Consider the following 572,315-nt stretch of genomic DNA (forward strand, 5'->3'; position numbering starts at 1 on the left):
ACAACAAAAATAGTAGGAGACTTCAATATTCTATTTGTAATAGTGGATAGAATAACCAGACAGAAGATCAATAAGGAAATAGAGAACCTGCGAAACACTATAGCTCAATGGGACCTATAGACATATACAGAACACTGTATGCAAAACAGCAGAATATACATTTTTCTCAAGTGCACATGGAAAAATTCTCCAGGACAGACTATATGTTAGGTCACAAAACAAGTCTTAACAAATTTTAAAAGATTCAAATCATACCAAGTATCATTTACAACCACAATGGAACAAAACTAGAAAACAACAGCAGAAGGAAAACTGGAAAATTTAAAAATATGTGGAAATCAAACACCACACTCTTAAGCAAACAAGGTCAAAGAGAAAAAAAATCATATAGGAATTTAGAAAATATCTTGGGACAAATGAAAATGAAGCCACGATGCACCAAAACTGATAAGACACAATGAAAGTTGTACTAACAGGGACGTTTATAGTGGTAAATGCATATATTAGAAAATATGAAAAATCCCAAATTAATGATCTAAAGTTACACCTCAACAGAACAGAAGCAACTGATGCAACAGAAATAAAAAGGATTATATGAGATTGTATGAACAATTATACAACAACAAAATAGAGAACCTAGAAGAAATGGATGAATAGCTAGACACATACAACCTTCAAAGACTGAATCATGAAGAAATTAAAAATCTGAACATACCTATAACTAGTAAGGAGATCAAATTGGTTATCAAAAATCTCCCCCTCCTCCCCAAAAAAACCATTAAAAATGGCTTTATTGAAGAATTCTCAAAAATATTTAAAGGACAATTTATACCAAAACTCCTCAAAATCTTCCAAAATATTAAAAAAGAGGGAATGCTTCCAAACTCAGTTCATGAAGCCAACATTAACCTGATAAGAAAAGAAAATTTACTATAAGAAAAGAAAAAATTCAGACCAATATCCATAATAAATATTAATGTAAAAATTCTAAACAAAGTACTAGCAATTCAAAATCAACAGCATATTAAAAGAATTATACACCATGACCAAGCAAGATTTATTCCTGGAATGTAAAGATGGTTCAACATATGAAAATCAATCAGTATAAAACATAACATTAACAGAGTGAAGGATAAAAAACAAATGATCATCTCAATCAACAAAGAAAAAGCATTTGACAAAATTTAACACACTTTCATGATAAAAACACACCATAAACAAGGAAAAGAAAAAATGTACCTCAATATAATTAACATCATATATGAGCAGCCTTCAGCTAACATCATACTCAAGGGTAAAAAGCTGAAAATTTTTTCCTGTGAGATCAGGAATATGGCAAGGATGCTCATTCTCACCACTTCTATTCAACATATCTCTGGAAGTCCTAGAACAATGACACAAGAAAAATATACAAAAGGCATGCAAATTGGAAAGGTAAATGTAAAATTATTCCTGTTTATAGATGATGTGGTTTTATATTGCAGAAAACCCTAAAAGTTCAACAAAAAAGCCTGCCAGAACTATTAAACAAATTCAGCAAAGTTGCAGGTTACAATATCAACACACAAAATTTGTTGCATTTCTATACACTAACAATGAACAATCCAAAAGGAAATTTAAGAAAACAATTTCATTTACAAAACCATAAGAACAATCCTTAGGAATAAATTTAACCAACGAAAATAAAAATGTGTACACTAGAAACTACAAAATATTGCTTAAGGAAATTGAAAAAAGACACAAATAAATAAAAAGATATCCTGTGTTCATAAATGAGAAAGCTTAATATTGTTAAAATTTCCATACTACCCAAAGCAATCCACAGAGTCAAGGCAATCTTTATAAAAATATCAATGTCACATAACCATCCTAAAATCAAGGGACTCCCATATAGCCAAAATATCTTGAAAAAGAAAAAAGTTGGAGGCCTCACACCTTGTAATTTCAAAACATTATAAAGCTACAGTAATAAAAACTATGGTAATGGCATAAAGACAAATGTTTTGACCAATGGAACAGAATATGGAGGTCAGAAATAAACCTTTGTGCATATGGTCAAATGATCTTGGTCAAAGGTGTCAAGACCATACAATGAGGAAAAGATTATCTTTTCAACAAACGGTGCTGGGAAAATTGGATATCAACATGCAACAGAACAAAGTTGGACCTTAAAGCTACACCATAGATAAAAACTAAATGGATTAAAGATTTAAACATAAGATTAAAGATTTAAACTCTGAGACACCTAGAAGAAATTATAGTAGAAAAACTTCATAACATTGGATTTAGTAATGATTTGCTTATAGTGACTGAGTTCACCATGAATGAATATTGATTATGATGATGCTGTCTGCTTGTATTATTTTTCATTTTTTAAAAAGCAACTTTTATACATAGCATAATTTTATAAATAAATTTTTATATCAATATCATGCTGCCAAAAGTTAAAAATTATTAACAGTGCTTTCATTTGAAATCTTTTTTAACACAAGAATTTCTTAAATTATTTTATTATGACACCAAAAGTGAAGAAAACCAAAACAAAAATAGATAAATGTGACTATATCAAACTTAAAAACTTATGTTCATCAAAGGAAACAATTTACAGAATGAAAACAAAACAAAGCACCCTGGCCCAGAGCCATCTTACAATATTTCATTAAAATTAGCATCATTCCTATCTGACTGTCTCCCTGACCTCTCCTTCTCCTCCATTCTCATCCCTCCAGCTCCAGCTTCAATTGGGATCAACATCACTGTCAGAGAGTGGGGAAGGAGTCTGGTTAGAAAGACAGAAGAAAGAGACAGCATCCTTTTATCCAGGAGCAAGTTGTCCATATGTAAAGAGCCTGGCTAAGAGAAAGGGGATGGCTTTCCTCTGAGAGGAGAATGAAGTGCTGATCAATATAAAAGATGAGGCATTCAAATTTCTGGCATAGGACTATATAGTTTACAACTTAGAGTGAACTAGGAATGAACAGAAGAGTCAATAGACATGCCCAGCTTTAATCCATGGGCAAAAAACAAAATAAAACAAAACAAAAAAACAAACAAACAAAAGTCCTGCTTAGCTTATTTAAGGAGACAATAGGAAACAAAAATAAAGATGTTTTAAAATTACAGCCTGTGTATTTTACCTGTTCGATACACTGGTTTAAAATATTAATGCATACAATGTTAATACAGAGAGAAAGTTGGAAAGGCTGTACCTAGATGGTTAACAGTTAACAGTAAGCATCTTTGGGGAGGGATTGGAAAAGGGTGTGTTTGAAAGGAGATTTTCACTCTACACTCACTACACATTTATGCAAGCAGTAAGTGCTTACATAAGCAAGCACTTATGTAAGTGATGTGGTATTTTTAAAGTCAAAAGTTGAAATTAACATATCATACAGGTTTATTTCATATATGTAATGAGTCTAAGTACTGTCTAACTTTGTTATAACTAGATATTAGTGAACCTCTGTGAAAGACAAACTTTTTTGAAACTGTTGGAATCCAGCATTGATAATAGAGCCAGATGAGAAAACTGTTTTTCTAGATTTTTCATTTTTCTGTAGCTAAAAGAGGAAGAAAGAAAAGAGGGAGGGAGGGAGGGAGGGAGGAAGGAAGGAAGGAAGGAAGGAAGGAAGGAAGGAAGGAAGGAAGGAAGGAAGGAAGGAAGGGAGGGGAGGAAGGGAGGTCAGTTCAATTTCCTTTTCCCTAAAATTTTAAACAGGCTAATTTTTAAAACAAACAAAGTACCTCAATAACTCTATCAGTTTCTGATTATAGGGACTGAGTTCACCACAAATGAATACTGATTATTATAATGTTGTCTGTCTGTATTATTTTTTCTTTTTAAAAAAGCAACTTTTATGGATAGCATAATTTTATGGAGAAACTTTTATATCACTATCTTGCTGGCAAAAGTTAAGAATTACTAACAATGGTTTCATTTGAATTCCTTTTTAAACACAGAATGAGTATCAGGTTTCACATGCTTACAAAAACACTAAGAAAACCCCCAATAAGTCCAAAAGGCAATGTGGATAACTCCCTTTGAAAATAATTAATGATAATTGTAAACATTGCTTTCCTGGATATTCTGCCATTATGTTGGCCCTTCCTCACACGTTACCACTAGAATCTTTAGGAGCATCTTCTTGCCAACATAAACTGTGTGAAAACTTTACAAACATAGCTGGGAAGAATAGACCAATGACCTCTGTATGACTTCTTGGCAGCTTTGCAAGTCAGAGGCCTAATTTGAAGTGTGGAATTGGTGGTTTGACCAGTTTTGGCTAACACTGGGTCCACATGTCAGAGAGATGCAGCAGCTCCATTCCCGGGTCACCAGCTCAATCCCATGCATGGTGAGTCACAGTGGCAGAGGGTGCCTCCTTCCTGGCTGTCTTGACTCACTCAGTGGAGCAGGAGAGGATTTTCATGGGAGTTGTGGTCCTGTGTTACATGACAGACCGCAGTGAGCTAAACTGCTTTACCAAAATGCAATCAAATACCTCAGAGAAGGAGAGAACAGGATGGAAATGACCAAATTTACTGATGGTTTGGGTTGGCAAAGTTCTATAAAGTTCTAACATTAGCTCTGGGCTCATAAATCATCATTAGCTCTGTCTTTTCCACTTCTGATAGTTAAATTGCTGCAGTTGAAGTTGACTTTTCAATAAGTTCTATAGTAATTTACATGCAGTCAAGGTTGAATGAATGGTAGACTCGCACATTGTTCCCTCTATTTTTCTCCTGTAATGGCTTGTCTTTCTCCATCTTCTACTTACTGTCTTACTGCTTTATATCACTTATATCCTTGAAGTTTCAGCTGATCTATTTAAGAAAATATTCCCATATTTGTGTCATTCTGTTAAGATTTCTATTCTGTGTTAATTTTTGTTCCATATCACTTATTACTTTATTTAAAGTCTTTTATCACTTCGCACTCAAAACACTATGTTTTTTAGTCAACCATGACTTCTCCCTATGTTTCTTCTCTCACCTAAGTTCACTGTGTCCATGTTTCCTTTTGGTCTCTTCTGCTTCAGCCTATTCTAAATAATGATATTGCCAAGATTCTACCATTGGTTCTCTTTCCTTCTCAATCTGTACGCTCTCTGAGCAATAGCATCTATACCCATGCACATGATGATGTCTGTCTTGAGCTCTCCAGGTTTATCATCTAGTTGACTTCTAGACATCCAGATGAACTACACCTATCTCAGACATGAAATGTTCAAGAGTGAGTTTATAGTTTTCCTCCTGAATTCCTGATTTAAATTAACGACAAAATTCCTTAACCAATCACCCTTTCCCCATCCCTTTATTTTCCCAAATAAAGGCAATTGTCAGCTTTTGTCAATTCCACGTCTTTAATAGATTACATATTTAAAACTTATTTTCCATCTACCCTAATGTGTATTACTGATTTCCATTATCAATATATCTCTTGCAAAACTTCAGGCTTTCATCATGTCTTCAGTAGAGGCAACGTAGAGAATGGATTTGATAGAAGCATTGTATTTACATGAAATTATAAACTAATATGTTCATTGCATCATTTATTCAACAAATATTTCTAAGCCCCAGTTCTGAGGCAGAAAACAAAAGGTATACCTCGTTTAAAATGCAAAGTGTGAGGATGAGTGGCAGATGAATTGGGTATATAATAGTAGAAATTTCCCTAGTAATTTCAGTGTTTACACTGTCATAATTTAAGTGGAACACTGCAAATATTTAAAGTAATTTAGATAGTTCTTTCATAATTACAACAGCTATAGCTCTCCCTACTACCTTCGCTCCATGAAAGTTTGGGAAGGGGAACAAACCTCTTCTGAACATATTTCTTTTGGTAGTAGTTGAGCCACTGAATTAATGTTTTTTGAGTTGCAATTCACATAATATAAACTTAAGCATTTGAAAGTTCATTAGGGTTTGAAAAATTCATTAGGGTTTACTTAGTACGTTTCAAATGTTGTACAACTACCACTTCTGTCTAGTTTCAAAATATTTTCATCACCTCAAAGGAAAACCCCTTAGCCCATAAGCACTTTCTCCATCCTCCCCCTACTCCCAAACCCTGATAAGCACCAATCTGTATTCTGAATATATGGCTTTACCTATTCTTAATATTTCATATAAATGGAATCACACAATATGTAATCTTTTGTGTCTGGCTTTTTTCACTTTGCATAATGTTTTCAGGTTTATTCACATTGTAGCATGTTTCAGCACTTTGTTCCTCTTTATGTTAAATAATATTCTATTGTATGTATACATCACATTTTTTTCTGACCATTAATCTGTTGATGGATATTTGGGATGTTTCCAACTTTTGGTTCTCGTGAGTGGTGGTACTATGAACATATATATGTACTTATACTTGTTTGAGTACATGCTTTTAATTCTTTTGGGTATATACTTAAAACTGAAAATGATGAGTCACATGGTAAATCTAAGTTTAATTTTTTGAGGAGCAACCAAACCGTTTTCCACAGCAGCTTCCCTATTTTACATTCTCACCAGAAATGCACAAGAGTTCCAATTTCTTGTCATTCTAATGGCTGTGAAATCGTGCCTGCGGTTTTGATTTTCATTTCCCTACTGACTAATGATTTGATCACGTCTTCATGTCTTCTTGGTGATTTGTATACCTTCTTTGAAGAAATGTCTGTTCTGTTTCTCTTCCTATTTTTTAGTTGTGTTGTCTTTTTGTTGTTGAGTTGAGGAGTTCTCTATATATTCTGGATATTAGACCCTTATCAGTTAGATGACTTGCAAATATTTTCCTCTATTCTGTAGATTGATTTTTCATTTTCTTGATAATGTTCTTTGACGTAAAGCCTTTTTAATGTTGATGAGTACAGTTAACAGCAAAATTTTTGTTGTTAATGTATATGATTTTTTTCTGCTACCAAGGAATCCATTGCCAAATCCAAGGATTTACGAAGATTTACCCCTATGTTTTCTTCTAAGAGCTTTTGGTTTTAGCTCTGATATTTAGTCTTTGGCATATTCTGAGTCAATTTTTGTAAATGGAGTGAGGTAGGGGGTCTCATTTCACTCTCTTGCATACGTATTTCCAGTTGTACCAACAACACTTGTTGGTGAGATTATCATTTTCTTCATTTGGTACCCTCATTCAAAATCAACTGGAAATAGTTGTATGGGTTTATTTCTGGACTCTCAATGATCTATATGTCTCTATACACCAGTGCCACACTTTCTTGATTACCATAGCTTCTTTGTAAGTTTTTAAGTCAGAATATATGAATTCTTTAACTTGGTTTGTTTCAAGATGGTTTGGCTATTTTAAAATTATTGTTAAATTCTTGTAGAATTTAACAATGACAATTCTACATGAATTTGAGGATTAGTTTTTTCCTGTTTGTAAAAAGGCTATCAAAATTTTGACAGAGATTTCACTGAATCTGTAGATGATATTAACAGAAAAACTTTTGAGAAGTTAAATTTAACAGCATTTGAGCAAAGAATGATTTATGAATTAGGCAGCACTCAGAATAGAAGAGGTTCAGACCTCCACTTTGCAACATTGGCAGTGAATATTTATAGACAGAACGTGATGTAAAGTGCAGAAATAGCTCTATTGATTAGAGCTAGACATTCGACTGACATGGACATGGTCTGATCAGTTGGCTGCCTGTGACTGGTAAAGATCAGGCTATGTGTTATAAAAATCAGACTCCCAAGTTGTTTCTTTATGTACTGAGTTAGATTGTGATACATTATGAAGGAACTCAAAGTAGGGACACAGTGTTAGGTCAATGGCCTCCTGTTTATTTAACAATGGTGATCAGAAGTATTGCCATCTTAAGTACATTGTCTTCAAACTCTTGAATACGGTATGCAATTCCAATTATCTGTGTATTAAATTAGTTTTAGCAATTACTTTTAGTTTTCAGTATGCAAGTCTTTCTTTTTTTTTTTTTTTTTTTTTTTTGAGACGGAGTCTTGCTCTATTACCCAGGCTGGAGTGCAGTGGCCGGATCTCAGCTCACTGCAAGCTCCTCCTCTCGGGTTCACGCCATTCTCCTGCCTCAGCCTCCCCAGTAGCTGGGACTACAGGCACCCGCCACTTCGCCCGGCTAGTTTTTTGTATTTTTTAGTAGAGACAGGGTTTCACCGTGTTAGCCAGGATGGTCTCGATCTCCTGACCTCATGATCCGCCCGTCTCGGCCTCCCAAAGTGCTGGGATTACAGGCTTGAGCCACCGCACCTGGCCGCAAGTCTTTCATTGCTTAAATTTACTTCTAGCTATTTTAATTTTTGAATGCTTATGTAAATGACATTTTCTTAATTTACTTTTCAGTTTGTTCATTACTAGTGCATAGAAATACAACTTAGATTTGTGTTGATCTTGTACCTGCAACTTTGCTAAATTATTCGTTTTAGTTGTGTCATTCTTGTTTTTTCAGATTCCTTGGAACTCCCTAGATGCAAGATCATGCCATCTCTGAATAGAGATAGTTTTACTTCTTCCTCTCTAATTTTTATGCATTTTATTTCTTTTCCTTGCCCAACTGCTCTAACTACTACTTCCAGTACAATGTTGAAGAGCAGTGGTAAAAGTGGGCATCCTTGTCTTGTTCTTGATTTTAAGGGGAAAGCTTTCTTTATTTCATTATTCAGTATGATGTTAGGTGTGGGTTTAGGAAATTCCCTTCTTTTCTTTGTTTTCTGAGTGTTTTTATCAAGAAACAATGTTGATTTTTTTTCAAATGTTATGTGTCAGTTGACATGATCACATGGTTTCTTTCATTTTATTACGACGATATGTTCAATAAACTTGATTTTCTTTTGTTGAACCACCCTTGCATTAGTAGGATACATCCCACTTGGTCATAGTGTATAATCTTTTAATATGCTCTTGGATTCAAATAGCTGATAGTTTCTTGAGTATTTTGAGTCCATATTCATACAGGAATATTGGTCTCTAGTTCTCATAGTGTCTTTGTTTGGCTTTGTCTGCTTTGGTATGAGAATATTACTAGCCTCAGAAAATTAGTTAGGAAGTGTTCCTACCTCTTCAATTTTTTGGAAGAGTTTGAGAAGGATTGGTGTTAATTATTTAAATGTCCAGTAGAATTCACCAGTGAAGCCATCTGGTCTTTGACTTTTGTTTATTAAGTTTTGTTGTTACTGTTTTTAAAGGACTAATTCAATCTCTTTGTTAGAGATCTGGTTATAGTTGCTACTTTTTTCTTGAGTTAGTTTTGGTAATTTGTGTGTTTCTAAGAACATATCTTTTTCATTCAGGTTATTTAATCTGTCAGCACACAACTGTTCACAGTGGAATCTTATAATCTTTTTTCCTTATATAAGTTTGATATAATGTCTTCACTTTCGTTTCTGATTTTATTTAATTGAATCTTCTTTATTTCTTTGCCAAATCTGGGGAGTTCTTAGACATTTTTCTCCTCTAATGTACTTTTTCTTTTTCTCTCTCTTTTGTGTGACTTCTGTAATACATATTTCGGTATCCTTGTTGATATCCCCTAGGTCCCTTAGGCTTTGCTCATTTTCCTTTCTTGTTATTTCTTTCTGCTCCTAAGACTGGATAATTTCAATTTTCCTATCTTCAAGTTTACTGATTCATCCTTCAACATGCAAAAAGTGTCTCCTGAAATTCTCAAATGAGGTTTTCATTTAACTTATTTGTACTTGCAAGCCCAAGATTTTTCTATTTGGTTCCTTTTCACAATTTCTATCTTTTTATTGATATTTTCCTTTTGCTTATACATCATTACCCTATTTTCCTTCACATTTTATGTTCATGGTTTTGTGTCCAGAATTGGTGGGTTCTTGGTCTGGTTGACTTCAAGAATGAAGCCGCAGACCCTAGAAGTGAGTTACCATTCTTAAAGATGGTGTATCCGGAGTTTGTTCCTTCTGGTGGGTTTGTGGTCTCACTGACTTCAGGCATGAAGCTGCAGACCTTTGCAGAGTGCTACAGCTCTTAAAGGTGGCGCATCCAGAGTTGTTCATTCCTCCTGTTGGGTTCATGGTCTTGCTGGCTTCAGGAGTGAAGCTACAGACCTTCACCATGAGTGTTACAGCTCATAAGAGTAGTGCAGACCCAAAGAGCCAGTAGCAGTAAGATTCATTGCGAACAGCAAAATAACAAACCTTCCAGATTGTAGAAGCAGATGCCACCAGGTTGCCCTGCTAGCCCTGCTGGCCTGCTTTTATTTACTTATTTGGTTCCACCAATATCCTGCTGATTGGTCCATTTCACAGAGTACTGATTGGTCTGTTTTTACAGAGTGCTGATTGGTGCATTTACAAACCTTTAGCTAGACACAGAGTGCTGATTGGTGTGTTTACAAACCTTTAGCTAGACAGAAAAGTTCTCCAAGTCCCCACTCAGACATAGAGTGCTAATTGGTGAATTTACAAACTTTTAACTAGGCACAGAGTGCTGATTGGTGCATTTACAATCCTTTAGCTAGACAGAAAAGTTCTCCAAGTCCCCACCCAACCCAGAAGCCCAACTGGCTTCAACTCTCAGTTTCCTTTAGTTCTTTGAGCATATGTGAGACAGTTGACTTAAATCATTGTCTAGTAAGTCCAATATCTGAGCTTCCTCAGGAATGGTTTCCATCAATTTCTTTGAGACTTCAGAGGCTACACACGAGTAAATGCAATTAAATCCACAATGTGATGACTCTACCTATTCACCAGAATGTATAACATTTAAAAAGGAAAAGAAAAAGGAAGAACACAAAACACAAATGAGTATACTAAGTGTTGGCAAAGATGCAGAGTAACTGAAATTTTCGTTCATGGCTGGGTATGTATAAATTAGTAAAACCTAAAAACTATTTGGCAGTGTCTACTAATATTGAATATATTGAATATATACCCTGTGCATAGTAACACTACTTCTAGGGATCTTCCAAAATCAAACGTGTAACTATGTGCATCATAAGACAGGTACAAGAATATTCATAGCAGCGTTATTTGTAATTACCCCAAACTTTAAATGATCTAATGTCAGACAACAATAGAATAGACAAAAAATTTTGGAATTATATACAAAAATGAAAATGAAACTATTATATTCTTTAATATGGATCAATCTTACAAATAGAGTATTAAGCAAAAAGAGCCACATAAGAGTACATATTATGTATGACTACTTATAAACATTCGAAAGCAGGCAAAACTAATTTGATGGCAGGATTCAGAATTGTGCCGGTGCATAGGGGTATAATGACTAAGACTGAGCATGAGAAAAGCTTCTATATTGCTGGTAAACATTTAAAATTTCGGTATGAGGTGGTGGTTACACAAGTTTGTTCACACTATCACTAAGACAAGCACTTATGATTATTGTATTTTGTATATGTGTTATCCTTTAAAAGGTTTTCGCATCTATCAGTTTATAGAAGTTTTTAAAATTGTATTTTATCAATTTTGGCAAGGATACGGGGAAAAATTGCTCAAATACTAGGAGTGAGAATGTAAGTTAGAACAACTACTCAGGGGAGCAAATCAGTGAAATCTATTAAGGATTTACATCATGCATACTCTATGATCCAGTACATTCTCATGTTGGTATCTGTACTCTAAGGAAATACTTGGACCTAAGTACAAAAAGACACCTACATATATGTTTATGGAACCATTACTTCTCACAGTAATATTAATAAACAAATATGGGAGGGTGGGGGAATGGTACATTAATTATATATATGTATATATATATACACATATTGGTTCTGAGGACATGCAGCATTTTCAGAGAATGAGGTAGATTTATATACAGATATAGAAAGATTTCAATGCTGAGTGTAAAAAAACATCTACACCTGCAAATGCACAGGATCTAGGAGTCATCATCTACAGATTGGGTTTGTAATTAGGGCCTAAAAAGGTATACAAGCATAATTCGTAACGTTTAAGCTTTTTTTTTTTTTTTTTTTTGCATGGACATAGTCTTGTGTAATTTAAAATTAATATCGACACTTATAATGACTTTGGAAAAATATACAAATAATGAAACGGGGATCCAAAGAATGTTCACTGTATACCTCTGTACTTCTAAAAATGTGTATAACTGTAGCATCTATTGGGAGAAAAGTTTAATTAAATTTTAAATAAAACAATAAAAGGTGCCTAACTTCGTGTGAAAACAGACACATCATCAAATGTGACTACCCCTTAGAGATGTTAGTTACTAACTAGGAGCGCAGAGAAAAGGTATCCTAAATAGGTCTGGGGGAGGTGAGAGTTAGAAGAGGTGACTCTTGAACTGAGTACCGGCATAGAAATGGTTTGCCCTGTTTTCATTCCTGGAGGGCTCAGCATGAGATGCCCAAGGGGCCCTGAAACCCATTTCCATGACATTTTCCCACGAGCTGAAGCATAAACCCCCATCGAATGACTGAAGGGAAGCGGAAGGCGCAGAAACGCGGACGAAAAGGAATCCGACGCTTGTTAAACCGTGTGATGCAAAATGCGGGAAAGTCCAACCAGCTCCGTGTTTCAAAGCTGGAGTCCAGATTTCCCACCCATTCCTACCGGCAGGCCGGCCCGCCCTCTCCCTCCTTTCCCCGTCGCTTACTGGTCAGTAGGAGATTGACAGGTCATTTGACCAATAGGTTGGCTCCTCTACGGAGGTGCTCGGGAGCCAGTCGGGTCTTTGGTCCCTCGAGCGAGATGCGAACTCTGTGCGTCGACGTCAGCGTGCTGACGTCACGGGCCGGAGGTCCCGGGGCTGCTGGGTGCGGGCGGTGGGCTGCACGTCGCCCGCTGGACTGTCTCCCGGGTCCCGCCCCGCCAAGCCCCGCCCCTTAGGCCGGGGCGCGACCGCTGAGCCGCAGTTCCCGGGCCAGCCTAGGGCGGCCGGCCAGGAACCACCCGTTGAGGTAGGCTGGGTTTCTCGTTCCCCTATTTGACAGGTTGGAAAACTGAGTCTCTTGGGTCAGATGACTAGCATGGGGGCGTACAGGGGACCCGCGGACGGAGGCCATAGCCCAGTCCTGTTTACTGAGTCCTGCGCGAGCCTCCGGGGGAGGAGGGGCGAGGCAGGCTGTGCTCATAATGGACACAAGAGTGAAGTTGCAGAATGCTGAGTCCCGCTGCTCCCACGGCTTGGGCAGGGATTCAGCGATGGATATAGGTAGCGGGAGTGTCCCCATTGCTGCAGCCTGCGGACCCTGAGGAGTCCCCGATGGGGTCGACCCCGTGCTGGCGCCATGGGCCCTCCAGAGGGACCAAGAATTTGTGACTGGGTGTAATGCGTGGGTTGTCCAGACACAGGCGGTTGTGAGTCTCTTCTATTCATTGAGAAAAGTCGTGTTCAAAAAAAAAAAAAAAAAATGAAAGCACGAATCATGAATGTTCTCGCTGTGGTTTCAGTTCACTGCTTCGCCTACTCAAAGATACCTCGCCATTGTTTGAAATTTTAGTTGCTTGATTACTTTTGGTTTAGGGTTAGGGATTTTTTTTCCCCCTCTCTTTTAGTTCAAACATGGGTCGACATTGTGGAACTTTTCTTTGTTCACTATGTCATTTGTCTTCTATTTCACAGATGGAATCACTGAATTCATCACTTGTACTAGTTTGGATAAGTTTAGCAAGGTAACAAAGTAACGGGTCTAATTAAATCTTTACTGGAATTAGTCCAGTTTGCTGCATTTCCTTGTTAGGTAGAGTTCTGAAAGGTAATTCCCATCTATATACCATCTACCCATACGCCTCTTTATAGAAGCAGGATCTCACAAAACAACTTATGGTATCCTTGTTTTATTTACGGATTCTGGTAATTAAAGTGGTGGATTATTCGTGTTCATAAAGTGAAAACATGTACAATATGTTGTCATGTAGAAGTCACCCTCTTTAAAATCTAGCTGTCTCAAACATTGGTCTTTTAAAACAGCATTATTGCATTGCCTAAAACTGCATGAAAGAAATGAAATTAAACAGCCTCTGAGGGATATTACCTTACTTATGTTCACAGAAGGATGGTGATTAACATCATTTGGATTTATTCATTGGACAGTTTATCTGAGTGATTATCTATGCCATCCATTGTTTTAGGTGTTAGAGATTGAGTAGTGAGCAATTTAGATAAGGCCCCTACCCTCAAAGATTTTAACTTTTGATGGAGAATATAATACACATGTAAATCAAAAAGACAAGTTTAGATAGTAATTAATGTCAGAGAAGGTATTACTGGGTAGGGAGCTTGAGAGTGACTGGGTTGTGTGGAGAAATGGGGTGGTCAGGGAAGACCTCCCTGAGGAGGTGACATTTTGGGTGATAGCTGAATGTTTAGCTGAGTCAGCCATGAGAAAATGGGCTGGAAGTTTCTAGGCAGATATAAACAGTGTAAAGGAGCTAAAGGAAGAATGAACTTGGCATGTTGCAGGGACAAAGGGAACCTTTGAGTGAACCTAGGGAAGGGTGAGGTGAGGGGACAGTGGTCAGAGGTGACACTGGAGAGGTGTACAGGGATTGGATCATCTTGTATCCCATGTGAGAATTACAGGCAGGCGAGGGAAAGATAATTTGTATATTGCAAAGTCTTGTTTTCTTTTAGTGATACTCATAAACTCTAACCAACTTTCTGCTTTGTTTTGGTTATGAAATCATTACAGTAATTCATTGTGTATATATTTTTTCTCCAGAGGCCCTCTTAATGAAAAGATCTTGTTTCCTTCAGCACCTTATCTCATGTAGTTTGTGTCCTTTCCATTGTTATATGCAGAACTCAAAGTCTTTGCTTTTTCTTCAGCTCCCTGCTTTTAATCCTTTCTACTTCCAAGCACGAATCCTCTTTCTTATTACCTGTACCTGCCTTCCACTTGGAAAGCCGTGGCAGTCAGTCTCTGCTCTTCTCCAAGCCAAATTCTAGGAAGCTACATTGGCAAGTGGATTATTGTTCTTCATTAGAACTTGTATTACTGACCAGAAACATAATGCTTGCCTTTATTTAGTACCTATGATGTGCCAGGTATGTTATATACATTCTATTCCTTCCAACATGTTGCAAAGGAAAATATTAAGCTTTTTTGATAGTGAAGGAAACTTACACTTCAGCTACTGAGCTAGTACTGATGGAGCTTGGATTTGAACTCCCATTAGCTTTACTCCAAAGCCTAATTCGTTCTACCCCACCTCCCATTAACCCCCAACCTCACGACCCTGAACAGCAACAAGTCTCTTATTACTTAAAATTATGTTTTATAATGTGGCATTTTAGAGATCACGTGATTCACCCCCCTTAGTTTAGTGATCATGTGATTCACCCCTCTTAGTTTAGAGCTGGGGCTGTGGAGGCCCAGAGAAGGTCAGTGAGTTTTAAAATAATGCACCTAATGGCCAAACTGGTATCAAATTTTCACCCTGCTCATTTTCAGGCTAGTGTTTTTTCTGCTATATTTCCTTCATGAAAGTCCCCTATCAATATATTTCTGTATATATAAAAATATAATATTTCAACAGCATGAATTTATTGTCCACAAACTTGTAAAAGTTAATTTTAAAAAGATGAGACGTTGCTGCTTCTTGGGCTACAATAATCCTTTGCCTTATTTTCCTTCCCTTTTCTGAAGAATGAACAGGTATAAACTTTCTGGATGAATCTGATTTCTGTTAATAGAAAGCTGTGGTTTAAAAATGACTTTTAACATTTTGTTTTAATTTTAGAAATGTTTGAAAAGGAGTTTAAAATGTGTTACTATTTTCCTAGCCTTAACTTTATGCTTAGAAGTATGGGAATATGGTCTAGAGTTTGCTGACTCATAATTTCTCTTAGCAAGTAGAGTTTCTTCCTGTTGTTGAGGAAGCCCTTAGGTCAGTGATATAACTTCTTTTTCTTAGTAATATGTTCTGTTTAAAAATAAGTCAAAATCAGTTTATAAATTAATGTGATTGAGCATGCTGTTAACAGTGGTCTTAAAATTTAAAAATACGCATTATTTATTTCTGAGGTTTGCATATTTTGGTAATTATGAGTGGAATATGGTAGACGAATAACAACAGACTAATAAATAGCTTAATTTACTTTCTGTATGTCTTTTTGACTCTCCTGTAACTTAATAGAATTTATTTTTTTCTTTAGAATAATTTTAATGGAATTAGTATCTTCTTTTTTAAATATTGGAAGGTACTTAAGTTTAAGCAAAAGAGAGTTTTTGCTCTTTAGGCCAAAATATCAAAACTAGATGTTCTGACTGTCTCTGTTCTTTAAAATTGTTCATGCAACTGATGCCCATATTCTGAAGACCCAGGTCATCATGATTTGACCTCCATCTTTTGCCATGAGCCCAGTGCCCCAAATTGGACTCCTGGTCTTTGCCTCAGGCTTTCCAGCTTCAGTGCCATTACTTGTTCTGCTTAGAATGCCCTCTGGATAGACAACTCCAGCCAGCCAAAATTCTACCTGTCCCTCTAAGTCCACTCAAATGCTGCTTTATCAATAAAGCATTTCCTGTGTCTCTATAACAGAAGCCTTCTTTTCTCATGGCACTTTTGGGAGCGTCTCTTTGACACCAGTTACCAGTCCTGATAGCATTGGTATTGCACTATTACATACACAGGTGTTAAAATATATGTTGACTTGAGCTTAAAAGACTTGACAATTTGTGTTATACATGCACAGTTTTTTGCAGATTGTAGAGCTCTGTTATTTTATTTACACTTTTATCATCTTATCTTTGAGAGACAAACTGTTAGGCTTTTCTCAGCTTTGTTTCCACAGAACCTGTTTTCTGGTGTAGTTAAGGGTCTGCCTTCTGCAGTTATCAAGAGGTCCTTTGAGAGAACTCATGTCTTTGGGCTATAAATGCTGAAGGCACACGGTCACGAATAAAATCAGTGTTCGCTGTGTTTATGGTATTGGAAAATACTAACAATGATTTCCACTTTTTAATATTAGAGATGAGAAAACTGAGGCCCACAGAGACTAGCCCTGTGTTACTTGCAGTGCTAGGCTAAGAAGCCTGGTCAGTACCCCTGGTTCATGGCTGCAAGGGCTTGTAGCAGGCCGTCATCAGTTCTGATGTCCTGTGTTGGAACTCCCGGCAGCCTCTTACACGATATATCAGTACAGCTCAGGCCTTTTCAATTGTTTTGCTTGCTTTATTTGTGAGCTGACCTGGATCCGGAAGATACTTCTTGTGGTGAATCAAGATTAAAGCTTTAACTCTCACCAGGAATCCCTGACTCTGAGCTATTTAAGCCTGGAGGATCTTCCTGAACAGGCGGTGTGGAATCAAGTTCAGTAGGCTCTTTAGTTTAAAACCTTTCTCTTCTTCCTCTCTAGTTACAGTTTTCAAAATAGTATTGTGAGACTAGCGAGCAGCCTCAGTGTATTCAGTCTGGAGTTTGGAGGAATTTGGCCCAGGACCTTCCAAGTTGCAGTAATCATAGGTTTCTATGTCCTATATTTTCCAGGACAGTATACTTTTCAAATACTGTACATTATTGCTCACCAAAGTGTGTTCTTGTTTGCTGCTTGTTTCAGGAAAATATATTATCAGAATTATTTTTAAAAATTAAGCATTTATTAAATTAATGATGTGGAAACTGAATTTCAAGTACCTTTTGCTGTTTTAATTGTATGTTAAATTCCTCAAAGGTAACACAGAGGGCATCAAACTTTTCTCTAGCCGAGGGGAGGAACACCAGCCAAGACTTGCCTTGGGCATTGGTGGTAATAACTGATGCATACTGAGGACTTTCTTTGTGCCAGGAGTTGTTCTAAATGCTTTATGTCAGGGCTTCTATTCCTCAGCGCTGTTGATATTTTGGGCTGGGTAATTCTTTGTTGGGGGCTGTTCTGTGCATTGTAGGATATTTAGCAGCATCTCTGGCCCCTACCCACTAGATGCTAGTGGTACCTTCTCTAGTCATGACAACTAAGAACGCCTCCAGACATTGCCAAATGCTTCAGGTCTTGATGGGTGAGGGAGGGGGAGTACACAATCCTCCTCACCACACCGTTGAGAACCACTGTTTTTTATAAACTGATTGATTCCTTACAGCAACCCTCTAAGGTAAGTTGTAGTATAATTGTCCCTGGTTTACAGAAGAAGAAACGTAGGCATAGAGAGGTTAAGTAACTTGTCTAAGGTTATACAACTAGTAAGCAGCAGTACTGGAATGTGAAACGAGGAAATGCTCTTTCTGAGCTCTCACCCAACACAGCTGACTCAGACTGGCCACCAACTATTAGGGCTCCACAGACCCTGTAAGCCAGGAGGAATAATAAATGCTGGCAGGGACCAGGCAGAGCTGGGAGTGAGCAAGGTGGCTGGGTGGCAGATTGGTAAATGGGGGAGTATTGCCACGATTGCCTGTTTTTATAGAGGAGCAAGAAATCTGGATTTTATTTATGTGAAAAACTCACATCTTTAATATTACAGTTAATTCAGTGTTTAAGAAACATTGTGTTCAAGACCAGCCTGGCCAATATGGTGAAACCCTGTCTCTACTAAAAATATAAAAATTAGCTGGGCATAGTGGCAGGCGCCTGTAATGCCAGCTACTTGGGAGGCTGAGGCAGGAGAATCACTTGAATGCAGGAGGCGAAGGTTGCCATGAGCCAAGATTGTGCCACTGCACTCCAGCCTGGGTGACAGAGAAGACTCCATCTCAAAAAAAAAAAAGAAAAAAAAAAGAGAGAAAGAAACATTGTGCAAGACAACAAATACCATCACCTCTGTAGGGACAAGATTTGGTCCCAGGGCCGTTAGCTTGCAGCCTTCTTTGTGTGGACTGCAGCAGTGTGACGCTAAAAGGAAGTGTGCATTCATTTGATTTAGGAAATGAGGTGGATTCTATGTGGAGGGCAAAAGATCCTCTTTGTTGAAGACTGGAAATGAAGGTGGGTGAGGTGGGGCTTCTGGACTAGGAGGGGCCATCCAGCCCACTCTGAAATTTGAATGCTCCACAGACTCAGTTTGAAAGTTACGTACTCCTCCTAACTTTGAAAAGTGTTATTCATAACTATTTCTTTCATGACCTCCATTTGTCTGGGTGTTAAAATAGATATTTTATAGGACACTGAGAAAATGTCATTTCTGGAGTTGACCAGCTGTATCCTGGAGAAACCACAGCCACACCTTTTTGTTGACAGCCAGTAACCAGTGGAGTCCATGTTTGTTCTCTGAACGACGAGGCTTTCTGCCAGCTTTTTAGAAGCAATGGACTCTTGCTGGCCTTTGGAACATTTTCCTTGTCCTCAGGTCCTAGCCTCCTCAGTCAAGCCTGCATGCCCTTGGTGTAAAAGGCAGGCGCACACTCCCATGCTGACTTCCTGGCACTCTGTGCCATTCCAGCTTTCCATTCCGGCTGCACTTCTGTGACTCCCTCACATGGGGCCTCTCCAGATTGTCCAGCTCCTTGCTGTTCACAGACCTGCTTGTGCTTCTCTTTTTAATTTAGTCTACCCTTTCCTTGGAACATAAATTTTCATTTCTTTGAAAGTCTTATTTTCTCTGAGGCCAGCCTTTTCATTAAGCCTTTCTGGTCATACAAACCAGAAGTTCAGTCTTCTTTGTATTATAATTATCTTTGACTCTGATTTCTAATTATTTATGTAACTGTATTACCTCCTTTATCAAACTCATTCAAGCTTGATAAAGGAGGTAGTACAGTTACATAAATAATTAGAAATCAGTTATTTAAGATTGAGGATCAGTACCATGTCTTCCATTTTATTTCCCGCATAGCATTTAGCATAGTGTTTTACTTATGGAAGATGCTCAATAAATATGTCCATTTGTTTGGGTTAGATGGGTTCCTACTCATGTAGTGATTTCTTTCTGTTTCTCTATAATTGTATTCATTTTTGTAGTGTGTTATTAGGATGACTTCACTAAATAGCATTCAAAATATATTGGAAAGAAAGATTACCAATTTAGTTAATTTGGGAGAGTTGGGAACATTTTTATTAATTAAATAAAAATATTCTTGGCTTATTTAATATAATGCTGACCCTTGGATAACACAGATTTGAACTGCACAGGTCCGGTTGTATGTGAATTTTTTTCATAAAACAGGGACCTGACCTAAAATAGTTTTCACAGCATGCCCTGTATGCTGGTCGCCCTGGAACCAATTCCCTGCATATACCAAGGGAGGGCTGTACTATGTTGAAACTCCAACCATATATATAAGTTTTTCTCACCTTAGTTAGCAAGTACTCAGATGACTTTGTACTTTCATACAGTGATAGATGCAATTTTTAAACTAATTGAATGCCTAACACATGCCAAGCATATCTTTAGGTGCTAAGAATATAGAATGTTCTCTAGGAGTTTTCAGTATAGTACTGAGAAGAAGATGTGAACAATATGTGAAACGTGAAAGACTGGAGGTGCTCTTAAAGAAAGGTATGTGGAATTTATATTATAAATAGGTGGTCAGAGAAAGTTTCATTGAGGAAGTGATACCTAAGCTACCTTGAACAATGGATAGGCTTATTTTTTGCTGTTAATATGATAGTTTGGTGTTCAAGGTAAAGGCATTCCAGGAGAGGGAGAACTGGGGCAAAGGCAGGATGGTGAAACTTCCTGTGTTAGTCCATATGTGTCGCTTCCAATAGATACCTTAGGCTGGATAATTTTTATGAAGAAAAGAGGTTTAATTGGCTCACAGTTCTGCGGGCTATACAGGAAGCATGGCTCGACTTTTGGTGAGTCCTCAGGAGGCTTACAATCATGGGAGAAGGAAAAGCTGGAGCAGTATACCACATGGCAAGAGCGGGAGCGAGAGAGAGAAGGGAGATGCCACACATTTTTAAACAAGCAGATCTCACACGAACTCAGAGTGAGAGCTCACTCATCACCAAGGGGATGGTGCTAAGCCATTCATGAGGGATCCACCCCCATGATCCAAACACCTCACCCCAGACTCCACCTCCAACACTTGGAATTACATTTCAACATGAAAATTGGAGGGGACAAACGTCCAAATTCTATAACGTCCTGTGCAGGGGTACTGAAAATGGTAAGCACTGGGTGAGGGAAATGGTATTTTGAGTAGAGGAATGAATGTTTTGGAGATGAATAAGACTGAATTGTTGGAGTAATGTGGGTGAGGGATGATTAGGAAATAGTGAAGGAAAGTGATGAGAGATAGTAAAGGGATGGAGTTGGTCACCATTCTGACTCTTTGGAGGATAGAGTCAGCAGCAGAATCAAATTTAATACATTTTCATTAGACAAACTGTAAAGAAGATTTTACTGATGATTATTGGTTATTCTTAAACATTTTAAAGTACTTATAGGCAGCATATCTACTATGTATATGTATTATATCTACTATATATACGTATTATATATAGTATATATATGTATTATATATAGTAGATATGCTGCTTATATGTCTGTATCTCCATAGTCATAATTTATTGCTTGTTTTGTTGCATTATTTGAGAGCAAGTTTTTCAAGAATGGTGCTAGTTTCAAACCTTTGTTGAGAGCCTTATGAAATTAAAGAGATCCTACTACTTTTGTTGTATTCTCTGCCTCTGTAATGTGCTCTGAGTCTGTTCTCATTATTAGACTGTAAGGCACACTTCATTTTCTGACTATTTTAGCCTATAGTTGAATTGAGTCTTGTGATTTAGTTGTCTTTGTGTGATTCTATTTTCTGAAACATGAGTTAGGCTGATGGTGAAGGGGATCACGAGGTTACTTCTATTGCTGATCTTCTTGAGGGTCTGATTTTCTCTATGACTGCCTAAGAAGTCTTTTCTTTGTTTTTGTTTTGCTTTGTTTTTTTGAGACAGGGTCTTGCTCTGTCGCCCAAGCTGGAGTACAGTGGCACAGTCTTGGCTCACTGCAACCTCTGCCTCCCAGATTCAAGCAATTCTCTTGCCTCAGCCTCCTGAGTAGCTGGGATTATAGGTGCCCACCACCAAGCCCAGCTAATTTTTTTGTATTTTTAGTAGAGACAGGGTTGCACTGAGTTGGCCAGATTGGTCTCGAACTCCTGACCTCATGATCTGCCCACCTTGGTCTCCCAAGGTGCTGGGATTACAAGTGAGCCACCGCGCCGGGCCAGAAGTCTTTCAGAGAAAAGGATACTGGTGATTTTTAAAACCTAGGCATCAAGATTTTGAGATTGACTTTCCCTATCTGTCACATGTGCCAAGCTTTGGACTACAAACCTTTATCTGTGGTATGATTCATACTTTCTTTTTGGACTTATGTGCTGTTATTATATATCACATCATGGGAGATAATGTGTGTAACTTCTGCCTGTTGGTGGATACCTCTGGCCATACATGTGAATGGCACACCTTTCATTAACCTGCTCTATTTTGTGACATAGGGTGTTGGTCTCAGCTGTCTCCTGGGGCAGTAGATGTTACATCTTCCCTAGCATTGCTGTTAGTGTGCCACTTCCACCAACTAAGAGCCACCAAAGGGACAGTGAGTAGAAGATGGCTCTGTCAACTGGAGTGACATTTTCAGGAACACTTATCTCCCACATTCTTGAGGAGTTTTATGTTGTTGAATGAAAAGAAACCTAGCTTGTCTATGAATAGCTGTGCTGGCTTTGGTGACTACTTACCAGCTGGCCCCTGGGAATTCAGCTTCTGTTTAGAAAGCTGAACAGAAAGATAGGTCTGGGGAGGCGTTGAAGAATGTGTGATGAACACACATTCTTTGGGATGAAGGATAGTTACTAAAAGAAGAGTACACTTTTAGTCACTTGCCTATGATTCCTAGGAGAGCAGTGAGCTCACCGCCAGTGATACTATTGATTTTCAGATCTAGATTAATAAGATCTCAAGTCCTGTGCTGAAAGTTGACAGCATTTATTTGAAAATTGCTTGTAGTAAGTATTGAAGGAATGACATTATGTGATGCAGAGATGTCCTCATATGCATTGGAAAATATTTCAAGTTCCTTAATTGAGGGACCTTCACCTGTCTAGATAGTAATATGACTCTTGACTCCTTCATTGCCAAAGCTGGTGATACATCTCTAAGATGAAGTTTTAAATATTCATAGATAATATTTATATGTACACTGAGGAGCAACACAACTCCTCGGGTGCTGATCTGCTGATGGTTGACAGAACTAATGAGTCAAAAGTGGCAAAAATAATGGTAACTTTGCACTAGCCATCAGGTATTTTATAACTGATGTATTGTGTGATTTTTTAGGAAGGCTAAAAGTAGATTTTGTTATGGGGGACCAAAGAAAAGTTCTGGAAAAAGACAGTCAACAGCTAAAAAATCAGCAGTATTTTGTACTTGTGGAAGTGACCTTATTAGTCTCCTAAAGGAAAAATTGGGTTACAAATAGCTCTGTGACCTGGAAGATTAAAACAAAGGAGTTTCTAGGTGAGCTGTGGAGAAAATACAGCTATATACTGCATAACAACATTTAGGTCAACGATGGACTGCATATATGATGGTGGTCTCATAAAATTATAATACCATATTTTTACTGTATCGTTTCTGTGTTTAGATATGCAAATACTACTTCTCGTTGTGTTACAGTTGCTTACAGTATTCAGCACAGAAACATGCTGTACAGGTTTATAGCCTAGAAGCAATAGGCTGCACCATATAGCCTAGGTGTATAGTGGGCTCTACCATCTAGGTTTGTGTCAGTTAACACTGTGATAATGAGGAAGCTACCTAATGACACATTTCTCAAAGTGTATCCCTGTCATTAAGTGACACATGGCTATATTTAAGTTTAGGAGTTAGAGCCAAAGCTGAGAAAGGGGGGCGGGGGGGGGGGGGAAAGGCTGCAAAATCAATTTGAACACCAGGAGAAATCCACTATGAGGAGAATAAAAGGTTGGAGACAATAGAAGCTGGAGGGAAGGTAGCTGTAGAGACCCCATTTCAGTTACTTTGGGCTACCTTACAGCAGCTTCTAAAAAAAAGAGAGAGAAACAAATGAAAGAATATTCTTAATCCCCAGGGCCCATCTTGAGAGAGACTTGCACTAAACGAGTGATGAGATCCAGCTCCAACATGCCAGCTGGCTGACTCAGCCCATGTTAGTGAAATAACTGACTACCAAGTTGTTGACCCCTGCAGGGTTGATGAGCTAACAAGTGTTTCGTACCACCCAACATTACTGGGCGGCTGTATGGCATCTTCCCATTTTGCCAACCTGTAGTCTATGGAATGACCTATATACATTGTCAAATGCCTTTCCTCTTTCTGGCTTGCTCTTCTTTCCCTGGACCAAGCAACAGTCCTAATGTCATGGTTATTGTCAATAATATATACTTGATTTTTTTCCCTCTCTTCAGTCATTCCCTTGTATTATTTATGTATCTTCCCTATTGGCTAGTTGTAGGTTCTGCTGAGAGCATGAGACCTTTTGTATTACCTTTGAACCATTTTAAATGCTTGTGTGGTGTTACATTTCTTTGGTTTTCAACGCTTATGGTTTGCTAAAATGGGAACTCTTAGTGGACTTACATAGGACCCACTTTATAATTGTTTTCTGTTCTACAAATAGATACAATTTATTAGTTTTTGGGTTTTTTTTTCATTTTTATGGCATAGAAGAATATTCTTATTTCTGCATATTTTATGTTTTAAAATTTCAGCTCTATGCTCCCCTGAATTCCTGATTCATATCCAGCTGCTTACTTTATCTCGACTTGGATATTAATAAGCATCTCATGCTTTATGTCTAAACTGAACTGATATTCTTGCTCAAAACTGCCCCTTCTCTAGCTTACCACTTTCACTAAATAGCACATCCATCCTTCTAGTTCCTCAAGCTCTACATCTTGCGGTTCTGTTTTAGTCCTCGTTTTCTCCCATACCCCATGGCTAATCTGTCACCAAATGCTTTGGGCTCCTTATTTAGAACCAATCTATTCTCATCCCCTCTACTGCCCTCACCCTATTCTATGGAGTCAGTACATCATCTCTCTCCTGAATTATTGCCGCTGTCTCCTAACAGGTTTCCCCACGTCTATGCTTTTTTCAGCAGAGCAGCCAGAGAGCCTGTTAAAACTTAAGCTACATTATTTTTCTCTTCTACTGAAAATCTTCCAGTGTCTTCCCATCTCATTCAGAGTAAGACTTTACAGTGGCCCATACACAAGGCCCAGCCCTTTGTTAACTGATCTGTCATCATCTGATGTTCTTCCCCTCTCTCACTTGGCTCCAGCCTCGCTGGCCACCGGGCTGCACTCCTCTGTGACCATCTCTACCCCTCCTCAGAACTTTTGCCCCTGTTCTTCCCTCTATCTGAAGTGTCTTTCCTCATATCTACCTGGCATTTCTCCCTTATCTCCTGCTAGTTGTTGCTCAGATGCCGCCTGCTCAATGAAATCATCTTGACCTCTCAGTTTAAAATGACAATATTTCCAGCCCTATTTTGTCTTCCATCCGCTTCCTCAAGAAGGTAAACTATGTGAGGATAGATGTTTTGTTAATCACCATGGGAGTGCTCAGAAGAAGACCTGACACAATTTTAGTGCTCAAACATATTTGTGGGTGAATGTAGTAGATGTGGTGTATTCTTGGCAAACTTTGAATTTGCAAACATTATCAAGTGCAATTCTGAAACCATGTAATTCACGTCCAGATTCAGCTTCTCAATGTCTATTTTAGGTTTGTCTCGTAAATTATGAAAACATTGATACGCGTTTACCCAGCCATCTTTAAATCTTAATATTTCTTTCTGCACTGTGTCAAATGAAAGTTTAGTAATATTTTTAATATTCCTATAGGAAATAGATCACACAGAAATTATGTTGCTTTAAAAGACAGTTGGAGTTCAGGAGATAGATTAATGTCTGCCAGAGGAGTGACTTAAAAGCACTATGACATGTGTTTTTCCCTTTTAAGTTTTCTGAGTCATTGATGTTAGTTTCTAAATAAATCTGAGTCTTAAAGCAGATTGTTGAAAGGTTAAGTTCTGTTATGTGCACACAATTACTTTTATCTGCTGATGGTAACAGAAATCATTGAATGAGACAAGACTACAAAACAAAGACCAAACTTTAACAGGCAGCCTTGGATGTGTGTGTGTGGGAAGAGGGCAGAACACAAAGCATTCAAGAGTGAGCAGATTTATTAAGACGGAATGAAAGCATTAATTACATCCTAAAGGAAAGTAAATGACACTGGAAAATACGAGGCCTAGAAAATAAAGATTAAGAATAACACCATGGAGATAATATATAAAGATGTTACCATGGAGTTGGGCTGTCGAAATTCATAAAGAAAAGTAAGGAGAGGAGCAGAAGGAAGTGCAGTTGAAATGTGCGTCCTAGTGTAATAAGTCAGCCATGTGAATTAAATAACACATGGTGTGTCCGAGCCTTGGTAGGTGGTGCTTTGTAAAAGGTCTGTCTTTCCCCAGGGGTCCCTGAGTTCTAGTGCAGGGAAGAAATGAAGTTTGTTCATTTGTTTGTTCATTTTGAAGCCAAGTTACAACAAACTTGGCTTGTAAAAGCTTGTGGTGTATGTTATACACATTTTTACTAAAGACCTGAGCAAACTTTAGACCCTGAACCATTGGATGATGTGACTCCACTCTCACATACATCTTATAACAGCAGCAATAATAAAAGACCATTTTCAGTTATATAAGTGACATTGACTCAAAATGAAAATAGAATGACTTCTATCTGTAGTCACGCACACTTTAGAAGCCTTTAAATATCTCCATTTGTGTTTCGGTAATTTGATAGTTGTATTAAAGGCAGAATGATTTGGGTGTCCGGAATTCTTATATGGGTTTTCCTTTAAGTCTATTAGTGCAACTCAAACTGTTGTGTAGGTAAGAATTGTTATACAAAGGTACGTGTACAAAATTCATATGCATTCTGTGTTATAGCATGATTTAAGAGGTTTTTGAGGATGTTTGGTTTCCCTTTGCCTTTAAGTGTAGCACATACTTAAGAGCAAAGTTGGTCTCATGATTTTTTTGCCATGAAAATTTGCCTTTGCTTTCTTTGCTATACAGTAGTTACCTCTTATCCATGTACAGTACATTTCAAGCCCCCCAGGGGATGCCTGAAACCACAGATAGTACCAAACCCCTATAAACATTTTGGTTTTACTTATGCAATAAATGGGCGGATAACACATATGGTGTGGCTATTCTGGACAAAGGGGTGATTCATGTTCTGGGTGGGATGGAGTGAAATAGTGGGAGATTTCATCACGCCACTCATAATGACACACAATTTAAAACTCATGAATGTTTATTTCTGGAATTTTCTATGTAGTATTTTTGTAGTTCAAGCAGTTGACCACAGGTAACTGAAACTGGAAAATGAAACTGCAGATAAGGTTGGGGAGAGGGATTATGGCACATACATATGTTACATATGTATATGTATACTATATGCATCTTATGTTTAAATGTATTCATACTATGTGTATGTGTGTATATACTGTGTATGGACAGACAGGTACATCAAAACAGCCTTATGTGTTTACGTTTTTCCAAATAAATCAGAAATAAGTTTTTTTTCCAAATGAATCAGAAGTAAGTTGCATACATGATGACACTTATCCTTTAGTACTTCAGTGTGCATCTCCTAAGAATAAGGGCATTCTCCTACATAACCATACACATTACTAAATTGTAATCAATTCTCCAATTGTCTTTTGTGGCTTTTGTTTTTTAATTCTAGATTCATTCTAGGCTTGTGCATTGCGTTCGATGCTCGTGTCTCTTTATGCTCTTTTCTATTTGAAGAGTATTCACACCACTATCCTTTTTATTTTTGTTTTTCACCACATTGACTTCTCTGAAGAGTCCAGGATAGTTGACTTGTAGAATGTCCCATATACTGTTTATTATTATTTTTTTAATGACTAAATTCAAGTAAAACTTCTGACAAGGATTTATCATAATTGATGTTATATAGTTCTTATTGCAACATATCAGAAGGCAGGTAATGCCAGCTTGCTTTAGTATTGATGCTGTTTGATTACTTGGTTCAGGTGATGACTGCCAGATCTCTCCACTGTAAAAGCGTATCATCCCCAATGAAATTATTAAATAATCTGAGAGATGCTACTTTGAAACTATAATATCATATGCCCCAACAACCTTTTAATAATTGCTGGCGTCCATAATGGTCCTTGCCTGAATCTGTTACTACTCTGGGAGTTGCAAACCATTGATTTTTCTAATTTTATTATTCCTTTTACATTTTTATCTGACTTTTTTCTTTATAGAAGAACTCTTCCCATGCCATCTGTCTTTTATTTACAATATTACTGTGGACTCATGGAATTTTTAAATTCGTCCAATGTAAATTCCAACATTACTGTCATTATTCATTTTTATGTTCAAGTTGTCCCAAATGGACCAGGGGGAGCCCCTTCATGACAGCCTACACAATTTTTTTAAAGGTTATAACTTTTTGTGTCTTCTTTAAGAAATCTTTGCAAAAAAGATTGCAAAAAAATTGTCGTACACATTCTTCTAAAGCTTCGTGTTTTTAATTTTTATGTTTAGGTCTGTAAATCATCTTAAATTATTTTTTACCTGGTGTGAGTTAGGGTTTGAAGTTCCTTTCAGTTTTAATATCCTGTTGTTTTCTGCGTTGTTTGCAGAAAACACACTTTATTTTCACCATTGGATTACTTTGACAGCTTTGTCAAAATTGAAGTGACCATATATGTCTGGACCTGTTTATATACTCTCTGTTATGTTCTATTGACCTATTTGTTTATTCTTATGCTGGTACCATACTGTTTTGATTACTGAAGCTTTACGGAAAGTCTTTAAGCTAGGTAATGTGTCTTCTATTTTTGTTCTTCTCCCAGATTGCTTTGGACAGGCTTATTTCTTTGCATTTTGTATACATTTTAGAATTAGCTTGTCAGTCAGTTTCTATTAAAAAAAAAAAAGCATGGTGGGATTATGATTGGAATTGAGTTGAATCTGTAGATCAGTTTGGGGAGAATTGATATCTTAACAATATGAATTCTTCCAATCCATGAACATGGTATATCTCACAATTTATTTTCAACTACTTCCATTTCTCTCAGCAGTATTATGTAGCTTTCAGTTTTACGATATTGCATATCTTTTATTAAATTTATTCCTTAGTGTTTTGTTTTTGGTGCTATTTTAAATGGCTGCCCTTTCTTTTTTTTTCTTTCTCTCTCTCTTTCTGTGTCTAGTTTCTTCTCCCACTCTCCCAGATTGAAGGAAGTGGTAAATATATGAATCACAAAATCATAAAAGTAAGCTCTTGTTAACAAAGTTTTGTTGTTGTTGTTTGCTTGCTTGCTTTTTTAAATGGAAGAGCAAAAGTAATCTTGATGCGGCATGATAGATGTAATAATAGAGGTCTGTGTACACTTTTCTCTGATGGGGCAGAGAACTTTAGAAGAGTAAGAGGAAAAAAAGGTTTCCCTGAGAAAATGGGCTTTGAATCAAGGCTTATCAAATGGGTCAGAACTTTAGAGATAAGGAGAGTGGCACTCGAGGTGCTTACTGGAGAGAAAAATGCAAGCAGAGGTTTGTGAGAACATAATGTCTTTAGGGAACTGCTTGTGACTTTTACCATGGTGAAGTGGTTGTGGAGACGTAGGCCAGTGTTAGGTTAGGCAAAATTAAAGAGTTTGAGCTCTACCTGAATGAAGGTCCCAAGAAACCATTTAATAAATGATCTCATAAATTTAATTGGCTTCTCTAAAAAATCTGCTGCTGTCGACTAAGTGCTTTTTTTAAAAATTGAACTAATGTTTAATATTTGGAAAATTTCCTGTTACAATTCAGATTTCTGGCTTCCACTGATAAATAAAAGTCTGTGCTCTCTTTCCACACATATAGCCCCTGAAGATTGGGCACACACTCCTCTCCTGTTTGTTCCTCCTTGTCTCCTGAGGCCAACTGTTAGTTTCTACTTTTCTTTCAGCTTACATTGTTGTTTTTTTAATGTCAGGGATGTGTTTATCCATGGCTCTTCCCAAAATCCTTCTCTATGTGTTTCTCTATGTCTCTTTCAGAATAAGAGACTTAGAGAGCCACATTTTAAGAGAGTGAAACAGATATCTACTTGGAAATGAAGAGTTGTCCTACAAAGTTTGAAATTATGCAAGTTCCCCCCGCCACCTGCCTCCAATTTAAAACCAGTCAAAATGTACATAATTTCAAAGCTTTTGGCCCAAATGAATTGTAAGTTGTGTTGGTGCATGCTTTTGAAATGCAGTGAAATGTTTTAATAAGTAAACAGAAATGTCTGTTCTCCTATTAGGATTAGTTTTGTTGTTGTTGTTGTTTTTTGTTTTGAGACAGAGTCTCGCTCTGTTGCCCAGGCTGGAGTGTGGTGGCACGATCTCAGCTCACTGCAAGCTCCACCGCCTGGGTTCACGCCATTCTCCTTCAGCCTCCCGAAAAGCTGGGACTACAGGCGCCCGCCACCACGCCCGGCTAATTTTTTATATTTTTAGTAGAGACGGGATTTCACCGTGTAGCCAGGATGGTCTTGATCTCCTGACCTCAGGATCCACCCGCCTCGGCCTCCCAAAGTACTGGGATTACAGGCGTGAGCCAGCGTGCCCAGCCAGGATTAGTTTTTATCTATGTGTGTTTTGAATTATGTGAGGTTTTAGGAATAAGCTGTGATATGTTTGTTCTACTTGTGGGAGCTGTTCTGAGGTTTAAATGACATAATGTATCTTAAGTACTCAGCATTATGTCTAGACACAGTAAGTCCCAGTGTAAGGAAGCTCTATTCATTTTGTTATTATGTTAATATATGGTATATAATTTTATGTAATAGATAATTATGTTATATTAATATGTGGAGTTAGTTTATACTTTTGTCCTGTTGTATGTTGCAGCCTTTCATATTCTTGTGTTGTTACATGTTCTTGTTCAGATAATGTCAGTATTATCCTAGCTTTATTTAATAATAGAATAGCTTTCCTTTTTAACATTCTGAATCAATATGTAGGATTTTGTCTTTTATTTCAAATATTGAAATGCCTATAAAACTGACTCCAGTCCCTTTGCTAGATAATTATTTTTCGCTTTTTTCAATATTCTTTTTCTGGAATGGTTTATTCTATTCAGGTCATTTGCTGCTTCTTAGTGTAATTTATTTATTTCCAGAGTATTGACTTTAGTTGTGGTTTTCAAATGGAATTAAAATATTACTTATACTTTGAAAGTGACCTCTTCTTTAGTGGTACTTGTATTCCTTTATGAGTACTCCCTGTATTAGTACTTTACATATGCCCTCTTAAAGGACTGATCACTGAGTTTATCTGTATATTTTAAATTTGTTTATGAAGTGTTCATCAAGTGCAAAAGTAGAGTTTTTGTTATAAAGAATCACGTTTTTCCCACTCCCCAGCTTGCGACAGTTATCGTTCTCCTTTTGGATTTACTAATTGTATTCATTGTTTTTCTTTTTTCTTTTCTATCCTTTTCCATATAGAATAGTTACAGCTTTCTAACTTTATTATTTAGATGCCTAATTATTTTATTTTATTTTTTATTTTAAAAGTAATTTACTTTAAGTTAGTGATTTTGATAGTAAGCCCAAGTTTACAGCTTTCCACTGTTTTTACTGTCATTTTTTTTCCACTAGTTTGTTTTACTTTTTAAGTATTTTTACCCCAATATTATTTTAGAAAATAGTACTATGTTATGGAAGTCTATTTTATGGCACTGCTCATTCTCTATAGAGTTCCTTATTGCAAGATTTATTACGTGTTTTTTGGTGATCTAGTTTTGTTACCAATTTTATAAATATGGCTTACCTCCTCAACATAGTATATAGTCTATGACTGTAGAGTTAAAATAATTATCTGTTTTAAAAATTTTAATTATAGTATTGAAATAATCTCTATTCATATCATTAAAACATCAAATAGGCTAAACAAGTAAATGTCAAAACCTTTCATTGTTATTATAATCTTCCATTTACATAGCATTTGCCTTTTTTTTTTGTTTTAAGAACATTTTGTGTCTCTGTTCTTTCACATAAAGCATACACTGATACTGAGTGGTGAATATTAAGCCTAATTTTATATATATATATATATATTTGGAGTGAGCCTCACTTTGTCGACCAGGCTGGAGTGCAGTGGCGCAGTCTCGGCTCACTGCAACCTCCACCTCCCTGTTCAAGTGATTCTCCTGCCTCAGCCTCCTGAGTAACTGGGACTACAGGCGTGCATTAGCACACCTGGCCAATTTTTATATTTTTAGTAGAAACGGGGTTTTACCATGTTGGCCAAGCTGGTCTCACTTGCCTCGGCCTCTCAAAATGCTGGGATTACAGGTGTGAGCCACTGTGCCCGGTCATACTTCTCAGTTTTTAAAAATCCCAGTATTAACCATACTTGCTGAGTTGAAAGAGTATATGTCAGAATTTTCAGAGCTTAATTATGCACCTTGAGTTATTGTGGACTTATTAAAAGCCTTTGTGTGAGCTGTGAACCTCCTCTGACTTTTATTGGGTATGAATTAATAATCATACCCAAATACATGCAAGTCAGAATAAACAAGTGTATTATTATTATTGTATAGTCAAGTGCAGTGATTCTAGCTTTGCTTTGAGCTTGCTAACTGTAGTCCACTTAATAATGCCAGTTATGGAAAATTATTGATAATTACCTGTAAGTTTATAAAGAGATACTGGGGGAATATCTGAGTGATGATACAACCTTTCTACAATTCTTTTTTGGAATTACTACTTGCATACCATGTACAGAATGTGTCAGTATTTTGTGATAGCTATCCATCATTTAGATTGTGTCCGAATAATCTCTCTAGAAGTTCCCAAAGAGCAGTTTGTAGCTGATAGTGCCAATGTAGGTCATTAGAAACACATCTAGACTCCATCTCCCAAAAAACTACTCAGTGTTATCACACTGGTGACCTTATTCGTGTTTGAACCCAGACCTTCTCGTTGTTAACTGAGAAACCTGATTAGTCAGCAGCTTAAAGAACTCAGTTGCAAGTGGCTTTGCCTTGCATGAGTAGGCTCACGTCTCAGTGTCTGCAGTGAACACCTTAACTGCCATGTGGACTGAATGTTTGCTTCAACCTGACCAGCTTGTTGTTTCCTTACATAAAATATTACATCCTAATCAGAAACATGGAATTAGAAAAAGGATGTGGGAGGTATGCAGAAGATTATTAAATTAAATTGTGTCAATTAATTATAGGAATTACTTGGCCAATGGATGGGAGATACTTGATGAAGTGTCACATTGGATTGTGACACTCCTTTTCTTGTGTTTTCCTGGCTGACCCATCCTCTTTCTGATGGGCACATTGCCTCTTCTCCTCTTTAGACCTGAGCATGTGCCTGTCAGCTTGTTCTCGTTGGTTAGCTTGTGAGCTGTTTTGTTTCTTTAAGGATCCAGCACATCTACTTTGATTCATTATGTGTTGATTTAATAGGGTAACTCTCGGTATTACTTTGTTTCAAAATTTTTCCCCATTGTAGACCTGATCATGTGTATCTGTGGAATGCTTTGTAGAGTTTCATACATAAACCTCTTTTTTTCTATTTCTTTTTTAAACATTTCACTCATTTTCACTTGGCACATTAGGAATTTGATGACAAAATTTGATTATTAGACTCCAAAAATATTTTTTAATTTGAAGTAATACCAAATAATTGGCTGGGTGAGTTTATTTAAATGCTTTATAGAATTTTTCACATATTATTTTGGGATGACTGGTTTTTACCCATATTTCTCTATATAGTAGCTTTCTGTTGCCTCAGCTGTTAATTTGGATGTAATTTATGAGAATAAATTTTTAGAAAAAACATTTTTAAAATTGGGGCTACTAGATTTAATTTTTAAACACCTTTTTTTTCTGGACATTGTATTTAATAGGGAGCATATATGGCACACAGGAAAACAAGGCTGCTTTGAAGTGTCAACATAAATGTAATGGGCAGTTTGCCAAAGAAAGATTTGTTTGCTTTTGGCTTTATGAAACTTTTCCTGTAGAGCTTCGTGGTGAAGGTTCGCAGATTCAGGAGGCTAGAGTGTCACACACATGCATCAACTCCCTAATCTTGCCCCCTGCCAGTCCTTTCCCTATGAATTTCTCATCCTGTGGGATAGCATTACGTTTTCTTTCTTCTCTTTCTTTCCTTCTCTCTTTCTCTCTTTCTTTCTCTCTCCCTTTCTCTCTTTCCATCTCTCTTTCTCTTTCTTTCTTTCTTTTTTTTTTTCTTTCAGAGTCTTGCTCTGTCTCCCAAGCTAGAGTACATAATCTTAAGCCCACTGCAGGCTGGAACTTCTGGGCTCAGGTGATCCTCTTGCCTCAGCCTCCCGAGTAGCTAAGATTACAAGTCTACACTGCCATGGCGAGCTAATTTTTAAATATTTTGAAGAGATGAGGACTCACTCTGTTGCCCAGGCTACTCTCAAACTACTCAGCCTCCCAAAGTGCCAGGATTATATTTGTGAGCCACTGTGCCCAGCCACTTGTTTCTTTTTTTAAGAATATCTTATCTACAAACCATCTTTGAAGTGTTTTCAAAATGTAGACAGGCTCATATAGGCAGACATTAAGCAGAACTTTTTATTTTACCAAAGTTTGAATTACAGGTTAAATTTTACACATCAATTTTCCAGGTCTTGTTAGCATGCCATAATGTTCCTCATGTCACATGGGTGCCTTTAGAACATGAAGGTGACTCTGTCTTGCTGTGTTTTTAGTATTCTGGATTAGCTTCTGCCCCACATCTCTCTCTTCTCTATGCATGCTTATTTTTAAAGCATCTCTGTTTTTTCAGGCCTCTTTCTCATACTAGCGAGGTAAGTATATAAATGTCAGGTTATTCACTCACTGTTCCCATATCCTACTTCTAGCTGCTTCACCTCGGAAGGGAAGGTGAGGACTCTAAACAGGACTTCTATGTCATTAACCAGGTCTCATAACAGTGGGGGCCCTTGCAAGACAGCCAGCTCAGGCTGCTTCCTGCTTCCAGGGACACCCAGTCCCAGGATACAGTGGGCACAGCCATGGCAGTCTGTGCTTTGGGACTCTCAAATTGCATGACTGTATTTCGCACACCATGTGAACATTTCTTGATGTATCTCCTACTTCCTTCTATGAATCGGGTAAGGCAGGACGATGGTGAGGAAAGAACCAAGTTTGAATCCTAACTATACACTACCTTGAAATATCTCTTAGATGGATCCATGTAGGCCCCACCATTTTTGCCTGTAAGAAGAGTCAGAAAGATCAGGCTGGCAAAGTCAGTTGCCTCCAGGCTAGGTGAAGATTGAGGCCAACTAGAGAGTGTGTGCCCCACTTAAAGTGGTCAGCAGCTTGGCTTTATCATCATGGTAAGAGAATGCAGGCCTGATGATTCTATACCTTTTGACTTTTCAAGAGAAGCTAGAAATCTGGGGAAAAAGTAATTAATTAAAATGTTAGCAGTCAAGTCAGTATCTTAAGAAACACTGTACAAGACCAAGAAAACATGTCTCTAAGCCAAATCATCTCCAAAGACTTTTGCTAAGATGATGACTAAAGCCTTTCTAAATTAAATATTTTTAATGTCTGTTATTCTAACATTCTTTGGAAGAAAACATACAGTGTCCTGGCTGCTGCCTTAAGTAGTGCTGAGAAGACTGGGTGGTTGGGTTGAGAGACTTGGCTTCGGGCTGTCAACAGGAGGTGCACAGTCTCTCTCTTCTCCTCCTAGGAAGGCTGAGAGATTGTGGGGCTCCTGTAAAATGCAAGCAATGGTAGCTCCTGCTGCATGGCAGCTGCTGTCCACCGTCTGGGTAGTGTCACTTCTGTGTGGAAGCAGGTGGAGCTGATGTTTCGACCCGGCTCTGTACCCATCATGAGGTGTGGCCTAGATCAGGTGAAATTCAGGCAGTGTACAGACCTGTGAGCTTGAACATAAATGTGGGTTACTTTCAGCCATTGAGTTTTTAATGATTTGTTAATGTAGCATAAATAGAAATAGCTGACTGATACTATAGTATAGAGGAGGATAATTACACATTGGTATAAAACAAGACATCAGTCTCTTTTTCAAAAAACAACCAAAGGGGATTCTTATCTTCTCACCCATATGTTTTTCTTTATTTTCTAATTCTTCACTCCCATACTTCCCACACAGTTGGGATAAATTCTGAATTGCAGATTTAGCTTCCTGTGTATACAGCTAATCAATACTTAGCACCCTCTTTAGAGAGGTATGGCTTTCCTTAAGCCAACCCCAGAGAGGATCTCAGTACACCGGATTGAATATTTAATACTTCTGAAATGACATCTGGAAAAATACCCAAGCTCTTCCTCAGAAACAAAAACAAACAGTTGTAATCTCCTGAATTCAACAGAGATTGCTGATAGCCTACTCTCTGCTAATATCTGTGCTAGATGCTAGATAGTATTTATACAGTTGATATTTGTTCTGTTCCTGCTGTCTGTCATGTGCTGTGGTCATATTCAGAGCCTTTAAGGAATATACTACTTAGTGTGAGAGGCAGCAAAGTGGATAATTAAGGCCTATTGTGGTAAGCAGTACCATTAAGTGTCACATCCACAGATTAGGGGAGCTTGGGGGAAATGTATCTGGTTGGAATATGGGGAGCATTCAGAAAAGGGTCTCTGAAGGAACTCACACTGTACTTCAGCTTTCTGAAGGATATGGTTAGGATGAAATCCAATAATCAGACAGTGGAAAGCGGCTTTAAGGAATGATCATTCTCTTTACTCATTAAAAGGAAGCTCTCTTTCTCAGTGAGTGTCAGAATCACATGGTTCAGGTATTGGGGATTAACCAAGATCCACATATGACATTGGTACATATGCACACCAAAAATTCAGAAGTTTATTGCATGTGAAAATCCCATGACACATTTTCTGCGCTTTCTCAGACTCTTTTGGCATTGCCTCAAGAACCTGCAGCCACTGGCTTTGCTGGGCAGGCAGCTCTACTCTTGTCTGTGGGGTTCCAGCACCTAGGCTAGCCAGTCCCACACCCAGTTTTTGTGTCTTCCCTCAAGACTCGAATGAAATGTCATACCCAGGAATGTGTAATCTGGTTTTAAGAGAGACTGCTTTGGCCAGATGAAGCAACTAGAAGGGTAGTAGAGTTGGCTCACTGTCAGGGGGAGTTTGACAGGTGGAAATAGGCAACAAGAAGCAGCTGGGTAGATGTAGTCCTCCCCACTGTTCCCCTCAAAGCCCCCACCCCAGACTGCTCTGAGGCATGGTTTCTCCATTTCACTCATCTGGAAATGTATCACAGCCCTTAACCTGCTGTGTCGCTTCAAGGCTTGTGAAGAAGCTAGTGCAGTGCTTCTCGTTCTTCCCTGTTCCACTATTTGTTATACGCATTTAACCTATATATTTTTTAAGGAACTCAGGCGAAACATTCTGTGTGTTAAGCCTCAGTTCCTTAAAAACATTTAGAAGTATATCTAGTATATTAACTCAAATACACTTGTATTTAGAATATCTTCAACTCAAGTTTATCCCAATGAAATGAGTCACAGAAAAAAAAATTCAGTCTTATTATAAGGGCTAATAATGCAGAAACCAAGAGTTTCCTACAGAGCATAAATTCGCTGACATTTCCTTAGTATTTTTCACCAGTGCTTCCCAAATTTTCCAGTTTACAGTCTGCTTTGTAGGAGTAAGAAAGATTCTTGAGCTCTCTTTTCCCACCAGCCCACAGGCCCTTACCATTCCCCCAAATATCAATCAGGAGTAATTGTTTTTTGGGGGCATGGGAAGAAGAAGCTGTCAAATTTGTTGACCTGCTGTTGTGTGCTGCAAGAGGCCATATGTGACTGTTAGTCAGTTTCACCAGCAGTAAGGGAGATAGAGGACAAGGATGGCCAAATGTTTCTGAGTTCGAATAGTATGTTTTTAACATGAGTCCCTCAAACTAAGCAACCTTCTTCTCTTATTTTTCTGTTTTTGAGTAAAAGTTTCACTCAAAAAATTAATTCTAGAAGTCTGAACTGTGTGTTTTCATAACCTAATGGAGATTAACCTTGTCATTGGTTTCATCTAGACCAGTTAATTCACTGGATTAAGTAGGTAAATCAGAAAGAAAAAGACAAGCAATCTCGCTTGCCTTTTTACAACTTCCCTCTTTCCCAGAGAAAGATCAGTTTGATTAGAGCCAGTCTGCTCAGAGATGTCTGTGCTTTGTGTAACTTTTTTTTTATTGAGGTGAAAGTATCTATAAATTCTTGCTAATTGGCAGTTACACATACACATATGAAAAATCGTGTAATGATTCTCATTTCCCAAACCATATGTATTCCATTGTGTATTTAATATCATATTTTGTTTTGAAATGTATCTCAGATTTCTAGGGTTGTATGTTTCTTTATTAATCTTTTTTATCCACAAGAAGTGCGTTTGTGGAAGGAAAAAGGAGTGAAACTAAGAAAATGATTTAATTTCCTTGAAAATGCTCTTCCTTCTAAAATCGGTCCTCAGTTTGAATTTTGAATTTGTTCAATTTTCTGTTCACATATTAGTGAATTTAATAATTTAAATTGATTTTTAAATATAGCTGCTAATTATTAGACTGGCTTAGAATTATCTGAGTTGCTTTATCATAATGTAGGGTATATTGTTGCAAACATATGTCTGTATTCATTCATCCAGATTTCTTTTTTTTGTTTGTTTTGTTTTGAGACAGTCTCACTCTGTCGCCCAGGCTGGAGTGCAGTGGCACAATCTCAGCTCACTGCAGCCTCTGCCTCCAGGTTCAAGCAATTCTCCTGCCTCAGCCTCCCAAGTAGCTGGGACTACAGGTGTGCACCACCGCTCCCACTCCCTTTGATAGAGACGGGGTTTCGCCATGTTGACCAGGCTGGTCTTGAACTCCTGGCCTCAAGTGATCCGCCCGCCTCGGCCTCCCAAAGTGCTGGGATTATAGGTATGAGCCACTGCGCCCGGCCTCAGCTATTTTCTTAAACTTAAAATGTGTGTTTCATCACAAAAGATGTATTAATTACATTCATATTTACTTATTGTTTCAGAATTAACTCCTAGAAGTCTGACAGGTGGTAGTGCCTTGCAAGCTTTGTGTTAAGAGCTGCTACTGGGGAATATGCCGTTGCTATGCCTTCCACTAGGGTGGCATTGATCTCATTAAGACAGAAATTATATAAGAATACTTTCAATTTGGGAGCTTAATATTTTCTTTCCTTTTACTAAACACTTAAGTGGCTTCTTACTGAGTTTTTCAAAATGCTTTGCTGATTTGCTGACTCTGAGGAAACAAATTGAATGAGACACATTACCTAATGTTGCCTGGATCGGCAGAAAAGAAAGAGAAAGGCTGCTTAGGGTTCTGAGGACATCTGTCCAGAACCCCGACAGAGTGATGTTTGAATTTAGTGCCTCTCTTTGTAAACATATAACACGTGCAAAAAGTGTGAAGAAGGCCAAAGGAGGGGGAAAATATAATCTCATCAGTCAGAGAGAATCACCGGTAATATCTGATATATTTCATAGGTGCATTCCTATAAGAATTCAGTTTAGGTTTATTTTACAGAGTTCTGAACATACTATATGTGTGTGTATTCCATTTAGTATTCGATTTTTTTCTTTCTTTTTTTTTTTTTTTTTTTTGAGGCAGAGTCTTGCTCTGCCGCCCAGGCTGGAGTGCAGTGGCATGATCTCAGCTCACTGCAACCTCCACCTCCCGGGTTCATGCCATTCTCCTGCCTCAGCCTCCCGAGTAGCTGGGACTATAGGCGCGTACCACCACGCCTGGCTAATTTTTTGTATTTTTAGTAGAGACGGGGTTTTACCATATTAGCCAGGATGGTCTCGATCTCCTGACCTCGGGATCCGCCGCCTTGGCCTCCTAAAGTGCTGGGATTACGGGCATGAGCCACCCCACCGGGCCTAGTATTCGATTTTTAATTTAGTTATCATAACCCAGGCATTTTTAAGTCATTACAAATGCTTCATAAACATTTATTTTAGTGACTATACTGTGGCTATACCGTGATTTATCTAATTATTCTAATTAGTTATTTAGGTTGTTTTCTAATTGAGACTATTATAGATACCTTATGATAAAGTTTTTTAAAAGGGATTTTTATTGAAAGATAATATACACTATTCAGTTGTGTGTACATGTATATACTATATAGCATTTTGAATTTTTCGTGAGCTAACACATGACTAAAACTACTGCGTACATCAATAAATTATCACTAAATGAACACAACCATGTTGTCACTACTCAGGTTAAGAAACAGAACTTTACCAAGTCCCCTAAATATGTCCTCTACCCTCTGCCTTCTAATCACTGCTTCTTCCCTCTTTCTTGAAGATAATCACTAACCTGACCTTTAAGGCCATAGATCAGTTTTTGCTTTGAATGTCTGTAGCTTGGTTAATCTCATTTAGATTTAGGGTTACAAGATCAAGAAGTATGGATGTTTTAAAGTAACTTATTTCATATAATCAAATTGTCTTCATAAATGCTGTGCCATTTTACCACCACATTGTTAAAAAGTATGAGAAAGACTTTGATTCCTGAGTGTGGAATCGGGAATTAGAAAGGAAGAGAAATTAGGGTCAAGTGTAAAGAGAAAAAGTTCTGGACAGTGAATGATAGAACCAAACAGGATCATATTGCCTTAGGGAAATCTCAGCCATCTGTTTCTAAATTCTATTTTATGGCTTTGAAAGTCCTCTTCTTTACCTGGACATTGCCAGTCATTGTGGCAGAAAGAAACGAGAACGTAGTGAGCCACGTGCTGGCTCTTCATGCACCGGCTCTGGACACAAGTGGCATATGAACTTCTGCCCACTTACATGTCACATTCATGACTAAAGAACAGATATGAGTTCAGTAGAGCCAGGAGTATATAATCCCACAGGGAGAGGTCCTACAGAAAAGGAAACTTGACTACTTGACAATCATACCATGCACCACACTTTGTTTAATATCCTTGTCCCATCCATAAGCAGATGAGATTATTTAGATTGCTCATCTTTTATTTTTATTATAAAAGTGCTCTCTGGTCTTGAGGGGCCTGCATCTCTGTATAGAATTATACCTTCTGTAATTATTGGTCGGGTGGTTTGCCTGGTGCTAAACTTTTTGAAGTGTGCACTTCTTTTCCAAGAAGAGGCCTGGAAACATCCTTGTTCATTGAGAGGATGGGGAAATGCTAACTTTAGTTTATAAGGTACTTTTGATGGAAAGAAATTCCTCCTTAGGAAGTAAGGATTTTTGTGTGATTTTTGTTTTGTTTTTGTTTTTTGTTTGAGGCAATGTCTTGCTCTGTTACCCACGCTGGAGTCCAGTGGTATGATCATAGCTCACTATAACCTCAACTCCTGGGCTCAAGCGATCCTCCCACGCCGCTCCTGAGTAGTTAGGACTATAGGCTTGTGCTGCCATGCGCAGCTAATTTTTCTTTTTTGTACAAACAGGATCTTGCTGTATTGCCCAGCCTTGAAAATAAGCTTTTTTATAGCTAATTTACACATTCTGCTTACATGTTCCAGGAAAGCTTTCAGTAAATGATTTTCTAGCCTATGCATAATTATACTTACAGGACTGTGGAGGTTTTCTCCCTGGCACAGAAAGGTAACCGGCATGAGTTGTTCACCAAGAGGCTTGCTCCAGGTCATCAGGAACACTGCTTTCAATTGTAGCTAACATCCTGTGCTTCACCCTTTCCTACAGTCAGTTTGCTTCTTCTCTATTGCCATTCTTTGCTACAACAGCTGTTTTGTAGTATTGCTCTAAAACATTATGTTTTGCTCTCATTTCTCTTTCTCTTTATGTCTTCATGAAAACATAAATCAGTCAAGATACTCTGTTGTTCAGTTAGAGAAATAGTTGCACAGTGGAGAGGGTAACACAGTTATATTTGATCAGCTTGGATTTAACATGGTGTCTCTATTTTATTTCCCAAAGGTGTCTTCTCTTTAGGGATGGTGAGGTTGGAAAAAGGCTCCTGTAACCCTCCTCCAGGATGAACCACCTGCCAGAAGACATGGAGAACGCTCTCACCGGGAGCCAGAGCTCCCATGCTTCTCTGCGCAACATCCATTCCATCAACCCCACACAACTCATGGCCAGGATTGAGTCCTATGAAGGAAGGGAAAAGAAAGGCATATCTGATGTCAGGAGGACTTTCTGTTTGTTTGTCACCTTTGACCTCTTATTTGTAACGTTACTGTGGATAATAGAGTTAAATGTAAGTTGGTGGTTCTTTCATGACTTTTTAAGAAGTGTTTCCAGAGACAACAGGGTTTTTTTTTGTTCATTTTTCTTATCATTTGTCTCATTTAGTAATTTCCGTCTTTTTCCAAATGAAGCCATTGCTGTTCTTCTGCTGATTTGGACCTTTCTTGTTCTTTAGTATTATTGTTTAAGGCAAATGTGGTCAGTTTAAAACTCATGTTGTCTGGGATTTTGAAATTTGAATTCCTAGTATTTTGCTCTGTAACAGGAGTTGACAAACTATAGGCTGCAAGACAAATTCAGTAGACTTGTTTTAATAAAGTTTTATTGGAACACAGCCAGGCCTATCTGTTTACATATTGTTTATGGCTGGCCTTTGCACTGAGTAGTTGCAGTTGAATAGTTGTGACAGAGACCCTCTGACCCACAAAGGCAAAAATATTTATTCTCTAGTCTTTTTCAGAAAAAGTTTACCCATCCTTCCTCCAGAAAATGTAGGATGCTTTTGGAATATGTTTTAGATGTTTCGTGTACTTTTCTAGTTCCCAGATTTAAGATTTGGCATATGTTTGTTCTTTACTTTCTTGCAAAGAGATTACTTATTTATGTTTCACCAGAAAAGTTGTCCTGGAGACATTCGGAGGTTTATGCAGTTATTCTGTATTACCAACCAATTGTTTAGACCAGTACTGTCCAATAGAAATATAATGCAAACTATTAAATATGTAATTTTAAATTCTCTAGTTACCGCATTAATAAAAATCAGAATAAACAGATGAAACTCATTTAATATTTTTTATTTAACCCAGTATATGTGTTTTCGTCCCAAAGCCTTGGCTCTGATTGTTTACATTCCTTACCGACAAATAGGTGAGCTCCTCCAGAAGGTTTTCCTCACAGGCAGAAAGTCTCTGCTTTCCTATTTTCAGCAGTTCATTTATTTCCAGGAAATGTTTGCTAAGACCTGGTTAGTACTAATTATTCCCTGTTGTTGTTTATTTTTAGGGGGTTACTCTTTGCTAGGCACAGTGCTAGATGCTTTATGAGAATTTATTACAATACAGAAGTTGTGAAAAGATGCTGATTCCTGTTTGAAAATTATTTTAAATTTTGTCTTTTAACAGCAAGAAGGAACATCTTAACCTAATTTTTTATTAGTATTCTAATTCATAGCAGTAATTTCAATTCTAAACTCCAATTACTTAATAATTAGGGTCACTGAATCTCATTTAATTTCTTCATGAATCCTAACAGAGGACCGAAACTCATTATGAAAGCAGACAGTTACATTAGAAAATAATATTCGTCCCATAATCACAGTGATGTGGAACATGAGGCCACTGTTAAGTTTCTGTTTACAGATTTTTCTTCTGTTAATTTTGCACTGTGGGAATGCCTAAGTTTTGTTTATAACCAGACAGGCCAGTGATATGACATAGTAATTTAGAGTTTCTTTTTACTATTTGTTCTATATATGCACATTAAAGAAAATATTTTAATGCATATTTTAAAGGAGTAATATGTTTTCAAAACTATAGCTATGTAATGAGAGATGAAAAGGAAATGCATCTCTTTTTTTTTTTGAGATGGAGTCTTGCTGTGTCACCCAGGCTGGAGTGCAGTGGCATAATGTTGGCTCACTGCAACTGCTACCTCCCGGGTTCAAGCAGTTCTCTTGCCTCAGCCTCCAGAGTAGCTGGGACTGCAGGTGCACACCATCACGCTCTGCTAATTTTTTTGTATTTTCAGTAGAGACAGGGTTTCACTATGTTCTCCACACTGTTCTCTATCTCCTGACCTCATGATCCACCTGCCTCAGCCTCCCGAAGTGCTGAGATTATAGGCATGAGCCACCGTGTCCGACCAGAAATGCACCAGGAAACACAGCAGTAATTTTAAGGGGGCACACTTAAAAATCATTTTAACGTCAACAGCAAGTCCAGGCATTCATTGCTTTGGCTGCTTATATCACTATGTGCCATTAAATGAGGAAAGTCATGGGGCAGAACTGTGGTGGGGTTCATGGGATCACACTTCTCATTTCCCTCCTTTCGGTTTTCTCCAGGGAAATAGAAATGAAGTAGGCTGCCCCCCATTCTTGTTCGCAGACAGGTTATCTATTTACATCTGCATGCAACATGTTCTAAATGAAAAATCACCAGGCCTAGCAATTTAGAAATGTGTTTTTATCCTCACTTTTTCACCAACTGCTAGTTTCCCCAGTTGTAAAATTAAAAGATTGAAAAAGGGTATACGATCTTTAAGCAAGAACATCATGACTTTTTTTAGTATGATTGTTTTTCAGTGTCCACTTTCTAGTTCTACTGGTTTTGAATTGTCAATCTTGACCTGGCGTTTTTGCTACACACAGTACCATTCATTTTGTTTTGTTGTCTCTCTGTAAAACTCTAATCATTCAAATCCATTATTATTATTTTTTGTGTCTTTACATTTACTGAGTGCCAGAGAACAGGTTTCTAAATCAGGTGTTGCAAGCTCTACCAAAAAAAACTACGTGAAATTTAGAGTTTAGCTGAATAAATATGGCACATAATCTTATACTGCCTTGTGACGTAGTCTTAAAAGAAGAAAGAAAATGTCATAAAGAGTGCTTAGGCCTTTAGAATATGGGGAACCAGCTGTTCTCTGCAATTATAACAATAACCAAAGTACTTTGCCTCCATGTATGACTTCCACCTTAGCCACCTTCCCTCTGTGCTCCGGGGACCTGACTGGCACCATCCCAGCCTTGAGTGTAGGGCTCGGATGAGCCAGAGAAGCCTAACACCACCTTAGTTCATTTTCCTTCTAGAAGATCTTAGGGTTCCTGATCTCTTTTCGGTCAGTTAAAAGGATGGTTTTGATTCTATCCAAGGCCTCTTGGTCCACCTTTGAGTAGACTGATTTCCCAAGTTGGATCTGGAATTAATTATGGCTTGGGTTTCGTGAGGACTCTGTTCCCTCTGCAGACTCTCTCCTAGTCTCTGTAGACAGTATGAACAGGGATCAAAATAGTGACAGTCGAAAGGAATTTGGCTTTCTTTTTAGCTTTTGATGCTTGATTGAGATTATGGTTCAAAAAAAGCCTTTATCAGTGCTTAGTGACTTTTTTCTTGTTATTTTCTAACTGGTGTACTAGAAAATGTCATAACATTCCTAATTTGACTTAGAGCTTTCGTGACCAGGTCTTTGGCCTTAGGCAAGCTGTTTAATAAGTTCTCTGGGCCTTTTGATCAATTCAGCAAACTAATACTGGTCTTGCCTTCCTCATGGGTCCATGTGAAGATCAAATGGAAAGATGTATACAGCAGCCCCTTTGAAGATACAAAGGTCTGCACAATTACAGGTTGTGTAATTTATTAATAACTAAAATAGATTTGACCCAGAAAAAGGAAAAAAAATGCTGGTTACTGTTTTCTCACTATTGTTACATTTAAGTTTCAGGTACTTATTACCCTGCTAATTCTGATTCTATTACCTCATTCCTATTATGCTCTATAAACTGTGATGACCAAGTATAACAGAAATTCAGATGAGAGAGATCAGTGGCTTGGACTGTTTGAGGGAGTGAATGGAAGAGATGGACTGTGAATTGGATTTGGAATGTGAATTGGATTTGGAAGGATAGGTGGCAGTTAAGATGGGAGGATGATCTGGGAAGGATGATCCTTCAGTGTGGAGCTTGGGGAGAGGGTTTGGAGATCAAGGTGCATGGAAGTACTGAAGCAGGAGTATGTGCTTATGTGTGGGGAGTGTGTGCTCAAGTGCTTGTATTTGGAGGGGACGGGGCAGAGGCCGAGAAAATACCAACCTGACTAGAAAGTAAGGTGCCTATTGGAAATGAAATTGCATAGGTAGGCTGGTGCTAGATTATTCAAGTTATTAAAAGGTATATAGAAGGATTTATGTTTACTGCAATGAAGAGCTGTTACAGATTCTGGAGCAGAATGGACAACGTGATTTTGAGATTTTGCAGAAGTCAGTGACTCAGTCTACATCACAGCCTCCTTGACCTGTCCAGTTGGATGTCTGACTTAACATGCTTCCCCCAACACATACACACAGCTTCTTTCCCCCTTCTTCATCAGTAAGCAAACGCAGAGACTCAGACCAAAAGTGAAAACTCATTTTTGACTTGCTTGTTTGTTTTATATTTTTCATGCTTCATATCCAGTCTAAAAGTAAGTCCTGTCAAATCTGCCTCTAAAATACATTCAAAATGTGACCACTTCTCTTCTTTTCCACTGTTTCCAGCTTCAACCAAGCCACATTATCACTCATCCAAACTGCACTCCTGGCCGGTCACCTGCATCCGCTCACCATACAATCCATTCTTCTCACAGTAGCCAGGGTAACCTGGAAAAAACAAAAGTCACATCATGTCACTTTCTGTTACAACTCTTCACTGGCAGGCCAGGACATTTAGAGTAAAATCCAAATGTCGTACCTTGGCTTGCAGAGCCCCCAGAAGCCTCTCAGACTTCCTCCCCATCCTCTGTTCCTGGCTCGTGGTAGATGAGCACACTTGCCTCCTCCTGTTCTCAGTCAGGAATAAGCTCCTTTCTATCTTGGGGCCCTTCTACTAGTCGTTTCTTCTATATGAAATGATTAATTTCCTTTATGTTTTTGTAGAATTCAACTTCTTATCTTGCTAGTATCAGTTTAAATGTCTTCATTGTTCTATCACACTGTCCTCCTTCTGTTGTCTGTGTAGCATTTATTTTCCTACTTGCCATCTCTCTCACCTTGCCTGAATATAATCTCCATGAAGACAGATATTATTTTGTTTACTGAAGTATTTCTTATATTTAGAACAGTGCCTGGTGCATAATAGATACTCAGCAAATATTTGGTGAATGGATAAAGATCATTGTGGCAGTGGTGTGCAGGTGGGACAGATTGGCAGTAAGAACATGAATTCAGAAGCTGTTGCAGGAATGTCATTGAAGGTGGTGGGAATAGGAAGGAAAGAACTAACCTGAGAGTCACTAAAGGAAGGAGTGTGAGAAGACTTGTTGATAGGCTGATTTTATCATCCCCAGTATGCAAAGATGACTCTAAAGTTTCCAGTGATGAAACCTAGAAGAGTAGTACCAGAACTGACTGGGAAGGGATTTTGCGTGAAACTAACGATGGTTTATTTAAGACATCTTGAGCTAGAGATAAAAATTTTGAAATGAGGATTTAGAGTGTAAGTTAGGGATAGAAATATAAATTTTAGATAATGTCTATTTGAAGGCAACTCCAAATCAGAGTATTTTAAAGTATGCAGATACCAGTGAAAAGCTATGGGTTATTTATTGCAAAACTGTATTGGCAGCTTTGATTCCTGTTCTCCCAGGAATCAAGGGGAGGTCTCTAAGTGGTAGAGAACCCCTGTTTGCTATAGGCTGCTTGGAATATTCATTCTTTTAATATTCTGGATATTGGCAAGTTTCCTCAGTCCGGAGAGACACAGCAATGAGACTAAATGGTTGGGTGTCTTTCAATCATTATTCCTCCTTCCTCCCAGGTTTTCAGTTCTATTCATTTGTAAAGGTCTATAGCCAAGCAGGTCTACAGAGGATCCAAGCTAATTACAAAGAAATGTAGACCTCCTTAAGGGATTTTAGGGCACAGGATAGTATTTATGGTATGCTTTCATTTGCATAACAAATACAAATATGTGAAATGACATCTAAGCTAAGAATACCCTTCCCTATGGCAACTTTCATTCGAATTTGAACCTGGCAAAGGTGTTCCTTATTGTTTTCCCTCTTATCCAGGTCTCTGGTTAACTGTCCTTCCTTTGGTCCTTTTTCAGGCTCTCTGCATTTGTTTGCCAGGCCCATGCTCTGCATTGGAAATTTGAATTTACTTTTGCATGTCCTGCTCCCTCTGATCAGGCTAATCCAGAGACTCTGACAGTTACCGTGCTTGGGTGCTGCATTAGCTGCCGACACATGTCCCCTTACTTGATTTTTTAAAAGTATTAAGCTCCATAGTTTAATTTGTCAAATTTTGAACTCGATGATATAAGATTTATTTTGACAGTAGAATTGGGAGAGGACAGAAAGTTGTATCAGGTTTGAGTCTAGTACTGTCCTTATTTTGTTATCTATTCATGTTAAAAATATATTTAAATTGATAAAAGTGCAGAATGTTAAATGCCAGGAGAAATAAAAATGAGAAACCGCCACAGAGAATGTTTACACTTCTATCCTGTGTCATGCTAATGGCCATCATTGATGTTTGCCAGGAGGTCAGGGGAGCCATGGCCTTCCAAGACCTAAGACTGTGGAGAGTGATCAGAAAGTGAGGGAGTCCTGGATAAAGGTGAATTGCCTTTAAAAGTATACTTTTGTATGATTGAAGACTTTATCTTAGAAGGGAAAAAATAATTTTCTTAACATTTTAATTTTCCCAAATTCTGAACTACAGAAGCTATTATTTTTCACTATACAGTTATATCTGTTGAATGAATGAATTCAGAATTGAGGAATCAGAAAGTGCTATCCAGCCCTTTTCTATTAAAATGAGAGTTCTTTTCTTCCGTACTTTAACATTTCTGGGTTCTAAGAAGATAGGCAGGAAAGTTGGATAGGAAATCTTACCCTTGTGTTTTAATTCCACACATAAACCTCTCCTTGTTTTTGCTTCTTACTCTCCTTGCTAGGTGAATGGAGGCATTGAGAACACATTAGAGAAGGAGGTGATGCAGTATGACTACTATTCTTCGTATTTTGATATATTTGTAAGTATTATGTTTCATTTCAGATGTGGTAAAACTGACCCAAAAGGCAGATTTCCTCTAAATAGACTTCAAATTCCATGCCCTTTTTTCCTCTTTTGAACACTGACCATATTTTCCTTTTCTTTTAATTCCCCACCATTCAATGCTCTCTCTCTCTAAATAAGGAATTATCTGACCATCTCAAGGAAATAAAAGATTAATGACAGATAAGGGAGGGCAGCATAAGGAGCCGTTCCTATTTTCTTGTTGGAGAGCCTTTATTCTTTCAAATGACTGAAATAGAACCTATTGACATATCTAGTCACTGAAAGGAAAATTCACCTATTTATATAATAGGATGATAAAAATGCCATCTTTTTTTTTTCTTGCCTTGTTCTTTCTTTCATAAAGGGAGATTAATGTGAGACCTAATTTGCTATTACATTAAGTTCTAGAGCAGGGATTCCCAAATGCTGGTCTACAGACCAGTGCCAGTCCCTGGTAGTTTCCAGCTAAATCACAATAATGAAGACAGTCTGGTAAGTTCTTCATAAAGCTATGTCATTTTTGTGTATATTTTTTAAAAATATCTCTTTCTTTTCTTGCTTTCAGCTTTTGGCAGTTTTTCGATTTAAAGTGTTAATACTTGCATATGCTGTGTGCAGATTGCGCCACTGGTGGGCAATAGCGGTGAGTATGCCCTGCTTGAGTGGGTCATCGCCTCCAGTGCTGGTGGCCAGGTGCTGTTCTCTACAGGCCTGGGCTGGAGAAGATACAGTTCTAATGCAGGTGGAATCCCACTAGCTTTCCTGAGTCCCGTTTCCTCCATATCTAAGTAGGTTTAATACTCCAGGACTTCTTTCCAGTGTTAATGAGTAACTAGATTTGTCTCTTGGTGCTGAGCCAAATGAGGAATCTAGAAGCCCAACAGTGATTATTGGCCAAGCACCAAGCCACCCTCTACTTTATTTTGCAAATAAGAGATGGGAGTAATACATCTGTCACAGAGATATTTGGAAAATGTCTTATTTGGTTGAAACTGCTTAGTGACTGTTTTTCATGATATGGTCCGTACTTATTTAGATAATTGCCTTAGCCCCTTCTTTCTTCCCCACAACCCCCCATCTTGGAGGGAAAAGCTCTCAATCTTTCTGTTGTTGCCTTGGGCTTCTCAAGGACAAGGACTTTTTTACTCCTCTGTTTCCTTGCATCTAGCACAGAGAGCTTTGGTATTCTTAATAAATATTTAGAGATTGATAGAATTGCTAGCAATTCTGCCTGACAGTTGTCTGAATATTTGCCTTTTGCACAGCTTTAGTAAGTCAATTCTGTGGGAAGAAAATGTGGAGCTCCTCAGACTAGAGAGAACTGCTCAGAAATAACCTGCAGTTCTGCCATTAGAAAGCGAGACCTCAGGTCTGGGTGGCCCAGGCTGCCCTCCTGAGTCCACTAGGGGGCGATATCTGTCTGGGCCATCTGTTCTGAGCATTCTCAGAATCACGGGGCAGTGGTCAGACCATCTGTTAATCCAGAAGCTCTCATTTCATGGATATAGGCTGACAGTCTTGGCCAGAATTGACTCCCTTTCCTGAATACTCTTTTGCTGATATCGTCATAGCTTTTGATGATTGTACCCTCCCATTTTTCTGCATTTTCTACAACAGATCCCTTTGGGATGTTATATTCCTAAGTCCCCATATGTATGCTAGTATTTGTCAGACCATCCCTCTCAATGTTTGTTTTAGAAAAGTGTTTGACATGTATATTCAGTGAGAGCTGTAAGACAGTATCTTCAATATCTGCTTTCAGATTATCTGAAGAATAAGTCTAATTTAGCAAATCATTTTATTGCTTCTGATTCTTGCTTTAAAAAACATTTGCAGAGAAGAGTCCAGAAGCTGGAAGGAGGAGAAGTCAGCTGGTATCTAAAGAGCACTTAGTGTGAGCCTGTAAAGTTAATTAGTGTCAGAATATGAAATGCTAAACCGCCTCCTCTCCCAAGCAGCTTACTCTGTTTGTGTGTGTGTGTATGTGTGGTGTGTGTGTGTGTGTGTGTGTGTGTGTGTCTGCAACTTTGATAATACTTATTGAACAAGATACTTGGTGTTCCCTGTCCTCCCTTCTGTCGATCAAGCTACTATTGGTATTCATTTTGGTCAGGTTTCACCATGCTAAAAATATTAGTTGACGGAGACAGTGACAAGGCTCAGGTATTACGGTATCTCTGGACTTCACAACCCCTGACGAGAGCCCTACCTATGCACTTTACCGGTCTGTTCATGTGCTTGTAGAGGCTTTGAAATTGTACCTTCTGGTAGATAAATCTTAGTTACCTAGCACACCAGCTTGCTGACATGTGGGAGGAGAAACCACATGCAGTCATTTAGGGATCGTGTCACATATAGAAGCCCGTTTTGCTGCAGTGTGGGTCTAGGGGATAGAGACTGAGTGATATGGGAAGGAGCCAGGCTAGGCACAGGTTTTTCAGGCATTGCCTGCTCCTAGCTCAGATGGGTCTCTTGTGAAGAGGGAGGTACCTTCACAGTGTGAGATGCCTAATGTGAACAGTGCTGGATTATGTGTCTTGCAGTTGACAACGGCAGTGACCAGTGCCTTTTTACTAGCAAAAGTGATCCTTTCAAAGGTATGGCCTACCACTGTTTCTGTACAGTTACCATCTTCAGTGATGAAGCCTCGTTGTCCAGTGTGAGTTTGTGGTAACTGCATTTCCCTTTCCTGGTCATATCTTTTCTTCCAGCTTTTCTCTCAAGGGGCTTTTGGCTATGTGCTGCCCATCATTTCATTCATCCTTGCCTGGATTGAGACATGGTTCCTGGATTTCAAAGTGTTACCTCAAGAAGCAGAAGAAGAAAACAGTAAGTTCCTCTCAGAGTCAGCCTCCTGAGACGGACTGGGTACCAAACTGGGAGGAAGAGATATGGTGTTTTGGTGTGAATCGGGCTGCAAATGGGTAGAGTTAGGAAGTGGTGGGGTCTCCATTCTTTAGTGGCTACAGCAGAAATCGAGAGAAGGGTTGGGTGGATGAAAGGGTAAATAATAGAAAGCAGCTCCTCTCTCCAGCTATTGAGCCAGGCTTCCCCTGGAAGAAAATGTGAACAGTGGTGTAAAGAACATTCAAGCAATAACAAAAAATAGCCTGCACGTCTTTCTCCCCAGACAGCTTGTTCTTTTCTCCCTATTAGCAATAGGCAGGACACAAAGCATTTTTTTGCATATGAACAGAACTGTGCTGTTTAGGGGCAGAGAAAATAAAACCAATTTTAAGTGAGTAGAAGCAACGATTCTAAATACAAGCCAGTGATTCTCCAAAGTCTCGCATTGTGATCCATACAGCAGTTGGTGGCTTCAGATGGGCCACAGTTAGAACAGTTAAATGCCTAGGGCTGAGGACCATTGGTGGGTTTAGGATGAAGATTATTCACAGGAGGATGACAGCAATCCAGAACGAAGCTCAGCCTTTCAACGTCCTCTGAGTAGCTGAGTCATAGCTAACAGGGTGTACTCATGAGTCCTGCCAAAGCTGCTATAATCTCATCATGGCTTTGAGTATCCCAGAATATTCACTAGGAAGGCCAAATGATTGATTAAGCTTTATGGTCAATTACCAAGCTGGAATTCTTCTCCACATAATGTCCTTAATGGAAGCCCACCTGCCCCACCCACCCATCTTAAGGATGAAACAATCAAAGCTCGTTCCAGACACCCATGCAGTTTCAAGACATGCTGTTTTTACGCCTCTGCCAGTCATCTGGCTCAATTTGCCTTGCCTCATAGGAAAAAAAAGTATCTTATAGAAAGGTAAGCATGATTATAACTTCAAAAAGCAGCAGGATGCAAAATAATCTTGCAAGTGATTTTACTTTGGAAAATCTCATTTACGTAGAAGAAATATGTAAGAAAAGAATTACAATTCAAGAGTAGATTTTTAAAACCCATTAATCAGACTGAGGTGTACCTTCTATCCTGTGCCCTCTATTCCTTTGTGAAAGTGTATTGTGGAGAGGTTATGAGTAAAGCTAATTAAAGTCTTTTTTAATTGTATATAAATACGAAACTGAACTTTATTGAAAACCTATCAACTATAACTATGACTGAGGCTTGAATGGTTATGGGATTAAACCACATTCAAAGTGGCTAATAAAGCAGAACACACAATTAATGAAAATTTTTAAAATAGCACTTATTTTCATTGTCAGTAGCATGTATGACACACATACCTGGCATCTACTATTTGGCCTGGTGCTTCCTCCTACTCTATCCTAAGGTTAACTCAGCTTTCAGTCAAAACAACTTAAGTGTTGATGGCCTTGCATGTGTTAGTGTTCCTCAGCTGTCCACGTCCTGCTTTCTTACCTTTTCTTTGTTTTTTTTAAGACATCTTTTTTCTTTTGAAACCTTCTTGTTGCATAAATATTTCCTCGTTTGTCATCTTAATTGTTCTTTATATATTTATAAAAGGCCATCCCTGTATTGCACTTTACATCTGGCATCTCTCTAACGAGACATAGCCAGCAGACCATTTGTAGGAGCTGACTGTCTTTTTTATTTTACTTTGCGTTTTGGTTTTGAAATTGTGCTTTTTTTGTAGGAAGGCAGGTATTCACAAGGGAAAGATGTAAATACTCAGTTATTTATTCTGAGACAGGGTCTCACTTTGTGAAGTGCAGTGGCACAATCATGGCTCACTGCAGCCTCAACTTACTGGGCTCAAGCAACCCTCCCACCTCAGCCTCCCCAGTAGCTGGGACTACAGGCATGTGCTACCACACTCGGCTAATTTTTAAATGTTTTGTAGAGACAGGGTCTTGCCATGTTGCCCAGGCTGGTCTCAAACTCCTGGGCTCAAGCGATCCTCCATTCTTGGCCTCCCAGAATGCTGTGATGACAGGTGTGAGGCACCATGCTCAGCCCCATGAGGCACTTATTTAAACTGCTTAGTTATCTGTCCTTACAGTATTGTTTGTCGTTTGTTAATGAAACTTATTGTTTGGTTGAAAAATTTTTAAAGTACCTCTTTTTCTAAAGGTATTTCATTGTAATAATAATACCATTTTATTTTACTTAATCTTGCCAAAAAGCTACCAGAAAGGTGACCTCATTCCCAACATCTGAATTTCTTCTCTTCCAGGACTCCTGATAGTTCAGGATGCTTCAGAGAGGGCAGCACTTATCCCTGGTGGTCTTTCTGATGGTCAGTTTTATTCCCCTCCTGAATCTGAAGCAGGTAAAAAACTTCATTATTATTTGTGCTTGTTTCTCTCATTCAAAAGCTCTGCTCTTCCTCCCTCTCCCTACCCCCTCTATTTCTCAATATACTTAGCTAACATTTAACATGCCAGGCATTAGGGATATGAAAATAGGTGAGACACAGTCTCACATGAGACCAGTGGTAAGACACAGAGTTGTAAAAATAAATGTCATGGAGGAGTGATTAGACATCGTGGTTTGTGATATGTATCTTAGAAGACACACAGACAAGGGGAAGGGTCTCAGGGCTCTCATTATTCCAGTTCATCACCAAACCAACCTCCTTCTTGGACTCCCATGTCTGAGAATGGCAGCACTGTCCACCCAGTTGCCCAGATCAAACACCAGAGCCTCACTGTTGGCTCCACCCCGTTCTTATGGCTCACCTCTCATCATTCACAAAACTGTTTCCATTCTCTCTCCCTCATTTCTACCTCCATTTTCTCGTTCAAATCCTGCCACTTCTTATCAGCTCCAGCCTCATTACAGCATTACTTTCTGCAGTTTCTGCAACAGCCTTTGTCTCCCTGCCTCTGGTTTTGTCTTTCGCTAACCAGCAACCAGAGTGCTCTGTTAAAAATAGTGATTACACTCAACAACAAAAATAAACAACCTGATTAAAAAAATATGCAAAGGTTTTGATAGACGTTTCTCCAAAGAAGATACACAAATGGCCAATAAGCACATAAAAGATGCTTAACATCACTAATCATTAGGAGAATGCAAATCGGAACCACAACAAGATGCCGTTTCATACACATTAGGATGACTATTACAGAAAGCAAAACCAAACAAAAAGGCAGAAAATAAATATTCGTGAGGATATGGAGAAATTGGACCCCTTGTGCATTATGGGTGAGAATGTAAAATGATATAGCCCCAGTAGAAAACAGTATGGTGTTTCCGTAAAAGATTAAACATAGAGTTACCATATGATTCAACAGTTCTACCCCTGGGTATGTACCCAAAGGAAATGAAAGCAGAGACTACAGCAGATATGTGTATACCCGTGCTCATAGCAGCGTTATTCACAGTAGCTAAATGGTGGAAACAACTCAGACAGCTGTCAGCAGATGAATGGATAAACAACATGTATGTATGTCCAGTGGAATATTATTCTGCATTAAAAAGTAATGGAAAGTTGGGCACAGTGGCTCATGCCTATAATCCCAGCACTTTGGGAGACCGAGGTAGGAGGATTGCTTGAGCCCAGGAGCTCAAGACCAACCTGGGCAACATAGTGAGACCTTGTCTCTACTAAAAAAGAAAAAAAAAAAAAGAATAGAATTCTGACACATGCTATAACATGTATGAACTGTGAACACACTATGCTAAGTAAAATAAGCCAGACACAAAAGGGCTGTCATATGATTTCGCTAGATGAGATACCTAGAGAAGTCAAATTCTCAGAATGGGATTGCCATTCTGAAGGTGGATGTTGGTGATGGCTGCACAACAGCGTAGATGAACTTAATGCACTGGACAGCATGCTTAAAAATGGTTAAAGTGGTAAATTTTATGTTAAATATATTTTTCTTTGGTAAACACTATTTTTAAAACTGCTAACACTTTTTTAAGTTGTCAGGTGCTGTTCTAAGCTTTATTAATATTCACTCATTTATTCCTTCCTTGTCTGCTTATCTTCTGAGATACAGATCACAAACCATACTGTCTAATCTATTACATTCATTTTTACAACTCTGTGTCTTACCACTGTTCTCTTGTAAGATTGTGTCTAACCTATTTTCATATTTTTAATGCCTGGCATATTAGATGTTTGCTAAGTGGCTCCACCCTGTGATGTAAAACTCATATTATCCCTAATGTAGAGATGAGCAAATGAGGCACAGAGAATTGAAGCAATTTGCCCAACATCACACTAATAATAAGTGGTGTAGCTGGGATTTAATCTGGGGTCTAGTCCTAGAGTTCATGCTTATAACTGCTAGAGTATATTAGCCTCTTGGTGTTTATGAAAATATAGACTTGGTCATGCCAGTCCTCTGCTCAAAAGCCCTTCAGTAGCATAAAGGATCAAGAAATCAGTAGATCTTAGCCTGGCTGGAAGTGCCCCTGGGGGCACTGTCACCAGTTGTCTAGTTTCTCACCTTGCGACTGCCTTCTCGTGTGCTGTTCATAGCTCTTGTGAAAATGCTGTGCTCCAGAGCCCTCCAGCCATTGTCCACCTTGCTGTTTCCATTCTGAACATGATCTCCTCTGCAATCTTAGTGTCTGCTCACATGTTCCCAGGTTCTTCCCAGCCATGCCTACCCTTCCCGTCTCTCCCAGCAGTCTTAGAACATCCTCGGCATGTTCTTTGGAACCTCTTCCACAGCCGTGTCATCCTGTGTTGTCTGCACTGCCTTCAGCACTGACCTGGTCTGTTTCTACTGCTGGGTTGTAAACTCAATTTAGGGACTACATCATTTTATCCCCTACATTAGGCCTAGTTAATATTTTCTCTCTCTCTCTCTCACACACACACACACACACAGAGTGATAAAACAGATTCCAGACAGAAAGAGCCGTGACTGATTGAAGGTGCAGCAGTGTGAAATATCAGTGTGCTGGAGGAACTCCAAGTAACTTGAGATTCCGGACTATTGGTGTTGGATCTGAACGCAGCGTACCACACAGAAACATGGAGCCAGATGAGACACAGATATGGATTAGTAGAAAATCTGTTTCTATAACAGTAAAAACTAGAATTAAGTATTAAATTCTTTATTACCTCATAAGGATTATTTCATTGAGAAGTTTTGTGTCATAGGACTTTACTCTGTGAGAAAAGGAAATTCATATTAGAGTTCATGCATCTCTACTTCTTTTTCTAAGACTAATACAGGTTCCAAGTACTAATGTATTTTCTTAACTAGAGTTCAGAACATAGAACAGTAGTGACATGAGGAACACCACCTCAAGCAAGCCTCATCAAGCTTTCTAGTTCTGGGATCCATCCGCACTTCACCTTTATCATTTACCACCACCTAGTGGTATCCTGGAGCATTACCCTTTCCTTGAGTTAGGAAGGTAAACAAGAACAAAATATTTTCTTGGAGTTCCACTGTGTAGCTGCTTTGTTTGACAAAAGACAGGTTACTAATGGGCAGAGAAGGAGGGGTCAGAGTGGACTACCTTATTATATTTGCATTGTCTGAATGTTCAATTTAGGAAAGAATTAAAAATGAAAACTCTTGCTGGAATTAATATGCCTAGAAAAAAAAAGACTACTCTAGAGCAAAGCTTTTCCATTATGCCAACAGCTAAAAATTCAAGCCTTTCAGTAGCTGATGTTCTAAGCTGCTGTTGCCCTGCTACAGTGCTGACTTCCCTGGTACACATGAGGGTGTCCGAAAAAGGCCTGACGTGCCTTTTGTTGTCTTTTTTTTTTCTCCACCACCTAATACAGTACCTGGCTTATATTAGACTTATAACTGTTGAAGAAAGGGATGAAAAGAAAAGGGAAAGAAATAGGAGGCACCATAAACAAAAATGTTAGCAGTTTTCCTTGTGAAGGAACAGCCTGAATTTTAGTGTCACAGTTTATTAGATACACTTGTAAAGGATATAAAAATAGTTTGTTTGCAGGCTTGCTTATTGATCAGACCACATCCTGCATCCCTGTGTATTAAGTGGAAAGACCGAGGAAACATGATCCTCTATCAGATGACTGGGTTGAAATTATGTGTGGTCAGAGAGCTTAAATGAACCAGTTGTGAAGCTGAAGAAAGGGTAATTCTTCACCTCCTAGACCATGGAAAGACTAACTTAAAATGAGGAATTGCTCAATTGCATCATATAGCCTGTCCTGTGCAAGTCTAGATAAGGCATTCATTACAGTTCTAAGTTGCCACCTCCCCAGAGTAGCCTTGCATCCTGGTTTGCCTGCAGCAACCCTGCCTCCTTCTGGTTGCCGCATGTAGTTATTATTAGAAGCCCTGTGTCTCTCAGCAGTGTTCTTGTTTAGATGATGATTTCTATGATCACCCTATGTGTATGAATAGATTTGAAACAGTTTTTTCCACCATTTAATTAAAATTTTGAAAATTACTGAAAAATGATTACCAGGGATACTGAATAATATTCACTTTTTTAAAAAGCTTGATTGAGGTGTAATTTGCATATAATAAAATTCATCCATTGTAAATGTATAATTGCATGATTTTTAGTAAAGTTATAAATTTTTAACCAATATTACAATGTAATTTTGGAAAGGTTTCATCACTTGAAAAACTTCTTCCATACTTATTTGCAGTTAATCCCCACTTCTACCTCTGATCCTAAGTAACCACTCATCTTCTTTGTATCTTGACAAATTTACCTTTCCTGGGCATGTAATGTAAATGTAGTGATATGATACATGGTTTTTTGCATCCAGCCTCTTTTGCTTAGCATAAGGCTTGAGGACCAACCATGTTGTAGCATATATCAGTGTTTTGCTCCTTTTTATGGCTGGATATATTATTCCATTTTATGGATATACAACATTTTGTCTATATCCACAAGTTGATGGACATTTAGATTGTTTCCATCTTTTGGTTATCATAAGTAATCCAGCTATGAACATTCACATACATGCCTCTGTGTGGATGTTTGTTTTTATTATTCTTGAACAGATTTCTAAGAGAAGATTTGCTGTGTCGTATGGCAAGTTTAACTTTTTTTAAAATTGTGAAACTGTTCTTGATCTTGGCTGTTTTATTTTACATTCCCTCCAACAATGTACAGTAGTCCCTTCTTATCCACAGTTTCACTTACCTGAGGTCAACTGAGGTCTGAAAATATTAAATGGAAAATTCCAGAAATAAACAGTCCGTGAGTTTTTAATTGTGTGCCGTTCTGAGTAGCATGATGAAATCCCACACTCTCCTGCTTCGTCCTGCCTGGAATGTGAATCATCCCTCTGTCCAGATCCATACTGTGTGCACTGCCCTCCTGGTAGTCACTTAGGAGCCATTCAGGTTATCAGATCGACCATCCCAGTATCACAGTGCTTGTGTTCAAGTAATCCTTATTTCACTTAACAATGGCAAAGTAGTACTTCTGGCAATTCATATATGCCAAAGAGAAACCATAAAGTGCTTCCTTTAAGTGAAAAAGTGACAGTTCTCACCTTAATAAGAAAAGAAAAAAAAAAATCACATGCTGAACTTTGTCACGTTTGTCATACAGTAAACTTTTTCATAGTTATGGATGTATAAGAAAAAACATAATATTGATAGGATACAGTACTGTCTGCGGTTTCCGGCATCCAGGGATAAGGGGGATTACTGTATATGCATTTCCGTTTCTCCATATATTCACCAATGCTTAGTATTGGGTCTTTTTCATTATAGCTAGGCTAGCAGGTTTAAAATGGTATCTCATTGTGGTTTTAATTTGTATGTCTGTAGTGATACTGAGATATTTTTCATGTTTCTATTATATGTAATTCATAAGTCTTATTTAGAGAAAAATCTATCTCATGTCTTTTGCCATGTCTTTAATTGTGTTGTCTTTTTATTATTGGGTTGTAAGAATTTTTTATACATTCTAGATAGAAGTGCTTTCATATATGATTTGCAAATCTTTTTCCCAGTCTATTGTTTGTCTTTTCATTGCTTCACAGAGTCTTTTGAAGCACAAGTTTTAAATTTCGATTAAGTGTAGTTTATGAATTTGTTCTCTTATGGATAATATATTTGTTGTGGTCATATCTAAAAAACTCTTTACCTTAACTCTATGACATGAAAATTTTCTCCTACATTTTCTTCTAAAAGGTTTTATAGTTTTACATCTTTCAATTAAGATGACAATACATTTGAATTAATTTTTAAATATGGAGGAGGTAAGGGATTATCATTCTCTTGCTTTTGGATATTCAGTTGAACAGCACTGGTTCTTGAAATGACAGCCTTTCCCCATTGAACTGATTTGACACATTTACTAAAATCAGTTTACTATAAACTGATTTTGTGCCAAACCAATTTTTATTTTTTTAATTCTGCTTTCTTAAGGTGAATACTTATATGATTGATTTGATACTTTTTTTTTTCTTTTCTTATATAGCCATTTAAAGCCATAAATTTTCCTCCAGGAATTGCTTTAGTGACATCACATGAATTTTGATATGTTGTGTTTTCATTTGAATGCGTTCCCTGGCTTTCAGCAGGTTGACATGGATGTATCTGCATGTGGATCTCTTTGTATATATCCTAATCTGTGTTTATTCTCCTTATAAAATATGTGGATTAATATTTCTCAGCCAGTTTGAGAAATTTGAACCATTAATTCTTCAAACATTTTTCTGACTTTTTCCTCCTTCTGGGATTCCCATTACATGGTTGATTGATATGCTTGATGTCTCTGAGCGCTTCAACCTTTCTTCAGTCTTTTTCTCTCACTCAGAGAGAGTTTGTTTTGACTGTCATTTTTTCCTGGGAATGGTCACACTTTCTTGATTCTTTGCCTGTCTTGTATTTTTTGATGAAAAGTATTTTGCTGAAAATAAAGTAACTAACTCTAGGTTCTGACTTTTTTCCTAAAAGGTTACTGTTATTGCTCTTTATTTGTTTAGTAAATCGTCTGTGCTAAATCTGTGAAATCTATACACCCTGGGATTTGTGGCTACTTCTTGTTTTATTGTCCATTAATTAATTCTTGCCTGTATTTTTAAGCCTAGCTTCCTAGGAGTTACCCGTGTCTAGAGCTTACTGATTAGGCAGAGCCTAGCTTGTGATTACAAAGAGGATTGCACTGAAACACCTGGATTAAGGCTTCCATCCTCTGCCAGGTAGAAATGTACATCGGTTGGATAGCACCTTCAGAGTTCAGGCCATTTTCAAGTCCTCTCCAGCTTTTACTTTCTGCTAAGTCCTTTCCTGCTCTGTCTGCATATGCTTAGAGCTCAGGCTAATTGGCTGGCTTGGGCTCTCTTGGGTCTCCTCTGTGCATGGAGACAACCCCAGCTGGGCATATGCTTGTCCCAGTGGTGACCACAACTCAGGATCCCAGAGTAGTTGGCCCTTTCTGTTCACTTGCCTCTGAATTTGTCACTTCATTGTCAGTGTCACTGGGCATGAGCATGGCTCCCCACTCCAAATTAAGTGATCTCCCTTCAACTGAGTAGCTTTGCTGCCAGTCCCCATGGCCTGCCCCACCCTGGCAGAACCTCCATGGCCATTGAGCTGGGTATTGGGAGGTTGGAGAAGAACAGGAGCAGCTCCAGGCAAGACACAACTGCTATTCTCTGAATTCTGCAGTGTTTCAAACGTAAACATTTCTCCAGTTGTTGTATGCTTTTGGTTATTTCTCCAGTGGTGAGATGGCTAGTTTTGCCCATTTTGCCACATTTTGGGGGTGCTTTTCAGGGAGAGGATTTATTGACTTCTTCACTTGGCTATAGCCAGAAGTCCCTTTAAAAATATGTAAAGAAGACATATTGTTATGTTTTAATTAAGGGTTTAGCTTCGTTTAGGACTCCCAAACAATTCCAAGACATGGCAACTCATTGTGATTTCAGTGCCGCTGGCCTCGCAGGTTGAAGTGAGCCTGGGAACAGGAAGATCTGGTGTGACCATCTTCCTCAGCCTCCTTCCACAGTGAGGACAGGCAGTTCACCACCTCTTGTCTCTATGATGGACAGCATGTCAATAGGCTAGAAAGTAAAGCCTTCAACATTTAAGTCTTTACCTATTCATTTTACTACAAATTCAACCTAACCATGTGACATTTATGAGGTTAAAATGTTCTCTTTAGATTATCAGGCGTTCTTTCCCTATACCAAATTTGTTATTGGCTATAATTCAGGTAGACATTCTTTTAAGGAAAAAAGAATGTCCTTTATAAAGTATGTTGTCTAACAAGATTCAGGTGCAGTTGAGAGAGGCTGCGGCTTTTACATGTGAATTGGTGGCATCTCTCACCTACTACTTTGGTCTTCTCTCAGGGCCCCCTCCCCTTTTTTAAATTCCCCTTCCCTGAGTATGAAAGTCATGTATTTAAAAAAGTGGAAAGAACAAAAATTAGAAATTACGTGTCCTTCAAACTATTTGGTAACATCAGTGTTGACAGTTTAGTTTCCTTCTTGGGGTGTGTGTGTGTGTGTGTGTGTGTGTTTAATCTCACATCATTGTGCCCATGCTGCCTATATTATTCATATTCTGCTTTTTAAAAATATAATTTAAAAATAATAAAGACAATTCAGGTTTATTGTAGAAATGTTGAAATATCCAGAAAAATATATAAAAGTTACGTGGTTATTTTCTTCTACTTTTTCTCATTTGCACACATATATTTGGTTTTTAATTTTATCAGATGTGATCTCATGGCATATAAAGTTTTATTTGCTATACATTTGCTTTTACCTTACAGCATATGCATTTTTCATGTTATAAATTCTATATAACCATAATTTTAAGTGGATGCAAGATATTTTATGGAACTATGGTATTAACCTTTCTTCTATTATCAGACACTTAGGTTTCTTTTCTAATTTTTAGAGAGAAAATCTACATAATGAATAATAAGCATTATTTCCTCAGGGATAGGTCTGTCCTAAGGAAAGAATTCCAGAGTGAAATGACCAGGTCAAATCTAGGAATATCCTGAAGCTTATGAGACATTGATCTAGAAGGTCCAGACGGTGGTCACTGCCACAGTGCTCTCTCACTGCTGTCTCACTCATCTGCCACAGCTGTTGTTAGAAACACTTAGATTCGATTATTTGTACCAAGCTCAACATTTTTGCATGTAAAAAATATATACAAGCTCATCAGCAAAGAGGTGGAGGAAGAATAGTGATTGATAATAATTATTGGTCTGCATGAATGTTCTTAGTACATAAGTGAAATCCATTTTGACAGATTAGTGTAAGTGATAGATTATTGTTTAAAAGTTTTCATCTTACAAGAAATAAACTAAAACTTTCAAATAGCAGTTAACCTAAATCTCTTGAGGATTAAACATGTTTAATGTTTTTGTGTGTATATGTTATAATTTTAAACATATTTATTTAAAATAGTTTGTTACTATAATGGAATGAAATACTTTTTCTTCTTCCCTTTCTCCGCCATGTAGGATCTGAAGAAGCTGAAGAAAAACAGGACAGCGAGAAACCACTTTTAGAACTATGAGTACTACTTTTGTTAAAGTAAGTGTTTGAAATGAAACCGTAACAACAAAGTAGTTAAGTATGGAGATTTCCGTTGAGTAGAGTCCAAGTAGAATTCAAAGAATAAGAGTTTAAGTATAGCCAGATTTGGCTTACTTGCATGAATTTATCAGTCACATTTTATTAATATCAAGTATCTTAACATTTTTTGTATAGGTGTACATTTGTACGGTTTGAAAAATACCTCAGATTTCTAAATTTCTAAAGAATACTGATGAATTTATGTTAGTTTACTTAGCCAGAATGTCTACATGCCAGTCACATGTCATTGTTTTAATGATAAGTATGAACCTGTGTTAGAAGGGCAGCAGTCCTGTGAGATGCGAGTGCTGTTATCACCTCCATTTTGCATTTGAAGCAGCAGAGACATAGAATGGGTCACTTATCCAAGGCTGCACAGCTAGACGTGGCAGCGCTGGGGCTCAGGCCCACACTGTCTGGTACCACCTCCACTGAAGCCCCTCACTGGGATATTTCTCAAGGATTTTGGAGCCTCTGAGATGAAAGCTGCTGTACATCCAAAGCAGTCATGCTTAATGGGCTCCAATTTAAGTCATCAAATAAAATCATTTCAACCTCATAAATAGAAGGCAATTGAAGTACATTGTAGTAGCAGCAAATCTGCCTGACAGTTTAACAATAGAAGGAAAAAGCTCCCGGATTGTGAGTCATTGGGAAACCGGGACAGAGGGTGACTGGGTGGGAGAGGCAGCCAAGGTCGTGTCGCGTGGAGCCCCTGTGCCTGCCTCCTCAGCCCCCAGCACACCTCAGCTGCATCTCTCCACCACAGTCATGTACACACGAAGCAAAAAGGTGGGCATGCTGGTAGTTGAGCCTTTTCTGAAATACTTTAACATGAATTCTAGTGTGACCACACCCATGGTCCTTCGTGTGTCTGTCACAGCCCCGCTTCAGCACACAGACTTTTATGTACATGTAAGCTGACGATGGCATTTTGCGTTTTAATGCTATTTCTCAAATACTTTGTCTTCTCTCTTTTTCTAAGTGTGAAAAACCCTCACAGAAAGTCATCGAGGCAAAAAGAGGCCGGCAATCGAGTCTCGCTGTTGACAGTAAAGTTGAAATGGTGACGTCCACTGCTGGCTTTATTGAACAGCTAATAAAGATTTATTTATTGTAATACCTCACAGACATTGTACCATATCCATGTACATTTAGTCGCCTGCCTGTGGCCGGTAAGGTAATGTCATGATTCATCCTCTCTTCAGTGAGACTGAGTCTGATGTGTTAACGAATAGGTGAAGAAAGTCTTGTGCTGTATTCCTAATCAAAAGACTTAATATATTGAAATAACACTTTTTTAGTAAGCAAGATACCTTTTTATTTCAGTTCATAGAATGGAATTTTTTTGTTTCATGTCTCAGATTTATTTTGTATTTCTTTTTTTTAACACCCTACATTTCCCTTGTGTTTTTTAACTCATGCACATGTGCTCTTTGTACAGTTTTAAAAAGTGTAATAAAATCCAACGTGTCAATGTGGCTAGCTTTTTTCTTGTTTTGCATTATGTATGTGGTCTGAAGTGTTGGACCTGCAAAAGGGGAAGAAAGAGGGATTGCAAATACATGTAAAATGTCACCAGACATTTGTATTGTTTTTATCATGAAATCATGTTTTTCTCTGAGATTGTTCTGAAATGTTCTAAATACTCTTATTTTGAATGCACAAAATGACTTAAACCATTCATATCATGTTTCCTTTGCGTTCAGCCAATTTCAATTAAAATGAACTAAATTATACTGTGCGCTATTTTTTCAAACATGAATATTCCCCTTAATGATTCATGGGAAGTCAGGATGTCTGTTAGTTTTCTTTCATCATTCATTGTGTCATTCAAGAAAAACCTAATTGCCTGTAGTGGTGATAATGCTGGCTTGGGTAGAAACTGACATTTTGTGCATATCAAGTCACTTCTATCTGTGCTTGTTCTAAGAGTGGATCAGATCTCAAAAGTGCAACAGGGAGGCTTGCTGGGAGGCTGGAGTCTAACCAGGATGAGTGTCTCATAGTGGAGGAGGGGTGAGGAAAATCTCCAATGTCTGGCCTTGAGACTAAAACCTTAGAATTCAATGGTGTTATGTGAGTGAGAATCTCCTGTTTCAGGATTGGAGTTGCATATACACCAACCCCACAGATGATGCTTAAGCTGCCAATCAGGTTGTTCACTTCACCTGAGAAGGAGCTCTCACCCAGACATGTTGAGTGAACCAGTAGGATGTTGCCAATCCTCAAAGGAAGCCGAGTCTGGCTCAGAAGTCACCTCTCTAAGCACAGACCAAGAGGAATGAGGTATAGTATTTGAATATGCTAGGAAGTCAGACTGTAGGAGCCTACAGTGATTATTTCAACGATTGAGTTACATATTCCCCTGGGACTGCATAGATTCAGCACAGGGGTGTGGGTACCCACTCTGCCATGTTTTGGTGGAGTAGGAGTGGAGCCGTTTGTCCTTTATGCTCAAGTTGCTGAGCAATCCTCTGATGGACCCCTATCACTTATTTATCTGATGTTAATGTCCTCTAGTAATCCTTGCTCTGGTTGATGCTGAAGTCATTTTGTCTCTGTAGAGGGACTTGATATGATTCCATTTATGACATTGGTTACACAGTTGAACTCAGGGCTTCTATATCCCTAGTTTCCTGTGGAGAAAGAAGCACATCACTGTTGCCCTCATCTATGATCTACCTGTGCTAACAGGTTCATGAGTCTTGTGTCACCCTGTTTACACTGAGGAAATGAAACCAAAGGTATTAGCGTCTCTGAATCAGGTGCCTCTGGAAGGTACAGATACTGGATGGAATGTTAGGATCATATCCGTGCTGCAAGATGTCCTCTGCTCTTCAGTGTCATGGGAGTGGACCGAAGGTGCAGTGTTTGAACAGTCCTGGGCATCAGATTCCCAACTCACCTAGTAGCTAATGAACCTTGAGTATCAAATGCAGGGAGCCCCACCTACCCACAGCGTGGAGAGTGTGTTTGATAGTGATCTTGTATGTGTGAAGATGGATATTCTATTTCCATTAGCTGTGGGCTCTTGAAAGTGAGCAAAGTTGGTTGTGGTTTAACTGTCCTCGTTTTGTCTTATAACACCCTAGCCACCTCATGCACAGGCCCAACCGGTAGGGGCCGGTTTGACTTTGAGCATTTTCCATGAATCAACCACATTTGACAGAGCACGTAAACAAAAGAAGCCTGAGAAAATAAAACACCATCAGCCACATCAGCACCCTCCCACCACCCACTCTGCCTCCTCCACCACCACTGCGTTCTGTCTCTACACTGCTGAAGTTCAGGGCAGCCCAGCTTGCACTAGGGAAGGAAATCGCTAAGAAGTGTGAAACCACAGGAGACGTTGCCACATTGCCCAGTACCCCGGCCAGTGATATCAGCCCCACAGAGCCCTTAGTGATCTGAAAGTTTCCTCTCCCAGTGCAGAAATCATTCCAGATTTCTCTATAGAGGCCAGGTATTTGCCCTAAAGAGATTCAATCAATTCATGAGAATCAAGGAGTAGATCTAAATTAAATTTGATCTTTCTTAAGTCTGGTTGTTCTTACTTTGTTTACAAATAGGATTCTCTACTTGGTTTCCAAAAGAACATGTTTCACAGAAACTGAAGCTGATTGTAGGCAAACCAGAAAACCTTCCCAATGTTCGGTAACACATTGTTTTAATTCTAATGTATAAAAATGTTTACTTTAAAAGGATTCACTGGAGAAAACAGAAAACACACAATCACTTATCATTTTTTCACCCACCTACTATACATGGAACATTTTGTTTTATCTTTGTCTGCAGAAATACACAGTCACACATATAAATGAGTGTCATGCCTATTTGTATTACTACTCAGTAGAAAACATGGTCAAAGGACATGAACAACTACGGTACAGAATAATATAAAATAGACCTTAAACATAAAAAGATGTTTATCTTCACTCACAGTAAGAAAAAAACCAAAACCACAATGTGGTACTATTTTCACCTGTCAAATTAGCAAAACCCCAACATTTAGCAGTACGCTCTCAGCTCTCACACACATTGTGGGAGAAGGGTTTAGGGCTATTTCTATGGAGGGCAGGTTGGTGGTATCTATCAGAATTACCAGTGCACATGTCCAAATGACATAAAACACTATTATTCATTTCAGCATTTTTTATAATAGCAAAAGATTGGAACTAAACCAAGGCACTGATTAAAAGTATGTTCACCAGTGAAAAATACCAGTATTTAGCCAGACACAGTGGCTCACGCTTGTAATTCCAGCACTTTGGAAGGCTGAGGTGGGTGAATCACTTGAGGTCAAAAGTTTGGGACCAGCCTGACCAAACTGGTGAAACCCTATCTCTACTAAAAACACAAAAATTAGTTGGGCGTGGTGGTGGGAGCCTATAATCCCAGCTACTCCGGAGGCTGAGGCAGGAGAATCACTTAAACCCAGGAGGCGGAGGTTGCAGTGAGCCGAGATCGGCCACTGCACTCCAGCCTGGGCGACAGAGCAAGACTGTCTCAAAAACAAAAAAGAAAAATACCTGTAGTGAAGTGCCCCTGTATATAGATGTAAAAAGAGCTTTAGGATTTATAAATGAAAAGAGATGTACAGAATAATATATGTTGTATACTCCCTGTGTAAGAAGGGGAAATGAGAATATATATACATGTACATGGATACTTATATATGTACATCCATATTTATCTAAATAAAAATTCAAGTGTTTTTGAACCATGTAAGTGTTCAAATGTATTTATCTCACAATAGGATTAATAGGATTATGCTATGAATATTATTTTTCAACACCACGTCTATTTATTTTCCAGTTTTTAACCCATTTCCTATTTGCCCCAAGAATACTCATCTCTAATCCTAATGCAAAAGAAATGTATATGATGTTACATTAGGATTAGAGATAAGTTCTGTATAGAAATAACTCCAAGAACAGTTTTTGTTTTGTTTTGATTTTAAGAGAGTCTCGCTGGATCGCCCAGGCTGGAGTGCAGAGGTGCTGTCTCGGCTCACTGCAACCTGCATCTCCCAGGTTCAAGTGATTCTCCTGCCTCAGCCTCCCAAGTAGCTGGGATTACAGGCGCACACCACCAAGCCCGGCTAATTTTTTGTATTTTAATAAAGATGGGGTTTCACTGTGTTGCCCGGGCTGGTCTCAAACTCCTAAGCTCAGGCAATCCACCCACCTCAGCCTCCCAAAATGCTAGTATTACAGGCATGAGCCACTGCACCCAGCCCAGGAACAGTTTTTATATTTTATTTTTCACATGGAAAATCAGATTTGCTGCAGCCTCAAACGCATGTTTATGTAAAGACAGCAAGTTGCACTTTTTTCTAAATGAGAAATGGGTTAAAGAATCTATACTTTTTGGAAGATGCATATTGGTCTATTTATGAATTTCTGATTGTTCATCTGAGTTAATTTGGGGCTGTTTGAAATAGCACTATCGTGAATGAACATCCTTGCACATAAATCTTGGTACACACCTTTCGTTTCCTTGGGAAACAGATGGGTCTCATGATAAGAACACCTTCCAGGTGGCGTGTGTTCCACCCGTGTGTAGCGGGCTCTGCGATGTTTCCTCACGGCTTGCGTGGAGCAGAGCTGGAGTTCGGGTGCTATTTCAGTCACTTGTTGACCTCCACCCTGGCTGCGCATTCGAATTACGAAAAGAGGATTTTCAAAGGCCTGATGGCTGGTCTGGATAAAGGCTTCCAGAAGGAGAGCCCCTGGTAGGATGGATAAGGCAGCAGGTCTTAAGTCAGACAGTCCTGGAATCATGTGAACTCTGGGACTCACTCAATGGGTAACTGGGCGTATTTTTTAACCTCGAGACCTGGTTTTCTTATCAGTGAAAGGAGCATAATGGCTGTAAGGTGATGCAGTTGAGAGCATTAGAGAGAGAGGACGCAAGCTGCCGAGCCAAATTTCTGGTGCTCAGTAAGTGGTTGGTACTCACTATTCCTCAAATACAACAGAAAAAGCCAACAAATGAAAAAGAACCTAACAAATCATGGTGCAAGCTATGCATCTACTCAAATAACTTTTCATGGCTAATGAAAATCTTGAGTTTCTAGCTATTGGACTGAATTATATTGGTGTAATATCTCTGCTTATCTCTTATTACTCAGAATTCCTCACTGGCAGTTATATAGGACTTTGATGAGTATAATGGGGAAAACATTAATTGTGACCTTCTTGAAAGACCAAAAACCTTCAAAAATGAAATCTATGAGGAAAGGAATTCCAAAACATTAGAAAGAATGCATAATTAGAAATATCTTGAGAACTGTTGAACTGAAGTTTTCTTTCTTTATAGTTGAGAAATATATGGAGTGTATATATATATATATATATTTTTTTTTTTCATTTTTTGAGACAGAGCCTCGCTCTGTTGCCTAGGCTGGAATGCAGTGGCACGATCTCGGCTCGCTGCAACCTCTGCCTCCTGGGTTCACGTGATTTTCTTGCCTCAGCCTCCCGAGTAGCTGAGATTAGAGGCACAAGCCACTACAAGTGGCTAATTTTTGTATTTTTAGTAAAGACAAGGTGTCACCATATTGGAGTTTTTTTTCTTTTTTTATTTGACAAGCATATGGAGTATGCTAGCTCTGCAGTGATTATTGAGATATGTATTTTTATGTAGAACTGTATAAAACTTTGCCTAATTTTTCCATTACACACCTGTGGGTGCTGCCTGTTCTGGTACTTATTTTGTCCAACCATGTGCTTCGGTCTTTAATCACAGAAGTCTATTTGATGGATGGGAGCTCAGCATATAAAAGTCTTCCCAGCTTTGACAAATGGACAGGTTGGCTTATAACCCTCTAATGATCTGAACAGCATTGGAGCAAGGAGAGGAAATGTGAACAGCCAAAGAGGCAGATTCCTTCCTAGTTCGTAGCCTAATAAGGAAGGACATTTTCCTGTTTTAATTGAAACTACAAGTAACCTGTTTTCATGTAAGAGGAAATAACATAGAAGGTAAGAGCAGAGCTCCTGGAGCCAGGCTGCTTGAGTTCAAATTCCAGCCCTGTTTCTTAATAGCTGTTTGGCTATGGGAAAGTTCTTTAGCTCCCCCGCCTCAGTTTCCCCATCCATAGAACAGAGATAATTGTACATATAGAATTTTTGTGGGAATTAAATGAGTGAACATGTCCTTAAGCCAGTACCGGGTACATGGTGAGCACTATATGAGTGATTGCTGTCATTACTTCTTCAAGGTGTTAATCACTGAATTTGCACCTTTAGGTAGAAATCTGAAATTATTTACTCTAAACACATTCTTCTAAAGACAGATGAACTAAGGCAATGTGGAATGATTAAGAACAAATGGTGGCTGGGCGTGGTGGCTCAAACCTGTAATCCTAGCACTTTGGGAGGCTGAGTTGGGCAGATCACCTGAGGTCAGGACTAAGGTTAGCTGAGTGTGGTGGCAGGCACTTGTAATCCCAACTACTTGGGAAGCTGAGGCAGGAGAATTGCTTGAACCTGGAGGAGGAGATTGCAGTGAGCCAAGATCGCGTCACTGCACTCCAGCCTAGGCAACTGAATGAGACTCCATCTCAAAAAAAGGAAAAGAAAAGAACAAATGGTACAGCTGTTTAGAGCCAGACCAAGTGGCCAGGGCTCTAACTAGCTGTGAAGTGTGACTAGTATTCCTCCCACACCACATGGCCTCCCTATATGTGGTAGCTGCACCGTGGTGGAAACGTACTGGACCAACAACAATGCATAACCTTCTTCTACCTCCTATCTCAGAAACACACCTGGGTGTTCCAGAATCTCCTCCAAGGTGATTCTGCAGAGCTCTGGGCCTCTTTAGTCTCTGGAAGGAGCTGGGGTGTCAAAATGCTATACATACCCAGAGAGCACCATGAACCGTCCTGCTGTGCCTGAAACTTACAGTCCATTAGCACCCCCAAAATGAGCAGCTGCAGATCTAGGACACACACTTGCAGAGGTAGAATTTCCATAATCTTTACAGCCAGAGAAGCAAGTATGGTAATTCCAGAGTAGGTCAATTTTACCCAAAGAGAAAAATCAAATGGGAAATTAGTGACAAACCAGTGGCCTGGAGTATAGATAAGGAGAAAACACAGGTGTGCCATTATTTCCTTAAGAAAATTCTCATTGACTCCGGGGAGGATAACTTTAGTAAAGAAACAATGCATGTTTTGTTTTTGTTTTCCCCAGTTGAAAGTCGGTGAAAGGAAAGACATGATGTTGGATAAATATGTGTGTGTGTGTCTCTAAGTATATGGGCTCTGGGTTCACAGAGACCTAGCTTTAAATTATGACTATTACTTTAAAAATAGTGACCTTGAGTAGGTAATTTAATCTTTCTAATCTATAAACTGTGAGCCTTAATTGTACTGACCTCAACAGGCTTATCAAGGATTTCTGGATGCCTAGTGCATAGTAGGCACTCACTGAGTCCCTATTCCCACCACCTAACCTCTCTGCGGAGAGGTAAGACTAGAGATAACTGTTAGTGCTTTTGCATATGTATGGAATCTACTGTGTGAAAGGAAAATAAATACTCGGGACCCCAGTTCATCATGCTATGTTTTAGAAAAAAATAAGCCAAAAGCCGGGTCATGCGAGAAGCTGCCTTTCCTTTTGTGCCTAAACAGAGAGCTACAGATGAAAGGTCAAATAGCTCCAGAGGTAGCTACTCTATGTTCACCATATCTTATGTAAAGTGCTGATTTACTGAGCACAGCATGAACACATCATTGGCAGTTCCCCTGCCTGCTCCCTTGCTCTTGCAACATGTGGATTGTTATACCCTCCCTCTTTTCCCTCCAGCCCACTTTTCATTTTTAAATATTGACGCCCTCAAATTCATCTTTGGAGAAAGGCACAGACCATAGACTGTTTCAGTGATTCCGTGTTATTTTCTTCTGGGCGTGCCCTTCATCTAGGCAAAATAAACTTCTGAGTTGATTGAGGCCTGTGGCAGATACTTTTTGGTTTATTACTGTCTCTAGAGTAGAGTTACCAACAGTGCACGCCGATACTGTGGAGGGCTTGCGTGTGCCAGGTGCTATTAACTCATCTAATCCATATAACTTCAGGAAACGGGGCATTATAACTTCATTTTACATAAGGAGATTATGGCACATAGAGTTCCTGGAACTCATCAGAGGCCACACAGATACTAAACACCATACGCAGGATTCCTGGGACCAGAGAGCATGTGCTGAGCCTCTCCATCACGCTGCCTCTTTGGTCAGTGGGGCAGCTCTCCTGGGGTCATTGAGGATCAGGAAACCGCGGTGTCTACCAAAACACTCCTCCAGGTACGAAACTCACAGTGCAGCGTCCAGGAGATGGTGTCCCTGTACCACTGGAATGTCCTAAACCAACTTAATCTGGTGACTCCGGTGACATTTAAAACAGAAGCCGCATGGGCTCCTTCATTCGGTTATGATTCCTCTTAGAAGGTGTCATAGACACTAGCTCAGGGAAAGAAAATACGACGATGCAGGATGTTGGATACATTCTTACAACCAACGCAGAATTCCACTTAAGCCCACGTGCCATAGGGTTTCACTTACGCTGATTTTCAATTCGATATCATCAGTTAAAATGCATGAGACCAAAGTCAACTTTTCATTGTTTTTAAAATTCTTTTTGCCTATTAGGAAAAATACACCCATCGTTAACTAGCAAAAGGCTGCTTCAGGAATTGTAAAATTAAGAGGAAACTCAGGCAGGTTCTGATTCAAGAACACTAAGGGGAGGACAAAGGCTGGGCATGGACTGCTCCTACACCATGGCATTTGCTATTTGGTTGAAAGCAGGAGGGCTGTGGGAGAATATATGGAGGAGTGGTGCCACTGGAGACGCTCATGGCTATTCCTCATTGCATCATCACAGTGAGGTTTCAAGTGTGCCTGGTTTGAAACCATTTTACAACAATGATAGAATAGTACACATATGAACTAGAGAAATATTTACAAACCCAGAAGAAAGCCCAACTGGATCCTCAGAAGGCCACTTAGGGGACAGCCGATGAGGAAGATATAGGCGTTCTTGTGCCACCATCTATTACGATCTCTCCATTGCAACCCAGACAGCCGTTCTTCCTAAGCAAGAATAGGCCAAGCGTGAAGTAAATAAGAGCAGACTCATCTTGGCGGGCGGAGAATTACCTTCAATATGCAGGAGTGTTTGTGAGCTGCAGCAGTAAGATTGCATCTAAAGAAGACTTCATATTCTTTACAGAATAAGACATACTAATGGGAGAGGGGTTCACAAATACTTATTTCTGACGATTTACGTTGAAGTGATATTCTACCACCACCAAAACCTAAAAGTAAACATCTACTGCTACCACCACCACCAGAGTCAGACTCTGAGTCAGGAATTCGAAAACTCCATTTTGATTAACAGCCAACCCTCTGCTAAGATTCCGTAGAGAACATTCTAAATAATAAAAGTAAGGTTGCTTTGTAGGAAAGCAAAGAGTAGTTAATCAGAGTTAAGCTGATGTGTTAGGTGATTTGTAGCACACCACCTGTCTTTCCCTAAAGATACTCTCTGATTATGGCTATGCTATTATTGGGTGATTGCATTTCATATCATTTGAAGCTTTTCAAGAGATATGTGCTGTCAAGGAATAAGTAAAGACAGTGATGGTGGTGGTGGCTATAAGCTGACTACAGGGCTTTAAATTCTCTTCCTGCGGAAATTTCCATTTACATGTTTTGTCTTCATCAAGTGAGAACTCCAGAAACATCAGTCCTTGGTGTGGAAAAGGATCTCAAGAAGTGATGTGTTCGTAACTCCCTGCCCTTGGTCAAGTGAGATGTTACTGCCCCTCCTTGCCTGGTGTGGCAGCTTAAGTCAGAGCCCCTTGGTATTGGAAATAAAGGAAAGTTGAGCAGGGCTAGCGCCAATGCTTCTGGTCACATTCTTTGTGTATATGTAGAGAGAAAAGGCCAGAAACAAGTACTCATTCTGTGTCTGCTAAATGAGATACCCTATGCCAGACATCTCACATTCATGCCCTTATCTCTTCAATAACTGTATATCAGGTGTAATTATTCATAGTTAGGTGATGAGAAAAATGTTGCTCACAAAATGTAGGTCACTTACATCTAATCATTAAAAGAGCTGGAGTGAAATTTCACTCTGCAAAGCCCATATCCTTTTTGTTTCAGGTCCCTGGCTTTGTAATTTCTTGCTATCTGACTCTACTGTAGAAAAAGAATAGAAAACTTAGTAACTGCATGAACTCTTCGTTTGATGTCCTGATTTGAAATCCCAGGCCTAGCTGTGTGACATGTATAAGGGATTTTTATAATTATTTACTTTAAAGGGACTATAAAATGGGAGAAAAAAATATTGTACCACTTTATAGGAGTATTAAGAGGATTAAACTAGAAAATGCAGAACAAGCCCTTCTGTGTAAAAAGCACTTGATAAACACTAGTTTGTGTTATTAGCTACTAGCAAAGACAAAAGACTAAAACAAAACTACTGGAGAAGCAACATGGTATCATGTTTCCCCCAGTCATTAAAACAAAAGACACGAAGCCGGGCACAGTGGCTCACACCTGTAATCCCAGCACCTTGGGAGGGTCGAGGGGGCATATCACGAGGTCAGGAATTCGAGACCATCCTGGCCAACATGGTGAAACCCCGTCTCCATTAAAAATAAAAAATTAGCCAGGCATGGTGGTGTGCACCTGTAGTCCCATCTACTCGAGAAGCATGGCTGGAGAATTGCTTGAACCCAGAAGACAGAGGTTATGGTGAGCCGAGATCGTGCCACTGCACTCCAGCCTGGGCAACAGAGCAAGACCCCATCTCAATACAAACAAACAAACAAAAAGACACATGGATGAATAAAGTCTGTTTTTTTGAAATAACTTTTGAAATAACTGAAAGCGTATCACTCTAATTTATAGTCATCTCATACCTGAAGTAGTAGTTAGGTTTGTTAATACAACTCCTAGAAAAGGAGGGACTAATTTAAAATATCACTAGGTCCATTCTGCAGCATCCAACCTAGCAAAATCTATTCTCTGATTTTTGAAACAAGAGAAGTTCAAAGGTTAAAATGATCAGGAGGAAATAAAAAACACAAAAACTTACCATTTGCATCTTCTGAATAATTGTCTTTGGGATCCACTGTGGTGTCATCTAGAAGAATTAGAGCAAGTACTAGTCAATTGTTCATGCCCATTATTTGTCAAAGGGTGTGTGTATATGTCTGTGTCCATGTGTAATTAAATGAATATTCATAAAATCTTTCAACAGAGAGGCAGGAAGACAGTTATTAAAAATATGAGCCCACAATCCCAGAAATAATTGGTCTGATTCTATGTAATTAGGTAGAGCTAATTCAAATATTACGTTTTTGCACATCAAGATGTTGAAGTTCATGAAGAATAGTTTTTTTTTCCTTTTTTATCACAACTGGAGTGTAGTTTCCAAGAACATTTGGTCTTCCTTCTGTATTCATAGCTCCTAGCACAGTGCCTTTTTATTTATCAAAAAAGGTTTTTGATAAATACTTGTTCAATGGAAAAATAAACAGAACAAGTGGCTACTTTACAGCCTTCAGCACACACTGCTGACCTGAAATCAGCAAAAAAAAATAGTTTTGGGTTTTTTGTTTGTTTGTTTGTTTTGAGGCAGGGTGTCACTGTTGCCCAGGCTGGAGTGGAGTATAGTGTGGTGTCATCATGGCTCACTGAAGCCTCCGAGCTCCATGGGAGATCACTGCATCCTAGCCTCAGGTATCCTGAGGTCAGGCACACACCTGCTTACACCCAGCCCCTAATTTATGCTTTTTGTACAGAAGCGGGTTTTGCCATTGTTGCCCAGGCTTTTCGAACTCCCTGGGCTCGGCAATCTTCCTGCCTTGTCCTCCCAAAATGCTGAGATTACAGGGATAAGACACCACTTTCCCCAATTTGCTGTGAAGGTGCTCAGTCCTAGAATCCTGACAGGAATCTTGCTTAATGTTGAAGGTCTGGCTTAGAAGGAATTTCTCTCATCTAAGCGGGAAGGCAGTCATTTCCTTTCCAGAGCCATGTGTCCCCAGAGAGTCTCGAGCAAGTACCCACGATTTTCTGGAGGTATAGTGTTTCTAGACATAACAACAACAATGTTAACAAAAAATATCTACTGAGTGCTCGTTATTGTCTCAAGCACTATGTTAAATGCTTCCCATGCATTTTTTTGTTTGTTTAATTTCCCAGTAACACTGAAGTGAGTTTTATTATGTATAACTTCATGTTCTGAATGAAATACAACAATTTTAAAAAGTGCAGGCAACTTGCCAAGAGTAGTATCAGTGAACAGCAGAGCCAGTATTCAGACAGTAGTCGTAGGGGAAGAAAAGAAATTGGACATTTCAAAAGTACTTAGTAGAAATAATCCACAGAAATAGATAGAAAGTAATTTATAAAGAGACAATATAATGTCACCATTGTGTACTCTAAGAAAATCTCTTTGAGTATGTTAATTACTCTCAGTAAAAGGTCTTTTTTATTATAGGAGCTCAGCATTTCAGTGCAATTCTTTCTGGGACTAGAAAGAGACAGGACAAGCCACACTGATAGTTCTCTGAATAAAATCTGAGGTGAGACTTGAATTTATCTGTGATTTTTTTTAAAAAAAAGGAAGACGCAAACATGCATACAAAGATAACATATTTTAAAACAGAGGAAAACAGAGTCACATTGGTGTTTGGGTTTATTATTTTTCTAGTAGATGTGTTCTTGTCTATATGGATATGACTGGTGTGCAATTTTATGTACTCACTGAGATCTTTATTTCATGTATTCTAAAAAAATGGACTTGAGGTATGGGTTTTGGGTAAGTCTCACAAAGGCAAATGTTAGTTATCATGTCTGCATGCCCAAATATCTTTAAGAGCTGATTTTAATGGGTTTTCAAGGTCTTTTTATTTTCCTTAGGATGACTTTATTTATTAAAAGATAAATAAAAATGACTATCACTTATTTCCATGCATTGATTGAGGTAAAAAGAATAAAGCAACTATTCCCGGTAATAAAATCTCTAAGTGTATCCTGAGTTCTCTCTCTCTCAGTCAAGATTGGTTGCAAATGTGGACCAGATTAGTTTGATCTCCTTCAAAAGCAGTTCATTGATTATACAATATGATCACTTCCATGATATATTTTTAGCTTTTCTCAGAAAAACAAACTTCCAAGAAAGAGCATTAGAAATCTACTGTAGAATTTCATTAAGACAAGTACCTCCTTAATGTAGTTGCCTCAAGAAGTGCATGAAAGACAGTTTACTTTTAGACTGGGCGCAGTGACTCACGTCTGTAATCCCAGCACTTTAGGAGGCTGAGGGGGAAGATCACGAGGTCAGGAATTCTAGACCAGCCTGGCCAACGTGGTGAAACCCAGTCTCTGCTAAAACTACAAAGGTTACCCAGACAGGGTAGCATGCGCCTTTAGTCCCAGGTACTTGAGAAACTGAGGCAGGAGAATCGTTTGAACTCCAGAGGCAGAAGTTGTAGTGAGGCGAGATTGCGTCACTACATTACAACCTGTTCAAGAGAGTGAGACTCCGTCTCGAAAAAAAAGAAAGAAAGAAAAAAGACACATGGATGAATGGATGAATAAAGTCTGTTTTTTGAAATAACTAAAAGCATATCACTGTACCCTTCGATTCACAGTCATCTCATACCCAAAGCAGTAGTTAGGTTTCTTAATACAACTCCTAGAAAAGGAGGGACTAATTTAAAATATCACGAGGTTCATTCCGCAGCATGCAACCTAGCAAAATCCTTTCCCTGATTTTTCAAGCCAGAGAAGTTCAGATCAGGAGGAAATAAAAAACACAAAAACTTACCATTTGCATCTTCTGAATAATTGCCTTTGGGATCCACTGTGGTGACATCTAGAAGAATTAGAGCAAGTACTAGTCAATTGTTCATGCCCATTATTTGTCAAGGGGTGTGTGTGTGTGTGTCTGTGTCTGTGTGTAATTAAATGAATATTTATAAAACCTGTCAAGTTTTTATAGGCAAGAGGCAAGAGGCCAGTTATTAAAAATATGAGCCCACAATCCCAGAAATAATTGGTCTGATTCTATGTAATTAGGTAGATCTAATTCATATATTATGTTTTGCACATCAAGATGCTGAAGTTCGTGAAGAATACTTTTTTCGTTTTTTATTCCAACTGGAGTGTAGTATCCAAGAACATTTGGTTTTCCTTCTGTATGCATAGCTCCTAGCACAGTGCCTGCCACAAAGTATGTTTTTCATCAATACTTGTTCAGTGGAAAAATAAACAGAACAAGTGGCTCCTTTACAGTCTTCAGCACACACTGCTTACCTGAAATCAGCAAAAAAAAACCAAAAACCAAAAACCAAAAAACAAACAAAACAAAACAAAAAAACACAAAATAATTTTGTGATTTTTTTTTTTTTTTTTTTTTTTTTTTTTTTTTGTGGCAGCATCTCACTGTCGCCCTGGCTGGAGTGGAGTATAGTGTGGTGTCATCATGGCTCACTGAAGCCTCAAACTGCCCAGGGTCAGGTGATCTTCCCATCTCAGCCTCCCGAGTATCTGGGAGTACAGGCACACACTGCCATGCCCAGCTAATTTATGTACTTTCTGTAGAGACAGGGTTTTGCCATGTTGCCCAGGCTGGTTTCGAACTCCTGGTCTCAAGCAATCTTCCTGCCTTGTCCTCCCAAAATGCTGGGATTACAGGGATAAGACACCACACCCGGCCAAGAATTCTTTCAGTCCTAGAATCCACGACGGAATCTTACAATGTTTGAAGGAGTCTAGTTTAGAAAAATTTCTCACCTAAGCAGAAAAAAGCAGTCATACCTTTTGAAGTTATGCATATTCCCAATGTCCCCAGCAAGTACCCATGATTTTTCTGGAGGTACGGTGTTTCCGGACATAACGACAACAACATTAACAAAAGCTTATATCCACTGAGTGTTCATTATTGTCTCAGGCACTATGTTAAATGCTTCCCATGCATTTTTTGTTTAATTCCCCAATAACACCGAAGTGAGTTGTATTATGTATGGCCCCATGTTCTGAATGAGGAAATAAAGTTTAAAAAGTGCAGGCAACTTGCCGAGAGTCGTATCAGGGAACAGCAGAGCCAGTATTCAGACAGTAGTCGTAGGGGAAGAAAAGAAATTGGACATTTGAAAAGTACTTAGTAGAAATAATCCACAGAAATAGATAGAAAGTAATTTATAAAGAGACAATACAATGTCACTATTGTGTACTCTAAGAAAATCTCTTTGAGTATGTTAATTATTCTCAGCAAATGCTCGTTTTCATTATAGGAACTCAGTATTTCAGTGCAATTCTTTCTGGGACTAGAAAGAGATGGGCCAAGTCACATTGATAGTTCTGTGAATAAAACCTGAGGTGAGAGTTGAATTTATCTGTGATGTTTAAAAAAAAAAAAAAAAAAAGGAAGACGCAATCACGCAAACAAAGACAACATATTTTAAAACAGAAGAAAACATTGGTGTTTGGGTTTATTATTTTTCTAGTAGATGTGTTCTTGTCTATACGGATATGACTCTGGTGTGCAATTTTATGCACTCACTGAGATCTTTATTTCGCGTATTATAAAAAAATGGACTTGAGGTATGGGTTTTGGGTAAGTCTCACGAATGCAAATGTTAGTTATCATGTCTGCATGTCCAAATATCTTTAAGAGTTGACTTTAATGGGTTTTCAATGTCTTTTTATTTTCCTTTTAGGGTAACTTTATTTATTAAAAGATAAATGAAAATGACTATCACTTATTTCCATGCCTTGATTGATTGAGGTAAAAAGAATAAAGTAACTATTCCCGGTAATAAAATCTCTAAGTGTATCCTGAGTTCTCTCTCTCTCAATCAAGGTTGGTTGCAAATGTGAACCAGATTAGTTTTATGTCCTTCAAAAGCACTTCATTGATTATATAATATGATCACTTCCATGTTATATTTTTAGCTTTTCTCAGAAAAACAAACTTCCAAGAAAGAGCATTAGAAATCTACCGTAGAATGACATTAAGAGACGTGTCCTCCTTAACATAGTTGCCTTGAGAAGTGCATGAAAGACATTTTACTTTTAGACTGGGCGCAGTGACTCACATCTGTAATCCCAGCACTTCGGGAGGCTGAGGCGGGTGAGTCACTTGAGGTCAGGAGTGCAAGACCAGCCTGGCCAACTTAGTGAAACCTAGTGTCTACTAAAAATACAAAGATGACCCAGACATGGTGGCGTGTGCCTGTAGTCCCACCTACTTGAGAAACTGAGGCTGGAGAATGGCTAACTAGGGAATCGGAGGTTGTGGTGAGTGGAGATCACGCCACTGCACTCCTGCCTGGGCAACAGAGCGAGACTTCCTCTCAAAAAAAAAAAAAAAAAAAAAGGCACAAGGATGAATAAAGTCTGTTTGTTGAAATAATTGAAAGCAAAACACTATACCCTTCAATTTACAGTCATCTCAAACTCAAAGCAGTAGTTAGGTTTGTTAATACAACTCCTGGAAAACGAGGGACTAATTTAAAGTATCACTAGGTTCATTCTGCAGCATCCAACCTAGCAAAATCTATTCCCTGATTTTTCAAACTAGAGAAGTTCAAAAGTTAAAATGATCAGGAGGAAATAAAAAAGCACAAAAACTTACCGTTTGCGTCTTTTGAAAAACTGTCTTTGGGATCCACCGTGGTGACATCTAGAAGAATGAAAGCAAGTACTAGTCAATTTTTCATGCCCATTATTTGTCAAGCTGTGTGTATGTGTGTGTATGTGTGTGTGTGTGTGTAATTAAGTGAATATTTATAAAACCTGTTACAGAGAAGCAGGAGGACAGTTACTAAAAATATGAGCCCACAATCCCAGAAATAATTGGTCTGATTCTATGTAATTAGGTAGATCTTATTCATATATTATGCTTCTGCACATCAAGATGTTGAAGTTCGTGAAGAATACTTTTTCCTTTTTTATCACAACTGGAGTGTAGTATCCAAGAACATTTGGTTTTCCTTCTGTATGCATAGCTCCTAGCACAGTGCCTGCCACAAAGTACGTTTCTGATAAATACTTGTTCAATGGAAAATAAAGAGAACAAGTGGCTACTTTACAGCCTTCAGCACACACTACTGACAGGAAATCAGCAAAAAGAATAATTTTGGATTTTTTTTTTTTTTTTTTTTTTTGAGGCATGGTCTCACTCTCACCCAGGCTGGAACGGAGTATAATATGGTGTCATCATGGCTCACTGAAGCCTCAACCTCCCCAGGGTCAGTCGATCCTCCCATGTCAGCCTCCTGAGTAGCTGCGAGTACAGGCACTCAGTACCATGAGCAGCTAATGTTTGTATTTTTTGTAGAGACAGGGTTTTGCCATGTTGCCCAGGTTGGTTTCAAACTCCTGGACTCCAGCAATCTTCCTGCCTTGTCCTCCCAAAATGCTGGTATTACAGGGATAAGACACCACACCGAGAATTCTTTCAGTCCTAGAATCCACAACAGAATCTTACATGTTTGAAGGTGTCTAGTTTAGAAAAATTTCTCATCTAAGCAGAAAAAAGCAGTCATTTCTTTTGAAATCATGCATATTCCCAACATCCCCAGCAAGTACCCATGATTTTCTGGAGGTACAGTGCTTCTGGACATAACAACAACAACATTAACAAAAGCTAATATCTACTGAGTGCTCGTTATTGTCTCAGGCACTGTGTTAAATGTTTCCTGTGCATTTTTTGTTTAATTTCCCAATAATACTGAAGTGAGTTGAATTATGTATGGCCCCATGTTCTGAATGAGGAAATAAAGTTTAAAAAGTGCAGGCAACTTGCCGAGAGTCAATATCAGTGAACAGCAGAGCCAGTATTCAGCGGACTGGTAGTCATGAGGGGAAGAAAAAATTGGATTTCAAAGTACTTGGCAGAAAATAATCCTACAGAAATAGATAGAGTCTTTTATAAGAGAGACAATATTATAAATGTCACCATTGTACTCTAAGAAAATCTCTTTGGTATGTTAATTATTCTCAGCAAGTAACATTTTTTATTGCTAAGATAGAACAGGTTTTAAATTCTTTCTGGACTAGAAGAGACCCAAGGATGATCACATTGCTAGTTCTCTGAATAAAACCACAGAATTGAGGTTAGATTTATCTAGTATTTAAAAAAAGGAAGAAGCAAACATGCAAATAGGAATAACATATTTTCAAAACAGAAGAAAACTGAAATTAGCATTGGTGTTTGGAACATTATTTTTCTAGTAGATGTGTTTATGGTCTATATGGATATGACTCTGGTGTGCAATTTTATACTGCACTCCACTGAGATCTTTATTTGACGTAATGCAAAATGGACTTACGACATATAGGTTTGGGTGTAAGTCTCATGAATGCAAATGTTAGTTATCAATGTCTGCATGTCAAATATCTTTAAGGGCTGACTTTGTGGGTTTTTCAATGTCTTTTGTTTTCCTTAGGGTAACTTTATTTGTAAATAAATGAAAATGACTATCACTTATTTCCATGCCACCTTGATTGATTGAAATAAAAGAATAAAATAGCTCTTCGGTAATAAAATCTCTAGAATTAGCCACAGGTTCTCTCTCTGTGGAGTTGATTGCAAATCATGGACCAGATTAGTTTTATCTTCTTCAAAAGCACTTTGGTGATTATATAATATGATCACTTCCATGTTATATTTTAGCTTTCTCAAACAAACTTTGAAGAGCATTAGAAATCTACTGTAGAATGACATTAAGAGACGTGTCCTCCTTAACGTAGTTGCCTTGAAAAGTGCATGAAAGACAGTTTACTTTTAGACTGGGCGCAGTGACTCAACGTCTGTAATCCCAGCACTTTGGGAGGCCAAGGCAGGCGGATCACTTGAGGTCAGGAGTTCGAGACCAGCCTGGCCAACATGGTGAAACTCCATCTCTACTAAAAGTAGAAAAATTAGCCAGATGTGGTGCCAGGCACCTGTAATTTCAATTCTCGGGAGGCTGAGGTAGAAGAATCGCTTGAACCTGGGAGGTAGAGGTTGCCGTGAGCTGAGATCACAACATAGCACTCCTGCCTGAGCTACAAGAGAGAAACTGTCTCAGAAAAAAAAAAAAAAAAAGACATTTTACTTTTAGAATTTAGTGTGAAGTAAAACACATTGTGAAACTGTAACTTCTCTCCCATGTAGTATTCACTGCCCTGAAATTTACTATACTATTTATTTTGCCGTGATCACTGGAAAAATCAGAACACTTATGCACAGTGGTAAGACTACCCTCAAGCTTTACACTTTTGTCTTCTCTTGGTGTCTCAGCAAAGGAAATAGAAAATTGGGACTCTAGGGGCTGGGCACCCTGGCTCACGCCTGCAATCCCAGCACTTTGGGAGGCTAAGGCGGGCAGATCACCTGAAGTCGGGAGTTCGAGACCAGCCTGACCAACATGCAGAAACCCCGTCTCCACTAAAAATACAAAATTAGCCGGGCGTGGTGGTGCATGCCTGTAATCTCAGCTCCTTGGGAGGCTGAGGCAGGAGAATCACTTGAACCCGAGAGGCGGAGGTTGCAGTGAGCCGAGATTGTGCCATTCCACTCCAGCCTGGGCAACAAGAGCGAAACTCCATCTCAAAAAAAAAAAAAAAAGAAAGAAAAGAAAAGAAAATTGGGACTGTTTTTATAACCCCACTTCAGTTAGTTTTAGGAAAGGCTATACCTAATACAGTAAATACACGAATGAACATATCCATGCTACCGTGTTGAAAGCAAGCATTTTCCCTGCCATTGTTTCTTTTGCACTCCATCATAGCCCCAGGAGAAAGTCAAGGCAACTGTCCAAATCACATTTGATCATTGCAGAAACTCAGGATCTGAAAAGCTAAAGACTTACCCTAGAAATTTGCAATGGTACATGGCAAAGGTCTTCAAATATTTTGTTAATGCTTGTTCCCCCACTGGCTAAAAAGGACTTGTTAACCACAGGAAAATGCACAAAATGAGTCCTTTTCATGACCACTCTGGAGCTGTTGGACTGTTATGTTCATATTCAGGATGTTGACATACAGTGAGGGACTGGACAACTGGCCCAGGGCACGTTCAGCCCTCTGCCCAATGGTCTAGACGTGTACAGAGTCTGCATCAAAGGCACTGTTTGGGGACCTCATGCATGAATTATGAGTGACCCTGAATGATCAGGAAGCGAGTATATTCGCTGCACTGTCATGCATCCTCCTTAGGACAGTAACTCATCCTTGTCTGCTCATCCACATTTCCACTAAGCCTGGCGTGTCATAATTGTACAATAAATGTTTACTGAGATGCATTCACCAATGGTAGGAAATGCATTTATTATGGAAAATGGAAAAATGTTTGTACATGTAAACCTTACCAACCTTTAACTATGAAATGTTACTTTATGGTGACATGTAAACTGAAAATCTGAAAAGCACAAGGCCTCCATAAAACTACAGTGGCCAAGACTATTTTATGTTTTGTAGAGCCTCGCTCTGGCTTCTTCAGATAAACATCATTTTGTCAACAATGAACCCATGGTTTGTAGGTTAAACTTTGTGGGTAGCAAGATTGAGGTGAGTTACTCTCCTGCTTGGGCAGAACATTCCTGAAAGATGTATACTTGTTTTTATTTCCCAATCAAGTAAAGTCGTCAAAAGAAAGGAGAACTCTTTTTGAGCATTTACCACTTGCTACATTGCTTCCTGTGCACATTGTTTCCTTTAATCCATCTAACAACCCTAAAAACCAGCATGTGACTTTCTTATTTTGGATAATGGAACTGAGGCTGAGAAACCTTCAGTAACTTTTTCAATTTCGTTTTCTCCAAACCCATACCATTTTAATTCTATAGAAAAGTAGCAGGGCATTTACACTACCATTAAACGTAACAACATCTAAGAAAGATTTATGTTTGTTTTTCATTAATTACTGAAACAAAAAATGCAGGATTCCCTTTCAAAGACGTGTTCTGAGAGATGATATGTGTAAACACATACCTGTCTTTATTGGAGGAAAGATAATTTCTTGATCAACTCCATTTCTATTATTCTCGTGTCTGATGATACATCTGTGCTCTTTATCCAGTGACTTTTCTGGCACAGTTAACCAGCTAAATTTCATGTATGTGTTGTTAGTCTTCATGGTGTTCCCCTCTTGGGATTTCAGAACCTGGTTGCTGTTCTTTTCTTGCCAACGTATCTCAATAACATCTGGGAAAAATTTCTCAAGAAGACAAAGGTATGTTCCAGCCTTGTGGAGGTTTGTTTCAGCAATGGAAGGAAGAAAAATAGTGGGCTTGGGTGAAACATCTGCATCAAGGTGTTTATCTATGGGGAGAAATGGAATATGAATTTAAAAGAATCATGAGAGAAACACACACATTGCACGGTTTGGAATGGCCTAGTACATAACAATAAAAAGAGACGGTGCCGTTGAGCTAGTGTCCACCGGGGCCTTTCATTCAGGATAGGCTGCACAGTACTTATTACTGTGCTTCTTTTATAGATGTTGAAAAGAGGATCAAGAAATTAAATAACTTGCCAAAAGTCACAGCTCTCAAGTGTCAGATGCTGGATGAAAACCTGGCCTTTGTTTATTCTGCACATGCTGTGAGGGAGTGTGATTTTTAACTGCCTCCTACCAAGGCTTCCAATGTTCACGAACATATTTATTTTATTTTTATCTCTTTTGTTTCATCATATGAAGCATGTTTTCAAGGTGGATGGCAGGGGAAAGGGGAAAAAGATCAGATAACTTCAATGATCTTTCTACAGATGAGACTCTGGTCCTTTTCCCACTTCCCTTTTCCATCCTTTGTAACTTATGTTCTTTGGCCAAATAACACACATTCTCACGTTTCACAATTTTGTGTCCTCCCACTCTTCATTTCACTGATTCTGCGATGCACCATATTTATCTGATTATTTATCTTATTTTCTTATTTCCCATATGAATAAATGTCAGAATTTTAAAATATTATTATTTATCTTATTTCCCATATGAACAAATGTCAGAATTGTTTTTGTTTGTGTGTGTGTGTTTTTTTTTTTTTTTTTTTTTTTTTTTTGAGACTGCAGCTTGCTCTGTCACCCGGGTTGGAATGCAGCAGCACAATCATGTCTCACTGTAGCCTCAACTCCCCAGGCTCAAGTGATCCTCCCACCTCAGCCTCCCAACTAGCTGGGACTACAGGTATGCACCACCATGCCTGGCTAATGTTTGTTTTTTGTAGAGACACATTTCACCATATTGACCAGGCTGGTTTCAAACTCCTGCACTCAAGTCATCTGCCTGCCTCAGCCTCCCAAAATGCGGGGATTAGAGGTATGAGCCACCATGCCTAGCCATTTTGTTCACTTTCATTTTTAACAATACACAGTCACTTGTTTTAGTGAGAATCTACTTCCACGTGTACGTACTGTCTATCGAGTTAACCATGTAGCTTCAATGTGTATACCATGAGCAGTCCTCCTAGTTAATATCTAACTTTATATAACATCTCAATTTCACATCTGCACCCTCCAAGTTTTGGGGTGGAGCAATATTTACAGCTGTACCTCCAGATTATTCACCATCTCTTGAATTTAGAAACAAAATGGCAACATTTCCAAAACTCTTATTTAAATGTTTTATTGATTATTTTCAGAAATCCTCTCGTGTTCATCTTATCCAGTAATACACTTATCAAAATTTTGTTTTGCTTTAGAAAACATACACCAAAAGCAGGTTTTATTTTGGAATTTCATTTGAATTTTAAGAATGACTAAGAATGCACCAGGGGTGTATTTTTTTATACTGGTTTTTATATAAATTTACCCCATTAATGAGAAGATCTATGTAAATCAGTATATCTCTATTTTGACTCCTTATGTCTCTCTTAGAATTTGTATCTGTTCTCTATATTACTTAACTGTTTTAAAGCTCCACTATTCTCTTTGTCTTAGCCTGCTGAATAAAATCTATATGTAATTGCTCTATTAAAATCATGGTTCCAGCGCTTCTTATATGCATAGGGTCAAGATATATAACAAAGCATTATACGTTTACAAAGGCATATCACTTGAATCTGGAATGTTAATGGGTTCTACATTTATTTTTAATCTAATAACTGAAATTAGAAATGTTACAATTCTTTCTAATTTGATTTCGAATTGAAATTCCAATGCTTTGGCTGATGTGAAGTGAGTTTGATAATTGAACAATTTCTTAAGAAAATAAGAATTAAATTTCTCATTTGAGAAGAAAAGAAAACAATCTTGATAATTTCTGTTTCTGTAGCAAAGTTTCTGATTTTCATACAAAATTAATGAACATATACAATAATATTAATTTTTGAGCATGCTATAAATTTAATTAGGCATAATGTGCTTACTTTAATTTCATACTCTTTACTTTTAGTGCAAATAGTATTTTATTTGTTATGCTTGTGAGACAGTGTATATTTTTCCACTATATAGTTTGTTTCTAATTTTAAAAGCATGTTATAAAATATAAGATTAATTTTTCAATTGTACATTATCTTTCTATAATTTTAGTCTCTAGTCAATATATTTTCCAATCTAATTTTCATCCTAGGAACTAGTGTCTCTTCATGGAAATACTTCTAATTCATTGTACTAAAGAAATTAAAAATCAAATGATAAACTTGGACATTTTTTGTATGGTACCATGGCATTCATTGCCTCTTGTCCCCTTTCTTTAGCTAGATTCTTTAAGTTTCATTCTTTTCAGGACAAAATGAATCTGGAACTTCCATAACTTCCTCAACGTAATAGTTAACAAATCATTAAATAGCATACTTCATTATACATGGTAAGGGCCGATATTCTGGATCATCCTCTCACATGATTTTTAAAAATACTACTTTTAAAATGTACATATTAAGAGTGTTTTTTATGGTCAAGTATGATAAGTTTTTACTTCAATCATAAATAGAATTTATATATTTTATTTATTTAAAATGATAAACCTGCTGGATTCATCTATGTACATTTATTTGCATAATTAAATAGTATATGTGAGTTAAATTGCCTAAGTTGTTTGTAGTTTATTAAAATACAGCATTGCAAATTTACCAAGTATCAACTACATTTTCTATAGACGGCATGATATATTACATCTACATATGGGTATTTATTTAAGTGTTCTCTATTTCTTATTTTTTCATTAGATAAATAGTTATAGCCATTTTATATTTAAATATGTTTTTCAGATTTATGATGTTTCCATCTGGATTTAATTGATTTGATATCTTGACCATTTTTGGTAAGATTTTAACCTTTTTTTTTCCTGAGACATAGGAAGAGAACCCTAAACTAATTGGCTACAAATCTTAGGACCAATATGTTGGTGTTAGAAATGGTATCAATTAAGATAAAGGATTAAGTAAAGCACATAGAACAACAAAAATAAAAAATAAACATCTTAATGCAATGTTTTTGCCAAGTGATTAAAAATCTGCTAACAAGAAACGAATCGATAAGTTCAATTTTTGTGTGTGTGAGCCGATGTTGAGATAACCTTCCATTTGAGCAGTTAGAAGTACAGCTGAATCCTCTGGAGAAATTTTATGGGCTGAGAGCAACTCTCCATAGTAGATCCCATTCTCTCTTTACACGTGAATCCAGAGAACATTTGTTGGGCACCTATTTTGGGTTGGACAATGTGCTGAGTACTAAATTCACACTATCTTGTGCAATTCTTATACAACCCTGCTGAATTCATACTGTTATCCCATTTTATGAATTAGAAAACTGAGGTCAGAGAATAATCACTCAATTTCACTAAGCAGTGAGTGGTGGAGGCAGAGTTCCAGGTGGACCTCACTCCAACACCCGGGCTCTTTCACAAGAGTCAACATCTCTTGTGACCATCAGAGATGAATATGTGTCCACTTTATGGAGTCTATCACAAACTTACCTGTCATAATACATTTTGTCTCAGGGTCAAACATTTAAATGGTATCATTTCATACAATATATATGAGCACTTTATAGAAGTCCATATATGCACAAAGGCAAATCCTATTATGATATTTGTGCAATGTTATCTGTGTTCTCTTTTAGTATGAGCATTTGTTTTAAAGTCTCTCCTGAGATTTCTACATCAAATCCCCATCTAATTCCTCTCTTTTCTAAACATTATTACATTATTCCAATGTAATCATTTCTTGCCTTCCCTCTATTACCTTGGAAATATTGTATTCTTCTGATACTTACCTGTGACAGCAAGTGTTGTTCCACTGCCAAAGAGTTTCTTATAATAATTCCACAATGATTCAGTCCATATCAAAAACTCTAATTCAGTTTCCCTGAGTTCTTCAAATTCTGGTGGTCTGGGATTCTCAAAAGACCAGGGTTCCAGTGCTGGTTAATTTTGCTCATAACAAGCTTTGTTGCTTCACAAATCAAATAACTTAAAGCTTTTGGTGTTTTATTTATCTAAAAACAGTGATGTTAGTGGAAATCAGTTCAACATCACTACCAGCACTGAAGTGAGACCAAAATGAAACAAGATATAAAAAAGCAATTTGATTAAAATGTTATAGATCCCAGTGCAGTGGCTCATGCCTATAATCCCAGCACTTTGGGAGGCTGAGGTGGGAGGATTGCTTGAGCTCAGAACTTCAAGGCCAGCCTGGGCAACATAGTACCTAGTGAGACTCCATCTTTACTAAAAATAAAAAAAGCATTAGCAGAGCATGATGTGCATGCCTGCAGGCCCAGCTACTCAAGAGGCTGAGGCAGGAGGGTTACTTGAGCCTAGGAGCTTGAGGCTGCAGTGAGCCTTGATCACACCACTGCACACCCACCTGGGCAATAGGGGAAGACCCTGTCTCAAAAAAAAGTGCTATGGAAATATAAGAGGTTATGATGATGATGTCATCATCATTGTTATGATTAGCAATCTGTTTGCTATGATTGTGTGCCTTGACATGACATTTTAACCCTATAGGACCAAGCATTGCCTTTACTAAAAAAAAAATTCAGTGTTTTGGAGTGTGGCGGTTAAATCTGTAGCAATTAAGCAGGAAGAATCACTTCTTTCTCAGTTCCTCTGTTTGCATTCCACTTTGCTCTGACATGCCTGGGATTCTGAAAGCCATTGTCCCCATCATCACAAGAAACATGCCTTCCACACACCCAATCTTTAATAGGCTATCATTTGCCTTACCTGCCGTGTTAAGAAAATCAAAGGGAACATTGGCTAAAGTCTAATATACGCAGTCAGTGTATGGAAATTCTTCACTTTTGTTTTTCGAAACAAGTGAGGCTTTTTCTAATCAGCAGCACAATTTATTTGCCTTCCAAGTTTCACCAGAAACTTCAACCTCAAACTGACTTCTGTCTAGTTCATGCCAAAGTCCAGCTTAAAACACCTGGCTTGACCCTTCAAGGCAGAATGGCTAGAGAAATGGCAGGAGGCCTGGTCCTCAAATCCATCTTTCTGCCGTCACTTTAGATCACTACATGTCATCTGCCTGACCGTGTCTGCTGGGCATCACCATCTGTGCATGTCATTAAATGTCAGGCTGCCCATAGCACTGATGCAGTGGTAATATGCAATGGGTTTGTTTCATGACCATTCCTTTCATTTTCCAAAATGGAATTTGAAGGCAATGGCCCACTCTTCCATTTGCTTCTAGAGGACTCATGCATTGAAGTCCTTTTCTAATTTAGTAATAGAAAAAAATACGATATTTGAAAAGTTGATGTGCTTCTTTTTATCAGTTAGTAAGAAGTATGTATTCCCCTACCTTTTTCTCCTTCCTTTGATGATAAAATTTTAACCTGTGCTCCTTGCTAGGTAATCACAGGCCTTTTCCCTTCTTTCCTTAGAGCTTTAGATCATCTGCATTAATTTAATGGTCTGACTGTGCTTGTGTGTTTTAACTTAGGTCTTCTCAAATAGATTTTGGAACAGGTAGCTTAAATAAATAACAAATAGTTTGTGCATTCAGCATGTTTCTCTTTTGTCCTCAGGAGTAGATTGTTTTGTAAGGTCAAGCTCCAATAAAACACAAGGAATAGAGAACACGTTTGCAAATCCTAGCTCTGTGATAGGGATACCTACATACTAAATTTAGATAGACGGGAAGTGCCAGACCATAAAATGAGGCTGTCTTTCCCAAAATTTTCTCTCACAACATGGGGAGGTGCCTTGTGTATGGTACGGTCTTTGTGTAACGTCTCATATTAAAAAATGTTCTTCTAATACTCTGCTTTGATCCAGAAGGACGAACTGGACGAGATATCACATGAAATGAACTCAGTGAATGCTAGCTTTGGCAATGGTAAAAGGAAATAAAAGCAAAGAAATTTATCATGGATTTGGTCATTATTACTTGGGGCGAAAGTCCCTGTAGTTTTTACTTACTTCATACAAATGTAGAATAACAGAATAAATCGGAAAAAATAATTTCCTTTCATTTTGTGAGTGGATAATTGTTTCTTAGAATAAAATATTCAGGGACACCATCGTAAGGGGAGTCCACAGTGGAGACTGAAACCTGAGATGCCTTAGAAAGTTGCTCTAAAGTAGTTGCTTTAGATGCATGTGAAGCATCAAAACAAAATATTTAATGGAATATAAGGGCCACAAAGCCAATATTTCTCAACTGTAGGTATAATCCAGTTAGGAAATTAAATGTTGTAAGTAGACATTTGACTGTTTTACCTGTATCCCTATAAATTTACATATTCAAGTTGGGGGAGGGGAAAATACATATTTTATTAAACTTGTATAAATTTTCTCTTGAAAATGGAAAATCACCTTGTATTCAGGCACATCATATTTGAGATAATACATAAAACATTCTAATTACTTTTAGAAGCAGGTACAATTAGTCTTTTAGAAATAGAAAGCATTTTACAAATAGTGATATTTGTTCTGAAGTGACTATTAGATAACAAGTGTGGGGGTTAATTACACATTTTTATCTGTATTCCTGAATTGTATAAAGACCTCTCATGGGTAGTAGCAGATTCTGGAAGAGGAATTGTCTTTATATCACCTACAGGGTACCAATTTCTGGTGGTAATTTCCATATTTAATTTCATGTAATATATACAACATTTCCTTGAGATACATAATCTCCATTACCTTCATTTACTGCAGATCAGCTTGGGAATGGAACTTTCAGCACAACTCTATTTAAAATATTGAGACATTTCAGAAAGAATGTTTTATACAAGTAGTGAGAAGTGAAAAAGCCAGATCTATTATTGTGTGTCTAGTCTATGATTCCAACTTTGTAAAGCAAACACACAAAAGGCATGGGAAAAAGGTTGAAATAAAAGTATAACAAAATGATAATGTGATGAGGATCGATATCATACTTAAATGCTTTGTTTATTTTTGTGTGTTTTCGAATTTTTCTATAATGAACCAGCATTTTTATAATTTGAATACTTGGTGAATCAAAATACACTTCCTAAAGGGCAGTTACATAGAAAGTGGCAGCCCCAGGAGTCATCAAGAAATAAAGTCCATACACTTTCCTGCACCGCACTTTCCTGAAAAATCACTTCTCAGAAAACTACAAATTATGACTTTGATTGCTACCATTCACATTAAGTCAACTGGATAAAAGAGAATCAGAAGGTCACTTTTTAACTTATAAGTTAATTTCATCATACGATCTCAACCGCTAAGGAAACAAAAATATATAATTGCTTTTACTTTTCTCAATGCTGTATCAACTTTGTGAAAATTCTCTGAAAACTTTCATTTCAGTGGATGTAATAGACTAAGAGTATCTTTGTAAGATGTTTCCTCTCATCCAGGCAAAATTACATCTGAAGCTAACACATAATAAATGAACTTATTGGACTGATTTAGAAAAAACAATAAATGCAGCTTATGTCACTTTTGAGTATGGTCACACTGTGAAATATTTCGACATTTGATATTAATCATGCTTCGGTCAAATTATCAAATATTTCACTTTCTGGTGACCAAATGAGGAGGGTAGCTGTTTTTTGTTTTTTTTTTTTTTAACTTATTTCCATTGGTTATTTTTAGAATTGAAGAAACAAAATCTCTGAACTAAACTTGTTCACAAAACTTTCAACAGAGAGATACCAGTGGAACATAAGGCCTCCGTCCTTTAGAGATTTGCAGTTGGTCTAAGCTCCTTAGTAATGTCTCCCATGCTAGGGCTGGAAAAGTTCTGACTCCCATGGCATGAACCAAGTCACCTGACCTCTCTGTAGATTTCACCATGATTAGTGACCAAACCAGGAGGGAATCCTAGAAATCTGAGCCAGCTCCTGCATGCCTGCGTCACATCTCTTCTCTACATTGCAAAATTTGAAGAAAACTTACCTGTAATAATGAGCTTTGTTCAGGGGCCAAACACCTTGATTTTTTTGCCAAACTGTTGCCTACCACCTGAGAAGCCTTTATAAGAATCTCCCCTTATGTTTGTTTTAAAATTGTGCCAACATTTTTCAATATTTACATAAACGCATAAAAATTGGCCCTGCTGACATTAAGCCAAGACAAAGGTCAAACAAAATCACAAAAAAACCTGAATGTAATCAGGAATTTAAGGACTGACCTCACCCTGCCCTGGGCACTTTGGGTTATGTACATTCTCTCCTTGTATCACATACATTGAAATGTCTGATTTTACCTTTTCTCATGATTTTGCCTGAATCTTCTAAATCTTCCCTAAAGAGTTTTCATGTATACACTTTGTCTTAAGTGTAATTTAGAGTTAATATTTCCTTAATTTTCAAAGATAAACAATAATAGGATTTGTATGTTTGACATTTAATAAATAGATATTGAATATGATTTATAGGTATTTTGCGATTCATATTTATGGAGGGATGGGTATCTAGATTGATTCTAATGTAACTTCTTTTGGGTCGGGCAGGGTGGCTCACACCTGTAATCCTACCACTTTGGGAGGCTAAAGCCGGTGGATTGCTTGAGCTCAGGAGTTCAAAACCAGCCTGGCCAACACAGTGAAACTTCATCTCTACTAAAAATATGAAAAAACAAAATTAGCCAGGCATGGTGGCAGGTGCCTATAATCCTAGCTACTCAGGAGGCTGAAGCAGAAGAATCTCTTGAACCCCAGAAGTGGAGGTTGCAGTGAGTGGAGATCGTGCCACTGCATTCCAGCCTGGGCGACAGAGCTAGACTATTCATAGGATCAAGTTACAGAGGGAAATATTCCAAAGGCAAAAATGTGCCAATATTGCCTGATATCACATAGGGTCAGACCAGGGCGCGACAGATAGCCTTAGCTAGATCCCAGTCGTTGCCACAGCAGTGACTAGTCATGTGACTTTAAAACTATTTCACTCTTCTCTAGGCCTCAGTTTCCTCATCTGGCAGAATATAGGACAAGGTCCCTGCATAAGTCCCTAATGGGGAAGGGAGATAAAGCACTAGAGCTTATTTACCACCATTGTCCATCTGGCTCTCAATAAACTGTACTAATGTTAATTTTCTCCTTAAAGGAACAATATGCTCCGAGGTCCATTTTATCGTCTCGCCAAACACAATACATAGATCTTATAAGCAATAACTGCTACCATAAATGAAGAGAAGAAAACAAACTCAGAACCCGAGACCTTCTTCTTCCTGGAGGCACATATTCTAATTTAAAAGAACATGGGCAGGAGCCCAGCAAGCCAGAATCTCAAATACTTATCACCCAGACTGGCAGCTTTTGAATGTTGAGACTGTAGCTAGCACTTTTCTTTATCTCTCCAGCATTCTGGAAACTGTTTTGGTAACTGTTGCTGGGAGGATGAATGAAGAATGAGATGAAATCAGAGACTCTTTTCGTGACCTTGGAACTGACATGTAAGTTGAACTTACAAATTCTATTAAACTGGGTCATTTCCAAGGTATTAATAACAAGAGTCCCAGTAGCATAGGATTTTGGCTGACTGGCCTCTCGAAGAGCTAGGCACTAATAAGAGGTGGAAGTGCATTGGCGTTCTATAGTAATTCACTATAAAAATGAATTTTCTGTACTTATTCCCTCAGGATGAGATCAAAATCTATAAATATGGATTTGGCAGGCTGTAGAAGAGAGAACTTTCCATGGTATATCTGAAAATGCAGAGAAAGAAGTAATTTTCAAAATTCCATTTTTATGTCTCTCATAAAGACCTACAAAAAGTAACTTGGATCAGGAACACAATGGTTTACCTGGACTTTGTAATTCACGAGAACATTTTAATTTCTCTCAGAGTCACCAAATTGTGTGTGTGTGTGTTGGTGTGTGTATCCTAAAGTGAAATTTTAGTGTCCCTTACAGACAGGAGGAGATATCATGGACAAGTATTTTGTTTCCATATCAGCTATTTCAGAAAAATTGCTGTTCATATACTGAGGAGCCAAGGGATGAGATTCAGATGGGATTTGATCATTTTTTTTCCTAAAAGTGTCTATCCATTTTCATTACTAGGATAACAACAGAAAAAGTTACTTACCAAGTAGTACTATGAGCCTAGTCCCTTCAAGCAAATTTCTTGACCCACCAGTGCTATCACTGGTCTGAGCTTCACCATTCAGCCTTCTGATCCTCATGACGCGACCAGCAATCCAGCAGCTTTGAACTGTAATTTGATCTTCTGGCTTTGGAAATTATGAATGTAGGTTTGTGACATGTGATAGTTGTAATTTTCCCATAGGCTGCTAACGCTAAGGCAGTAATTCTTGAAAAGCACACCAGCAGAAAAGATATTAAAATAAAAGAATGGAAGCCAGGTGTGGTGGCTCAGAGGCCTGCTAATCCCTGCTTTTTGGAGGCCAGGCAGAAGGATTGCCTAAAGGCTGTCTGGGGAGTTCAAGACCAGCTTAGCAACACCGTGAAACCACATCTACTAAAATAAGGCAATAATAATAATGTATAATAATAATACAAAATTATCCAGGTGGTGGCATGCTGGCTGTAGTCCCGGCGCCTGGGAGGCTGAGGCAACAGAATGGGAGGCAAGGTTGCAGTGAGCCGAGATCCGTGCCATTGCACTCCAGCCACGGGCAACAGAGCAATAAACAACCAGGCTCAATGGAGTCAATGCACTACTTTCTAAATTGCCAGGAAAAGTATTCAGAGATTTGTCTTTAAAAAAATTTCCAGGTGTTCAATTGTGTGAGCACTGCTGAGTTATAGGAAAATTAATATATCCACTTTAAACACCAGGGCTTCTCTGTTGGCAATTTGGGAAGATACTTTCTAGAAAGGAGGAAGCTCTTCAGTGGCAAATGCAAATGTCAGTGCAGATATACTTGAGAAATTTGAACCAAGGTCTCCACTTTCAAAAAGCCAACATCTGGCAAATTGATGCTTTTGAGAATGCCAGGCTAAGAAAATGCTATGTTCTACAATGACTTGTGTTTCAGACATGAAGAATTTTTGTAGAATTCTATCTCCCATGAAACCATGTGAATTCTAACTTTATTAAACTATAACCCATAACGAAAAAAAATCAGTTCATCTGATATGTTGAAAAATCATATCACCAAAGCCGGAGTCTGTAATCTCAGGGGCCTGAAAGGAGTGCTTGTATGCAAGGACTGAGGGAGAACCGGTCACTAGCAACCTCCATGTCCTCCAGCTCCTGCTCAGCCCTAGTCCCTAGGTCACCTCGATAGGAAGAGGTATAAATGAAGGGTCACAGAGAGGGGCACCTGTGTCATACACAGCATCCCACGCCCCAAACCAATGAAGAGGACAATGGGGCTGGGTGAAAATTATGTTTGGAAAGGGTTTCTTTTTAGTAGAAAATTCAAAATTATTACGTGGCGCTGTCGATGACCCTTTACACCTGTGATAGACGGAATGATGGTCACTCAGTCTCTTTTGTCCTCTGGCCTTCCGTATTCCAGGACTATGAGGGGGAGCATCAGGAGTCTTAGCAGCTGTCAATATTCAAGAGCCATGGAGGATTTAAGTAATAAAATGTGAAAAAGTAATGAATTATAAAATCTTTTATTAAATTTACCAAAATATATAAGAACGATATGAAGAACGCAGTATTTAGTTTCCCTAAGGACATAAGATAAAACCTAAATACATGGAGAAACATACACTGTTGAATAAAAAGCTTCTGTCATAATGAGGCCAATACACCCTAAATTCATCTATAAATTTCCAGCAATTCCAGTCAGAATTACTATGAAATGTTGTTGTTGTTTTTCTAGGGTGTGAGGTTTAATGTTGGGCCAGATAAGCTGCTTTCAAATTCTATACGGATAAATAAATATGAGTGATTGAAAAATAATTTTCTGAAAAATGGTACAGTGAATAGATATTTGGCATAGTAGATCTTAGTAAGTATCACAAAGCTACTGAGATAATATGATAACGATACAAGAATAATGAAACCGACAGATAAAACAGTAATTCTCCAGAAAATGTGTCAAATATGTGTGCTCATTTAAAAAACTCTGCAGCATTTTTAAATTTTAAGGAAATGATGGATTGTTCAGAAACGGGCATTAGGAAAATAATTACCTGAGAAAATAAAAATATCACTCTACCTCATCCCAGATAACACAGGGTCCAAATAGATGAAAACTAAAATTACAAAGCTACACGTGGCCAGAAGGAGCATGTAGGAGAATAATTGCATCCATTGAGTAAAAGGGCATGGGATGGAAATGGGGTAGGAGAAACTTAACACACTAATTTTTAAGAAGTAAGAATGTGGTCAATTTTCTACTTTATAGTATTTTCAAATAAATGTTTTTGAAAGAAGAATAGACAATGAGGACTTGCTAAAAAATTTAGAGAAGAAAGTGACATGATCACATTTGCGCTTTAGGAAGATATATGTATGAGCAGAAAGCAAGGGTGCTGCCCGAGACAGCAATTTGTGTGAAGCAGATGGTTTTATAGTTGGTCGCCATAAGCCAATAAGAGGCAACAAGGACCTGGGTTGTTGCAGTGATCGTGGAGATGGACAGAGTGGCTGGAACAGTAAACATCAACAAGTTTCCTCGAGTTTTCAAAATATTCTTATGAAATAAATTATTATCTCAGGAAGTTGGGAATGAAGAAAAAGACACTTTAAAATTGGAAAACCTAGGTTCAGATTCCAGTTCTTCCACTCCTGGTGATGTGCCCTTGGGCACAGACACATCTCAGAGCCTTGGCTTGCTCACCTTTTAAATGGAGAGGATTAGACCTAATTCCCAGGACTTCTGTATGATATTTATAATAGAGTTGGGGACATAGGAGGTGCTAAAAACTGACTAATTTTCTCTTATCATTTATGCAATAATTCAGACAGAGAGACTTCACTTTGTAAGGTAGAATGGAAACATCTTATTTCTGTGTCTTTTTATCTGAAAATTATAAGTTATTGTTACTTCAGGCTGTCAGTTACCCTTGCAGCTGTCATAGATGGGATGATGTCCATTCAATCCCTTTTCGTCCTCTGCTTTTCCTTCTTCCAGGACCATGTGGGGAAGTATCAGAAGTCTTAGAAGCTGTCTACATCTCAAGAGCCTTGAAAGATTTAAGTAATAAAATGTAAACAAGTAAGTAATGAGTTATAACATCTTTTATTAAATTTACCCCCCAAAAAAAGAACTATGTGAAGACCATAATGTTCAGTTCTACTAAAGGCATAAAATGAAACCTAAATGAAGGTGTATAAAGATGAGCAATTTTGCTTCTAACCCTACGTTTTGGAACACACACAGCACCGCTCCCACATTTGTCATGTCTTGACATAATCAACTGAGGCAACTTAAATCCTGCTTCCAAGAAGATGGGTTATGAATGAACAAATATATAAATAACAAGTAAGTCAAGTGAGCTAAAGCACAGCTGGCACTGCGTTGCTTGAAGTTTTGCATCACTTTTTCAAGTTTGATGATAATAACTTTCATAGAGAACAGCTTCAACCAAATTTGTTAGACCATCAAAAGATATGAAGACATACCTCACATTTCATCAGACTATCTAAGCTAGTCTTTCCCACAATTTAATTCTTATAGTAATACTCCAAAGGAGATATAATCAACCACATTTCACAGATGAGAGAATTGGAATCCTAAAAAGGTTACACTTTTCAAGGTCATTTGACAAGTAAATAATGGAACCTGGATTTCAACTGAAGTCTAACAAATTCCAAACTCCTGGTTAACACCCATTTTTTATATATATATATAAAATATATATATGATGTATATAATATGTATACCTATATCATATGTATATATAATATATACATATACCACATATATGATATATTATATATCATATGTATACATATAATACACATATCACATATCATATGTACACATATATAATATATAATATAATGTATAATTATATATTTAATAATAAATGTATAATATATAATTATAAATATTGTGATATATTATTAATATGATATTGTAGATACAATAAACATATCATATGTATATAATATATGTGTCAGATATATATTATTTTTTATATATATATTTTTTATTATACTTTAAGTTCTAGGGTACAGGTGCACAATGTGCAGGTTTGTTCCATATGTATACATGTGCCATGTTGGTGTGCTGCACCCATTAACTCATCATTTACATTAGGTATCTCTCCCAATGCTATCCTTCCCCCTTCCCCAAAATAGGCCCTGGTGTGTGATGTTCCCCTTCCTATGTCCAAGTGATCTCATTGTTCAATTCCCACCTATGAGGGAGAACATGCAGTGTTTGGTTTTCTGTTCTTGTGACAGTTCGCTGAGAATGATGGTTTCCAGCTGCATCCATGTCCCTACAAAGGACACGAACTCATCCTTTTTTGTGGCTGCATAGTATTCCATGGTGTATATGTGCCACATTTTCTTAATCCAGTCTGTCACTGAGGGACATTTGGGTTGGTTCCAAGTCTTTGCTATTGTGAATAGTGCTGCAGTAAACATACAGTGCATGTGTCTTTATAGTAGCATGATTTATAATCCTTTAGGTATATGCCCAGAAATACCATTTGAACCAGCATTACTGGGCATGCTGGGACCCAGTAATGCTGGTTCAAATGGTATTTCTAGTTCTAGATCCTTGAGGAATTGCCACACTGTCTTCCACAATGGTTGAACTAGTTTACAGTCTCACCAACAGTGTAAAACTATTTCTCCACATGGTCTCCAGCACCTGTTGTTTCCTGACTTTTTACTGATTGCCATTCTAACTGCTGTGAGATGGTATCTCATTGTGGTTTTGATTTGCATTTCTCTGATGGCGAGTGATGATGAGCATTTTTTCATGTGACTGTTGGCTATATAAATGTCGTCTTTTGAGAAGTGTCTGTTCATATCCTTTGCCCACTTTTTGATGGGGTTGTTCACTTTTTTCTTGTAAATTTGTTTGAGTTCTTTGTAGGTTCTGGATATTAGCCTTTTGTCAGATGAGTAGATTGCAACAATTTTCTCCCATTTCTGTAGGTTGCCTGTTCACTCTGATGGTAGTTTCTTTTGCTGTGCAGAAGCTCTTTAGCTTAATTAGATTTCATTTGTCAAGTTTGCCTTTTTTTGCCATTGCTTTTGGTGCTTTACACATGAAGTCCTTGCCCATGCCTATGTCCTGAATGGTATTGCATAGGTTTTCTTCTAGGGTTTTTATGGTTTTACGTCTAACATTTAAGTCTCTAATCCATCTTGAATTAATTTTCATACAAGGAGTAAGGAAAGGATCCAGTTTCAGCTTTCTACATATGGCTAGCCAATTTTCCCAGCACTATTTATTAAATAGGGAATCCTTTCCCCATTTCTTGTTTTTGTCAGGTTTGTTAAAGATCAGATGGCTGAGGTGTGTGGTATTATTTCTGAGGACTCTGTTCTGTTCCATTGGTCTATATCTCTGTTTGGGTGCCAATACCATGTTGTTTTGGTTACTGTCACCTTGTAGTATAGTTTGAAGTCAGGTAGCATGATGCCTCCAGCTTTGTTCTTTTGGTTTAGGATTGTCTTGGCAATGTGGGCTCTTTTTTGGTTCCATATGTACTTTAAAGCAGTTTTTTTCCCAATTCTGTGAAAAAAGTCATTGGTAGCTTAATGGGGATGGCTGAATCTATAAATTACCTTGGGCAGTATGGCCATTTTCACGATATTTATTCTTCCTATCCATGAGCATGGTATGTTCCTCCATTTGTTTGTGTCCTCTTTTATTTCACTGAGCAGTGGTTTGTAGTTTTCCTTGAAGAGGTCCTTTACATCCCTTGTAAGTTGGATTCCTAGGTATTCTATTCTCTTTGAAGCAATTGTGAATGGGAGTTCATTCATGATTTGGCTCTCTGTCTGTTATTGGTGTATAGGGATGCTTGTGATTTTTGCACATTGACTTTGTATCCTGAGACTTTGCTGAAGTTGCTTAAAGTATAAGCTATAAAGTATAAGAGACCATGAAGATAATTTCAGAAAGATTTCAGAAACTCAAGGGTCACTCTCAGATACCAGAAAGCAAATAGCCTGTTGAATTGTATTATTTCAGTTAATTATGGTGGACCTCAAAAAGCAGTAGAAATTTCCTCTATCACTCATAATAGTTGATGGCCTTTTATTAAAAGACTAAATTTTAAGGTCATAAGAGATATTATTGATCCACTAAATGATAGCAAATACCTTTTGAGTGTCAAACATTATACGTATTTATTCTTTTCTTGCTAGCAGGAAGTAGGTGTTACTTTTCCCCATTTTTCAGACAAAATTGAAGCTTACAGAGGTTAAATAACTCCTCAAGATCACCTAGCTAATAAAGACCACACCAAGAATTTGAATCAAACAGACCAGTCCCCAGAGCCTGTGCCATAAGGGAACTGCTTGGCTGTTTATAATTCAGGGATTAATTTATGTCTTCATGAAGCGGCTGCATTTTAATACAAAATATGATGTTCTATTTCCTAATGGTTTTCAACTCTCAGCTTCATGCTTTAAAAGTAGTGTTTTGAATGCATTTAGTTATTTCTACTAACATGTAGCACCCCTTCCTCGCCATTTGAGGTATATCATACGTGTTATATTCCCCAATATTAGACTCCAATAACTGGCGTGTATTAACAGTAAAGTCTTAGTGTAACGAATGGAAAGGGCCCCAAACGCAAGGCAGGTTCCAATTGCATGCCTTCTGTGCTTGACAGTTTTAGGCAAGAGACTTCTACTTGCAGGGTTGTCATTTCCCCCGCCTCAAAATCAGAGGAGTGGGTGATCTTTTTGATCTCTTCCAGTTCCAACTGTGATTGTGAATTCAAATGATAAACTGGTTATTGAAACAATAGGTGTGGTGAAATGAAAAATGGAAGCTTCCTGTTTTTATTTTGATCCAATAATAAGGCATGTTGTTTGCTTCCTCTTGACTCAGCACTGTTCTAGGAAAAATCTATTCTACATAGATTCCTTAACAAAAACACGTTGATTCCTAAAGGTCTTCTGAATGTTTGGATAGCCAATGGCTTTGCAGCCCAGCTTGGCCACTACATGACGCCCATGACTCCAACAAACTTATCTCAGGCCAGTGTAAATGCAATATTCAAAAATCCCACCTAAGAAGGATGGGAACACTGAGGTTTGAGTAGGTAACATGCAGGTGTGTGCACACGTCCCCAAGAATGCACACACACATACATGGACATAACTGCAATCGATACAAAACACTGAACTGTGCTGATTCTTACAGGTACTTGGTTCTGGCCCAGTCTGGAAAAGCAAAAAGACCGTAAGTCAATCTACACATGCATACAAAATAGAATTCCCACCATGTTTCGATGTTATCTATTTATAATTTTCAATGTTGTAATGTTTTGTGGTCTTAAAAAATACAGGAATTATTATCAATGTACCTAATGTGCCTTGATTCTGAAGGACATGGTAATTGCCTGTGGTTTGGAAAATGTTTGGGCTAAAAGACAAGTTCTCCTCTTCTCATTTTTATATCACAGAGCTGTGCAGGGGCTTGGATCAGTGCCTGAATCCAGTGTTCCTGAGTGCAGAGCATCTTTGCTCTGGGTGAGCTTTGACCATCCTGGAGAAGAAGGCTGCTGCAGGGGTGGGACAAAGCCAAGACCAATGGCCAGCGGCCAAAGCCAGTCAGATGGCTGTGTGCTGGCAGCCAGCATACACGGATTTTACCTGAAGGAAAATGTCACGTTTTCCACAGACAACTGAAGAAAAAGAGCTCTTTGGATTACCCTAATCGTTATTTACTCGTTGGAACCACTGTTTGTGATGGATGGGTTATTCATTGTGCAAAATTAAGTCTCAAAGCATAAACATGAGGCTTCAATGAGTTATCCTGAAATCGGTGCTTGATATTCTGTCATATTTCTCAGTGCCTCGTACATTATCACCATTAATCCTTGTCAGTTATATGTAGTTTTACACGTTTGTTTTTTTATTTTACTCTTTTCTCTCCTTCATTCCCTACTCCTGTTCCCCCATAGGTGCCCAATCTAATGTATTTGATATCTGTCCTTAGATCCTCCGTATCTGTGAACACTAGAGTCAGGCACTTCCTCACATTTCAGTAACGATGGACCACATGGACCACAGTCCCATGAGATGATAGTGGTGCAGAAACATTCCTGTCACCTAGTGACATCGTAGCCATCATAATGTCACAACACATGACTCTCATTTGTGGATGCTGGCGTAAATAAACCTACTGTACTGCCAGTTGCATAAAAGTCTAGCACAACCAGTTATGCACAGTATATAATACTTGATAATAAATGACCATGTTACTGGTTTATGTAATCACCACATTATACTTTTTATCATTATTTTAGAGTGTACAACGTCTACTTGTAAAAAAAAAAAAAGTTAACTGTGAAACGGCCTCAGGCAGGCCCTTCAGGAGGAATTCCAGAAGAAGGCATTGTTGTCCTAGGAGATGACAGCTCCATGTGTGTTATGCCCCTGATGACCCTCCATGGGGACAAGATGTGGAGCTGGACTACAGTGATATTGAAGATCTGGACCCTGTAGGCCTAGGCTAATGTGTGGCTGTGTCTTAGTTTTTAGCAAAAATGTTTTAAAAGTGTTAAAAATAGAAAACAGTTTATAGAATAAGGATATAAAGATAATATTTTGTGCAACTGTACAGTGTGTTTGTGTTTTAAGCTAAGTGTTATTACAAGTCAAAAAGTTAAAAAATAAAAGTCGCAAAGGTAAAAAAGTTACGGTAAGGCAAAGTTAATTTATTAGTGAAGAAAGAAACACATGTTTTGATGAATTTAGTGTAGCCTAAGTGTGCAGTGTTTATAGTCTACAGGAGTGGACAGCGTCCTAAGTGCCACATCCTCCTCACCACTCAGTTTGCACAGCTCACCTGCAAACTCCATTCCTGCAGTAGAGTTCCCTATACAGGTGTTTTTAATACTTACACTTATGCTCTGTTTTTACTGTAGAGTTGCTCTATATCTAGATATATTTGGATACAAATGCTACCAATGTGTTACAGTTGCCTACAATTACTCAGTACAATGTACTACACAGCTTTGTAACCTGAAGCAACAGGCTACACCATATAGCCCCTCTATGCGTAGTAGGCTGTGCCATCTGGGTTTATGGAGAGTGCATTCACAATGTTAAGCCCAAGGATGCAAATCGCCCTGGGGCGCGTGACTACTCAGATATTCTTCTCGTTGTCCAAACTGCCGCGCGCGGCCCGTATATAAAATTGTTCATGAATACTGTGTTTTTCGTCTGGCCGCTGGCGTGAAACTGCTGTCCGCGTCTGCACCAGCTCATGCCCTCGTTCATGCCTTCCTCTCCACTGCTCCTTCATCCCGCATTGGCTACCGATCCATCCATCCATTCCCCCAAACACAGGCATGTATTTGCTATATCAGCGGGGAGCTCTGATGGACCCCTCACAGGGTCCTCTTTTTCCCTGGTAAGCCTTTCCCTGGGAATGTCCTCCCAGCATTGCTGGTCAGGGGGAACACACACTCACATCTTCACTAAATGCTACCAGGGCCATGTTATCAGAAACGCTCATTTTATTTATTTATTTATTTATTTATTTATTGCCGATCTGATAGCTATCAAGCTGTCCTGTCTCTACTGCAAATACAAAATTAGGGATTTAGTAGAAACCCCATCTCTAGTAAAAGTACAAAAATTAGCTGGGCATGGTGGGGCACACCTGTAATCCCAGCTACTTGGTGTCTGAGGCAGGAGAATCGCTTGAACCCAGGAGGCAGAAGCTGCGGTGAGCCAAGATCGCACCACTGCACTCCAGCCTGGCCAACAGAGTGAGAACCTGTCTCAGAAAAAAAAAAAAGAATGCACAGATCTGATTATTAGGAAGCTGAGGTCCTTTTTTATAGTTAGTATTCACTGAAGTATGAATTACCTTTCACGTCCTCTAAGCATACCAACAACGAAGCTGGAGTTAGAACTTATGTTAGAGCCCGTCTGCCTGGGACACAGCCTGGCCCTGCCATTTATTGACTGTGTGACCATGAACAAGCTTCCTCATGAAACTGTCTTAGCTTCCTCACCTTAATAAGTAAAAAGATCAACTACCTCATAGATTTGTAAAGATTAAATAAAATAATACACACAGTGTGTAGCAAGTGACAGTCAACGAATGTTATTATTGTATTATATTATATTGCCATATTATAAATAAATATAAATGATATAAACAAATTATAATAATAGTAATTATTATTCATTTCTTGACTTGAGTAAGTTCATTGTGGTTTTTAGACATTTATCCTTTGTGAATTTGGGGTGGAACAAATATTTTAGGCAAATCTGTCTGCCGACTAACTATCTCAAATATCTTTTCATTAAATATAAATTCTTAATTTTGGAGTCAAACTCTTTTTTTTCTTGCCATATACTTTGGGTGTTTTGCAGTGCTGTTTAAGAAAACTTCCCCCTCTCCAATATCACAGAAGTAGTTAGCATTTTCTTCTCATAGTCAGTTTCAAATTTTATTCCATGCTGATCCTGGGATGAGGGTTTCTGGACTTCCCTGAACTAATTGTTCAATCAGCCTCTTGTTCATTGACTCAGCACACGAGTGTACAAGATCAGGAATGAATACAGCATGCAGAGAAGGTTGGAGACAGTGTGCCACTTGGTGGGGAAAATGAAGGGCTAGGGAGTATCGTATTTACTCTAAATGTGGAAAGGATGTAGAAGGGTGAGAGGACAGTAACACATTGTTTTAAATCTAATGTATTAAAATGTTTACTTTAAAAGGAGTCACTGGAGAAAACAGAAAACACACAATCACTTGTCATTTTTTCAGCCACCTACCATGCATGGAACATTTTATCTTTGTCTGCAGAAATACACAGACACACATATAAATGAGTGTCATGCCTATTTGTATTATTACTCAGTAGAAAAAATGGTCAAAGAACACGAACAAATATGGCACAGAATAATATAAAATAGACCTTAAACAGAAAAAGATGTTTATCTTCACTCACAGGAAGAAAAAAGCAAATTAAAAACACAATGTGATACTATTTTCACCTGTCAAATTAGCAAAGCCCCAACATTAAGCAGTACGCTCTCAGCTTTCACACACATTGTGGGAGAAGGGGTTAGGGCTATTTCTATGGAGGGCAAGTTGGCAGAACCTATCAGAATTACCAGTGTACATGTTCAAATGACATAAAACACTATTATTCGTTTCAGCATTCTTTATAATAGCAAAAGATTGGAACTAAACCAAGACACTGATTAAAAGTATGTTCACCAGTGAAAACTACCTATATTTAGCTGGGTACAGTGGCTCATGCTTGTAAATCCAGGCCTTTGGGAAGCTGAGGTGGGCAGATCGCTTAAGGTTAGAAGTTCAAGACCAGCCTGGTCAATCTGGTGAAACCCTGTCCCTACTAAAAACACAAAAATTAGTTGGGCATCTTGATGGTAGCTTGTAATCCCAGCTAATGGGGAGGCTGAGTCAGGAGAATCTCTGGAACCCGAGAGGCAGAGGTTGCAGTGAGCCGAGATGGCACCACTGCACTGCAGCTTGGGAGACTGAGCGAGACTGCATCCAGAAAAAAAAAAAAAAAAAAGAGAAAAATACCTGCAGTGAAGTGTCCCTGTATACAGACATAAAAAGAGCTTTAGGATTTATAAATGAAAAGAGATGTGCAGAATAATATATGTTGTACACTCCCTGTGTAAGAAGGGTAAATCAGAACATATATATATGTACATGGATACTTATATATGTACATCCATATTTATCTAAATAAAAATTTGAGTGTTTTAGAACCATGTAAATGTTCAAATGTATTTATCTCACAATAGGATTAATAGGGTTATGCTATGAACATTATTTTTCAACACCACACCTATTTATTTTCCAGTGGAATCTACTATGTGAAAGGAAAAGGAAAACTCGGGACCCCAATTCACCATGCTATGTTTCAGAAAAAAATAAGCCAAAAGCTGGCTCATGGGAGAAGCTGCCTTTCCTTTTGTGCCTAAACAGAGAACTACAGATGAAAGGTCAAATAGCTCCAGAAGTAGCTACTCTATGTTCACTGTATCTTATGTAAAGTGCTGATCTACTGAGAGCAACATGAATACATAATTTGGCAGTTCCCCTGCCTGCTCCCTTGCTCTTGCAGCATGTGGATTGTTACACACTTCTTCTTTCCGCTCCAGCCCACTTTCCTTTTTTAAATATTGAGGCCCTCAAATTCATCTTTGGAGAAAGGCACAGACCATAGACTGTTTCGGTGATTCCGTGTTATTTTCTTCTGGGCATACCCTTCATCTAGGCAAAATAAACTTCTAAGTTGATTGATGCCTGCATCAGATACTTTTTGGTTTATTACTGTCTCTAGAGTAGAGTTACCAACAGTGCACGCCAATACTGTGGAGGGCTTGTGTGTGCCAGGTGCTATTAACTCATCTAATCCACATAACTTCAGGAAATGGAGCATTATAACTTCATTTTACATAAGGAGATTATGGCACATAGAGTTCCTGGAACTCCTCGTGCCACACAGAATGCCAAACACCATGCAAGTTCCTGGGACCAGAGAGCCTGTGCTGAGCCTCTCCATCACGCTGCCTCTCTGGTGTTAGGGCAGCTCTCCTGGGGGTATCGTGAGGATCAGGAAGCCGGTCCTACTTGAGGAAACACTCTAGAGCTGAGGCTCTGCAGTGCAATGCAGGAGATGGTGTCCTGTTGCCACTGGAATGTCCTAAACCAACTTAATCTGGTGACTCTGGTGACTTTTAAAACAGAAGCCGCATGGGCTCCTTCATTCGGTTATGATTCCTCTTAGAAGGTGTCATAGACACTAGGTCAGGGAAAGAAATAGAAATGGACCAAATTGCTACAGTCCCAAATAGGTTGGACCGATGCCCACAACCAACACAGAATTCCATAGCCCAATTGCCATGAGGTTTCTTACCTTGGATTTTCAATTCGATATCATCCAATTAAAATACACATGGACAAAAGTCAACTTTTCATTGTTTTAAATTTATTTTGCCTATTAGGAAAAACATACCACATAATTCAACTTGCAAAGAGGCTGCTTCAGGGTGTGTAAAATGAAAGGCTTCCAGGCAGTTATCTGATTAAAGAACACTAAGGGAGGGACAAGGCTAGAAGCCGTGGACTGTCTACACCATGGCAGTGGCTATTTGGGTTGGCTGGAGGAGCTGTGGAGAATATGGAGAGAGTGGTGCTGGAGACCGCCATGGCTATTCCTCATTGTCATCACAGAGTGAGGTTTTCCGTGTCTGCCCACTGGTTTGAAAACCATTTTACAACAATGATAGAATAGTACACACATGAAAACTGAAATACTTAAACCGAGCCCAACTAGATCCTCGGGCCTTCTAGGGACAATAACCGATGAGGAAAGATGGCGTTCTTGTGCCACCGTCTGTTACGATCTCTCTCCATTGCAGCAGACAGCCGTTCTTCTAAGCAGACAGACGGCGATGATGGCAAAATAGACCTCACTCTTGACGAGCAGGAGGAGGTACATGTAATATGCAGAGGTGTTTGTGAGCTGCAGCAGTAGTGCATCTAAGAGAAATTTCACATGTTCTTTTTACAGAATAAGACATATTAATGGGAGAGGGGTTCACAAATACTTATTTCTGACGATTTACGTTGAAGTGATATTCTACCACCACCAAAACCTAAAAGTAAACATCTACTGCTACCACCACCACGAAGAGTCAGATAAGTCAGAGTTCAGCTCTCAAGTTGATTAACAACCTCTGCTAAATTCACATAGAACATTCTAAGCTATTAAAAAGTAAGGTTGCTTTGTAGGAAAGCAAAGAAAGTGGTTAATCCAGATTCGCTGATGTGTTAGGTAGTTGTGGCACACCCACCTGTCTTTCCTAAATGTCTCTGATTATGGCTATGCTATTATTGGGTGATTGCATTTAATACTATTTGAGGTTTTGCAAGATATATATGCTGCCAAGGAATAGTAAAGACAGTGGGGGTGGACCACTAGTGGTTACTCAATGAGCTACAAGGCTGAGTCTCTGCCTGCAGAAATTTCCATTTTACATGTTTTGTCTTTATGATGTCAGAACTCCAGAAACATCAGTACTTGGTGTGGAAAAGTGATGTGTTCATAACTCCCGCCCTTCGTTAAGTGAGGTGTTACTGCCCCTCCTTGACTGGTGTGGCAGCTTAAGTCAGAGCCCCTTGGTATTGGAAATAGAAGAAAGTTGAGCAAGGCTAGAGCCAATGCTTCTAGTCACATTCTTTGTGCGTATGTAGAGAGAAAAGGCCAGAAACAAGTACTCATTCTGTGTCTGCTAAATGAGATACCCTATGCCAGACATCTCACATTCATGCCCTTATCTCTTCAGTAACTGTAAATCTGGCGTAATTATTCGTGGTTGGCTGATTAAAAAAGATGTTACTCACAAAATATAGGTCACTTACATCTAATCATTAAAAGAGCTGGAGTGAAAGTTCACTCTGCAAAGTCCATGCATCCACCCATCCCCACATTATGTCCTTTTTTTTTCGGGTTCCTGGCTTTGTAATTTCTTGCTATCTGACTCTATTGCAGAAAAATAATAGGAAACTTACTAAGTACATAAACTGTTTGATGGCCTGATTTGAAATCCCAGATCTAGCTGTGTGACATGTATAGGGATTTTTATAATTATTTGCTTTAAAGGGACTGTAAATTGGGAGAAAAAAATAATGTACCATTTTATAGGGGTGTTAAGAGGGTTAAACAAGAAAATGCAAAACACAGCCCAAACCCTTCTGTGTAAAAAGCACTTGATAAACACTGGTTCGTGTTATTAGCTACTAGCAAAGACCAAAGACTAAAACAAAACAACTCGAGAAGCAACATGGTATCATGTTTTCCCCAGTCATTAAAACAAAAGACATGAGGCCGGGCACAGTGGCCCACATCTGTAATCCCAACACTTTGGGAGGGCGAGGGGGCAGATCACGAGGTTAGGAATTTGAGACCAGCCTGTGAAACCCCGACTCTACTAAAAATACAAAAATTAGCCAGGCATGGTGGCATGCGCCTGTAGTCGCAGCGACTTGAGAAGCTGAGGCAGGAGAATCACTTGAAGCTGGGAGTCGGAGGTTGTGGTGAGCTGAGATCGTGACTGCCTGGGTGACAGAGCAAGACTCTGTCTCAAAAAAAAAAAAAAAAAAAAAAAGACACATGGATGAATAAAATGTTTTTTGAAATAGTTAAAAGCATATCACTTTACCCTCTAATTTACAGCCATCTCATACCCCAAAGCAATAGTTTGCTTTGTTAATACAACTCCTAGAAAATGAGGGACTAATTTAAAATATCACAAGGTCCATTCTGCAGCATCCAACCTAAAAAAATCCATTCCCTGATTTTTCAAGGCAGAGAAGTTCAAAAGTTAAAATGATCAAGAGGAAGTAAAAAACACAAAAACTTACCATTTGCATCTTTTGAACAATTGTCTTTGGGATCCATTGTGGTGACATCTAGAAGAATGAGAGCAAGTACTAGTCAATTATTCATGCCCATTATTTGTCAAGATGTGTGTGTATGTTTGTGTGTGTGTGTGTGTGTGTGTCATTAAATGAATATTGATAAAACCTGTCAACAGAGAGGCAGGAGGACAGTTATTAAAAATATGAGCCCACAATTCCAAAAATAATTGGTCTAATTCTATGTGATTAGATAGATCTAATTCATATATTATGGTTTTGCACATCAATATATTGAAGTTCATGGAGAATATTTTTTTTCTTTTTTATTCCAACTGGAGTGTAGTATCCAAGATCATTTGGTTTTCCTTCTGTATTCATAGCTCTTAGCACAGTGTCTGCCACAAAGTATGTTTTTGATCAATACTTGTTCAGTGGAAAAATAAACAGAACAAGTGGCTACTTTAAAGCCTTTAACACACACTGCTGACATGAGACCAGCAAAAAGGTTAATTTGGTTTTTTTTTTTTTTTTTTTTTTTTTTTTGAGGCAGTGTCTCACTGTTGCCTAGGCTGGAGTGGAGTATAGTGTGGTGTCATCATGGCTCACTGAAGCCTCAAACTGCCCAGGGTCATTTGATCCTCCCATCTCAGCCTCTTGAGTAGCTGGGAGTACAGGGACATCAGCACGCCTAGCTAGTGTTTGTAATGTTTTGTGGAGACAGGGTTTTGCCATGTTGCCCAGGCTGGTTCTGAATTCCTGGGCTCAAGCAATCTTCCTGCCTTGTCCTCCCAAAGTGCTGGGATTACAGGGGTAAGACACCACACCCGGCCAAGAATTCTTTCAGTCCTAGAATCCACAACAGAATCTTACATGTTTGAAGGAGTCTGACTTAGAAAAATTTCTCACCTAAGCAGAAAAAAGCAGTCATTCCTTTCCAAACCATGCATGTCTCCAATGTCCCTAGCAAGTACCCATGATTTTCTGGAGGTACAGTGCTTCTGGACATAACAACAACATTAACAAAAGCTAATATCTACTGAGTGTTCATTATTGTGTCAGGAACTATGTTAAATGCTTCCCATGCATTTTTTGTTTAATTCCCCAATAACACTGAAGTGAGTTGTATTATGTATGGCCCCATGTTCTGAATGAGGAAATAAAGTTTAAAAAGCGCAGGCAACTTGCCGAGAGTCATATCAGTGAACAGCAGAGCCAGTATTCAGGCAGTAGTCATAGGGGAAGAAAAGAAATTGGACATGTGAAAAGTGCTCTGTAGAAATAATTCACAGAAATAGATAGAAAGTAATTTATAAAGAGACAATATAATGTCACCATTGTGTACTCTAAGAAAATCTCTTTCAGTATGTTAATTATTCTCAGCAAATGCTCGTTTTTATTACAGGAGCTCAGCATTTCAGTGCAATTCTTTCTGGGACTAGAAAGAGACGGGCCAAGTCACATTGATAGTTCTCTGAATAAAACCTGAGGTGAGAGTTGAATGTATCTGTGATGTTTTAAAAAAAAAGGAAGATGCAAACATGCAAACAAAGACAATATATTTTAAAGCAGAAGAAAACAGAGTTGCATTGGTGTTTGGGTTTATTATTTTTCTAGTAGATGTGTTCTTATCTATACGGATATGATTCTGGTGTGCCGTTTTATGCACTCACTGAGATCTTTATTTCATGTATTCTCAAAAATGGACTTGAGGCATAGGTTTTGGGTAAGTCTCACGAATGCAAATGTTTGTTATCATGTCTGCATGCCCAAATATCTTTAAGGGCTGACTTTAATGGGTTTTCAATGTTTTCTTCTTTTCCTTAGGTTAATTTTATCTATTAAAAGATAAATGAAAATGACTATTACTTATTTCCATGTATTGATTGAGATAAAAAGAATAAAGTAACTATTCCCCATAATAAAATCTGTAAGAGTATCCTGAGTTCTCTCTCTCTCTCTCTCAATCAACATTGGTTGCAAATGTGGACCAGATTAGTTTTATCTCCTTTAAAAGCACTTCATTGATTATATAATATGATCATTTCTATGTTATATTTTTAGCTTTTCTCAGAAAAAAACAAACTTCCAAAAAAGAGCATTAGAAATCTACTGTAGAATGACATTAAGAGCAGTGTCCTCCTTAACGTAGTTGCCTTGAGAAGCGCATGAAAGACATTGTGCTTTTAGGCCAGGCACAGTGACTGACGCCTATAATCCCAGCACTTGGCAGGCCAAGGCAGATGGATCACTTGAGGTCAGGAGTTCGAGACCAGCCTGGCCAACATGGTGAAACCCCATCTCTACTAAAAATACGAAAATTAGCCAGGTGTGGTGGCGGACGCCTGTAATCCCAGCCAGTCGGGAGGCTGAGGTAAGAGAATCGCTTGAACCCGGGAGGTAGAAGTTGTCGTGAGCCGAGATGGTGCCACAGCACTCCTGCCTAGGCAACAACAGTGAAACTCTGTCTCAAAAAAAAAAAAAAAAAAAAAAAAAAAAAAAAAGGCAGGTAGAAAGACATTTTACTTTTAGAATTTATTGTAAAGGAAAACACATTATAAAACTGTAACTTGTCGCCTGTATAATATACACTGTCCTGGAACTTACTATACGTTTTATTTTGCCCTAATCACTGGAAAAATCAGATCACGTAAGCACAGTGGTAAGACTACCCTCAGGCTTTGCACATTTGCCTCCCCTTTGTGTCTCGGCAAAGGAAATAGAAAATTGGAACTGTTTTTAGATAAATATCATTTTGTCAACAATGAACCCATCGTTTTTAGGTTAAACTTTGTGGGTAGCAAGATTGAGGTGACTCTGCCTGCTTCAGTAGAACATTCCTGAAAGGCGTATATTTGTTCTTATTTCCAGATCAAGTAAAGTCATCAAGAGAAGGGAGAACTCTTTTTGAGCATTTACCACTTGCTTCGTGGCTAGATGCTTCCATGTGTATTGTTTCCTTTAATCCATCTAACAACCCTAAAAACCAGCATGTGACTTTCTTATTTTGGATAATGGAATTGAGGCTGAGAAACCTTCCGTAACCTTTTCAATTTTGTTTTCTCCAAAACCCACACCATTTTAATTCTATAGAAAAGTAGCAGGGCATTTATGCTACCATTAAATGTGACACCAATTAAGAAAGATTTATGCTTGTTTTTCATTAATAATGAAAGGAAAAAATGCAGGATTCCCTTTCAAAGACGTGTTCGGAGAGATGATATGTGTAAACACATACCTGTCTTTATTGGAGGAAAGATAATTTCTTGATCAACTCCATTTTTATTATTCTCATGTCTGACGATACATCTGTGCTCTTTATCCAGTGACTTTTCCGGCACTGTTAACCAGCTAAATTTCATGTATGTGTCGTTAGTCTTCACGGTGTTCCCCTCCTGGGATCCCAGAATCGTTTTGCTGTTCTTTTCTTGCCAATGTATCTTAATAACATCCGGGAAAAAATTCTCAAGAAGACAAAGGTATGTTCCAGCCTTGTGGAGGTTTGTTTCAGCAATGGAAGGAAGAAATATAGTGGGCTTGGGTGAAACATCTGCATCAAGGTGTTTATCTATGGGGAGAAATGGAATATGAATTTAAAAGAATCATGAGAGAAACACACACATTGCACGGTTTGGAATGGCCTAGTACATAACAATAAAAAGAGACGGTGCCGTTGAGCTAGTGTCCACCGGGGCCTTTCATCCAGGATAGGCTGCACAGTACTTATTACTGTGCTTATTTTACAGAGGTTGAAAAGAGGATCAAAAAGTTAAATAACTTGCCAAAAGTCACAGCTCTCAAGTGTCAGATGCTGGATGAAAACCTGGCCTTTGTTTATTCTGCACATGCTGTGAGGGAGTGTGATTTTTAACTGCCTCCTACCAAGGCTTCCAATGTTCATGAACATATTTATTTTCTTTTTTATCTCTTTAGTTTCATTATAGTGAAGGGTGTTTTCAAGGTGGATGGCAGGGGAAAGGGGAAAAAGATCAGATAACTTCAATGATCTCTCTACAGATGAGACTCTTTGGTCCTTTTCCCACTTTCGTTTCCCATCCTTTGTAACTTATGTTCTTTGACCAAATAACACACATTCTCATGTTCCACAATTTTGTGTCCTCCCACTCTTCATTTCACTGATTCTGCGATGCACCATATTTATCTGATTATTTATCTTATTTCCCATATGAATAAATGTCACATTCTAAAAATCTTACTATTTATCTTATTTCCCATGTGAATAAATGTCAGCTTTTTGGTTTTGTTGGTTTTTTTGTTTTTGTTTTTTGTTTTTTTGTTTTTGAGACTGGGCTTTTTCTGTCGCCCACGCTGGAATGCAGCAGCACAATCATGTCTCACTGCAGCCTCAACTTCCCAGGCTCAAGTAGTCTTCCCACCTCAGCCTCCCAACTAGCTGGGACTACAGGCATGCACCACTATGTCTGGCTAATATTTGTATTTTGTAAAGACAAATTTCACCATGTTGACCAGGCTGGTGTCAAACTCCTGCACTCAAGTCATCTGCCTGCCTCAGCCTCCCAAAGTGCGGGGATTAGAGGTATGAGCCACCATGCCTAGCCATTTTGTTCACTTTTATTTTTAACAATACATAGTCACTTGTTTTAATGAGAATCTACTTCCATGTGTACGCACTGTCTATCAAGTTGACCATGTAGTTTCAATGTATATACCATGAGCAGTCCTCCTAGTTAATATCTATCTTTATATAACATCTCAATTTCACATCTGCACCCTCCAAGTTTTGGGGTGGAGCAGTATTTACAGCTGTACCTCCAGATTATTCACCATCTCTTGAATTTAGAAACAAAATGGCAACATTTCCAAAACTCTTATTAAACATTTTTATTGATTATTTTCAGAGATACTCTTGCGTTAATCTTATCCAGTAATACACTTATCAGAATTTTATGTTTTCCCCTACCTTTTTCTCCTACATTTGGGGATAAAATTTTAACCTGTGCTCCTTGTCAGGTAATCACAGGCCTTCTTCCTTCTCCTTTCCTTGAAGCTTTTGATCATCTGTATTTATTTAATGGTCAAGCTCAAATAAGACACTAGGAATGGAGAACACGTTTGTAAATCCTAGCTCTGTGTTAGGGACACCTACATACTAAATTTATATAGACAGAAAGAAAGTGCCAGAACATAAAATGAGGCTTTCTTTCCCAAAATTTTCTCTCACAACATAGGCGGGGGGGGGGGGGGGGGGGGGGGAGGGCGCCTTATGGATGGTACAGTCTTTGTGCAACCTCTCATATTAAAAAATGTTCTTCAAATACTCTGCTTTGATCCAGAAGGTCTAACTGGACGAGATGTCAACATGAAATGAACTCAATGAATGCTAGTTTGGGGTGATAGCACCGGTAAAAGGAAAGAAAAAGCAAAGAAATGTATCTTGAATTTGGTCATTATTACTTGGGGCTAAGGTCCCTGTAGTTTTTACTTACTTCATACAAATGTAGAATAACGGAATAAATCGGAAAAAATAATTTCCTTTTATTTTGTGAGTGGATAATTGTTTCTCAGAATAAAATATTCAGGGACACCATCATATGAGGAATCCAAAATGGACACTGAGAACTGAGATGCCTTAGAAAGTTGCTCTAATGTAGTTGCTTTGGATGCATGTGAAGCATCAAAACAAAATCTTTAATGAAATATAAGGGCACCAAAGCCAGTATTTCTCAACTGATATTGGTATTGACATAATCTTTAACTTTGTAGGTATGATCCAGTTAAGAAATTAAATGTTATAAGTAGACATTTGACTATTTTACCTGTATCCCTATAAATTTACATATTCAAGTTGGGAGAGGGGAAATACATATTTTCTTAAACTTGTATAAATTTTCTCTGGAAAATGAAAAATCACCTTGTATTCAAGCAGATCATATATGAGATAATACATAAAACATTCTAATTACTTTTAGAAGCAGGTACAATTAGTTTTTTAGAAATAGAAAGCATTTTACAAATAGTGATATTTGTTCTGAAGTGAGCTGTTGAATAGATGGGGTTGATACATTTATCTATATTCCTGAGTGTATAAAGACCTCTCATGGGTAGTAACTTGAATTCTGGAAGAGGAATTAATATTTCTATCACCTACCAAGTGCCAGGCATTCTGGTGGGTAATTTCCATATTTAATTTCATGTAATATATACAACATTCCTTCGAGATAAATAATCTCCATTACTTTCATTGTACAGATCAACTTGAAATCGGAACTTTCAACTTTGCTCTGTTATTGCAAAATATTAAGGACATTTGAAAAGAATGTTTATGAAGTAGTGTGAAGTGAAAAAGCCAGATCTATTATTGTGTGTCTAGTCTATGATTCCAACTTTGTAAAGCAAACAAACAAAAGGCATAGAAAAAAATGTTTAAATAAAAGTTAACAGATAATGTGATGAGGGTCAATATCGAATTATATTTTTTTGTTTATTTTTGTGTTTTCCAATTTTTCTATAATGAACCAGCATTTTTATAATCTGAATACTTGGTGAATCAAAATACACTTCCTAAAGGGCAGTTACATAGAAAGTGGCAGCCCCAGGAGTCATCGAGAAACAAAGTCCATACCTTTTCCTGCACCGCACTTTCCTGAAAAATCACTTCTCAGAAAACTACAAATTATGACTTTGATTGCTACCATTCACATGAAATCAACTGGATGAAAGAGAATCAGAAGGTCACTTTTTAACTTATAAGTTAATTTTGTCATATGATCTCAAGCATTAAAGAAATAAAACTATAAAACTGCTTTCATTTTTTTCAATGCTTTATCAACTTTGTGAATATTCTCTGAAAACTTTCATTTCAGTGGACCTAATACACCAAGAGTATCTTTATGAGATGTTTTCTCTCATCCAGGCAAAATTACATCTTTAAGCTTAAGCTAACAAATAATAAACAAACTCATTGGACCAATTTAAATAACAACAAATGCAGCTTATGTCACTTTTAAATGTGGTCACACCGTGAAATACTTTGACATTTGATAGTAATCATTCTTTGGTCAAATTATCAAATATTTCATCTTTCAGTGACCAAATGAGGAGGGTAGCTGAATTTTTTTTTTTTTTTTTTACTTTTTTTACTTTTTTCCATTGGTTATTTTTAGAATTGAAGAAATAAAATCTCTAAACTAAACTTGTTCACAAAACTTTTAACAGAGAGATACCAGTGGAACATAAGGCCTCCATCCTTTAGAGATTTGCAGTTGGTCTAAGCTCCTTAGTAATGTCTCCCATGCTAGGGCAGGAAAAGTTCTGACTCCCATGGCATGAACCAAGTCACCTGACCTCTCTGGAGATTTCACCATGATTAGTGACCAAACCAGGAGGGAATCCTAGAATTCTGAGCCAGCTCCTGCCTGCCTCCCATCCCTTCTCTACATTGCAAAATTTAAAGAAAACTTACCTGTAATGATGAGCTTTGTTCCGGGACCAAATAGCTTGACTTTTCTGCCAAACTGTTGCCCACCACCTGAGAAGCCTTTACAAGAATTTACCTTTGTGTTTGTCTTAAAATTTTGCCAGCATTTTTTTCAATATTTACATAAAGACATAAAAATTGGCTGACATTAAGTCAAGACAAAGGTCAAACAAAATCATAATAGTTCTGAATGCAATCAGGAATTTAAGAACTGACCTCACCCTGCCCTAGGCACTTTGGGTTATGTACATTCTCTCCTTGTATCACATACATTAGAGAGTCTGATTTTAACTTTTCTTGTGATTTTACCTGAATCTTCTAAATATTCCCTAAAGAGTTTTCATGTATACAATTTGTCTTAAGTGTAATTTAGAGTTAATATTTCCTTAATTTTCAAAGACAGACAGTAATAGGATTCTTATGTTTGACATTCAGTAAATAGATACTCAATATGATTTATAGGTATTTTGTGATTCATATGTATGGAGGGATGGGTATCTAGATTGATTCTAAAGTAACTTCCTTTTGGCCAGGCATGGTGGCTCACGCTTGTAATCCTAGCACTTTGGGAGGCTGAGGCAGGTGGATCACTTGCGCTCAGGAGTTCAAAACCAGCCTGGCCAACATGGTAAAACCCCATCTCTACTAAAAATACAAAAAAAAAAAAAAAAAAAAAAAATTAGTTGGGCTTGGTGGCAGGTGCCTGTAATCCTAGCTACTCAGGAGGCGGAAGCAGAAGAATCTCTTGAACCTGGGAAGCGGAGGCTGCAGTAAGCAGAAAGGGTGCCACTGCACTCTAGCTGGGTGACAGAGCGAGACTCTATCTCAAAAAATAAAAATAAATAGAGTAACTTCTTTTTAGAATCCAGTTCTCATTGATAGAATACCAGATAAGTTGTTACAAAATATGAATTCTTAATGATGATTCATTGCTGAAAGACTGCTCCTTTTGACTTGAAAATACCCTTACAGTTTCATTGAATTAAATCGTGTGCTACTCCACAGAGAATCCAAGACAGCTCTGAGTTACGCAACTTAGCACTGCAATACAGCATAGCTGCAATGGCTCCTTCATCAGTTTCAACATATCTAGCAAATTTGATGCCAATACAGAAAGACAACTGAGCAGAATGATGTCAAAACGACTCATTCTATAGAAATACCGTAAAAATTATATTTTGAATATTTTATGCATGCGTATTCCATATGACTTTTTGGAGGAGAGAGAGGTCATTTCAGTGCCATAATTAGAAGTAGAATAATTACATTAATACACAAATAGTAATACAAATTGGAAGTTGGTACAAGAAAAATAGTCAACTAAAAAGTCCATTCATAGGGTCAAGCTACAGAAGAGGAAATATTCAAAGTATAAAACTATGACTTAATAATGCTAAATATCACATAAGGGTCCAGACCAGGCACTTGGAAACAGATAGCCTTAGCTAGATCCCAGTCGTTGCCACAGTGACTAGTCATGTGACTTTAAGAAAGTAACTGCTCTTCTCTAGGCCTCAGTTTCCTCATCTGTGAAATGGGACTAAGAGGATCTCCTGCATAGGTCTAATGAGGAAGGAGATAAAGCACTGAAACTATTTACCATTGTGTCTGGCTCTCAATAAACTGTACTAATATTAATTTTCTCCTTAAAGGAACAATATCGGGTCATTTTATCAAATCTTTCCGCCAAACACAATACATAGATCTTATAAGCAATAACTGCTACATAAATGAAGAAAGAAAACAAGCTCATGAACCCAAGACCTTCTCCTTCCTGGGCAGCCACAGGCCAAAGAACATGGGCAGGGCCCAACCAAGCCAGAATCTCAAATACTTATCTGCCAGACTGGCAGCTTTTGAGTGTTGAGACTGTGCTTCTTTGCCCTTTTATCTCCAGCATTCAGAACGAAAACTGTTTACAGTAACTATTTGCTGAGAGGATGAATGAAGAAATGAAGATGTAAAATCAGGAAGACTCTTTTCATTGACCTTGGAGCTGACATGGCTGGTTGAACTTACAAATTCTATTAAACTGGGTCATTTCCAGGTGATATAACAAGAGTCCCAGTAGCATAAGTTTTGACTGACTTCAGCCTCCCTCAAAGAAACTAGAGCACTAATAAGTGGGATGCATTGACGTTCTATAGTAATTCACTATAAGAAGCAATTTTTTCTGTACTGTTCCTCAGGATGAGATCAAAATCTATAATATGGATTTGGCAGGCTAGCAGAAGAAGGGAACACTATGTTATATCTGAAAATACAGAGAAGAAGTAATTTTCAAAATTCCATTTTTTATGTCTCTCACTTAAAAGACCTACAAAAAAGTAACTTGGATCAAGGACTTACAGCAATCGTTTACAGACATGGTCCACGAAACATTTTAATTTCTCTCCAGAGTCTACCGTGTGTGTGTGTGTGTGTTAGTGTGTGTGTATCCTAAAAGTAGAATTTTAATCCACTTACAGACAGGGAAGGGAAGATATCATGGACAAAATCGTTTTGTTTCCATATCCAGCTAGCCTGAAAAATTGCTGTTCATATACTGAGGCCAGGGATGTGACAAATTCAGATAAGGTTGATCATTTTTTTCTAAAAAGTGTCTATCCATTTTTCATTACTGGGATAACAACAGAAAAAAAAAGTTACTTACCAGGCGAAGTTACTATGAGCCTAGTCCCTTCAGCAAATTTCTTGACCCACCAAGTGCTATCACACTGGTCTGAGCTTCTACAAAAATCTCAGCCTTCTGATCCTCATGACATGACCAGCAATCCAACAGCTTTGAACTAGCAATTTGATCTTCTGGCTTTTTTGGAAGTCCTTGAATATAGGTTTTGTGACATGTGATAGTTTGTAATTTTTCCCCATAAATTGCCTGCTTTCTTCTAAGGCAGTAATTCTTGAAAAGCACCAACAGAAAAAGGAAATGTTAAGAAAAAAATAAAAAGAAAAAGATAGGCCAGGTGTGGTGGCTCAAGCCTGTAATCCTAGCACTTTTGGAGGCCAGGCGGGCGGATTGCCTGAGCTCAGGAGTTCAAGACCAGCTTGCGCAACACCGTGAAACCACATCTCTACTAAAATAAAATACAATAATAATAATAATAATAATAATAATAATAAAATTATCCAGGAGTGGTGGCATGTGGCTGTAGTCACAGCTACTAGGGAGGCTGAGGCAGCAGAATCGCTTGCACCCGGGAGGCAAAGGTTGCAGTGAGCCGAGATCGTGCCATTGCACTCCAGCCTGGGCAACAGAGCGATAAAACAGCAGGCTCAATGAGTCAATGCACTACTTTTCTAAATTGCCAGGAAAAGTATTCAGAGATTTGTCTTTAAAAAAAAAAAAATTTCCAGGTGTTCAATTGTGTTGAAACTGCTTTGAGATTACATCAAAGGAAAAGTGCTTCTGTCCGCACAAACACCAGGGCTTCTCTGTTGGCAATTTGGGAAGATACTTCTGAAAGGAGGAAGCTCTTCAGTAACTGAAAATGCAAATGTGTCAGTGCAGATATACTTGAGAAATTTGAACAAAGGTCTCCACTTTCAAAAAGCCGCTTTTATCATTTGGCAAAACGATGCTTTACCAAGGGAATGCCAAATGAGAAAATGTGTTCTACAATGACTTATTATCATTTTTCCTGGAATAGCAGAAGAATTTTGTAGAATTCTATCTCCCATGAAATAATAGATTCTTTATTTAAACTATAACATAACGAAAAAAAAAAAAATCCAGTTGTCTGATATGTTGAAAAATCTGCCATCTTAAGCCGGAGTCTGCTGTGTAATCTCCTGAGTACAGAAGAGGTGTTCAGTTGCAAGGACTGAGGAGGACAGGTCTAACGACCTCCATGTCCACTCCAGCTCCACCCTGCTCCAGCCTCTAAGTCCCCTGAGTCCTCATTCAGGAAGGTATAAATGAGGTCACAGAGGGCACCTGTCCATACACGGCGGCTCACAGCCCCCAAGCTAATGAAGAGGACAGTGGGGCTGGGTGAAAATTATGTTTGGAAAGGGTTTCTTTTTAATAGAAAATTCAAAATTATTACGTGGCACTGTCGATGACCCTTTACACCTGTGATAGACGGAATGATGGCCACTCAGTCTCTTTTGTCCTCTGGCCTTCCGTATTCCAGGACCATGAGGGGGAGCATCAGAAGTCTTAGCAGCTGTCAATATTCAAGAGCCATGGAGGATTTAAGTAATAAAATGTGAAAAAGTAATGAATTATAAAATCTTTTATTAAATTTACCAAGAAAATACAAGAACGATATGAAGAACACAGTATTTAGTTTCCCTAAGGGCACAAAATAAAACCTAAGTACATGGAGAAACATACACTGTTAAATAAAAATATTCTATCATAAAGAGGCCAATGCATCCTAAATTCATCTATAAATTTCCAGCAATTCCGGTCAGAATTACTACGACATGATGTTGTTGTTGTAGGGTGTGAGGTTTAATGTTGGACTAGATAAGTTGATTTTAAATTCTATAGGAATGAATAAATATGAGATGATTGAAAAATAATTTTCTGAAAAATGGTACAGTGAATAGATATTTGGCATTGTAGATCTTAATTCTTATCATAAAGCTACTGAGATAATATGATAATGATATAAGAATAATGAAATAGACAAAATAAATTCTCCAGAAAATATGTCAAATATGTGTACCTATTTAAAACAAGCTGCAGCATTTTTAAATTGAAAGGAAAGGATGGGTTGTTTAGAAACGGGCATTAGGAAAATAATTACCTGAGAAAATAAAAATATCACTGTACCTCATCCCAGATAACAAAGGGTCAAAATAGATGAAAACTAAAATTACAAAGCTACACATGGCCAGAAGGAACATGTAGGAGAATAATTGTATCCATTGAGTAAAGGGGTATAGGATGGAAATGAGGTAGGAGAAACTTAACACATTAATTTTGACGAAGTAAGAACGTGGACAATTTTCTATTTTATAGTATTTTCAAATAAACGTTTTTGAAAGAAGAATAGACAATGAGGACTTGCTAAAAAAATTTAGAGAAGAAAGTGACATGATCACATTTGCACTTTAGGAAGATATATGCGTGATCAGAAAGAAAGGGTGCTGCCTGGGACAGCAATTTGTGCGAAGCAGATGGTTTTATAGCTGGTCGCCATAAGCCAATAAGAGGCTTATGCGTTGTTGCAGAGATGGTGGAGATGTACGGAGTGGCTGGAGCAATAAACATTAACAAGTTTTCTCGAGTTTTTAAAAGATTCTTATGAAATAAATTATTATCTCAGGAAGTTGGGAATGAAGAAAAAGACACTTTAAAATTGGAAAACCCAGGTTCAGATTCCAGTTCTTCCACTCCTGGTGATGTGCCCTTGGGCGCAGACACATCTCAAAGTCTTGGTTTCCTCACCTTTTAATTGGAGAGGATTAGACCTAATTCCCAGGACTTTTGTGAGATATTTACAATAGAGCCAGGGACACAGGAGGTGCTAAAAACTGATTGGTTTTCTCTTACCGTTTATGCAATAATTCAGAGAGATTTCACTTCGTAAGGTAGAATGGAAACATCTTATTTCTGTGTCTTTTTATCTGAAAATTATAAGTTATTGTTACTTCGGACTGTCAGTTGCCCTTTGCACCTGTCATAGATGGGATGATGTCCACTCAATCCCTTTTTGTCCTCTGCTTTTCCTTATTCCAAGACCATGTGGGGAAGTATCAGAAGTCTTAGAAGCTGTCTACATTTCAACAGCCATGAAAGATTTAAGTAATAAAATGTAAAAATGTAAGTAATGAATTATAACACTTTTTATTAAGCTTACAAAAAAAAAAAAAAAAAAAAAAAAAAAACTATGTGAAGACCATAATGTTCAGTTCCACTAAAGGCATAAAATGAAACCTGAATGAATGTGTATAAAGATGAGCAATTTTGCCTCTAACCTTATGTTTTGGAACACACACACCCCCCCCCGCCATATCTGTCATGTCTTGAGTTAACAAACTGAGGCAACTTAAATCCTGCTTCCAAGAAGATGGGTTATGAATGAACAAATACATAAATAACAAGTAAGTCAAGTGAGGTAAAGCACAAGTTGGCACTGCATTGCTTGAAGTTTTGCATCACTTTTTCAAATTTGATGATAATAACTTTCATAGAGAACAGCTTCAACCAAATTTGTTTGGCCATCAAAAGATATGAAGACATATCTCACATTTCATTTCAGGGTTTGGTGGCCAACATGAACCAAAATAATAATTTGCACTATTTTTCACATTGATTTGTCTTTTAGAAATTTTAATGGATCTTAATTAAATCAGGTACAGAAGTAAGTTAAGACACTTCCAAGAGAGACCACTGTCTGAAGCAAAATAAACACATTATCTGACATGTACAAGAGATAAAAAAATCACATACTGACCATCTGTGGACCACTAACTTTCAAAAATTAGCATAATTTGATTTCACATATGTCATCACTTAGATGATATCAGATATGTTACGATATAGTCCAGTGGATCTTTACTTGTTTCTGAAAACACCGGGGCAGTGTTTGGGAGAGGCCAGGTCACTGCACTTTCAATCAGTCTCCCTTTTAGCAATTGTGCCACTTGCCTTCATTCTTAACCTGATGATTTAGTCTTTTAGGGTTTCTTTTGCACTTGGGGTATTTAACATGCCACTATGCATATTATAGACGCTTTTCAACTGATACTGCTCCCACAGGCAACATGCCTGGTGAAACACTTGTTTCTTTTTGACAAACAAGAAATGTTTGCATAAAAAGACTCGTGTCTGGAAGAATGTCTTGGGAAATTAATATTCTACTCTAAGCCCCAAATCTCCTTTTCGCTTCCCTTCCCCCTGCTCCAGGATGACAATCCATGGCCTTGTGCTTTTTGATAGTGAAAGAGAAGAAAACTCATAAATATAGTGTCTACCGTGAGTCAGGCACCAATTATGCATTTCTCTCTTTCTGCCTTACCCTATAAATGGTTATTACTATTAAAAGTCATGTGAGGAAACAGAATTAGGGAGTTGAAACTGAGCCAGGATTTCAGTGCAAATTTTCCGGATCCCAAACCCTGTTCATCAATTACTTGGAAAGATATGTGTAAGGAACGCAGTTCCCAGGTATAGTCTAGGTCTGTATAATACAGAGAATCTGTATCTCAAATGGCCATATAAAGGATGCTGGGTATTGCTTTCTAGGAAGCACAGAGCATATCAAATGAAATAAAAAGCAGATGAAATGGCTGATTTGCATATTCTAAAAAGCAATGAGTAGGCAGTGCCAGCACCTAGCAAAATAATCTGTGAGGAGTGGGACTAGTTGAATCTGAATATCAAATTATATCTCACAATTTATTTTCTTTGTATTTGTCTTTCAGTGACACCAGGAGATTATAACATCCATGAGGCCATTTGAGCCATGCACTTCAGAATGACAATCATTGCTGTCATGGCTGGCCTGTTGCCCTGTACATGTCAGGGGGAACACAAAGAGTTTCTAAACCTGCAGTAAGTTAGAAGACTAGGTGTTCTCTACATTGGGTCCGGAGTGTTTCAGTCGGGGGCTCTGTTGAGACAGCCTACTCCAGTCTCAGATTGGGCCACACAGGTTGGGCCTGGTTTGTGGGTGTCTTTCTGGCAGGTGAAACCAGTTTCCAGAGGTCCTATAACCTCCCTTCAGATCTCATATCACAGGAAACTCCATAATAGTTGGGTCTCCTCACTCTTCTCTCATTACCAGGAGAAACAAAAAAACACGGAAGTCAACAAAACACTATCTGCTTGAGAAAAAACCCTTGCCATTGCATCAGATGATACAATATACTGTTGCCATTTACTGCAATAGGAAAGTCTGGTGAGGAAAATAATACATGCTTGGAGATTGGGGGAAGGGAGTGGAATTGGAATCAATAATTTTTTGGCTACTTGTCAGACATCCAAAAAGAGAGGTACTGAGCTATAATGTAATGATATAGATATGGTTGCTACTATTGTTCTTGCTATTTTCTAGGTGTGGCTGGTAAGGCCTTGGACATGAACAAGGCCTAGGTCACTCTAAGAGAGCAGAAAGCAAGCCAGGGCTACCCAATTTGAAACAAGTGTGTGGCCAGCCAATTAGGATTGGTTCCAGGTTTCAGAGTGAAGAGTAGGAAATTCCAGCCTTGGTTCAGCAGGCACTTCTATTATAAGAATTTACTAATGTAGTCAGAAGAAAAGTTAATCTCTACTTCCCACTTGCCCATATGTGTGATGGGCATACCAGGGAAACTGCTCTGATTAGTAGGGATTTCAGAACAGATAGGAAGCTATAGAAACAAAGGGCAGTAAATAGCTATGGGAAGACAACGTGGGTAGATGGAGTGTGGAGTCCATCCCTGCTGACCTTTGTCCCCTTCTCAGCAGTGTGGTAGTTACATGTTTGGCCGATATCAGAGTTAATTGGGGCCTAGGGGTACCACTGAGGAAGACGACGCATAGGGAAGTTGTCACAGTTCCCTTTTGAAAGAAATGTGATTCTGCTGAAAGAAGTTCAACACAGACCACAAGAGAGGCAGGAAGAGGCACTGGACTGAGAATCTGAAATGCAAGAGTGTGGCCCTACCTCTGTGGTTAACTAGCTTGAGACAAGTCACTTGCTGTCTCTGTGCCCCCAGTTTCCTCATTTGAAGTGGGGACATTGGGCTAAATATGTTCCAAGGGCCCTCCCTGTTCAAACAGCCTATGAACCAATGAACAAGAGCATTAAGGAGTCTGTTGTGGTCGCAGGAGTATGAAAGCAGTCAGGGGGTGGTCACAGGAAGGTTTTCTTTCAGGTCCCTTCTGACTCTGTGACATTGTGAGATCCCAGCAGGCACAGTAGTAAGTGGCTTCATCCAACTTGGCAACATTGTTAATGATCAGGTAAAAAATACCATCATGTTTATCATCTGCCTCCAAGCGGGGATTGGGCCTGTCTTGCTTGTAATTTTTGGCTGAGCCATAAAGGATTCGTCTCAGGGGCTTCCCTTCTTTTTGTTGATACCAGTGCACAACGGTCTTCTCGAGAAGAACCCCAGATAGCTTGCACCTTATGTGCACTGTTCTGTCTTGTCTGCGTGTGGAGGAGAGTTGATCCTGAGATATTCTCATTTTGGTGTCTCCATCTGAAAAACAAGGAAGAGAAATGAGAGGCACTGAAAACAGATGACTGTGGACACAAAAATTATGAAAAGACAAGAAAGGAGTAAAGTCAACCTACAAACCCAAGCCAAAGACACAAGAAAAACCCATGAGGTTGACATTGCCAGTGGCTAGTCAGAGTAGACGCTACAAGGGAGCACAGATTAGGACTGAAGATGTAGTGGCAGCTGTTGCTCTGTGACAGGGAGGGAAAGGTTTGTTTTAAAACCAATGAAAGTCCTTCACAGGGAGATCTCTGTTGAAGTGGTATTTGTCATGTTCTGGTGTAAAGAAACTATCAAATCCAAGAAGATCTCGTGAAAACACTTCTGTAATAATAAGTCAATGTTAACTTCCCCTTTGGAGTAATTCCCTCCTATTGTTTTTTTAAGTGTTACTTTAAATAGGTCTATCTTTGACCTCTTTCTCCACTCCCATTTTGGCCATATTTTGTCAGAGTTGTGGGTAGCTATGCAGTATCATGAGTATTGGAGGAAAAGTATAATCACTGTGTATGGTAACAAACGATATTATAATTTCACAACCTCTTGCAGTACTATGTACATTTTATAGATTGGAAATGTCCCCAAACTTCACAGTGTGATAAATATTAACAATTCATGTGGTTATTGCTTTAGACACTGGGCTGTTATACCCTATTGTGACTGAAGCAAAATTTTGGAGGAAAAAAATGTTTTTGGTTTATTACCTTCCACTCTTTTCCCATGCATAATTTTTAGTTTTTCAGAATTAAAGTTATAATTTACTGTTGTTTAGGGGACAATATAAGATTTTATATTTATTTATTTAGAGACAAGGTCTAGCTCTGTCACCCAGGCTGGAATGCAGTGGCACCATCATAGCACACTGCAGCCTCGAATTCGTGGGCTCAAGTGACCCTCCCACCTTCGCCTTCCAAATAGCTAGGGCTACAAGTGACTACTTCCACATCCAGCTAATTTTTGTATGTTTTTTAGAGACAAGGTCTCACTATGTCGCCCGAACTGGTCTCAAACTCCGGCCTCAAGCAATCCTTCCACCCTGACCTCCAATACTCACACCTGAGATTACAGGTGCGAGCCACCGTGCCTGGCCTGTTTTTAAGTTTCTACACATGGCTATTTTAGCTGAGATAGCTCAGTGATTTAGTCAGAAGGGAAAGGACACAAAGGAAGTGATTTGTTGAGTGCTATGTCAGAAGCTTTCGTATATGGAGGCTCATTTAGACCTCAGCGACTCTATGAGGTGACTAATGCTAGCCCCACCAGAAGCTGAATAAACAGAATGAAAAGGCATTAAGACCTTTCCTAGATCACACTGTCAGTAAGTGGCCCGGCAGGAATTTGAAATCCATGTCTATGTTACTCAAAAGGCCTTGTATTTTCCAGCACTCTTTCATTCATTCAAAGTCAATTAACCAGCCCAAAAGCCAGCCCAGGCTCCCAAGGGGTGAGGTTGGACGATAAAGTTTCTCATTGAAAGGAGCATCAGAGGTTGGGCCCTTGGGCTTGTGCTCAGACTTTGCTCAGGACACATGCACCAGAGAAAAGTGCTCTGTGGTCAGCAGCCAGGTGCCTCTAGGAGGCAGAAAAGAGGGGGTGTGTGTTTGCACAGGTGCAGCGGGCGTGGGAGGCATTTTTGTTCAGTTACAGTGGAGCATTTTGATAGAGTGTGTCCCAGCAGGCACAGTAATATATCCCTGCATCCTCCTCGGCAACTCGGTGTATTCTCAGGCTGGAGGACAAGTCACTTTGCCATTTCCTTGCTTCATATCTTTCCTCACTAACACCTTGTTCATGGACTACATTTTCATTTGAGGAGATATACAGAATTCGCTTTAGGGGCTGGTCTGGCTTCTGGTGGTACCAGTGTATACACACATTCTTCTTGAAGGTACTGGATTTTATCTGGCATTCAAGAAATGCTGTATTTCCTTTTTTCTTGGTGACGGATGTTACAAGTTGTGTTATAAGATTGTCTCCGCATGTATCTGAAAGAAAAACCAAAAATTTTGAAATTTTTCAATATGAAATGTTGATGTTGACTAAGATAGTATGTTTGTTTTCTGTTAAGGGAAAGCTTGGGTGTGATGTTTACATTTTCTTCCTGAAGAACTCAAGGTAATGGTGGAATTTGTCAGCTTAGCTTGAATTACCATGTGGCTTTGTTCCACCTGAAAATAGTGTGATTTAAGTATCCACACTTAGGTTGATTTATGTCTTTGCTATTGTGAACAGTGCTGCAATAAACATACATATGCATGTGTCTTTAAAACAGAATGATTTATATTCCTTTGGTTATATACCCAGTAAAGGGATTGATGGGGATACCATGGAATACTATATAGCCATAAAAAGAACAAAATCATGTCCTGTACAGGGACATGGATGGAACTGGAGGCCATTATCCTTAGCAAAATAACACAGGAGCAGGAAACCAAATACCACATGTTCTCACTTATAAATGGGAACTGAATGATGGGAACACATGGGCACATAGAGGGGAACAACACAAACTGGGGCATATCAGAGGGTGGAGGGTGGGAAGAGGGAGAGGATCAGGAAAAATAATGAATGGGTACCAGGTTTAGTATCTGGGTGGTGCAATAATCTGTACAAAAAAACCCCATGACACAATTTAACCTATATAACACACCTGCACATGTACCCCTGAACTGAAAATAAAAGTAAACATTAAAAATAAATAAATGTCCACACTTTCTGTGCCTCCCTTCCAATGAGCGAGATGTCCCTTGGGTAAAGCAACTCACACGTCCACAGGGAGGCCACCAGGATGCCTGGTAGCAGGAGCAGCATTCTGCAAGCTCTTGTCCAGAGAGGTGGCTGAACACGGGGTATTCTAATCACAGAGAAAATCTGAGGTCTGAGATGGCAGGAGGAAGTGCGCTCTGAACACACAGCTAAGACCCGCAGACTGCAGGGGAAGGGACCCATGCTATTTTACTCAAACATCCTGTGAAACTGGTTTTCTAACTCAGTGTTTCAACGGATTTCTCATTGCTGTGTGATTTTTACTATCTGAAGATGTTTGTGTAAAGAGCCATTTTCTTGCTAAAATATAAACATTTTTTATTGGTCTAAAACAGAGAGGGAGAGAGAAAAAGAGAAACCCTAAAGTCTGCCTTTGAGGTGCCTCAGGGGCAAGTGTTCTAACACAGTTGCTCTCACTGCACATCAACACCTAGATCCACTTAGCTGTGGATCTAGGCTAAGGCAAGAGCTAACTTACGTATGACCCAGGTTTCTCCTATAGACAGCCAAGCCAGAGCAAACTTATTTCAGATTCTCTTTCTTTTGAATGTTACCATTAAATGGGAACCTTACAGAGGTTGTGTCCTTGAAGTATACTTCTAAAGCAAAACATTTTTATACATTTTAAAAACAAAGGCCATTGTTATTTCCTATCATAAAACAAGTGTAGATTCAGTAGGGGTCATAAAGAAACATAGAGGAGAAAATAGTCACTTTTTGTCCCCACCAACCAGAGGCAACTACTATTAACAGTTTGGTGTATTCCCTTACAGGCTAATATCCGCTCATCTTTTTCATTTGCTTCACATAGATATAAGATGTGTGCTCGATTTTAAGCTCTGTCTTTGTAACTTAAGATAACACCAGGAATATTTTTCTGTTCTGTGGTTACTTTCTTATCGTATTCTGACACTTAGCAAGATTCCCTGGTTCACCACCATGCTGACCATCAGATCACATAGGGATCTGCAGATTTTATTTATTTTACATGGCCAGTCCCACAAATTACAGGAACAGAAGAACAAGAAATTATTATTTAATTGATCACTTAGATTTTGAACTTCTATGAGGTTCCTGTTGCTCATTTAGTATCTAGCTAATGAAAGTAACTTAATTCTCTGCCTTCCTTTTCTTAACATCACTTCCTTACTCTCCTACTAGTCTTCCTGTATCTCCCAAACAAACTAGTTGTCCTTAAAGCCTGAGGCTCACTTCCCAGGGGAACTCAAACTAAGACCGGTTGACTGGGTCCTTTTCAATAAAGATGCCCTCCCGGTTGTTATAACAGCTCCATGTCCCTCCAGACCTAAGAGTAGCAAGGACTTTTGTGTTACAATAGCCCATTTGAGTAGTTAGGACAGAGACAATGTTGCCCCCGACATGGAATATATTTACTATTGGGCCCTTTACAAAAATAGTTTGCCAACTCCTGTTTTAGAGCAATTAAAAAATAATATTTAAAGAACAATATTTTACCTTCATTTATTCTATTTCCAGTGCTTATCATTTCTTTGTGTGAATTCAAGTTTTTGACCTATATCATTTTTTTGCCTGAATGACTTCTTCTAACATTTCTTGTGAAGTGCATCTGCTGGCAATGAATTCTCTCAGTTTTTGTTTTGTCTGAAGCTGTCTTTATGCCAAGTGACAGTTTTTTAATTCAACACTTTGAAGATTTCACTCCAATGTCTTCTTGCTTGTATAGTTTCAGATGGAAAATCTGCTTTTTTTCCTCTAGCTACCTTCAAGAGTTTCTCTTTATTTTTGGCTTTCAACAGTTTAAATATAATATGTCTAGGTATTTTGTTTTGTTTTTAATATTTATCCTGGTTGGTGTTTTCTTAGCTTTTTCGTTCTGTGGTTTAGTGTCTATCACTACATTTGGAATACTCTCAGCCATTAGTTTTCCAAATATTTCTTCTGCTCCTTTGTCTCTTTTGTTTCTGGGATTCTAATTACAAACATGTTTGAAAATACAATATTGTCCACAGTTCTGTCCTTCCATGAAGATATGCTTTCACGCCTATTGTCTCTGCCTCAGCTCCTTCCAATGTAGCTTGGGACATATCTAGTGCGCCTGCCACCTTGCCCGGCTAGTTTTTTTTTTTTGTACTTTTTAGTAGAGATGGGGTTTCGCCATATTAACCAGGATGGTCTCGATCTCCTGACCTCGTGATCCGCCCGTCTCGGCCTCCCAAAGTGCTGGGATTACAGGCTTGAGCCACCGCGCCCGGCCTAGTGGCCTATTTTTATGTTAACCAAGTCTTTCCTTATCTCCATAGGGTCTACTGGTGAGCCCTTCAAAGGCATTCTTGATTTCTGTTACCGTGGTTTTTTTTTTCTTTTTTTATGTCTTGCATTTTCATTAGATTTTTTAAATGTAATTGCTCTCTTTTTGCTGAAATTCTCTGTCTGATCTTGCATGTTGTCTACCTTTTCCATTAGAGCCTTTAACATACTCAGCAGTTATTTTCAATTCCCTGCCTGACAGCTCAGACATCTGAGTCATATCAGAGTCTCGTGCACATGATTGCTTTGTGTCTTCAGACTGTGTTCCTTCTTGTTTTGGGGTAAGGTACTTAGATTTTTTTAATGAAAGGGGACTGTGTTGTATAACACGGTAGATAATGAGATAATTATATTTGATGCTTAAAAATGCCTACATTGGACAGGCATGCTGGCTCACACCTGTAATCCCAGAACTTTGGGAGGCCACCGTGGGCAGATCATGAGGTCAAGAGATCGAGGCCATCCTGGCCAACATGGTGAAACCCCGTCTCTACTAAAAATATAAAAATTAGCCAGGCATGGTGACGCATGCCTATAGTCCCAGCTACTCAGGAGGCTGAGGCAGGAGAATTGCTTGAACCCAGGAGGTGGACGTTGCAATGAGCCAAGATCAGCCACTGCACTCTAGCCTGGGAGAAGAACAAGACTCTGTCTCAAAAAAAAAAAAAAAGGAAAAGAAAAGAAAAATGCCTACATCTTTCTTTCTGCCAGACCTTTAGTGTGGGAGTTTGTGTTAATCTAATTAGGAGCAAGACTGGGTTAGAAATTTATTGTTTCTACTAAGTTATCTGGACTGGAGTTTGTTCTTCGTAGGACATCAGAGACTTTAGATTTCTCTTATCATCCCTTGTTCTTGGCTTTGAGCCTTCCCTTTGTTCTTCTCCTCAGAGACAGTCCTGTCTTTTGAAGCTCTCTTCACTGCATTCTACTATTGCTTTTACTCAAGATAGTATGGTGGTGAGAGGTGAGGAAAGGAGACATTATCTATTTTCATTCAGCTTCTGTCTTAAACAGGCAGGGTCAAACTGGGACTTGAGAATGTACCTTCGCAACCATTGCTGCTCCTATTCCAGAGGTGGCACATTTCCAGTCATAGGAGGCAACCACCAGTGCCTTGGGCTATGCTTTTCATACCCACCCTCCTGCAAATTAAAACTTGTTACTCTGTGGAGATATGGATGAAGTATTGGGCACAGTCAGTGGCGGCCTCCTTTTCCCTCCCTCAACTAAAATGAAATTCCATGGAAACCTTCTCTTGCAGACTAAGTCCTTCTTCTACAGTAGAGAGGAGGTGGGGTAGGTCTGGGTGAATTTCAGCAGTGGCTACTGTTCCCCTCCTACAGCCAGTACCAAAAGGGGAACTTTCTGTGGATTCTCCATGCTCTTCCCTGCAAGAGCCAGGTAGGATTCCTGGAGAAAAAATATAAAAGATGGTGGGAAATTCCTTAAATTTGTGGCCCCCAAGAGCTCACACTCTCCCACTAGTCTGCACTCAGCCTTTATAATTTCACTAAAATGTCTAGTTGAATCTCCTATCAGTTTGCTTTCTAGCTGTAGAGACCAAATATTAGATGCCATTTTTACTTCCTCTCTCAGAGTCAGGACACAGCATGGTTACGAGGACAGACACTGAAGCCAGAACCTCAGCCCCTCCCCACCCCAGTTAGAACTCTGTGACCACAAAGTAAATCACATCGCTCTGCCTCTGTTTCCTCCCCTAGACGAGAATCGCAACAGACCAATGTGAAAAGATATCCCAAGGATGAGATGAGTTACACCTAAAGGATTTAGAGCAATGCCCAAGAGGGAGCAGAGTACCCTGAATAAACGGCTGTTGTGATCACAGGCAGAAGCCGGGAAGAGGATCCATCCTGGTGGGTATCCGCCTTGTCAGTGGATCATCTAATGCCCCCTCCCTTCCTTAGGAGGATCTGAGACCTGTGCAAAGGAAGTGTGCTGGCTGGGCTGTAGCAGGATCCCTCAGAGTGGAATGAGCCTGAGGAGAGGGCAGGAGCTTCATTCCACACTCACTCCCAGCATGAGTGGAGCAAATGAATGCTAACTTCTTCAGGTCACAGGACACTGCTGAGGAAACGTGGGCATTTGGGGTTTAAGAAGGTATTTTATCTTTCAAATTATTTCATATTAAAGTGGAAAAGAATGAAGATGACGTTGCAAAAGTATTGCAATGGTTATATAAGATGTGTGAGATACCCAGCATGTTTCCTGCCACTCAGTGATTCCCTCTTTGAGTCTGGATCGTATAAACTTACAGGTAATTCCTGGACTGTGAGCACAGAGTACACTGATTTCTGTATGTCCTAATGTGTGAACATAATCAAGTTTCCAGAGGTTGAGGGGGAAGTCCTGGAAGGTGCAGTCCAACCCTCACAACCTGCTGAGCCTGTGCTCCTGTTACAAGGGGGCCGGTACACGCAGACCTAAAGAGGGATTCTGTGCGGGTGTCCTGACATCTCTCATCTGTGATTCCAGCAAGCGCATAACTATCCCCATTTCCTTGTCCTGAGATTTTATCTTACAGGTCAAAACAGATCTAGGAACATCATTTTCAGCTACAGCCCCTAAGTGAATTGAGCAGGTCATGTGTTGAGGAAAATGCATTAAGTTATGCTTCAGCCAGTATAAGCGGTTAGATACCACCCCGGATAGTATTTGGACTTTTAATAGTTTTCTCTGGAAATTAATATTTCAGGTTGCTCCAATTTATTCTATTCAAAACAAGCTGTAAGCAAAGAAGAGAAATCTGTATGAAAACCTAAGGTATAAAGATGCACCATTAAAGAATTTCTTTGTTCTCTCCTCAAGAGTCAAAATGATGGGGAACACGTACGAGGCCAGAGAGAGGAGAAAATGATGTTTCCAGCAACGACATCCTGCTGTGTCCCAAGGAGAAGGCAGGGAAGTGTGTGCTTGATGGCCAGTGGCTCAATAATCACAGCAGTAAGTGATCTCACCTTCCTTTTTGTGAAATTTACTTTTAGGTTGAAGTGGAAGGATGAGCATCATTGTAACCACAACACCTAATGGACCCCGAGCAGGTGCGATTGTCAACACACATCCGATGCTGACTTTGGTTTTAGTTGACACCAGTTTTTGACTTCATTTTTAGTCTTGGCTGGATAGTTTACGAGGTATAAAAGCATCACTATCTTTTGCCTTGGGCATTTTAAATTTGTGCCAACTTTAACTCCCCGAGTATAACTGTAAGCAAAGAAAATTAATTCTTGTGAACACCTGATATGTAAAGATGAAGTGATAAAGAATTTCTTCACCTGACATACAAAGTGAAATGACTGAGGAGCAATCCCCAAGGTGAATCTCTACATGCTCCTAGTGCTGACATGCTCTGGTCTGCCAGGCTGTGTTCCCAAGGAGAAGCAGGAAAGTGAGGATGCCTGTGCCTAGAATGTTTAGTGTGTGGCAGGGGTAGCTTGGTCTGAGCAGGTGTCAAGGAAAGAAGTAGTGGGTCACAGTGACTCCCTGACAGCCCTCTCTGTAGAGTGCAGCCTTGTCAGGTCTGAAATAGCTGGACTTCTATATACTCCAGTGCCCAGGAGATCTGGCAATATGGTGATGGTTAGAGGAGAGCTCTTCCTATGAAGGGTGAGGTGTGGGTGAGTGGTGACAGTGGCAGTTAACTTCATTTTCTCTCCCCTTCCCTGTTCCCTCCTATTTCATTTTTCAGTAGCCTTAGTGATATGAGGATATGTGATATGTGGATATGAGGATATAGTGATATGTCTTTTGTGCTCGAAGCAAAAATTACTCTTCTTGTGGGTTGACTGTGGATCTAAAACTCAAGGTTATAAAAGACCTGTATTTCTCACTATATAAAATACTGAAAATTTGTGCTGATTTTATAACAAATTTTATAAATGAAAATAAAAGTACATATACGTGGACAGTTGAGTACATTTTTTTAAATTAATTGGGAGGTTGTCATCTATTTCAGCCCCAGAGAGGCCAAACATCAGCTCAATATTGCTCTCCAGAAATTAGAGAGGACACTAGATAAAACCATCCTATCGAAATGGGATTGTCTTGCACTTGTCCCAGACTGTGGAGCTTATATCTTGAACACTTTGGTCCTTAGACCCCCACTCCCCACGCCATAGTATGTAGGAGGGACCTTCTGAAAAGAGCTTCTGACTCAGTAGGCCTGGGCTGAGGCTTGACTGACTAGATTTAAAAGAAGCTCCTAAATGAAGCCAATGCTGCTGGTTCACAAATCAAACTTTGAGTACCAAGGACGTAGAGTATTAGCCTAAATAATTTTATTTTCTAATATGCAATAATAACTCATAGGATCAATGTAGTGCTTCAATTTGTTGAGCATTAGGCATGCCCCAAGCACTTGCAAGAACTTTATTTGTATTATTTAAGTTACTTTTCTCAACAGTTTATTCGAGTAATTATTATTACGTTCTCCATTTTACAATCAGGAAAATGAATGAAACATACGCTAACTAATTTATCTAAAGTCACACAGCTAATATGGAGAGGGTGGATGTGTAACAAATGGTCAATGAGGAAACATCAAGAAACTGGGAAACACTAAATATGAATAAATGTCACTCATGAGTATTGTCACTCTAGGGCAGTGACTGAAAATCATTTTCTGTAAAGACCCAAACAGTAAATATTTTGGGCTTTGCGGGTCTCTGCTGTAGCTACAGTCATCTCTCAGAATCTGCAGGGGATTGGTTCCAGGACTCCCAGCAGATACCAAACTCCATGTATGCTCAAGTCCCTGATATAAAATGGCATAGTACCTGCGTGTAACAAATGCACATCCTCCTCTATACTTCAAATCATCTCTACATTACGTATAATACCTAATACAATGTAAATACTATGTATGTAGTTGCTATATTATATTGTTTTTATTTATATTATTTTTATTGCTGTATTATAATTTTTTATTTTTTTCAAATATTTTTGATCCACAGCTCGTTGAATTCACAGATGTTTAATGCATAGATGCTGAAGACTGACTGACTGTACTCTACCATTCAAGTGCAAAAGCAGCTAGCAAAAACAGCCATAAACAATATATAAATAAATAGGCATGGCTGTATTTCAATAAAACTTTATTTACAAAACTGGAGCCTGCTGGTCATAGACATAGTTTGCTGACCTTCTACTCAATAATAACCAGTATTATCATGAAGGTTGTTATTTTTGTTTTGTTTTGTTTTGTTTTTTTCTGAGAGCTATAGAGTAGTTATATGATTAAATGGAAGAACATAAAAATAATTTTAAGTGTGCCATATATAGTTGTATTTTACATTGTTGTATAAACAATTTCATTATTAAGTGCATAAATCAATAAAATATTGAAGCCATTATGGCATACAGCTTTAAAAGTAGTAGCAGCTTTTAGTTACAATGTGTAAAATCTGTGCAAGTATCAAGATGTTAAAATCACCCATGCTTTCAGAGACATCCACTCTTTAAACTTTGGAGAAATTTTTTCCTTTTGCTCTTTCTTCAATATATACATGTATGTACATGAGAGCTTACTATTTAAATCAGTTCGGTGTTCAATATCCTCCTTGATAATATATGGTGAATATTTTCAATTTTACTTATAATTCTTGAAAAACACTGTGCTTAATTGCTACATAGTATTTCACTACTTTAAATTCACACAGATGAGGTGTCTTTCCTTCCTGTTCCTCATTCTAGTGTGTCTCTAAGTTTTCTTCCCCATAAATCTCCCAGGAGTCTCTTGAAAAGTCAAAGTGGCTTCATCTTCTAAGACCTGACCTTGTGTGGCCAGTACGGTCACGTTACACTGCTCTTTTGAGGATTAAATAAAATAATCCATGTAAAATACTTAACACTGGGATTGTGAAAAGCTGAATTCCATCTTTTCACTCACCTATTTCTGGAAAGGTTCATGTTCTCAGGCTCTGTATTTCCTTAACAGTCTTCTTACCTTTGCTTCTACGTATGCATCAGGTGAGAGGTGAGGTCTCTTGAGACTCACTCAGGCGCTCAGGCCATTCTCCCTGTAGACCACCATGGTCAGGAATCATGGTGGACAGGATGTGGGACTCCAGATTCTGAGTCAGCCCCTGGAAAGGAGCTGACCTGCCAGGGAGGCTCCTGGTATTCCCTCACTGGGCTTTCAATAGCCTCTCCTCTTACCCTATCAGGATGGTACAAGCTGATCCTCAGAAGGAAGAATGGGGAAAAAATACGTTGCAATTACTTCAAGGACTGTAAGTAGATTGCATGCATGGCAATATGCTGTCAGATATCCATAGTACTAAAGGTATCAGTAGGAGAAAGTTTTCGAAACTAAGGATTTTTCATCATTAATTTCTTTGTTGTTTGAAAGTGAGTTTCAAAGAAGTGAGAGGGACTTTTACAGTTTTACAGTTTACACTTTGTTTCATTATTTTTTGAAAGTTCCCAACTACCCAATGATTAATCATGGAATAAACATAAAATAATTGTTAATCATTATTTCTTATTTATTAATTTATGAGGGGTATCATGGTTATTTCCTTTATCGATGCAGGGAGCATGTATTATCTTTCTGCTTAACTATCTAATCTTATTTTACTCAGGAGTTTTAGTTTTCTTTGAAGAACCCTGAAAGACAAGATCTCCAAAGCATAGCCCCCACCCTGAGATCCCCCACTGTGCCTAGGAGCTGGGTTCCAATGCACAGTGCTTGTTTTGTTACAGCACTAAGCCCTGAGTGTGAAGTGAGCTGCATGCTCTTCCTCTAGGACACAGGATTTATACTTTCATCTGTCATATAACCCAAACAGCTGATTGTTTACTTATAGATCTACTTACTTGTCCCTAGATTTCTTCAGGAAGGCCTCAGGGTGCTAATAAAAAGCATACAATTACTATGTTTGACAGATCATTCTAACTTTGAAAACCTCCAATGCAATTGAACCAAATGGGAAAATAGTGATAAGAACAGGGAATATCTGTGTAAAATATATACCGCTTCCTGCCTTCATTCTGAACCATTTAGTTACTAGAAATCTCTACGTAGTGAATTACTAGACAGATGAATTTTGCTCTAAGCCACCCACCCTGTATTTTCAAAGTTCCCAGATATCCTAATGTTGTGGGAAATAGTGTCAAACTGTTTCTAATTCGGATCCTAATTGCTGACACCGATATGGGATTGGGGGAGGGAAGTGCTGGGAAGGGAAGGGTGTGGTCCCTGTCGAGGGCTCCACCCCCGGGCCTGTGTCCACGGACCTCGGTGAGGACAGGCACTCCTGCCTCGGCGCCCAAATGTTGCATTTCCCAAGACCACCCTGGCCCACCACGCCCCCATTCTGTGCCTATAAAACCTCCGAGACCCTGGCGGGCACACACAGAAGTGGTTGGACATCGAGAGGAACACCGCTGTGGAGGAGCACACCTACGGGGACTGGCAGGCTGCAGACCGTCGACTGGAGGAACAAAGCGGAGTTTGGCCGGGGTGGCTGGAGGAAAGCCCGGCCGCTGAGCTGTCAACTCCAGGGGAAAACCACCTTCCCACTCCATCCTTCTGGTTCCTCCATTTGCTAAGAGCTGCTTCCACTCAATAAAACTTTGCACTCAGCCTGGCGCGGTGGCTCACGCCTGTAATCCCAGCACTTTAGGAGACCAAGGCGGGCATATCACGAGGTCAGGAGTTCAAGACCATCCTGGCTAACACGGTGAAACCCTGTCTCTAGTAAAAATACAAAAAGTTAGCCAACCGTGGCGGAGAGCACCTGTAGTCCCAGCTACTCGGGAGGCTGAGGCGGGAAAAAGGTGTGAAGCCGGGAGGCGCAGCTTGCAGTGAAGGAGATTGCGCCACTGCACTCCAGCCCAGCCACAGGGCGGACTCCGTCTCAAAAGAAAAGAAAAGAAAAGAAAAGAAAAAATTTGCACCCATTCTCCAAGCCCACATGTTATCCAATTCTTTCAGTACACCAAGGCAAGAAACTCCGGGAAACAGAAAGCTCTCCGTCCTTGTGATAAGATAGGGGGTCTTATTGAGCTGACTAAAACAAGCCGCTTATGGACAGCCAAACTAAAAGAGCACCCTGTAACACAGGCCTACTGGGGCCTCAGGAGTTATAAGCATGCACCCCTAGACACTGCTGTGGAGTCAGAGTCCCACAACCTGCACGTGTGCATGCTCCCCCTAGAGGTTTGAGGAGTGAGGCACCAAAAAGTGAGCCACATCCTCATCGCACGCCCTGAGAAGGGACAAGAGAACTTTTCCCGTTTCGACACCATGAGTCACTGATGTGATTCTGCACACCAAGGGAGAGGAATCTAAGATGTCTTCCTGCAACTTTCCAGAAGAGCTGCAGGGAGGGCAGGCTCTGGCTGGGCATCCAGCTGAGCAACCCTCTGTGGTTGCCCATACGGAGAAGGATGTGGGTGGGCACAGACCTGGAGATAGTTTCAGTGTAGGTTATCTTGAGAACTCTAACCCTGTGGCGCCTAATCCAGCAGGCACAGTGGTACACCACTTCATCTCCTTTCTCTAAGAAATTTATTTTCAAAGTGGAAGCGGAAGTGTGAACATTTTTACTTACCTCAAGTTTCTTAGTCTTCCCACCTGAGCCATCTTGAGCAGAGATTGCCAAGAAAACATGTAATAAATATTCTAAGCCTTGGTTTGGTTTCTGCCAGTACGAGTGTATGACTTTACTGCTAAAGCCTTGGATGGATGCCTTTCAAGATATGCGGGCACTCTTATTTGTAGGTCTGGAAATATATATTTCAGGTTGCTCCAACTGCCCAAGTCCAATTGCAAGTGAGGAAGAGAAATTCCCGTGAGCCAATGATACGTGAAGAGGTAACAATACAGAATGACTTCAGTCTCTTCTGTAGACTGAAATGATTAGGGGGTAACTCATAAGCCCAGAGGGAGAAGAAGATAATGGCTACTACCAGTGGCATGCTTTCTGCCAGTCTGGTTCCCCAGGGAGAAGGTAACCCTATTAGCTGGCTGTCTCAAGTCAGTGGCTGGAGGGCAGGGCTGTTGAGGTCTCTCAGAAGTACTAGATCAGGTGGTTTCTTGAGGTTCTTCATGAGCTGCTACAGTTATGAGCAGTTCCAGGGTTTCCTGTACCCCGTGAGTGCTGGGCAGATCGGGTAAGTGGGTTAAGTGGTACACATACATAATGATGCTATCGTGTCTTAGTATTACTATCAAACAAGAGAAAATTACTTTGTTAAGTATATCTTACAACAAAACCTTAGTTTTTCCCTTAAGAAAATACATAAAAATTAGTAAAAGTACATAGAATAATTTAAATGATTATTCCTTTGGGAATAATTATTCTAAAATTTTGGGTAATTCCTTTCTGGCTTTTTAAAAATTATTCTATCAACACAGACATTTCTATTTTAAGAGGTTTTGTACACTTCAAGAACTTTTCTTTACATTGTATTGTGAAGATGTTTGAATTTTATTAATAAATGCATAAAATGTCATTTTCACAGGCTACATAGTATTCTATCATTTGAATGCACTATGAATCCAGTGTCTCTTTCTTTGTTTATTACCATTTAGTCTGATCCTAAAAGGCTGTGGGAGAGCTCTGCTCTATGATCTTGACACAGGTATCTGGCTGTGGGTACCTCATTGCTGCTCTCTGAGGCTGTTTTGAGTAGTAGATGAGACAACCACAAGAAGAGGGTGACACAAGTATTTCCACGTGGATGGGCACGGACCTGGAGATAGTTTCAGTGTAGGTTATCTTGACAACTCTAACCCTGTGGTTAGGTGACACAAGGGATGCCGTCTATGCATCCCTCTCTGAAAACAGCTTATGCTCTCAGATTCGCTGTGTTTTTCCTCAGATCTTACTGTCTACTTTAGCTAATATTAAAGTTAACAGCTAAAGGCCCATATAGATTTGAGAAACCAAGTGTGGCCTACCCTGAGGGAACATGATGGTCAGGAATTACACAGACAGGATGTGGATCACAAAAAGCTGAGGTGCATCGGGATGGGAGGATAAAGACTGACCGATCGTATGATTCCAGCCCCAGGTCAACCTTTCCTGGTACTCCCTTTATTTCCTTCAGTAGCCTTCCTGGGATGATGAAGGTGAATATGTTATCCTGACCTTGGAAATTATCGAATAAATAAGACAACACATGGCACAAATGCAAGCTGTATTTTTCCATGGGGTGCCTAGTATGTACTGCTATAGGAAAAGTACATGGATTAAAGGTATTCTTCATTTTTCTTAATTATTTTAGATATGGCATCATAAAATAATCTAATTTGTATCACTTTATATTTTGAAAAAATTGATAATTTATTGTTATTTCACTTATTCAACCAGGATTCCTAATTGCTCAAATGCTAGTCACCTGATTCGGTTCAAAATAATAATTGTGCCAGTAAATGTTTTACAAAAGATGTCAGTATTGTCTTCTCCATGGGAGTAGGAACAACGTACTTCTCTTCACCCTTCTGTGATTAAGGAGTACAGACTCTGGAGCCAGATTAGCTGGGTCCAATCCGACACTGCCACGAACCAGCTATGGGGCTGGATGAGTGGCTAGGACACACAGATCTCACTTACCTGAGTAAAATGCGCTTCTGTTCATAACAGAACAGACCTCAGAGGTTGCCAGAGGTTAAAGGAGTTAATAAATGCAAAGTATGGCTCATTTAAGCATCCGATGCCTGGGGCTCTTTTCTGATGACATCACACTGCCACACCCCTTAGTGTGAAGTGAGGAACCATCTTCTCTACAGAAAAAAGACACTTGCTTCACCCCAAAGTCACCTCAAAGAGTCTGTTTGTTGTACAACTGTGATTTTTAGATACTCAGGGTGGCCTCATGATCCCGTTTCAAAAAACAAAAAACATGCACTTCTTGTCTTCGACCAGTCACTTTAACCTCGTAAGCTTTAATTTCTTTATTAAATGGGCAAATAATAGTTCTGTTGCAGGGGTGTTGTAATAATGATATATGGGATTCCTGATACACAACAATTCTCTTCCTTGGCCTAAGCCATTTGCAGTTAATAGAAGTCTCTGGATGCTGACAGGAATGGGGCCTTAGCCTGTGTCCACTCATTCTCTTAATTCATTAGGAAATAGTGTTCAATGAATATCGGGGAATGTCATGATCAGGCATGCTTCCTGCTTAAAACATTAACCCAAGATGGCTTCCTACAAAGATCCAGAAGTGCTGCAGAGAAGGCAAGGTTGAGGCTGGGAGCCCAGCTAGGAGTCCATAGCGTTTGCTCCCATGGGAAGAATGTGGGGTTGGGCAGAGACCCAAGAGAGGATGTGGTGTGGGACAGTGTGGCACTGATGCTGTGGGTCCTAAGCAGTGCAGTATATATGGCCTCTGCTTCCTTTTCTACGAAGTTTATAGTAAAGACTTAAGTAGACATTTGAAAATTTGTTCTTACCTCAAGTTTGTTGTTTTTCTCACCTAAGCAAACCCAAACTGGGACTTTTTACTGAAGTTTTTTATTTACTTTTTATTGAACTGGGACTTTTATATGTCAGATGGTTCATAATTTAGATTCAGTTTCTGCTGGTACCAGTGTATAACTGTATTTACAAAGTCTTCAGTGGACACCACACAAGATACCTAGACACTTTTATCTGTTGCTCTGCTGACAAAAAATGTAGTTGACATTTTTTATTGCTTTAAATTTAACTTACCAAGTTCAACTGCAAAGAGAAAAGAGAAGTCCCCGTGAACCTGGGACATAGAAAGAGGAAATGATAATGAAGCACTTTCATCTGGCCGGGTGTGGTGGCTCATGCCTGTCATCACAGTACTTTGGGAGACCAAGGAGGGCAGATCACTTGAGGCCAGGAGTTCAACCAGCCTTGCCAACATGGCAAAACCCTGCCTCTACTAAAATAAATAAATAAATAACTGATCTAGGTGCAGTGGTGCATGCCTGTAATCTTAGCTACTCTGGAGGCTGAGACACAAGAGAGAATTGCTTGAACCCAGGAGGCACAGGCTGCAGTGAGCTGAGATCACGCCATTGCATTCCAGCCTGGATGACAGATCGAGACTGTCTCAACATAAAAGAAAAAAAAGAATTACTTTCATCTCTCATCTATGTTGAAATATTGAGGAGCAACTCACAGCTGCAGAGGGAGAAAAAGAGGACTACTCCCAGCAGGGACATGCTGCTGTCTGCTGAACCATATCCCCAGGAGAAGGGCCCTGGTTGCTCGCTGGCCTCGGTCAGTGGGGAGAGAGCGTGGCATGACTTGGTGAGAGAGAAAAATGTGGCGGGTCAGGTGACCTCTAGGGACTTGATGGCCTACTGCCGAGCTGAGCAGTTCCCAGGAGCACTGCACTGACCACTGACACGGTGCAGAGTGCATTACCTGACAAGAATGTGTCTGTGGAACGGGATGGGGGCAGCTCTAGAGTTGAACTAATTCTGCTTCAAACTTAGCTGTTCCCTCCTTAATTTTCAGACTGTACAATATTGTTCCAGATATATGAGCATGCAGCTTTCTTTACCTCACATAAAAATTGATCCCTCTGGTAATGTTTTGGGGATTCAGGACTCAGGAGTATAAAACATGGACAGTATTTTACAATTTTAAAAAAGGCAAACTGAAATTTTACACTAGCATTATTCATACCTCATTTTAAAAGCTCTAGTCATTTCTATTTGAAATACAGTAAAGTATTTGGTTTATAATTAATTGGGATGTCACAATGCAGATTATAACTCAGAGAAATCCAATTTCACTTATAATGAGGGTGCGCCTCAAGAGGAAACTTGATTGAAATTGCTGGAGGGACCGACAGGGCAGTCTGTGGGGACTCACCTTGGAATTTGGAACTATCTCATGAACACTATGTCACAGAGAGGGGTGTTTTTAAATAAAGTTCATTTTTTACATGTAATAATAAACCTTTAAAATTAACGTTATATCAAACATCTATTGTAGACTTGCTAACATTATTCTAAACATTTTCTTCCATTACTTCCTTCACACTTCTCACCAGCGTTGAGAGGCAGTGGTATTATTATCTCCCTCTCATAGACAAGAACAGTGTGGCGCATATGATGTCCCAGATCACAAAGTTGTGGAGCTTGGAAAAGTACCCAATCCTCACTGAAGAAAACCTCACCAAATGTTGCAAAATGATGAAAATATTTTGAGAAGATTCTAGTAGAACATTAATTAATTAATTAATTAAAATAAAGAAAATAAGAGCAACTAGAATTTATTTTTAAGCATGTTCTCTACACATTTGTAGATAGTAATATATTTATTTGGATCATTACACAGAATCATAGGGTTAAATTTTTTTTTTTTTTTAGACAGAGTCTCACTCTGTCAGCCAGAATGGAGTACAGTGGTGCGATCTCGGCTCACTGCAACCTCCACCTCCAGGATTCAAGCTATTTTCCTGCCTCAGCCTCCTGAGTAGCTGGGACCACAGGCGTGCACCACCACATCTGGCTAATTTTTGTATTTTTGATAGAGACCGGGTTTTACTATATTGGCCAGGCTGGTCTCAAACTCCTTACCTCATGATCCGCCCGCCGTGGCCTCCCAAAGTGCTGGGATTACAGGCGTGAACCACTGCACCCGGCCATGATTAAACATTTTTTAATGGGTTTTACATTTACAGTTTTATATTCTGTTCTTTTAATTTTATATTTAAAAATATATCAGGTCCTTCAAAAGCTCATCTGAATATCACTGTTAATGACCTATGACAATATGCACCCTTCTAGACCACTTACCCTATCCAACATCGGCTGAGTTATTTGAAATCTTTGTGTCTCAGTTCTATATCTACAAATGCCTAAATGGCTTCCAGACACCTAAGAAATTTACACGATCACATAATAATGATAATGAACATGAAGTATAGGTAACAGTACTTGTCACATACCTAGATATGGAAAACCCAAATTTCTTATGTTTTTATATTGAAAAGTCAATTGGTACTTTATTGGCATTTTATTCTCTGAATACACCTAATCATTGGAACCCTGGGCACATGCTTCAGCACACAGTAGTAATTTGTGTCAGTTAATGTTTTGTGATGGTCAGTTCTGTCTCCTCCATGGGGATAGAAACAATGTGTCTTTTCTTTTATACTCCTGTGATTAAGAAGCAGTTTAGTGTCATATTCAAGAGGAACCAGATTACCTGGGTCCCTCCCTAGGCTGTCCTGCCACTTATCAGCTCTGTGATTTGGACAAGTGCATGAACTAATACTCCACTTATTTCAGGAGTTAGATATGTTTGATGAGAACAACAGAGCAGACATTATAGGTAGTGTGGGTTAAAGGAGCTAATACATACAAAGAATTGAGAACACTGTAGAGAACTTACACACACACACACACACACACACACACGATACAATTCTCTCTTCCTTTACAGGTAAGATCAAGGATTATTCCAACATGGAGGGTCTCATCCAACAATCCCCGGGGTGACTTGGAGCTCTAGTCTGACGGTCTCATGCTGGCAAATTCTCCTCTCTATCCCTCGCAGACAAAAAGGCACTTACTCCTTCTGGAATTTATCTCAGATATCCTAGCATTTACTTAGAGAATTACAACCCTTAAACTGTTCGGTGTGGTCTCACAGACCAGCTCAAAGACATGACTCGTCTGGCAGATCATGCAACCCCAATTCTGTAAGCTTTCATTTCTTTCATTGTAAATGGCACCAGTGATAGTTATATTGCAGGGGGATTGTCTTGACTGTACATAATAAGGATCCCTCTCTCAACTGCACCTTGCTACTTACTGGAAGTCTCTAGGTGGTGATATGATGGACAGTGGCCCGACCTATGTTCTCTCAGTCCCCAGACAAGTCTTTAACTCATTAAGAAACAGTGTCAAATAAAGATTCTGGAGCACAAGTCCTGGGATCAGGTGGGAATGAAAGTATAAGCACAACCCATAACAGCTTCCTGGAAAGCCCTGGAAGAGCCTCAGAGAAGGCGAGCCTGAGTCTGGGAGCCCAGCTGGGGACTGGCTGTGGTTGCCCCTGTTGGGAAGGATGTGGTGGGCACAGACTCTGGGAGGGGATTTTGTGCATGTTGTCTCTACAGTTCTAGTACAGTGTAATCCCATCCTGCACAGTAGTAAATGGCCATGTCTTCTTTCTCTACGGACTTGATGGTAAGGATTGAAGTGAGAGTTTGAGAATTCTTTCTCGCTTCCACTTTGTTGCTCCTCTTACCCATGCTGCCATGAACTGCAGATTTTGTTGAGATAATATAGATCAGATGCTCCAAAGCCTGATTCGGTTTCTGCCAGTACCAGTGAATGACATCGTTTTCAAAGTTTGTGCTCCGTATCTTGCAAGATATGTCAATACTTTTCTTGACTTCCGTGGAAATGGATAGCTGGAACTGCTCCACTTTCGATAATCCAAGTCCAACTGTAAGTAAAAGAGGAGAATTTCCAATGAACGTCTGAGAGTGGAAGAGGGAAACATTGAAGAATTATTTTGGTCGCGCAGCTAGACTGAAATGTTCAGACAGCAACTCACGTGCCCAGAAGGACGAGAAGGCGAATGCTTCCAGCAGTGACATCCTGTCTTCAGGGCGGTGTCCCCAAGGAGAAGGCAGGAAAGTGCGGACCTGGTGGCTAGATACCTCGGGTCAGGGGCTGGAGGGTGTGGCCTAAATTGGGGAGAGAAAAGAAAGTGGTTTTTTGGGCCCTTCAGTGCCGCCTGCAGGCTGAACACTGCGCCCCCCGTCCTGCTCATCCTGCTTATCTCAGATCAGGCTAGCAGTCTCGACGGGGTTCTCTGCACGAATTTGAGGGGGCCATGGGGATTGCTTAATTTCTATGGAAATGAGAAGGATTTCTAATTGCTTAGGAGTTGTTCATAAACACTTTTCATCAGCATAATATTTTAAATTGTTGCATATTTAATAAACATTAACTTTTATAATAGCAAATACTTACTGAGCGTTTTCTATTTGCTAGCCTTTTTTTTCTAAATGATTTTCACCTTCTAATCTTCACAATGATCACGTAATATGGGTACTTGGAATTTTCATTTTATGGATGAGGTAATGAGGCACAGAGTCATCAAGTAACGGCACAGAAGTCACACAGCGGATAGGTAGAACGTGCTGGTAACGGTGCTGGTCGAAGAAACTCAGAGCAATGGGGAAAGATAACAATAAAAACATCTATGGTCATATCACGAAGGCCCACTACTATTCGCATTATCATATGCTCGACTGTAGATTTTTTCATTGTAGATACATGAATATTAATATGATTTTATGGACTATAGATATATTTACATGTATAGTGTTCTGTATTCTTTCAGTTCAGCTTATATTCTGAGCAACTTCCCATGTCATTGGAGAATTTTTTATTTATATGTATTTTTTGAGACAAGATCTTGCTCTGTCGCCCACCCTGGAGTGCAGTAGCACGCTCATGGCTCACTGCAGCCTCATCCTCTCAGGCTCAAGCAATCCTTTCATCCCCAGCCTCTTGAGTAACTGGGACTACAGGTGCACACCACTATGCCTGGCTAATTTTGTATTTTTTATAGAGATGGGGTTTCACCATGTTGCCCAGGCTGGCCTCCAACTTCTGAGCTCAAGCAGTCCACCCACCTCAGCCTCCCAAAGTGCTAGGATTACAGGCATGAGCAACGGCACCCAACCAAAACATTTTAAAATGTCTAACTGTTCATCTTTATTACACAGGGGCTGCCTCACCCTGTGCAGACTTCTTAATCTCTTTGCATCTCAAATCTCTCATCCGAAAATGGATACAATAATAACACCGACATTAAAATTTTTACGCAGACTAAATAGCCAAGTACACCTAGTATAGCTCCTGACATACAGTAAATTTTCAGTAATTAGTAGATTTTATTGTTACTACTACATTTTTATCTCCCCCCTATTTTTCATTTTTATTTTGCAGAGATAGGGTCTTGCTATGTTGGCCAGGATGAAGTGCAGTGGTATAATCATGGTTCACTGCAGCCTTGAATTCCTGGGCTCAAGCCATCCTCCTGCCTCAGCCTCTTGAGTAGCTAGGACTACAGGCATGCACCACCATGCACAGTTTCCCTCCATTTCCAGCCTTTTAATTTCCCCAACAGTTTTCATTGTTAAAATGCTTTGCGGACTATTTTGAAGTGGTAACCCAGCTAAATCAAGGGAAATCAGTCAAAGATTGTTAGTACTTCATTTTCCCACATTACGGAACTTCTCTTCCCCTCCATTCGGTTCCATTTTATGATTTCCATGTGGCCTTCTTGGAGATCTTCTGGTGCCTCAGGGCTCCTTTAACCTTGGACAGTGATTTTCCCTGTCACTTTTGTCCAGCTCTGGCTCGTGTGGTGTGGGACAGGTGTGAACTCTGACAGCTTAGGTTCTCCCTAGGAGACAGGAGAGGAAGCAGCTGGCTCGGAGGGCTCCTCCTAAAGCAGTTGCCCTGTTCACCCTCTTTTCTGATAAATACCATTTCTGAGATACTCAATGCTGGGAAGTTGAATGTTGAGGAGGTAGAGGTCAGCAGACCAACGGACCTGTGGCTACAACTAGAAGGACTCGTTCTTCCCCTGCACAGGATGTGTCCTGGGAATGGGAAGGAGGAGAGGGCGCCCATGCTGCAGGGTGAGCCAGTCTGCAGGACCCGGCTTAGAGCCCTGGTGCTGCCACAGCTAGGGCAGCCACAGTCACCCTGGAACTCACTAGGCACCCTGCACACTCCATCCCTGCCAGACAGTTCCTTCCAGACCCTGCAACTCCAGCAGCCGCGTGTGTGTGTGTGTGTGTGTGTGTGTGTGTGTGTGATGGGGAGGTTGTGAGGAGTGTGTCTAATTGCTGGAGTCCACAGTCTACCTGACTACCTGGAATAAAGGCTGAGAAAATGCATCAGGCATTTTCTTTTCTGTAGAGGCAGATGAATTCATTCATTCACCAAAACCCATGAGGTAAAAATTCCCTAAACACAGGAAAGGATTACTAGCAGTCTAGAAGAAAGACAAATGGACACTTTAAAGACACTTTTTTGTTTGTTTTTTTATTGTTTTTTTTCAAGCAAATAAAGGGAACAAAGGCATAATTTATATTATTGAAAACATTGTCAGAAAACAGATATTCACTTTTCATAATATTAATAGTTTGCATTAATTGAGGACATTGTCTGTGGCAGGCTCTGTGCTGTAAGCACCTTTGTCCATTATCTATTAAGTGAGGGTTCTTATTATTGTTCCCATTCTCCAGATGGGAAAATAGAAGCCTTGACATAGCAGGCATTTTATTCAAGACCAAGGCATTTTTACAGAGCAGGCATTTTGTCCAAGTATGCACTTTGTTCTGTCAGGAGTTAAGTGACAGGACAGTAATTTGCAACAGAGGGTCTAACTCTAGAACCTGTGTGCTTAATGAAACCTTTTATTTCTCCCAAATATATCAATTATATAGATATATGTATACACAAACATATATACATGAATAATGCACTTGTGCATGAATACATTTATTCTTCTTTTCTGTTGCAGATATAAATATTTCTGGTTGTGCCATTTTGATTACCCAACTAGGAAAAGAGAGAGAGAGATGGAGAATAACATAGGCTTTTGACTGAACACCTGAAATATCAAAAGAGCACATTAAATTCTTTTAAAAAATATTCTCACATAATTTGAGCAAAGAGAAAAGCAATCTCATTAGCTCAGAGGAAACTGCAGATGATTGCTGGTAACCAGGCATCTTGTCTACCCAGTCTTTGCCTCCGAGGACAGGTCAGAGGCTTCAGGTCAGTGTCAGGTGTGTGTGATTGCTGGTGTCAGGAAAGGAGGTAAATGGTTCAAGCAGGGACTACCGTTCCATGCCACTCCTGAGGCTTCAGATACATCTGGATAACATTAGCCAGGCTGCAACAACAACAAACCCACCAGTTCATTTACAAATAATTAGATAGTTAAACAGCAGCGAGATAGAGATAGAGACAGAGAAGAGATAGAGGTGGAGGTGGAGGTGGAGGTAGAGATAAGTGTATCTAGTGAAGATTGCAATATCAGCAATGTCCCTGAGGGAAGGTTTTCCTTGATTAGTTGTCCAAACCATTTCACACAAGGGGATGTAGACAAAAGTGAAATTAAATAACAAATACTGGTAATTAGTACTTATTGAGTCCTTTCTCTAGTCCAGGCTTGATGCTCAGCATTTTGTATTTGTTATCTCAACTAATCCTCACAACAGTCGCTGGAGCCTGTCACACAGAAGACAAAGCTGAAGATGCTCAGGTTGACTCAAGCCCTCTGACTCCAGAGTCTGCACTCCTTGACTTCACACCATGGTGTCACTTATGCGAATGACTTTTTTCATGACCATCAGTTTTTCTCAAGGCTCTGGAATGTATTGTCTGGTGGCTGAATTCAAACATTATTTTCATTAGTTCTTTAATGATTATTTTTGTGTAAACTAATTTTGTCTTTCCATGGGGTTAGGAAGCTTCATAGATTCAATTTATTTAAAGCCTTGTATCTTGTCTGTGTGGCTTTATCACGAATTACCTCCTAAACAGACCCCCACTCCCTAGAGCACAAATAAGGGTTCTTTTTACTAATTAACAAAAGGCATGCCCTTAGGCAGAATAATTAGACAAAGACACCTTTCTCCAGCATGTGGCAGCCCAGCTCCAGAGTGCGCAGGGGGTGGGTGTGAGATGGGATTTTGGTTCCCACTGGCTCCCCTCACCCAAGTGACTTTGAGCAGGCCACAGCCACCCAGCTAACTTTGAGCAGGGCACAGCGGTGGAACATGCACACTCTATGATTCAATGCAGAGGGGAAATGTACACAACCTATACCTGTCATCTCTTGCTCATTCTGATATTGCGGGGAGACACTAAACTTACCAACTTAAAATAGTTTCCACCAGGTTAGAGCAGCCTTTTTCAGATGGGCTCGGTCTCTTTGTGGTGCCTGCTTAGGCTTTTCTGTGTTTCTCTGTCTTCCTCCTTGTCATCCCCAGGATGACATCGCTACCCAGGGGCAGGGTGTGTGAATGAGTTCTTAGCGTTGTCTTCCTGCTACTCTCTGCATCCTCAACAACTTCCAGCACTTTGCCCTGCTGATCTCAGGGATTTCACTCTTCCTCTGAACTGGCTGGTGTAATAACCAGACTGAACTTACCACTATTGACTCCACACCATGCCCTTGGGATGTAAAGTTCCCTTCCTGCAGCTTCTCATCGAAATCCCAGGTGCTGTGCTCACCGGCCCCCTCAGTACCTTTGTATCCTCTCAGAGACCCTGAGAAGCATCTGGGACTCCTACATGCACAGCCTGTGTGGAAAGTGGTGCTGGTTTGGGCTCACCTTTGCAAATGCCTTCCACTTTTGGTGAAGTTCTACGAGGGCCATATTAGAGAAGCTTGACAGGAGCCAGACACTCACAGATTCTCCTTATGCCTATCTTGGGTTTCCACTGGGCTTTCTATCCCTTCTGGCATAAGGCCCTCAGAGGCAAGGGAACCAGGAAGTTCCTCCATGTAATGCTCTATCCCTCTCACTCTCCTCACCGGCTCGCACTTCCCAGCCAGAAGGAACAGTGCTTCTCCCTGGGAGGGTGTTAACGTCACCGATATCATATGCTGAGTCTTCATATCCAGCAGCTGTAATAAAATTCTGTGTTCTTAGTTTGCCGGGGTGGCCTTTTGACCTACAAATGAGAGAATCACAACTTTAGAAAACTCTTTAAAAAAAAATTGAACCTGATTTTCAAGCCCAGCATCTCACAATTAATTCAAAAAGTGAGTTTGTTCTAGGCAACTATCATCTCTTTCCATGGGTAGTAAATATGGATTAGCTATAATAAAGATAGATCGAAAGGTGACATGATTTATTTTGGAGAATAAAAATATGTTGGCCACATGTTTCCAAAACATGATCCTCATTACACATTTTGATCATTTCCTTAAGTCTGGGCCATGAGGTTTTGATCCCTCTCCAGGTATCCCACCCATGATATTATCTGCTAAAGTAAGTTCACAATAACAGAGATGATTTTCTGTTTTCTTAGCCTTTTCCCCTCCATTAAGAAGAAGGGTCCTAGGGCAGAATGCTGGTGGGGAGCGGTGTGGGGAGCAGGGTGGGGGTGGGGTGGGAGGTGGGAACTCTTCCAGATGTGTGTCCAACATGACCCTTTAGCCATGGCTTCTTGAGTCACTGCCCATTCTGTCTTGACTTGGCTGGTTAGCGCATAATTACCCACAAAGGTCATAGTTTATTCTATAAAGTTTTGTTTGTTTTTGAGACAGGGTCTTGCTCTGTAGCCCAGGCTGGAGTGCAGTGGTGCAGTGGTGCAATCTTGGCTCTCTGCAACCTCTGTCTCCTGGGCTCAAGCCATCCTCCCACCTCAGCTTCCAGAATAGCTGAGACTACAGGCACGCCCCACCACACCTGGCTAATTTTTGTGTTTTTGTAGAGATGGGGTTTCACCATATTGCCCAGGCTGGTCTCAAATTCCTGAGGTCAAGTGATCTACCCACCTCAGCCTCTGAAAACATTGAGATTATAGGCCTGAGCCACTGCACCTGGCCCTATTTCTATAAAGTTAATAAACACTAAGGGTATTCAAGGTGGTCCAATAGTGCAATTGAAAGAGCATGAACTATTTGTTTGGACAGATAACTGCCCCTGTCTAAGCATCAGTTATTTCTTTCACGAATAAGTTTACTTACCAGGTTCTTATGATAATCACCTGAGATTCTGAACATGTAGGACATCTATCCCATTTTCTGGCAGTCAATGGGAACTGAATGGATATTAATTCCATTTTGTTCCTTGCCAGCATCTTCACTCTGAGCATTTCACTATGACTAGAATTCTCTAAAAAATGAAATAATAGACCTTGCCTTCTCTCTGAAATAATCATGTAGTTTCAACAAACGTAGTCTCTAAATAGGAACCCAAGTCAATAGGAAATGATGTCAAATCAGAAAGTTGGGGGTATAGTTACTGGCATTTGTGGGGTGCAATTGATAGTCATCAGGTTCCCTTTCTGGTTTCCTGTGATCACAGAGGCATCATCTGAGGAACACAGGAAGTGCTGCAAGCTGAGGCTGAGGCCTAGCCAGGGTGTAGGGCTGAAGGAGGCTCTTCCACATTGGGAAGGATGTGGTCGCCTACATGATAACGGGGCAAGTGCTCATTACCTCGGCTCCAATGTCATGCTAGGTTCCTGGGGGCCATTGTATTGGGTCATCATGTCTTTCTACTTTTCTGGGAATTTTATATTAAGAACTAAAGGGGAGTAGCAGAATTTTATATATAGAATTTATATACAGAATTTTATATATGGTTGCAACTCTTTGCCTATCATTGACCTTGAACAGGGTTTTTTCCAAGTAAATATCAAAGCCTCAAATGCCTGATTTGGTGTTTGTCAGTACCTGAGTGTGTATGAAAAGTTCTATCTGGATAATCTATGGTGAAAATACATGCTTTGCTTCTGCTAATGAAATAAAGATTTTCACTTGCTTCAATTGTTTTTACCCAGTTTCAACTAGAAACAAACTAGCATTTTCAACAAAACCAAAGTTATCAAGAAATGAGACATTCATTTTCAAAAAAATCCCTCAGCCAATCTGAGAAGTAGGGGAACAAGTTCACATTCCCAGAGTGAAGAATAGGTGCATATCTGTAGCTGTGATGTCTCTTCTGCTCAGACTGAGTGCCCGAGAGAGGGTGAGGAGATAGGAAACCTGGAGCAGGAGAAGCCATGCCAGGATGAAGAAGGGGAACCTCGTAGAGTGTTCACAGAGAAAATGGGTGTCCCCAGGCCCTGCACCCAGATCAGTCATTTCTGAGGGTGCTGATTGGTCAGGATCACATGGGAACACTACCCATAGCTATATGACACCATGATAATCAGTCCATTTGCCAGGGTAAAAGTTATTCACATCTTGTTGACTCTTAGAAACTTTTAGAAATATTCTTTCTCATTATTATTATTTCGTCATGATTATCTAACTGGTTTCAGGGGAGAGTTGGTCCAAGTTACCACATGTGCTATGACCTGAAGCCACCTGTCCACTTTTCCAGGTGAGAGTCCTCACTGGTTTATCTGGCCACCGAACGCTCATGGCACAGACCCAACACTTCATGACCCACACGCAGGGCTCTGCTCTGGACCCACGGTGGATGTAGGACCTGAGAGTCCTATTTGGTGTGGAAGTAGGAGAGCTACCTCATCATCTCCTCACTGGGAGAGGAGGGAGTTTCCAGGGAACTTCCAACAGTGCTTTTCAGAAAAAGTCTTTGCAAAATTAGAGTCCCCAGGAATTCTCTAAGCTCTACTGTGTTTATCCTGGATATAGCTCATGAGCCAAGGTTGGAGTCATCAATTTTGTCTACCTCTTAGCAAGTCTTTGAGAAATATAGCCAACTAGCCCAAGGTTTCTCAGCCTCTGCATTATCGACATTTTGGGCTGGATAATTCTTTCTTGTGGAGCTGTCCTGTGCATTGTAGGATGTTTAGTAGCACCTCTGGCCTCTACTCACTAGATACCAGTAGCATTCTCACTCCGTTTGTGACAACAAAAAATGTCTTCAGATGTTACCAATGTCCGCTGGAGAGGGGATTGCCCTCCAACGAGAATCTCTGGTTTTGTCCTCTTCTTTTGGATTACTACCATTCTCCTGAGCTTAGAGTGTCAGCGGAGATTGGGACAAAATGAAACTCCCACTGAACATCCAATATGTAAAAATTCTCATCACTCAATGAGCTGTATCACTTAATCTTCTTTGCCACCATCTATTTTCTTAAGGAACTGGAGTGGATATTACAACAAATACCTCTATCACTCAGCATATAGCACTGCAGCTTTGCTAGACCACTTGTTACTGGCTACTTTCATATAACACATGCTAGATTTCATTTTTGCTACATCAAAGTCATATGTTGTAGGGATTGTTAAAGCCCCTTATTTCATCAAGAAGGATGCCTTCCCTATACTGGGAGCTCCATAAATATTGATTATCCTTAGGAGGTAATTCATATGAGAAATCATATTGCAATGAATGAAATGTGTTAAAATAAAACTATAACTCTTTGTTATGGTGTTTACAATTTCCAAAACACTTTTACAAACATTGGCTCATTTAATCCAAACAATATTTTGAGGCAGGAAGGGATTCCCCATGGGGAAGAGGGGGTAATGTAAGGCCTCTCAGCTAGTAAATGGTACAGCTGGAACTAAAACCTATTTCTTCAATACCAAGAAAATCCACATATTGTGCTATACAGGCGAGCATGCAATCATTCAGTTCTGCTTTTAATTCCAGTTCAACCTGCTGTTAGCTTGACTTGTTGCTCTCTGACACCCAGTGCCCTCAACTATGAAAATGAAATTGAAATACCTATCTACCAGCATTGGCTTAGATAGATGCATAATATGCCTGGCATACAGTGGGAGCTCAGTGGATTCCATATCCTTCACCTCCTTCCTCTCTACTCTGCCTCCTTGTTGAAGCAGGATCAGCACAGAGCTACTGTTAGGAGGCCTAGTTTTGGCTTTGGGATATGCTCTTTATCTTACGATTTTAGTTCTTTAAGTTGAATGACAATAAATAACATCTCTAGACAGAAGAACTCCCCATCATGAGGTGTGGTGGGGCTCTCAGCCTTGCCCTCCAAGTGGAGGCTCTGTGGCGTGGGGCCTCATGACCAGTCGTAGGGCTGCCACACCCATCCTCTTCCCCCAGAGAGGTTCCCCACGTCCACACCTCACCTCACAGCAAACATGAGCAAGGAAGGAACTGTCTGCAAATGTCCCATTTATCCTGTACCCGAGGAGGTGGTAAAAATTAATTCACTGAAGAGTTTGATTCAAAAAATAATGAAGTTCTATAAATAAAAACATATCTGTAAATTTGGGATGCTTTTTTCCTAAAATATGTCCTTTCAATATTAGAAAATGTAATGATGAGAAAAGCTAGGTTTTACTGTTGCAACCAGACTGTGCGTGACAAAAATGAACTTTCTCCTTTTCTTGTTTGGCAAGACTTTTACTTGAATATTCTGGCTCTGTGAACCCTTCCCAGTGATCCATTAACTTCTTCCTACTCAGAACATTTATCTATGTCATGGAATCAAGGACTTTCCTTTTTTTTCCTTTGAAGAACAGTGAATAGTATGCTGGTATTCCTATTGATATTCACTCAAAAGAGTCAGGCTGTTTGATTGCTGCATTATGTTTCATCCAGTAAACTGGAAGTCTTCCTGCTTCAACCTTTTTCATTAAAGGGCCAAATTCCCTACTTGGGTACACTTACAGGAACACATTCTGCATCCTTGTAAATATACAGAGAAGTCTGAGCCCCTCTTCCCTCCCTTGTCATTTATTCCAGTTCTTGCTGGGTGAGTGTGGTGTGGTGGGAAGAGAGTAAGTCTTATGGACCATCACACTGGCTCTATATCCCTTCTCTGCTACTAGTGATGTTTGCGCGATCTTGGAGGCTACAGAGTTTCTCTGAATCTCCAGTTCCTCCTCTGAGAAAGGGGATGATAGTATCTAAGAGAGAAAAGCATGTAAAGTTCCAGGCCTGACATTGACTTGGCCCTCCGCCCATCCAAGACCTCCCTGGGCAGCAACGCAGGAAGCAGAACATGATGTGGCCATCTCAGGCCAGGCTGCAGTTGGGTCTTGGCCTTTCCTCTCTTTCCCGTCCACCTTTGGATAACATTTCTGTGCTCCTCAGCGGACTGAGGGTAAGGGAATGCAGCGGAAAGGTGATAATTAGGGTGAATATCTTTGTGTTCCATCTCGCTGCTTTTCGGTTACTCAATAAGCACAGTTTTGGTTACGCTTTTTTTCTTGTTTAAAAAAAAAAAAATCTTAGAACCCAGAAGTCAGAAAAACTTGATTGCATAAGAAAATTCTCTGTAGAGAATTCTCTGCAGATTGTATCTAAGTAAACACCGTTAGCATCAATTTAACTAACTTCATGTGACCCTGGGGAATGGAGCTTAAGGCTGCAAGTGAAAAAAAATCACAAAACGAAAAATAAAATTTTTTATTTTCCCCCGAAATGTTTCCATTTAAAAGGTCGTGTTTGGTTTTGTTTTTCTCATCACTGTAGGAAATCAAGGCAATAGATTTTGTAGTCGGACAGACCTGGATTCAGATCCCAGCCTCGCTGCTTACTATCAAGTATCTTAATTTATCAAAGCCTCAAATCTGTACCTAGAAAATATCTATAAAGGGCATTTGTTCCTGCAACAGAGCCGCTGCCGCCATCTCTGTCTTTTTAAGATCGCCCAGGTCCCTCCACCGCCACCACGCCTCTGGGATGCGGCAGCGCAACCCTCTGGCCAGGCAGTCCCCTCCCGCCGCGCCCTCTGCCCACCTGCCCGCGCACCCCGCCCACCCCCCCGCCCCGGCAGCCGCCCCATCTCCGCCCCTTCGGGCCAGCGGAGCCTCATGGCTCATATGGCGTCCACGCCACAGGGGTGACCGTGGACTCGGCTGTGGGACACGTCATGGGCAGTGCCTTCAGCTGGGGGAGCTCGGAGCCTGCCCAGCCTGCTGCCTAACAGACCTCCACCTACACTGCCCCTCAGCCCTCGCAGATGGGGCCCTGTGCCTACGACAGCAGGCAGTTCCTGGACTGTTCGACCACTCAGAGTGATCTGTCCCTGCGTGACGGCTCCAGCGAGGCCCTAAAGCAGTGCAAGTACAACCATGGTCTGAGGTGCCTGCTCTGAAGAGTTGGTACAGACTCGGGGGCCAGCTCTGCACCCACCTCTACCCTTTGCTGACAGCTGGACCACAACACTAGATTGTACCAGATAGCTGGGATTGGAAGTGAAGAGGTTTCTCACCCCATGAATAACCCAAGACACAAATGTGGAAATAAAAGAGTTTATTTAAAAAAGAAAATATCTATAAAAATGAGATAATAATAATGATAGTATTTTGTTAGGCTCAGATGTCATAAAGCATGCAGTATAAAGTGTCATGCACATAAAAAGTACTCAATAAACAATAGCTACTATTATTACAGTCATAAGAACATTTACTACATTATTTATTTTCACGTAGAACTGAGCTCTTTCAGAGAACAGTTTGTACATTTAACTCTGTACACGTAAACTCACTGATTTTTCTGTTTTTCTGTGGCTAAACAAAGAAAATAAGGAAAGTCAGAGACACCTGCTGACCCACGGACTGCAAATCCAAATTCTGCCAATTTCAGAATACAAATATGGAGTTTTGATAATTACTCTAACTTTAACTTATAAGTAAGTAAAATATAAAGAGAATGGGACTACAGTAAAGTACAGCACATGATGCAATCTCTCTGAATCCATTAGTACTTTGCTAATTTGCTAGTTAAAAGTTGACTTAAAAGTGGGGGCGGAGCAAGATGGCCGAATAGGAACAGCTCCAGTCTCCAACTCCAGGCGCGAGCGACACAGAAGACCGGTGATTTCGGCATTTTCAACTGAGGTACTGGGTTCATCTCACTGGGGAGTGCCAGACGATCGGTGCTGGTCAGCTGCTGCAGCCCGACCAGCGAGAGCTGAAGCAGGGCGAGGCATTGCCTCACCAGGGAAGCGCAAGGGGGAAGGGAATCCCTTTTCCTAGCCAGGGGAACTGAGACACACAACACCTGGAAAATTGGGTAACTCCCACCCCAATACTGCGCTTTAAGCAAACAGGCACACCAGGAGATCATATCCCACACCTGGCCGGGAGGGTCCCACGCCCACGGAGCCTCCCTCATTGCTAGCACAGCAGTCTGTGATCTACCGGCAAGGCAGCAGCGAGGCTGGGGGAGGGGCGCCCACCATTGCTGAGGCTTAAGTAGGTAAACAAAGCTGCTGGGAAGCTCCAACTGGGTGGAGCTCACAGCAGCTCAAGGAAACCAGCCTGTCTCTGTAGACTCCACCTCTGGGGACAGGGCACAGTAAAAAATAAACGCAGCAGAAGCCTCTGCAGACGCAAACGACTCTGTCTGACAGCTTTGAAGAGAGCAGTGGATCTCCCAACACGGAGGTTGAGATCTGAGAAGGGACAGACTCCCTGCTCAAGTGGGTCCCTGACCCCTGAGTAGCCTAACTGGGAGACATCCCCCACTAGGGGCAGTCTGACACCCCACACCTCACAGGGTGGAGTACACCCCTGAGAGGAAGCTTCCAAAGCAAGAATCAGACAGGTACACTCGCTGTTCAGAAATATTCTATCTTCTGCAGCCTCTGCTGCTGATACCCAGGCAAACAGGGTCTGGAGTGGACCTCAAGCAATCTCCAGCAGACCTATAGCTGACGGTCCTGACTGTTAGAAGGAAAACTATCAAACAGGAAGGACACCTACACCAAAACCCCATCAGTACATCACCATCATCAAAGACCAGAGGCAGATAAAACCACAAAGATGGGGAAAAAGCAGGGCAGAAAAGCTGGAAATTCAAAAAATAAGAGTGCATCTCCCCCGGCAAAGGAGCGCAGCTCATCGCCAGCAACGGATCAAAGCTGGACGGAGAATGACTTTGACGAGATGAGAGAAGAAGGCTTCAGTCCATCAAATTTCTCAGAGCTAAAGGAGGAATTACGTACCCAGCGCAAAGAAACTAAAAATCTTGAAAAAAAAGTGGAAGAATTGACGGCTAGACTAATTAATGCAGAGAAGGTCATAAACGAAATGAAAGAGATGAAAACCATGACACGAGAAATACGTGACAAATGCACAAGCTTCAGTAGCCGACTCGATCAACTGGAAGAAAGAGTATCAGCGATTGAGGATCAAATGAATGAAATGAAGCGAGAAGAGAAACCAAAAGAAAAAAGAAGAAAAAGAAATGAACAAAGCCTGCAAGAAGTATGGGATTATGTAAAAAGACCAAATCTACGTCTGATTGGGGTGCCTGAAAGTGAGGGGGAAAATGGAACCAAGTTGGAAAACACTCTTCAGGATATCATCCAGGAGAACTTCCCCAACCTAGTAGGGCAGGCCAACATTCAAATCCAGGAAATACAGAGAGCGCCACAAAGATACTCCTCGAGAAGAGCAACTCCAAGACACATAATTGCCAGATTCACCAAAGTTGAAATGAAGGAAAAAATCTTAAGGGCAGCCAGAGAGAAAGGTCGGGTTACCCACAAAGGGAAGCCCATCAGACTAACAGCAGATCTCTCGGCAGAAACTCTACAAGCCAGAAGAGAGTGGAGGCCAATATTCAACATTCTTAAAGAAAAGAATTTTAAACCCAGAATTTCATATCCAGCCAAACTAAGTTTCATAAGTGAAGGAGAAATAAAATCCTTTACAGATAAGCAAATGCTTAGAGATGTTCTCACCACTAGGCCTGCCTTACAAGAGACCCTGAAGGAAGCACTAAACATGGAAAGGAACAACTGGTACCAGCCATTGCAAAAACATGCCAAAATGTAAAAACCATCGAGGCTAGGAAGAAACTGCATCAACTAACGAGCAAAATAACCAGTTAATATCAGAATGGCAGGATCAAGTTCACACATAACAATATTAACCTTAAATGTAAATGGACTAAATGCTCCAATTAAAAGACAGACTGGCAAACTGGATAAAGAGTCAAGACCCATTAGTCTGCTGTATTCAGGAGACCCATCTCACATGCAGAGACATACATAGGCTCAAAATAAAGGGATGGAGGAAGATTTACCAAGCAAATGGAGAACAAAAAAAAGCGGGGGTTGCAATACTAGTCTCTGATAAAACAGACTTTAAACCATCAAAGATCAAAAGAGACAAAGAAGGCCATTACATAATGGTAAAGGGATCAATTCAACAGGAAGAGCTAACTATCCTAAATATATATGCACCCAATACAGGAGCACCCAGATTCATAAAGCAAGTCCTTAGAGACTTACAAAGAGACTTAGACTCCCATACAATAATAATGGGAGACTTCAACACTCCACTGTCAACATTAGACAGATCAACGAGACAGAAAGTTAACAAGGATATCCAGGAATTGAACTCATCTCTGCAGCAAGCAGACCTAATAGACATCTATAGAACTCTCCACCCCAAATCAACAGAATATACATTCTTCTCAGCACCACATTGTACTTACTCTAAAATTGACCACATAATTGGAAGTAAATCACTCCTCAGCAAATGTACAAGAACAGAAATTATAACAAACTGTCTCTCAGACCACAGTGCAATCAAACTAGAACTCAGGACTAAGAAACTCAACCAAAACCGCTCAACTACATGGAAACTGAACAACCTGCTCCTGAATGACTATTGGGTACATAACGAAATGAAGGCAGAAATAAAGATGTTCTTTGAAACCAATGAGAACAAAGATATAACATACCAGAATCTCTGGGACACATTTAAAGCAGTGTGTAGAGTGAAATTTATAGCACTAAATGCCCACAAGAGAAAGCAGGAAAGATCTAAAATTGACACTCTAACATCGCAATTAAAAGAACTAGAGAAGCAAGAGCAAACACATTCGAAAGCTAGCAGAAGGCAAGAAATAACTAAGATCAGAGCAGAACTGAAGGAGATAGAGACACAAAAAACCCTCCAAAAAATCAATGAATCCAGGAGTTGGTTTTTTGAAAAGATCAACAAAATTGACAGACCACTAGCAAGACTAATAAAGAAGAAAAGAGAGAAGAATCAAATCGACGCAATTAAAAATGATAAAGGGGATATCACCACCGACCCCACAGAAATACAAACTACCATCAGAGAATACTATAAACACCTCTACGCAAATAAACTGGAAAACCTAGAAGAAATGGATAATTTCCTGGACACTTACACTCTTCCAAGACTAAACCAGGAAGAAGTTGAATCCCTGAATAGACCAATAGCAGGCTCTGAAATTGAGGCAATAATTAATAGCCTACCAACCAAAAAAAGTCCAGGACCAGATGGATTCACAGCTGAATTCTACCAGAGGTACAAGGAGGAGTTGGTACCATTCCTTCTGAAACTATTCCAATCAATAGAAAAAGAGGGAATCCTCCCTAACTCATTTTATGAGGCCAACATCATCCTGATACCAAAGCCTGGCAGAGACACAACAAAAAAAGAGAATTTTAGACCAATATCCCTGATGAACATCGATGCAAAAATCCTCAATAAAATACTGGCAAACCGGATTCAGCAACACATCAAAAAGCTTATCCACCATGATCAAGTGGGCTTCATCCCGGGGATGCAAGGCTGGTTCAACATTCGCAAATCAATAAACATAATCCAGCATATAAACAGAACCAAAGACAAGAACCACATGATTATCTCAATAGATGCAGAAAAGGCTTTTGACAAAATTCAACAGCCCTTCATGCTAAAAACGCTCAATAAATTCGGTATTGATGGAACGTACCTCAAAATAATAAGAGCTATTTATGACAAACCCACAGCCAATATCATACTGAATGGGCAAAAACTGGAAAAATTCCCTTTGAAAACTGGCACAAGACAGGGATGCCCTCTCTCACCACTCCTATTCAACATAGTGTTGGAAGTTCTGGCTAGGGCAATTAGGCAAGAGAAAGAAATCAAGGGTATTCAGTTAGGAAAAGAAGAAGTCAAACTGTCCCTGTTTGCAGATGACATGATTGTATATTTAGAAAACCCCATTGTCTCAGCCCAAAATCTCCTTACGCTGATAAGCAACTTCAGCAAAGTCTCAGGATACAAAATTAATGTGCAAAAATCACAAGCATTCTTATACACCAGTAACAGACAAACAGAGAGCCAAATCATGAATGAACTTCCATTCACAATTGCTTGAAAGAGAATAAAATATCTAGGAATCCAACTTACAAGGGATGTAAAGGACCTCTTCAAGGAGAACTACAAACCACTGCTCAGTGAAATAAAAGAGGACACAAACAAATGGAAGAACATACCATGCTCATGGATAGGAAGAATCAATATCGTGAAAATGGCCATACTGCCCAAGGTAATTTATAGATTCAATGCCATCCCCATCAAGCTACCAATGAGTTTCTTCACAGAATTGGAAAAAACTGCTTTAAAGTTCATATGGAACCAAAAAAGAGCCCGCATCTCCAAGACAATCCTAAGTCAAAAGAACAAAGCTGGAGGCATCACGCTACCTGACTTCAAACTATACTACAAGGCTACAGTAACCAAAACAGCATGGTACTGGTACCAAAACAGAGATATAGACCAATGGAACAGAACAGAGTCCTCAGAAATAATACCACACATCTACAGCCATCTGATCTTTGACAAACCTGAGAGAAACAAGAAATGGGAAAAGGATTCCCTATTTAATAAATGGTGCTGGGAAAATTGGCTAGCCATAAGTAGAAAGCTGAAACTGGATCCTTTCCTTACTCCTTATACGAAAATTAATTCAAGATGGATTAGAGACTTAAATGTTAGACCTAATACCATAAAAATCCTAGAGGAAAACCTAGGTAGTACCATTCAGGACATAGGCATGGGCAAAGACTTCATGTCTAAAACACCAAAAGCAACGGCAGCAAAAGCCAAAATTGACAAATGGGATCTCATTAAACTAAAGAGCTTCTGCACAGCAAAAGAAACTACCATCAGAGTGAGCAGGCAACCTACAGAATGGGAGAAAATTTTTGCAATGTACTCATCTGACAAAGGGCTAATATCCAGAACCTACAAAGAACTCAAACAAATTTACAAGAAAAAAACAAACAACCCCATCAAAAAGTGGGCAAAGGATATGAACAGACATTTCTCAAAAGAAGACATTCATACAGCCAACAGACACATGAAAAAATGCTCATCATCACTGGCCATCAGAGAAATGCAAATCAAAACCACAATGAGATGCCATCTCACACCAGTTAGAATGGCAATCATTAAAAAGTCAGGAAACAACAGGTGCTGGAGAGAATGTGGAGAAATAGGAACGCTTTTACACTGTTGGTGGGATTGTAAACTAGTTCAACCATTATGGAAAACAGTATGGCGATTCCTCAAGGATCTAGAACTAGATGTACCATATGACCCAGCCATCCCATTACTGGGTATATACCCAAAGGATTATAAATCATGCTGCTATAAAGACACATGCACACGTATGTTTATTGCAGCACTATTCACAATAGCAAAGACTTGGAATCAACCCAAATGTCCATCAGTGACAGATTGGATTAAGAAAATGTGGCACATATACACCATGGAATACTATGCAGCCATAAAAAAGGATGAGTTTGTGTCCTTTGTAGGGACCTGGATGCAGCTGGAAACCATCATTCTTAGCAAACTATCACAAGAACAGAAAACCAAACACCGCATGTTCTCACTCATAGGTGGGAACTGAACAATGAGATCACTTGGACTCGGGAAGGGGAACATCACACACTGGGGCCTATCATGGGGAGGGGGGAGGGGGGAGGGATTGCATTGGGAGTTATACCTGATGTAAATGACGAGTTGATGGGTGCAGCACACCAACATGGCACAAGTATACATATGTAACAAACCTGCACGTTATGCACATGTACCCTACAACTTAAAGTATAATAATAATAAATAAATTAAAAAAAAAAAAGTTGACTTAAAAGTGACAAGAAATTAAATTAGGGATCTACAGAGAGACACATCAATTATAGCAACAGGGGTAAGGGAATAAATTCTACTTGATACGAACGTGACAGGCATTTCTCTATTCTCAATCATCTAATGAGAGTTGAGATTGTTTCCCTATTTTAAACTTAGTTATTGTTGTAAAGAACACTATGAGCACAATTGGATTAATCATACTATTGATTCATGAAGCACTATAAGCATAAAGCACTATAATCATTTATCTAAATGTATGTCACTTTTATGTTTCTTATTTGAGTCTACTACATGTTGGTTATTTATTTAATGAGTCAACAAATACCTAAGACTCCTTCACTTAACTCAAGAACAAAAGCATTATAATTAATCTACATGCTCCTCTATATTAAGAAATCAACTAAAGAAGTACTAATGGCTGGGTGCGGTGGCTCAAGCCTGTAATCCCAGCACTTTGGGAGGCCGAGACGGGTGGATCACGAGGTCAGGAGATCGAGACCATCCTGGCTAACACGGTGAAACCCCGTCTCTACTAAAAAAATACAAAAAACTAGCCGGGCGAGATGGCGGGCGCCTGTAGTCCCAGCTACTCGGGAGGCTGAGGCAGGAGAATGGCGTGAACCCGGGAGGCGGAGCTTGCAGTGAGCTGAGATCTGGCCACTGCACTCCAGCCTGGGCGACAGAGCGAGACTCTGTCTCAAAAAAAAAAAAAAAAAAAAAAAAAGAAGTACTAATGAATGATGATCTCTCAAGATTTGTCCAGTTTCCTGTTTTTTCACTCAAGGAACAGTCACACATCCTGTTCTGTTGGAGATGGGACCTTGGTGGCTTTGTGGAAAGTGAAATGAAACTAGATAAAACCTTCTTGCTCCCTAGCTTGTCTTACTTATTTGAGGTCAAACATAATCCACTTATTGGGCCATCTGCAGGATTTCCTCCTTTGCTCATCCAAGTTCATTTTCCACCTAACTCTGCCTTAAAAGTCTGACCGCCCTGGGCTGCGTGGATGGTCTTCCCTATCCTGCAGGTGTTGTTTGGGGGTCGAAAATGGAAACACCAGCAGGCAGCCGGGAAATAGGAGAGTGGGGTCAGCGTTCCCTCCCTGAAAAGGGGCCTTAAGTTGGCTGCATCCTCCCCCATTGGCCAATATACAGTGCGATTTGCCCCACAGCCAGAGCTGATGTCCAGGATTCAAGAGGTGTGGGTAGGAGTGGCCATTCTCTTCTATATCGGTTAGCTCACTGAAAAAAGTTGTTTCTTTTTCCCCAAGACCTTTGAGCTACAGGCTTGAAAATCCTAGTGCTCAAGGAAGACATACAAGCCCAATAAGCTTCCTCGAGCACTCAAATCACTAACATTTTCTTTAGCTCAGCATAGTAGTCAGTAGGAAACAGAAGAAAAGATAAGATTTTGTGTTTTAAAAGAAGCAAAAGTTATTAAAGAAGAGGAAAGAAAAAATAGTCAAGCAGAACCCCTTCCAGGCCTTTCTAACCAACAAATTTTACATATTGTCTCTAGGTGCTCAATAATATGCAAGGATATGTTTAATATTATAAAACATGAATTGTTTTTTTAAGTAAATTTTAAAGTAAAATTCAAAAGTAATGTGTTTTCTATTAGACCATTTCAAAAGTACAGAAATGACACATATAAAAATACTCATGAGCGCAACGTCTGGAGATAAGCATTTCAAAGTCTGTGCCCTTTTTTCTCTACCCCAGGCTGCCTCTTGTGAACCCCTTCACAGGACTGAAAGCAAAAAGCACCCGAGACAAAACAGTCGACATGGATTTCCAGGTGGGTACAGCAACTTCTAGAATTGTGGCTTCTATAAGATGACTCCTGGGCAGTAGACATTACTTTTTCCATAGTATTTGTATGTGTGGGGAGTTTGACAACAGATGCTATGGTGTATGAAAATATTCCTTTCCAAGATTTCCTTAGATTTTATTCAGATTTTATGTTAACTAGATAATATAATGTTGATTCTATTATTCAGAGTCATTGTTTTTCACCCACCTCAGGTAGAAAATGAGTTGAACCCAAATCATCAGAATATTCAGGGCATCCATCCATACAACCCCCTGACCCATTAGGTAAAATGAACCCCTCAATAATAATGAAAGTATCAATCTCAATTCAATAGATATTCATTGAGGCCCTACTATATGCAGTGCAGTATATTCTAATAAGATGCTGTCAGCGTTTCTGTGAATCCAAAATGTAAACCATTTAATTGGCAAATATTAACTTAGAGCTGGTTTGCCTCTGGCTAGTTTTCCTTTGGTGTGGCCAAAATGTTCCTGGTGAAGCTCACCTTAGCCAAAAGGAGAAGGGCAGGAGGAGTAAAGGACTATAAATTTCGACTTGTTTTTCCCCCATAATGGTCGTCTGCACTACACACAAGGTCACTGTCCTTTCCCGCTGTGTGTGAGTCAAAGGTCTTAGGGAACCATGACCAAAAGCTTAGAATTAAATTAATCTGGGATGACCTCTTTTTTTTTTTTTTTTGAAACAGAGTCTTGCTCTGTCACCCAAGCTGGAGTGCAGTGGTGCAATCTCGGCTCACTGCAAGCTCCGCCTCCCCAGTTCACGCCATTCTCCTGCCTCGGCCTCCCAAGTAGCTGGGACTACAGGTGCCCACCACCATGCCCGGCTAATTTTTTTTTTTTGTAGTTTTAGAGAGACTGGGTTTCACCATATTAGCCAGGATGGTCTCGATTTCATGACCTCGTGATCCGCCCACCTCGGCCTCCCAAAGTGCTGTGATTACAGGCGTGAGCCACCATGGGATGACCTCTTATAAGAGTTTCTTCATACGTAGCTATTCTCTCTATAAAATGTAATAGCCACACTATCATAGATGTAGGCTAAGCCCTAGATATATAAAGATGTGTGTATTGGCCAGGCATGGTGGCTCACGCCTGTAATCTCAGCACTTCGTGAGGCCGAGGCGGGCGGATCACAAGGTCAGGAGTTCGAGACCAGCCTGGCCAACATGGTGAAACCCCATCTCTACTAAAGATACAAAAAATTAGCCAGGCGTGGTAGCGCGTGCCTGTAATCCCAGCTACTTGAGAGGCTGAGGCAAGAGAATCGCTTGAACCTGGCAGGCGGAGGTTGCAGTGAGCCGAGATCACATCATTGCATTCCAGCTTGGGCAACAAGAGCGGAACTCCATCTCAAAAAAACAAAACAAAACAAAACAAAAGATGTGTGTGTGTTTTCTTGTATACACAGTCATGTGCTGAATAATAATGTTTCAGTCAAAGATGGACAAATTATAATGAAACTGCCCTATACTCGTGTAGCATTTTTCTTTTATATTATATTTTTACTATACCTTTTCTATGCTGTGTTTAAATACACAAATACTTATCGCGTATAGCATTCAGTACAGCAACATGCTGTGCAGGTTTGCAGCCTAGGAGCAATAAACTCTACCATATATCCTAGGTGTGTAGTAGGCTATATCATGTAAGTGTGTGTTAAGGGCACTCTACAATATCTGCACAAGGACATCGCCAAAGGATGCATTTCTTAGGATGTATTCCTGTCGTTAAGGGACACATGACTATATATGTGTGCTTGCTGTTTTTTTGTTGTTGTTGTATCTAGTTTTTTTTCTTGTCAGATAACACTGGGCTGTCACAATATGCCAAGCACTGGGCCAAATCCTTTATATGCAGCATGTCAGGAGTTCTCGCAGCCACCCATATGGTAACCACAGGACCTCTGCCTCACAGGTAAGGAAATGGGGCTAGAGAAACCCAAGTTCTTGCCACACAGCTTATCTGTGGTAAGCAGAGGCCCATTTGGACCTATGTACTTCTGATATGACAGGCCCAGGTCTTGACCACTTTGTACATTATATGTATACTCAGATAATTATTGAGCTGTTGAAAAATCAAAGTATCAGAGAAATTTGAGAAGATGAGACCAAGAATCATTCATCTCTCAACTCTTTCCCAGTGGAAATCTACTTTTCTCTATTTTATATTTGTAAGATCACATTTCAAGAAAGGGTTTCATGGCAAAAACATAAATTAAACAACACCATCAGCATAATAAATTACAAAGCCTGAGTTGAACTAGAAGTAACAAAAATTCATGAGAGATTTACAGTCATGAGTTATATTCAAGTTGAGGACTGTCATTTTAGTGGTGAATGGCAGCCCAGTAGCAGAAAGTGGTTAAACAGAAGCAACCTCGGGCCTTTGCAGAGCATATGGGCCTTGTAATTTCTGCTGTGCATAATGCCTGGCTCAGAGTAGTCTATCAAAAACTCATGGTTGGATGACCAGGCACGGTGGCTCACGCCTGTAATCCCAGCACTTTGGAAGGCTGAGGCGGGCAGATCACGAGGTCAGGAGGAGATTGAGACCATCCTGGCCAACATGGTGAAACCCTGTCTCTATTAAAAATACAAAAAAATTAGCTGGGTGTGGTGGCATGCACCTGTAGTCCCAGCTACTCAGGAAGCTGAGGCAGGAGAATCCCTTGAACCCAGGAGGTGGAGGTTGCAGAAAATGAATTTTTCCTCAAACCCCAATCCAAAGTGGACTTTGACTTAGACTTGATTAGTGGAAGTGTTTACGAATTTTGTACAAAATCCAACATCACCACTCGAGGCATGCATGTGATAGACTTGTCATTGTGGTCTGCCCTGCTCATGGTTAGATCATGCTGCATTTGTTACATGTTAATCTCCAGAAAAATGAATACCATTTAAGGTCATATCCATTTTTTAATCAAGAGAGATAGGAAGATCAGAGAAAACTTATGTAATGCATATTGACTAGTACAAAAGAATCACACTAAAAATGTGTATATATTATGCCAGAGAAACAATGTAGTGAGTAGGAGAGGTTGAACCAGATAAATAAACATGGGTGACCTAGAAAAGCTGTTGGTGAGAGAGTAGAACCCTGAAAAAGATGAGGCTGGTCACTTGTATAGACTTCTGCAAAGCTTCTGCTTTGAGAAAATACAGAATTTGGCAACTCCACATAGAGTCACCACATGAATGTTTAGCTAGAAGACTGTTTACAAGCACACTGGTGGTAACTATGGCTTCCCAATTCATAATTATAAACAAAGACTTAATAAACATTTATTGAATGGGATGGCTCTAACTGTCTGCTACTGTGCACATCCCACAAGGCACAATAGTAGGTAGCTATGTCCTGTTTCTCTACATTGTGAATGGTGAGGGTGGATGTAGACGTTTTGGGTATCCTATCCACCTCAAATTTGCCCGATGGAATGCTGGATTCCTTTTTGACAGTGCCGTCATAAAAAATGCACACCAGGAACTGTATGACTTCACCAGGTCTTTCTCGATACCAATATATAGATGTTTCAGAAATTGTTACTCCAGACACCACACATTCCAGGCGGGCTGTTTTTGACAGCATTTTAGTACTGGAAATTTGAGGTTGCTCTAGGTGACCTGCACCATATACACACACTGGGGGGAAAAAATGGGAGGGAGTAAATAAACCAAGAATTTGGAATTTGTAAAAATATATAACAATAGAGAATATCAGTCCAAAGTGATTGGGGGAGCAAAACTACTTACGAGCCCCAAGGACTGCCAGTGTTGACGCGTGGAGCAGTGACAGCATGTCTGCAGGCACTGTGCTCTCTGCCAGGGCAGCCTGGAATCACCGCAAAGAAGCGTTAGACCCCTGTGGCTTGGCTGAGTCCACCAAGTCAAACTTCCCATGGGTGTGGGTGACATGGGGCCTCTTGCATCATTGTAAAGCAGTGTTCTCACCACCTGTTAGCACTTCCAGTCTGTGTAAAGATAGTCCTACGAGGTCTGAGGCCTGAAATCAGACCACATAGTTTAGACAACCACCTCAGACCACACGTCGGCCACCGCAGCAAGTTGTCAGGCTGGTGTCGTTGGTTGTCGGGGCTGTGACATGCAGCCTTGTCTTCTGAGAGCTTGTCTTCAACCAGCTGGAGAGATGTTGATCCGTCAAGCTGCTTAGCTCTGCTCCGCTACCCACACAGCCTGCAGCGCGGGGCCCTTCTGGTCACCTTCATGGAGCTGGGCCCTCCATGCCAGTTTGTTTGCTTCTGTTGAAGATTCAGGTTCCTGTCCCCTCCCTCAGCTACCTGAATAATGTACGTCTCCTGAATCCCTGCTTCTCCTCGATGACAGTTTCCTACTGTCTGTTGTTCTTTCTCTAACCCAAGACATTTAATCTGTCCCAAGGTATTTTTACAAACTGCTGTCCCCCAATGCACCCCTTAAAAGCTGCTGTGCTCCAGATTTCCATTCTTAATTTACACACTGGGAGCTGCGGCTCACTGCCACTGCCCAGCATCGCAAGAGAGTATCAAAACCTTATATCACTGTCCTGGGGAAAGAGCAAAGGTCAAATTATGTTTTCTACCAAATGCATGTCATTTTTGCACCATCATAAAGTAAAAAACATCTTAAGTCGGACCTTAGTTAAATCAAAAACTGTCTGTACCCATATCCAGCTAACTCTGGGACATTTTCAAGTACGTCTGACACGGGATCTCAAACCAAGTCTGCTCATAGCTAGAGTGAACTCATTCCCTTCTCCCAACCCTTATCTTCTTCCGAGTTCCGTGTATGACATGACTACCCCTAGGACATAATGTGACCTTGCCCCAGCTCACCAGCAGCAATGCACCCACATTGCCCAGGCCGGGAACCTGAGTATCAGCCTCAATTCTCCCCTCTAACTAATTCACCACACTCCAATTCCTGAGGATTCTACGTCCTAAACATTTCCTGGCTCACCACTGCCTCCACCTCACGCACTTCCGTGCGTCCCATCTTGGCCCCTCCCACCCACCTTCCCCATGGCCACTAGACTGACCTGGTCATTTTCCTGCTCTAAATTCCTCCCTCGCTCTACCTTGCCTCTGAAGATGAAGCCCAGAGTTCTTAGGATAAGAGGCTCTCTGTGATGTGGCCAGTGCCTCCCTGTCCTTCCATCTTCATTCAGTCACTCTCTGCCTAGAATTCCACGACCCACTTCTGTGGATTGACTTGCAGTTTTTTGTGTTTGGACTGCTTTCTAATCCACTTTCCCTGGCTAATTCCTATTTATCCTTTTGGGCTCAGCCCCAGGCACTCTTCCCCAGGAAGCTTCCCTTACCCAGTAAGTCCGGGATGGAGATGCTTCAAATTGCTTTCTCTTAGCGCCGCCTAGTGTCTTCCTCTCTCCTAGCACCTCCTGCCCAAGCCTTGGCCTGTTTACCCATTTCTCTCTCATTCTGAACTCCAGTTAGAGTTCGCAAGGGAGTAAGATCATGTCCTGTTTATCTCTCTATTCGCAGGTGTTTGTTGAATAGATGAAAGGGTGGAATGAGGGAATGGACGGCCATTGTAGTATTTTTTGTCATTCTGATGTTAATGAAACATTACCATTTAAAATACAGTTTTTAAAGAGTTACCAAGCAATGGACACTTAGTGAATGCCTTTAATGTGTCAAGCACTTTGTAGCCATTATGATATTTAATCCCACAAATTTAGTATAATCTTCACAAGGCCCTACTCAAAGCAGGTCAGGTAATAGGTCAAGGTTTAACAGCTTGTTGGTGACAGATTTAAGATTAATTCTGTCGGGCTGCAAAGCCTGAGCTCTTTGAATAGTTCTCTCTGCCTCTGTTTTCTCATCTATCGAATGAGAATAAAATCACAGCCTACCTTACCGGATGTTGCAAAGAATAAACGTTAGCCCAGGTAGAGTGTTTAGGGCAGTGCCTGACACGGAGCAAGCCCTTGGAAACTGATGGTGATTCCTGTTATACTCTCCCACTCTGTCTTCTGTGACCTTGCCCCAGCTCACCCGCAGCAATGCACCAGTCACGCTCTTGTCTTGATCAGACAGACTAGCTGGGAGGCTCCCCAAAGCAAGTGACGATGAGAGGGAAATAACTTGGGACCATTTCTAAGAAATAAAAGTTGAAAAGTCTGGTGATGATGCCTCTGAAGGTGAGATCACTTAAGAAAGATATAATCTTGGTCTCTAAGCTAGTCTATCACCCTAGAGGTTGAGGCTGAAACCAAGTGGTATAATTCAGAGGGAGATCAATTTTGGACATTGCTGTTTTCTCTGTTTTGGAGATGAGGAAACTGATGGCTAGGAAATTTAAGACCTTGCTCAAGGTCACAGCGTTCATGAAGAGTAGAAGAGTAGAGCAGGTGTTAGTGAGGAGTGAAGGTGGAGGTTTCTGGTGGTGAAGGTTCACTGTAGCGGCAGAGTCTCCTCTTGAGGAAATGAAAGATGTTGTTCTGTAAGGAGGTGACTGGGGAGCTTGCTCCTCCATTTGGCCACTCCCTGATAATCACTATTTCACCAAATTTGCTATTGTTTGGAGTCAAGCACTGAGAGAGGGGGCAGGTAGCAGAGGGGGCATCTCTCTGTGCCCATTCAGTTTTATCAGCACAATTAGAAAAATGAAATGGAGGAGCAACCCCAAAACAGAATGAAAGTTTACTGCTGTACAGCCTCTGTCCTTCTCACACAAGTTGGAAGGCCTTAGCCGTGACCTGAGCCTTCACTGAGGTTGGAGACACTGGGCTGTTTCAGAACCAAGGCGTGGCTTTTTTGCTTTTGCTTTTTTTTTTTTTTTTTTTTTTTTGAGACAGAGTTTCACTCTTGTTGCCCAGGCTGCAGTGCAAATGGCACGATCTCGGCTCACCCCAACCTCTACCTCCCGGGTTCAAGCGATTCTCCTGCCTCAGCCTTCCAAGTAGCTGGGACTACAGGCGTGAGTCTCCATGTCTGGATAATGTATTTTTAGTAGAGACGGAGTTTCTCCATATTGGTCAGGCTGCTGCCAAACTCCCGACCTCAGGTGATCTTCCTGCCTCGGCCTCCCAAAATGCTGGGATTACAGGAGCCACAGTGCCCAGCCTGCAAGGCGTGTCTTAATTATCAATCTCTAGCACAAAAACAGAAGTTGAGAGAGGTGGACAATGAGTGAAGGAATGCGATGGACTGAGTTCCTTCAAAATTGTTTGGACTTTACATTCATTCATCTTTTTTACTAATGTCATCAAGTCACACATAAACTTTCAATCTTCCATTGAAAAGGTGTTTGTTTTTGGTTTTTATTTGTATAACTTTAGGGGGTACAAGTGCAATTTTGTTACACACATGTAATGCATAGTGGTAAAGTCTTGGCTTTTAGTATACCCCACACCTGGATAATACACATTGTGATGTGAAATTACTTAATTTCCATCTGTACTCCTTCTGCCCCCCACCACCTTTACAAGCCTCCAATGTCTCATTCCATACCCTATGTCCATGTGTACACATTATTTAGCTACCACTTACAAGTGAGAACATCCAGTATTTGTCTTTCTATTGCTGAGTTGTTTCACTTTTGATAATGGCCTCCAGTTTCCTCCATGTTTCTGCAAAAAACAGGATTTCATTCTTTTGTATGGATGAGTAGTATTCCATTGTGTGTATATACCACATTTATTATGGATGAATAGTACTCCACTGTGCATATATACCACATTTTCTTTATCTAGTCATCCACTGATGGACATTTAGGTTGATTCCATATTCTTGCTATTATGAACAGTGCCATAATAAATGTATGAATGTGGTCTAATATAATAATTTCTTTTCCTTTGGATGGATATCCAGTCATGGGATTGCTGGATTGAATGGTAGTTCTGTTTTTAGTTCTTGAGAAATGTCCATACTGTTTTCCAGAGAAGTTGTACTAATTTACATTCTCATCAACAGTATATTAAGCGTTCCTTTGAAAAGGCATTTAAATTCAGCTTAGACTTCAAAGAATTTCTTTTTCTTCTGCACATAGAGTGGCAGAGGGGTTTCCTGTTTAGTGCTGGAGGATCAGTAACACAGGTTTTCTTTCATTTATTTTCTGTTAAAGGAGACTGCTTTATACGAAGGTAGTTGGCAGAGTGATCTTATGTGTATGGCTTTGCTTTAATATAAAAATCACAGTCACATAACCTAGCAGACATTTGGCTAAACCCCCTCATTTGTCAGATGGGAGAACAAAAGTCTAGAGAAGCTTGGGATACACACATGCTCCACAGTGGGGTCCTGTTCAAGGAGAAGTGGAAGGCAAAGTCCCAGTGTCTCATCCAGGGAGTATTGCTCACCCTGCCATGGCGACTGTCTACGCACATGAGTTCCTGTGCAGCCTGCCCACCGATGAACGTACTGAGGAGTGCGCAATCTTGTTTCCTATGCTTCTAATTGCTGACTCTATTGCAAAATGGTAACAATCCCAGGGCCCAGAGCCTGGAAGCTGGAAACAGGGGTAGGCTTCCAGTCTCAGCTTTTCAACCATTTTGGGGTAAATCTCAGCCAGTCCTCCACCCTTGAAATCTCTTCCAAAATATTTGATTTGTGCATTCTTCAGGGGAGATGGTCAGACTCTTAAATGATCAGTCTCTAACAGTACTGTCCAATAGAAATAAATGTGAGTCACCAAGGTGAGTCACACACTTAAATTTTTCTAGTTGCAGCATTAAACAAAGTAAAGAGAAACAGGTAAAATTTGTTTTAATGCTATTGGTTTTAGTCCAAGATACCTAAATATAATCATTTCAACGTTTGATCATTATAAAATTTATTTCATTTTTTAACACTAGATCTTCAAAATGTGATTTTGGACATACAGCCCATCTCAGCTTGGACTATTGTACTTGGTATGTTTCCCATGCTCAATAGCCACATGTGGCTAGTGGCACCCAGATTCAGGTGCACAGATCATCCTGCAAAGGCTTCAGAGACAATGAACGGGAGCATCTTTAAACAGGCCCCTTTCAATGAGATAGATCACTGAATCTGCACAGGCTGAGAGCCTCGTCCGTAGTGGGACTGCGGAAGGGACCTCCAGGATAGATGGGGAGGTGAGGGACAGGGGACAGGACTTTTTTGCTTCTATGCCCCAGGGAAAGCCAAGGGACCAAGAGTTAGTGAAAATGCCCAAGGCCTTGTTGGATTTGGAGGAAGAGTCCTTTTTGTGCAGGCCTGGGGTGGCGTGCAGGGCTGCTCAGGTCCCAGGCAGTGCAGTAGTTCATGCCCTCGATGCCTGTCTCCAGCTTCAGCGCTGCCAGGGTGCAGCTGCTGCCATCCTTGGCTGTGATTTTATCTACTTTCAAGATGGAATCCCACTGCACATCCAACGTGGACATGGCCAGCTGGTGGAGCCCCTCAGGGACCTGGCCCTTCTGCTGCCGGTACCAGTGGATGTAGCTGATCCTGGTGCAGACCAAGCACTGCAGGATGACCGAGTTTCCCTAGCGCCCCAGGACATGGGCCAGCTGCTCCGGCCTGATGAGCCACCAGCCAGCTGTCAGGGAGACAGCAGTGAGGTAGGGATGACCCAAAGCCTCGCCACCTCTCCACAGGTCCTTAGGTAGGAGACTGACCTGGAAACAGGATGGACCAAAGGAAGGCAAGGCGGCCCAGCACGTCTCTGATCCTGACCAGGGGAGAGGAGCCCAGAGTGACCTGTTTCAAACTGTGGACCTGAGCCACACTTTTCTGAGTTATGGTAACAGCCAGCTTAGGGCCTGAACTGCTGTTTCCCTTGTGGTGCAAGGAGGTAACCAATGAGAGAAATGGGGGAGGAAGAAAGAAGTCCCAGAGGAGAGACAGAAATCTGACCACAAGATGAAGGGTGAGATGACCAATAGCTAGAGTTCTAAAAAAGGCTTAAAGAGTGTCAATGGTATAATTAGCGAAACTCTTGGACTGCACTAATTGGTTTATGGTCATTGCTTTATTAAATCCTTAAATAACTCTATAGGATAAATGTTATCTCCAATTTAGAAATGAAGGAGTAAGACTGTTTTTTAAAGTAGCTTTTCCAAGGCTGTAACACCTAAGGAGAATCAGAGTTGGGACAGAAACCAGGCCTGACTGGTGACAAACCTCCTGCTTCATGTAACCATCCTATACTCAGAGAACAATGCGTGTGCTGCTTGCTCCAGAGGAAGGGACAAACAAAAAACAGCAATCCCTGACAAAAACCCATGCCCACGTCTGAGCCAGCTTCAGAGCATGGCACCCAGAGGTCCTAGTAGAAGGAGTTTTTCAGTGCCCTAAAATAACATGATAGCTGTGTAGTCTTGGGCAAGTTATTTCACCTGTTTTCCCTCATCTGTAAAGAGGGGTGTCATGGGGCCACGTGGAGAGTAAACAGGAGAATGTGAGCAGAGCACGCAGCACAGTCCCAGCTGCATAGACCATGCTCAGGAAATGTGGGGTGTTGTTATTGCACCTGGAAACTGGATGGGTTCCAGTAAATGATCTCTGGGGTTTGCACAAAGTAAAAATTATAGGGACTAATGCAGTTTTCAAGAACCAGGTGTGTGTGTGTGTGCGTGCGTGTGTGTGTGTGTGTGTGTGTCCAAAAGAAGAAGGCTAAGCCAAACCAGCAGACAGAGAGGGCCTGGAGGCAGGACTAGCTCATTCTCTGCCAGTGGCATGTCCTTGGAAATGGTGAAGATAGGGCGTTGGGAAGGACACATCTGCCAGAGGCTTGGAGAAATAGACCCAGCCTTGACTTCCTACTGAAATGAAGGTCAATTTTCAGCTTTGCTAATGATAACCAGGACCTCCTGAGTAGTCAAAGAGATGGCCATGAGGGGAAGGCTGTGGGCACGGCAAGAAAAGGGGTCTGACTTGGGAAGGGAAGTTGTGAGTCCCTGGGCTCCCACGACCAAACCCAGTTCCTGAGTTTCCCTCCTGTGGCAAAAACTGAAAGTCATGATTCCAGTTTTCAGCATTCTCACATGCAGGGCTTAGGGTTGTGCAGAGTTGGTGAGAAGGTGGTCAAATACAAAGCAAGCAGAACATTTTGACAGAGGGATATTCTGGGGCTATCATTTATACCCTCTGTAGACCTCTAGCCCAGTGGTGGGCTAGACTAATGGAAAAGAAAGTGACAACTATGGTCAGAACATGTCAACACAGGGAAACGACAGGTAGAAAGTGCAAAATACAGACAGTGAGCTATGAAAATGGGCAAATTGTTTGTCTTTAATATTTCTCTATTTTTTAGATATTTTTAGCAGTAAGAAAAATATTATTTTGGAGGAGAAAAAATTTATAACCACTACCTTTGTTTTCCATATTCGAATTGGCTATTTATTGTACCTTGTGCTTATAAGGCGCAATATGCACATGAAAACAGTGATATGTTTCACTTTAGTCTCGTCATAACAAATCAAACCATGTTAGAGTCACATCTGAGGTAATATACCAAGTCAACATGGCATTGCATAATGAAGTGCAGTGTAAAGCCTCATCCTGAAGGCTTATCTTGAAGGTAAATTTAATAGGAAAAAAAAAAAAAACTTCAGTAATGCTTACAGGATACTTACGGCATCACTGATTTATGCACAAGCTTGGTTATTACTATTCTATAATAAATTTGGTTGACTTTTGGACAACCTCATTAGTGAGAATAATTTTTGTAAAGTTTCCACTTTCTAATTTTTTTGTTTGTTTATTTCAATAGTTTGGGGGCAATAGGTAGCTTTTGGTTACATGGATAAGTTATTTTGTGTTGTCAGTGTTCAAAACTATGTTTCTCTTCATTGCTGTTTTAACCGTTTTAATTCAATTGCGATCATTAAAGACTCAAAAGTTGTTAGCAACAGCCAACCATATATTTTGTTTGTTTGTTTGTTTCTTTGAGACAGGGTCTCATTCTTTAGCTCAGGCTGGAGTACAGTGGTGTGATCTCCGCTCATTGCAACTTCCACCTCCTGGGTTCAAGCGATTCTCCTGCCTCAGCCTCCCGACTAGCTGGGATTACAGGTGCGTGCCACCACACCTTGCTAACTTTTGTATTTTTGGTAGAGATGGGGTTTCGCCATGTTGGCCAGACTGGTCTTGAACTCCTGACCTCAGGTGATCTGCCCACCTTGGCCTCCCAAAGTGCTGGGATTACAGGTGTGAACCACTGCACCCAGCCCAACCATAGATTCTAATAGCATCTGCAGTAAACCTGCAGCCACACATTCTGTCTGGTGGCATTTGCTTTCCTTTCCTCTACTTGTCTTCCCAATTAGGTGGGCCTGTGCTCTTCTCCATGTAGCACTTGCAGGTTCTATTTGTCTAAATTAGACACATGTTTAAAATAATAACGGGAAAAATCTTGGGCAAAACGCAGTCAAGATGTAGGTGGGCTTGCCCTCTCAAGCCCTTGGGTGGCTTTTTAAGGATGCTGACCAAGATCCCAGATCTCCAGGGAAAGAGAAATGCGATGCTGAGCGAGGGAGAGGTGTGTCCCCTCATCCCATGTCATCCAGTCACTGCCCAGGTGGAAGCAGACCTCAGCCAGCCTGGGGTATGGCTGCAGTGGTGGGGAAGAGCAGATCCAGGCTGAGGCGGCCCCTGCATGAAGATCCAGCAACTGAGGGCTGGACCTTTAAAGTCACGCATCCTCTGCATCTTCCACGTGATTTATCTGACCCAGGACAGCGCTCTTCTGGCCATCCTAGAATCTGAGAACTCATGTAATCGGACTTTGTCACTTTGTCATGTAGGATAAATTGGGTGTTCACAGGATGACAGTTATTAGTGAAATTGACAAGACTGGGACACCAGAAAGAGGAATGCCACTGAAGGGTTTTGATAAGAAGACTGTGGATAAAATTGAATTTTGTTTCCAATTTGCAACTTCATAGCACTGTTTGTTGAATAAAACTTTTTGTTAAATCTATTTTGTGGGAATTAGTAATCCTCTATTTCAGCTTTATCGAGGTATAATTGATAAATAAAATTACATATTCCAGGTATACAACATAATGTTTTGGCAAATGTATACATTGTGAAATGGTTACCACAATCAAGCTAATTAATACAGTCATCATCTCACATCATTACCTTTGGGTTTGTATGGTGAGAACATTTAAGACTGACTCTCAGTAAGCTTCAAGTGTACAATATAGTATTACTAAGTATAGTCACCATGCTGTATTCCAGATGTCCAGAACTTATTCATCATAGAACTGCAGGTTTATATCCTTTGACCAACATCTGCACCTCCCTACCCCTATTTATTTTTGCTATGTTTTGTAATATACATGATGCATTTCTATTCTGGTTCATGGTTCATAGTTATAAATAAGTGTACCTATATATTAGGGGTTTATTCTTCAATAAAATTATGCCTTAATTTGATTATGAAAAACTCTTAATTTTTTTTTAAAGCTATAGTAATTAACATATTGTGCTCTTGGCACAAGAATACACAACATAGGGACTCAGCCCCATGTGTAAAGTTGAAGTTGTGCACACACAGCCACCGCACCTCTGGCTGTGTCTTTAGAGAAACTGGCAAAAGTACAAGCCAACATGCACAGTGGAGAAGAAGAGAGAGCAGAAGGGGCTGAGTGAGCATATGGAAACTTCACCATCACAAAGGTGGCCTTGAACTGAGAGTTAAGGATGGGTTAGGTCAGTAATTTGGGGAGAAACTGGCTCTCCACTTTAAGATTCCTAACTCCCACCCCACGCACAAAAGGTAGATCAAACAAATACATGTGCAGAAGAAAACCTTCAAGGTATTGAGAGAATAAAAACGAGAATATGTTTATGCTTCAAAGTAAGGGACAGGCTTTCTTTTTTTATTTTTTTATTTTTTTTAAATTTATTTATTATTATTATACTTTAAGTTGTAGGGTACATGTGCATAACATGCAGGTTTGTTACATATGTATACTTGTGCCATGTTGCTGTGCTGCACCCATCAACTCGTCATTTACATCAGGTATAACTCCCAATGCAATCCCTCCCCCCTCCCCCCTCCCCATGATAGGCCCCGGTGTGTGTTGTTCCCCTTCCTGAGTCCAAGTGATCTCATTGCTCAGTTCCCACCTATGAGTGAGAACATGCGGTGTTTGGTTTTCTGTTCTTGTGATAGTTTGCTAAGAATGATGGTTTCCAGCTGCATCCAGGTCCCTACAAAGGACACAAACTCATCCTTTTTTATGGCTGCATAGTATTCCATGGCATATATGTGCCACATTTTCTTAATCCAGTTTGTCACTGATGGACATTTGGGTTGATTCCAAGTCTTTGCTATTGTGAATAGTGCCGCAATAAACATACGTGTGCATGTGTCTTTATAGCAGCATAATTTATAATCCTTTGGGTATATACCCAGTAATGGGATGGCTGGGTCATATGGTACATCTAGTTCTAGATCCTTGAGGAATCGCCATACTGTTTTTATGCTTCAAAGTAAGGGACAGGCTTTCTTAAAAAGGTGTGATCCCCGAGGAAGGAGAGCAAGTTAAAGCAGATTCATTTAGCACACAACCTTTTCTTGCCTGAGGTCACAGGAAGCCAGAAGGAACTGCGGTTGTGGGATTATCGTGCAAAAGTGTGAGAATCTGTCAAAGCAGCAGTTTGAGGGGTTGGGAGAGATTAGAGTGAGGCGGATTTGGTGAGCTGCGAGGGAGCCCATGAGCAGCTTTCCAGAATACCTTCATGTGTCAGGCTCAGGACAGTCCCTTGATTTCTTGCCACCAGCGCAGCAGTTTTCAAAAGTCAGTTTGAATAAGAATCAGCTCTGGAGGTTATTTTAAAATGCACCTTTTCACCCTTCATTCCAAGATTCTGTCTTATTGTGTTGGGTGCTTCCCAGAACCTGTACTTTATTATTATTATTATTAAAAGCCTCATGTGCTTCTGATTCAGGTGGTCCATGGAGTTCACTTTGAGAAACACTCTTCTAGGAGCCAGGCTGATTCAAGGTTTAGGGTTCTGGAAGAAAGAGGAACCAATAGACAAGAAACCAGATACACATGAACCCAGTACTGCTCCCCTTCAGTATTCTGGACTCTGGATTTCTCAAGCTTCTCTGTCATTATTCAGAAACCTCTTCCTCATGACCACATTTGTTTCATCTCATTCCTGCGTACCAGGGCCTTTGACACATCAGCTGTGATATTTTCTAAACAGAAATTAATTATTCACAGTAAGTGTTGCTTACCTGCTTTCTTCTCCTGTTGTTTCCTAATTACTTTCTTATTCTTTACACCAGCCATGTGCTTCCAATTCACCAATTAGAATGAAGGACTGCATTTTGAGACAGGAAGAGTCATTTTCTAAGACCTGCCTCAAAGTCAAGACATTTTCAAGAGAAAAAGATTTAAGACAGGTTACAATAGCCAGAGTGTGAGCTCCAGTCAGTGAAAGAGAATAAGCCATACGGGTTCCAAATGGAATAAAGGAATGTAGCCTGCCTGGACTACCCAGGAGTGGAGGGCAGCCTCCTTGTTTTATGTCCATTCATCACATCCACTCTGATATTCTCAGACACAGGGTAGACACCACAGTCAGTCCATCCACCTATGGGATTGCACTTTTAGATAGACTTGGGCCTTTAAAACTAACATTAGAGTGGGAGCTTCTATGCGTCCTCACTCTAATGGGGGACCACGTTGACAATATGGGTTTCTTGGTATCAAAGTTAGCTCAGATGCTGTCTCCAACAGCCTTGAAAGACCTGGTTATTCCCCTTCCCTAGGTGTATAAATTTCTCAGGTAATTGGTCTTCCATCTTTTGCAGGAAAAGGCTCAGAGAATCACTACCATATATACTTGCTAGAACATTACAAGGTTCTCCCTCAAGACAATCTGCCTTCCCCTTCATTCAAAGGACTCTGAGTTGGAGAATGGGAGGAGCTGACATCATTCTTTCATTCATCTTCTCTTAATATGTTCCAATTACATATATAGATGAGATATGTATATACATGTATATATGGAAAATATATGTGGAATACCATTGTGGTAGCCCAATTTCCTTACCCCTAGGAACACTGTGGTTTATTAGTTGTCACCCCAGATTTCTGTTGAACAGAGCTCCTTGGCTGCTTTTCTGGCTTTACGTCTTCTCACACTAATTCTGCCCATTTGGACTCTTATTTTGAAATCACATCATTTCCATTGACTCTAGGGAGCTAATTCCTTAACAGCATCTCCTATAGTCATCCCCACAGAGCACAGCGTCCACCGAGACTCTCAAGAATGCTGATGCCTCCTATTTCAGAACATGCCTTGTCTTCCTAATTCAGAGGGTTCTCTGGGTTCTCGCAGGGAATACAGTTATCCAGTGAGTTCTCAGGTTTAGTGGGAAAGTCCACTCTAGCATGCCTACCTCTCGAAGTCTTTTCATGCCTTCCTCCATAACTCCGTTCAGGCAACTCTGACATCTCCGTATCATGTCATGTGACCAAGGTTTCCTGCATGTTTCCATGGAGCCATCCCAGGAGTGTCTAAGGACCAACACCAGGAGCCCTGTCAGGGTAATACATTATGAAAATACCTCTGTAGAATTAAACTCTGCTTCTTCAGGCTTACATTCCATAATCCACCACTGAGCACCCTCCAAATCTACTTCTAGTCATGTTCTCCATGTCGGCCAGGACGTGTGAACTCCTTGAGTGGATAATCCTTCCATCGCTCAGCAGGGCTGTAGTCTTCCCCAATGGCCCATGCTAAGACCTGATCCAAATTATCAGTCTAATATCCAGAGGGGAGATGGAGTGAATTCTGCTGCAAGGCAAGCGTCAGATCCTTCAGATGCTCACATTACAGCAGGGATGCTTGCGATGGTTCAAAACCTGTGATACAACTCGTAGGTTGGCATATCTATGACAATCACTTTTTTACCCATTCTCATGCAGACCAATAGTACTATGATTTGATATGTCAACGAAAATATCAGTTTGTCCAAAAGATAGCAGATCTGATACATGTTAGGTGTCTTATGGAAGTGCAAAGTTGTTATTCCAATATTTATCCTGAGCAGTGAATAAGCACTATTTCAGCCATGATCTATAGACAATAATTGGATAAATGCTTGAGAGCAGCTGGTCTTCCTATAGAGTTTCCTAAATGTATCCCTCTACAGATCAGTCCATGAGGAACTTGTCTGTCTTAGGAAGCAGAAGGAATGGGTCTCCATCAGCCCCTAGAAGAGCTGAAAGAACTTCGCTGTCAGCCAGGCTGCATGGCTGACACAGCTGGGAGATTGTAGTTTAGACTTTAGGTAACTCATGAGGGTGGGGTAGAGAACAGGGTGCAGCTGGTGCCAGCACCATGTTGGCTAAACTGGTTGCAATCTCCTGGCCTCAAGTGATCCTAACAACCGGACTACCCAAATGCTGGGATTACAGGATGAGCCACCGGGCCTGGCCAGTATTATTATTACTAACACAGTAATTATTGTATAAAAATTCCTGATAGATCAATGATGCCATCATTAAATAATCAATGCATAAAAACATTCAAATACATGATATAGATTTCTTTATGCACACTTATGAGGTATGTGCACCTTTAGAAGTCAGACAGAAAATCCAGATACCCGAAAATAAAAGATTGATTAAAATGTATAAAAACCCAAATCGAATATCAGAACGAAAACATAAATACGGCATTGAAATAGAAACAATACATACTCCGCTATGAAAAACAGAGTGAAAAGGCTCAAATGAACTGATAAAAATATTGTTACCTATAGGGTGAGGGAGAAAAGAGGAACGAGGAATCTACAATGGAAGTTAAAATCTTCAAATGAATCTTCTTTTATAATTTTAACTTCAGCTCCATGTAAATGTTTTATATATACAAAACAAAGACGAAACAAAACAAAGTAATACAATAAACTTCCAAAATATAAAAATGAAAACTTAACAATTAAAGTAGCTGTATCAATGTTGGCATGAACAAATAGAGAAAAATTATTTCATATGATTTTGTGGAAAAAGTAGTTTGATTATGTACCCAAAAAGGAAGGAAAGAGAGATAAAAGCAAAGAAGAAAGGAAGGAAAAAAAGGAAGGAGAATGGATGGAAGGAAAAAGGGAGGAAGGGAGGGAAGGAAGGAATGAGGGAGGGAGGGAGGGATGGAGGGATGGAAGGAGGAAGGGAGAGTGAGAAAAATAATAAAAGCAAGCAAAGAAGTAAGAAAGAAGAGAGAGAGAATAAAAGGGAGGGCAGAGGGAGAGAATGTTCACCTGCATATCTAGGCCTGGTGTTTTAGTGGTAATTATGGCATTGCTTATATTGTTATAGACATAAGGAATAAGCACCACTCTCGGCTGTGATCTCTGGATCATGGGATACACGATTCAGTATAAATACCCTTCCCATTTGCTGTCCAAAATATCTTGCTTCACAGCTGGACCCTAGGTGTACCTGTCTGTCCTAGGCAGCAGAGTGAGTGGGCCTCCCCCACGTCCTAGGAGAACTAAAGAACCTTGCTCTCAGCCAGGCTGCTTCGCTAAGGCTTAGCTGAGATGGCAGCTTGGTCTTCAGGGACGTCCTGGGGGAGGGTGGGGAACAGGGGGCAGCTGCTGCCAGGGGAGTGTAATCCTGTAGGGGAGATCAGGAGTTAAGCTGTGTTTCTCTTGTTCAGCGTACAGTAAATTGGGTGGCAGGAAGTGAGAGGGGGTGGTTCTGTCTTGTGTACTAGAAGCAGCCACACGGCAGATTTTCAGTGTGGTGTTCAGCAGGTCTGAATCACTGTGCCTGTCCCAGTTGGCACAGTAATAGACCCCAGAATCATTTTCAATTAGATTTTGCAGTCTCAATCTCAAGTTCCTCCTCCTTGTGCTTCCATAACTATCATACTTTCCTGAACTGATTCCTGATTCCAACACAACCCTGGAGTTGGAGGAGTCATAGTACAGAAGACGCTGTGGGGCCTTCCCCTCCTGGTGTAGGTACCAGTGGATGTAGAAGCTACTGACTTCAGGAAGATCACAGGTGATTTCAGCAGATGACCCAGTCGGCCTGGTGACTGACTTTGTTCTCCCTTCCAAATTGGAAGATTTCTGACTGGCTGCAATGGAAGCAACATAAAATATAATGAGTCATTCCTTAGTACGGCACCCCTTGCAAAAGAAGAAAACAAAACAAAACAAAACCTCTCTATAGGCAGCACACTCACCAGGAGACAGGAGAGCTAGAAGCAGGACTGGGGCCCACCACATGCCTTCCTCTCTTGGGCCTTGGAAGGAAAGGGATCAGATGAAGAGGAGCAGAAGATCCTCTCAAAACTCAGGTCCCACTCAGCAAGGAAGTGATCCCTAGCACAGAAGACAGTAGGAGGAGCTGGTCTTTCTGAGACACAGGCAGAGAGAAGTGGCTGAGGATCTGTCTCAGGGGACTCCCAAGCCTTCCTCCCAGCAGGGGTGGTGCCTGGGAGGACCAGGCAGTGGAGCTCCTGGCTCTCTGCTCAGGTCCATTCTCCTGCGCCCTCTTGTGGCAGCTGAGAGCAGGCCCTCTGCAGGAGAGAGCCAGGGGCGTGGAGAGCCCAGGCCTGCAGCAGAGGGAGCGCAGATGTGGGGAAAGCCGACCCTTGCACCAGCTAGCCATGGCCCTTGGGAGAGGGCAGTCCCACAGCAGGCTCACAACCTGCTCTTCAGAGTTGCAGCAGCTAATGCTAATGCCAGGACCTTCTCCTGCCAGGAAGTCTCTGATTAGGGAAATGAACCACCTTGCTTTTCACATCTGCAAGGACACTTGGAGGTACCACCCAAGGCGTATGTTTATTGCAGCACTATTCACAATAGCGAAGACTTGGAATCAACCCAAATGTCCATCAATGATAGACTGGATTAAGAAAATATGGCACATATACACCATGGAATACTATGTAGCCATAAAAAAGCATGAGTTCATGTTCTTTGTAGGGACATGGATGAAGCAGGAAACCATCATTCTCAGCAAACTAGCACAAGGAAAGAAAACCAAACACCGCATGTTCTCACTCATAGGTGGGAATTGAACAATAAGAACACATGGGCTCAGGGTAGGGAGCATCACACAGTGGGGCCTGTAGTGAGGTGGGGGGAGGGAGGAGGGTTTGCACTGGCAGAAATACCTAATGTAGATGATGAGTTGATGGGTGCAGCACACCAACATGGCACATGTATACATAAGTAACAAACCTGCACGTTGGGCACATGTACCCTAGAACTTAAAGTATGATAAAAAAAAAATAAAAATAAATAAAATAAAATAAAAAAGGACTGAGGATCATGTGTGTTGGTGGGTCTTGGACTCTGCTCTAAGATGAATGGGTGTATGTGTGTGGGGGGTGTGTGTGTGTATGTGATCCTGTGGGTGTGATCTCTTTATGAGAGGATTTTTTTTCGTCGAAATAGAAGGGTTTTTTTTTGTTTTTTGAGGCGGAGTCTCTCTCTGTCGCCCAGGCTGGAGTGCAGTGGCCGGATCTCAGCTCACTGCAAGCTCCGCCTCCCGAGTTCACGCCATTCTCCTGCCTCAGCCTCCCGAGTAGCTGGGACTACAGGCACCCGCCACCTCGCCCGGCTAGTTTTTTGTATTTTTTAGTAGAGATGGGGTTTCACCATGTTAGCCAGGATGGTCTCGATCTCCTGACCTCATGATCCACCAGTCTCGGCCTCCCAAAGTGCTGGGATTACAGGCTTGAGCCACCGCGCCCGGCCTTGTTTGTTTTTTAAAGTAGTTCAGGGTGCCATGTCATGCAATATTTGGAACATACTTAAACTAAAAACTTGTTATTTACCTGAACTTCCAAATTGTCTGTCATTGTATATTTTATTTGTTAGCCCTATCCTCAGAAAGCAGACTGAGATCTGCAGTGCACCTGGATTCACAGATGGAAATATAGGGGACAAAACAAGTCCAGTAATATAATTGTGAAAATTCAGTAGGGCATACACAGATTTTCACCTCCTCTATAAGAAGACACAAGTTTGAAATATGAGTAATGAAATGTAGAACAATGTCCCTCTCAGTTGTGGTGTTGGCCCAGCTCAGAGAGTTTAGTTTCTGTTGTCATCACAGCTGGAAATGAGAAAGGGAGGGGGCTCTGGTTGGTCTCCCTCTGCCACTGGACCACACGTGCAGGACGTGAGGCTTCCATAGGAGCAGCTCTGAAAGCTGAGTTCTCAGGGTTCTTGTGAAGCCGGGGAGCTTGCCTGCCTTGGAGCATGAAAAAGTCTTGTTGGACAGAAGTCCCACGGTTTAAAAATGGGAAGGGAGAGAATTGAGATCACACTAGAATGCACAGAAAATTCTTAAAACAAAAATATAATGAGAGAAACCTCATCAGAATGTGAAAAGAACTACAAAGCTACAGTGCTGAAGAGAGGACAATACTGGCACTAGAATGACAAGATTCATGGAACACAGTGGAAAATCCAGAAAGAGAACCACATGTATGTAATGTTTTCTCATGTGATAAAGTTATATGTTAATATCCACAAGGAAATAGCCAATTATTTAATAAGTTCTCTTTTGGGTATTGAACTACCATATGGAAACAAATATTGTTACATTTCTACCTTAGCAGTCACAAGTAGTAATTAAGTTATAATAAAAAAAATCATTAGATTTAAACGATGATGAATTGCATACAAATTTAGGTGAGACTGGCCTCTCTAAGCCTGATGTCAAAATAGAGACCCTAGAAAAATTGATAGATTTTTTTTTTCAAAGTGCAATTGGCCAAAAGTTGTCAAATAAAATAATAACATAGGAGAAGATATATTTCAACACATTTGATAAAGGGTCAGTTTATCTAAAATGGTGTATATTAAGTCTTTCATACCAACGAGAAAAAATTAATCTTCCAAAAGGAAAATAGGTCAAGAGTGTGACAAGGCAATTCACAAAAGAAGAACTGTAAATGACCCATAATGTTGTAAAAAATGCAAGTACTCCTAAAGATGGGGGAATGCAAACTGAATTCACAAATCTCATTTTCAGAATCGCAGAGCTTGGATTCCAATCATTATCAAGTTAAAGTATATGACTTAGGAAATGTTAATTAACCCCCGAATTTCTAATGTTAAATTCAACAGTACTTTAAACCTTTAATGAAGTTTCTGTATAGATTAAATAAAATAGAAAGTAATGTACTTAGTAAATTAACTACCAGAATGTCAGTACCCATATTTACCATCAATATTATTATTATTATTAACTTTTTTGAGACAGTGTCTCACTCTGTTGCCCAAACTTGATAGCAGTAGTGTGATCTTAGCTCACTGAAATCTTTACCTTCCAGGCTCAAGAGATTCTCCTGCCTCAGCATGCAAAGTAGCTGGGGTCGCATGTGTGCACCACTACAGCCAGTTAATTTTTTGTATTTTTAGTAGAGACAGGGTTTCACCATGTTGGCTAGGCTGGTCGCAATCTTCTGGCCTCAAGTGATCCTAACAACCGGACTACCCAAATGCTGGGATTACAGGATGAACCACCAGGCCTGGCCAGTATTATTATTACTAATACAGTAATTATTGTATAAAAATTCCTGATAGATCAATGATGCCATCATTAAATAATCAATGCATAAAAACATTCAAATACATGATACGGATTTCTTTGTGCATACTTATGAAGTATGTGCACCTTTAGAAGTCAGACACAAAATCCAGACACAGGAAAATAAGAGATTGATTAAAATGTATAAAAACCAAATATAGGAACAAAAAATATAAATATGTCATTTAAATAGAATTGATACATACTGTGCTATGACAAACAAAGTTAAAAAGTTCAAGAAAACTCATAAAAATATTTTTACCTATGGGGTGAGGGAGAAAAGAGGAACGAGAACTCTACAATGGATGCTAAAATCTTCAAATGCATCTTCTATAATTTTGACTTCAGTTCCATGTAAATGTTTTGTATATACAAAACAAATATGAAACAAAACAAAGTAACACAACAAATTTCCAAAATATAAAAATGAAGACTGAACATTTAAAGTACCTGTATCAATGTTGGCATGAACAAATAGAGGAAAATTATTTCAAATGGTTTTGTGGAAAAAGTATTCTGATTATGTACCCAAAAAGGAAAGAAAGAGAGAGAAAAGCAAGGGAGGAAGGAAGGAAAGAAACGGAGAATGGATGGAAGGAAGGAAGAGCGGGGGAGGGAGAGAAGATGGAAAGAAAGGAAGAAGGGAGGGAGGGAGAGAAAAATAATAAAAGTAAGCATGGAAGTAAGAAAGGAGGGCGAGGATAAAAGGGAGGGCAGAGGGCGAGAATGTTCAACTGCATATGTAGGCCTAGGGTTTTGGTGGTCATTATAGTATTGCATATATTGTTATGGACATAAGGAATAAGTGCCACTCTCAGCTGTGATCTCTGGACCATGATTGGATACATGATTCAGTATAAACACCCTTCCCATTTGCTGTCCAAAATATCTTGCTTCACAGTTGGACTCTAGGTGTACCTGTCTGTCCTAGGAAGCAGAGTGAGTGGGCCTCCCCCATGTCCTAGGAGACCTCAGCCAGGCTGCTGAGCTGAGGCCTGGAGATGGCAACTTGGTCTTCGGGAAAGTCCTGGGGGAGAGTGGGGAACAGGATGCAGCTGCTGCCCAGGGGAGTGTGATATTAGGGGGGAGAGCAGGAGTTAAGCTGTGTTTCTCTTTGTACAGAATACAGTAAATTCAGGGCAGGAAATAAGAGTTGGCTGGTCTATCTTGTGTACCAGAAGCAACCACAGGCAGATTTTTAGTGTGGTGTAGGGCAGGTCTGAATCATGGTGCCTGTCCCAGGTGGCACAGTAATAGATCCCAGAATCATTTTCAATTAGATTTTGCAGTCTCAAATTCCAGCTCTTCCTTGTGCTTGCAGTGTCATACTTTCCTGGACTGATTCCTGATTCCAACACAACCGTGAAGTAGTAGGGTTCATAGTATAGAAGACGCTGTGGGGCCTTCCCCTCCTGGTGTAGGTACCAGTGGATGTATAAGGTACTGACTCCAGGAAGATCACAGGTGATTTCAGCAGGTGACCCAGTAGGCCCGGTGATTGACTTCGTTTTCCCTTCCAAGTTGGAAGATTTCTGACTGGCTGCAATGGAACCAACACAAAATATAATGAGGCATTTCTTAGTATGGCAGCCCTTGCAAAAGAAGAAAAGAACAAAACAAAACCCATGAGCCTCTCTGTAGGCAGCACACTCACCAGGAGACAGGAGAGCTAGAACCAGGGCTAGGGCCCACCGCATGCCTTCCTCTGCGGGGCCTTGGAAGGAAAGGGATCAGATGAAGAGGAGCAGAGGAACCTCTCAAAATTCAGGTGCCACTCAACAAGGAAGTGATCCCTAGCACAGAAGACAGTAGGAGGAGCTGGTCTTTCTAAGACACAGGCAGAGAGAAGTGACTGAGGATCTGTCTCAGGGGACTCCCAAGCCTTCCTTCCAGAAGAGGTGTTGCCTGAGAGGACCCCGCAGAGGAGCTCCTGCCTCTCTGCTCAGGTCCGTTCTCCAGCGCCCTCCTTTGGCCACTGAGGGCAGGCCCTCTGCAGGAAAGAGCCAGGGGCATGGAGAGCTCAGGGCTGCAGCAGGGGGAGTGCAGATGTGGGGAAAGCCGACCCTGGCGCCAGCTGGCCGTGGCCCTTGGGAGAGGGCAGTTCCACAGCAGGCTCACAACCTGCTCTTCAGAGTTGCAGCAGCCCACGCTGCTTCCAGGACCTGGTCCTGCCAGGAAGCTTCTGATTAGGGCCCTGAATCACCTTCCTTTTCACATTTGCAAGTCCACTTGGAGGCAACCACCCAGGGCCACTCTGAGAAGATTTGAACCTGCTTTATTAACAGGACTGAGGGTGAGGCATGTTGGTTTGCCTTGGACTCTACTCAAAGAAAAACAATGGCCGTGGCTCTCACTAACCATCGGTAGGACATTGTAAGCACCAAAAGAATAACACCTACACAAAATCTTGAAAACCATAGCATAGTGATTCCTCAAGAATCTAGAACTAGAAATACCATTTGTCCCGGCCATCTCATTACTGGGTATATACTCAAAGGATTATAAATCATGCTGCTATAAAGACACATGCACATGCATGTTTATTGCGGCACTATTCACAATAGCAAAGACTTGGAACCAACCCACATGTCCATCAATGATAGACTGGATTAAGAAAATGTGGCACATATACACCATGGAAAACTATGCAGCCATAAAAAAGGATGGATTCATGTCCTTTGTAGGGACATGGATGAAGCTGGAAACCATCATTCTCAGCAAACTATCGCAAGGCCAAAAAACCAAACACCACATTTTCTTACTCATAGGTGGGAACTGAACAATGAGAACACTTGGACACAGGAAGGGGAACATCACATACCGGACCTGTCATGGGATGGGGGGAGGGGGGAGGGATAGAATTAGGAGATATACCTAATGTAAATGACGAGTTAATGGGTGCAGCACACCAGCATGGCACATGTATACATATGTAACAAACCTGCACATTGTGCACATGTACCCTAGAACTTAAAGTATAATATATAAAAAAAAGAAAAAAACAGAAAAACATGGTATAGCAAAATAAAGTCTCCTCTGGAGGTTTCTAAGACACTACCTCATTCTGAAAACAGAAAAGGAAAAAATCAAACATTTACATTGCCAGTTCTGTACAAACTACTTTTCAGAATACCACAGAGCTTAAGAATGAAAGTTCTTTTTTTTTTTTTTTTGGCGTCTTACTCTGTGGCCCAGACTGGAGTGCAGTGGCACAATCTCAGCTCACTGAAATCTCTGCCCCCCCCGGGTTCAAGCTATTCTCCTGCCTCAGCTTCCCAAGTAGCTGGGACTACAGGCACATGCCATCGCGCCCAGTTAATTTTTACATTTTTAATAGAGACAGGGTTTCACCATGTCGGCCAGGCTGGTCTTGAACTCCTGACTTCAAGTGACCCACCCACCTTGGCCTTCCAAAGTGCTGGGATTACAGGCGTGAGCCACTGTGCCCGGCCGAATGAAAGTTCTTTTGTGGAAGTATTACAACCAATAAATTTAGGAGAAATGTTAAAATGAGAATATTAGCATTATGCAACCCTAATGATATATTGAATTTAGACAACTACCATGAATTGCTTTATAGCTTTCATGTGCACTGGCTATATTTCTGTCTCTACTATTCTATTTTCTGCATTGCTTTCTATCACTGTGTTCTTCCATCTCTGTCTTTATGTCCATATTTATTTTTTCTCTGTCCCGTTGCTGTTCATCCCTTTACATTTTTCTTCTATAGCTCCCTCTTACAGCTCAGTCTCCTCTATTTTGCTTTGGTGCTCCTGTTTCTTAGTCTCTCTCTTCATATCTCTATATTTCTGTCTCTCTATCTGCCTATCTCTATTCATCTCTTTTTCTGTTTCTCTATTTGTATCTCTCCTATCTATTTACTTTCTCTCCTCCTCTCTTTCCATTTCTTCCTATGGTCACAATAGCGCCTTTAAAGTCTTTGTTATTCCAACACCTGTGTCATGTCAGGATTAGCATCTGTTGTTTGGCTTTTCCGTTTGGAGACGCTAAGATTTTCCTCGTTCTCCACATGCGGAGTAATTTCGGATTAAATCCGGTACACTCTGAATATCATGTTATAGAGCTCTGGGCATTGTTTAAATATTACACAGAATGTGGAGGTTTTTTTTGTTGTTGTTGTTAGCAGGCTACTGACCCAGTTAGGGATTACAAGTTCCTACTTGTGTTTGGTGGGCAGTTCCCCTTGGTTCCGTTTTCCAGCCTTTGCAGTGCTTGTCAGACCCGTCCCGTGTGTGCGCCACCCAGTGGCCATTCTGGGACCTGGGCCGTGCCTACTCCTACTTCGGTTTGCAAGGCCTTTGGATTTGGAGCTGTTTGGGGTTGTGTTTATGCATGCACAGCTAGTGGGTGAGCCCCAGGAATCCAGATATCATTGCATGATGTTTCTTTCTTAATCTTCCTCCCTCTGCACGCTCTGCAATACTTTCTAGTTCTTTCTAGTCCCCTCCAGTCCTCTGGCCGGACAGGTGTGGCTTTAGTACACTGCATTTCCCACCATTGTGTCTGACTCCAGGGCCAAGTAGTGAGAGGATATAGAGAGAACAAAAACCAGCAGATTCTCTCTCAGGGCCACAGCTTCCCTGGTCAGAGAGAAGGATCCCTTTCCTAAGAGTTTTTAGGCTTTAGGCTCCTGGCTCACCATAGCTGCTGCCACTGCCACTCAGATTGCCAGGGGGCTGCAGGAGAATGGAAAAGGACGAAAAAGAGAAAACCAGGGCTCTCTGACCACAGAGAGTCCCCCTTTCTCTCTGTCCTCACCTGGTGTACAGTTGTGCATTTCTGATTATTTGTGAGTACAGGCCAGGGGATAATTGAGGAAAAATAAATAAGAAACTTACTGTGAATTCACAGTGCTTCACTTTCCAATTTCCTCCTCCAACTGACTTGCTATTGCTTATTTTTCAAAGTCCTCAGATTCAGGGTTCATAGTTGCATTTGTGAGTCAGACAAGGCAGAGTGGGCTCACTGCAAATTTCCCAGAAGTGAAACTCATTCGTGATAATTCAAAGCTCCTTCGATTAAGAGGCGCCGTTTATTCCCCCAGCCTTTTTTTTTTTTTTTTTTTAAAAAAAATACAAAAAGAACTCACAGGGCTCCATTCTGAATCGAGGCCTCAAGTGGCCTGATATGCTCTTCGCTTTCTGTCATTGTCATTAGAACAAATCCAGGCTAGCCTGCAGGAGGATGAAACCCTGTGTGTAGTGGAGCTGATTTATTCGGACCCAGGCACTTTGACCAGGCAGTCCCCCTCCCAGCTAACCCAGCAGCTGCCTGACATGTGGCCAAGCCCAACCAAGATGAGATGAGCTTGGTTTAGATCAGCAGAACAGCCTAGCAAACCTATGCACTTGTAAGAATTCGTCGATGATTATTGTGCTAAGCCACTGAGTTTGGCATATTTGCTACATGGCGTTATTGTGGCAATGGTATGGATAGACAGACAGATAGAATATATAAAGAGAAAAGGAAAGCTAGAAATACACATAATTTTTTTTTTTTTTTTTGAGACGGAGTCTTGCTCTGTCGCCCAGGCTGGAGTGCAATGGCCAGATCTTGGCTCACTGCAAGCTCCGCCTCCCGGGTTCACGCCATTCTCCTGCCTCAGCCTCCCAAGTAGCTGGGACTACAGGTGCCCGCCACCACCTCTGGCTAGTTTTTTTGTATGTAAATACATATAATATTTTATATAACATATTATACATGTATACATACATTTATATATTATTTTTAACAATATATAAATATGCATATTTCTTTAGTTTTCTCTCTCTATATATTTTTCTATCTCAATGTTTACCACTATTTCTGTATATTTACCTCTATCTTCCTAACACTGCCACACTCTGTGTGTCTATGTGTAAGCTTCTGTCTCTCCAGGTCTATCGTTCTCTCTCTCCCTATCTCTCCCCCTAACTCCAGTTCTCTCTTCTTGTATCTTTCCCTATTTCTCTGTCTCTCTCAGTCCCTGTCCCTCTCCCTGTCCCTATATTTTTATCACAGTCTCTCTCTCTTCTCTGTTGTTTTCTCGCTCCATCTTCTCTCCCTCTCTCTATCTCTCTCTGTCTCTCTATCCCTCTGTCTCTCACCCTCTCTCTGTGTGTTTTGTCTTTCTGTCTCTGTTCTCTCTCTTTCTCCCGGTCATGATAGAGACCTACTCCTCTCTATGTGTCTCTGTCTCTCGCTCTTTTTGCTTGTATGGCCACCGTCCCAATCATTTTCTTTCCTTCTCACTTCCACTCTGCTCTCCATCCCTCTTCATCTTTCTAGTTTCTGTTGCCATCACTGTCTCTATATCACGCCCTCTCCCTCTTCATATTAACCTCTGTCCCCTCTTGTGTCTCTCCTTTTGTCTCTATCAAGTCCTCCTTGCCAGTCTTCTGGGCGCCTGAGGGTGTGATCGGCTCACTGTGGTGGGAGACAGGTGCAAACTCACAGATGTAAAAGTTCTTCTGCTTCTCCTCATAATTGTACCTTTACCTATCAAGAGGTCAGAATTATGATGATGATGATAGAAGAATTGTTTAAAAAAAAATAGCACTGCCTTGGGGAGAAAGTTCTAGTATGCAGATAGTTGCTTATATTTCTGTTTCATCTGCTGTGAGATGTTCCCTAGCAACATTTTGGGAAATAATCTTCTTACTAAGAATTGTTAGAATTTCCTCATCTCTAAATGGTTGTCTGGGCTCTCTGTATCACTTTGTGACCACAGTGACGCAGGACAGTAGTGTTTTCAACAAGCTTAAGGGGGCACACACCTCAGTATCAACAGCACACAGCACAAGGCCTGGAACATAGTAGGCATTTAATGTGTACCAGTGAGGCTGGGCACGGTGGCTCATGCCTGTAATCCCAGCACTGTGGGAGGCTGAGGCAGGCAGATAAGGCAGTTAAGCCCAGGAGTTCCAGACCAACCTGAGAAACATGGTGAAACCCAGTCTCTACAAAAAATACAAAAATTTAGCTGGGTGTGATGGCACACGCCTGTAGTCTGAACTACTTGGGAGGCTGAGGTGGGAGGATCACTTGAGTCTGGGAGGTCAAGGCTGCGGTGAGCTGTGATCGTGCCACTGCACTCCAGCCTGGGCAACAGATATATGCAACAAATATATGCATATTTGAACGGGATAAATTATCAGGTATGTAGTTTAGAAGGCTTTTATAAGGGTGTCAATAAAGCTGAATTATATAACGTGTGTTCTTTCCATAGAAAATTAAAAGGAAAAATGACAAATTCTGCAAAGAACAGGATTTTAATATGGTCAGTCTGGGCTGGGGCATAGATGGGAATGAGTAACTCATGCACATCGTCACTGATCATCCTGGACTAAAATAGGAGTGGACAATGGAGAAGATATGAAGCCAGAGTGGGTGGAGGACGGTCCCCAGTTTATGTTCCTGTCTCCTGTGCTGCTCACAGGGTCCTTCATGTTCCCAGAAAATAGCAGCATCTCCTGCCAGTGTTGTGGCCAGGCTGTGTCAGGCACCGTTTCCAGGGAAGTTAAGTGTGTCGCAGAAACCTCAGCCAAAGCTTCACTTCCTGCCTGCTCTGTCCACCGGCCCTGTGGCTGCCTGGTGCCCTGGGAGTGGTCTCGTCATGGGCCTCAGCCCAGGATGAGCAGCCAAGAATGCAATCCCACGGAGAGCGTGCGGAAGGGAGAGGTTACTTCTCAAGATGGAGCTGCCAAATAGGGCCACTTCTGAGAGTTTGACCTGAGAACTTTTAGCTCCAAGAACGAATTGCTTTGGAAAAGGCAGAATAAAAATCCAAGCACTGTCGCTTAGAGGTTGTATGTCCTTGGGAAAGTCACTGTATGTGGCGATAATAACCTTTACCCTGGATACACCATTCATCTCCTGGGACCAGGGATTGTGCCACCTCATTCATTTCTAAACTAAATGGTATCTAAGCTAGTCTTTACCACAACTTAATTCTTACAATAATACTCCAAAGGAGATATAATCAATCACATTTCACAGATGAGAGAATTGGAATCTTAAAAAGGTTAAACTCTTCAAGGTCATTTGACAAGTAAATAATGGAGCCCAGATTTCAACTGAAGTCTAACAAATTCCAAAATCCTGGCTACCAGCCATTTTATATTCATATATATGCATAAATATTTTAATATAAATTATATAACATATAATATGTCTACATATGTCATATGTATATAATATTATATATATTTCTTTTTAAGCTATAAAGTATAAGAGATCATGAAGAAAATTTCAGAAAGATTTTAGAAACTCAAGAGTCACTCTCCTATGCCAGTAAGCAAACAGCCTAAGATACTGTTGAATAGTATTCATTCAGTTAATTATGGTGAACCTCAAAAAGTCATAGAAATTTCCTCTAGCACTGTTAAGTAAATAGCTAATGGCCTTTTATTAAAAGACTAATTTTTAACATGATAACAGAAATTCTTGATCCATTAAATGATAGCAAATACCCTTTGAGTGTCAAACATTGTATATATGTATTCTTTTCTCGCAAGCATAAAGTAGGTGTTACTTATCCTCATTTTTCAGATGAAATTGAAGCTTTCAGAGGTTAAATAACGCCTCGAGGTCACCTAGCTAATGAAGAGCACACCAAGAATTCGAACCAAACTGATCGGTCTCCAGAGCCTGTGCCATAAGGGAACTGCTTGGCTGTTTATGATTCAAGGATTAATTTCTGTCTTCATGAAGTGGCTGCATTTTAATACAAAATATGTTATATTTCCTATTTGTTTTCAACTCCCAGCTTCATGCTTTAAAAGTAGAGTGTTTTGAATGCATTTAGTTATTTGTACTAACATCTAGCACCCCCTCCTGGCCATTCAAGGCATAGCATACGTCTTATATTCCCCAATATCAGAGTCCAATAAGTGGTGTTTGTTAACAGCAAAGACTTAGTATAATGAATGGAAAGGACCCCAAATGCAAGGCAGGCTCCAACTGCACACCTTATGTGCTGGATAGTTTTAGGCAAGAGACTCCTTGCAGGGTTGTCATTTCCCCCGCCTCAAAATCAGAGGAGTGGGTGATGGTTTTGGTTTCCTCCAGCTCTAATTGTGATTCTGAATTGAATTGATAAACTGGTTATTGAAACAATAGGTGTGGTGAAATGAACAATGGAAGTTTCCTATTTTTATTTTGATCCAATAATAAGGCATGTTTTTTGCTTCCTCTTGACTCAACACTGCTCTAGGAAAATTCTATTCTACATAGATTCCTGAACAAAAACACATTGATTCCTAAAGGTCTTCTGAATGTTTGGATAGCCAATGGCTTTGCAGCCCAGCCTGGCTACTACATGAGGCCCATGACTCCAACAAACTTATTTTAGGCCAGTGTAAATGCAATGTTCAAAAATGCCACCTAAGAAGGATGGGAACACTGAGGTTTGTGTAGGTAACATGCAGGTGTGTGCACGCATATCCAAGAATGCACACACACATACATGGACACAACTGCAATTGATACAAAAGGCTGAACTGTGCTGATTCTTACAGGTACTAGGTTCTGGCCCAGTCTGAAAAAAAAGAAAAGACCCTTAGTCAATCTACACATGCATACAAAATAGAATTCCCACCATACTTCAATGTTATCTATTTATAATTTTCAATGTTGTAATGTTTTGTGGTCTTAAAAATTACAGGAATTATTATCAATGTACCTAATGTGCCTTGACTCTGAAGGACAAGGTAATTGCCTGTGGTTTGGAAAATGTTTGGGCTAAAAGACAAGTTCTCCTCTTCTCATTTTTATATCACAGAGCTGTGCAGGGGCTTGGATCAGTGCCTGAATCCAGTGTTCCTGAGTGCAGAGCATCTTTGCTCTGGGTGAGCTTTGACCATCCTGGAGAAGAAGGCTGCTGCAGGGGTGGGATAAAGCCAAGACCAATGGCCAGCGGCCAAGGCCAGCCAGATGGCTGTGTGCTGGCAGCCAGCGTACACGGATTTTACCTGAAGGAAAATGTCACGTTTTCCACAGACAACTGAAGAAAAGGAGCTCTTTGGATTACCCTAATCGTGATTTACTCGCTGGAACCTCTGTCTGTGGATTGTCCAAAATTAAGTCTCAAAGCTAAAATATGAGGCTTCAATGAGTTATCCTGAAATCAGTGCTTGATATCTTCTTGCTTTTTGCTTGTTTTTTTAAAATCTTAATTATCATATTTTTCTGTCGTATTTCTCAGTGCCGCGTGCATTATCACCATTATCCATGCCAGTTATGTATAGTTTTGCATGTTTGTTTTTTATTTTACTCTTTTCTCTCCTCCATTCCCTACTCCTGTTCCCCCATCGGTGCCCAATCTAATGCATTTGGTATCTGTCCTTAGATCCTCCATATCTGTGAGGACTAGAGTCAGGCACTTCCTCACATTTCAGTAACAATGGACCACATGGACCACAGTCCCGTGAGATGATAGTGGTGCAGAAACATTCCTGTCACCTAGTGACATCGTAGCCATCATAATGTCACAACACATGACTCACACTTGTGGTGACCCTGGTGTAAACAAAGCTACTGTACTGCCAGTTGTATAGAAGTCTAGCACATCCAGTTATGCACAGTATATAATACTTGAAATTGATAATAGATGACCATGTTACTGGTTTACTGGTTTATGTAATTACTACATTATACTTTTTATCATTATTTTAGAGTGTACAAGGTCTACTTGTTAAAAAAAAAAAAAAAAAAAAAAAGATTAACTGTAAAACAGCCTCAGGCAGACCCTTCAGGAGGAATTCCAGAAGAAGGCATTGTTGTCCTAGGAGATGACAGCTCCATGTGTGTTATGTCCCTGATGACCCTCCATGGGGACAAGATGGGGAGCTGGACTACAGTGATATTGAAGATCTGGACCCTGTAGGCCTAGGCTAATGTGTGGCTGTGTCTTAGTTTTTAGCAAAAATGTTTTAAAAGTAAAAATATTAAAAATAGAAAACAGTTTATAGAATAAGGACATAAAGAAAACATTTGGGTACAGCTGTATAATGTGTGTGTGTGTGTGTTTTTTCGAGATGGAGTCTCGCTCTGTCACCCAGACTGGAGTGCAGTGGTGTGATCTCAGCTCACTGCAACCTCTGCCTCCTGGGTTCAAGCGATTCTTCCGCCTCAGCCTCCTGAGTGGCCGAGACTACAGGCACACACCGCCACACCTGGCTAATTTTTGTATTTTTCGTAGAGATGGGGTTTCACCGTCTTGGCCAGGCTGGTCTTGAACTCTTGATCTCGTGATCTGCCTGCCTCGGCCTCCCAAAGTGGTGGGATTACCAGCATGAACCACAGCTCCTGGCCTGTTTGTGTTTTAAGCTAAGTGTTATTAGGAGTCAAAAAGTTAAACAATAAAAGTTACTAAAGTAAAAAAGTTACAGTAAGGCAAAGTTAATTTATTAGTGAAGAAAGAAATGTATGTTTTGATGAATTTAGTGTAGCCTAAGTGTGCAGTGTTTATAGTCTACAGGAGTGGACAGCAACGTCCTAGGTCTTCACATCCTCTCACCACTCACTCATTCACTCACTCACCTGCAAGCTCCATTCACGGTAAGTTCCCTATACAGGTGATACCTTACTTAAGCTTATATATCCTTTTTTTTACTGTAGGTTGTCTATGTCTAGATATATTTGGATACACAAATACTTACCAATGTGTTACAGTTGCCTACAGCACTCAGTAGAGTAACATGCTACACAGCTTTGTAACCTAGAAGCAACAGGCTACACCATACAGCCTCTGTGTGTAGTAGGCTGTGTGTGCCATCTGGGTTTATGGAAGTGCATTCCACAACGTTCGCACAAGGATGAAATCACCTAAGGACGCATTTCTCAGAATGCTTCCTCGTTGTCAAGCAACACATGACTGTATATAGAATTGTTCTTGAATACTGTGTTTTTCGTCTGTGTACTGGCATGCCATTTCTACCTGTCCACGTCTGCACACCAGCTCATGCCCTTCGTTCATGCTTCTCTCTGCTGCTCATCGCTCCACAGCTGGCAGCCCCTGCATTCCATCCATCCATTCCCCCAAACACAGGCATGTTGCTATCAGCAGGGAGCTCTGACGGACCCCTCACAGGGTCCTCTTCTTCCCTGTGTAAGTCTTTCCCTGGGAATGTCCTCCCAGCATTGCTGGTCAGGGGGAACACACACTCACATCTTCACTAAATGCTACCAGTGCTATGGTGTTATCAGAAACGCTAATTTATTTTTGCCAATATGATAACTATCAAGCTACCCCATCTCTACTAAAAATACAAAATTAGGATTTTAGTGGAAACCCCATCTCTTGTAAAAATACAAAAATTAGTTGGGCATGGTAGTGCACACCTGTAATCTCAGCTACTTGGTGGCTGAGACAGGAGAATTGCTTGAACCCAGGAGGCAGGAGCTGTAGTGAGCCAAGATCGCACCACTGCATTCCAGCCCAGGCAACAGAGTGAGAACCTGTCTCAAAAACAAAAACAAAAACAAAAACAAAAAATGGCACAGGTCTGATTATTAGGAAGCTGAAGCCCTTTTTTATACTTAGTATTCACTGAAGTGTGAATTACCTTTCACGTCCTCTAAGCATACCAACAAGGAGGCTGCAGTTAGAACTTATGTTAGAGCCCGTCTGCCTGGGACACAGCCTGGCCCTGCCATTTATTGACTGTGTGACCATGAACAAGCTTCCTCATGTAACTCTATCTTAACTTCCTTGCCTGTAATAAGGAAAAACAGCAACACCTCATAGATTTGTAAAGATTAGATAAAATAATACACACAGTATCTGGCAAATGACAGAGAGTTGACAAATGTTATTATATTAACTATTGCCATAACTATAAATAAATATAAATGATATAAACAAATTATAATAATTATTCATTTCTTCTTGAATGAGTTCCTTGTATATTTTAGACATTTATCCTTTGTGAATTTGGGATGGTACAAATATCTTAGGTAAGTCTATCATCTTTCTACCAACTAACTATCTCAAATATCTTTTCATTAAATATAAATTCTTAATTTAGGAGTCAAACTCTTTTTTCTTGCCATATACTTTGGGTGTTTTGCAGTGCTGTTTAAGAAGACTTCCCCCTCTCCAATATCACAGAAGTAGTTAGCATTTTCTTCTCATAGTCAGTGTCAAATTTTATTCCATGCTGATCCTGGGATGAGGGTTTCTAGACTTCCCCGAACTAATTGTTCAATCAGCCTCTTGTTCATTGACTCAGCAAACGAGTGTGCAAGATCCAGGAGTGAATACAGCATGCAGAGAAGGTTGGAGACACTGTGCCACTTGGTGGGGAAAATGAAGGGCTAGGAGTATCGTATTTACTCTAAATGTGGAAAGGATGTAGAAGGGTGAGAGGACAGGGGGATTTTGAAGATATAGGACTTGAACTATGCCTGGGGAATGGGATTAGAAGCCAACAGGAGCTGGGAAGGTATCCCAGGAGGGGGATTGCAGCATGGCAAGAAAGGTGTATAGCTGAGGGAGAGAAGGTAGGTGGGGCGCTGAAGGGACGCCTCTGAAGCAGGCAATTGATGAATACTGGGAAAGAGATGAAGTTCAGTTCTGAAGACCAAGCAGAGGCTCCTGGATCTGGTATGACATGCAGTAGATATTCATCGGTTGTGTGTGTGTTTCTGAGAGGGAGAGGTGAGGAGGGAGTGGGGACCTGTTAGGTACTTAAAATAGGTGGGCAGTAGGGTACGAGGAAGACAGGAATTCAAGTGACAAGGGAGACAACAAGGATCCAATTTGTCTTCTCTGGCAGCGTGGAGAACAGAACCCCAAATAGATTAAAGTGCAAGGTTGTATGTTTTGAGGGGAAATCATAGCAGGTGCCCAAAATCTGGAAAATGATGCACAAAGGAAGCTCCCAAGTCTTCAGGCCCAAGATTCTGAAGAATGGAGAAGCTCCTCGGTGATGCACCATAGAGCAGTTTGGAAGGAAGTCCCTTGAGCGCAATGTCTAAGTCTTATGAATGCGGTCCCCATGTACAGTAACTGACACTTAGCTGGTGCTTGATATATTTTAATGAACAAATGAACATGTGTACTTGGAAGCAATAATTAGACACTCCAAAGGCAACATTCCTTGGACAACTAGAACACAAATTGAAGGACAGATCACTATTGCCCCACCCCACTTCCAGCACCCACAGGAAGAAGGAAAAAAAAATTAGGAACGTAACAGAGAAGGAACAACCAGAGAGGTAAGAAAACAAGGAAAGTTCGTATCTTGGAATCTTGGGGGAGAACTGGAAGTTTGGTGGCATCTCCAAATGCCACAGACAGAACTTTGTGATCACTGGTAAGTTTTTGGAGAGCAGAGCATAATGACACACAGTTTAATATTTACTGGTGGGAGAGGGTATAGGGTATCAGCCATGTGGCAAGGTGCTTATGGACAAGGTGCTCCTGGGCTGGACTGGTCTTACAGCGCATCAGAATGCAGCAGGAAGAGTTTCTGGAGTGTTAACTACAGATGCACCCTATGTAGGGTGCGGCAGGGAGGGAAATAAGCATGTAATTCTGACCCAACCCTCAATCAGACAACCTGAGTGTTTGACTTGAGATCAGGGGGGACTGGGAATTAACCGGATTTTAGGAAACAGAGATAAAATTTAGATTCCTCTGGAAAGAGCTTCAAGGTAGCTACCTGGCCTTCCTCTCAATTTGCATAGATGTAAGCGTTATGTCTCAAATACCTTTTAAGTGGAAAAAGTCATTATTTGCTGCTGTTTGTTAAGTGATCCTTAAAAGGTATTACCAATGAGTCACAAAATATTTGGATGGAATATTACGCTTATTCGAGCATAGTTTATTTATTTGGCTTTATGAACAATTTATCAACCCCCTGCTCTGTGCCTTGAAGAACACTGCCCGTGAACAGCCAGGTGGTCTCCTGTTGCTGATTCAGGACAGGATCATCACCAAACAGGGATGCACCTGCGGGGCTCACAAATGAACAGAACCACCTGGATCTCCATTTTCTAAGTCTTCCAAGAGAATTTTGATCATTGTCTTCTCCGTGCGGTTACCAAATGTCCGATTCCACTTACTGAAGTCCTAGGAAGAAGTCACCCCAGGAACACAGTAGCTACAGCACTGTGTAGAAAAGCTGTGTGATCTGCTCATCTCCAAGTTCTGACACATGTTTATAAGGTTTTTAGTTGAGTTCCAAGTAAAAATCCGAAGGCAGCTGTTAGTTGGGCTCCTTTGAAAAGAGGAGTAGAGTCCTTGCAAGGCCAATCCATTGGCCGGTCTATTTCTAAGGCTTCAAGGTGTTCAGCCGTGCAATTTGGCAATTTGTGTGGAATAAAGCACTGAGCTTCCGCCATCTTTAAACTCATTGATTTCTCATAACTTTTGTAGTTTCCCGAAGGCATTTTCTTTAATGGGCCATCTGAATGGGCCATGAGGTCATGCTGGGATTGTTCCAGTGGCCTGAGTAGAGGCTTCTTTATGTGAGAAAAGAGGGCTCAGAATTCTAAACGTGCACACGTCACTGGGCAGCCTAAGATGTGATGGATATGGTTTTCTGGCTGACTCCAAAGCTACCCCAGCTTTGTCAGGAAGAGCAGGCATGGTGGAAGCAATGCGACAGCATGGTATGGGAACCTTTACCTGTCCCAGGCGCCCTGGCTACTCTGCGATAGTGTTAAAAATTCAAATTGCCGGCAGGGCGCGGTGGCTCACACCTGTAATCCCAGCACTTTGGGAGGGTGATCACAAGGTCAAGAGACTGAGACCATCCTGGCCAACATGGTGAAACCCCGTCTCTACTAAAAATACAAAAATTAGCTGGGCATGGTGGCACGTGCCTGTAGTCCCAGCTATTTGGGAGGCTGAGGCAGGAGAATTGCTTGAACCCAGGAGGCAGAGGTTGCAGTAAGCCGAGATCGTTCTACTGCACTCCAGTCTGGTGACAGAGTGAGACTCTATCTCAAAAAGAAAAAAAAAAAAATTCAAATTGCCAGGCAACTTTACTTTGCAATTATATACATCACACAGGTTTAAATGAGTGACTGTCATATTGGTAGGAATGCCAGGTAGGTGTATGTGTAATAAGAACTACTGGCTTTCTTTCCAAACAGTTCTGACTCATAACTATTTGAAGGTCTGCATGCCATTGGGTTTCTAAGAGGAATCTTAAATCATGGAGAGGAAGCTCAGAAAGTACCAAGGCCTGGTTCAACGCCATTTGGGATCAATGAGCTACAAACTCGCCATTATGTGACTGGGTGATGTGCCTAGGATGGGTTGGTGGTGTGAGAACTTGAACAGAATAACTAAGAAAGGGAAGTGGAAAGAACTTCACACTAGTAACCCCAGAAAGTCCTTGAAAACTAACATTCCTTAGAAAATGCACTGAAATGGAAAACAATGTTCACTCCACATTCAAGGACATTTCTGGGGAATGCCACCACCCCACACCCATCCCCTCCATCTTCTTTGTATTCAATGCGTTAGGAAATCTTGGATTTTGGCAATTCCTGAAACAAACAAACAAACAAACAAAAATCTGATGACTCTTATTTAGTGTAAAAAAATCCAAAGGCATTTTAAAAAACAGGACTAAATAGCTAATTAAAACCACGTCATTTCAGAAGAACTTGTTACATTCATCCAGGAACATTCATCTAGGGCTATAGTTATCTGGGCCATGTCCTGGCCAACAGTACACTGTGAGCAGCCACTGTGGGCAGGAGGGTGAAAGGAATTTAAGAACAATTCATCACATCTTCTGCTCCAGGAGATGTGGCAAGGCAATTATCTTTGCAGAACATTAGGTGCATTTTATTATTAGAGCTAATTTTTCAGTCTTGGCTTTTAACATCCTGTGTGCACTCTAATGTCAGGAGTGGCTTTCTATTATGAATCTTACATTCCTGCCTTCCACTTGCTGAATTATCAGTCATGCTCCCGGGCAGTGACATTTGCTTTTCTTGCACTAGAATAGCATTCATGATGATCCAGCCTCTCTGTAAATTAACCCCTGGAAAAATCTTGGCTCAATAACAGTTATTTCCCTATTCACACTTAACACAACAAAGTCAGTAATACGCCAGGAAGATTCAAACCGTGAATCAGGAATACACACCAAATCTAAAAGTCTAATAATATACATTCTTGATCAGCCTACGTTGTATAAAGAATTACACTAGCAGAAAAGAGTCCAAATCAACTAAAAGGCTTCTGGGTTAAAAATTCTCTTCTGGAAATAATGGCCAAGTGAATTCACTTTCCTATTCCATCTGATATAATTTTTATGTACCTACGAACATAAACATGCCAGAAAGAAAAGTGACCAGAAAATGAAGCTGGTGTGAGAAGAAATTGCTGATTATGAAGGTCGTAAGATTATCATTGATTCACGTACTGGGAGTCCACAGCCGGCACCTTTAAGGGCTCTCCACTGGCAGCTGTTATTGGTGCTGCAGTAATTGCTGGATGTCAGGGAACACCGAGTGACCAGCAATGACTGGAATGAAGGAAGTGGGGAGGTGAGGTGGGGGCGTGGAGTGCATCCTAATGGAAGAACAAGCATATTTCTGCACAAATAACAACTCCAATATCAACTGTTTCAAGCAGAGTATCTGACTGGAACAAAACAAAATTTCAAAAAAAAAAAAAAAAAGACTCATCAAAAGGAATTAGGGTAATCGTTGGAGATTACCAAAGGTTTATTTGGAATGACACAGCACTGAAAACATAATTGTTACAGATGATTTGTGGATACAGCATACACCATCTATTTTACTTTAGAACAATCTGTGAAGATGAGTTGCATAAATAGAAAGAGGTGGAAATATAGAGGAGCTGTTTTTATAGTGTTCTTTTGGGGGTGGATGAATATGCCCCATCTTTCTACCCAATCTCATAAAGGCAGAAGAGAAGACTACTTAGCTGCCCATCCCAACTAGCCTACCTCCAGCCACAGCGGCTGGACAGCTAGATAAATCAGGCCCTGCTTTCTCTGAGGGGGCCTCAGTGTGGTCATGCTATCTGTCATCTCATCCTGAAAACTGCACAGTACAAACACAGATACTGTTGACTGTTTTGGCAATGGGATGACTGGTTTTGCCATGAGGCAAAACTGCGACTGTAATGCCAGTCAGAATAAGAGCAATGCATGTATCAATGACACTTGAGAGGCAAAGAGTTACAATGGAAAGGAAAGAAAGCAACTATGTATATGTAGCCTTCTGCATACACATAGATCCAGGAGTCATGGGAACTAGCTTGCGTGACTGTGTGTCCATATATATATACATATAGATGTGTTGGAAAATAACATTGAGAAATTTTGCAGCAGTTTAGTTTTAAACACAGTAAACCTGAAAGGGAGCGAGAGCACGTGCTCACACCTGGGCAGGGGAATAAGATAATCTTGTACCACAGGATAATTCATCACATCTTCTGCAGGGCAGCCACTCAATACCATACACCTGATGCAGAGAAATAAAAGTCTGATCTGGAGAAAGCTACTTTAGAATTGGTGGGAGGGGATCAAGTACAAGAGTCCACAGCTTGGACAAAGCACAAACAAACCTGTTATTGACAACATGGGAACGAGTGAGGATTTTTTCCTTAATTTACTTTTCTTTCTCTTACGTTTTTTTTTTGCACACATACTCCATTGATACATCTTCCCAAGGTTCGTCTGGCATCAGTCTGTAAATCATTAAGAGCATAATAGCAAAAGTGAACTCTTCAGGTTTTCATGAAGGTTTAAAAACCCAGTAACTGAGCTCTTTCTTGCAATACTTGTTGCCCTAATCCAAGCGTCGGGTGAAGTTCTCCGGAAAGAGGCCTTTGTAGGTGGCAAGGTCTCTGTACTGAAGCCAGTCTGATTCCTTCACTCCCACCAGCCAGCCTGCATCCTGAAACACAATGACAGGACTTTCAGGGTCCAGTAAACTACTGGAAAATCCACAATGCCGCAATTAATAAATAATGTGTTACATTAGTGTTGTGGTTCTGCACCAGGATGTCACACTACAGGTAAAGTGCTGTGCCATAATCAATGGGAAGGCCTATCCCAAATAAGTTGTTAGTTAAAAAACAAAAAAGAAAAAAGAAAAAGAAGGAATAAACGTTTTCAATGACTTATTGACTGTACAAAGTATAGTTAATTGACAATTAATATTAACATTATGACTATACAAAGCATAGTTAATTGACATTAACTGGATTATAATATGAGTTCTTAAAGAGGAGAAAAGGATTACAATTACAACCAGTGCAAAGACAGATATACCATGTGAAAGCATTTCATGCACAAGAGCATGACCTGTTCTGGGGTCACAGTGTAAAAAAGGTTTTAGGTTCCTTAGGTTAGAATGGAGTACTGATGAGACCATGGAATGTCTTATATTTCATCCCAAGCCACTTGCTTATAAGAAAGAACTCTGACCCCCAGCTCATATCCTATAACCCCAATAAACTACCTATGTAGGGCTTATCAAATACTAAAAGCTAGATGTGTATTGCCTGATATTACTATTTTGGTTTTTATAATACCTAATTTTTCAAGTTTGTATAAACTACAAATCAGTTGGATGTCATGGCATTCTTGCTGGAAGCACTCCTATATCCTTTATAAATTATTTCTCATAGACATTTGTCTGTCCTATAGAAGTGCCATCACAAAAATGGAACATTTTGCCCCAGAAAGGGTAGAGAACCCATCCACGTATGGTCATGCAGAATGGGAGATGATACTTAAAACTGAGAAACAGAGGCTGTGGTCTGCCCTTGGCTTCCTGAAGATAAGCAGAGTCTAACTGGAAAAGCTGAGTTGAAAGAAACAGCAGGAAACGAGACCATAGGAAGTTCAAGGAGTGGGAAATGACTATCCTTATTATGTTAACCAGTGCAGAAAGGAAATTCCACTTCAGATGAGGGATGGCCAGGGTTAGTCTGAACCAACCCCCAACATAGTTCAAGTACATCGGATAAAATTAGACCTCAAAAATTAAATGAAGAAGCTGAATTCATTCCCTTTTGATATAATCTGAGACTATAAATTGATGCTGCCATATAGACAAGAAATATCAGTATTTCGACAGCCCAATTTTTGAAGGCAGAAAAAAAAAACCGCTGGAGAAAAAAATGACTCAATAAAATAACTGATAATATCCTAGCTGATGAGGAAAAGTGCCCTTTTTAAAATTATGATGTCATATATGGGAAGGACAAAGCTATACTTAAAATAAAAGATGATAGCTAAATATTTTCTGAACCTCTAGAAAGCATATAAAAGGTCATTTTTCCCCCACAAGTGTCTATATTTGACTTTATTTACAGTGAGTGAAAAATCTAATGGAGCCAAGTAGAGTTAAGCACTTAAAAATTGTTTCAATAAAGAAAACAAGTAAAGGACTACACAAACCCACAATCAAGATATATTCCAACACATATATTCTGAAAGACAACCTGTAGAGAATAATAGCCAACATCAATCTTTAGCTGAGGAAAATATAAAAAATTAAATATTAACTGCTTAAAATATGTGGTAGAAAAAGATTTCCAGTTTTGGTAATGGCAGAATAGCTTGTATTAGACAAATCCTTCTGGAGAGAATAATTAAAAACACTGGAATAACTATATATCTATAAATACCTATATATACATATATGCAACTATTTATACATAAAAAGAACTCTTGGTTATATAACATATAAAGTATACATTTATACATAATGGGATGGGTATAAATAATGGGTACAACTATTTGAAGATGCTGGAAGTGACCAAAAGCAGGCAGAAATTACAGGGTATTTGACCCTTGAAAGTAGAGAACTGCATGGGGTGAGATCTATACTGATACAGCTTTTCCCCGGAGGATTATCCTCACTCATTGTGATGTGGGGCATTCAGATCATAGAGTGTAAGGCTGTCAGAGAAGCTGTACACTCAGGGGGTATTATCTTGAAAAGAAAGGAGCCACTGGGGGATGGGTATCCTAATACATGTGGATAAATTGCCTTGAAGTCCTGGGCTGACCCCCAAGCTGTGCATGCATAAAGGGTACAGACCCACCCTAACAAAATATAAAACCAACTCCCATCAATTCAAGGGAATTATTCAGTAATTTATATGTCTGCTAAAACAAAAATAAGGAATTTTCAGATATAGAAAACAGAGTCAGACTCTTTACCATGTATGGTCTGCCTACTATGTCTAGTATCAATTAAAAAATTACTAGACATGGAAAAAAACAGGAAACTATGACCCAAAGATTAAAAAGCAAACAATAGAAATATGCCCTGAGATGGCCCAGCTGTTGGAATTAGCAGTAAGAAATTTAAGGCAGCTATTATAAATTTGTTCAAGTATATAAACTGAGAGACAGTGATAATGAAAGAATATAAGTGGGAAATCTCAGCCAAGAAATGGAAACCATATGAAAGAACAATATGGAAATGAAGAATTCTAAGACTCTAATATCTGAGATGAAAAAGTCACTGGATAAACTTAACTACAAACTCAAAGTAGAAGAAGAAACAGTCACAGTACTTGAAGGCAGATCAATAGAAATTATCCAACCTGACTACCAGAGAGAAATAGTGAAAGAAAAAGAACAGCATCTTAGCCCTCAAGAAGTCCAACATAAGTATAATTAGAAACCCAGAGAAAAAGAACAAAGAGAATTAGTCAGAAAAAAAAATTAAAGATAAAAAGCAAATACGGTGAAAAACATTAGGTTACAAGTTTAAAGAGCTCAGTGATTTTCAAGTATGAAGACCATTAAAAACAAACAAACAAACAAAAAAAAAAACCCTACCCAAACACAATATATTCAAACTGATGAAAATGAAAGATACAGAGAAATTTATTAAAAGTAGTCAGGGAAAGTCACTTTGCATACAGAGAAGCAATATTAAACAAATGACAGCTGATTTCTAATTATAAACAATAGAGACTAGAAAACAATGACACATGTTTAAAGAGTTGAAAGAAAAAAAAAATCAACTCAGATTTCTTTCTTAGTGAAAGTATCATTAAAAATTAAGAAGAATAAAGACATTTTCAGATAAACAGAAGTCAAGAAGATTTGCAGCCAGCACATTAGCACTGCAGGAATAGCTAAAGAAAGTTCTTTAAGAAGAAAGGAAATTAAGACCAGATGGAAACTCGGACTTATAGGAAAGAATGAAGATGTGGAAATGATAAACATGATGGTAAATATAAAAGACTACCTTTTTTTCCTTTTATTTCTTTACAAAATAACTTCTGGTTAATACAGACAAAAATCCCATTATAAATGGGACTTTTAATATCTTTGAGATGTGTGATGCTGACACTTTTTCTTGATATTGGTAATTTATGCTTTGTGACTTTTCTTTCTTGAGTCTTTCTAAGGTTTTAACAATTTTGTTAATCCTCTCAAAAACCTACTTTTGGCTTCATCAGTGTTATCTGTTATGTCCTTTATTGCATTCATTTGTGAATTTATTTTTATTATTTCTTTCCTTCTATACATTTTCTACTTAATTTCTATTTAATGATCATTATGAAATATTTTCAACTCACACTATGATTTCTTTGACCCAGGGGTTATTTAGAAGTGTATTTTAAAATTTTTAAATCTTTGGGGGCTTTTAAAGATACATTATTGTTATTAAGGGTTTTTTTTAAGACAGGGTCTTGCTCTGTTGCCAAGGCCGGAGTGCAGTGGCGTGATCATGGCTCCCTGCAGCCTTAAATTCCTGGGCTGAAGCAATCCTCCAATGTCAGCTTTTTGAGTAGCTGGGACTACAGGTGTACACTGCTGCACCCAGCTAATGTTTTTTAGAAAATTTTTTTTTGTAGAGATGAGGTCTTGCTATGTTAACCAGACTGGTCTGGAACTCCTGGCCTCAAGTGATCCTCCTGCCTTGGCCTTCCAAAGTCCTGGGATTACAGGCATGAGCCATCCTGCTCAGCAGATTATTGTTATATAAATTTCGAATCTAATTTTATTGTGGTAGAGACTGTTTGACCCAACACCTGATGTATCTTGGTAAGTGTATTGTCAAAAGAAAGAACAAAATGTTGAACATGTTAAGTCTTAACCTCAAAGGCAGTGATGCTTGACTTTATTTTTTAAGGGGAGAGCTCATGAATCTCTTTGAGAATAGTATGGAAGTTAGAGCTTTTCTCTCCAGAAAAATATGTTTACAGATACATTTACTTGTGTTGCATACCATTTCAAGGGTTCACACATTTTATGAACGAGAACAAGATGGAGTTCTCAGTACCTTACATCAGATGACTCTTTTAGGAGGTGATATTTTTAAAGAATCTCTTTAAATTGAGGTATAACTTAAATACTGTATAATGCAGAGATGGTAAGGTATATAGCTCAATGAGTTTGGACAAATACATGCAGATATCCCTCTCAAGATACAAAGCATTTCCATCACTCCAGAGTGTTCCCCAGGTTCTTTCCTAATCAATATCCACACACCCAGAGGCAACCACTTTTGAAGGGTCTTTTAGTTCACATTCATAGTGTCTGCATTTCCTGAAGACAGGTGTTACAGAGACAACATTCCTAGAAAGTGGTTACATGATTAAGAAATGGTCAACTGTTTATATTACATTAAAAAAAAATGCAACAGCATCCCAAAAGGGTGTCCTAGAAACCTGGTTAATGATCTATGCTGTCACAAGCCCTTAAGCCCTTTTTAGATGGCTTGTAGCATCTCAGAAAATAGAAGCATCTTTAGGAAGTGATTGTGTCCTCAGAAAAAATCAATGTAGCCCAAAGCATCTTCCAATCTTATCTTTTACCTGATCAGCTTCTGAATCTGAGGGGACCACCAGCACCACGTCACCCCTTTGTAAGGTAAGTTCATCAGAATTTGCTGCCTCAAAATCATGCAGTGTTTCCACCTGCAGAAGATAAGAAGAATATATAAAAATCAATTTCCCAGCCAGATTATAAGCAGACACTCTTACAAGCACTCTCCAAGCTGGATGAAAAGATGAAGATATTTGCCATATGCCAAGGAAGAAGAAGGCCTCTAAAGCCAGAAGAGAAGTCCTATTCTCTGATATGAGGCCATTCATATGTATATTTATTAATAGTAATGCAATGCCCTCTACAACAGGGAAAAGTACTATATTAATCAAATTTTAATTCATCTTATTTTTGTTAGAGATTTGCATTTTATTGTCACTGATGCTTTATTACTGTTTGTTGTTTAACTGGAACCAAAAATGTCTAAAGCTCCTCTAACCCCAGCTTCTGTCAAATAATAATCAGGAAAACCACCACTTGCAGGTTATACAGTAATTACTACGAAATAAAACTCTGTGATCAATTTCCGTGTAAATATATTTCCTTTCTTCCCTATCCTACCTTATATACAATGGCAACCAGTTTCTTTTCCTTTCCCATTTTGAAAAAGATTTCCTTAAAATGTTATTATAGGAAAATATTTTAAAGCAGAAGAAATAACGTAATGAACCTCCATGCATCCGTCACCTAGTCTGAATCACTCTACCATCATGGCTGATTTTATTTTTCCACCTTTCCCTCAACTCCACCCCTGAGAGTAAACATCGGCTTTTAAAGTGTATATTTTGCCATTGGGCATATTCATAGAATCATAAACTGTCAGAGTTGGAAATGGATTATGTTATCCCTAAATTAATTTCTCTGATGGGAGAACTGATACCCAGAGAGAGGATCTATAGGGGTGCCTTAGCTTATTCTACAGTTAGTGAGGAGGCCAGAATGGGCCCAGCAAGCTCTGGCCGTGTTTGGCACAAGGCTTCTTAGACTCCTTGTGCTCCAATTAAAACAGAACCTGGCAAGAAACAACCCCCTATCTACAGGTTTAATTTTTTCTCTAAATTAATCATTCATAAATCCATTGTAGCTGACCCTGTCCCCACAAGAGGTAGCAAGGTAGTAGTTACTTTCTAGTGGAGAGAGATAAAGACACACACACACACAAACACACACACACACACACACACACACACACACAGAGAGAGAGAGAGAGAGAGAGACAGAGAGAGAATGATATGACATTTTACGCTTTAGAAGAAAAAGAGCTGAATTTTGAAATGTAAAATCAAATTTAAAAACTTAAAATTCCTTTTCAGATTCTATTAGGAAACATCTGAGACAGGAAACACTTGGGTTAGGCCAGTGTTTTCAGGTATTTACTAAGTTTTTTGGTAAGAATGCTTTGGTTTATGAAGGCTCTAAGCAGCCTGTCTGAGCAAAACCTTCCTCCCATTAACTTAGCCACCTTTTTTTTCTGCCTTTTGGTGCAAGTTTATTCATACATGTATCCACTAATTTACAAAATATTTATGGGCTTCCTACTCTGTGTCATGCACCCTACAAGGTGCCAGAGTTGACTGAAGGATTGCTGCCTGACCCCCAGCGGGTATAGCCCAGTCAGGAGCTCTTGGTGATTCGAAGGCCTGGTCTGAGCCAGGCTCCACAGATTCACAGGCACCCGGGGGAGTAGAGAGGAGGGAGGATCTGGAAGAGACTCTCTCATTCATTACCCAGGGGCATACTGTTTGCCCTGTGGTGAGCTTCCCTTTAGTTATTCTTTGTTAAAATATGAAAATCTATTACTGTCGACCTGGCTTGTCCAAGTGATGTTGTGGTGAAGGGAAAGCAGTTCAGAGAAATAATAATTGCAAAAACTAAAAGTAAACACTGGAAAACCAAAGGCTTAAGCAAAAGGGACTCAAAGCAAAAAAAGGACAAATGAGAGTTAAAAAAATAATACCTTGTAGAGAAAGCCAGGAGGCAATTCCTGAGAGGCCTCCCTTACAGATGCTAGCTGGTCAGCAGTCCCCACGGCTGGTGCAGAAGGCATTGGCTGAGGGTCCTGCAGGGGCTTCGGCTCCGTAGCCAGCTCTGGCGTCTCACTGGTGGGGCCCAGAGGAGCCGTGTCCTCGGTGGTCTCCTCGGGCTCTGCACCTATAGTTATTTCGTGTTCTCCCTCCTCTTCATGGTTGGAGGCAGGCTCTATGACCACTGAAGGGATGACCTTCTCCTGGGGGAAGAAAACCCGTGGCAGTGCCCAGCAGGGCCTGGAAAACAGAACCTCCTTGTCCTGCACAACCTGCCTCAGTCCCCAGCCCAAAGCCGGGGCTGCCACTTCCATACTTCCCCATCAGCCAGAGTCAGGCTCCGGGTCTTCTGCTGTGCCACACAGCCTCCTTCTGTTCCTCCTGAGGCCTAAACCCTTAGTGGAATTAACTTCTGGATCCTTGAATAGCCAGGCAGTTTGGTAAGCATGAGGTTTCCGTGGGAATTGAGAGGAGGCATAGGGGATGGGAAACTGAGTCTTGAAGGGTGAGGGAAACCATCCTGAGAGGGATTGCAGGAGTCAGTGCAGGCCGGCCTGGTTCTTTTTTTTTTTTTTTTTTTTTTTTTTTTAGATGGAGTCTCGCTCTGTCGCCCAGGCTGGAGTGCAGTGGTGCAATCTCGGCTCACTGCAAAGTCTGCCTCCCGGGTTCACGCCATTCTCCTGCCTCAGCCTCCCGAGTAGCTGGGACTACAGGTGCCCGCCACCACGCCCGGCTAATTTTTTGTATTTTTAGTAGAGATGGGGTTTCACCATGTGAACCAGGATGGTCTCGATCTCCTGACCTCGGGATCTGCCCGCTTCGGCCTCCCAAAGTGCTGGGATTACAGGCGTGAGCTGCCACACCCGGCCCCACAGGCCGGCCTGGTTCTTGTCCCACGGAGCCCTAACTCTTGCCACTGGCAGTTCACCTCCTATGAGCCCCTTCCTCCCCTCCCCCAGTCCCAGGAGGCCCCCAGTGCCTGAACCATGCTTGCTGGTGAAGATCCAGCCGGGGTTTGGAGATCATCCACCAGTCCTTCGCTTGTGATTCCAGCCCCCCACTGCTGTGGCCGCTGCAGGGACCACACCTCCCACAATCCACTCCAGGTACTCTAGTGTCTGAACCAAAGGATTAGGACCACGCTTTCATTTGTTTAACAAAGATGAGCATGGAGGGGAGTTTCATCAGCAAAACAGGAGTCTTTCTATATTCCCTCTGCTATCAGTGGACTAGAGCAGTAACATTCGTCAACTTAGAGAGATAATACCGTCTTACCATGAGTACAACAATATACACAAAAACACTCCGGGAACTGTGATGAGAAAATCTAAGGGGAAAAAGGAATATTCTTTTAAGTTCCTTCTCCCATAACACTGTTATCTGCCTCAGCCCCCGGCCCAAAAAGGGATAATGAAAGGGATAATTCAGTTTCAAGTTTTAAGCAACCCTGGAGAAATTTTTGAAAATTTTTTGGGAGTAAAATCATCAGGAGAAAACAATACATACCATTAAGGCCCCTCTTAACATTGCCTTCTAGAATACAGAAGAACCAGACAGTGGAGGCAGGCCCTGGGGTTGGAGGCCCCTGCAGTGGTAGAGTATGTGGCTTTGTGGCCTCTCAATGCTGCTCTGAGGCAGTGCCGAGCAGGGCCCGCTCCAGCCTCATGCACAGACCTAATGGCCCAGGTCCCTTTGTTTCCCTTCTCAAAGTACCACACAGTGGTGGGCTCTTGGTGAAAGGGGCCTGATGGTGAATTTGGGACACTCTGATGATGATAATAACCACCAAACAGTAATAAGAATAGTAAGATCTAAATACTATTGAGTTCTCCCTGGGCTAAGTGCTCACTTCACCACCTTCTCTTTCTCCCGGCTCCATTCTCATCCTTTTCACTGTCCTGCTTCATTCCTTTCTCCACATCATCCCAGAGCTCCCCCTTCCCCTTTCCATGCTTAGGCCCAGTTAGCCACAGGCCCTGAGGGCCTGTACGCAACATTGTGATGCTGATACTGAGCAGCTGGGATTACTCTTTCTGAGAATCTGATAATAATGTTGTTTGGTGGAGTCACGAAATTGCTACAAACCTATTATACATCCAAAGAGTTATCACCATGGACCAACCAACAGAGCAACCAGCCCACGCCACCTCCCAGGAGCTCCCCTGGCTGTGACATGGGACACTCACCTGAGGCACTGTTGTTGCCAGCTCCTCTGCTTCAGCTTGGGCACTCTCTGCACCCTCGGTTTCAGTTCCAATTTTGGCCTCCTCTAAACTTACTCCTTCCCCGGCAGGGAGAGTGGCCTTCTCTGCCTCTGCTTCCTCTCCTGGGGCCCCCTCAGCTGCTGACACCAAGGTTCCAACAGCTGCATCAGCATCAGCTCCAGGTATGATCTGCAGGGCAGAATCCAACAGGTCACGTCTGCATCTCCATGGGCCTCCGCCAGGAGTCAAACTCAAGCCTATTTCTAATCTCTCCTCTGCGGAGGCTATTCAGATTTGGAACATTCTTTGCACTCCCAGGATTTAGGTACAGCAGAGTCTGCCATGTATTCATCAACACTCTGACTTCTCTTCTGCTGAGCTCCCAACAATTCTACACTCCTTAGCTTTCCTTGCTGTCAGGTGTGGCAAATGGGATTGGAATGGAAGTGACATATACTATTCCAAAAGCACGGCTTTTAAGGTGTAGGTGGTCCTCTCCACAAGCTATTTCCATTTTTATTGGCTGGAAGCAACAAATGAGGCCTTAAGGGAATAAAAGAAATATAATTGAATCTCGAGACCTTAAACTCACCATGCCAAAGGAAAGCTAAGCTTGGGAACAGAGTCACACGAAAACAACCTTCCTTTCATTCCCAAACACAGAGCTGTAATTTCACATGCTTCCTTCATCTTATGTAACATGCGGAACTACAGAGCGTGAGATGAAGGCATGAGTGACTGTGTACCCACTCCCCCTTTTTATATGTGAAATGTAGATTCACTGAGCACTAATCAGAGCCTCACAAGAATGTGACACTTGCCTCATTGCCTACCCACCCTCCTTTTAAAAATTTATTCCCTTCTTGCTTGCTATTTCCCCTTTAAATACTGAAGTTCTCAAAACTTTCTTCAGAAAAAGCACCGGTTACAGATCCTCCTTTGACTCATGTCTCTTTTTCCGGGTGCATCCTTAACCTTGGCTAAATAAGCCTCTCCATGACTGAGACCTGCCTTGCTCACTTTTTGATTTACATGGAACATCTGGGTCAGAGGATGGAAGTGGCCTGGGTCAGAGAGAAAAGCCATATCAGAAAAGCATCCTCATCACACAAAGTCAAAATTTCGAAAAATTGCATTTTAGTATAAACTTTCAAATCTTTGTGAGGAAGGTTCCAAAAGCCAAATCACTTTCACAGGGAAAAAAAAAAAATAAGGAAGCTTTCTCAATGAACCCTCAGGAATGAAGGGGAAATAATTTTTGTAATCAAATATGCATGGTAATGCTCCAAATAGCTGCAGAGCCCATTACAGGCAAAATACCAAAATCACAGTTTAGGTCCAGTAAGGAGAAGTGAAATAGAAAAAAGTCAGAATTTTCTTTCTAAGGTAGAAACACAGTCAGAAGAAGAGTTTTAAGTAGTATTTAAAATTTGAGATAATGAAATAAAGGAAGTGCAATCAGAAGTTTCAGTTTTGAACAAATGGGTTGGAGTCCAACTCTTTAAACAGGATTCTGACAACATCAGCTTGACAGACTTGATTTGAGAGGTTCACATGAGTAAGACTATGGAAGAAGAATCTCAGGTTGATCTTATATAATATATCCAGGACACATATTTCAAAAGTGGATCTTACTATCTGATGTGATTAGGATTAACTACTTTTTCCTTGTTGAATACATTCTACCCAGTTCAACATCTTAAGTTAGGAAGGCCCTAATGTTGCAAATATTAACTTTCAAACTCAGAAAACAGAAAAGGATAATGAAGAGTACCTCCGAGCGGGCATCAGAAATTGGAGATGAAGAACATGAACCATACACCTACACTTATAACAAAGCAGTTTTAAAAACGTTTCTGCTGGCTCAAAGCTATAGGTAATAGTTTAAATAAAAATGCCTGTTACAGAATATATACAGTACATTTTTCTACAAGATAATATTTTATTTGGGAATGAAAAAGAAATGTTAACAGCTATACTACTCATTATATGTCCAAGTATTCCTCATATTCTTAGAAATTTATTTCCCTCTCTTATGAGAATCTCCTATTACAAGGATGTGGCTCTCCACACAGGATGTACAATGATTTAAAATACAATCCCTAGCCATGACATACTTCCTTCTTCCTGCCCTGTCATGAAAGTATATGTGACATGGTTTGGCTCTGTGTCCCCACCCAAATCTCATCTTGTAGCTCCCATAATTCCCGTGTGTTGTAGGAGGGACTCGGTGGGAGATGATTGAATCATGGGGGTGGGTCTTTCCCATGCTCTTCTCGTGACAGTGAATGGGTCTCACCAGTTTTGATGGTTTTAAAAATGAGAGTTTCCCTGCACAAGCTCTGTTATTGCCTGCTGCCATCCATGTAAGATGTGACTTGCTCCTCCTTGCCATGATTGTGAGGCCTCCCCACCTATGTGGAACTGTAAGTTCAATAAACCTCTTTTGCAAATTGCTCAATGGCTTTCTCAGCAGCGTGAAAACGGACTAATACATTATGGGTTCACAAAAGTAATGCTTTCTCATGAATTGTAACAGATACTTATTTAAAGTGAATTATAAATGCTGATGGTTATTGAAGTGGGGTAAAAAGTACATGAGGGTTTATATTTTGGCAAATGGCTGAAAATTCCTATAATAAAAAGTTTATTTTGAAATCAAATAGAATTTCATCTCTGTTTTAAATAAGCATCGACCTTTTTATGGATGCTATTGTTACTGTTGTCAAGAGAATAGTAATCAGAACATAAATTAGTAGGGTATCTTAATCCCAAGAAGAACAATGAGCAATTGCTCATAGCTTTATTGTTGGAGACATTAACAGGGTTTCTCTAGGATACTAAGGACCTAACAAAGTTTCTTCCATATTAAAAACTATCCTGAAAGAAAATGTGCATGCAATAAACTTATGAGCTCAAATGTAGAAAATAAGTTGTGTCATGATTATAAGCTTATTCTCTCCATCTGTCTGGAAAATCACACCTATGAATATCCCACTAGTTTCAACAGCTTGGAAGCAGATGGACTCTATCTACATGCAGACGGTATGGACAAACAGAGCAGCAGACACCACCACTACACACACATGCAGCAGAGGCACTGCTACAGATGAAAAAGCAGACAGGATGTTATTTCATGGGCTACTCTCCCAGTGGTTATGCATAAATCCTTTTATACACATATGTTCCAACTACACATTATTAGTAATTGGCTTTTAGTCTCAGTTGAATTGATACTACATCTCTGGGAGAGAATATACTTCTGTGACCTATAGATGGTGTTGCCACAGGTAATTTTTTAAACTTGCTCCATACAAACATGTTTATTATTAACCTGTAACTTACCTCTAGAGATCTATCAATTTGGTTGTATAAGATTTTACCATCACTAAATATACATGTTATCACCTTTCCTTTGCTAGATAATTTAAGCAGGCAATGAAACTAGACTCCTATCTTTTGCCATATACAAAAATTAAATAAAAATGGATTAAAGGCTTAAATCTAAGGCTTCAAACTATGAAACTACCAAAAGGAAACATTGAGAAAACTCTCTAGGACACTGGACTGGGCAAAGATTTCTTGAATAATACTCCAAAAGCACAGGCATGCAAAGCAAAAATGGACAAATGGGATTACGTCACATTAAAAAGCTTCTGCACCGCCAAGGGAACAATCAACAAAAATGACCTGCATAATGGGAGAAAATATTTGCAAACTACCCATCTGACAAGGGATTAATAACCAGAATACATAAGGAGCTCAAACAACTCTATGGGGAAAAAAAATCTAATAAATCTAATAATACAAATGGGCAAAAGATCTGAATAGACATTTCACAAAAGAAGACATCAACAGCAAACAAGTATGTGAAAAGGTGCTCAATCTCATTGATCATCAGAGAAATGCAAATCAAAACTACAATGAGATGTCACTCACCCCAGTTAAAATGGCTTTTATCCAAAACACAGGCAATAACAAATGCTGACGAGGAAGTATAGAAAAAAGAAACCTCATATACTGCTGGTGGAAATGGAAATTAGTGCAAATATTATGGTGAACAGTTTGGAAGTTCCTCAAAAACAAAACAAAACAAAACAAAGGACAAAAACTAAAAGTAGAGATACCATATGATCCAGCAATCCCACTGCTAGGTGTATACCCCTCAAAAAGGAAATCAATATATCAAGGAAGTATCTGCACTCCCATGTTTGTTGCAGCACTATTCACAATAGCCAAGATTTGGAAGCAACCTAAGGGTCCATCAGCAGATAAATGGATAAAGAAAATGTGGTACCTATACACAATGGAGTACTATTCAGCCATAGAAAAGAATGAGATCTTGTCGTTTGCAACAACATGGATTGAACTGGAGGTCATTGTGTTAAGGGAAAAAATTCAGGTACAGAAAGACAAACTTCGAATGTTCTTACTTGTTTGTAGGTGCTAAAAATTAAAACAATTGAATTCATGGAGAGAGAGTAGAAAGATGCTAACCAGAGGCTAGGAAGGGTAGTGAGGAAGTAGGGGAGATGGTTAATGGGCACAAAAATAGTTAGAAAGAATAAATAAGACCTAGTATTTCATAACACAAACAGGGTGACTACAGTCAACAATAACTTATTGTACATTTTAAAATAACTAAAAGAATATTATTGGATTATAATGCAAAAAAAAAGGATAAATGCTTGAGGAGGTGATAGATATCTACCCTGATGTAATTACTACACGTTGTATATCTGTATCAAAATATTTCATGTACCTCATAAATATATACACCCCCTGTGTACCCACAAAAGTTAAAAGTAAACATAAAATAAAATAATTAAAAAAAACACACAGGTATTAGCTGCTATAACACCAACCACCAGCAGGTGGCGGCTAAAGGCTCTACCTGACTGCTCTGACGTTCCTGACCTTGCAGGAGCAAATACCTCAGCCTCAGCACCTCAGCAATTTACCTCATCTCTGTCATATAAAAAAGAACTGCAGCATGCAGAAAACTGATTTTAAGAATAATAAATAAATATCAGGAAAATACTGAAATTAAAAATTCTGGCAAAAGTAAGGTGCTAAGGAATTGGCACTTTAGACTATAAAGGGAAGCCAAACAATTTGAATGATCTGCTTGGAAAACAAACAATTAACACTTCTACACCCTATCTCTGAGTCCATTAGTAATGAATTCCCACTTCTCCAGCTGCTGTTTACTTAACACGTTGATTTTACAGAGCTTAAAATCGTTACTTAAACAGAGAAGGATCATCCACTATCTGCGTATCCTCATAGCTTTCTGTTTCTGACACCGGTCTGATGATCAGGGGTGCCTCAATCCTCCCTTCATGTCTGGAATCTGGTCCAGATTTTTTGCTCTTACCAAAATATTTCCAATGCCCTATTTACTGACCGCAAGAATAGAACAACATAAAAATACAATGGAAAACAGGAACCCATTTGTTCAGATTAGGTGTTAGCTGTAGACAAAATCAAGAAAAGAGTGAAAAGGTTTTCATTGATGAAAGTTATACCTCTTATTATTATTGTTGTTGTTATGCATTTCAATTTGTTAGCTATTTGTAGAGCTATAAAAGAAAAAAACCATTTTCTATGCTTTGCTTGCTACAGTACATGTTATATCTGCTAGGAAAAACCACAATGATAAATGACTGCTATTTGCTTTTTAAAAAATGTTACCCAGGAAGACCAGAGGACTGAACCTGCTGAAAGTATTTCAAGCCTTTCATACCCAGTGCTATCAAATGCTTCTCTTCACTCTAAATGTTCAGAAAAACACAATTATCCTATCTTCTGCCCAAACTATACTATTTATTGGTCAAATATATTTATGGGGGAAACAGCTATTGCAAAGAGAGACTAAAAATGTTCTCCTTGACCGTGGGCACATATTTACTTTATCTATGAGGTCTATGAGGTGCAGAAACTAGGAGTATTGCTAACCCTCCTATATATCACACAGAAATCACAGCGACCAGCACAGAACCTTCTGGAGAGAGTAGGTGGTGGGTCTCTGCACCATACATACCTCATTGCTTTCTCTTTTTCTTTTTCTTTTTTGAAATGAAATCTCACTCTTGTTGCCCAGGCTGGAGTGCAATGGCACGATCTTGGCTCACTGCAACCTCTGTCTCCTGGATTCAAGAGATTCTCCTGCCTCAGTCTCCCGAGTTGCTGGGATTACAGGCACCTGCCACCACATCCAGCTAATTTTTTTGTATTTTGAGTGGAGACGGGGTTTCACCATGTTGGCCAGGCTGGTCTCAAACTCCTGGCCTCAGGCGATCCACCTGCCTCAGCCTCCCAAAGTGCTGGGATTACAGGCATGAGCCACCGCGTCCGGCCCCTCATTGCTTTCTAATATTCTGCCTCAATCATCTCCTTGGTGGAAAGCCATATAATTATGGTATTCATGCCAGGGTCCTCTAAACACCAGTTTAAAGTTGCTTTAGCAAAATTGTCTGGAATTGTAATGACATGAACAAAATACAACAATAGCCTAGGTTATCAATCATGTAAAATAGCCAAACACAACCGGGTGACAGAAACTAGCCAGTCCTGCTATGAGATGGTGCCATAAAAGCAGGCCAACAAGGACCAAGACTCCCAAACATGTCAGAGTAGTGATAGGCTCAAGAGAACTTGTCGTCTCTGAGGTTTATGTCATGCATTTGTACATTCATGCATTCGTTTATTTATTTGCTTGTTTTCTTGGTAATATTAGCTCTGAACAATGCCTGAAAGTAGTTTGTCAATCACGCAATTGGTCTGGATGAGACAATTGAAGAAGATACTTTGATTCTCCTTCTGCCCATGAAATTCCATACTTATTTATCAAGTAGGTTATTGTAAGTGATCATAGGCAATTTTCTAATAAAGCAATTAAAATATTTTTTCTAACAAATTTTAAAATAATAAAAGATAATTTATGGCAACATTTTGATATATTTAGTTGTATTCATTTTCTAATCATACAAGGTTTATTTTGCAAAACATGAGTCATGTTTCTTAGAAAAGTTATAGTAATGGATATGTAATAATTTATTGCTTATTCTATTTAACAAGTTATTTAACAGTTCTATTAGAATTAAACACTAGTTGGTTTCATTTTTAAATGTTACTCTAACACTGTGAGAAAGATCTTTGGTTTGTAACCCAACAATTATTTAGGTTACATATTTCAATAATTTAAATACTAAATACTGCTCTCTTTATTTATTTATGATATTTTCATTAAACATGTTTTTGGGGTTTCTGCTCAACATAATAACAAATTTTTTTAAAAAAATTTCAAAAACATAGAATACAATGAACTTCTAATTGCCCACCACCTAGGATCTTCAACAGACATGTCACCACATTTGCTTTATCACATGTCTTCCCACCTATCTGCCTTGATTTGAGCCATCTTTTGGTCAACTGCAATATATCTTCACAAAATGCTTTTTAGGAATTCTATGGAAAGTCTCTAGCACCTTATGTAATTGGTAATGTCTTTCTGCTGCTTTCCTACATGGCCAACTATTGACTTGGGGTAGAATTACTATGTTGTGTTTCTTTGTGCTCGAAATCTGTATGTTATTCTAATAGCTTCTGACCTTTAGTATTGATATGGATAAGTCAGAGAATAACCTAATTGTTGTTCACTTGTAGTGCTTTCTTATTTCCGATCTAGATGCTTGCAGGACATTTTTCTTTAAACTCTGAACTTAAATATTTAAAATCATACATTTCAATGTAGTCTCTCTCCATTAAGTTTGTTTTTTTGGGTGATTTCTTATAATCCACATGCATTAATTCCATCAACTAGGAAAATTTCTGCTCGAGCATGTTTTCTTCTATTATACTGGCCACTTCTGCTTCTGTAACATTCTTATAGTCTCTTCTTCAGGATGAACTTCTACCCATGAGCTGTATCTTCACTCCTTGGCCCTAAATCCATCACCTTTACTTGTGCTTCTCTTTATGTGTTGGGAGAACTCCTCCAGCTTGTCCTCATATCACTAAATCGATTCTCTATAGTGTTGCTTCTCATCTTTACCACATCTCATGCAAATTTTAATTCTAATATTACATTTCCTCCCCTTAAAATCTTTACCCATGTTATTGAGTTCCATTTTCATCTGCCTTTCAAAGTGACTTTCTTTTCTTCTCAATATGGTTGCCTTATCATCTCACCCTTCATCTTTTGTTTCACCTATCGAGGTCATCTTGAGTATTACTGACAACAAAAAGGAAGGCAATTTTCAAATTTTGTCTTTGTATGTCAGGTAATTTTTGTTATTGTTGCATATTCTCTAAAGAAACTTTTAACTCTGGCATGCAATCATTATTTTTTCTTTTGTATTGCTCTTTAGGTGTTTGCTAATCTTAAAACGTATTTATTTGCTTAGTTTTCTCAAATCAGGGGAAATCTCTATAGGCTTGATGTTTACAGTAGATGTGGAAACATTTTCTTTGTTCCATTTTACTCATTATCTGGGGACTCTTAGATATCCTTTTCAGAACAGGAGCTGGAGAGGGATTTATCAAGTCTTTACATAGAATCATCTGTTACATAAATCCTCCAAATATATGTGTCAAAGGATATACTTGTGTGAGAGTAGCAGCAGGCCCCAAATGGCCTGGATGCTTCAGAAAGGAATCCCATACTCATGGCGGGGTAGATGCAAGTTGTCTCTGATTGAGGGTGGAGATGGATGACACTCTCAGATATTTTCCCTTGCCTGGCTCAGGTATTACGCTTCAGGGATCCATTTATACTTTGTTTTATAGAAAATTCTCTTGGGTTTAGCTAACATTTCTAAAATATACTTTTGAAATGTTGACTTTCTTTTTCTATATGCTGGGTTTTTTTGTTTAAGAGTAAAATCATTAAAATGAAAACAAACAAAAAAAACTGGTAATAATGAATCTGATTTTTTGAGTGATTTTTATGTGTTTTCAGCTTTCTCATGAATCTTCATTTATACATCCCAATGATAAATTTCATTTAAAAAAAAAAATGCTCCAAGGATTTTTTTTTTCTCCCAAGATGGCTGACTGGAGACGTCAGATGCCAGTTCTCTTCAGAAAGGGGATCAAAGTTACAGATGAGTGGCCATGATCCGAATGGAAAGCTGAGAGAAGAGAGCCAGGACCTGTTGGAGTTCCCATGGAAATAAGCTGGGGTGTAGAAAAGGAAAGCTACAAAAGTCTGGCAGAGACTGACCCTTAAGGAACTTAGAATTCGGTAGTAAGGATAGGTGGGGGTGTTTCTCTACTCCCCTCTCTTCTGTGACAGACTGCTGACCACTAAATTGTCAGAGAGCGCCTCTGCCCTTGTGGCCTTGGGCAATGCTGCTAGTAGCAACCTGAGAACTTCCTGAGGACAGAGCAGCGGTGGTCAGCTCCTCCAGGTGTACTCGCACTCCCCTCAGGCCTGCACTGAAACGGCAGGTGCCATACCAGCTGTGTGCACAGTGTAGGTCACTGCCTGCCTGAGGAACCTCGGCCTTTGTGCAGCTGTATCACCAGACCCCCTGCAAACATACCTCAGAACCCACTCTGATTTGGCATTGATAGGGGACTGATAGGGAGGATGCTGGGAAGTTGTGGGTACTCCAGAGAGCTAGCTCTTGGCACAGGCCACCCTGAGGGAAGGGGGAATACGGCCTGTCAAAGTGCCCCTTGGAACAAAGGAAATGCAGGCATGGTGCTGATTTCTGCAAGGGGCAGGACTAGTGGCTGGGAAAGATCATGGAAAAGGGGCCATTTCCCACCTCGCCCATCCACTGTTGTGGTTGCAGAGCAGATTTTCTCTGCTGGGGGCTGGTGCCAGTGCACTCGGAGAAAGCCTTTTCAGTGCATTTCCAGATGGCCGCATCCCCAGTGAAAGTGAGCCTATGCCATTTGGGTTTGCACAAAGGGCAGAGCCCATCTTCCCCTCCCTAAACAGAGTGGGCAGCATGGTGGCAACAGAGGACAGACAAGTCACAGAGCTATCTGCTCTGGATTGGGGGAAGAAGCTCTGCCCCAAGGCCATTTTGCTGATAGCCACCAGACAGGTGCTTTCACAGACCTCAGTCACATTGCAGACTGGAGTCAAAGGACAGCATCTATTGAACTGAAGGTCACGAGTCCTGCAACAGTAAAGTGGATTACATTCCTGCCTATCTAGGATGAGAAGCTGGTGCAGCCCCCTAATGCTTATCCCCAAGAGCTCAGCACATCCCAATACAAATCCTCCTGTCACTCTTGTCAGGGTAGGTGCCTCCATTCATCATCCAGCTACCCAAGGGTAAGCCAGCTCTCATCCTTAAATGCCACCTACTGGACTGGAGACTGAAGACCAAATAAAAAACCTGCTGCAGAAGGGCATAGTGCTAATGTATGACATAAACTTCTTGAAACCTCCACACTCCCAGCCCCACAGAAGACAGTGTATCAACTCATATACCCAATATATTGCTACAACAAGCAGCATTTGAGAAAGCCACCACACAACAGATATCCATAACAAAGGAACCCATGTAGAGCCTTGGCCTCCTGAATGCACCTAGAAACAAAGCCAAATAATCATATACAACAAACCCCACAGCCATATCCTCAAGGGAAAAAAGAATAAAAAATTTAAATGTCCCATCAAAGGATGACTAATTTAAACATAAGAAGTGACAGCTTCTTCACATGAGAAAGAATCAGCAGAACTCTGGCAATACAAAAAGACAAAGTGTTTTGACACCTCCAAAGGAGTGCAGTATGTTCCCTTAAACATATTTGAGGGAATGATTCAGAAAAAGTTTTCCTGATCTTGATAGAGAAGTATTTATCCAGATACAAAAAATTCAGAGAACACTTGGGGGGTACTATATGAGATTAACATCATCAAGAAATATAATCAACAGAGTATCCAAGATCAACACTAAAGAAAAAATCTTAAAGGGAGCTACAGAGAAGTGTCAAATTTATCTACAAAGGAACCAACAGACTAACAGTCGACTTCTCAGCAGAAACCTTATAGGCCAGAAGAGATTTGGGGCCTATTTTTAGCCTTCCTAAAGAAAAAAAATGCCAGCCAAGAATTTTATATCTTGTCAAACTAAGCTTCATGAACGAAGGAGAAATAAAGTCTTTCCCAGACAAACAAATGCTAAAGGAATTCGTCACCACTAGACTGGTCATACAAGAAATGCTGAAAGGAGTTCTAAACATGAAAGGGGATGGATGATACCACCACAAAAGCACACATTAGTACAAAGTTCACATATCCTATAAAGCAATTACACAACTGAGATTGTAATGCAACTAGCTGATAACACTATGATAGGAATAAAATCTCACATGTCAATATTAAACTTGAGCATAAATAGCTTTAATGTTCCACTTACAGATTGGAAAATTGGATTAAGAAAAACAAAACCCAAACCCAGCCACCTGCTGCCTACAAGACACCCATCTAACATGTAATGACACCCACAGGCTCCAAGTAAAGGGGCTGGAAATGACGTATTATGTAACTGGAAACAAAAAGAGCAGGAGTTGCTATCCTTATATGAGATAAAACAGACTTTAAGCCAATAACATTAAAAAGAAAGACAAAGACAGCATTATGTCATAACAAGAGTTCAATTCAACAAGATTTAGCTATTTTATATATATATAAATATATATATAAATGTGCATATATATGTGTATATATATGTGTGTGTATATATATATACCCAACACCAGAGCACCCAGATTTATAAAACAAATGCTACTAGCCCTGAGAAAAGAGATAGTCATCACTACAATAATAATGGAGGACTTCAATACCCCATTGATAGCACCAGACTGATGACCAAGGCAGAAAACTAAAGAAGAAACTCTGGACATAAATGTACTTTTGACCAAATGAACTTAATAGATATCTATAGAACATTCCACTCAGAAACTGCAGAATGTACAATTTTTTAAAAAATCTGTACATGGAACATTCTCTGAAATCAACCATATGCTTAGCCATAAAGCAAGTCTCAATAAATCCAAAACCCTGAAATCATAGCAAGCAACTTCTCAGACCACAGTGGAATAAAATTAAAAATAAATACCAAGAGAAACTCTAAAAACCACACAAGTATTTGGGAATTAAACAACTTACTCCTGAATAACTTTTGAGTAAATAAGAAATTAAGGTAAAAATAAAAAAATTGAAACAAATGAAAACAGAGATACAACATATCAAAACTTCTGGCATACAGCAAAAGCAATGCTAAGAGGAAAGTTTATACTGTTAAATACCTACACCAAAAAGATATAAAGATCTCAAATTAACAATCTAACGTCATACCTCAAGGAACTAGAAAAATAAGAAAAACCAAACCTAAAGCTAGCAGAAGAAAAGACATAACAAAGATCAGAGCAGAACTAAATGCAATTGAAAATTAAAAAAAAAAAAAAATCTTACGAAGGATCAACAAAACAGCCAGTTGGTTATTTAAAAGGATAAATACAATTTGTAGACTGCCTTAATAATTAATATTAGGTGTCAACTTGACTGGATTGAGGGATGCCTAGATGGTTGGTGAAGTATTGTTTCTAGGTGTGTCTGAGAGGTTGTTGCCAGAGGAGACTCACATTTGAGTCAGTGGACTGGGAGAGGAAGACCCCTCCTCAACGTGAACGGGCACCATCCAATCAGCTGCCAGGATGGCTGGAACACCATGTAGAAGAGGGGGATAAGCTTGCTTGCTCTAAGTCTTCTCTCTCTCTCTCTCATGCTGGATGCTTGCTTTCTCTCCTATTGCCCTTGAATATCAGACTCAAGGTTTTTCGGCCTTTGGACTTTGGGACTTACACCAGTGGCCTCTTGTGGGCTCTCAGGCCTTTGGTGTCACACAGAGGTGCATTGTCAGCTTCCCTGGTTTGAAGCTTTCAGACTTAGACTGAGCCATGCTACTGGTTTCTCTCTGTTCCCAGCTTTGCAGGTGGCCAGTCGTAGGACTTCACCTTGTAATTGCATAAGCCAATTTTCCCTAGTAAAATCCTCTCTCTCTGTCTCTGTCTCTCTCTCTCTCTCCATATATATATACAGAGAGAGAGATGTCTTCTCTATCTATCTATGTCTATATCTATATATATAGAGAGAGATAGAGAGAGAAGATTCTGTTAGGGAAACTCACTCTCTCTCTCTCTCTCTCCAGATAGATAGATAGATATCTCCCCAATGGGCTCTGTCTCTCTGTAGAACCCTGACTATACAACTGCTAACTAGATTAACCAAAAAGGATGATTCAATAAATATAATCAGAAATGATAAACATGACATTACAACTGATACCACAGAAATACAAAAGGTCATCAGACACTATTATGAATATCTCTGCGTACAAATTAGAAAACCTAAAGGAAATGAATATATTTCTAGAAACATAAAACCTACCAAGATTGAACCAGGAAGAAGCAGAAAACGTGAACAGACAATAATGAGTAATGAAATTGCATCAGTAATAAAAAATCTACCACCAACAAAAAAGGCCCAGTATCAGATCAAATTCACAGTAGAATTTCACCGATGTACAAAGATGACCTAGTAACAATTTTACTAAAACTATTCAAAAAAAAAAAAAAAATCAACAAGGAGGGATTCCTCCCTACTTCATTCTACAAAACCTGTGTCATTCTGATACCAAAATCTGGCAAGGACATAACAAAGAAAGAAAACTATAGGCCAACATTCTTGATGAACATAGATGCAAAAATCCTCAACCAAATACTAGCAGCTGAATCTCACAGCCTATCAAAGACATAATCCACCATGATCAGATGAGTTTTACTTCAGGGATTCAAGGATTGTTCAACACACATAAATCAAGAAATGTGATTCACCGTATAGACAGAATTTAAAACAAAAACCAATGATCACCTCAATAGATGCAAAATTTTTTTAACATATCTAACATCCCTTCATCATAAAAACTCCCAACAAAGCAGGCATCATAGAAACATACCTTAAAATAATAAGAACCATCTATGACAAACTCACAGCCAACATTGTATTGAATGGGAAAAAGTTGCAAGCATTCCTCCTATGAACTAGAACAAGACAAGGATGTCTACTCTCCCCACTCCTATTCAAAAAAGTACTGGAAATCCTAGCCAGAGCAATCAGGCAGGAGAAAGAAATAAAAGGCATCCAAATTGGAAAAGAGGAAGTCAAATTATCTCTGTTCACCAACAACATTATCTTACACTCAGAAACAAGGACTGAAACAGTTTGTCTAACTCTAAACTCTGTATTTTCTCACACCATCCCATAACCAAGAAGACCACACACCTCTCAAGTCAGGGAGTTCCACAGAAATTCTGAGACCTCCTAAATAACTTTTGGTTCCCAAGTAATGTCTGACAAAGAATGTGAGTGTATTCTTATAAACAGTTGATACATTCACTTAAGTTGATGGAACGCTACTCTTTAAAGTGAGATGCATAGATTATAAATTTTTTCTTTATTCATGCACACATACTACCCGGGCACCAAAGCAAACATATCACAAAATCCCTCTTAATCAATAGTGAATTATGCAATAAAAAGATATCAAGAAGAGGTTGGTTTGATAGAATTTCTCTACATTACTTTTGCCTACATTATTGTTCTACATTATTTTGTCCTGTAGTTGTCCTGTAGATTTCATTTCGTCCTGTAGATTTCATCGTTAAGATATGTACAGGCTGGAAAAGTGGAAAAGATGACCAATTGATCCACTGCACTACAGAACTACAACTGAGAACATTTAGAAGTTGGACATTTTGCCTTTCATTTATAAGTATGTTCACAAGTTAGAGATTAATCTGATCCCATGGCTGGAAGGACCACAGGGCCTAATGTTCTCATTTTACAAGGGAGGAACTATTATAAAGTAGAAGCAGCACTAGAGATAGACTGGAGACTGGGTTTTAGTTTTGACTCTTCCACTAATTCACTATGGAGCTGGAGGAAGTCCCTTTGGGCCTGGCTGTGTAAACTCATGGGGAAAAGTAACAAAGGAAGACAAATACAGTGGGAATCCTGGCTGCAGGGCACCATTGCCTTTTCTTGACTATCTCTAATTCTAGATCCAACTTGAGCTCTTGACTTGTCTGAAGATCCTTGGCATTTTAATGAAAATACAGCATTTTCTTCAGAATCCATTTTAAAGAAAAGCCCAAGAGGTAGGTAGAGTCTCCAGATCATCATTATGACCCCACATAGAAGATGACTGAACTATGGCATGGGCTGGTGACTGGTAAATTTCTTCACGTGAACTATATTTAAAACAATTTGGGTCATAATTTTCCTTCGGTGTGACTGCAGGGGCAAGCTCTCTCATGGTACCCCGTGTCCCCAGTAGTGTTCCTTTCAAAGCTGGCACTTGGTATCGCAAATTTCATTTGACATATTTATGTGCTTCCTTTCTAATGAAGGAATTTAGTGGTGTCCCCCTCACAATGTTCAGCTCAATCATCTTTTTCAGTCTGCTCTCCAGGTATTGCCTGCAGTCCCATCATGAACCCTCAGCAGCTGGGTCCCAGAGCAACTCAACTGCAGGCAGCACTGTTGCCATGGCAATGTCTGTTAGAACTAGCTCCATCACTTTCTTTAAAAATTAAAGTCTTCTACAGAGATCTCAAAGTTAACACATTTTGGTTAATTTGGCCTTTAAGTTTGTGTCAGAATATCCAATAATAATACAGATCAGTATTTAAAGTTTTAATTAGTGATTTATCTGCAACATGTAGGGGACAAGTGGATAGGAAAAGGGGACTTATCTTTTAATGCAAATGTAAATACCATGGATTGTTCTCTCTCAGAGACGAGGAAATGAGCACACACTAGTTTTTGGAGCAGTCACCATGGACAGCTTCAACACGGATTGCAAACAGTTTGTTAAAGAGGTTGCTTAAGGAAGACACTTTCATGGTACAATAAGCATTTTCCCATGGCTGGCTATGTCATCTTTGAATGGTATGTAAAGTGCCTGCTGTTACCGCTCAAACTGCCTTCTCCTAAGCAGGCCCAGGCTCAGGTTGGCAGAAGGCAGAAGGAAGGCTGCCAGACACATTCAGAGACTAGACTGATAAACAGTGATCTGTAAATCACCTGAATGTCATTACACTTTGTTGGCAAAACTCCCAAACCTGACCCTGTCAAGCACGACATATATCTCAGTGTGCAACCTGGGACCCAACCCATATATCTCAGTGGGGGGCCTGAAGCTTGAGGAGGGGTAGGCAGCTGAAAGTCACACTTGGAAGGCCTGACTGCCAACCTTTGAGTTCACAGCCTTTGAACTGGCCATGGCATTAGTAAGTAAAAGCCACTCCGCAATGATATGTCATCCCAAAGGCCTAGCAAACAGAGGCTGGAAAAAAGCCATAAACATAGGGTGCTCTTGTTACTACAAGGAATTGTTACTACAATGAATTTTTAGAGTAATACATTTTGATTTTGGGGAGCAGGAAGAGGTTATCGTGTACAACGCTCTTAAAGGAGGATGAGAAAACTGGCATGGAGGGTAAAATTATTTCCCCAAGGCCACCTCACTGGTTGGCCATGGAGTCAGTTCCCCCATATTCCTAATTCAGGGTCTTTCAAATACATCCCCTCTGAAATTGCTTTGCAGCCAAAGTGGAGAATTAGAATATACATTACCTCTGAGAAGCTCAAGGTTGAGGCTACACAGAGTTTCTGTTTCAGTTCAACTCCTCAACCACAAACCAGGAACATGTATCAAGTCTAAGCATTCGTTGTAGGAAGTCTTTGTGTCAGCTTGGACCCTAAGTTGTGAACCTAATGGCTTTAGTTAGACGTGATATGAAATGTGTTGATAAATATATTTTTATAAAACCCGCTCTTTTTAAAAGCACCTGGAGTAGTCAGGAGATGGACAGCTATGGATTAAAAGAGCAGGTTTTGAATCACAGGTCACTACTTTGTAGGTGTGCGATCTTGGTTAAGCAAATAATCTCTCTGTGTCCGTTTTCTTAATCTGAAAAATGGGGATCCTGATGCCTAAATAATCCTATTTCATGGGACTGCTGTGAGAGAATGCATGACAATGCTAGTGCTCCCTAGTATCTCTTATCACAGTATGGCCTTCTTTACTATCACCTTACTCTCTTTGATCATACTCCTTCACTTCAGGACACACACAGTAGTCCTCAAAGGCAGTATCTGAGCTGCTTGGGCACTGATGCTGGAACAAAAGGCAACTGGCCAGAGAAAAGGAAGTGATCTCTGATCTCAAATCAAGCACTTTTTCCTGATCATATTTAGGGTTCCAGCTCATATCTCCGGAGGGCTAGCAGGAGGGATTCATGCAAGGGCTTTCCTATCCTGGAGGTGAGGGATGGACAGAATAGGACCAGGCAAGAAGCGGATGAGAACTCAGCACACATGGTCTGGGGGGTTGGTTCCACATTATCCATGGACTAAACAAATCCCAGCACTGCCACCGGTAGGCGAAGAGGGGTGAGCCAGTAGGTAGAACACATCTGTAAGGCTCTTGTAGGTCTAAATTCTGATTTCTGGGGTGGGATTGGGCTTCATATTGGGGTGGGGCTTTATTATCTCAACAGAGTTGTCTTCTTAACCTCTGAATGGGTCTGGTCTTACATAGGCTACCCAATTGTGTTGATGACCAGGAATCGTTTCAATGAGGGATTATGAACTGGGTCCAATACATATTCAGAAGAGAGAATAAGAGTTTCTTATCCTGAAGCTAATGATAACAAGTCACATTAAATATATCAAGCTAAAGCTCTAGAGTTAGTATGTGACAAAAAGTGTACACCAAGGCAGACACAAAATCATCTTATACTCATGTGTTGTCTGGTTCCATTTATATCAGCTCTCTAGTTAGATAAATTCATAGCAGATTGGCAGGTACCAAGGGCCTGGGGAGGGGAAGATGGGAGTCACTGCTTAATGGCTATGGGGCTGTGATTTGAAGTGATGAAAATGTTTTGGAACGAGATAGAGGTGATGATTGTACAACACTGTGAATGTACTAAGTGCCACTTAATTGCTCACTTGAAAATGGTTAATTTTATTTTATGTGAATTTCACCTCAGAAGAAAAGTACATGCCAAAAGTAACACTTAAAAGCCACTGGGCATCTATCACCTAAAAATGGCTCCTCAATAGTGGAAGAACAACCTGAATCCTGAGTTCATGTTCACATAGATTTATAACCACACTCTGAATAAACAATGACATTTCAAAAGTCTCACTTGGGCCTGTCTGCGATAGGGCTTTGGAAATCACACTCCAGAAGGCAGGGAAAATGGTGTGTGTATGCTGCTACTAGCAGTTGGTAGGTGGTTAATGAATACTTAATATCAGCCACATCTGAAAACATCAGAGATGGCCACCTACCAATCCAGATCAACCTGCTCTGTGAGTTTGGGGGAACTGATCTCTGTGTTGTTACTTTCACTTTATTCTTGGCTAACTTTATCTCTTCCCTATGACTTCCTGCAAAGACAGAGAGAAAGATCTAAGTTCAGTTACTTGTATCGGATTTGGATGTATCATATTTATAGATCATCTGCCCTTCTTTTTCCTTCTACAACCACATTGAAAGAGGACGCAGCTGAGAGGGCACTGCCAGTTCTCTGAATACTCACATCTCCTTGGCAATGAAGATAGAAAAAATCCCTATTCATTCACTGAGTATGAAGGTGCCTAGAAAACAGAAAGTCTTCTTAGAAAGGACAAAGAATTTTGATGGGACGCAGCTTGTTTGGAAACCACATGGAAATTTGTGTTGATGGAGATCTAGCAGGGACTGGATCCTTTGCCATTTCTGACACGAGGCAACACTGGAAGAGGGGGCTGTTATCCTTTGCCTCTGCTGCTTTCTCCTCCCCAGAGTACATATTTCCCCTGCTTCTGCTTATTTCCTTCTCAACAACTTTTCATGAGGATGGTAACAATAATGATATCACCAAACTGTCATTAATAACTTCTGCATGACAGATGCTGAAACTGACAATATGTATTATTTCTAAGCCCTCATAGAAAACTTTTAAGGTGATTATTATTAACTCCATTTTATATTTGAGGTAAGTGGGGCTTAGGTCTCACAGAGCTGTGGGGCAGAATGAAAAAACTGACATTGCTTTTGATCATCATAACTGGCTTGCTTTTCCTAAATATAAAAAAGCCAAAATGTCTGAATGAAAAAAAAAGACAAGGAAAACGACCATATAAATATTTGTACTTTAAGAAATCAAACTGCAGCCCCTTTAAGGACCCCAAGACTACAGTGTCAACCAATTAACAACTCAATGACTTAGAATTTGATGGGCATGTATTATATACTCTGCTGTGTGCTTGGTATCGTGAACAAGAGAGAAACAGACACTTGTTTAGCTTGAGGGGCACTGAAAATGTAACTATTTGCTAATGGGAATACAGTCAAACTCAGAAAACAACCAATTCTGTGATTTTTTTTTCTACGAAAGGTAAATAGGAACATCCATCTCCAAGGTTCTCATAAAAAAAAGAAAAATATATACATACGTATGTTTGTTGACATCTTAAAGCATGCTTCAGTATGAGCACTTGGAGTTGGAAGATCATTCTATGTTTATAAGGGCAGGCAATAATTCAAGCTCCCTGGCTTCCTCTGATCTTCAATGTCTTCCTCTGACTTACTGGGAGATGACATCTAGAGGCACAGGGGAAACGCTAGCTCTCATGTTTACCCTGCAAAAGGAGAAAACCCAAATGCTGTTTCCCACGAACATGAGTGTCACTGAAGGACACCTCAACCTCCGTGTAACGTGCATCTCAACCACCAGTCTGTGGAAACTAGGAGGCAGGAGCCATATCTATTTATCGCATCCCTGTATTCTCCAGATCCAGAACAGAGCCTGACACCTACAGAGGACTCAAATATATCTGTCAACTGAGTAAAAGAGGAAGTGAACACATGCATTCTGTTCAGACAGAAATATTCCTAGCAAGATGAAGCTGATAGACTATAGTCTGGCAATTCTGATATGTATATATTTGTTGGTTTAAATTGGTCTTGACCAGTTAAGTGGTAAAGTTTTTAAAAAACAAAACACAGCAAAAACCAAAGTTGTCCCCAGAATAATGGGTCAATAATGTTTCATAATCCAGGATTCCCCAACAATTTTAAAAACGTCTTTACCAGTCTTTCTTACATTTATATGTTTTAAAAACTATGCTAACTCTAAATTTAATTACATGGCATTATTTTGAAAAAATAATAGGCAAAAAAAAAAAAAAAACAGTGGTATAATTCACATAATTTAAGCAAAATACAGGCACTGACAGAAATTTAGAGAAAATTAGAAGGGGCCTCTCTAGAAACAAATGGAATAAATGTGGGTAAAAATTTAACCATAATTAATTGTAACCACATAATTCATTATGAATTGACTCTGTGCTCATCTCTACCTGCTTTTCAACCTAATTCTCTAAAATATATTGAAACGAATATTGAAATCGTATTGAGCTTTTTTTTTTTTTGAGACAGAGTCTCATTTCTGTCACCCTGGTTGGAGTGCAATGGTTAAGACCTCAGCTCACTGCAACCTCTGCCGCCCGGGTTCAAGCGATTCTCCTGCCTCAGCCTCCCAAGTAGCTGGGATTACAGGCACCCGCCATCATGCCAGGCTAATTTTTGTATTTTTGTAGAGATGGGGTTTCACCATGTTGGCCAGGCTGGTCTTGAACTCCTGACCTCACGTGATTTGCCCACCTCACCCTCCCAAAGTGCTGGGATTACAGGCGTGAGCCACCGCACCCGGCCCCAAATCATTTTTTTCTAACAAATATTTTCATTATTTACATAACATAGAAACATCTGGAAAAGGAAAGACAACAGTGTTGTTTCTGTAAATGCATCCTGTAGACATACTAGTAAAATTTGATATTATTGGAAAAAACTATCAACAATACTAGCTATATGAGAAATAAAACAACAAACTAAAATGTAATAATTAAACTTTTCTTAAAAGCCCTTTGGAAAACACTGTTAAAATTTCCCATGTTTGAAATTATATTTGCCTCTTAAAAAAAACAAAAAACAAAAAAAAAAAAAACAGAACAATCACAAACTTCATCTCAGATGAAATGCATTTTGGCAAAACCTGAACTAATAATTATGGTGATATTTCAGCAGCGAAAGGGATTACCTCAAAAGGTCATGTCAACTCAATGCTGACTAATGACAACCACAGCCAGCCTATTAATTAATGCTAGGGACACAATGGGGATTTTTGTTTTTACAGTTAATATCACATATCTAGCAACCTAATAGACACTTCTCCAGAGAAATATAACCCTAATATTATGTTAGATTATTACGACCAGAAGGAACAAGCTATAAATCTACTTTAGGAAACAAAAATACATTTTATCTGATTCTGTTTTCCTAAGGAGAAGGGAGAATGATGGGAAGAATTGATTTCATCCAAGTATGTCCATGTTAAAAACATGGAAGGCAGCCACTACTGATGAGCATTAGGCAAACTGAATTGCTGTAAACTGTCTCCTCTTAGTTAACATTGTTACTGTTATTTTTCAGTCCATATGGAGAAATGAACTTGAATTTTTTCTCTGTGGAAAGCGTGGATCACACTGCGAGCTCTGCACCTGCGATTCTTGCATCACCTGTGGATCTCAGGAGGTGCCTAAATCCTTCATAAGACTGTAAATTGCCTTATATTTTATAAGGAATCACAATTTTTGATTCTTTACAGTTCACCTATGAGCTTTAGGAGAAAAGGTATTTTCAGAATGAAGCATTCTTCCAAAGAGCTTCTTACCCAACATGAGGGAAGCCGGTTTGAGTGACGGTTGGTGCCTGTGCCACAGGGTGTTGAATATTTTTCATATTACCCTTAGTTTAAACAATTATCAAACATATGCATATATACTAGCTATTACACAGTAGGTACTTAATAATTCGTGGCCACTAATATTGTCCACTGGAAAACCATAAACCTGGATTCTGAAAAAAACAAAAGCCTTCTTAGATTGGTTTGTTGAAATGAGGATGGGGGTGTGGGAGGTATATGGACGTGGCATTCTTAGAAGGGATCATAGAGAATCAACGTTCAGCCTGTATTGAATGCAGTAGCTCGTCTATTCTACATTTCCAATCTATCGCACAACATCCAATGCTGCCCGTGCTCAAACACATGGGCATGATGGCATTAAGCCTTACACTGAATAGTCTTGGGCATAAAATCAATGAACTAGTTTTAAAACATTGGTGAAGGTGAAGTTGGTTCTGCTGTTCAAAATAGGGATTTGATGAGAGCTTTTCAGAATTGAAACGATTTCCCTCAAAACCTAAATCAATATCTTTTTAACTCCCTGGCATCATCCACATTCCTTTAAAAATCAATTATCTTCTTAATTATAACAGTAGTGAAAAATTAAATTCTATTTTTCCCTTCCTTTGTTATTTAAATAATCTTAAAGCTAAGGTGAGTAGACAGATCACCATTGGACACCAAATGAAAAAGCACTGTCTGCATGGACTTGCTGAAATCTCCAGCGAATCTGGGAGCGGCCCTGGACACAGCACTCCCTGGTCTAAAGTCCCTGCAAGCAACGCCTCTAGGAGAGATTCAGTCCCACTTTAAGTAGTTCCATTACTATCTTGCACTATTATTTATTTTTCTACTTGATTAATAAACTGTTGATGTGACAGATGACCTACCATTTTCCCTGTAAAATGACTTAAGGCACCAACGACATGAAGTAAGCCTCATTTCTCTAGGTATCTAATCTAGGGAATGTTACTTTTGGTAATAGAGAAATTGGTTTTCCTATTTGTACAGTCTATGAAGGCTGTAGTAAATGGTACCCTGATTGAAATTGTTGGAAGACATTTTTCTTCATTTCATAAATAAATGACTTTTCACTCACCATGGGTATTTTGTACTCTACACTTTCGTGGGTATTACAATGTCCAATTCTACTTGGTACATATCAGAGCTCAACCCAGTTTGCAATGTGGTGTTCTTTATGGCTGCATGGATTAGGGTAAGAGCAGGTTTCCAGGCAGACAAATGGATCTCCAACCCAGCACAGAAACAAAACATCCTCAAGGTCCATATTATTGTAAGAGCCATCAGCAGACTTAATTGTGAGCAAATGGTGAATCCTTATAGATTCATGGAGTTGTGATATGGGATTTCAACACCTCATTGGACCTTAACCAACCTACAAAACGAACATTGTAAGTAATCAATATGTACACACAATGAACAAAGTTATTATTCTGTTTGTCACATCCCTAATAAAGGTACGTCTCCAGCTGTCACAGATAGAACAAAGCATTAACAGTTCTGATTACTCGCAAGTTCTACAACCCTTCTACTGTGCTAAACCTGTGGCTATGTACAGTTTTCTTTAGATCATAAGATTAGTCATCAAAAAATGAAAGAGAATAGGAATGAAGGCTATTGGAACCTGGGAGCTACAACAGATATGGAGCACGTTTGGCCCAAGTGAGGCAAAGATGAGAGTGATGCATGGGGTCATGAGATGAGCATGGCTGTGGCAGCGAGGCAGATCGAGGGTGAGAGGGAGGTAGCGCTCACCACTGCCTCCTCCACTGGCTCCTCAGCCCGAGTGTCCATTCCAAGGTCCAGCCCAACGGCAGGTGTGACGGCAGCCAGGGGCTCCTCTGCTTTTGGCTCTGTGGGTGGAGCCTGTTCAGATTCAGCCTTGGAGTGTTTGTTTTGAGGGTTAGAGGAAAAAGATTCAACAGGTAAATAGATAACATTACAGAATACTGGACAATTAAGATTTTCTTTGTCATCCCACAGGCAACTAGCTTCATGAAATCCGTGCTGGAGAAAAGCCCCCTGTTTGACATCATAGGCTTTTAGAGAACGGAAAAGACTAGAAATAAAATCTTACTAAACTTCTGCTTTACCATCATCAAGACTGTCATTTCCCTTGAAGTCAGGCAAGACTTACCAAGTTTTACCTACCCATTTTACTTACTTGCAACATTTTGAATACCTACTTACCTATGATAGCTATAAAAGGTTCTGCTATTTTCCAGAGAGAGAGAGAGAGAGAGAATTCTAGGAGGACCCACAATTATTTGCCAGTGGGAAGGAGTAAGGAAGAAATCGCAGGGCACACAGTTCCAGGGCCTTTCAGTTTTATGAATATGCATTGCACCAAAAAAATCAAAGAGTCATTCTAATAGTCAGACTAAAATGCATTCATTTGACTCAACAGGTCACCACGATGCTAGTGTTCCACTTCCAAGGCTGGGAGGAACAGAACCAGCTACCTGGCTATTCGCTACCACAATCATAGATACTTTACTGCCTTGTTGTAAATTCCTGTTCAGTTCCTTGTTCCCTTTCTCCCTCCAACAAAATCCTTAGTAATGCATTTACTTCATATAATAGTTGTTTAAAGAACCACAGGGCAGTATTCTCCATGTGGTTCAATTATACCCCCTGAATTGTGTAGGCGGGGTGAGGTCTTTTTGTCCCAACACAACACATAAACATCATCCTGATTTCAATTACATATATGCTAAATCAGGCTTCTGGCATCTCTTAGATCAAGGCCTTTTTAGTTTTAAAATTAGCGATATCAACTAACAACAAGCCATTAAAAGCACCACAGCCAGTGCATGTCACTACAACTACTGAAAATATTCCTTCTTTTTCCATTCTTATTAATATAAATACACATATTTATCTAGCATGATTCTTTCACTAAATGGATGGCCATTAGAGGGCTCATAAGATCCTTTTCTATCATCAGAACACTTAAACTGTAAAAAAAAGCTGAAAAGTGATTTCCCAGTGGAGTAAGAAGTCTCTAATTAATGCTGTGATTGGAGAAATCAGCAACTTCTATCCAACTCACCATAAGCAATCAAAACCCACCTCTATTTGTCCTGTACATTTATCTGAGTCAGTGCACATGGCAAGTTCCCCAGGGAAGTGATGGAAAAGTTATGCTGAGGTAATACAAAATGAATATGAATAGCCTAGTGTTGGACAAACACACAAACTATTTGTCTTATGTCTCCCACCAAATCATTCCATTTTTATGCATGCCAGGATCACACGACCATTCTTTTCAAAGGGCATAATAAATTCAAAGGACTGGTAGACAGGTGTATAGACATTTGATTTTTTATGGGCTTTTTTAAGCTTTAAGAGGTGGCCTGACATAATTTTTAGGAAAGAATGAGATAAAATTCACACTAATATGCTCTCAGGAGTCCTTTATGGAAAAATACTTCACTTTTATTGTTCGAAAAGAATTATCTTCATAATGGAACACGTTTTCATAACAGCAAACAGATACTGTAAGTGCTCAGGGAATGATCTTACCATTTAGGAAGTCAAGGTGATTTGCTATGACAGCCTGGTATCAAATGACCTTCACAATGAAGGATAAAAGGGCAATTTGAGAAAACACCAAGAAATCCACAAGTAGATGCTGTTCACTGCAAGCTGAGTCTATGCTACGGAAGAAGTTAGATTGAAGCCAGATGAGAAGCCAAGAGATGTTTTAAAACATGAGTCAAAGAAATATATCATCATATATTTTACAAAATGCAAAGATATCTCAAAATGCAAAAAATATTTGCATCAGAGTCTAGGTTTCTTAGAAGTCTCAAGAAATTCTGACATTTTTTATAAGGCAAGAATAAATAGCTAGGGTGATTCTATAAATGAGTCTAATTGCATTTGCTTGTTGAAATTTGACAGTGTGACTGTGGTCTAGTATCAGGAGAACATAGGATCGCTTATGTCCCCACAAGTCACAAGATGTTTCACATACGACAATAACACATGAAATTTCACAATAAGGCATTACAACTTAACCTAAATTCCAGGAGGATAGTATAACTCACTAAATGATGAGTAACAATGAAGCCTGGTTGTATATAAAATCAGCTACCTAAATTTAGAAATAGAAGCCACCTTTCTTTTCCAAGATAATGCAAAATTATAAGTGTTTTGTCAAGAAAGGGGGAAAAACTAAGATAAAATGTGAGCAACCTCTTGTGGAGAGATTCAATATAGTCCTGTGGGAATTGTGCCCTACCTTCACCTTTTTTTTCTACAAGATGTCTCCCTCGAGAGACATTGCAAATGGGTTGATCCCCTGCCACACCTATTTTGGAGTGCTGAGAATGATTTCCTATTGTTTGTTTCAGTAGCAGTCATTACACATTCAGAGAAGAGGTGCATCCTTTACAGATATTAGTGGCAGTAGATACCACAATGGTTGAACTCTGAGGACCATAAACGAATTCTTCCTTTAGAATAAAATAAGGAGTATAGCCTTGCAGCACCTTTTCTGGTATCCTTTGTGATAAGATGAAAGGTGGGTCAACACAGAGGAAAAGGAGATGGGTTGGGAGAGCAGGGGCAGAAGTCTAGTCACATCCAATGTGGCCTTGTATCCAGTTTCTCCAATCCTGAGAGAGCTAATTTAGTGAGAACTGCAGAGGGCTTTAGAGGCAGCTCTGAGCTCTGAGCAAGAGTTGCTGATTCAAAAGGGTTTAAACCTGTACTCAAAAGATGTCCTGTGGGGCTGTATGATGCAGACTGGGAGATGTACAGCTGATTATCAACTTCATCTCCTACTTCGCTCAGAATAGTCAATGAGCCAAACACTGGGAAGTTTTCTTGCTCCTGGGAAGATCGTGTACAATCAGGACTCACTGGGAGACATTGGTTCACTGTGATTTCCTAGATCAGAGGGCAGGGCCAATGTTAGCAGCATTTGCAATGCTGAACATGACAAAGCTGAGTTCCCCATGGAAAGAAGGGGCAAGATGTCTGCTTCAGAGAATACATACAAAGAGAAGAGAAAGACAAGCATGGAAGCTCCTAGGACCAGCCAGGGATGATATGGAAAGGCTCACCAAAACTTAAAAACCACTGAATTCTAGACCTGAATGTTTTGCATCAGTGTAATAGGTGTGAGTTTAATTATAACCAATTGCCTTTCGTTTTATACTGGTATTTCTCCATTTCTCATAAACCATTCACGGTTGATAATTAAAAATTCCATTCTCCATCTCCATCACCCAGCTGGAGAATCACCAATGAACATGAAGAATGAGTTTCACTGGCTCCATGACTAACACAAGTATAATTTGTATTTGAAACATTTAAATATTTATTTGCAGGCCAGAGAGACTCTGTCTTTCAGCTGGTTGTCCAAAAGGCAAAAGCGTGACAATCTATTGACAAGGTATGAGAGACACACCTGCCTTTGAAAATACATCAAACCAGCCTTGAAGACAAACCCTCCAGAACAGAATTCCTTACTTACAAATAAAATAGTTTTTAAAAATTCATTGTATTTAATCTTAATTCCAAGTATCCAATATGAAAGGCAGAAGCTGGGATAAGGATGCACTACTCCCATGAGAAAACCATAGTGCTACAAATAACCCTCATGACCTAGTCCTCAAAGAGCCCAAATCCTCTGACGTGTGGCAATGACATGCTCAAAAGCGACATCTCTTAAGGTCTCTTCATTCATCTTTACTAGTAAGCTTTAAGCTGTTGCTAAAAATGTTTTCCATCGTAACTGCAACACTGATCTTTTAAGAATCTCCTCTAACACCAGGAGTAACTATTTCTATTTCTTACTCATCCCCTAACTAAGCTTTTGTCTCTCCTCTCATTTGGTATCAAATTAGGAATCACAACTCTACTATGCATTACTGCTTTCTACCTCTCACAGAGTGGAGGGATGAGATGACAAATGGGGTAGTTTCAGGTTCAAGAAACAAACAAGGATTTCTTCTGAAACATGGATTCTTGAGGCAATTTCACTTTAAATACTGGAGCTTAAGTTATATTCATATGGAAATATACATGTCCTTGATGGATTCACTGTGTTCTGCTGGGGTTCATAATTAGGAGACTGGTTTTTGCTGGAATGACTGTGCCTGTGTGAATAGAAATAACTAAACGCAAAGTCACACTGAGGTTTTACAGACGCGTTCTCTCCTGTCTTCTAGAAAAGCACAGGATCCAGAAACCACATTCTGGATATTAAAACTCTAGATGCAGGGATAACTAACAACTTCCCGAGAGCACAAACCCAAATCAACTTACCAAGTTGCAGATCATACTCTGGTCTGCCTGCATTGCGAATAATGAAGTATCCTGGGGCTGACAATCAAGGATAAAAATAGATGTTTTTAAAAGATGTTTAAATTAGCTACCATCAATTCTCTCTCTCTCTCTCTCTCTATATATATATATACACACACACACACACACACACACACACACACACATATATATAGACTCTAATTTTTTTTTTTTTTTTTGGAGAAAGGGTCTCCTCTGTCCTCCAGGCTGGAGTATAGTGGTATGATCATGCTCACTGCATTTTCTACCTCCCTGGGCTCAGGTGATCCACCTCAACCTCCTGAGTAGCTAGAAGTACAGGTGCACATCACCACGCCTGGCTAATTTTTGTATTTTTTTTTTGTATAGACAGGGTTTCATCATGTTGCCCAAGCTGGTCTTGAATTTCTCAGCTCAAGCAATCTGCCAGCTTGGCCTCCCAGAGTACTAGGATTAGAGATGGCAGCCACCATGCCTGGCCTCAATAAATATTATTTTAAACATGTTAAAGTCCCCTTTTATTTTAAATCATTAAGTCAAAACATGCAAAAGTAAGTTTTAATATAAGTCTCTGCTAGCAGAATACTACGAGAGTCATTAAACAGAGGCCACTGGCTTCAGGGGCATCTTTAGTCCACAGCTTCTTTTCTGGCTGTTGATACCAAATCAGAAGTTAGTGGTTGAAGTTCCAAAATTCAAACTTTTTAAATGTTGTGAATTCAATCTCACTGTATTACTTAAGTGTTCCTTCTAATGGGTTATGTATGAGCCACATGTTAAAATTTCATAAAATATGTTCATTGACCTAAACAAATCAAGCTGGAGGAAATCTAAAGGAAAATTAACCTCTAAAGGAACCTTCATCTCTCATTACATTGGTAGCCAGGCTTGCACTCTCCAAACAGGAGACCCAATTGCCTTTCCTGGGAAATCTGCTAGCTCAAGGGAAAAAACAAAATGCCTGAAGAAATGACATCCAGGGGACGCCTAACAGAAAAGATGAGTCAGTGACTTTTGGATGAAGATGGTGTTTTGAACACATGCAGTTACCTCTGTTACCTCCTGAATCCAAACTAAACAACAATAAAGGGATTTTTTTAAAGGCATAAACCTGTAAGAACGAAAAGAATGAGAAGAAAGACAGAAACAACAAAATGTTGCAATTGGAAAGCAGATGAAAGGGTAGTAACTTGGTGGATCAGAGAAATCTGTATCCTAAGGTGATGTTAGAAATGCTGAAAATCAGTCTGATTTGTTCCTTAGAACTCCCAGTGATGAAGAATTAGAAGCATAAAGAGCCACAGGAAACAGGAGTGAGGGCGGTGGTAACAACAGAATAATAGTAAAAGTCTATTACAAAGTTGTCAGACCTCAAGATATTCTTACCTACTAAGAACACCAAGCAACATCCTTGCCTACCCTAGCAGAAGACTTGAGATTAATTATACAGAGGCTGAAACAGGGTCCCTGGACTGGGGAACACACAGGCACATCAGGAAGGTAGAAGCACTGAGTATTTACATAATAAATACTGAGACCATGCACCCCTCTCTCACCAGTCTGCTCCCATTTTTTCCCCAATCACCTCCATTACACTAGTAGTCAGACCTGAACTTTGCAGACAGGAGACAAAATAAATCTTCCTTGGGAAATCTGGCCAGCCCAAACGAAAAAAAAAAAAAAATGCCTAAAGAATCTGACCTCAGTGGCTCTGCAACAGAAAAGATGAGCCAGAAAGTCCCGCAACAATGCCCACAGTCAATGAACTCTATCTACCTGTACAAGTTTCCAGTCAGCTTTTCAGATTCCCACTTTCAAATATGAGTATTCAGTCAAGATCATCAAACATTTGATAAGTCTCAAATACAAAAGAGAGAAATGGAATAGAAAGCAAGTGGAAGAAACAAAGACTTTGCAAAAAAAAATCAAAACTGATTATTAATATTTTAGAGATATAAAGGAGGAGAATCATTCATGACACAAGAAGAAGATGCTGTTGGAAAATAAATATGCAGTAAATAAAAAGAGTTATTGGAAATTGAAAGAATTATAGGGGTGAAAAACCTGTTAGAATAATTGGCAAACAGAGAAAGTAGAGAAAGACAACAGAGAAAAGGAAACAGCAAAGAAAAAATAATAGAATACTAGTCAGGAAGTTAACATATGAAAAAGAGAAGTGTTATGGAATGAGAGAACAAAGGAAAACAAAGATAAAGCCATGATTAATTTTTTACAATTCTCTCAAATCAAAACCCATAAATTTTGAGATTAAAAAGGCTTATACAGTGGATGAAAAGAGACTCAGACCATAGCCCATCATTGAAACATTTCAGAAACACTGAAGTAAAAAGAAGATGCTACAAAGTTCCACAGAGAAAGAGAGAAAAGGAAGATGAAAGAGGTAGGAGGAGGGAGAGAGAGAGAAAGAATGAGGAGTGGGAAGAAGGTTTCTTACAAAATATCAAGAATCAAAATTACAATTTCTTGAAGGCAACACTAGGTGGTAGGATTGAGTGGAGTGATGACTTTAAAATTCTAAGGGAAAATGATTTACAGCTTCAAATATAATACCCAAACTAGCAGTCCATTATATTAATATATACGTAGGACATGTTCAGATGCGTAAGGTCACAAATACTCACCTTCCGTGTACACTTTTTTCAGAAAGCTACTGGAGGTTGTGCTCCACCCAAGTGAATGATTAAACCACAAATGAGGAAACTTGCATCAGAAAACAGTGGAAGGACAGGAGAGAGAGGTGAAGGTAGCTCCCATGATCAACAGGATGGAAGAGCCAGAGAATAGCTCTGCAGCAAGTCACAGGCATAGGGTACCAGGTTCAGACCAGAGCAGCCCAGGAGGACAGATAGGCAATTTCTTCAAGAAGATGAAACTGATCGAATGTCTAATGTTTTCAGCAAAATAGGAGATTTATATAACTACAGAGTATGGGGTTGAATATGCGATAAGTACCTAGAAAACTAAGCGGATCAACCAACAGGCAAATAAATAAGACCCACAATTATTACCACAAAGGAAAACAAAAAGTTGGCATGAAACAAAATGTGAACTTCATGACTTGGCTGCTAATAGCATTTTCATCACTGTTCCATTACCACAGATTGCCTGGATGGCTCTGATGGAACTCTATCAGAGGAAGGGCAGGAAGCAGAAGAGGGGGCGAATTGGGTGGGTAGGAGGTAGAAAATACTTTAAGTCTTCGCCTTCCAGAGGGATAAGTCAATAGATAATACTTTAGAAATCAAAAAGCAGCACTATAAGAAACCCATGCACACATATAGGGCGGAAACAGAGAATTTGTTGAAGGAAGTGAAACTATTCACCTCTAAGAAACAGGAAATGAAGGGAGTGTATGATGGTCTGAAGTTTTAAAATAAAAGCCCTTATAAAAGTTGTTACTTTTAAAATTATGTGCATTAATAACTCTGATAGAAATACAAACCTGAAAAGAATTAGAAATTGATGACAATGCCTATGATAACCTTTCAAAAGAATTATCTGAAGATGGAAGAGATGCATTAACATCTCTATGTTTGTGTGTATCTGTATTTGGATGTAGGAATATCAGTGGGTTTTTATCTTTTTATAGGTAACATGGAAAAATAATGAAACCTTTAAATAGCGAATTCTATTTATGAATATATTGTGAATATGTATTTAGAGAATTCTAAGTGCTAAATTATTAGAAACTGTTCACGTCTGACATTCTGAGACAAAGCAGGCATCACAGACGAGTCTGTTTGAGGTCTCTGTTGAAGAGGTTGTCAGAACTGATCCAGGAGCCTGAGAGCCATGTGGCCAGCCTTTTACATATGTTACACCTGCCTACCTGTTGGGACATACACATACACTGTCCTAACGGGACAATTCATCTTGTGGTTTCTCTTTCACAGACTCCCAAGGAAAATACTGCCTTATTGGACACAACCAGCATATGGTTTCTGAGCTTCCAACAGATCCTTCCTGGAGAACTGCTGAAGAGGCAAGGCTCTGTGCAGTAGGGTTCCTATAGGAATCTCTAGAAGGAAGCTCCTAAAACCGTCTCACATTTTCTAAAGATCCATCTCATTAGTTCAAAACAATCCTAGCTCTTCTTTAGAACAGCTGAATCCAGTGGATCTCTCAGATCAGAACAACTTCTCATTTCTGGTAGAGGAATCGGTAGAAGGTAGAAGCCCATGGTATAGCTAATCATATTAATAAAAGCTAACCTAAAGTCAGGGAGAACTTAGTGTGTGCTAGCCTGCTGGGCTAAACACTCTGTTGCATATCTCATTTAATCTTCACAGTAATCATACATTGTTGCTACTATTCTGTTTCCATTACTCAGTTTGTAAGTAGTGGGGTCCAATTTTGTGCTGACATTCTTAATCATTATGCTATATTAGTGGCACAGAGAACCAAACCACATTGAAAAAAATGTGCATCATGTTCAGCAGATGGATCTTGTAAGAAAACAGATTCCTTACCTGTGTGAATCCATTAAACGAACCACCAGAAGCCTAAACAGAAACGAAAATCAGATTGTGTTATTTTTTTCATTATCATTTTTGTAGGACCAGTAAATATCCATTAGACAAGTTGGAAAGTAAAGACTATCACAAGTTTTAAAATCATACAAAAGGTTGCTGTGCATGAAATAACTTAGGAAATGCAAAAGGCCACACCGCATGATTTTAAATAGGCTGACAAAAAAAGAAAGGTTAATTTTACAATGATTGCTGCTGCATTACTGCTTGGTGCCGACCCAAACCCACTTTCTCTATGAGAAGATGATTCCGGAAAAAGGCCATTAGGAGTTAAGTTGCTTGTTTTCAGGCCATTGATAGAATCTGGAAGAAGCTTTTCCAGTGTTTCTACAATGCATCATTTTGATGAACAGCAATTATGATATTTTACAGTTTCAGTGGGCCTGGGTTGAAACATTTCATGTGTTCTTATTGGAGCAGAACCATTTTAGGAACAGTAAATTAGTCTGTGCTGCTCTTGGTTTAGCGCATTTTTAGTTCTTGAATAGTAAAAGTGAAAGTAGGGAGAATCAACTTAGAAAATGAGATGGTAACATAGACTCTCATTAATTCCCCACACAATCATTCTGCTTTGTGTGTGTATGTGCCTATGTTGTTGGGTTTTTTGTTGTTGTTGCTGCTGCCTTTTTTTTTTTTTTTTGGTCAACCTATTTGTGTTTGGTTTGCACAGATTTCAAGAAGTACATGACAATCTGTTAAGAGAGATTAGGCCTCCTAGAAGATAGTGATGGATAATGAAGTAGGTGAGAGACATGAGGAAAAACAGAACCTACAGAAGTTTTTGGCTAGTCTATGCTACAGACCAGGGTAAGTACCTCGTCTTTGTCAGCCTCTATTTCTTGGTACAACAATCCATATCTCTGGTTAGCAATTTCATCTTCAGATAAATCTGAGTTGTTGATGTCCTGGTCTCGGGAACTAGCAGAACTCTCAGTGCTAGCATTCCGGGAGGTCCCCAAAATCAATGGTGTTGCTATCTCCTGGCTTTGTTCCCAGCAGCTAGCAATGGCTTGTTTCCTACATACACCTGCTAGTAAGTCCACCTCCAGTTCTTCCTTGTGCTCAACTACATCTAAATGTGTCCAGCTATTATCTAAGCCTTCTGTATCTCTGATAGGCCCATGGTTAATAGAATCCAGACAACTGGCAAATCCACTTGCTTGGCCATCTGGTATACCAGAGAATCCTGTTATATCCAAATTATTCAATGCTGAATCCAAGCTTGGCTGCCAGATTTGACCTGGATCTGTTCCCCAAGAGTCTATCTCTGCAATTCTTGGCAAGTTAACAGTATGACTACAGTTCTCAGTTACTGTTCTTTCAGACCCTTCTATTAGTGAACTTTCTGCCTTACATGAACATAAATCTCTTCTGTTTGCATCACTTCCCAGAGAATAATTAAGGTCAGTCCTAGACTGAGCTTCTACTTCAAGTTTTATTGATAAAACAGCCTGATTTTTATCCCTGTCACCTACAAGAGCATTTAACACAGTCTCACACTGAGTTTCTTCAGCATCTGTACTGTCTTGTGCTGGGTAATATATCATATCATGGTTGGGAGTGTCTATTGCATTTTTCTTTATGTCTTCTCTAGTGAAATCCCATCCCTCAGGGCTGCCATCTTTAATCTTAGATACAGAGTAGGTCTGGAGAGATGGATTCAAGATATCTGGGTGATTGGCAGGTTTGGCCCCAAAGCCGCCTATCATCTCACAATTTTTGATTACCTTTTGAATTCCATCATGTAGACCTTGGTCTCTGTCACTAAGTTCTTTTGCCATATCTCCTCTTTCCATGTCCTTTTCTAATAGGTCAGTTTTCTCAAAATAATTTTCATTGGTGTTTATACTTTCCTTATACCCTGCTCTTACATCTTTTCTAGTTTCCACTTCATTAATTTTTAAGGTCTTATGCGCTTCCTTTCCTATGGTATTAAGATCTACCACTCTGTTTCCTGTCCTTTCACATGCTTTCTCTTCAAATTCCTCTGTACCTTCTAGTGTCTTGATATCAATAGCTCCAGTGTCTACCTTTTGACATGTCTCCACACCTGCCCACAGAGAATCTTCTATCTTCTGTTTCTCTTCCTCTTCATCTGACTTCTTCACATCTTCATGACTTTCTTTGAACAGGCCAGCTGTGTCCATGGCTGGCATGTCTGAGTCAAGTGGGTCATACGGCTGCTCCATCTCCACACAAGGAGCAAAGGTAACTCCAGCCTCAGGCGCAGGCTTTGGGGGCAGTTGTTCATTTCCACCTGGAAGGGCTGGCCCCGGGGCATGCTCACCCTGTTCAGCTACAGTGGGCCAGTCAGCAGACGAAAGCAGCCTGGTGGATAATCTTATGTCTTGCTCTGCTTCGGAGAGACATGCAGAGTCTTCTCCAAACCCGCCTGAGGTAATTTCCTGGCTGACCCTGTCTGTACTAGCGTCAGGGCCCCAAGTAAATGCACCTATATCATTTTGAGATCTTTGAATTTCTTCGGCCAACCCACTGTCTGGAGTTTCCTCCATGATCAGGTTACACAAGGAAAGACTTTCTGAAGAGTCAGTCTTTAAAGTATGCAGAAGAGCAAAGGAAAAAACAAAAACAAAAACAAAAGATGAAACAGATCATGGTAAGATTTGATGAGAAACACAAAGCTCTTCAGGCAGGTAGCACCAGTAAAACCAAATTGGAAAGTGATTACATTCATTGGCTTAAGGTTTAAATCTATGACTAGCAATGACATGGGGAAACAGTTCATTCTAGAAAATATGCTATGTATGTAATGCATATCAAATACCAAAAAAATCCAGAATGTTCTGGATATTTACCTACCGGCTGTACCAAATCAGCGCTTGTCTGTATAGGTAAAGAAAATAGTAACAATAAGGCAAGAGAAGAAAATTCACTAACACACTAACACTAATCCTATGGTGTCTAGAGTCAACATTCTGCTGAAGGCTATAGCTTTTACTGGCTTAGGAACAAACTTTACAACTTGTTTTGTGATGGGAATGATTTTTGTCCCAAAATTGTTTAAGACCACTGTAGAAAAGGTATAACTAAAACCCAAAGAAAGCCTCTGTCATTTTGTAGCATCAACAAGGATGTTTTATGGCTAGTACATGACTTCTGCTTTAGCAGACTCTGAAATGTAAAGTTTCAAACACATAAGCAAGTTTGAGAACATCGGAATAAGATCAAGCACTCGAGGTCAAGAAATTACACAGTAGCACACACTCTGACACAGTATCAGAAGAAAATATTCCCCAAACTCATCCTATACTTGGCTCTGTCTTTGAGGTGGATGTTTAGATGGAGAATGGTCTGATATTAACCAGTCTGACTGCCTGGAGAGTTCTCTTGATGTCATTCCTCCAAATTAGCAGCCATTTTCTCCACATAACAAAAAAATCTTGCAAAGTTGAGACGATTAATAGCTGTGAGCAATTATGTTCAGAAAGCTGTTGTTTTGCATTCTTGTTATTGGTACCATTCCTAGCAAGTTTGTCCTCTGAAATGTTCAATAGCTGTTTCTAGATGATACCTTCACCCTCTCCATACCCTCCCAGCTAGGGAAGGAAAATGTGTTACAGTTCCACTAAAGATATAAATACTGGAAAACAAAAAAAAAGCATTGTCTTTTTAATCTCCAAGAAAATTAACACAGAGTTGAAGTTAGAATTCAAATGACTTGAGCATCAATCCATGCATGCCTTTTTGTGAATATATGAGTAAAACTTTTCACTAGAAAAGATATAACTTAGTCATTGGTGGTTTCAATCGACATTTTTAATCTCTCTTCTTGAGCACCTTCCTTGATGATCCAAGAATCTTAAAGACTGCAGTATAAGCCCTGCAACTGCAGAAAGAAGGGACAGACATCTTTTTGTTTTGAAGGGAGAAAGAAAGTGGCAAAGTCAATCCAGAAGTGGCATTGCCCAGGAATAGCTAGATCTATCAAACTTTCCTTTTTTTGTCTCACTATTAAAGAAGAAAACATACAACTTAAGTTGGGTTCTTAAGACCACGTCACCAGGGCTTTTCTAAAACAAAGACCCTGCTGCAAGGGATATGAGGCTGTAGAGGTGTGTGACCAGTCACCTAATTTCACAGCACCAATGAGACCACCACAAAGCTCTGTTTGTGACACTTTCCCAAGTCTAAATTATAGAGTAGTTATCCTTACACATCAGATTAGCTGAATAAACATCAATAATAATATCTACCTTTTATTGACACATACCAGACACCAGGCTACATACTCTACAATTATCTTATTTAAACCTCACACAACCTTCTGAGGTAGGCATTGTTACCCTTATTTTACAAATGAGAAAAAATGATGCTTAGAGAGTTTTAGAAATTGCCCAAAGTCTCAAGGTTATAAGTAGAAGAGTTTGGACTAAAATCCAGGGCCATCTGGCTGTAAAGCTCAAGTTCTTATTAACTCAAACTTCATTAAATATAATAATTTTTAAAAAATGATTCCATGTGTCAAGTAGCCCATCTCTTCCATTTTCTCATTCACACTTTCCTTGTCTTCTATTTAAGTGTGTGTGTCCTTCACTACAATAGCTCCTTTTGCCATCAACCACCACAGAAAGAAACAAAGGGCCAATTTATTGACCATTATTCAAATTATTGACCATTATTCATCCAGGAATCTGGTCCACTGTACTCTTCCTTCACCATCATCTTCAGGTTCTCATAATGCTCAAGACTTTCAGTGGCCTAATGACCATCCTAGGGGTCTACATCATCATTAAATTGTATGAGTCTTCTTTCTGTTGCAAATGAAATAAAATATAACAAGGTTTCCAAATTTCTGGGGATGAAGATACATGAAAACAGAGTTATTAGAGGCTTACCGTCCATAGGTCCCAGGGCAATGTCTGAAAGCAAATAAACCAAAATATTGTTAGTTATACAAATCTAAAATGTAAAGAAAAGCTGACGTGACAAAAGTTCTTGAAATTATAAGCATTTTTTAAGCATTCCATACAGCACTGTTCAATAGAACTTTTTTTGGTGATGGAAATGATCCATATCTGTACTTATCCAGTACGGTAGCCCCGGTCACATGTGGCTATTGAGCACTTGAAATGTGCTAGGGTAACAAAAGCACATTTTCAATTTTACATAATTTTATTATACTTAATATAAGCTTAAATGGCATTTAGCTTTGGATAGCACAGGTCTAATCAATCTCACTTTTCACTATGTGAGTAGAAAACTATATTTGAAACATGAATGAGGTTACTTTAATACACACACATACACACACATACCTCATTAAAATGAAGTAAACGAGGTGTCCAAATTTTAGAGCTTATCACATCTTTGAGGAAATGCAGGCGCTAATCACTGCTAATGCTATTTCCTTCTCACCTCATTTGAGAGGATATAGGATGACCAGTTTGATGGTAAATGAGCCCCAGAAAAATAGTTCTTCAATATGTTAAATTAGATGATAACACACTGCTCAATGAATTGGTAATCATACAAACTGGCAGAGCACCCCCTAAGACATGAATGAATTACACTCACTACTGCTATTTTAATTATAAAGCTTATGAATCCTGGGGAGTGAGGGCAGATGGTTCAAATGACTTCCACTATGGCTGAGGGGAGTAGGGGAGACTTCTCTTTATTTCCTTTATGATTGAGAATTGCTGCTAAAGCCACATCCCGTTATGCCCATGTCTTTGTCATTAGAATGGATTCATGTTTGTGTACTTATTTTGAATCACTAAATGTGAACAGCAAACTAGAGAGCCTGGCATTCCCACCTTAAAAATATGATGGTTTCCAGTAGAGATTGCAGAGGCCTCATTTGGGTTCTGTATTATAGAAAGCGGGCCCTGAGTTCTAACTGACACCCACCCACCTGGTTCGGACCCATTCTAACCGCTCTGCACTGCCCGCCTTGCATCTATCTCCATGCAACCTGCCTGGTCTCTTGCTTAGCATCTTCTTGTAGGACGACTAAGACAGGAGAGAACAGCTCCATGGAAAGCCACAATTTTCTGTACATGGATCTAATATATGTTTTCTGATTATCTAGATGATTTGCATTTCATTGCTTCACAGCCCCTTAAGAATCAAAAATCATAAAAGCTAGTACATGTCTCTGCATCATGCACACATCACCAGTATTTTCTTTAAAAGGAAGGCAGGAAATGTGAAATGTCATGTTTATCAATCCTCAGGATCATGAAAGGATGCGTTAGTGTGCACAGATACTGCAGAGATCACAAGATGAGGTGTTCTGCTAGCAGCAAGAACATCACTCGAAAACATGGGGTCAGGTGATGAGTAAAGGAGGTCATTTTGAGTGAAGAGGAAAGAAACCAGGCAGACCTAACAGTGCTGTGCTTTTTTTGTCATTCAGTCAAGACTTTTGTTCTTAGCAAGAGAGGAGAGGTATGATCAAAGCTGGACTGTAGGACAACTATAGTGTAGTGACTCAGTTATGGCCACCAGGAGGCTAGAGGGTTTTATTACCCAGCCCTGAGGAAGAGCACAGGGACACACACAGCTCTCACTGTGATATATGTCCTTCAGAACTAAGATTTTGAAGATTAAACCAGGTCATTTTTGTTTAATTTTGAAGAATCTCTTAGTCATGAGGCCACACACAGTTTCATGATTTATGGATTAATGTAATCATGAATTAACATGAAAGAGGTTTCTCTCCTGATTCAAACTTGTAGACAGAAATGCTATGAAATCTTACCCACTAATCATTCCAGCATCCACTGCAGAAACTTTGCTTCTGCCACAAAAGAAGTGAAGCATGGGCCAGGCGTGGTGACTCACGCCTGTAATCCCAGCACTTTGGGAGGCCAAGGCAGGTGGACCATGAGGTCAGGAGATCGAGACCATCCTGGCAAACATGGTGAAACCCCATCTCTACTAAAAATACAAAAAATTAGCCAGGTGTGGTGGTGGACACCTGCAGTCCCTGCTACTCAGGAGGCTGAGGCAGGAGAATGACATGAACCCAAGAGGCAAAGCTTCCAGTGAGCCAAGATCGCACCGCTGCACTCCAGCCTGGGTGACAGAGTAAGACTCTGCCTCAAAAAAAACAAAAAACAAAAAACAAAAATAAACATGGAGAGTAAGGCAGAGAAAATCCCGTGAATTCTGCAGGCTGTCTATACAATGAGAGCTCTGAGAAGAAAGTATACTCAATTATATGTATATTCACTTTGTACTTTTCTTGGTCACCAAGGTGGAATCCTCAAACTTGCTGACAATACTTCTCAAAATATTGTTTTAGAGAACATTCCAATGAATATTAAGAAAAGTGTGGTTAACATAAATTTCTGTGGTCAAACAAATTTGGGAAACTCTAAGTTAAACAAACATAAACAGTTTTTTTAATTGCAGAACTTCTCAGTCTTTAGTATTCTCAGTCTTTAATATTCATAATGCACATCATGAATCTTCTAGAAGAGCGTTAATACAGGAGGCTTCCTGGAACATTCACCTAAGAGACCCATTTTCTTTTTTTGCAAAGCATCTTTAAGGCTAGTGTCTAGACTATTAATTTCCTACTTTATTAACACCTTAGACATTTATTGTTCATATTTTACAACAGGAATGCCTTTAGAAGTCCAATCACATTCTAGAATAAAGCATGGAATAGACATGATCCTTATTTATTGGGGTTCATATTGAGCTATTTATTCCCTAGTAGTTTACTGTGATATGCCAAGAAGGCTTCAAGACCAGGGAATCAAGCTAGGTCTCAATTCCTAGGGTGAATGTTACAATACTCTTTCACTAATTCATTTGAAGCATACTCTAGCAACTTTGGTTTTGCCTAAATTCAAATGTGGGGCTCCAACCATATGCAAAGTACTCATATAAACAGTTTCTATTTTGTCAAATTTTGAGTTAACTTCCTTCTATTAGCATAGAGAGCTGTAAACTAACTATATTTCAGAGGACCTACCCACAGGTCATTACGGCATCTACCACCAGTATCCTCTGACAGAAAATGTAACGACAGTAACTATCAGAAAGGAAGAAATGTGGAGAGGGAGGGAGTGGTGAGCAAAAAGGCTTGGGGAAGCAAGGCAACTCTCCATCAAACCATAATCATGATCACAGGAAGGGAGCTTCTTCAATGTGGAGGATGAACACAGCATCATCAAGTTCAGAACTATCAACTCTGAAAACGGCTTCTGCTGGGCCATGCTCTCATGGTCATTGCAAACACACCTTAACTTGCAAAGTATGAGGAAGGGAAGTAGAGAAAACAGCAAGAAGAGTAAACCCAAAGCCAAAAGAAAGAGCTTCCAGGGAAGCCATAAAATGTGTCCTATAAACCTGAACAGTTCTGAGTGCAAAGTGGACACTGGTAACAATTACTCTGGGAGAGAAAACAGGAATGTATGGTTTTGCCAGCTCTATGGGTAGAGAAAGCTGATGGCATGGGAGGCTTAGAATAACTGATATCGATAAGGTCTCCTTTCTACCCCTCTTTCCTATTAGGAAATATCTGTCAACCAAAAATAAAAATAGATAGTAGTCATGAAAGGTATAGGGATCATTGTTTACCACACTGAATTATTGAGGTTTATGAAATATCTCCAAATATCCAAAAAGGACCTGATACCTGAGACATGGGTGAGTGGGTCACTCCAGCAGAACCTGCAGGTGTCACCTCGGGCTTGAAAGGATCGAAGTCCAGATCCAGCAAAGTCTCCTCTTTCTTCACCTCAGGGACTTCGTTCTGTTAAAACAAACAACAAAACAAAACAAAACATGTATTAGCTTGAATCTGATAAGACCATGATATAGCCCATGTATACTCTCTCTAATATTATTATTGGGTATCCCCAAAACACACTTTTATAAGCATGGTGGCTCACCAATATGTGCCCAGTCACTCAGCTAAACACAGTGAGAAGGAAATAACTAACTCTGGCCAAGTATAACCTAAATTGCTCTGGAATGTGTTCCAGGCTCTAGCTCTTGTCCTTTGTCTAGTTCCAAGTCCAGTCAACAAAGAGAATGTTCCAAAGATGCATCCTAATGTAATAAGATGCAAGGAGTCTCTTCTGTCAGCTCAGAGAACTCAGATCAAGAAATTACAGATGACCCAATCGATAAAATGGGTCAAGATCTGGACTTACTACAGCAATACTGCTGATGTTATTCTGGGAAGCTAAAATTTTAAAAGGAAGGTGCCATTGTGTACTGCTGACCACATCCCAACTGCCTCATTCCCTCATTGGCACCCTATCCCTTGATTTAGTTATCATTTGATCCAGTCTTCATCTATAGTATTGTTAGTTTCAGTTGTGTATGTGTATGAGTGAGGGTGAACCGGAGGGAGAGAGGAGACAGCCATGCCTCCCAACATTTGCTGCAAAACGAGCTGCCATTAACAATATTTTTGAATTAGAAAGAAGGTAAGCCAAATAAGACACAGGACAAAAGTCCTGCTCTGATAATAAAAAAAATCTATAATACTAAGCATTATCATTTGTTCATTTATTTCTGATATCATAACACATGAAAACAATGTGGGCTTGAAATCGGCATAACCCAGGCTCAAGTTACACAGTAAAGGGCCAGGCTAAGACAAAGTCCCATAAATTATAACACAGAAAAGGGAGTTGGGGTCAGTTTTCATACAATTTAAATTATATGTGTTTAGCATTCAATATAAAATTCTTTAAAAAAAAAACTCTGTTGCCTAGAAATTGAAATGTCAAACCAATGGGTAAAGTATTACATAAAAACAGATTTTTGGAGACACATTTTTGAAGAACAGGAGTTATTTTAATTAATATTCATCACAGACATTAAAAACAGAAATGTATGAAAAGTGAGGACCAGACAAGTGGCTCACGCCTGTAATCCCACCACTTTGGGAGGCCAAGGTGGGCAGATCAGGAGGTCAAGAGATCGAGACCATCCTGGCTAACATGGTGAAACCCTGTCTCCAGTAAAAATGCAAAAAAAAAGAAAAGAAAAGAAAAAAGAAAAATTAGTTGGGCATGGTGGTGCATGCCTATAGTCCCAGCTACTTGGGAGGCTAAGGCAGGAGAATAGCTTGAACCTGGGAGGCAAATGTCGCAGTGAGCTGAGATCGCACCACTGCACTCTAGCATGGTGATGGACCGAGGCTCCATTCCCTCCCAAAAATAAAAAATAAATAAATAAAGAACAGCGAAGTGGTATAACCTAAATACTTTCCTTAGCATATCCGTACTCATTGCAGAAGAAAGCTGCTAATATATCATGCTATTAGCCTTGCGTTTTCTATTTTGCAGCATAGTAACTCCCCATATATAGTTTTTAAAAAATTTCACAAGGATAATGCCCTTCTGAGAGCTGCACTTTCTTCACTAATTACAATCACAAAACTATCAACCGATTTCCTATTCAAAATCTGCATAAGCTTTGTTTTTCCCCAACTTTTATGTTGGTACAAATTATATTTTTAAAATTTAGTAAATGTATTCTACTTGGAATATGATAGGCATTGTTTGAAGAACTTTACACATATGGACATTAGCTCAAGTTAACAACACACTTTGGTGCAGTCTAATGTTGACAACACTTTATTGCCTTTAAAGCATTTATCTTGCCATCTTCTCCAAACTGCATTGTACTTGCCTTTTCAAATATAATCCTTACAAAAAATTGAGGGAGATATGGCAGCAATTCCCCATTTGGGAGAATGAATAGAATTGGCTGAATGGTGATCTGTTGTCATGGCCCCCAGCTGCCATGCAGCAGAGGTAAGACTGCAGCTGGTGCCTCAGACTCCAAGGCCTGCCAGGCTGCTGCTGATGCCCCAGACCCAAGTTTCTCAATTAGGAACCCCAAGAATCTGCAGAGGAATCCTCAAAGTTCTGCAAGTTCTCCATAAAATTTTAGGTCATGTGACTATATTCATTATTTCCCTTTAAGCCGAATGAATCCCCTTAAGGAAGCTCAAATGGGAATTTAGAGATGAAGGATGAAATGAGGCATCAGACTATAATGGGCTATGCTCAGACTTTGATTGAGATCAATCTGTGTTTATACCCCAGTTTTACAACTTGCTAGCTGTCTCTCCCTGGCCAATTAATTGAGCTTCTTTGAGCCTTGGTTTCTTCGTGAATAAAATGGGATTAATAAGACCTAATAGGATTACCATGAGTAATAAAGATGATAAATGTATATGTACATAATAGCTAGGAAATACTCAAAATGGAAATGGAAGCTAATGTTATTGATTATCATTAGCAACAATGCATACATGTGATTATGGTTTGGCTCTGTGTCCCCACCCAAATATCATCTCAAATTGTAATCCCCATGTGTGAAGGGAGGGGACCTGGTGGGAGGTGACTGGATCATGGGGCTAGTTTTCCCGATGTTGTTCTCACAATAGTGAGTGAGTTCTTGTGAGAGTTGATGGTTTTAAAGTGTGGCACTTCCCCCCTTGCTGTGTCTCTCCTGCCACCATTTAAGATGTGCCTTGCTTCCCTTTCACCTTCTGCCATGATTGAAAGTTTCCGGACGCCTCCCCAGTCATGCGGAACTGTGAGTCAATTAAACCTTTTTTCTTTGTAAATGACCCAGTCTCAGGTGATTCTTTATAGCAGTGTGAAAATGGACTAATACAACATGTGAATACATAAAATTACTGTCATCAAATATCCATAATGCCAATTTGACTGCCTTCAAAATATGTAGCTGGTTTTTTCAGACTCAACTTCTACTTAGCTTTGCCCTCTTAATCTTGAGAATTATCCCTTAAATTACTCATGTCAAAGAATATTCTGGTAAAGCTACAAAAATAGCAAAAGGATTTTGCCTGTTTACGTAGTATTCTTTTTTTAAAAGGGCAAGAATGTACTCACAACTCTGTCACTACATGTTGAAACACAGTAAAGTATAATTTTCCTTAACAAGACAAATGAATCCTGTACACCTTCATCACAATTAGAGTACATATGGTATGGTCTCAACATTCTTAGCTTTTTAGGAACTTGATCATAAGTACTGCTTTACCATCAGAAAACTACAAGGGGTGACTTGGAATGTGCTCCTAAGAAAAGAGACCAGCTGTGGAAACCACAGTAGCGAAAAATCTTCCAATAGGAAAATATTGTCAATTGTAATAATCTGTGCTATGTTTCATGACGTGTCTTCTACTTGGGACATCTAAGTTTATTAGCAAGGTAGTGGACCTCTTCCAGTGCAGATGAGCAATTTGAGCATAATCTGTATGCCTAGCCTTGACACAGCTTCTTGATAGATGGATTTTACTTCCCCATCCCTTACGTGGGGTTGACCATATGTCATGCTTTAGCTAATGGATATTAGTTAATGTAATGCAAACCAAGGCTGGAAATATGCTTTCATAGTTGGTTGGTTGGTTTGCATTCCTGCCATTCACCATGAAAAGTACAGCCTTGCGTAGCTGCTAGTCCGAAAAGAATGAGACACATGCAGCACATGTGGGCCAATCATAATATAATTTTCTAATCAGTGTTAAAGACAAATTCATAAAAAGAACCAGAGAAAAGAAGACATTTCACTGACAGAGGAACAACATGAAGGTAGCAGTAGATTTCTCACCAGAAATAATGAAGCAAAAAGACAGTGAGGAAAGAACTAAGAAAAAGAAACTGTCAACTTAGAATTATATGCCTCTTGATAATACTTTTTAAAATAAAAATTCAATGAAGATTTTCAGACAAACAAAATCAGAAAGAATACATCACCATTATCTACACACTACAACTAATGTGAAAGATATCTTTCAGGCAAGGGAAAACGATAACAGAAATATGCATCTACACAAAGGAGGAGAACCAGAAATACTAACTGCCTAGGTAACTATATGTGAGATTTTATTATTTAAATCTTTTAAAAAGATAATTGGCTGCTTATACAAAAATCATAACAAAGTAATGTGAAGTTTATAATGTAGATAAAATAAAATCCATGAAAACAATTGCACAAAAACAGAAGTGGGGAAATGAGAGTATATTATTATTAGATTTTTATACTGTACCTTAAATGACTTTACATAATTGAAAGTTAGACTGTGATAAATTAAAATATATACTAAAACCCTAAAGTAACCACTAAAATGATAAAACAATGTTATAGCTAATAAGCAAATAAAGAAAATTAAAGATAATAATAAAAATGTTCAATTAATACAGAAGAAAGCAGAAAAGAAGGTTAAATGAGCAGGGAGAAAATGGAAAACAAGTGATCAATGTGCTAGAGTTAAACTTCATCATATGAATAATAACCTTAAATGAAAATGGTCTAAATCATGCAATTAAAAGGCAGAGATTATCTAATTATACAGAAAAGCAAGACCCAACTAGATACTGTCCAGAAGAAACTAATTTGAAATATGTAGACACAAATAGGTTCAAAGTAAAAGGACATAAAGGATACACCATGCCAATCTAACCAAAAAAAAAAGCTGTAATAATTACATTAACAATAAAAAAGTAGAGTTCAAATCAAAGAATATTATCATGGATAAAGAGGATCATTGCCTAAACATTTATGCACTCAATTACACAGCTTCAACATAAAGCAAAAACCAAGAGAGCTGTAAAAAAAAAAAAAAATTAAAAAGCACACACACTTTTATAGGAAAGACTTCAATGTTCCTCTTTCAATAATTGAAAGAACAAATGGAGAGAAAATGAGCAATGGTATAAAAGATTTAGATAACACTATGACTAAATTTGACCTAATTTATACTTATAACATTCTGTCCAATAACAGCAGAATATAAATTCTTTTCAAGTGTACATGGAAATGTAACATGATAAGCAGTATTCTAAGACATTAAATAGGTCTCAACTAATTCTTTTTTAAAGGCCCTATCTGTGATTTTATTTCTAAAAACAAACAAACAAATGAACAAATAAACAAAATGGAACCTCTTTCTTGCATAGACACCAGATACAATGCTAAAAAGTTCCCAGTATAACTTTATTATAAAGACATACGTGGGGGTTCCAAGATGGCCGAATAGGAACAGCTCCAGTCTACAGGTCCCAGCATGGGGACCACAGAAGACGGGTGATTTCTGCATTTCCAACTGAGGTACCAGGTTCATCTCACTGGTGCTTGTCGGACAGTGGGTGCAGCCAACCGAGCGTGAGCTGAAGCAGGGCGAGGCATCGCCTCACCTGGGAAGTGCAAGGGGTCAGGGAATTCCCTTTCCTAGCCAAGGGAAGCTGTGACAGATGGCACCTGGAAAATTAGGTCACTCCCAACCTAATACTGTGCTTTTCCAATGGTCTTAGCAAATGGCACAGCAGGAGATTATATCCCACGCCTGGCTCGGAGGGTCCCACGCCCATGGAGCCTCGCTCATTGCTAGGACAGCAGTCTGAGATCGAACTGCAAGGTGGCAGTGAGCCTGGGGGAGGGGTACCCACCATTGCTGAGGCTTGAGTAGGTAAACAAAGTGGTTGGGTAGCTGGAACTGGGTGGAACCCAACGCAGCTCAAGGAGGCCTGCCTGCCTCTGTAGACTCCACCTCTGGGGTCAGGGCATAGCCGAACAAAAGGCAGCAGAAACCTCTGCAGACTTAAATGTCCCTGTCTGACAGCTTTGAAGAGAGTAGTGGTTCTCCCAGCACAGAGTTTGAGATCTGAGAACAGACAGACTGCCTCCTCAAGTGGGTCTCTGACCCCTGAGTAGCCTAACTGGGAGGCACCCCACAGTAGGGGCAGACTGACACCTCACACGGCTGGGTACCCCTCTGAGATGAAGCTTCCAGAGGAACAATCAGGCAGCAACATTTGTTGTTCAGCAATATTTGCTGTTCTGCGGCCTCCACTGCTGATACCTAGGCAAACGGTCTGGAGTGGACCTCCAGCAAACTCCAACAGACCTGCAGCTGAGGGTCCTGACTGTTAGAAGGAAAACTAACAAACAGAAAGGACATCCACACCAAAACCCCATCTGTGCATCACCATTACCAAAGACCAAAGGTAGATAAAATCACAAAGATGGGGAAAAAACAGAACAGAAAAGCTGAAAATTCTAAAAATCAGAGTGCCTCTCCCCCTCCAAAGGAACACAGCTCCTCACCAGCAACGGAACAAAGCTGGACGGAGAATGACTTTGACGGGTTGACAGAAGAAGTTGTCAGATGTTCAAACTTCTCCGAGCTAAAGGAGGAAGTTGGAACTCACAGCAAGAAAAGCTAAAAACCTTGAAAAAAGATTAAACGAATGGCTAACTCAAATAACCAGTGTAGAGAAGTCCTTAAATGACCTGATGGAGCTGAAAACTGTGGCATGAGAACTACGTGATGAATGCACAAGCTTCAGTAGCCAATTCGATCAAGTGGAAGAAAGGGTATCAGTGATTGAAGCTCAAGTGAATGAAATGAAGTGAGAAGAGAAGTTTAGAAAAAAGAGTAAAAAGAAACGAACAAAGCCTCCAAGAAATATGGGACTATGTGAAAAGACCAAATCTATGTCTGATTGGTGTACCTGAAAGTGACAGGGAGAATGGAACCAAGTTGGAAAACACTCTGCAGGATATTATCCAGGAGAACTTGCCCGACACAGCAAGGCAGGCAAACATTCAAATTCAGGAAACACAGAGAACACCACAAACATACTCCTCGAGAAGAGCAACTCCAAGACACATAATTGTCAGATTCACCAAAGTTGAAATGAAGGGAAAAATGTTAAGGACAGCCAGAGAGAAAGGTCAGGTTACTCACAAAGGGAAGCCCATCAGACTAATAGCAGATCTCTCGGGATAAACTCTACAAGCCAGAAGAGAGTGGGGGACAATATTCAACATTCTTAAAGAAAAGAACTTTCAACCCAGAATTTCATATCCAGCCAAACTAAGCTTCATAAGTGAAGGAGAAATAAAATCCTCTACAGACAAGCAAATGCTGAGAGATTCTGTCACCACTAGGCTGCCCTACAAGAGCTCCTGAAGGAAGCACTAAACATGGAAAGGAACAACTGGTACCAGCCACTGCAAAAACATGCCAAATTGTAATGACCATCAATGCTAGGAAGAAACTGCATCAACTATTGAGGAAAATGACCAGCTAACATCATAATGACAGGATCAAATTCACACATAACAATATTAACCTTAAATATAAATGGGCTGAATGCTCCAACTAAAAGACAGACTGGCAAATTGGATAAAGAGTCCAGACCCATCAGTGTGCTGTATTCAGGAGACCCATCTCACATGCAGAGACACATATAGGCTCAAAATAAAGGGATGGAGGAAGATCTGCCAAGCAAATGAAAAACAAAAAACAGTAGGGGTTGCAATCCTAGTCTCTGATAAAACAGACTTTAAACCAACTAAGATCAAAAGAGACAAAGAAGGCCATTACATAGTGGTAAAGGGATCAATTCAACAACAAGAGCTAACTATCCTAAATATATATGCACCAAATCAGGAGTGCCCAGATTCATAAAGCGAGTCCTTAGAGACCTACAAAGAGACTTAGACCTCCACACAACTATAATGGGAGACTATAACACCCCACTGTCAACATTAAACAGATCAATGAGACAAAAAGTTAACAAGGATATCCAGGAATTGAACTCAGTTCTGCACCAAGCAGACCTAATAGACATCTACAGAACTCTCCACCCCAAATCAACAGAATATACGTTCTTCTCAACACCACATCGCACTTATTCCAAAACTGACCAAATAGTTGGAAGTAAAAAACTCCTCAGCAAATGTAAAAGAACAGAAATTAAAACAAACTGTCTCTCAGATCACAGCACAATCAAAGTAGAACTCAGGATTAAGAAACTCACTCAAAACCACTCAACTACATGGAATCTGAACAACCTGCTCCTGAACGACTACTGGGTACATAACGAAATGAAGGCAGAAATAAAGATGTTCTTTGAAAGCAATGAGAACAAAGACATGACATACCAGAATCTCTAGGACACATTTAAAGCAATGTGTAGAGGGAAATTTATAGCACTAAATGCCCACAGGAGAAAGCAGGAAAGATCTAAAATTGACACCCTAACATCACAATTAAAAGAACTAGAGAAGTTAGAGTGAACACATTCAAAAGCTAGCAGAAGGCAAGAAATAACTTAAGATCAGAGCAGAACTGAAAGAGATAGAGACACAAAAAACTGTTCAAAAAATCAGTGAATCCAGGAGCTGGTTTTTTGAAAAGATCAACAAAATTGATAGACCACTAGCAAGACTAATAAAGAAGAAAACAGAGAAGAATCAAATAGATGCAATAAGAAATGATAAAGGGGATATCACCACCAATCCCACAGAAATACAAATCACCATCAGAGAATACTATAAACACCTCTATGCAAATAAACTAGAAAATCTAGAAGAAGTGAATAAATTCCTGGACACATACACCTTCCCAAGACTAAACCAGGAAGAAGTTGAACCCCTGAGTAGACCAATAACAGGCTCTGAAATTGAGGCAATAATTAATAGCCTACCAACCAAAAAAAGTCCAGGACCAGATGGATTCACAGCCGAATTCTACCAGAGGTACAAGGAGCAGCTGGTACCATTCCTTCTGAAATTATTCCAATCAATAAAAAAAGAGGGAATCCTCCCTAACTCATTTTATGAGGCCAGCATCATTCTGATACTAAAGCCTAGCAGAGACACAACAAAAAAAGAGAATTTTAGATCAATATCCCTGATGAACACCAATGCAAAAATCCTCAATAAAATACTGGCAAACCGGATTCAGCAACACATCAAAAAGCTTATCCGCCATGATCAAGTGGGCTTCATCCCTGGGATGCAAGGCTGGTTCAACATTCGCAAATCAATAAACGTAATCCAGCATATAAACAGAACCAAAGACAAAAACCACATGATTATCTCAATAGATGCAGAAAAGGTCTTTGACAAAATTCAACAGCCCTTCATGCTAAAAACTCTCAATAAATTAGGTATTGATGGGATGTATCTCAAAATAATAAGAGCTATTTATGACAAACCCACAGCCAATATCATACTGAATAGGCAAAAACTGGAAGTATTCCCTTTGAAAACTGGCACAAGACAGGGATGTCCTCTCTCACCACTCCTATTCAATATAGTGTTGGAAGTTCTGGCCAGGGCAATCAGGCAGGAGAAAGAAATAAAGGGCATTCAATTAGGAAAAGAGGAAGTCAAATTGTCCCTGTTTGCAGATGACATGATTGTATATTTAGAAAACCCCATTGTCTCAGCCCAAAATTTCCTTAAGCTGATAAGCAACTTCAGCAAAGTCTCAGGATACAAAATCAATGTGCAAAAATCACAAACATTCTTATACACCAATAACAGACAAACAGAGAGCTAAATCATGAGTGAACTCCCATTCACAATTGCTTCAAAGAGAATAAAATACCTAGGAATCCAGCTTACAGGGGATGTGAAGGACCTCTTCAAGGAGAACTACAAACCACTGCTCAACAAAATAAAAGAGGACACAAACAAATGGAAGAACATACCATGCTCATGGATAGGAAGAATCAATATCATGAAAATGGCCATACTGCCCAAGGTAATTTATAGATTCAATGCCATCCTCATCAAGCTACCAATGACTTTCTTCACAGAATTGGAAAAAACTACTTTAAAGTCCACATGGAACCAAAAAAGAGCCCACATTGCCAAGTCTATCCTAAGCAAAAAGAACAAAGCTGGAGGCATCATGCTACCTGACTTCAAACTACACTACAAGGCTACAGTAACCAAAACAGCATGGTACTGGTACCAAAACAGAGATATAGACCAATGGAACAGAACAGAGCCCTCAGAAATAATGCCACACATCTATAACAATCTGATCTTTGACACACCTGACAAAAACAAGAAATGGGGAAAAGATTCCCTATTTAATAAATGGTGCTGTGAAAACTGGCTAGCCATATGTAGAAAGCTGAAACTGCATCCTTTCCTTACACCTTATACAAAAATTAATTCAAGATGGATTAAAGACTTAAATGTTAGACCTAAAACCGTAAAAACCCTAGAAGAAAACCTACACAATACCATTCAGGACATGGGCATGGGCAAGGACCATGTCTAAAACACCAAAAGCAATGGCAACAAAAGCCAAAATTGACAAATGGGATCTAATTAAACTAAAGAGCTTCTGCATGGCAAAAGAAACTACCATCAGAGTGAACAGGCAACCTACAGAATGGGAGAAAATTTTTGCTATCCACTCATCTGACAAGGGGCTAATATCCAGAATCTACAAAGAACTCAAACAAATTTACAGGAAAAAACCAAACAATCCCATCAAAAAGTGGGCAAAGGATATGAACAGACACTTCTTCTCAAAAGAAGACATTCATGCAGCCAACAGACACATGAAAAAATGCTCATCATCACTGGCCATCAGAGAAATGCAAATCAAAACCACAATGAGATACCATCTCATACCAGTTAAAATGGCGATCATTAAAAAGTCAGGAAACAACAGGTGCTGGAGAGGATGTGGAGAAATAGGAACACTTTTACACTGTTGGTGGGACTGTAAACTGGTTCAGCCATTGTGGAAGACAGTGTGGCGATTCCTCAAGGATCTAGAACTAGAAATACCATTTGACCCAGCCATCTCATTACTGGGTATATACTCAAAGGATTATAAATCATGCTGCTATAAAGACACATGAACTGTATGTTTATTGTGGCACTATTCACAATAGCAAAGACTTGGAACCAACCCAAATGTCCATCAATGATAGACTGGATGAAGAAAATGTGGCACATATACACCATGGAATACTATGCAGCCATAAAAAAGGACGAGTTCATGTCCTTTGTAGGGACATGGATGAAGCTGGAAACCATCATTCTCAGCAAACTATTGCTAGGACAAAAAACCAAACACTGCATGTTCTCACTCATAGGTGGGAACTGAACAATGAGATCACTTCGACACAGGAAGGGAAACATCACACACTGGGGCCTGTCGTGGGGTTGGGGAATGGGGGAGGGATAGCATTAGGAGATACACCTAATGTAAATGACAAGTTAATGGGTACAGTACACCAACATGGCACATGTATGCATATGCAACAAACCTGCACGTTGTGCACATGTACCCTAGAACTTAAAGTATAATAATAATAAAAAAGACACATGCATGTGTGTGTTCATTGAAGCAATATTCACAACATCAAAGACATGGAATCAACCTAACTACCTATCAATGAAAGCCTGGGTAAAGTAAACGTGATACACACACACACACGCGCACGCACACACACCATGGAATACTGTGCAGCCATAAAAAGAATGAGATCATGTCCTTTGCAGGGACATGGATGGAGTTGGAAGTCTTTATCCTTAGCAAACTAACACAAGAACAGAAAACCAAATACCACGTGTTCTCACAAGTGAGAGCTAAAGGTTGAGAAAACATGGACACATAGAGGGAAACAACACACACTGGGGCCTATTGGAAGTGGAAGGCAGGAGGAGGGAGAGGATCAGAAAAAATAGCTAATGGGTACTAGGCTTAATACCTGGGTGAGGAAATGATCTGTACAACAAGGCCCATGACACAAGTTTATCTTATGTAACAAACCTGCACTTACACCCATGAACTTGAAATAAAAGTTTAATAAAAACTTGCCCTTTTCCAGAGCACAGCATGAAGGTGGCTGCCATATGCATACTCAGTCCACTCTTGTCCTAGTGGCCTCATCAAGTGAGATGCAGCCTTCTTCCTCTCCCTGGCAGTCTATCTTCTGTTTTAAGACCCCATGTGTCCCACGTGGAAAAAACTGTCACTGAATCACTTCTGCCTTCAACTAATTTAAAAACATTCAAGTCACACGAAGTATGGTCTCTGACTCCACTGGAATTAAATTGGAAATCGTTAACAGAATGGTCTCTAGAAAATCCACAACTATTTTAATCATCCAGAATGATCTCTGCAAAATCCACAAATAATACTCTTCTAAATAACCCATTAAGTCAAAAAAGAAATCAAAGTGGAAATTAGAAACCTGAATGGAAATGAAAACAAAATATCAAAATATATGGGATGCTACTAAAGCAGTACTTATGGGAAAATTTATAGCACTAAACTCCAATATAAGAAAACAAAAAAGGTCTGAAATCATTAACCTCACCTTCTTTTTACCCTAAATACTAGAAAAAAATATAAACAGAGCAATAAAACCCAAAGTAGAAACTGGAAATTATACAGATTAGAGTGGAAATGAATGAAACAGAAAACAAAAGATAAAGTGAGAACAAGAAAAAGAGAGAATCAATAAGACCAAGGGCTAGTTATTTGAGAAGATCAATAAAATTAATGAACATTTAGCCAGTCTAATTGGGATAAAAAAGAGAGAGAGTGAACAAGAATGTATATTACCAATATTAGGAATGAGATAGGGGAGCATCATCATAGATATTAGAGATATTAAAAAATAATAATAAGGAAATATGATGAACCACTTTATTCCAAATACATTTGACAATTTAGATAGAATGGACAGATTCCGTGAGAAACACAAACTACAAATACAAAGATCTCACGCAAGAAAAATAGATACCCTGAACTGCTCTATATCTATCATATAGAAATATATCAAAACAAAAGAAAACACAACAAAACAGAGCCCAGATGAGTTCTCTGATGAATTCTATCAAACCTTTAGGCAACAAATAATACCAACACAAATTTAACCAGCACACTGAAGGGGAGCAATTGATTTTCAGTTCAATTCATTCAATACCATTACCCTGGTAATAAATCATAAAAACCCTTTTCTTAAAAAAAAAACTTATAAACTAATATTCCCCAATAACAGGAATCTAAAAATTCTAGACCAAGCTTTAGCAAGCAGACTAAAAGATATATAGATTAAAAGGATAACAAACCATCACCAAATGGGGTTCATCCTAGGACTTCATGGTTGGTTTACCATTGGAAAACCAATAAGTATAATTCACCATATTAACAAACTATAAAGAAAACTCATATGATCATCTTAAGAGATGCAGCAGAGCATTTGAGAAAATCCACATTAATTCCTGTTTAAAACTTTCTAAGCAGGAATAAAAGGCTGCTTCCTCAATCTGATAAAAGCCAGCTAATGAAACCTACAAGTAACAAACACTGTGTTCAAAAGTGAAATACTAAATGTTCTTCCTCTAAGATCAAGACAAGGATGACTGCTTTACTACTTTTACTCAATATTTTTCTGGTGGTACAAGAATGAAATAAGGCAGGAAAAAGAAATAAAAGGCACCTAGACTGCAAAGAGAAAAGTAAACTTTCTTTATCCATAAAAGATATAATATATATAGAAAAATCCAATGAAATCTACAGAAAAGCTATCGAAACTAATAATTCAGTTTACCAAAACTGCAGATACAGCATCAATATACAAAAATCAGTTGTACTTACAGACAATAGTGTGAACATCCAGAAAAAAACAAATTTAAAAACATGATTTATAATAACAATAAAAATATAAAATACTTAGGGATAAATCCAACAAAAGATGTGTATTGTCTGTACATTGCAAACTGTAAAACATGGCAGAGAGAAGTTAGAGAAGATCATTAATAAAGGGAGACATAGATTGTGTCTATGCATCAGATGACTCAGATATCATTGATCTATAGACTCAGTACAACATGATTTAATATCTATACTGCTTTGAGTAGTACCCCCCGCCCAAATTTCATGCCTATCTGGCACCTGTAAGTGTGTCCTTAATTGACAACAGGGTCTGAACCAATATAATAAAATAAAGATGAGGTCATACTGATTAGAGTGGGTCCTAATCCAGTGACTGGTGGCCCTGTAAGAAGAGGAAAATTTGGATATGTAGACGCAAGAAGAATGCCATGTGAAGACACAGAGCACACAGACACACAGGGAAAATGCCATGTGATGACCAAGGTGCATACTGGAGTGATGCATCTGCAAGCCAAAGAACCCCAAGGACTTTCAGCAACCACCGGCAGCTAGGAGAGAAGAAAGGATTGATCCTCCCCTAGAGCCTTCAGAGACAGCATGTCCCCACTGACACCTTGATCTCAGACATCTAGCCGCCAAAACTGTTAGAGAACATTTTTTTTTTCGGGGGTGGGGGGGTTTTGTATTTAAGCCATTCATTTGTGGTACAGCAGCCCAGGAAATAATGCAGTATCAACTTACAGTTGATTCTGAAGTTCATATGGAAATTCAACGTACCTAGAATAGCCAAAACAACTCTGAAAAAGAACAAAGTTGAAAGACTAACCCTACTGACCCTGATTTCAAGATATTACAAAATGACAATAATCAACTTAGCATGCAACTGGCACAAAGGCAGGCAAAAAGATCAATGGATAATCATATAGTCCAGAAATATAGCTCTCTCTATATATATATGATAAATAGATAGATATTAGTTGTCTAATTTTCCACAAAGGTACGACTAATTTTCCACAAAGGTACAAAGGCAACTCAGTAGAGTAAGAGTACTTTTCAACAATGGAATATTCATTTCTAAAGAAATAAATTCCAACACATACTTTGTATCACATAAAATAATTAACTCCAAATTAGTCACAGGCCTAAATGTAACACCTGAAGATAAAACTTCTAAAAATTATTAAGAGAAAACCTTGCAATTTTTATCTTGGGTTAGGCAAATACCTTTTAGACGTTAAATGAAATATATAATCCATTAAAAATGGATAAATTGGATTTCATCAAAATAAAAATGTTCTACTGTTCAAATGACACCGCCAAGAAATTGAAAAGAAAGCCACATATTGGAAGAAAGTATTTGCAAATCTTATCTAATGAGGGACTTGTATACAGAATGGATAAAGAGGTCCCAAAACTCAATTAAAAAATAAATACACAAGCAAAAGTTTTTAACAGGCACTTCACCAAAGAAGATAAATGGATGTTAAATAAGTACATGAAAACTTAACACCACTAGTCATTTGGGAAATGCAAATTAAATCAAAATGAAATACCACTATCACTTACTAGAATAGCTAAAATTAAAAATACTGACTGATATGGTTTGGATTTGTGTCCCCTCTCAACTCTCATGTCAACTTGTTATCCCAGTGTTAGAGGTAGGGCCTGGTGGGAGGTGACTGGATCATGGGGGCGGAGTTTTCATGAATAGTTTAGCACCATCCCCCTTGGTACTGTATAGTGAGTGTCAAGAGATCTGGTTGTTTAAAAGTGTGTTATGTCTCCCTCCTCTCTCTTCCTCCTGCTCCTGCCTTGTGAGACAGCTGCTCCTGCTTTGCCTTCGCCATGAATAAAAGCTCCCTGAGGCCTCCCCAGAAGCAAATGCTGCCATGCTTCATGTAAAGCCTGCAGAACCATAAGCCAATTAAATCTCTTTTCTTTATAAATTGCCCAGTCTCGGGTATTTCTTTATACCATGTGAGAATGGCCTAATACACTAACCATGCCAACAGTTGGCAAAAATGTGGAAGAACGAGAACTCTTATGCAATGTTGATGAAAATATAAAATGGTACAAACACTTCCGAAAATCTGTCAATTTTTTTAAAAAGTTAAATTTATTCCTAACGTATGATCTAGCTAGTTTATCCCTAGGTATTCACCCAAGAGAAATGAAAGCATGCATACACACAAAGATTTGTATACAAGTGCTTATGGTGCCTTTATTTATAATAGTCAGAAATTGGAAACAACTCAAATATCCATCAGAGGGAAAGATAAATTGTGATATATCCATACAATGGAATACTACTCAATAAGAAGGAATGAGCTACTGATATGTGCAACAACATGAATTAATTTCATAATTCAAAAAGTATTTTTTTAATTCTGTATGATTCCATTTATATAAAATTCTAGAAAATGCAAACTAATGTATAGCAACAGAAAGATGAGTGTTTGCCTAGAGATGCTGGTGCCCATGGGGAGGAGCAACAGAAATTAAAAAGTGGCTCAGAAAACTTCTTGGGGTGACATATATTCATTATCTTGATTCTGGTAATGGTTTAATGGCATATACATATGTGCAAACTCATCAAATATGTGCATATATAAATATGTACAGTTTATTGTGGATAAATCATACATCAATAAAGCTTACTAATAACATTAAAAAGAATCTAATAGTGGGAGATGGGTTAAACCTACATTCTCTTAACACAGTGCTCTGCTGCTATTTAAAATAGTAAATACTAAATTGACATGGAAATACTTTTGTTATATTTGTACTAAAAAATCATAAATTAAAAAATTGACATAGAATGATCACATTTCCAAAAATACACATTTCAGTTACTTTTTTTTTGTTTTGTCTTTTGAGATGGAGTTTCACTCTTGTTGCCCAGGCTGGAGTGCAATGGCGTGATCTTGGCTCACCGCAACCTCCGCCTCCTGGGTTCAAGTGATTCTCCTGCCTAAGCCTCCCAAGTAGCTTGGATTACAGGCATACACCACCATGCCCAGCCAATTTTGTAGTTTTAGTAGAGACAGAATTTCTCCATGTTGGCCAGGCTGGTCTTGAACTCCTGACCTCAGGTGAGCCACCCACCTTGGCCTCCCAAAGAGATGGGATTACTGCACCTGGCCACATTTCAGTTACTATTTAAATGGAAAAAAGTGGCATTTTACACACAAAATTAGTAAAAGTGAGTTTTCCTGGGGAATAGACTTTTACTTTTGAAGTTTTACTTTTGCTTCTCTGTAATTTACTATTTTTTTTACATTAACTATGCATCCTTTTGGGCATTATTTTTATAAGCCTATCAGGTAAAAGAGATTTCAATATATAACTATAGCCATAAAACATTTAATAGTGATACATCTGTATCTAGTTTGCAATTATTTGATTGACCCAGAAATCTAGCCTCCAGAGCAAACACACAACACATTTTCTGAGGATCTTAACCTTTAGAATTTGAATAAAATGTATAAAATCTGTAAATACCTCAAAAAAACCATTTAGAAGTAAAACACATGGTCTCTAAACCATCCTCATGGCTGCATGCAGAGAAACAGACAGAGAAACACACACACACACACACACACACCCCCATACACAAAATTTCTTTAATCAACACAGTATTATAGTAAGCCAGATTACCATGAGGGCATAGATTTTCATCTTTTCATCTTCTAGAGATTTTCATCTTTTATTCTTTCATTAAACATATTTTGAAAACCTTTACTATATCCTAGGTATTGTGCTGGACACTTGTAACTTCCCAATGAGGCAAAAGAGGCGGAGTAGGAAGCTTAAGGCAGAGAGGTGAAATAAAATCTTTAGGAACAAGGCCAGTCAGAAGTTATCTTTTATGTAATAGAAATACTTTTCATGTAAAAGTCACAATTTACAATTTCTAACAGTGAGTAAAGTTTTAGCATTTCATCCATAATTACAATGAAGCAGTGGCCTAGGAAAGTTTACCTTCGTGGTTAGAAGCCTATAACAGGATTGCTCCAGATTGGTACATTACAGTTAACATGAGTCATATAGCACATGGACAGGGTTCAAGTGCTTTATATTGCAGTCTTAGAATGGAAAATCTTTCAGTCATTTAAAATGAGGTTGCCAAGTATTTGTTCCACAGAGTTTATTGTAGTATACTAGTCCTTCCTTATTTGCAGGAGATATGTTCCAAGACCCCCAGGGGATGCCTGAAACCACAAATGGTACAGATAGTACTGAACCCTATACACACTATGTTTTTTCCTATACATACATACCTATGATAAAGTTGAAGTTATCAATTAGGCAGAGTAAGAGATTGACAACAATAGCTAATAGTAAAATAGGACAATGATAACAATATACTGTAATAAAGGTGAATGTAGTGTGAATGTGAATATAGTCTCTCGCTCTGTCTCTCCAAATATCTTACCGTTATGTAGTATTTTTGGATCACGGTTAACCATGGGTAACTGAAACCACGGAAAGTGAAACTGTGGATAAGGGAGGACTGCTGTACAGAGAATTAAAAGGACAATATAATGCAGATCGCTTTACTCACAATCTGGACCTATAGATTGCTCTCTCACATTTGCTTTATGTGCATACCTATATTTACATAATCCTGAAATGCTCTAGGAATGAGTTGACACACAATAAACTAGACCTTCCAGGAAACTGTTTTCCTACTTTGTTTTGTTTTGACTTCGTTTTTTATCAGAACAAGTCGGTAGGTTGCAAAATCATTCTTAGTGTAGCATGTGGGTTTTGTTCATTGTTTTTACGTATATTATGACTAATAGTATAAAAGCTGACAGTCAAGAGAACAGAGTCAGCAAGGAAGAGGGATAGGGCCTGTGCTTACAATAAGGTTCTGCTATGACTAGTGGAAAGACAGATGGCTAAACTGGTTGAGTGAAGGCCCTCCTACCACTACATCATGGTATTTACCAATAATGTCACTGATGTGTAGCAACCTGAAGAACTTTGCTAATATCAAAACCCAGACAAGTTCTAGAGAACCTGCATTCTGGACACTAAGGATAGAAAGAATGATATCGATTTGTTCATTTACTGAATGCCTGGTACTGCTCTCTTTTGGGTGCTTACAATGCGGTTACACACAGCCTACAGCATTCTGCTTTCCACTTCTGCACTAGGAGAGGCATGGTTCAGCAGAAAGACGACAGGTTTGCTCTTCTAGAAAGTAGGACTAATGACGTGTAAATCACAGGATTGATGTCAAGGTTAAATTGAGTGAGACCTTGCAGAAAGATATTTAGTAACTTTCTCTGTTCTGTAGACAGAAAAAGGCTAGGCACTGTTAGTGGCTCTGGAGTCAGAACCTTGAAAGATAGTGAGGCCTAATGACCCAATGATTTTAAAATATTTTCAGAATATCAGATGACACATAAACTGCATTGCTTGGTTACTCCTGCTCAAGGAATGGAACAATGATGTTGGTAATCCACCAGGGCAACGAACTGACTAAATTTGGGCTTGACATGCACTGTGTAGTTTTTCTTCCTTCTAATTTTCATCTTACTAATTCTTTCTGTCTTAAAATAATGTTAACGTGTTTACTTTGAAAAATAGCAAGGGAAAGAAGAGGCAGCTGGTCCAGAAATATGTTATGTTGAAAAGCCAGCGTGGTATTTAGAACCAGGTTACAGTTACCCAGTAAGTGAGAGATGCATATGTTCATAACTGAAGGCTGGCCCCATCAGGATTACATGGGTGAAAAAGCCATCTGATGGACTGATTCTGCAAGTGAGTTCTATTTCAGTTCAATTGGCTAGGGAAAACAGCATGATTTAATGAACTTAAAAAGTAAGATGCAGTATTAGGCTGGAAAACAGAGACATAAGAGTAGAAAAGCCAATGGTGCTCAATTGGCCCCAACACACAGGATTGAAAGGCTGCACTCATGTCTGCCTGGGAGCATGGTAGGCATCCTATGGGGTGATGAGCGGAGCTTAGAGAAATAAGCGTGGATGTTCAAGGGATAATCCTTCTGGATTTGTAAAGGGGAACTCTTATCAGAGAAAATATGCAATATCATAGTTGGGAAAAGATTTAGGAAAAATAGTTGGGGCTATCTGCTATGAAAAAATCCTGAGACAGGCAATATTTTCTTCCTCTCTGCCAATGGACACAAAGATAGAGTCCCTGGCAAAGAGGGGCCCTGCTCCAAGCCCTGAATCTAAGGTGACCCTCATGTTTTTGAGCACCTTTCTTAAAGTTTCCTAAGTCTTCCTCTGGCAGAAGGGACCAGCTGCAGCTGCAGTGCCATCTGGTCAGGGCATCCTGAGCCAGTACAAGGACTGGGCTTTGGTTGCCGTATCTCCTCTTTGGAGAACTCCCCAACCCTACTCCATGTGTAAGGTCAATTATATGCTTCTGGCACTCTGGGGCTCCTATCCACAAAGGCGTTGTGAGAATGAAGATGGGGCCTGTTTGCAGGAGGGTGAGTGGTGAGATGGTGAGACTGTTCTTTTTGGTCAGCTTGGCATTTCGCTTATAGAAACCCCTGAGACTGACCATCAGAATGGTGCTGATAAGCTTATTTCAAGTGACTCCAAGTTTTTATATAGAAGAGGTCCCCAGCCAAAAATATTTGCTCAGGGTCATAATCCTAAAGGGAGGGTGACCACTGGATTTAAAATCAAGTCATCAAGTTGTAATAAAAGCCAATCCAAAACACTTTTTTTTTTTTTTTTAGAGACAGGGTCTCACTGTGTTGCCTAGGCTGGTCCCAAACACCTGGCCTCAAGCAATCCTCCTGCCTTGGCCTCCCAAAGTGTTGAGATTACCGATGTGAGCCACCATGCCTGGCCCCAAAACATTTTCTGAGGACAAGAATTGAAAAAGAGAGAGAAATAACCTTGCACGTACACACATACGTTTGTATGTATACACATATATATACACACACACATACACATATATACATATATACACACATATATATACATATACACACATACATGATTGCTTTATTTTTTGTCTTGATCTCTTGTTAGAATCATATTTATATGGAATAGATTTGATTTCCAGGGACAAAATATCTTTTAAATCTTTATTTCTTAAAGTGTTTTACCAAATACCATTTCCTAGGAAAGCATATTTTGGGGGTGAAGGAGAGACTGTCTGAGAAATTCTGCCCTAAACAAAGTTGAATGGAGTTTTGCTACAGAACTTTTCAGAGCCTTAAACGTGCCGATGTAAACTGTGAAAAATCAAAAGGGATGTAGCCCCCAAGTCTCATGTAAACAGAGACTCCCTTTTCAAAGCATCTAATGATACTAGTTTTCCTCAAAAACATACTTTGGAAAATGCTATTTCAAAAGAATGATGTAGGGACACAAACACACAAAGAGGGAGGGAAAGAAAAAGAGAGAGAGAGAATGGATTTCTAAGTTCTTAGGAGGGAAAAATAGGAAACAATTTTTTGAATCTTTGGAAGATCCATTTTTGTAAACACAGAACCAGAAAAGTAAGATAAACCATTGGGTCATAACCATGGGGCATCTCCCTACAAGCAGATAAGGACATTTACCAAAGAAAATTCTATGCTACATTTACAGTTTGGGCCATTAGAGGGCTCTCCAGACCTAATGGATTTCTGTCTTCAATCCCAGGACACACTCAGGAGAGAATCATCACCGTGATGGTGCTTGATGGAGGAGACATACAAATCCATCCGAGACTGGGTACATTTCAGTCACTACACTTTGAGCTTCTGGGCAGGATTAACACAAATGCTTTTCTTCCCCCATTAAGGGCATGATAAAAATAGCAAGCTGGGGACATAGATCAATCTTCTAAATGTAAATGACTCGTTTAAAAAATTAATATTAAAATAAATGTAGACGGATCATCCTATATTGTTATATGTGTCAGAGAAAACCTTTTCAGGTACGTCTAAGCTGTCTAGTTTTCAACGCTCTACTTCCTTGCAGTTAGCATCTCGCTTTTTCCAGGTATTGTTATTTATTCTCTTTTATCTATTTATCTGTAGATTGTCAAACACATTATTGTCTGGATGATACAGTTCATTTCACTTATAATATGCAGCTCGACCTACAATCTGATCAACACATCTAATGTTATAAGCACACATGTGTATGTGTACGTGTCCAACCGCCCTAAATATGGAAGACTTTGAGTCACACTAGTTTTGAAGGGAGCAGTTACAAATGGTCAATCATAGCACACACTTGACTCAGCTGGGTATTTCCCTGGAAGAAATCTGTTAATTCACTGTGGTGCTTTGTTAATGGTCACTGACTTGTGCCATGTGGAATCCTGACAGCTTAAAACAGTGGCTCCCAGAGTGTGGTGCCAACACCAGCAGCATCAGCAGCATTTTCCTAGGAAATGCAGATTCCTGACCTCATCCCAGACCTGCCAAATCAGAAACTGCTGGATGGGCTGAAGTAACACAAAATGGCTATTTATATCTACAGAGGAATGAGCCACTTAAGAAATTGCCAAGATGCTTCAGGAAGAGAGAGCATCTGTATATTTTTAATTAAAGCCAGATTATGTCACTCAATAAACCAGAAAGCAGACAGAAATATAAATCCCCGTTTCACTCCCTCTTTTGATATCTTAACCTGAGACAAATGGTAATTTAGTCCATGGAAACACTCCAAGTCATACTCTGTGGTCCAGCTGCTAGAGCCATGTTGCTTTTCAGATTTAGAAAAATGGCAGAAACCCCTTTCTGACTCCTCCTCTGATTAAAAGAAAACAATATAAACAAGGCTGTTTCCCCCAAAATGCACTCCTATAATGTCTCTCATGCTTAGTTATTCCAAAATTGCCTGGAAGATTGAAGGATGTGACACACAGCCAGTGAGATATAGGAGGTATTGATGGAGAGACGCTGAAAGCTCCCAAATTCCTTTCCCAGCAGCCTTGGGGTTATGCATAAAGCACTAGCAAAGCCTAGGCAAGTGGACCCGGGAATAGTGTCCTCGCAGGAACTGCAGATGGAACATGCTTCTGTTTGGAAAGGCACTTTCTCTCCCCCAGTTCTTGACTTTTCCCATCACTCTCACTCAACAGTACCAGCAAAAGTTAATGTTCTTTTAAGTACTTAAGGGACTCTCCTGGCATCTGTAATTATCAAAAGTGCTTTGATTCTTTTTTCCCACACCATCAAGTGTCCTGACCTATGAGCCAGCACATTACAAATAAAAAGAAAAAACATTGAAAAAGAAAGAACACTTCTGAACCTCATCTTTACTTCACGATGAGTCTGCATGTCATGTTGTCTCTACTTCAGTTGCCTTATCTACCAAATGGGGATGTCCTCAGCTAAGCACACAAGGCTACTAGGTGACCAAAGTCTCTATTTGTGATGGAACTGACAGGATGCTCTTGGAGGGTCCAGGTCAAAGCAACTGAGTAAGGGTATTGTTGCCTTAAAACACTCCCAGTTCGAAAATTCAAGTAGAGAACAAAGAGAATGAAGCTAGGCAGTAGCAAATGCAAAGGGACTGTACAATTTTGGAAATTAGAATTGCTCAAGTTTGTCCCAGGGCAACTGGCAGATGCTGGGTAAGATCCTTTGGTGCTAAGACAACTGTCCCTGGTGGCATCTCTGTATCCACAGACATACAATCTGGCCATGCACTGATAAACACCATTTCCCCTTCTCAAAGGAGCTGCTAAATCACATCTCAAGCCCCAGTTAATTTTATCAAACTCAGCATCTTATGCATACAACACAAGAAACAAAACAAGAGCTCAAAGTATTTTGCCTATTGATAAGTGTGCTTGAAAAGGATGAAAAATCATGATTTGCCACTGCATTGTGTCTGAGTTTTTATTTTCTGAGGTCCCTATTATTATCAATACACCATCTCTGCCATTATCAGTAGGATGTGATTATAATTGGGATATTATGCATATTGTAGTTATTGATGTGCTCAGTAATTATAGTACTGCATTAGCACCTCTTGTAAAATGTAAATATTATTCCAGACCCTGAGAACACTGAGAGGAAATAGTATCACTATGACTTCTGTATGGTCTTTTACTTGTAGAAAAAAGAAATGGTTCCAGTGACATTAGAGGCAGCTCCGGAAGTCATGATAATTCTCGAGTCAATTAAAAACAAAAATAAAAACACAGCCACTAGCAGGAACAGGCCTGGAAGTAGCTACGTGAACCCAGGTATCTTCAAAATCAGTAGGAACACTGACTTTCATTTGCCAATTCATGTCAATAATATGCCCCTGTTGAAGGACAAAAGACTTAAAATTATTCACCTCTTTCAATTTCATTTCCTATTCTCTACTAAGAATCAATATAAAGGCAATAATAGAAGACATAAACATGAAATAATATACAAAAAGATGTTTACTGAAGTGCTGGTGGAGCAATAAAAAAGTTGGAAGCAACTTGCGGCCAGTAATCAGGGGTTGGTACAACCAACTGATAGAATACTATGGGTGAATATGTTTTTGCAAAGATAATATTATGACATGAAAATATGCTCAATAAAATTAAGTAGAAAGGTCAGAAATACATGATAGTACAATCTCAATTTTATAGTGCAAAATTGATATGTACTCAGTGATTTGGGAAGACTAAAAGAAGACAGACCAACGTGTACTAGTGGTCATGTCAGAGTGGTATGATTGAAGTGATTATTAAAATTCTTTTTTTTTTTTTTCTGAGATGCAGTTTTGCTCTTGTGCCCAGGTTGGAGTGCAATGGCACAATCTCGGCTCACTGCAACCTCCGCCTCCCGGGTTCAAGCGATTCTCCTGCCTCAGCCTCTCGAGTGGCTGGGATTACAGGCATGCACTACCATGCTAACTTTTGTATTTTTAGTAGAGATGGGGTTTCTCCATGTTAGTCAGGCTTGTCTCGAACTCTCAACCTCAGGTGATCTGCCTGCCTTGGCCTCCCAAAGTGCTGGGATTACAGTTGTGAGCCACCGTGCCCGGCCTAAAATTCTTTATTCTGGGAGACTGGCTCAAGATGACTGACTAAAGAAAACTAGTACATGCCTCTTCCACAGAGCAGAAGCAAAATAGCAAGTAGATATTCACACTGTGAATAGATCACCTAAGAGAGAACACTGGGACTCAACAGAGAAGTGATGGGAAGCACTGAAAGCAAGCAAGGAGAGGACAGCAAGGCTTTCCTCAGCTGGGATCCAGGAGAAGCTCCCAGACGTGAGGAAAGGAAAAGTGAGAATCCCCAGGACTCCACATACCCACCACCATCTTTTACAATCCTAGCTATGGGAGAACCCCTCAACTGATGTGGGCTTCAAGATTTACATGGGTAGCTGCCCAGGGACCACACAGAGACATTGTTCCAGAAAGAGAACTCACAAGGAGCTCCATAGGCAACCATGTCCCGAGTGGCTGCAGCTTGTAGGTATTCTGAGCTAAGCCTCCAAAGGACTGCATTCTGCTCTGGGGCAGATACTGCTGCTGCCATGGCCAGGCCAAGAAGGGAGAGGGGAGGCCTCGTACTTTCATGTACTGCTAGGAGAAATCCTATGCACCTCTGAGGGCTGCTGTGGAACCAAAAAATGAGAAAACTGCACTCCCCACAGACCTGCAGCTACCTGCCTATACTACACCACCTTAGAGTGGCCCCACCCTCCCCAGTGGCAGTGGGTGCCGTTCTGAGATCCTAGCTTCCAAAGGTCTGCATCCCTCCCTGGGGCCAAGTCTGATGCTACTGCTGCCACCACTGGGCCAAAGAGGGAGAGGGGAAGCCAGGTACTTTCAGACACTTTGTGGACAAATCCCACTGCTGCTGCTGCAGGCTGCAGTAGGACCAAGGCACGAAGAAACTACTTGTCCCACAGCTACCTCCCTACACTGATCCCACCATGAGAGGCTTTGACCTCCCTATTAGCAGATCCACAGGGCAGTGTGGTGCCTCCTACACCTGAACATTTTGTCAGCAGGCTGGAAACCATCCTACCTAGCCTGTCACAACCAGTGTCAATGCAGCTTGACTGTAGGACAAGCTACTGAATCAATCTTGTCACCCCAGTCCTTCAGCATCCTGTTCAGGGTCCCAGAAATCTCCCAGCCCAGTCTACCACTGTTGGCACCTGAATATTCCTCCTGGGTCTGAGATTGGGCCAGCCCAACCTGCCAAAGCTACCACAGGTGGCACCCATCAGAATTCACCACCAGCAGGCCAAAGGACTGGCACACCCAACCTGTCACAGCTACCACCAACACTAGAGTGGACCACTTGGGTTCCCGTGGGTTATTCCACCACCACTACTGACATCACTCACATCACATTAGCTGCCCAGAGATTTGAGAACCCGACCACACACTCATCCCACTGCTGCCACTACCAATATCTGAGCAAGCCACCTGGAGCCCAAGAATCAGCCTGTCTGGACTCACTAACGCTGGAGCTAATGTAACCCACACTGGGGCCAAGCACAAGTGTGCTCAGCCTACCACTACCACCACTGGGGCCCAAAGACTGGTCAACCTGGCATCCTTGTCCTCAGCAAAACTTTACTCTGGCCCCCCGCTAGCAAATGCACCCTAAGTCACTGAGGAAATTACAAGTACAACTGACACTATTTATAGCCAAATAAATCATACAAAGATCACACTACTACATGTGGCCAAAATCAAGGCCAAAATACCCGACCCAACCAACAACATATATACATCTTCAGAGAAAAGCCCTCCCCTATGAAAACCAATTTCAAAGAATTGGAAGAAGCAACCAGATTGGAAATTGAAAATTGGAAGTTATACCAGATGCACAGATATCAACACAATGAAACAGAAACATAAAACGGCAAGGAAATATGACACTTCCAAAGAAACAACACAAAGAATTCAAAATACTGCTTTTAAAGAAGCTCAGTGAGATACAAGAAAATTTTGAAAAACAAAGAAATCAGAAAAACATTTTAGCATATGAATGAAAAATTTACCAAAGAGATATTTTTTAAAAGAAACAAATAGAAATTCTGGAACTGAAGAATTTATTGACTGAAATACAAAATACATTTGAAAGCTTCAACCAGAGACTAGATAAAACAGAAGAAAGCACCTCAGAACGTGAAGACAGGTCTTTGAAATACTCCGGGGAGACAAAAATCAATAAAAAAGAATGGACAAAGCCTTCCTGACATTTGGGACAATATAATACAATGAAATATTTGAATTATTGGTGTACTTGAGGGCCAAGAGAGAACAAATGGGCTAGAAAATCTATTTAATGAAGTATTAGATTGAACACATCCCAAGTCTAGCAAGAGACCTAGCCATCCAGATATAGGAAGCCCAAATATCTTTAAACAGATATAATGCAAAAAGGTCTTCTCAATGCTATATTACAGTCAAACTATGTACTAAGGCAAAAATAAAAGAGAGAATACTAAGAATGGCAAGAGAAAAGCATCTATTTATTTAGTCAGTTTATCTTTTAATTTAATCTGTTTTCTCTCAAGGCTATTACTAATATGTGAGGTTTTGTGACTGTCATAATGTTAATCGCTTTCTGGTCATTTTGTGTTTGTGCATATACATGCCACATCTATATGTCACACAATGACATACATGTCACCAGGGTTTGGTAGTATACGGCAGTAGTACCACTTGAGTCATTTCTCTTCCTTGTTTGTGTGTTTGGTCTCACAAAAGGATTGCGGAGGGATGGAGGGAGGTGGGCAAAGGTAAAATACTACCTACTGGGGACTATGTTCACTATCTGGGTGTTGAGATCATTAGAAGCTCAAACCTCAGCATCACACAATGTCTCCATGTTACAAAACTCCACATGTATCCCCTCAATCTATAATAAAATAAAAATAAAGAAGTCTCCCAACAAACAGAAGCCTAGAACTAGTTGAATTCGCAGCCCAACCCTATCAATATCAATCCTCCTAAAACTATTCCAAAAAACTGAAGAGGAAAGAACTCTCCCTAACTCATTCTACAAGGCCAGCACTATCTTAATACCAAAACCAAACAAAAGCACAACAACAAAAAGAAAACTATAGGCAAATATTCATGATAAACATAAATGCAAAAATCCTTAACAAAATACTAGCAAACGAAATCCAACAGCACATCAAACAGATGACATACCATGACGAAGTGGGATTTATACCAGGGATATTAGGATAGTTCAACTTATGCAAAACAATAAACCTAATACATCACATCAAGAGAATTAAGCACAAATCTACATGATTATCTCAATAGATGGAGAAAAAGTATTTGATAATATTCAACACTGCTTCATAATGAAAACTCTCAATCAACTAGGAAATAAAAAGAACTGACCTCAAAATAACAAAGGCCATATACGACAAAAGCACAGGTAGCATCATAGTGAATGGGGGAAAAGCTGAAAGCCGTTCTTCTATGAACAAGATAAGGATGCCCACTTTCACCTCTCCCATTCAATATAGCACTGAAAGTCCTAGCCAGAGCAATCAGGCAAGATAAAGAAATAAAAGGCATTCAAATTGGATAAGAAGAAGCCAAATTATTCCTCTTTGCTGACAGTATGACCTTATAGCTAGAAAAAACAAAAGAACCCACCAAAAAAACCTCCTGAATTTGATAAATAAGTTCAGTAAAGTTGCAGGATATAAAAAAAATCAACATACAAAAATTGGTAGCATTTCTGTACACCAATAAAGAGCTAGAAGAGAAAGAAATCAATATGGCAAGATCATTTACAAGAGCTACAACAAAATAAAATACCTAGGAACAAATTTAGCCAAGGAAGTGAAAGGTCTGTGTAAGAAAAACTACAAAATACTGATGAAAGAAAATCAAAAGGACAAGGATCAGAAAAATTAATATTGTAAAAATAATGATAATGCCCAAAGCAATCTACAGGTACAATGCAATGCCTACCAAAATGCCAACAACATTTTCAGCAGAATTAGAAAAAAATCATAAAATTTGTATGAAACCCAAAAAAGAGCCAAAATAGCCAAAGCAATTCTGAGCTAAAAGAACAAAGCTGGAGGCATCACATTACCTGACTTCTAAACATATTACAAGTCTACAGTAACCCAAACAGCATAACATCAGTATAAAAATAGACACGTAGACCAATGGAACAAAATACAGAGTCCACTAATAAATCCACATTTTGACAGCCAACTGATTTTCAATAAAGGTATCAAGAACATATACTGGGGAAAGGACACCTTCTTCAATAAACAGTGCTGGAAAAATTGGATATCCATATGCAGAAAAATGAAACTGGATCCCTGTCTCTCCTGATATATAAAAATCAACTCAAGATGAATTAAAGGCTTAAATATAAGACCCAAAACTATAAAACAACTAGAAAAGGACATAGGGAAACACCTCAAGACATAAGTTTAAGGAAGACTGCATGGGTAAGACCTCAAAAGCACAGATAACTATAATAATAATAGAAAAAAGAGGTTATATTAAACTAAATGGCATCTGCACACAAAGGAAACAATAAATAGGGTGAAGAGACAACCTGTTGAATGGGAGAAAATATTTACAGACTATTCATTCAACAAGGGAATAATATTCTGAAGGTACAAGGAACTCAACTCAATAATTAAAAAAACAAATAATCCCATGAAAAACTGGGCTAAGGACACAAATAGACACTTCTCAAAAGAAAACATACAAATGGCCAACAGGTATACAAAAACATGCTTAACATCACTATCAAGGAAATCTAAATCAAAACCAAACTGAGATGTCATCGTACCTCAGTTAGAATGGCTATTCCTAAAAGAACAAAACATAACAGATGCTGGCAAGGATGTGGAGAAAAAGGAACTCTTATACAATGTTGGTGGGAATAGAATTGGTACAACTACTACAGAAAACAGTAGGGAGATTCCTCAAAAAAACTAAAAATAGAGCTACCATAAGATCCATCAATCCCATTATTGGGTATTTATCCCAAAGAAAAGAAATGTGTATATGAAAGGAATACCTGCACTTGCATGGTTATCACAGCACTATTGATAACAGTAAAGATAGAGAATCAACCTAAGCATCCACTGATGGACAAATGGATATAGAAAGTGTGGTATATAAACACAATGGAATACTATTGAACCCAAAAAGAATGAAATAATATTGTTTGCAATAATATGGATGGAACTGGAGGTCATTATGTTAAGTGAAAAGACAGATGCCACATATACTAATATATGGGAGCTTAGGAACAATCAATCTCACGGAGATAGAGGATAGAATAATAGATACCAGAGGCTGAGAAGGATGTGTGGGTGGAAGGAGGAGATAAAGAGAGGTTGATTAGTGGATGCAAACGTACAGTTAGATTGAACAAATAAGACCCAATATTCGATAGCAGATTAGGGTGACTATAGTCAGCAACAATGTACTATGTATTTCAAAGTAGCTAGAAGAGATGACTTGAAATGTTAACAATGCATAGAAATGATAAATACTCAAGGTGATGGATACCCCAAATACACTAACTTGATCATTCCACATCCTATGCATGTAACAAATACATGTGTCCCATAAATAAGTAAAATATTTGGTATCAATACAAAAATTTTTTAAAATAAAATAAATTCTTCATTTTATACTTTTCATATTTTTTCAATTTTCTGTAAGTATATACCACCCTTAATTTAAAAAAAAAGATAATTTTCAAATACTGTACATCTCCCATTTAGAATGCTTCAGACTAACCAAGTAATGAAAACAATCCTGAATGACAATTAAAATTATATTGTTGGTTCTGGCAGGTGCCACTTTCTTTAGGGCTAGCCCCTGAGAGTCCTTCCACCATGGGACTTTCATGGATATCCCAGCCCTGAACCAGGCACTTACCTGGGAAGGTGTCGTCACACTGATTTCTGGAACAAAGTTGTCCTCAAAGAAACTGATGATGTTCTCCTGCTGCAGTTCCTTTGTCGGGGTGACTTTAGGTAGAGGTGGGACAGGAGGCCCTTTCCTTGTCTAGGAAGCATTAAATACAAACATTAATCCAGCCAAAGATGATGTGTCAGACATGAAGGCAGGTTACATGAACAGAGCCATGTGGACAGATTTAGCTCTGATCGAAACTTATATCTGCATATAGCAGCAAGCCTACCTGATTCAGGTAAAGAATGCTGTCTACTTGGGAGGCTCTCTGAGCCTTGATAAGCCATGGTTCAGGGGAAAAACAAAACTGAGGCTATAAGAGTCCATTCATCTCAACTCAAGTACAATACACAGAACTGCAGGGCCAGGTACATACACTTTTAAGGTTAAACTAGGACAATACCCTCTTCTGAACTAAACTGAAAATAATTTCTCATTTCAGAAATAAATTAAAATTTCAAAACTAAAGCAGCTTTTCATTTGAATTGGTGAGACCAGCGGTAGGCAGCTTACATTTCACTTTCCATTCACGGATTTCGAAAAGTAGAAAACTTTAAAGGTCTGTTTAATACATGTATCTTCCCAAGACCTTCCGTAGTTCAACTACATATAGATGGTCCTCGACTTACAATGGTTCAATCTATGATTTTTTTTGGGATTTCAGGAAAGTGTGAAAGCAATAGGCATTCAGCAGAAAGTGTGAAGATACTCTCTCATGAGGCTGGGCAGTGGCAGTGAACCACACTTCTGTTAGCCCTGTGATCACGAGGGTAAATGATTGCCATTATGTCCTACAGTGTACTATAATCAGTAAATTACACAAGGTATTCAGCACGGTTATAAAATAGGCTTTGTGTTAGATAACTTTGTCTAACTGTAGACTAACGTTAAGTGTTCTTGGCATGTTTGAGGTAGGCTGGGCTAAGCCATGATGCTCAATAGGTTAGGTGTATTTAATGCATTTTGACTTGCAATATTTTCTACTTATGATGGGTTTATCAGGACACAACCCCTTTGTAATGCAAGCAGCGTCTGTACAAGAAAGCTTGAACTGGACTAGAGACTTTAAGTTTTTCCACAGAAATTCTCATTTTCACCCAACATAGGGAGAATAAAGGTGGCAGTTCTGCTCTACAGTTACCATTGCCCAGCCCTTACTGTTTCTTTTCAATTACTTGTTCAATACAGTTTTAGCAAGTGGCTACTCGTGTGCAAATGTGTGCACCAAAAATGTCCAGAGGTACCAAAAATGTGAAATGACATATAAACATAACTGCTTTTCTTGGCAGAACTTGCTAACTCTAAATCATTAGGAGAGGGAAGGTTTCATGCAGAGGAAGGATTTAAATGGAGTATTGAAAGAAAATAGTTTTGTAACAAGAGATGGGAGAAAAGAGAGCACGCTAGCCCAAGCATGCCGAGAACATGGTAAGAAATCCCAAAAGACTTGAATATAGGGCATGTGAGGACATATCAAGTCAAATAAGAGCAGGTGGATACCTTCACGACAATCACAATGCCTAAAGCCTCATATCTCAGTCTCCCTAACTGGAAATTTCTCTTAAAGCCCTAGCACCGTGGGATTATCGTAGATGGGGCCACCTTCACCTTATCATGAGCTCCATCCCCGAATATATTTGACCTCTTCCTACCTGTGAAGGCGACCGAGGCCGTGCTGGTGCGGGAGATGCAGGTGCTAATGTATGATTTGGACTTGCTGTTGGGCTCGGGAGTGGTGAAGGCTCCTCAGGTGGTGATGGCGTCTTTGCAATGCGGAGAGGACCCGAATCACTAGAGGAACACAGGAGATTAGGCAAGGGGCCTTCCAAAGAACAGTATTCATCTGATCAGGGGCTATTCCATCTCAGAGAAATCCTGAAGCCTTACAGGTACTGTCTGTTCTCCTGCTCTCCACTTCCAGGTTAATTCTGGTTAATCACAACAGTGATGGTGATAACTGGTACCATTTATTTGCACTACACAGGCCTCATTCATATATTATCTCTTGTCTTCACAGTAGCCACGCTTTAATGTCCCCACTTTACACGTAGTAAAGTGGGGCATATAGAGTTTAAAAATAAAAACCCTAAAATCACCCAGCAATTTAGTGACTCTGAATTCAGGTCTTAGCAATGCAAGCCCTCTGTTCTTTCAAACAAGCTCTGCAAGAATCAGGTCCAAACATAAGCTGAATTGATTTTACTAGTTTCACTTTCTATTTACAAGAGAATCTTGTCATGTCACAATCTATTAAAAAAACTACTCTGAAAATTGTAACATATTAAAAGGCAGCCTTAAGATAGTGTTAGTAAGGATTCTGTAGAATTTGGAAATAAACTCACTAATTATTTCTCTTTCTAGACCTTATAAATAACTACTCAACTCAGGCATCTTGAAATGTGCAACAAAATCAGATAAGATTCAGTTTCGTTTACTAAGAACCCATCATGTTCCCGGCATGTGGCCAGACGCTCAGGAACAGCCCAAATGTGATGACTAAGAAGCACTTGGGACACATCCTACTCTCTAAGAATTTCTAAAGTCTACAGCTCAAAGAAACGTCTGTACCCCAAAATAAAAGAGCATGTACACAGCAGCATGGTCTACATATTCTAAGGGCTGAGGGAACTGGGTCCTTTAGCGAGAACACAGACACGCTGCATGATTGGGGTCATATGTCAGCAATCATGGCCTCAGACGGAAACATAGCCCCAATCTAAGCTTAATAGAGATGCCACTGAGCTCACTCACCACCTCATTCTGCAGAGGAATGTCGAAAAAAATGAAAGGAACATTCATTAAGTGGTCATGGCCCCGCTTTTTCTTCACTGTATCTGATTTGGCAACATTAAAATTTTCAGATGAATTTGTCCCTTTCATTTCCAGGTAAGGGACCAACCCTTAATTTTCTCATGCACTTCATTTTTAAAACACTCAAATGTCCTTCTGATATTCCTATTCCAATCCTTCCTTTGTGCCTAATACTGAAATAACCATACTAAAAGCAGTAACTCTGCCTCTCCTATGTATTCGTTCAGGCAATATCTTTCCCTTAGAAAGAGAAGATATATTACAGCTCACATAGTATAGAAACCATAGCAGAACCTATGAGTAGGGCTAATCCAAAGAGCAGGGAATAAGAACATCAACAACCTCTAGAGGGATCCAAACATTAATATATGTAGAAGTTGGTTCATGTGTATGACTATGTGTGTTTTCATAAATGTATGAAAATAAGCGTTTGTATTAAAATGACAAATATAGAATGTCAGGACTGTATATTACCTTGGGAACCATGTAGTTCAATAGTATCTTTTTTTTCTCTATTGAATTAAAAAACTGAGACCTTCAACCAGAGAGGTTTTTGAACTTACTCAAGGAAGGCAAAGCAAGATAACTGCAAAATCAGAAACCGAAAGCTGGGTCTTCTGACTCCCAGTTCACTAGCCTGCATTCTCTGAGTACACAAAGTCTGCGAAGAACGGAATAAAGAGGTTTCCAGAATCACCGGAGAAAGCTGGTGTGCAGCCGAATGCCGGCAAGGTAGACAGTTCACCTACGGATCGCTGGGGCTCCGGGGTATTTGACTGGCATACTCATAATGCAACGTGCAATAAAACAAAAATAGTACAGTGTTCACCAGATCAAGAGTTGGGAGGTAAGAGGAAGATGAGATCTTACCTACTTCCTCTTTCCTTTCCCAAAATGGATTCATAAAAGATGTCAGCATCAATGATAAGAATCAGGACAAACTGTCATAAACTTTAGGAATTCCTTTCTTCTCCAGAGAAAATATTAAGTGCATAACAAATTATATATTACAACAAGCATATACATAATCTATTAAAATTTCACACTGTTGCTATCAGGCCTCATGGAAAGCAGAGAGAGGCAGAGAGGCAGAGAGTCAATGCTGTTATGACAAGAAGAAGAATCCTAGTTGGGTCACTGAAGGCCAGAAGTAAATGTAAAAGCCCTGAAATAAAATTAGTGTCAGCTTCTAGTGTGAAAAGGCTCCCATGAGACTTTTGTAGGATAAATAAAACAGTATAGGCTGGCCCAGAGATTGCAGAAATTTTAACGAGCAGTACATTATGGGAGCTCCAATGAGCAGGGGCCTACCTGGGCGCTCCTTGGATGGTGAAGGCCTTGTCGGCATGCTGGTCACCCAGTTTCGTCATTACTTCATACAGTTTGTGGCAAAGCTAAGGGGACAGAGGCCACTTGTCTATTAGTCACATGTCATCCTAGTGCCAATTCAGGCTATTCTCCCCAAGAAAGAAATCGCTTATTGAGAAACTACAAATTTTATTATAGTTTGGATAGCCTCAGGATAACTGAAATTCTGTATATGGTTCAAATTTAAAATCTATGTCAAAACTGAAACAAACGAAACACAAGTAAACAAAAAAATACGTATTTATTAATCAGAGGACAGAGCAGAAAACAAAAGCTTATTGTTTACATTGACTCCACCCTTTTGAACAACAACAAAAATCAATCAACAACAGAGTTGTTGATTACCTAAATATTCTGAGACCAATTTTTCATCAGCCTAAAATACCATTGGGAATTCCAACTTTACAAACTGCCTGGTAAAAGAAACAACACTGTAAAACTGTGGCAAAATCTTCAAAAGATACAAAGAACTATGTGATCACTATGAAAACCTGTAGAAATGTTACCAAGGGTAATAACGCACTACTAAAAGAAACATACAAAAGAGTGAATTCTTTGGATAATTCTATCCCATTTCATTTGCTTCCAAAATAAACCTTCCTTTACTTTAGACTCCACATGCAAAAATAATCACCATGACTCACCACCGCAATTTCCTTATGAAACTTGGCTTCAAGGCTGGAGACGTTTTTGAAAGTATTAACATAAAATCCAACTCGTCTGCCATGTGGAAATACAAAGAGGAAAGAAGAGAGAGGGAAAGACCAGTCAGCAAAAATAATTTTAATAGCAACGAAATGTATGAAAACCCAGGTTTCTTTTACACCATGTTGAATAACTTTGGACTAAATAAAATACTGAACCCAAAGCAAGCCCAACATTTCCTCATCTGTTAATGAACGAAACCAAATATCTTTTGGCATAGAGCATGACCTCTCCTAAAATTCAGTTACTGCCTTAAGACAGTGATTCTCAAACCTTAGTGTGCATGAGAACCATCTGAAGGGTGTGTTTCTGATCCCGTAGGTCTGAGCATGGAGACTGAGAATCTGTATTTCTGGTGAGTTTCTAGATGACAACTGATGCTGCTGATTCAGAGACAATGCTTATGGAACCACCGCCCTGAGAACTTATTTATATTTTAGATAATGTTTCTTGCTTTCGAGATTTGAGACGTTCATTATTAATTTTTATAAACTATAAATGGTCTAGTTATTATTATGTGTTTGGACTCTGAAATTTGTTTCATAGAGGGAAATAAAAAACACATAAATTAATTCTAATTGTTCATCAAAAATTAGAGCATGTCATCACTGAGTAAATGAAAACATAAGCTGCCCATTCATAATAGCAACGAGATTAACTTCTTCTATGGCTTATCTTTACTTACATCCCTAACATATTTGACTTAATCTTAATTTTCTATACTTACAGTGATCATGTGACCCTGATTTCATATATTTTTCTTTTAATTGATTTTAAAAGATCATATACTTATTCATAAATACATGAGCATATATATATTCACATGCATACAAATACACATGCATATAGACATCTATTCATTAATAAAGAAAATCCTCCACAGTGTATTTGGGAAATGGTAAGCCCCCAGGAGGATCAGATCAGAGCCTGGGAGAGGAGAGCCTAGTGAGGAAGCAGATGGTTCACTGGGGCAGAGGTCCTTGCCAGACCATGAAGCACAACATTTATTGGCAGGCAGTGGGCAACCCCTAGACGTGTTTGAGATAGGGCAAAGGAGAAGACTTGCACCTGTATTTGAGGAAGCTAATTAAGGCAGCAGTTTGACAGGCAAGGAGAGACCCTACAGGCTACCTGTACATTATGCAGAGGGACCCCACTCTCAGAGTTTGCAGAGAAGTCTTCTGGGGCACTTTGAGTGGCAACTCATGACTCCTTCTCCAGGGCCCCAATCAACTCAGACAGTAATTCTTAACACCTTTTTTCCTTCAATTACTCAACAAAGGACCTATCCAACTCTGGGTACACGCATAGTGGTAGGTGAACATGTCTCTAGGAACGTACAAGCCAGTTAGAGAAGCACCCAGAGGGGTTGCTTGATGAATATATGCTCCATTTATATTTACAATGGAAATATATATATATATGTGTGTGTGTGTGTGTGTGTGTGTGTGTAAGAGAAAAAAGCAGATTTTATATATATTTGAAACAAGCAGATTATAAAACCACATGGGAATGTTAAGTTACAACAAGAAGGCATACATGATTAAATATCAAAAGTGAGTGGATATGGGCAGAAACAGAGAAACTGGGAGGAGAGGAGAGAAATGGGCCCTGTGATAGCTGCAAACACCTGCTTAAGAGGATAAACTTGGGCTGCAGAAAGAAGGGTCCAATTTAAACAGAAGGTGGGTACAGATGGAAGAGGTGTGTAAGTTGAACTTCATTGGGGAGTATTATTTTATTTTTATTAATTTTTTCTACGGTAAACAAAACCCTAATGAATATCTATGATTAAGGTTTAGTACACAGCTTATTCATTTCCTTAGGACAGATTTCTTGAAGGTATTTGCTGGTAAAAGGAGTGAACCAAATAAGCACTGATGTTCACTATCAAATTGCTCAACTGCTCCCAGCAGACTGGGCCACTTATAGTCCCAATTACCTTACATATGTGGTAATTGAACATTACTTTACATATGACCTTTATAAATATAACAGCCAAAAGTTGGCATCTCACTGACTTTTAGGTTTTTATTTCTTTAATTCAAGTTAACACTTTTGTTCATTTATTTACTGTTCATTTGTATTCCTTCTTTTGTGAATCACCTATTCAATTTTTTTTGTTATTTCTTAGTATTGTTTTTCTTATCAATATGTAATGGCACTTCTATTAAACATATTTAACTTTGGATGCATTAGGCAAAAACAAAAAAGAAGTCCCATTCTTCTATATTTCAATTTTGTTTTGTGATATACAGCATATCTTAAGTTGTCAAATCAATTATTATCCTGAGAAAATGGTGTAGTATCAGAAATATCTTATTTAGAATAACTAAACATCTACGCTTTTCTAATATTTTGTTTTTTAATTTAGAAATTAAATTAACTAGCATGTATTTAATTAGGATAAAGTGTCCAACATTTTTGATACAACTGATAGTGATTTTCTCCAATTTATGAAGTCAGAGATCCTGCAAAGAGGGGAATGCGTTTAACTAGTTCACTATTACAGCCCCAGCACCTAGTACACAGGAGGCATGAATAAATGAATAAACTCCATAAATGAATAAGCCAGTGAATGAAGAAACTTGGCACTCATTCTACTACAAGAGCACATTCTGATGTGACCCTAGCTTGTAAAAACCTAATGTAACCAGCAGTGGAATATACAGACACAAAGTACCAGAATACCAGGCTCTTGATTCTGATACTATCTGCTTAAAAGTTTAATTTGGCAAGTTCTTTATAAACAAGGGACTCTGAGACATCACCATTTCCCCAAATGTGGCATCCTCAGGACCCTTCTGATTATCTGTCAAAACCAACTTAATTTCTTTATTAAGATGTTTCTTTGTTCTCAGAAATAAAGGAGTTGAGCTTATCACAGCTACAGTTTGCAGGCCTGAGCACTCTCCCCTCTGCAATGCCCTAAGGAAATCTGTCTCCCTGGAGGGGAGTGTCAGTGCTTCCCCCCAGACCCTCTTGCAGTGGAGGAGGCATCCCCTGCTGTCCCTCACTTACCATGGAGATAGAGTATGAGCAAGAGTTTTTTCCTAGCTCTCTTCTGATCCTCTAAGCTCACTCCATTCTGGGATTAATGGCACTCATATTCAACCTCTTCAAAGCCTAATATCAACCTCTCAGCAACACTCCTCAACCCCAACCACAATCCACAATGGCATGCCTCATGGTTTCCCCTCTCTCCCTCACCAAATCCTAACACTAACACTGTAGATCTCGACAACCATATGACTATCCAGCCAAAACATGAGCCCTCTAACTAGTGACCCCAGCATCCTATTTATACACATTCTGCATTGGCCTCTGACATCTTGGATCTTGCCATGACTCACAACTATTTCACCTCTGAAATGGGGCAGATCAGTGGCCCACCCACTAACCTACTTTCCTGGGCCATGAGCTCCCTCATTCATTCATTTCCATTCCACCTGCTTTTTTCAAAACCTCTGTGAGATCAATGCGCTTTTCTTCCAGGCCATTACCCTTGATCAGGTTGAACATCCTGCTTTATCAAGCTTGGGCCCTGTGGTGTACCCCTCAACACTCTCTGGCCAGTCCTATCAATACCCTTCCTCCTTGTCCTGATCCCCTGTTTGCCCCACATATCCTCAGTCCTAAATTATTCCACCTCTCCCACAGCTATGCCATCTTCTCAAAATGACAAAAGTTGTTTTTAGAAAGCTTCCCTTGCCCTCTAATTTCCCTATACCAGCTGCCACAATTCCTCAGGCCCATCATAGTTAGAATCCTCAAAATAACAGACACCATCACCTGTTGCTGCTTTCTCATCTCCAACGGAGTCTCCAATGCCTATAATCAAGCTTCCGATCCCAACATCTACTGAAACCCCTCTGGACGTTTACCGAAGGTGATGCCTCTTTAGTCCTCATCTGCTTGACCCCTCTATTGTAAATGATAGTCCTGGCACTCCTCATTTTTAAAATTCTTTCCATTCTTGCCTTTTTGAGATATCCCTCTGTCATGGCTCCTTCTACATCTCTGATTGATTTTTGGAAGGCTTTTCCACAGTTTCCTCTTCTTTTGCACATTCCATAAAATATTGGTGCTCTCAAAGGTTCTGCTTTGATCCTCATCTTGCCATTTGATCTATCTGACCATCTAATTCATCAACTCTCATGGCATCATTACCACTCATATGGTAATGACTCCCAAACCGTTCTTCAAGCTTTAGACTTAGCTTAAAAGACATAACTTTTTGAATTTCCTAACGATTCTTCAACTCAACATATATAAGCCAGATTCAATCTTGCCAAAATTTCCTTTTCTTTATATATTGTCTATCTCTTTGAGAGATGACTTCCCTAAACATCCAAACTACAGTCTGAGTTACCCCATCTCATGTCACTCTCTACTAAATTATCCTTTTTTTTAAAAAAAATGTTTCTGCATTGAACTTACTGCCTGATAAATTTTTCATTTCTTTTAAAGGTAACTGCCTTTCCCTGTCCTTCAATACAAGCTCCAAGCAAACGAAAAGTTTCAGTACAGAATCTTTAGCATTTAACAGAGTTCTTCACACACAGTAGGTGGTCAATAAATATTTGTTGAATGAATGATAAATGTATCTGATCCCTGTCTTTCTCCTGCTTCATCACCACAAGCCCCTCCCAAACACTATCACTCTGACTTTGAGTTACATCAGACCAATTAAAGTTCCATGGACCCAGATATCTACTTTAACACACAGGCCTTTATTCATGCTCTATGTCAGTCTGGCATATCCTTTTCACTAAATGGTGGCTTTACTTATTTTACAAGATTTACCTCAAGAATTCTCTTAAGTCCTTCCTTCTTTCCATCTCTCTCTGTATAATCTATAAGCTCCTTTAAAACCTGCAATCATATTCTAGTATTTTCTTTTTTTAAAATTGAACTTGCATCCCCCTCTAAGCAGTAGTTCATTTCTCCTTCATGAACTACTAATTTCTGGAGATCAGTTTAAATCCAAAATTTTGAAAGTTTTCTACACGTGGCAGTAATGGAGGAATAGAGAAACAAAAAATATATAAGGCACACAAAACAATTAGCAAAACAGTAGACAGAAAGCCTACATTATTGGTAATTATATAAAGGCAAATGGACTGAGCACAGCAATCAAAAGGCAGAGGCTGGCAGAATGGATAAAACACACACACATGTGCACACACAAATGATCCAACTAAATACTGCCCACAAGAGACATGCTTTAGAGTCAAGACAGGTAGAAAGTTTAAAAATGGAAAAAAGAATATTCCATGAAGAGTAATGAAAAGAGAGCTTGAATGGCTATACCAATATCAGACAAAATAGTCAAAATTATTAGAGACAAAGGACAGTTTGTAAAGATAAAACAGTCAATCCATCAAGAAGATATACCAGTTATAAACATATATACACCTAACAACAGAACCCTAAAATACATTAAGCAAAAGCTGACAGAAATGAAGACAGAAATAAGCCCAATAATGGTGGGAGACTTCAACAAGGCAGAAGATAGTAAGGAAATAGAAAACTTGAACAACATATAGTCGACCTGAACCTAACAAGCATATATAGAACATTCCACTCAACATTCTGAAGGATTATGAATAGTTTCATGCATTAATAACTAATAGGTAATATGTTTATTACTCCATGCCCAGTAATATGCATTTCCTCAAAGGAGGCAAAGAAGATACAAAATACTAATTTCAATTTCAAGGTTGAGTAATATGGCTTGTTAAAGAACATATGTATTTATGGAATAACTTGAAAAATTATGACTGAATGCAATCTCATTTTAGATAAAGAGGCCCTAGATAAAAGCAGCAGGATTTACAGGAAAACAAAACAAAACACCAAAGTGTTTTTAAATGCTACCTTTAGGATTTACAAGCTTAACAATCTTAGGCAAGGTATTTAATGAATATGATCTTTAGCTTCTCATCTGTGAAATGGAGAGATCTGTAATTGTAATGATTAGAGGTTATGTATGTAAAGTATGTAAAATGACACCTAGCAAATACAAAGTATTACAAAAAAATGATCTTTTGTACACAGCACAAACAATGCACACAATTATTATGGTTGAGTAATCTGGATTTCATCAAGAAATATGCTATATAGAAAGGAAGGCTTAAGTCAGGTTTTGATCAAAAGGCAGGATCTGGATTGAAAAACTAGTTTTGACTGATGTTATTTCCTAAGTGCCAGAGTGAGACATTAGATTGATTTCAAAAGCATTGAAACATTTATACTGTGTATGACCAGAAAAAGGGAAAGGCTTCTTTCCAAAATTATCCCTCAGATATTCCCTTTGTTTTTAAGTCCCTACAAAGTCTTTCATGCTACAAGACACTCCAACAATTACTTTACTTTGAATAACCAAATACAATTTAGGAAGGGCACAAAAGACTGAAATAACATCAATGCTAGTATTGGATGTAGTAGAGCTCATTAGAAAAATCTTAGATATATACCCAATCCATAATAAGGCAAATAATAAATATCTGTCTCTTGAAAATTCTGGCAATTTCCCCGAAGTTTCATAATTGGCACTGGCAATTTCCCACGGTATTATCTCATAATTGAAAGCCTTGAACACTGTGGTATCCAAGTCTTTTTGAAGATCAGTTTAAAAAGCAATTAGGCAATTACATTAGAAATCATAAAAAAATTCCTTTACAGGGGAAATAAAAAGAATAACTGTCTTAATTGTATGTAAATGGCAACTTATGTTTGGAAGTAAATATCTGTTGCAGATGAAGATAAGCTCTGGAGAACTACTAGTTGAGGTGATGAGTATCTTAAGTGAGGACAAAAACACTGATGTTAAAGATATATGTAAAGACTTTGAATAAAAGTATTCCATGAAATGTTAGAGCAAAAAAGTAATATCTATATTTTTTAAAAAGCCATAGCATCATATAATTTTTGATTTTAAATAAATGCGAATAACTAAATAAATTCAAATCATAAATAGATATTTGTTTTATCTCTATCCCTAAAAGTTGTATACAATCAGGTTGTTTAAATCCTCCCTGGGGGAGAGAAGAGGTCTTCTTTAGGCCCATACAGTGAGGTCCTAAGCAGGCCACAGAGATGTCAAGGTGGAGCTTCTGAAAGAAAAGGTATACAGGAAGAGGTCAAAGAAGGAAATGTAAAGGCAAGACTACTATCATAATCCACAACAGGATGATGAGGGTTAGGGTGTGGACAGTGGGACGAGAGAAAGGGAGAGCGATCCAGAAGCCCACACCGAAAAATGATGGATTTTTTATTTTGATGGCTCTTTCGTTTCCTGTAGGTAACAATTCCAAAGCTTTGAGGCTTGGGAGCCCAGAAATAATGGCACACACACACAAAAAGAAAGAAATGCAGATGTAGAGAGAATGAGTAAATTCAGATGAACAATGACATAATTTCGCATGTTGGACTTTGGGTGATGGCTGGACATTGAGGTAGAAACCAGCCAAAATTTCATCCAGATATTTTAGTAGTTCAGCGAGAAACACTGAGTACCTTTTATTGGCAAAAATTAAAAACACTAGAGATGAACTCAAAAATGGGCAAACTCTAGTATAGACCCTCAAAATGCTTACAATTTTGGCGAGTAAATAGAAGCTCTAGAATTTGTATATAAGAAGGCTTTCGAGGCACACCCATCTAGTTGGAAGTTAGAACTAGAGGACCTGATTTAAAATAACGTGGCATTATTTTAAGTACAATTCTGGCTAATTTGGGGTAGGAGCATGAGGATACTGACAGAGATTGAGGATCGTAAGGTACTATTTCATCCAACAACTTCTTTGTTCTACCACTGAGTAGGAAAAACAGAACAACTATTTAAAAATGCACTTAATTCCACGAGAAATGCAGAGTAATGTGTAAATAAGAGTATCTGGTGCTCAAAATATGAATACAGTTCAGATTTAAAAGTCAGGGCTGAAAGTAGAAGCTTACCATCTAAGCCAGATGACTAGATGAGCTCTTGGAATAAAGGACTGAAAGGACATTATTGTAAGTTTCAAGATGAGGGACAGTCTTCCTAATGCCTCTAACTGAGATTTAGGTCTTCACGTGAGAAATGGATTGAGGTCTAAAATTGTGTCATCCTATACAGCAGCTACTAGCCACAGGTGGTTATTTACATACAAATAAATTAAAACAAATAAATTTAGTTTAAAATTTAGTTCCTCCTTTTTAATCCTAGCCATATTCCAAGTGATCAACATCCACTAGTGACAAGTAGCTACCATACTGGAAAGTACAGATAAAGAACACTTCCACTGGACAGTGTTGAAGTATCACAGTAAAAATAAAGACAAGATAAGGGATATTCACTGACCTTGAATTTCTAAAAGGAACATGTGCAACCTGTAGAGAAATATTTTTACCTTGACCATAATGATGGTAACTCTTCTTGTAAGTCAACATTAAACTCTTCAAACACTTTCTGTGCTTTCTGAAATTCTTCTTCTGCCTAGGAATGAAACATAACATGCGTTTACACTAAGAAAGACCATTTCTATACACCACAGCATCATTTAATATAAAATAAGAATAGTTTTATGGCATCTTGGAAACATTTTGAGAAGGACAGTATTTGGTTAAAAGCATATCCTTGTTTTTCAATTAAACAGGAAATACTAAGAATCCCTAAAACTGGAAACTGGATCGATTACAATGGTTGCTCTTGCAGTTTCTGGCTGAATCATTTATTCTACAAAAATGTGTTAGCTGCCTGCCATGTAGACAGCTCTGCTATGGATACTGAACATGAATGCATCCCCAGCAAATTCCCAGTCTAGTGGAAACTCTAAATAATTACATTACAGGATGTATTTACAAAAGGGACTTACAATGTGTTATAGAGCATGCTATGTGGAAGGTGATGCTGAATCCTAAAGAATCAGAAAATGTTTGCTAAGGGAGGGGGTAGGAAAGACATTACAATACATAAAGGTGGAATGCCTTGAAATGGAATTCTAGCTTACCATGTGAACTTGTCAGACTGCTTTACTATTGTGTACCTCAGGTTGTTTTGAGTATTAAGGAAAGTTAATGTAGATGAAGTGTTGAACAGGATGCCTGGTATCTAGGAGGCCTCTCATGAAGGGCATTTATTATTGTGAACTGCTCAGAAACTGTTGTGTAGCTCTGGCTCATGGTATGTTTATGGAAGAAGGCGAGGAGGGGAAAGGAGACTTGAAAGTTGATCAGGATGGACAGGTGAGTTACAGCCAAATTGTGAGGGTCTTCTATGCTGTACTAAGAAATTTAGCATTTTTCGTAGAGGTAATAGAAACCATTAAAACATTTAAGCAGTGAGACACATATCTTGATGTAGAAAGACCAGTCAGAGAGCTGTGTGTAGGCATATAGGAAAAGGCAAAACTGGAAGAAGAGGGTGTACTTAGGAGATGACTTCAGTTAGTCGGCATCTGTAACTTGCTGATATACATGGTGAAAGTTACTATAAAAACTTTTCTAACAGAAAAATAGTTTTATGCAAATCCACACGTCTGTACTCTCAGACAATCAAAAGTCACCTCTGAGAATTTCAGCTTGGTGTCCTACCTGCATCTGCATTTCAGCACTGAGGGTGGACCACAACTACCTAAGGAAGTGCGGACACGCTACTTTCTTTGATCCTGCAACATTGTAGGTCAAAGTTCATTCTGATCAAAATGTGTGAGTCAGTGTCCCCCATATGAACTGTACAATATAATGAAAAGCCTTATTTCCATTAAAAATAATAAAAAGCACTATGTTTCAGTTTAAATTCTGTTCAGTTTCCAATCTCCTTTTACAGAGGAAGCACTTAATTTTAAAAAGCAAAGCTGCAACAGGTCATAAAATATGGAGAGTGTTATTCACCCTAGGCTCAAACCCTACCTTAGAGATTCGACTCTCATCCTTCCTCTTGGAGCTCTGCAGAGCTTCCAGATGGTGGCGGGCACTGTCATAGTCCACCAGCTTCCTGCTGCGCTTGGCGATGCGATTCTGTCAACAGGAAATGCACTCACTAAGAAAGAAGCACGGACATAGAGTCTCCCTTTGACAGCCAGGTGCCAAAATGCTTTCCTTGTCCGGAGCTGCTGAGGATCTTGACTGGAGATCAAGAAGAGCTGGAGTTTCACTAGCTAAGTGACCCCTGAAAATCAGATGAATGCCTCCAATCCTTTGTGTGGAAGCCATTAGATAAATATCTTCCCTTTTGATAATAATTAGGATAATCATGAGCAGCTGAGGGCAGTTTGCAGTCAACGACCAGAAAAAAACCCAGAATTGGTCAGGGAGAGAAGGCAAAACTATACTCATTATTCTCTAGTCTTTAAATGTTGTATTCTGAAGATAGTGGAAAACTATGTTAGATTTGGTTTTATAATTCTAATAACACTCACACCAACAGCAGTTCTATAAAAACAGATTTACTTCCTAAGAAATCTCTTTTCCTACAAGTGATTCTCAATACTTTGTTCATTAGAATCCCTTAGACTAATGTGTCATTTGGAATAGCTGGTGGCCAAAGACACAGGGCCAAAGGCACAGATTGTGCTAATGGGCAAGCCCTTTCCCATGGGTCAACATTGGAAGCCATGAGAAAGTCTGAGAACAAGAAATTCCCTTGAAGTGTGGATGCAAATGAGGTGACATATGGCTGCTAGGGGATAGGCATAAAGCCCTGCTCATTTCTATGGAACATTTCCTCTTAACAACAACAACAAAAAGCTTTAAGCTGCTTGAGGAGGGGGCACCAAACCCTTCTACCCACAGGTGCAAGCAAAGATCTACTGCTTCTGGGGGAGCAGTCAAAGCAAAACCAATGTGGCTCCGGTAGAGATGGAGAGCCTTCTGACCTCTAGATTTTAGGCAAAAATAATTGTTGTAGGCAAAAGGGTAAAAGAAAAAGTCTCAAGGGGCATAAAAGCTTCCTAGGCCCAAGACCTGACTCCTTGGGCCTAGGAAGGAGTGGACTGTTCCAACTTGGGCAGGGAAGGAAACTTGCTCAAATCCAACCACAGTTATGAGGCTGACTTTGCCTAAAACCAGGCCGGGAAAGGATTTAAAACAAACAAATAAAACAAAACAAAACAAAAACCCAAAAGCCCTAACTCCACTAGAAGCTATAACACTAAAAAACAAGCAATAGTGGCCTACCACTGGAGGAGGACAGTGCAAGGAGAGAGACCCCTTCTGCAATATAGGCATACAAAGACAACTAAAATCTAATAAGCAGCAGCCACACTGAGAAAAACCCTCCAGCACCTAAGGGCCCCAAAATCAGGCTTCAACCTAAGAATTTGAAAATATTACAGACGTTAAAATATAAGTACAAGGCATTAGCAGTCTAATTCTGGAGGAATTTGAAAGCTGTAGTGCACTGCAGTAACAATAGCAAAAATAAAGCCCCAATCCAGCTCGGGTCCTGATTAATTGATTCCAGCTATCATATTAACGGCCTGATAAAAAGGCTGGCCAATTTTCAGACATAAATATGATTTCAGTACTCACTATCCTATACATGATGTCTGGCATTCAATCAAAAATTACAAAATACACAAAAACAAACAAACAAAAAAAACCCATGAGAAAAGATAAAGCAAACAACAGAGACAGACTCAGACATGACCCAGATGTTGGAAGTAACAAACAGGAATTTTAAAATGAGTATAACTAATATGTTAAAGTATCTAGTTTGAAAAAGTCAACAACAAAGATAATCAGATGGGGAATTTCAGAAGAGATATGGAAACTTTAATGGTCAAATAGAAATCAAATTAAAACACTAGAAATTTTAAAAGTGCTATCAGAGAGGAAAGATTGATTCGGTGGGCCCATCACTAAACTTGAAAAAGCTGAGGAAATAAACAGTGTACTTGAAGACAGGTCACAATAAATTATTTCCATTAAAACACAAAAAGGAAAGAATTGAAGAAAAAAAGAGAGAGAATTGAGCGTATAAGACCTACAGTGCAATATAAAATGGTCTAACATAATATAATTGAAGTCTCAAAAAGAGATGAGAGAATAAGAAGCAATATTTAAAGAGCTAATGACGGAAAATTTTTTTAAATAATGAAGACATCCAAGTATAGATCCAAGAAACTCAGAGAATCCCAAAAAGGAAAAATACCAAACAATACACATCTAAATACATCATAGTCAAACTGCTTAACATCAAGAATAAAAGAAAAACATAAAATAAAAAGGTAAGAATTACAGGTTGCTAATCTTCAGAAACCATGCAAGCCAGAACACATTGGATGATATATTTATAGAACTAAAAAATAAAAGTTAAAAGAAATCTGCCAACTCAGAATTCCACGCCCAGTGAAAATATCTTACAAAAGTGAAGGTGAAATAGTTTTTTTTTTTTCAGACAAACAAAGGCTGAGGAAATTGATTGCCAGCATAAGAATTTTAATATGAAGTGGAGCTACACAGAAAAATGAGTACCAGAAATGATAAAAGTCAATGTAAAATATAAAAGATTTTGTTTTCCTACTTTAGTTGCTTGAAAAGGTAACTGATTATTCAGAGCAAAAAAACATAACTAATATATTGTGGTGTTTATAATACATGTAAAAGAAAAATGTATGACAGTAATAGTGCAAAGGAAAGGAGGTGGGAAATGAAAGTGTACTGCTGCACGGTTCTTAAATAATACATGAAGTAATATACATTATTTCAAGTTAAACCTAATACATCAAAGATGTATGCTATATACTGTAAGGCAGCAACGAAGAAATAAGTTAATAAAGAAGTATCTATGTGTCCCAAAAATATGAGCAATTATTACATGCCAATTAAATAATTGTTATATGTCAAATAAATGAGAAAAAAGTAAAAATAAGTATAACTAATAAGGAAGTATCGTAAAATATACTGATTCCTGAGCCCTACACTAAGAGATTCTGATTTAATTAGACTGAGGCAAGCCCTAGATACCTACACTTTAAAAAAAACTTCCCCATAGTCCAGTTATGCCCAGTTATTTGAAAAATAAGAACTAACCCAGGGGAAGATGCTTTAAAAATTTTGATATGGTAGAAAAAAGAAAAAAAACACAATAATAATGTAAATGGTTATGGCTTATAAGGCATTGTCACATCTGATGGATCCTTCTAGCAACCTATAGAATGAGTGTTTCAGGGATTACCTCCATTTTACTTTTAGGAAATGTGGAGCGGCATGAGATTAGCTCTAATTTGTCCCAAATTGCTCAGCAAGTCTGTGGCAAAAGTGAACTGAATTAGAAGTTGGCCCCAGTGACCAGCGCCAGGAGTAGGGTGAGGCAGGTGAGACAGGGCACAAAATTTAAGAAGGCCGCTTACTCTCATGGTCATGTGAGTTCAGGGTTAGCAACTGCCTCCTTCTAATTTGCACCACGGATTCTTTGCTCGCTTCATCCAATCTCATCCCTGCTTCTGAGTCTTGGTTAGTGCTCCTTCCAACAGCTCCCGCTATCTTTCTGACAGACTTTATGAGTCAACTACAGCCTGTCACTCTATGCTATTCTTCTACACACCCTTCTGGACTGGTGAGAGGTGGGTTGGGGCAGTTAACCTCTTTGGCTATTTCTAATTGCTTTCATTTTCCCTGCACCTACCACTTCCAACTAGGATACTGGCAGAAAGCATGGAGATACACACCCAGTCACTCAAAGGATGCAATGAGTTAGCCCAGGCAGAGTGGAAACCCTTCAATTAGGTATGGTGAACACCATGTGCCTATAAGGTGACAAGGCTCATTACTTTTAGCAAAAATCTGTTACCTTCAAAGGAGGTTATTCCTTGAAGCAGTGGCCTGTGTAACTATATGCAAACTCTTATAAAGATCTTCCTTATGGACTTGCCTTCTAGCTTGGGCATTGCCTTATTATCTTCCAAGTAGCAAATCTTGATTCTCTGAAGATAAATTTGATTTTTGGAAGCAGCTATGAATCAATAACTTTTAAGTCTTAGAATACGATGGAAGAGTACACTGGGTAATCTTATTTTTGCTCAAAAATAAGAAGCAAAGTAAATAATGTGACTCATTTTCTTATGTAATTTTTAAGTCAATTACAAGGATAGCTTACCATGGTAGAAATGACTATTTTGAAGAATATCACTCACTTTGATGCATACATTTTGGGGTTAGAAAAGACAAATTGATCTTATTTTCTTACCTATCTGATATTTGGGAAACTTGGGGGCAAAAACCCAAATCTCCTAAATAAGGGTGAGGTTGACACATATTAGCTTTCTTAAATAGAAAATTACATAATTCTTATTTAACCATCCAATAGGAAACTTAATTAAATTACATTATAAATTTAACTGACATTTCTTGATAAAAGAAAAATCTTGAGATTTCTCATTGTGCACTGAACCTCTACAGTTAAAAAATAATTTAGTATACATTTTTAAAAATTCTATAATAATTCCAATTTGGAATTCATTTTGGTACACTGCAGTAAATACATGCTTAGTTGCTCATGCATGGCTGCCAAGATAGAATCCAAACTATATTTTACAATAACTGCTCACAGTTGTAAGCCTGCCTGGGTTGGTGACAAGCAGGTTCTTATTATAACATTGATTTCAGATGTCAATGCTGCATAACAGAAACCATAACACAGGGTATCCTGCCAATCACAGCTGCAACATCATCCCTCATGAATGGTCCTTCATAGACCTCACTGATGGGCTCAAGTAAACATTTGGAAATTTGCGTGAGGTTTTAACTGCACATGGCCTGTCGATTTCAATAGGAGGCAAGGAAGTCAACTGCGTTACATGCCTCAAAAATTCTCCATTGAATATTTTTAACCATAATCTTCCTTTCCATCAATAACTCATTCATTACAAAATCACTCAACACTACTTTTGTAAAGTGATGGAGTCTATACGTACTTCTAACTTCCATTCACTGAGTAAAGGCACACAGAATAACAAGTCCATTTTCACATAAAAACGTCTTTCAAATATTATATACAGCTATATTCTCACTCTCCAATTCCAAATTATTTCCTTTCCAAGTTAATAGCATAGGTATTTCCTCAACTGTTAGTTGTGTTATATGGCTTTGCAATTATCTATCTTGGTTGATAGCCTCTATGTATGCTCCAGTTTCCTAAATGTGGCTTGAGGGAGAGACAGAGAGAGAGAGATTCATCCTTTTTCCATGATACATATAAACCCTTAACATATATTTACCTTACCTTCAGGGCATCCAGCAAAAGATCTAGATGATATTGTTTCCAAATCTTTACATGGTTCAGAAACTGCAGGATCATCTTTGTATGTGACCTCAACCATGGACCCCAAAAAACTAATTACTCAAGGAAAAGTTATAATGAGCTCTTCATCTTTCTGACATGGAATAAACTGAGAAGACCAGCCAACATAATCTGTCATAATTTTATTTTAATCTTTCTGTGTTTCAATAAACGTAATTCTGAATGTGCTTGTATTCCGAAATTACATGCTCCTAGACAGTGCGGCCAATTTCTAAATACAGTACAATAACTAAAATCTTCCAATTTTATTAATGATACTAAGCTTTTGCTCCTGAAACTCAAAAAACTTTCAGATGTTTGCTTCTCTAGTCAGTCACACAGCCTTTATTTGCTTAGTTAAGTCATACTATGAACATATATCATACGAATAATTTGAACAAGTTGTAAGCTGCTTTGGAATTTTCAGGTAAGAAGATACAATTTTTCCGTAACCTTGTCTGATTTCTTAAGTATTACTTTTAAGGAGATTAAATTACCATGCAATAAAGGTGATGGTAGCAAGAGGGAAGAATAGGAAGCCCTGGACTCTCCTTCCCCATAAACATACAGATTTAACACCAACACATGAATCAATTTTTTGTTTGTGAGACACCAGAAACTAGTTGAATGGCTCCTGAACCCTTGGCAAGTGCAAATCCAGCCACATTGAAACAAGCAGGAAAAGGGAAGATACCTTCTTGCTATCCCTAGCACAGTGCCATATAATCAAGAGGGAACCTCCAGCTCCCTGCTTCTCAGTGAAGAGTGAATAAGTAGGACTGAACATCTAGCATCCCAACTTTTCTGACTTCTACCCAAGGGAGTGTCTTCTACTTGCCTGTCTTGGATAGCTGACAGGTCCAGCATACACTAGTCCCTGGGTCTACAGAGAATAAACAGGTTTGAACATGCATGCAGGCACTTGCCATAGCTCCTCTCCCTGGCTCAGTGTAGAGCAAGCAGAAGGAAATAAACTAACAAATAAAAACACACTTCTAGGTAGTATGGCCTACCATACAACTAGTTGCCACAGCCCCTCCCCTCAGTAAAAAACACTGAGGTCCCTGCTTCCATCTATGCAGGGAAAGAGTTAAACAAGCATCCAATGATACAACTTTTGTGGGCTTCCCAATAAAATGGCTTCCAAAGAAAATGAGTCTTGCTCGTCTCAGAGCACTGAAATGACCCAGCATTCTCTAGATGCCTAGGGGTTGCTAAGAACAAGGAAAGCAATCAGAATAGTCAAAAGTTTGAGAGGCTTCTAAAATCTATGACTGGGATGATTGGTGAAGGTCTTCTCCTATATGGAGCTAGTCCACAAAGATTAAAAGATGTGGCTGTTTTGTCTAATGTGAAGATACCAACATAGAGAACCAAGGTAAATTTAAAAACAGGGAAATATGTATCAAACAAAGAAATAAAATAAATTTACAAATATCAACCCTAATGAAATGGAGATATATGATGTGCCTGACAGAGAATCCAAAGTAACTGTCACTCAGATCAGGATAATAATGTACACACAAAGTGAGAAATTAAACAAAGCGATATAGAAAATATCAAACAGAAATGATAGAACTGAAAAATAAAATAAGTGAACTGAAAAATTCACTGGGGGAGGGGGGCTTTAAGAGAATATTAGATCAAGCAGAAAAGAGCATCAATAAACTCAGACAGGTCATTAAGAATTATTTGGTCAGAGGAACAGAAAAACAAATGAAAAATAGTGAAAAAAGCTTAAGGGATTTATGGGACACCATTACATGGACCAACTTATGCACTATGGGAATCCCAGAAGGAGAAGACAAAAATAATCATAAAGCTATTGAAAGAAATAATGGCTGAAAACTTCCCAAGACTGGGAAAGAAAATGTTCATTCAAATTCAGGAAGCCCAAAAACTCCAAATGAAATGAACCCCTAAAAGTCTACACAGAGACACATCATTTCAATTGTCAATTACAACTATGGAATTTCAAAATAGCAAGAGAAAAGTGACTTGCTCACATACAAGGGAATCTCTGTAATACTATTAATGGACTTTTAGCAGAAGCAAGCTAGAAGGGAGTCAGATGACATATTTAAAGTGATGAAAGAAAGAAAAAATTGTGAAACAAGAGTACTTGTTTCTTGTATTCTTAAAGAAGAGACAAAGACATAGCTAGACAAACCAAAGCTGAAGGAGGTCATCACCATTAGGCCTACCTTGTAAAGAATGCTAAACAGATTTCTTTAACATGAAATTAAAGGACACTAAACAGCAAACAATAGCATAAGAAAGTATAATATTTGTTGGTAATTGTAAATATATAGACAAATACAGAATACTGTATTACCGTAACGGTGATGGGTGAATCACTTTCAATTCTAGTATAAAAGTCAAAAAGACAAAAATGCTAAGCATAACTATATCTAAAAAATATATTTATGGAAACACAATATAAATATATGCAAATTTTGACAATATAAAGTATACATGTAGTGAAAATAAAAGTGTAGAGTTTTTAGGGGTGATTGATGTTAATTTAGTTTTTAGCTTAAAATAGACTGTAATAATTATAAAATATTTTATCTAAATTCTATCATAACCACAAAAATACATATGGAAGGTACACAAAATTAAAAGAGAAAAAAATCAAAGCATATCAATATAAAGAAACAACAAAATACAAAAGAAATTAACAAGAGAGGAAAAGAGGAACAAATGAACAATAAGACAAACAGAAAACAATGAAAAAATTTGTAACAGTAAATGCTTTCCTACTAATAATTACTTTAAATGTAAGTTGATTAAATTCCCAGTCAAAAGACATACAGTGGCTAAATGAATTTAAATTTAAAAAAAAGATCCAACTATTTGTTGTCTACAAGAGACTCACTTTAGATTGCAGGACACACATAGGCTGAAAGTAAAGAGATGAAAAAAGATATTCCAGGCAAATGGTAACCAGAAAAGACTAGGGATGGCTGTCCTTATCAGACAAAATAAACCTTAATTCCAAAACTGTCACAAGAGAAACAGAAGGCCATGTAATGATAAAAAGGTCAATCCCTCAGGAAGATATAGCAATTATAAATATAAAGCACCTATGTATATAAAACAAACATTGACAAACTGAAGAAAGAAACAGATACCAGGGGGCGGAGCAAGATGGCGAATAGCTCCAGTCTCCAACTCCCAGCCACAGTGACACACAGAACCCGATTGATTTCAAACAGGGGTGCTTTCAGTTGCTCACTGGGAGTGCAGGACAAATAGTGCCTGATGGCTGCTAATGTGAACTGACAGGAAGGCGCCACTTCTGGGAAGAACAAGGGAGGAGAATCCCTTTCCCTGGCAAAGGGAACTGGAACACCCCAGCTTGCCCTGGAAAATGGGCAGAATTCCCATTGCACTAATGCTGATGGCTGGGTCATTGCTCCACCACACAGCCTGGGAGGAACCAACCCAGAATTCCTCATTCTTCCCATTTGACAGATCTAAGATCTAGCAAGGCAGCAGCAAGGGGCTGGGAGAAAACCACTTATTCATACAGAACTGAAGAAGCCAGGCAAACAAGAGACCACTGGAAGCTGGAGCAGGTGGGCTCAAAACATCAGGAAGCACTTCCTTGACTCCACCTCTGGGACAGGGCTTTGGCTAATTTCTGTAAAAACAGCAAGCCTGGTAGCAGGCTCTATCTGACGTTTTGAGACAGTGGTCTCTTGGGGTTCGAGATCTGAGAAGGGACAGACTGCCTGCTCAAGTGGGTCCCTGACCCCTGAGTAGCCTAACTGGGAGACATCCCACTAGGGGCAGTCTGACACCCCACACCTCACAGGGTGGAGAACACCCCTGAGAGGAAGCTTCCGAAGTAAGAATCAGACAGGTACACTCGCTGTTCAGCAATATTCTGTCTTCTGCAGCCTCTGCTGCTGATACCCAGGCAAACAGGGTCTGGAGTGGACCTCAAGCAATCTCCAACAGACCTACAGCTGAGGGTCCTGTCTGTTAGAAGGAAAACTATCAAACAGGAAGGACACCTACACCAAAACCCCATGAGTACGTCCCCATCATCAAAGACCAGAGGCAGATAAAACCACAAAGATGGGGAAAAACCAGGGCAGAAAAGCTGGAAATTCAAAAAATAAGAGTGCATCTCCCTCTGCAAAGGAGCGCAGCTCATCGCCAGCAACGGATCAAAGCTGAACGGAGAATGACTTTGACGAGATGAGAGAAGGCTTCAGTCCATCAAACTTCTCAGAGTTAAAGGAGGAATTACGTACCCAGCGCAAAGAAACTAAAAATCTCGAAAGAAGAATGGAAGAATTGATAGCTAGAGTAATTAATGCAGAGAAGGTCATAAACGAAATGACAGGGTCACAAACCATGACCTGAAATATCGCGACAAATACAAGAAGCTTGTGCGGCTTCGATCAACTGGAAGAAAAAGTATGTGATTGAGGATCAAATGAATAAAATAAAGCGAAGAAGAAGAAACCAAAATGGGCTCAAAACCACAGAAATTATGCGGGATTATAAAGAATAAATCAATAAAGGAATTACCTGAAAAACCCAAGGGAAAATGGAACCAAGCTGGAAAACCTCTTCAGGATATCATCCCAGGAGAACTTCCCCAACCTAGTAGGGCAGGCCAACATTCAAATCCAGGAAATACAGAGAGGCATACAAGATGCTCCTCGAGAAGAGCAACTTCAAGACCCACCTGAATTGCCAAGGTCACCAAAGTTGAAATGAAGGAAAGGAATTTTAGGGCAGCCAGAGAGAGAAAGGTCAGGTTACCCACAAGAAAGGGGAAGCCCATCAGACTAACAGCAGATCTCTACGGCGGAAACTCACCTAAACCAGAAGAGAGTGAGGGCCAATATTCAACATTCTTGAAAGGGTACAAGCAGAATTTCACATCCAGCCAAGCTAAGTTTCATAAGTGAAGGGAGAAATAAAATCAGCACAGATAAAGCAAATGCTTAGAGATTTTTTGTCACCACCAGGCCTGCCTTACAAGGAGACCCTGAAGGACACTAAACATGGAGAAAGGAACAGCCGGTACCAGCCATTGCAAAACATGCCAAAATGTAAAGACCATCGAGGAAGCTGGAAGAAACTACTTGCATCAACTAACGAAACCGGATATAGTTAATATATATCATAATGCTTGGGGATCAAGAGTTCCACACATAACAATCTGTATAAATGTAAATGGACTAAATGCTCCAATTAAAAGACACAGACCTGGCAAACTGGATACTAAAGAGACAAGACCCATCAGTGTACTGAAATTCAGGAGACCCATCACATGCAGAGACATATATAGGCTCAAAATAAAGGGATGGGAGGAAGAATCTACCAAGCAAATGGAGAACAAAAAAAAGCCGGGGTTGCAATACCAGTCTCTGATAAAACAGACTTTTAAACCATCAAAGATCAAAAGAGACAAAGAAGGCCATTACATAATGAGTACAAGGGATCAATTCAACAGGAAGAGCTAACTATCTAAATATATATGCACCCGATTACAGGGAGCACCCAGATTCATAAAGCAGAGTCCTTGAGAGACTTACAAGGAGACTTAGACTCCCATACAATGATAATGGCAGACTTCAACACTCCACTGTCAGCATTAGACAGATCGAGACAGAGAAAGTTAACAAGGATATCCAGGAATTGAACTCATCTCTGCAGCAAAGCCAGACCCTAATAGACATCTATAGAATACTCACCCCAAATCCCAGCCAAAGTGTCAAGCACTCCTCAGCAAATGTACCAAGAACAGAAATTACTTAACAAGCTGTCTCTCGAATCACAGTGCAATCAGAGCTAAGAACTCAGGACTAAGAAACTCAATCAAAACTGCTCAACTTCATGGAAACTGAACAGCCTGCTCCTGAATGACTACTGGGTACACTTGAAATGAAAGCAGAAATAAAGCTGTTCTTTAGAACCAATGGGAACAAAAGATACAACATACAGAATCTGGGACATTTAAAACAGTGTGGAGAGAATTTATAGCATAAATGCCCACAAAGGAGAAGCCAGGGAAGATCTAAGGGTGTGCTCTAACATCACAATTAAAGAACTAAGAGGAAGCAAGAACAAACACATTCAAAAGCTAGCCAGAGGCAAAGAAATAACTAAGATCAGAGCCAGAACTGAAGGGATAAGAACACAAACCCTCAAAATAAATGAATCCAGGTGAGACAGAAAGATCAACAAAAGATTGACAGACCCGCTAGCAAGACTAATAAAAGGAAAGAAAAGAGAGAAAAGAGAATCAAATAGACATAATAAAAAATGATAAAGGGATATCACCACCGACCCAGAAATACAGCAAATATCAGAGGCCACATAAAACACCTCTACTCAAATAAACTAGAAAATCCTAGAAGAAATGGATAATTTCTGGACACTTACACTCTTCAAGACTAAACCAGGAAGAAGTTGAGAATCCCTGAATAGACCAATAGCAAACTCTCAAATTAGAGAGAAAACGTAATTAATAACACCAACCAAAAAAGTCCAGGACCAGATGGATTCACAGCTGAATTCTACCAGAGGTGGAGAGCTCGTACCCATTCCTTCCTACTGAAACTATTCCAATCAATGAAAAAGAAGTCCTCCTAACTCATTTTATGAGGCCAGCATCATCCCTGATGCAAAGCCTGGCAGAACACAACAAAAAGAGAATTTTAGACCAATATCCTGATGAACATTGATGCAAAAATCCCTCCAGTAAGCCACTGGCAAAACCCGGATTCAGCAGGGGGGACATCAAAGCTTATCCACCATGATCAAGTGGAGGCTTCATCCCTGGGATGCAAGGCTGGTTCAACATTCACAAATCAATAGGCACAATCCAGCGTATAAACAGAACCAAAGACAAGAACCACATGATTATATCTCAATAGATGCAGAAAAGGCTTTTGACAAATTCAACAGCCCTTCTAATACTAAAAGGCTCAATAAATTTAGTATTGATGGAACATACCTCAAAATAATAAAAACTATTGTAACAAACCCACAATAATATCATACTGAATGGAGGCAAAAACTGGGAAGTATTCCCTTTGAAAACTGGCACAAGACAGGGATGCCTCTCCTGCACCCTCCTATTCAACATAGTGTTGGAAGTTCTAGCTAGGGCAATCGAGGCAAAGAGAAAGTCAAAATTCCAGTTAGGAAAAAGAAGAAGTCAAATTGTCCCCGTTTGCGATGACATGACTGTATATTTAGAAAACCCCATTGTCCTCAGCTCCAAGTCTCCCAGCAAGCTGATAAGCAACTTCAGCAAAGTCTCAGGATACAAAGAGTGTGGCATAAAAATCACAAGCCGTTACTTATACACCAATTAACAGACAAACCACAGAGGCCAAATCATGAATGAACTTCCATTCCTGAAATTGCTTCAAAGAGAATAAAATACAGGAATCAACTTACAAAGGGATGTAAAGGACCTCTTCAAGGAGAACTACAAACCACTGCTCAGTGAAATAAAAGAGGACACAAACAATGGAAGAACATACAAAATGCTCATGGATAGGAAGAATCAATATAAGTGAAAATGGCCATACTGCCCAAGGTAATTTATAGATTCAATGCCATCCCCATCAAGCTACCAATTGGATTTCTTCACAGAATTGGAAAAAGCACTTTAAAAAGTTCCTTATGGAACCAAAAAAGAGCCCACATTATAGAAGACAATCCCTAAGTCAAAGGAGAACAAAGCTGGAGGCATCATGCAAACTGGGAAAACTATACTACAAGGCTACATTAACCAAACAGTATGGTACTGGTACCAAAACAGAGATATAGACCAGTAGGAACAGACAGAGTCCTCCAGAGAATAATGCCACATCTACATCCATCTGATCTTTGACAAACCTAGAGAGGAAACAAGAAATGGGGAAAGGATTCCCTATTTAATAAATGGTGCTGGGAAAATTGGCTAGCCATAAGTAGAAAGCTGAAACTGGATCCTTTTCCCTTACTCCTTATCACAGTGAATTCAAGATGGATTAGAGACCCAAATGTTAGACCCTAGCCATAAAATCCTAGAAGGAAAACCTAGGTGAGTACCATTCAGGACACTTAGAGGCATGGGCAAAGAGACTTCATGTCACAAAACACCAAAAGCAACAGCAGCAAAAGCCAAAATTGACAAATGGGATCTAATTAAGCTAAAGAGCTTCTGCACAGCAAAAAGAAACTACCATCAGAGTGAACAAGGCAACCTACAGAATGGGAGAAAATTTTTTGCAATCTATCATCCTGACAAAGGGCTAATATCCAGAACCTACAAAGAACTCAAACAAATTCCCACAAGAAAAAGACAAACAGCCCCCATCAAAAGTGGGCAAAGTTGCCGAGCAGGAACATTTCTCAAAGAGACATTCATCACAGCCAACAGACACAGAAAAATGCTCATCATCACTAGCCATCAGAAATGCAAATCAAAACCACAATGAGATACCATCTCACACCAGTTAGAATAGGAGGATCATTAAAAAGCCAAGGAAACAACAGGTGCTGGAGAGGATGTGGGAGAGAAATAGGAACACTTTTTACACTGTTGGTGGGATTGTAAAGCTAGTTCAACCATTATGGGGGAAAACAGTATGGCAATTCCTCAAAGGATCTAGAACTAGATGTACCATACTTATTTAGCCATCCCATTACCGAGTTATACCCAAGGATTACAAATCATGCTGCTATAAAGACATGCCTGCATTATGTTTATTGTGGCACTATTCACAATAGCAAAGACTTGGGAATCAACCCAAATGTCCATCAGTGACAGACTGGATTAAAGAAAATGTGGCACATATACACCATGGAATACTATGCAGCCATAAAAAAGGATGAGTTTGTGTCCTTTGTAGGGGCATGGATGCAGCTAGAAACTATCATTCTCAACTGAAACTATGCAAGAACAGAAACCAAACACTGCATGTTCTCACTCATGGGGTGGGAACTGAACAGTGAGATCACTTGGACTTGGGAAGGGAACATCACACACTGGGGCCTATCATGGGGAGGTGGGGGGAGGGGTGGAGGATTGCGGTGGGGTGTATACCACAGTGTAAATGATGGGTGCTGGCGGAGTTGATGGGTGCAGCACACCAACATAGCACAAAGTATACATATGTAACAAATCTACTTACGTTATGCACATGTACTGCCTAGAACTTAAAAGTATAATATGTAAAAAAGAAACAGCAATATGATAATAATTCAAAACCTTAATACCCCACTTTCAATTGCAGATAGAACCACAATTTCAATTACAATTTCAATTATAGACAGAATATCAACAAAGAAACAGTAGACCTGAACAACACTATAGATCAAATGGACCTAACAGACATATACAGAATATTCAAAACAGCAACAGCAGAATGCACATACTCTTAAGTTGCACATGGAAGATTCTTCAGTACGGAAAGTATGTTGGGTCACAAAACAAGTCTTAACAAATTTAATAAGATGAAATCATACCAGGTACCTTTTCCAAACACAGTAAAATAAAACTAGAAATCAATAGCAGAAAGAAAACTGAAAAACTCACAAATGTTTGGAAATTAAACAACACAATTTTGAACAACCAATGGGTCCAAAAAGCTATCAAAATGGATATTAAAAAGTATCTCAGCACAAATGAAAACAAAAACAAGTAGCAGCAAAAGAAGTACTAAGTGGAAAGTTTTAGTGATAAATGCATACATTAAAAGGAAAGATCTCAAATAAACAACCTAACTCTACATCTCAAGGAACTAGAAAAAGAACAAATGAAACTCCAAATTGTCAAAAGAAAAGGAAAGATAAAGATTAGAGTAGAAATAAGTGAAATAAAGATTAGAAAAACAATAGGAAAAATCAAGGTAACTACAAGTTGTTTTTTTGAGCAGATAAACAAATTTAACATACTTTTATCTAAATTAAATAAGATAGAAGACTCAAATAAATATAATCAGAAATGAAAGGTGATACATTACAACTGATGCCATAGAAATAAAAAGGTTAAGAGACTAATATGAACAGTATATACTGGCAAACTGAATAATATAGATGAGACAGATAAATTACTAGATACATACAACCTACAAAGACTGAATCATGAATAAATGGAAGGCTTGAACACATCTTTAAGTAGTAAGGAGATTTAATAGCCAACCAAATACCTCCCAACAACAACAAAACCAAGACCAGATGGCTTCATTGGCAAATTCCATGAAACATTTAAAAAAGAATTAATGCCAATCATTCTCAAGCTCTTCCAAAAAGATTGCAAGGAAGAGAACACTTCAAAACTCATTGTCTGAGGCCCTGATATCAAAGTCAGACAAAGACACCACAAGAAAAGAAAACTGCAGACCAATATCATGATTAACACAGATGCAAAAAAGCACTACAAAATACTAGCAAACTGAATTCAACAGCAGATCAAAAGGATCATACATCATGACCAAGTAGGATTCATTCCTGGGATGCAAGAATAGTTTAACACATGAAAATCAATTAATGTGATACACCACATCAATATAATGAAAGATAGGAATTGCATAATCCTTTCAATAGATGTAGAAAATGCATTTGATAAAATTCATTACCCTCTCATGATAAAATGCTCAGCAAACTAGAAATGAAGGGAAATTACCCCAACATATCAAAGGCCATATATGAAAAACTTACAGTTAACATCATATTCAATAGAGAAAACTGAAAGCTTTCCACTGACATCAAAAACAAGACAAGGATGCACACTCTCATCATTTCTTTTCAATTGAAAAAAATTAGGCAAGAAAGAGAAATACAATTCATCCAAATTGGAAAGCAAGAAGTAAAATTGTACCTGTTGGCAGATACTGTGATGTTCTACATGGAAAACCCTAAAGGCTCCACAAAAAAACTGCCAGAACTAGTAAACAAATAAGAAAAGTTTCCGGATACAAAATCCACATTAAGTAATTAGTTGCCTTTCATCATACTACCTGACTTCAAACTACACTACAAGGCTACTGTAACCAAAACAGCATGGTACTGGTACCAAAACAGATATATAGACCAATGGAACAGAACAGAGGCCTCAGAAATAATGCCACACATCTACAACCATCTGATCTTGGACAAATATGACAAAAACAAGCAATGAGGAAAGGACTCCCTATTTAGTAAATAGTGTTGGGAAAACTTGCTAGCTATATGCAGAAAACTTAAACTGGACCCCTTCCTTACACCTTATACAAAAATTAACTCAAGATGGATTAAAGACTTAAATGTAAGACCTAAAACTATAAAAACCCTAGAAGAAAACCTACGCAATACCATTCAGGACATAGGCGTGGTCAAAGACTGCATGACTAAAACACCAAAAGCAATTGCAACAAAAACCAAAATTGATGAATGGGATCTAATTAAACTAAAGAGCTTTAGCACAGCAAAAGAAACTATCATCAGAGTGAACAGGCAACCTACAGAATGGGAGAAAATTTTTGCAATCTACTCATCTGACAAAGGGCTAATATCGAGAATCTGCAAAGAACTTAAACAAATTTACAAGAAAAAAAAACCAAACAACCCCATCAAAAAGGGGGCAAAGGCTATGAACAGACACTTCCCAAAAGAAGACATTTACGTGGCCAACAAACATATGAAAAAAAGCTCATCATCACTGGTCATTAGAGACATGCAAATCAAAACCACAATGAGATACCATCTCATGCCAGTTAGAATGGCGATCAGTAAAAAGTCAGGAAACAACAGATGCTGAAGAGTATGTGGAGAAATAGGAACACTTTTACACTGTTGGTGGGAGTGTAAATTAGTTCAACCATTCAGGAAGACAGTGTGGAAATTCCTCAAGGATCGAGAACCAGAAAGAACATTTGGCCCAGCAATCCAATTACTGGGTATATACCCAAAGGATTATAAATCATTCTACTATAAAGACACATGCACACATATGTTTATTGCAGTACTATTCACAACAGCAAAGACTTGGAACCAACCCAAATGTCCATCAATGATAAACTGGTTAAAGAAAATGTGGCACATATACACCATGGAAGACTATGCAGCCATAAAAGGATGAGTTCATGTCCTTTGCAGGGACATGGATGAAGCTAGAAACCAACATTCTCAGCAAACTAACACAGGAACAGAAAGCCAAACACCACATGTTCTCACTCATAAGTGGGAGCTGAACAATGAAAATATGGACACAGAGTGGAACATCACACACTGGGGCCTGTTGGGGAATGGGGGGGTGGGGAGGGACAGCATTAGGAGAAATACCTGATATAGATGACATGTTGATAGGTGCAGCAAACCACCACGGCACATGTATACCTATGTAACAAACCTGCACGTTCTGCACATGTATCCCAGAACTTAAAGTATAATTTAAAAAATTATTAGTTGCCTTCTATACACTAGTAACAAACTGAGAAAGAAGTTAGGAGAGCAATACCAATTACAATAGCATGCAAGATAAATACTTAAGAATAAACCTAACTGTGGAAGTGAAATGATTTGTACGCTGAGAACTATAAAATATTGATTAAATAAAGAAGGCACAAACAAATGTAATGGCATCCTGGGTGCACAGACTGAAAGACTTTCTGTTGTTAAAGTGCCCATACTACCCAAAGTGATCTACAGATTGAATGCAATCCCTATCAAAATCTTAATAGAATTTTTAACAGAAAGTTTTTTTTTTAAATTCTAAAATTCACATGGAAGCACAAAAGACCCCAAATAGCCAAAACAACTTTGAAGAAGAAAGACAAAGCTAGAGGCATTACACTTCTTATTTCAAAATTTGTTACAAACCTCAGTAATTAAAACAGCATTGTCCTGGCATAAAGACAGTTATATAGACCTCTGGAACAGAATATAAAGCCCAGAAGTAAATCCACAAATATTCAGTCAACTGATCTTCAAAAAGGGTGCCAAGAATACACAATTGGGAACAGGCAGTCTCCTCAATAAATGTTGCTGGGAAAACTGGATATTTACACGAAAAAAATTAAATTGGACCTTTATCTTATACCATACACAAAAATCAACTTAAAATGGATTAAAGACCTGAACTGTAAGATCTGAAACTGTAAAACTCCTAGAAGAAAAGCTGAGGGGGAAAGGCTTCATTTTCTAAACGAAGATGTTTTAGAATAGACATTGGTGTTAGCAATGGTTTCTTGGACTTGACACCAAAAACACAGGCAACAAAAACAAAAAGAGACAAGAGGAACTACATCAAAGTAAAAAGCTTCTGCTCAGCAAAATAAACAATGAAGAGTAAAATGCAAGCTATGGAAAGGGAGAAAAGATCTGAAACCACATGTTTGATGAGGAGTTAATTTCCAAAATATACAAAGGAACACCTAGAGCTCAATAGAAAAAAACCTAATAAGCTGACTTAAGAAAGGGCAATGGACTAGAACAGACATTTATCCAAAGACTTACAAACAACCTCAGAGAAGCAAACAATACATAGAATGATGGTTGCCAAGGGCTAGAGAGAGCTGGAAAATGAGAGTTGCTAATTAATGGGTATAAAATTTCAGTTATGTAAGATGAATAGTAACAATACTGCATTGTGCAGTTCAAAATCTTTTAAAGGGTAGATCTCATGTTAAATGTTCTTACTGCCATAAAGTAAAAAATATAAATAAAATAAAATAATATTGAAAATAAATTGCAATGCAATAAGCAGTACTCTTAAGTGTTTACTATTGTGAGACTGTTTGCTCCACAAACACTACAAATCCCAAGGCAAAAATTGAGTGACTAATCAAAATTATCTGAGGATGTCTCAAAACATGTTCCCTGGTGCACACAGTCTTACAGAATTTTTAACAATTTCATTTTTTAATTTCTCAGAGAATTTTTATTTTTTATTTTTTTTTTTCTTTAATTTTTTTAATTTTTTTTTTTTAATTTATTTATTATTATTATACTTTAAGTTGTAGGGTACATGTGCATAACATGCAGGTTTGTTACATATGTATACTTGTGCCATGTTAGTCTGCTGCACCCATCAACTCGTCATTTACATCAGGTATAACTCCCAATGCAATCCCTCCCCCCTCCCCCCTCCCCATGATAGGCCCCGGTGTGTGATGTTCCCCTTCCTGAGTCCAAGTGATCTCGTTGTTCAGTTCCCACCTATGAGTGAGAACATGCGGTGTTTGGTTTTCTGTTCTTGTGATAGTTTGCTAAGAATGATGGTTTCCAGCTGTATCCATGTCCCTACAAAGGACGCAAACTCATCCTTTTTTATGGCTGCATAGTATTCCATGGTGTATATGTGCCACATTTTCTTAATCCAATCTGTCACTGATGGACATTTGGGTTGATTCCAAGTCTTTGCTATTGTGAATAGTGCTGCAATAAACATACGTGTGCATGTGTCTTTATAGCAGCATAATTTATAATCCTTTGGGTATATCCCCAGTAATGGGATGGCTGGGTCATATGGTACATCTAGTTCTAGATCCTTGAGGAATCGCCATACTGTTTTCCATAATGGTTGAACTAGTTTACAATCCCACCAACAGTGTAAAAGTGTTCCTATTTCTCCACATCCTCTCCAGCACCTGTTGTTTCCTGACTTTTTAATGACTGCCATTCTGACTGGTGTGAGATGGTATCTCATTGTGGTTTTGATTTGCATTTCTCTGATGGCCAGTGATGATGAGCATTTTTTCATATGTCTGTTGGCTGTATGAATGTCCTCTTTTGAGAAATGTCTGTTCATATCCTTTGCCCACTTTTTGATGGGGTTGTTTGTTTTTTTCTTGTAAATTTGTTTGAGTTCTTTGTAGGTTCTGGATATTAGCCCTTTGTCAGATGAGTAGATTGCAAAAATTTTCTCCCATTCTGTAGGTTGCCTGTTCACTCTGATGGTAGTTTCTTTTGCTGTGCAGAAGCTCTTTAGTTTAATTAGATCCCATTTGTCAATTTTGGCTTTTGCTGCTGTTGCTTTTGGTGTTTTAGACATGAAGTCTTTGCCCATGCCTATGTCCTGAATGGTACTACCTAGGTTTTCCTCTAGGATTTTTATGGTATTAGGTCTAACATTTAAGTCTCTAATCCATCTTGAATTAATTTTCGTATAAGGAGTAAGGAAAGGATCCAGTTTCAGCTTTCTACTTATGGCTAGCCAATTTTCCCAGCACCATTTATTAAATAGGGAATCCTTTCCCCATTTCTTGTTTCTCTCAGGTTTGTCAAAGATCAGATGGCTGTAGATGTGTGGTATTATTTCTGAGGACTCTGTTCTGTTCCATTGGTCTATATCTCTGTTTTGGTACCAGTACCATGCTGTTTTGGTTACTGTAGCCTTGTAGTATAGTTTGAAGTCAGGTAGCGTGATGCCTCCAGCTTTGTTCTTTTGACTTAGGATTGTCTTGGAGATGCGGGCTCTTTTTTGGTTCCATATGAACTTTAAAGCAGTTTTTTCCAATTCTGTGAAGAAACTCATTGGTAGCTTGATGGGGATGGCATTGAATCTATAAATTACCTTGGGCAGTATGGCCATTTTCACGATATTGATTCTTCCTATCCATGAGCATGGTATGTTCTTCCATTTGTTTGTGTCCTCTTTTATTTCACTGAGCAGTGGTTTGTAGTTCTCCTTGAAGAGGTCCTTTACATCCCTTGTAAGTTGGATTCCTAGGTATTTTATTCTCTTTGAAGCAATTGTGAATGGAAGTTCATTCATGATTTGGCTCTGTGTTTGTCTGTTACTGGTGTATAAGAATGCTTGTGATTTTTGCACATTAATTTTGTATCCTGAGACTTTGCTGAAGTTGCTTATCAGCTTAAGGAGATTTTGGGCTGAGACAATGGGGTTTTCTAAATATACAATCATGTCATCTGCAAACAGGGACAATTTGACTTCTTCTTTTCCTAACTGAATACCCCTGATTTCTTTCTCTTGCCTAATTGCCCTAGCCAGAACTTCCAACACTATGTTGAATAGGAGTGGTGAGAGAGGGCATCCCTGTCTTGTGCCAGTTTTCAAAGGGAATTTTTCCAGTTTTTGCCCATTCAGTATGATATTGGCTGTGGGTTTGTCATAAATAGCTCTTATTATTTTGAGGTACGTTCCATCAATACCGAATTTATTGAGCGTTTTTAGCATGAAGGGCTGTTGAATTTTGTCAAAAGCCTTTTCTGCATCTATTGAGATAATCATGTGGTTCTTGTCTTTGGTTCTGTTTATATGCTGGATTATGTTTATTGATTTGCGAATGTTGAACCAGCCTTGCATCCCAGGGATGAAGCCCACTTGATCATGGTGGATAAGCTTTTTGATGTGTTGTTGAATCCGGTTTGCCAGTATTTTATTGAGGATTTTTGCATCGATGTTCATCAGGGATATTGGTCTAAAATTCTCTTTTTTTGTTGTGTCTCTGCCAGGCTTTGGTATCAGGATGATGTTGGCCTCATAAAATGAGTTAGGGAGGATTCCCTCTTTTTCTATTGATTGGAATAGTTTCAGAAGGAATGGTACGAGCTCCTCCTTGTACCTCTGGTAGAATTCAGCTGTGAATCCATCTGGTCCTGGACTTTTTTTGGTTGGTATGTTATTAATTATTGCCTCAATTTGAGAGCCTGCTATTGGTCTATTCAGGGATTCAACTTCTTCCTGGTTTAGTCTTGGAAGAGTGTAAGTGTCCAGGAAATTATCCATTTCTTCTAGATTTTCTAGTTTATTTGAGTAGAGGTGTTTATAGTATTCTCTGATGGTCGTTTGTATTTCTGTGGGGTCGGTGGTGATATCCCCTTTATCATTTTTTATTGCGTCTATTTGATTCTTCTCTCTTTTCTTCTTTATTAGTCTTGCTAGCGGTCTGTCAATTTTGTTGATCTTTTCAAAAAACCAACTCCTGGATTCATTTATTTTTTGGAGGGTTTTTTGTGTCTCTATCTCCTTCAGTTCTGCTCTGATCTTAGTTATTTCTTGCCTTCTGCTAGCTTTGGAATGTGTTTGCTCTTGCTTCTCTAGTTCTTTTAATTGTGATGTTAGAGTGTCAATTTTAGATCTTTCCTGCTTTCTCTTGTGGGCATTTAGTGCTATAAATTTCCCTCTACACACTGCTTTAAATGTGTCCCAGAGATTCTGGTATGTTGTATCTTTGTTCTCATTGGTTTCAAAGAACAGCTTTATTTCTGCTTTCATTTCGTTATGTACCCAGTAGTCATTCAGGAGCAGGTTGTTCAGTTTCCATGTAGTTGAGCAGTTTTGATTGAGTTTCTTAGTCCTGAGTTCTAGTTTGATTGCACTGTGATCTGAGAGACAGTTTGTTATAATTTCTGTTCTTGTACATTTGCTGAGGAGTGCTTTACTTCCAATTATGTGGTCAATTTTGGAATAAGTGTGATGTGGTGCTGAGAAGAATGTATATTCTGTTGATTTGGGGTGGAGAGTTCTATAGATGTCTATTAGGTCTGCTTGCTGCAGAGATGAGTTCAATTCCTGGATATCCTTGTTAACTTTCTGTCTCGTTGATCTGTCTAATGTTGACAGTGGAGTGTTGAAGTCTCCCATTATCATTGTATGGGAGTCTAAGTCTCTTTGTAAGTCTCTAAGGACTTGCTTTATGAATCTGGGTGCTCCTGTATCGGGTGCATATATATTTAGGATAGTTAGCTCTTCCTGTTGAATTGATCCCTTTACCATTATGTAATGGCCTTCTTTGTCTCTTTTGATCTTTGATGGTTTAAAGTCTGTTTTATCAGAGACTGGTATTGCAACCCCTGCTTTTTTTTGTTCTCCATTTGCTTGGTAGATCTTCCTCCATCCCTTTATTTTGAGCCTATATATGTCTCTGCATGTGAGATGGGTCTCCTGAATACAGCACACTGATGGGTCTTGTCTCTTTATCCAGTTTGCCAGTCTGTGTCTTTTCATTGGAGCATTTAGTCCATTTACATTTAAGGTTAAGATTGTTATGTGTGAACTTGATCCTGCCATTATGATATTAACTGGTTATTTTGCTCGTTAGTTGATGCAGTTTCTTCCTAGCCTCGATGGTCTTTACATTTTGGCATGTTTTTGCAATGGCTGGTACCGGTTGTTCCTTTCCATGTTGAGTGCTTCCTTCAGGGTCTCTTGTAAGGCAGGCCTAGTGGTGACAAAATCTCTAAGCATTTGCTTATCTGTAAAGGATTTTATTTCTCCTTCACTTATGAAACTTAGTTTGGCTGGATATGAAATTCTGGGTTTAAAATTCTTTTCTTTAAGAATGTTGAATATTGGCCCCCACTCTCTTCTGGCTTGGAGAGTTTCTGCCGAGAGATCTGCTGTGAGTCTGATGGGCTTCCCTTTGTGGGTAACCCGACCTTTCTCTCTGGCTGCCCTTAAGATTTTTTCCTTCATTTCAACTTTGGTGAATCTGGCAATTATGTGTCTTGGAGTTGCTCTTCTCGAGGAGTATCTTTGTGGCGTTCTCTGTATTTCCTGGATTTGAATGTTGGCCTGCCCTACTAGGTTGGGGAAGTTCTCCTGGATGATATCCTGAAGAGTGTTTTCCAACTTGGTTCCATTTTCCCCCTCACTTTCAGGCACCCCAATCAGACGGAGATTTGGTCTTTTTACATAATCCCATACTTCTTGCAGGCTTTGTTCATTTCTTTTTCTTCTTTTTTCTTTTGGTTTCTCTTCTCGCTTCATTTCATTCATTTGATCCTCAATCGCTGATACTCTTTCTTCCAGTTGATCGAGTCGGTTACTGAAGCTTGTGCATTTGTCACGTATTTCTCGTGTCATGGTTTTCATCTCTTTCATTTCGTTTATGACCTTCTCTGCATTAATTAGTCTAGCCGTCAATTCTTCCACTTTTTTTTTCAAGATTTTTAGTTTCTTTGCGCTGGGTACGTAATTCCTCCTTTAGCTCTGAGAAATTTGATGGACTGAAGCCTTCTTCTCTCATCTCGTCAAAGTCATTTTCCGTCCAGCTTTGATCCGTTGCTGGCGATGAGCTGCGCTCCTTTGCCGGGGGAGATGTGCTCTTATTTTTTGAATTTCCAGCTTTTCTGCCCTGCTTTTTCCCCATCTTTGTGGTTTTATCTGCCTCTGGTCTTTGATGATGGTGATGTACTGATGGGGTTTTGGTGTAGGTGTCCTTCCTGTTTGATAGTTTTCCTTCTAACAGTCAGGACCCTCAGCTGTAGGTCTGTTGGAGATTGCTTGAGGTCCACTCCAGACCCTGTTTGCCTGGGTATCAGCAGCAGAGGCTGCAGAAGATAGAATATTTCTGAACAGCGAGTGTACCTGTCTGATTCTTGCTTTGGAAGCTTCCTCTCAGGGGTATACTCCACCCTGTGAGGTGTGGGGTGTCAGACTGCCCCTAGTGGGGGATGTCTCCCAGTTAGGCTACTCAGGGGTCAGGGACCCACTTGAGCAGGCAGTCTGTCTGTTCTCAGATCTCAGCCTCCGTGTTGGGAGATCCACTGCTCTCTTCAAAGCTGTCAGACAGAGTCGTTTGCGTCTGCAGAGTTTTCTGCTGCTTTGTTGTTGTTGTTGTTGTTGTTGTGTAGCTGTGCCCTGTCCCCAGAGGTGGAGTCTACAGAGACAGGCAGGTTTCCTTGAGCTGCTGTGAGCTCCACCCAGTTGGAGCTTCCCAGCAGCTTTGTTTACCTACTTAAGCCTCAGCAATGGCGGGCGCCCCTCCCCCAGCCTCGCTGCTGCCTTGCCGGTAGATCACAGACTGCTGTGCTAGCAATGAGGGAGGCTCCGTGGGCGTGGGACCCTCCCGGCCAGGTGTGGGATATGATCTCCTGGTGTGCCTGTTTGCTTAAAGCGCAATATTGGGGTGGGAGTTACCCGATTTTCCAGGTGTTGTGTGTCTCAGTTCCCCTGGCTAAGAAAAGGGATTCCCTTCCCCCTTGCGCTTCCCAGGTGAGGCGATGCCTCGCCCTGCTTCAGCTCTCGCTGGTCGGGCTGCAGCAGCTGACCAGCACCGATCGTCCGGCACTCCCCAGTGAGATGAACCCAGTACCTCAGTTGAAAATGCAGAAATCACCGGTCTTCTGTGTCGCTGGTGCTGGGAGTTGGAGACTGGAGCTGTTCCTATTCGGCCATCTTGCTCCGCCCTCCTCTCAGAGAATTTTTAAAACCCAATTCATACCTGTTAATGAGGTTGCATTCGCCCAACTACTCAATAAAGCACTTTGCTGCCTAATACGGTAACATCATCGAAAACCCACTGTTTGGATTTGCTTTCTGTGGCATTTTGTCAATAGGTCTAACACATCTAGTCTGATCTATTCAGGTTCATTTACCATGTACCAACCCTGTTAGTTTAAAAGCCATCTTTACCTCCAGAGTCTATTCCAAATCTATAATATTCAATCCTTCACTCGTCCATTTACCTCTGTAATAGATTCAAGGGTCAAATAAGATCAGTGTTTTAGACCTAATAATTTTTAGGTCCAGATGCAAATGTATTTGAAATGCTTATATCTTAACATTTTAACTTCTACCTGAAAATTTCAATGAGAGAAAAACTATCCAGGTTCACTATAAATGCATGCAAAATAGACAGTAAACAAGGAAAGATCAGATTTTGCTCTCACATTTACAATTGAATTTCTCCCTTCCTTGTGACCACTGGTTATTCTAATGGAAATCCTTGTCAAATGCTATATAATAAAAAGTTTTGATTATAAAGAAGATTGGAATTTTTGGCAGCTCTGGTTTATGATTTTATATCTATAGGTTTAAAAAGACTTCTGTAGAATAATAAAAGCTGAAGCAGTTCACTAAAGGCGAAATGTGATTTCTGTAATGACATTTCTTTTCAAACTGATAGGAACAATATAAAAATCCCATGCTTAAATAAATGAAAAGTTACCAAGTATCTTTGATGTCAGTTTGAGGACCTTTAATAATTTTTTTCTTGCCCATGTTTCAATAACTACATGACCCCATTCAACTCTTTTCTTTATAGATACAGAGTAAAATACCTTTATGTCAGGAAATTGCCCCAGGTAGGTATCCAGTGTTAGCAAGGACCCATCCACAAGTTTTTGATGGAAGTCTTCCCACAGCACATCACATTTCTAAAAGAAATAAAGAGACCACTGCTGAGTTATTTTAATTGGATACCTTTCACCAAACTCCTAAAAAGTATCTGAAACTATAAAATTAGACAAGTAATACTTTTCCAGATATGAGATGCTAGGGAAAAATGAGAATCATTTAATAATGCAATAAAATTTTAAAGCAATTTGGCCACTGGTTCTAGCTAGCAAAACAGGCTAGCTCATTAAAATTGTATTGCTGATTCTAAATTACCAAAGAATGCAGAAACTTCAAAAGATCCCCATAACCCTATAGATGGACTTTGGGGCTAAGAGAATAATTCCAATAAGACAATTTGCTTCTGAAGCACTCCATGAAATTAGAACACAATCCACACTGAAATAAACAACAAATCATTTCTGAATCCTCCACAGGGAAAACAGAAAAGTTACAGTCATATTGGGAAAGGTCTTACCATTTATGCAGTACCAATTATGTTAAACACACAATGAATATTAGGCATTAGTATTATTACACTAGTATTCCCACTGTCACTATGTTAAGGCATTCTCACAATTGTTTTATGAGAAAAGACTTTGTTTCCACAGTACAGAAGAGGACACTGAAGCCCAGAGATGTCATATAACTTGGCCAAGGTTATGCAGTTGATAAATGACAGACACAGGTTTCAACTCAGATTTGTCTCCTTGAACTCAAAGCCATGATATGAAAGTCATGATATGACTATCACACCGGGCTGCCTCACCAGGGGACTTTTTAATCCCAGCTGTGTGACTTCGGGGACCTAGACCTCCCTGAATTTCCATTTCCCCAGTTAAATGAGTTAGCAATGTAAAGTGCTTCACAGAATTTCAGGCAAATAGCAGGTACTCAAGAATGTCATTTTCAATTTTCTCTCACTAGCACATTCTGGGTCTCTTGACAGAGTCTGCTCTTTGTCACCCAATCTCTATCCTTTCTTCCTTTCTACTAACTGAACCTCCCATTTTAGCTGGGCACTTGGCCACCTAGGATAAAGACTCTACTTCCCAGACTCCTTTGCAACCACATGCGGTCATGTGGCTGTGTTCTAGACAATGGGATATACTTTCAGGAAGTGTCCTGAAAAAGAAGGAAGGAGTGGGCTGTCTTCCAGACTTCATCCCCCTTGCTAACTGGCATGCAGAAACAAGAGCTGATGGCCAGTGCTCAGAGAGTACCTTGCCGCTGAAGCCAGACTAAAAATTGCAAACATGGGCCCCTCATACTTGTGGGGCCGATATGCAATGCCTGGACTGCCGACGTTTAAATTCCTCTATGTGAGACATAAGTTTTCATCTTGTTAACACACACACACACTTTTAAAATTTGCTTTTGTTTCTTTTTCACACTTTGAAAAGTAGTCCTAATTTTTACAAATCTCAATTCAAGAATTTTATGCAAACCAAAACATTCAAATCCACTGTTTAAAAAGGCTCAACTGCTGACGTGAGTAGACCCTCTGAACACGCAGCATTCAGTTTCTTCATCATTACAAAAGCCTATGTTTGCATCTGCAACTGAGGATTCCAAAAATCCTGGCAGCTGCAAGAACCAAGGTAGGATAACAGCCATTTCCTAAAAAAGAAATGCCAACAGTGGCCTTTGCCATACATAGAATGTAATGCAGTATTTTGGAAAGTTATTAACACAAATTTCTATTATTCCCTTAAAAATTCTTTTCTTTCGCGATGAAATTTCAGTTATACCACTAATTAGAAATTTACAAAGTGTTCAGCAACATGATGTTGAAATACTGTGTTTTAATTGAAGAAATATGAGAAGATGCAATTACTTAATAATTGCATCTGAAAGTAATGTGTGCAGTCTGGTTTGGCCAAACCTACATCCTGAAAGGTTTTGAAAGATGTAAAAGAACCAACAAGCGCTTTCTTCATAAATAAGTCTCTGTTAGTATCTCAGTTATAAGAAGATTATGAAGCTTAATGTCAGGATGTCAGAATTGTCATGGAGCAGCCTAGGACTCTGCTGTTAACACCTGTTTTCCAAAGCCGCACAGACATTCAGTGCATCACCTATCAGACCTTCCCCTGAGCTCTGGCTGCCACATCGAACTTAGGTCATCTGTACCTAAGTGAGCTGCAATAACTCACCTGGAGTAGCGGACATGACAAACAACTGCTCTTTGTTTTAACAAAGAACTTGGATGTGAGACAATCTGTGACTGGCAGTTGTCTCACATCAGTAATCATAACATGTACCAAACACTGAGTAGGTAGAGGACATCCACACAAAGGCAATAAGTGTCCTATTAGTGGGTACAATTGTTTTTCTCATTTTGTAGATGAGGAAACTAAAGCCTAAGAAGATTAAAGAACTAGTCCAACATCACACAGCGATACTCAGTCTCTGGTCCATTCTGCTTTCGACAAAGTGAAACCCACTTACTCACTTCCCGTCAGCCAGACAGCCCCCAGCCAGAAACCTGATTTCAGGTGTTAAGACATGTCTAGGGCCAAAGCCATCCTGAAATCAAATTCCTTTTAACATTCTGACTTTGTGCTTGTCTTCATGAAGTGAATATCTGTGAATGGACTAGCTGGTGTTAAAGTGGAATGGACCCTCTTCTGAACTCCTGTCCCTGCATTTGGGGAAGGATAGTCAATAGCGGGATTGAGATGAGGGGATGAAGTTGGGACACAATTCACACTGTGATCCATGTCTGCTAGAAATGGGCTGCTAAGGCTTGTAGAGAGGACAGAAAAATGATATTGTCATTTTGCAAAAAGGAATCTTAAAATACTGCTCTCTACCCAAGTGGTTTTATGATCATCTTCACTTTTATTTTCTTCGAGATGGAGTCTTGCTCTGTTGCCCAGGCTGGAGTGCAGTGGTGCGATCTTGGCTCACTGCAACCTCTGCCTCCTGGGGTCAAGCAATTCTGCCTCAGCTTCCTGAGTAGCTGGGATTACAGGCATGTGTCACCATGCCTGGCTAATCTTTCTGTATTTTTATTTCACTATTTTGGCCAGGCTGATCTCAAATTCCTGACCTCAGGCAATTCACCCGCCTCGGCCTCTCAGTGTTGGGATTACAGGCGTGAGCCACCGTGCCCGGTCCATCTTCACTTTTCACTGTAAGTTTGGAATCATCAGGCAGCAGAACTGCACGGTGCCTTCTTAGCACACTGTCTCACCTCATGATTAAGACTGTGAAGTGTGAAGAGCAAGTCAGGGGACAGGTGGACTGAGCAAGGCTCGTGGGAGCCTCATGGAAGCCACCCCAGTTCTTACCTCGCCAACCATTTTCACATCTTCCCGCCCATACCAATCCGGCTCATAGACTTCATGTAGTGACTCCGTGAGCTTCATGGAGGCCTCTTGCATGCCTAGTGTCGGAGAGAAACAACTCCTGTTACACAGAAATGGGTGAGGATTCTCTTCTCCCTTCCTCCACTTTTTTAAGTGAGAGAAAAATATTGACTACTTGCTAAACATTTAAGGAAAAATTATAAAGGCACAGCTGCTGCTTGTATCTGCTGTCGCATCTTTCTTTGAGGGTTTCTAAGACTTATCACATTGTGCATTTTCTATTATTCACTTGATACTGATAGATATGGGGTCTCGGGAAAAAATCAACAAATATCCTACTCTGAAAACCACAATAATCATAATGTGTCCTATTATGTGTGCTATCACTTGCCAAGTGGTGTTGGATGCTAAGAACACTGGTCCATACAACCGCACAGTTCTCAAACTAAAATTAGTCCTAAATGAATTTAAATACAAGGCATAAAGCATTTTTAGAAGGGACTAGAAGTAAAAATTAATAGGATTATAGGGCATAACAGTCAAAAGTGGTTAAGTGGCCTAAAATGGTAAACATGGTTAAAGTGGTTAAATGGTTAAGTTTTAAGTGACCTAAAATTTTTACAAAGAGCAAAGAAAAAAATGTTTGTCATTTTTCAGTATAGTAAGTCCTTACTTAATGTCATCTATAGGTTCTTGCAAAGTGTGACTTTAATTGATACGAAGAATAATGAAACCCATTTTACCCAAGGCTAATTCATATAAATAAGAGTTAAGTTCCCGGGACATATTTTTCACAGACACATCACAAAACTTCTAACTAAAGGTCAACACACTTCTAATATTAAACATTGAAATAAATGAGAGCAGTACATACATTTAAGAAAGATTAATAAAAACAAGTAAGATAATTATTTACTTGCTTACTCCAGTTTAGGGTCATGGGTGACCAGATCCTCTCCTAGAGGCTCAGAGTACAAGATGGGAACCAGCCCTGGACAAGATGCATATTACTGCAGCATGCACTCACTCACCCACACTCACTGACACGCCAGTAAACTTCACCTGTATATCTTTGGGACGTGGGAGGAAGTCAAAGTACTGAGAGAAAACCCGGTGTACAAATTCCACACAGACAGTGGCCCTGGCCAAGATTTTTTTTTTTTTCTCATCGTTATTATAACAAAATGGTGTTGAATGAAACGATGCTGTTTGAAGACCTGCTGTATTATTTAAAACTATGAATGCAGTTTTAAATCAAAACTCTTAGAAATTTTAGGGTTCCTAAGCCTTTGGGTCTCAATTTTCATTAGGGATACATTTGATATGTTGCAAAACTATGGTTTGCAACATTAAAGAACAACATTAAAGATACATGCTTCTGAGCACAACATGGTGACATAAAGTATCACCCAGTCCTTTTTAGTCTCTCCCAAGGACCCCCTGCACAAAGGTTAATGTATGTACTGAAAAGTCACAAAGACAGTTCATGGCTGAGAGCAAAACAAGGTGCCAGGAAGAGCTGGGGACTTGGAGACACACCTCTGGCAGAAGACTCTCCCTGACAGTGGAAAGGTAGGTACGAGCCTTGCTCAGTCCACCTGTCCCCTGACTTGCTCTTCCCACTTCACAGTCTTAATCATGAGGCGAGACAGTGTGCTAAGAAGGCACCGTGCAGTTCTGCTGCCTGATGATTCCAAACTTAAAGAGTGAAAAGTGAAGATGGGCCAGGCACGGTTGCTAACGCCTGTAATCCCAACACTTTGGGAGGTCGAGGCAGGTGAATTGCCTGAGGTCAGGAGTTCAAGATCAGCCTGGCCAAAATAGTGAAATAAAAATACAAAAAAAATTAGCCAGGCATGGTGGCACACACCTGTAATCCCAGCTACTCAGGAAGCTGAGGCCAAGACATCAATGTGGCCAGGTCCCACCTAGCGAGGACTAGCGGGGATAAAAGGGGGCTGGAAACAGGGAGAGGAGAGGAAAATCAGAGCACTGTCATGAGAAACACAAACCACATCCTGTAAACTTAAGGTCAGTGAATCCTGAGATGAAAATCATTTGTTAAACTGAAAACTCGACATCCTTGCTGGATTGCAGGTAGCTAATTCTGGGTTCAACTGAGAGAAAAGGACAAACTAAAAGATGTCTGAAATGACAGAAGTATATCCTTGAGAAGTATGTATAAAAGTCCACATGTGACTTGGAGTTTCATAGCACTTGTGTTCTCTTTAGACACAGAACATCTCCCTTCCCTCAGAGCATCACTGGGCACATTCCAGGAAGCCCTTGACAATGAGGTATCCTGCCCACATGAGCTGAAGTGACTTGACCACCATCAAATGAAGCCCTGGCAGAGTCTGGGGTAGGAAAAAAACAGTATGACTCAAGACTCTGGGGACTCTGATGAAACACAGTCGTGCAGGTGAAGGGACAGCAAACAAGAGACAAAACCTGAATCCGACCCCTAGCACTCTGAATCTAAGCAAGGAGGATGCGTTCTCTCGTGATATGGTCAACACTGAGGTGGAAGCTACATTATCCCAAGTGTCCAAATTCACCCTCACCCAAGTACAAGCAAATCTCGATCAAGAAATATATCCCTCAAATTCATACCAAGTGTTAGTCACTAGTGGACCCCCTTCTATAATCCAGATGCCAAAAGACTTCTGGCATTTTCTTTAAATCTTTGTCTTAAGTCTGACGGAAACTAGACATAGCTGTGTAGATAGGTTTTTTAACAATGTCTTAAGAGAAGAAAAAGAAATTTGGCACTGTAGGCCAAATAATCTTTGTGATGAAAAATAAAATCATGAATATAACCTTAAAATAAAATTATATAAGACTTTAATCATCAAGACTAAAAGCACGATGTTGCAGTAAATATATCTATTAACAGCCAAAAGTAACTACTAATTACAGGGTGGATAAGTGGTGATGGATCATTTGGACAGAAGCCATTTTAACATGGAAATTGTTTTGAGAACATCTCCTCCATAGGATGCACTTTAATGGATACACAGGTGAGAGGCTGCAAGCCTAGCTCCAGACTGGCAGAGCTTTTAGGGATTTAGGGATTACTCTGCTGACAGAGTGTGATGGGCAAATAAAAGCTAAAATACACATTCCCTTCAGAGTAGTTTGGCAACATCAAAGCAGAATAGGTGCTAAATGCTACCTCTGGGGTTGAATAATATACAATATCCAAATTTTCTTAAAAGATTAGTGATTTCTAAAACTGTAAGACAAATGCCCAGCATCATATATAGAAGAATTATTATTATTTTACTATTGGATGGGAATCACTTCACTCTCTTCAAAATTTTGGACCTTCTCCAAGACATTTCATAAAATGTTGTCCATTCCCATTCGCAGCCAAATTTATGAGCTTCTATTTTCATCCTTTAAGACTTGTTGCATAGATTGCACTACTTTATACATACTCCTCGCTTAAAAATAGCCTGAGAGTATGTGTTTTAGTTAAAAATAACATCAGTTAAAATAAATAACCAGCAGCAAGGATAAACCATTAAAAGAACGTCTAAAATACTGCAAGTATCTAGCAGCTTTGTCCCATTGCTTAGAAGAGAGTTGTGTAAAAAGACAGCAGCTGCTTCAAAGGAAAGCAAGAGTGGGCATCTTTTTCTTAGATTCTCAAGGAGAACAAGGATGGAACCAAGAGTTGGAACAAAATAGGCAGTTGGTGAAGTAATTCAAGAATAGTCAACCCTACCCCATAGTTATGCCTACACATAAGACACATAAACAAAAAACTATTAATGACACCACCTGCACTGTGCTCCATTTAGAGAAAGATCTGGCATGTTCATCATCCATGTGTCTGGCCCCTGCTGCATGTGCATGCCAGTGACTCCCAATTCTAAATTCCTACTGGACATCTCCACTTGGATGTCTTATTAATACCTCAAACTTCACATGTCAAAAACAAACTTTAAATTTTCCTGTCTAAACCTGCTTCATTTCCTTTTCTTAGTTCTCATGAATGCCACCCAGTTGCTCCAGTTCGAAAACTGGAAGTCATACCAGATTCATCCTCCCAAAGCTCAGTCGCCAATTCCACCTGATTCTCAAACCCAGCCCCTTCCTTCCCTGCCCACTGCCCTTCCCTGGATTAGGTACTCATCACCTATGATTTAGATTAGATAACATAATCCACGTAACAGGATTTAGCAAAGTAGCTGGCACAAGTTACTGTCAGCCATCATAATACAAAATATTTTTGGAAGCAACATAACAAAATAATTAAGACTATTATTTGCAATTAATCAGCCTTTGTTAAAAACTTGGTTCCATTACATGTGATTCGTGTGATTTTAGGCAAATTATTAATCACCTATAACCCCAGTTTTCCAAAGTGTAAAATACCAATAAATATACCTGCCACAAGGTTATAGAGAAAATTACATAAACTGAGGCATGTCAAATGCTTATCTCAGTGCCTAGCACATAAGTGCTCAGTAAGTGTTAGCTAATAGTATAATTGAAGTATTGAACTAGACTTCTACTAAATCTCCATGCAGTTGCACTTCCTGTAGCCTGAATTCCACACAATCACAATAACTATTTTTCTAAAATGCTAATCTGATCATGGAACTTTTTCCCTTGCCTACAATAACTCTAACAATGACTCTCCTGTCTATCGATAGAATAAAATTCCCGTATGATATGATACATGAAGCACTTCTTTATATAAATGCTGCCCGCCTTTCCGTGTTTCATCCAGCTCAATTTTCTGCTTGCATCTAACTGCTCTGTTTGTTCCCTCAAGAACCCATGCTTCCTTCTGCTTCCTGGTGCAGTTGTTTCTTCCACCTGCAATGTCCCTCTGAAATCTATCTTTCTCTAGAAAACCTAACCATTTGATGGCCACCTATGACCCCACTTCTTGGGTTCAATCAAATGTAAGTTCCTTGGAAGAATCATTCCTGCCCCAGTCTCTTGCCTCTCCTAAGGTGGGAGTCTGTCCTCTGTTATGATGGCACTCAACGCACATATCTATTAAAATACATATTACTATGCCCATCTGGCCTTTTTTATTTAACTGTCTCCCCACTCTGCTGTGAGCTCCTTGCATGCAGGCACTATGTCTTGTTCATCTCTGCATCTCCCTGTCCTAGAACAGTGTCAGGTGCACAAATGCTGCTCCAGACGTATTTGCTGCTAAAATGAATGCAAGCATAAGATCTACCTCACAAAGCCTAAGCATCAGCAGAAATCATAAAGACCCACAGAGGAGAAGCCATCCAGAAATCAGTCATAATAAAATGATTAGAATTCATTTAACCCAACTTCACAGAATCCCAGTTTTGGGGTCTTTGGGGGCTTCTGAGAGAAATGAAGCACTTAATAGATGAGGAACCCAAAGCAACTAAGAGACTTAATGATTTTCCCACAATTGCCACAGGACCCATGACTCTCCAGGGCTAGACATCACTTTCTCCTATGCTGCCCTGATGCTACCTGCATTACAGCAGGGTTAGTTAGCCAGAGTTGTCCTTGTGAAAACAAGAAAAATTGCCCATGAAAACCTTTGAAAATGTAAATTATGATGTACTTAAGGCATTGATATGGTTTGGCTCTGTGTGCTTACAAAATCCCATCTTGAATTCTAATAATCTCCATGTGTTGTGGGAGGGACCTGGTGGGAGGTAACTGATTATGTGGGCGGGTTTCTCTGGTGCTGTTCTCGTGATAGTGAGTAAGTCTCATGAGATCTGATGGTTTGATAAAAGGGAGTTCCCCTGTACATACTCTCTCTTGCCTGCTGCCACGGAAGACATGCCTTTGCCCCTCCTTCACCTCCTGCCATGATTGTGAGGTCTCTCCAGCCATGTGGTACTGTGAGTCCATTAAACCTCTTTTTCTTTATAAATTACCCAGTCTGGGGGCATGACTTTATTAGCAGCCTGAGAACGGACTAACACAGGCATATACCTTGTTTTCAAGTTTGGTCCCAAAACCCAAAATGTGTTCCCAGGAACACTACTCATTCTTCACAAGGCTTTGAGAAGAGAGAAGGGTCCTGCAGTCAAAAAACTCGGAATTCCTGCCTATCCCACAGGATTTCTGGAGTTGACTTTAGCATATTAACGGCTCTGAGAAACTCAGTAGTAGCCTGTTTAAAAATTCATTCCAATCAGCTGTGGAAAAAGTAATTTAAACAGAGATCTCTTTTTTGGAGCATCACTTGTTAACATAGTCAATCAGCAAACCCAAGGTGGGGAAAAGCTGATAGAATTCCTTTCTCCTTCATACGGAGCCATGGCCACTAGCCCTGGAGTGCAGGCGCAGTCTGCCAAAAAGGCTTATTTGATGCTTTACCCAGCTTTTCTCCGGAGCTCAAGCCTCACCCTCAGGGAATTCTTCTCGATCACATTAAGGAAAATAATTATGCCAGTCTTTATAAAGCAGCACGCTTTATAAGCAGCACAGACCAAATTGAATAGACTTGGGAAAGAGAACTCACTCTTTCATTCAACAAACTTATCCACATTTCCAAAAAATCAACTACCCAGAGAAAGTCCTGTGCTAGAAATAACATATGACTTCTGTGTTCAAATCCTAAATCAATAATAAAAGAAATACCTAGAGTGGCTTCTGTTTTCTGACTGAACTGTTACAAATACTTAAGGTTGATTTGGGAGTAATTAATGATGAGCTCCATTAAACTGTGAAAGTTAAATTCTCTGAGACTTACTTCTTTGCAAATGTAAAATCAAGTTAATGACATTGATAATATGGCTATGTTGGGAAGTTAGAAACAGGTAATGTGCCTAAAATGCTCAGCACAGACTCTAGCACATAATAAGTGCTCATGAAAAAGTAATAGTAGTAGGTTGCCATTATCCCCTTGTATAGATGAACTCTGACTTGTGAAACTGATGCCTTACCATTGGTCATGTAGTTCAAAGGCAGTAAAAGACAATAGATAAAACCAGGGCTCTGGAGAAACACAGAACGAAATATGCAATCTGGCCCTGTTGTTTCCTTGGCATGCAACTTTGGATGAGCTATTTAAACTCTGTTTAAAAAATCACTTTTTCTTTTTTTCTTTTTCTTTTTTTTTTTTTTTTGAGACAGGGTCTCACTCTGTCACCCAGGCTAGAGTGCAGTGGCATGATCTCCGCTCACTGCAACCTTCACCCTGGTTCAAGCAATTCTCCTGCCTCAGCCTCCTGAGTAGCTGGGACTACAGGCATGCGCCACCACACCTGACTAATTTTTGTATTTTCAGTAGAGATGGGGTTTTGCCATGTTGCCCAGGCTGGTCTTGAACTCCTAGCCTAAAGTGAGCCACTCGCCTTGGCCTCCCAAAGTGCTCAGATTAAAGGTGGTGTGAGCCACTGTGCCTGGCAGGAACTCACTTTTCTTATCTATAAAATGAAGATAATAAAACTACCTGCCTCATAGAGCTGTCATGGGAATTAAAATGCTATGCCTGGACTATAAAATTCACAAATATATTTTAGTTTAAAAATCAGTTTTGCTAATTTTTATTATTTTGGCCATTTTATTATTATATTTTTATTATTTCATTATTTTAATAACATGTTTGTATTCAGTTTTACACATCCACATTAAAACTGTGAGAATAAATTCTTAGAATGAAACTGGTATGTCAAAAAGCATACCAAATAAATCAATCAATCAATAAAAGTTTTTACTAAATGGTCTCCAGAAAAGCTATCCTCCTGGCAATACATGAATGGAGTCCACTTCCCAGAGCTTTACCAGTACTAAATACAGCAGTATTTTATTTGTAATGTCTTTGATCATTTGGAGGAAAAATGATAAAATCTTCTTTTCGATGCTACTTAATATTCTTTGATTATTCATGAGGACAAGGCTTTTTCGTGTTTATCACCCATCTATAGTTCCTCTTTGGCTAATTTTTCCTTAGAGTTTTCTGCCCAATTTTAATTTAACCAATTGACCTTCGTTTAGTCTACTCACTGAGCTCTTTATATTTTGATTTACTTTCATTAACTATGTTGCCAAAATGGTGATTTTAAATAACATATTAAGCTCTACATACTTATAAGGTCAAATTTCTCCATCTCTATGGAGAGATTTATGGGTTTCTGCCTTGCGAGTAACCCTTATAAAGACCTCTACAGCCTGGAGACTAAATTTACTGTATTTTATTCTAGTACTTTAGCACATTTCTTTGCATAGTGATACATGGCAGACACACCTGACAGTGATAACTTAAGCATACCCTGAGAATCACCCTGTATGGTAGATGCACCTGAATATGTGCTCAGAGTTCTGAGCTAAGGAATCTGGGAGTGGCCAACCCAGAGATTCATTCCTTGTCTACAAGGAACATCTGAGCCCTGAGCCTGTCCCATGAAAGGTAAGCCATACAGGGGATTGAGGCCATGTGTTTTGGGTTAAACGAAGGTTGCCAGGTGGAGGTTGTTAGGTAGAGGGTGCTAAGCGAAAATGTTACAGAAACTGCATTGCTTTTTGCAAATGGATGCAGTTCTCCTGCCCAGCCTGCCACCACTTGGCGGTGCGATACTCCTGCCCAGCCCTGCCATGACTGGGCCCATTCTGTATGTAAGTTTCCCACTAATAAAATCTTGTGTCTTGTTTGCTGACTCTGGTTCCCTTTTTCGGCCTTTTGAACCTGGTGCCATCCCTACTGAAGTTAATAGAGTCCAGTACAACATATTTACATCTTTACTATATCTGGAATTAGGAAGGAGGGAGTAAAGTGTGAGGTTGAGAATTTCACTGTTTTCTAAGTGTTTGGCCAGTTTTCCAATACTCCTTGTCAGATGATCCATTCTTTCCCCACAAAATCTGCCTTATGATACATCATATCCATGGGCACACTTGGCTGTGACTCAGGGCAGGCAGCGTGATGATGAATAGCAGGCACAGGCTGAGCCCACCTCCCTATTGCTCTCTTCCCCCTCCTCCAGTGGCCTCATTTCCTTGCCTTACATGGCTGAGTCCCAGAAACTCATGCCAGGGCCTCTCTATGCCCATGCATTGCATGGCGGTAAGGCGGCAAGTGCTGCTAGTCCACACAAGTCACAGCCAGTCCAGGGCCATGTTTGCTGATCATCTTCCACCTGCCTCTGCCACCATGTCTTGCCCCTTCCAGTGAGAGGGCTTAGGTGCGAGTCTGTGAGTGCTCCACTCTTGGGATGTGGTCTCCCTCAGGAGGTAAGCCAACTGCAGCTTTTCTTAAACAAAGTCTCAAGCTCACTCTAAGAAATTTTCCTGGAAATCTCTGGCATGTAGGTGGCATTTATTTCTAGTTTCCAGCATAAGGGCACACATATTTTTTCCTTATATATTCTGATTATCATTTCAATGGGAATTTGGGGGTGGGTGGAATGGAACACCTGTGTTCAAGCACCCATCTTGCCAGGAAGCCAAATGGCTTTGTAATTAACACTCAATCCTGTCACTCATGAAATCCAAGAACAACCTGTGCTTAGTAACATGCAGTAAACAACTCATACACATTACCTTTGATTGCTGCTAAATATCCTCGGAGTTCTCGCTGAAGTCTGGTACCCTCTGCCTAAAAAACACAAGCACAGATGCTAAACATCTAGTCTATATTTTGCATTAAAACATCTAAGAAGTGTTAAGTCTCAAAGTTACTATTGCCAGAATCTCATTCTTGAAAAAAACATAAATATGTGGACACAGACTAAACAAGGCAATAATGTCCATCAGTCTAGATATTTATAGAAATTTCATTCCACTTCAAAGAGCAAAAGGAGAAGGCAAGATTTTGCTAATAGACAATACAATTCATTACACAGCCTCTAATTCAAGAGCTATTAAATGTCTAGATTTTGATACATGGGTTATAATAGCAGGGAAGTGATCACCATTATCTAATATGGTAGCCACAAGCCACATATGGCTGTGAGTACTTGCAATTGAGACATACTGTAATGGTATTTTACATTTACAGTGTAAGTATATTTTATACAACAGATTTTAGAGACTGAGTACCAAAAAAAAAAAAAAAAAACCTCATTAATTTTATACAGATTACATGTTAAAATGATAATATTTTGGGTATACTGAGTTAAAGTACATTATTAAAATTTCACCTCTTTCTTTTCACTTTAAGGATGTAGCCACTAGAAAATTCTAAACTATGTAGTTTGCATCATGTTTTTATTGGACTACACTGAAATAGAGAAACTGTTAAATTGTAAATGTTGACACATGAATGCCTGTTTTGGTTTGGATACCTTTTTAGAAACTCCGAGACTCTCTGAAACTAGGATAAGACTGCAAATAGTTTAATTTGGAGTTAATCAAAGAAATGCCAATAGGAGAGTAGAGAAGCGAGGAAAAGAAGGGAAGACAGTGGATACAGGGAGCATTATCAAGCAAGTTACCACTGTGGGCAACTGGACCTCAGTTCCTCTGGGGAACTCTGGAAGACAGTGTCAATGAAACACCCTATAGATACCCTAACGGAAAGGCAAGGAAGTTGAGGCATTTATCCAATATCTCCTGTCAGCTATGTTTCTAGATGCTCCTAGGGGATACTAATTCCCCAATATATCTAAATAGGGGCAGAGAGGGCTCCAGAAACCAGAGAAGCCCTCAGGCAAAGGGTTGCCAATGCTGGCAAGTCAGTCTGGTGGGCTCAGAAAGAGTAGGTACTAGGGGCATATGTCTGAGCACCAACAGTAGCTTCTATGACTTTACAACTGAAAATCTGTTTAAAACATGCATGCATTTTAATTGCAGAGTCATTTAACAAAATTGCAGAGGGCTAGCATACAGGACTCCACCTTGAGCTCAATAATTTCAATAGTTATGTTCGATTTAACAAACACTGTTAGTATTTGCCCAAAAGAGTGGTGGTGGGGGGACCCTCTTTCCTCATTATAATCTAGTGGGGGAGCTAAAATATATAAGCAAAAAAAAAAAAAAAAAAAAAAAAAAAAACAATTGCACTGCAAGGCAGATTACATTTAGCATTGCAACCACTATTCAAAGTGTCGGAGTACAAAAACAAATGCCCATCACATTTAAAGATAATGATTAATACAAAGAAACTGAAAAGAAATAATTAAGACTATGCTTGATGGCAAAAGGGATTCTGAATTAGGATATTTTCCATATAACACTTGCATTGTGCAGGTATAGTGACATTATTTCTTTGAAATCTATGCAACACTGAGGTGAGGTATTCTGTATTTGAATCAAGCTCAGGTTATTTTTGTAGCTCTATAAACCCAGTTACTACCAGACAAAAGCTTAGGATGAGTCCGTTTGCTGGTACGTATGAACTTCAAACACAATGGTTCTATTCAGAATGGCAAAGCAGAAATCAAAGTACTAAACAATTGACTCCCTTTCTAGTGTCTCAACATGGTTTAAAATCAAAACTCAAGCTTTCTATTCTCTTGTTGAAACACTCAGAAGTTTGTGTGATGGCAAATTCCATCAGCTAGAGAAAATAAAGCAAATCATGGTGGGGTTCCAAACAGCAAAGTGTAGTAGAAAACTATTTCCAGAGAGAGGAAGAGGAGAATAAAGAGAAAATGCTCATGATAAACACTTGAGTAAAAGTAGACAATGAAGAGGACCCAGGGAAGTCAGGATGAAGTCCTCAAAACCACCAAGAAAAGTATATTGGAACAAAAGAAGTGGGTCTTTCGCCTTCTAAATATCCATTATGTGAGGGCATTGTGTCACATTCTGAGTACATAAAAAGTGGAAAAAATATGGCTTTGGTATAATGTCATATAATATAATAATTTTGGTAGATTTTATTATTGTCAATCTATGCTGCACATCCCTACCAGATCTGTCATTGGAGAAAGATCATACTTCCTGCCTCAGCAACATCAGGCTTGGCTGTAGGATTTGACTTAGCCAATGAAACATGAGTGGAAGTTACATGTCCTACTTTCAAGCTGAAGCTATAAGAGCCATCACATGCTCCTGCCATTTCTTTCCTCTCCCCATACAGAATTTGTTTCTTCAATCTGGATCCCAGAGTGAAGGGACCACAGAGCACAGCCACCACCTGCATTTTCATGAGTGAGAAACCTACCTCCGTTGTTGAAAGCCACTGAGATATTGCTACCATGGCATAAACCTAGCCCAAACTTCCGATAAAATGATTCACCATCAACAGAGGAAATGCCAAAATGTGGAGAGAAGCTGAAATCTAACCACAACAATAAAAAGCCCAATCAAGTTAGTGAACAGAAAAGGACTAATGGCATTTACAGAAACATTTCAGAAAAATCAAATTGGAAAGATTAAGGACAAACTGAATGGTTCACAAATGGAAGCCCAAGTGGTGGTCAAGCAATGGAAAGAGATAGAAGCAAGCTCCAGAATCATTTGTCCCATCATATTTCAGGTAATTTAAGAGAGAATAATATCTGAAATTTACCTAGACAAATATAGACCCAAACCAATCTAAAGCCTAAAAACCCTAAAAGGTACAATTAGGAGGGCTTGAATCCATTAAGGCCACATTTCTCAAACTATATAATTGTAGAATCTGGGGGCATTTAGTGGTTTGTCTAGGGCACATACATCCACAAAACAAAGCTAAAAGATCTCTCTGGAACATCAGTTTATTGAGGTGAAGGGAAAGAAATGGAAGAGAAACCATTATTTTACAACCACTAAGCCGCCTCTTATGAAGTCGAATAAAAAAACAGCATGGGGATGAAACACAGAACGTCACAGATTTCTGCTGCTTTCAGCTGTCTGCTTTAGGATTCTTCTGTACCAGTCGTAGTCCTTCCATGGAAATGTGTGAGGGACACCAAGTTAAGCAAGGCTCACTTCTCACCCAGAAGGGTGTGTTCCCTCAGTTATACAGAGCCGGCCATGAAAAGGGATGGTTATGAGTCACCAGGATTGCTCAGAATATCCAGAAATAGGAAAAAAGTAGCAGTGAAAGGCATTCTTTTCTCAAATGTTCAAGGAATAAAGTTATGTCAAATTAACCCCACAATTAACTAATTGCCTTTCCCTTCAGTAGAAATCAAGTGAAATAATTCAGGTTCCAATCCATATACTGGATTCATCTTGTCAAAGGGAAGCACTGCAGACTTTTTTTTTTAATGAAATAAATCCAGAAGAGATTTTTTATATAAGAGTGGAACAAAGTTCAAAATTGTGTGATAATTGCTTAATAAATGAGTTCAATTTAAGCAGATAAACTAAAGGCTGATTTAAACGACTTTCTTCTTTTCCAGTTATTAAAATTCTTAATTTTCCCCATGAGTATTTGGGTTTCATGAACCACAGTAATAGCCACACTTAATTTCATGTCAAGTTCTACTTTAATCAAAAAGGTAAAAAGCTCTGGAGAAAAATCCTCCACCTACAATATGCCATAAAGTAGTTTCTTCTATACAAAACTTATTGCATAACAAAATTTCCTTAAGATCATTATTCTGCAGGAATAGCAGATGTTTGAAAGTAAACAAATTCTTATAACATTGCTCAGATTTCACTGAATTTGAAGTTCATTCCAAATTCCTTTGTAAAGTATCATTTTAGTAATTCAGCTGTGAATTATGTATTGCACATGTGTGTGCAGAAAACAAAAGTCTTCTACACTCTTGAGATTATATGCCTGTTTTTTCCCTTCTTCTTTCTTTATATCGTTTTCTACAAGATATCAGGAAATGATTGTTCTATGTCCTGGTCACAGGGATCATGGCAACAGGAGGGCAGGGGGGTCTATTATAATTAAGTTGTCTGAATTGCCTAGTAATACTCCTCTTTGGAGAAGATCCAACTGCATGAAGATGCAATGAGTATGGGAATTTACGGAGTCAAGCTTTTTGTTTGTTTGTTTGTTTACATACACTAAATTTTGAAGCCCTGCAATATACTAATATTAGTAAATACATATTCCAAGACTTCAAGAGTCTTGAAAAAGGTGTAATTTTGTTAGTTTACCTTTAACCTAGTTATTTCTGCCCAGAAGAAAGAAACCATACTTGAGGCATTAATTTAATTTGGTTGTGGACAAAATTCACAGAATGAATTAGTGATTCCTAAGGAACTAAACTTAGAGCAGCAGCAACCACTGCACAGTTTAGGGGCACCATTCCCACATACTACCATGTGCATGACATCCCAGGGTGGGGGTGTGCATCACTGTAGCCCCAACTGCACAAGAAAAACCAAACCCTGTGGATTTTATTAGTAAGGTTAAGCAGGTCTGGAAAATACCTCAAATGATAGGAGTTCGATACCTATTAAACAGGCAATAGCCTGTTGAATTGGCTTGTTAATATATGGTCAGTGTAGCACTGACTTATCTTTATAAGTAACTTTTGTTATAAAAAGAAAAAGAAAGACAAGAGGAAGAAAATATCACACACAGTATAGAAAAATGTTTCATTAAGTTGCCTCTCCAACCCAGAAATTGTGAGCTGACATTTTAAAAAGGGCTCAGGTGGAAAGCCAGCAGTACTAACATCTGCATGAAAGGTGGATCTTAGGAGACATAACTTCATAAAGTTGTAATTTTACAAAGGTGAGTCCTGTCATCTCATCTGTGATCATAAGCCTATAGACATTCCCAGAGTTGCATTATTATTTTTGGCCTTTGATGACATTTTTCTCTTGAAAATGGCTGAAGTAACATATCAAAATTAAAACTGGCTCAATTTCTCAGAGTTCAGACAGGTTAACTCAATCTTGAAAGCAATGATAATAAATTTGCTGATCATTTTTGAAGCTTAGACGAAAATTAGATTATCAAGGAGATGAGATTTAATGAGCCCATAATCAGCACCTTGATTAACAGATGACTAATAACATAATATCTGAATCCACTTACAATCAAAGACATTAGGCCACTGAGCACTACAGGCACTCCTGGTTTGTTAAGAAATAGAGCGCTCCCTATGAAAAGTTCAGGTGCTGTTAAATGGGAAGATGAGAGTTTTTCATCAGTAAAAGCACCAGAGTCTCTGAAATTTACATTTCTGTTTCCTTGCTTTGAGCTCTTTGCACTATTGGAGCTGTCTGTCATTAAGAAGCCAGCACTGACTTCATAAAACAGTTTCTCTTTTTTTATTTCTTTTTTTCACAGATATTAATGCAGAAGCTACAAGATAGAGATGAAATAAGACTGGATATTTGCAGTCATATTCCTGGGATGATGAGGCAGGGAGTGCATGGAAGGAAGAGAAATGTCAAAGAGAACATCTCGGTTTCTACAATTTTATCCAAGATTCGTGGCCCAATTTCCGACTATCCCTGTCACCAATTCCAAGAATATCTACGATCTGAAAACTGATTATCACATACTTTCTAGCTTCAACAAAACAATATCAAATTATTATATATCAAAATATATCATAATTATGGAAGTATAGTGACATCATCATAATCACATGTACAATCTCTCAATTTATTTCCCTTAAGCCAGTCAACTTTTTTGAATGTATGCAGATCTCCATTCAGATCTTCTGGAAAAGCTAACCCATATTGTGTTAAACCGCCATTAAATCATCACAGCATGCAGACTGGATATTGCTGGAAGATCTGCTTTATTGCCTTGAATTTGTGACCCTTGAAAAACCACTCAGTTGTTTTTCTCACTGTGTGTGTGTGTGAGGAGACTTGACTTACAAGGTGCATCACGGGCATGATTTAAAATCTTTTCAGCCTTCACCTTAATAGCTAGAGCACAGTATTGAATATATTGGTAGGGGAGGGGCATGGAGAGCTGACCCAAAAATCAAGGGAGACTTTAAAGGAGCTCCACTTCCAGCAGCAAGTCCTCCTGTGACTTGCTGTTCAGTGTCCCCTGCTGTGGGTATAGATGCTAGCTCTATCTATAACATTCCGTTGTGACCAAATCAGACAGCAAGTACAAGGACTAGAAAAACAACTGCTGTGTCAAGGCACAGAGATGCACTGATGGTAGAGAAGGAAGGGCCTTGGCTATCATTATTCCAGGCCTAATCAACAGCCAGAACATTTCTGAAACTGCCATTTATGATGTCTGTATTAGTTTGCTTGGGCTGCCACAACACACAACCACAGACCAGGTGGCTTTCTCACAGTTCTGTAGGCTGAAAGTCTAAGATCAAGGTGTTGGCAGGTGCAATTTCCCCCCCATGGCCTCTCTCCTTGGCTTGCAGATGACCACCTTCTTGCTGTGTCCTTGTGTGACTTTTTGTCTGTGTGCATGTGTCCCTGTTGCCTCTCCCTCTTCTTATGAGGACACCAGTCCTGCTGGATTAGGGCTCAGGTATATGACCTCACTCAACCTTAATCACCTCCTTAATGGCAAAACAGTCACATTCTGAGGTAGTGGGGATTAGGAATTCAGCTAATGACTCTGAGGAGAACACAATTCAGTCCATGATGCAGCAATGAAAGTTTTTGGTCTGGCAAAACAATCACAAAGTCTAACACCTACTGTGTGGCCACTTTAATCCAGGCGTTGTTCTAAGTTTCACAACTCTGTTAGCTCATACTCCTCACAATAATTGCATACGGTTGGCATATTGTTATGAGAAAACGGAGGCACAGAGGCTGAGGACTTGCCCAAAGTCACACATCTAATAGGTGGCAAGCCAGAATTGGAATCCAGGTAGGCTGAGTTATTTTAGCCCTATAATCCACCTCAAGAGCCCACCAGCTTGATCCCTGCTCTCCCACCTCTGTGCCCCAGGGTGTAAAGGATGATGAAGGATAAAGCTGCCCAACAAGAAGCACCTGTTGATAAATGAGGATAAGGTAACTAAATGCACCATTCTCCATGCTCTCAGGATATAGTACTCATCTGTAAATAAAGATATCAATTGTTCACTAGTTTTTCTCAAAGGCCCACAATTCCACGGAGTTTATTAGATGTGATTCATATCACATAGTGGTTAAGTCTACAGGCTCTGAGATCACACTTCCTGCCCTTAAAATCTGAGCTCTGCCACTTCTAACCATACAACTTGAGGCAAGTTACTTAATCTCTCTAGGCCTCCAATTTCCTCATCTATTAAATGAGGATGATAACAATACCCACCACCTAGAGCTATCATGAAGGTTGAGGGAGTCAAGTTATATAAAGTATCTGCTGAGTGCCTGGCACATATCATGCACTCTGGAAATGCTGGATAACACTATTATCATTCCACTAACACTTTGTAAATGATAAATTATGCAAAGGATAGGTGTTTCACAAATGCTTGATTGACCTACGTTCTGCTACATGTCATATTGCAAATGAATATCTTTGTGAGGAAGATGCATGATGAAAAACCTTCCCAAAACAAGCTACTTGGGAATTTATAATGCTTCCTTGTTTTTTCATTTGTAGTTTTAAGAATCAAAGACACAGTTATGTTTTTCAGAAAGTTATTTTATAGCTTTGAATATTGCAGTAATAGAGGCTCCCAGAGTATACAAGAATAATTTATGCAGATGTAAAAGAACCAACTAACAATGGATATGAGAAAAATAACCCAATACGATAAACTACTGCCTGAGGAAACAAGAAAGCATGAATACTAAAGGAAAAAAGAATCATTAAGTTCATTTCCAAAATGAAAACTTTTATGACATATACTCAGTTTTCTCATGTAAAACAATTATAATTATGGATTTCCATGAGAATCAAGTAGCTAATATACAAAACGCTTTCCAAATGTCAAAGCCCTACTTGTAGAAAGTCTTCAATATAAAAACACTTTGTCACTGCTTTTGCCTAAGTCAGTCAAATAAGGCTTGGAAATTTGGAAATTGTTAAAGCTCCTTGGAAGATTCTTATAACCAATCAGGTTTGGGAACACATTTGAGCAGATATGCAATCAAAGAAGGCATTATCTTTATTATATGTGTGCAATCTCAGGCTTATAACTGAGTGGTTAACATCATAGAATGACTCTTTAGAGACACAAGTCAAAAGTGTGACCTGACTCATAAGTCTGAAATAGGACCCAGGAATCTGTATTTTTAAAAATCCTCCAGGTGATGGTTATTGGGAAACTTTAATTTTTCACTGTGTCTGTCACTTAATGGACACTTAAGTGTGTATATAGCTCTAGTATGAGATTGCTGAAAAGACACTTAAAAATATGTCTGGTTCCATGTTTCAGTCAGTCACCATAAGACATTCCTTCTAATGTATGTCCTTCCTTTAGATTGCTATGCTAATGGCAAAATCCATGGTGAGGCTTACAAGGTGACTTATAAGAGAGAATCACTGTCAATGGGAACCAATAAAAGTCATGCAAATCTAAAAAACAACTGTAGCTCATTTCTGCAGATTTCAAAACCATTTCCAATAGTCTCCCTGGGCTTGGATGACAGACATGCCTCATTCTCTGCATCCCATTACCAGAATGGTACAGTTAACCTGGGAATCATTTAGACAGATACATCCAAACTAAATAATGAGCTTAATTCACAAGGGAAGTGGAAAACATATAGAATTAGTCTCTAAATAAATGCTGAGGAATGGGACTCTAAACCCTCCCTAGTTGGCATGGTTAATTAATATTGTAGAGTAAAATGCAATTAAAGTGGGTAACAGAATAGAACAGATAAAAGGAAACCATCAGAGAAATAACATGAAGAGCTTCCTCTAGCAGTGATTCTTAAACTGGGGACAAGCTTCATAGGAAATGGCACAGTAATGCCTGTGACATCTGCAATTTGACTGGGTCAATTTTTAGCTCCATTTGAACTAAGGCTTTTCATTTAGATGGGCTAGAACTGAAGAGATATTCTTACTGATGAAATAAAATAAATAAGAATAAAGAGGTTAACAGATAAACAAGTTCAACAAATGTAACAAGTTTTAGTTTTCTTCCTCACGTCTGGCACCATGGACAGCAACACCCTAGCATTCCCATGAAGTAGGCAGACTTATTTGCCAGTGAGCAAAGAGATTTATTGGATGTGTTGGAAATGAAATAAATAGAAAGACTATAGATAAATGCAGAACAGTTTGAAAAGCAAGGGCCATTACATTCTTTTGACACCTACAGGTTTCCACTATCTGCTCCCTCCCACAGAAGTAAATTTTATTGGCAATCATAGTGGTTTATACTTATATTTTAAAAACTTTAAATCAAGATTGTATAATCAAAACACATATTTCCCATAAGAATAATATTACCAAGGAGAGTGGCAGTCTTGACTAAGAGCTCAGTGGCCACATTCCCTTGTTTTTTGCCATATAATGAATACAACTATATCTAAATTAAAGTAAGAATCTCATAGCCAATCACCTAACAATTTCATGACTATTTAGCATGCTATGTGAGCAGCTTTACAGGGTGATGATTTTTGCAGAAATGAACAGGAGATACCCATTGAACCTGGGAAGTCTAGCTGAAAATGGGATTGGGGAAAGGTATAGAAATCATTTCTTCTAAGAATACCAATTGGGGTGAGAGAATACTCATGCACTGATGATAAGTGATGAAACTAGGATATCAAAATATATGATAATTATAGAAGTATAGTGACATCATCAAGAGATTCTGTATCTTTTTCCTACTACTTTAATTGCTTCAAAAGAAAGAAGACTTTTGTGCACTAGACCACAAGCTTGACCAAAACAGAAATTTTTCTCTAAATTGTTCATTTATTTCAGTGCTTTGTACAATGCCTTGAGTCAGTGAAGAATCCTTTTGGTAAAGATTTGTCTATAGGGAATTTATTCTCTCTTACCTTAAATAAAGTGTCCTGCTCCTAGCTCAAGTCAATTTCTCAGTTGTGTTTTAGATACCATCTCCTCCTGCCTACTTGAGGACACAGATCAGCTGTTCTCCCCTTTGTCTGATGAATCACCACATTTTCATTCTGGACTAAACGAGTCCCTTTAGTACACAGATATTTCTGCCTTCTTAAGAAAATGTTCTTTTGACCCTCACTCCTTCTCCCAGCTATAGTCTTGGTCTTTGACCGCACTTTGCTTCAAAAGGCAAAACTTGAAAATTGCTGCCTCCAGGCCTCTAAAAACCATTACCTTTGCTCTGCTTATTCTTGCCTTACTTGGTTTTCCTTCTATAGCTCTCATCATTTTCTAGTAGACAGTATAATCTACTTATTAATTGTACTCTATTTATTGTCTGCCTCCCTGTTTTGGAAGTAAGATCCACAATGGTAATGACCTTTGTCTGTCTTGTTCACTGAAGTTTCTGGAATACCTAGATCAATTCCTGGTATGCAGCGCACACTCAGTAAATCCATAGCAAATGCATGCCTCAGTAGTTACCTGCTATTGTTTTAAATGGGCCTGCACATGATATCATCTATCAAATAACCTAAAAACTTCCTTAAAAGTTAATACTAAGATGAAACACTTTAAAATTTGGAAAATATTTACACAATAAGATGGTTTTCAATATTAAAGAACCCCTGCAGAAAATTATAGCTACAACTAAAAGTATATGCTATGGTTTCAATGTCCTTGCCAAAACTCACATTGAAATTTAATTGCTGTTGTAACAGTGTTGAGAGGTAGGATTTTTACGAGGTGATTAGGCCATGATGGCTTCACCTTCATGAATGGATTAATGCCATTATCATGTGAGTGGTCTAGTTATCATGGGAGTGGGCTCCTGGTATGAAAGATGAGTTTGGCCTGATTTCTTCTCTGTTTTGTGCACTTGGTTTCACCTTCTGTCCTTCCACCAATGTCTGAGCAGATGCTGATGCCATGCCCTTGGTCGTCTTAGCCTCCAGACTGTGAGAAATAAATTTTTCTTTATAAATTACCCAGTCAGTGGTATTCTATTGTAGCAGCAGACTAAGACAGAAAATTTATACCAGAAAGTGGGACTGTTGCTATAAAAAATACCTGAAAATGTAGAAGAAGCTTTAGAATTGGGTAATGGATAGAGGCTGGAGGAGTTTGGAGCAGGCTAAAAAGAGCCTTTATGACTGTGAACGGAGCATTAAGGGTGATTCTCGTGAGGGCTCAGAAGAGGAGAGCTGTAGGAAAAACCTGAATCTCCCTAGAGATTACTTATGTGGTTGTGACCAGAATTATGGTAAAAATATGAACAGTAAAGGCCATTCTGGTGATGTCTCAGACAAAAAAAGAGGAACAAGGCATTGGAACCCGAAGAAAAGGGAATCCTTGTTATACAGTAACAAAGACCTTAGCTGAATTGTGTCCATGCCCTGTGGTCTTTATGGAATGTAGAAATTTAGGGTGATTGATATGGTTTGGATTTCTGTCCATACCCAAATCTCATGTTGAACAATAATCCCCAGTGTTGGAGGAGGGACCTGTTGGGAGGTGACTGGATCATGGGGATGGACTTCCCCTTTGCTATTCCCATGATAATAGCGACTTCTCATGAGATCTGACTGTTTAAAAGTGTGTAGCACTTCCTCCTTCACTCTCTTCCTCCTGCTCCAGACAAGTAAGATATGTGTCCTTCCTTTTCACTCTCCACCATGATTGTAAGTTTCCAGAGGCCTCCCCATCCATGCTTCCTGTAAAGACTGTGGAACTGTGAACCAACTTAACCTCTTTTCTTTATAAATTATCCAGTCTCAGGTAGTTCTTCATAGCAGTGAGAGAATGAAATAATACGAAAAATTGGCACCAAGCAGTGGGGCATTGCTATAAAGATACCTGCAAATATGGAAGTAACTTTGGAACTGGGTAATGGGTAGAGGTTGGAAGAATTTGGAGGACTCAGAAAAAGACAAAAAGATGAGGGAAAGTTTGGAACTTCCTAGAGACTCATTAAATTGTTGTAACTAAAATTCTGATAGTGATATAGTCGATGAAGTCCAGGCTGAGGAGGTCTCAGATAGAGATGAGGAACTTATTAGGAATGGGAGCAAAGGTCATTTGTGTAATTTGTTAGCAAAGAGATGGGAGGCATTGTGCCTCTGCCCTACAGAGATGGTGGAAGAAATTTCTAAGCAGCAAAATGTTCAAGATTCGACTTGGCTGCTTCTAGCAACCTGCGCTTATATTCATTAGCAAAGAAATGACCTGAAGCTAGAACTTATGTTTAAAAGGGAAGTAGAGTATAATGTGGTAGAAAAGAAAAACCCATTTTCTGGAGAGGAATTCAAGTTAGCTGCAGAAATTTGCATAAGTAAAAAGGAGCCAAGACAATGGGGAAAATGCCTTGAAGGCATTTTTTTCAGAGACCTTCTTGGCAGTCCCTTCCATCACAGGCCCTGAGGCCTAGAAGGAAAGAATGGTTTCGTGGGCTGGCCCAGGGCCCTACTGCCCTGAGCAGCCTTGGGACACTGCTCCCTGCATCCCAGCCACTCCAGCTCCAGTCAAGGTTAAAAGGGACCCAGATAAGTCTCAGGTCACTGCTCCAGAGGATGTAAGCTGTAAGACTTGATGACTTCCACACAGTGTTACGCCTGTAGGTATGCAGAGGGCAAGAGCTGAGGCATGGGAGCCTCTGCCTAGATTTCAGAGGATGTATGGAAACACCTGGTCCAGGCAGAATTTTGCTATAGGAGCAGAGCCCTCATGGAGAACCTCTACTAGGGCAGTGCCAAGAAGAAATATGGGATTGGACCCCTTATACAGATGCCCCACTGAGGCACTGCCTAGTGCTGTGAGAAGAGAGCCACTGTCCTCCAGACCCCAGAATGGTAGATCTACTACAGCTTGTACCCTGCACCTGCAAAAGCTGCAGGCACTTAACACCAGCCGATGAAAGCAGTCTCAGGGGCTGTGCCCTGCAGAGCCACAGAGGCAGAGCTGCCCAAGGCCTTGGGAGCCCACCCCTTGTGTCAGTGTCACCTGAATATGAGGCATGGGGTCAGGGAGATGATCTTGGACCTTTCTGATTTAATGACTGTCTTTCTGAGTTTCAGACTTGCATAGGGCCTGTAGCCCCTTTTTTGGGGTCAATTTATCCCTTTTGGAATGGATGTATTTACCCAATGCCTGTATCTCTATTGTACCTTGGAAATAATTAACTTGTTTTCTATTTTTACAGGCTCATAGGTGGAAGGGTCTTGCTTTGTCTCAGATGAGACTTCGAACTGTAGACTTTTCAGTTAATGTGGAAATGAGTTAAGACTTGGAGGACTGTTGAGAAGGAATTATTGCATTTTAAAATGTGAGAAGGACATGAGATTTGGGAGGGGCCAGAGGAGAATGATACGGTTTGGATTTGTGTCCCCACTCAAATCTCATGTCAAATTGTAATCCCAAGTGTTGGAGGAGGAACCTGGTAGGAGGTGATTGGTTCATGGGGGTGGACTTCCCCCTTGCCATTCTTGCCATTCTCATAATAGTGAGTGAATTCTCATGAGATCTGGCTGTTTAAAAGTATAAAGCACTTCTCCCTTCACTCTCTTCCTCCTGCTCCAGCCATGTAAGATCTACCTCCTTCCTCTTCACCTTCTGCCATAATTTTAAATTTCCTGAGCCTCCCCGCTCCATCCATGCTTGCTATTCAGCCTGAGGAACCATGAGCCAATTAAACCTCATTTCTTTATAGATTACCCAGTCTTAGGTAGGTCTTTATAGCAGTGTGAGAGACTAATACAGTGATGCACTAGGATATCTGATGGAAGAAATATCTAAGCAGCAAAGCATTCAGGTTGCTGTGTGATTACTTTCAACTACATATAGTGAGATGCCAGAGAAAAGAAATGACTTAAATATGCAATTTATAATTCAAAGGAAAGCAGAACAAAAAGATTTGAAAATTCACAGCCTGACTATGTAAAGAATAAAAAGCATATCAGAGAGACAATGCTAAGGGTATAGCCAAGTATCATTTGTTAAAGAGATTAATATGAACAAAAAGAAGCCAAGTGGTATTCATCAAGACAATGAAAGACCCCACAATCATTCTGAAAATCTTCTAGGCTGCCCATCCCATCACAGTCTCAGAACTCTAGAAGGGCAGAATGGTTTTGGGAGATGGACCTGGGGTACCCTCCACAGGCTCACTGCCCAGGACAACCAAGGGACTCTGCTTCTTACATCTCAGTGCAGCACTCTTTGGCCAGCCTAGCTGTGGCTCAAGTGGTCCCAAGAGCAGCTCAACCCACTGCTCCACATGGTACAAGTGGTAAGCCTTGGTAGTGTCCACATGGTGATAATTCTGCAGGTGCACAGAATGGAAGAACTTTGAGGAAATGGCTTCTTCTTCCCATGAGATTTCAAAGGATTTCATAAAAAGCTTGGAACTCAGGCAGAAACTTGCCACAAAAGCAGAGGTGTCACAGAATCTCTACTAGGGCAATGTATAGTGAAACCCTTGGGGCAGGGCTGCCACAGAAAACATAGAACTTGTAGGGCCACCAGCATGGAACTCTAACCCATTAAAGCTGGGTGAACTGAGCCTAGCAAAGTCATGGGGGCAGGGCTGTCTGAGACCATGGGGGCCCAACCCCAGCCCCAGTGTATCCAATAAGTGGGATATAGAGTCACAGGTGATTATTCACCAGCTTTAATGTTTAATGTTTTCTCTGTTGGGTTTTGGACTTACTTGGGAACAGTTTTCTCTTTCTTCTTATCTATTTATCCCCTTTAGAATAGGAATGTCTGTCCTATGCATGTTCCACCATTGTATTTTGTGAGTAGATAACTTGTTTTGATTTCACAGGCTCACGGCTGAAAGGAATTTGCCTCGGGATGAATCATGCATTCAGTCTCATCCACATATGATTTATACAGGACTCTGGGCTTTGAACTTTTGAATTGACGTTGGAATAAGTTAAGACTTCTGGGGCTGTTGGGATGGAATAAATGTATTTTGAATTGTAAGAAGGATATGAGTTTTGAGGGACCAGGGAGGAATTCCATGGTTTGAACATCCCTGCCAAAACTCATCTTGAAATTTAATTACCATTGCAACAGTGTTGAGAGACAGGATCTTTAAGAGATGATTAGGTCATGTGGGTTTCACACTCATGAATGGATTAATGTCATTATCATGGGAGTGAGCTAGTTATCATGGGAGTGGGCTTCTGATAAAAAAGATAAGTTCAACCCAATTTCCTCTGTGTCATGTTAACTTGCTTCTACTCTCCACCCATCTGCCATGGGATGGTCTTCATCAGATAGCAGAGTCAATGCTGGCATCACATCCTTGGACTTCCCAGACTCCAGAACTGTGAGAAATGTATTTCCTTTCTTTACAAATTACCCATTCTGTGGTATTCTGCTACAGCAGCAAAAAACAGACTTAGCATCTCTAGGTAAACTTTATTTAAAGAGATGCAGACATGCACCAATTCACTTATAGAATACTGTGCAACTATTGAGTTTAAAGATCAATGGAAATCCAGTATGAATTCAGGCAACAAGACTCATAATTACAAACAAAGTTTCTCATAGCAATTGATTGATATCAATTAAATATATTAAGGCTCTCTGGTAAAAACATTATCCTATAAGAGAATAATCTTACTCCAAAACCCAGTATATTAAAAATATTTTAAAATTGTACAAATTGAAGAACCTAACTTGGACTTAAAGACAAGAAAAACATTCTTAGGCAAAATTAAAATTATTTATTTTATTGTTTGTAAATGTGTGTAAAATTCTTAGAAGACTGAAAATACTGTGTCCACAGATACCACAGGAACTAGGGCAGTTTTTGAACCAGGAGTGACCAAAACTTTGCTCTAGTTTCCATAGTCCAGGTTAGGATCAAGCCCAAGCCATGTCAGGCCTGGATAAAAGAGGTATAGTAAATGACAATATAAAAAGAGGAGTGTTGACACATGCACTCACATGTTCATTGCAGTACTATTAACAATAGCAGATTTATGAAATCAACCTAGGTACCTATCAGTTGTTAATTTGATTAAAAAAAAAAAAGTGGTACATATACACCACAGAATACTATGCAGCCATAAAAGGAATAAAATTGAATCTAAGAAGTTGAAAATAAATAAAAATTTAAAAAATAAAAAATCATCTTGGCTCTTCTAATTCCCTTGCCTTTCTCTCTCTCTCTTTTTCTCTCTCCCCTCGTATGTATGTATGTATGTATGTGTGTGTGTGTGTGTGTGTGTATATATGTATATGCATATAATCTTAGAATCAGTTTAACTATATCTATAAAACATTCTGTTAGAATTATGATTTATATAGCCTAAATTCTACAAGACGTCAACTTATCAGAAAAAAGTATTCATCTGGGAATCAAACCATCTACACTCCAGGAATAAACTCTCCCTAGTCACAGTACATTATCCTCTTAATATAGTGATGACTTCAATCTTCCAATGTTTCATTTATAAATGTTTTGCATGTATAGTCATAAAGTTTACATAGAGTTTTTAAAAAGAGGGGCTTTGATATTAAATGAGTGAGGCACTACATAATAACACAAAGCAAAGGGTAAATACAGAGAATAAGTGTGACAAGCAGGCAAGTCAAAACTGGGATGTACTTATTAGGTACCTAGGAAGTACTAGAAGCCATTGAAGGTTTGTAAAAATGACTAAATGTTGAGTCTTCCTTTAAATATTTCACAATTTAATAAGAACACAGATGCACAGTTAAATTACTATCATGTAAGAAAACTGGATAACAAATAACATATTACTGAAGTATACAGAGGAAAAGAGACTCCTGACTGAGGGGATGGGGAAAATGCCGCTAGAATATTCCTTGTGAGTTGACCTTAAAGAAGGATGGGACTTGAGCATAAGGAGAAGGGAGATCCAGGAAGGAAGGGCATTCAAATGATAAGGAAGTAGTTGCAGTGAGGGAAGTGGAAAAGAGTTTGAAAGCCAGCAATTCAGTCCCCAAATTACACTACAGACATAGACCACCAACTATTCATTGTAGCAACTTCTTTTCTGCTTTTAATTACATCAGAGCATCTCAATTCATATCAACCTCCTTAACGGGATCCCTAAAGAGAAAAGCCACTTATTTGGCTGTTAGGCAGTTGAGTTCCGCCAAAAACTAAAAGGGGAAGTGTGATCAAATCCTTATGGATGGCCAAAGAAAGACTGAGTGCTATAAATGTGAAAGAAAGCCCAAAGCAATCTCTAGGTACAAATAATTTGTGTCCTATAGAGTGGGCACTGAATAAAGAAAAATTCCAAACAAGTAGAATTTGCTCCAAGTCATGTAAATATATATTCCTAAGAGGGTATCTTAAGGAAACTACCCCAGACAAGAGGTCAGAGATTTTTCTGTGTTAAAATGTATGTGTGGGTCAGGTGTGGTGGGTCACACCTGTAATCCCAGCACTTTGGGAGGCCAAGGCAGGTCAATCAGTTGAGGTCAGGAGTTCGAGACCAGCCTGGCCAACATGACGAAACCCTGTCTCTACTAAAACTACAAAAATTAGCCAGGCATGGTGGCAGGTGCCTGTAATCTCACCTACTCAGGAGGCTGAGGCAGGAGAATCGCTTGAATCCAGGGGGCAGAGGTTGCAGTGAACAGAGACAGCGCTATTTCACTCCAGCCTGAGTGACAGAGCGAGACTCCATCTCAAAAAAAAAAAAATGTATGTGTGGAGTCAGATACATTTTTTAACAAATGGAAAAAGGTAGAGAGAGATTTTTGGAAAAGTGTAGATTGAGTAGAACATACCCTTCCATGCATCGTCTCTTTTTTTCTTAATACTTCATTAAAGGAAAGGAAATATTATCCTCCACCCCATTTCTATGTTGCTTTCTTGATCTACAGACTTTTCACTCTCTGTTGGAGGGATTCCCATCCCCTCAGTCAGGAGTGTCTCTTCCTCTGTATACTTCAGTAGTACGTTATTTATTATCCAGTTTTCTTACATGATAGTAATGTAGCTGTGTATCTGTGTATCTGAGACCCAGACATTCAGTAGGTGCTTCCCATATACAATCTTTGCTGAAATGTCACCAGAATTCTGTCCCCATGTTTTGCCATGTCTATTTAAAACCTTGGTGGGTCTTAAACCAGCACCAAGACATTTTCTTTTCTCTCCATTTAACACCCTTGCACATTATATAAAGGACCCAATGATAAGCCTGATCCAATTTTAGGCTTGTTATGCTCTGCTAAAAGATGTCTAACAATGGACAGTAAACTAAACATGAAGACAACCAGCCATTTAATCCCACACTTAATAACATACCGTTAAATGAATGTAATGACTACTGTGACACTGCATTTCAAATACTTCGACCACTGTGATTATAAAGAGCCCTGTGAAGCCACTATTGACTTAAATATATTATTTTTCTACCCTCCTTTTCTCAAACACATGACTGGAATAATGCCTGTTTTATATAAAAGTATTAAAAATCAACAACAGAAAGAATAATGCTCCATATATAATAAACCTGTAATTTGTACTGCCATGGCATGGGTGACCCTTATCCCAGTGTTGAAAATTCTACTGAGATTTCCCTCAGCGGCCACAGTGGAACAGGGATAATTAAGGCCAAATCTACCACCCTATGAAGTTTATTACTACAGTTACCATAGGAAATTCCTGATAAGGTAGAGTAACACTGGTTACAATGAGCTGCTTGGGACCTGTGGGGTCACTGCATGAGGTAAAGACAAAAGAGACCTCAAGCAAGGATCTTGTACTTCCAAAAGTCAAGAACCACATTTTAATTCTTTTAGAGTAAACGCAAACAAACCATACATTTTAAATTGATAACTGCCATCCTATTAAAGTCTAAAAAGCAAACTGCTCGCTAAGTTAATATGGCCATATATTAACTGTTATCTTTTCCTCAGGACATTAATAATGCTTATCCTTTAGTACACTTATATGTGTAATAATGTTTGTAGGTTTAGTATTGTTATAGCCCATGGGTCAAATGTGTTCTATAGACATTTATTTATTTTACAAACTCCATCATGAAATTGACTTAGGCGCCAGTATTTTAAATAAGCGGGATACTTCCTGTGATGCACAGTCAGAGTGAGTATAGCAGGGAGACTCTCAGAAGGCATGGTGCGAGGAGTGAGGGCAGAGAGAATGCAGCAGGCATACCATCAGCAAGCGGGAACTCGGCTAGGGCACTAAGTGGGCAGGGATTCTTGGTCAGCAAGCCTCCAGAGGGGAGAGAAGGGGAAAGTGTAGGTATGAATGAAAGTGTAGGGTATGAATCAGCCCATAGCTAGAGAGCTAGAGAGCAGGGGACCCTGGACTGGTGCAGCACAGGAGACAAAGAGATGGCCCACATGGTCAGGAGGCTGGTTACATAAAGGAGACTGTGCAAATAAATACACATATATTGAAGATAATGAAAGCAGGTTTCTCACTCTCAAAGAGGAAGGTATAAATCAAGAAAGGGGGAAGGCCCAGCCGGGCGCATTGGCTTACGCCTGTAATCCCAGCACTTCGGGAGGCCAAGGCAGGCGGATCACAAGGTCAGGAGTTTGAGACCAGCCAGGCCAACACAGTGAAACTCCCATCATTACTAAAAATACAAAAATTAGCCGGGCGTAGTGGCAGGCGTCTGTAATCCCAGTTACTCAGGAGGCTGAGGCAGGAGAATCGCTTGAAACCAGGTGGCGGAGGTCACAGTGAGCGGAGATCGCACCACTGCACTCCAGCCTGGGCAACAAGAGTGAAACTCCGTCTCAAAAAAAATAAAAAATAAAAAATAAAGGAGTGGAGGGGAGAGCCCAAATAAAGCAGGAGATACTGAACTGCAGTTAGAAGGGTCATGGTTTCAGATAGATAGATAATATAGATGTCTGTGTGTAGAAATACTTGTATATAGACATGTGTTGTATGTGTGTGTGTGTGTATACACACATATATATTCTGTCCACTTAGAAGGCCTAGAAGCATGATACCCTAGGAGCAAAGAATATACCTGGAACCCAGATATTGGTTTCTAAATCCCAATCTCCACCAAGATTTTTCCAAGAAACCAGGCTTTCTTGGAAAAACAGCTGATTCCAAGCTATGTGGGCAAGGGAAGCACAACGAGATCCTGAAACATCTAGTACCAAAAAGGTAAAAATATTGTCAGAGAATTAAGCAGACCTGTCAAAAGGACAAAGGAGTCAACTCCTAGGAGCTTCCACTGGCTAAATTTGGCGCAACTGCACTCCAAAACGACTAATAATAATGAATTATAACCCAACAAATAACGTAGGAATCCATAAGCACATGCTGATATAATTAATTAATTAAGAAAGAAACATTTTTACCAGGAGTGAGGGCAGAGATAACAACATTTTGCAAAATGATTGTACAACGTCACAATACTCAAAAATGTTACCATTGAGTAGAATGCTAATTAGTAAGTTTAAAAGGAATTCAAAATAATTCACAATGTAGCAAGCATCAGAGTAATAGCTGATTTAAAGAAGAAGCATTAGTGGATAAAACTAGTAGGTGACAGTTTGATGAGAAACAGGACATTTACAGTCTCAAACTAATCCCCGCAAAATATTTATTAATATTACTCATTAAATATTTATTAATTTTAATAGAGAAAATACTTATGTATTAACTCTATACTAGAGATACCTGGCAGATATCATCTTATCTTACTAGAGATACCTGGCATATCATCTGTTGAGCTGTGTCATCACAAAGTGATAAAAGTTAACATCACTAGCAGTGGCACAAATAAACATGATGTGTGTTCTGACAGCATACACTGGGCATCACTTACTTTTGTAGTAACCTTCCCAGAAGCTAATTATTAACATGAAGCTAATTATGAGAAAAGTATCAGGCAAATCCAGAGTGAGGGACACTCTACAAATAAACACTGGGCAGTACTAAAAAATGTCAAGACCATGCAAGGCAAGAGAACGCTGAAACATTCTTCCAAGAGAGTTAGTTTAAAGAAACTAATGAAACCTGACAACTAGGGGCAACACATGACCCTGTATTGCATACAGGCTCTTTAAAAAACACAATTAGGGCATATGTTGCAAACATTTTCTCTGGGCCTCTAACTTGTCTTTTCATCGTCTTCCGCACAGCAAAAGTTTTGTCATAGGCAAAATTTGAGGATCTGTGAATTAGACAGTAATGTGGGATCAATGGCAATTCACTGACTTTGACAGAAGGAACTATGGCTGTGTAGGATAGTGTCGTTTTTGGATACTAATGGATGGATGTATAGATGGATGCAGGCATGGAGGCATGGATGCATCCATGTTTAGATAGAATGATAAAGTAATTGGGAAGTCTAGGTGAATGGTACATAGCAGTTCTGTGTACTATTATTATAGCTTTTTGTAAGGTTAAAATTACTTCTAAATTTAAAATATACAAAATAAAATTGGGAAATTTTATTAAAATATGAATTTAATCTTTTCTTGAAAATCTGATGTACCAACGTGGAGCCCACATCCTCCTGTGACTTGTGTGCACTGGAGTTGACAGCTGCTTCAGCACAGTCCTCACCACTCCTTACTGTTTTATACCTTGTCTACTTAGCTTGTTTATGTTCCCTGACCCATCTCAGCAAGAACATGAATCTGTGGCTTCTGCCTTCAAGTGTGTTTGTTCTGACAGAGGTAGTGAGGCAGTATGCTTTTCTAGGTAAGCCTGTGAAAGGGGATAGATTTTAATTGACGTTTTAATGATGTAATTATGGAATCATTTGCAGTTGTGTGTGTGTATATATGTAGTTGTGTGTATATATACACAATTATATATATATAAAATCTATATACTATACACAATTATATATATATATAATCTATATACAGTTGTGTATATATGTGTAGTGTGTGTGTGTGTGTGTATATATATATATAGTGAGAGAGAGAGAGAGACTTTGCATCCTGTACTCAGTCTTCCTTGACAGCAACATTTTGTAAAACTATTGTACAATGTCACAACATAGATGCGATCTACCCATCTTATTCAGCTTCTCCCAGTTTTACCCATATTATTTGTGCTTGTGTGCGTGTGCATGTGTTTAGTTTTATGCAATTTTACCACATGTGTAGGTTCATGTATCCATCACCACAGTCAGAATACAGAACTTTCTAGTCAGGACAAGAATCCCTCGTATTGACTTTTTATAACCACATCCACCCCAACCCCCATCACTCATTCTTGGCAATCACCAAACTTTACTCCACTTCTGCAATTCTGCCATGCCAAAAGAGTTATGTAAGTGGAATCCTACAGTATACAACCTTTTAGAATTGGATTTTTTCACTCAGAATAATTCCCTGGAGATTCAAGCAGGCTTGGGTGTGTGGCCGTAGTTATTTCTTTTTCATTGTTTACTAGTATTCCATAGTATGGATATACTCCAGTTTGTTTAACTATTCACCCCTTGAAGGCCATCTGGGGTGTTGCCAATTTGGAGCTACTATAAATAAAGCTGCTATGAGCATTTGTGAACAATTTTTTGTGAGAACATAAGTTTTCATTTCTATGGGATAAATGTATAAGGGTGCAGTTGTTGGATTGTATGGTATACATGTCTAATTTTTTAAGAAATAGCCAGACTGTTTCCCACAGTGGCTATGAGTCATTTCACATAATGTATGAGTGATTCAGTTTCTCCAAATCCTTGCCAGCATTTAGCACTGTCACTAGTTTTTATTTTAGCCATCCTGAGAGGTGTATGGTGATTTCTTGTGTGGTTTTAATTTGCATTTCTCTGATGGTTAAATACGTGTTAAAATTTTTTTCATATTATTCTTTGCCAGCCACATATCTACTGCAATGAAATATCTATCCATGGTTCCTTTTTTTTTTTTTTCCTGAGACAGAATCTCACTCCGTCACCCAGGCTAGACTGCAGTGGCATGATCTCAGCTCACTGCAACCTCTGCCTCCAGGGTTCAAGCAACTCTTCCCCCTTAGCCTCAGTAGCTGGGACTACAGGCACCCACCACCATGCCCGGCTATTTTTATTTATTTATTTATTTTCGGTAGAGACGGAGTTTCGTCATGTTAACTGGGTTGGTTTAGAACTCCTGACCTCAAGTGATCCACCTGCTTCAGCCTCCCAAAGTTCTAGGATTACAGGCATGAGCCACTGCACCCGGCCGCTATTCATATTTTTTGCCCATTTTCTAATGGAACTGTTTAAATTTTTTTACTATGGAGTTTTAAGAGTTTCTTTTACGTATTCCGGATACTAGTCCTTTCTTGGATATGTAGTTTGCAAATATTTTCTCCCAGTACATAGCTTGTCTTTTCATTCTCTTAACAGCTCTTTTGCAAAGGAAGTTTTTAATTTGCATGAGGTCCAATTTATCACATTTTCCTCTTTTGTATTGTGCTTTTGGTAGCAAATCTAAGAACTCTTTGCCTAACCCTAGATCCCAAAGATTTTCTCCTATTTTTCCCAAAAGTTTTAAAGCTTTATGTTTTATATTTAAGTTCTTGATCTATTTTAGGTTAATTTTGTATAAGGGTTAGTTTTAGGTCAAAGTTCATCTTTTTGGCCTCTGGATGCCAATTACTATGGCATTATCTGTTGAAAGGTTATCTTTCTTCCATTCAACTGCTTTTAAACCTTTGTCAAAAATCAGTTGAGCATATTTGTGTGGGTCTATTTCTTGGTCACCTATTCTGTTCTATTAATCTACATGTCTATCCCTCTGGCAATACAATGTCTTGATTATTTCACCTATGTAGTAGGTCTTAATATTTGAGTAGAATTTTTCCTCCTACTTTGTCTTTGTCACTGTTTTAATTATGATAGGGCCTGTGCATTTCCATATAAATTTTAGAATAAGTTTATCTATGATCATAAAACTATGTGCTATAGAAATTTCAAGGAATTGCATTAAACCTATAGGTTAATTTAGTGAGAACTGACATGTTCACTGTGTTGAGTCTTCAAATCCATGAATATAGTATATCTTTCCAAGTAGTCAGTTCTTTTTTATGTATTTCAGTAGTATTTTATAATTTTAAGCATATAGATCTTCTATGTGTTTTGTTTAGTGTGTACATACATATTTCATTTTCTTTGGAGTGACTATAAATGTTGTGTTTTTAATTTTGATTTCCATATGTTCACTATTAGTATATAGAAATGTGATTGATACTTATGTGTTGATCTTATATCTTGTGACCTCACTGAACTCATTTATTTGTTAGAGTAGTATTTTGGTTGATGTCTTGGGATTTTCTATGTACATAATTACGTCATCTGCAGATAAAATGAGTGTAATTTCTTTATAAGCTGTACGCCTTTTGTTTCCTTTCATTTTCCTTCTTGTACTGGCTAGGACTTCCATTTCTACACTGCATAGCATTGGCGAGAATGGACATACCTGCCTTGTTTCCAATTTTTGGAGAAAAGCATTCAGTCTGTTACCATTAATTGTATTAGCTGTAGGTTTCTTTGTAGATGTTCTTTACTGAGATGAGTAATTCTCTTCTATTCATAACTTGCTGAGCATTTTTATTGTGGAATAGGTGTTGAATTTTGTCACAATTTTTTCTACATCAATTGATATAATCATATGATTTTTTTCCTTACCCTGTTTATATGGTAAATTACATTGATTGATTTTGGAATGTTAAACCAGTCTCGCATATCCTGAATAAATCCTACTTGGCAAAGTTGTGTAATTCTTTTTATACATTGTTAGACTTCATTTGCTGATATTTGAAGGATTCTTATATGTAACTTCATGAGACATGTTGGTCTGCAGTTTTCTCTTTTTATACTACTCTTGTCTGGTTTTGGTATCAAGGTAATACAGCCCACATAAAATCAGTTGAGAAGTGCTCCCTCCTCTTCTATTCTCTGAAAAAGATTATGTAAAATTGGTATTAATTCTTTAAATGCTAGAATTTTCCAGTGAAACTATCAGAGGGTGTGGAAATTTTTTTCAGATTTTAAATCACAAATCCACTTTCTTTAATACTTATTAAACTATTCAAATTGTCTACTTCACCTTGATTAAGTTTTGGTAGTTTGTGATTGTAAAGGAATTGATCCCTTGTGGTTGTCGAATCTGCAGTGTAACGTTGCTCATAGAATTCCCTTATTATCCTTTAGATGGCTACAGAAGCTATAGTAATAGCCTTTGTTTCATTTCTGATGTGGGTAATTTGTGTCTTTTTTCTTCCTGTCAGTCCTGCTAGAGGTTTATTAATTTTATTGATTGTTTTCAAAGAATCAGCCTTTTGTTTCATTTATTTTCTCTGTTGTTTCCCTGTTTTCAGTTTCAATGATTTCTGTTCTTTTTTATTTCCTTCCTTCTGCTTGCTTTGGGTTTATTTTCTTCCCTTTCAAGTTTCTTGAGGTAGGAAATTAGATTATTGATTTGAGACCTTTCCTTGTTTCTAATGTAAGCATTTAATGCTATAAATTTCCCTTCCAGCATTGCCTCGGCACTTCAGGACCAGACACTTTCATTTCCAAGGCCTTGTATTCGCCAAACCTGATTTCCCAGATAATCATTTTTTTTTCCCCAGGACCCTACGTCCAGAGTTCTAATACTTTCTATAACTTCCCCTATTAAACCAGACTATCTTAAAAGAGCTTCATGAAACTCCTTCTCATCAAGGTGTGAGCAGGGACATTCATTTCTTAACAGGGCATCCAGCCTCCCAGCTCTACAACCTTGGAAGGAAGCGAGCTCCATCACTGCACTCAAAAATCATGGCTGTTAAATATCAGATCATCTTAGTTTATTTGATCTGTGCAGATCGCAGATAATCCAGAATATAGCCACCAAATCTTTATCCATATTTATAATAGACACTAAAAATAGACATCAAACATAGAATTAGAATTTTAAAGGACAAACCAGAGGAAACACTTGTAAAAATCTGCATGAATAGAAACAATGCATTGGTCCTCAATGTGTTGTCCCCGGACCAGCATCACTGGCATCACTTAGGAACTTGTCAGAAATGCAGATTCTCAGGCCTTGCCCCAGACATCACTTGCATTGAAGTCACCTGGAAGGCATTGGTACAGCACAGGCTGCTAGGTGCGACCTGCTGTACCAACACCTTCTAGGTAACTTCAATGCAGCTAATGTTTGAAAAACACTGCTCTGGAGGGCACAAAACTTGCCAACTTAGGTTCTTATTCAGAATCCAGAAGGTCTAGTAACCTGACAGGATGCTGTGTAGGCCAAATGAGGCTCTCCACACTGCCATTTGGAATTGGATCATTATTTGAAACAGATCTTATGGGATCACATTTAATCAAGGCAGTAGCTATATCACAAGACAGTCAAGATTAATATTTAATGAAAGGTAGATACATTAATATACTAACATCATGGTTATCTGTGGCAAAAATAAATGTTCTAAGGTATATACTAGGCCTATCTGCTCAAACAAATTGCAAAAAGCTTCTTAAGGTAAGTATAAGTTTTCATAAATTAAAATTTTATCCACATATTAACATATATACAGTGGCAGTATACCTTTATTTTACATTCTTTCTTAAAACTTCTAAAATTTTTCTCTTTAGTCATTTATATGTACATATACTAGGTTCTTGAAAATGTCATGAAACTGCTTACAAAAATACATACCATATACAACATCTCTTCCATCCCAGAAATAAAAACGTACTCTAGGAATGCATTCAAAGTGATAATTTCTGCCACTCGTTCAGCTTCAAGTTTAGCAAGTATTTGTTAAGTTTACTTGCAAAGCACTAGCTCCCATGGAAATAAAAACATGAAAGCAATAAAACAGGATCCGCGTGCCCAAGAGGGGTGAGTTCAGTGTAAGGAGAAGACATGGCCCAGCTTTAAACAGCTGCTAGAGCATCCTACTCATGGGAGGCTGGTCTGAATTCTCACCACTGGAGAGGACTTCAAGGTCCCAGGGTTTCTTCTCTTATTGGATCATATTACACAAAAGTTAGCCCATCACTCAGTCATGGCCAGGAGGAGCCACACAACACTGCTATGGTATTTCAACGAGGGAATGGAAGCCTATGGAGATGCCAGAAGGAGAATCAAAGCTCTCTTTCCTTTATTTGAACTATTGTTCTTAGACGGGACCTAGATGAGGGTGCTCACACCTGCACTCACTAAAATGTGACCAAATAGTTGGTTATCTGGACTCAACCAGCCCTCAGTGTATCATCTTTTAATTAGCACACTTGCCACAGGTGCAGCATCTTACTGGGCGAGTTTATTAGCAGGAAGGAGGGAAAGAAACCAAGGACCTTCCTCCCACAGGGGACCTTTTTTTCTGCTCATTAACAGACCTGTCAGCAGAAAACCGGTAGAACTGAAAGCAGGTGATGTTCACACCAGTCAATTTTGCTACTTGTTAGCAGCTTTCATAACAGACGGAAAATAGAACGGGGAAGAAAGGCCCTCTGAGGAAATGAAATCAGATTTTGTTCTTTCTGCTGGATTTCTACAATCCTTGCTCTCCTTAGCATGCATTGTCATGGAAAATTCCAAGTTCTCTGTAGAAGAGTTCATTCTATTCCCTAATGCACTACTCCTAATTACTTCCTCCCTCCTTCCCTCCTTCCCTTCCTCCCTTCTTCCCTTCCTCCCTTCTGAAATGAGTTCTCACCGTGTTGCCCAGACTGCAGTGCAGAGGCTATTCACAGGTGTGGAGTTTTGACCTGCTCCATTTTCAACCCGGGCAGGTTCACCCCTACTTAGACAACCTGGTGGTTCCCTGCTCCTGGGAGGTCACCATATTGATGCTGAAATTAGTACGGGCACCCAATCAGCATAGCACATGACAACCCAGGACTCCTGGGCTCAAGTGATCCTCCAGCTTCAGCCTGCTGAGTAGCTGGAACTACAGGCATGTATCACGGTGCCAGGCTCTCCTTGTTTTAATTAAGTAGTTTATGAAACGTGGACCACAAAAGCAACAGCAATTGGGAGTCCAATGGACAAAAGAAAGTATGTACAGACCCTTTATCGATGCTCTCAGCCTCACACAAACCATGTTAAAGGAAAAGAAGTTTGAGATCAAAAGGAAAACTTAGGGTTGGGATAAAATAAAGCATAGCCCCAAGCCAGAGTTCAAACACAGACCTTTCAGCCACTTTTGTTTCCAACATGAACAAGCAAGGAATATATCAATAACTACAAGGATCTTATGATTTTGTAAAAGGAAACTAAAAGCAAGATAATCGAATCCCCATAAATGTTTGAATAATTCTAGAACATCCTAGAATGGTCTACTTCTTTATTAAGCGCTACTTGAGTGTGGACTATAATACAATGCACAAATCCAAATATGGTTTCATTTTATACTATCAATAGTATCTTTTGGGATATAAAATATATATACTCATAGAAAAAATGTGGAATCTAGGTTTCCTAGGTTAGATAATGCCTTTAGAGTATGTAGCCTTTAGATAATACTTTCTCTTCAGATTACTGATTCACCATCACATTAATACTAAGAATAATAGACCTTGCAGATGTAACCATAATCTTGGCAGATCCTTCCTTCTAGGTTAATGTTTCTACATAAGCACCACTCCTTTTTCAGCACACGCAACACATACAAATTGATCACCAATACATATTGGGGGTAAGAGGATTCTTCTCTCGGTAGAGCATTAATAAAATCAGCCTTCGGCTACACTTCTCAACCTTTAATATGTTTCAAAAGAAAATAAATAAATCCCTCCCCTTATCTTTCTGCTATCCTCCTTCCCTTTCTCCTTGTCTCTCTCTTGTATACAAACAGGGGTAAGGCACTCTCCTTCCTCACTCCACTATAATGATTATAAACTTTCTGATAAAAAAATATCAAAATGAAATATGAAAATGCAAGATGTTGTAGATGCAAAAATGTTTTCAAAGTGAACCAAATGGGGTCAAGAAACTCCCTGAGAAATAACATTTCCTAGATGTATAGTCTATTTGCCTTCCTCTTATGAAATAGGATTGCTTATTCAAATTTCCCCAAGTTTTGAAGTTTCACACAGGTTTTAAATACTGCTAATATTCGTGGGAGAACTAAGGTGGTAATCTTCACGGGTGCTAATATACTATGCCCCATAACATTTGAAAATGAATATTGTATGTAGTGACCAAAATACATAGCAGGACAGCAGTTTAAAGTCACCCCATTCTGCTGCTCCTAGTGGCACAGATCATTCTGCCAATGTAGTTGATGATTTAATCAATGGCACATTTCTCTAGTACCTTCTGGTACCTTCGACAAAAAACAATCCTCACCTGGGGCAGTCAAGAAAGCTGAAAAAAAAAAAAATGAAAATTCACTGTAATCGGAAAATGCAAAGTGCTTCCGGGCATGACTGCATTACTAAACCTGATGCTTCCAAAGTTAACCTTCTGGGGTGCTAACAACATCAAAGTGCCATAGAAGTGATAGAGAAAAACTCCAAGAGCAAAGAATCAATTAGCTCCATGGGGATACGCCAGACAGGAAAACAAGGTTTCGAAGGGTACAATGTGAATCCATAGGTAGGGAAAACTGTAAACATGAATCACTTCTTCAGACTAAATCCAATCTTTTAGAGCAGACATTTGGGATTGCCTGCAAAGTCACAGAGCACTGATGGACAAGTTTGTGTATGGGAAGTTCTTGTGATCCAAGACAATGATCTATCTGAGAGTTACCCACATGCAGGAGATGTGTGAAAAATCACCAGAGGAGAACAGAAGTTGATTTGGAGACCCTTTCTCCTGGAGGAGAGTAGGAGAGTTGCTTATTCTGTGGGCCCAAGTCCAATATTTCCCTAGGAATTCTCTTTCCTACCTTTATTAAGCCAAAGCTACCTGTAATATTTGTTCATTTGGCCATGATCAGTTTTTCTCTCTGTTACTGTTTGTTCTCCAGCTCCCCTCTCCCTTTTCTCATGTTCAGATAGAATATGTTTGCTATCCCATTCACGGTAAACTGACTACCTATCACATCTGCCAACCCTTAGTCTTGGGATGAAACTGGAGACATTCAGGAATGTGTTTTGGCAAAAGTGATCTACCTGGCTCCATACCTGCTGAAATGTATAATCCCTCTTGGCGAGGAAAAGAAATAGAATGTCTTGGTGAGAGAAACAGCAGGAACCCTGATACACAAATGGAAGAAAGAAACCTCCAAGGTCAGGAGCAAAGGGGGCAAAATAAAACCTGTGATGATTTCCCATTGTTGGTGTCATCCCTGAGGCCATAATTCCTTATGTGGACACTGGTAGCTCCAATGACAGCAGGAAAATAAATCCATGTCCTTATATTGTTCCCCACATAATTAGACATTATAATGCCCAAACTCCATTTCCCAAGGCCTTCTCAGCCTTCCTTCTTCCCACCCCATCTCTAAGATGATCTCTAGATTTGAGGCTTCTAACCTCAGACGGCCCCACTCCTATCTTCCCCTCCCCAGCCCTTATGTGTGTTACTGAAAGAGAGATATTCTAGGCAGTTATCCAAGCATTAGAGATCAAGACATAGTTTAAAAATAGTTTCTATATTCACATGTCTGTTAAACACATACACTAAAGGAACAAACATCACAATCTGTTTCTCAACCTTTTTTTTTTTCATTGTCACCTTCCCAAGGAGTCTTTTAAGACGTTTTTTCCTAATTACACCGCCTGTAAAATTTTAATATCATAAGTATACTATATATCTGTTTACCTAATGTATGCTTATCTTTGCTTTATACACTGAAAAAGTTTTCTTCACCCACCAAGAACCAATTTTCAGCCCCTTAGGGAAGGTATTAGTATACTCCCTGTTGCGAATGCATGCTCTTGAAGCATGCAACAATTAAGGTTATTTTACCAGAAGTGTTAAACTACTGCTTTTCTAATGTTCAATGAAATATAAATCTTCAGAAACACCAGCATTCCTATAGACCTGTCATCTGTATTAAAGTGGTCCAAGACTGGGCCTGGTAGCTCACACCTATAATCCCAATACTTTGGGAGGCCTAGGTGGGTGGATCGCTTGAGTCCAGGAGTTCAAGACTATCCTAGGCAACATGGTGAAACCCCATCTCCACTAAAAACACACAAAAAATAGCCACATGTGATGGTGTACACCTGTAATCCCGGCTACTCAGAAGGGTGAGGTGGGAGGATCACCTGAGTCCAAGGATGTGAAGGCTGCAGTGAGCCAAAATTGTGTCACTGCACGCCAACCTGGGCAATCTGAGTGAGACCCTGTTTCAAAAAATAAAGTTTAATAAAAAAGTAAAGCAATCCAGGACAGCAGAGTCTTTATCTCCTGGAATTCCAAAATCTACTGTCTATGGCCTTTTACCATCTTCCATAGGAAATTCTACAGAATTAGCAAGTGTTACTCTCAAGTTGGTGCCAACTCCACCTATTCTTTTTTTAATCTTAATGCATTTTGCTTGTATGCTAAGACACAAACACATTTAAACCATTTCCCACTCCAGAAACGAAACAAATGGACTCACTTCTTGCCGTTTGAAGTTCTGGACATATTCTTCGAACTGTTCGTCTTTTGTCTCATCAGCTTTCCCCAGTTTCTGGAGGACCTAATTTGCAAATAAAACAAAATGTTTAATTTAATAATGTTTTAAAAGAAAGATGTGCATTTTCTGTTAATGGAGCAAGGTTGATGTTTTGCTCTGAGGAGTAGAGCAAAAACTATCAGCACTCCTAGTTTTTCTGTTCTGGAAGCATCTTGGCTTGGCAGCTGTGGAGTTGAACAAAAAAAACCTGAATCCCAGTCCTGCCCCTCACAGGCTGTGTGGCTTTGAGCAAGTGTTGTGCTACACTGCACTTATTTCTTTATATAACTGTTTCCTTTAGCAGGCTGTGCATGACTTAGAGACAGAAGCTATGCCTTATTTGTCTTTTTGTCCAAAGCATCTGGCACAATGCTGAATGCATAATTGGTACTCAGCTGCTTGTGAACAGTAGACCAAAGCTGTCTGACTAAAGCATTCATCCACTTCAGTGGTCCCCAACCTTTTTGGCACCAGGGACCAGTTTCATGGAAGACAATTTTTCCACTGACCAGAGGGTGGCGGGGGGAATGGTTTCAGGATGACTGAAGCACACTACATTTATTGTGCACTTTATTTCTATTATTATTATTACATTGTAATATATCATGAAATAATTATACAACTCACCATAATGTAGAATCAGTGGGAACCCTGAGCTTGTTTTCCTGCAACTAGATGGTCCTGTCTGGGGGTAATGGGAGACAGTGACAGATCATCAGGCATTATATTCTCATAAGGAGTTTGCAACTTAGATCCCTCGCATGTTCAGTTCACAGTAGGGTTTGCTCTCCTATGAGAACCTAATGCTGCTGTTGATCTGACAGGAAGCGGAGCTCAGGCGGTAATGCTCCCTCGCCTGTTGCTCACCTCCTGCTGTGTGGCTCGGTTCCTCACAGGCCACAAACTGGTACCAGTCTGAGGCCAGGGATTGGGGACCCCTGATCTACTTCATCGGGACAGTATTAGAAGCCAGGATGATGATAAGTTCCATCTCAATCATCTTCTGATACTCCCTTCAACTCAATAAACACTCAAAGAAATCATGGGATACACAGGCCCCATACTAAACAGGGGTCACCCAGAAATACGAAAAAACAAGGCCCCAACACTTGATCCTAAAAAATGTATTTTTTAGCGGAATAGACAAGCCAGGTCCACAAATAACAAATCAAAGATAAGTTAAAGACACAGCATACAGCCTCTTTGGGACAGAGGACATAAGTAACAAATTGTACTTGATGCCTTTAAAAAGTAGGGCAGAAGGAAGATAACTAATATACTTTAGGAATATATGAAGAACTCATTTTCCTGAGTAACAAAATAAATGATACACATCTCTTGCTTTACTAGACATTTTCATAGCTCATATATTTTCCCCAAGATATATTTATAATGTTATATTAATAAATAAACCTAAGTATCAAAGTAGTTACCCAATAAGTCAGAGTCCATGCAGATTCCTTCAAGAGGTAAATTTTCTTTGGAGCAAAAGTAATTATTCTAAATGAAAAATGATTTTTTATTCTATTCTAAAACTAGTTGTTCATAAAATGTGCTAGTATTTCTTCTTTTTCACTGTCATTAACAAAGATATATGTTTTAAATAAAATTGTATACAGATTCACACATGTATTACCAATTGTTCAATATCATTCAATTTCATTTCACAAACCAATTCTACATGTAAGTAATAGGAAATATGTTATTTTTCATTGTAAATGTATTGTTTTTCAAAAGTTGGAGGAATCTAGTATCATAAATATTTAAAGGACATATAATCACTGTATTAACTAATATTGTCCTGTCACTTATATAAGAGTTTCTTTGAAAGATGGAGTAGAATACACTGCATTTTTTGAAGAATTGGGCATTATAACTGGGGAAGAATTGATAAGCATAAGAAACATGAAATTAGGTATATATGTAAAAAGACTATAACTATGTTAAAAAGTTAATAGTGGCTATTTCTGGATGATAAGATTAAGGGTGATCATTATTTTCTTCTTTATAACTTTCTATATTTTCCACAGTTTTCTTAATGTTTAAAGTAACAAGAAAATTCACTAACAATGGTTAAAGTAACAAGAAAAGAGTTTATCATACTATAGAGTTTTTATAAGAAATGTACATACTAGATTTTAGTACAAGTTAAGTGGAGTGTTGGTAGCTGGTTAAAAACTCCCATCAAAAAAAAAAAAACTCCCATCAAAAATATTGACAAGAAAATTAATATAAACTGAAAAATAAGACTTCCAGAGGCAACCATGAAGGACCTATATCTGATTGAGTGGCTCACATGTAAGATAAAGGTATTAATAGTGCCTCCTTCACAGTGTTGTATGAAACCACCAAGGATACACATGGAAATACCAAGCTATGATGACCAGTGTATAGTTAATGCTCAATAAAGAATATCTATTATTTATAGATATTTTTATCTAACCCCACTGAACGTCACCAGTTTATAAGCTTATACTGAGAAAAAGCCAGAGAAAATGTTGAAAATTTTACATGACCAGAATCAGGATTCACAAAAGACCTTCTTTAACAAGATGAAATTCAACAAGGATAAAATTTAGGACAAAAACATAACTGTACTAGCACCAGATTTAGTATTCAACTTTCAACCAAAATGCAACAAGACAGATGTTAGGAATGGGTGGTTTCCATCCTTAAGTAGAAGTAAGGGATGACTTTAACAGATAGTCAATATGAGCCAATGAAGTGATGTTGCTGCCAAAGCATCTAATGTAATCTCAGTCTGCACTAACAAAGCTTAATAGCTATCAGGAAAGTGGTCCTGGACGCTCTCAGAGGTGAACAAGTTGGTAAACACATAAATACACAGAAAATCTGGAGCCAAAAAAAGGAGCTCTCAAAAAGGCAAAGAGAGTTGATACTATGCGATGAGAAGAACACTTGATATGATTTGGTATATTAGCAGGGAGAAGAGAAGACCCAAGGAAAAGAGCACAGCCATCCTCAAACACTGGAAGGACCATCACAATAAAGAAAGATCAAACTTGCTCTGCCAGAAAGACTCAAAACTCACATCAGTAGGCAAAAAGTGCATGAAAAATTTGTTTTCACAAAAAAATTTCATCATAGTTTTATAGAAATTAAAAATAGTTTATTGCTAGAGTTAATGCGCTCACCATTCTAGAAGTCATATGAGCTTAACCAATAGTTAGGGTCCCAGAGAAGAGACTTACTCATCAAACAGGTAAATAGACTAAGTCACATTTCAAACACAATCTGAGAATCCATAATACATTTATTATGTTAGACATTTTCCCTAGTGAAGAATGCAAATCACAATGAACAGTAGCAAAGAAGAAATCCTCTTCATGTTTACTAAACACTGTGTGTCAAACACTGGGCTAAGGGGCTGCAGGAATAACAGGCTACATTCTAGGGACTGTGATTTTTCAATAGTATTCAACCCAGGGTTGGAGGTGTGGAACTGAAGTGGACAAGGGTGGCGTGATAGACAGAGGGCAGATTACTGAAAGGCTTAGGCAGCAAGACTCAGAACTTTGATTTTCTTGTACAGACCATGGAGAGCCAATGAAGTGTTTCTCTGGAGGGAGCCACATGGAAAGGTCTGCACTCCTTGGTGACAATGTTAGAGACAGATTAGAAGGCGGCAAGATAGAAATAATGAGACCAATTAAGAGGCTTTTTAATGGTCCAAGCAATAAATGACAGAACTGGAGCTAGGAAACAGATAAATCTTTAAGAAATATAATGCACAGTATATAATGGCTTGTGAGATGAAAAGGATGAAGGACAGAGTGAAGGATGACCTCAGATTTCTGCGGGAGAGACTGAGTAGGCATTGATTCCTTCAAACAAATTAGAAGTCATTTTGGACATACAGGGTTTGAGACAGTTCTGTGGCATCCAGGTAGAGATATGGTAAATAGCATGATAGGGCCAAGGTTCTGAGAGATGCTCTAAGCTACAGTCAGACTTTGGAAATCACCAGAGTATGGTGACAGTAAAGCTACTACAGTGTATGAAAAAGCCCAGAGAAAATATGATGTACAGAAAGAAATAGGCCAAAGACAGACCCGAAAAATCATTATTTAAAGAATGGGCAGAGGAGGAGAATCCTTGACAGGAGCCTGGGGACCCAGAGGTATGGTCAAACCAGGAGCAAATTCATAGAAACCAAAGGAGACAGTTTTAATCGCTACAGAGAGCTCAAGCAAGTTGAAAAACCAAAAGCACTGAAAGTGTCCACTGGATTTAGGAACCAGAAGGTCCCTGGGGTCCTTGCCAAGGGCTATGAGTGGAATGGCAGTCAGAAGACAGATCACAGTAGATTGAGCAAATAGAAGGAGAGGAATCTGAAGAGCGTGCAGGTACTCTTTCCAGAACTTGGGGGCATAAAGAATCAAAGGAGCAATTCCTGACCCTGTTTCTAGGCCAGAAAGAACTGATCAAAGAAAGGAGGCAAGAGCTATGAGGGTGTCATACGGTAAGAAAAGTTTCAAAGGGGGTGGAAATGGCGGCATCTCAGATTCACCAGAAAGGACCCATCTTGCTCAGGAAGAGGCACAGCCATTCCTCAGAAACAGGTAGGATTTCTGAGAAGGCAGGGAAGATTGCCTGTTTAAAGGCCAAATTGGAAGAAATGCACGCACGACAGATCCATCTCTCCTGTAGGGTAAACGACCAGATCATCTGCTGAGCAGCAGTGGGGTGAGGTCACAGGAAAGGTCCCGAGGAGAGTGGAGTGATTCAGATGTGGAACTGGAAAAGATGAGAACCAGAAACACATGACATGAATTTTAGATGAAACTGAAGGCCCCGCTGAGGCAAAGACCGTGATGCGCAGTTGCCAACATGTAAGCAGTTTTGTGATTTTTCTCCAGCAGCCTCAATGGAGGTGGTAAGATTGGTCTGCTATATAGAAAAGATCTTAAGGCACCAAAGACAGCGAAACCTAGAACTGAGATGACTAAAAACATTCTTCGCCTTGCTCTATGTCACGAGTATTTGACAGTGAGCTGATAATTTAAATGACCTCTCTCATTAACCACTCCTTTGGCAGTGTTGAAAACACCAATTAAACCTGAACAGTGTGGCACTGTTGATATTACAGGAGGATTACTATGTATTTATGTATTTGATATGCAGATTTTGACATCAACATGACACATCTTCCACCTACAGGGAAAAGGAAGAAAGTTCAGTGCCTCGTGCATTTTGGCTTAAGACTTGAATCTTTTCCTTCAAAGATAATTTCATCTACATTGACACTTTAGTATTTTGAAACAGTAAGATTTTTGTTGTTGGTTTTAGTGCTGCTGTTTTTCAAATGCAAAATAATACACTCTGCTGAATAAGCTTTTCCAATTCCACTTCCTTTCAGTGAGATTCTGACATATTCTGTTAGGGATGTGTGCTCCTCCTCCGACCCTCACCCCAAGCTCAGAAGTTCTGACCTAGTCCTAAAAGACATCATGACATACGCAAGTAAAAAATTAAATAGGAAGGAAAAGCAGGAATATGGTAACTTGGAATATTTCAACTTAAATCATCTTTCAATCTCTCCTAAGACAGTTAGTTCCTCAGCTTGGGTTGCAAGGTCTCACATTTTCTTCTAGGGCAATTGCCCATGTATAAAGTGCCCAAGTAAAGTCCCTAAAAATTTAGAACTCTTTGATTTGGGCAGTTTCTCCATACTACAAAGCCAAAATTCTGATCAAGTTTCAAGTCTTCATAGTCCAATACAAACTAAATCCTACTATAGTAAGAGAATAATTGCCTTCTCTTACCATTTTAAATTAGGAGTGGAATATTGTGTTGGCAGCTTTCAAAACAGTGACTGGCATTTTAAGTCAAAGATAAAGTTCACAATCTTCCATTCCACACAGAAATAACTTCTGTAAATCAGGAGAAAAGATCAAAGAAAAATCAAGCTATGAGAAGGTGTGACCCCAAGCAAAAAAAAATAAAAGCTAGTCCTACAATCAGAAATGGGGCAGCTGAGGAGAGGAAAGGCTGCAGGTCACAAAGCAGTTCCAGGCAAAGGCCAGGCATGGTTTGTTACTGAGAGAAGAATGACGGCAGGGTTGGCCACCAAGATGCCTTAGTGACATCCATTGGATGAAGTCTCCAACTAGACAAATTTCCAACTCTGGGTTATTCACACTTCCTTGAGCCAGACTCTAAAAGTCAAGAAGAAAATCATACAATTTTATTAGTCTTCTTTAACAAGGAGACACCTCTCTTCACATTTTCTGATCTTACAAAAAAAAGAAGAGCACATAAAATAATGTGTACATTCTCCATGTTGTTGATCAGGAGTGAACTAAATCAGAAGGCCATGGACTCTTCTGGGCAGGACATGGAGGGATGGTCTTCCACTTGTGCCCATATCCAGATGATTCATTCATTCATCAGTCCACATACCCACCTATCCATCAAGAGTTCTTATCCTATTCTCACCCTAACACTACAAAGTCCCATAGCTTACGACTGGAAAGGGAAGGTAAGTGCAGAACAGCTGCTTGTCCTAAAGCTTCCTGCTGGGCACGTCCTACACAGTTTCCCAAACTTCAGGGTACTAGTCCTTTGACCTCTTTCTGAGTGTATTTCAGGACTTAAGGAAGCAGATTTAATTTGCCCTAATGTGAGAGGACTGAGATGAAACACTAGAAACGCATCTTTTGCTGTGGTTCGTGGGCCTTCGTGGTCCTCACATTGTCCTCCAGCTTCCCCTCTGGGGGATTTATTTCTGTACCATTACGACATCTACTTCTTACCTTGGTAGATTTTAACAGTGCATTAGCCATCACGTCATCAAAGCCTCTGAGGCTGGCATGAGCCTTCCTGCCAATTCTGGGAAACACTTCTGGGAAAGTAAACAATAGATAAGAGAGAATATTCACAGCCTCTGTCCCATCTGAATGGCCTTCAGATTTTAAAAGGTTGAGAATGACATAAAGTAGAGAAATTACATGTCTCATCCATGAGTAGGTTTATCCTAAGTGGGACAGAGGCAACTGGGAATTAGAAAACTAGGGAGAAAAGAAAATTCAGTCCCTAAACGGGAACAGAGGTAAGTGAGAAGGGGCCCTAAAAGGCAGTGCAGTGAGCACCCGCCAAGGCTGCTTTCCAATCACACATCTACCTGAAAAGGTATCGTGTTCCAGAATGCTGCTCTCTTCTCTCCTTCCTAATACTTTCAATTTCAGGACATTCAGTCCTCTGACTTCAAGAGGAAAAAAAAAATATCGGTGGGGAAAAACAGCTTGAGGAATATTGACCTGGCAAAGATTTGAGTCCTAGCATCCAAAATGATCCGCTTCTCCAGGAGTTGGTGCCTGCTGGCTCTCCCTCCAGATTGAGTCACCTTGTCCCAGAATTACTTTTTCATGAACTTGATATCCTCAGGATGCAGCCCAGAGTATAATAATTATACCAAAACCCAGTGGGAGTCTGCTAAAGCCTGCGAGTCATCCCATGAGACTCGGATAAAGACCAGATTTTCCTTCTCCAGTGGCCCCATTCACAAACCGAGCACTGTCTCATGTCATTATTGCACAGGATAATGCAATGAATCTCCAACCTCTTTAGATCATGTAAATTAGTCCTTATGTTCCTTAGCTAGGCAAAGGGATCCTCCATATACTACCAACCAGATGTTCGAGAGAAAGCTCACATCTGCCACACTGGTAGCAACCAGTCCTGCATCAGAGCTGCTGTAAACACACATGGCCGCAGAAGCCAGAGAGGGTTCTACATTTGGGAAATTCACCACAGAACAGGTCTGTTCCTGACTGTTTTATACAGATTCTTCAGGCAGTTTTCATGTCAGTTACCCATTAGACCAATAAAAGATGAGTTAGCAATGTAAAAACTGATCTCCTGTAATCCCAGCACTTTGGGAGGCCAAGCCAGGAGAATTGCCTGAGCCCAGGAGTCGGAGAACAGCCTGAGCAACATGGCGAGACCTCATCTCTACAAAAATTAAAAAAGAAAAATTGGCTGAGTGCAGTAGCTCACACCTGCAATCCCAGCACTTTGGGAGGCTGAGGCAGGCGGATCACGAGGTCAGGAGTTCAAGACCAGCTTGGCCAATCTGGTGAAACCCTGTCTCTACTAAAAATACAAAAATTAGCCAGGCATGGTGGCTCACGCCTGTAATCCCAGCTACTTGGGAGGCTGAGGCAGAAGAATCACTTGAACCCAGGAGGCGGAGGTTGCAGTGAGCCAAGATCGTGCCACTGCACTGCAGCCCGGGTGACAGAGCAAGACTCCGTCTCAAAAAAAAAAAAAAAGAAAGAAAGAAAGAAAGAAATTAGCCAGGCATGGTGGCATGTGCCTGTGGTCTCAGCTACTTGGGAGGCTGAGGCAGGAGGATTGCTTGAACCCAGGAGGTCGAGGCTGCAGTGAGCTATGATCACATTGCTGCACTTCAGCCTGGGTGAGAGATCAAGACCCTGTTTCAAAAAAATTAAATATGAAAAAATATGAAAAATTAAATATGAAAAAACACTGACCTGCCGTATAAATATTAAAGAAGATGTTGACTTAGGTAGAACAAAAATTCCACAAAACTCCACCCAGGATTTCAAATGGGAGCTGTAAGTTCCCTAAGGCAGGAAGGGGCCGCTGGTGGTGATAGGTATGAAACAGATGAAGAAGATAGATAGGACATGTTCTTGCTTTTCTTCCTCTTATAAAAAATGCCCACCTAACTAAATCTATAATTCTCTAATTTATTAGCTATCACCTATGGAAATTTACAATATATCAAGCACAGATCTAAGTGTCCTATATCTAAAAATGTATTTAATCCTCCCAATAATCTTGTGAGTTAGGTTGCTATGATTATGTTCATTTTACTCATGAGAACATTGAAAATTAGAGAGGTGAAGTAATTGATCTCCGTCATATAGCTGGTATGTAACCAAGCTTATGTAAGGCTAGGATTTGGTTTTTAGCTACACTTCTGATTTACCATGATCTTTCTGGAATAGTGTTTTCCAAAATGTGTTCCATGGGACATAATCTCAGGAATCTCTATAAAAAAAATTCCAAGGGCAATTCTGTTTGAAAAATACCAAAGATTATATATTCATCTACCGAGTCTCAAAATATATTGTTAAAGAAAAAAAGGAAGAAATCGCAATACCCATAAAGTACAATGTGAACATGCATCAATGATTTTTTTTTTTACTCATTAATTAATGAGGAAACTGGTAAGATCCTAACCACTATACTATAATGCCGTAAAAACAGGAGCAGAGAAAGAAACACAGCCTGGTGACCACACTCTTCTACTTTTCCCTTGACAATTAAGTCATTTTCTTCTATTTTAGATTCTACTCTGACTAACCATATCATATTGTCAGGAACTCAAACATAATAACTGCTTGATCCATACTTTCATTAAATGGAAACTATATGACATCATCTCCCTCCCAAAATAGGTTATTGTATTAATTCAAATACCCTAGGAGAGGAAACAAGTTAAACAAAATATATGTTCTCTCTACTCTGTCTTCATTTAGAGGAACCGAATTAGCCTCTGATGAGCAAAAGACCAGAGGACATCTCCTCCTTGTAAGAATATTATGGATCAGGCCACCAAGGGAGTCTCATAGGAGCATCAGGAAAACACAAATGACCATGGCCTCTCTCTAGATACCAGGTTCTATATCTGGGGTCCATGAACAGATCCCAAGATGTCCAGGAATCACCTGGAATTGTGGCTAATATAATATGGCTGTGCCTTTTATTAGGAGGGGAGGAAGGGTCTCCTGGTTTCTGTAAGGTGATGAACCACTGAATTCTAAGAGACTTCATGGGTACAAGTGGAAAGAAAATAAGTGCTAAAATCAAACAAAACTGGGCCTCACTTGATCACTTTTGAGAGCTGGAAAACCTTTGCCAAATGTTTAACTTGGTTGAGACTCAATTTCTTCATCTTTAGAAATGGGAGGATACCAACTCTAGAAAGTCTAAGTGAGAACACAAGCAAAAACTCCTAGCCTGATCTGAAAAGTGTTTATTGAGGGTTTATTCTTTCTTTTCTCCTTGACTTCATATCTTCACTTTAAGTTGTAGTAACAAAGGTCTGACAGGGAACTTAGATCTTCCAGTAGATCCAATGGAAGAGATTCTTACGGGTTTGGCCAAGCTCACATCTTCGACTTTCTATGATACAGATGGATCTTTTAGAGCTAAAGGGATACTATAAAGTCTATGGAAACATCTGTGCTTAGAAAATGATTTGCTGGCAACTCTCTTTGTGCAGTTCAGTAAGTGTCTCTTGAGCAATTCTATAATTCCAAGAACAATGCATGTGCCAGCAATGTTGCCAATGCAACCAAGAAAGCCTAGAGTGGCAGTCTACATTCCTAGAAATCATCTTTACTGGTGGCTTCTCACATTTGAGCAGACTTTTGTAGCAGCAAGAAATGGGATCCTTCCATGTGACCCCATTCAAACCTGACCAAATGCCCCCATCAGATCTGCTGATGCCTTTCTTCCTGAATAGGAAAATCTGGGCCTGGGGTCTAAGGATGGATCTGGCGTGACCCCAAGAACAGCTTGATTTTTCCCCCTTAAGGTTTATTTTCAAGACTTAAAGCTATTTGAAAGTTCAGTTTGTTTGGGGCTGAGGGGGGTTGTTTTGATTTGGTTTGGTTTTGGTGAAAAAAATAGTGTGACCAGAATTCTCACGCCAAAATTTCCACCGCAGTCCTGCTGGGGCCACTGAGTGACATCAGGAAGGCCACCCATCCTCTATGAGCAAACTTTCTTCCTGTTTTTACTGTTTTTATTAAATGATGCCTTTTGGTAATTTGCCTCACAAACACATCACAAATGAAGAAAAAGAGATAGGCTACAGGGTACTTACATAACTTTTGAAAAAACATTCTGCATAATCTCAGATTGGGAGATGTTCTGCACAATCTCAGAGTGAGGTACCACCAGAATTCCCCAGGTTCTTAAGTGGTCCCCCAAAAGTCATGCAATATGCCCCAAATGCCAGGACATAATTACCAAGGATTTCAGACAGATTCAACACAATGTGCATGATCACAAAGGCAATTTCACTGATGGTTTCTATCTTTAATGTTTATTGATCCAAAAATAAAAATAACTTGATACAAAACAAACTCTACATATATTGCAGGTTTGAATGGAAGTAAAAAAAAAAAAAAAAAAAAAAAAGTAAAAAGAGATGATTGCTAACAGACCAAAAAACCAAACCCTACTTCCTCTGGTATATGACTCCTAGTTGAAGGCTGGACATGGTACTTTCAGTTCAGTTTGTCCATGTGGTCGTTTTCTAAAGATTGCTCAAGAAGGAACTCTGAGTGCCTTCATAACCTTCCTTGAGAACTTGGACAGAAGGTAACGGAAGGTAGCAGAGAGATGCTGCCCCTTCTGGCTATCTGAGGCTGCCTCTAGCAGAGCACACAGCTTCCAGCTCTGGGTACCAAAAGCTGAAAACACTTCTCACCAGCAGAACAGGCAATCAACACAAATGAATAAACGGACAAATGAATGAATTTGTGAAACACTATTTTTGTATACATTTCTATACTTTGATCTGTGCTTTGATTTTCCATTTTATGCAGCCGTTTTAAAGTCTGATCTGCATGAAGTGAATTTCTAAAAAAAAAAAATTACACACTATTTTGTAGGAGACCTATGTTTCAGATTTAATCTGAGCTTCTCAAACTGAAATTTCCATGTTCATATGATTAACACGGATATTTTATAATAAAAAGCTAAATGCAAAACCTGCAGGAATGTTTTTAAATAAAATTGGGACTTCAAAGAAATACTGTGTTACCAGTATGTGCTTTGGGTAATATCATCATACTCTCTTGTGTGCTATTTGGATATACCAGAGGGGGATGTTTTAAGACGCAATGTTTGGTGTATAAGAATGACTGCATGATAGATGGGTGGGAAGCATAGAATTCTATTCTGGTGACCCTGGGTGACACACCTAGCAGCTTTGCATACAGATAAGTAAAAGGTGATACTGGAATTGCATTTCGCTAGCTGTTCACACCATCTGTAAATACTGGCAGACACTTCTATGCCGCATTCTCTCCAGTTGCCCCTCCAGATCCATAATCCACCCTTCTCCACACTGCTGGGTGCTCCAGGAAGCTAATCTCTAAGAACTGCATCCTGCCCAGGTCCTCTGGCTTCCCTCTGGCCTCAACCAATGGCAAGCGTCAGCAGGAGATGCAAGGGTGGGCAAAGGTGGGAGGAGGGAGAGGTTAGGGTGCTGGTTTCCCTGGCTATCTCCCAGCCAGCCACCACCAGCTGCCATCTCATTCCCTTGCCTTTCAGGTGGCCCCAACAATTGCATCTCCTTTCCGTATGTTTCGATAAAAACTCCCTCCCCTTGTTTTTAGACCTGGGGAAAATTGTCACCAGCAGCCCCCACTGCCCCTAGATCCCTCGCTGGTTTCCCGTAACCCTCCCCACAGGGAATCCAGAAATAGAGTTTGGGTCTCAAAATTCTTAGCTCAAAATCTTCCACTGCCTTTCACCCTTCAACTATGAGAAGTAATGAATTAAAACAATCCAACACACTTCTAAAAAACCATCACAGTGCGTTACAGTGCAGAAACGGTGCAGAAACAAACCAGTACAATTCACTAGACCAAAAACAATTTGCATGCTAAGCAAGCCTGAGTATACTAATCCCACAACAATGGGGTCTGCCAATCACACACTTTTGAGGAACATAAGCCCTGCAGTTGACAAAGGATAATTATTAAAAAGTGTTTAGTAGGATGTTTTCAGCTGTGAACCCAAAATATCTGAGACAAGTCTCAGTCAACTCAGAAAGTTTATTTTGCCAAGGTTAAGGACACGCCATGACACAGGCTCAGGAGGTCCTAATGACACGTGTCCAAGGTGGTTGGGGCACAGCTTGGCTCTATACATTTTAGGGAGACATGAGACATCAATCAATATGTGTAATATGTACATTGGTTCCTCTGGAAAGGCAGGACAACTTGAGGTGGAGAAGGGGGCTTCTAGATCATAGGTAGAGAAGAGACAAACAGTTGCATTCTTTTGAGTTTCTGATTAGACTTCCGCTGAATATGCAATTTACAGAAATAGTCACTTATGCTTTCACTGGCTTAGTGAAACAATGGAGCAGAGGAAGCAATCATATATATGCATTTGTCTCATGTGAGCCTCAGGGTGATGACTTTGAGTTCTGTCTGTCTTTTGCCTACTAGGAATTTCCTTGTGGGCAAATTTTGAGGGAGGTATGCAGCCTTTTTATCTTTGTGTTAAATAGCTATATTATTTAGGAATAAAATGGAAGCAAATTTGCCTGACACAGTTCCCAACTTGACTCTTCCCTTGGCTTAGTGATTTTGGAGTCCCGAGATTAATTTTCCGTTTATGTGTCCTTTGACTGAAGGTATGTAAAATGAAGTGGCGTCATTCATCTGGGGTAACATCCAAGGTTCATTGTCCCACGCCAAGGAAATCAAGATTATGAACACACAAGGAGGTTAAGAGAGGAGGTTTAATAGGCGAAAGAAAGAGAAAAGTTCTCTGCTGCAGAGAGAGGGGATCCTGAGCAGGTCTTCTGGTCCCCAGTGAAGTGCAGATTTCATAGATGAGCTTGCAGAGGCAGTGTCTGATTTACACAGGGCACAAAAGATTGGTCGGACCAAATGTGCCATTTGCACACGTGAAGAACTGGTTAGGACTAGGTGTGCCCTTTGCACAGTGCACAAACAAGCTGGCTGCCTCACCCTAATCTTTTATTATGCAGATGAGTTCTCTACGTGGCCAGTGCCATGTTGTCTGCTTTTTCACTGTGGTGACAAAGAAACAGAAGACGGATCGTCCATGTTGAACATGCCTGGCTCTCAGGTAGCCCTTTTCCATTGGCACAGCCGCCGGCATTCACCTGTGCAAGCTTCCAGCTTGCTTATCTGTGTTGGCAGCTCGATTTTTCAGGCTGATCTTTTTTAGAAAAGAAATGATTTGGGAGCTTTATTTTTTGTTAAAATGGAAGGCTTGCTGAGGACTCCTTTACCCTATCTTCCTAAATAATTTCTTTCTAGCTACTGGATCAAAAGGGCAGGAGTTGTTTTCCCCTTCTAATGATTGCAGACTTATCACAAAAGTTTACACAGCATAGCTTCATCATTATTGGTAAGATGTTGATTTTCCTCCACTGATAATGCAAGGCAATCACAACCAATATCATAGGTACATAACAGACAAGGTACATAAGATCTGGCTCTTTTGAAGAAATTAACAAGCTAATTCTCAAAATCACCTGGAAAAGAAAAAGATGCAGAATAGTCAAAACAATTTTTGGAAAAAAGGAGAATAAAGAAAGGATGTTACATCCCTCTCCAAAGCTCTTCAGAGAAGCCCAACTTTCAGAATACAAAACTGAAAATGTGATGAGTTATTTCTGCCCTGCTAAAAAGGCAGTTTCATTCAAAACCTTTGACCTTAGTACCTAGAAAAGACTAAGCATAGTAAAACTAAATAACAACAAACAACTGATTTCCTATGAGCCTTACTTCATGTCCACAGGGAAATCAAATCCCACATGTGATCTTGGCGTAAAGCACAGGGGCTGTAAGGTAAAAGCTGGACTGTTTTCAGAAAAATGACCAACCATGTTATTAAGACAAAACTTCTCTCTACAGACTGCATTCTTACAAGATAATTACTTTAAATTCACCAGACATACTGGTTCCATAACTTATTATATGAAATAATATAGAAGTATTTCTCTGCCTTCTATTTAAAATGATCGAGATATGTTTGCTTTCTAAAACTTTGGGTTTTGTTATTCCACTCCTGTGTATCTGTTAAAGCCATAATTTATAACACCTAATATTTGATTAGTTAGAATGTTGAAGAATGTTGCAGTCTGATCAATACAACATCCTGGTTATCTGAAAGGAGTAAACACTTCCAACTCTTGTTATAGCATAGCTTCCAAGAATAAGTTGGTCATCTTGATGAATGTATGAAGCAATAAGTATGCTGATTCTTTATTTGAAGAAATCCTTTCATCCACTTACATTTTCTCCTCTAAATCCCTGACACTTAAAAGTGGGTCCTCACACCAGCATCAGCCTCACCAGGGAGCTTGCTAGAAATGCAGAATCTAACAATCCTATTGCAGAATACAATCTGCAATTTAACAAGATTCCCATGCAATTCATCTGTGCACTAAAGTTTGGAAAGCCTGTTCTAAATTACAAACTCAAGGTCAAACTCTACAGGTAAATGAAGAACCGACATCATTATTCCGGGCATTTGATGTAGACGCAGACAAAGATCAGATAATCAGATTGAAGTTGTAATGATCACAGGATACACCACAAATGCTGGTTATTAAAATAAATGCATGATCTATGTTTAGCATTTCCCTCATTCTTTTTCAAAAATATTTTCATAGATTTTGGGTATATAAGTGTCATTTTGTTACATATTGCATAGTGGTGAAGTCTGGGCTTCCAGTGTAACCATCACCTGGATAGTAGTGTATATCGTACCCATTAGGTAATTTATCATCCCTCCTCCCTCTCCCACCACTCACCTTTCCATGTCTCCAATGTCTATTAAAGCAGAGGACAGAAATATTTCCAAATGTTTAAGTGTTTTGGATGGTTGGCTGGGTTTTGGGTGTTTGTAGTTTAATTTGCATTTTAATGAAGCCATCACCATTAGCTTTTTATAAAAAGATGATTCGGCAAATCTCCATAGGAAGTGGAATCATTCTGATTAGTCACATTTTTGTCCTAAAAATGTGAATTAAATTTGAATTTCTGGCTCAGTGACATTCAACAACTTCACATAAATGAAACAGTAACATACATGAAGCTATTCCTGACCATGACCCCAAATGATAAACCATCAGTGGCTTGCTCAGAACCCCTGTGGATGATCCCGCCCTTTCATGTGGAAACAACAACTGAAACCAGATGAGCTGCATCTAGTTTTGTATTTCAGAAACAGTGTTTCAAGCAACTCAGATTGCAAGCAGGGGTTTTTAACATCAGGCAATTATAGTCGTAAATAACAGCAAATCTATGTCAAATTTCCTATGATGACTTTTGACATAAAATAAGAAAAAGGCTTTAACCCTGTTTTGTGTGCCACAGCATCATTAACACTGAACCCATCTTCACTTCTTCCTCCAAAACCTAAGGGGCAATCAACAACCAAATCCCTCCTCAGCACGTGGCTGTGAACAAGACACCATGTCTGCCCTGTTCTGAGCATCTGCAAATAGGAAGAATAGTCAATGCTTCTTTCAAATTTATAATTGAAGTAAATGCAGGTTTTCTCTCCCCATCATTTATTGCCTTCTTTCTTTTTTCCTTTCCCTCCTTACTTCTTATTAGGGGTCCCCAGACTTTGTTAGCATGCAGTACACTTAAATTATGCCGTGAAAGGTTGCCAGTATTAGCAGGAGAAAGTTTCATTTTGTGTAAGTGTCTGTCTAAATAGTCTGAAGGGCTGTGCATCCTCCAAGGATGCCTAGGACCTAAATAGTGCAAAAACCTTCCTCCACAGCCCATGGACCCAGGGATGTGAGTGAAGAGCCAAAGGGATGCTAAGGAAAGAGGAGAGAGAAAGAGAGAAACACAGTGAATGAGGGAGAGAAATATCTGCGGCTGCACATCCCAGGTAGGCTGCCTAGGAAATGTTAAGCAACAAACCGTTAGAAAATTGGAAAAGTACAGAAATGTCTGCATCACACTCAGGAATTAACATGGGTGCGTGAGCAATTGAAATACACTTCCTTTTAAATTCCAAAATGCCTCTGTAATTTAAAATATGGAGTGCACATACACTCTCCTGACTGTTAAAGGCCAAATTAAAGGATTACATAAGTACTTAGAAAAACAAAAGATAAAAAGTGTAAATTTAGATAATTCACTCTCAAAGAAAATTATCCAGGAAACTAGAAAACTTCATATAGACTTAATACGTCAAGTACATTTTGAATCTCCAAGAGGAAGATGCAGAATGTAGTGTTCTCCAATTTTTCTTTTCTGACAAGAGAACGCTTTTGTCAAAAATGAGTATCCTGCAAGACTAATCTGTACCAAATGGACTCGGAGGGAACTCTGGGCCACACCATAGAGATCCAGACCCCAGGACCCCCTGCACTTCAGAAACAGAGCTCCTCGGCCTGGCTGGCATGAGGACCCCCTGGCAGGCTTCTGATGCAGAAGGTCTGCACAGATCATTTGGATGAGCACCAGAACTGCTCTCATTTGTCAGATGTGGGCAAATCCCTATGCACATTCCTTAGGAGTAATTATTTTAATTTAATACCCAATTTATACAACACCCAGAAGTAAGCAACATGAGCTAATAATTAGATGTCGTGATTTGGCCAAGTATAATCTCTGTCACGTGGAATAAGTCACCAAGGCTCTGTGAGCCTCCTTTCCTCCTCTGTTTACTGACCTGCATCTCCAATCAGGGTCCTGAAGACCACTTGTGCCCAAATGCAATCTCTACATTATAATCCCTGCCAGGTGTACGTCAGGTTACTGGGATGCATACATCAACACCATTAATTTCTCTGTGTAAATAATTCAATATCAGCTAGGCTCAGATAAGGGAGGAAAAGAGCTTTGGAGAAGGTTCATGACCTTGACCCCACTCTGCTAAGTAGAAGCTAAAGTTTTCTCATCTCCTCCTCTTCTCTCTATCACTCTTTCATGATGTAAGTGACAACTAATTAAATAAAACTATCTGTGAAATACATGTACATTGAGACCTTCCAGAGACAAAGATCCAACCTTCCGCCAGCCCCAAATCCAATCTCTGTTGTTCCCTGTGCCCTGGGGCACTGACCCAATGGACTGCATTCCCCAGGTTCCCTTGATCTTAACTTCCTGTAAACTGACGGGAGAGACACCAGCAAGAGAGGAAAGGTCAGGCCCTGCTCCATCCTGCTTTGAACTATTTCTGGCAGTCCCTAGGTCATTTCACACCTGTCTGGAGACCTCTCCTTTATGACTTCTGATCTCACTGGGACCAGTCATACTATTTTCTCTCCTTGCCTCTTCCGGCCTTGCAGTGGTTATAGCTTTGTGCTATTGTTACTGGTCTTTGGGGGCCTCAACTCCCCTGCTGATTCCCTTAACACTTCCCATACTTCCACAAACAGTCCATGCAGTAAAGTCTCTTGAACCATCTGTGCTGAACTCTGCTTCCTGCCTGCCGAGCTCTGGCTGATAGAGTCCCAGACAATCTCTGGCCCTGGGGATCATCACTGTTCCAGTGTACCCATCCTGAACCCAAGGGGGCCGCAGGCAGGCTTTGTGTAGTTTTAAAACATACATGCAAATATACATAGTCACAGAATTAAAAAACGATGTCTGGAAGTAGGTTACTGAGGGTTCACACGTGCCATTTTAAAGCACACCAAGCAGTGTGCATTTAAATGTATATTACACTGAGTCAAAGTTCTAAAGTTCTAATTGCAAAACAAGCCTGCACCCAAGGAAGGACAATAGATATTTATTCAGATTAAATATTGTCCTCTTGAGCTTTCACTACACTTGATGGGGCCTTGAGTACTGCCAAAATTTGATTTATGTAAAATAAAACTCCAAAACTCAAATTGATATCCACTGGAGTCTGGTGGTTTTCATAGCAAAGCCCTCTGGGCAGGGCTGGAATCACATGCTTGGAGTCTCATCCTCCAACTCTGCAGGCTAAAAAAGAGTTTGGTTTTGGCTACAGATGAAAAATAGAGATCATTTCCTGGTTTCACCAGAGTGGTTAACAGTATTGAGCTTATTAGAGAATTTACAACCAAAGAGCTGGGGCTCTTCAAGCGCCACTAGACTCTGCCTCCAAAAGAGCACTCTTCATAAGATGCTGGGGACCTTAGTGACCCGCAGCCCCAGCTGCATCCTTTCTGCCACATCACATTCCATTGTCCACACTGCTCCACTTCCCCTGCCTGGCTGGGACTAGCTTCCTGACACCAGGAAGATGCAGAGAGCCACATTCTGGGCATTTTCGTCAAGCCCACCCAAGCCTCATTCCCTTTGAAGCCCATGAAGAATCTTGGATTTGAGCACATTATGATTTCTGGTGGCTTCCCAAATTCAGTAGATAACTAGGTAAATCTGAAACTCAAATAACTCCAAATGCATCCTGGGCCTTCCTGTCTGCTCCATGTGTAAGTCTCAGAAGAATTCAAAATCATGTTCTCTTGAGGGATAAAATAAATAAATGAGCATTTTTGTGAAGTCACAATTTGATTTAGTCTTTCTGGCGTACACTTTGGCAGCGTTTATCAAAATCTTTTAAAACATCCATATTGACCCAGCAATCCTACTCCTATAAATATGTTCAAAAAATAATCAAAGATATGCCCAAAGATAGGACTACAAATATGTTCATTATAAATACTTTATATATAATAGCAAAACAGTAATGACCAACTAAATATCCAAAAATAGTTAGTTAAATATATTACTGGCATTTCCACTTCTTACATGATGAGTGGGCTAGAAACCCAGAACAACCCTCCCACTCAAAATTTCCAGACAAAATATAAGCATTGTTTTCAATGCATTGCTAAGCTAGCAGAAAGTCAGGAATTCCGCAAGGCCAATAGCATGGTCTGGGAGACTTTAGCCCAGAGGGCATCTTCCACTGTTTTGACAGCTGCACTGGTGGTACCAACCAGAGATAAAGTTTAGATACGGCTAAGCCAGAGCGAGAAGTCTACCAGGAGATGCACACCCTCTTCTCCCTTAACCTTAACCTGCATAAGGTCAAGACCCAAGGGGCTACACTTTCAGTGTGAATTAATTTACCTGTAAATGGTGATTTAGAATTATACCTGTCCCCAGAAGGAGAACATAAAGAACAGTTGCCTGTTTTGACCTGGCTTTTGGGGGAAGTGGAAAGAAATCCTTTCCTTGAAGTGGTGAGCACAACTTGGCCACGGCATTTGAGGTCCACAGTCCCATGTCAGGGCATGAGTTAGAACCTCAAGTGGAGAATTTCATTTAATGCAGTTCTTTGGGAGACCGGTGAACAATCACTTGAGGCCAGGTATTCAAGACTAGCCTGGGTAACATAGTGAGAACTTGTCTCTAACACAGTTAAAAAAACATTAGCCAAGCATGGAGGCTCACACCTGTAGTCCCAGCTACAGGTAGGACGATTGCTTGAGCCCAGGAGTTTGAGGCTGCCGTAAGCTATGATCATGCCGCTATACTCCAGCCTGGGTGGCAGAGAGAGACCCTGTCTTTAAAAATAATACATACATACATACATACATACATACATACATACATAATAAAGCAGTCCCGAGTTGATGAATTCATAGTCCCCTTACTGATGGTACCTGCAAGGGCTGGCCTTGACAAACAAAAATCTCCTCTGGAGGAATTTAACTTCAGCCCCATCTTCAAAGAATTCCCATGTGTTAGGTTCTAAGGAATATTATAATAAGGAATGCTAGGCTTAATAATAAATACATTTCCAGAATCTTCATAAACAGAGGAAAATATTCACAGTATTTTACTATGTGAAAAATTCTGTATGATAATAAGAAAATTATAAAAATTAGATAGATCTGAAGGCTAGGAGCAAATATATTTCCACTGCCTAAAGTCAACAGGGATCAAATTATGGGTTTTCTCACTTTTTTCTCGTAATTTGTAGTGTTTTCCAAATGTTCTATAAGCATATATACTTTAGAAATTAGAAAAAAAATTTATTCAGAAAGTCAAATACCACATGTTCTCACTTATAAGTGGGAGCTGAACATTGGGTACACATGGACATAAAGATGGCAACAATAGACAATGGGGACTCCTAGAGCCTTCAGGGAAGGAGGAGGGAGGGAGGAGGCTAAACTAACTATTGGGTACTATGCTCAGAATCCATTGTACCCTAAACCTCAGTATCACACAATATACTCAGGCAACAAACCTGCACGTGTATCCCCTGAATCTAAAATAAAACTTGAATAAATAAAATAAATAGTAAAAATAAAAATCAAAAGAAGATAAAATTAATGCTTTTTAATTTGAAAAACAAAGGAAAAGAAAGCTATTCAACAAAACTTAACCTTGTAAAGAACATCCCAACCTTTAAAAAAAATGTGATCTAATTCCTGCTATCTTTTGGTTCCCCTAAAGAAAATACTAGCCGAAGCAGTGATGTGAGCATTGAATAACTTTTACTGTTATTAGACACCTGCTGTATGCCAGACGCTGCTAGGCATAAGAGAGAAAAAATGAATGAGAAATCACCCAGGCCTTCAGGAGCTCACAGCTGAGACGGGGTTTCAGAAATGAAATAAGTGTAAAGTCCAGTGTGCCTGGACGGGCTCACTCACCAGATACAAGGAGACACCAGGGAAGGCCCTCGCTCACCATAGTCCCACAGTCAAGGAGGGCTTTCAGCCTCCTTCTTAAAGGATAACTGGGAGCGACTCAGGCAGAAGGGAAGGGAAAAGGTGCTTCTAGCAAAGGAGAAAGTACATCACTTTTACCACCTTCCACTCCTGCACTCTCTGCCCCCTGCTCTGCTTTATTTTTTGTCACAGCAAACGTTGCTACATTATTTATGTAGTTGTTTCTTCATTTGTTATCTGTTTCCCAATTCCACCGTAAGTTTCAAGAGGGAAAGGGCTTTGTCTGGTATACCACTATCCCCATTGCTAGGCATAAAGATGGCAGCAACAGACACTGGGGATTACTAGAGCGGGAGGGACAGTGGACTGCAAGGGGGGAAAACTAAGTCTTGGGTACTATGCTCGATATCTGAGCATACATATGCTTAAGCAAATTGACTTGGATGAATGAATGAGAGGCCAGAAGGAGAAGTATTGGCGTAGAATAATACTATGCTTCAGTTCATTGTCATTGGACTACAACACCAAATTCCCAAGAGCAATGCAGATCCTTTTAGGAGGAAAAGGGGATGATATGGTCCAGGACAGCTGTGTAGAGGAATTGATTCAGGGTGGGAAACAAGGAAAGCATGGGATAAAACAGTAGGCAAGAAAGAGAAAGAGAAACTGAACCAAGGGGCAGGAATAGCTATACCCATTCATTCATCCCACAACTACTTAAACTACACATGATTACATGAAAGCAACACAGCTATAGCAGTTATCACAGCCATGGGTATAGTAGTTCCTAACCCAGGTGTTGTGGTTTGGCTGTGTCCCCACCCAAATCTCATCTTGAATTGTAGTTCCCATAATCCTCACATTTTGTCAGAGGGATAAGATGGAGATGATTGCATCATCGGGGCAGTTTTCCACTATCCCTGTTCTCATGATAGTGAGTGAGTTCTCAGAAGATCTGATGGTTGTATAAGGGGATTTCCCCTTCACTGGGCACTTGTTCTTCTCCTTGCTGCTGCCATGTGAAGAAGGATGTGTTTGCTTCCCCTTCCGCCATGGTTGTAAGTTTTCTAAGGCCTCTGCAGAACTGTGAGTCAATGAAACTTCTTTCCTTTATAAATTTCCCAGTCTCTGGTATGTCTTTATTAGCAGCATGAGAACAGACTAATACACCAGGCCCTGCTGTAATCTCTGGAGATATGGTTGTGAACAAGACAAAGGCCCTCCTTCATGGAATTTATATTCTATTGTGAGAGACATTAAAAAAAATTAAATAAAATAATTTTAAAGAGTAATTCATCCCAGCACTTTGGGAGGCCAAGGCAGATGGATTGCCTGAGACTAGGAGTTTGAGAGCAGGCTGGGTAACATAGCAAAACCCAGTCTCTACTAAAAACAAAAAAAAATTAGCCAGGCATGGTGGCACACACTGTAGCCCCAGCTACTCGGGAGGCTGAGGTAGAAGGATTGCATTCCAGCCTGGGTGACAATGAGGCCCTGTTTCTAAAAAAGTATTTCGTGTTATATGAAGAAAAATACAGGAAAGGAAAAAAGAGAAAGATTCATGAAATATTTAAGAGGTAAAAACTGCAAGACAATGTGACCACAAAGCTGCCTATGAATTTTCAGAATGTTTTATCATCTTGACTTCAGTGCTAAAGTAAAGAATCTACCTGAACATTGTAAGCACAGTTTCTAGAGAAAGTCCATCTAATCAAGAGCACGTAACAGATGGCTCTTGATCCGGTTCCACAACACACAGCTCAAGGGCGATGTATGGATGGTTTGGGGCTGCCATATACCAGGGGTTCTGCACCATCCACAGGCGACAGAAGCAGGTGGAGTGCACCTGACCAAAATCCATTGCTTGGAATTTCAAAGAGACAGCCTTTGGCAACAGAGCTCTGAAATTAGGGGTCTAGTTTTATACTGCATCTTGGCTTGCTCAGAGAATGGAAACTCTTCTGGACTTAAGAAGTTGTCTCCAATGCCAAATGTTAAATCTGAGGAACAATTTTAAATGCTGATTAATGCTATTTTTCATCTGCAAGATGGTGGGAAAGACAGGATTAATGATGGGAAGGAGGGAGGAGGCAGTTAGTAAACATCTAGTTGAGAAAGACATAAAGCATTTTCTTTTAATGGAATATTTGTAGGTTAAGAGATGTACAACAACATGTTATGTAACAATTTCCCCATCTCGAAGGAAGTTGCCTTAGAAAGACACTGGTGCTGGTTCAGCATTTGTCCTGAGACACATCCTGCTGACACACTGGACTCCGGTGACCCAGGCCTATCAACATGCAGACAAAAGGCATCTAGAGTGACAATTGATGAAAGAAAATAACAGTGCCCTGTTTTTGCAATTGGCACCTATGCAAGAAACAGACCTGCATAAAGAAGCTTATTTTGCATTATTCTATTTGTAGTCATTCCTTTTAATCTATACTGGCAGCGTCATACCGTACAGTAAACAGTGAGACATAAGGAAATTTATAGATAGATTCTGAATCCAAGAACAGTTCATTTAATGAAAAACTAAAGTCACAAAGGACATGCCCTTTTCATGTTCACATTGTCAAACTGTATAATTCATGTGTTTTCCAGCCTTCTTAGGTTCCTAGGGACCCACAAAGTGTACAGCTTGCCAGCTGCCAGCATTTTGTAACATGGCCCGTGGGCAAACCCAGCAGGCCCACTACTGAAATCACAACCAGTTACCCAGCCGTATTTCTTCAGCTTCTCTCTTGATTATGGCAACAGCAAAGAACAGAGCAGTCAAAGGTCTGCCTCATTTACAGCTCACCCACACAAGGTGAATATAGATGAAGGACGATGAGGTGTAAATCTAATTTTTAGGCTCGGGAAAAACAGACAGTGGTTTCTACAGAACGTCCTGGAAGAAAGTCAGGCACACTGGGTTTCCCGATGGAATGGGGAGCCAGAGATCCCAGCAATACGCCCCAGTCAGCTCTCACTGACAACAGGCTCACATGACCAGCTGGATCCCTGAGTCAGACTATATAGAAATGAAGGAAGGTCCACCTTGTCTTGCTGACACTTGGAGATGTCTAATTTTCACAACCTCACTTACTGAATACTTATGCTGTGCCAAGAACGGTGCTGTATGCTTTATTCCACTGAAGCCTCACAAATACCCTATAACATAGGTACCATTACTAGTCCCATTTTACAGATGATAAAACTGAGGCTTATAGGTTGGAGTAATTGGCCTAATGTCACATAATTAGTAAGTGATAGAACTGGGACTAGAATTCCAGATCTGTGCTTTCAATAACCTATTGCTGCTTCAGGATGCCGAGCTTATGGATCACCTCAGGTCAGAAGACCCCGTCGTGCTCCTCTTACAGCTGACACCTATGGTGCCTGTATCCATGGATTAGTGGCTGGGATCACCTAACTAGTCCACTTGAAGCACAAAGCAAATGATATAAATAAGTGTGCATCTACAGATAATTTCTTCTGTTTCATATGGAATTCTGTTCATTGGTATACTGTGGTTACAAAAATGCCCACAAAATCTTTCATTTCCTGTATGTAGTCTGCTTCGCAGTGTGACCCTTCAGCTCCTCCCATGAAGAGGTGAAGGCTCTCTCTCCATCCTTGAATTTGAAATTAGCCAAGTGATTTTCTGTGGCCAATGATAATTTAACAAACTATAGGCAAGCTGAAGCTTGAAAAGTCCCTACTCATGATTCTACTTTCTTTTGCTTAAGAATCCTGGGCCCTCCTCTCTGCGGACAAACCCAGGCTAGTTTGTTAGATGATGCAGTATGCAGAGCCACGTCATCCCAACTGCCCCAGCCAATAACAAATCAACCACCCCAATCAGTCCATCCAGCCCCAGCTGTGACATTCACAACCTCAGCTGATAATAGCTGAGGCAACCCAGACCAGGAGAACTTCCCACCTGGCCCATTGAATGGAGAGAAATGATAAACATTTGTTGTTTCAGCCACTAAGTTTTGGGATGGTTTGTTACACAGTGCAAGATAGCTGGCACAAGCATTTAGAAAGTAAAGTTCTGACATCTTTGCAGTATTATCAGTAGTGCAACGTGACTCGGGCCACACTCCTGTCATCCAAACAGCACTGTCAGATGGGTTATGTCTGTTCAAGAAGAAAACTTGTTCTAAATCCAGGCCAGTAGCACAATGCATGCTTGTTTGTTTTATTTTCTGTTGTTTGCAGCCTACCTCATTCCCAAAAGTTTCGAATTGAGTACTTCTCCTAGGGTGGTTCCCAAGGCTAGCTGCAGCACAGCACAATGACCTGGGAAGCATCTAAAATACTGATGCACTAGGCCCATCCTCAGGGATTCTGATTTCCTTGGTCTGGGGTGAGGCTGCAGTCTGGCTATTTTATTCTCTAGAATCAGACTGTGATAGCTCTGGCATTGGCTAGATGATATGTTATATATATTTCTTGTTCTCTCAGACTTGGGCTATCAGGAAACTTCAAAAACCCATCCTTTCAATTAAAGCAAGTTAATTCTTTCACTAGGAAAAGTTATCTTTAATGAAGCATCACCAGATGCTTAGCCTTTTCTGAAGCACTTACATGTCAGTATTTGAAGGCCAGTAACCAAGACCCACAGCAGGCACATGGTTAAACTAACAGGGCAGGCATATGGCCACTGCCATGTGAGATCTCAGGCAAGTCACTGAACCTCTCCTATATTCATCTTTCCCATCTGGAAATAAGTAGGTGTTGAATAACGAACCATGAAGTTCCCCCCCAGCCCTGAAAGTATGACTGTTTAATAGTTATCAACATTCCAAGCTAAATGAGCAATACCTGGTTCCTCTCATGAGGTTAGACTGCTAGCCCTGTCTTATCCTCTAGAAAGTATCATGTGTACAGCCCAGAGGTACCAGCACAATGGGTCATGCATCAGTCCCTGACTCAGTCAAGAAACAGTGCCAACACGTGTCAAGCATTGTGCTAGGCACTGCACAACAGAGAGAGGGCAAAATGCTGGCATTCCTGAGCTTATCGTGTTTAGAGAGAAGCAGAGAAGAGAAAAATAAAACCAGAGAGCTTCATGACTGGCACTTGATGGAACCCTAAATGAAGGAGAAAGGTGGAACCACTTCTGGTTCAGATGAAGGAGGGTGCTGAGAACCGAGTGTTTGCATCCCAGTGAAATTCATTTGTTGAAACCCTAATCTTCAATGCCATGGTACTTTGGGAGGCAAATAGGTTTAGATGAGGTCCTTGGGATGGAGCCCCCATGATGAGATTAACATCCTTATAAGGAGAGAAACAGACACCAGAGTTTCCTCTCTCTGCCATAAGAGAACACAGCAAGAAGGTGGCCATCTGCAAAAGCAGGAAGAGGCTTCTCACCAGACCCAGGATCTCCTGACACCTTGATCTTGGACTCGTAAGGAAAAAAAAAAAAAAAAAGTGTCGTTGCTTAAACTACCCAGTCTATATGGTTTTTTGTTGTTGCAGCCCAGGCTAAGACAGAAGACTTTTCCAAAAACGGTGGGACTTCAGATGAAGGCCAAGTAGAAAACAAGGTGGGGAAGTGAGATAGGTGGAAATGAAGGAGAGGAAGAAAAAAGTCATTTCACGGATGGAAAGGTGAGGCTGAAAGAGAAAAATGAAAAAAGGCAGCAAGGTAAGCACAGAGCAACCTCCCTAGACAGAGAAAGAAAAAAAAAAATGGTTTGTTTAATCCTAAGCAAAACACATTGACACTTTCCATTCTTTCCAATAAACCTGACATTCAAAAGAGAAAGCCATCATTGTCTGGCAGCACTAAGCAGTTAGTTGTCTGACAGGGCGAGTCCATGCTAACTGCTTTAGAGTTTCCTTTTCTAATTAAATCAATTAATTTTAAAGCATGTCTTAAATTGGGTGATGTCATTTATAATACTCTGACAGCATCAAGAAGGAATCGCTAGTTCATAAATATGTATTATCACCTACTGGCACAGCAGAGAAGGGAAGAAAGACTTAAAGGCCTTTCACACCATGAAAGTGACAGATCCAAGGCAAAAGTTGAGGAATCCTAAGTCTAGAGGGGCTGGTAAGACTCACAGTCTCAGCCTCTGAGGCAATATTGGACTTATAACAAAATATTCAAAGAAATCATGACTTGAACACAAAAAGAGGGAGAAGAGAGGAAGAAGAGTAGAGGGGTATGGAGAAAAGCAGAATGAAAACGTAAGAGAAAGAAAAAAAAAAACCAAAAGCATCTTTTATTTGTGATGTGCCATTATTAATACTGCAGCTAAAGGAAAAACAAACAAAAATCAGCAATGCAAGGAGTGTGTCTTCATACTTATTTTTCCTCTTCTTTAAAGGAGTAAAGCTTAACTTGAAACAGAATTTCAAGCCATCATTAGTCTCAGATGCAGCTTACCTGAATGTTTCTGTAAGTTCTTCTTACTGAGCATAGCCATGAGTACCTGAATTCAACCATAGTACCTTGAAGTCAACTTCATTTGCACCCAGTTGGAAAACCAATTGTTAAGCATGTTATGTTTTCCTATTTGAATTAAAATGTATTTTCTAAGGAAAAGGCATTAGAAAGAGATTTTTCAGGCCTATCACTACACATGCAGATACTTGTTAAGCGTTCAATGATGAATGAATGAATGAATGAATGAATGAATGAATGAGTGAGTGAATGGATAAGTACTTTCCATGGTTCACCCAGGGGCAACCTATTAATTGCACACATAAATGCCCCCATAGAACCAACCAATCTTCTGTAGGGAGAAGACTCTCTAAACCAATTCTTTTTCATTTATTTATTGCAATCACTTATTCTCAAATACTACTCTCAAATTCTATTTGAGAACCTACTAAATCAGATGCCTCAATAAACACATCATGATTACATTATTTCATTCTATGGTATTTGGTGAGTATTCACACCACAACTTCCTAGGAGACTACAAGCTCCACAAAAGGAAAGGCCTGACTAGAGTAACTTTCCAAAAGTCATACAACCAAAAAGTACTACAACTGGGTTTTGAATCTAAGAATCTGGCCCCCAGGACCTGAATAGCTGCAAGCTCCAGTCTTTCTTTTGGGGGCTCAGTAAATATTTGGGGAATGAAAGATTTACACATGATCCATGACTTTCAAATACCTTGAGAAGAACAATAATACACATTATTTTTAAATGAATCATATTTGAAAACAAAACTAATCCCAAAAGTGTTAGGAATAATTCTGATTTAGATATCTGTTACCAAAACATGGAAAGCCTAAATAAAACAAAAATTTCTTATCTCAACAACCAGCAAACACTACCATTAGCATTTGACATATTTCCTTATGTTCTTTTATTGCAGTTATTTATTTATTTTTACACTTCTGGAATCCTATTTTTCTTCAAATTATATCCTAATAATTGTATCATCTCACCACACATTTTTCAAGCATCTAAGTTTTAATCACTCCATAATATGTTATCACATGAATAGACCCCAGCTGGTGTGATCAGTCATTCCCCTATTGGTAAACACTTAGGTTGCTTCCAGTTTTTTACAATAATGAAACAGTTCTTTAGGGTTATTCTCAACAGTTCTTTCATAGTTTCTCTTTTGAATTAGAACAAATCCCTAACATTTTTAATTAAATTTGTAGGTGAAGTAAAAGATCTCTCCAAACTGTGAAAGCAAGGGTATAACTAGGTTTTAGATGCTGTGTAGCTTCAGATGATGGGTCTGAGGCTCCATCACCATCAGCCGGGGACTAAGGTGGAGATGAGGAGACAGAACCCCTGCATACATCAAAGGGGGATCAGGGACTGTACAGACTGTGACCCACTTGCAGGGCAGTGTGAGAGATGGAAGGGCTGTGGCACAGCCTGACAGAAAAGCAGCTGCAGAGCAAAGTCCTCAAGTGGCAAGGCAGTGGCCACTTGGACTTGGTAAGAGGGCTGGTGGTGAGGTAAGAGGAACAGAGCACAGGTGAGAAGAGAAGGTACCGAGCATGTGAACCTGGGGACCAGAGAGTTGGTGTCCAAAGACCATGAGGAATAAGCCACGCCTCAGGGCCGCCATGATGAACCAAGGACAGCACAAAACCAGGAGACCCTCAAAGATGCTGGGATGATCCAAATCCTCAGCTATTCAGCTTACTCCAATTACCTCATAGATAGAAAGTGAACTGCCATCTATAGGAAACAGTCTCTTTCCCAATACTTAATATACTGCCTCTGTTCTCAGGCACCCCTCTAAATTAAGAATGGCTATTTGTGGGTTGAGGTGCTGAAAAAACCTTATCAAGGTGAACATAAGTTTTATCTATAAATGCATACTATAAAAGAAAAGAACTTTCCTGGGATGAATCCTACTTTGTCCACATAAATGATTCTTTTAAATAATTTAATATGATTTATTATAATTTTATTTAGAGTTTCAAGCCATATTATTCCAAGCCCCTGTTTTCCTGAGCTATGGTTCTCAAGCAAAGAAGTGTATATAATGGTTTGCTAGGGATGTCATAACAAAATACCATAGACTGGGTGGCTTAAAACACAAACATGTATTTTCTCACAGTTCTGCAGACTGGAAGTCTGAGATCGAGGTGCCATCAACTGTTTCCTCAGGGTGGTCTCTCCTTGGCTTGCAGGTAGCTACTCCCTAGATGTCTCTTTACATGGTCTTTTTTTCTGTGCATGTGCTCTCTCATCGTTTCTGGGTAAAGTCTAAATCCTAATCTCTTTTTATAAGGACACCAGTTATGTTGGATTAGTGCCCACCCTAACGACCTCATTGTAACTTAATCACCTCTTTCATGGCCCTAACTCTGAATACAGTCACATTCTGAGGTACTAGAGGTTACGGTTTCAACATATGAATTTGGGGGTGGGGAGTCACAATTCAGCCCATGTCAGTGGGAGATGAAAGCAAAGGGAAGCTGAGCTGCAAGAGTTCTGGGTCCTTCACCTCCTTCAACTCATCTCTCCCTTTCAACGAGTCATCACCCATTCTTATCTTTTCCCCTACCTTTATCAGCTTTTTGTAAAACAGTTCTGTTTAAAAGAGAAAATGCTACTAGGCTAAAAACACTGAAATCATAGTCAATGCAACATTTACAAAATTATCACTTTCCATTTAAAAATCAAAGAAAAGATATCTGAGTCACAAGCTTCATATGAAAATATTAATATGAACAGGGACCACCTTTAGAAGAAATGTGTTTTTTCAAAACTTTCTTCCTAAGTCCCCCACTACCTGCTCCTTTACCTTACTCTCTGTTTTTTATTTTTGTTTTCGTTTTATTTCAGGGACCTGTTTGCTTTTGTAGTATTTTCTACCAATTAAAAGGTAAAACTTCTTAAGCACTATGACCAAAAACAGTAGTAATGATTTTGGGAAAAGCACCTTGAGACAAAAGCATCTCATCCTAATGTTGTCAGGCTATCAAGGAGCTCAAACTCTCTTGAAACTCATTAATGTCTTTCTTTTGTCTTGCTTTTTGTTTTGAGACAGTCTCTCTGTGTTACCCAAGCTGGCCTCAAACTCTGGGCTCAAGAGATCCTTCTGCCTCAGCCTCCGAAGTCATTAGTTATTAAAATATGCAAGGACCCAACACCATAAAAACCCTAGAAGAAAACCTAGGCAATACCATTCAGGACATAGGCATAGGCAAAGACTTCATGACTAAAACACCAAAAGCAATGGCAACAAAAGCCAAAATAGACAAATGGGATCTAATTAAACTAAAGAGCTTCTGCATGGCAAAAGAAACTACCATCAGAGTGAACAAGCAACCTACAGAATGGGAGCAAAGTTTTGCAATCTACCCATCTGACAAAGGGCTAATATCCAGAATCTACAAAGAACTTAAATTTACAAGAAGAAAACAACCCCATCAAAAAGTGGGCAAAGGATATGAACAGACACTTCTCAAAAGAAGACATTTATGCAGCCAACAGACATATGCAAAAATACTCATCATCACTGATCATCAGAGAAATGCAGATCAAAACAACCATGAGATACATCTCACGCCAGTTAGAATGGAGATCATTATTAATAAGTCAGGCAACAACAGATGTTGGAGAGGATGTGGAGAAATAAGAACACTTTTACACTGTTGGTGGGAGTGTAAATTAGTTCAACCGTTGTGGAGGACAGTGTTGTGATTCCTCAAGGATCTAGAACTAGAAATACCATTTGACCCAGCAATCTCATTACTAGACACAAAATCAAAGAATTATAAATCATTTTACTATAAGGATATACACACATATATGTTTACTGCAGCACTTTTCACAATAGCAAAGACTTGGAACCAACCCAACTGCTCATCAGTGATAGACTGGATAAAGAAAATGTGGCCCATATACACCATGGAATACTATGCAGCCATAAAAAAGGATGAGTTCATGTCCTTTGCAGAGACATCAATAAAGCTGGAAACCATCATTCTCAGCAAACTATCACAAGGACAGAAAACCAAACACTGCATGTTCTCACCCACAGGTGGGAGCTGAACAATGAGAACACACGGACACAGGGCGGGAACATCACATACCGGGGCCTGTCAGTGGGTGGGGAGCTGGGGGAGGGATAGCATTAGGAGAAATACCTAATATAAATGACAAGTTGATGGGTGCAGCAAACAAACATGGCACATATATACCTATGTAACAAACCTACACGTTGTGCACATGTACCCTAGAACTTAAAGTATAATAAAAATTTTAAAAAATAAAAATAAAACACACAAAGATAAAACTATTATCACAATGCATTGCTATCCATAAATCCTTCAAATCATATTCTGTAAGAGTACCTGTCTGCCCATGCAGAAATATATTGTCATCAAATGGATGTTACTAACCTGAGCTTTCAACTGCATGCAGGAAAAGCTTATGTTTTAGCTGCTTTGCACTGTTCAGAAAAACTCAAATTGAAAATAATTACAATAGTTTGTAAGCCAGGAAATTGAGTTTTGTGTTTATAACATCCCTCTAACCTCAATAGTAATAATAATAATCAACCCATGTGATTATTATGACTCTCCAGTTGAATCTATCTTGAAAATGTTGATAGCATCTAAAGTTAATGAGGCAGCTGTAACAATATAAGAGGTGTAAATGAAAATATTTATATATTCTATTATTCATATTTCTCTTTTCCTATTACATATTATTTTGATCTAGATTTCATTGGCAATACCCCTAAAACCTTACATATGTAATGAAAGTTATTCCAAATTAACTTTTCCAAGTGTCTTCATGCTTCCCAAGCTTTTAAGAGATGCTAACTCTAAAACAAAACCAATTTTTCCTTATTACTATTGGGGTATTATGTGCAAATTCAAATTAAGCCAATTTAGGTACACCATTTACATAATGTATATTTCCTAATACATAAAGAATCCTTCCTTCTAAAGCTATGACTACTCTATAATGGGTTTGAGCTAATATCTCCCCAAATTCTGAAGCAAATAAGTGTTATCACACATGGCTGCTGATCTGGTTGAGAGGCATTATTACAGTTACTACCACTATACTAATTATTCTGAAGTTGCTCCTTGATGCAACAGGAGGAGTGCCATATTTGATTATTGATGCCTGTCACAGGCATAGGGGCAGGCACAGAAGCGCAGGCAGTGCCTAATACCCACACCAACTCCAGGACCATGACTGACTTACCACACCTTGTGCCCAGGAGCAAGACATCTGGTTTGCACTAGGCCATGTGTGCAGCAGGGACCAATGGAAGGGAATGGAGTTAATGAGGGCTGAACCCTGACACTGGCGGGTCTATAAACATGTAAGAATTGCCCAAAGGAAACCCAATGATTTTGTAACAGCTCTACATAATGGGTGATACAGATGCTATTATTGTTGAGTTACATAAAAACTGATGCTTAGAGAGGCACAAGGTTATACCTGGGTCAGAATGAGACTCAGAATCCAAGTTCCTCCAACAACAAAGTCCATGCTATTAGCTGTAACTATATTGCCATTAGAAGCTACATGTTTTAACATTACACTTTTAAAATGATAATATAATCCAACCCTCATCTATTTTTGCTGATAAATATGACCTGCATCATATGAAAATTGGGAAATAATTTATGCTACTTAAAAGTAATAGTCTAAAACCCAGAAATGACTTTCGTACAAATACTCTCATCTCATCTTTTACTATTGTAAAAAAAAAAGCCCCCAAATTACTGAACTGCTAAGTATGCAATTTACAATCATAAAAAGTATGTTTTAAATTACTATACACATAATTTTTAGTGCTAGCTAGAATTTTAATGTGTGTATTCATACCTAGCTACATTACAAATATAGTATTTGTGTGATTATACATTTGTTCTAAAGCAAACAAACACCAGCTCACATTATATGAAAAACAGATCGACCTGATAGAAGTACTTGTCGTTAGTGCAAAGCATAGTAGAACTGAAATAGAAAAAAAAAAAAAAAAAGAACATAAAGAAAAATGATGGCTGGAATAGGGCTGCTTCCATTTTATAATAAATTGAAAAAACCTATATATAAAAATATGAAAACAGTTTTTTAAAAGAAATTTTCAAGGAGGTTAGAATTCAGAAAGTCTTAGGATGAAAAGCAAATCCCAGTCAGGGTTTTGATAGGTGGGGAGGTATAAACAGAGTAATCTGTGTGAGAGGTTGATTATGAGCACCATTTTGATTAGGCTGACCACAGCCCTAGAGGCAATAGAAAAGTGGCATTAATAGGTCTTTTCAGATATTATGCATATGTTCTGTCTTATTAACATAGAAATTGAAGCAATTTTCATAAAAACAGAAAACCAAAATATCGTAATTACATTACATTTGTCAGGTCATAAGTTTCTTGGAAATAAATTACTGAAACAAATGAATTACATTTTTTCAATCTAAATGGTAATTCTCCATGACAGCAAAAATCTTATACAACACTGTACTGAGTGTAAATGGATGTTCAAGTAGATTATAACACTGCATCTTGCCTGGAAATTGCCTTAACCAGTCCTGAAATTGGAGGCCCAGGACTCCAAGTCTGTTGGCAAGACTCAATCTCAACCCAAATGCAGCCTTTTGGTGAGGAAAGAATACTCGAAGAAGTAGCACAAAGAACAACTTTAAACTTAGTAATGAATCTTATATTAGTAATGCAGACTTGATGGTGAGGCCAGTCTTCAAGCTTCTCATTGGTTTTATTTTAAGGATTAGTGAGACAACATATGATCATCCAGAAACCTCCTGAATTCGTTGAGTTCCGATGTTTGTATCAATCAGAAAAGCAGAAACCACTTCAAGGATTTACAGTACAGTCATGAGCCACATCATAATGTTTCTTGTCAATAACAGACCAAATACCTAATGGTACTCCCATAGGATTACAGTAGAGCTAAAAAATTCTTACCACCTAGTGACATTGCAGCCATAGCAATATCATGGCACAATGCATTACCCATGTGTTTGTGGTGATGCTGGTGGAAACAAACCTGTTATGCTACCAGGCATATAAAAGTCTAGCGTATGCAATTACGTACAGAACATAATGATAGTGATAATAAATGGCTATGTTACTGGTTTCTGTATTTACTGTACTTCTTATCATTAGTGTGAATTCCCATCGATTAAAAAAAAACCCGTAAGTCAGCCTCGGGCAGGTCCTTCAGGAGGTGTACCTTCTAAAAGAAGGCATTGTTATCCTAGGAGATGACAGCTCCATGTGTGTTAGTGCCCTGAAAACCCTCCAGTAGGACAAGGTGTGGAGGTGGAAGACAGTGATATTGGTGATCCTGACCCTGTGTAGGCCTAGGCTAATGTGTATGTGTCTTAATTTTTAACAAAAAAAATTATATATATACACATTTATATTTATAATTATTTATATATAAATTTAAAACCAGAAAAAAGCTTATAGAATAAGGACATAAAGAAAGAAAATATTTTCGTACAGCTGTACAATGTGTTTGTTTGGAGCTGTTATTACAAAAAAATCTCTAAAAATTAAAATGCGTATAAAGTAAAATGTTAATGTGAGCTAAGGTTACTTTATTAATGAAGAAAGAGAAATATGATTTTGACAAATTTAGCATAGCTTAAGTGTACAGTGTTTATTATCTATAGTTGTGTGACGCCCTAGGCCTTCACATTCACTCACCGCTCACTTACTACTCACCCAGAGCAACCTGCAGTCCTGCAAGCTCCACTCATGATAAGTACCCTATACATGTGTACCTTTTTTTTTTTTTTTTTGAGATGGAGTTTTGCTCTTGTTGCCCACGCTGGAGTACAATGGTGCGATCTCAGCTCACCGCAACCTCTGTCTCCCAGGTTCAAGTGATTCTCCTGCCTCAGCCTCCTGAGTAGCTGGGATTACAGACATGCGCCACCATGCCCAGCTAATTTTATATTTTTAGTAGAGACGGGGTTTCTCCATGTTGGTCAGACTGGTCTCGAACTCCCGACCTCAGGTGATCTGCCCACTTCACCCTCCCAAAGTGCTGGGATTACAGGCATGAGCCACCATGCGCAGCCAGGCGTACCATTTTTTATCTTTTATACCATATTTTTATTGTGCCTTTTCTATGTTTAGATACACAAATCCTTACCACTGTGCTATAGTTACCTATAGTATTCAGTACAGAAACATGCGGTACAGGTGTGTACCCCAGGAGCAATAGGCTAGGCTATACAGCCCTGGTGTACAGTAGGCGCTACCATCTAGGTCTGCTTCAGTACACTCCATGATGCTCACACAACAATAAAATTGCCTAATGAAGTATTTCTCCTCATTTTACCCTCATGATTATGCCACACACGACTGTACAGGGGATGCAGGAGCTGAGAAGCCAATAAGGAAGAGACAGGTATTCCAAAGATTAGCAAATGTGGAAGGCTGTTCCCATACCTGAGCCGAAGGGCCCAGGGAGGAGGTGATATTATTAATGAGCCCAAGGCCCAAGGTCACCTGAAAGAAGCTGGCACCAGAAGCCAGTCCATGGGAAGCTGCTGGTAAAGCAGCCACCCAGCGTGAAGTGGGAGCACGAGGAAGACCTTGTTTTCTCACTTCCACTGACCCTCTGGTCTCCCAGCAGGACCTCTCATTGGCTAATCCCAGCCAGAAACCAAGAAGCCAGCCAACAGGGAGCCTGGGATATGAACAGCCTGCAGTGTCCATCCCACCTCCAATACAGAGGGCAGAGGAAGGGCAAGCATGGCCTCTGAAGACAAGCAGGCCCAGGCCTATGGCCTCCAACCTCCAGCACAATATCAGCGTCCTCAACTGCAAAAAGCGCCTTACTGTACCCTGCCTTGGTGTGGTGCCATCACTTACACCCAGAGAATGAAATACGTCATCATAATTAGTGTTATTGACAAAATGGTGTCAAGATTCCGATTCATTACATAGTCCGTACTCTCTTTTGAAGGTTCTGAAAAGAAATGTTCTGCTGTTGTCAATATCAAAATATATATATATATATATTTGTACCCCCCGATGTAATTACAAAGACTGGGGCTTGTGGACATTGGGCTGTGACATTGCTCGGGTTTCCCTTGTCACACTCTCCATCATGGCCAAACTGGTTTAGCCTCAGTCCTCCTTACTTTGTTTTCTGCTTTTTCTGTTTTTCCTGTTTTTAAATTTTGCTATTTTGTACCTTTTGTATTATTGTAAACTGACTTAAACAATTTATGGATCAAGCAGGAAAGAAATACATACAAGTATACACACATACATACACTCCTATGAGTGGCACACATGCATAGTTTTGAACATGGGCTAATGACAACCATAATATAACATGAATCCAATGTGTGAGCTTTGGTGTCACAGTACATTGGGTTTAAAGCCTAACTATTAACTCCACGTTTGTCAGACATGCTGTAACTATTGTGTGTCTTTATTTACTTTTCAGTATTGTAAAATGTATACTTCACTTCCTTGATACATACAATACAGACTTTTAATGTTCATGTAGTCAAATCTATCAGTCCTCTGTGGTTTTTTGCACTGACTGCATGCTTAGAGAGACTCTCCTGATCTGAATTTATTTTTCCTTCTGATTAATTTATATTTCCTTCTGATTACTTTATGGTTTCTTTCAATAAAATAGTTAATGCTTTAAGGCACTTAATAATAATAATATCAAACAATTGTATGGAACCTGCTTTGCGTCAAATATTGTTTTAGATTATAGTGCTAAATAGTAACTAATGTAGTAACTCATATAATTTTCATGACTGTCCTAAGGGAGTAGCTACTATTATCACCCTCACTTTACAGATGAGGAAATAGAGGCCTATAGAGGTGAAGCAACTTGACCACTTGCTAGTAAGTGACACAGCTGGGACTGGAGTCCAGGTTCTACATAGATTTCAGTGCCCAAACACAATGCCATGCTACCTCTGGAATGGATTTTGATGTTAAGTATAAGGCAAAGATGTAAAGTTTTGTTTTTTGCTATCCTGAATAGTCAGTTAACAACCCTAGCAACATTACTGAATCATCTTGACTTCCCACAACGAGTAATGCCAACTTTATCACATATAGTCTTATTTTCCTTGACATCACATATGTGCCAGACGACGGAGATGAAGCAGTCTGTTATTCCCATTGCACACTTACAGATTCAATAACTAAGACAACTGAGAGGTGATTTATCAAAACCTCTCCACTGGAGACTTCTGCTCCCCACGGCATCTGACCGGCAGACCATGAGTCACCCTCTCCAGTGGCCCCTCTCACACAGCAGGATCCTCAAGACACAAATGAACACTCAGAACAACACTGCAAATTAGAATTTCAGCCAAACTATTGCTCCCTCATTAGGATTTCCTCTAATTACAAGATTTAGGAAGCTGAAATGAGATTTGCAATTGCAGCTGCTGTTCACACAGCCTCTGCCACTTACAAGGGAGAGAAAACGGGTGGCCTGAAAAATGTAACAAACAAAGAACACTTATTACAAGAATAAATATTTAGGGATAAATAAAAGAATATTAGGAGTGATTATCAACATTATGTTCATGTGGTAGAATGATGGGTGAGATTTTTATTCTTCTATTTTTTTCTAGGCCTTCCAAATTTATCATTCAATACTATTACCTTAATAAAAATCACTATTAAGGCCAGGCACCGTGGCTCATGCCTGTAATCCCAGCACGTTGGGAGGCCGAGGTGGGTGGATCTTGAGGTGAAGAGGTCAAGACCATCCTGTTCAACATGGCGAAACCCTGTCTCTACTAAAAATACAAAAATTAGCTGGGCATGGCGGCACACACCTATAGTCCCAGCTACTCGAATGGCTGAGGCAGGAGTATCACTTGAACCTGGGAGGCAGAGTTTGTAGTAAGCCAAGACTGTGCCACTGCACTCCAGCCTGGCAACAGTGCAAGACTCTGTCTGGAAAAAAAAAAATCACTATTAAAACATTTCACAATGATAGAATAGTGTAAGTATACCCAGATCTCAAGTTTCCTGTTGCGTCTTTCAAACATGAACAAATATGTACTTTCAACTCTACTCTGTATAGACCCTCCATTGGTACTGGGTATATAGTACCAAAAAATATTTAGTCTTATATATAACAGTTTAATTTTTTTAACCTAGATAATATAGTCATGAATATTGGTATAATTAAATACTAATTTTCAAAATGTTTATGAATGTAGGAAATGGAGAATGAGCATTACATGTCAAAGCAAGGATTCTAAGGGAAGTCTCCAAAGGACATTTATATGGTTTGGCCATGTCCCCATCCAAATCTCATCTTAAATTGTAATCCCCATGTGTTGGGGGAGCGACCTCATGGGAGGTGATTGCATCATGGTGGCAGTTACCCTCAGACTGTTCTCATGATAGTGAGTGAGTTCTCACAAGATCTGATGGTTTTATAACTACTTCATTCAAACCTCTCAAACCCACTTCATTTAAACCTCTCCTTCCTGCTATCATGTGAAGGACATGTTTACTTCTCCTTCCACCATGATTTTTTTTTTTTTTTTAATTTATTTATTATTATTATACTTTAAGTTGTAGGGTACATGTGCATAACATGCAGGTTTGTTACATATGTATACTTGTGCCATGTTAGTCTGCTGCCATGATTATAAATGTCCTGAGGCCTCCCCAGCCATGCTGATCTGTGAGTCAATTAAACCTCTTTCCTCTATAAATTACCCAGTCTTAGGCAGTTCTTTATAGCAGCATGAAAATGGACTAATATAGCCATCTTGATGCTCCTTCCACTTTGTTCATCTCCGCCTCTCAATCGCTGCCCAGGCTCTGCTACTCACCTTCATTCTATTCCTATGGGGAATTCACCTGAGATAGGAGCCAAGCAGAGAAGCAGTTGCCCTACCTTTCCTAACCTGGTAGGGATATGGTGGCAAAGGCACCTCCTGGAACTTCCTCCATCACTGTTATATTTTTTATTTAGCTTCCCTAATTATTCTCTTAAAACGAACCTTCTAATTCTAAGTTGGCAAACATTTTATAAGCCTCTGGGATAGACTGCCACTAGACTAGAGTTCCTAAACAACCCATTGAGGTGTGGTGCTATGTAAAATCACAGGCCATAAAGAACACAATTGACAACGAAAACACTTTCACAACATGCCTTTGATGTGACCATTCATTGCTGGAGAATTCAAACCTTTCAAAGGAGTCCATATCACTTTGGAAAGGTCTAATTAAAAAACAAATAAATGAGCAAACAAAACAAAACAACTTCCTAATATTGAGCTCCACGACGCACGCTTATAATTCTTTTTATTGGTCCTTCTAGTTCATATCCCCAGGGCAGAAGTAATAATCCCTTCTCTACACAACAGTCCTTCATGTTTGATTTAATATCCTCAGGTACTAAACTACGGCAATTTTCATTATAATGTATTGCTGCTCTATCTTTCTTGTTTTCATACTTAGCCACCCGAGAATACCTAGAATTAACCATCTGAGGCCTTCCAGGAAATCAGATGCTAAGTGCTGGTTTTCAGGAGAAAACTGGAGAAAAATGCGAATTAGATGGCCAGATAATCATGTTCTTTGTCCTATTTATCAGAATATACAAGACAAAGGCAAAAAAATAGGGCATGAGGGTTGCTCATTATTCTTTTCTATTTTTATGTTTTTTAAAAAGGCTAAAGAAATGAGACAGAACTCCCAGACTCATGCCTGAGAGATCTCACTTAAGTCTTTACTGTGTCTAACACAAGGACAATGTGCTAGGCATGTGGTTATAAAGCTGGACTTACAGGTCAGAATCCGGACCCTGCTAATCAACAGTTGTGTGACCTTGGGCAAGTCACTTAAGCTTCCTGAAATTAGTTTTCCCATCTGTACAAAGGAAATGATAATATCTACCTGGCAGGGTTGTTCTGAGAAACCAAATGAAGTAATACATCTAAGGTTCCTGATATGCTTTTGATAGCTAGCAGTGATTATTATTATTTCTTAAAGAGGATTTCTATGGGGCTCTGGCCAACCACCTTATTCTTTTCTAGTCTACATACAAATCAATGGTACCAGTGTGTGTGTAATTCAGAAATTCAGAAGTAGATGTTTATGTAGCAGGCATAGGCAGAGGATGTGCTACTTTATTAAAATTTTTCTAAAAACTGCTGAACAAATGACATCCAAAAACTAATTTTAAAAAATCAGAATAAGAAGAGGACCATCTGGACAAATGTACACCTGTGGCCAGGTCTCCAAACTATATGCAGTGGAGGTAAATCGCCTTACTCCCAAGACCTCCCTCTTCATCCCTAGGTTGTAGTTCCAGCCCTCGCCCTGTCAGTTACAAGTTCTCATACCAGTCTTCCCTTGTTCATATGCAGATACTAAGAAAGGGTATCCACTGGAATGCCACCTCACTGTGAACTAGCACATTTCCATTGTGGTTTAGATTCTTTATTCCCTTGTGATTTTGATTAGCATAAGTTGACTGCAAAGAATTCTGGGATACTGACCAAGTTTCATGAGGGCAAGAATATCACCTTTTTTGTTTTCTCCTAAAAACCAGCACTTATCATAGTGTCTCACACGCCACAGAATGAATGCAGCAAATAGTTGTTACAAATGAGAGGGAGGTGGAGAGAGAGGAGGAGGGAAGGAGGAAGGAAAGAAAGAAAAAAAGAGAAAGAGGAAGGGAAGAACAGAAGGAAAGGAGAAAAGAAGAAAGGGCAAAAGGGAGAGAAGGAAGGAAGAAAAAAGGAAGGAAGGAAGAGAGAGAGAGAAGGAGGAAGGGAGGGAAAAAGAGAAAGAGGAGTGGAAGAAAGGAAGGAAAGGAGGATAGAAGAAGGAAAACAAAAGAGGAAAGGAGAAATGAATGAATGAAGTCAAGATAATACCCGTGAAGCCTCTTGGAAGTCATCTCTACATCCCTCTTGGCAAATACTAAGGGCTTAACACTGGAAACAAACACAATAGCTGTGCCACCTGTGCAGGCTCTGCTATAAGTGACAACACACAACTACACTGTACTTAGTAATAAATGACAGAGATTGGGCTGAAATCAGTTGCTGATACTGCCACACCCTTATAGGTGATGCCCTTCCAGTAGCGCCCAACCTTTTCCAGGAGAAAATCATACCACTGCAAAGTCAGAAAGAAAAACATCAAGAATAATCAAGTGTGCTCTTAAAGTTGGTTCCAGTGCCCACTGAACTGGCAGTAAGAAGAATTGCAGTGTCTCCACCCTCTCCCCAAACAGCAGGTGTTAAAACCTACTGCAAATACAAGGGCTGAGCAGGTTATGTTGTCAGATTTAGTAAATAAAAATGCATGCAATATTTGGGAAATACATGTGCTGAAAACAATTCCCAAAGCACTTTGGCTTATGTAAGTTATATCTTAGTATTTATCATGCTAGATTTTAACAAAAAATTTTTTTAAATATTGCATCATTTAAACTCATAATAGGTGAGCTGCACAGCCTCACATCTGTAATCTCAACCCGTAGGGAGGCTGAAGTGGGAATATTTTTTTGAAGCCAGGGGTCTGGGTAACGTAGCAAGACCCCCATCACTACAATAACGATTATTTTTTAAATTAACCATATGCTGTGGCACGTGCCTGCAGTCCTAGCTACTTGGGAGGCTAACGCGGGAGGATCACTTAGGCCCAGGAGTTTGGGCTGCAGTGAGTTATGATCACACCACTGTACGCCAGCTTGAGCTACAGGTTGAGACCCTGTTTCTAAAAAACACAAAAAACAAACCAAAAACCCCTAACAAACTCATCACATGTCAATAGAATAACATCTTACGACACTTTAAAGTTTTTTTTCTTACATTTTTACAAATATCTTTACTGTTTACTCTCTGGCCTTAAAAAAGACAGTTAGATTCTTTTATTTACTTCTGCTTTGAATCTGTTGAGATATCGCATATCATACAGCTTCTGGAAAACTCCATTGTACACTTGTAAGAGAATGAGAGTGATGAAAGCAAATCATATCTTAGTGTTATTATGAAAATAATGCTGGCCTCACAAAGCCCCTGAAAGGGTCTTGGGCTGCCCCAGAAGTCCCTAGACCAAATTGCAAGAACTACAACTCTAAGTCAACTAGGGACAAATGGAAAGACCACAAAACACCCAGAAGAGATTTCTATACCTGCTGTGTTGGTGTCCATCACTGGTTTCTAGCTGTTGTGCAGTGTGCAGTGTCTTTGACAAGGGGAGAGACCAAAACACCCATTCTTGGCCCCAGTCCAGGGCTGCCTCCAGTGGCCACTCTCCACTGGGATGCTGGTCCAATGGAAACATGGCCAGACTGTCTCTACCACCTGTTGGCTTTACTTTCCCTTCCAGCACCATTCTTCACAGAACAGTATTCTTAAGCTTCAATGTAGGTATGGGTGACAAACCAATCAAGTTAGCTTCATTTCCAAACCCACACATCCTGAGTTGCTTTATAATGTAATATACATCAAGTATAGACTATCTTCTCCAGAGCAATAGCTACAATTGTTAGTGTATATTATCTTGACTTATGTTCAGGTACTGGTTGGTATGACCTGAAATCTTAAGAGATAACTTGATGTCCTAAGACTTAAGAAATGCCTGGCCCAAAACTCTTCTTACAAAAGAGGCAACAGTTGTGTCACAAGTGCAATGACATTTATGTCAATTGTTGTACTCCCAGAATAATTCCTTAGGGGAGAATGAAATAATCAAAATTGATCATGGGAAGATATCTTTTATATCTGCACCAAATCTGAAGTATTGATATTAATTCCTAGGTAACCTAAATGTAACATTGAGCTAGCTCCTCTCTCACTAAACCTTTTGTGTAAATTATGCCTAGGGAAAGAGAAGCACAAAAGATCAAGAAAATGTACACAATGTATGCCAGAAAATGCACACCAGTCCCTGACTCATGAAGAAACACTTAGGTAAAAAGCACTGCCACATAAAAACATTGATGAATCTCCAAAATGTTAACCTCCAAAATGTCCAGTCGACTTCTGATGCTCACATACATTTACAGATTCTCATCAGAGTACTACGTCAATTTTACGTACATAAAATACCCTCCTAGATTTTGATCCCAAACTAGGAAAAAAATGCTTAATTATAAGATCTTTCTACTTAATTTTTGTCTTTCTCTTCCTAATATTGGAGGCCAGAGGAAAGATTAAAAAATTAACAAATATAAATAGTAAAGCTTCATTATTACATACCTGAATTCCCCCAGTGAGATGCTACAAGAACAAAAGGCTCTGAATTCCATTAGGTGTGTGAAACCCTGCATTCTTTGTCTCCTTATTAGGGATTTGTAATGCACAATCGCAAAATAAAGACCCTGGGAAAACAGAAACTTTAACTGATTACCTCCCAGATTATTTTCTCTTGAACTTCGCCTCTTTTTGCATAACATCTGTTGACATCACCAAACCCCTGTGGCTCACTCTCTAGGTTGGATGTCCTCCCATATTAAACCTGGGGTCGCCAAACCCCAGGAGTATTAGACATGATGCTCTGTATGAATGGACCAGATCTGTAGCTGGCCCACTTCCCTCAGCCTGTGATATTCACCCTCCATATCAGTGCTATGACCTGAGGATGAGAAGTCCAAGAGATATGGGATGATAATGATGATGGTGGTGATGATGATGATGATGATGATGATGATGATGATGATGATGAAGACAAGGGTCTGAAAAGTCTGGAACAGTTGTCCTTGTTCTCAAAGCAGAGCCCCACACTGAAGTTCCTCTACCACAAAATCAGTTTATGCCCAAAGCACCTAACTTTGTAGGTATAAGTCTATACTTTAACTTCAAAATAAAATTAGGACATTCCTTTGATCAAAGCCACATCTTAGTCACATCTTATTATAAAAGATTTTTTCAATTATACCTTATTTTGCATACTCTGTCAAAACTTGGAGTTTAGAATGGATTAAACCTATCATATTTCTTTGATATGCTTATAAATGATTTCTCAACATGAAGACATAAAACGGTCTACTTTCCACTTATTCATTCATTTTGAATATTTAATAATACTCTAGTACGTACCAGGCACACACAAGGCTGAGGAGCAATAGAAGAACAGACAAAAGAAATGGCTGTCATAACAGATTGCTCAGCTGTGGTTGGAAAATGAGAGGCAATTATTTTAAACAATAAGTAAAATACATCATAAATTAAATGGCAATAAAAAAGTGCCAGGGACAAATATAAAGCAGGAAAGGGGGGAAAGAGTGTTGAAGGAATTGCAATATTAAAGAGGGTATTAAGGGAAGGCCTCACTTGAGAAGGTGCTATTTGAATAATGGTCTAAGGTCGACAACAGAGTAAACCCTCCAGATAAATGGGGACGGGCACTCTAGGAGGATGACACTGTAAGTGCAAAACCCCAGAGGTCCCACAAGGATATCAGTGTGGGTAGACAGAAACTGGTCAGGGAAGGGTTATAAGAGGTAATGGAAGTAGGCATCAGGTCAGATGGGGTTTTGTGGGACTTTTTAAAGGACTTTGGCTTTCTTTCTGAGTGACATGAAAAGTTGCTGGTATGTTTGGGACACAAGAGAGCCTTACTCACCTTTTAACAGGAACAGTCTAATGGCTGTGTGAAGAAGAGATTCTAGTGGAGCAAGGGAAGGACAGGGGACAGTTAAGAGGCTCTGAAGTAACTCAGGCAGGATGTTAGAGTGTTGGTAGTAGTGGAGATGGTAAAAATGGTAGCATTCTACATCTATTTTAGAAATTGATGCAGAGGAGTTTGGCTGATGGACGAGATGAGAAACATGAAAAAGAAGTCTCGAGAATGACTCCATGTTTCCGGACTGAGCAACCTGAAAGATGGAATTTGCTGAGGTGAAAAAGACTACAGGGGGAAGAGGTTTGCAGAAGACGGAGACGGGGTGCTCATTTTTTCATGCACTAAGTTTCAGATGCTATTAGATGCCTAAGAAGAGATGTCAAGTAGGCAGCTGGATACACAGGTCTCAAGTTCAGAAGAGAGGCTGAGGCTGGAAATACACACCTGGTATATAAAAACACGAGGTTGAATGATATCCACAAAGAGTGAATAACATAGATAAGAAAAGAAGACCAAAGCCTGAGCCATGGGAAACTCCAACATTAAGAAGTCAAAGAGATAAAGAGGAACCAGCTAAAAAGAAAGTGAGTCTGGTACCCTGGAAGCCAAATGAAGAAAATAGTTCAAGGATGGGTAAATAATATGTTGTGCCAAATAATTCTAAGAGATGGGGAACTGACCACTTAATTAAACAATGTGGAGGTCACTGACGACCTTGACAGCAGTTTAAGTGCCATGGTCATGTAGAAAGCCTGACTAAGGTGGGTTCAAGAGAGAAGAGGAGAAATAAAAAAGCGTATAGATCAGCAATTATTAGAGTGTGTTCCAGGCACCCTGAGGGGTTCTCAAGAGCTTTCCATGCATCAACAGAGTCAAAACTACTCTTATTCTTTCATAAGTTTATGGCAGAGTTGTTCAAAGATTCCATGACATATAGATGACATCTTGCACTGACAACTAATGAGATGTGTGCTTTGTGTATTATGTTTTAAATGTTTTTAATTTCTAATATGGGAAATACTAATGAATATAACCAAAATAAACTAAAATCCTTTGGAGGTGTTTTTAAGAGTTGTAAAGAGTTTTAAGAGTTGTAAAGAGGTCCTGAGATCAAAAAGTTTGAGAATGGCTGAGTAGACAGACAGACATGCATGCATATATTTATAGCAAAGCTTTAGCCTCAGAAGTCACGTCAGGGCACGCACAGGGTCCTAGTCAAAAGCTGATTCTATGCAGTGCAATATGTGACTGTCTGAAAAGCTCTAGCCTGAAACAACCTTATTTATTCAGGGCCAGGTGTCAAAATGAATAAGACCGTCCTTCACTCAAGCACAATTTGGTCCATAGATTCAAATTCTCTTTAGCATTATTACATTTTTGTCTAAGGGGAAATTTAGTTTAGAATGGTTCGCCATACATAAGAGTCTACAATGTATTGACAATCTCAAGGTTTATTACTGATGGGAATAGGGAATTATTTTAATAAAAGATTAAGGTTAAAAGAATCACCACCATCCCGTTTATTCATTTTCAAGAATAATACGCATCAGAGCTCCCTTTCACTCAAAACATATGAAGAGCCCAAGATTACATTTCTGTATCTCAGTGTAGTAAAAAGAACATAGAACTTTAGAATTAGCAGACCTGGGCTTGTCCACTTCCTAGTTCAGTGACTTTGGCAACATACTTGACATCTCTGAGACTTTATTCTTCAGTCTTTCAAATAGAGATTTCATAAGTTCGTGACAATCAAATAAAATATGCTATACAAAGAACCTAATAGAAAGCCTAGCAAAAAGTAGCTATTCAATAAATGGTGGATTTATTTATTTATTTATTTTTTAGTATTTCAGTAACTAAGCACAAACCACACACTTGTAATACTTAAACCTGAAATAATAATATGAAAACACTTGTTCAAAGCAAGAGAGAATAAAGGACTTATTGAGACAATACTTACATGTAAGACATTCATAGTGAAGCCTTCTGCATTCATTTTGAGGATGAACCCCTCTGTACAGGATACACATATTTTATCAGGTATTTATTTCCTAAATGCTATTGTGTGCCAGGCACTGTGGTGGACAATAAGAATACTAAAGAAAATAAAGCAGAGGCCCTGCCCCCAGGGAAACTCACAGTCCACTAGGGAAACAAATTCTGAACAAAACTGCAATAGAGAGGGATAAAACTGTGTCAGCTTTATCCAGCAGGGTGCCCTGGAGGCAGAGTGAGGGGGGCCAGGAGCCCCTGCACTGCTTGCTACCCACCAAGTCCTATAGTATCCTTTCAAGTGAGTAACAACCGTTGAAAAAATATCCCTAAAGAACCCTGCTACTACCATTGCCATTGACATATCTCTGAGTTCTGCTCTATAATGACAGGGTTAGAGAGAGGTAGGATGGTCATGTGTTTCCAGGGTTTAGAATTTGATTAGCAGCTATCTAAATCCATGGAAAAGACTTGTTTATAACCAGTTTGTTTTTACATGTGCATTTCTTTTTTTAAAAAAAAATAAGGTCATTAAGAGCCCATTTGTTTTTATATATTTGACTTGTTTCAATTCATTTTAGTCACTGTCCTTTCATGCTCTTATTGTAGCATTTTGGGCTAGTGGAAGCACCTTCAAGTTGGCCTCTGTTCCTTTCGCAGTGACTCCAGGTAGTCTTTGACAGCTTCCTTGTTTCAGGGGATAACAAGCTATTCCAGATGCATCTTATACATTTCCTACCCACACCTGGAATCAGCTATTTCTGCAAGGAGGCCTGGTAGTAGGAAGTTTTAGTAGGATATGGTTTCTTTTAGTAAGAAATGTGGCACTGCTGCATGGCTGTCATTGCTTTGAGGCCTGAATATCATTCTAGATGTGGTCACGTTCATGAGATGTCGCTGCAGTCAGCTTAGTTATTTACTACCGCCTAACACTGTCCTTTTCTGACAATGCTGTCCGTGACGGGATGTCCCTGAAGGCAGTTATTCTGCCAAAAATCAAAGCTCCCCACAGAGATATGCCATTCCTGTACTGATAGGTAGGTAGCTCAGCAGGTCATTCTTGGCATGTTACTATGAATCACGTCATGTGGCAGAAAAGGAAAAGAACCTCCTAGAGATTTGGAAGCCCAGTTTCTGATGAGAGAACTAGGGAATCAACATTCCCAGGCATCACCTTCCTGGAAATCTTCCCTCTGCACTCTCTTGGGCACACGGCCTGATTCCATCACTGCCATGGCAGAGACCTGAGCAGATGGAGCTGAGTCCTTGCAAATTCTACCTAAATAAAATGGCCATTATGTAAATATCGGGCTTGAATCCAGTGTGCAAGGGCATGTGTGTATTTCAGTCAAACAGCCATCAGGTCTACATTTCTCCCACGTGCTTCAGGCTTTAGACCAAAATTTCCTATCCCTTCTGAGTAAGAATTACGAAGTTCATCTCTGAATTCTCCATGACAACCAAGAGAGGTGGCAATTTCCAACCTTGGGAAAGAGCAAGCTACATGTTCCAACACTCAGACTTCTCAGTCCATGATTCATCATCATAATCACCATCACAATTCACACAATTGTTTATTTACGGGGTGCCAGTTAAGTAAGAAGTATCTCATTTCCTCTCACAAGAACCCCTTGTGATAGATGCCGCTATGATTCCATTTTTACGGTGAGGATTCTGAGAATCTACGAGGCCATGTGTTTCAAAGCTATTAGGAGGCAGTGCCAGTCTCAGGTCTGTCTGACTCAAGGTGGATGCACTTAGCCATTACTCTGGGTAAGAAGAGAACAAGTATCCTTTCTCCAGTTGGCAGGATGTAAGATAGGGAGTATAACTTGGCCACTAGCTCCCAGCTAGTGGGGAGTGGAGATGCATAAACTCTGCTAACTAGGGCACTCACAGGGGCTTTTGCAAAGTAAGAAGATGCTGTCACTTGATGGTGACAGCAGCGCTAAAGTCATCTGTAGTACCAGGTCCTGACGACACAAGCCTGGCTTAAGAAAAATACATTCCCTTTACACATATGAATCTTTGAGGAAACAATGCAGAAAAAGCACTTTATACTAGGTTCTGCTGTTATTTTACACACCACAGAGCCGAATTTAGCCTAAGCTTTTAATACATGGATCTGTCCAATAGCCTCATGGTCCACTGTGCCAGTGGAATTTTCCTGTCTACTCTAATAGGCTATTTAAAAGCAGCAAGGGCTATTTTTGAAACATTTTTCATCATTTAAGTGTGGTATATAGTGGAATTTCTAAATCTCAATAATGCTTCAGCACTGATTACTTCTTTTGATGGGAACATTAAGTATAAATGTATGCATAGCTGTGGATTCACAGAAGATTTCACTTACATAATCCTTAAACCAGGGGATAGTGAAGTAGCAGCTAGCCTGAGAGATTCTTTTCTAAGCTTCATCTCTTTGCACTGAGATAATTTTCTCACATTTCTTTTGAATTTAGCTTTCACCTTTTTCACCCTTGAAAAAAAATCTTATCCTACAAATAACGGCATGCTACATTAAATGACACCTAAAAGATGGCCACATGAAATCCAGACATGGAACTAAAATATGCCTGGACTTCCAAATATTTCAACAGGAAGGCAACCATTCCAGCATTTGTTTAAATATGAAAATTTTCATTGTGGAAATTTTCCAACAAACACGTAAGTAAAGAGAACAGTATAAAGAACCCCCACAAACCCTTCACCCAGCTTCAACCCCTTATCAACATTCTGCCATTCTTGTGTCACATGTCAATCTCGTCAGAATTTTTAAAAGAGCATTCTCTGAGCAAAACAAGCCTTCCGTCAGAACTACAGTGGTGTCTTAAATTTTGTATTTTCTATAATAACATAGACTCTTCTACCTTGTGGTACCAATCACAGAGTATCTCAACTCAACAGCATCTGCTCGATTTCAACAACTACTCTAAACAGTAACTCACACTTGCAACAAATCAAGATATGAAAGAGTCAATTGCTAGTGAGTTAGTTCTAAGTAACACAGACTGATCTTTTCATATATATAATCTCTCTATATAGATATATACATATATCACATTCATGTGAAAATACAAGGTCTGAGATGGAAGGAGGGGTCTAGAGCTGATGCAGAGTACAAGTGACAGCAGGTGGCTCCAACCAGAAACACAAAGGTACATACATTCTACATTTTGCCACACCAAGTAGAGGACACAGGTCCCAGGCAGGTCTGCTTCTCATCATTATCCTCATCATGACTATTTACTGACAACCTGTGCTATCCTGTACCCTGTGCTAAGTACTTTATATGTCTTCTCTTTGATCTCCAACAGGATAGATCTTTTTTATCTTCAACTTGCAGATGAAGAAACAGAGGTTTAGAGAGATTTTATGACTTGTTCAGCAGAGTCTAGACTAGAAACCAGGTTGTCCTAACTTCGAGGTCTGCATTATTTTTCCTATCACACACTTTTGGTCCCAAGTATCATTGACCCAAATATTAGGAATTATGTAAATACACATACATACACGCACATATAAAATCCACACTTATTCTGAATCTCTAGTGTGCTAATGAATAAAACGACCAGTACCTGTGCAATATGTGGTTAAAATCTGAGACTGTGGAACTCTCACCAATTTTATAACCCTTTTTCACTCCCGAAGAGAATAAACAAATCAAGGAGCTGCAGCCAAGCTGATCTGGACACTGAGCCGACACTGTTTACTGTACTTCAGAGCACCTTCAATATTAGGAAACACCTCTGGGTGCTAATGTTTCCGGGGCAGGTGGGTCAGGGGGTTTGGCAGCTATGACTGGTGCCACCAAAAACCAACCCTGATATCGATCTAAACGTGCTTCAGAAGAGGTGGTTCCAGGCAAAACTGTCAGCTTAAACTCTCTGAGTTATCTGTGGTGTTTACGTCTAGGTAATAAAAGGTCCTCTGATGCTTGCATCACATTTTGTACTGAAATCACCTGAAAGGGTATTTGGGGAGATTTTGACAGTTAAATAATGAAAGCTTGCAAAAGAGAAAGCACTATCTTATAACCTAAGATATTCATAGGGGGCTGGGAAATGCAAAGCTAAGTCCTCTGAACTTAATTCTTTGAAGAAAATATTTAATTAGCAAACATCTTAAATAATGGAGGAAACTTTCAAATAGTACAAAAAGGTGGTGCAAGAATGGCCCTGATTTGATACAATAAAACATCGTATCATGTGTATCCCAATGTCTTCAGTCCATTCCAAAGAAAACTGTCATAATAGTTGTGCTGCCAATGGTGCTCATTCTCTAACCCTAACCTACACTATTTACTCTAATATTAATCCCCTCTATAATGGTGGGTGATCAGCTAGGCTCCACAGCTTCAAAATGCTGAACTTTAAACAGCTTATTAATTTCTCTCTCTCTCTCTCTCTCTCTCTCTCTGTGTGTGTGTGTGTGTGTGTGAGAGAGAGAGAGAGAGAGAGAGAGAGAGAGAGACAGAGAGAGAGAGAGAGAGAGACAGAGAGAGAGAGAGAGAGAGAGAGATTGAGAGAGAGAGAGAGTCTTACTTTTTCACCCAGGCTACAATGCAGTGGCGTGATCTCGGTTCACTGCAGCCTTGACCTCCTGGGCTCAAGCGATCCTCCCACCTCTGCCTCCCAAGTAACTGGGACTACAGGTGTGCACCACCTCACCTGGCTAATTTTTTTGTATCTTTTTTAGAGATAGGGTTTGGCCATGTTGCCCAGGCTGGTCTTGAACTCCTGAGCTCAAGTGATCAGCTGTCTCGGTCTCCCAAAGTGCTAGGATTACAGGCATGAGCTACCATGCCTGGCCTTATTAATTACTATTAATTAAGATGGAAAATGGGATAGTATCTTCCATCTTATCCCAAATAGTCATTTTCTCCCAACTTTAGTTCTGCATTCTCTCTCAATAAACCATACATACTGGGGTTCCATATCATCTTGAATCTTCTCCATTAATTCTTGGTTTCCTAGACATAAGAAAGCTATGGAACTCCAGGCATAGGTATAACCACTATCCTGCTTTTCCTTTCTCAGTGAACTGATCTGGGAAAGCAAAGGGCACTCAAATTTTCCAAATATCTACTGTATGTGCCAGACATGTTAATGGCACCACATCAAAATAAGCCTGTCAAGATGTAAAACTCCTTTTTTAAATTTTTGCCAATATGCACTACTCACATCCCTGTCTCTGTTCTGAACTCTCCAATTATGGGGCATCAATTGGATTAAGAGCTATGTGTATTTATTAGAAAAAAATCCAGATAATCAGGGGAAAACCCGATATTTTCAGAAAACCCATTAAAATTGGCTTTGTTTCTAAATGTTATTATTACCTCCAAACTATCATTATAAAGAAGACTTGTAATATTAACTTTAATATACATTTTATTGGGATTGAGGTCATAATTGTTAAAAATTAATTGAATATTTAATGGGCATCTGAAGTTCAAACACCCTCCTCCATACCCTCTCCTGCCCCTCAAATGACCACTGACTACTACACAGTCAAACAAATGTAATCAATTAAAACAATAATTTAACAAGAAATTATAAGAATAATTATGATTTTAATCATATAATTAAATATAAGGATAGTAAAAGACCTACAAAAAGTAGGTGAGTCCGTTCTTTAGAATAGAAAATACCATATTCCTATTAATCAAATTCCAATTTCAATTAATAAATTTAATTGATATTGAAGTCTGACTATCCAACATTAAAGTAGAAATAAGATAACCAGAGATTCAGACCATAAAAATTGCAAGTGTGAGCAGAACACTTCATAAAGAACAAGCAATATCCTTTTCTAGAATAAATGATATGGTCAACACACAAGTCTTCATGAGGTATGACTTTACTTCCAGATTGCACCTAATTCTCACACCGTCACTTACCCCATCTCTGAGTCCTGCTGAATTCCTCATTCCATCTCTCATTCCTACTTTTGCCTTAATCCTCATCTCAGGGTTGATGTGACTATAAAGCTTACATATTGGATGAGATTGCCTGTCTCATACATTAGTTGGTAATTTTTTTAAATAGCGGAATGTTTAATGGCTTGGCTTCCAGACTATGTCAACCTACCCCTAGCATCAAAACAGCTGCATCCAAACAATAATGGTCACACAAAATGTCATGTATTCTTGCCACTATTAGAGTAATTTCATCACAACAATTTTGTAGAATACTGTTTCTGCCCAACCTGAAGATGAAGTTTTATTAAAATTATATCTCTAAGAATACAGGCTTTGCATCTGATTGCTGACACAGTTATTTCATATTATGTAGCTCTCAATTATTAATTGAGTATGAGAAAGTTTAGTTTGGGGTAAACACACCAACCTGATACATCCTCAGTCAGTGCCAGTTTTGTATGCCCAGAAAGGGCACCTGTGAACACATGATTGCAAATGTTGGACCTTGTCATAGGCAAGATTTCAGAGATCACTTAAAACAATTCAGTGGGTGGAAATCACCAACAATCACAGAATGGATAAAAACAGTCAACTGTCTTAATGGGTTCTTGTTGCTCGAAATTAAATTTCAAGGGACACTATCACACAGGGCTTCGAAGAGTGCTTTGTCTGAAATGACACTGATGGAGTGTTAAAGTTCCCGGGAAAACTGAGTGGGATAACTCAAGAGGTGGCTCTATTGAGGACAATGACCACAAGGCCATAGACACATGTGAAAGACCAATATAACTTTCATAAAATGTAAGAGTAAAAGGTCCCACCTCAAAAGTAAGATATAATTTTATATTATAAGAGATTTCAAAATGTTCCCAAATTAATACACTAATATTATAAGTTGGCATTCAACCATTTGCAGTGTAGCCCTAAAAGTTCATTTATAAATGGGAGGGATATTTTGAGAGGGAATCTTCTCACTAGTTGTCTTATATTCAGGAGAATGTGGTAAATATCATTATCATAAGGCTAGCTTACCAGGTCTCTTCTGACTCCCATGGCAAGCTCTCCAGTTCCCTAATGCTAAGGCAATTTTCAAATATAAATTATGCCAACTTGTCCTTCTCAACCAAGAGAGAATAATTTAAGAATCCTGGAAGCCCAATGCCTCCTTTCTTTTGTTTTCTCTCCCTTTTTTTTTTTTTTTTTTTTTGAGACAGAGTTCCACTCTTATCACCCAGGCTGGAGTGCACTGGCACTATCTCGGCTCACTGCAACCTCTACCTTCTAGGTTCAGGTGATTTTCCTGCCTCAGCCTCCCTAGTAGCTGGAACTCCAGGCACGCACCACCATGCCTGGCTAATTCTGTATTTTTAGTAGAGACAGGGTTTTGCCATGTTGGCCAGGCTGGTCATGAACTCCTGACCTCAGGTGATCCACCCGCCTTGGTCTCCCAACGTGTTAGGATTACAGGTGTGAGCCACCACGCCTGGCCCCAAATAACTCCTTTCTATAAACCGACTCTCATAAGTTAGAAAGGGTCCCAAAAGTGGAAAGATTCTGCAAAGTTTCCCCAAACCTGATCATCCCTCCACCACCAGTAACAATAAACTCATACCAAACTGCTGACAAGCCCACAGCTGTCCTCAGCGTGCCATCTTTACCACCTCCCTAATTCTGTTCACTGCCCTGACACTTGTCCCAAGGAACCATCTATAACCCTTGAGGTCTATGTAAAGCCATTCACATTTCTCTGATATCTTTCACTGCAGCTATGATCATTCCCTCTTCATGGCTACCATGGCCCCTTCTGAGCCATGTTTGATTGGAAAAAGAAATGATCTTAGGTCCAATGATCTCATTTAAAATTCAGTTTCTGGGCCAGGCGCAGTGGTTCACGCCTGTAATCCCAGCACTTTGGGAGGCCAAGGCGGGTGGATCACCTACGATCAGGAGTTCGAGACCAGCCTGACAAATATGGTGAAATCCGGTCTCTACTAAAAACACAAAAATGAGCCAGGCGTGGTGGCGGGCACTTGTAGTCCCAACTACTCAGGAGGCTGAGACAGGAGAATTGCTTGAACCCAGGTGGCAGATGTTGCAGTGCGCCGAGATTGCATCACTCCACTCCAGCCTGGGCGACAGAGCAAGACTTTGTCTCAAAAAAAAAATCAGTTTCTCCCACTGTGTGGTCTCACCTGGTGCTCTTGGGCCAGCTACTGAGGCTGCATCTCGTTTCACTAATCAATAAAGAGGAAATAGCAATACCTGCTTCACAGCTGAATAAATAAGAGCATTGCTTTGAGAAGCCTAGGACAACCTGTGGAATATTCTAGCCCCCACGGCTGTTAAAGCTGGGACTCTGGTATTGTACTGACATACCTCCTCTTGTAACTTCTTCTGAACCTGCATTATCTCTCCAACTAAATTGCAAGTGATCCAATTGTAATTGAAATCCAACTAAAGTTATTCAAGTAGTGAAACAATGCAAGTACTTTGTGTTACTACTTCTCTTTGTATCTTACAAAGCACTTGGCGCACAGTAGGGGCATAATAAATATGTTGGCTACATGATACAGATGAAAGCCTTTTTATAGGAAAGAAACCATAAAGCATCTTAACATTAGGGTAAACATTTACTTATTTTTGTATCTGTGAAAGGATCTACTTCACTCTAGGGAAGCAGAAACTATTCTTTCAGTATAGAATCATTTCTACTAATTTGCTTTGGTAGTCTTCAAAAACAATAAAATAAAGAAAAAGTAAAGAAAAAAACAAAAGCTCAAGCAACTTCCAGTGCGCCCTACCAAATGTGTGTTTCAAGGGAGCAAGCCTGGCTGAATTAACTGAGGTTACATCCAAAGGGTAACAAGCAGCATTCCTGAGTGACTCTTACATTAAGTCAAATGAAAATATTAAAGGACCTGTAATTTTCCCTTTATTGCTCTCAGTTCCATCACAGGAGCTAACTGCCTCTATAAAAATAACAAGTGTTAATTTGCTGCATTATTTGATAGCATTGCTTTGCAAAGAAGAATGCCACATTTGGTCCTGCTTTGATTCACCTTCATTCCTTCATCAACAAACATGTGGGGCATGCACTGAAATGCTGCATACTGTTCAGAGATCTGGGGATACAGTAGTGAACACACAGTCAAAAATCCCCACCCAGAGCTTGCATTCAACTGGGTAGAGAAAGAGCAAGACAAGTAAGTAAAACACATAGTGTGTGAGATGATAGTAAGGCTCAGGGTATAAGAAAGAAGCTAGACAGGAGAGAAAAGGAGCAGACAAAGCCGGCGGGAGGGTGGTGGGAAATGAGGTCAAAGAGGGAACAAGCAGCCAGGTGATGAGGGCCAGTGGGGTATGGCGAGAGCAGTGGTTTGACCCGGACGACACGGAGAGCCATCCAGGGCTTTGAGAGGAGGCCTGACAAGCTCTGGCGTTAGCATGCTGGTGGTCGTGTGGAGTAAGGCTGCAGGGGGTCATGGGAAGAAGCAGGAAGCCAAGCTGGGAGGCCAGTTCCATAACCAGGTAAGAGACAATGGTGCCCTGAGTCAGAGTGGTGAGGAGCGATCGAATTCCAGGTACCTCCTGAAAGTAGAGCTGCCATGATTTATTGATGGAATGGATGTGGGGCAAGAAAGAAAGGAGTTTAGAGTGACAAGGTTTCTGCGAGGTCTGTATACAATATACATGAATGATCCCAGTGAATTCCAAGTTCCTTCCAAGTAACTTCTACTGATGTCCCGAAGACACTTTCCCAGAACACGCCCTCTCCTCCTAACCCTGGATACCAGCTGTTTGGAGGACAGAAACCTATAGACTGCTTCCCTACCTGGTATGAGACATTGTGCAAGGTGCTTTGATTCCATGTGATCTACTAACAACCTGCAAGGTCATGCTTATTGTCCTGTTTTATGGATAAGAGACCTGAGACTGAGTAGAGGTAGGTGACCTGCTAAGGTTTCATCTGGGGAAGAGGGGGTACATTTGAATGGGGTGGCATCTCTTCCACTCCAATAGTTTGCTGTCAAGAGGGAAAGCCAGGCCAGTATTGCCACATTTTCATATTTCTCTAGAGAACTATGAAATCAAGACTACATGTGGATTCTCCTGATATTTAAATATGTAGTTTTTTAAAAAACTAACATTATATGGGCCAAACAAACAAATCTGCATCCCAAATTTTCCCTAAAGGAAGCCCGTCCTAGCAAGATAAAGACATCAATGCTGCTTATTCTAAATGATTTCTAAATTTTTAAGCAATATTTATTTCAAATGATGATCTTAGGTGATGCAAAAGCAATTAAACCCTTTAAATCTAATGCAGAGATTAGAAGTAAGTAAAAAAGAAAAAAAAAGGCAAGAATTTTAAGATGGATGCTTAGGCCACTGTTGTGGTGTACATTACATGCGAAATGTACCAGAAAGAACACAAACAGCCTTTGCCCTCCATGAGAGAAACTTGCCAGAGGAAAACAGGGGCAGGAGTCTCCTAATGGTCAGGGCTCTGAGTTCCATGGCCATGGAGGGACAGAGTGGAGTTGCGCCCTGGTTGCCCTGGTGACACACTGCCCCACCCCTGCTTTGGGAACACAAGCAAACTGCTCCCCAGGGCTTCACTCCTGTGTGTCTTCCTTTCCTCTCCTCCACACATCACAGCTCCCCCTTTCCCACAGCAGGAGGCAGCATTAGGGGCCCAGGTACATGGGGTGGTGCTGTACAGATGGGAGGTGCTGGGAAGACGAAGATCATGCTGAAATTAGGCTGTATGAAAAGATAGTGTCTGCAATCTGGGCTGGAGGACTCTACAGCCAGTAGGATAGTCCCTGCCATGTTTCTCTCATAGATAAAGTGTATCAGAATGGCCAGTGAAGCCCGAATACAGAGTAAAGGCTATGGAGAAGTGCAAGAATCCTCCCAAAGGAATTTAGCACAAATATCAATCAGGGTGTCCAGAAAAGTCCAACTTTATTTTTTATCTCATTTTTAATTTTAGATTCAGGGGTTACATGCACAGGTTTGTTACATGGGCATATTGCATGATGCTAAGGTTTGGGATATGATTGGGCCCATCACCCAGTTAGTGACACAGTACCCATTTGGTAGTTTTTCAACCCATGCTCCTTCCCCCACGTCTAGTAGTCCCCAAGGTCTACTGTTCCCATCTTCATGCCAATGTATGCTCAGTGCTTAGCTCCTACTTATATGCGAGAACATGCAGTATTTGTTTTTCTGTTCCTGCATTAATTCTTTTAGGGTAATGTCCTCCAGCTGCATCCATGTTGCTGCAAAAGACATTATTTCATTCTTTTCTATACCTGCATAGTATTCCACAGAGTATCTGTACTACATTTTCTTTATCCAATCAACCATTAATAGACACCTGGATTGATTCCATGTCTTTGCTATTTTGAGTAGTACTGTGATGAACATATGGGTGCATGTGTCTTTTTGGTAAGGTGATCTATTTTCGTTGGGGTATATACCCAGGAATAAGATTGCTGGGTCAAATGGTAGCTCTGTTTTAATTTTTTTTGAGAAATCTCCAAACTGAGAAAGTCCAACTTTAGCTTGGATGTGAGCAAGTGTGAGAGAACAGCCACTGGTGTGAAAGTTTTGAACATTGCTGGGAAACAGGAGGTATTACTTGCCCTGTGGGAGAGAAGGAATAAGTCCGTGGAGGGGTAGAGCTTGCTTGCAAGCAACCAGCTTCTAGGAACCAACGGTAGGCTTCCTCCAGCCTCTTGTCTCAGTTCCAGCCTGGGCACACACAGGATTGGCTCTTCAGACAGAAATCAGGAGCCCAGGGAATTTTTAGTCCTATCAGGCAAGAAGTATAGGCAGTAGAGAATAAAAGTTCTGTATGTTGAGACACTACTGAGAGGTGGGAGAACAGAAAGGCAGAGGGCAGAGTGGATTATTCACACCCAAATCTTAAACTGGGACCCTACATTATAAATATGCCCCAACTTGTGTTTTCATGTTGTAATTTGATAATTTCATGTTTGCCTGATGCAGTCAAACACGATCAACTTAAGTTACTTAACATAAATCTTTCTAATTTTTCAAGTAAATTGTGATCAACCTTTTTAATTGTTTTCTAATTCTTTGAGTTGTGGACAGAATATGGTCTATGTGATTTCTGCTTTTAGCAATGTAATGAGATGAACTTCATTGTTTCTATATACTGTTGACCCTTGAACAACACAGGTTTCAACTGCACTGGTCCACGGACTTTCTTCTGCCTCTGCCACCTGTAGGACAGTAAGACCAACCTCTCTTCTTCTTCATCCTCCTCAGCCTACTCAACGTGAAGATGTTGAGGATGAAGATCTTTATCATGATCCACTTCCACTTAATGAATTGTAAATATATTTTCTCTTCCTTATGGTTTTCTTAATAACATTTTCTTCTCACTAGCTTACTTTATTGTAAGAATGCAGGATATAATACACATTGCATACAAAATATGTGCTAATCAACTATTTGTGCTATTGTTATGGTTTCCAGTTAACAATAGGCTATTAGTAATTAAGTTTTGGGGGAGTCAAAAATTATATGTGGATTTTTGACTACATTGTGGGGTTGGCACCCTAACCCCCATATTGTTAAAGGGTCAACTGTAAATATATATCTACATATTACATCTACATAAATTGGTATGTTCTTATACATAAAAATATGTATTTGGTCTGTAGCATGTGCTTGTGTTAATATTTTAACATTAATAGTAAATACATTTGAAATATTTTAAATATTTAAGCATTGTAAATATTATTTTAACAGTAAAATAATAAACAGATTCAATATAAATGAATTAACAAAGCTCCTACTTTCTAATAGTATTTATTCCAACAGTCCACTGTTATGAAACTACTCCTACAGAGCACTGTGATATAAAATATCCTTGTCTCTTTATTTTCTTATAATATTCCCAAGAGTGGAATCACTGAATCAAAAGTTGTAAGCATCTTTAAGGACCACTCCCAAACAACAATCTGAGAGAGTGGCCTTTGAATTCAGCCCTCACCAAGAGGTAACAAGGTTTTTTAAATACATTTTTATTTGCGATAGTTTAATAAAATAAAAGATAAAATCCCAACTTAAATGCATCTATTTTATTATTAATTAATCTGACCTTTCCCCATACCGTTCTAAATTATTTTTGTTGCTTCTTTTGAGAACAATCTAGGCCAATCATGAGTTTTAACCAAACATTGAAATTTTTCTTTGTATCTGTTTATCATGTCACATTCCTATTATAATATTCCTTCCATTTAGAATGCCAGATTAACATTAAAAAATAGTATTTAATAGTGGAATCCTCTTCATATTCCTGATTTTTAAATACAATGACTTAAGTGTCAGCATACTCTGATGTTCATGTAAGATTAATATGAATAGTTTTATCATGAAAAAGGTTTTACTTTTAAAACAGGAATGAGTGGTGAACTTTATCATAACTTTTATATATCTACTGAGATTATTACCTACTGATTGGCTACATTTTTTATCCTGAACCATAGGAAAATGTCAATCTTTGATCATTTTTTACCTAGAAAATATGATAATTTTCTATTGTTAAATGTAGCATATTAAATGATATGCTAGATATTAAACCATCCTTGCACTGAAGAGACAACTTGTACCTGGTTATAGAGGTTAGTTCTTTCAGTGCCCTTTTTGATTCAGTTTGTCAATGTTTCTATACGGGATTTTGTGTCTGCATTCATGAGTTAGCTTTGGCTAGGCGTTCTTTATTCAATCTTTGTTATAAGGTAATTTGCATAAGACATTAAGACACTGTTATAAAGTGACAGGTACCACCACAAACATTACCATGCTGGCAGTGAGCCACAGGTACAGCTTGTCTTCTGCCAAACAGGAAACTGTACTCAAAAGACCATTACAAATGATTGCTCATTACTCCAGTTCACATCTTTTCCTTGAAGCTCATTAGCACAGAGACACTGAACTCTCTTGAGGTCCTTGTTATCCAGGGGTTCTCCTCTCCTGCTCCAAAGCAGCCTTTCCCATTGTCAGTGAGCAGTGCCACCTTACCAGCTGTGCCCAGCCAAAACCTGCCCTTCTGCAATAGAAATCAAGAGAGAATGTCCAGGTATCCAAATGCCAAGGCATCATCCACAGCCACCATGGCAGGCCCTTCTTCGCTATTGCAACAGCTGTCCCAAGAATTCACTCTGACACTAATTGGAAGCCCTCATTCCCAAGAAGCAGGTGTCTGATTACACTCCTTTCTCCAGATCTGTTAAAATAGCATCTCATTAAAAGCAACCTCCCTTGGGAGATGAGGCCAAAGACCTCTGTCTTACTTCACACTTAAATTATTTTTTCTCTTTGCTTAATCCAAGTTCCATTTTGTGAAGGGGGCGTTAAGGTCAGTTACTTTTTTCATGATCTAGGACACTCAAAGCTGTATTCTAATAATTAAATTTATGATATTTGAAAATCCAAGCTATGCCTTATTCATCATCTTATTATTTCAAGCTCTCCCAGTATCTATAGCACAGTTCTGCTCAATAAATGCTGGATGGATTCAAAGTATTAACATAATCGTATTTTTCAGAGGTAAGGTAATGGAATGGAAAGACTAGGACCTCAAAATGCTAACGATTTGCCTGGAAATCCCAGCTCCACTGTGTAACTTTGTGCAAGTGACTCAAGCTCTCTGAGTGTCTGTTTTCACTTTTGCAATATGGACTAATCAGATTGCTGGCAGCTCTCAAGAAGAAAGCAAACATAATTTATATAATATTTGAGGAGAGCAAGCACTCTCCTCACCTTCTCTACTCTGTCATTGTAATATCCTATAAAGAACCCCAGAAAACTACAGAAGACCTGTGTATTGCTCAGATCCCCAAAGCAAAACCATAACTACCTGTGGGTATCAATGCAAAATCATTAGCAAACTTTCTATGTGGATCTAAATGCCCTAAGGAAGGCAGCAAACAAAAGTCCTTGAAGCCCACTGGTCATCTCACCCTGTCTATGCCATTGATAATGGAGGATGTTAGGCACAAGCCATCTGAGGACAGCCGGGACACTGTACTGGCCAACAGTGGGCAGCACCACAGATGCCAATAAGGAGGATGAGACACCTTGTCACAAGGACCACAGAGGCCCACGCTGACCACCTGGCAGTCCTCTCTCAGAGCCTCCTCCACCTTAGCTCAGTAGCCCAGCTTTCTAAATTGATCTCTGTGTCTGTTTCCCACAGCTGTTATAACAACTTACCACAAACTTTGTGGCTGGAAATAACACAAAGTATTTGTTCTGGAGGTCAGAAGTTTGAAATGGGTCTTACCAGGCTAACATCAAGCTGTCAGCAGGACTGTGCTCCTTCTGGAAGCTCTAGAGGAGCATCATTCCGTTGCCTTTTCTGGTTTATAAAGGTTGCCCACATTCCTTGGCGCATGACCCTGCATCACTCTGACCTCTGCTTCATGGTCACATCTCCTTCTGTGACTCACGTACCTCCTTCTTGCTTTTGTAGCAATCCCCATGGTTACAGTGAGTCTACCCCAGTAATCCAGACTAATCTCCCCATCTCAAGACTCTGAACTGAATTATATCTGCAAAGTCTCTTTTGCCAGGTAAGCCAAGATATTTAAAAATTCCAGAAATTAGGATGTAGACGTCTTTGAGGCTACATTATTCTGCCCACCACAATTTTCAAGACCTTGACGTGACACCTGAAATGATGCACCAAGAACACTGCTTCTCTTCTATGGTATTCCCACTGAAATTGTGTAGACTGAATCATGGAATTGTGAGGAAACAGACTGCCAAATTAAAGGACATTCTACAAAATTACTGGTCTATCATCTTCAAAAAGTAAATATCCCAGCCCAAGGGAAGGCTGAGAATTGCCTGAGATTAAACTAAAAGGATATGATGTTGTAAAGAGCACAACTGGCAACACCGGAATCAGGTCTAGAGATGAGATAATAGTACTATATCTATTTCCTAATTGCAAATATTAAACTTACTTTATGGCAGACAGATCACTTGAGGTCAGGAGTTCCAGACCAGCCTAGTTACACAGCGAAAACCCATCTCTACTAAAAATATGAAAATTAACTGGGCGTGGTGGCATGCACTTGTAATCCCAGCTACTTGGGAGGCTGAGACAGGAGAATCACTTGAACCAGGAGTTGGATGTTGCAATGAGTCAAGATCGTGCCACTGCACTCCAGCCTGTTGACAGAGTGAGATTCTGTCTCAAAAAAAAAAAAAAAAAAAAAAGGAAAAAAAAAAGCCAAAATAAAAAGCTAAAATCAAGGCAGAAAATATCACATAGAAATCACATTAAGAAACATAATCCTCATTTCTCAGAATTTCAAAGCAAAGAACGAGGCTACATGAACCAGCTTTGAAATGTTTTTTCTATTCTCTCAGCCTCCTTTGGACTCCATAAGTGCCAGATCCTTCCTAGCAGCCGAACCATATTTGGTAGTTAGCTAGGTATAAGCTACAGCTATAAAGCTACATGCTTCCATGGTGGCTTAAAACTGGTTGGTTTCTAACTCCCCTAGACTATGCACATGGAGTTACACGGAGTGTGCACAAGAAGAGCCAGGCCTCCATATCTATCTTCCACGGAGGTTCTGAAACCCAGCACGCCAAGGGCTTGTCAGATTCAGTGTGACAGCTCACTGCTAGACCAAGCATCACAGCTCCAGCCCTCCCTGCTCATGCAGTCTGGTGATTTATGTGACACCCCCCTGAGGCCTCAAAGGATTACTAACTCCCAGAGTGGACAATGCTACCAATCCAGCTAAACTGTATTCAGACCCTGCTCTCATCCTGGAAGCAAAAATAAGAAAAGAGATGCACATTTTGACAAATCTGACAAATATGTGACTGTGTAATTCATCACACGTGATGTCCTTTTTCTTTAGTGAACACAGGATGGAGCAGAAAGGATTTAGGTTATATGGCAGAAACAATTACAGCAGGAGAATTATATCCTATACTGATTAAGATGTTGAGAGAATTTCCAGAAAGCTTCAAAAAATAGACACACGAGTGTGATTGTGCCTGTCTGGGATGGGATGACATGGTCATTTATGAAAACCACATCTATGGAAGATGAGTGGTCCTCATTCACCTGTGCTCTAAGATCTTTGTAAATAGGAGATTTCTGCACTATCTCCAACAAAGCGCACACAGAAACAACATATAGTAACAGATCTAGAAAACGAAGAATAATCATACATTGTGCAGGCAGATAAATTTTGACTATCCAATGATGGCAGGATAGATTGCAACAAGATCAAAGGACAAGGTGACAAACCCTCTTATCCCCTAACCCGGAGTCTCTGCAACTTCAGCAAGTCCAGCATGTCTGTGAACTGGGCAATGCTTGTGTGCTGACGTGGGGTAGAGAAAGGAGATATGCAAGAATGAGGATGAGCACACACTGCCCCAGCCCTGCACAGGGCAGTTGAGAGCTTGGAATGAGTCTATGGGCTTGGGTTGGGATCCTGGCTCAGCCATGTTTTGCTCACATAAGTAGAATAGATTACTTCACCCCATGGAGCCTCAGCTTCTCAATAACTACCTCCTAAGGTTCCTGAGAACTGGAAGAGTCCTTCATCCAAAAACCCAGCTCTTCTTATTACCAGGAATCCACCCTGTTACAAAAAAGCCCTATACCAAATGAACTAAATTCCCTCTTCAATCTCACCTCCACCTCGGGAGGACTGACTTTGTCATCTAAAGCAAGAGATGGTCCATTCAAAGTTCTTTTTTCTCACCCTTTTCTTCTCAGGCTGTCTATAAGAATAGCATTTTCCTTCATCTTTTTTTTTCCTAATTGTTTTCTTTATTTGGAGGTACAAGGTGATTAGTCAAAGTAGACTATCATTTTTATTCCCTCCACCCTTCATAAAACTGACAAAGGATTAAAAGGTGATTCATTTGGATGTTAGTGAAGATTAATGAAAGATGTTTATCACATAAACACACATTTCTGTGGCAAAGATAAAGCAATTAGCTTTTCTTCAGTGAAGTCTGAAGCCTTTCGGGGTGCTGATCCCATAGTAAGTACAGCTACAGAACCAGAAAGGCCTAGACAGAGGATAAACTGATATGCAGTACGGAGGCAGAGCCACTCAGAGCAGAAAGGGTGGGACAAGGGGACAAGAGAGGAAAGGTGAGAGGATGAGGGGAACATGGGCTAAAGTTTGGGTATTGAGAGATAAGGCAAGAGGAAGAAAGGGGTTTTTAGGGGGCTACACTGCCATGACACATGAAATGATGGAAAAGAGATGAGATGGAAAGCATCTCTAGAACATTCTGCTGTATATTAGTCAATGTACTTCCCCTTTGGGCCCCTTTTAGAGAACCTTCAGCGGAGACCTCTGGAACTTTCTAAGGCTTTTGTGGAGATCACATTCGGTTCTCTATGAAAACATAAGGCAGAGTCCATTTAATATTTCTTTTTATTTTAGAATTTTGATTCAATATTCATGGAGACTTATAATGGATTTTTTTATTTGTTTGTTTTTTCTTTTTCTTTTCTTTTTTTTTTTTTTTTTTGAGACAAAGTTTTGCTCTTGTCACCCAAGCAGGAGGGCTCACTGCAACCTCCACCGCCTCAGTTCAAGCGATTCACCTGCCTCAGCCTCCCAAGTAGCTGGGATTACAGGTGCCTGCCACCACGCCCAGCTAATTTTTTTTTTTTTTTTTTAATATTTTAAGTAGAGACAGGGTTTCACCATGTTGGCCAGGCTAGTCTCAAATTCCTGACCTCAGGTAATCCACCCACCTCCCAAAGTGCTGGCATTACAGGGGTGAGCCGCCACGCCTGGCCTTTATAATGTAAGTTTGAGTGCAAGAGGCCTAAACTCAGCACGGGTCTATGGCAGTCCCTCATATGCATGACCTCACTTACTCCTCACAACTGTGTGGTGTAGAAAACGCTCATGTTCTTACATTACAAATCAAGAAACAAGGGCTCAGAGAGATCGTGGAACTCCAGCAAGCCTGCACAGTAAGTAAATGGGAGAGCTGGGACCCAAACCTAGGTTTTGTACTAGGTCAGTACAAGCCCAGTCCCCATCCTTTGGGTTTTGGGGTATCTTTGGTTTAGGGGTTTGTTTTCTGCTTTTTGCTTTTTAAAAAAATTGTGGTGAAATTCAAATAACATGAAATTCACCATTGCAACTCTTTTTAAATGTGTAACTCGGGGTATTTAGTGCATTCACACTGTTGTGCAACTGTCACCACTATCTAGTTCCAGAACATTTTCATCATCCCAAAAAAGAACCCTGTATTCATTAGGCAGTGAGTCCCTATTCCTCCCTCTCCACAGTTCCTGGCAAACACTAACCTGCTTTCTGTCTTTATGGATTTGCCTATTCTAGATATTTCATACAAGTGGAATATCTAGAATACATTATGTGGTCTTTGGTGACCACTCCTTTCACTTAGCGTATTTTCTACATTCATCCATACAGATGGCACATCTCAGAACATCATTCTCTCCTTTTTTTTTTTTTGAGACAGGGTATCACTCTGTCTCCCAGGACAGAATGCAGTGGTGCAATCTCAGCTCACTGCTTCAAATTCCTAGGCTCAAGCCATCCTCCTGCCTCAGCCTCCTGAGTAGCTGGGGCCACAGGCACATGCCACCATGCCTGGCCAATTTTTTAAACTTTTTTGTAGAGATGGGGTCTTGCTATGTTGCCCAGGCTGTTCTTGAACTATTGGCCTCAAGCAATCCTCACGCTTTGGCCTCCCAAAGCACTAGGATTACAGGTATGAGCCACTGTGCCAGGCCAATCATTCCTTTTTAAAGCTAAATAATATTTCACTGTATGAATTTTCACATTTTATTTATCTTTCTTCAGTGAATGGACATTTGTGTTGTTTCTACCTTTGACTGTTATAAATAATGCTGCTGTGAACATCCAAGTGCAAGTTTTTGTTTGAACACTTGTTTTCAATTCCTTTGAGAAATCCCCGTGTTTTTCATCCTTACAGTGCCCAGCTCTTCAAAATGTGACTAATTCCCATGACAACCACCTAGCTTTGAGGGATCCAAGGAGGCTCAGAAAAGCATTTGTTAATGGAGATGGTGACTTAGAAATGACACATTCAGAGAAATGCCCTAAATTCTACCAACTGAAAATTTCTCAACTCCAGTACTAATTTTTAAAGGTCGCAAATATTCATAGAAGATCCACCCAATACCAAAGCAACTAACCAGCACTTCGAATCACCTCATTTTCTTAATTACAAGCTCCCCTTTAGCTAATTTTCCAAAGCAGAACATGCAAAATGCTAACATAGCTAAATGTCTATTTGGTTATACATAAGTGGTGCATGTCCATTAATGTATAAGGAGTTTGGAATGCAAAAGGTAAATACCCTTTATGATTTTTCTAGTTATCATCAAAGAGGCTCCAGTGGTCAAGAGCAGGAAGGTGACAAACCCCTTCAGGGACCTCAGGACCCCTGGTGAAGCAAGGCAGAGGCACAGTAAGTGGAGGAAAGGAGTTGAGGGAAAGAAACGAAGAGGCTCTGTTTGTACTACTGGAAAATGGTTTAATTAATATCTGCTAATTCATCGATTTCTATGACCGCACAATAAAATGAAAGTGCAGGGGTCCAGATGCTATAAGGGTGAACAAAAGGAACGCTGCGCAATGTTCCCAGTTTATTTGAATTGCATAGACCACTGAAGGCACTGAAAATAGGACCTGAGACTTCCAATAACCAGGTCTTTGTGGGATGAATTCCTGATGTTAAACTCCATTTACAAAGCCTTATGAAAATTACTTAAAACATAGAATTTTCTTTTAGTTTCCCCCTTGGCGAAAAGGCTGATATAAGTCAGTGATTTTCTTTTTCTTTTTTTAATTTGTCACATTGATTTTACTTCTTTTCTTTCTTTAAAATTTTTTAAAGTTTTTTTCAATTTTAATGTTTAGTAGAGATGAGGTCTCACTGTGTTGTCCAGGCTGGTCTCAAACTTCTAACTCAGCCTCCCAAAGTGCTGGGATTGCAGGCAAGAGCCACCACACCTGGCTCTTCATAGAACCCCTGTAAGGGCATCCGTGGGTGTTGCTGCACATAAGACACAGCCTGGGTGGCATGCCGGATTGTGAGTATCTGAGCACGGCTCCCTGTCAGCTTTCCCAGGCGCGGCTTCATAATCACTGTCAGCGGCTCCGACCATCCAGCCCTCTATCTCTCTGCTCCTGGTGTCCTCATGGGTAAAACTGAAGGCAACGTGCCCTCTCTCCCAGTGAAGATTAACTTAGATAATAAACAATTGCCTGGCAAGGCACCTTTCCTCTCTGCCCCCTTCTTCCACCTTCTTTTCACTGGGGAGCTCCCTGTCTTCCTAATACACTATTTTGAACCCTCTCTAGGCTTTTGGGGTTTTGTAGCATACCTATTATTCTGGTCAGCTCCCCAAAAACCCTGACTTGAAAGGAGAAAGGCTAATAGTTTTGCCTTTGCTGTGTATCTCCCTAATCCTCCAATATATTGATGCCAATAACCGTCACTATGGACACCAATAATCAATACTGACATCAAACAGCAGAAAGAAAGCTGAGGGCTGCATGCAGAGGTAAGTAACGTGGAAGGCCTGGTCCCCCGACGCTGTCACCTGTGGCATGACTCGTCATTTTAACCCACATGTGCAGTCCACATCAGCAACTGAAACTATGCAATGACCATGTTCTTCAACGTGTCCATTTCCCATAGGCAAGCCCACATTAGGAATATTCCTACAGAAGAATTGGGGCAAAGGAGATATGAGTGTTCTGAGCAACACAACGAGCAGTTTAAATGAGCTAGTGTCTTTTGGTTGCTATATGAACATGCTTTACATAGTCAATGATAAATCATCATGAGGCAAACAGTGATATTTTAAGCCAAAGCAAAACTTTGGTAAAAGCCCAGTGGGCTCTTGGCCCCAGTCCCATTTGCTGGAAAGGTGAGATGACTGTGAGAAGATGATGATCATTAGATCACAAGGCGGAGGGAGGGGCTGGCTGCTGAAATCAGCTCTCTGCTTTCAGGCTCGTCTCAGATAAATAGGAACTATTTTCAGAGCCAGCTAATAGTACCAAAGTCAGCACAAGCAGGAATATTCACACAGCACACAGGAGGGCAGGAGCAGAGCTGGTTTTGGATAAACACAGGCTCTCTTCTTCGATGGAGGTTTCCTTTTATTTCTGTTTAACTTGGGTGCCAATAAAGGCCCTCGAAGTCACCCTGAAAGGCATCCGCTAAGCCTCCCCGCCATGCTTGATTATATATAGAAATCCTTCAGCCACAGTGACCACTGGCTCGAAGCACTTTAGACATTTTGTCAGAAACTGCTGGCACACTATAGAGAGCCTGAGGTCACCCCAGGAATTCCACAAGGGCAGTCAGTGAAGAATTGGGTCCAAACAATGGTTCATCCTTAATACACCCATTAAAAACCACATTCTCCAAGTGGACCGAACCAGGAGGTGCTAAGCAGAAAGATCTGGATCTAAGGCTATCTTCTGTATGATCTCAATTTGTAAAATTTCTCTCTCTTTTTAAAAAAAAAAAAAAAAAATTGGGACCATACTGTATAAAGTGTATATATACATTTAAAGAGTGGTTACCCCTGAGTGATAGATTGCAGGTGCTTTTGTCAATCAATATGTATTACATTCACAATTGAAAAGAATCTATTTCTAAAAATGGAAATTTAGTTACAGATCATACAGACAGCACTCAATAATCATTAATTCATCCATTCCAGAAGCATTTTCAAAAACTTACTCTGTTCAAAAACCAGTAAAAGGGGGAAAGCACGTAATATAAAAGAAACTCAGCTGGGCGCAGTGGCTTATGCCTGCAATCCCAGCACTTTGGGAGGCCGAGGCGGGAGGATCACCTGAGGTCAGGAGTTCGAGACCAGCCTGACCAACATGGAGAAACCTCGTCTCTACTAAAAATACAAAACTAGCTGACTGTGGTGGCACATGCCTGTAATCCCAGCTACTCGGAAGGCTGAGGCAGGAGAATTGCTTGAACAGGGGCAGAGGTTGCAGTGAGCCAAAATCGTGCCATTGCACTCCAGCCTGGGCAACAAGAGTGAAACTCCGTCTCAAAAAAAAAAAAAAAAAAAAAAAAGAAAGAAAGAAAAGAAAAGAAAAGGAAATGAAACTCAGTGAGTTACAGAAAAGACAAATCCACAGAGGGGCACATACAAATAAAAACCAATTTTGTTGACATTTTATTCTAATAAAAGTATAAAACACTAGATGTGGATTATTTAAAAAATAGAACCTACCATGTTTTGAGAACTTACTATATCCCAGGCACTATGCTAGACTTTTACTTACTCTATCTACTAATCTTTCAGTTATCCTTTAAGTTAAGTGTTTTACAAATGTTACAAATGAGGAAAGTGAAATTTAGGTAGGCTCCATTGCCAAATAACAAGTAATTGGAAGAGACACATTTTAAACATTGGTCTATCCATCTTGATTTGCCCTATAAATAAACAAAAAGGAATGTAAAACATTTAGTAACAGAGCAAACAAAAAATACCATTTAATTTCAACTTATGAGCTCATAGAGACAAGAGTTAAGGAGTATAAGGACAAAGCGACAGAATGAGAGAGTAGAAAGGAAGAAAAACAGAGAAGTGAATGGTACTCAGACATTAGATCAAATATCAAGTTTAATGATCCAGCAATCCCACTCTGGGTATCTATCCAAAAGAACTGAAAACAGAACCTTGAAAAGCTATTAGCATTCCCATATTCACTGCGGCATTATTCACAATAGACAAGAGGTGCAAACAAATGAGATGTCCATCAATAGATAAATGGATAAAGAAAATGTGATACATATGTACAATGGAATGTGATTCTGCCTTTAAGAAAATTCAGCAATATGCAAGAACATGGATGAACCTTGAAATTAAGCTAAGCAAAAGAATCCCATCAGAAAACAGAAAGACAAATACAGCATGATTCCATTCATATGACGTATCTAAAACAGCCAAATTCATAGAATCAAAGATTAGAATGATGGCTGCCAGGAGATGCAGGGGGGAAATGGGGAGTTGCTAATCAATGAGCATAAAGTTTCAGTTTAGCAAGATGAGTAAGTTCCAGAGATCTAACATGAGGCAAATCTCATGTTAAGTATTCTTACCACTATAATTTTTTTTTTACAGGAGGTAAACATCTCTTATCTGGACAGTGAGATCATATTTGTTCTCCAAGATTGTGAATATCTGATTCACCCCTACGTACAGCCTTAATGGCTAAATTGAAATTCAGTCTCCATTGTGGAAGGCATAGCCACAGTAGGAAATACTCTTTTGACTTCTGTACCCTGGCTGGAACAATAATTCCACACCTGCTATTTGCAGCAGTCCAGGAGAAATTAAACCAAGAATTGAGTTCTACCCACTGGCCACAGGTCCTCACACCTAACTTTTCCTGCTTACATGAGCTCATCTTGCCTGCAGGTGTCTCAAATATTTTTTTGGTGCATGGGACTCAGAAGGTTTCATTAATTCCCTATACCATAAATGTTAATAATAGGAGCTAATTATTAAAACTTTGATTTTACTGACAAGATAGCTAAATCACAGGAAAAGAGATGAACCTTTGGGTGTCAATCCTCTTACAGAGTCTATCTACACAGCTTAGTAAGTGGGCTAAGTAAATGACCCAGGTCTGAGGACACACCTCTGATTGCTCACTTCTGTTCCAGCTCTAACATTCTAAGTTCAATAAACACTGATAAGACTGATTTTTGTTTTTGCCTTTTTTTTTTTTTTTTTTTGAGATGGAGTTTCATTCTTGTTGCCCAGGCTGGAGTGCAATGGCACATACAATCCCAGCTCACTGCAACCTCTGCCTCCCAGGTTCAAGTGATTCTCCTGCCTCAGCCTCCCAAGTAGCTGGGATTATCGGCATGTGCCACTATGCCTGGCTAATTCTGTATTTTTAGTAGAGACAGGGTTTTTCCATGTTGGTCAGGCTGGTCTTGAACTCCTGACCTCAGGTGATCGGTGCCCCTCAGCCTCCCAAAGTGATATTTTTACAAATATCACTGTGAAAATGCCACTGAAGTTTCACAGGGGGCTCTGGAGCTTAAATAGAGGGCAAGGCTGGTGTCTTTTACATCTTACCCACAGAATACAGTCGTTTCCTACAGCCTGAACAGTTTTCTCAAAGGGTCTCAGAAGCATTGATTTGGAGAGATGATCTGTATGAAAGAAGAGCCAGAGAGAAAATGGCTTTCTATCTTGGTCTTACCTAAAGATGGTTCTCTGCAGGAAGGGGAATCAGGGTTTTTCAAAAGGTCCAATGGGTCTGTTTCCCCATGGTTGAAGATGAGGGTACCTGAGAGCCAGTAGATGATGTCAAATGGTCTGTCTCCAGCTGCAGTTCTGGGACACCTCTTTAGAACTCTTGGGTGTGACCAAAGGAAATATGTGATATATGCTAGGTGTTCACAGTTTAAACAAGGTGCTTCCCCGTTTGGTTCAAATAGATACATGGGTTATACATTTAGATCCTCGTTTATGCCATCTATTCTAAAGGAAAGTTAAAAGCATATGAATACAGCCCTAATTTGCCACCTTGAGAAAGACACTGAAATCCAAAGAAAATAAAAATAGTTACCATTTACATTCTATGGAAATACTACACACTGTGCCAATACTTAAAATATTAGCTCTGACTGTAACTGCAACCTAAAAAAAAAATAGCATCATTTTCTGCATTTTGCTAAAATCGAAACATTGGTTCAGAGAGACTTACCCAAGACCACACAGCTGAGAAGTGAGGTCGGGATTTGAATCCATAATTTTTTATGGATTCATGGACACATTCCAAAGCTTTTCCCGTCATTCTGAACTGCGTCCGAAATAAATTGTACCAAAATCTTTCTGTAATTCTAGCACTGCAGCTTATATTTTACCAAAGTCACCCTTTCTAAAATGTCTTGGCCGACTCCAAATAGTCCCCTTATAGCATCATCACACCTACGATGGCATAGGACACAATACAGGTAGAAATTTCACCTCACAATTCAAGTAGAAATACCACCCAGGGGCCAAATTGTAAAGCTCTGTATTGAGGTGGCTGCCTTCCAACTAATTAGACTAAAAGTACCTGACAATGCTTCCAAGGAGGTCTTAACTAAAGAGATCAATATTTTTAACAGATAATCGAGATAATTTCTAAGCAATCAAGCACCTGGTCATTATCCCCTGTTCTGAGCTGAGAGTGTTTCTCCACCGTGCCTGAATCAACTCTGAACCTTTCATAAAATGCTCTCCACTTTCATGGAATGCAGCCTCAGACAGTAGGTGCAAAATTCAATGTTTACAAATGAAAGTATATTCTTAAGTTGAACTGTATGAGATTGCTGATATTTGACAAATTTTAATTCACACAAAAAATGGCAATTTCAAATGGTTCAAAGTAAACCTTAGGACAGAGGTTTAGCTGCAGGAATAAAAGCCAAAAAAAAAAAAAAAAGTTGCTTCTGTAGATATAGAAGTCTCCTGCTCCCTCAGGCAACTGTGCTAGTATAAGGAGCCCAGGATGCCACAGCAGTTCCATAGTACAGAGGACCCATGCTCCTCCATGCTCATATTCCTGCTGCACTCAACATGTGACATGGCAGGAGTCCACCCCATAGTCTAAAGGTCACAGCTCCACCTCCCACCATGGCATCCACATCCAAAGACTGGGAAAGGGAAAGGCAGCAGTGGAACACAAACCTCTCCCCTTAGGATCAAGACCTAGAAGTTTTCTATGCACCTTCTGCACATCTCCCACTGATGAGAGCTTAGCCACATGACACATCTAGCCACAAATGATGCTGTGAAATGCTATCATTTATCATATATGGATAGTTATATCCCAGCAAAATTTGGAGTTTTATTACTAAATGAAAAGGGAGGAATTGATACTGCAGGCAACCTGCAAACTCTGACATATAGTAAGGAAAAGAATTGCAATTGGCATACAATCCTGCAGTTTCCATGATGGATCATGTAAAATTGACTGAACTGGAAAGCTCTGGAAAAGCACCTGGAAAGACGAAAATTGAGTTATTGAAGTAAGCTTAAATTAAGTGGCAATCAGAATTCTTGGCATATGGAAGTTACTAAGAAACAGATATAGAACACGCATGAGTTCTCTGATGGCCTGGGAAACATCTGCCCTTTGTATAAATTGGTCCTTTGCCAATTGGTAGAGCACATGCATCCAGGCTTTGCTCTCATCTTTCTCAGTCTGTAAGGTCATATTTGGAGGCATATCTTCCTTTATTTCTGGTGTTCAACTTAGGATGAGCTGTAAAGGTTTTGTAAGATGTTCATGTTGTAAGAAATGAAATGAACTCAGATACTCAAGCATTCTTTATGATTTTTCTAAGCCATCTTTCAAGGCACCAAGGCCCTGAGGTAGAAGTGCCTCTTTCCCAGATCCCACAAGACCTTAAGCATCATATTTATTAAAACAGTTTAAGTTGCTGGGATACAACTACTGTGCAACTAAAAAGAGCTGATTGTCACATCGGTTTGCCCCACTTTAGGAAAGTCCAGTATATTAAAGAAAACCCTCTCCAAAGTTATAAAGAAGGTAATTGGAAGGCCCCAATGATATAAATATAATGACACATAAAGCAATGAATGAAATGTAAAGGCATAAAACCTTTTCAGGTACCAGACCACTTGGAATTTTTCCCTTACCCTTGGCCACCACATGACACCTGACATTTTCTCAACTCAAGATTGCAGAATAACTTCACCAGAACGGATGAAAAGAACATTGCACTGCAAAGTCAAACGAGACTTCCAACATCAATTCCATATTTAACTAGCTAAGTAGTATCAAGCAAATTGCCTAACCATTCATCTCTGTGCCACAGTCTGTTCATCTGTAAAATAGGGATAATAATAGCACCTACTTCACAGGTTCACTAAGAGGGTGAAATGAGTTAATATACGGGACTGCTCATCACAGAGCCTAACAGAGGGGAAGCACCCAATTCTTCATTCTAACTGGACTTGGCACAAGAATTAAGATACCTTGAGTGCAAATTTTCCATAACCCTTCATTAAGGCTGAAAAGGGAGATAAAACCCGGAAGCCCCAGCTCATAGAGCCCTCTTCCCCAAAGTGAAATGAAGGTGCCCCCTTCATCCATGGTGCCTGGCAAGCTCTGCCGCAGGAGGATATAACAGAAGGAAGAAGAAAGCCTTCCCCTCTGCAGAAAAGAGAAACAAAAGTGGAAGAAAATGTGCCCCAATTTTTTCTCCTTTCCTCTCCAAGAAGTGAGGATAATGTCAGGGTCAGAAGGGAGCTACAGTCCTTATGCCCCACTGAACACTCTGGAAAGATCACTTCTTGGGCTGCCCCACTTACCAGCCTAGAGCACAGTTACATCACTGTAGCTGCACAGTGTAGCCAGGCTAAGAAGACCCGAAGTTGAGATTATGCCAGCTGCCCTTAATACTCACGTAGTGAAGACATAGCAGGTTAGCTACTGCAGCAGTGGCCACATGGTTCTGTAGCAAGGGCTGGGGATCAGAGCCCAATGTCAGTGCAGCCAGATGGCAGAGCAACCAAGGTGAGCCTGAGCCAGTGGGTGTGTGCCATGACACTGGCCCCTGCTACAGCCAAATATGGAGATCATGAGTTAATGAACCACATATACATGCAGGGAACGCCACTCATGTGTGTATACGACACTGCTCCCAGAGGACACGAGGCAGAATATAGCACACCAAAGAACCTCTGACACCACGAGACTATCCGCACCACAATCCTCCCCCCATCACCTACACAGACACCACGTGTACATTTCCTCTGCACAAGCAAGTCGTAGTCTGAGTTTAAAACGGTGACCACTCCCCCACCTGATTCAAACACAAAATATGGACAGTTCATGAGAGAAACATTCCTACGACTATGTGTGAAATATATAAAGATAAAATCAATTATCATTAAACAAATAAGAGTCCTATGGGGATACAGGAGTGAAAAAAATACAACTCGGTTAGCAAAATCAAACTTAGAACATGAAAACACAGGCGTGCTAAATTCTCACAACTGTGGACAGGATGATAAATTTGATGCAACTTTGGAAAACTGGTTTGGCACCATCTCTCAAAACTAAACAGGGCCTACCCTAATGAAACATTTATTCCACTCTCAGATAAATAAGTCACTTTCTCTACCAACAGATGTGTATAAGATGTGTTCAGCAGCCTTATTCACCATAGCTTAATACTGGAAACAGACGAAATGCCTAATAAGTAAAGAATGGGTAAATAAATTGTGGGATATTGTACACTATAATACAATTTATCAATAAAAAAAGAAGGAACTGCTCCTACAGATGGCAATAAGGATGAACACATGATGAGGAGCAAAAGAAGTAATATTCATAAGCATACATACTATATGATTCCATTTATACAAGGTTCAAGAACAAATGAAATTAATCTATGGGGTTAGAATCAGATTAGTGGCTAGCTGGTAGTAGGAAGTGAGCAGAGGAGAGGAGGTATTAGCTGGGAAGAGGCGTGAAGGAGCTAATGAATTCTGGAATTGCCCTGTGACTTCGTCTGAGTAGCAGCAACAGGATAGATATAGATAAGATATAGATACAGATAGATGTAGATATAAATATAGATAATGTAGATATAGATTTTGATTTAGAAATATTTTACATAAAATTTTTACATATATGAAAATGTATGAAGCTGTACAGCTAAGATTTTTGCTACCTACTACATGTATTTCATACCTCATTATAAAAGCTTCAAAAACACACACATGCAGTCTTTCTACTTCAATTTGAGGAAACAAGGTGTAAGAGTAATGTCATCAGTGTTACTGTGCTACCCCAAGGGGGCTGCTCTACAACCAGACTCTGCAGGGCCTCATCTAATGTACTCTGGCGATAAATGTAGACATCCCCCGGTCACCTCTGATAAGGGGTTCCTCCCATTTACCTGGGCCACCTCTACACAAAGATCTCTAGTTTCCATGAAATGGACAACTAGAAAAAGTTGTAGGCTGTGGTGACTTGAAAACTGAATTACCTTAATAAATTTTATTATCCCTTAAATAACAGATCAAAATAATTATTTTAGAGATGTATGATGAGGAACATGGAGTGGCAGAAGGCATTCACCATAGGTTTATGTTGAAACTATCACAATATTTGGGCCAAATCCTAAGGGGCCTAGATAATCTGAGTCTTCAAGGGCAAAGACCATAAACAAACCCAGAATAAACTATGCTGGGTGCCCGGGTGCCAGCAGCTGTGTCATCCACTAATGACTTAATTCTCCTGCCTGCTCTTCAAGTTTTGCAGAAATATGTAAGCCAAGAGTCCCTTAATACTTTAGATTCACTGGTGTTTATGCTTTTTAAGTCATAGATCTTTTTGAAAATCTGATAAAAGTTACAGGTACCCAGAAAAAAGGTATAAAATGTTGCATGTATCTTGAGGTATCATAAGTAATACTTACGATTAGCTCTTAACTATGAAATGGAAAAAAAAAAAAACCTGGAATTGTAAAACTACTAAGGGGAGTATGAAACATTTCCTCAATAATCCAAACCAGTTGGCAGACAGTAAGTGTACCTTTATTTATACTATGGCTAAAAACTAATTAGTTCCTTGTATTACCTTATGTTTAGCTGGAGTTATGCTTAATAAATGTGCTAGTAACACCAGACATCTCCTACTATGATCTTGCTTTATTTTTTAACGAGCAAATGAGCTAATAATTGTTTATTAAACAGAGTCCATTTCATAAGAAGAATATATTTTTAAAATATCCAGTAACAACATAGGTTAATGCAAACGACAGTATAAATGTATTATTGCTTATAACTCATTATTATTCTATCTGATTTAAAAGAGTTGCATAAAGCAATAATTATACATCTTGTTGATGAACATAAAATAAATAAACATGTAAGGTGTTTGACAATCACAATACAACAAAAGAGAGAAAATAGAGCTATACAGGAGAAAAAATGTTATATACTATTGAAATTGAGTTAGTATTAATCTGACCTCCATTGTGACAAATGTAGATGTTAACTGTAATCCCAGGGCAACCACTAAGAAAAAAACTCAAAAACTATTTGTAAAAGAAACAACAAGGGAATTAAAAGACCATACCAGAAAATATTTAACACCAAAAGGCAGGCATGAAAAATAGAGCAACAAAGAGAAATAAGATATACATGACAAACACAAATTCTGTCTTTTCAGTTAATTACATAAAATGTAAATATATTTAATATTTCAATTAAAAGGCAGAGATTGGCAAAATTGATTTAAAAAAGTAACAAAATACTGTCTATAAGAGACAACATTTAGATTGAAATACACAAATAAGTTGAACATACAAGAATGAAAAAGATATCTCATGCTGCCAGGCATGGTGGCAAGTGCCTGTAGTCCCAGTTACTCCAGAGGCTGAGGCAGGAGGATTGCTTGAGTCCAGGAATTCAAGGCTGCAGTGAGTTATGATTGTGCCTGTACTCCAGCCCGAGTGACAGAGCAAGACCCTGTCTCTTAAAAAAAAAAAAAGATACATCATGCAAATATTATAGTAACCAAAAGAAAACTGGAATGGCTACACCAGTATCAGACAAAATAGACTTTAAGACAAAAATTACCACTAGAGACAAAGAAGGACATTTAATAATGACAAAAAGGTCAATCTATGAAGTAGATGTAACAAATATAACTATGCACCTAATAAAAGAGCACTAAAATACATAAAGGATAAACTGACAGAGCTGAAGAAATAGACAATGCAACAGTAATAGCTGAAGACTCCAATACCTTAGTTTCAATAATTGGCAGAACATCTAGATAGAAGATCAACAAGAAAACAAACCAACTCATCCTAACACACATCTATAGAACACTCTACCCAACAACAGCAAAACAGTTATTCTCAAGTGTACATGGAAGATTCTCCAGGATAGGCCATATGCTAGACTATAAAATGAGCCTCAATAAATTTTAAACGATTCAAGTGACATAAAATGTTTTCTCCAGCTACAAGGGATTCATTGTCTATGCTTAACAGGAACAACTATGGGCTAATATAGGTCCCTAGGAGAGACCTACAAGGACTTAGGTCTCAATCTATAGTTTAGGAATGCCGGTGGTCCCTGTGGTCACAGGCATTTTGTAAAGGGATGGGAACAGAAGTCTGGACACCATTTCCCTAGAGACTCTCAGAGAAGACATTGTGTTAGAAAAATCTGTAGGTTAGAGAAATGCAAATCAAAACCACAATGAGATACCATCTCACACCAGTTAGAATGGCGATCATTAAAAAGTCAGGAAACAACAGGTGCTGGAGAGGATGTGGAGAAACAGGAACACTTTTACACTGTTGGTGGGATTGTAAACTAGTTCAACCATTATGGAAAACAGTATGGCAATTCCTCAAGGATCTAGAACTAGATGTACCATATGACCCAGCCATCCCATTACTGGGGATATACCCAAAGGATTATAAATCATGCTGCTATAAAGACACATGCACACGTATGTTTATTGCGGCACTATTCACAATAGCAAAGACTTGGAATCAACCCAAATGTCCATCAGTGACAGACTGGATTAAGAAAATGTGGCACATATACACCATGGAATACTATGCAGCCATAAAAAAGGATGAGTTTGTATCCTTTGTAGGGACATGGATGCAGCTGGAAACCATTATTCTTAGCAAACTATCACAAGAACAGAAAACCAAACACTGCATGTTCTCACTCATAGGTGGGAACTGGACAATGAGATCACTTGGACTCGGGAAGGGGAACATCACACACCGGGGCCTATCATGGGGAGGGGGGAAGGGGGAGGGATTGCATTGGGAGTTATACCTGATGTAAATGACGAGTTGATGGGTGCTGACGAGTTGATGGCTGCAGCACACCAACATGGCACAAGTATACATATGTAACAAACCTGCACATTATGCACATGTACCCTAGAACTCAAAGTATAATAATAATTAAAAAAAAGAAAGAAAAGAAAAATCTGTAGGTTAAAGAAGCAGGATGTCTTACACAGATGTCTCATATATTAAAGATTACAGAGTAATTACAGAGAAAGGTATTACACTGTTCTTCAACATCCTAGGAGTGCTGCCATAAGGTGGGAGATCCTCCCGATGTTTGGACCATCTACACTATTTAAAATTTTGTAACCATTATCAGATAGAGGAAAAGATTGTCTGCTAGAAAAGATTCTCTTCCCTAATTTAGGATTCCTTCCAAGCTGAAAATCACCTCAAGCTGATTATTCCTATGTCCAAGACCACTGCCTGCAAAATAATCAAGTCAATGCCCATAATTAAGTCAAGTTGCCAGCCTTAACTATATTTCTCTCTCACTCGTTCACTCTCTCTCCTTCCCTCTTTCCCTCTCTCCCCCACCCCCTGTGTACAGTGTACATTATATACCAATTCATTGAAGTTATATATATTTTATATATATATATATATAATGTTAAAGAAGCAGGGTGTCTTACACAGATGTCTCATATATTGAGGAATTACAGAGTAATTACAGGGAAAGCTATTACGCTGTTCTTCAACATCCTAGGCAGTGCTGCCGTAAGTTGGGAGATCCTCCCAAGGTTTGAACCATCTATGCATCTATGCTACATATATGTGTGTGTGTGTATATATATATATATATAAATGCATATATATATGCAATTGATTAAATGTTGATTAAATGTTAGGTATCCAAATGCAATTAAGACTTTTAAAGACAAAAGCATCTTTATAGATGGGTGACACTTAATAATTTGATAAGGGCTTTCTTTTTTCTTTTGGATTTCTGATGGTTTAAAATAAGGGACCCTTCTCTCAACAAATCCATGAACACATACTGGCTTGGAGTTTATTGCTGTTGTAAAAAGGATTTTGGATGACAGATAGTTCAGAGGGCAAGTCAGCTCTGAACCAGTGTCTTGGCTCTGTGTCAAGGGGGCAACTATGCCCCAGAAGGCGCTTTCAACAGGTAAGGGTAAAAATCTGATCACACAAAAGAGGGACTGCTACTACAGTAGGACCATCCCAATTAGGGTCCACTTTGCCTAGTTAAATATCCAAATGATAGAAGAGATCATTTATAAGGCCAATGTCTGCAGTCAATTCTCTATTCTACAGTTCTTATTTATGCTCAAGGAGTAAGGTCAAAGAGTCAGAGGTATAGAATGCTTCCTGACTCCTGTAAGCACATCCTCACTCCTCTGGTCTGATGGGTACAATTCATTCTTAGGGTCTTAGCTTGAAGCCTACCTTCTTTAAGTAACTGTGTTCAAATCCTCTGACTCTAGATTAGTTCCCTAGTTAAAATTACTAATTTTAATTAATAACTATGTACTTAGTAGTGTGTACAAAAGTTTATCTCACTATCAACTCTTGCAGCTCTGTATGCTCAACCAGGACAGCTCTGCCAACTACTATATCATGAATCTATAGGAAGTGCCTTCCACATATTAGATTCTCAATAAATGGCTCTAAATAAATGAATTCTACCAGATTGACGTAACAATAGAATAGATAACTAATAGAGCATGTAAATTTAACATCCTTTACTCAACAACTTTTAGGTGCCTTGATAAAAGCGCATTTATGCATGGGTCTATGCATATTTTATTAAATCGTTATAGGCACTTTAAGATAGGAAAAAAATCATATATATTTATTAATTTGTTAAATTATTATATATTCAAGCTCTTCCCATTTATGAACTCAGTTTTCAACTAAATAACTGCATGAGAGTAAGATGTAAATGACCAAAATGGTGGTTTTGTCATTTTTGTACATCTGTTCTAAGTAGCTTCAGGGTGACCAAAATTGATATATGATTATCACATAGCAAATATTTCAAAACTAAGATCTTATCCTTGGCTTTATACGACATCATTCCTCAGAAGAGATCTGGTCAATCTGTGTTCAGGAAGTACATCTACAGCCAAATAGTACACTTAAATTTAGATTTCAAATCAATAAGAATGATGTTTCAGCATTTCCCTCTTGAAAGGTGGCCCATAGATGCAGTCTCAGAAAATCGTGATTATTATCACTTCAATTTTGCATGATGCTGTATAGATGGTCTTACTATATTCTTTCATGGGTAAATTCCTTAAACTCTGTGGTGACAGCATTTCCATTATGTAAATGTTAGCCATTTACTGAGAATGTAGGAAAAATTATATCTGCAACACAAGGAACCTTTATATCTTTTGTCCCTTTTACAGGAGCCCACTGAACCACTTATTTTCTCAGAAATTCTATGCAGGTGGCCCATAGTGTAAATGGCTAGAAAGTCTTTTAAAATTGTGTTTGGACAGTAAGGTGGAAATTTACAGACTTTAAAATATCAGAAAAATGCATCATTTTAAAAAATATTCTTTCCCTTCTCTACTCATTTTCTCCTAAGGTACTTCACAATATTTCTTGTTTGAAATTTAGTCATATATATGTATGTATGTAATATATATAACTATATATTTGTATGTATGAATACACACACACACACACACACACACACACACACGAGCACCCTTAGATGAACTGCCATGGCCCAAAAGATAGTCAAGTTACAGGAATGGATACCAGAGGTCCTCTAGGGTAGTGTTTTTCAAACTGTGGATTTCGAATCAATTTAGTGTGTCCCAAAGATAATTTTCTCAAAAGTGGAAGAGTAGCATGGAATGAAATAGATAATTCTAGGCACAATGTGTGCGGATATTGAATCTTTCCTAATTTTGGAACCCTGGTACTATTTGCAAATCTTGGGGGAGGGAGAATTTGTGTGTGTATGTGCACAAGTAAACTTGAGAATGGCTTGTACAATTTGGGAATGGTTTGTATAATGTTCATGGATATTCATTTGTAAAGAGCTCACACATGTGGAGCTCAGGCATACTGAAGCTGAGTCTAACCCAGGAGAGAGAGGCTTCCAGCCCCTGCCTCCACCCTAAGACCCACTGGTGAGGGCACCATACTGTGCTCTTGTTCCCTGCAGTGTTCATCCAGGGATGAGAACAGTATCCGAATGCTGGACTCACATTAGGAACCCTTTCTCACAAAGCTGTAGCAAAAACCATTGACTCATTTAAAGAAGGGAAGCTCACCATGGGTTCCTGAAATTATCATAAGAGACAGGGACCCCAGGGAGGAGTAAGAGATTCTCATAATAATTGGGTAGGAAGGAGAAATCATTTACTTTGAATATTTAAATAAATGCAACCTAATTTCATACACCAAGTAAAGGGGGCCATATTGTTTATACAAATATTTATGTTATGATAAGTTGTTTGGTCTATTAAAAAAGGTAGTTTTTCAAATGTGACCAAATATGCTGTGTTTAAAAGGAGAATGGTAACTTTTATTAATGTTAAAATCTGAGTTCCTACAGTTCTTATTCTCTGCTGTACTCATTCCTGGAGAAAGAAGGATACGTTAGTATATATATATGTTTGCGTTAAAAAAGGTAGAAGAAGGAAACTTTACTCTGTTGAGAATGTCCCATAATTATTATTTTTAATTTTTGAAGGTTCCAGTACAGCTGGAGAAAATAACCCTAATGGAAAAGAAGGCATAAACTTTGTGAAACATAGAAGCAGGCAACAAAAGAGATTTCAGATGATCTGAAAAAAGAGAAACTCTGATATGTCTCAGAGATTTGGTCTCTGAAGTGTCCTTGGAAGTAAACGTGGCCGTATAAACTACTCTTCTACAGACAAGGCCCCAGGCCTCACAGCACAAATCTCCTTGACAGAGGAGGATCTTCCTTATCCCATTCTGTTTATACACACACACCGTCCACATTTCTCCTTGAGAACAAAAACTGCAGGCATCGGCAAAGCGACAATCGAAAAAGAATCCAAATGTCACATAACCAGACATGTGGAAGGAGACAACATTGTTTTCTTACCATATCACTCAATCAACATTGTGTTGAAGCACATGACTGCCAATATTTGACTGTTTGACTTACAAATACGACAATTCCACATGATTCAGCCTAATATTTATAGTGTTCCTGCCATGTATAGAATCCATAAGGATAATTACATTTGCTGTACTATTTTCACAAAATGACAAAGTGAATGACGATGAAACCCTTATGATACTTTCACAAAAGTCACAGAAAGAATCGTGGAAGGATTCTTTAAGACAATGTGTTTTCAGGAGTGGGAAGTTAACAAGCAAGAACATGGAAAGGCAAATCAGTACATCATCACTGAGTATATACAGTTCGCAAGATATTTGGTCCTTGTCCTCAAATACCTATAATTTAGTTTGGAAGATGTAATGCATGGAAAAAAATTGCACCTAAGACAATTATATAATAATCACTTGGGACAGAGAAAATGACACAAAGCATATCACACTGGGCAGGTCCTTAGAATTTAAATAGTCTAACTCTATTATTATTATTATTATTATTATTATTATTATTATTGAGATGGAGTTTGCTTTGTCACCCAGGCTGCAGTGCAGTGGCATGATCTCAGCTCACTGCATCCTCTGCCTTCCAGGTTCAAGCGATTCTTCTGCCTCAGCCTCCTGAGTATCCTGCTCACTAGGGTCATGGTAAAAAAAAAAAAAAAAATGTTTAAAGGCAGTGCTTCACTGATTTAAATATTGCATAGAGGTCAAAGACAGGTAAGACCAAATAAATGCCACTGGATTTCACAAATAGAAGAAGATGGGGAAAAAGAATCCCAGAGAAATCAAGTATTTAAATAAAAAGGTATCTGGTTAAACATGGCAGGTTGACTGCATGTGCTTATTTCCATCTCATTCCAAAGCCCAACTAAAGTAACAGTAAAGGAATAAAAAATTATGAACATACAAGGACAAGAACAGGAAAGGCAGCATTAGTGAATAAGAGAGTTCCATACATTTTACAGAAGCTAAAAAAGATGAAAGAATGGAAAGAAATCAGCAGAACAGAGGAAACTACAAGAAAAAAAAAGTATGCAGGTACAGGAACAACCAATGAAAAAGCAACCAATTCTCACTGCACAGTTACACACACAAACACACTCAGGGTTACGACCTGGTCCCACCACACACCCTAGAAGGTAAGAATGAAGCACACAACACTGACAACAGGGGACTGTTTGAAAGTCCAGGAATACAGGATACTTAAGATTTCAGGTCCATTCCTCAACCCCAACACTGGCAAAAGAAGACCGAGGATGACATGTATGCAGCAGGTGTACAGAAAAATCAGCCCAGATTATTGCAAAAGGGCAGAGGCATCCAAAAAGGATATCTCCAGGATGAGAAAACGAGCAATTACACTCTTTGATATATTGAACCTTGAACAATAATATTGATAAACATTTGACATATCTGATGAAGCAAGAATAAAAACTTTTTAAAGTTCATTTAAAAAATAAGCAAATTTTTAAAGGCAAGGCAATTATTAACTCCAGGAAAAATAAAAAGCTGCATGAAAAACTTAATTCTCACATAAGACTTCAGGAAAACTTTAAACTGCCACTCATCAAAGGGTACCACTAAGAAAGTTAAAAAGCAAGACACTGTCTGGAAGAAAATATAAGATGCCCACCTGATAAAGAACTCATATCCTGAATACACAGAGAACTAAACAGCAATAGAAGAAAGACAAGGGACCCAAATAAAATACTGGCAAGAGACTTTAAAGAGACTTCATAAAAGAAGATATCAAAATTACCAATAAGTACATGTAAAGGTGCTCATCAGGGAAAAGAGAGTAAAGTAATTTAAAAGGTATGAACATAAAAAGACAAAGAACAGGAAAGGCAAAGAAATGATAGGTAACTGGGATGGAAGAAATATTCTGCTACTTATCTGGGTGGTAGTGATGCAGATATCCATATACATAGAAACTCATGAAGCTGAACACTTAAGATTTGTGCACTTTATTCAATAAAAATTGGACTTCAATCTTTAAAATGTAGTATTTTGCAATAACAATTTTTGTTTCAGTATATAATTAGGGGAAGAACTAGAGGAGAAATAAAAACACTAAATCTACATATCTTCACCATACATTAAAAGATAGATCAAGAAACAGCTGTATAAGCAAAAATTTTTGAGAAATCTCATGGTTAGCACTATTGCCTCTGAAAAGATTGAAGGTTGAGAAGACGGGAACAGAGGGCTGCTATTTTTGTTTCTTTCTTTTTTTTTTTTTAATTTTACTTTAAGTTCTGGGATACGGGATACATGTGCAGAATGGGCAGGTTTGTTACATAGGTATACATGTTCCACGGTGGTTTGCTGCACCTATGAACCCATCATCTAGGTTTTAAGCCCCACTTCAAACTATACTACAAGGCTACAGTAACCAAAACAGATATATAGACCAATGGAACAGAACAGAGACCTCAGAAATAATACCACACATCTACAGCCATCTGATCTTCGACAAATCTGACAAAAATAAGCAATGGGGAAAGGTGTCCCTATTTACTAACTGGTGCTGGGAAAACTGGCTAGCCATAAGCAGAAAACAGAGACTGGACCCCTTCCTTACACTTTATACAAAAATTAACTCAAGATGGATCAAAGACTTAAATGTAAAACCTAAAACCATAAAAACCCTAGAAGAAAACCTAGGCAATACCACTCAGGACATAGGCATGGGCAAAGACTCTATGACTAAAATACCAAAAGCAATTGCAACTAAAGCCAAAATTGACAAATGGGATCTAATTAAACTAAAGAGCTTCTGCACAGCAAAAGAAATTATCATCAGAGTGGGAGAAAATTTTTGCTATCTATCTATCTGACAAAGGTCTAATATCCAGAATCTACAAGGAACTTAAGCAAATTCACAAGAAAAAAACAACCCCACCAAAAAGTAGGCGAAGGATACACAGTTTTTCATGACAAGTATTTTACTAATATTTTTTAACTGCACACATAAAAATGTTGAACAAATATTAAATATGTGATTATTTATATAAACCTGGGATGGAGAAGGTCTTTTAGGGACGCCTCTGTGAATATCATTTATTTTGCCAGCCCAGCATCCACTCCCCATTCTGTACTCTGAGTTCCCTACCTCCTCCACTAACAGTCCATATCATTCGGGGAATCTTCATTTCTGGCTTTTGCACTGGCTCGTGACTTGGGCCTAATTCAACTAGTCCAACCCATGGTCTTGGCCCTTGCTCTTAGAGATGTTTTTCTTCCAGAGATAGGCACAAGGCCCAGTTTGGGCCATTGAGAGTTATACCAAATAGTTCTGTAAAAATGCTGAAGGAAAGATATAGTCTGCATATACTTTTATATATACATATGTATAAGAATACATATATAGCCTAATATAGATAAGATATTCATATACCTTATGTGAATATATAGCTTTCATTCATTGAAAGCTAATCTAAATTTATATGTACAAGAACCATATATAAATTGTTAGATATTATTATTATTAGCAATTAAATTCCTTTTTTCTTTAAGCCAGTTTGGGTTGAGCTTTCTGATACCTGCAAGTAGCAGGATCCTGACTAATTCAACCACACAAAAGAGAAACGAGACAAAACCAACCAATACATGTAAGTAGATATCCATAAAACACCAACAGAAACATTTTATCAGTAGAAATCACCAAACAATTTAAAAGCAAATAGAAAAGGAAGAAAGCATGGTTGTAACCCTTAGGATTGACAAACTTTTTGCCCTTACTAATAACAATATGGAAATGCTACAGAAAATGGGCAAAAATATAAATGCAGAATTTAAGAATAAAAACAGGAATGCAAAAAAGTTTACTTTTTAAAAATCAAACAAATGAAATTAATCATGAACAAATTTTATCCAATGACATAGCTAAATATTGTTTTAAATCTTATTATCCAGAGTTGGCAAGTGTCTCACGGACTGCTGATGAGAAAGTAAATTGGTACACCTTTCTGGAAGGCAATCTGGCTATAATAAAAATAGGCAAACCTTGGACACAATAAGTCTTCTTCTAGGAATTTATCTAAGGAGATAAAGATGTGTGCAAACATTCTCCCTAAAAATTTACTTATTGACTTGTACTTATTTATAGAAACACTGGAAAATGAATATTCAAAAGATAAGGCATTCATTATAATCCATACATTCCAATAGTGTTCAATAATTTAAAATATTGATGGAAAATATGTACATGTATAGAAGGATGTTCGTAATTATGAAGTGAAATAAACAGGTCGTCAAACATACAGCAATGAGCCTGTTTTGTTTGTATAAATGCATACACATGTGGAAAAAGATCTACTCAGATACACATCAAATGGTAGTAAAATTTCCGAGTAGTAGAATTATGTGTTTCCTAATTTGCTGGAGTTTTTTTCTGTTTATATGTACATTTCAGCCTTCTGGGTTTTTTTCTGCTGACTAATACATTTCAGCCTTTCTCCAGTGAATCTTCACTGACTTTCAGTAAGAAAAAAAAGTATTTAAAATTCATAAAAAGCCATAAGTCACCTCTAAGAGTGATTTTGGACATGCATTTGGAGCCTAAACGTATGCAAGCTTTTAGGTGAAGCACAGATGATAAGAAAGTCAAGGGAGTGGACTCTCTTTTAAGAAAATTTGGTTGTAAAAACAAGAAGTAAAAGGTCTCAAGAATATATATGGTCTATAGTTACTGAGATGAAAGTCTGCTCTGGAGAAGAGGAAGAGGCCAAATGTGTAGAAAGAGGGAATTGCAGGGGGATATGTCTAATGGAGCCTCCCACAGTAATATACTGTGCTTTCCATTCTCTGGCGGCCTCCATTTGGGGGCTGGGCTGCTTCACCTGGATGCCCACATGCCCTTTTCTCTTTGTGCCAAGCATATTCCGATGCTACACAGACTCAGAAATGGGGGCAGAACTCACCCTGGGGCAGAACCTATACTCTCAGCCTCTTAGTGTTTGAACCTCCTATACTAGGTGCGGCAGGCACTTTTCATCAGCACCTTTCCCCAGGGAAGAAAATAGGACGCTTGAAGCCCCCAAGAGGGACTCTTACCCCCGCTCCCATAGAAGACTGACCACCATCCACAACTGCAGTCATAAATTACGCTTGAGTTTGATCGTGAAAAAGTGAGTTTTGACAATTCATAGGGCTTGAATGCTCTGCAAGAGAGATTAGGTTTTCTTTTCACTTATTTTGAGCGTATTAACAGCTGGTGACCTAGATTAAGAAATAATTCAATATGTGAAAAGGCAGACCATACCACTGAATTCCTTCACAGATGGAAAGTGAATTCAGTGAAAAGCCTCAGACCGAAGAGTCAAGTAATTACTTGGAAGGCAAGAGGAGGAGTACCTACAAGTGGGTAAAATGAAGTGTGGAAAAAGGATGACAAAACCTGGCCCAGATCCCAAGGCCAGCAGATCCCTGGCTACTTTATGCACAAGTAACCCGGGCCTGGAAAGGAGCAGGCAGCCTTGCTAATTCAGCTGCGGAGGGAGCGGCAGGAGGAGGATCACTTTAGTTCAGGATGAGCTTGGGTAGATATTAAAAGAAATACAATCCTCTTACTGCATGGAGAGAGTGCATGTGTGGAGGGAGGGACTAGAGGCAGCCACCAAGCCTCTGGGCCTGGGGACAAAAGGGATCAGTGGCCCCTCTGCTCAGCAACTCAGGGTCAGCTGAAACTGGGAGGCAGCCTGAGATTGGGTCTGAAGAGGGAAATTCATTGCCATCCTGAGCAACATGACAAATCCGACTTCCAGTAAAACAGGAAAACGCTAAATATCCCATATCCTAGGGACGGAAAATACTGCCACGTGAAAGAGAACACAGTTCAAGTGATACCAATCATGGGGCTCATTAGCCGGTGTTGATTTTCAAGTACAATGCTCAAGCTACAATATAAATGAAATGTCCTTTGCTCAGGACACAAATGAAGACCTTAGGGCCGTCAGATATAGCAGTCACCAAGGAAGCCAGGCAAGCCTGGTGCCTGGTACAACTCCCCTCCACCTGCTTGGGGCTGTGCTTGCTACGGACCTGGGTTCCATTCATGCACATCTCCGGGGAAAAAAATTACTGTGGGCAATTTACTGACGGACTTGCAAAACAACAGAGAACCCAATCTGTGTAATCTGGATTTTTAAAAATGCAATAAAAGGTCCTTCTTTGTGCAGAAATGTGCAGAAAGGAACTATTAGGTTCAGGTTATATTTATTTTTGACCTTCTAAAGAAGGACACTGGCGTCAAAAGGGACACAAACATACAGACCAAAAATAAAAGTGTGTGTATCTAGCTCTCTGTTTTGAACTCCAGAACTCACTAGACAGCACTCTGTGATCACGATCCTGCCCTATTGGTCCTGAGAGATATTTTGGTGGCTTCTCTGTTAAGTCGTTCTTGTCTACTGCGCTTAAGTAGCTACAAAATCCCCCGCAAGAAGGACTGCTGCCGCAATCTCCCGCCCCGATCTGCGGGCCGCGTCCCCGCGAGCTGCCTGCGGGCGCGCTGGGAGCCGACCCGGGGAGATGCGGGCGCCGGGAGATGCGCTTTGCTCCGGGCGCAGCGAGCGAGCGGCCGCACCTGCTACTTCTGTTGCCCGGCTTGGGGCCAGGAGAGCGGCCACCCCGGGCGGGCTCCGGGGCTGGACATATCCCGCGCCTCCGGGGCCGGGGTCTGCGAGTCCCTGGCGCTCCGTCCTCCCGACCCGCTCCCCGCGGCGCCCGGGTCGCGCCTTGCTGCAGTCACCGAGCGGAGGGCAGGGCGTCCCCGCATCCCTGGCCCCGGCCCCGCTCCGCAGCGCGCCGCACCCCGAGGCTCGGGCCCCGCGCCGCCGCAGCCGGCGCCCTCCAGCCAAGCCCCGGCCTGGCGTCCCCGGCCCCAGCCCCGGCCGCCCACCGCTGACCTTTTCCTGTGCGCGGTTGAGTCGCTTCTGGACGTTCTTGGCGAAGATGCCCGTCTTGATGTCGGCCATGGCTGCGGGTCCGGGGAGCTGCGAAGAGCAGAGCGCGCAGCGGGGCTGGCGGCGGCGCGGAGGAGCGGGAGGAGGAGCGGGAGGAGGAGGAGAGGGCCGAGCAGAGGAGGAGCGGGAGAAGCGGCGGGGAGCCGCGGAGCGCGGAGGGGTGAGGGCGGGGCGCAGCGGCGGGACCAGCTTAAAGCGACAGAGCGGGGGCGGGATGCGTCGGGACTGGCTATGACACTGGGAGAAAGGCCGGGGGAAGAAAGGGAAAAAGGCCAAGAAAAAGAGAGGGAAAAGCCAGAAGCCAGATTGTGTCCTCAATGATGGAAGAGTGTCGAGAGGAGAAAGGGAAGCAAGCCAAGCAGAAGTCCCTGGGCCCAGAGGCAGCTCGGGGATTCTTTTAACGCAGTTCGTGTTGGGAGAGAGTGAGGGGACCTGATTCTTTCCAGCAAAGAAAAGGAACAGGGGAGACCAAAAAAGGAAGAACCCTGGGGATGTGGAAGTCAGCTGGATTGGAACTGCTCTGAAGTGGAGGTTATGGGGCTGGTCCCTTGCTGCTCCTAAAAGTCTCCAGCTAACAGAGCCGCCTCCATCCACCCTGGGTGTTGCAGAAGAAGGTATGGAGGTCGCCCTACCCTCAGGAGGCTCACAGCCCAGTGAGGGGGCCTGGCTGAGAAACTAGCAAGGTGGGGCTGTGGGAGAGAGGCGGGTGGAGAACCGTGAGGGAGGGTTCACTCAGCTGACACTTGTTTAAACTTTAAAACAAGAGTTAGGGCCGGGCGCGATGGCTCACGCCTGTAATCCCAGCACTTTGGGAGGCCGAGGCGGGCGGATCACAAGGTCAGGAGATGGAGACCATGGTGAAACCCGTCTACTAAATAGAAAGAATGCTTGAGCATGATGAGGCGGGTGCCTGTAGTCCCAGCTACTCGGGAGGCTGAGGCAGGAGAATGGCGTGAACCCAGGGAGGGAGGCTTGCAGTGAGCCGAGATTGCGCCACTGCACTCCAGCCTGGGCGACAGAGCAAGACTCCGTCTCAAGCTCGGGATTAGCAGGGTGGGGAGACCCGCGTTGAGAAGGGTCAGCTTCAGGAAGACAGGCGATGTGTGTTGGTCATCTCCAAAATTCCTGTGCTGGGCAGAAACTTTAGAATAGACTACACCTCAAGAAATGGTGCATGGAACAGTCAAGTTCCTTATAGCTTCATATCAACCGTGGAGACCCAGGCCCCCTAACTTGTTGCTTCCTTGGAAACCTTTTAGCAACCTTAACAGGGACTCACCATCCCTATTATTCTTACTAATGCTTGGGAGAAGTACGAATAATAGGGATAAACCTGCCCAACACCCAGAGCTCTTGTTGGCTCTGACCAATGATCAAACTATTCATATTCCATTCTCACTGCGAGTGTGAGGAGAGGAAGTCAGGTGGTGCCCTACAAACAGGCGTCAGAAGTGGTCACTCGCAGTGAATCCTATGAGTCCAGGTGAGCATCCTACTGCGTCTCTGGAGGAAACTGTTACATTGGTAGACCTTAGCGAGCCGCCACCTGGTATTCACTCTTGTGTCGTCCTGTAGTCCCCTCACCTTGATTCTAGAATGATGCCATGGCCAGCTTTAATCAATAAGATGTGGTGAAAGTGACGCCGTGGTAATTCCAGTCCCCCCAACCTAGAAACTAGGCAAGTTTTGCACTCTGGGGATTTCTGAGACACCATATAGGAAATTCAACTAATTCAGCTACCCTGCTGCAAAAATAAAATAAAATAACAAGGAGAGGCCATGCAGAAAGGGAGAGTCCTGAGATTACGCATAGAGAGAGAGAGAGAGAGAGAAAGAGAGAGAGAGAGAGAAGCCAAAATGTCCCAGCTGAGCCCATTCTCCAATCACTTCACTGGCTGGATGCAGCCACACAAGCAACCATCAACAAGACCAGCAGAAGAACCACTCAGCTAATCCCAGCCAGAGTGCAGAATGTGAGCAAACAAAACAGTTTTTATTAGTTGATCACTTTTGTAATGCTTTATTATAAAACAGTAGGTACCTGGAACACCTGGTCTATGTGCTTGGCTCTTATTTCCCTAGGATAAATATCTGCCCAGTTTGCTTAGGAATTAAGAAATTTCCAGGACACAGGACTCTTAGTGCTAACACTGGGAAAGTTCTGAGCAAATTTGGATGAGTCCTACTTATAAAACTCCAAGTAAACAGAGGTTTATTTCAGAGAGATTTGAAAAAAAAAAAACACCTCTTGGTCAACATTCAATGGAAAAGGCTATGCTCAGAAACCAGGAATTTGAGTCACCTCCCTCAAACAGGGGCCTTTGGAGCTGAAATTGTTATACTGAGTGTCAACTCGATTAAATTGAAGGATACAAAGTATTGATCCTGGGTGTGTCTATGAGGGTGTTGCCGAAGGAGATTAACATTTGAGTCAGTGGGCTCAGAAAGGCAGACCCACCCTTAATCTGGGTGGGCACAATGTAATCAGCTGCCAGCTTGGCTAGAATAGAAGCGGGCAGAAAAATGTGAAAAGAGAGACTGGCCAGATCTCCCAGCCTACATCTTTCTCCCATGCTGGATGCTTCCTGCCCTCGAACATCAGACTCCAAGTTCTTGAGTTTTGGAACTCAGACTGGCTCTCCTTGCTTCTCAACCTGCAGACAGCCTATTGTGGGACCTTGTAATAGTGTGAGTTAATACTTTAAAACTCATATATATATATATACACACACACACACACATTTATATATCTCCTACATATATATATCTATACATACACACACATATATACACACATTATATATATATACACACACATAATATATATACACACATTTTATATATATATATATATATATATATATATATATATATTTTTTTTTTTTTTTTCATCAGTTCTGTCCTTCTAGAGAACCCTGACTAATACAGGGTTCAGAATCTTAGCTCTACCTCGGGATCTTGACTATGAGGATACAAGTCTCAGAATGCTGGAATACACCAGAAGTGTTCTAGACAATATCAGTCCATTGCCACTCTTGCACTGTGAGCCCCAGAACCATCTATACTGGTTTTAGATACAGCTGCCTCTGCAGACATCAGTGCCCTCTCTCTGTCAGGCAAGGGACGGGAGTTCCGAGTACCAGAATTACTTTTTCTCTGCTTCCTTAGAGCTCAAGCCCTCAGCCTCCAAAGTACCAGCTTTTGTCTGTCCTGTAATTATTCCCACCCCACCCACCCACATTTTTGGAACTCAATAAATATATTTTAAAATAAAATTGCAAACGGTTAATTTTCCTTATTATTCAGATGCCCAAATCTAGTTCTGTAATGTGGGTGGAAAAGGGAGGCTTGTCATTTCTTGATAATTCTACTTGGAATACACGCTGAGCATATTAAAATGTTGTTACGTGCAAACTGTCATCAAAACATTTCACTCCAACAGAAAGGTAAATTGGTGTCCACTTTCAGGTTGCTGGGTGACTCATTCTAGCCATTCTGGAATATTGACTAAGCACTTTAGCTGGTATTTAGTGGCTGTTCTGTAAATATTTGTTGGAAAATGCATGTATGCATGAGACTAGCTCATGAGCATCCATCATGCAAGATATGATGATGTCTGGCATGCTAGAGGGGAGGGGTACCCACTCCTTAAGAACCCTGAGCTAGGATTCATGAATTCTTCCCCAACATCTCTTTAGAAACCTAAACCTGGCATGTTGGATTTGCAAAGATGCATAGAGCAGATGAATCTACTTTGCCAAATCTGATAATGCGGGTAAAAGAGACCCCTAAAACATGTGCCAATGTGTAGCTTTGTAGATCTTTATTTATTTCCATTCTTCAGTAATGTTGCTGAAACAGAGGTTGTGGGGGAGTGAAGGTCCCAACTACAATGACTTGAAACATTGTTATTCCATACAGCAGAGTCTTTCTTCACATAAAATGTTATGTAAAACCCAAATATATTAATCAGATGGGCCTCTCTGGTTGCAGAAAGCGTTGGGTTCCCAGAACCCCACCCATTAGGCCACTGTTTACTCCCCACACTCTCTAAGGGCCCTCTGCAGAACTGCAGCACTGCCCTGCCAAAGGAGGGGGGTCTACAGGACAAGATGATCTCAGCGGAACCATTCGACTCCAAAGTGATAGGACCATGATTTCATGCATACTTCCTTCATTCTCCAACCATAGGACATGCCCACAATTTCTTGATGGCTTGTACTTCTTCCCAGTATTGGCTATCCATTTTTCTCTCCCTTCAGTCAAGGAAAAATATGATCCATCCAATCCTTATAGATTTACTGTTAATGAAAAGGAACCACAATTCTTTCTAATTTTGGGGACACACTTAGGCATCAAATTATATTCAATATTTACTTAGGTAGGGTTCACAAAAAGTATCACAACACCAACTCCAGATTTTCATCCATGCAAGGCAGAATTCCTGAGTCAATGTTCACTTCTGATTCACCTTTCTTCCTTCTAACTCGCACTTCAAATTGGCTGATAAATCAAAATGTGCAAAATGTGAATTATGACAGGTACTGATAATGGATGGAATAGGCCCAAAATTACTACTGTATTATCACAGAACTCATTTTCCACATGTTTTAATGGCACAGAAGTTTCTCTCTCCTATCTTTATATCTTGGCAGTCCAATTTAGAGCCTTAGGGAATTCTAGGACTTTGCTAACACTCATAAGAATTATAATATAACACCATATATAATGTGATTTATATGCTAAAACATATTCCAATTAGCTACAAGTTTTTTCTAATTATTGGGTTCTTTGTGTCATTGTATAGATAATCGAAGAGATTCCATTTAAACATTCGCAGGAACCTAATTGAAATTGGGGTCTCAAATTATGACTACTTGTTATACTTACCTTTTGGTTCAAAGAATCAAATAACTTATTTTCTCTCACAAATGTTACTTGAAAATGGTAGTGTAAGGAGGATGTTTTTCAAAAATATATATTGACTGAGTATCTTCTACATTTCAGGTGAAAACCATCATATATAGACTCAGTCATGCTTCAAATTAGGCCAAGAATATACATTTTAGCTCCACATATATTTTTACTAAATTGTGCCTGCATGAATACCCTCTTTCTTTCCCAATTTTACCAAATAGCTTTGTTTGTCTAAAAATAACACTTCCTAATACATTAATAATGCATCACTAATGTATCCTGAAATGCCAAATAGGAAACAAGAGCTTTGTTTTAAACAGTCATTGGCCACTAAAGAAAACAATGACACTGTCTTAAATTGCCTAATAACTTTAACATATTTCAATACCATCTTTGATGCTTTTATGCAAAGTAGATGCAAAACAACTCCTATACCTCAAACAAATTGCTTGTGCATCACTTAATAGCTTACAAACCAATTGAGAGGTCAGGGAGCAAAATAAAACAGAAATTCTAATTAGCCACAACTCTTTCTGAAGAAGGAGACAAGTTCCTGCAAATATTTGATGCTATTTTCCATCCACAAATAAGCTATAAAAATTCCATGTCAAATGCGAGAATCAGCACATTTGTGCTACTGAGAGCACCTTTGTAATTGCTTTTATAGCTCCAGCTTGGACAAACCCCAGCCTTGTAACAGTGAGCTACTTCAAAACCTTTTAACAAATGCTTAACTTTATCATATATTGGCAGAGACTTCTTTGGTTCAGGGGACCTATTTTTAGTTAAGTTGATCCACATTTATATTTTTGTATGAATATGGCTTTCTAGATGTGCCCACCTTTGCATGGCAGCTCCTGTGCCCTCACCAGGCTGTTTTCTGCCTCCCACCCTCCTTGAACACAAGGACTCTCCCAAAGCTGCTCCTGGAGCTGTGGCCACCAGCACAGTAGAGGGATTACCTTGCACCATGGGATCCTCCACTGCAATGTGCCACCACTCAGAGCCTTCACTTCAGCAAAAGCTCCTGGGTAATGGTGAAGCCAATTCACTGCTCACCCTCATCAGGATTAAGGGTATGATTCCATATGCAGGAAGCCTGGATTAATTATGGTGCCCTCCCTTAGGGTAAAGAGATCCCAACTTGCTTGTAGTAGAACCTCTTTCCTCTCCATAGGCCACACAACCTTCTGGCTGGTCTTACATCTAAACTTTCCTCACTCTCTTTACTTCTCTTCTCTAAAGACCCCAACATGCTGCTGCTGGGAGCCGCCTCCAAGGAGATCAGGGAGTTAAGTAGTGACAGAGGGAGGAGTTCCTATTTCTGTTACTTTCAGTGCAACTGCTACAGTTCAGCATTAAAACTCAGGCCTAAAGCAGCTTCAGTGGGCTAATCTAGGAGGAAATCTGTTGTGGATGGAATCATGTCTCCTAAAAGGATATGTTGAAGCCCTAACCCCAGGTACTTATGAATATGACCTTTTTTGGAAATAGAGTCTTTACAAATATAAGTAAGATGTAAGTTAAGAGGAAGCCATACTGGAGTAGGGTAGTCCCTTAATCCAATATGATTGATGTCCGTAGGAGAGAAGAAACATGGATACAGACACACAGAGCGGAGAACACCATATGTAGATAGACATAGTGGGAAGGAGGTCATGTGATGACAGAAGCAGAGATTGGCGTTATAAAGTTGCTTGCCAAGGAACACCGCAGATTGCCGTCAGCCATAGGAGCGAGGAGAAAGGGCATAGTAGTGCCGACTCCTTGATCTTGGACTTCTGGCCTCCAGAACTGTGAATGAATAAATGTCTGTTGTTTCAAGCCAACCATTTTGTGGTACTTTGTTACAGCAGGCCTGTATTAGAGAACTAATACGCAATCCAACCTGTTTCTTCTCAGAACAGGGCATCTCCGAAAATTCATCCCCCATCCAAATGACTGATCTTCATTAGTTCATTAGATCTCCAAAAACAAGATCTTCATTAGCTGGAACAGCCTGTGTTCATCTGTTGCTCTCTTTTGAAACAATGTATTTTTTTAAGTGTATGATTTGCCCATATTTTCCTTCTTAATTTAGTGGAAAAATCAGTAGCTTTCCAAGAAGCCTGTTTCCAGTTGGATTCTTGGGAAGCAGAGGCTGAGATGGAGTTTGGGTACACATTGATTACAGATCAACGAGCCTGTGACAGGAAGTGGGGGAAGCAGGATTGGCAGAGGAAGAAGTCCAGGCCAGCAAGGGCTCCATCCTGAGCATTGCCAATAGAGTGTCCCCATCTGGCTGATGGGGCTGAGCTTTTACACCCTGCCCACCAATCACCCCAATGCATATGGCCAAGGAGAAGTGTGAGCACAGCTGCTGGAGCCAACCCTGAAGGTGCTGGCAGATGGAGGTGGAGGCTGCTGCTGACTGTTGAAGTGGCATAAGGGCAGCAGGCTAGTCCCCTACTCTCTGTGGTTCCAGTGTAGCGCTCTGAGCACATAGTAGGCACGTGTTCCTCAGTTCTCCTCCCCAAAATAGCATCTTCTGTTTCTTCGCCCTCCCATATTTTCATGCCTTGTACCTACACTGAGATGTTTCTGAAGGTGTCTTAATACTGACTCAGTCATACTCTCAAAGCCCAGACTTTTACATTTGAATATGGGCCATTTGCCTCTAACTGATAAAGTTAATTATAGACAACTGTATTGTCAAGCTTCTCCACTCTACAGCTACCTGCTTCCCAATGATAATAAATAAGAAAGAAATTTGTAGGAGATACTTTGAGACTATGCCAATATCTTGTCTCTTGTCAGACTCTCTGTCTCCCACTTGTATATGCATCATGATTCTTGCCTAAATCTCTTTTCGCTATGATGGCTTATAATGGGTGATTTTCTAAATCCATCATTGTTATTATATTGATTAGTCAGCATGCTACCATATAAAGAGCTTTTCCCTTCTGTCATTCATTTATTAATTTATTATTTACTATCTGAAGTCATGAATTCTTATTTTATTGTTGTCTATTATTGTTCTTATTTACCTTGATGATCCAATTATCCCAGATTTGGCCACTGAAATCTCCTTCAATTTTTGTATGTATCTTCATCGTTTTTGAATACTTTCTTATTTTCTTCTGGTACAATGAGATGTTCCAGGTACATCCTGTATTTTCCCTGCCCCAGTCCTTGAATAAGCCACTCTTTTATGGACCTCTGCTTCCTTTGAATGGTGAATAGCATTTAGAAACCAAGATCTAGTCTCTCAGTTTGCTTATTGCTACAGTGTGTCACTGTTCCTAGGTTTTTCAGTGGAATATATATATATACATACACATAAACACACACACACACACACAAATGTGTTTTTTGTGTGCATGAATAACTTTTGCATATGCTTTTTCACATTGTTAAACATGTGTCTTCAGGGTATATTCTTAGATGTGAAATGTGTGTGTGGGGGGGTAAAATATGTTTATACTGATGCCTTTAATTTGAATTTGTCCAAGGTTCTTGTTTCCTTTTCCCCATTATGTATTTCTATCTCCCATCTTCCATGTTGCTCTGGACAACCTCGCGATATTCACTCATTTGCTCAGTTCTACAATACCCACAAAATAGTTTCAGGATATTCATACCACTACAGCAAACAAGCCTGTTAAGAGTTCAAGATTTGATTACAGGTATTTCTTCAGACCGAAGCCAAAGTACTGTGCTCTAAACTTATTTGGAATATTGCCATAAAAACAGACATACAAATCAGTGGAATAGAATAAAGACCCCAGAAATAAACCTTTATATATATGGTCCATTGATTTTCCACAAAAGTGCCAAGATAATTCAATGGGGAAAGAACAATGTTTTCAACAAACAGTGTTGGTAAAATGACATATCAACAAGCAAATAAATGAAGTTGGACACTTACATTATTCTGTATTCAAAAATTAACTCAAAATAGATCAAAGTCCTAAACATAAGACCAAAAACTATGAAAGTCTTAGAAGAAAATGTAGGAGAAGAGCCTCATGACATTGGATTTGGCAATTATTCCTTGGAAATGACACTAAAAGCACAGATAACAGAAAAAATAGATAAATTGTGCTACATCAAATTTAAATCCTTTTGTGCACCCAAGGATACTATCAACAAAATGAAAATGCAAACCATGTAATCAGAAAAAATATTTGTTTATCACATACCCGATAATAGATTAATGTCCAGAATATTGTTCAAAAAAACTCTTACAATTCAACAACAACAACAACAACAACAACTTGTTTAAAAAATGGACAAAGGACTTGAATAGACATTTCTTCAAAGAAGACATGCAAATAGCCAATAAGCACATGTAAAGATGCTCAACATCACTAATCTTTAGGAAAATACAGACCAAAACCTCAGCGAGGTATCTCCTCACATCCATTAGGATGGCTACGACTAAAAAAACAAAATCAAAAGAAATATAGCAAGCGTTGGTGAAGATATGATGAAAGTAGAATCCTTGTTCACTGTTGGTGGGAATATAACATGGTGCAACTGCTGTAGAAAACAGTATGGCAGTTCAACACATTAAAAATAGAATTACTGTATGATCCAGTAGTTTCACTTCTGAGCATATATCCAAAAGAATTTACAGTAGGGTCTCAAAGTGATATTTGTACACCCATTTTCATATCAGCATTATTCACAATAACCAAAAGGTGGAAGCAACTCTAGCGTCCATAAACAAATGAATGGATAAACAAAATGCGTAACATACATGCAATATATTTATGTCCACTTTACAAAGAAATGACATTCAGATACATGTTACAATATGGATGAACCTTGAAAATATTGTGCTCAGTGAAATAATCCTCTCATAAAAGGACAGATACAGTATGATTCCACCCATATAAGGTGCCTAGAATAGTCAAGTTCATAGAAATAGAAACTAGAATGGTGGTTGCCAGGTGCTGGAAGCAATGAGGAGTTGTTTAATGGGTGTAGAGTTTCAGTTTTGCAAGATGAAAAGTATTTCGGAGATTGATAGTGGTGATGGCCTCAGAACAATGTGGATGTACTTAGTGCCACTGTACTGTACACTTTAAAAATGGTTAAAATGGATAAGCCAGGCATGGTGATGCACACCTGTAGCCCCAGCTACTCAGGAGGATCACTTGAGTCCAGGAGTTTGAGACTACATAAGACATAGTGAGTCTCTGTCTCTTAAAAAAGAAAAATCTTTTAATAGATACAGATTTAAAATGGTTACAATGATAAATTTTATGTTATACATATTTTCCACTATAAAAAGAATTTTTAACTTCCTCAGGAAGTTACCTTACCCATTGAAAGCCATTAAGTTCACTTGTTACTGTTTGCATTTAGTTTGGGGTTTTCCCCCACCTTTGTAATTTTATTTCATTTTATTGGATATGTAAAGCATGAACATACAATTAAAAGTCAAAATTGTATAGAAAGGTATACTAAGAGAAACAACATTTCCTCCCCTGCCCTGCAACCCTATCCGCTCATCTCCTTCCCTAACTGGTAACCAGTTTCACTCATTTTTGTATTATCAGTCTGCTGTTTCTTTTTACAAAATTATACAGGTACATGTACAATTTCTTGTTTTCTTTTCTTTTTTTTCACAAGAGGTAGCATATTGCATGTGTTCTCTTTTATTGTTCGCTTTAAAATACATTCTACATTCTGGAAACTTCTCCCTTTCAGTTCATAGAGATGTCTCTCATTTTTTAAACCAGTTAATAGTACCCCATAGTATGCATGTACCATAGTTTATTCAACCAACTATTATTTTTCTTATCTATCTTAATGCTTAAATTATCTCAGATTTGGCCAATAAAAGCAGTCTTCTTTGTTCTATACTTTACAATGACAATACTGCAACGAATAACTTTTGCATATGCTTTTTCACATTGTTAAACATGTGTCTTCAAGGTATATTCTTAGACCTGAAATCCATAGGTCAAAAAAAAACAAATACATGCATTCATAGTTTATCTCAGTATTGCCAAATTCTCCTCCATGGGATAATTGCATTTTATATTTCAACCAGCAATATATGAAAGTCCCTGTTTCCCTACAATCTTGCCAAACTTGTCAAGTTTTTGGATTTTTCGTCAGTATGATAGGGGAAAAAAAACTGAGGGAATTACATGCTTCAAATAAATAAGAGATTATTTCCTAAATATCTCTCTAAGTTAAGAAAAGAGATTATGAAAGTTCATGTCTCTAATTTCAAAATCTGTGTCATCTGCATCTGTAGGTCTGCTGCTATGAATGCTTTTTTAAAACTAAATTATGGATAACATTTTCCTGCTTCTTCATTTATTTTACACTTTTTAAATTTTAAGATATGTATCATGGACAAAAGAGAGGAGACTGAATCAAATAACATTTTTCCCCAAAATGGTACACCTTTTTTTGTCAAATAGCTAAAGTGAAGGGATGATCTCTTCTATCTCATTAGGAGTTAAGCTGGGAGGGGATGAATAACAGTTTTGGCTAGTTCCAGCTCAGAAATGGTTCTCTCGAGAGTGAGGTCAGGCCCATTCCTCCATCAGGGCTCTGCACATGTTTGACCAGGCTACTAAAGACTGTAAGATTTCTTTCTCCTTTCCAGGTTCTCCAGGAGTTCGTCTCTTTGATCTCCTCAGGATGTTATCTGGGTGGCATATGGGGTTCTGATTTAATTAATTTGAGGTATTTTTTAGTTTCAAGTGTTTTGGAGGTGATGTCTGACTTCCCTAGTCCATGACGCAGGCACAGTGAGACTAAGAAATAGCTCCAGCCACCACTAACTCAGAAAAAGTAGGAAAGAATTGTTGAATCTGGAGGGGCTAGCTTTACATTTGGGGCTACAGTAGTTCTGGCATTTTCCCTCATTTAGCAGAGGGTAGTGAGGAGGTGTAGGCCATCATTTTGTCCATGCTTCTAGGAGTCCTTGCAGGGTAGTAAATTCTATATCTTGGAAGAGTACAAATAAATTATAGGCTCTCCCTCATCCACTCTTATGCTCAGAGCTCCCCTTGTCAAGCACTCAGAATCCAGCCCCACACTTGCGCCCCTGGCTCCTGCCAGAACGTGCTACCTGGGAATGGCAATCCTTTGTGGTATAGGCCTTTTCCTCCATTTTCATGCCCTGTATTGTCTGCATTTTCAGGCTGAGACATCCTGTGACCTCTCCCTAGCGATAGGCCTAATGACAAAGGAGGAGGGAGGGGGCAGATCCTGAGTCACATCCCTGCCTCACAAGGGAGAGGCCTTTGGATTGTCTTCAAGGGAAGGGACTCTTGATGGGGAAGGATGGCCTCTTTCTGAAGGCTCAGAACTTCAAGGAAATGTGCATATTTAAGATTTTCGGGATTCAGGGTTTTCAACGTCGATATCTCATCCTATGTGTGAGTGTCTCATTCTTCTGACCTTGACATTGCAGGCCTGCATGGCTGGAAGTTTAACCTTAGGCGCTCTGCTTCCCTGATGATTAACTCCTGGGTCCCATCTTCAGCTTTCTCTGCACTTTCACTGCAGGCCACTTGCAGAGCCTCCTTGCTTCCTACAAAGAAAAAAATACTCTGATGTTTACACTGCTCTTTCAATTGCCAGTTAACTGCTTTTAGTCTTTCCTTATCTTTTTCTAAAGTGTCAATTGAGTTTAGCAACAGGTATCTTTGAGATGGAGTTTCACTCTCGCCTCCCAGGCTGAAGTGTAGTGGTGTGATCTCGGCTCACTGCAACCTCCACCTCCTAGGTTCAAGAGATTCTCTTGCCTCAGCCTCCCGAGGAACTGGGATAACAGGTGCCCACCACGAAGCCCGGTTAATTTTTTTTGGTATTTTTAGTAGAGACAGGGTTTTGCCACGTTGGTCAGGCTGTTCTCCAACTCCTGACCACAGGTGATCCGCCCACCTTGGCCTCCCAACCATTGTCTTTTTAGTTACTATTTCTCTGGGCCTTTCAGAGGTTGGCTGGTGCGTTTCACCAGCTTGGACTTTCCCTTCTGTGCGTCCCATCAGCATTTATCACTAGTGGAAGTTTTCACAACTGGACTGTCATCTTGTGCCACAGTTACGTGGCACTTATCTCCAAGGATATAGGGTCCTCACTGCCAGCTGGGAGGAAGGCAATTGAGCTCCAAAATCCGACTTGAATATTCGCTTTCTTGGACACTCCAGGCATTAACTGCCATGGGTGAAGTTTCCCAGGCAGCAATCTCTGAGACAGAGTCTAATGGATGGAATGTTTATTAGAAACCAATATCCATGGAAGGGAGGGGGGAAAAGCAGATTTAGGCAGAAAGGGAAGTCAACCCGCAATGCAGACTCAGTAGCCTCAACCAACCCCACAAAGAGTTCTAGAATCAAATGGCCAGTCACAGTTTTCCTGGGTTGGGCCAAAATGCCTTAGTCATTGGATATGGACCACCCCAAGGAAAGCATGGCTTTGGGCGAGTTGGCTTTCTGCAGCTGAAAGCAACCCCTGAAGCGATTAATAGTCCAAATCTGTCATCTGACAGCATTCCCAACCGCTGCACCAACAGGTTTTCCTTCAAGGGGTTTTTGAGGGGCACATGCATGCCACCAGACAAGACAACTACTCTCTCACATGGAAATGGCTGCTGGGCACTCCTCACTCGGAAAGAGCTTGCCCTGCTCTGCAACGCCGATCATTTAGACTTCAGTGTGTCCACAGCCCTTCAATGTCATTAAAGAAGAGGAATTTTGAGTTTATCTGATATCATCGTTTGGGCAGAAACAATGATGTTTCACAATTTCAACAGCCTAATCGGTAGTGAAACTCCTTTAGCCTTTTGAATTCTTAATTTCAGTTTTTCTATCTTTCGGTTCTAGAATCCCATTTAATTCTTGTTTTTTTTTTATTTTATTTTTTCATAAGTTACTGGGGTACCGGTGGCAATTGGTTATGTGAGTAAGTTCTTCAGTGAAGATTTGTGAGATCCTGGTGCACCCATCACCTGAGCAGCATACACTGCACCGTATTTGTAGTCTTTTATACCTCAGCTCCCTCCCACCCTTCCCCCCAAGTCTCCGAAGTCCACTGTATCATTCTTATGCCTCTGCGTCCTCGTAGCTTAGCTCCCACATATCAGTGAGAACATACGATGTTTGGTTTTCCATTCCTGAGTTACTTCACTTAGAATAATAGTATCTAATCTCATCCAGGTCATTGCAAATGCTGTTAATTCATTCCTTTTTATGGCTAAGTAGTATTTCATCATATAGATAAGCCACAGTTTCTTTATCCGCTCATTGATTGACGGGCATTAGGGTTGGTTCCACAATTTTGCAACTGTGAATTGTGCTGCTATAAACATATGTGTGCAAGTATCTTTTTTGAATAATGACTTCTTCTCCTCTGGGTAGAACTTCCAGTCTGTGCTGATAGTCACCATTTTGTAATTTAATTTCTTGAGTGCTTTAACCATTATTTTAACATTCTTATCTGTAAACTCTAATATTTGGATTTCCCATGCAAATATTTTCTTGTCTTTTTCCTCTTCCTTTTCTTCTTCTTTTCTTTCCTTTCCCTCCCTCCCTCCCTCCCTCCTTTTCTTCCTTTTATCCCTTTTTCTTTTCTTCCTTCCTTTTTTCTTTTTTTTTTGCATGCCAGGTTATTTTTGATTGACTATCAGACATTGCATGCAATAAATTGTCAAGATAAATTGAAGCTCTAAACAATGATATCTTACTCTGAATAAGATTTACTTTTAGGGAGCAAATAGGAATAAAGATCTTCTTAATCCCAATAAATATTGAGCTCATTCAAACCTTTTTTATTTTTATTTTTGTAAAGGCTGGGCAATTTATGAGTTATCCTTATTTGGAGTATCTATGCTTTTGATGATCCCAGCTGAATGTTCAAGGTGTTTCTTACCAGGTTTCTTCCTCTTCTGCGGATCTGAAGTTTGATTGTTATATCCCAGCCCCATGAGACTTACAGAAGTTCTGCTTAGCCTTTTTCTCCCTAAGCTTTAGATTTATCCTCAACTTCCTAGCCTTGCAGTCACCTCTTAACCAAAAAGCTTGGAGGGGAAATAATGGTGCCAAATGTCAGTCTCAGCTATCTCTCTTCTCTCTGCCTTCTCAAGTACTCACTGCCTTGGTAGCTGTCTGATGCCTTCAGATGGGGGTGTGTGTGTGTATGTGTGTGTGTGTATGCATGCATGTTAATCTGCTCTGCTAGTCTATACATTCTCAGCAGGAGAATTGGTCTACTACAAAATAGTCCATCATTGCCAGAAGCATGATTCCAAACTCTTGTTTTATTGAATTCATGTTTTTAGTAACTTGTTTTACAGCAAAAAGAAGCTCTGAGGGATTTCCTTCTGTTCTCTGAGTTATATTTTTATCTATATGGTGCTCTGTTTGTCTTTTGCATGAAAAATTTCTTACATCACCTTATTTTTTCTTGGTATGTTTACAGGTTACTGTTCGGTTTCTTTTCATCTTAATTACTCTTCCCTGGTACCTTCCTGGCATTCTCTTTCCTCTGATATAATGTGAGTGATTTCTTGACTTTCTTCCCTTTGTATCTAGGACTAAGATTGTTTTCTTTCCCCCAAGTCCAATTTGAGGGCTGAGCAGTTCATGTTCTGCCTGTTTTTTTTTAATGCTGGAAGAAGTAGCAGAGAGTGGGAGAAAGTTTAGGGGAGGCTCTGTTCAGTCTTCATTTAAATGTCTCTGCTTTTCACTTATTCATTCATTCAACAAATATTTTCTCAGTGTCTACTATGTACCAAGCACTTATCTAAGTACTTGAGATCCATTGAGGAACAAAACACACAAAATCATTGTATTTGTGCGTTATATTCTAGTGACGGAAACAGACAATATATACTAAAACATTAGATAAGTGCCTTTGAAGGTGACGAGTGCTATAGATGCATCACGGAGAATAAAAAGGATGAAAAGTGCAGGGGAAGGAGACACTGGCAGTGGCCATTTTAATTGGGTAGATAGTGTGAGTCTCACTCAAAGGTGAAATTTGAGCAAAGATTTGAAGGAGGAGCCATACAGATAAATAGAGGAAAAATATTCTAAGCAGTGGGAATGATCCCCACAAAAGCCCTCAAACAGGGGATGCCTGGTGTGCTCCAGGCAGAGCACGGTGGCCTCTGGGGCTTGAGTGGAGCAACCAAGAGAGAGAATAGGACGGGGAGGAATCAAGGAAACAGGGCACCTCACATAGGCTGCTAGGCCATGGTGAGAACTGTGACTTTTACTATAAATGAGATGAGAAGCCAGCCTTTGCCCTCCCCTCACCTCCCCTCTCCTCCTCCCTTCCTCCCCTCCCCTCTTCTCTCCACTTCTCTCCTCTTCTCTCCCCTCCTTTCCCATCCCCTCCTCTCCCCTCACGTTCTCTCCCCTTCCCTCCTCTCCCCTTTCCTCCCCTCCTTTCTCTCTTTCTTACTTTGTTTTTCTTTGTTTCTTACGTTTTACATTGAGGTATAACATTTAAACAGTAAAGTCCACGGATCTTAAGTGTATACAGCTCAATGGATATTACTGATGTCAACAAATATACAGTCACCACACAAAGTTATTGAGTGTCAGCAGCACCCTAGGAGTCTCCTCATTGTTTCCTCCTGGTCAATACCCTCCCAAAGGAAATGACTCTTCTGACTATCATGTTCAAAGACTAGATTTCTTTCTTCTGTTTTTGAACTTAATATAAATGGGACCATTCAGTATGGATTACTTTGTGCTTCTTCCACTCAGCATTATGGCTGTGAAATGTATAATGTTTTGTGGGGCAATAATTCTTTTTTTATTAGATGAATAGGAACTCCTGAGGCTGAGGCACGAGAATCGCTTGAACCCGGGAGGTGGAGGTTGCAGTGAGCTGAGCTCGCACCATTGCACTCTAGTCTGGGTGACAGGGCGAAACTCTTTCTCAAAAAAAAATTAAATTAAATTAAATTAAATTAAAAATGAATATTGTATGAATATATAATAATTTATCTCATCTGTTGATGAACATTTAGACTTGTTTAGAGTTGGGGCTATTAAGAATAAAAGCTGTCAGTGACACTCATGTGTCTCTTTTGGCACACACATGTGCCCACTTATGTTGGATATCTGCCAGGAGTGGAATCAAAGCTTTTCTTGAACAGAGTAGTGACGTTATCTAATTTAATTTTAAATGGATCGTTTGGTTGAGCATAGACTGTAGGTAGCAAGGGTGTAAACAGGGAAGCCAATTAGGAGTCATGATAGTGATGCAGGTGGCATGATAGTGATGATGGTGGCTTGGGCCAGGTGGCAGCACCAGTGGGTTACAAGTGAGGTTTTGGGGAAAAGTAAAAATAAAGCAAAGATAAGGCTATTCACTCAGGCTGCTTCTCTCTGGGTGGAGAGCATTAGTTAAAATTCACATGGTTTTGTTGATTTACCAATATGAATTTTGTGGATGGGGACAGAGGTGGAAGTAAGAGCTCAGCCTGGTGTGCTCAAGAATTTTTTGTTTCTTTCTTTGGACATTAATTTTTGAAATTTATTGTATTAGTTTATAGTCCTTTCCTGGTTTGATTACAGTTGGCATTGTTTTTCTGGTTTTAACTATTTTTGCTCACTCTGTTAGATATTGGGAGAAAAGAAAATGTTTAGACAAGTTTCAATTCACCATTTAAGGCTAGAACTCATCTTTTTTTTTTTTTTTTTTTTTTTTTGAAAAAGAACTTTTTACATCCACTAAGATGGCTATTATTTAAAAGTCAGATTACAAGTATTGGCAAGCATGTGGAAAAATTAGAACCCTCATATACTGCCAGTGGGAATGTAAAATGCTGCAGCCACTTTGGAAAACAGCCTGGCAGTTTCTCAAAAAGTTCAACACAGAATTACCATATGGTCCGGTAATTACACTTCTACCCAAGATAAATGAAAACATATGACCACACGAAGACTTGGGCAGAAATGTCCATAACAGCCCTATTCATAACAGCATAAAGGTGGAAATAATCCAAATGTTCATCAACTGATTATTGGATAAATAAAATATGGTATATCTATGAAATGGAATGTTATTCTGACATGAAAAGGAATTAAGTACCAATTCATGCTACAACATGGAAGAAGCTTGAAAGCATTAGCTAAGTGAAAGGAGCCAGACATGAAAGGCCACATATTGTATGAATCCATTGATGTGAAATGTCCACAATAGATACAGTTAAAGAAACAAAGATTAGTGGCTGCTTAGGACTGGGGAAGCCATGGAGGGAGAAGTGGGAGATAGCTGAAGAGCCTTTCAGAGGTGATGAAAATATCCTAAAATTCATGACGGTCATAGTTACACAACTTTGTGAATATACCAAAAACCATTGATTTCTACACTTTAAATGGGTAAGCTGTATGGTATATAAATTATATCTCCCTAAAACTGTTAACAAATGCCAAAAAAAAAAAAAGGACATTTGTGACATATTTAATATGGAGAAATAAAAATATAAAATGGCCTATAATCTTATCATCTATAGTTCTTTGTGACATTTTAAAAAATGAAATAATAAATATACAACCATGTCATCTGCAAACAGAGACAATTTGACTTCCTCTCTTCCTGTTTGAACACCTTTTACTTCTTTTTCTTGCCTGATTGCCCTGGCCAGGACTTCCAATACTTGTTGAATAGGAGTGGTGAGAGAGGGCATCCTTGTCTTGTGCTGGTTTTCAAAGGGAATGCTTCCAGCTTTTGCCTATTCAGTATGATATTGGCTGTGGGTTTGTCATAAATAGCTCTTATTATTTTGAGATATGTTCCATCAATACCTAGTTTATTGAGAGTTTTTAGCATGAAGGGGGGTTGAATTTTATGGAAGGCCTTTTCTGCATCTACTGAGATAATCATGTAGTTTTTGCCATTGGTTCTGTTTATGTGATGGATTACGTTTATTGATTTGCATATGTTGAACCAGCTTTGCATCCGAGGGATGAAGGCAAACAGAGAGCCAAACCATGAATGAAGTCCCATTCAAAATTACGACAAAAAGAATAAAATACCTAGGAATACAACTTACCAGGGATGTGAAGGACCTCCTCAAGAAGAACTACAAACCACTGCTTAAGGAAATAAGAGAGGACACAAACAAATGGAAAAACATTACATGTTCATGGATAGGAAGAATCAATATCGTGAAAATGGTCTTACTGCCCAAAGTAATTTATAGATTCAATGTTATCCCCATTAAGCTACCATTGACTTTCTTCACAGAATTAGAAAAAACTACTTTAAATTTCATATGGAACCAAAAAAGAGCCTGTATAGCCAAGACAACCCTAAGCAAAAAGGACAAAGCTGGAGGCATCATACTACCTAACTCTAAACTATACTACAAGACTACAGTAACCAAAACAGCATGGTACTGGTACCAAAACAGATATATAGACCAATGGAACAGAGCCCTCAGAAATAACGCCATACATCTAAAGCCATCGGATCTTGGACAAACCTGACAAAAACAGGAAATAGGGAAAGGATTCCCTATTTAACAAATGGTGCTGGGAAAACTGGCTAGCCATATGCAGAAAACAGAAACTGAACCCCTTCCTTACACAAAAATTAACTCAAGATGGATTAAAGACTTAAATGTAAAACTTAAAACCATAAAAACCCTAAAAGAAAACCTAGGCAATACCATTCAGGACATAGACATGGGCAAAGACTTCATAACTGAAACAACAAAATCAATGGCAACAAAAACCAAAATTGACAAATGGGATCTAATTAAACTAAAGAGCTTCAGCACGGCAAAAGAAACTACCATCACAGTGAACAAGCAACCTACAGAATGGGAGAAATTTTTTTGCAATCTATCCATCTGACAAAGGGCTCATATCCAGAATCTATAATTAAACAAATTTACAAGAAATAAAAAAACCATCAAAAAGTGGGCAAAGGATATGAGCAGACACTTCTCAAAAGAAGACATTTATGCAGCCAACAAAAATATGAAAAAAAGCTCATCATAACTGGTCATTAAGAAATGCAAATCAAAACCACAGGGAGATACCATCTCATGCCAGTTAGAATGGCAATCATTAAAAAGTCAGGAGACAACAGGTGCTGGAGAGGATGTGGAGAAATCGGAATGCTTTTACACGTTGGTGGGAATATAAATTAGTTCAACCATTGTGGAAGGTGGTGTGACGATTCTTCAAGGATCTAGAACCAGAAATATCATTTGACCCAGCAATCTCACTACTGGATTTATAATACCCAAAGGATTATAAATCATTCTACTATAAAGACAAATACACACATGTTTATCGCAGCACTGTTCACAATAGCAAAGACTTGGAACCAACCCAAATGCCCATTAATAATAGACTGGATAAAGAATATGTGGCATGCATACACAGTGGAATACTATGCAGCCATAAAAAAGGATGAGTTCATGTCCTTTGCAGGGACATGGATGAAGCTGGAAATCATAATTCTCAGCCAACTAACATGGGAACAGAAAATGAAGCACGACATATTCTCACTCATAAGTGGGAGCTGAACAATGAGAACACATGGACACAGGGAGGGGAGCATCACACACCTGGGCCTGTCAGGGCGTGGGGGGCTAAGGGAGGGATAATATTGGGAGAAATACCTAATTTAGATGATGGGTTGATGGGTGCAGCAAACCACCATGGCACGTGTATATCTATGTAACAAACCTGCACATTCTGCACATGTATCCAAGAACTTAAAGTATAATAAATAAATAAATAACATTTAAAAAAATTAAAAATGAAATAATTTACGTATGTAATTAGAACAGTCCACAAATAGAGAAAGGCACAATATAGTGAGAACTTTATATTCCTTTCCTCTCGCCTCAAAGTCTTCAGAAGTAACTACTACTGAGATCTGTTTTAATTTTCTTTCAGAAGGCATTTTATATGTACGCCAGCATATACCCAGTGCATATCACCTTCATCTTCATTTACACAAAGGATCATACTATCCACATGGCTTTGCACCTGACACATGTGCCAGTTATTATTCTTTAGAGACCTTTCCATAGAGGCCCACATGCAGCTTTCTCTTTTTTCCTTCCCACCTTCCCCGCTGGCTTCCCTTCCTCCCTCTCTTCTATCCTTTCTTATTTTCCTCCCAGAAATAAGTTTTGGGTTTTTCACTCATACTTCGTAGAAAGCGAAGGGGAAAAGTTTTTTTTTTTTAATTGTATGCTTTTTCAAATCAGAAAATTCGACTAAAACAATACCCACGTCTGTTCCTTTAAAGTCATTTACATTTTTTCTTCTTCTTTTTTTTTTTTTTTTTTTGAGATGGAGTTTCACTCTTTTGCCCAGGCTGGAGTGAAGTGGTGTGATCTTGGCTCACTGCAACCTCTGCCCACCCGGGTTCAAGTGATTCTCTTGCCTCAGCCTCCTGAGTAGCTGGGATTATAGGTGCCCACCACCACACCCGGCTAATTTTTGTATTTTTAGTAGAGACAGGGTTTTGCTATGTTGACCAGGCTGGTCTCGAACTCCTGACCTCAGGTGATCCACCTGCCTGGGTCTCCCAAAGTGCTGGGATTGCAGGCATGAACCACCATGTCTGGCATTTTTTGGTTTTTTGGATTATATAAATAATACCTTCCGGTTACAGCAAAATTAAGCAATGTGTGAACATTGAATTAACAAAGACTTATACAGTACTTACTGTGTGCTAGGCCCTCATCTAGGTGCTTTAAATATTGACTTGTTTAATTAAATACTCATAACAAGCCTGTGAGTTAGGTCTTATAAATTCGTTTTACTTGTGGGGAAACTGAGACACGAAGAGATTAAGTAAATGTCATAGTTAAAAGGCAGCTGAGCTGGCCTTCAATTCCAACTCGTCTGGTTCCAGAGCTCACTCTGCTCCATGGCCTGTCTTCAGACTCAAAAGACACTAGAGACACAGAAAACTCGTGTCCTGCAGTAACCACGATTGACCTTATGGTGATCATCCTTTCATAATATTTTTGTGTGTATATTTATGAACAAACACATATTTTTATAAAAGTAAAACCTACAACTATACAACATATATACACACATATATGTAAAATCAAGGGGCTTTTTTTGGTCATAAATTTCACAAAAATGAGATTATCTTATATATATGTACTCCTCTGCATCTTGCATTTCTAGTTTAACAGTTTCATAAAATTCCTCCAAGTCAATTAGTGTAGCTCTAGCTGATGCTCTAGTACCTGCATGATATTCCTTGGTCCAATATACCTCAATTTATTTAACCATTCCCCTGCTAATGTGTATTTACCTTGTTTCCAGGATTTGGGGGTACCACAATTATGCTGAGATAAACATCTGAGTGCATACTTCTTTTTGTATTGGTAATTTTATATCTAGGTGTTAGGAGGCTTTTAAAAAAAACAGATTTTGCCAGATTGCCTTCACAAAAAGCTGAACAATTCACATATTCATGAACAGTGAATGAGGATCCCGTTTTCCTGACAGTCTTACCAGCAGTAGGTGAAAGTCCTTTGTAATTTTTGTTGATAACATTGGTGCACAGTGGCAACTCATTTTTCGTTTAATGTGTTTTCTCCCTGACTGCTAGCAAGTTGAAAGACCTGTTGTTGTTGTTGTTCTGCTAGGACATTTAGATTTGCTGTTCTGTGACTTGCCTGCTTATATCTCTACCCATTTTTCTACTAATCATCTTTTGTCAGTTATAATTAATATAGTTCTTTGTACTTAATATACCCTTCAGCTGTTCGCTCCATTATACATTTTCCCCAATCCATTATTTGTACTTTACTTTTGCATGTCTTATACTTCACCTTTTAAAATTTCTTAATATTTATAAAAATCAAATCTGACTAATTTTTATAATAGCTTATAGGCTTCCTGCTTCATCAATCTCCAACTTGTACCTATTATCTCCTATATTATCTTCTAAGGTTTCATCCTTTTATTCTTTACCTTTAAGATTTTGATCCATCTGAAATTTATTTGTATATAAGATGAGAGGCAGGAACCAAAATTATTCTTTCCCAATGCATAGCTGATTTTGCCTATATTACTTATTAAATAAACCACTGTTCTGTGATAAATTAAAATATATTTTTTATATATTAAATTCTCACAGGCTGCAGAATCTATTTTGGGGTACTGTATTCTACATAGTTCCACTTATCTTTTTGCCTGTTTCTATGATAATATTATGCTGCTTTTATTACAGAGACTTCACTTCTGTTTTAACATTTTCTAAGGTCCTTTTTTCATATTTTCTTGACTATTCTTGAACATTTATTCTTCCATGTGAGCTTTAAGTTTATTTAATCCAATTTAAGCACACATATCAATGTCCTCATTTGGATTGCATTCAATTTTTATATTAACAGGAAAATTCATACTTTCATAATATTAAATTTTCTCATTCAGGAATGTAGTATATCTTTCTGTTTATGCATGGTTTATTTTATGTCCTCATATGGAACTGACCTCCATACATCCTTATCTGGAGCCATGAAGGGTAGGCTTGCCAGATCTTTTTCACTTAAGTCAACTCTGCAATAGGAGGACATCTCAGAGCACCTTTTGCATCTCCACGTGTTGTCCCTAATGGTAACTTGATCTTATCCCACTCTCTTGCCTCTTAGAAGACACTTCTATCCATTCTCATCTTTCATTGTTTCTTTGATCATGTCTGACTTTCTTGCACCGGTTCCTAATCTTCAGAATTCACTCAAATCTCTTCTTTTCATATGGTCACCACCTTCCACTTCTCCCCAGCTGCCTCCAGTGTGTGCTGCAAGACCTGTGTCCTGCAGTTGCTAACACATCCAACTCTCCCTGGGGAGTGAATCAGCAGCCCAAGCATTGTCCTAGTGAACTGCTTTCAGTGATCCCTGACCTAGAATCACAAGAGGCTTGGGGAGTGGGGTGGCTCTGACACTGTAGGCCCCCAGAAGGACCCCTCACCGACACGTTGTTCCTGCCACTGTCCTCCAGTGTTCTCATGTGGGGTTCTCATGTGGGCCTCTGGGCTGCTGTTTCCTGGGCTGCCATAGAGCCTTACAGCTGCCATTTACTGCTTTCAGGATCTTGAACATTTGTCTCCCAAGTTTTCTGACACTAAGTGCGTCTTCTGAGTATATTCCCATTGTCACTAACATTCGGAACTTTGGGTCTTGTCAAATTGCTTCAATTTTGGATATCTGTGTCACTGGAGAAGTGAATCAAGCTAAATGAAGAATGCCCTTATTTTTTCTTGTATGTTCTCTCTCTGCAAAGAGGAGAATGGTCTTTCCCATTATTGTGCTTTCTGAGACGCACCTAGTGGATGATCCAAATGGTCCTCGATTCCAAGTAAAATGGCAAAGATCCACATGTAGCTGGATCCCACCTGTGATTGCAATCTTTTCATGCTCTCAGATTCCACCCCACCTCAGTGTTTGAAAAGAAAAAAATTTCAGACCAAGAAGCAGCTTCTCCGCTCCTTCTGGAATCCCTACCTCGTTCAGCCCCTCTGCCTCCACTCCTGCCTCCACCATGTCCATCAGGGTGACCCAGAAGTCCTACAAGGTGTCCACCTCTGGCCCCCAGGCCTTCAGCAGCTGCTCCCACACAAGTGGGCTCGATGCCAGCATCAGTTCCTTCAGTTTCTCCGAAGTGGGTAGCAGCAGCTTCCAGGCTGGCCTGGGCAGAGGCTATGGTGGGGCCAGCAGCATGAGAAGCATCACTGCCGTCATGGTCAACCAGAGCCTGCTGAGCCCCCTCAACCCGGAGGTGGACTTCAACATCCAGGCCATGCATCCAGGAAAAGGAGCAGATCAAGATGCTCAACAACAAGTTTGCTTCCTTCATTGAGAAGGTACCGTCCCTGGAGCAGCAGAACAAGATGCTGGAGACCAAGTGGAGCCTCCTGCAGCAGCAGAAGACGGCTTGGAGCAACATGGACAACATGTTGGAGAGCTACGTCAACAACCTTATGCAGCAGCTGAAGACTCTGGGCCAGGAGAAGGTGAAGCTGCAGTCAGAGCTCGGCAACATGCATGGGCTGGTGGAGGACTTCAAGAACAAGCATCAGGATGAAATCAATAAGCCTACAGAGATGGAGAATGAATTTGTCCTCAGATGTGGATGAAGCTTACATGAACAAGGTAGAGCTGGAGTCTCTCCTGGAAGGGCTGACTGATGAGATCAACTTCCTCAGGCAGTTGTATGAAGAGGAGATCCAGGAGCTGCAGTCCCAGATCTCGGACACGTCTGCAGTGCTATCCATGGACAACAGTTGCCCCCTGGACATGGACAGTATCATCGCTGAGGTCAAGGCTCAGTATGAGGTGATCGCCAACCGCAGCCTGGCTGAGGCTGAGAGCATGGACCAGATCAAGTATGAGGAGCTGCAGATGCTGGCTGGGAAGCGCTGGGACAACCTGCGGCATGCAAAGACTGAGATCTCCGAGATGAACCGGAACATCAGCTGGCTCCAGGCTGAGACTGAGAGCCTCAAAGGTCAGAGGGCTTCCCTGGAGGCTGCCATCGCAGATGCAGAGCAGCACGGGGAGCTGGCCATTAAGGATGCCAACACCAAGCTGTCTGAGCTGTAGGCCGCCCTGCAGCGGGCCAAGCAGGACAGGGTGCGGTAGCTGCGTGGGTACCAGGAGCTGATGAACATCAAGCTGGCCCTGGACATCGAGATCACCACCTACAGGAAGCTGCTGGAGGACAAGGAGAGCCACCTGGAGTCTGGGATGCAGAACATGTTTATCCATACGAAGGCCACCAGTGGCTATGCAGGTGGTTTGAGCTCAGCCTATGGGGGCCTCACAAGCCCCGGCCTCAGTTACGGCCTGGGCTCCAGCTTTGGCTCTGGCATGGGCTCCAGCTCCTTCAGCCACACCAGTTCCACCAGGGCCATGGTTGTGAAGATCAAGACCCACGATGGGAAGCTGGTGTCCGAGTCCTCTGACGTTCTGCCCAGGTGAACAGTTGCAGCAGCCCCTCCCAGTCTGCCCCTCCTGTGGCTGCCCCAGAGCCCAGGAGGGAGGCTGCTGTGCAGGGGAGCAAAGGGAACAGGAGATCCATCTGAGGCTCACCCCTAGCTCTCAGCCCACCCATGGGGAAGTTTACTGCCTGGGGATAACCCTTGCCCATGCCTCCAGCTACAAAACAATTCAATTGCTTTTATTTTTGTCCAAAATAAAACCTCAGGTAGTTCTTTCAAAAAAAAAATCTCAGTCCCACAAGGGCCCATTAGTCTCATTCTGTAGGCCAATGAGGATTTTCTTCATATTTTCAATGTGCTAAGAAGAATCTGCAGACTGTTAGGACATATATAGACAGATGAAAATACTCACACAAGGAGTAAGAAAATCTTCAGAGGAGCCAAATTTGCGAAGCAAGAACTGTGCCCCTCCCCAGTTCTAAGTCAACAACCACCCCATTAAGAGTCTATCTTAATTCTGGGGTCGTTAGCAGATTTCCTTTCTCCTACTCTTATTTGTTCATTTTATGGAACATGGTAGTCTGCCTTTTTTTCATGTCTAAATTCGTTTCCTGTTGAGAAACTTCATAACCATGGCACAATAGTAATCATCTTGCATAAGTTACTTAGCTCCTTTCTGCTCTTGTTTCCTCATCTCCAAAATAAGAATAAAAATAGTACTTCTTTTATAAGGTTGTGTTGAGGATCAAAATAGCTAATATATGTTAAGCCCTTGGAACACTTCCCAGACTATAATCACTGCTATATAAATGTTTGCCATCATCCTTCTTGGATGGTTTCAATGTCCCTTGGTTACCTTTGCCAGGACTTTTTTTTTTTTTTTTTTTTGAGATGGAGTCTTGCTCTGTTGCCAGGCTGGAGTGCAGTGGCACGATCTCGGCTCACTGCAACCTCTGCCTCCTGGGTTCAAGCAATTCCCCTGCCTCAGCCTCCCGAGTAGCTGGGACTACAGGCTTGTGCCACCACACCCAGCTAATTTTTTGTATTTCAGTAGAGACAGGGTTTCACCATGTTGGCCAGGATGGTCTAAATCTCCTGACCTCATGATCCTCCTGCCTTGGGCTCCCAAAGTACTGAGATTACAGGTGTGAGACAACGCGCCTGGTCCCTAGGACTCTTATTTTCTAAATCCTATTAGAACATTAGAACATCTTTTTTTTTTTTTTTTTAAGAGTCAGGATCTCACTCCGTCATCCAGGCTGGAGTGTGGTAGCACAATCATAGCTCACTGTCGCCTGTAACTCCTGGGCTCTAGTGATGCTCCCACCTCAGCCCCACTGAGTAGCTGAGACTACAGGTGTATGCCACTACATGGGGCTAATGTATTAATTTTTTTTGTAGGGATGGAATCTTGCTATGTTGTCCAGGCTGGTCTTGAACTCTTGGCTTCAAGAGATCACCCCATATCAGCCTCCCAAAGAGTTGGGATTTCAGATGTGAGCCACTGCACCAGCCCTATTAGAACATCTTTCTAAATTACATAGGAATGTACAAAAACAAAAGATAAGAACCTGTAGAACCTTAAAACATTTTCATGGTCCTCGTAAGGTCCTTCATATTCAGGAGAGCAGGCATTGCAACATTTAAAGCCTATCTCCAAGGAAGAGACTTTTGCCCAAAGTCTATATAGACTAAGGTTCTGTCTACATTATAATGTCTTCTTCTCAAATCACCTCCTTGACTTCACATTACCATAATAATCTACATCCCATTATCAACTTTTGGCTTTTAGCGAGATAGGCTGTTTTGCAAAAGAGGAAGGCAATGGGAGGCTTTCGATGTTACTTTTCAGGACTAGTTTTCCTTATCTTCTTCCTGTTTGGCCCCTGGGATCTTATCTGCCTTTAAGTGTTATAATAATTCCAAGTGCATTAGAGTATCCAATATGTCACTGAAATCTACATCTCCCCTGATATTAACCATACACTAAATAAAAGCAGCACATAATAAAATCATCCACATCCCAAAATAGAAAAATCACCCAAAGTGTTTAAATTTTACATAGGGAGTAAGTTGTATCACACTCGATGCTAACCATGTTTATAACCATTTATGCTTACACATATGTCATTTCAACAGCTATGATTGAGCTTCTGCTCCACGTATGTCGGGCACTAGGCTGGGCACTAGCAACATACTGGAACAATAACGGGGTGGTTCTGCTGGGGAGGCAGCTAAGACAGACCAAATAGTGGGAGTCCCAGAGGTTTACTCAATAATCATGATAATGAATATATGCAAACCTTCCAACTGAGTTCAGTGTTCCAGGTAAAAAGGAATGTAATACGAAAAGCTGACCTGGGCTTGGGGGTTCATGGAAAATTTCTTTAAGGAAGAGACGTATGACAAATAAAGAATTGTGAAGTTACGCAAGGTAAGAGAAGAAAGAACATATCATGAAGCTAGATCAGGAAGTGCAAAGGCCCTATGGTGGGAAAGAAGATGGCCAGTAAAAGATGTGTGAGTCATTGATGAGACAGGAACCACTGGCAGAAGACAGGATTTATGGGGGAAGAGCCTCAGTTCAGTCTGCGACATGAGGTGTCTGAAATACCTTTGAGACATATCAAGGGAAAATATGAAATAGGTGGTTGGATATATACATCTGGAACTCAAAGGAAATGTCTGAGCCAAAGATATAACTGTATATAAATAGCTTATAGATAGCAGTTAAAATTAATGATCTTGGATACAGTTGCCTGGAAAGAAAGTATATAACGAAAAAAGACCGCCTTGACAGGCTTCACTTTTAATGGCTGAGTAGCAGATGAGCCCACCAAGTAGGTTAAGAAGAAGCAGCAGAGAGGTAGAAAGGACACCAGGAGAATGTGGTAGCACCCAAGGCAAGGGGAGGAAGAGCTGCAAGAAGGTGGAAGTGGTTAACAGTATTTAAGAATATTGCTGAATCATGTAGTAAAATAAGGTCTGAACATCATTGGATGTCCTTGAGGACAGGGAGATCACTATTGACTTTATCAGAGCTGGTTCAGGGGAGTGATTGTGGGAATGGGAGAGTGATGGGCCAGGACATTCTGCCTTAAATAGGTTGAGGAAAGACTGGGAGTTAAGAAAGTGGAGACAAAAATTTTACGCATCTCTTTCAAGAAATCTGGTTGTGAAGGAAAAAAGAGATATGCAGTGGTGGGATAAAAAGTGATTTGAGTAGCTGTTTGCCCGGATTGGCAAGCTGAGCCACCCCACCCTTCCCGTGCAGAGATCTGGGTGCAGAGGGGCCCTCTCCACTCCATGCCAGACAGATCTCCAGGCATTCAGAGCGTCTACTCACTGGAACAGCAGTCTGAGTTACCCCAACCTTCCTGTGCAGAGATCCTGGTGCAGGAGGCCCTCTCCACTCTACACCCAGGCAGCATCTCCATGCATCTGCAGCACCCACCCTCCTGGGTTAGGAGTTTAGGCTGCCCCCAATCTCCATGCAGAGAACTCAGGACTGCAGCTCCATGCCGAGGCACACCTCTGGGTGTGAGGTGGCCATCCACTGGATTCTCCCTCAGTGCTGGTGCTTGTGCCTGCCATCAGGGAACCTGTAGGTGGACCTGCCTGGTCTGGCCCTGCCCGTCTTGCTTCCTCCCCTCCACTGGGGCTGAGGAGGGAGCTCACACCACTGTGCATTCCATGAATCAACCCATTACCTGAGGCAAAAAAGAGCTTCTTCCAGTAAATAAGGATCACATATATTCCCAGCCACATAGCACTTTTTTTGAGACAGGTTTTCACTCTGTCACCCTGAGTGCAGTGGTGTGATCATGGCTTACTGCAGCCTTGACCTCCTGGGCTCAAGCAATCATCCCACCTCCCTGTACTAAGTAGCTGGGACCACAGGCACATGCCACCATGACCAGAAATTTTTTTCATTTTTTTGTAGAGATAGGGTCTCACTATGTTGCCCAGGCTGTTCTTGAACTCCTGGACTGAAGGGATCCTTCTTCCTCTGGCTCCCAAAGTGCTGAGATTACAGGCACCACGAGCCACCGTGCCGGGCCACACAGCCAGCTCTTACCCATAAGTGCCATCTATTGGCTTGCAAGTCAAATTGCACAGCCCAATATAAAACCTGGTGACAGAAGTGCATAGTGCTATACCAGCAAAGCCAAAAGACCCTACCTAGCATTCTCTACAGTCACATGCTCTGCGGTGGGGAGGAAGGAAAGGGAAAGAAGAAAAAACAATAATATTATTGGAAAAAAGAAAGAAAAATAAAAAATTCTACCTGCATGAAAACAGTTACTAAAATTAGAAAGGCAAGCATCTCTAGATGAAAAGGAACTAGTGCAAGAAACCTGGCAAAATCTGAATATAGTGACACTACCAAAGGATCACACTGGCTCCACAGCAATAGTCCCTAACTAAAATGGAAACTCAGAAACAATAGATAGCGAAATAATTCAAGGCATGGATTGCAAGTAAGCAGCAATGAGATCCAAAACAAGGTTGAAAATCAACAAAAAGACACTTCTAAAGCAATCCAGGAAAGGAAGGAGGAGATAAACATCTTTAAAAGAAATCAACCAGAATTTCTGGAACTGAAAAACTCACCTAAGGAATATCAAAATACAATTGAAATATTTATGAATAGACTGCACCAAGCAGAAGAAAGAATTTCAAAGCTTGAAGACTGGTGTTTTGAACTACCCAGTTAGATAAAAATAAAGAGAAAAGAATTTTTTAAAATGAACAAAGTTTTCAAGAAATATTGGATTATGTAAAGTGACCAAAATTATGAATTACTGGACATTAACAATAGATACAGAAGAAAACAACCACAAAAACATTTGAGGCAGTAATTCAAGAAAAGTTCCTAATCTTGCTAGAGAGATAGATATCCAGATACAAGAAATCTAGAGAACACACGTGAGAGAGTATACAAAATAAACATCATGAATGCATATAGTCACCAGGCTGCCCAAAGTCAATGCTAAAGAAAAAAATATTAAAGGCAGCAATAGAAAAAGGTCAGATCACATACAAAAAGAACCCCATCAGGCTAACAGCAGATTTCGCAGAAGAAACCTTATAAGCTGGGAGAGATTGGAGGCCTATTTTCAGTATTCTTAAAGAAAAGAAATTCCAACCAAGAATTTCATATCTTGCCAAACTAAGCTCTACAAGCAAAGGAGAAATAAAATATTTTCCAGACAAGCAAGTGCTAAGGGAATTCATTACCACTAGACCTTCCTTACAAGAGATCCTTCAGGGAGTTCTAAACATGAGGACAAAATAATGATACCTACTACCACAAAAACACACATAGCCCACAGACCCTATAAAGCAACCACACTATGGAAACTACAAGGTAAGCAGCTAACAACTTCCTAACAAGATCAAAACTTCACATATCAATATTAATTTTGAATGTAAATGGTCTCAATGCTCCACTTAAAAGGCACAGAGTGGCAAATCGGATTTAAAAAAATAAGACCCATTCATTTTCTGTTTTCAAGAGGCCTATCTCACATGAAATGGCACTCACAGGCTCAAAGTAAAGAGTTGGAGAAAAAATCTATCATGCAAATGGAACACAGAAAAGAGCAGGGGTCGCTATTCTTATATCAGATAAAACAGACTTTAAACCAACAACAGTAAAAAATGACAAAGAAGGACGTTGCATAATGATAAAAGATTCAATTTAAAGAGGACTTAACTATCCTTAATATATATGTACCCAATATTGGAGCACTCAGATTCATAAAACAAGTACTTCTAGACCTATAAAAAGACTTAGACAGTCACACAACAATAGTGGGGGACTATCAATACCCCGCTGACTGCATTGACAGATTATCAAGGCAGAAAACCAGCAAAGAAACTCTGGACTTAAATTCAACGCTTGACTGATTGGGTCTAATAGACATCTACAGAAAACTCCACCCAACAACCTCAGAATATACATTCTTTTTATTTGCACATGGAACATACTCTAAAATCAACCACATGGTAGGTCATAAAGTAAGTCCTAATAAATTCAAATAAATCAAAATAATTCTAAATGTCCTCTCTGATCACAGTGGAATAAAAACAGAAATTAATACCAAGAAGTCTTTCAAAACCACACAATTACATAGAAAATAAACAATTTGCTCCTAAATGACTTTGGGATAAACAAATGAAGCAGAAATAAAAAATTATTTGAAATAAATGAAAACAGAGACACAACATACCAAAATCTCTGGGACAGAACAAAAGCAGCATTAAAACAAAAGTTTACAATGCTAAAGACCTACTTCAAAAAGTTAGAAAGATCTCAAATTAACACTCTAACATTACACCCAAAGGAACTAGAAAAACAAGAACAAACCAATCTCGATGCAAGCAGAGGAAAAGACATAACTAAAACCAGAACAGAACTGAACAACATTGACACCCCGAAATCCATGCACATAATCAACATAACCAAATATTTGTTCATTGAAAGGATAGATAAGATCAATTGCTGCTAGCTAGATTAGTGTAGAAATAAAGAGAGAAGATCCAAATAATCACAATCAGAAATGAAAAAGGTGGCATACAACCAATCTCACAGAAATACAAAAGATCCTCAGAGACTATTATGAACCTAGAGAAAATGGATAAATTCCTGGAAACACATGATCTGCCAATATTGAATCAGGAAGAAATTGAAAGCCTGAATAGACAAATATTGAGGTCCAAAATTGAATCAATTAAAAAAAAAAAACAAAAAACAAAAAAAACTACCTACCAAAAAAGCCCTGGACCAAGTAGATCCACAGCCGAATTCTATCAGACATTCAAAGAGGAGTTGGTACCAATCCTACTGAAAGTATTCCAAAAAATCAAGGAGGAAAGACTTCTCCCTAACTCCTTCTACAAAGCCAGCATCACTCTGATACTAAAACCTGGCAAAGACACAACAACAACAAAAAAGGAAAACTACAGGTCAATATCCCTGATGAACATAGATGGAAACATCCTCAAAAAATTACTAGCAAAGCAAATCTAGCAGCACATCAAAAAATTAATTTTCTATGATCAAGTAGGCTTCATTCCTGAGGTGCAAGGTTGGTGCAACATATACAAATCAATAAATCACATAAACAGAACTAAAAGCAAAAACCATATGATCATCACAATGTGGAAAATGTTTTTTAATAAAATTCAACATCTCTCCATGATTAAAACCTTCAAGAAACTATGATTAGAAGCAACATATGTCAAAATAATAAGAGCCATCTATGCAAACCCACAGCCAACATCATCCTGAATGAGCAAAAACTCAGACCATTTCCCCTGAGAACTAGAACCAGACAAGGATGCCCACTCTCACCACTCTTATTCAACATAGTACTAGAAGTCCTTGCCAGAGCAGTGAGGCAAGAGAAAAAAAACAGGCATCCAAATAGGAAAAAAAGTCAAACTACCTCTCTTTTCTCATGATATGATTATATACTTGGAAAACCCTAAAAACTCTACCAAAAGGCTCCTAGAACTGATAAACTTGTGATGATATTTCCATTCAACCCAGCAATCCCAATGCTGTGTATATAGCTGAGAGAAAAGAAATCATTCAACCAAAAAGACACATTCACTTGTATATTCACCACAAACTGATAAACCAAGAAAGAAAAGAAGAGAAAGAAAATAAAAACCTAGGAATACATCTAACCAAGGAGGTGAGCTACAAGTTCTACAAGGAGAACTACAAAACACTGCTAGAAGAATCATAGATGACACAAACCAATGGAAAAACATTCCCTGCTCATGGTTTGGGAGAATGAATATGCTTAAAATGGCCACGCTGCCCAAAGCAATCTACAGATTCAATACTACTCCTATGAAGCTACCAACGTCATTTTTCACGGAACTGGAAAAAGCTATTCTAAAATTCATATGGAACCAAAAAAGAGCCAATATAGACAAAGCAACCCTAAGCAAAAAGAACAAAGCAGTAGACATCACATTACTTGACTTCAAACTGCACTGTAAGTTAACAGTCACCAAAACAGCATGGTACTTGTACAAAGACAGAAAGATAGGCCAATGGAACACAACAGAGAACCCAGAAATAAAGCCACATACCTACAGCCATCTGATCCTTGACAAAGTCGACAAAAATAAGTAATGGGGAAAGCACTCCCTATTCAACAAATAGTGCTGAGATAGCTGGCTAGCCCTATGCAAAAGAAAGAGACTGCCCCCCTCTCTTTCACCAAATACAAAAATTAATTCGAGATTATTTAAGGACTTAAATGTAAGACTTCAAACTACAAGAATCCTAGAACAAAACCTGGAAAATACCTTTCTGGACATCGGCCTTGGAAAAGAATTTATGACTAGGTCCTTAAAAGCAACTGCAACAAAACCAAAAGTTAACAAGTAGGACATAATTAAACTAAAGAGCTTCTGGACAGCAAAACAATCAATACAGTAAACAGACAACCTATAGAATGGGAGAAAATATTCACAAGCTATCCGTGTGATAAAGATCTAATATCCAGAATCTATAAAGAACTTAAGCAACTGAACAAGTAAAACCCAAATAACGCTATTTAAAATGGATAAAAGACGTGAACAGACATTCTCAAAAGAAAAAAAAAAAGCAGCCGACTGGGCACAGTGGCTCACGTCTTTAATCCCAGGACTTTGGGAGACTGAGGTGGGTGGATCACCTGAGGTGGGGAGTTCGAAACAAGCCTGACCAACATGGGGAGGTGTCTACTAAAAATACAAAATTAGCCAGACGTAGTGGCACGTGCCTATAATCCCAGCTACTTGGGTGACTGAGGCAGAAGAATCGCTTGAACTTGGGAGGTGGAGGTTGCGGTGAGCGGAGATCATGCCATTGCACTCCAGCCTGGACAACAAGAGGGAAACTCCGTCCAGAAAAGAAAAAAAAAAAAAAGAAAAGAAAAGAAAAGGAAAAAAAGGAAAGAAAAGCAGCCAACAAACATGAAAAAATTCTCTTCACTAATCTTCAGGGAGCTGCAAATCAATACCACAGTGAACTATCATCTCACACCAGTCAGAATGGCTATTACTAAAAAGTGAAAAAAAAAAAAAAAAGATGCTGGCAAGGCTGTGGAAAAAACAGAATACTTACACACTGTTGGTGGGACTGTACAATTAGTTCAGCCACAGTGTAAAGCAGTTTGGGGATTTTTCAAAGAAAACAGAACTACTACTCAACTCAGCAATCCCAATGCTGTGTATATAGCTGAGAGAAAAGAAATCATTCAACCAAAAAGACACATTCACTTGTATGTTCATCACAGCACTCTTCACAATAGCAAAGTCATGGAGTCAACCTAGGTGCTCATCAACAGTGTCTTGGTTAAAGCAAATGTGGTGCATATACACCATGGAATACTATGCAGCCATAAAAAGGAATGAAATCATGTCCTTTGCAGCAATATGCATGCAGCTGGAAGCCATTATCCTAAGTGAATTAACATAGGAACAGAAAACCCAATGTTACATGTTCTCACTTATAAGTGGGAGCTAAACAATGGGTACTCGTGGACACAAAGCAAGGAACAATAGACACTGGCAACTACTATAGGGGACAGGGAGGGAGTGGGGCAAGGGCTGAAAAAAATTACCTATTGGACACTATGCTCAGTACCTGGCTGACGGGATCAATTGTACCCCAAACCTCAGCATTATGCTCTATGCCCAGTTTGCACATGTAATGCCTTAATTTAAAATATGAGTTGAAATTATTTTTAAAAACTAATTTGAGATTGAGAGAAGGCTTTGTTTTGCTTTACCTTTGAAAATAATTATATATGAAATAACATATACAATGTGTGTGTGTGTGTATATATATGTATGTGTATAGATAGGTGTGTGTGTGTGCAGTTTAAAGAATAACAATAAATATCCATGGCTTCACATCCACATTCAGGAAAAGAACATTACCAGAACTTTAGAATTTCTTGTTGTCCCTTGCCCATCGTATCCCGCTGAAGGGAAATTATTTTTAAGATAAAAGAGACTTGAGCACATTTATATGGTAATGGAAGCATCTAGTTGAGAAGAACTGGTTGAATATGCAGTAGATTAAAGAAAATGATGTTTGATAGTGAGCCATTATTGCAATAGCAAGAGTGAATAGGATCTAAGGCACAGGAGGAGGTGCGGTCATGTATTAGGAGAGGGGCAGCTCTGATGAGGGGAAATTAGATAGGTTTGGTGTTATAAAGTTCAGGAAGTTCCTTTTTGATGCTTCACAATTCTCAGTAAAATAGGAAATGGGCCCATCTGCTGAAAACAAAACATCTTCAAGGAAAGATGGGACATGATTTGAAGTAGTCGTTGTTGAGAGTTGGAGGATGAATTGCTCAGAGAAGTTTAATAGTTCTGCTGATCAGTGTTGAGGGCTTATTTGAGGCTGATCATGGTTTTTTTTATTATTATCATACTTTAAGTTCAGGGTACATGTGCACAACGTGCAGGTTTGTTACATAGGTATACATGTGTCATGTTGATTTGCATGTAAATGATTAATTTACATCAACTCATCATTTACATTAGGTATTTCTCCTAATGCCCTGCCTCCCCCAGACCCCCACCCCTCAACAGGCCCTGGTGTGTGATGTTCCCTGCCCTGTGTCCAAGTGTTCTCATTGTTCAATTCCCACCTATGAGTGAGAACATGTGGTGTTTGGTTTTCTGTCCTTGCGAGAGTTTGCTCAGAATGATGGTTTCCAGTTTCATCCATGTCCCTACAAAGGACATGAACTCATCCTTTTTATGGCTGCATAGTATTCCGTGGTGTATATGTGCCACGTTTTCTTAATCCAGTCTATCATTGGTGGACATTTGGGTTGGTTCACCCTTTGCTATTGTGAATAGTGCTGTAGTAAACATATGTGCGCATGTGTCTTTATAGTAGCATGATTTATAATCCTTTGCGTATATACCCAGTAATGGGATTGCTGGGTCAAATGGTATTTTTGTTCTAGATACTTGAGGAATCGCCACACTGTCTACCACAGTGATTGAACTAATTTACACTCCCACCAGCAGTGTAAAAGCATTCCTATTTCTCCACATCCTCTCCAGCATCTGTTGTTTCACGACTTTTTAATAATTGCCATTCTAACTGGCGTCAGATGGTATCTCATGGTGGTTTTGATTTGCATTTATCTGATGACCAGTGAGGATGAGCATTTTTTCATTTGTCTGTTGGCTGCATAAATATCTTCTTTTGAGAAGTGTCTCTTCATATCCTTTGCCCACTTTTTGATGGGGTTGTTTGTTTTCTTCTTGCAAATTTGTTTAAGTTCTTTGTAGATTCTGGATATTAGCCCTTTGTCAGATGGGTAGATTGTAATCATTTTCTCCCATTCTGTAGGTTGCCTGTTCACTCTGACGGTAGTTTCTTTTGCCATGCAGAAGCTCTTTAGTTTAATTAGATCTCATTTGTCTTTTTTGGCTTTTGCTGCTGGTGCTTTAGTCATGAAGTCCTTGCCCATGCCTATGTCCTGAATGGCTTTCTACATATGGCTACCCAGTTTTCCCAGCACCATTTGTTAAATAGGGAATACTTTTCCCATGTCATATTTTTGTCAGATTTGTCAAAAATCAGATAGTTTTAGATGTGTGGTGTTATTTCTGAGGCCTCTGTTCTGTTCCATTGGTCTATATATCTGTTTTGGTACCAGTACCATGCTGTTTTTGTTACTGTAGCCTTGTAGTATAGTTTGAAGTCAGGTAGCGTGATGCCTCCAGCTTTGTTCTTTTTGCTCAGGATTGTCTTGGCTATACTGGCTCTTTTTTGGTTCTATATGAACTTTAAAGTAGTTGTTTCTAATTCTGTGAAGAAAGTCATTGGTAGCTTGATGGGGATGGCATTGAATCTATAAATTACCTTGGGCAGTAAGGCCATTTTCACGATATTGATTCTTCCTATCCATGAGCATGGTATGTTCTTTCATTTGTTTGTGTCCTCTTTTATTTTGTTGAGCACTGGTTTGTAGTTCTCCTTGAAGAGGTCCTTCACAACCCTTGTAAGTAGGAATGCTAGGTATTTTATTCTATTTGTAGCAATTGTGAATGGGAGTTCACTCATGATTGGGCTCTCTGTTTGTCTGTTCTTGGTGTATAGGAATGCTTGTGATTTTTGCACATTGATTTTGTATCCTGAGACTTCGCTGAAGTTGCTTATCAGCTTAAGGAGATTTTAGGTTGGGACAATGAGGTTTTCTAAATACACAATCATGTCATCTGCAAACAAGGACAATTTGACTCCCTTTTTTCCTAATTGAATACCCTTTATTTCTTTCTCTTGCCTGATTTTCCTGGCCAGAACTTCCAACACTATCTTGAATAGGAGTGGTGAGAGAGGGCATCCTTGTCTTGTGCCAGTTTTCAAAGGGAATGCTTCCAGTTTTTGCCCATTCAGTATGATATTGGCTGTGGGTTTGTCATAAATAGCTCTTATTATTTTGAGATACATTCCATCAATACCTAGTTTATTGAGAGTTTTTAGCATGAAGTGCTGTTGAATTTTGTTGAAGGCCTTTTCTGCATCTATTGAGATAATCATGTGGTTCTTGTCATTGGTTCTGTTTATGTGATGGATTATGTTTATTGATTTGAGTATGTTAAATCAGTCTTGCATCCCAGGGATGAAGCTGACTTGATCATGGTGGATAAGCTTTTTGATGTGCTGCTGGATTTGGTTTTCCAGTATTTTATTGAGGATTTTTGCATCGACGTTCATCAAGGGTATTGGTGTAAAATGTTCTTTGTTTGCCGTGTCTCTGCCAGGCTTTGGTATCAGGATAATGCTGGCCTAATAAATGAGTTAGGGATGATTCTCTCTTTTTTTATTGATTGGAATAATTTCAGAAGGAATGGTACCAGCTCTTCTTTGTACCTCTGGTAGAATTTGGCTGTAAATCCATCTGGTCCTGGGCTTTTTTTGGTTGTTAGGCTCTTAATTACTGCCTCAATTTCAGAGCCTATTATTGGTCTATTCAGAGATTCAACTTCTTCCTGGTTTAGTCTTTGTCCAGAAATTTATCCATTTCTTCTAAATTTTCTAGTTTATTTGCATAGAGGTGTTTATAGTATTCTCTGATGGTAGTTTGTATTTCTGTGGGATCGGTGGTGATATCCCCTTTGACATTTTTTATTGCATCTATTTGATTCTTCTCTCTTGGTCAGTTAGCAGTCTACCAACTTTGTTGATCTTTTCAAAACACCAGCTCCTGGATTCATTGTTTTTTTGAAGGGTTTTTTGTGTCTCTCTCTCTTTCAGTTCTGTATTTTAAATGACATCAATCTGCTCTGTTGTGTGTCTTTCTGTTTCTTTCTCCGGGAATATTTGGTGATATGGTTTGGATGTGTCCCCACCCAAATGCCATCTTGAATTATAGTTCCCATAATCCCCATGTGTCATGGGAAGGACCAGGTGGGAAGTTATTATTGAATTATAGGGGCAGTTACCCTCTTGCTGCTGTTCTTGTAATAGTGAGTGAGTTCTCACAAGATTTTCTCCCCTTTTTGCTCAGCACTTCTCCTTCCTGCCATCATGTAAAGAAGAATGTGTTTGTTTACCCTTCAGCCATGATCATAGTTTTCCTAAGGCCTCCCCAGCCATGTGGAACTGTGAGTCAATTAAACCTCTTTCTTTTATAAATTACCCAGTCTTGGGCAGTCCTTTATAGCAGCATGAGAATGGACTAGTACATTTGGCCATTTCTATGTAAGTGTAGAAAAAAAGAAACTTGGAGAGTTGCAGTTCTGCTGGACATATGAAGAAAATATTGAGGATCAAAGTAGTAGAGAATATTAGCAAGAGCTTAAAAATAAATCCCCATTATGATAGAAGGGAGAGGAACAAAAGAGAGTCACAAGACCAGAATTTCCAATGAGGGTGGAGGGTGGTCAGCCAGGAGTAGGAGCCTTGAATGAATGATTTGGAGGTAAAGGAAGTTTGGATGATAACACAGCCCAAGCTGCAGCGGGAAGGATCACTCATCCTCCACTCCTGGCACTGCCTTTATTTGGAGTGGTTCTCTGTGTCCTTCATTCACCTCTACTCTGTGAGATGAACAGCTTCTCTGATTGGTAAGCTGGTAGAAGTTATTCATGAGTACCCAGTTCTGTTCTCCCTTGCACTGCCCCAGGAAGCGCATTCTGATCTGCTTCTCTGACTTTCTCCTGGAGAAGCCTACACCCATTCAGCCTGGCAGGTGCATTTAATTCTAGGGCCCACTATCGGGAAGCTTATTGTTGGCTGCATGGATAATTCAGTATCTGTATAATGTTGAGAAATTCATTTCCATCTATCTTGCTCTTTCTTTATCTTATAATTGGCTCAGAACTTAATTAGAAACGAGGAGTGGAATTATTTATGGCCCATGTTCAATCCAACACCATAATTTTTGCAGATGGAAGCTTGGGAAGTGTGGAGGGGAAGGTCATTAGAAATGGAGTGATCAAAGAACAGTGAACCTAAGTGTTAAATGAGTTGTTTCAATAGATGTTGGAGTCACTCAGGATGTGGGACTTGGGACAGAAAGGAAGGTTAGCAAGCAGGTTTCAAAATATTTAATCAATGGGGAAGACTGAGCATGAGATCAGGTCAAGGGTATGGTGTGAGCCAACAAAGAGCTGAATTTTGTTTTGCTTTATTTTTTTAAAACTGCCCATGTCTAATGTTTGGAAATGGCAATGGGAACAGAGAGGAAACCAGCTCCGTGACTTATCAATGGGTCAACAGCAAAGTCATGTGGAGCATGACAGAGATGATGGCATAGTGAGAGTAACAGCCACGGGAACTCATGCTTTGGAACTAAAGGAACAATAGCAGGGCTTCCAGGCAGGGATGATTTAGTCCAACCAGTTTCTTTGAGTAGTCAGGAGTTCACTCCCTTAGCCTGAAAACGGAAGATGAAACGACTGATTCCCAGCAACTGTAGTCCCTACTCACATGGACCAGAACAGGGACCAACCCAAAAGCTGATGGTCTTTGTGTTCATGCACAGCTGACCCTAGAGCTTACAGGCCTCATTCGTGTGATCTGGGGAGTTGGTCCCACAGCCTAGTGGATGGAGGTGAGCCCTGTGGCTGAAAGCTCATGATGCAAGCTATATGCACGCCCTCCACCACTGCAGCCATCCTCACCTGTGTACCCATGCACCCAGCTAAAACAGAGTGCTGAACACCTCCAGAAGCACTCTCCTTTACTAGGAAATTAAAAGAGACTGATGGGTAAGAAGACTTACCCATACTTTTTGGTGCATTTTAGAGAAGTCTCTGCAGCCCACTGCAACAGGGCTTCTATCATAAGGGCTTCTAACTGAAGTTATAAAGGGAGCTGAGGGAGGCAGGCTGTTTGCAAGTTTAGTATCTTCTACCCTTCAAACAGGGAGTGAGAGTAGTATCAGGTGTGTGACAAAACAGATGTATGCAAAGACATAAAATGAATTTTTAAAAGCAAATCCCATTTCCCTTTATACATACCCATTCCTTCTCAGCAGTGGATAACTGGACATTGATCTTGCCTTTTTCTGCTATTCTATTTACTCCTGTTTTAAAACTCCATCACACTGAGGTAAATATTCCATTGAAGTGAGCTGTTATATCCGTGGAAGCTCCTAGCTTCCTCACTCAAACTCCGTCCCATCCTAAGGTCTTCGCTCACCTCTTACTGACGCCACTTCTATTTCCACAGGCGCTGGTGTTCCCATCTTTGGGCAGACTCAGGGAGAAATGTCTGCTTCCACGTGCTGGCACGCTTGGGTGGAAATGTGAGGGAGCCACACACATCTCCATTGTCATCCACATCGGCTTGGCTTCGGCACCCAACTGCAGCAGTTTCCCTCAGCTCCCTCACCCTAAATGTGCCCAGCGCTGGTTTTTTGTGTGTGGCAGTTAGACTACTTTCAGGTACCTAGGTGTGCCCTCCTCCAGCTTCATCACTGGGTGACCCTCTGGAAACATAACCACTTCCCCCTGCACTCCAGTGCCTGGTGCGCTCTACAGCTTGACATCACTTTGTTCGAGCAGCACGAGCTCTTGCAGATTTCATCTCTCACAAAACAAACCCCATCAAGAAGCAAATCCTCGTTTGTCTTGAGACAGATTCCCCAAGAGAACACTCTGAGATGAAGAATTGGGTGCACGTGATTTATTAAGAAAATGCTTTCCGAAATAAAAAGGAAATAAACCAGTAGGGGAGTGAGGGTGGGGAATGGGAGGCAAAGGGGAAGAAGGCAACCAAGGGTGAGCTTTCGGGCAGATTCCTGGGGAGGATGGCTGCAGCCTGACCCCTCAGGCGAAATCTGGAGTATAAATGAGCCTCAGAGATGCCTGGACCTGAGGGAGGGAGCAAGCAGTCATCTTCCCAACTCCACACCCACACCCACCAGTCATCTGTAAAGGGCCATCAGGTAGGGCACCAGCTCCCAGTCACCTGGAACTCTGAGCTCCTGCAGAGAAGGCAACTCCGAGATCATGGGGAAGTCCCCTGCAAGACGTGCAGGTGCAGACCTTTGAAAGCAGAAGGATGCTTCCAACAATCCCAGGGGACTGACAGGGCAGGGGGGCAGGGCATGATGCTCTTCCCTACCTCCAAAATCCTGTCCCCCAAGCTTTTCCTAATCTTCCAACTCCTCCAGCATAGCCCCATATCTTAACCTTGATGGGCCAACCATCAGCTTTTCTGGTGTGTTTACCCTCCCCAGGTCCTGTCATCTCAAAACCAACCTGCTCACCATTGCCAGCTTTGTCATGTTTGTCACGTCAGTCCTTGGTTTTGTGTGTCTCTGTGTGTGTACAGGTGTGGCCATGTGCACACATATGTATATGTATGAAAGCATTAGTCACAGGCGAAGAGAAAGCAGAACTCACCATTTTTTGTTTCAAATTATCAGCGATTCACATCTTCCCACAAAGCAGGAGCATTGCCTTTTTGAAGCTCATCCATCACTCCCACTTCTTCATTGGGTGCCAGCTCATCTTAACCCACGTTGCTGGGCAGGGCCTCAGGCAGAGCTCACACACTCCCTTTAGGCTGCTCAAGCTTTTCCTGTGCTGTCTGTGGATCCTATCACGCCTGCCACAAACTGTCCCGAACAGTTCTCAGTTTATTCCAGCCACACCCTAGATCTCCCTAGTGATGTGCTCATTTCTTTGAAAGTTGCCTTTAAGACACACCCATCACTCCTGCTCACCCCTCAAACCCTCTCATTGGTTGAGGTTGATTCAATTGCAGTCATGCACTGCAAAACAACATTTCAGTCAACAACGGACTGCATCTAGGACAGTGGTCCCATAAGATTATAATGGAGCTGAAAACTTCCTATTACCTGATGATGACTTGATCCTGACCCTGGGTAGGCCTAGGTTAATGTGTGTGGACCTTCATATTTAATTTTAAAAGTTTAAAAGGCAAAAATATTTTAATAGAAAAAAAGCTTAAAGGATAGCTATAAAGAAAATATTTTTGTAGAACTTTCCAATGTGTTCGTGTTTTAAGCTACGAGTCATTACAAAAGAGTCAAGAATCAAAAAATTAAGGTTGGCCTGGCACGGTGGCTCACGCCTGTAATCCCAGTACTTTGGGAGGCTGAGGCTGATGGATTACGAGATCAAGAGATCAAGACCAACCTGGCCAACATGGTGAAACCGCCTCTCTACTAAAAATACAAAAATTAGCTGGTTGTGGTGGCAGGCGCCTGTATCCCAGCTACTCGGGAGGCTGAGGTAGGGGAATCACTTGAACCCAGGAGGCAGAGGTTGCAGTGAGCCGAGATCACACCCCTGCACTCCAGCCTGGTGACAGAGCAAGACTCCATCTCAAAAAAAAAAAAAAAAAATTAAAGTTTATAAACTAAGAAAGTTACAGTAAGTTAAGGTTAATTTATTAGTGAAGAAAGATAAATATATTTTTATCAATTTAGTGTAGCCTAAATGCACTTCCAGTCCTGCAAGCTCTATTCGTGGTAAGTGCCCTATACAGGCGTACCATTTTTATCTTTTGTGCTTAATTTTTACTTCACTTTTTCTATGTGTACATATGCTTAGATACACAAATGCTATTGTGTTAACAGTTGCCTACAATATTCAGTACAGTAATACATTGTGCAGGTTTGTAGCCTGGGAGCAATAGGCTATACCATGTACCCAGGTGTGTAGTAGGCTACACCATCTAGGTCTGTGTAAGTGCAGTCTAGGATGCTTGCACAATGCCAAAATTGCCTAACAATGCATCTCTCAGAACGTATTCTTGTTGTTAAGCAACACGTGACTGCAAATGTCCATTCTGAGTTAAAGGACCAGCCATAGGATTTCCCAAATCTGCCCTACTAGTCACATCCTCTCTTTCCCCGTACAAACACCATTTGCCAAAATCATACCCACAAGGGAGAGTAACAGAACAGAAATTGAAGTGCCACTTTTGCTAATAGACATGAGGAGGGCCAGGGTCATAAAGCATTAGCTAAAGTGTGTCTTGTGTCTCCCTACACTCCTTATCCTTACCTATTTGGGTCACCACACTGAGACCTTCATTACTCCAGGGGGAGTCGTGATGTCAGAAACAGCAAAGCAAGGCATCAGATTCTTAAATGCTAATTTTGGAATATCTTGTGTGCCTTCTGCAGCAGGAGAAAGCCGTCCTTCTGACAACTCCTTTCTTATGATATTGGGATGTGTTTCTAGAGCCCAGATTCCTTCTGTTGTTTCCTGCTCTCTTCAAGCAGTCCCAGCTGAGTTTAAAATTTAGCCAGCTTGTCAGCTGGTCCTACTTTCTTTCTAGCAAATGTAAGGCTAACACTGGATACTGGACCAGACTGCTCTCTACTTCTTTTATTTTTGCTTTTGGAATTAAACATTTCTTTTCCTAACATAATCATCCATAATTTACCTTCTGGGGTTCTCTCCAGTATGAAATATACATGTAGAAGAAGTTCTCAGTCCATCTGAGAACATCTATTTCACAAACACAATCTACCCACTTCTGCACTTCTTCATATCTAAATGAGGTAATTTTACCCAGGAAACATCTTCCCATTACCCCATCATCTGACCCAGACTGGGACTCCATTGTTGTGCTTCAGCCTGGCTTGACTTTAATTGTGGTTTTTCTCCTCTTCCCTGCCTCTCTGAGCAGCCCTGATTCCCATAAGCAAAGTGTCCAGGCACACCTACATTTTACTTCTAGACTTTGACTTTATAATAATTACACATGAGTCAGGATAGGCTAAGCTACACTGCACATCTTAGGGACTTGCAAGGTAGAAGTTATATTTCACTCACATTGTATGTCTTTTGTGAGTTGCTTCTGTTGCATGCCATCTTCATTTTTGGACCAGCTAGTGAAGCAGCCTCTTCCTGCAATATTGCCAGTTGCTGGGGCAGAGAGAAATGAGACACGGAGAATCACATGCTGACTCTGAAAGCTCTTCTGTGAGTAACATGCATTGCATCTGCCCTTATTTCATTGGTTAGTGCAAGTCACAGGACCACTTCTGAGTTCAACAGCGTAAGACTACCATGCTCCCACAGAGGCGTCTAAGGAAGAAAGTTAAAATATTTAACCTATGAGAATACAATTGATCAGAATGCACCTTAACTCAGAATGACATAGTCCTTGTATAACAAGGCCCTAGGCTTCTTCATCTATTTCTTGATAAAATAAATTCCATCACCCATGGTGAAACCACAGTTTGAGTCATGAAATTTTGAACACACTAAAGGGTTAAATAATCAGCAATCCCAAGTCAAGCGGATACATGAAGAGAAGGAGGAGGTAAATCCAAGATTGCACAAGCCAAATGAAGCCTAGAAGTGAGTCTCCCCATGGCTCCTTTCTTGGCTCTGCAGACACAGTCTGGGGATACAGACCCAGGGCCACCTGCCTCTGTGCAACACTAATGAGCCGAAAGCCCTGAATGTCACACACTTGAGCTCCAAGGCGGATGTGTATTGTAGCTGCTTTTTGTAGTTCCATGTCCCTGTGTGCTCTCCTGGCTGAGAAACAGATTAAAGGGGAAAACAAGCTGTGATAGCAAAACAACATTCTCCCCACAGCCGCCTGAAGGCCTGTTGGAAGCTCTGCCTTGTTTTGAAGGCATTCTTTTTTTTTTTTTATTTTTTTTTTATTTTTAAATTTATTTATTATTATTATACTTTAAGTTGTAGGGTACATGTGCATAACGTGCAGGTTTGTTACATATGTATACTTGTGCCATGTTGGTCTGCTGCACCCATCAACTCGTCATTTACATCAGGTATAACTCCCAATGCAATCCCTCCCCCCTCCCCCCTCCCCATGATAGGCCCCGGTGTGTGATGTTCCCCTTCCTGAGTCCAAGTGATCTCGTTGTTCAGTTCCCACCTATGAGTGAGAACATGCGGTGTTTGGTTTTCTGTTCTTGTGATAGTTTGCTAAGAATGATGGTTTCCAGCTGCATCCATGTCCCTACAAAGGACGCAAACTCATCCTTTTTTATGGCTGCATAGTATTCCATGGTGTATATGTGCCACATTTTCTTAATCCAATCTGTCACTGATGGACATTTGGGTTGATTCCAAGTCTTTGCTATTGTGAATAGTGCTGCAATAAACATACGTGTGCATGTGTCTTTATAGCAGCATAATTTATAATCCTTTGGGTATATCCCCAGTAATGGGATGGCTGGGTCATATGGTACATCTAGTTCTAGATCCTTGAGGAATCGCCATACTGTTTTCCATAATGGTTGAACTAGTTTACAATCCCACCAACAGTGTAAAAGTGTTCCTATTTCTCCACATCCTCTCCAGCACCTGTTGTTTCCTGACTTTTTAATGATCGCCATTCTAACTGGTGTGAGATGGTATCTCATTGTGGTTTTGATTTGCATTTCTCTGATGGCCAGTGATGATGAACATTTTTTCATGTGTCTGTTGGCTGTATGAATGTCTTCTTTTGAGAAATGTCTGTTCATATCCTTTGCCCACTTTTGGATGGGGTTGTTTGTTTTTTTCTTGTAAATTTGTTTGAGTTCTTTGTAGGTTCTGGATATTAGCCCTTTGTCAGATGAGTAGATTGCAAAAATTTTCTCCCATTCTGTAGGTTGCCTGTTCACTCTGATGGTAGTTTCTTTTGCTGTGCAGAAGCTCTTTAGAACTACAAACCACTGCTCAGTGAAATAAAAGAGGACACAAACAAATGGAAGAACATACCATGCTCATGGATAGGAAGAATCAATATCGTGAAAATGGCCATACTGCCCAAGGTAATTTATAGATTCAATGACATCCCCATCAAGCTACCAAGGAGTTTCTTCACAGAATTGGAAAAAACTACTTTAAAGTTCATATGGAACCAAAAAAGAGCCCGCATCTCCAAGACAATCCTAAGTCAAAAGAACAAAGCTGGAGGCATCACGCTACCTGACTTCAAACTATACTACAAGGCTACAGTAACCAAAACAGCATGGTACTGGTACCAAAACAGAGATATAGACCAATGGAACAGAACAGAGTCCTCAGAAATAATACCACACATCTACAGCCATCTGATCTTTGACAAACCTGAGAGAAACAAGAAATGGGGAAAGGATTCCCTATTTAATAAATGGTGCTGGGAAAATTGGCTAGCCATAAGTAGAAAGCTGAAACTGGATCCTTTCCTTACTCCTTATACGAAAATTAATTCAAGATGGATTAGAGACTTAAATGTTAGACCTAATACCATAAAAACCCTAGAGGAAAACCTAGGTAGTACCATTCAGGACATAGGCATGGGCAAAGACTTCATGTCTAAAACACCAAAAGCAACGGCAGCAAAAGCCAAAATTGGTTGTTCTTTTTTATATATTTTCCTCAGCACTTTAGATTTCCCTTTGGATCTTCATAGTTACTGTCCTACCATAGCTTATTCATTCTTTGTATTAAATTATGAGTAGGCAAACTTTTTCTGTAAAGGGCCAAATAGTAAATATTTTGGACTCTGTGGGCCATACAGCTGTGTCATGACTACTCACCTCTGCTGTTGTAACACAAAAACAGCCATAGACAATATGCAAGTGAATGGGTGTGGCTGTGTTGCAGTCACACTTTATTTATAAAAGCAGGTCCGATTTTGACCTGTGGACACAGTTTGCTTACCATGTATAAAATTCCTTTTATTTAAGCTACTGGGTGTTTTTTGCTTCCTGATTGATCTAGACTGATACAAATTCAACATCAAAAACTGAAGCAGAAGTGATCAGTGAATGCCCTGCTCAAACCTTCTCACTTTATGTGTGAGCTGGTACATATGTATTTGTCAGTAGACTGCTATTCACAGCTGTTCTAACTCACTTTGCCACACCTCTAAGGCCAGGAGTACTTAGGGCACTACCCTCAGGAGCATTTCCTAGCCAATAATTAAAAGGAAAAGAGGGGTATCAATGCCCCAGCTCCGTGGCCCCTTGCCTGGCATAGTGTGTTTTACAGGGATACCTAGAGCTTCCTACAAGGTTAAGCCCACCATGTTAGCTGGCTTAGGAACAGCCTGTTACTGGCTGCCTTCACTTCTAATGTCATCTTCCCACTCTCCTGATGGTTTCCTGAGCCTCTGAATGAACTATGTGCACTCAATCCTAGCCTCAGTGTCTGTTTCTCAAGGAAATTCAACTAAGAAAGGGATAAGTTATTTTTCTTTTGCTTTACTAATATAAACACAAATTTTTATGCAGTGCAGTCATGGTAAAAAAAAAAATTCTTACTAAATTAAGAAACTTGCAGAGCACGTAATTCACAATTGCTTTCAAACCTGTTGCAATCAAAATAACATCTCTACTTGTGAAAATTTTTTTATAAACCAGTATAATTGAACTGTATTGTATGTGTGTGTGTTAGCTGAGAGTGAAAACTAAAAACCCTAATGAAAAGGCAATACAGATTTTTATCCTTTGCGGCCCATCATCAACTGAAGTTTAGAAATGTTTGAGCCTTTGAAGAATTACTTTATACATCAAATTAAGTAGTGTCTTGCAAATGGTATTGAACGTTTGTGTGATTAAGTAATCTAAAATCTATCTGCGTTTTGTTCCAAATATTTAACAAATGTAGCCCCCCCAAATCTCAGCATTTGAAGTTTTTTTTTTTAAAAAAACTGCAGTTTGAAAACAATACTTGCAGACAAAAAACTGTTGAAATGTTTCCTTAATAAAGCAATAGAGAAACTGAAAAAACTAAACAATGAGAGCTCAAAAGGAATGTAATATTTCATTTTGAAATTCTATGATTATATTTTGCAATACCTTGCTTTGTAGATAAAATATACTAATTTTACATAATCTAAATTTGAATTTCTTTTAAAGGAATCATAGATACATATTATTTAAAGAGTTTATCTTTTAAATTAATTTTGACAGATAACAAAAGGAAAAACTAAATTAAACTACATCAAAATTAAGAACCTCTATACATCAAAGGACGCAACAGAGTAAAAAGGCAACTCACAGAATGGGAGAAAATATTCACAAATTATGTTTCCAATTAAGGGTTAATATCCAGAATACATAAAGAACTTCTATAATTCAACAACAATCACAACAAAAACTCAATTGAAAAATGGAACAAATTGAGTAGACATTTCTTCAAATGACATACAAATGCCCAATAAGCACAGTAAATGATTCTCTTTTAGTGCCTATTAAGACAGCATTTTCTCAATTCCAATATACATTATGGTGTACAGAGAAGAGTCAAGTGAACATATGAAGAATTTTAAATCTACTAACCATAAAATGCACACTTAAAAAAGTTTCGGAAAAAAATCAAATCATTTTAAAGAATAAGTTTTTTAGAAAAATATTAGTGACAGAGAACAGATGTGGCTGAGAAGCAGATTACAGTAAGTGAATATGTACTAACAATCATCAATTTGCTTACATTATTTGAGCATTAAATGCTCAAATAACCAATATAAAAAAGATTTCAAAAAATGTTATTTCATGTACATAAGACTGCTATTTTTATTTTTTAGAAAGGGGATTTATTTTTTAAAATAGCTTTTAGAGAACTATTTTATAACCTATCATCATAAAACTATTTGAGGGTCAATGAATATTTCAATTTATATACCCCATTTAATTTAGCAAACTTCTTCGGTCTCAAAAGCATTCTTGTTTCGATGATAAATGATAGGCTTAGCTATTTATGAAATTGGCATACTCCTTATTTAGTTATTGATCCTTGGCCTCTCCGGAGGGAATGCTGAAGAAAGAAAGGGTGAGGAGTGGGTTGTGAATTCTGCCTTGCTGGTGCCTGGCCAAGTGAGGACACTGGCAAAAACCAGCACTTGAGGATCAGCGTACTTCAGGGGAGGCCCACTTCTCACTGTGCAGTGAGTGGTGGAGGTTGATGGGTGGCTGCGGCTGTGATGAGATTATTGGGAAATGAGATTCTCTTAGTTCCACTTAAGAATGCCTTCAAGGAGATGCGGGCTCTTTTTTGGTTCCATATGAACTTTAAAGCAGTTTTTTCCAATTCTGTGAAGAAACTCATTGGTAGCTTGATGGGGATGGCATTGAATCTATAAATTACCTTGGGCAGTATGGCCATTTTCACGATATTGATTCTTCCTATCCATGAGCATGGTATGTTCTTCCATTTGTTTGTGTCCTCTTTTATTTCACTGAGCAGTGGTTTGTAGTTCTAAAGAGCTTCTGCACAGCAAAAGAAACTACCATCAGAGTGAACAGGCAACCTACAGAATGGGAGAAAATTTTTGCAATCTACTCATCTGACAAAGGGCTAATATCCAGAACCTACAAAGAACTCAAACAAATTTACAAGAAAAAAACAAACAACCCCATCCAAAAGTGGGCAAAGGATATGAACAGACATTTCTCAAAAGAAGACATTCATACAGCCAACAGACACATGAAAAAATGTTCATCATCACTGGCCATCAGAGAAATGCAAATCAAAACCACAATGAGATACCATCTCACACCAGTTAGAATGGCGATCATTAAAAAGTCAGGAAACAACAGGTGCTGGAGAGGATGTGGAGAAATAGGAACACTTTTACACTGTTGGTGGGACTGTAAACTAGTTCAACCATTATGGAAAACAGTATGGCGATTCCTCAAGGATCTAGAACTAGATGTACCATATGACCTAGCCATCCTATTACTGGGGATATACCCAAAGGATTATAAATTATGCTGCTATAAAGACACATGCACACGTATGTTTATTGCGGCACTATTCACAATAGCAAAGACTTGGAATCAACCCAAATGTCCATCAGTGACAGATTGGATTAAGAAAATGTGGCACATATACACCATGGAATACTATGCAGCCATAAAAAAGGATGAGTTTGTGTCCTTTGTAGGGACATGGATGCAGCTGGAAACCATCATTCTTAGCAAACTATCACACGAACAAAAAACCAAACACCGCATGTTCTCACTCATAGGTGGGAACTGAACAATGAGATCACTTGGACTCAGGAAGGGGAACATCACACACCGGGGCCTATCATGGGGAGGGGGGAGGAGGGAGGGATTGCATTGGGAGTTATACCTGATGTAAATGACGAGTTGATGGGTGCAGCACACCAACATGGCACAAGTATACATATGTATGTAACAAACCCGCACATTATGCACATGTACCCTACAACTTAAAGTATAATAATAATAAATTAAAAAAATAAAAAAAATAAAAAAGAACAACCTTGGGGGTCTCCTCCCCAAGGGTAGGTTCAGAATTCATTGACGGGGGTGTGGACAGTGGAGAGGTTGTTAGGTTGCCCAGGCCAGAGCTGGCCCACAGTGGCCAGGTAAGCAAGAACAACCATTTTTGTGCAGATGAGCCAAGGCTGGTGGGCTGGTGGGCAGATTTTGGGTGCCACCACAGAAGCGAGGCCTGGGGCATGTTGTGTTTCAATTTTGCCGGGGGCGGGGTGGCACAGAGTCAACCCTCCAGGTCAAAGGTGAGCCAAGGCGGATGAGGGGCACACAGAGGGAATCAGGCACCCTGAGGGAAGCAGGGCACTGCTGAAGTTGCTGCTGGAACTGGGAGCTGAAATGACCACCTTGTGTGGGAATCTACTGCACTATGTATGAGGCTTGGGTTGGGCTCCGTGGCTGGCTGGGTGGGATAAAGGTCAGGCAGGCAACTCACTAGATGACCATCCCCATGTGACCACACATGTGTGCATGGTTGGGACTTAGGAAGGGGTACAGGGAGCAGCGAGCTGTGTAGGCCACACTCTCAAGGGCTCCTGACTGCAATGCCACTGCTTGAGTTGAGGGATACAGAAAGCTCATGGCAAATGCAAGAGAAAGCTGCACCTGTAGGAACCCAGCAGTGAAGAAACAGAAAAAAAGTGCCCCATCCAGAAGTGGTTGAGTCACACTGGAACCAGGAAGGAAACCCCTTCCTCCTGCAATGTCTCTCCAGGGGTCTCTACTTACAAAGCTTAACATCGTGCCAGCCAGCAAAGGAAAATATATACAAGGCCGAGAACTGTTATCAGTGAGCAGGCAAAAATATGAATCTGGAGCTTAGAGGCAAGAAATTGGCAAGAAGTAAAAAGTTGACTCTTCTTCAGTAGTTGAAAATTCAGTACTTAATTTTTCATTAAATATGTACCTTCAATATTTTAAGCTACTGATGCAAATGTTTTAAATTAAACATTATTAAATAATAAAAATAAAATCACTGTGCAAAACCTCACAGACTTTATTCTATGTGTTCTCCAGCAAGACTACTCAACCTCTATTTCTTCTGCATATGTTCCACATCACCTATTTACTTTGATGACTAGTCACCTGGAAGCCTTTGTGCATCCTGTACCCCCAAACGTGGGCCAAGGCACAGCCCACTGGTACACGGGCATCCACATAAAACACTTCTCCACCACTGCAGAGAGGGGAGAAGGAAGCTGTCACTGGCTGCTTGCAGCTGAGAACACTTTGTTTTATCTGAAAGCAGTATGTGTTGTCATGAAAAAGGAGATGTAAACGATGTTGCATCTGTATACATATGGGGAAAGAGTAATAAGTTATCTCTGACTATTTTCACTTGTTAATATGAAAACTATGCTCACTGCACAGGCAAATCACCCATGCCCAGCTGAGATCATGGCAGCAAACAGAAATACAAAGTGCAGGTCTACCAAATCCATCCCAGCTTCTTTTAATGTAACTACTAATAGCACACCCTTAAAATAGATATATTTAGGACAAGAGATAGCCAAGTCATGTTTTAGCCAGGTCTTTCCCAGACAAATTTGGATGAAATGTTACCCTACTGATTCCACACTTCAAATGCTGAAAAGCTGACATGGAGATTGTAGCTTAGACCTGGATGACCACTCAAGACCTCATCCACCTATTCTCCTCCCTTGAATCTCAGAGACTCTTTTATCCAGTCCACAGAGTAAAGGGAAGGTCTGTGTTATTCACCCAGGCACAGTGTATCAGAGAAGATGGGGCAGAGCTGCAGCACTGTTCAATGCAGGAACCTAACCCAGTAGTGAAGCTTGGTCCAAAGAGTGGCTGCTCAGGTCTGATCGGATGAGATCAGCCACTCTTTCTTCCATGAGGATGCCTGACTGGAGAGATGGAGAGAGATGCAGGATTATGGGACAAAATATCCCCACATGGCACCACCTACCTCCACTCATTCACGTCCGCCTCCTCCTTCAGCACCCACACGCCTTACCCATACATCTGGCGAGAGTCCTGTCTCTCCTTTCTCAAAAACATACCTAGACTCTATTCCCATTCTTTCCATTCCTTTCCAACTGCTGTGGTTTTGCCTTTCATTTTCTCCAGCCTGAACTCCTACAACGGTTTCCTCACTTGCCACCACACTGACCACATCTGCATCCCTCTACAGATGCGGTCAGCTCCCTCTGATGACCTTGTGTTATGGATGAGATGAAGCTCAAACTCCTTAGCCTGAAAGATAGTGGTTCCCAGAGCTGCATGTACATCCCAGTTATCTGGAGGTTGTCTTTAAAACTAACAAATAGTGGTCTCCATCTCAGGCTCCCTGGGTCCCCGGAGGTACAGGAATTGAATAATGCTGTCCCTACAAGACCCTTCGCAACACAGCGCCAATCTCCTTTCACTACCTCCTGTAACCCACCATATCCTGAACCCACATAGATTATTTTCCATTTTCCTACCGTGACATGTGCTTTCATGCAGTGACTTTTCATATTCTTTTCTAGAGTATTTTTTCTTGCCTTCCTTATCTTTATACTTCCAGATGCTTCAACATTTAGCCCCAATAACATCTGCTCTGTGAGGTCCTTACTCATCCACTGTGAAAAGCTAGGCTCTCTTTAGTGTCTTACAGCACTTATTATTCTTAGCACAAATCGTATTTTTTCTTGGAGTTTTAAGGGGCACATAAAGTAACATCACTCTTCCTTGCTTAGTTCGAAGAGAGACACATTACTGAATTCCTATACCTCCAGAGTCAGTGAGCCTGAGATGAAGACCACTATCTGTTAAAGATAACTCCAGACAACTTGGATGTACATTCAGTGACATCAGACGGAAATGAAAATATCAGCTTCATTACTGATAGACTGCACGCTGGAAGGTCACACTTGTGTGTGGGCATGGGGGCTTAGTACCACACTTTTCTGTCTAAATTACACTCCCTCCAAATGGGCAGAACCTGCCTTACTATGCTGCTTACCTGGAAGTGGAATGGCAGAGAGCTTAACAGTAGGAATGGAGTGAGGGGAGAGAAAGAGAGGCAAAGAAGCAAGCCCATTTTTCTCTTCCAAACTCTTCATCAGATAATCCACTGTGACTGACCCCAAGTGAAGGGCTGAGGAGGCAAGAGAGGTAGAGAAAAGCCTAGTGTGGTCTGGTGGAAATCCCTCACGGAAACATAATAATTTTAGAATAAATGCCCCCTAAGAGTACTGTAATTATTTTTATATGATCATCTTACTCTATTTCCTAGACTTCTAGAAACCCGAAGATGCGATTTTTTCATTTCTTCTGCCTAGTACTAAATTCAGTAAATGTTTGTTAAATGAATGCTTAATCCTGAAGTGTTATTTAACACATTAGATTTTAAAGACAGTGATAGCTCAAATTTTAAAATCAAACAGCTTCTAGTCATTTCAAATTCCCAGTAGTCTCTCTAACATAATTACATGGTTTATTGGTTATGTTTGGACATTGTCTACAAGTATTATTTGTGGTAGACTTTATCCTCTAAATGGCTGAGTCTTCCATTTATTTTTAGTTGCTTTCTTAATTTAAATTCAAATAGGACAAAAGCCAGGACATGATGTCCTGCTGCTGTGTACATAGCTTAAGAATGATTTCTAAATATTTGCTACCATTTGTAAGAGAAACAGACCTTGTGAGGCATCACATATCTAGATAGATTGGAACCAGATGAGAAGCCTGTGGTCCTTATTTCCAAAATCCTTGTTCACATTGGAGAGCGGTTGGCAGATGAAAGCGGAAACCTCTCCTGAATAACCAGATAAAGGGAAAGTGTCTGCCTATTCAAGTTGTGGAATCGTTTGGAAATCAGTAATGAAGAGAGGCCAAAACAGACCTCGGCCATTGGAGAGTAAAGTGGACAGAAGAAAGGCATTGAAACAAGAGAGCTTTGGCTTGGAATATCAGTAGGTCACTTATATCTCAGTAGCAGTTTCTTCATCTTGAAGGGGAGTTAATATCACTTTTGCAAAGTTGGCTGTGATAACTGAGTGAGGCCAGGTGTGGTACCTGGCCTAGCAGACACCAGTCTCTGTCATTTATACGTTGGACTAATAGCACACCAGCATCATGGAGTAGCAACACTGCTTCTCTGTCAATGTTTGTGGAGACAGGGGTGGAGGTGTTTCCTGAGCAAATTTATTTTTCAAAAACTCCTTCAGAGGCATTGCCCGTATGTCCCATGGTTGATTTTTTTTTTTTTCATTTGTGAAAATGTAAACACAGGCTTGGGCACTTTCACCATGTTACCATTGCTGTACTATTTACCTTTTTTACTTGAATACAAGCTGTGAGTTTCAATGCTCATCTGGTCTACTTGGCTAGGATGACATTTATGCTACTTAGGAATGGTTGACATTTAGATCTTAGCAGTAACTGTTGGAACACATCCAGGTTAATCTTGGATAATTGGTTTAAATCCAATTCTTTTTGTTTTTCCCTGAGAGGAATGATAAGAAACTATTAACAGTGATTGCTTTTGGGTGAAAGAGACATGGCAGGAGAGGAGGCAGTCTCTAAGATGGCCCCCAAAGACCCCCACCTCCTAGTGTTCACCTCATTGTGCAATCCCCTCCTCTTCAGTGTAGACTGGACTTACTAGCTTGCCTCTAACGAACAGAATTCAGCAGAAGCGATGGATGTCACTTCCAAGATGAGGTTTTAGAAAGACTGTGACTTCCACCTTGAGTGGTTTTTTTTCTTGCCTTTTCTCTCACACGCTCACTCAGAGGGCCTCTGGTTCTCAAATTGTGAGCTGTCCTATGCAAGACCCCCTTGGCAAGGAACTGGGGGAGGCCTGCGGGAAACCACCTATGAGCAACTCAGGCCCTCAATCCACTGCCTGTGATGGACTAAATTCTGCCAAAAACCAAATGAGCGAGCTTGAAAGAAGACTTTCCCTTTGTCAAGCGTTTAGATGAGACTGAAGCTCCAGTCAACAGCTTGACTGCAACCTCTGAGAGACCTTGTGCCAGAGACAACCAACTAAGCAGCAGCTAGACTTCTGACCCCGAGAACTGTGACATAATGAGTGCTTTGTTATATTAAGCTGCGAAATTTGGGGATAATTTATTGCACAGCAATAGATAACTAATAGATAGGGTAATCTGGCATATCTTAAATGTATGTGGTTGATGTCTCATGCCTCCCTAAAATGTATAAAACCAAGCTCCACCTCAACCACCATGAGCACACGTTCTCAGAATCTCCTGAGGGCTGTGTCACAGGCCATGGTTACTCATATTTGGCTCAGAATAAACCTCTTCAAATATTTTACAGAGTTTGACACTTTTCATCGACAAAGTAACACTCTGGCAAGTTTCCCCTGACATATTTTGCCCATCTGTTTATTTAAAATTTCGATTGCACTTGCTTTAGGAGTATCTCTTGTCAACACTAATAATTATAGATGCACTGTTTTAACTGTATCTCATATAGACCTGAACTCATTGGGTTTAATTTTGAGATTCAATACATGAGTAAATGCCATTTGTAGGTATTATTACCGGAGACAGTTTCACTCTCATTTTGTTTAAGTGTGCTTTCTTAGTTTGTATCTTTGCTACATGGCCTGTATTTTTTTTTTTAGGTAATTTCACTCTTCTCCCTGTGGTAATTTGAAAATTATTAAGACTGATCTTCTTTCAATTTTAAGTAACATACTTAAAAGTGAACATTCCAAGTCATCTTCATTCAACCTCATAAAGCAAAACAAAATCTACTTACTTCTCCCTGTGGAAGATGAGGGCACTCACCCCCTTAGACTTCCTTCTATAAGCTTCAAGATTGTGTCAGAACATATTAGGATTTTTATTTGTCTATTGTTGTTATTTTTAACATTATGTAGCTTTTCTATAAATAGGTATAATATCTACATTCTGTACTATGAACATTATTTTTCAATTTTTAAATAATTTACGGTTTACTCTCGGTCAGTGGTGGCCACCTAATTTTTTTTTTTTTTTTTTTTTGAGATGGAGTCTCGCTCTGTCCACCCAGGCTGGAGTGCAGTGGCCTGATATCCGCTCACTGCAAGCTCCGCCTCCCGTGTTCACGCCATTCTCCTGCCTCAGCCTCCCGAGTAGCTGGGACTACAGGCACCCACCACCACACCTGACTAATTTTTTTTGTATTAAATAGAGACGGGGTTTCACCGTGTTAGCCAGGATGTTCTTGATCTCCTGACCTCGTGATCCGCCTGCCTCGGCCTCCCAAAGTGCTGGGATTCCAGGCGTCAGCCACCGCGCCCGGCCGGCCACCTAATTTTTAAGGCCCAGTTCAAAATGAAAATGATGCTGAACGCTTGCCATGGTCTTGGATTCCCCGTGTCTGCCAGGTCGTTGCTGGGAATCCACAGTCCTGGCAATTCTGAACCGCCTGAGAACTGCCCCAGTAGGAGGGAAACCATTTCTCCAGGGTGAGATTTGTAAGCTGTCAGGTCTGGTTGGGGGTGGCTGGATAGGGAGTGGGGACTAACTAATAGAAGAGGGTAATAAAAAGCAGCTTTTACCTTTTATTTTACACCTGCTCTACTGTATAAATTTTCTCATTTTACATATGTACAATATTTACTTTTAAAAATACTGTCAACAGGTGTTATTTAGGACAGTAGATTATGGAAAATCCTGCAAATTGGCTTACTCAGTGCAAACTCCAACAGCTTCTATTGCCTTCCCATACTACAGAAGCTAGCAAACTTAAAAACAAAAAAACAAAAAAAAACAAAAAAAAAAAAACCCTGCATTTCCTAGACTCTCTTGAAACTGAGAACCCATATGTGACCTAGTTTTTATCAAGCAAACACACTGCTTAGGTAAAACTCAGAAAAATATTGGCACTTGGGATGATGGGATGTTCTAGCCAATCTGTGGGTAGAAATACTCTGCAGTCACTGTAGTGGAGGTTCTATGGTCTAGGTATAAAGAAGACTCTAGTCCTCAAATCAAAAGTGTGAAGGGATAGCGTGAAGTGGCCATGGAGTTTCCATAAGAGCAGTTCCATAGAACTGCATTCTATGTGGTGCCATTGTTCCTGTTTGGGCAACATCCAAGATGAGAACTTAACTCACTTAACACTTCTCCCTCCTGCTTTTCTCCTCCTTCCCAAATTTTATTTTATTTATTTTTTTGAGACAGAGTCTCACTCTGTTGCCTAGGCGGGAGGGCAGTGGCACGATCTCAGCTCAGCAACCTCCACCTCCTGGTCCAAGCGATTCCCCTGCCTCAGCCTCCTGAGTAGCTGGGATTACAGGTGCACGCCATCACGCCTGGCTAATTTTTGTATTTTTAGTAAAGACAGGGTTTCATCATGTTGGCCAGGCTGGTCTCCAACTCCTGACCTCATGATCTGCCCACCTCAGCCTCCCAAAGTGCTGGGGTTACAGGCGTGAGCCACTATACCTGGCCCCCAAATTTTAAGTTAAATAATTAATTAGCACTAATTATTTAAAATGTTAAGTTAAATTTCTTTTGGTGGCTTCAAAACTGACAGTATAATGGTTTACTAGTTTTGCTCAACTATCTTTATCTTAACTTTCCTTAACTTCCCTGTAAAACTCTACCCTTTCCTCCAACTTTCTTCAGACTTGCTTCCACTAAGACTTTTGAGAGTGAAAGAAGGCACTATTTGTAATTACACTGGGATAAGAGGCATAATCAAATCTTATATGTTCATGCCATATAAGTAGAATCATATTCCTGTCCGTTTTCTCCACCTGTCTGAAAATATATGCTTACGATCTTTTATTAATCAAAATGTAAGATCAATAAGTTCAAATATACAGAAAAATATAGAAGTATGCAAACATGTTAGCATATTTAGATTCACCATATAAGTGAGATCATGTGGTATTTGTCTATCTGTGCCTGGCTTATTTCACTTAACATAATGTCCTTCAAGTTCCTCCATGTTGCTGTAAATGACGAGATTTCTTTCTTTCTTAAGGCCGAATTGTATTCCATTAAGTAAATATACCACATTTTCTAAATCTAAAAAAGTCAAACTCATAGAATTAGAGATTAGAATGGTGATTACCAGGGATTAGGGGTAGGAATTGGGGCGATGTTGGCTAAAGGATACAAAATTTCAGTTGGAGGAATAAATTCAAGAGAGCTGTCAAGATTAACTGTAGTGACTACAGTTAATAACAATGTATTGTATTCTTGAAAATCCCTAAGAGAATAGATTTTAAGTCCTCTCACCACAAAATAAGTGAGATACTCAATTTAACCATTCTACCATGTATACATATTTCAAAACACCACATTGTACACAATAAATATATGCAATTTATTATTAATTTTAAAAACAAATGGTTTAAAATGCTAATATTAGTCACTTCCATATGGTGAGATAATGGGCAATTTTTATTTCCTTCTTCCGCATTTTTTTATGCTTCCTAATTTTTGCCATTATCCATGAATTATGGACGGGGGGTTAAAGTAATATTTACTCTTCTAGGCAGTGGATATTTAGGACATTAAATCCAGGAACTGACTCCATTGCTGAGATGCTACTTGTGGCGATCATCTTCTCCCAAGCTCCACATTTTAGCTTTGTACAGAGTGATGTCATTGTAGACCCTGAAGTGGTTCATCCTATGGTCACTGCGTTCTGGGTCGACCAAGGGCTCTGAGTCCCACCCAATTTCCTGGTTTTCAGTTTGTGCCTCCGGGTACTTCTTCCTTGGCCCCTGGGCAGCATGGTGAATGAGATTCAGAAACCTGGCGTCTGCGGGTTCGTCCAGGTTATCATGCCAAGACATGGGCTTCCTCGTAATCCTGTGAACCTTGCGCAGGGGATTCACGTGGTACTGAGTGTAGAGTTTCTGGGTTCGTAACTCTTTGAGGTACAGCTCCCGCAAGATCTGGTTCTGATGGACCTCATCTGTGACCACCCTCTCTTTCGGGTGTCCCGCCATGGCCTTGGAGCTGCTCGGTGGGTCCGGCGCTCTCTTGGCGTCCTCTTACCACTCCCTCGGCCGCGGGCCTCCTGCAGTCTCTAGGCAACGGCGCCCCACTCCATCTCCAGGCAACAGCGTTCGTATGATACCGCTCTGGCCTCTCGGAATCCAGCCTCTTTACTAGAACTGCCTCTCGATACTGCCAGGAAAAAGGCTTGCCATCAACTGGCAAACCCAGGAGATAATGAACATAAAACTGGACCTCACGTTGGCCAATCACCTCCCTCCTTGAGAACAGATTCGATGCTTTTCAATCCCCTACCTTCTCTGCTCCTGGTTCTACAGTTTGCTCTGTGGTTACAGACCAAGTTCCACGGAGAAGCCAGTTCAAATGCAGACGCTTGTGCAGTCTGGCTGCCCAGGCAGGAGAGGAAAGGCGCAGGCCAGGCTGAATATTCGCTTGCCATGGTCTTGGATTCCCCGTGTCTGCCAGGTCGTTGCTGGGAATCCACAGTCCTGGCAATTCTGAACCTCCTGAGAACTGCCCCAGTAGGAGGGAAACCATTTCTCCAGGGTGAGATTTGTAAGTCGTCAGGTCTGGTGGGGGGTGGCTGGATAGGGAGTGGGGACTAGAGTACAGGAAACTAGCAGGAAGGGCTATGAGGAGGGCGAGGGGGGAAGATAGGAGGGCACTGGGAAAGGGGTGCCTGACGAACAGGGTGGCGGCACACAGACGCTCTGGTAGTAACAGAGGAAGAGCTGGGCAGAAAGTTCCTTGAGGTAGGGTACTGGGAAGGGGAGACATCAGTCAGCTTGGGCAAACGGGTAGGGCAGAAAATCGAACAAGATGGACGGCTCTGGAGAGGAGGCTGAGGGCAGGAAGTTTGAGGAGTAACGGGGGGAAGGAGGGCTGGAAGACGAGAGCGGGAAGGAACAGAAAGAAATGGAGCCTGGGGTTGAGGCCGAGAGATTGGAGGTAGCTTTCTAGTCATTTTTCCAAATAAGCGCTGTAGTAACTCACTTGTCCAAACGAATCAAAATGAGTAACTGAGATGTGCTGAGACCGAGTCCAGCTTTTATCCCCTCAGAACATTCCAACACAGAATGCCTATTATGAAATGTACATGTATCTCCTTAGGACATTTCATCACAGAACTCTATTATGAAATGTACATACTCCCCTTTGTTCCAGTAAGGAAGCCCCACCAACCAGAGAAAAGATCTCAGTTTCTTGGTTTAAGAGTGATCAAGGGGGCCAGGCGCGGTGGCTCAAGCCTGTAATCCCAGCACTTTGGGAGGCTGAGACGGGCGGATCACTAGGTCAGGAGATCGAGACCATCCTGGCTAGCACGGTGAAACCCCGTCTCTACTAAAAAATATAAAAAACTAGCCGGGCAAGGTGGCGGGCACCTGTAGTCCCAGCTACTCGGGAGGCTGAGGCAGGAGAATGGCGTAAACCCGGGAGGCGGAGCTTGCAGTGAGCTGAGATCCGGCCACTGCACTCCACCCTGGGCGACAGAGCGAGACTCCGTCTCAAAAAAAAAAAGAGTGATCAAGGGAAATAGCAAAGAAAAGAAATGGGGCTGTAATATTGGTCCCTGTTCTTGGGATACCATGTAGTTTTGCCTCTCCACAGACAAAGATTGATCAAGGGGCTAACAGAGGTAGGGGCTTGGAGCCTAGGAGAGCAGTTCTGAAGCAGGAATTGGGAAAACGGGAAGTCAGTATCTTACTCTCTTTCCCTTACTACATTGTTCAAAGCCCTTTCACATTATCTACCTCACTACATGAATATGCATGATTAGAGATGTTATGTTCATTTTACCAGTGAGGACACTAAAGACCAGAGAGGGAAGGACCATAGGCAGGCAGTGGGTGGGTAAGCAGGCGGGACAAGAACTTGGACCAAAAAGAGGGGGCAGGTGGGAGAGGCCACAAAATGGCACAAAGTGCTGACCAGCACCATTGCCTCCTGCGGTGTCTCTGGACAGGATCTTGTAGGGGATGTCTCGAGAAGAGCTGTAGTTTTTGCAGCTTACCTCTTGGTCCCTGTGCTCCCTTGGTTTGATGACTTAATCTTCACTGGAACCAGACACACAGGGTCCAAGCTGGCAGGATGACTGCCCACTCCTGAGCACCTACTGACTAGATTTGGACTTCCTTGCTCACTACCTGAGATGCCTAACTCCATCAGATGATGAAGGGAGCTGCTGCACCCTCCCCTCTTTTTTGTCTGAAGTAGCAACCCTCTCTGCTGAACGTTCCTGGTTTCTTTGAATGCCATTCGAATCATAAGCTCCTTTGGTCCCCTATTCTCTCCCGTGCTTGTATCACCATAAGATTCTGAATTTTCTCCCTTGGCCCAACACCCTTTTCCTCCCATGCTGCATAAAACTTCCAGTTATGCTTTGGAAGTCCAGCTACATGATTAGCAAACTTCCCTTTTTCCATAGACTGCTTCTTTATTGACAGTTCCTTGCCTTTCCTTGCTTTAATTGTAACTTGGATTTCTCTTAAGGACATTGCTTTTTATCTCAAGTAGAAACTACTTATTCTCTCAAACTCTAAAGTACTTCAGAGTAAGAATGTGGTTTATAGAGTCTCCTCGCTCCTTCTGACTCCTTGAAAACCGCACTGCATTATTCCTCTCTTCATACCGGAAAATCTCTTGCTCCTTATGAGTTATCTTTAAACTAGGAAAGAAAACTCATTGGGAAATAAAAAAGTAACACCTTCCTTATAATCACCTAAATGAACAAAAATGTTAATTCGTAGTTCAGAAAACTTTGTCTATTCAGAAAACAAGTATGTTCTCTATTTTCACTGTGTTTTAGTCTGTTCTCATGCCGCTAATAAAGACATACCTGAGACTGCATAATTTACAAAGAAAAAGAGGTTTAATAAACTCACAGTTCCATGTGGCTGGGGAGGCCTCAAAATGATGGCAGAAGGCAAAGGAGGAGGAAAGGCACATTTTACATGGTGGCACGCAAGACAGCATGTGCAGGGGAACTCCCCTTTATAAAACCATCAGATATCATGAGACTTACTATCATGAGAACAGCAAAGGAAACTTTGATTCCATTACCTCCCACCAGGTCCCTCCCATGACATGTGGGAATTGTGGGAGCCACAATTTAAGATGAGATTTGGGTGGGGACACAGCCAAACCATATCACACTGATTGTAAACAACAGCCAATAGATTGTTTACTTTGGAACAGGTTGAAGGAAGAGTCAACATATAGTTCCATAGAGCATGTTGCAGGCAATGAGGGAAGAGAAAGCATGGGAATTTTTGAAGATCATTCTAAGTTCCCTTCAATTTGGAGAATAGCAGTTAAGAATCTGGGAAAGCCAAGAAAAGAAAGGAGCTCAGTTCCTCACCACAGAATGACACTGGTAGCAGAATCAAGAAATAGCAGGTGCCTACATGGACTTTCCATTATGGAGACCCAGGTCCTGCAAGCAGCCTGACCCATGGCTGGCTGAGTTACTTTCCACTAAGTGGACCACAGATTTGAAAGAAATGTATGTGAGGACAAAGTTACCAGAGTGCCTAGTTTTCTTGCCAATCCATCAATTATCTGAAGAACTGGGCTCATCAGAGATTCTCCCAAGGGGCATGAAACCTGGGAGAACCACCATGCACGAGGGAGCCACAGTAGAGGCCAACATGTGGATAGTTTGGTGGTTCTGCCTCAAATAGAGGAGAGAACAAATGAAACAGAAACAAACATATTCTTAAAAATATTTTAGAAGAAATTTTCTCTAAAATGAAGGAAGGCAGCGATCATCTGATCAAGAAGAAAATTTACAATGGCTGGCTAATGCCACAACATTCTGGAAAATTTGCTGAACTACCAGGTTAAAGATAACCTTATGAATACTCCTGTCACCTATTAAACTTAAAAACTGAGACTGAACTCACACATCTTCTAAGTAGCATTAAATGCTAGCAGATAATGGAGCGAGTTTCAGAGGAATGCCACTCGCATGTGGTCTGTAGGCTGGAAGCTTTAGCATCACCTGGGATCTTGTTAGAATGCCAAATCTTGGACCACTATCCTAGACATACTAATTTCAATTCTCTGGAGGTGGAACTCAGAAATCAGTGTCTTGATATGCCCTCCAGGTGATTCAGATGCATGGCTAACATATGAGAGGCACTGCTCCAAACTTTAGTAAAATAAACACATGCAACTCATGAATTTTACATCATGCTAGACTGTCATTTGCATATGAAGGTAACAGAGAGCCATCTCTTCTTTGTATAAAATCAAGAAGTATATTTCTCATGAGTATTTGAAACAGGAGGAACTGAATAAAGGAATTCAGTTTCACTGTTGATGTAAGAGCTAAGATAACAAATAACATTAAGATACTTCAAGATTAGCCCAACAGCCAGTCCCTGGGCTGACTGGACAAAGGAGACAGGCCAGGGGTCAGAGTTGCCTGAAGGAATCTGGAATCCTAGCAGGCCTGTCCAGTGGGGATGGAGATAGTGCTTTAGACAGTGAGGAGCTGGTTCCTGAGATGCTGACTGAGATGAACTGGGAGAAAAAGATTCTGCTTCACCTTCCTCCATCCTTCCAAATTATTGACAGACATTCCTGTTGGCCAAATCTAGCTGAAAAACCAGCTGAGTCAAGAACCTATGGATCAGGGCACAGCAGGGGAAGGGGAAGGAAGGACTCTGAGGGCCAGCAGGGCAGGGACTGGTGCAAAGTCTATACCCAATCTACCAAATGAGAAATCAAACTAAGTGACAAATGGGGAAGGGCATGAAAAGACTGGCAGCAGGGCGGTCTTCCTAGGCTTAGAATGCGGTTGTAGAGGGCATTGTGCTGAAACAGGCCTCACGTGACTTAATGCTCAACTGTTGTCATCTGAAAATTCTTAATAATGTTTGAACAAAGGCTCTACATTTTCATTTTGAAATGGGCCTTAAAAATTAGGTGGCCGGCCAGGCGCGGTGGCTGACGCCTGTAATCCCAGCACTTTGGGAGGCTGAGGCAGGCGGATCATGAGGTCAGGAGATCGAGAATATCCTGGCTAACACGATGAAACTCCATCTCTACTAAAAAATACAAAAAATTAGCCGGGCGTGGTGGCGGGTGCCTGTAGTCCTAGCTACTTGGGAGGCTGAGGCAGGAGAATGCATGAACCCAGGAAGTGGAGCTTGCAGTGAGCGGATATTGCACTACTGCATTCTAGCCTGGGCGACAGAGCAAGACTCAACAACAACAACAACAAAAAAACAGAAAATAGGTGGCTACCCCTGACTGAGAGTAAACAGTAAATTATTTAAGTATTTAAAAATAGAAAATAGAAAAATAGAAAAATAAAAATAGAAAATAGAAAATAAGTGAGAAGGGGAACTGAACAATGAGATCACTTGGACTCAGGAAGGGGAACATCACACACCGGGGCCTATCATGGGGAGGGGGGAGGGGGGAAGGATTGCATTGGGAGTTATACCTGATGTAAATGACGAGTTGATGGGTGCAGCAGACCAACATGGCACAAGTATACATATGTAACAAATCTGCACGTTATGCACATGTACGCTACAACTTAAAGTATAATAATAATAAATAAATTAAAAAAATAAATAAATAAAAAAAGAAAAAAAGAAAAAAAAAGAAAATAGAAAATAAAAATAGAAAAATCATGTTCATAGTACAGAATGTAGATGTTATACCTATTTATAGAAAAGCTACATAATGTTAAAAATAACAACAATAGACAAATAAAAATCCTAATATGTTCTGACACAATCTTGAAGCTTATAGAAGGAAGTCTAAGGGGGTGAGTGCCCTCATCTTCCACAGGGAGAAGTAAGTAGATTTTGTTTTGCTTTATGAGGTTGAATGAAGATGACTTGGAATGTTCACTTTTAAGTATGTTACTTAAAATTGAAAGAAGATCAGTCTTAATAATTTTCAAATTACCACAGGGAGAAGAGTGAAATTACCTAAAAAAAAATACAGGCCATGTAGCAAAGATACAAACTAAGAAAGCACACTTAAACAAAATGAGAGTGAAACTGTCTCCAGTAATAATACCTACAAATGGCATTTACTCATGTATTGAATCTCAAAATTAAACCCAATGAGTTCAGGTCTATATGAGATACAGTTAAAACAGTGCATCTATAATTATTAGTGTTGACAAGAGATACTCCTAAAGCAAGTGCAATCGAAATTTTAAATAAACAGATGGGCAAAATATGTCAGGGGAATCTTGCCAAAGAATGTTACTTTGTCGATGAAAAGTGTCAAACTCTGTAAAATATTTGAAGAGGTTTATTCTGAGCCAAATATGAGTAACCATGGCCTGTGACACAGCCCTCAGGAGATCCTGAGAACGTGTGCCCATGGTGGCGGAGGTGGAGCTTGGTTTTATACATTTTAGGGAGGCATGAGACATCAACCACATACATTTAAGATATGCATTGGTTTGGTCCAGAAAGGGAAAACAACTTGAAGGAAGGGTCATTAGGGGCGGCGAACATCCAAATACTGACAGTGAATCCATACAGGTCTGCAGCAACCTTAATTCCTGCTGCCTCAGAAGAATTTGACTGATGGCTTAAGGCAGAAAAAGAAATAGAGGCAAGTTTCAGAGCAGGAGAGGAAGGTTTTTGTCTTTTGTTTGTTTGTTTGTTTTTGAGACAAGTCTCACTCTTTCGTCCAGGCTGTTGTGAAGTGGTGCGATCTCGGCTCACTGCAACCTCTGCCCCCCGGGTTGAAGTGATTCTCCTGCCTCAGCCTCCTGAGTAGCTGGGATTACAGGTGCCCACCACCACACCCTGCTAATTTTTGTATTTTTAGTAGAGGCAGGGTTTTGCCATGTTGGCCAGGCTGGTTTCGAACTCCTGACCTCAGGTGATCCACCCACCTCAGCCCCCGAAAGTGTTGAGATTACAGGTGTGAGCCATTGAGCCCAGGCTGGAAGTTTATTAAAAAGATGTAGAGCATGAAAGAAAGGAAAGTACACTTAGAAGAGACCCAAGTGGTGACTAGAAGGACAAGTGAGGCATTTGACCTTTGGACTTGGGGTTTTACATGCTGGCATACTTCCAGGGTCTTGCATCCCTTTTCCCATGATTCTTCCCTTAGGGTGGGCCACTGCATGTGTAGTGCCCTCCTTGTGCTCGGCAGGTGAGCATGCACAGTGTGTTTAAGAAGCTGTACAAATGCCTGCCTGAGGCTTTCTTCCCTTTTCTGGTGGAATGCCCCGGAAGGTCATATTCCACCTTTTGTCTCTTAATGTGCATGCCTCAGCTCACTCGCCCAACTCCTGAAAGCTGCCGATTACTGGTTATAGGTGTTTCCTATCAACACAGGGAGACTGCCTTTCCCTGGTGCTGACTGTGACCAATTATTATTTTCCAGTGACAGTTAACAACCACTTGACCGTCACCTGATGGTCACCTGACTTTCCTGGTAAGGGTGTGGGGGGAGCCCTCTCTTGCCCCACCCATGCCTGGCTAGCTATCGCCTGGAATGGGGGACTTCCAGGTTATAGGTAGATTTAACATTTTTCTGATTGGCAATTGGTTGAAAGAGTTATTATCAATAGAAAGGAATGTCTGGGTTCTGATAAGAGGTTGTGAAGACCAAAATTGTATCATGCAGATGAGGCCTCCAGGTAGAGACTTCACAGAGAGTGGATTGTAAATGTCTCTTATCAGACTTAGGATGTGTGTTGCTGTTAATGCCGGAAGGTATAATGACACACGTCCAACCCCAACTTCCCATCATGGTCTGAACCAATCCTTCAGGTTAATTTTACAGTGCCCTGGCCTAGGGGGAAGTCCATTCAGATGATTGGGGGGCCCTTAGAATTTTATTTTTGGTTTACAACTTTATGTGGTTGAAGAGTCAAGTTCGTAAGAGATTCCTAATTGCCATGAAGCCATAGCATCAAAACATGTGAGCAATTCTTTTTATTTATAAGATAATCTTGAAAAAGTTTATGAAAATGTAATATGCCAAAGCTGATAAACCCTTTAAGTTACCAAGTGAATTTCATTCCAAGAGAGCTACTGTATGGTAATATTTCTACACCTTACCTTCTGGGTCTGCGCCCTCCATTACAACAGCCACTGGCCATACGTGAGCACTGCAGAGTGCCTGAGAGCATGGCACATCTGAGGTGAGACATCCTGTAAGTGTAAAATAAGTACCAGCTTTTTAAGGCTTAATATGAAAAAAATGTAAATTGCCTTATTAGAATTTTTTAATATTTATATTATGTTGAAATTATAATGTTTCTGGGTACATTGTATTAAATAAAATATATCACAAATTTAAATTTAATTTCGTGTGTATGTGGTTTTTTTTTTTTGGAGATGGAGTCTCGCTCTGTTGCCCAGGCTGGAGTGCAGTGGCGTGATCTCGGACCACTGCAACCTCCGCCTCCCGGGTTCAAGCGATTCTCCTACCTCAGCCTCCCAAGTAGCTGGGATTACAGGTGTGTGCCACTGCACCTGGCTAATTTTTGTATTTTTAGTAGAGATGGGGTTTCACCATATTGCCCAGGCTGGTCTTGAACTCCTGACCTCGTGACCCACCTGCCTCAGCCTCCCAAAGTGCTGGGATTACAGGCATGAGACACTGGGGCCCAGCAATCTTTTTAATATTTTAATGTAGCCTGTAGAAAATTTTAAATTACCAGTGTGGCTTGTATTATATTCCACTGGACACTGATATTCCAGATAATCAACTTTATTAATATAGTTTCAATGTAGTTCATGTAGTTTCATTAATTTTGCTTTACTTTCACAATAAATGCCTGAAGGAAACTGATGATTTGCTACTTGGTTACCTCTAATAAATTCCATCTTTATTGCATTAGAATTAATCTTATGAAAAAGCTACAGTTCTTACCACCAGCATCAACCCATTTATGTTTAGAGGTTACAATCATTTTTATAAAATAATAAAGGTGAGATCAAATTAATATTCAGATAATTTCATAAGACAAGAGAGTAGTAGTATCAGAAGTGAACTCTTAGCCAGGCACGGTGGCTCACATCTGTAACCTCAGCACTTTGGGAGGCCAAGGCAGGAAGACTGCTTGAGGCCAGGAGTTCGAGACCAGCCCGGGCAACACGGCAAGACCCTGTTTCTGCTGAAAGAAAAAGAAAAAACAAAAAGGAAGTGGACTGTTGGCTGGCTGACAGGAACCCCCACCATGAAAAATATCTCAGGGAGTTTTGAGGTCAGTTCATGTAGGAACGTCTGAATTCAGCACATCAGAGCAGATGTAGAGGAATGAAAAGTCATTTAAAAATACATAAAAGTTTAACTTTTATGAAAATCAGATGTAAACAAGTCAAGGATTACCTGTAAGAATCCTGCTGAAAATTTAGAATGTGACAATAATACAAGCATAGTAACATAAATCTCTTCCAGTCACTGACAGATTACACAGTAAAAAGTTGTTACAGCTGAATAATATTATATTATATATACTTACATATATAGTATTATTCATATATATATAAATAGATACAGATAAATAGAAACCTATAAACATTCTATCCCTTTCTTTGAAAATATACCTCCTTTAAGAAAAATATAAACATCTTCTGATTGGACCCAAAGATTCAATAATGTAGAGGTGTCCCATTGTATTAGTCCATTTTCACCCTGCTGATAAAGACATACCCAAGACTGGGTAATTTATAAAGAAAACTAAGTTTAATGGACTCACAGTTCCACGTGTCTGGGGAGGCTTCACAATCATGGTGGAAGGCAAAGGCATGTCTTACGTGGCGGCAGGCAAAGAGAGAATGAGAGCCAAGTGAAAGGGGTTTTCTCTTATAAAACCATCAGATCTCATGAAACTTATTCACTAAGACAAGAACAGTATCAGGGAAACTGCCACCGTGATTCAGTTACCTCCCACTGGGTCCCTCCCACAACACATGGGAATTATGGGAGCTACAATTCAAGATGAGATTTGGGTGGGGACACAGCCAAACCATATCACCCATCTTCTCAAATCTACAAACAAATTAAATGCAGTTGCAAACAAAAATACTTTTGTGATTTGATCAAATAGTTTAAAAGGTCATATAAAATAATGTATAACTGAGAAGAGCCATAAGACATTCTAAAAATAAAAAATAATGAGATAGGTGTGCCCTTTGCACATAGAAACACATGAAACCATAGCAATTAAAATAGTACAGGGAAAGGACTAGACAATGAATAAATCACAGAAAATTGGTATATGATAAAGGATCACTTAGAATAGGTGTGGAAATTCAGTTAATAGCAAACTACTTCAGAAAAATAAAGGCTAATTCCTATCTCACTTCTTAAATCCAACAAAAATACAAAATAGATCAAAGTTTGTATCATAAAAAAGAAAATCATTATACATATATTCATCTACATTACCTTGGTTTACTACTACAGTTTGCATTTTGTGGCTTGTTTACATTTATGTGTTTAATCCATCTAGTGATATCTATTTTTGTTCTTCTAGTTCTAAAGTGCTTTTAATTTCTGCCATTCTCATTACTGTCTTTTTCAAACATTTCTTAACATTCTCACAGGTTTTCTTGCTAATTGCTAACAGGTTTATTCTTATATATTAACTTAAAACTTGTTTTTATTATGCTTTAAAAGTAGTGTTTATGGATTTTGATTGGAGTTGTGTAAAATACACAGATGAATGTGGGAAAAATTGGTACATTTATAATTTGTCTTTCCAACCAAAAATCAGAAATATCTTTTAATTTCATTGATTCAATTATTCACAAATCTCTGTAACTTTAGTTGTTTTCTTCAATATTGATCTGTCACATTTCTTTCTTTTCTTTTCTTTCCTTTTTTTTTTTTTTTTTTTGAGACATTGTCTTACTCTGTCACTCAGGCTGAAGTGTAGTGGTGCATTCATAGCTCACTGAAGCCTCGAACGGGGGTCAAGCGATCCTCCCACCTCAGCTTCCCACCTCAGCTAGTGTTAATAGCTGGGACTACAGCTATTAATATGTGCCACCACACCCAGCTAATTTTTAAAAAATTGTTTTTAGAGATGGGGGTTTGATATGTTACCTAGGCTGGTCTGGAATTCCTGGCCTCAAGCAGTACCCCCACCTCAACCTCCCAAAGTGCTGAGATTTAGAGGTGTAAGCCATCACACCCAGCCTCTCATTTCTTTTTTAATTTGCGCCTAGGTGTCCTACAATATAGGTTTCTATCATACTTTCTTCCTTGGAGTTTGCTTGCAGAGGTTCGACTTAATCATGCTCCTCAGTTTTATGGTCTGGCGGCTTGTCATTTTTGTGGGTTTGCTATTCATTAGTTATTAGTTGTCATGCCACTGGGGGTGCGTATGTAGGCAGTGATCTCTTGAATGGCTGTATCAGTCTTAGTCTTCCTGGTTTCTCACTTGCAACACGCACCTTCAGGTACCCTCAGATGCCTCAATGGTGAATTCCATGCAGACTAGGGAACTCCTTCCTCTGCAAATTCCCTTCACTTCAGGAACTTGGCTCCTTAATTCCTAGCTGCCTTGGTAGCCCTGAACAATTTGGGCCTGCCTAGGCTGGTGAGACCGTGTCAGCCTCCGGTTCATTTTGGACTCTGTTGGGCCTCTATGCCTGCAGTGTGGATTGGCAAATGCTCTGCAGATACAAAGCTCTGGAGGAGGCCCAGCTCACTTCTGTGGGTTTCCTTTCTGTCTCCTAAGGCCTGACTACCTTGGTTGCCCTCTGATACCTCCCAACAGTGTTGTTTTGTTTTTTGCTGGGAGTCCTAGAGGTGGTGTTTTTATCCAGCTTTTAGAGTTGAGGAAGTCAGATTATCAGCCACTCTGTCACAGCCAAACACAAGCCCATCCGATCAGCTTCTAATTAGTTAAACTACACTGCATCCTTTCACTTCAGTTCTCAACTGTGATCACGTTTTTATCAAGTGGGAAATGAAAGTTGAGGAAATAAATGGTTCTAAACAGGAAACTTGGATAATGTAGTGAAGATCGCATGACCAGGCAGACATCTGTTTTCAGAATTTAAGGTTTTGAAGAATATTTCCTAACTGAAAATCTAGCTTGGTGGGGGTGAGTCTCTGCCCTCATGTCCCCACCAAATCCACTGTGTTTCATGATCCTGCAGGTACCGAGACTAGCATAACAGAAAGGGGCCTCTGACAGTGAAGACAGGGACACTCACTCTATCCCATGGTGGCACACAGAAGATATGCCTAAGGCTGTGGCAGGTGTGAAGGACCTCTGTCTGTTGGGTAAACAGTTCCCTTCACTTCTCTGGATCATTCTCACTGAACCAAGTGGAGCTGACAGAAGCTGTGCTCGAGTCCCCAGGGCATGGGTGGCAGCCATTGGGCTCCAATGAAGCCGTCTGGGGGAGAGGAAGAAAGAATTGGAATGGGTTTTCCTGCTGAGTGTGATAAGGAGGCCATGTGTGATTGAAGGGATTAGCTTTATTTGGAGCTTTAGCTATTACACCTGACTGGATTTGAGTGTGACCAGGTGGCTTCAAATAGGACCACCCTGTGTTCCGAATCAAGCCATATGGGTACATCTGATTGGCAGGCTATAATTGCTTTGAAGTCTGTCTCAGAAAGGTAGGCTATCCACAGTGGGGAACTAGTCAAAGGTGGAAACGGTGTTCAAAAGATTTGGAGCACTTGTGAATGATAGGACTCCCTGAGAGATAGAGACCCCAGCGACAGAAAGCAGCAAAAATGGACTGCTTCTGATTAAAATACAAAGGCAGACAAAGAAAAAGAAATCTTAAACACATCCAGAAACAGATGAGGCAATGATATTTACGACTCATTAAGGGATTATTCTGGGCCAAGCCGTTTAAATCCTTACCACAAGTCTTGGAGGCAGGCATTGTTATCCTCATTTTATAGGGAGAAACTGAGGTGTCAAGAGGTGAAGTGAACTGTCCCAGACCCCACAGGTTATACATGACAGGGCCAGTATAACACAAAGGTCTCCTTCTGAAACCTGAGCCCCTCACCGCCGCTCCATACGGTCTCCCCCTTTGGGGTAGATCTCAGAGGCTGGAGAGTCTCTCTGTTCAACGTTGGTGTTGACAATTACAACAAAGCCAAGTGAAGTTTGGCAAGTGGATGTCCCATATATAGAAAGATTTCACTGGACATACTCTTTTTTTAAATTTTTATGACTCCAAGGGAAAATACAAAATACTTTTTAAAAGTTAATGTATGTGGATAACTTCATTTTTGTGACAAGTGAAAGAATGCCCTGCAATTGTATATGAATGCCAATCAGTGCGGTATTTTATATAAATTACATGACAGACATGACTCACATAAATATGGAAGATGGAGTGACCATTTACTAGCATCCTTGGAAAATAGAAAGCAGTGTCCCTTGAACAAAATTTCATTTTACCTGGACTACGCTTAACTAACAGCCAGCATAGGAATCATCTGGCAATGAGCTCGGGATCTTGAGATTGCAGCACTGGAACTACAGGAACTTTCTCAAGCTCTGTGGAAAAATCTGCCTGGTAAGAGCTAAAAATGTCCCATTTGTCCAATTTTAGAACTTTCCCTCTGAGTCTTTTAGAAGTAACAGAAACCCAGAGGGGAAAGCAGGGAGAAATGGGAAGAGCTGTGACCCGGAAGTGGAGAGGGGCTCCGTCAAGCCTGGGTCTGGTACTCGTTAGCTTGAGCAAAGTCATGTCACCTTTCCAGCCTGTTTCCCTCCTCTGTAAAATACAAATTAATATGACAATATAATTAATCTATTAAAATATATAAAATCCAAGATTTTAATAATATGCTATTCACATATATTAATATGCTTTTCAAATATACTAATATGCTTGTAGTGTTTCTCGAATTCATCTCACCACATGTCCCTTGTTTTCTGAGCTTGCTGGGGGATCAATACTCCATGGAGCGCTGCTGGGAAACGCTGGACCACAGCCAGTTCCAAAGACTTCCTTCTGAAAATCCTAGGTTTGTTCTGCAGGTGCCGCCTAACAGCTCCCTCTTTTTGTGTTCAGAAACGTTCATCCTGTGCTATCACATGTGGCGTTGCCTCAGGTAAGACAAGCAGAACAGGGAGCAAAGGAAAACTTTCATTCAGTAACTCAACACACATTGAGTGCCCACTAGGGTCAAGTATGAGGCCCCATCTTGGCAATGGATTTTAGAGAAGACAGACAAGCAAAGGTCTGTGGAGAGGTCTTTCCATCTGTAGTTTCCAAGGAGTCCTGAGACTCAGAATCCACTGCTGTGTTAGAAGGGTTTGCACTGGGTTGAGGAGGAGCATTTACCTGGACTATGCTTGTACGGAGGTGTATGGCTACAACATAACATTGGGACAAAAGAAGAGCCAGAATTGCAAACCACAGGCCAAGAAAACCAAAGACATATCTAGGGGAAGTGGGAAATATTTACTCCAAAGTACTAACATTGACTACCATGAAGTGTTGTAATTATGAGCAGCTTTTAAATTTTATTTTTTGGAGATGGAGTCTCACCCTGTCACCCAGGCTGGTGTGCAATGGCGCGATCTCAGCCCACTACAACCTCCACCTCCTGGGTTCAAATGATCCTCCTGCCTCAGTCTCCTGAGTAGCTGGGATTACAGGCATGTGCCACCATGCCAGCTAATTTTTTTGTGTGTGTTTCTAGTAGAAATGGGGTTTCACCATGTTGGCCAGGCTGGTCTCGAACTCCTGACCTTGTGATCCGCCTGCCTCAGCCTTCCAAAGTGCTGGGATTACAGGTGTGAGCCACCATGCCTGGCCACTTATTTTTTTTTATTTTTTTATTTTTTATTTTTTATTTTTTTAATGAACATGTGTAGCTTTTGTGATCAGAGGAAGATAAAATAGCTAAGTTTTTATCAATACCTCTATGCTTATTAAATATCTCAATGTTCAACTTCTTAAAAAATGATGGTCAAGACACTGGTCTAAGTGACAAAACCATTTCAGCCTCAAGAAGGTTCCAGGTAAAATAAATGTTAGGAAATGGGCAAATGATTAGATATTTAGTTTTTAAATAGTATAAAAAGAGACTGCAGATGAAAGATTTGGAGCTCTCACCTGAAATCCTATGGGGGTGATTACACATGCTCATGCCAAAGGGCAGGCTGCCACGGTGGACACTTAAAATGGTTTTCTCCCCAACACTGGGCGTGTGCCCTAAAGGGACATATGAGCTTATAAATATCTATGTTTGCATTTTCAAGCTAGACAACTTCAATTACTTTCTTCAGTTATAGCTCTTTCTGTTAAGTCTTACTACAGTTGACAGCTGAAGTAATCTCAAGTGGGAAGGGTGGCCTCATGTGCCCACTCATGGGCTGCACATACTGGACCTTCTCACTCTGCACTAGTGTAAACCATCTGCACCTTTACGTTGGATCCAATAGCCAACACTGCTCTGTTCACAGCCCACCTCTCCCAGTCTTTGGCCAATAAGCACCAGAGAGAAAGTCACAGTTTCAGAGATGGACGAGCACTGACTTGTGCTCTCTGACCTCATTAGGTCCCTCTCACAGCCTTGCATGGCAGCTTATCCTCCATTCCTTGGCAGCAGCCTGAAACCCTCAAACTTGAATAGAGTCCCCAGCTCTCCTTTTCCTACTCTGTTTTTAACAAACCGCATCCTCTTCTTTTTCTTGAAGAAACTAGCAGTCTTTGGGCACAACCCACTCACCTTCCTGCATCCCCCTCTATCCATTGGTCTGTGTCCCCCACTCTCCCCACCGGGGAAGGGACATCTCAGCACCTCCTGTGACTGTCCCCTGGGCCACTCCCTCTCACTCTTATCTCTGCAGGCCGTCACTACATCTTTTTGCTCTGTGTCTCCAGCCACTCCATCTGAAACAAACTCTCCTTCAAGTCCCTGTCCTCCCCTGTTCCTTTCTTCCTTTGTCCTATTCTTTCTGTTTGAGACCTGGTGAGTTTGAAGTGACTGGGAAGGGTCACAGTGGATATATCTAGTAGGATTTGGATATGTGAGTCTGAAGTTTTGGAAGTCTACCTGGGCTAATGGCATGAAATTAGGCATGGAATTAGGGCATGGAATTAACTAGCAAACAAAAGATGATCATTGAAAATGCAAGAGTGAAGGTGATGGCCCAGGGATGTGGTTTAGACACCAGAGGTCTAAGGTAGTGAAATCCCTCAGGTACTACAACTTTAAGAAGCTTGAAGTCACCTACACCAGAAGAGCTTTCTTAAATCTTTAAAAATTATAACAACATATATCGAGCAATAAATATGTACCAGTCACTGTTCTAAATGCTTCAGAATTTTCACAAACAAGAGGTAAATATTATCAATGATTTCACTCTATAGAAGAGGAAAATGTGGCTCATAAAGGTTGTGTAACTTTGGAAGAGTTGCAGCTAAGCAAATAATGAAACCTGGCCAGGCGTGGTGGCTCATGCCTGTAATCCCAGCACTTTGGGAGGCTGAAGCAGGCAGATCAGTTGAGCTCAGGAGTTCAAGACCATCCTGGGCAACATGGTGAAATCCTGACTTTACAAAAATAAGCAAAAAACAAAAATTAGCCAGGTATGGTGGCGTATGCCTGTAGTCCTAGCTACCTGGGACCACAGGGGCCTCCCTGAGCCTGGGAGGCAGAGGTTGCAGTGAGCCGAGATTGCACCACTGCACTCCAGCCTCGGTGACAGAGTGTCAAAATAACAATAATAATAATAACAATAATAATAATAATGTCTCAAAATAATAATAATAATGAAACCCATGTCATGGCATTCTAAAATCTGCTTGTGTTCCATATTCTATATAATAACTTCTTGACAGGGAGCAGATCAGATGATATGATAGGTCAGGAGAGTTTTTACTTAATTTGTGCAACAAGAACTGTGTGTACACATACATAGAGTTAATGATTAAAAAATGCTTTATAAATAATTGCTTATAAGGATTAATTTGCCCAAGAACTTTCATCAATATACAAACTATAAAGGATCATGAAATTATTTAAAAAATTATTTACAAATTTATTTAGCAACCATTTATAGAGTGTTTTTGTAAGTCAGGTCTGATGCTGAATAGCACAAATATAAAGATGGGCTAGAGGCAGCCCCAGATCTCTGGGGGCTCCCTGCCTTGTGAGGGATACATCTGTGTGCATACTGACTGCAATGAGGAAAAAGCCATGAAAGAAATCACTAGAAGACAAGCAGCCTCATGCTTGGGCTCCAGAATCAGGCGGATTGAGCATTTGGTGTTTTATTCCAACAGAAAAGGAGTACTAAGAGTCTCATTGCATTGTTGCAGAGATTACAGGGGATGGTGCCGCACAGACTCCCAAAGGCAATCCATGAATGGCAGAGGACGCTTTAGGATGACTATAAAAAATAGTGGTTAGTATTATTAATTCGGTGTAAACATAATTGCGGTTTTTGCCATTGAAAGTAATGGCAAAAACCGCAATTATGTCATTGAAAGTAATGGCAAAAACCGCAATTATGTTTGCACCAGCCTAATATTTACCAACTCTTCCTAGAGAGAGAGTTAAGTAAGCCTTCTTGGAAAAGGTAATGTTTAGACCAAGGCTAAAAAGTTAGAAGGAAGTTTGCCAAGCAGACTAGGAGGTTAGTTCATCCCAGACAGCAAAGACAAAATGTACAGGATGGCACATTCCACGTACAGGGACCTCAAGCAGTCCAACTTGCTCAGAGTGCAGGGAGTTGCAGAGGAGTTGGGGAAATGGCCCGACCATGAAGAAAATTGTTTAGGAATTTGGATTTTTATCCTTTATATCAGTGAACTTCAAAGTAAAGTGCATGCCCTCCTAAAAGTTAACAAAATGATTCGCTGGCTTACTGAAAGTCAGATTAGAACTTCTGTGAGTACTTTAACAAATTTTTACCTTTTTAATGTTTACAGTTTGCCTGTTTTAAGATGAACACACTGATTTTGTATAGTAGTACATTTATGCAATTTATAAATAAATATGAATATTTTGGGGTGAATTCTAAAAACCTTCAGGCAGATAAGGGTGTGTGAACAAAAATGTAGACAGCCACTGAGGAGTTCCAAGTGGGAAACTGACGTGAACAGTTTTGGGTTCATGGCGAACCTCTCTGAGAGTAGGGAGAAGCACAGACAGAATGTGGCAGAAAACAAAGGCAAGGCCAGCCAGGAAGTGGCTGCGATAGGCCAAGCAGTGTTTCCAAATTCCCGACAGATTAGTCGTTGGGATGTGTGAACCAAACTGTGGAATTCCCTGGAATTGTCATGAATTCCTCAAATCACAAGCTATTCTGCAATTTTCAAAACTTTTTTTTACCTGTTTTTAAATAATAATGAGCAAGCATAATAATATAGGTAAATTATTTTTTCTGGGATGGGTTATACACTAAATATTTTAATTTTCTGCTAAAAACAGATATAATAATAAATAGCTTTAAAAATTGGACCAATATATTGTGACAAGATTATATATTTCAATAATATGTAAAAATGTTCTCTATCTTATATAGTCATCTGATAATAAAACATTATAAGCTGAGAATATTAACATGCAATAAATGGCTGTTAAAATTACCTAAAATTTTTAAAATATCGGCTGGGCGCAGTGGCTTATAATCCCAGTACTTTGGGAGGCTGAGGTGGCTGGATTACCTGAGGTCAGGAGTTCGAAACCAGCCTAGCAAACATGGTGAAACCCTGTCTCTACTAAAAAAAATACAAAAATTAGCCAGGAGTGGTGGCACACACCTGTAACCCCAGCTACTCAGGAGGCTGAGGCAGGAGAATCGCTGGAACCTGGGAGGTGGAGGTTGCAGTGAGCCGAGATCATGCCACTGCACTCCAGCCTAGGCAACAGAGTAAGACTCCATCTCCCCCTAAAAAAAAAAAAAAAAAAATTAAATACCATATTTAATATTTAAAAGTTATTAATTCTTAAAATGGCAATGTTAAATATACCAAACACCAATTGTCCTACTTAATAGCCTCAGTTTTTATTTCATGACAAGCATTCCAAACGTAGAAAAAATTTCTTTCATTTCATATTGACATTAGTTAATTAAGAATGCACCAAACAGCATCTTGAAGTTGGGTATTAGGGCAGTTGCTGCTTCATTTAAGTTTAATCTTTTTTAATCCAATGAAAAGATTTTTTTCATTGCAATGAAAATATTTTGTGTACTTGCCCTGATTTTGGTTTTGTTACTGAAATTTATAATTTATATTGCTTTGCTAATTCAGATTTTTTATCCATTTCTAATTTCTCAATGGAGCATTCCAAAACAGTACTCATAGCTTCTTTTCTTTGCATTTCTTCTGTTAAAGTATTTAGAAACAACTATAGCTTATAGCAAATGTTCAAACACTGGAAAACATCAGGAAATACAAGTGAGTGGTATTTAAATAACCTAACATTTGGATCTCTTAGCAAGGTTAACATTACTAGACAGAATCAAGTTTCAAAATTGCCAATTTAAAGACTTACTATACATTCAAAATGTATTATTTCTTGGAATCCCCCTCATAAGATTTATGTAAAGTGAACCATAGGTACAAATTTTATAATATTTATTTTGATTTGCAAGAATGGCTCCTTGTTTGCAGCAGATAGGACCATGGTACACTCTTGGAACACAGCAACTGCTATGAGCCAGACTGTTAGATTAGATGAGGATGATGTCCCTCCTCCACACTCCCATTCCCATTTCCCAAAATGTTGACCTTAACCTTTGACTCTCTTGTAGGGGTTTCCTGCTCTTAATGTCAATGGATTCCCTTGAAACAGTAATGATCTCTTTGTTGATTGTTAAGCTTCAATCATCACAGAATTATAATACTTTTTTCTATTGTCTCAATTTCTTCACTGATTTTTCTCAAGATTTGCAAAAACCAATTTTGCAGTCAATCCTGAGACAGAATTACTTCATGGGTACACTAAATCCTAAGTTAGAGCAGCACTAGAGGGTTACAGAGGAGGGGTGGATTGGGGTGTTCTTTTGGAAGTAGAGACAAGAGCCTGTAGTATCTCCTAAGGGATGTGAAGAATGAGAGACAGAGGAGATTGTTCTAGAATGAATTAAAAAAAAAAAAAAGATTTCTGGCTGGGTGCAGTGGCTCACGCCTGTAATCCAGCACTTTGGGAGGTCAAGACGGGTGGATCACTTGAGGCCAGGAGTTTGAGACCAGCCTGGCCAATATGGCAAAGCCCCGTCTCTACTAAAAATACAACACTTAGTTGGGAGTGGTGGTGTATGCCTGTAATCCGGGCTACTCAGGAGGCTGAGGCATGAGAATCACTTTATCTTGGGAGACGGAGGTTGCAGTAAGCCAAGATAGTGGCGTTGCACTCCAGCCTGGGTGACAGAACGAGACTCTGTCTCTAAATAAATAAATAAATAATTTCTGTACAGACAGGCCTGTCTATCATAGGCAATGCTAAAGGGAAATGTGATTAATTCATGTTCAAGTTTTCTATTGCTAGGTAATCAACCATCCAAAAACTTAGTGTCTCTCATTAGGAAAATGTAAATCAAAACCACAGTGAAATACCAAATCATACCCATGAGGACTGCTATTTATAAAACAAAAGACAACCAAAAACACCCTCAGACAATAACAAGTGTTGACAAGGATGTGGAGCAATTGGAACACTTACACACTGCTGTGAAAATGTAAAATTGTGCAGCCAGTGTGGCAATTCCTCAAAAATTTCAAAGTAGAATTGTTATAGGATCCAGCAATTCCACTCCGGGATATACCCAGAATAATTTAAAGCAGAGTCTTGAACAGATATTTATATACTAATGTTCACAGCAGTGTTATTTATAACAGCCAATAGATGGAAGCAACCATCAATAAATGAATGGTAAGCCAATCACAAAAGTACAAATATTGTATGATTCCACTTATGTGAGATACCTAGAGTAATCAAATTCATAGAAAGTAGAATGGTGGTTGCCAGGGACTGGAGGGAGGAGGGAATGGGGAGTTAGTGTTTAATGAGTAGTTTCTCCATTTAGGATGAGGAAAGGGGTCGAGATGGATGGTGGTGATAATTGCATAACAGTGTGAATGAACTCAAGGCAACAGAATTGTACACTTAAAAATAGTTTTGCCCACGATGATCCTGAGTGATGAGCAGGAATTTAACGATGCTGCTTCTGTTACCAGTATGGAGTCTTCCCAGAGTGACAGCAGGAATGCCAAGTGTGGGTCTTGTCCAGGTCTGTCCTGCTCTGGCTATGCAAGGTGGCCGAGCCACTTCCACACTCTGGCCTTAGTTTCCTCTTCTGGTGAACAAAGGGAGTAGAGTGGAGGGTGCCCCAGGTTTCCCCAGCACTCACTTTTGTGCCTTTCCATGGGACAGGCTACTATGAGGCTCCTGACTCATCTGGATTTGAACCCCAGACCTGCCGGCTCCCAGCTGGTGATTTTGGGAGTCACTCTCATGTGTGGTGGTTGATGCTGGCTGTCTGCTAGGGTCTTCGGTGGGGCTGTCATTTGCACCACCTATGCAGAGCCTCCTTGGATGCAGGGCCTGGGCTATCTTAGAGCTTGAGCATCCTGGTAGAACAAGATGGAAGTGCATGACGCTTTTATGGCCTAGCCTTGGTCATCTCTGCCATGTTCCAGTGGTCAAGGCAGTTATATTGTAAGAAAAACATGTGGGATGTATTCTGGTGGCCATTTACAAGTCATTCTTTTCTCTTCTTCTATTTTCTTTAAGTTCTGTTATCCATGAAGGGCTTGAAGAAGTCAGAGAGAATCAGAGTCTTTCCCAGATCAAAAATTACCACAAGTATAATACTGGAGACCATTCCTATTTTGTATGTATTTCAGTGTGCCTGTTTTATTTAAACAGCTGCTGCTGGTGGTGACATGTACAAAAGACTGAAACACAGCAAAAGGACAAAGCAGCTTAGAATTTCCACAGTTGGGACAGACAAAAGACATTAGACACATCTGCATCGTTCCATATGCTGACACTCAAGACCTGCTGTCAGTAATCTCCTCAAAATCATTGCAAAATGCTCTCTCATCCTACACCCATTTCTGTGATCAGGATTCTGGAACAGACATTTTCTCCTCCCTCTTTTATTTTTATCTAACCATTTTATAGATCTTCAGTAAATTTCTTTCAGGAAAATAAGATCACTGTTTAAATCATGATTTTGGCTGGCTGATGGAATTTTCTAGATTATCTTCTTTAAAAGACTACAGAAACATGATTTTACTTTCTCTTTTGATTTAGCTTAAAATTAAAAGTCAATTTTTTTTTTAAATCATTGATCCTAGCTCCTTTCCCAGCATCCTAACACTGGTCACAAGATGCACAGATTGAGAAAATAAAATCACGCCTTCCGAAAGAAAGCAAGCCAAGTTTTGCCGCCTTCTTTAAAAAAGTACATCACCCACGAGCCTGATGAGATGGCAAATGCACAGCTTGAGTTGGTTCTAAGAAAAATGCCTCAGAAGATTCGTTCTAAAAGTGTACTCTGACCTTACTAAGCAAGACTACAAAGTCACAGTGATACCTAAAGACATCAAAATAGTAGCTGATACAAATATTTTCCTTTGGTGTCATTGAGAAATACACCAACCAGTGACACTCAATACAGAGTTCTTTCCAGGTCAGGGTGAACTTGGAATTAAACTGCTGTTAGAAGAACTGTCGAGACAGTTTCATTTCTTCCTCAAGTAAAACACTGAGGGAACAACTACAAATGAGAAGATACAAAGCCGTAAGGAATATTTGCTTCCAAGGAGAGAGTCAAAGAGATAGAATCTCCTTACTAACAGAAGGAAACTGATAACTATAACTACAAGCTATAACTGCTGATGATCCTTTTAACACTTTTTATAAGTTTTTTTAGTCATTCAAGTAATGTATAAATATATTCTTATAAAAAAGTATTAGTTGAGCCCAGGGATTCAAGACCAGCACGGGTATCATCATGAGACCTTGTCTCTACAAAAACTTAAAAAATTAGCCAGGTGTGGTGGCGCTCACCTACAGTCCCAGCTACTTCAGAGGTTGAGGTGGGAGGATCACTTGAGCCCGGGAGGCTGAAGTTGCAGTGAGCCATGATTGCACCACTGCACGATCACCCTGGGCTACAGAATGAGACCCTGATTTATAAATAAACAAACAAACAAAGTAGAAAGCCAAAGAAAACCTCTCTTTCCCGGTTCTTCCCTCAATGCTCACCCCATTCCAGGTAACTTACAGCTGTTATTTCTATGCATTGTACACCCATACTTATGCATTTACTTGATTGTATACATACCCAAAGAACATGATTGCTTTGTTTTATTGTCCGTAAGTGGAACCAACTTGCTTCCTTACACTTTACAATGTCTTGGTCCATTTTAGTACTTGCTAGAATTTCATAGCATGAATCATGGTTTATGTGGGCCTTACTGATGGATATTTACAATATCACTGGTCATGTTTTTTTGTTTTAGTTTTGTTTTTTGAGATGGGGTCCAGCTCCGTCACTCAGGCTAGAGTGCAGTGACATGATCACGTCTCACTGCCGCCTCAACCTCCGAGCTCAAGTGATCCTCCCATCTCAGCCTCCTGAGTAGCTGGGACTACAGGCACATGTCACCACACCTGGCTATTTTTTTTTATTTTTTATTTTTGTAGAGATAGGGTCTGTGTTGTCCAGGCTGGTCTTGAACTCCTGGGTTCAAGTGATCCACCTGCCTCGGCCTCTCAAGGTGCTGGGATTACAGGTGTGAGCCACTGTGCCCGGCTGTCATGCTTTTTGTGTACAAGTGTGAGAACTTCTCTAGGATACCTAGTTACAAGTTGAATCACTGGAATGAGGCTATCTATATTTTTAATTTTAATTAATGTTGTCAAGTTACCTTCCAAAAAAAAACTGTGATCAATTTACACCTCCAACCTACAGTATAGAAATGTATCTGTTCCCTGTCCCCCTGCCAACAGCCTGGCAGATTTTATTACATTTCCCTAAGTATTAGTGAGGTTGAGCTTTTTCTGTCTCTTGTTTTGTCATTTGTTTTTGCTATACAGTGAATCGCTTCTTCCTATCTTTTGCCCATTTCTTACTTGGGTTATTTGACCCTTTTTTAATTTTAAAAATTGATCCTAGTTGCTTGAGATATTTAGAGGAATTTCTAAAATTCTGGAAGGCAGGAATCATATCTTTATCCTTTTGTATTCCTTTGGACTTACAACTGTGCTAACTTATTTTTGTAACATTTACAAAATTAAAGATGGGTTTTGCTTAAGTCACAACTACATACAAGATTGCAAAGTGGCAAATACATAGAAAATAGGAATAGTAACTAGACTAAAAGCTGATGTCTTGGGGAAAGGACTAGTCTAGCAATGTGTAGAAATATCTGGTCAGGGAATGAAAAAGATTTGGATACATTTTTATTAAAAAATTGGCATATCCTTTTTTATTAGAAATTCAAGCAGGAACAAGAAAAAAAAGACCTGAAAGAAGCTGTGTTCAAGGACAGACTCACAGATTGATTTGCACCATCAGGAGGCTCCTGGGTGAATGGACTTCAGCCCACTGGAAGGGCTTTAATTCTTGGTTGTCAAGACAACTCTATTCCAACAGACTGTGTCAGCAGAATTCTTCAACAATCCTCACCCTCCCCCTGCTTACAAAGGTCTCTGTTAATGTCTCCTTACTCAACAGACCAAGCTTTTGCATTGCTGTCTGATTAGGTGGCGAGTAACAGGACTCTGCTCTGAGAACAAGCCCCCCATCTCCCGGAGTCACCTTCTCGCACTCCTGAAGTGCCTCACTCAGCCTCCCTTCCTGCCCATTGCCCCCAATGCCCTCTTCCTCCTACTCTGACATCGTTACATTCCAAAAGGCTTCCCTGACCTTTCCAATCCAATCAGTTTTCTATTCCAGCCCCACTAATCACTGAAGATCGTGTTCATGCTCTTAAGCACTGCTGGCAAGAGGACCAATTGGTAGAGTCATTCTGGAAGGCATGTCCCCTTCTCAGGGGTAATTTGACAAAATGTTTCAAAACTCTTATGGGCATATCATTTAAGCTGAGAAGTTACTGTAAGGACATAATGCACTAAGATATGCATAACGAAAAAGAGAGTATGGGAAAAAGGGGTTGGGAAAGATGACAATGAGAGGTCTCACCCAAGATGGTGTCTTAGTTTTTCTCTGTTTAGCTTTTACCTTGAACCAGGGCAGGAAGGAAATAATACCAAAATATTGATAATCTTCGATATTGGGATTTGGGGTGATTTTTAAAACAATCACACTGTGCATTTTCATATTTTCCAAATTTTCTTCAATGAAAATATAAAAATATAAATTGCTTTATGATCAGAAAACATATTAAAAACCACCAAGAAATAAATGCAAACAGGAAAAAAAAAAGAGGAGGAAATGTATAGATGAAAAGAGAGTTAAGAAATACATGAATGCGACTTACTTGGCTCCAGACTTGAACAAATTAACTATAGAAAACATTTGTAAGATAATCAGGTTAATGTGACCATTGACTGGATACTTGATGACATGAAGAAATTATTATTGTTTAGTTATGATAATCAGATTGTAGTTTTAATTTTAAAAAAGAGTTCTTATCCTTTCATGACATATACCTAAATATGTGCAAATGAAATAATACTATGTGTAAGATTTGCTTTAAAATGATCTGGTGGCATAGGAGGAGGTAGGTGAGTATAGAGGAAACGAGATTGACTACTGAAGTAGGATGGTGAGTACACGAGGATTCATGATAATATTCTATTTTTGTATATGTTTGAAATTTTCAGCACAAAAAGTTTTAAAAGATAGTAACAATGAATAGCATACAGCCTCATGAAGCATAGCAGGAATAGGTAAGCGTGGTATTGAGGCAGGAGGCTGCACATGGAAATTAATTCCCAGAAAGTCAATTTATTCCATACATCTCCTTGTCTCTGGCTTCTGTCACTCTCCAACTTCTGGTGCCTCTCATGCTTTGCACCTCAAATTTGGAGCAATTTCATCCCCTGATTCTCAACCCTCTTGCTTCTGTCAAAGGCTTATAAATGATTTATCTGTCTTGGCTAAGAGCCCCTTGGCCTGATGACCTGGAAAAATATTCCCCTTGGAAGGGCCTGGGGACCCCCATCCTCCCATCCTTCTCTAACTTCAGAAGAAACCCTCTCTGGACATAATCCAGACCCACAGGATCTGCTCCCTCAGTGCTGAAAGGGTGAAATCAATGTCTCTTGTCCAGGACTTCCAGCGGCGGAGTGCCTGTCGCAGCACTTTCTCAATTCTCTTGCTATGTTGGTGTTATGGTTAATGCATATCTGTGTTACCATCCAAAGGAGAATGTCCACCTTTTAAAGGAAGGCATTAGTTCTTCAAATGTAAATACTGTGTCCAGGAATTCTTGGGCTTACCTGATGGTCTTAGCACAAGTGTAGCCAAACACTGGGTACATATTTTTCCATCATCCAGCCTAAATGACCCAAAGTTCTCATATTAATTTGCACTGATAACAGAAGTAAGCAATATGTTTTCCTTATATACATTTTTTTTAGTGTTTCATTCCTTTAAAAAATAATTACAAATCACAGATGGGATGGGAGCAAGAGCAAGATCTTTGCATCTCACTTCCCGGGCTTTGATAAATATGCTACATCACCAGCAATGTTAATCTTTAAATTGTTCATAAAGACCCATGTTTCTTGCTAAATATATTGAATTCTCCATTTATAAATATTTTTACTTGTGACTTTTTCAAAATATCTGCAGTATCAGTCTGAGTTGGACTATAGTTCTACAAGTGGAGCCAAACTCCTGTGGAAGATGGGCGGCGTCCTCCACAGGGCACTGCGATCAACACTAGGAAGGTCCAGGTCCCAAGGGCCTTTCTCATGCCTGGGTTACCACTGACTTCATGGTCAGTGGTCTAGTCCCTCCTAAAATATTTTCTCCAGTAGCAGCCCACATGATCTCTCAACCCCAGAATATAGGGGTTGGTAAACCTGTTAAGTGTATTAAAAAATATCCACCTTAACTTTTCCTTCTATTCCCAGCCCCCTCTCCCCTCTCAATCTATGTGGTTTGCATAGGACTGACTCCCATTTAGTGACTTCAAGTGTCCACATGCAAACCAAGCTGGGCCAATCACGGTTAATAGAGAAAATTTTCTGGGAACCACTGGAAAAGGGGCTCTTTTTCCTGTGAGCTGTGCCTCAGATGGACTGTAAATGCAGTTTTAGGAAAAACCTTAGCTCAAGTCTCGTAAGGCCCATATGTCTTTTCCATTCAGGAACCTCACTATTCGTTACTGGAAAAAAAAAATGAGATTTCCATTATTTTTGTGGCCACAAAGAAAAATTATAATCATAAAATTTCAGTTGTGGCTACTGCCAGTGACCAGGCTGCTGAGGTTATTAAAGCCATTTTTCTATCTTAAATGAATATAAGAAATTGTAGGCACTTTGGGAAGAAAACTACAATCTAATATGTTTCCAGTGATCTTGAAGGAGCATCCTAACTATGCATTAAGGATGCAGCCTTGAATACAGGGTCATCTAAAGGTTATGTGGCAGGGAACAAAGATATTTCAGACAGGACTGAGGTTGCTATTGAGGTGTAAGGAAGAACGTAAGCTAAAAAGCAAGCAACAATTTAGTTTCTCTGTTGGTCTTCCATACTGGGCATCAAACAAAATGGTACCCCTTGGGAAACTGCCAATTTCATGAACACTTTTTGGATGACCATGAGGCTGAATCATTCTTCACTGTCTGGCTCTGCTTTCGGACTTGGTTAGCAAAATTAGAAGATTAGAACGGGCCAGCCCTTACTTAGCAAAGTTGTGTCATCTCCCTTTGGGAGCATTTAAATCAAGAGATACATATTGATAACTTTGTTTTCCTGCTCCCTCTTTCTCCTCCTCCATCTCCTTCTTTTTTAACATTCTTATAGCATAAGAAGGATCATGCCAGACTCTTTGGACCACCTCAAAGCTACAATGGCAACAGCACTATTCTTGGCACTTGAACAGAGAAGAAAGGGAGACTGAATGCAGATTGATTCCCAATTAGGCTTCTGTAGTGACTAAATCTACTTCTCTGTCTTTAGGTACTAGATTTGGGTCTGAGTGGCCTGGGGCTGATGCAGTTAACTCCACTGTTATCCTGCTAGTCAGTTTTCCTAGTCTGTTTTTTGCTTCTATAACAGAATACCTGAAACTGGGTAACTTATTTTAAAAGGAGGTTTATTGGGTTCACAATTCTGGTGGCTGGGAAGTTCAAGATAGGGGCAGCTGCAGCTGGTGAGGGCCTCAGGCTGCTTAAACTCATGGCAGAAAGTGAAAGGGGAGTTGATGTGTGAAAAGTAATCACATGGGGAGAGAGGAAGCAAGAGAGAGAAACTAAGGGAGCCAGACTCTTGTTAGTAATCCATTCTCAAGGGAACTAATCACTTACCCACGTTGGTGGGCATTTATCTATTCATGAGGGATCTGCTCCCATGACCCAAACACCTCACACTAGGCCCCAACTCCCAACATTACCACCTGGGGGATCAAATTTCAGCATGACTTGGGTGGGGACAAACCATATCCAAACCAATCCACAACATCAGTGAACAGATATTTGAGTGTCTTTTACATATATCCCCAGGCAGTTAACAGAGGCACCGGAGACAGACAAAGAATTAATGGCACTCCTTACTCTTCAGGAAATAATAGTCTAATGGGAACAAAATGAATCATTAAATTATTCCAAGGGCTCAAATATCTTTGGATAACTCCAGGTTGCTATGGAAGCACTTAAGAGGGAAGGTAGCCTTATCTGGAAAGGCAAAGAAGGCAATTCTGGGGAAGCAATGTTTAAACTGAAGGATGTGTAGGAACTAGCCAGAAGGCATCTAGGGGAATGTCCTCCTTTCTTACTTGCCATCACTTCCTCCCTTAATATTAATACCCTGTCCCTATTTATTGAGGAGTAGGGCCCTGACTCTAGCTGATACTATTCACAGTAGAGAAGTAATATGTGAGAACGCAGCTCAAAGTCCTAGCTCAAACACTGACAAACTGCCCATCCTTGTAGTAGAACTCCTCTGGGCAACCAGCGGTTCTCCGAGGCTCCTCAGTCTGTTTATCTGGATTGTGTGTGGATGGCAGGTTGTGGGTGACAACTCAACTCCAGTAAGTCAATCTTGCTTCCTCCTTCCTCAGGCTGCACAAGGATCTCCTTTGCAGATCAAGCCTTGGCTTCACCAGAGTTCAGGAGGCCCAGGCACAACTCCATCCTTCTTGAAATTCCACTTTGACCAAATTTAGTTTTGAGTTGTGTTTCTGTCATTTGCAACCAAGAGTCCTGACTAATGCAGTCATGTTACTGAATGTTTGTATATTCAGTATATATATTTTGTATAGTATATGTTTTGAATCTAAATCTTAGGTTACTTTTTTTAATTGAAATAAAAATAAATCTTAAAGAAGCTACCTATGTAAAAATGAACTTCCAATCATGGTAATATCATTTAAAAATATTTTATTAAAGCTCTTAAGAGCAGCTTTTCTAAATGTTTGGAATTAGAAATGTATGTTCTTGAGTCTTTTCACATTGTTTAAATAAGTAGGCAATTCTCAGTTATACATTTTGGTGCAGCGTGGCATCAAAGAATAGGAGAGAAAGCGTCGAAAGTCACACCTGGAGAAATGATAAAGACACATGACATTTTTGGATAGAGATCCAATGTGTGAGTGGGCTCAGGTGGGCTCCCTTGTATTTATCAGAAGTTCAGGCAGTAACCCTTTGCACAGGAAAGTGGAATTCTGTTCCTATTGCGGAGACAGAGCCCAACAGCAGAATAAGGAATTATGTTGTATTAGTTTGCTAGGGCTGCGCTAACAGAAGACCACAGACTGGGTCGTTTAAACTGAAATGTATATTCTTAGAGTTCTGGAGGCCAGAAGTCCAAGATTCAGGTTTGGGCAGGTTTGGTTTCTTCTGAGGCCTGTCTCCTTGGCTTGCAGAGGGCCATCTTCTTGCTGTGTTCTCACATGGTCTTTCCTTTGTGCACGTGCATGTCTGTGTCCAAATTTCCTTTTCTTTTCTTTTTTTATTTTATGGAGACAGAGTCTTTCTCTGTCTCCCAGGAAATGGAGTGCAGTGGCCCAAACTTGGCTCACTGCAACCTCCGCCTCCTGGGATCAAGCAATTCTCCTACCTCAGTCTCCCGAGTAGCTGGGACTACAGGAACACGCTGCCACACCTGGCTAATTTTTTGTATTTTTAGTAGAGACGGGGTTTCACCATGTTGCCCAGGCTGGTCTCGAACTCCTAAGCTCAGGCAATCCACTCGCCTCAGCCTCCAAAAGTGCTGTTGGATTAGGGCCCTCTCATTTGACCTAATTTTACCATACTTACCTCTTTACAGGCCCTGTCTCTAAATACAGTCATCTTCTAAGGTACTGGAGTTAGGACTTCAACATATGAATCTGGGGAGGGCCTAATTCAGTCCATAACACATGTGGTAACATACTCATATGCATTTTCCTTTTAGAAAAGAACTAGCTCATAAGAACTAGTAATATTATCAGTTGAAGAATGCATTATCAAGCAAAATAGAGAAGAAAGCTGCAAAATAGATGGGAGACACAAGTAGATCCTGCCTTGCGGGGAGGATAGAAGAAAGGACCCTGTAGTGACACTGAATTAATAAGCTAGCCAAAGATGTGGGTCTTCAGACACACAACAGATGGGCATAGGATCTGCGTATAAAAATAACAGAGTGTGAGAGTAACTGATAAACCTGCTGTTTCTAGGGGGATTTAGATATGCTTACAGTGGACAGAGGCATTAGAGAACAACTTGGCAGCTCAGAGTTCTGTCTGCAGCAACCTGACACATGGTCACCAGTCTGGGCTCAGAGCAGGGCTCCAGGGCTCAGACCCACAGGGTACACACATCTGTAGCTGGACATCTCCAGATGTTAGAAAGTCTGTTGTTCGTTTGCTTTGAAATGGAGTTTTGCTCTGTCACCCAGACTGGAATGCAGTGGCGCAATCTCAACTCACTGCAACCTCTGCCTCCCGGGTTCAAGAGATTATCCTGCCTCAGCCTCCTGAGTAGGTGGGATTACAGGCACATGCCACCATGCCTGGCTAATTTTTGTATTTTTAATAGAGACAGAGTTTCACCATGTTGGCCAGGCTGGTCTCGAACTCCTGACCTCAGGAGATCTGCCCACCTCAGCCTCCCAAAGCACTGGGATTACAGGCGTGAGCCTCCGCACCCGGCCGATTTTAGGAAGCTGTTTTATGTTGAACTCAGACCTTTGTTGCTACAACTTTGACTGATTAACCTCAGCAATTGGACTTCTGAAACAGCATGCAAAAATGCTATCTTCACTTTCCCCTTTGCATGCGACAAACTTCTAACCCTTGCATATTTAATGTCCTCTCAGTTTTCATGTTTTTGAAATCATGTACTATCCAATTCCCTCACTAGTTTCTTAAATTTAAAAAATTTTTTTTATTATTATACTTTAAGTTCTAGGGTACAAGTCACAACATGCAGGTTTGTTACATATGTATACATGAGCCATGTTGGTTTACTGCACCCATTAACTAGTCATTTACATTAGGTATATCTCCTAATGCTATCCCTCCCCCATACCCCCACCTCATGACAGGCCCCAGTGTGTGATGTTTCTTGCCCTGTGTCCAAGTGTTCTCATTGTTCAATTCCCACCTATGAGAGAGAACATTCTGTCCTTGTGAGAGTTTGCTCAGAATGATGGTTTCCAGCTTCATCCATGTCCCTACAAAGGACATGAACTCATCCTTTTTTATGGCTGTATAGTATTCCATGGTGCATATGTGCCACATTTTCTTAATCCAGTCTATCACTGATGGACATTTGGGTTGGTTCAGCCTTTGCTATTGTGAATAGTGCCACAATAAGCCTAAGTGTGCATGTGTCTTTATAGTAGCATGATTTATAATCCTTTGGGTATATACCCGAAGGATGGGTCAAATGGTATTTCCAGTTCTACATACTTGAGGAATTGCCACACTGTCTTCCACAATGGATGAACCTGTTTACACTCCCACCAACAGTGTAAAAGCGTTCCTGTTTCTCCACATTCTCTTCAGCACCTGTTGTTTCACGACTTTTTAATGATTGCCATTCTAACTGGTGTGAGATAGTATCTCATTGTGGTTTTGATTTGCATTTCTCTGATGACCAGTGAGGATGACCATTTTTTCATATGTCTGTTGGCTGCATAAATGTCTTCTTTTGAAAAGTGTCTGTTCATGTCCTTTGCCCACTTTTTGATGGGGTTGATTTTTTCTTGTAAATTTGTTTAAGTTCTTTGTAGATTCTGGATATTGGGTAGATTGCAAACATTTTCTCCCATTCTGTAGGTTGCCTGTTCACTCTGATGGTAGTTCTTTTTGCTGTGCAGAAGCTATTTAGTTGAATTAGATCTCATTTGTCTATTGTGGCTTTTGCTGACATTGCTTTTGGTGTTTTAGTCATGAAGTCCTTGCCTATGCCTATGTCCTGAATTGTACTGTCTAGGTTTTCTTCTAGGGTTTTTATGGTTTTAGGTCTAAAATTTAAGTCTTTAATCCATCTTGAATAAATTTTTGTATAAGGTATAAGGAAGGGAGCCAGGTTCAGCTTTCTACATGTGGCTAGCCAGTTTTCCCAGCACCATTTATTAAATAGGGAATCCTTTACCCACTGCTTGTTTTTGTCAGGTTTGTCAAAGATCAGATGGTTGTAGATGTGTGGTGTTATTTCTGAGGCCTCTATTCTGTTCCATTGGTCTACATATCTGTTTTGGTACCAGTACCATGCTCTTTTTGTTACTGTAGCCTTGTAGTATAGTTTGAAGTCAGGTAGCGTGATGCCTCCAGCTTTGTTCTTTTGCCTTAGGATTGTCTTGGCAATGCAGGCTCTTTTTTGGTTCCACATGAACTTTAAAGCAGTTTTTTGCCAATTCTGTGAAGAAAGTCATTGGTAGCTTGATGGGGATGGCATTGAATCTATAAATTACCTTGGGCAGTATGGCCATTTTCACAATATTGATTCTTCCTATCCATGAGCATGGAATGTTCCTCCATTTGTTTGTGTCCTCTTTTATTTCATCGAGCAGTGGTTTGTAGTTCTCCTTGAAGAGGTCCTTCATATACGTTGTAAGTTGGAACCCTAGGTATTTTATTCTCTTTGAAGCAATTGTGAATAGGAGTTCACTACAATTTGGCTCTCTGTTTGTCTGTTATTGGTGTATAACAATGCTTGTGATTTTTGCATATTGAGTTTGTATCCTGAGACTTTGCTGAAGTTGCTTATCAGCTTAAGGAGATTTTGGGCTGAGGTGATGGGGTTTTCTAAATATACAATCATGTCATCTGCAAACAGGGACAATTTGACTTCCTCTTTTCGTAATTGAATACCCTTTATTTTTTCTCTTGCCTGATTGCCCTGGCCAGAACTTCCAACACTATGTTGAATAGGAGTAGTGAGAGACAGCATCCCTGTCTTGTGCCAGTTTTCAAAGGGAATGCTTCCAGTTTTTGCCCATTCAGTATGATATTGGTTGTGGGTTTGTCATAAATAACTCTTATTATTTTGAGATATGTTCCATCAATACCTAGTTTATTGAGAGTTTTTAGCATGAAGGTCTGCTGAATTTTGTTGAAGGTCTTTTCTGCATCTATTGAGATAATCATGTGGTTTTTGTGTTTGGTTCTGTTTATGTGATGGATTGTGTTTACTGATTTGCATATGTTGAATCAGCCTTCCATCCCAGGGATGCAGCCAACTTGATCTTGGTGGATAAGCTTTTTGATTGCTGCTGGATTTGGTTTTCCAGTATTTTATTGAGGATTTTTGCATAGATGTTCATCAGGGATATTGGTTTAAATTCTCTTTTGTTGTTGTGTCTCTGCCAGGCTTTGGTATCAGGATGATGCTGGCCTCATAAAATGAGTTAGGGAGGATTCCCTCTTTTTCTATTGATTGGAATAGTTTCAGAAAGAATGGTACCAGCTCCTCTTTTTACCTCTGGTAGAATTCGGTTGTGAATCCATCTGGTCCTGGACTTTTTGGTTGGTAGGCTATCAATTATTGCCTCAATTTCAGAGCCTGTTATTGGTCTACTCAGTCATTCAACTTCTTCCTGGTTTAGTCTTGGGAGGGTGTATGTGTCCAGGAATTCATCCATTTCTTCTAGATTTTCTAGTTTATTTGTGTAGAGGTTATTTATAGTATTCTCTGATGGTACTTTGTATTTCTGTGGGATTGTTGGTGATATCCCCTTTATCATTTTTTATTGCATCTATTTGATTCTTCTCACTTTTCTTATTAGTCTTGCTAGTGGTCTATCAATTTTGTTGATCTTTTCAAAAAACCAGCTCCTGCATTCGTTGATTTTTTGGAGGGTTTTTTGTGTCTCTATCTCCTTCAGTTCTGCTCTGATCTTAGTTATTTCTTGCCTTCTGCTAGCTTTTGAATTTGTTTGCTCTTGCCTCTCTAGTTATTTTAATTCTGATGTTAGGGTGTTGATTTTAGATCTTCTCTTGCTTTCTCTTGTGGGTATTTAGTGCTATAAATTTCCCTCCACACACTGCTTTAAATGTGTCCCAGAGATTCTGGTACATTGTGTCTTTGTTCTCATTGGTTTCAAAGAACATCTTTATTTCAACCTTCATTTCGTTATTTACCCAGTAGTCATTCAGGAGCAGGTTGTTCAGTTTCCATGTAGTTGTGCAGTTCTGAGTGAGTTTCTTAATCCTGAGTTCTAATTTGGTTGCACTGTGGTCTGAGAGATAGTTTGTAGTGATTTCTGTTCTTTTATATTTGCTGCGAAGTGCTTTATTTCCAACTATGCGGTCTGAGAGACAGTTTGTGGTGATTTCTGTTCTTTTACATTTGCTAAGGAGTGCTTTACTTCCAACTGTGGGGTCAATTTTGGAATAAGTGCAATGTGGTGCTGAGAAGAATGTATATTCTGTGGATTTGGGGTGGAGAGTTCTGTAGATATCTATTAGGTCTGCTTGGAGCAGGGCTGAGTTCAAGTCCTGGATATCCTTCTTAACCTTCTGCCTCACTGATCTATCTAATATTGACAGTGGGGTGTTAAAGTCTCCCAATATTATTGTGTGGGAGTCAGTCTTTTTGTAGGTCTCTAAGGACTTGTTTTATGAATCTGGGTGCTCCTGTATTGGGTGCACATATATTTAGGATAGTTAGCTCTTCTTGTTGAATTGATCCCTTTACCATTATGTAATGGCCTTGTGTCTTTTGATCTTTGTTGGTTTAAAGTCTGTTTCATCAGAGAATAGGATTTTCAACCCTGTTTTTTTTTTTTTTTTTTTTTTGGCTTTCCATTTGATTGGTAGATCTTCCTCCATCCCTTTATTTTGAGCCTATGTTTGTCTCTGCATGTGAGATGGGTCTCCTGAATACAACACACTGATGGGTCTTGATTCTTTATCCAATTTGCCAGTCTGTGTCTTTTAATTGGGGCATTTAGTCCATTTACATTTAAGGTTAATATTGTTATGTGTGAATTTGATGCTGTCATTATGATGTTAACTGGTTATTTTGCCTGTTAGTTGATGCAGTTTCTTCCTAGCATCGATGGTATTTACAATTTGACGTGTTTTTGCAGTGGGTGGTACCAGTTGTTCCTTTCGATGTTTAGTGCTTCCTTCAGTGTCTCTTGTAAGGCAGGCCTGGTGGTGACAAAATCTCTCAGCATTTGCTTGTCTGTAAAGGATTTCATTTCTCCTTCACTTATGAAGCTTAGTTTGGTTGGTTATGAAATTCTGGGTTGAAAATTCCTTTCTTTACAAATGTTGAATATTGGCCCCCACTCTTCTGGCTTGTAGAGTTTCTGCTGAGAGGTCCACTGTTAGTTGGATGGTCTTCCCTTTGTGGGTCACCCGACATTTCTCTCTGGCTGCCTTTAACATTTTTTCCTTCATTTCAACCTTGTTGAATCTGACAATTATGCATCTTGGGGTTGCTCTTCTTGAGGAGTATCTTTGTGGTGTTCTCTGTATTTCCCGAGTTTGAATGTTGGCCTGCCTTGTTAGGTTGGAGAAGTTCTCCTGGATAATGTCCTGAAGTGTTTTCCAGCCTAGTTCCATTCTCCCTGTCACTTTCAGGTACACCAATCAAACGTAGATTTGGTCTTTTCACATAGTCCCACATTTCTTGGAGGCTTTGTTCATTTCTGTTTACTCTTTTTTCTCTAAACTTCTCTTCTCACTTCATTTCATTAATTTGATCTTCAATCACTGATATCCTTTCTTCCATTTGATCGAATCGGCTACTGAAGCTTGTTAATATGTCACGTAGTTCTTGTGCCATGGTTTTCAGCTCCATCAGTTCATTTAAGGTCTTCTCTACACTGTTTATTCTAGTTAGCCATTCATCTAATCTTTTTTCAAGGTTTTTAGCTTCCTTGTGATGGGTTCGAACATCCTCCTTTAGCTCGGAGAAGTTTGTTATTACCGACCTTCTGAAGCCTACTTCTGCCAACTTGTCATTCTCCGTCCAGCATTGTTTCCTTGCTGGCGAGGAGCTGTGATCTTTCGGAGGAGAAGAGGCCCTCTGGTTTTTAGAATTTTCACCTTTTCTGCTCTGGTTTCTCCCCATCTTTGTGGTTTTATCTACCTTTGGTCTTTGATGATGGTGACCTACAGATGGGGTTTTGGTGTGGATGTCCTTTTTGTTGATGCTATTTCTTTCTGTTAGTTTTCCTTCTAACAGGTCCCTCAGCTTGTTGGAGTTTGCTGGAGGTCCACTCCAGACTCTGTTTGCCTGGCTATCACCAGCAGAGGCTACAGAGCAGCAGATATTGCAGAACAGCAAATATTGCTGCCTGATCCATCCTCTGGAAGCTTCGTCTCAGAGGGGCATCTGGCTGTATGAGCTGTCAGTCAGCCCCTACTGGGAGCTGTCTCCCAGTTAGGCTACATGGGGGTCAGGGACCCACTTGGCTAGGAAAGGGAAATCCCCGATCTCTTGTGCTTCCCAGGTGAGGTGATGCCCCGCCCTGCTTCTGCTCACCCTCTGTGGGCTGCATTCACTGTCCAACCAATCTCAGTGAGATGAACCAGGTACCTCAGTTGGAAATGCAGAAATCACCCATCTTCTGCATCAATCATGCTGGGAGCTGCACGCAGCTGTTCCTATTTGGCTATCTGGAATGAAACTAGTTTCTTAATTTTAAGATTTCAAATTCTATCACTCTCCTAATGACTCCTGTCTACTCTGTCAAAATGTTTGTTTAAAAAAAAATGCCCTAAACAAAGTGTTCTTAGATGCACAATGGAGAATGCTACTTTCTGTGAACAGGATGAACAGCCCATTAAAATGTTGCATTCAATTTTCATTTCTAGGAGTCACTGATGGTCCATATTTATAGTCAAGTAACAGAAACCAGGCTGATTATTAATGAATTACTGTATTAGTTAGCTACTGTTGCATAACAAATTGTGCTTCCCCACTCCCAAATTTAGCAACTTCAAACATTTATCATCTCACACAGTTCAGAAGAAGATCAGAAATCCAGGAATGGCTTAGGTGGGTGGTTCTAGCTCACAGCCTTTCATGAGGTTATAGTCAAGGTTTTGGCTGGGATTCCTGACTTTGAGGATTTGACTGCAACTGGAGGATCACTTCCAGGTTCACTCATATGGCTTTTGGCAGGGTGCTTCCATTCTTCACCAAATGGGTCTCTTCATTCACAACATGGCTTCTTTCAGATGGCATCCATGATATCAAATTGCTGTCTTATTAACTAATCTTGGAAGGGATGTTCTGTCCATTCTGCCATATTCTTTTGGTCACACAAACCAACCCTGGTAGAGGTGGGGATCATGGGGACCATCTTGGATGCTGACACTTATGAAGCATTTGCTACGTGCTAGTTACTCTTCCTATGCTAGCATTAGCTATGCATTTTGCATGCATCATCTCACCTAATGCTGTTAACATCCTCCCAAGTAGATGTTATTATCATCACTCCATTTTACACGAGGCAAGTAAAGCCTAGAAATGTTAAGTAAATTGTTGCTTAGTAAGTGACAGAGCAGAGATTAAAACTTAGATCTAACTCCAGAGGAAAATGCTCCAGCTTTCTTACCCAAGGCCTCTCTTTTCATTTGGACTACTAACCAAGTATCTCCTTACTCATCCTTGTATGAATAATTTTCTGAGTATAATTGCAGAATTTTGCATTTCATCTCTATTGATTGTGCCATAATTATTAAAAAGTTACATGGTAATTTTCATTCTTGAGTCTGTCATTTGTGAATTCCTTTCACCCTTACTTGTGTCATCTAAAAATTCTCTTATTTTCACACAGAACATGATGTAAATGGATCATAAACCAGGAGACGCAGATGTGTCTATAAAACACAATACGCACTAGGATTAGAATAAAATGCTGGTGACAAAATGTATGCAGTTTCTAAACTGAAATTATTTGCCCTCTTTAGCCAAATTTCGTCAATAGAGATAGAAATGTGTAATTTGATGTAGCTGAGGTCACCCAGTCTTTTGAATCCATCTAAATTTGGCTCAATGCCTTTCTCCATTGTTCTTTGGGAAGACTAGTCTCTTGACATTTCTGCAAATTTTAGGGTTTTTATATCTTCTTGTCTCTTGTGGGTCTAAATTCCTGTTCCCATTTGACTCCAGCTCCTGCCTCCTGCTGTTCACTTCTTTCTGCTCCTCAGGATCCCAGATTGGAACACAGCTCCTCAGTTTTCCATAAAAACTACTCAGAGATGACACTGTTTTTATACCAAACTTTACTGAACATTTGGGGAAGATGGACGGGTTTAGCAGCAATGCAACATAAAATTGAATATTAACCTTTCCTTTCTTAAAATGCCCTTTGATTGCTCAGGTTGCTTGATTTACTCTTTCCCTAAAACCCTCACCTCTCAATTCCCCTCACTTTAGAAAGTCTCTCTCTCAATCCTCTATGGAACTCTAGGCTAATTCCTACCTATCTAAAGATTCAATAATTTGCTCTGCTTAGGAGCAAGGAATTTGAGGAGGCTTTGAAGTCTTAGTGTTTTCTCTTCCTCTTTAGCCTCCATTCTATTGAGCCACTAGTCTTTATAAGTGGAAGTCTGTAGTATAAATATTTTTTTCCTCTGCTATGACCTATATAATTTCCCTGAGAAGGCAGAACCAGTTTGGCTTTAAGTAAATTATTTTCCTCACTCTGTTACATGCAGTATTGCATCAACAGTACTACACAGTGGAGATTGGATGAGATACTTCTTAGGTTGCCAGGAACAGTTGTGGTTTCACTAGTTTGCTTGGAGTCATTTATTTTTATTTTATATGTATATATATATATATAGCTATTTTTTAAACAGAGATGGGGTTTTTCCATGTTGTCCAGGCTGGTTTCAAACTCCTGAGTTCAAACAATCCTCTTATCTCAGCCTCCCAAAGTGCTGGGATTATGGGCATGGGCCATCGCACCAGGCCTGGAGTCATTTTTAATAATGCCCTTTACACCTCAAAGTGCTCTCATTTGTATCACAAATATATAATCACTCTAGTCAAAGAGGAGTTGATGAAATTTTGAAAATATATCACTGACATGTCAACATTAAAGCAAAAAAGAAGACTGAGGCTATCTGGAATAATTGGGGCAAAAAGATTAATTTTGGAAAAAAATGTTTTAACTTGTATTAGTTCATTCTCACACTGCTGATAAAAATGTACCCAAGACTAGGCAATTTACCAAAAAAAAAAAGAGGTTTAATGGACTCTTGGGCATGGTGAGGAAGCAAGAAAGATCAACTTGCGTGGCGAACTCTGCATTTTCCACCATCAGAGCCATGAGGCAGTTCATCAAGTTTTCCCAGCCCAGACAGAGATGTGGCAGGGGCTTGTCAGAAGCAGCAGGGTTACTGCAAGGACTGATGACCACAGCCAGCTGGGACTGAAGACATTCTAGAAATGATGGCAGCAGATGAAGATGCTGGGGGGCCGGTGGGATGATGGCATTCCAGCCAATGCCAGCCTGGATACAGCTCCACTGAGGACCACATGCCTCCTTCTAATTGATTCTGGGGCACAAGGAGACCATTCCTGTCACAACCCCCAAACTTCAAGGCAACCTGCGAGAGGAGGGGGTGCCTAAACTAATCAAGAAAAGCCTGATTTAGCTGAGTTTACTATGAACTAAGTTAAGTTTATGCCACTAGGTAGAACGTGAACTCAAGAGAAAACTTAAAGACCTTATTCATTTGTAGACCTGAGTTTGTGGACTAAGATTACACTTGCTTCACAGACAACTACAATGCAGTGTGACAAGGCAGATGGGTCCCTGGGTACTATATGAGGACAAGTGAGAGGCCTCCTACCCAGTCTAAGGACATCAGGGTGAGCAAGGAGTCTTGTCTGAACAAGGTATTAGAGGATGAAGGACAGCAGCAGTACAGGGGTGAAGGGAACCATAAGTATACTCACAATGGCCAGAGTTCAGGGAGTGAAAAAGGGAGTCTGCAAAGTTAAATGCAAAGGGTTGCTTAAGCCAAGCCAAAGACTACAAGCCCTTTCACACACGGGGCACAAAGACTCCCATGGGACTGGAGAAGGGGAATGGCATGACTTTGTTTTCATTAAGAACCACGATTCTGGTAGGTCAGGAAACGTCTGGAGAGTGACCAACTCTGGAGACCTGCTTTTGCAGGCTGGGTTTCTCATTCTTGCTCCTGTCTTATCTTTACTATGAATGTTGCATTGATTCTAATGACTCCAAAACTTGCACTGCATGAGAAAAGAAGAAACTTCATTCCAGATTTCATAAATCAGCATTCAGCTAAGCATGCCAGGAATGGGAAGTGAGAGTTACAGTTTAGTATCAAAATTGGTCGTTTTAGTAGCCTGAGTCCTGATAATAGAAACCAGAATGAACTGATGCAGTATTTAGCACATAGAAATGTCTCCCACACACATATGTATACACATGACTTAATGTTACCGAGAAAGGGCTTTAGGAGAAACTGAGCAATGTATACATTTTTATTTACCAATGTTTACTTAAAAGTGACAACTGACACTGCTATGTGTAGCCCATCATCTGATGGTGGTGGGGCAGTGGTTCTCTGGGCAGCCCAGTTCTGTGGGGTGGCTTTGTGAATTGCTTGAAAGCTCCCTTATTGTTTCTTTGATTCCCATCAATGATTTTGTAAGCCATTCAACACTTTGTCATAAATCCCTTTCTATTCCAAGAGTGGATTTTGCTTTCTATCCACTGACCAAAACAGCTCAAATAAGTATGTTTTCACAATAAAAAAATCAAATATGCGCCAGTTAAGATCAGGCACTCTGAAGGTGACTGCATGGGACTGAATTTCAGCTAGGTGTTCCACTATCAGCTACCTGACCCTGGACAAGTCACTTAATCTTTATGTGCTTCAGTTTCTGCATCCGTAAAATGACGATGACGGTAATAACATCAATTTCATAGGGCCGTATTAACACAATTAAATAGTATAAGCAAAGTGCTTCCAATAATTCCTGACACATAGTAATTACTCAATGCATGTTTGATTTTTAATATTAAAAGTAGATCCTTGAGCAATGTGGGGGATGAGGTGCTGACACCCCATGCAGTCAAAAATCCACGATAATTCCCCCAAAACCTAACTACTAATAGCCTACCGTGGACTGGAAGCCTTACTGGTGACATAAATAGACCATTAACACATATTTTGTATTTTATTTACATTATATGCCATATTCTTATAATAAAATAAGCTAAAGAAAATAGTAAGAAAATCACAAGAGAAAGAAAATATATTTACTACTCATTAAGTAGAAATGGATCATCATAAGGCTTTCATCTGTCACCTTCATACTGAGTAGGTGGAGAAGGAGGAGGAAGGGGAGGGCCTGGTCTTGCTGTCTCAGGGGTGGCAGAAGCAGAAGAAAATCCATGTATAAGTGGATCCCTGCAGTTCCAACCTGTGTTGTTCAAGGGTCAACTGTATATAGTTTAACACTGTAACAGCATCAAAATGAACTAAAAATCTGTTGGAAACTTCTCAAGAATTCTCAAGGATGAACATAATTAAACCAGTATGAAATCCCTTTGGCTAAAAACAAAAGCAAACTAAAAGCACTCGAAAATAATTTTGAGCCTGGCTGTTTCACACTTCAAGAACAGCTTTCTTAGCCCGGTCATGCCTGTAATCCTAACACTTTGGAAGGCCAAGGTGAGCAGATTACCTGAGTTCAGAAGTTCAAGACCAGCTTGGGCAACATGATGAAACCTCATCTCAACTAAAGTACAAAAAATTAGCTGGGCATAGTGATGCGTGCCTGTACTCCCAGCTACTCCGGAAGCTAGGGCAGGAGAATCACTTGAACCCAGGAGGCGGAGGTTGCAGTGAGCCAAGATCATGCCACTGCACTTCAGCCAGGGCAACAGAATGAGACTCATTCTCATTAAAAAAAAAAAAAAAAAAGGAATAGCTTATGAAGTTTGTACTTTGCAACTATGTTCTTCCCCAATACAAGGGAAATGGCTTTGCTTTTTTACCTGTATTTTAAATTGGGCTAGTCACACATGAAAAATAATTGACTAACACTTGGATTATTTTGCCATATTTAAGCCATTATAGGTTGATGAAAAGTAAAAAGGACTGAATATCCTTTAATACATCACCCAGTATTGCTTATTCAAAAGAAAAGTCATTCTAAGGAAGGAAAGCTAGTGTTTCTTATTAACAATAAAATCTATATTGTTCAGGAATTTTCCAATGTGTTACAGCAATTTCTGAAATGATAAATGAACATATTTTATTATTTTCCTTTTAAATCAGTTACTTAAAAATGAAGACTGTTTATTATCTCCTTTTCTGTAAGTAGGATTTTCTTTATGTCCAAATGGGACTTGGTAACTAGGATAATTTACCCTGAAGTAAAATGACTTCACTGAAATTAGCAAATCCTATTGATGATCTTAAACAACTTCTCTGGAAATGAGCTTGCTCAAATCCTAAGAGGGGATTAATGTAAATGTAATAAACTGAATCTTTGAATTGGTAACGTTGAAAACAAAAAACAATTGGGTAAGAACAAAACTCAAAACTGAAAACAGCAGTGTAGCAGAAAGAGCACTAGTCTTGGGATAAGGAAATGCTGAGAAGGCTGAGGGGTACATTCAATAACAACAAAGAGCCTTCCAGTTCTAAGTATTTGTGACTAACAACAACAAAAAAATCTGTTGTCTGCTAGAGAATTCTTAACTCTAATGTGAAAATATGTTCTGTGTATTTCCTTTGCACTTGGCCCTGTGATTTCTTTTCTTTTCTTTTTTTTGAAACGGAGTTTTCCTCTTGTTGCCCAGGCTGGAAGTGCAATGGCGCGATCTCAGTTCACCGCAACCTACGTCTCCCGGGTTCAAGCGATTCTCCTGCCTCAGCCTCCCGAGTAGCTGGGATTACAGGCATGCACCACCATGACTGGCTAATTTTGTATTTTTAGTAGAGACGGGGTTTCTCCATGTTGGTCAGGCTGGTCTTGAACTCCCGACCGTCAGGTGATCCACCTGCCTCAGCCTCTCAAAGTGCTGGAATTACAGGCATGAGCCACCATGCCCGGCTGGCCCTATGATTTCTTAAAGGGATCAGGAGCCCCGCTGTGAAGTTAGGCAGTCACCTCTGTGACCTCAAAAACATCTCTACATTTTGATGTCTTCATTTGTACACCAAGGTGTATCAGATCTTCTTCCTGGCAACGCTGTGATAATTAAATGAACTGTTGCTAACGGGAATGGCTGGGTGACTTCGGTAGCTGGCATGCTGTCAGTACTCACTAGCACCCCGTCCTTTCCCCAAAAAGACAGAAGCAGAAAGCTGTATTTGTTCCCATTCATGGGACAAAGAGAACAGGAACAATGAGGATGTGTTTTGCACACTTTTACATTCATTAGAGGATGACCATATATCCCAAGGAAGATGAAGCCAATAACTGTAAGAC

The 572,315-nt window shown here is 39.7% G+C and overlaps 4 protein-coding genes, 3 long non-coding RNA genes, 3 pseudogenes and 2 gene segments (V, D, J or C); 4 read left to right on the forward strand and 8 right to left on the reverse strand.

Annotated features, from left to right (window-relative positions):
* Positions 1-12,670: 12,670 nt before the first annotated feature.
* Positions 12,671-65,011, forward strand: STARD3NL (STARD3 N-terminal like). The gene is made up of 9 exons (XM_003896088.4): positions 12,671-12,881; positions 41,851-42,133; positions 48,776-48,853; positions 49,445-49,522; positions 51,423-51,476; positions 51,591-51,708; positions 53,982-54,077; positions 63,158-63,230; positions 64,258-65,011. Exons 2-8 carry the CDS (start codon positions 41,909-41,911, stop codon positions 63,211-63,213), a joined length of 705 nt encoding a protein of 234 aa, XP_003896137.1. The 5' UTR covers positions 12,671-12,881; positions 41,851-41,908; the 3' UTR covers positions 63,214-63,230; positions 64,258-65,011.
* On the reverse strand, positions 46,248-172,703 carry LOC103882891 (T cell receptor gamma constant 1). 10 transcript variants are annotated; one of them, XR_004183259.1, is made up of 11 exons: positions 171,957-172,703; positions 171,529-171,845; positions 171,316-171,318; positions 118,593-118,650; positions 114,387-114,716; positions 80,939-80,986; positions 78,128-78,175; positions 75,386-75,433; positions 58,859-59,213; positions 56,832-56,879; positions 46,248-46,476 (listed from the first exon to the last, which is right to left on the reverse strand). XR_004183259.1 is itself a non-coding variant. In XM_031665374.1 (9 exons), exons 1-9 carry the CDS (start codon positions 172,000-172,002, stop codon positions 59,188-59,190), a joined length of 924 nt encoding a protein of 307 aa, XP_031521234.1. In that variant the 5' UTR covers positions 172,003-172,703; the 3' UTR covers positions 55,400-59,187. The 10 variants fall into 10 exon arrangements, 6 of the variants coding, with proteins under 6 accessions (XP_031521234.1, XP_031521229.1, XP_031521230.1 ...); XR_004183257.1 differs by lacking the exon at positions 56,832-56,879; XR_004183258.1 differs by having other exon boundaries at positions 56,832-59,213.
* LOC116268535 lies at positions 85,336-187,590 on the reverse strand. Of its 7 annotated transcripts, XR_004183261.1 has the most exons (5): positions 187,349-187,590; positions 186,926-187,240; positions 94,369-94,373; positions 89,503-89,539; positions 85,336-85,611 (listed from the first exon to the last, which is right to left on the reverse strand). It is a non-coding gene; the product is annotated as an uncharacterized LOC116268535 (long non-coding RNA). The 7 variants fall into 7 exon arrangements; XR_004183260.1 differs by lacking the exon at positions 94,369-94,373 and having other exon boundaries at positions 89,503-89,552; positions 186,925-187,240; positions 187,349-187,588; XR_004183262.1 differs by lacking the exons at positions 94,369-94,373; positions 186,926-187,240; positions 187,349-187,590 and adding an exon at positions 147,923-147,938 and having other exon boundaries at positions 89,503-89,550.
* LOC108585008 lies at positions 127,410-140,493 on the forward strand. 3 transcript variants are annotated; one of them, XR_004183267.1, is made up of 4 exons: positions 127,410-127,509; positions 134,549-134,701; positions 135,654-135,788; positions 137,798-140,493. It is a non-coding gene; the product is annotated as an uncharacterized LOC108585008 (long non-coding RNA). The 3 variants fall into 3 exon arrangements; XR_002520964.2 differs by lacking the exon at positions 127,410-127,509 and having other exon boundaries at positions 133,460-134,701; positions 135,654-135,979; XR_002520963.2 differs by lacking the exon at positions 127,410-127,509 and having other exon boundaries at positions 133,460-134,701.
* On the reverse strand, positions 128,243-131,000 carry LOC110742825. The segment is given in 2 exon segments: positions 128,243-129,757; positions 130,538-131,000. Coding segments are annotated over 2 exon segments (528 nt in total).
* LOC110742826 lies at positions 150,841-157,979 on the reverse strand. The gene is made up of 3 exons (XR_002520962.2): positions 154,529-157,979; positions 152,704-153,507; positions 150,841-152,215 (listed from the first exon to the last, which is right to left on the reverse strand). It is a non-coding gene; the product is annotated as an uncharacterized LOC110742826 (long non-coding RNA).
* On the forward strand, positions 159,141-159,555 carry LOC103882893 (annotated as a pseudogene).
* A 3,752-nt stretch (positions 187,591-191,342) lies between the features above and the next one.
* LOC101006148 lies at positions 191,343-193,200 on the reverse strand. The segment is given in 2 exon segments: positions 191,343-192,253; positions 192,368-193,200. Coding segments are annotated over 2 exon segments (486 nt in total).
* A 15,174-nt stretch (positions 193,201-208,374) lies between these two features.
* Positions 208,375-468,068, reverse strand: AMPH (amphiphysin). Of its 2 annotated transcripts, XM_017956767.3 has the most exons (21): positions 467,789-468,068; positions 376,458-376,538; positions 344,737-344,791; positions 335,215-335,309; positions 331,864-331,959; positions 305,520-305,627; positions 304,019-304,104; positions 295,562-295,637; positions 294,861-294,943; positions 292,391-292,529; positions 290,703-290,831; positions 260,056-260,172; positions 256,298-256,321; positions 254,262-254,285; positions 251,382-251,414; positions 246,874-246,930; positions 242,350-242,475; positions 218,725-218,931; positions 216,472-216,741; positions 214,505-214,606; positions 208,375-209,607 (listed from the first exon to the last, which is right to left on the reverse strand). In XM_017956767.3, the coding sequence occupies exons 1-21, from the start codon at positions 467,855-467,857 to the stop codon at positions 209,500-209,502; spliced, it is 2,085 nt and encodes a 694-aa protein (XP_017812256.1). In that variant the 5' UTR covers positions 467,858-468,068; the 3' UTR covers positions 208,375-209,499. The 2 variants fall into 2 exon arrangements, with proteins under 2 accessions (XP_017812256.1, XP_017812257.1); XM_017956768.3 differs by lacking the exon at positions 242,350-242,475.
* A 21,181-nt stretch (positions 468,069-489,249) lies between these two features.
* On the forward strand, positions 489,250-494,544 carry LOC101002780 (annotated as a pseudogene).
* Positions 494,545-527,676: 33,132 nt separating this feature from the next.
* Positions 527,677-529,409, reverse strand: LOC103875473 (protein FAM183BP). The gene is made up of 2 exons (XM_017956766.3): positions 528,636-529,409; positions 527,677-528,538 (listed from the first exon to the last, which is right to left on the reverse strand). Exon 2 carries the CDS (start codon positions 528,329-528,331, stop codon positions 527,924-527,926), a length of 408 nt encoding a protein of 135 aa, XP_017812255.1. The 5' UTR covers positions 528,332-528,538; positions 528,636-529,409; the 3' UTR covers positions 527,677-527,923.
* LOC101002080 lies at positions 528,534-529,141 on the reverse strand (annotated as a pseudogene). Its single transcript, XR_644851.4, has one exon. The product of XR_644851.4 is annotated as an uncharacterized LOC101002080 (transcript).
* Positions 529,410-572,315: the final 42,906 nt, after the last annotated feature.

This window comes from Papio anubis, chromosome 4 (assembly GCF_008728515.1).
Source record: "Papio anubis isolate 15944 chromosome 4, Panubis1.0, whole genome shotgun sequence".
Taxonomy (NCBI): Eukaryota; Metazoa; Chordata; class Mammalia; order Primates; family Cercopithecidae; genus Papio; species Papio anubis.

Coding starts and splice junctions, on each gene's coding strand:
- LOC103875473 (XM_017956766.3), bottom strand. CDS start 528,331: ATGGCGGGACACCCGAAAGAGAGGGTGGTCACAGATGAGGTCCATCAG.
- AMPH (XM_017956767.3), bottom strand. CDS start 467,857: ATGGCCGACATCAAGACGGGCATCTTCGCCAAGAACGTCCAGAAGCGA. Junction 335,310..344,736: donor ATATTTAGCAGCAATCAAAG/GTAATGTGTATG, acceptor CTCCGACACTAG/GCATGCAAGAGGCCTCCATG. Junction 214,607..216,471: donor CTCCTGGCTTTCTCTACAAG/GTATTATTTTTT, acceptor TATCTTCTGCAG/GTGGAAACACTGCATGATTT.
- STARD3NL (XM_003896088.4), top strand. CDS start 41,909: ATGAACCACCTGCCAGAAGACATGGAGAACGCTCTCACCGGGAGCCAG. Junction 49,523..51,422: donor GCCACTGGTGGGCAATAGCG/GTGAGTATGCCC, acceptor TGTGTCTTGCAG/TTGACAACGGCAGTGACCAG. Junction 54,078..63,157: donor CCCTCCTGAATCTGAAGCAG/GTAAAAAACTTC, acceptor TCCGCCATGTAG/GATCTGAAGAAGCTGAAGAA.
- LOC103882891 (XM_031665369.1), bottom strand. CDS start 172,002: ATGCTGTCACTGCTCCACGCGTCAACACTGGCAGTCCTTGGGGCTC. Junction 171,846..171,956: donor ACTGGCAGTCCTTGGGGCTC/GTAAGTAGTTTT, acceptor TTTTCCCCCCAG/TGTGTGTATATGGTGCAGGT. Junction 80,987..114,386: donor CTTTCCTCCAATAAAGACAG/GTATGTGTTTAC, acceptor TCATTCTTCTAG/ATGTCACCACGGTGGATCCC.